The 576716-nt window shown below is 40.9% G+C and overlaps 1 protein-coding gene across 4 annotated transcripts; it reads left to right on the top strand.

Annotated features, from left to right (window-relative positions):
• Positions 1 to 13078: 13078 nt before the first annotated feature.
• RNGTT (RNA guanylyltransferase and 5'-phosphatase) lies at positions 13079 to 424888 on the top strand. 4 transcript variants are annotated; one of them, XM_067560703.1, is made up of 16 exons: positions 13079 to 13260; positions 23667 to 23776; positions 38832 to 38935; positions 39046 to 39134; positions 44136 to 44211; positions 54425 to 54680; positions 71096 to 71205; positions 72950 to 73051; positions 143805 to 143940; positions 177007 to 177078; positions 207351 to 207515; positions 249575 to 249643; positions 306482 to 306582; positions 356861 to 356927; positions 418711 to 418834; positions 422000 to 424888. In XM_067560703.1, exons 1-16 carry the CDS (start codon positions 13197 to 13199, stop codon positions 422161 to 422163), a joined length of 1809 nt encoding a protein of 602 aa, XP_067416804.1. In that variant the 5' UTR covers positions 13079 to 13196; the 3' UTR covers positions 422164 to 424888. The 4 variants fall into 4 exon arrangements, with proteins under 4 accessions (XP_067416804.1, XP_067416807.1, XP_067416805.1 ...); XM_067560706.1 differs by lacking the exons at positions 356861 to 356927; positions 418711 to 418834; positions 422000 to 424888 and adding an exon at positions 308506 to 308567; XM_067560704.1 differs by lacking the exons at positions 356861 to 356927; positions 418711 to 418834; positions 422000 to 424888 and adding an exon at positions 308073 to 308282.
• The last annotated feature ends 151828 nt before the right edge of the window (positions 424889 to 576716 follow it).

Here is a 576716-nt window from a genome sequence, read left to right on the forward strand (position 1 = left end):
TCATCCAAAGTATCTAACATTGGGTTAGAGAGGAATGTAGAGGATATGCTCAGTATACTGAAGCCTATATCTATAGCCTTAAACTAACTTCAGAGACATTGTTGCTGCATTGCTGATGCTGTCGAAATTTGGAAGGCACTTCAAGAGACATTGAAGAAAGAAATACCTCACCAGAAAGTTAAACTGCAGGCAATAAAGCAGCAAATGGATCAAGCACTAACTCCACCTCATTCTCTTGTGAACATTCTCAATCCCAGATATAAAGGTAGACACCTAACTTCTGAAGATGCTGCTGCCATGGCATGGGCTTCTCAAAATCACTCCTCAGTTATGATAGACATAATAAATTTCAGGGCTGGAGCGGAACCATTTAAACAGTACATGTTTACTGATGATGTTTTGAACAAAGTCACTCCCCTGAATTGGTGGAAATCATTAGCCAGGCACTTTGAAACAGAGTTCCTTCAGTTGCTAAGCCAACTTTTCACAGCAGTAGCTTCCTCTGCAGGCACAGAGAGAATATTTCATCATTTGGTATTATTCACTCAAAGCTAAGAAATTGACTGGGAGTTGAAAAAGCAGGAAAACTCATATTTCTGTTTCAGTCTATGAATAAAAATGACAGTGGGAGTCGGGAAGATGAGAGCTAGTTGTAGAAGTTTTAAGGACAGCGTACATTTAGTGTGACAATTTGTCTGTTAGAGTTCATAAAATTTGAAAATTAAAAAAAAAGAGTTTAAGGACAGCCATCAGCTGGCAACTCAGGAGACTGCTGCAGTTGCAAATGTGAAACATTTATGTAACATTTAAGATTTAGTTTAATAAAATGTAAGTGCTATTGTGTTTGTGTGTGATTTAGTTCTTACCATTTCTAATGTACATCTGCAGCTTGACACAGATAATGAGTATTATGTACTATTTTTTAAATTAATAAAAATCAAGTTATCTAAAAAATTACACAAAGTATATGTTGTAAAATGCTGTATTGAGTTGTAAATTAACATGTTTTAGTGATCAGATTTGCACCATTTTTTAAGAAATATGTGAAGTATCAGTGGGAAACTTGATTTAAATCAATGATTTTCTTGGTAGTTTAAATCAATCCACGCTGGTATCTAGCAATTTAATGACTGCTTCTCTAGCAGCTAGTCCTAGAACCCACAAGGGAGAGGCAATTCCTGATTTAGTCCTAAAGGCACACAGGATCTGATTCAAGAGGTGAATATAGCTGAAACCCTTGGTTATAGCAACCATACTCTGGGTGTCCTTAAACTTCTGACTGTTAGAAGCTAGGATAAATTGCCTTGTTCTGTGCACTCCCTCTGAAAAGCATCTGGTACTGGCCACTGTCAGAGACAGAATACTGGGGGAGATGAACCATTGGTCTTACCCAATATGGCCATTCTTATATTCTAAGCTATGTAAGAAAATAGTGCTAATGCAACTTTGAGTGCTATGACAAATTAAAACCTTCTGTAAGAAGATAAGAAAATTAATCAGCTGCTGCCTTGACTTTCTCTTGAGGATTATGAGGTTCATGAGCACCACTTCTGAAGCCTCATGTGATAGGGGCAGGTGATGCAATATCTGTGAAATATGCATGACTCCCTAGAAGAAAACTTATCTTTCTGTGTACAGTGCTAGCTTTGGCTTTCTAAATGGAAAGTTATTTGTTGTTTTTAGAATCATGAAAAAACAGAAAAAAGGTTTGGACAAGACTGGTGACATAAGGCTCAGTCCTGGCCCCCCCACACATATAACTAAGTGACATAATTGGAAGCTATATGACTGTATTTATTAATTTTAATAAATATGGAATGTGAATGTCAGAGGGCAGGCCATCCTTACTCTGGATTTTTTTTCACAAACAATCCTCACATCTCCTGCAATAGATTCACAATAGGGTCACCAGATAGCAAGTGTAAAAAATCGGGTTACTTTTTTTTGGGGGGGGAGGGCGGGGGGGAGAGGTAGGGGGGGATGGGGATGAGGAGAGGGTATAGTTGCATATATATAAGACAAAGCCCCTAATATTGGAATGGTCACAATAATATCAGGACATCTGGTCACCTTAGTTTCACCACCATGTGCTTTATTTACAGTGTGCTATATCACACTTTGCCACCCCACAAGGTTTTTACTTTGTCCCTCAGTACAAAGGAAGAGCATTCATCTCCCTGACATCCTGGGTTTCTTTAACCTTTTTTCCCTTTCTCCCTCTTTCTGCCTCTCTTTTAACTGTCCTCACTTGAAGTGTTAAAACACCTTGTTAACTGGTTAATAATCTAGTGCAGCGGTTCTCAACCTTTTTTTCCCCGAGTACCACTCCGGTCAGGTACAGTCAGGTCAAGTACCACTTCACCTGACTGTACCTGCCCAGAGTACTACTCGGAAAATAAGCACAGTAAGCACTTTCAATCAATACTCTCCGCCGAAACCCTACAGCCATTTGCCCGTTTTCGGCGGCAGCAAGGGGGCATGATTCAGCGGGGGGAGGGAAGAACGTCAGCGGCGGCTTTTCTCAGCGGGCGGGGGAGCAACGGTGGCAGGTTTTTTCGGCGGCGGTGGGGGGGGGAAATCGGCGGCAGGGGGGTTTCTCGGCCGTGGGGGGGGGGGGGGGGGAAACAGCAGCAGCGTTTGTCGGCGGCTGCGGGGGGGAGTCGGCGGCAGCGTTTGTCAGCGGCGACGGGGGGGGGGGGGGGGGAAATCGGTGGCAGCAGGGGTTCTCGGCGGCGGGGAGGGGGGATTCGGCGGCGGAATCAGCGGCGTGGTTTGCCTCGCGTACCACCGGTTGAGAACCCCTGATCTAGTGCTTAATCAATTATCTCATCAATTTGGCCCATGTGGGGACACTTACAGAGTGCACACATTGTGACACAATGGTGAGACAGCTTTAGGCAACACAGGCCAATGTTTCAAAGCTAAAGAAGGTAGGATTTGACAAATCAGATCAGGTCATTATTTCACCAACTCTCATATCCTGCCTTTGGCAGGGCCAATAACTTAGTTCAGAGGAAGGTGAGGTGACCCATCCCCCAGCCCAAGCAGCATATATGCTGTGTTGCATGTTGCAAAATAAAAGTGCAATGTCGTACATAAAGGCTGGGGCTATGTTCAGACTGACGGCAGCAAAATCGCCACCGCCAGATCAATCTTTCTTGATCGATTGAGCGGTCAGTGAGACCTGCTCAATCGATCAGGAAGTCGACTGAGTAAGTCCACCCCCTCAAGCAGCATAGCGCTGAGCCGACGGGAGCAGCTCAGCGCAGTGAGAACAGTGTGCAGAAGGGAAGCAGAGCAGTCGACGTCAGTTATACAAACTACTCTGTGTAGTTTGCGTAACTCCCGTCGACTGCCGCCGAATCGCGCGGTGTGAACCAGCCCTGTATGTTATATTACGTTCAGGTAGTAATTCAGCCTCTGAATCATAATATATCTGTGTCATTAAAGAGCCCATCTGCTCTGTAAGTAGAGCTATGTCAGGGGACCTAGTTATAATTTGATTCCAGTCTGTAGTGTAGATGGGACCTTGACCATGTGACTGAACAGTGCTGGCTAGCCAAGGCTTTAGAATGGCTTGGTAATAGAGTTAAGATTTAATTTACACTACAGAATAAAACTAGGTTGCAACTGGGGGTCCTAAAATGATTTGAGCTGTAACACAGATGTCCTAAAACAGACAGAGGCATAACAAGCTGTGGATATATTGTAAAACTGGAAATTATACAACATACAGAGTTTGTGAATTCTGTTTAGATCATGTTCAAAATAACATTAAAAGAGCCTTTTAGTTTATCCAACAAGATAGAAACTTGTGTTTTAAGAGACTTTGTAAGGAAAAAACATACTTACTTTATTGGTATTTTGTTGTACAGTTACAATTTAAATGGAAAAAGTCATGATTAACCATATGGATCATAATAAAAAAGTAAATTTTTAATAATCATTTTTAGTACATGTCAACAAATATTCTAAAGATTTTCAATCCAAACAAAAGCCAGGCTCTGCAGCATTTTGGTGAAGTATATTTTCATTGTCATATATATGTGTGGGTATATAAAAATACTAAATTTGAACTTTAAATTGAGCAAAATGCAAAATGACTGAGCAGGTCACTATGTAAAGTAAAAGCCACAGAGTATATTTCCTGTATGTGTTAATATAAACCAGAAGAGAAACTGCATAACTTGTTGATGACTACTGGCATTTATGTAGTGCTTTGGAAATTCTTGATTGCAACATTCGATCAAGGTTTGTAGTTGTGAAATCTAGCATTCACTATTTTTGGTCTAATTTATTTACAACCTAAGTTTTAAAACTGGCAGAAACAGACTGTCTTAGAAATAATTAAGTTAGTTAGGTTATGCTGCCAGCTTTCATTGTCAGGAGAGACAAAACAGGAACTGTGATAAAAATCACTTTGTTTCCATATGTGTAAGTGAAACCACGTAACTTGAATATGCTGCTGGCACCAATTTGCGTAACACTTTGGAAATTCCCGAAGTAGAACACAAACGTTTCAGGGGCTGGACATACTTAGTCAGGAAATGCAGTCATATCATTATGCAATATGCATTTATTGGAATGACTAGTCACTACAGATGCCTAGATTGCATATCTTTAGTTATTAACTGTCCTATGTAAAAACACCCAGTTGAAGCAAACATGAAAAGTCTGATCTTACTCTCGCTACTTCACTTCTTTTAATTAGTGAAGATTTTTTTCTGTCAGGTCCCTTTTCTTTCCTTATTAGTTCAGCCGTGGAGCATCACAACAGAGCCTTTGTTCTATTCTTATCAGAGCTACTTGTATATGGTGACATTTTTCAAAATATTGTTCAACTGGTATTTTTGCAGTGTCTCTGAGGAAAGTACATTAATAAAAGGAGAGGTGGTTTGCAAGTACATGTTGAAAAGCCTTTGCACCACTCATCTCAAATAGTAGCTTTATTTTAAATTAAGTTCAGTTTGGCTGAAACTAAGCACTATCTCTTCAAAGGAGAATGTTTGTTGTTGGATATCTGCGGGTCTGGGAACATATTAGGGAATCATTGCAGGGATGGCTGTATGCGGGGCAGGATAAGGCCAGGGAACCTACAAGGGAGACAGTAAAAAATGGATCTGAGACTATGGAGAAGAGATAGTGAGAGAGTGTGTAGCTCGACTGGGCACGTCTCAGTTTGTAAGTCTTTACCACTACTCACAGTGGCCTATGCCAGTTAACTGGCAGTACTGTGATGACAACCCTTTGATTAAATGCTCATTGCTGCTACTATCTCCTGTAAGGTCAGAAGTTATTTTTCTTATCTCTGAGGTGACTAAGAGAGATTGTCCCAGCTGAAGTCTCCACATCTATTTGTGGTTAAAGTAAGCCAAAGTTGATTTGACATAGTATAGAGACAAAGAGAAAAGCACAAACAAAAGTTAAATGGATGATAAATATAACTAAAAGGCAGGCTCTCTCTTGTTAACTGATTGTTTTGAGAGACAGACTCTCTCTCTGCCTTAACAAGCTGTCAATTAGTGTTCCAGCATCTATATTTGATGTTTTTCTACACTACAAAATGGTCCCTATGCTACCAACTAGTCAGCAACTAGTGCAGCTGTAGAAAGTTCGCTGTAACTGCAGAAATGGACAAATCACATCCAGCACCATTTCAGTAAATGAAGCAGATTTTAACCATGGTTTGCTGACCATGATTTGTCCTTAGGCCTTGTTTCCATGGGAAAAATGAGTAATTATACCAATATAGTATAAATGCCCTATGTGGACACTCCTATTCCGACATGAGAATAACTCTTTGGGGGTTGAGTAAGCCAAAGCAAAACAAACAAAGACCAACCCCATCTTCCCCCCACAACAAACCCTCTTATACTAGAATAAGAGTGTCCACACTGGAGCTTATATCAGTTTAACTGTGTCTTTTTAAATTCACATTTAAGCTATATCGAGAAAACTCTCCTATGTAGCCAAAGTGTCAGCTACATTTGCAGTTAAACCATATCTATCACCAGTTCAACTGCACTCCTACCAGAAACTGATATTTTTTCTAGCGTAAGCAAGAATGGAAAGTTTGTGTGGGTCATGTCTCAGAAAGGGATGTCTCATCATCTCTTTCCACCCTCTGTCTGAAAATATACTTTTTCTCCTTTGATGTGGCAATAAAGTTTTTATCTAATTCAGTGCACCATTTAAAAGACAAAACATAGTAAAACAATGCTGGGCTTCCTATTTCAAGCCAGGGTGCCCTTGAATATGATCAAAGGTTTTATTTATATTGTTGGATGTTAATTCTGACATTCCTTCTTTCCCTGTTCCATTGTTTATTGAATACTAATCTGTATTTACTAAAATATTGTATTTCTCCTGCCTAAGTGTGACCTTTTGATGGTAGGCATAAACATTCATTAGCATGTTTTTCTTACTCCTCTTTAAAGTAATACATATAGGATCTGATCCAAAGCCCACTGAAGTCAATTGGAATCTTTCAGTTAATTTCAATGGGCTTTTGACCAGGCCCACAGAGTCCCTGACAAAAAGTAACTGCTACAAAGCAACCCTTACAGATCCATATTATACAGAATAGTAAAATATTAAATTCACTGCTGTGGATACAGTTCAGAGTGGGATCAATAGTGCTGCACATAGCACACTGAAGGTCCTTGGGAGTGTATGAATAAAATTATGTCTATATTTGAGCTGGGACATGCGATCCCCAGCTTGAGCCAGCACCTAAAAAAAGCACTGCATCTGTGGTGGCACAAGCTGCTGCTCAGGATAGCCACTCTGAGTACAATCCTGCCTGGCCCCCTCGGTATGTACTCAGGTGGCTAGCTTGAGCCACTGCCCATGCCACCATGGACACTCTTCTGTTTTTAAGTGATTGCTTGAACAGAGCTAGTGAAGTAACTAACATCTACACAAGCTGGCAATTACAACTCCAAGCTCAAATGTAGACATAGTGTGAGAGTGTAGATCTGGAGTTATATGGGAACAGAAAATGGCATGTGTTGTTAGAGGGAGAAGATACAATTATTGTTCCATTTGTCTATCCTGTGCACTCAATGAAGCAAGGGTCCTATGAAGAAAATAGTATGTGATCTTGTAATTATAGACCAAGTCATAATTAATACAGTATGTACAGAGTGATGACAAAACTAAGGTTGCAAGGCCAGCCTTATTCAGGCACTTCTAACAGTAAAGTGCTTGACTTTCCAATGCATATTGTTTTCTTTTAATGCAGTTTCTTTTGTATGAATAATATAAATACATAATCAAATATGTAGAAAATAGCTAACTAATAAGTTGTGGCTATCATCATTCTAACCACTTTGCTTGTAAGTTGTATTTGTTTCCTCCATTTGTAATCATTTTCTTGTTCTTTTAGATTGTAAGCTTTGAGGGATGAACTGTCTTTCTAAATACATGTACAGTGTCTAACTCTTTTTGGGTGATACTGAAATATAAACAATAAAAACAAAATTGTTATTTTCCCCCTCAACTATTGATATTATGGCTCCTAAACTTTATCCTTACAGGTCCCCATGGTATATAGATAGGCTCGGACAGATGAAACAGAAAGAAAGACAGCTAGAGTGTTGGTGGTGGAAGTCCTTTACCAAGTGTGACTGATAAAGTTTTAGATGTCTTATACCATAGCTGTGCAAGAAGACAAAAAAGATTTCTTCACTTCTGCCGCAGCATCTAAGAAGTCGTGATCAATTAAACTGTTTTAGGTGTAGGCAGACAAGTTAATCCATGTTGCCTCCACTTGCTGTGAAAGTGTTTCAAGCTGCAATGTGTATAAACTACATTGCAGGCAAGATTGCTCTGACTTGGAATTACTTATTGGCCTCAGCAGTAGCAGAATTTTGTTTTGGGAAAGAAGATCCGAGTGTCTGTGCTGACTGTTGGGTAGCTTTGAAGACACTGTCCTCTGGGGATGTTGCTGACACCCTCCTACAGGCCCTAGAAAGAGTTGCCAGAGGTGCTCTTGAGTAGCCATATATATCTTTCTGTTGAGAGACCTCAACTACAAAGGCAGAACATCTCAGGCACCTCAAGCCTTGAAGGAAATCTACCAGTGATTTCTAAACATGGACTCCTGTAAAGGAAGGGTGGAATACCTCACACACAGCAAGAGAGTCAGATGTCAGTGTCTTGTTCTTGGCGGGGAGGGGGCATTGTGGGATTAGTGCCTGTATTTAGGAATATAAAAGCTATTAGTCATATCTTATGTTTAAGAAGGTGGAGTTAAAATTAGCAGCCCTACCTAGATTAGTAACTTTCAAATGAGTACCAGAAGAAAGGGTCTCAAATATTTCCCAATGTCAGTATTGTGGGGTCTTATTTTTGCTAGCTAGGAGAACAAAAATAGCTTTCTTGTCTATTTTTTGATTATCATTAAACTTTGTGAAGTTTGTGGCCTCAAGGCACACGAGGCACATTTTATCCTTGCCAGGACAGCTAGATATGTTATGATATATTATGAAGTGTCTGGGATACAAATTTTTGGGTTCATACTATGTTAGGGTTTATGGCTTGCAAGGCAATATTGGTAGGCGTCAAGCAAGGGCATATTCTAATAGTATGCAACTGTTCCAGGGCTTTTGATTTAAAGTAGTTCTACTAGGGCCTGACTGTGGCATCTGTCTATGTTGGATTTTATTATAGGATTTGAATTAATCCATTAGAGATTTGAGTTCAAATTGTCATTTTCCCAGAGCATAAGCGTGAAGGAATAGTCAAGATTTGGATAAAGACTCAGAGGTGAGTTGTTCATGTTCCTTTCCTTACTCTACTGTTTTTTATAGCTCCTTGGAGTTTACAGAACTCAGTTTGACTGGGTAATTAGTTTTGCTCTCCTAAATGATCATGATTTCCTGACTTTGAATCTCTACGCAGAAGTATATGACAATCTTGCACCAGGGAACAAGTCCAAGAGTTGTTATTGTTATATTTTAAAACTGCTTCCTGTTTGTTTTGGACACAAAAGAAGATGACGAATTGTTTCAGTCCCCAGATGCAAAATGTTATTACATATATGTGGGACTATGGTGCCCCCTAATGTCCTAAAGATTTTTCTTATCTATTGTAGAGCAATTTGTTGGGGAGTAGCCTTAAATAGGAAGAGCACTATAATTTTAATTTTAGTTTTGGAACTTGTGACGGTCAGGGATGCCAAGAACTTTGGATAGGCACCTCTTCCTAATATTGCACTAACACACAAAAAAAATAATAATGTCCCTCTGAAAATATTTTTCTTCCAGTTCCTGGTCTGGGAAATTATAATTTTTTGCTTCAGAAGTTAGGCTGCTAACCTTAGTATCCAAGTTCATCTTTTGGCACCCAAACAAGTGTCATGATTTTAAAAAATACTGGCCACTCTCCAGTTTTCTGATTTTCATGGGAGCTTTTAGGGTGCTCATCCTTTTTCAAAATCAGGCCATTAATTTGGTACCTAAAGATGGATTTAGGAGCTGAAATTTATGTACCAATTTAAAAAATCTTGTCCTAAATCTCCAAAATATATTTTAATTGCAGTCATTTTCCTTTCCAACTCCATTTCAATGCAAGACTAATTGGGGTATAATATGACTAGTCTAATAATTAAGTTACACTATTTATTATATTTATATATATTTAGATTTAAATAATATTCAAAAAAGTCTATACAAATAGCTCCAGTGAGCCTGAGAATTACAAGAACTTAGTAATAACCACCTAGTAGCAGTAAAATCATATCTACATAACCCACAAAATCAGTTCACCTGCAGCATTAAATAACCAAATTGTAACAAATTAACGAAGTCAACCAGTAAATCAAAGGAAAGTATTTTTCTGTTCTATACTATTGAAGTTTTTATACCATACATGATCGGTTTATAGGAGCAAGGTTAGTTAATGGCTTTTCTTCCTAGGAAATGACTTGGAAAAATGCTCCTGTGTGAACAACAGAAGCCACTTAGTTTATGTAATAAACTAGGATGATATAAATCCTGTTGTAGTCTCAGATTAATTGATAATCTTTCCATTTCTTCCTTTCTATATTTGTTTGCCACATTTTTATTGAAGAGGTAGATTAATTTAAGTAGTTTGTAGTAATATACCAGCTCTCTGCATTAGTGAAAAAATAGTTATTTACTAACTTTCCTTGGCCTGCATTGATTTCAGTTCCCAAAGTAGTCCCACGGGAAAGAGGAAAATTTCTCTTTTAAAAATCATTCTGAGTGAGGGTCTTATTTTAATATTAGAATAGAATTAGAAGATTCCAGATTTCTATTTTTCATCTCAGAAATACACAAAAAATGTCAAACTGAAATAGAAGAGTAAAAAGGCTTGCTGACTTGTGCTGCTATTAAAAAAGAGCTTATGCTCTTCATTTAGGCAGAACTACTAGTTCTGACTCATCTGTAAGAGGTGATAAGATTGAATGAAGTACTTAAACTAGCTAAGGTTAGTATTTTAAAATAAATACGTTAATACTTACTTTTTATGATTAATTTTATATGTTTAATTATTTTAAGTTATTGGCCAGATTGGAATGAGCAGATAAGGTTTAAATTGGTAACTAGATACCACAGTTATGGGTGAAACAGAAATGCCTAGGTAAAGGAAGAGAGAACATATGTAAGAAGCATTTAAAGAGATTATATTTCATAGAGTGGTGAATATATGGATTGACTTCCTACTGAGATGATGGAGTCCATAGTATTAATGTACTGATTATAAGCTCTTTGGGGCAGCAACCGTCCTTTCAATATATGTGTGTTCAGTGTCTAGCACAATGAGAACCCAATCCCAAACCAAATATTAAATAAATGTAATAATAAATTTGGGCAAAAATGGATGACTATCTGGAATTTATCAAATTCTATATAGGGATTTATAAAGTGTCAATTATTGGTATCTTAGAATCAAATGTTAAAGAGATGGGAGTAGTCAGTTACCACAGTGGGTCATTATATAAAAAAAAAATAAAAATTGTGTGTCTTCCACCAGATCAGCCATGCTTTTTTGGCATGATAATATTTCTGCTTTCTTTAGTCACAAATGTTTTTTAAATAAAGTCTACAAAATTATATGTAGTAGCACAGAGATGTCAGAATGCCATCACAATTCCAGGCCTCAAAGAGTCCATAACCTGCTCACGTTATTACACTATTTTGCAGCTGTGTATATCACACTGGGCCTAATTCTGTCACCCTTGCTCACCGTATTCTGTGAATAATCATGCTGAAATCAGAATTGGCCCCTTGGTGATTGTTCTTTGGTTCTCTGACCCTTTTTAATCTTGATTACCACTTCCTGCACTCAGATTTCATTTTGTCTTTTCCAGCTGGTCTCTTGGCACCATCTAGTGTCTGACTGTTGCATGTTCAGCTAAGGAACAAGTGGAATCTTAGTTTCAGTACAGCACAGATAGAATAATTTCTAGTGCATATGTACGGAATGGTTTCAGAAAATAAATGAAATATAAGTTACCTCCAAATGAATGGTTGGAGATCATGATAGTGCATTAACTTTAACCAGGATAAGTATTCTAGCCAATAGTCTTAGAATATTAATCATGAGAAAATACGCTAACAAAACTGTAATCTACTTGACAACTGTTCTTATTGAAACTCCTCATTTCCTTTTCTCCAGGCAAATATTTATACAGGGTTTCATTGGCTATAAATAAATCTTGCCAATTCTTTCTACATGACATCTAATATACAGCCTTTCTTATCCATTTGTACAGCTAAAACACTCATCATTTCATATCTGTTACTACAATATCCTTCTCTTTGTCCTTGACAAATGCAGTCTGGCCCTGTGCATATCCATTCAGCATGCTGGTGCAAAGATCACTTTCTTAGCCCGTTGCTTTGACCTTATCACCCCTCTCTTGGAATCCTTCCACTGGCTCCTTTTTCTCTCTCAGGTCAAATATAAACTGCTTGTACGTTCAAGTCCCTTCACAGTCAATCTCCACCCTACCTATCATCTCTCATTTTGCTATCAAGCTGTCCATGCTTGTTTCCAAGTGATCAATGATGCCAGCCCCCACTGCCCACTTGTTAAATTCTCAAACATCTTTATGCTTTCTCCCATGCTGCACCACATTCTTGGAAGACACTCCCCATAATTATTTGCAAAGCTATCTCATTATCCACCTTCAAATCGCTACTCACAACTCTCTGCCATGATTCTTACAAAAAACTTGATCATGGTTAGGCTGTTGCTGTGCAGAGACCACTGCCTGTCATGCTGATCATTACTGTCTCATTGTTCATTTGTATTCCACTGTTGGTCTGGCTGTATTCATCTGTTATCTCTAGACTTAGACTGTAAATCCTTTGAGACAAGGACCATCTTTTTGTTTTGTTTGTATAGCATCTAGCACAATAGGGTTCAGGTTCATGACTCAGCTTCTAGGTGCTATGGTAATACAAATAATAAACAATAATAATTTAGACCCCAAGCCAACAGTTGAGAGCTAACTTTTGCTCATACGGAGACACTGACTTAAATGGGATTGCGTGCGGACACAAGGCTCCATGCATGTGAATCTTATGGAAGGTCTAGAAAGAGAAAGAGCAAGAGGAAGTGTTTTTTTCCAAGGACGACCAGACGTCCCTATTTTAGGGGCTTTGTCGTATATAAACAACTATTCCCCCCACGATAAAAGGGTCCAAATTTTTCACACTTGCTATCTAGTCACCCTAAGTTTTTTTTCCAGGCTCAATGGGTTGATCTATTATTTCCTCGGATTGTGGTAGGGCTCAGTATCCCCGGGCTTCCTTGTGCTAGGTGCTGTACAAACACACAGCAGCAGGGCAACCCAGAGAAGGAAGAAGTTACAATCTAAGCGAGAAGCAGCAGATGGGCACAGGTCTCCTATTCCCACACTCACCAGTGGCCGGGGGGGAGGTTTCCGTGTCAAACCCGCACCCTCATCACCCAGCGCCACTAGCTCCTGCCTGGGCGGCGGGTTGAGGACTCAGGCGCTGACGTTAAACGCCGCCGCTCTGGCCGAGAAGTCCCGGAAGCGGAAGTGGCGTTCCCGCTGCCGCGGTGCATTGTGGGGAGCGGCGGTTGCTGTGGAGTTGGGTCTGGATGAAGCTGCCGCGCGGAAACCGTTGCTGGAGCCGCTGAGGGGAGTGTGGGGGAGGAGACGGGTCCGCCGCCTGGGTGTCAGCGTGAGCCCCGCCATGTCCTACAACAAGATCCCGCCGCGCTGGCTGCGCTGCCCCAGGAGGGGGCAGCCGGTGGCAGGTGAGCGGGGTCGGGGTGCTCGGCGCGGGGCCTCTTCGAGCTGCCGGCGGACGGGTGTTCGGTCGGGGTCTCTGGCCCCGGGGATTCAGGAGTCGTAGCCCCGTCCCGCGACCTTATCCGTAAACCGGGCCGGTTGCGTGCGGGGGTCACAAAGCGGGCTCCCAAGGGCCGGGGGTGGGGCGTTGCAGGCATCACCCCTTTATTAGGGACCAGGCGGCCTCTCGGCTCCTCTCTGTCCTTTTTAATTCGCCTCTCTTGCTGCTTTTTCCCCCCGTCTTTTCGATCCCGTTTTATGCCTTCGTTCTCTAATCCGTCCCCAGAACTGCGCCCCGCCCCCCAGGACAGCAGCCCTCCTTCCCACAAAGGACTAGGGGGAAACTGACCGGCATTCACGCCCACTTTTCTCAGAAATCCCACTGTCTGTAAAATAGTGGCTGCTTTTCGCTCTGTGTCCACAAATAAAAGTTATCGTCCTGGATCGGAGGGATCTGCCCTAATGGGAAAATGGTCTAAACTTCCTGAGGTCCTTCTCAGTTTATGTTTCCAACAGCAAAGATCTAAATGGAAACTGACCTGAGCAATCCCCCACATGTTCTTTGAAAATTAGTTCAGAAACTTTTCACAGGGCGCTGACTGGGGAAACAGGCTAGGATTGGTCTCTCTCTCCAACTGGCTGTATGTGCAGATCCCTGAAGCAGTTTTCAGTGTTGTAAATTTAAAAAGTCTTTATCACAACTGAAAAAAATTAGCTGAGGGACTGATGAGGGGGAAAAGAAATAGTGTTTTCATCACTGCTCCTTACAGACATACTTCTTCCACTTCTAGGTCTTAATTCAGCATTGTACTTAAATCTATGCCTACCTTTAAATCCGTGAACAGTCTCATTGAAACCAAAGGGACTGCTCATGTGCTTAAAATTAGCCATATACTTAACTGCTGAGTTGGGGTCATGTTTCTTTCCCTCCATCATGTTTACTTTTACATGTCTCAACCTCTCTGTTTCAGTCAGTTGTATTTTTGTAGGGGCCTTCCAGGATTCTTTCTCTACTTAATGGGTTTCCATTCAGCATGGGATAAAAAATTGGATTGTCTGTGTTTCTGCACATACTTCTCCTTTGATCTAGCAGAAGCAGGGAGTGAAATCTTTGAATCAAATCAAATCTGGTTCTCTTACTTGGGAAGTGCTATATATAGGAACATAGGTATCTCTACAGGATAGGGGTTTTAAAAAAAATTGTACGATAGATGCAGTGCAGTGGATTAGTAGCAGTTAATTTGAGTTCAGGACTAAAGCATTTCCTGTGATGAAGGTCTGTGGAGGTAGATACCTAGTTAGGAATATAGGAATTTCATATGGGATCAGACCTATAGTCCTCGAGTCCAGCATCCTGTCTCTGACAGTGGCCATCACCAGGTGCTTCAGAAATTTCATTTTAGGAAGATATAAAATAATATGCCTCCCCATGTTAAGTCTTCTTATAACCCAAATCTCTTCTTATGAAAGTTTTCCCATGCCCCTAATAATTTTTGTCACCAGTTTCTGAATGCTGTCTAATTCTGCATTATTCTTTTTGAGACTGCGTGCCAAGCACTGCGAATTTTAGATAAGAATATACTATTGATTTTATATAATGGCAGTATAATCTCTGCATTATCCCCTATCCTGTTCTTTATGCATCTTAATTTCTTGGGTTTTTTTATAATGAAGCTACACGTTGAGCTGAGATCTTCATTAAATTGTCCACAGTAACACCCAATTCATTTTCCTGAGTTAATGCATCTTTAGAACCTTTTAAGATGTGTGAGTAGTCTAAGATTTTTTCCCTAAGGGTGTTTTGCTTTGTATTTTATCAACATTGGACTTAATTTGTCTCTGCTTGCCATTCCCCTACCTTTAAGTCCTTCTAACATTCCTTACAGCCTTCCATGGACTTGAGCAGCCTAAATAACCATGTTATCTGCAGATCTTGCTACCTCACTGCTCACATCCCTTTCTGGAACATTAATAAATGTAATAAACACTGGACCTAATATGTAACCTGGAGGCACTCTGCTGTTAACCTTTTGCGATGATGAAAATTTAACACTTATTCTTACTCTGTTTTGTCTTGTGGCCAGTTTTTGATCCATGCCAATACTTTTACCTCTTGCCCCATGACCGCTTCGTTTCTTTAGTAGCCTCCTGTGACAAAGCTTGTCAAAAGCCTTTTGAAAGCCAAAATGAATTAGGTGAACCTCTTCTTTATCCATGACCTTAAGAACTCTAATAGTTTAGTGTGACACGATTTTCCTTTGCAGAATCCTTGCTGGTTAGACTCTGTGTTGTTGCCCCTTTTTGACTGGAGCAGCTAATGAAAGTTTGGGGCCCTGGTGGTGTTCCAGTTGGGAGTAGAAATTGGTGATGGTATGATATTTGTTCAGTGTAGTTTTGTGTCTTTGCAAAGAAAAATCCTGTGTGTCTGAACACAGAAGGAATCAAATATCAGGAAACAGCTTTCCTCACAGCACCAAGAGCACTCTTCAGCCTGCATCCCTGACCCAAAAGCCTCTCTCCTGGTTTCTTCCACAGTCAGATAAAGTGTTTTCAGCTGCTACTTATTGCTGTGTCTATCTGCTTCAGTCTCTCTGAGTGTAAGTTGCTTTCCCCCCTTCTCTCACATAAACCTTCCTGCAAACAATGCTCAGCAACACCTCTCTGGCCATTCAGTCCAAATTTCTGGCTGGGTTCACAACCCCTTCTGTCGTATTTGAGGGGGTTTTAATTAAATTATCTTGCCTGTTACATTAATTGAAGGGTATATTCACGTTCAGTCTCAAAGAGGTTTGTAATCCAAGCAGTCACTGGTACTTCATGCATCAGGGTTTCATCTAGCCACCTACAGGGGGTCAGGAAGGGATTCTCTCCTCCTCTACCCACCTCCTTCTGCCCCCAGTGTTTTCTGAGAGTTGTTTTAACTCCTTTCTCTGAAACATCAGGGATGGTCATGTATGGAGATGGGATATTGGATGAGGAGAGCCAGTGCTCTGAGGTGGCACTTTCTCTCAGTGCTTGGCCTGCTGGTTCTTGCTCACATGCTTGGGCTCTAACTGATTGCTGTGTATGGGTTCAGGAAGGATTTTTTTCCCCAGGTCAGATTGGCAGTGACTTTGGTTTTTTTTTTTTTTTTTTTTTTTTTTTGCCTTCCTCTGCAGCATGTGGGTGCAGGTCACTTGTTGGGATTATATTTCACCTAACCATTTTCTAGCCCTTGTGGGAGACCTTTGAGCACTGGGGCACCTCGATCACTCTTCTTTTCTGTCTGTGGTGCATAATAATCTAGGCTTCTGTGGGCTGTAACACTTTGGTTTAAATTTGGTTGTAGGGTTTAGTGTGCAGGTGCTGGGTGGTGTTGGTCTGTGATATACATGAAGTCACACAAGATGATCTGGTGGTCCCTTGTGTCCTTAAACTCTGACTTTCAGCATGACCTCTTAGTGTAACAACCATTTTAGCTCCTCCATTGTCCTGATAGCGTCCTAAATGGTAATGCCCTGCATGACCCATCCCAAATAGAAAGAAAATAAACAGTTCAACAAATTAAAAATGACACAACAGCAACCTCCTTTCAGAAAAATTTTGGAGGGAAGAAAGTTGTCAGCATATAGAACACTATATGTGATTGTATTATATCCCGTAAAGTTGGCAGGTGGAGGAGAGAAGCGGAAGACATAATGGAGCATAAAGACCTGTGAAAAATCAGGGGGAAACCAAAGCGATTGTGGGAGCAACTACTTCCTTGTCCTGTAGCAAATGATGCCCCTATGATACGAGGTTAACTATCTACATATGTGCAGTGTCTTTCTGCCAGGATGTTTTCAGATCAGACTCCTATTGATTTTTGTTCCCACCAAATCTCCTTTGGGATTTTTCCTCCTTGATGAACTTTTTTTCAGCCACTAGAGAGGGGTCCCTTTCACTCGGCCCCTGTGAAGTGCTTATTGTTTCTGTGGAATTGGCTTGCTTGACTGCAGAACCTGCCCATTCAGTTTGAATGGGGGATTCACCTTCCAACCTCAACTTCCACAGCTACTTTCTCAGAACCCATGGGATGTAGAGGAAGCGGCCAGGCTGAAATTCTGTCCCCCAAAACTGTAAGCATTGTAAGCTCAGGTTGGAACTCGAGCTCTCAGACCCTCCCACCTTGCAGGGTCCTAGACCATGGGCTCTAGTTTGAGCCCAGATGTCTGCACAGCAGTAAAACAGTCCTGCAGCCCGAGCCCTGTGAGTCTGAATCGGCTGGCACGGGCCAGCTGCGGGTTTTTCTTTGTTATGTAGACATTTTCTTGGAGTGTCTTTGGCTTCCTTTCACTGATTTGCAAGTCCCAAATCCAGATAAGCATCTATAAATTGGTCCATTACCAGTTTATCTTGGAAGGTCTCTGTGGTATCTGGGTATGCCAGGATCACAAGTCTCTGCAGGTTGTCTTCCAGTTTAGATGGGGTTTCTTCTTTCCATTGTCGTCTTGTTCTATTGAAGCTGGTCAGGGCACAGCTTGATGGCTAGCTCCAAACTATATTAAGGGCTTATACGAGTTCTCAATAACTCAATCTGTTTTCTGGATGGAGCACCATCAGAGAGCTCACTTAGTTTGGCTGCTAATAACTCCTCTTTCTATCTCTTGTCCTAGTCATTCTTTTGAGCCAAATAAACCGCTCAGGGAGCTTTTCCCCTCAAAAGTGGACTTTTGTATCATTTGAGCTGGGACAGCCCAACCTCTCCTCTTTGGGCCTCCATGGATTATAAACAGCATAGAAAACCATTGTAAATATCTGGTCTTATCCCAGTTCTTGGCTGGCTCAATTCCTCATTAAGGTAGCTGCCTTCCACTGTTGTCTGTGACCCGTTGATTTCTTTCTGGAGCTAAATTTTCTCATCCATAAGTCCTTGGTGCACTCATTTCGGTTAGCGAGTTCCAAATGTCCAAAGCCTCTTTGGTCTCCAGTATTTCATGAAAAACTTCTGGTTTATGGCAGTCAGATTGTTGGTCACCTTATCAATCTGTTTTACTATGCCAGACTGGGTGGGTTGCAGCTGGGTTTCGTATAGTTGCCACTCGAAAAGCAATCTAATTTCAGCCTGAAAGTCATCTCCGTGCCCTTTCTGGGAAACCCTCACCTCTTGTTTTAGATCTTAGACTCAGAGTGTAGAACCGGAAAGGACCAAAAGAGGTCATGTAAGTCCAATCCCTTGCATTCAAAGTAGGACTACATAATAACTAGACCAATCCTGGCAAGTGTTTGTCTAACCTGTTCTTAAAAACCTCCAATGATGGAGATTCCACAACCTCCCAATGCAATTTATTCCAGTGCTCAATTATCCTGACAGGAAGTTTTTCCTAATGTCCACTCTAAATCGCCCTTGTGGCAATTTAAGCCCATTGTTCCTTGTTCTATCCTCAGAAGTTAAGGAGAACAATTTTTCTCCTTCCTCCTTGTAGCAGCCTCTTATGTACTTGAAGACTGTTATCATGTTCCCCCTCAGTCTTCTGGGTTTGTGTAGTCTGGAGAGGAGCTTTTTCAATCTTCTCTGATAGGTCATGTTTCTAGACCTCTAATCATTTTTGTTGCTCTCCTCTGGACCTTTTCCAATCTGTCCACATCTTTCCTGAAATGTGGCAGCCAGAACTGGACACAATACTCCAGTTGAGGCTTGATTAGCATGAAGTACAGTGGAAGAATTACTTTTCATGTATTCCTTACAATAATCCTGCTAATACATCCCAAATGATGCTTTTTTTTTTTTTTTTTTTTTTTGCAAGTGGGTTACACTGTTGACCCTTATTTAGTTTGTGATCTGCTATAATCCCAAGGTCCTTTTCCACAGTACTCCTTCCTAGGCAGACATTTCCCATTTTGTATGTGTGCAACTGATTGTTCCTTCCTAAGTGGAGTACTTTGCATTTGTCCTTATTGAATTTCATCCTATTTACTTCAGACCATTTGTCCAGATCATTTTGAATTTTAATCCTATCCCCTATAGCACTTGCAATGCCTCCCATCTTGGTATTGTCTGCAGACTTTATAAGTGTACTTTCAATGCCATTATCTAGATTCTAAATCAGTGATGAAGATATTGAACAAAACTGGACCCCGGACTGATCCCTTCAGGACTCCACTGAATATGCCCTTCCAGCTTGACACTGAACCACTGATAACTGCTCTTTGGGAATGGTTTTCCAACCAGTTATTCACACACCTTATAGTAGCTCCATCTAGGTTGTATTTCCCTAGTTTGTTTATGAGAAGGTCATGCGAGACCATATGAAAAACTTTATTAAAGTCAAGACATGCCACATCTATCGCTTCCCTTCCTATCCACAAGGCATGTTACCCTGTCAAAGAAAGCTGTTAAGTTGGTTTATTGATTAGTCTTAATTCCTTTTGTGAAATGTTCAGCTCTTGTTTTAGGTCTTTTAATTTCTGTTGGTCATTTCTGTCTTTTGCAAATAACTCCATTTGTTATATCTTGGTTCAAGAGGTATACCTGCTCACAATCTCTCTTCCTGCAAACTGGATCCTACTTGCCTTTTTTTCGATCCAAATGGCAAGTTATAGATTGGGGATGTTTCATTTGGGAGTAGAAATTGGTGATAAGTATTTCTTTGATGCAGTTTTGTTTATTTACAAAGAACATACAAAGTGCTGTCTCTGAACACAAAAGGAGTCAAATAGCAGCAAGCAACTTCTTTGCTCACAACACCAAGAACCTCTCCCTAGCTATCTTCCAGGGTCACGCACCCTGCTTGCAGCTGCTCCTTCCACCTGTCTGTATCTCAGTTTGTGTATCCTGCCTAAACCAGTGCAAATGCCAGACAAGCAATATGTAGCAAAACCCTTCCCGCACTCAGTCCAGACTTCTGGGCATGTTCACAACTCCTTTTTGTGTTGAGGGGGGATTTCTGATGAGCTCCTCTTGACAGTTATGTTAATTGAATTGTGTCAAAGAAGTTTGTGATCCAAGCAGTCACTAGTATATCTAAGCATAAAACTATCATGATTCTACAGGAGTTTTATTATTCTATTTTTAATGATCACTTCAAACAATTTACTAGGTACCTATGAAAGGTTGACTGGACTGTAATTCCTTGAATCACCCCACAAGCCTTTTTAAATATAGGCACAACATTTTCCACCATCTGTCCTCTGATACAGTAACTGTTTTAAATGAAAGAGGGCATATTTTTGCTGGCATACAGCCACTTCATACTTGAGCTCCATCAGAACACTTGAAATGTTTTTTAAATTATCATCTTGCTCCAGCATGTCATCTTTTGACACTTCAGTCTCTGCTGGTACTTAATCTTTATTTCCAGAAAAAAGCAGCCGAATCTGTAATAATGCAAAACCTTCCACTTCAGTAATGTCTTGCTACCATCATGTGAATGACACTCAATATTAGCATCCTAACATACTATGAGAACTTACAGAATTCTCTCATAATTAATGTTCCTTGAGAACATTATCCTTCAAAAACTTTAATACACATTTAATAAAATCACAATATACATCCAATAACAAACTTACAATACAAAAAACAAGGAGACACAGTTGAAGTTAGGTGGGTATTCTTATTGAAGTGGGATGATGGTGAATACTGTAGCAAGAATATTAGTGATTTCTGCAGAACCTGAGCTTTCATTTAATTCCCCTCCCCCCCATTTTCAGAACCCTTAGTATTAGAAAACTTTTCTGAATTGGAACTAAACATATACCAATGCAATGCTGTCTTCCGAAGTCTGCAGACAGCTCTAGTGCTTAGGCTGCTACTTAGAGCTTTACCAAGGGATAGCAGAGGAAGAATGGACTAGAATATCTGCAGTTATCACTGGTCTTGGGCATTTGGGAAAAGGTTGTAAATAATACCTTTTCAATTTGTCCACTTAGGACTAAAAAGGTTTTAATAAAGAACATCGGATATAAGCGGGTAAAGAGTAAAAAACAGACTACTTTTATTTCTTTAACAGGTTTGCAAAGCTGGGCACAACTCCAGAACAAAAATCTATTCAGTAAGGAGCGCACCCCCCTTTCTTTGTTTAACAGTTTATATTCCCTATCCCGGCCGAGAAAATCCCTCCCTTCGTTCCCCATTGGCTGGGTAATAAAAGGTTTACAACTTTCGCGACCGCCTATTACATACATTTTCTTCCACATACTACATATATAGATCCATGTTCATGCTAATAAGCGAATTTTCTATGCAAGGTGTGTGCTAATATTCTATTACCTCTTTAAGCCTTTCTATTTTACCTCTTGTCCTCTCTAATGGTTTTTTTTTCAAGCTGACATTCTTTCACTTATCAGATAAGAAAAGTCTCCCTCCCTTTTACCCCTGTCTGGTGAAATTCCTGAAGCCAGAATTTATGACTAGATAAGTGCTTCTTCCTTCAGCAGAGAAAAACTCCCTTTCTTTATCAGAGGGTGAAAGAAAGACAGACTCCCTTTCTTTAACAGAGGGTGAAAGAAGAATTCCCCTTCTTTAGCAGAGGGTTAACCCATTGTTTTCCTAAACTTATTTCCTAATATTGGAGCCATGAATTCCTTTTCTATTACTACAACTATTTTATTTCTTTTAGACTCTTAACTCTTTCAAGGTCATAGGCCAGCCATAGGCATTGGGGGAAGTGGGAGAGGTTGTCACAGGACAGCACAGAGGAAGATGGAGGAGCCCTGGCTGAACTGGAGAGTGTAGCAGAGGGGGAAGATGGGAGGGCACGGGAGGCCCTGTGATGCTTGGGGAAGATGGGGAAGCAAGAGAACCTCTGTGCTGCTGTGGGCAGGGCTGATTTGGGGAGTGGAACATTGGTTGGAGCAGAGGAGCCCTTACAAGCTGCTTCCATGCCCCCATGGCTGGCCCCCAGACCAAGCAAAGTTCTGGGACTTTTGAGAACTCTGACAGCACTACGCCCCTGGCCAAAAGATGGGCTACTGGCATCTCCCCTGGCACTGGGCGGGAGGTGTGCCTCATAGTTTGAGAACCTCTGTTTTAGCATAAGTAGTCACTTATAACCTCTGATTCTGTCCTAACAAAGTTTTTTGTTCTGGTAATTCTATGATTGCAGAATGTGCACAACCAAAGTGCTTTGGTGCATGAGAGTGGATAAAAAGGCTGTTTTAACCCAGTGAATTTTTCCATGTTTGTCAGTATCTAGAAATGAAGATCATAAGAATTATATGTATTTGACACTTTTCAAAATGCTTTTTTTTATGCAATAGGTTACGTAAATACAAATAAAATTTCTTTAGTGCCGATTGGGACCCATATTCTTGAATTTTCTTTTGTATTTGCAAATTGGAATTTATATACTGCTATTCATAGTGACACATAATTCAGCAAATACTACTAATACAGAATCTTTGTACAAAATGCCTAAAATTTATTGAAATTTAGAAAAGCGATGATAGAGAACTTTTGGGAAGGCTGGATGTGTTGTGTGAACAATAAAAGCACATAAATTAAAAAGCTGAGCCTTCAAGCAATAATCATTGAACAGACCTTTCTTTAATAAGGTCAAGTCTTGACACTTCTTCTAAAGTAAACATTCTCAAAAGTCGCATAATCACAGGTAAGCATAGTATTTTCTGTAGAATGTTGCTGTTCCATGATGCTGATAGGGAGAGAGCTCTGTTACTGTGGAACAGTTATAATGAAAAGGGCTGACAGTAAAAGGATGTTTCTGACTCTATCTGGCTCTGTTAAGGCTGTCTTTGGAACACTTATACTTAGAAACCATCAGAACTGATGTTTACATGATCAGGTTTACAAATTGACTTTAAAATCCTATTTTCTTGTTCTGGCCATCCTGAATTTAAATGTTACTATGGTAACTTTTTTCATGTGCAGTAGTTCAGGAGCTTACATCAAACTAAGAGCTATTCAATCATTTTAAAATATTGAATAATCTGAGGGTTTTTTTAGTTACTCTAATCCAGTTTTTCCCAAACAGTGGGTCCCAACCCACCACTTGGTCTCAAAAAGGTTTTAGATGGCATGCCACATCCAGGGCTGGATTAACCCATCGGTAAACACATTTCTCCTGGCCCCGGCAGGGTGGAGGGCCCCAGTGGGGAGCAGGAGGTTGGAGAGTGGGCCATCTCTTCACTTTTCCCATACTCGTGGCTCCTGTCCTTTGGGGCTGGGTCTGTCTCTTCACTTTGGGTATTCTGGTGCATGGTGTTCTGGTGCCACTCAAGCCTCCATCATGACATGGGGCAGACATGCCAAATTTTCCTGAGCTTGTTTTTAATTCAAGCAGTTAGGTTATTGTTGAGCCTCTGTGAAGCTGTTTTGCATATAGCTTTAAAATCAGTTGTGCACGTATATATATGTCTATATATACATACTATAAAATTTTATTTTGTTCTGTAGGAAAATTTTTGCCTCTAAAGACAATGTTAGGACCAAGATATGATGAACAGGTTGCTGAAGAGAATCGCTTCCATCCCAGTATGCTATCCAACTATTTAAAGTCTCTGAAAGTAAGTTAACATTTTATAAAAATATGTATATTCTACCACTTAAGTGCAACATAGTTTTTCATTATGTATATGATTCTGTATTTTTCCAACTTTTATGCATACTGAAGAAAATGTGATAGATGGCTTCTGTTGGACCATTGGTAGAAAAAAATCAGAAATACTGTAATTTTTTCCAAGTTTTCCTCTTTCTCTCTCCCCTCCCCTCCCCCTTCCAGGATCCTAGATTTTATAAAAAAGTTTATAATAAAATGATATTTGCCCTCATAACCCAGCATTGCTCAAAATTCTGCAGGTAAGAATTCACCAAGAGAAGTGTGAACTCATTTTTTTCTTACTATCCTCACCCTCTGTATCTCCATGAGATGTTAATATCATTGTCAAACTGCAACCAATTTAAATGTTAACAGCATTACAGATAACGTGCATCTTATGTGACTGTAAAGTTGCAGTTTTTCCTTTCATGCTGAATGCCCTTAAAAGTAAGGTGTTAAGAGGCTTTTAGTACATAAATGACAGATTTCTTGTGTTGTGGGTCCTGACCCAGACATACCAGTTTCTGCTATGTGTAATGCTCAGTATGTATTATATTGTTACCCCAACCAGAACTCTACTTGAGCATGGAACCAACCTACAGCTTAGATCGGGGTAGTCAATAGGCTACCAGGCCAAATCCAGACCACCAGATGCTTTAAATGGACTGAAATCTTTTTATTTACTTTTTATTTTGTTTATTAGCATTATTATTGTTTTTGTATTATTTTCTCTGGAGTCTGGATCTTGACTATACCTTGACAAGAAATGATTACCCCTAGCTTAGATGGTAAGGGAAAGTCTGTTTTTTCTGTGTAAGTGTGTTTTTGCAAAGTGTTGTTTAAAACATTTATTTCAAAAGATTTCTAGAACAGCATTCAAACTATGCAAAAACATGCAAGACAGCTTAAAAGTAAAAAGAATATACTTTACTCTACATCAAGTAGTTGTGGTAAACATTTCATTACCAACATTGTGTGTGTGAGGGGATGGGGACCACAGAGTAGGTGATGTACTAGGCTAGAGAGGGAAAGGTGTGTATTAAAAGAAATTGAGTTAGCAATGCTGATATAAAAAAAACCCCACAATTAAAAAAAAAAAAATTAGGTCTTGTCTAAATGCGGAAGTTGTACCGATTTAACTTGAATCCTTTTAAAAAAATTTTTTGTTAAACCAGTGCAAAACCCTACATAGACATTTATTTCAGTTAGAGGGATTCATACAGTTTTATATTAACTGTATATTAATTTATCTTAAACAGATTACAAATAGGTTTATGTTCATTTGAATGTCTACACAGCTTTTTGCACCTGTTAAATAGATTTTAAATCTCACTATTAGTTAAACTGATGCAACCCTGTAGACATTCCCAATGGGAGCTTGTTCTAGTAAATCTGGGATTTTGGACTTGTAAAGCAGGAGAAGAAGCTTGCCAATTCAGCTGAACTCCCCTACAACCATTTGTGGGGTATAGATGTATTGGGTTTTCTTCCCTCCATGTATATGCCAGTTATGTTTAAACAACACCAATTTAAGAAGCAAGCTTATTTGGAGACCCACACAATTAAAAAAACAAAACTCTTTTCTTGCTAATCTTTCCAAAGTCTCCCTGTCTGCTTGTAAACCTTATCTATGTAGATTTTTGTCTTTCTATTATCAGCTTCTCTCTTATTCTCCAAACCTGAACTCTGCTCTTGCACTGCTTAAAAGTGACCCACAGAGTATTTTTTTGAAAAACAGGCTTGGTCGTCATAAAGAATAACAAAAATAGAAAAAACCTCCCAACCATGAAAGGTTATTTTGGGAGGGAAAGGTTGAAAGGAGATTTGTAGTTGGGAATTTTCTCTGCTTCTTCATCTCTGTCACTTATTTTATTTGGTCTTGTGGGGAAGGCATAGAACTGGGAATAAGGTGATCAGGGCTTTATTTCCAGCTTTGTTGCAGACTTCATGTATCACCTTGAACAAGTTATATAACTTCTCTGCCTGTGTGTTAGTCTCTAAAATGGGAATAACATTTATGTCACATCTGCTGCGGCTTAATTAATTAATGGTTCTATTATGGTCAGAAACTATGCTGAACTATATTGACTGCAGAAACCATAGAAAAGCTAATGAATAAGTAAATCTTTCTTTCAAACTACAATATGATTCCTTACTTCCGTTTCAGAGGATGAGTACAGAATGCCTTAGTTTCATTGCTAAACAAATAGTTCCTTGATTTCATTGGTACACAGAATTTGGCGAGGGTTGTTGTGAAGCAAAACTTATCAATAGCAGCTCAGCATATGTCTTTGTGACAACCAGTCTCTCGTGTCAGGGGAGTAGGTTCTCTTAAGTATGCTTGTTAGATTGTACGCTGGTAGTTGTAGCCATACTGCTCCAAAGGCATCCTCATTTGCAAGTACACCTGCAATATAGGTTCCAAGATTCTTGTTTTGTAAAGGCTTGTTGTGAACTAGAATTTTGCAGATTTTGAATGAAGTTTTCCAAATTTCTGTTTTTTTTTATTGTTTTCTTTGGGTTTTTTTGCCCTTACAACATGTAAGAGTATACAGGAAAATTAAATGCACAGTAGATGAAAGATCCCTCACTCATGTGCTACACAAAATGGAAATACTGCACAAAATTTCGCTAGCTTTTTAAAACAACTTTCTAATGTTTGTGGTCACAAATTTAAAAATTTAAAAGTAAGAGTGTGAGGAGACCACTCATTTTGTGTTCAACATATGCATGAATCAGTTGTCACTGATGAGTGATTCTGTGATATTGGTAAGACATCAAACTGTCAGAATGTGATAATCATATAGTTATTGGGATGAGTGCCTTCATTTTTAGTTCACAAGTGATCAGCAAAGTTCTTCTGTTTGTGTAATTAATCCAACAAAACCTTTTAATTGTTCAGAGCCACAATGTTGCTTCCACTAACTAAACACCTGCCATTTGAAAGTATGTGGCTGTTGGCACCAGAAATTTACCAATTTCTTTAATAGGCAGAAGGTTACTTGGGATCATCATCATCTCTAGAACAGCAGTTTAGCAACAAACACAATAATGGATGAGTATGCAGCTGGAAATGGATTATCCAGAGGCAAAGGGAATTTTCCATAGACAGTTGTTAACCAGTTTACTTTAATATGTTTAGTATTTGTACTTTAGGCAGCTGATCAGATAACTGAAGCCTGGTTATCATTACCCCTCTCCACACTGTTATCTCTAATATATATGGGAAATTTTAGCAGAATGTGAAAATTCTGATTTTTAAAATCGTGAAATGCTATTCGATTACTGGAGCTGTTTGGACATAGTAATTTCAAAAATAATTAAGACAACCTCTAAATGACTAAGACTAAAAAGAAACTCTCCATATGGGTAGATTATTCTGTAATAGCTGACTGTGCAGTTTTGTGTCCTCTCTTCTGAAACACGTGCTGGATGTCAGACTTAGACTGATCAGTGGACTGATAATGGTATGGCAACTCCTGTGTTCCAGTATACACAGTCTTTTTTCAGCAGCACTTTGAATAGACAAAAACATTCGCAAGAACAGTTTTATGCTGCATTGAGAGACTTTTGGCAATATACATGCAGAAAACCACTATTTAAGGCCTTCCTGGACATGTTTAATAAACGGCAGGTTTACAGCTTGAGATCTTATGGACATACGTTTCTCCAACAGCTGAACTATGAAAACACATTTTAAAATCATTCATACAATTCTATTTCAGCCCTATCAGTCAATGCTAGGGTACAGATGCATGTGTGCTGCAAGCACCCTGCTTCAACAGAAACTGAAATAGTTTTTTTTACTAGGGTGCTGTTTTTTTCTAGCCAGGTTAAATTGTGAGATGCTGAAATGTAAAATAGATATGTGATAGTGTTGTTTTCCCCCCCTTTACCCCCATTTAAATTACAATGTGAACTGCTAGAGATACAAGCTAATGTTTTATGCCACTGGAAGGGTGGGAATCTGGCTTTCAGGCCAGACAAGACCCTGTGTGGCACATCAGATCTACATAACGGCAGGCATCTTTTTGGTCCATTGCTGCTTGAAGATTAAGAGGTGATCGGAGGGTCCAAAGAGGATTCCACTTCTGTACACTTGAAGAGGTACACAAGGTGAGAGAGAGTAGCTGGTCAGAATCCCTAGGCCTCTTGGGTCTTGTCTCAAGCAGACTTCTTTATTTTAGTTCTTCTGTGCAAATTAGGAGCAAAGCCCCAAAGTACTTGGTGGAAACGTGGATATAAAGTCTGCAGTGGTACTGCAGTGAACACACTGAATTTCTTAGTGACACAAAATAAAGTGATTTTTTTTTTAAAGTGAGTGAAACATGAGAAAATTATCCATAAAATATTTTTTGTGCTTATGTATTTTGATATTAAATTCAGTTTTAAATTGGTCACAAATGTTTGTATTGAAAACTCTTAACTGCATTGTAGAAGTTGTTTGGGGGAACATGGGAGGTTTTTGAAGTTTTGAAGGTGACTTTTGAGGCTTCTGGTATCCAGGAAGACTTGCGAGCCCTGTATGGGTTTCAGCACTTAAGAGGCATTGAAACTTTTTGTAGTGAGTTGGGGATGTCTCTCTGTGCTCCCGCAGTTTTGGGTAGGGGTACAGTGAAACCTTCAGATTTTGGAGGTTAGTTTGAATTTCTTGTTCTTTCAACACTTGACAAAATCTAGTTGCCTCACTATATCCAACAATGAGAGGTAAACTCATTGATTTATGTTCTTACTAAAATGATGACCATTGAGGTAGATAATGTTGGCATTTAATTTGTCATCACACTTCAAATGTGATAATTTAGTACAGTTCACACTTCTCAGAGCTATTATTTAGGTTGTCTGTGGACTAGGGTAGAGAACACGTAGTTTACATTTGGCTCACATTTTTAAAGGTCAGCTGTGAAGTCCTAGGGATTGATCCGGACAAGGTTCTATCTTTTAAAGGTGCTTAAACTCTGTCTGCACCAGGAGCCAGTGCATTTTAAAAACAGAATTTAGTTAAAACATGTTAGCTAACGTCCTTTTTAAATAACCTGTTTTCTTATCTTGTCTACACTATAAAAATAATTCGACCTAACATAGGTCGACTTACAGCCACCACAGCTGATGTCCATACTACCTTCCTTGGGTCAGTGGAGTGCATCCTCACCAGGAGCACTTCCACGGACCTAAGGGGCAGTGTGGGGAGCTGAGAGCCTGGTCTCTCAGTTCCCTGCTAGAGCCCCACAGGTTCTTGAGCTCCCAGTGGGCTGCCCCCACAACTCCCTGTTCACCACTAGAAGCTGGGGAAAGCCTCCTGGAGCTTCCTCCCTTGCTGTTTCCAGGGGGAAGCTACCTGGGGCTTCTCGCCCCTGAGGAGTAGGGTCCAGTTGCCCAGGCTTCTAGCTCCCTTCCACTCCCTGCTGGGGGTTGGGGCAGTCTTGTCAATTCCATGGCTGAGTTGTGAAATTGACAAGGCTGCCCCATGGAGAAGCAGTCCAGGGCTTCTCCCTTCCCCATTCCCTACCAGGAGCTGGAGAAATTGACAAGCTCGCTGCTGTTCCAAATTGCCAGTCTAAGGCTTCATGAGCCATGGCATGGGTAAGCTGGGTCTCCCAGGATCAAAATGGGCATTTCAATATCCCCCATAGGAAACTTTTGGTCTGGAAAGAAAGTCCCTGCTTACAGCTTTCTGTACAGGCCAGTGTTCCTGAAGAAGCGGGTGTCATGCACCTACCCTGGCTACCCTGTATTGATGTCAGTGAAACGTCCACGGTAATCCACAAACACCTGCAGTACAACAGAAAAGTACCCCTTTCAATTGATGTACTCCGTTGCAAGATGGCCTGAGGCCAAACTTGGAATATGTGTGCCATCTATCACTCTGCCACAGTTAGGGAATTCCATCGCTGTGAAACTATCCACTATTTCATGCACATTCCCCAGACGCTCAGTCCTTCGCAGCAGAATATGATTAATGGCCCTGCACACTTGCAATAACACAACACCAACAGTGGACTTCCCAACTCCAAACTGATTCACAACTGACCAATAGCAGTCTGGAGTTGTCAGCTTCCACGCAGCAATTGCCACGCACTTTTCCATCGAGATGGCAGCTCTTGTTCTGGTGTTCTTGCGCTGCAGGGCGGGGGTGAGCTCTGAACAGCGTTCCGTGAAGGTAATTTACACATTCAAAGGTTCTGGAGCCACTGCTTGTCATCCCTGATCTGTATAATGATGCAATCCCCCCACTCAGTGCTTGTTTTGCGTGCCCAAAAGTAGCAGTGCACCATGTGCAGATGCTTTGTGAATGCAAACAGTAATCCAGCGTTGTTTTTGTATGACACACAGCAGGTCAGGTGCCTCGGATTCCTGTTCTGCTTGGGAGCTCATGATATACTGCATAACCAGCCGTGATGTGTTCAGAACACTGACAGCAAAAGTGGAGAGCAGTGAAGGATTCATCTTTGCAGCCAGAGGGCGGGAGCTCAGGAAACTCTGTTGCGGGCATTGAAAAATGCCGTGAAACACAGTCGGACACCCACAGAGTGACGGAATGGAAATCAGTGCATCATGGGACACTGAGCCCACACCATGATGCACTGCAGTCTTCTCCGCCTTCCCACAACTCCTAATGGCACAAGGTGGCGAGTTGCATATTGAGATAGCTTCCACAGTGCACTGCTCTCAATGTTGACACTAGAGCACCAGTTGTGGATGCACTTTGGCGACACAATGAGTACTGTGTGGATGGGCACAAATGCTGTAATTACAATGCTTTTTGATTATCATTGTAATTTGCATCTACAAATCTTTCTAGTGTAGACAATGCCTTAGTAACCCTCTCCAAAACATCAACAGTTTGTATCCTGTACTTCATACCAGTAGTTTTCTGGCACGTTTGCTGTTGGTTTATGGAAAGCTAGCAGTTTTTTATGGAAAGCAGAGTTTTTTCAGGTACTTCTATATAGACCACAAAGGAAATCCTTAAGGGCCCATACAAGCACCTGGAAATAAGGAGCAACTAGCATAGCTACCTAATGAGCTGCTGCTGCTACTTAAGACAGATGAGGAGACAGGACCACTCTCAGTCTGCACAGCAGAGATGACAAACACCAATAAAAGACCCTGTTGAAAACAATGTCCGGTGGTAAATGGAACCAAGCAACTAAGCAGCACATCCAGAACAGGCAATAAGGCAGCATGTTTGGGACAATAAATGAAGAGCAAAAGGAAATAATGTGGTTAATTTGTTTGAAGTGGACAATATTTATCAAATTTCAATTAAATATATCTAATGGTATTCCAGTATTATTTTTCCATATAAGCAACTGCTGTAGTCTCCAAAGGTGTGTAGCATGATCAGGAGAGGTAATTAAAGGGAGGAGTGTCCATGAAATGTTCTCTAGTAACATACTCTACATTATCAAAAAGTTTGAGAGAGAATCCTTGCTTTGTGCCCAATAGCCATCTACAATATGAATAGAGCTGACAGAAAAAATCAGTTTTGATTAAAAAACAAAGTTTTTCTGTGAAAGTATCATCCAATTTTTCCAATCAGCTCTAAATGTGATTATACAACCACATATTTGGTCCATAACTGCCCTTCTTTGTAACTTCCACAGAACTGTGCTCCAGAACCTAAACTTTCATTTAAAACTTGAAATTAGGTCTCCTCTAATCCTTTTGGGCTTCAAATATATTAAATGCTGGTCTATACTAGAGAGTTTTGTCGACAACAGTCAGCTTTTGTTGACAAAACAGTGGAGGTGTCTAGACTAAAATGCTTCTCCCATTGATGTAACTTTTTTGCTATGCCGACATAATAAAACCATCTCAATGAAAAGTGTACGGCTTTTGTTGGCTTAGTTAGGGCGATGCAGTGACAATGTAGACATTGCGTCCCTTACATCGACTGTGAGGTTGTCATTCTTGTCAATTTTACCACTCCAGCAGCGTGCCCCCTGAGAGCTGAGCAGCTTGGGAGCGGGATGAGAAGGTGTGAAGCCTGGATGCTAGTTGGGAGGGGACAAAAAGCCCTGGCACTTCTGACAGGCTGAGCAGATGCCAACTGACAGTTGAATAGTTCCACAGGGTAGCCATGTTAGTCTGTATACAGCAAAAACAACGCGAGTCCTGTAGCACTTTAAAGACATGGATATGTCAAGTACAAATCATGTCAGACTAATCTAATTTTCTTCTTTGACAGGATTACTGGCAGTAGACATGTCTTGTTTTTAATAAGGCTTTTGACACGATACCACATGACATCCTGATTGCTTTCTATGATGAGGTGACTGGCTCTGTGGATTAGGGAAGGCGGTGGATGTGATATACCTTGACTTTAGCAAAGCTTTTGATACTGTCTCTCACAGTATTCTTATCAGCAAGTTAAAGAAGTATGGGTTGGATGAATGGACTATAAAATGGATAGAGAACTGGCTAGAGCATAGGGCTCAATGAATAGTGATCAATGGCTCCATGTCTAGCTGGCAACCGGTCACAAGCGGAGTGCCCCAGGGGTCGGTCCTCGGGCTTGTTTTGTTCAACATCTTCATTAATGATCTGGAAGATGGGGTAGATTGCACCCTCAGCAAGTTTGCGGATGACACTAAGCTGGGGGAGTGGTAGATACTCTGGAAGGTAGAGATAGGATACAGAAGGACCTAAACAAACTGGAGGATTGGGCCAAAAGAAATCTAATGAGGTTCAACAAAGAAAAGTGCAGAGTCCTCCACTTAGCAAGGAAGAATCCCATGCACAGCTATAGACTGGGGACCGACAAGCTAGGCAGCAGTTCTGCAGAAAAGGACCTGGGGGTAACAGTGGATAAAAAGATGGATATGAGTCAGCGGTGTGCCCTGGTTGTCAAGAAGGCTAATAGCATATTGGGCTGCATTAGAAGGGGCATTGCCAGCAGGACACGGGTCTGTCCTGGAGTAGGTGACATTTGGGTATCAGTCTGGCTCTGTCAATTTGTTTCTTCACCTCTCCAGGTGGGTATTGTGGTTTTAAGAATGTTTTATGGAGATCCTGTAGGTGTTTGTGTCTGTCTGAGGGATCGAAGCAAATCCGGTTGTATCTTAAGGCTTGACTGTAGATGATGGATCTTGTAATGTGTCCATGGTGGAAGCTGGAGGCATGAAGATATGTATTGCAGTCAGTTGGTTTTCAGTATAGAGTGGTATTAATGTGACCATCCTTTATTTGTATTGTAGTGTCCAGGAAGTAGATTTCTTGTGTGGACTGGTCCAGGCTGAGATTGATGTTGGTGTGGAAATTATTGAAATCCCAGTGGAAATCTTTGAGGGACTCTTTCCTGTGGGTCCAGATGATGAAAATGTCATCACTGTAGTATAGGTAAAGGACAGTGCTTGGGGACGAGTGCGGAGGAAGCGTTGTTCTAGGTCAGCCATAAAAATGTTGGCACACTGTGGGGCCATGCAGGTGCCCATAGCTGTGCTACTGACTTGAAGGTATAGATTGGGTCCAAATCTGAAGTAGTTGTGACTTTGTCCTGACCCACAAAGTTCAGCTACCAGTTGAATGTTCGTTTGGCAAATTAAAGGCTCACTGGCAATGCCTTTATGGCAGGCTAGCCTTAAATGAGGACAATATTCTCATAGTTATAGTTGCCAGTTGTGTGCTCCATAATATATGTGAATGTAAGGATGAAAAGTTTTCCCCCAGAGTGGAGCGCAGAGGTAGGTCACCTTACATCTGAATATGAGCAACCAGATGTCAGGGCTATTAGGGGGGTACAATGGGAGGGCCATTCGAATCAGGGAGGCCCTGAGGGACTGTTTCAACAATGAGCACCAAGAAGGTGTCTGTGTAAATAGCACTGTGCCACACTATGAATGCTATCCAGCTTGAGCTGTGTATCACTGAGAGGTGCAACCACCGTTTGCAGCACACAAAGAAAAAGTGCTTATTTTTCACACAGCATCTCTTTATTTAATAAGTGGTTCATTACACCCACACAACACCATGCTGGAGGAGGGAAAGTAGTGAGGATCATTGAGATCTGTGACATCTGGATGTATGTCCAGCTATCGCTCTCATAGCTGTCTGAAGGGATGGAGTGAAGGGGGTATGGAGATGGTCCAGGAGTTTCAAAAGAATGTGTGGGGTGAATTTGGGGAGGGCTTGGAAAACAGTTATGTATTGGCTGCAAGTGTGGGGGGGGGACTCTGTCCACAAATGGACTCTGTCTGCAGTGTAATGATTATCTTTATCAGCTCTGTTTGCTCCTCCTAGGCTTTCATCATGCGTTCATGACCTGCTAATACTTGATCCTGGGTTTTCCCTTCTCTTCCTGCCTATCAATTTTCTGACTTTCGAACACAGCGTGCCTCCATGCCTTTTTTCCTCTTTTTTCAGCCTCAAAGGCCTGGATGAGTTCTTGAAACATCTCTTTCATTCTCTGAGGTCGTTTTATTGGCTGCAGGCGCTCCACAGGTGTGGGATGTTTTGGCGTCAAAGGCACATCTGTAGAGGCCTAATAAACAATGAACAGAAGCATTATTGTGATTGAAATAACTGCAGTTATGCATTGTTTCAATATACCTCTTTTGCACTGTCCTCTGGCAAGCTCAGAGCTCAACAATCAACCAGAGTATGGTGAGTTGTGCCCAGGAAGGTGGGGGATAGGGTCCTGAAGCTGGTGAAAAGGTGGGTGGTTTTTTCAGGTATTTGGTGGATAAGGACAAATATTCAAATTGTGCCAATATTTTCAACAGGTGGGAACCATAGAAGCCAATATCTCACTCCTGAGAGTAAGCAGGGATGCTTGATGCTAGGAGCATCTTCTCCATGCAAGCAGCTTCATACTGGGTCCCTATGCTGCTTGCCTGTGTGCCACTTTGGTCCCTGCACAAGTTATTACTGATTGGTGCTGGAAAGAAACGGGGGAAGAAACAATGTTGCTCTGCTGAGGAATCTCAGGTAGAGGATTGCTAAGTACCTACAGGAAAGTTTCATAGATACCTCTTTGGAGGATTCCTGTGAAATCTTGGTGTGCATTAACATGCTTCTCCACTGTGCTGAGTAGCTAAACAGTGGAATGGAAAGCACATGCAAACACAGCTATCTCTAGCCCTTCAACCTCTATAATTTAGCAAAGCAAAGGACAGCTGTACCGCCTGTAAATGAACAGCATCAGCTCCAAAAAAACACCAGAACTCCCCGCTCCTGCATCCTGTATGCCAAAGCTGTAAGGCTGGGACCCTCACATAGAGATCCTGACTCCCCACATGACCAAATTACCCGGTCTCCGGTTCCTCATCCAACTCCACCTCCTTGTCCAAAACTTCTTTGTCGGGGTTGAGTCAGGTGTTCTCTGTCTCCAGCCCACCGTGTTTTGGGGTTAGAGGTGGGGTCACCACTGAGGATAGCTTCCAGCTCCTTTTTAGAAGCAGCAGGTCTCTGGCTCTGCACCAGAGCGGCGGTTTGCCTCCCTGACCTTCTGGTAGCCTTGCCGCAGATCCTTTATTTTTGCTCACCACTGCACCGTGTCCTGTTCATAGCCCTTCTCTGCTATGGCACAAGAAATCTGGCTGTCGGTATTGTAGTTCCTTTGGCTGGAGTGGAGCTGGGACTGTATGGCCCACTTTCCCCAAATGCCAATGAGATCTAGAAGCTTTGGTGTGCTCCAAGCAGGAGAGTGTTTGGTGTGTGGTGCCGCAATGGTCATCTGGGAAGATGAGATGTGAACTCTCCATGCTGAAAAAGCATGAAGTGGAATTGCAAAAATTCCTAGGACTTTAAAGGGGAAGGGGTGGATGGTTGCAGCATTCAAACTGCTGACTAGAGCGGTCACGATGGGCATCGTGGGACATGTCTGGAGGCCATTTACCATGATATAACCAAGGGCAGTGTCTACACTGATGCTTTGTCACTAAAACTTTGCTGCAAAAAGCTCTACACCTCTTTTTTATGTGATTTTATTTTGTCAAAAAAAACAGGGTAGTTTTGTCGGCGGGGGGGGGTGATTGCTGTGTGTATACCACCACTGTTTTGTTGATGAAAGCTGACTTTGATTGATAAAGCTCTTTAGTATTGACCAGGCCTAAATCATGGAACTGAAGAGGGGAAGGAAGCAATCAAAAAATGAATTGGTTCTTGTATATTTGTGTTATCTTGTATCTGTCCAGTGGCATACAGGATTATTCAAGAGATATTAGACTTTAACATTGTCTCTGGTTCCTAAGTGTAGCAATGCTTGCTTTTTTTTGGCACTAAATGTTGAAAGTTTTAGCCAATGCAACTTTCATTACCTGTTCAAAACTAAATGAATTAATATTAATGCAAAACAGCCATCTGAAAGCCATGTGAAGAAAATACAGAAATAAGCAGAAGCTGCAGAAAGAGAGCTGGTATCCAGGAACTGAAATGAAGAATGCATGTGGAAATTACAAGTGTGTAGAGCTGCTGGAAGAAAATTTAAGACTTTCAATCTCTGATAGATGAAAATACTATGAAAAAAGAGCTGTTTTTGTATTTGAGAGAGTTCACCACAGCATGCATGACTGACATTGTAGCTTGGTGGAAATGAAATATATTTGGACTTCTGGCTCTTGCTTATACTGCAAAGTATTGCCCTGGAGCTCTGTCAAATAATTTTAACCTCTGAGGAAATGTTAGTTGCTGCTAAAGATGTATAGTCCAGTCACAGCTGAATGCTTCCTGACAATTCAGAAAAGCTAGTGCTGTTAATTTATAACTTTCCTATACCCATATTTAAATAATTGATGGATATTTTTGTTAATCATAATTCCTGTATGTTTCTGAATACTTAAGTGTTTTACTAATATCATAATGACATACTGTCACTATCCTCTTACACATGTATTATGCTTAAACATTAAAGACAATGTATTTTTTTTAGTGTGTGCAACTGGTACATATTTCAAAGTATTTTATTTAAAATTTTTAACTATTGAATGAGAGTAGGTCTCAAAAAGACAGTGCTTTAAAAGCACTATCAGAATAAGTTATTTTAAAAAAAAGTAATGTCTCATTTCAGTTAGAATCCCATGACATTTACGGTGTTACATTTGTCTGTACTAAAAGGAGTGGATAATTACATCAGTAGCAGATGAACTGATTTTTTGTAGTACTGGTGTACCTTGTAATCCTTTTGGTTTTGTACAATGCAATGAATCTGAGAAAGGCATATATAGTAAATGCATAATTTTCTTTGACAATTTGGCCCAGTTGATGAACTGGAGTGTTGCAAGGCATTCAAAGCCATGAAAAAGCACCTGGATCTTCTGCTGAGGAATATAGTCAGTGCTGATGCAAGAAAGGCTAGTGTCCTTCTGGGATATATTAGTAGAAGTATTATATGTAAGATGTGGGAGGTAACTGTTCCATTCTTTTTGGAAGTGGTGAGGCCTCAGCTGGAGTACTGTCCAGTTTTGAATGTCACTGTTTAATAAAGGTGTGGGAAAATTGGACAGAGTCTAGATGAGAGCAACAAAAGTAAGAAGTTTAGAAAATATGACCTATGTGGGAAAGTTGAAACAATTGGGCATGTTTAGTCTAGAGAAAAGAAGGCTGAGAGGATACCTGATAACAGTTTTTAAATACGGTAAAAGTTGTTTTAATCAATTGAAAGAGGGACAAGAAATAATTGGTTAGTTTGCAGCAAGGGAGATTTAGGTTAGAGATTAGGAAAAACTCTATTTACTCACTGAAGCAGGTTACCTAGGGAGGTTGTGGAATCCCATCACTGAAGGTTTTTAAAAACTGCTTAGACAAACACGTCAGCGGTGGTCTAAGTATACTGTATTGTGCCTCAGTGTGTGGGGTGGACTAGAATGACTCTTGAGGTCCTTCGCAACTCTATATTTCTACACTACATGAGAGAGAGAGAAATGCTAGGGAGGGAGAGAGAGGAGTTATTTAAGTTAAGGACCAGTTTAGGCACAAGAACAAATGGATACGAACTGGCCATCAACAAGTTTAGGCTTGTAATTAGCTGAAGGTTTCTAACCATCAGAGGAGTAGAGTTCTGGAACAGCCTTCCAAGGGGAGTAGTTGAGGCTGAAAATCTAATTTGTTTCAAGGTTCAGCTTGATACGTTTATTGAGGGGATGGTATGGTGAATTGCCTATAATGGTATATGACACATCTGTGCCTGCTATTAGCAAATATCTCCAGCTGCCAGAGACAAGACATTAGATGAGGAGGGCTCTGAGTTACTACGGAGAATTCTTTCCTGGCTAGTGGGTTTTGCCCACATGCTCATCTAACTGATTGCCATATTTGCGATGTGGAAGGAATTTTTCACCAGGTCAGATTGGCAGAGACCCTGAGGGATTTTGCCTTCCTCTGCAGCATTGGGCATAGGTCTAAGTTGCTGGTTTGAACTAGAGTAAATGATGGATTCTCTGTAACTTGAAGTCTTAAATCAAGATTTGAGTGCTTCAGTAACTCAAAAGTTATGGGTCCACTACAGGAGTGTGGAGGTGAGGTTCTGTGGCCTGCAATGTGCAGAAAGTCAGACAAGATGATCATGATGGTCTCTTCTGGCCTTAAAGTCTAGGGGTGTGTCCACAGTGCAATTAAAGACCCAGGGCTGGCCCATGTCAGCTGACTCTGGCTTGCAGGGCTCAGGCTGCAGGGTTATATACCTGTGTTGATTTAATTACAGCTTGAGTTCATAATATTTAAAAAAATATCTGAATCTGTCTAACAACTCTTTTCTTTATTTTAATTCAGGTTGCATGATCTTTCCTCACCATATATTTCTTCACTTTGAGCAGATTGTTTTGAGGTTTTTACATGTATAAACTGAGAAGTTGGCATTGGTGACTAGTTGAAAAAACACTGAAGGAGACAAAATGGTGGTGGTAGTGGAACCAAATGTTATGAAGACCTTATGAACAAGCACAGATTAAAAAAAAAAAAAAGGCATTATCAACTGTAGTATGTTGCCAGTTTATTTTGGACATTATTGGCCAATTCAGATTGGTGAGCTGTTCATATTTGGAGCAAATAAATATACTTTAATTCATCTTCTTTTATTCTTTTAGGTTAAAATGGGTTTATTGGTGGACTTGACAAACACCACTAGATTCTATGATAGGAATGATATAGAGAAAGAAGGGATCAAATATATAAAACTTCAGTGTAAAGGGTAAGTTGATTGTACCCATGTGAATATTTGATATTTAAGTGAAAAGTCTGTACTAAATTCATTCCCCTATGTTGGTTTTTATTTTAATCTTTGTTTTTCCATTTTACCAGGCATGGTGAGTGCCCTACACCTGAGAACACAGAAGCATTTATCCGCCTATGTGAACATTTTAGTGATAAGAACCCTTCAGAGCTTATAGGTATGTCTTTTTTACCTCATTTTTTCTTCATTTTTGCCTCTCTATCTTATCTTCCATTAGCATGCATGAATGCTCTCCATGATTCCAAGATAGAGCTAAGCAAGTGGATTTCCTTAGTGCAATGTTTGTGCCAGGATAACTTTGTGGAAAGGACCATATATAAATAAGCTTTTGTCTTTCTCAGTAATCAATATCATGTTAGTTTATACTCCAGTTTAGTTAGAGTTGGTTGCTTTATGCAGACAAATATGGCAGCTAAACAGTTGTATCCACATACATGACAACAGCAGATGTTTTCCCTAACTCCCAGTGATGCAAGTGAATTTTTCTTGGGCAAGCCCTGCTGGGTTTGACCACAACTTGTGTGGCATTTGATAACCTAGAGAGTTTGATCTGCTTGTGGTCACGTTGGATTTTTAAAAATCCTGTGTTTAGTATTCATTTTAATATTACATCATTAAGGTTCCAACTTCAGCAGTTGAATTCCTTCAGTAATAAGTTGGAAACGGTTAATGGAAATTTGATTGGGTTACTCTTCTGGGGCTCATACAGCCTCGAAATGAGTGTTTTCAGAGTTTTGATTTTATTAAAAGCAAAAATATCCAAAATTAGTTAATTAAAGGCTTTTAATTTCACTATAAATATAACAATCAGATTAGATACATGAGACCGAGTGCATCTATTTCTGATTACCATCATGTTTAAACATTAATATAATTATTTACTTTCAAAGTTAAAAGTATTACAAGTAAATGTTCTTATGACTGTCAGCCCTGAAAACTAAACCTGGGATTCAAGCTAGGTTATTTTTCTCATGCGTCATCAGTAATAAAGAATGTGCAGGCTAAACAAAGCTCTGTGTGGTACAACTATTTAGTTGCTTTCATTATGTTTGTATAGGTATAACTGATAAGAATGTAGTAAACAACTGAGTTAAGGCATCTGAAGAAATAGTGTTGAGTTCTTTCCCCTCGTTGTGTTGACTGCCATGCTAACAGGAGTAAAAGCATAAAAACTTATTTTTTGTCACTGCTTAGCAAATATAATTCTGAATACACAAAGGGAGCAGATCTGTTGAATTAGAAGATGCTATTTTTACTTAATTCATTCTTAGACAACCACACTTAGAGGTTTTTATATATATTTTACATCGAGAGAGAGAGACACTCATTGGTTTAAAACAGTTTTTTTCTTGTTTTTTTTTTTCTTTCTTTGATTTATGTAAGGGTTTGTCTACATACAGATTTTTTAACTGATATAACTACATATTGGTTTAGAAACTGATACAGTTAAAGCATCCTTAGTGTGGATGCATCTAAACTCGTATAAAAGTGCTTATATTGACATAGTGTGTGTCAGTATAAAAATGGTATGTAGACCAGCAGAGCCCTAAAGGTCACAAACAAACAAAGACTTATTCATTTTGCATTTTTACCAAATTTTGAATGATTGGTTTAGAGTGTATTGTTCTCAATCTCAGTATCATGACTTTTCTATTACAATGTGGACTCATGATAGGGAAGAAATTGAGAACCACTAGATTGGAGGCAAATTGGACTAATATTCCAAAAGAACTCTTGAAATTGCATGAAAACTTATTTCTGGCGAATAGGATTCTTGTTTTTGTTTTTTCTCAGTCGTCTTTACATGCTCAATGGGAATTTTAAATACATTTTTCTCACATCATTTGATACTCATCAGTTGGAATAAGTTGAAGTAGCCATCCATAGCATCTCAATGCAATGAATTATTGTTCTGGATCAGCAATTTACATGGAATACAGACAGCATTTTAAAGTGTTTGAAGTAGAAAACTCATTTTACTGGCATTTTAACTTTAAATGTCATTTGCAGTATTGGGCCATTAACTTCTGACAGTTGGTTACAGGAAAAACAGATTACACTACACCTTTAATTTATGCTGTCTGAAGTGAGACATGAAATTGTGGTTATTTGTTTAAGATGGTACTTGTTTTATCTCTTTAACTTACTTATTCCGTCCTGTCTGAGATATCTTCTTCGTCATGAGAGATTTCATTAGCACTGTTCTTGATAGTGATGTTTTCTGATGTAATTTCATTTTTAGAGGGTAATAGAGAGGTTCCTTCTCTAAAATTCTAGATGGACGCTGTCAAAGAGAAAACAGATCATGTTCTAGAAATGGAAAGGGGAATGAATGCCTGTATACTGAGAGAACCATATTTGTGAAGGGAAATTCAAACATCTTTTATTTCTATTCACTACTCTATTAAGAAGCAGTGCAATATACTGTATGAGAAGAACGAGACACTAAAGTAGTCAAATGTGTTTAGTAGGGGCAGAAGAACAGAGCTATTTTAATCATAGCAGAAAAGAAAGGATATGTAATTAGAGAAATGCATAATTTTTTAATGTAAATTTTTACATGAGAAACATGAAGCAGCTTTAAATGTTAGAAAAAGGAAACCAACAAAGCTCTAGACAGGGCAATTCTACTCCTGTGTTGGATTGAGCAGTAAGTTGTTGGCATAGGACTCCCATCACAACTTAATAAGTTTCACTGCATGAGGGTGATGAAATTGATAATGAAGTTTAATCTGGTCTTCAGAAAAGAAGCAAAAGTTCTTTTCTTCCTATATGATCAGGTAATGTTTAATCTTTCAAATATTAAGTAAATAGAAAAGTCTCCCGCTGTTTCCCAACTTAACTTCTAATAGTCATCAAAATCAGAGACAGAAAAGACCTGTTAGGTCATCTCTTTCAAATGCATCTTTGTTCCCTACATTGTATTCTTGAGCTTAGTCTGGTGTATTTTGAGCAATGGGCCTGCCCTGCTTCCCTTGGAAGACCATTTCACACTGCTAACAAACTTTGCTTGTCATTACATGATTCAAACATATGTTGCTGATCAGAAACTTTTCCTAACACATATACATTTCTTTATTCAGTTCCATTCCATTCTTAGGATTATTGTTTTTTTTTTTCTTTTTCTTAATGTTAATTTTTAAGTAAACTATCATTGAGTTTTTAGTAGTAAAAATCAAATTTTGAGAATTCATATTATTCTCCTGTGAGCTATATAAATGTCTTGAAGCCTGGGAATCAGCTCCCTCCAAAGGAATCACCAGCGTAACTATACTTGGGAATGGGAGATTTATTGTACATAGAAAAGAACAGGAACAGAGATGGCTGGAAGAGCTGCATGACCTCAAAGCCCAACCTCCTGCTTTCATTACCAACATGCTTCTACTGTTGTGATATGGATAAAAGATCATAAGACTTCTAACTTTGACTTTTTGATGTCAATAGTCACTGCATGTCCCATTGCTACAAACTGAGAATAAGTCAAGAAAATTTGACTTTCAGCATCAATAGGCCAGAAATACAAAGTGGCTAGTTTGAATGACACTCTGTGTGAAATTTCCTACCTAAACTAGATAAAGAAAGATGGATTGGAAACTTGATTTTTTTGGAATACAATGTTGCAAGTCTGAAGGAAATAGTGTAAAGACCTTGACTTAGTAGAAGGCTAGGGAGAGAAAAAATGTGATTACAGGAACTGAAATTTGTGGTGGTCTGAAGCAAGTTTTGAGGTAGTAAGGGTTTGTAAAAGAAACAGGAAGAAAGACACAAGTGAGGCTATCTGGTAATTATTGGGACATTTCTGTTTTTCAGAGAATACATTCTTAATATCCTTAATTTCCTGTATATGGAGAAAACATATCTTTCAGCTTGAGAAAGAAAGGTCTCTCACTTGGATTGATACATATCTGTAATGAGGGGGTCGGCTCAAGTTATTTCCCTTTTTGACCATTAGTAACAATTTTGCTTTTGGCATGGAGGAGGGAAGTAAAGTATACTCCTGAAACGACACTGCATATTTTTTTATTCCATATTCTGGAATTCACCATTCACTTTGCTTCTGTTACAGAAGAAAAACAAAACAGCATTTTATAATCTGATTACATAGACCCCAAAGAAAAACTTTGCTGATCTTTTAACTTCTCTGAATATGATTGAGAAATATGGAATTGATGTAAATACTACTGACTTGGATGATATTTTTCTGCTTTACTGGAACGTACAGAATAAAAATAACCAGAATATTTAGACATGGTACTAATAAATTAATCAATGGTGTGACACCTGTCACTTTAATAAAAAAGGTGCAAGACAAATTTGAGCAAGATATTAAACTCCCTTTTCTTGAAAGAACTATTGTAACAGCAAAGGAATGGCCTTCCTTCTGATTTGGTTTATCTACCACTAGATGGAGCTGGTAACATGGAAAAAGGGAAAATAAGAAGCAATTGCATTTTTGCGCACTCCTTCCACCCTCCCTACTCCCCAGAGAAATATTCAATAAAATAAAGGCTAAAAAAAAGTAACATTGCTTTCTCTTTAAACCAAAAAGACAAGTAGTTCAAAGTGATTGTTTTTATTGAATGGGTTTGTTTTCGTAGGGATTTCTTTCAAAATTAAAATTAAATATACACTAACATGTTAATAGCCATTTTGAAATAGAACAGGGAGAGTCATGGATGTAATATTCAAGTTTAAAGCAGGGTAACCTTGATGTGATTTTTATGCTTAACAGTATGAAATGAATATAAAACTAATGTATTTCTCTAAATTCACAATCATTAAATTGATTACACTCTGTCTTATGGCTCCTACAAATGCTGATCAGAAAGCAGTCAGCTACTTGCTGGTATTAACCAGTTTTCAATGCTAATAAAAATAGTACTGCCAAGCTTTGTATTGTGACAAATTGAAGATTCAGACAACTATTGATAGGAATTAACACATAGAATTTAAATATCTTTTGGGCTTTATACATAACCCAGTTCCTCTAGAGACTATTTTTTCTCAGTAAGAATAGGAGTATCTCCTTAATGGTGGTAATTTAAATGGAATGAGCCAAAAATGTCACTTGTTGACATTGTTTGTAATAAAAACAGCTGCATATTAATTAATTTTAAATGATTTGTCTCCATACATTTAGTTTTACTTTGTTTTTCAGGTGTTCATTGTACACATGGGTTCAATCGAACTGGTTTTCTTATCTGTGCCTTTTTGGTTGAGAAGTTGGATTGGAGGTAATTTTGCATATTTAATTAATTTTTTCAGTACAGGGAAAGGATATAATTGGTGGTGGTTTCTCCAATGTGTTTCACAATTGTCTTTCCTCCATTGGTGGTCCCATTGTACTTGCAGCCTGTTATACTCATTTTAAGATAAAAATCTTAGAATGAGTATATTTTTTCAGTGTTGATTTTAGGAATGGTGATTTTTTTTGCATATCTGACAGTGCACTAAATGTCTGTATTTTCAATAGTTGATGATAACTGCAAAGTGTTAGTTTTGAGGTGGCATATATTAACATTATTCCTGTCAAACTTGCTTGACAGTTCAGTCATTTCAGTTAAGCTTTCAGTTATATTGTCAGTCTGGTAGACCAACAATTAGCCCTACCAGCTGTGTTTAAGTTTTCTTGAGTGTATGCAGGTTGCTTTCTCTCTTCTGTGTGCAGAGTATTGAAATAGACTGATGTACTGTTTTTGATTGATTGCTTTACCATGTAGCGTTATTGTAGATCTTTTGTTCTTGGCATATCCAAAAACCAAGTATGCATACATCTGAAAGGAAACCCAAAACACTACATTTGTTACAGGATTTTTCAAACAAGTAGTATATTGGTATAGCCTACCTTTTGAGAATTTTTCAGGATATGGATGCCAACTTTGAAATAAGGGTCGGAGAAATGACTCCTCCCCCCCCCCCCCAATAGTGGTGTTCCACTTTAAATGTCATTACTTCAGCAAAATATGAATAAAAGTCTTGCTGTGTCAGAGGATGGCTTTTATTCAATGGTATCAATTAAACACAAGATTTTCTTCTATCCAACTAGCCCTGAAATAAAGCCTGTCTCTCTAGGATCCAGTCTACACTAAAAAATTAGGCCATCTCAGCTATATCATAGTCATGGGTGTCATAGTTAAGCAGATCTACTCCCTGGTGTATACAGCACTAAGTTGATGGAATTCTTCCATCGACCTAGATTATCTGTGCTGATAGGAGAACCCCTCCAGTTGGCATAGATACTGTCTACACTGAAGCACTGCAGCTATGCCACTGTAGTGTTTCAAGTGTAGACAAGCCCTAGGATCTTGGCAGTATCTCCCTTTTTGCTACTTTATTTGAAGAACTGTTTCCAGCCTTGGAATGGGAAATAGATGGATCCATGCTGTTGCTGCTCTTTTTTTTTTTTTTTTTTTAAATCACTGAGCATAAAGCTTATTTTGAGGTTGGGATTTGGCCAAGATGGCCACTTTTGAGGGAAGAACCAATTTTTCCCATTAAGATACATACAGTGAGAGCAGAAGCATTATCATGGGGCCCTTGAGCACGAATGACCCAAGGAATCCAGAAGCTCAGTTGAACCAGGGAAGTGGATATAGAGCTGAATGTCTTACTAGTAAGGTGCTAGTGAGCCCTGTGCCCTGCCAGGTTGGATACTTTCAATCTCTCTACATGCTTTAAAAATCAGCATGTAATAATTTGAGCCATGGTAGGTCTTTTTTTTTTTTCATTCTTTTCCCTGGAAAGCAAGTAGAGATTGAGTTAAGTCTATTTGAAATGGTACCTCCTATGTAGCCTCACTTAATATTTTCTTGCTTCTGTGTGAGAAGCCTGAAATTGATTGGCCAAGCCTTGTTTTTGTTATCTTTTGGCAAATGGTTATTGTATTAATTAAACTTGTTCATCTCGATCAATTTCTGTAAAACAGGGCCAATGTTATCAAATGTAGTGGATAAAATACAGCTACAAACAAAAGACAGCAATGTTAGAAGAATTTCCTTAAAGTTACAATATAACCTTATGCATCATATTAAGAAAAATAATTTTTGCTGAATTATCATTTCAAGTGAAGTGGCATTGTTATTCACTGCTAAAACAATGAGGTTTTCCCTGTAGAAAATACCCCTTAAGCACATGATGTAGGATAGCAGCAGATGCAGTGTGAATGCTGATATGTGTTTTACAGCTAGTTTAAGGAAAGGTCATCCAGAACTGACAACCCCAGCTAGTCATTGGAAACTTTGTGTGATGGTCTTTTTGCAACTTACTTTTCCCCAAGACAGTTTCGTTTCTAGAATTTGTAAACTGTCTTTCCTACCATGCTGGTCTTCTGTGCCTGAAATCTGAGCTTTATTATCAGGAGTTATTGCTATCTATTCTTAATACTATGTATTTACAAGGAAATCAGCTGCTCTTAGTACATCCAGGACAAATGTTTCTAGAGGATGATTGGAATTCTTAAACATTTGGAATGTGGATCCATCTCTCCTCCCTTTTCCCTCCTTCTCCCAAGTTGCTTCTGTTCTCTCTGAGGCATTAATTAAAAAATTTGCTAAGCAACTTAGAGAAATAACCAAGATAATTCAGGTTTGTCTAGTGAAAGGAACAAAATGTGTTTTAGGATCTTTTTCATATCCTATTTCTTGCTAACTTAACTATTTAGTTTCTTCTCTTTTGCCCATCATGCTAGCATCTGACTACCATCCAATATCTTGCTATTCCAGATAATGAATTTTCCTCTTTTACTGGAGACAGAACCAGACCTATCAGCTCTAGGAAAGGGCTTTCTTCCAGCTATTTTGTTCAGGGGTGTCAAGCTCGCTGATGGTGATGGGCCAAATTCACAGAACCTGTACTTCAAAGAGGCCAGGCATGCCCTCTGCTGAAAAATTCGGCCCATTTTCCCCTTTTCGGCGGCGCGATTTCGCGGTGGACCCCAGTACCGGACTGACTGCATTGCTGCTTTAAGGGGTTTCTAGGAGCAATACCTGCCGCTGGATCAAAAAGGTTTGCGGGCCGTATGTTTGACACCCCTGCTCTAGTTTGTTCTGTTCTCTGGCAGCTTCAAAAGACACTTTTCAGACCACCTACCTTCCCAGACTGCATAGCAAAGAAAAACTTCTTTAACTGTTTCCTTCTGAACCTATATTTCCTCCCTTTATGCTTGCCATGTGTTTTCTTTTTCCCTTTGCCTCATTGGGGTATTATTTTCTGGCCTGGTAGTGTTCTCTACTTCACACTCTGTAGCAGCTCCCTCTATCCCAGACTAAGGTGTCAGAGGTGTCAACCAAAAAGGTCTAAATGAAGGAAATACCTTCACTGTTCAGTTGCTCTTATTCTATTCTATATAGGTTCTTCTACCACACTCATCACTATAGTATGAGTGCTTTCCATAAAGTAATATGAATAAAGTAATAATGGTAAAAAAGTAATTATGGCCTCTGGATTAGAAACTCCTTATTTTATGGACCTCGCCTCCAGTTCATCAAAACCGTTAAGCAAATGTCTACATTTAAGCTTGTGCTTAAGCTCTTTTGCTGAACAGAAATGGACTGCTTAGTTGTGGCTCCAAAGAGGAACTACTAAAGGCTCATGAGAATGGCTGAACCTCCCAGGAAGGAGCCCAGATTCACTTACAAACATCCTCTATAGTGACTTCCCAGTTGGCAACATCCTCATAATGACCATTTTGACTCATTGGGCTAAGGCTGTGAACTATCTCCCTCTCCGGATCCTACGCTGCATCAATCCTTCCTCTTCCCCTATTGGGATTGACTTCCATTTTCTACTTTCCTAGGAGCTCATAATCTTGGACAGATGGATCCTGGAGGTGATTTCTACAGGCTATCCCATTCAGTTCAGGTCTTTCCCACCCCACCATCTTTTTTCCTATCCCTCTTCAGGAATCCTTATTATGAGGGTCTCTTGAAACAGGAAATGCGATCTTTGTAACCCTAACAGTGATCAAGCCTGTTCCACTGGACTTAGTTGGGAAAGGGTTCTATTACTGGTACTTCCTGGTTCCCAAGAAAAATGGGGCTGGGGTGACAAGGCAGGAGGACACTGGATCTCAGGCCTTTGAACAACTTCATCTGTTCTCAACTGTTTAGAATGGTAATTCTAGCAGTGATAATTCCTTCCCTGGATCTGGGAGATTGATTTGTCTTCTTTGATCTTCACAATGCTTATTTTCATATAGCCATATACCCATCCCATGGATATTTCCTACGTTTCATGGTTGGCAGGGACCACTACCAATACTGTATCCTACCCTTTGGCCTCTCCCCTTCCCCAAAGGCCTTTACCAAAGTCCTCTTGGCCATCACAGACTGTCTTCACCAGATGAGAATGATCATTTTTCCATACCTGGATGGTTGGCTCATTTCTCAAGATATAGACAGCAACCAGAAAGGTTCTATCTGTTCTGCTCCCTGGGCCTCTGCCTCAGTTCAGAAAAGTCTACATTCACACCTGCACAACACATAGACTTCATTAGGGCCACTCTGGACTCTACCACTGCCAGAACATACTTGTCCATAGCAGGTTTGCCACAATGTGTCCAGACTCATTTCAGTAATACAGCAGCGCCTGCGAACGACAGCAAGGGCTTGCCTGCAGTTCCTAGGCCACATGGATGTTGGTATGTTTGCGACACCCTTAGCAAGACTACAGTCCTGATGTCTACGATCTTGGATAAGAAGTGTTTACACCCCCAACAAGCACAGCCCAAATGGGTATCCATATCTAAGAGGGCCCTCAATTCTCTAAATTAGTGGAAAGATCCACAAAAGGCATATGTGGGAGTCCCATTTTCGCAGCCTTCTCCCACAAAGGTCATCCTCACAGACACCACCTGGTTAGGTGGGGTGTGCACTTTCAGGACTTCACAGTTCAGGCCAAATGGACCACATAGGAGGTAATCATCCACATCAACATATTAGAGCTCAGAGTGGTTTGTTACACTTGCCAGCGCTTCTCTTCCCACATCAGGGGCTACCTGGTGGACAGCAGAGAAGCTATGTTTTATATCAGTTGGCAAGGAGGAGTGAGATCCCAGTCTTTAGATGCTGAGGCAGTAAGACTATAGAGCTGGTGCATAGCAGCCCACATATAGTTCTCAGTGGTTTATCTTACCAGGATGGCAGATCACAGTGGCAGACTCCCTCAGTAGCCACTTCTGCCTATACCACAAGTGGGAACTGAGTAATGCGGTATTCAGAAGAATGTGTCCTACCTAGAGTCATTTGGAGATAGATCTCCAGTAACACCATTTAATGCAAAGTGCAGATGATTTTGTTCAAGGGCTAGGGCACTGCTGCAACTCAGTGGGAGATGCCCTAGTTATCCCTTGGCCCCACATATTGCTATATGATTATCCCTCTATACCATTTGCTCAAAGTCCTGAACAGATTGAAACAGGAGAAATTAGCCATCCTCATAGCACTGTCATAGCCAAGGGAGACATGGTTCCCTGAGTTAGTTCGCGTGTCTCAGCAACTGCCTCTCCACCTTTTCCTGACTGCAAATCTCACCCATAACCCACCCCAACCTCTTGGGGTTTCACCTGAAGACATGGCTACTAGATGGCTCGTTGGTATAGAAGAAGCTTGCTCTCCAGAGGTACTGCTCAATGGTAGGAAGCCCATTACAAAGACTCCTCTCAATCTCATGTGACACACATACTCAATTACCTGCTAAATTTAAAAACCATGGGATTATTATTCAGCTCAATTAAGGTTCACTCCCCTTTTGAGGGATTTTCAGTCTTCATGCACCCAATCACTATGAGGTTTATTAAGGGCCTGCTCAACCTTTTTTCTTTCTCTCAAAAAACCTGCTCCACAATGGGACCTCAATTTAGTCCTTAATATTTTGAAGAAGCCTCCATTTGAATCTATGGGGACCTGTTCCCGCCTTCATTTGTCCCTCAACACCTTGTTCCTCATAGCCATTATCTCAGCCAGAAGGGTAGGAGAGTTGCGAGTACCCTGGTGGCTAACTGACTGTACACTGTATTTCATCATGACAGGGTGACACTACATCCACATCTTTGCTTCCTCTGTAAAGTTTCTTCAGAACTCCACATTAATAAGGAGATTCATCTGCTGGTGTTATACCCCAAGCTTTGCTCTTTGAGTGAATAAATGAGCCTACATACAGTGGATTTAAGAAGAGCTCTCACTTTTTACTTCAAGAGGACGAAGCCCTTTAGGCTTCCCCTAGACTTTCCATTTCTGTTGGAGAAAAAAGAAAGACATCTAATCTGCACTCCGAGGCTGTCCAGATGAGTTGCAGAATGCACCTTAATCTGTTACGAAGCTTTGGGAATTCATCCACTTCCTATGTTGATGATGGCTCATTCCACCAGGGCTCAATCTACCTCTGTGGCCCTACTGAAAAATGTACCTATCTCAGACATCTGCAGGTCAGCCGCTTGGTCTTTGAGGCACACACTATCCCAGCACTTATGTCTGCCTCCAGAGCTGATGTGGCTTTCAGTGATGCTGTGCTATGGTGTGTATTGAATCTGCCTCCTTGGCACTCTTCTCCTAATTGAGATACTATTCCACAGTCTCCTGAAGTGGAGCACCTGTAGGGACACTAATCGAAGAAGGAGAGGTTACATACCTTGTACAGTTCTTCAAGATGTCTCCTTATGGATGCTCCACTATCCATCCTTCTCCTCCTCTTCTTTTCAGTCTTCTCACTGGATTTTCATGGTTGAGAAAGAACTGGAGCAGTTGAGGGTCCATCCCCTCACATACCCTGGCACCAGAGCACAAGGATATCTAGGGGACAGGTGCAGACCCTGAGATGTTGCTGAAAATCTCCAATCAAAAGGGCATGGGCATTCACACATCCTGAAATGGAGCACCCATAGGGACCAGGTGGATTGATTTAAATCATTGATCATGATTTAAATCACCACGAGGAAGTCATTGATTTAAATCAAGTTTCCCACTGATACTTCCCATATTTCTTAAATAATGGTGTAAATCTGATCACTAAAACATGTTAATTTACAACTCAATATAGCATTTTACAACATCTAGGAGAGTATACTTTGTGTATACTTTTAGATAACTTGATTTTTATTAATTTAGGAAATAGTACATAATACTCATTACCTGTGTCAAGCTGCAGATGCATCTGCAAATGCAGATTACATTAGGAATGGTAAAGAACTAAATCATACACATGCACTAGCACTTATATTTTATTAAACTAAATCCTAAATGTTTCACATTTGCAACTGCAACAGTTTCCTGAGTTGTCGGCTATCCTTAAACTCTTTTTTTTTTAATTTTCAAATTTTATTAACTCTAACAGACAAGTCATCGCAACACTAAATGTATGCTGTCTTTAAAACTTCTACAACTAGCTGTCATCTTCCCCACTCCCACTGTCCTTTTTATTCATAGATTGAAACAGAAATATGAGTTTTCCTGCTTTTCAACTCCCTGTCAATTTCTTAGCTTTGAGTGAACAATATCAAATGATGAAAATATTCTCTCTGTGCCTGCAGAGGAAGCTACTGCTGTGAAAAGTTGGCTTGGCAACTGAAGGAACACTGTTTCAAGATGCCTAGCTAATGATTTCCACAAATTCAGGGGAGTGACTTTGTTCAAAACATCATCAGTAAACATGTACTGTTTAAATGGTTCTGCTCCAGCCCTGAAATTTATTATGACTGGCATAACTGAGGAGTGATTTTGAGATGCCCATGCTATGGCAGCAGCATCTTCAGAAGTTAGGTGTCTACCTTTATATCTGGGATTGAGAATGTTCACAAGAGAATGAGGTGGAGTTAGTGCTTGATCCATTCGCTGCTTTATTGCCTGCAGTTTAACTTTCTGGTGAGGTATTTCTTTCTTCAATGTCTCTTGAAGTGCCTTCCAAATTTCGACAGCATCAGCAATGCAGCAACTATTTCTCTGACGTTTGTTTAAGGCTATGGATATAGGCTTCAGTATACTGAGCATATCCTCTACATTCCTCTCTAACCCAATGTTAGATACTTTGGATGAGATACTTCCATCTATTTTATCACAATTCTCTTCACAAAGTTTTATGAGAATAGGCAAGTTCTTAATAAATTGTTCAAAAGAATCAATCACAGATTTCCATGGAACATCTTGACGGAGAACTAGTTTGGATCTTCCTGCTCTTTTCAGTTGACCTGAAGCAAAATGGTTGTTATGGAAGTTATGGGACTTCAACAATATTTCTTTTATTTCTGGAGAAGATGTACTTAAGTCTTTGGCTAAAAGATGCATTAAATGGGAGCATCCTTCAGTTTCTTCTTCTAAGTATCTTCTCATTTTCACATTTGCAAAACTGCACACATAGCGGTTGAATTTTTGTTCACTACCACTTCTTTTAAATATTCTGTTGTGTGGGCATTTCCCAATGTATCTATTGTTTCTGAAAGATATGCAACCCCATCTTCTGTTGTCACACAGGCACATATTACTGGATCATTGTGTACATTGCTCCACCCATCAAGGCTTAAACTGGCAAACTTCCCCTCAGTATTTCTTGCACACTGTTCAAGTTCCTTCTCATACACTGTATCTAGCAACCTTCCACCAATGTCTGCTCTACCAGGACTCAGCCATGTCAATGAAGGGTTTATTGTTAACCATGCGAAAAGGAGAATTTGTGAATGAATAAATGAACCAAGCAATGTTTTCATCTACGCTGTCTTGTTGGTATTTGCTGGTCCTTATTACAAACCTATCCATCGTGGTGGTTTTACTGGAGGATTGAAATCTTTTGCTTGCTACTGATACTTTATTGTCTGAAATATGTTTAGTTGCGGCACTGCTGCTAAAAGTACCAATGGATGACTCTGAAGTTGTTGCAGATTAGGCAGTCACAGACAGTCTCTTGTGCTTAAATGGGATCCTGAAACAAAATTCAATAACGGTTTCGAATAGTTATTCTTCTCAGTTCTTCTCACTATTATTCAGTTAATCATTTACCTTTTTTTCAGAAAGGATGCAGATCCGATTCCAAATAACCAAAAAAGCTAATATTGACTGCACTTAGAGTGCACTTAATTTTGGAGTAAGCCCCATAGAACTCACTGGCACTTTGTTTTTTGAGAAAACAAGTATAGGATGGGGTTTCCTTGGGAAAGATGAATTATGCTGAAGTAAAATAGGAAATAGATTTATAGCATCACCATTATGGTCTGTGGCCATGATGTTCCAATATAAGGGGCATGTATTGTGTAATATAAAATAAGAAAATGACACCCAGTGGCAACTGACAATTCTAGATTTCTCTTACTGCAGCTTTCTGTACCATATACTTGGGTGATAGATTCTAAACCTAGTTAACTAGTTAAACAAACCATAAGGATTAGCTAAGAGACTTTTTTTTTTCTAGCAACATCCAACATAGCAAACAGCTTGGGAATTTACTTGTTAAATCACAGCTATACTAAAAGACATAAAGAGAGTCTAGAAGAATGATACATTGTAAAGTGAATTATTTAAGTTACTAACCAGTTGATCCACATTGTTCTTCAGCCATATCCACATCTTCATCCACATCATTTTCTCCCAATAAGCAGTTTTCATTATGATGTTTCATTCTTTCAACTAGGCCTTGCATCTCCTTGCACTGCTTACACTTGACACGTTTTCATTTTTTACCCAGGGAAGGAATTTCTTCAAAATATTCCCAGACAGGGTCTTTCTTATGCCCAGAAGCCCTGACAGTTTTTCTGTGGCAAAGGTGTGGGGGAATAAAGGAGGTTGTGTGTGTACTGAAAAATGTCTTCCCTTTTTCTTTCCAGTCCACTCTACTGTTCCTTTCTACACTGCCTTTAAGACAGGGTCTTAACTGACTCCTCTGCCTTGCTTGGCCCAGCTCCACCACCATATAAGCACAGAACAACAACAATCCTATCCAGCCTTTGTCTTTCTTTGCACATGTGACTTTGTCTGCTGAGAAACAGAAACTGAAAGCCCAGAACTTTCAAGAAGCAAGAGCAGGTAGTTAGGCTGGACAGACTAGAGCCATTAATTCATTTTAATGAGACTGTAAGTGTAGGTTTAGCATGTTTGTGATGAGATTTAATTGTAACTGTTATTTTTTAAACGAGAGAGAAATTTAGTATTTTATTGATTTAAAAAAAAAAAAAAAAAAATCCGATTTTAAATTTAAAAAAAAAAATTTCAATTTTTTTAAATTAAAAAAAAAATCATTGATTTTTATCCATCCTGATAGGGACGCACATTTTGAAGAACTTCACTTACTGTACAAGGCAAGTAAATTTTCCTTTTGTAAGTATATCAAGAGTTTCTGATTTCTTGACAATAAAGTGACTTATTTTTTGAATTTTTATGGGAAACTGACAGTCACACAGAACATTGTTAATTTATTAGACATATCTTTTTAACATCCAGAAATAATTAACTCTCAATTTCTGTTTGATAGTATTGAAGCAGCAGTGGCTACTTTTGCCCAAGCCAGACCACCAGGTATCTATAAAGGTGACTATTTGAAAGAACTATTCCGTCGTTATGGAGATGTAGACGATGCACCGCCACCACCTGAGCTACCAGAATGGTGCTTTGATGAAGATGATGAAGAGGGTGATGATGATGAGGATGTTAAAACAGGTGGTCAAGAATCAGAACCTGGGTCTTCAAGTTCTTCTTTTGGCAAAAAGAGAAAAGAACACCTAAAACTGGTAATGTTGTCCGAAAGCTTAACGTTTATTTTATAAATTAAATTTAGTGAACTTAGCCACGAAATGTTACATGGTATGCATCACAAATACCAGCTGTAGTAGGTGAGGAATGGATAGCACTGTTTAGAGCCAGGAATAACATGAGTTGGTGGAAAGCAAGATTTCTTAATTCTTTTCTATAATGCTTTTGATCTTAACTTTCAATGCGTCTACTATTCCAATACTGGGTATTTCCTGAGCAGAGGTGGTCAGTCATATTAAATTGTAACATTGCTTGATGAGTTTCCTGATATGAACAAATGCTTTGTTGAGACTGATTAAAGACTAATATGTTCCTTTTAATTTGTGACTAAAGTTTTCAGAGGTGCAATCCAAGTCTTGCTGATAGGTGTATATATCTTTCGTTGATCTTTTCAAGCCAGCCAGGCAGTTGAAATTCAAATTTTTCTTTTGAATTAGTGTTTAATTTTCACATAAATTCCTTTATAGAGATTCAGAGAATTATTTTGGCAAGCAGTAATGTGAACTGAAAAGGAAAACAACAAAAAAGAGCAAATTAAATGTAAAAGCTGAGAGAAGTTATCTAAGTAGGCTAAAGCAGTTACAGTAATTATAGACATACATGCTTGATCAATTACTGTGACTAGTTCAGATGTATGAGACAGGCATATGTAACTATTAATGTACTACTTATATCTGTAAATAACATGATACAGCAAATAACACTCCTACTTAAAGTAGAATAAATAGGATTTTGTGTGCTGAAGATAAAAAGCTTCTTTTTCACTGAACTTTAGCTTTTTGTAAGACATGGTGCCATAACTGAATTGAAAAAATTATTGGCTGCATAGTTATGTACAATTTTATCTGCATAATAATACCTCACTATCTGACTGAGGTGCTGAGAGTTTTGGGTGTTTGTAAATGCTTACATTCTCACATGAAATGTGTCACAAAAGTGCATTATTGCTCATCATGTTACTAATAGAAGTATTATAGCTGTGCGCTGGGGTGCACCATTAAGGAAGGGAAGAAGTTAGCCTGAAAAAAATATAGAAACTGATTCAAAGCAGTAAAGTTGCATTGTCACAAAATTAAAAGTAGTCTATCAACTGGCATAGCTAAACAACTTAAACACTAAAAATAAATAAGTGTTTAAAGTGTTTTAAGAGAAATAGTCCATGATCTCAACTAGCCTTCCATTGAGAGATGTAAAGATGTACAAGAAAATTTTGTTTCTTCAGGCTGTAATGGCAAGATTATTTTCAACCCTCCCTTCAAGTTACCAAAAAGGGTGTGAAGACTAGGTTTCCGTCACCATAATTAAATAACATCCTTTCTCACTCAAATATAGGACTAATCCGATCTGTTGAACAAAGATTATGATAGAAGATACCCTGACATCCTCCTTTCAGAGCTGGAAAGCTAAATTGTACGAATAAGCATATTAATGACTAAAATACAATTAAAAGTTAAAAAATTTCAGAGGGAAGAATCCTTTGGTTAATATGCATATTCGTATAATTCAATTTTACAGCTTGGGATGCACTCACTTTGGCATGAAGAGGAAGAGCTGGGGAATTCTATCCCAAGATGCTTGGTTGACTGATTGGAGTTCTCCTGTAGCTGAGCAGAGAAGGATTCGACCTATTTATGGTTGAATTGTAGATATTCAATCGAAAAAGAGTGATTATCAGGTAAAATACCTTTTGCTTATATATCAAGTATTTTTTCTTCATTGTGGGCATTATCTAAAGTGCCCATGTTAAAAATAGAGTTGCAATTAATGTCGCATGCCATGATAATGTAAAAATTCTACAATATATCTAAGTGATAGCATAAGACATAATTGGAAAAACCCAGATACAACTTAAAATGTAATACTATTCATGGGCTTCTTTCACGTCACCTACATTTAGTTGACACTTACAGGAAGCCTGTTTGCTGCTGGTGGTCTCTGTGATGTTATAGGAGGAACTGAAGAAGTAGGTTTTTGACTCAGTGAATGCTGCACTTCAGCAGTCGAGCCTTCACAGAAACATGATAGGAGCGTTGCAGAAGTGTCAGTAAGAGACATTTGAAATCTGATTTCAACAAAAGGCACTATTGGGTATTTTGTAGATAGTTCAAAAATTACACTCCCAAATCAGTTTTTACAGTCTGAAGAGTTTGTTCCATCAACTTGATGAGTTTTAGTGCTAGACAGTGTTAGAAGCCTCTTAAGTGAATTCTCAAACTACACGGGCATATTGCAGCTGGTCTTAATGCTCACATGTACAGCTACATTAAAAAGATGGGTATATTTGATTGGATGGCCTTCTCCTAAAATTTTGTTGTAAATACCTATATCTATGATTGCATGTTTGGCACAATAAACTGTGTCCCTCCACATATAGAAAGTTTACCTGAAGCATGCTCTGCTTCATGAGCAGTTCTAGAAAAGAAAATTACTTTTTCATAGACCATCCAGATCCTTTATTATTTGCTAAGAAATATGATCTGTTGCATTTTATGTAGCAGACACATGATGCAAAAGAAACATCATAGGATATGGAAGATGACACAGGGTTCTTTCATGGTGAATGATTATATCACACAAAGCCTGAAAATATTTAATAGATTGAAGTTACTGGTTTCTCCAGGATTTTAAGGAAATGTGTGTTATGTGCACATAGTGTCAAGAAAAAGCCTGGTGTACTGGAAACAGCTAAGATCTTCTCAATTTAAATTGACATCTGACGAAGTGGGTTACAGCCCACGAAAGCTTATGCCTGCAGAAATTAAATTTGTTAGTCTTTAAAGTGCTACAGGACTCTCGTTGTTTTTGCTGTATACAGACTAACATGGCTACCCTTCTGGATCAATTTAAATGAGTTAGCAAGGATTAATGTTTTCTCTGTATATTGGTCTGTAAAGCTCTCAAAGAGCACATTAACTCAAAGAGCACATTAAATTCCAGTAACTCAATTTCAGTAACTATTCCGTCTCCTTCTATGGGGTGGGAAGTGTGTGTGTGTGTATGTGTGTGCGTGTGTGTGTGTGTGTGTGCGCGCTGAACATCTGTGCATACGTGGTTTGTTTGTGCATATACTTATTCTGGTTACAAGTAATCACTCAGACTTGAAGAAAGTCCTGGAACCTTGCATGGGCGATGCTTTTATTGTGTTCAGCATTCTGACAGCACTGCTAGGAATAGGGAATGAAGATTCCACCATGTATTTTTGTCCAAATATTATTGATTTTGTGGATTTATTCCAATTCCTCATTCAGCTACTGGATGCATCCCCAGAGGCTTTTTGCTAGAAAAATCATTATCAAACTAATTTCTAGTTACTTCCATTCCAAGTATTTGTTTCATGAAAAATAAAGTAAACTATTCTAGCTTTGTCAAATTAGCTATTGGGCAGAGAAATTGCTGAGACAACAGAGAGACCGTTTCATGAAACAAGATTAAGATTCGCCAGAAATGGATCAAGTGTCCCTATATGGAACAATTCCTGACAGTATAGAGCCACATGACTGTCACAGTTTGCTAGGAAGGGTAGGTGAGGAGTGGAAACTTCTGATTTAGAGCTGTGCGGGAAACACATTTTTTGTCTCGAACTTTCCTCATTTTGAAAAAAATTTCTGTCCCAAATTGGGAGGAAAAGCCAAAATTTCAAATGTTCACGAACCAAAAATCTGAAAATTTTTGTATTGGGTCAGCTGAAATTTTTAGTTTTGGTTTTCACTGTTTTTATATTTTACTATAAATTAACCTTAATTTTTAACAAGTTGTTCAAATTGAAAAATAGAAATGTTTGTTTAAAAAATGGTGAAATGGGACTTTTCTACACTTAAAAATTTAAAACAACCTGATCCTTCCATGTGAACAGTTTCAGTTTCGGCAAATCTGCCTTTTCTTATGAAAAAACATTTTGAAAAATTCCTGACAAGCTATATTTCTGACGACTCGCGTTTTGAAGTTTTAACAAATGAAGCAGGCAAACTTATGTGGCAAATATTGGAAGGTCTGCAGTGCTATTAAAAATATAAACCCATGTCTTGATGATCTGGCATCAGAAATAAATATTTGAAGACTTCTGTTACACAGATATTGTTTTGTGAATGTTCACTCTGTCCCAAATTGCTACAAGCAGTGGTAAACACTTAAGTCTTGTCTACACAGTTTTGTTGACGCAAGTTATGCTGACAGTCAAAAAGCACTATAATTACATCGCTTGTGTCTGTTCACACAATGCTCCTTCTGTCGGTGGAGCACATCCACAGTTGGTACTCTAGTATTGACAGTGAGAGCAATTCACTATGGATAGCTATCCCACTGTGCAACTCACCACCTTCTTCATCTAGAAGTTATGGGAAGGCGGAGTGGATTGCAGTGCATCATGGGTGTGGGCTCAATGTCTGCAGTTTTTTCTGTCCCATCATTCCATGGGTTTCTGAATGCGTTTCATGGCATTTTTCAAAGGCCCCTGTTTACTGTGTGCCTGTCATTTCTCTCTGAAAGGATGTGTCCTGCACTGCTCTCCACTGTTATGGTCATTTATGAACACTTCACGGATAGTCATGCAGTATATCATGAACTCCTAATCTGAACAGAAATTGAAGTGTCTGGCATGCTGTGTGCTGTGGAAAGAAACAACACCAGATTACTTTTGGCATTCACTGAGCAGCTGCACATGGTGACCAGTCACTTTTGAGCATAGGGAATCAAAGCACTAAGTGGTGGGATTGCATCATTATGCATATCTGGGATGGGCTGCAGAATTTTCTGATGTGAAAGCCACTTTCCTGAAATTGTGTGCGGAGCTTGCCCCAGCACTGAGGCATAAGGACACCAAAATGGGAGCTGCCCTTTCAGTGGAGAAGCGCATAGCGATCGCTGCATGGGAGCTGGAACTCCAGACTGCTACCGGTTGGTCACAAATCAGTTTGGAGTTGGGAAGTCCACCTTTTGTGCTGTGTTAACGCAAGCGTGCAAGGCAGTTAATCTCATTCTGCTATGAAGGACTGCGACTCTTGGAAATGTGTGTGAAATAGTGGCTGGATATGCAGCAACTGGATAGCCTAACTACGGCAGGGTGATAGATATCCCAATTTTGACCCAGGACCATCTTGTGATGGAGTACATCAGTAGAAAGGGGTACTTTTCTATGGTATTGCAGGAGCTTGTGGATCACTGTAGGTGTTTCACTGACATCAATGCAGGGTGGTCAGGGAAGGTGCATGATGCATGCTTTTTCAGGAACACTGGCCTGTATAGAAAGCTGCAGGTAGGGACTTTGGGGGATGTTAAAATGCCCATAGTGATCCAGGGAGACCCAATGTGCCCCTTACTCCCATGGCTCATGAAGCCTTATACAGGCAACCTGGATAGCAGCAAGGAGCTCTTCAACAACAGGCTGAGCAGGTGCTAAATGACTGTAGAATGTGAGTTTCACAGATTAAAAGCACGCCAGAGCTGCCTTTATGGAAATGACAATATGGAAATTAGGAAAATATTCCCACGGTCATAGCTGCCTGCTGTGCACTCCATAATATTTGTGAGGCTATGGGTGAAAAGTTTACCAGAGGCAGTTCATTTTTGAGCAGCCAGATATCAGGGTTGTTAGAGGGGCACAACAGGGAGCTATTTGAATCAGGGAGGCCTTGAGGCACCATTCTGACAATGAGCACCAGTAATGTGTCTATCTTTATGGCATTGTGCCATGCTTTGTTAACTAGTCACATTGCATGAAAATTTGGATGATTCTTGACCATGATTTGTACTCTGCAAATGATCCAATTACCACTATGTATTAATTTCAGCAGCAACCACCATGTGTAGGAGACAAATAAAGATTGATTATCTTTTAGAGAATATGTTTTTATTAAATACCAATTATCAACACACACACTGCTTGGTGGGAAGGGAGATAACAGTGAAGGGCAGTGTAGGCAGTCATAGCTGTGTGTAAGTCCAGCTATCATTTTGGAAGCGGTCTGAAAGGGTAGAGTGATTGGCCGGGAGGTTACAAGAAATGTGTGGGAGGAATTTGGGAAGGGCAGTTCTGTATTGGCAGTGGGGGAGACAGGGTATGCAAGCATGAATTTTGCCTGCAGTGTGATTTAGGGACGTAAATATCTCTTCTTGGTTCTGCATCTCTTATCTGCTTCTGACCTATTAAAATGATCTCCTGGCTCTCCTTTCTGTTCTGTCTTTCATTTTATAATTTTCATGTAAAGTGTCTCTAACACCTTGTGTTCTTGTTTTTTGGCCTCTGGGAATTGGAGCACCTCTTGAAACATGTCTTCCTTTTTCCTTATTGGTCTCTTTCTTATCAGTTGGAGATGCTCCATCTGTGTGTGTGTGTGGGGGGGTCCTCTGAAGGCCACCTCTGCAGAAGGAAAAGAAACAATAAACAGAAGCATAATTGTTAGTGCATTCACAGCATCGAATCATTATAGTAAAATACACCCCTTTCTCACTATCCCCTGGCAAGCACACAGCTCGGCCAACGCCCCAAACGTGGTGAGTTTGGCCCAGGGGTAGGGGGGTTGCACTAAAGATAGGAGAAAGGGTCTTGGTGGTTTTCTAAGGGAATCACTGCAGGCAACTAGGGACAAAATTGTAAATTCTGCCACCATTTTACACAGATTGGGGTCATAGAAGCTGTTATCTCACTCTTGAGAGCAAGCAAAGGCTCATCTCCTGCGTGCGTGCAGCTTCAGACTGGGTCCCTGTGCTGCTCATCTGTGTGCCACTTTGGTCCCTGCACCAGTGCTCTCTGAGTGGCATGGAAAATTTCCTACCATGGAGTAACAAAGCAGCTCAGCCTAAGAACCTTCGGCAAAGGACTGTCAAGTAACTCCAGAAAAGTTTCTTAGAGATCTCTCTGGAGGATTTCCATGAAATCTCGGTGTGCATTAACACTTTTCTGCTACTCTGCTTAACTGCCCAGAGAAATTTAAAGCACGTGCAAACACACCTAGTTTTGTACATTTCTAGCCCTTCAGCCACTTGTAGAATATAACAAAACAATGGACAGCTCTACCTCATATAACCAAGCAGCAGCAACTCAAAAAGATCACTTACCAGAGCTCCCCTTTCCTGCATCATGCATGCCAGAGATTGAGTGCTGGGACTGGCTCGAACCCTTTGGGGTCAAGAAGAGGTCCTGGATCCTCATGGCAACGGACGACCCTGTGACCTGTTCCATCTTGTACTCCAACTTGACCTCTTCATCCTTAGGGTTGAGTCTGCTGTCCACTTGGCCAGCCTGTGAAGTATCCATGGGGCCCTTGGTAATGGAGATTGGGTCACTGCCGAGGATGGCTTCTAGCTCCTCATAAAAGCAAAAGGTCTTCAGCGTGGCACCAGAGCAACAATTTGACTCCCTAGCTTTCTGGTACACTTGTCACCTCCTTGATCTTCACACAACACTGATGCATGTCTTGTTCATAGCCCTTCTTTAACATGCCTTGAGAAATCTGACTGTAGGTATCGAAGTTCCTACAGCTGGAGTGGAGTTGGGACTGCACAGTCTCCTCTTCCCATATGCTCAGCAGATCCAACAGCTCCAGTGTGCTCCAAGAGAGAGAGCATTTGCTATGTGGAGCCGCCATGATCAGCTGAGAAGATGCGATGTAAGCTGTCCATGTTGAGCAAACAGGAAGTGAAATTTCAAAAATTCCTCGGTCTTTAAAGGGGAAGGGACGAATATATGGGTACTGGGCAGCGGAGTTTGAACTGTTGACCAGAGTGGTTAGAATGAACATTGTGGGAAACCTCCTGGAGGTCGTTTATGGCGACACAACCAAGTGCAGTGTCTACACTGACGCTTTTTCCCTACAACTTTTCCCCAAAAAACTTTACGCCTCTCGTCAAGATGGTTTTATTTTGTCAGCAAAGCAGGAGAATTTTGTCAGTGGGAGGAGCATTGTAGGGTGTACACCGCCACTTTTTTGTCGATGAATGCTGACTTTTGTCAACAAAACTCTGAACCAGGTCTTAGCAGTAATGAATGCTTTTGAACACTGTGATTCAAGTGCATCATAAAGGGAGAAATCAAGTATTCTATCAAGATACATAAGCTATTCAGGAATCTCCCAGCCTCAGTGATTGGGAGAAATATCTACTTAATAAAGATCTCAAGCAGCAATAAGAATTTTTTTAGACATTGATATGAAAGGAAAACTAAAAATTCAATAACCATACAAAGATGTTGTATGTTTTAATGGTGAAAGCAAACACCAGAGGTAAGACATTATTCAAATTGAGAATAATCTAGATTTTGTTTGTTTAATAGGTAGATAAAATAAAATATTGAGGTACATTCCAACAACTAGACTTTTCAATCTGATTATAATTTTGAGTTACACATTTTTATATTAACTTTTTGTTCCTTCGTTCTCTAAGAACTGTGGTTTAAAATCCAGGTTTTGGAATAAATGCTAGTAGAAATGCAGTGAGAACAATATGTCACAGTATAGGAGCAGACTTGTGAAAATTTTCATTGAGGCTCATGTTCTTTGGCACATACTGTGTTCTGAATAACCTCTAGTATCACCAAAAAGATTAAGCAAAATGGATTTGCTGGCAAAAAGGAGAAATGATAGTGGATAGGAGACCAAAATCAAATTACCTATTAGTGGAGGAAGAGCTGGAACTCGTTTTCATGGTGAAAATAGTTGGATTAAAAAGTAGAACAGACTGTGCACTGCTAACAATTTCAATTAGCAGTTTTCATGCGGAAGTTTCAATGATATAGGCAGCATTTCAGGGGTAATCCTTGCATAATTAACTACTGTTGAAGAGTTTCTGCAACAGTTTAATTGCAAAACTACTTTTTAAAACCATTCTGTGGTAACCATTCTGGAGTGGCATGCCAAAGATTTGCATGCGCAAAAAATTCCACATTACCTAGTGATGCTAAAGATATAGAGATGGAGAAGATAGTTCTGCAGAAGCCTTTTGCTTTTAAATTTTGTTAGTGCCCAGATATAATTATAATAGATTTTTATCAAAGGAGAGACACATTCAGTATGAAAATGGATTAATTTAAAGTGTAGTATTGATAATGTTAGGTATAAAAGATTTAAAAAAAAAAAGATTTTAAACATTGACAGTGCCACTTACACACATCACTAAAAAGAAAATGGAGTAGTATAGCTCTGTTTATGCTTGATATCTTTAGGTTAGTTTTTTCTCTTTAAAAATGTTCCTTAATAAAATTTCCTTCAGTCTGATTTCCTTTTTCCTTGCTTTGATCTCAGTTTTCCTCGCTATGCAAAGTGATTGCAAAATACAGAATTTGTAAGGGGCATACCATTGTAAAGCCAGCATATGAAGTCAAATAAGAAAAGCAAGAATAATATTTAACTGTGGTAGATCTTTTTTAGTTAAGTCTTTCCCAGTTTGAACTTAAATTAAATCACCAGCTACAAAACTTATCACAAGGCAAAAAATAAAGGAAATTTCTACTTAATGGATAATTTAAAATAACCTTAGGTAATAAAGACTTTACTGTATATAGTAAAGGCTCTCCTGTTAAATAATAAATTTCATTTTCCGAGTTTTGTGAAGGGGGAAGAGAAACATGTTAACCCTTTTGCTGTCCTGACCAGAACAAAATATCTATGGCTTTCTGAGCTGTGCAAGCCATGGAAAGTCAAAGAACCTGTCTTACTGATTGGGGAAAGAGTCAGCCTTATCCTATTTACCCCCAGACCTTAATAAAAGGTTATGAGGGAGAGCAGCAAAACAAGTGTTTCACCTTGGAAGTAAGTTGTGGATGTACAAAAAGAGAGGTGAACTCATACTAATGAGCTTTGCCTGCCCCTCTGCCTTCGGGGTAATCTCCCAATCAGGACCATGCAACCCAGGAATATTAAAACATTAGGTTTGGAGTAACCCTTCCATATGGATTTGATCTTAGGAGGAGTCTGGTTTATGCGTGTGCATTCATATGTGTGCATGTAAAAATACAATGGAGTTAGGTTGGTGGTGGTAGGGGGTGGAGATGATAATCTTATACATGATCATTGTACATTTGGTAAGTGTGGAGAGGAACTTTTCTTCTATCAATTGCTTTTATATAAGACTTTCTATTCAAGTTATTTTTGCCTGAAAGGATTGTTGTGAGGAAAGCTATTACTAATCCCCATTTTATTGATTGAGAAGCTGTGGGGTATTTGTGTGAGTTCACAGAAAATTGTTCAGTTATGATTAGAATTTAGAGTTCCTAATATCAATCTTTATGCTCAAATACTAGACAACATCTTTCATTCAAAATATTGTAGTCCTTGCTATCGCACCCCAACCCGATACCACTAACTCATCTCCCAAAGAGAGTTGTTAAAGTTGGAAGAAACCAATTAATTTTTAGCTCTTTCCTCCTTAAAAATCTTTACTAGTTGATCTTTAGCAATTGAGGAAAATCCTATCTTCCGGATTTGTGAATGGAGGAAATTAAAACTTGTTAAACATGCTTAGTGAGATCACAAACTTCACCAATGGGTAAGGGTATAGTTGTTGAATGTCTAAAGCAGCATTCCAGCGGTACAAGGAAATGTATCACTTCTAACTGTGCATACAAGACAATGTGCAGTCCAGGAAATCTGTGCTGCCTACATGGGCCAGTGGTCACTGAAATACTTTCAGTAGGATTAGACCCTAAATAGAACATTTATAATGTATTAGCACGATTTTAGCATTCTTGCTTTACATATCATGATCTTCTGTTTGTAACCCACCCCTCTTCCTTCAACGCTTCTAAGAGGAATAGTTTAGGCTCAACTTCAAGTTTTATTTAAAAATGTAACTTAATAACATTTTCTAAACTTAATGAAAACCTTTTTAGAATTTAAACATCCCCTGTTGATTTTGTAGCATAAAATCAGAAAGCAAACATACTGTGAAAAATCTGGTTTTGCTATCCAGGCTGAGTGATATGTAAAAAGTAATAGCATATGTGGAGAAAATTATTTGTTTAGGTATTAAAAAATTCTGTGGCCCTCTGATCACATTTGCTCAATTATAATTCTGTCAGAATATTTTCTTAACAGCCATATATTTTTATTTAAATGGAGTTGTGGGTTAAGTTGAGTGTATTTGGCATAATTATTTTTCTTCTGAAGTTGTTTTATTTTTAAACTTTACATTTAGCATCAGTTAAGATAAAACTCTTTTAAAACAAATTGACTTTTTAAACATGAAAAAATAATATTGCTTGTTTCAAACCCTGATTCACTTAGGATTACTTCATTTAATGTATACTTAACTGCTTTTACAAGCCAAAGTTCCTTTAAAACAAGAATTAATTTAAATTAATTTATATTCTGTTCACAAAATTCATGTTTAGACATCTCATAAAATCTACAGAGAATGAGAGAAACCCATCTCGAAGTTTTATAAATATAATAAATACTGTTAAAGTACAACTCAGCTTTTAACTGATGTGGTATTGAACTTATTTTTTAAAGAATTTATTATTAAAATGTCTTTTTCAAAGCTCCGTAGTTTAGAATTTACTTGATTTTTTTTCTTGTCTGGTTCCCATCCCTCATATAGCAAAATACATTTAGTGCACCATAAACCTATGTATTATATAGTGTCTTTGCAAGAGAGCTCATTGTTTCAGATCAGGATGTGAAAGTCTTAAAATATTACATCAACTAACAAAAATTAAATTCAAACAAAACCAGCCTTCAAACAGGGCAAGTAGAAGATTAGTATATATATTTTCAGTTTCAAATAGCTGATTTTTATGTAACCTTGAATTTAATTAACAAAGTAGTTTACTCTTCTTAAAACATTTTTTTATCCTTCGCAACATATGGAGGGTTGTAGTCTGTAGAAACTGTACAAAATTATGATACAAATTGTTGAGTAGTAACCTTTCAGTAGATTGCTGTTTTGAGAGAAAAATAATTGTACCAAGCACTCTGCCATCTGCAAGTCCAAAAAAATTGAGGATTTGAAAGTATCCCTTGACTGAAAATTTCAGGAGAGATTTTCAAATGACACAGCTGGCAGTTAAGCACTCAACTCCCATTTGTGCCTTTTGGCAATCTCACCTGTTTGGCAAAAGATGGACAGCACTGTCTTAGTAGTTGGGGAAAGTTCTATCATATTCTCTGGTTGCTTCACTACACTGCATAATCTTCTTTATCAGATGTATAAACCATGACCATCTTTCCCTATTCCAAACCCTTCTCTTAGCCAGCCACTGAGAATGCATCTTCACTGCACCATTTAAGCATGTAGCTACCTATTTCCCTCACTGAGGTATTCATGTACTGATAGGACTGCAACCCAAAACTACCTCACTCTTTCATCCATTGCCCTTCAAGTACATGAGTAGGCAGAGTGACAGAACAACAGCCTAAGGAGTAACAAACAATAAAGACCTCTAAGTGAACCAGCCTAATTCTTTAGTTCTCTTGGGTAAGAATGAGAATTGAAAATGATCCCATCCACACATGCCAAGGTCCCCATCAAGCCAATAATATCTCCAGTTAATTAATATTCTAATCAAGTTCTTTGATGCCCAGTTCACACTGGGAATGTGTTGGAAACATTTGTTGACAATATGCCTGATAGATTTGGGTAATTGAATTTAAATAGGGACTAGGAGTTTTTAATCATATAGATTTCTGATTTTTTTTCTGTTGTTGAACTATCATTCTTGTTTTATTCTTCTGAGCATCAGACTTGTTTTAAAGACTAAAATAATTTGTAATGCACTCTATAGGTTTGTTCTCAGTATCTCTTTGATGATCTTTCTTATACTGATCATACAGTAAGCCTAACTTTATGCATTAGGCTGGTTTAGATTAAAAGAAATAATATGCTGGTGTGGTTTTTATACAACTATGGAGGTAACTAATCAACTTTTTATATTGTTCTCAAACTCCTTTTGTGGAGAAAATTTTCCCAACCAAAGATGACTGGATCTGGCTTCTTTCAGAGTTAGTTCATTTTTCTTTGTGCATCTGGAGTCCCTGGTGAACCCCAAGATACTTCTTGCACATTCTCAGGGGTGAGTTTGCTCCAGTTGCTATTCTTTCAATTCCTGCCATTCAGGGAGCGAGGAACCACTCTTATTGCAAATTCTGATGTTTGGTTTAGCAATGCAATTCACTGCTACTAAATCAACAGGCCCATCCCTCTGAGCTGGTGCATGCAGAATTGCGTGCTTTGTGTACTTCAAAGTGAATTGTAAACATAAGCTACTGTACTCAATGTAGTCAGCTGCTTGTGTGGTACATTTTGAATGTAAGGTGAGGCGGAAATGTATACTGCAGGAACCTGAGTCTGATTTTCATTGGTCCTAAGCACTATTGGCTCTTATTAATTTCATTTGGAAATGTGAGTCTCAGCCCTTTTGAAAATGAGTGGTAAAATATACTTGTCTTGAATATCCTTTTTTGACATTTGTTTTTTTTCTGTAAGGTATATGTGGGACTTAAGTTTCAGTATAAAAAACATAAAATAAACTAAATGCATTGCTGGTGGGATGGCAGTGGACCGTGATTGAGGGTATATTTTTGTCCTAACTGTACAAAAGTCATGGATACTGTAGCTCAAAAATAAATCCATAGCTGCTTAAGTTTAGCGATTTTTATAGGTGGTTGTGATGGTGAATAGCTGAATTAATTTCTCTGAAAACCTTCAGTGCTGTCAAATTGGACTCTGGGCAGTGTGGCAACAACACTGTCAAACACAAGATTATCCTGATGAGTAGTCAGTGTGATCTTTAATTTTTCATGAGGTAACTGAGTTTTTTCTTCTATGGTAACAAATTCTTTAAAGAAAAAAATTGTTTAGAGGTAAAAGTTGCAGGTGTTGGCATCATCAGTATTCTGGTGCTGCACAGACTAGAGGAAAACATGGGCCCTCCTTCAAAAAAATCTTAGAACTTAAGTTAAAAAACAGAGGTAATCTGCCAGGTGACCTAAAGATTAAAATTCCCAGATGAGGCAGTTATTTGTTTAATTTTCTTGTAATGAAATTTCTATGTAGGTGGTTCAGAATTAATAGATTCATAGACTCCAAGGCCCATTGTGATCACCTGACTTCCCATATAACACAGTCCTTAGAACTTCCCCCAAGCAATTTCTAGAGCATATCTTTTAGAAAAACATCAAATCCTGCTTTTAAAATTAACAGTGATGGAGAATCTACCATGACCCTAGTTAAATTGTTGCAATGGCTAATTACTTTCACAGTTAAAAATGTATGCCTTATTTCCATTCTGAATTTGTCTAGCTTCCATTTCATTCATTGGATCATCTTATACCTTTGTCTGCTAGATAGAAGAGCCCAGTATGAAATATTTGTTTCCATGTAGATACTTACATATGGTAGTGAACTCACCCCTTAACTTTCTCTTTGTTAATCTAAGTATATTTAGGGTTACCATATTTCAAGTCCCCAAATAGAGGACACTGCCGGGAAGAGGAGATACAGTTTCTACTGTACAGTTTCTTTCTCTGAATATCTAATATTTATAAATAACCAGTGTAATGGCCTCAAAAATAAATGTAAATAAAATTTCATTTACATGCAGTTAGTTCTTTCCTACTGTGCTTCTGCCTATTGTGACCAGGCATATTTCTTCGTAGAGTGTATCTTTCTCAGCAGTGGTTGATTGCTCATCAAGTAGCCAGGAAAGTCTTTGCAAGAACTGTGCCTGAAGTTGTACTGTACAAGTAGAATCCCTTTCAGCAACTCAACAGTCAATGCCAGGCCATTCTTACTTCTGTGCTGCTGCTGGAGGTGGCGCTTCCTTCAGAATTGGATGACCAGCCAGCACCCACCTCTCTTTGGCTGCCCGGCTCTGAAGGTTAGTGCTGCTGACAACAGCAGCGCAGAAGTAAGGGTGGTGAACCAGTAAACATTCACGGTGCTATTAGGGCATGCCAAGAATTACAGTTCTACTGGAATCAATGTTGGAAAAACGGCAAGCATGTGGACATTTGTTCATATTTCAAAAATTCACCCGGTCAGGGATCAGAGGACCCAAAAAAGAGGTCATGTCCAGGAAAACCTGGACATACGGTAACTCAAAGCATATTGAGCTCTTTGAGTTTATCATTATAGGGCATGTTTTCTAATCCCTCAATCATTGTCATAGCTCTTCTCTGAATAGATCTGACTGAAGCAGTGCTTCTCAAAGAGGGATTTGAATGGGGAATGATAGGGTTATAATGTTTTATCTGTTACATTTCATGTTTTTAAAATGAAAACTCAGTTCTCTAGCAGTCCTTAAATGTTCTGACTAACATCAATGAAAACTTATGTTCCTCAGGGACTTTATTAAATACAGTTGTCCTATTTTTTATAGTCATTGATTATTATTGAATTCCAGTTAATACTAAATTGAAGAGCTGGGGGATTGTAGTGTACTTGGCCTTGATTCTGTTGTTCTGGGACATCAAGTTCAATATCAGGTTGGGAACCCCGGAGTCCACAATGAAGACACTCACACTGAGGTTAAAGCAAAGCTGTTAACACTTTTTTAGCACAATTAGTAAAGATGGAAATGCTCCAAACCACATGACATTAACTTTGTATTACTGTTATATTTTTGTCTCTTTTACCATTCCTTGCATACGCTCACACACTTAAACCCTTCCTTGGGGATCTGGTGGTAAGAGGCAAAGATCCAGCCCTTTCCCTGGTATGCCAAACAAGTCCAATGGTCCAGACTGAAATCGACTGACCCATCTCACGTGGTGATCGGGCCTATCATAGGGAGTAGGGGCTATAATGAAAAGTCATTGAAATGCCCAGTGTGTCTTGTCCACCCTTACTTCCTCACCCTAATAAAGTTAGGGTGCCTTTATCCTATTGGTAGTATATTAATTATTTTAGCTTATCATATACATGCATTTGTTGCCAAGGCAAGTTTGTGGTTAAGCATTTGCGAACACTTTATCCTAAAAAATCCGAAACTAGTATCACTTCAATATTCTGCAGTTATCTGGTATCATTTTGTACAAACTCCAGCCTTAAGAACACTGTTCCCAGTTGCCCAAAAGTAGGTTTAATCTGTCTTCTTTTTTCTGGGTTTTTGCTAGAAAGTGGAAAAAACAAAAAAACTAAAGCAAACCAAAACACCTTGTAGCTGTGTAATAGCTAAATTTTAGCTAATAAACGCTGTCTGATTTCAGTTTTTCTAGAAGAATTCTACCTTGACCACAAGTCTTACCTACCAATTTTGAGGTCAATATGGCTATTTTGATGTATTTTAGAAGTAGGATCAAATAAGACCCATAATGGAAAACGAATTGTACATCCTTAAGTATCAAATGACGTTAAATCTTAGTAAGTCTAGAAGTCCGTGTGGACATGAAAGCTTCAAAGTTTTCTAAACTACTTTTGTGAAGTATCTTAAATTCTAATTGTGTTTTTGTATTTTTTTTTTTAGGGTGCAATTTTCTTGGAAGGAGTGACAGTTAAACGTGTAACCCAAGTGACAACTCAACCCAAGCTAAGAGAAATACAGCAAAAATGTCAGCAATTCTGTGGCTGGGAAGGGTATGAGGAAAATTGTTTAATTTTACCTTTCTTGTTTGAACAATCTAAAAGTTAATATTATACTCTTAATTTTGCGAGAAGTCAAGCAGGAAGCAATTTATGGGGTGGATCGTTACCAAAAAAAAAAAAAAAAGGGGGAACCAGAAGTATTCAATAATAAGGTTACGGAAGAATATGCATACAATGGCCTACAAAGAAAATGAAATAGAATGATCAGCTGTTACAATTCAAGAAACAAGATTCTAGAATCACCTTTGCAGTGTCAGATCATACATTATGTTTGTTAGCCATTGCTACACTACTACCAAATGCAGTAGTCTGGTCTAATTATTATTTCTAAAGTTTGGGGTAAATTTTAGTGCACAGCAACTAAACAGCACTGGCTTGAACCAGGCAAAAATTTACTTATTTACTTTACTTATGGAACTATCAATACACTTGTGTTCTGATGAGCAACACCCGATTATTTCCATTTCTTGGACTTTCTAATGTAGCCATTGTTGGTTTGAATTTGTGCTGAACATTGATGTAAACACTCGATTAGCACCATTTCTAGATGTAATGCAGAATTTGAACTGTTTCCAGAAGTGAAAGGTTCATGGAATACTCAGAGAATCACAGAAGATTAGGGTTGGAAGGGACCTCAGGAGGTCATCTAGTCCAATCCCCTGCACAAAGCAGGGTCAACCTCAACTAAATCATCCCAGCCAGGGCTTCGTCATGCTGGGCCTTAAAATCCTCCAAGGATGGAGATTCCACCACCTACTTAGGTAATCCATTCCAGTTTTTCACTATCCTCCTAGTGAAAAAGTTTTCCTAATATCCAACCTAAACTTCCCCCACTGCAACTTGAGGCCATTGCTCCTTGTTCTGTCATCTCCCATCACTGAGAACAGCCTAGCTCCATCCTCTCTGGAACCCCCTTTCAGGTAGTTAAAGACTGCTACCAAATCCCCCCTCATTCTTCTCTTTTGCAAACAGACAAGCCTCGTTCCCTCTGCCTCTCCTCATAAGTCCTGTGCTCCAGCCCCCTAATCATTTTTGTTGCCGTCCGCTGGACTCTCTCCAACTTGTCCACATCCTTTCTGTGGTGGAGTCCCAAAACTGGACACAATACTCCAAATGAGGCCTCAACAATAGAATAGAGTGGAATATTCACTTCCCTAGATCTGCTGGCAACGCATCTACTAATGCAGCCCAATATGCCATTATACTTCTAGGCAATAAGGGCACACTGTTGACTCATCCAGGTTCTTGTCCACTGTAACCCCCAGGTCCTTTTCTGCAGAACTGCTGCCTAGCCAGTTGGTCCCCATTTTGTAGAGGTATATGGAATTCTTCTGTCCTAAGTGCAGGATTTTGCACTTGTCATTGATGAACCTCATCAGATTTCTTTTGGCCCAATTTTACTCACAATACCATCTAGTTTGCATATGCTAATAACTTAGTAGTAAGTTCAGACAGCCCCTCCGCTCATAAAAAGAAAGCAGAACATTTGCAGTTTTGAACTCTTGAGTAACTCAGGCTACAAGCATTTGTTGTTCTCAAAAAATGCTCTGTGCATATCAAAATCTGTCTCTCTTGTTACAAAAAAAAATCTTGTTATGGAAGATGTTCCAAAATTGAAAGTTAATCTAGTAGCAAAGGTAGTGTTATCTGTGTCTTGGGCAAGATTGATTTGAGAAATACATTACCTTATATGGATATTCATCATAGAACGTTAATAAAAACCTGCTTCTTTTAGGTCTGGATTCCCTGGAGCACAGCCTATTTCCATGGACAAGCAGAATATTAAACTTATGGAGCAGAAGCCATACAAAGTAAGCTGGAAAGCAGATGGCATTCGGTAAGTTTCATATTCAAAATTATTACATAATTCACTCTGACACACAAAGCAAATTGTTTTGATGAGCAGTTTGTATGGTCTTCGGAGTGTGAATTTCTGCATCTGTACAATGGAGAAGCATGTTTAATTTTTAGAGCTGGCTTTTTGTTTCTTTAACAAAATAAAAGTTCTAATGTAGTTTGGTGTTGTATATAAATTCTGCTGAAACTTGACATCCAGCCTCTTCCATCTGGGATGCTTTTCTATAGACTGAATGTTCCTTTAAGTGTATTTTATTTAATGTTTGTGCTTTAATTCTTGTCCTTCCTGACCTTTGCCTGTGGATAACCAGCTGGGCTTGGATACCATGGTGATAAGTGCCTTATAATAATCTAGTAAGGTGTTGTCTACACTTAAAACACTGCAGCGGTGAAGCTGTAGGACTTCAATGAAGATGTTCCTATACCAATGGGAGGGCTTCTCCTATTGGTGTAGGTAATCCACATCCCCAAGAGGCAGTAGCTAGGTCAACAGAAGAATTCTCCCATCAACTTAGCACAGTCTACACCAAGTTTTAGGTTGATTTAATTGCATCATTCAGGCATGTGGATTTTTCGCACCCCTCAGTGACATAGTTATACAGACCTAATTTTCTAGTGTAGATGATGCCTAAAATAATGTTCAGTTAGAGGCTTAAAAGGACGCAGTCTTGGTAAGACAAAAAATTGTACCTTATGGTACACAGATCAATCTTTAATTTCTAATCTGTTCTTCAGTTGTTGACATTTCAAAATTTTATTTTACTTTTCCTGTTGACAGTGCATCCTACTAATGCTTGGAATTTCATAATTCTTCATTGGTATTGGTACTGTAGTCTTCTGTTAAAATGCTAACTGTATGACTAGTCAGCATCCTTCTGATTCAACAGTAACTTCTGTTAATTGCATTGCTGTGATGACATTCTTTTAATAAAGGTGCAGAAATAATTTTTTCAGTTTGCCCTAGTGTGCAAGACTTGTATGTATAGAATGCAATTTTGACAATTGATATACTGCTGGATAAAGAGAGAAAATACCTCCTTTCCCCCTTCTGCTGTTGAAGGCTGTGTAGGGTTATCCATTTTAACTCACTGTGCTCTGTAGGAAGAAAGTTACAAGAGTATTTCAGTAGAAGTGGTTACAGAATCAGTAGTGAAAACTAGCTAGCATATACACTGAAAATGCTTGCAGCTACCATTTCCAGACAACTGCACCAATAATATACAGTATGCAAAGTAAAGCTATTCTGTGTCTGGCATTACAAATTAATGCAGGCTGTAGAGGGCATGTCAATGGCCCAGTTGTAGCTATACTGCTGTAGCACGGTAACATAGACACTTCCTACATTGATAGATGGGTTTTTCTGTTGATGTAGGTAAGCCACCTCTCCAAGCAGTGGTAGCTAGGTCAATAGAATTCTTCCATAGCCCAGAGCGGCATAGCTAGTTTAATCTAAATTTTAAGTGTAGAGTGGAGCAGGATAAGTGGGAGTTTAAATTTTACTTTTCCCAAGCTAATATATGCACGTGGTGATCAAACCTTCTTAAACATTAGGTATTTCCTGTATTTTGTTGGGGGTGCTGAAGAAGTGGAAGAAGGAATTAAAAGGTATGAAAAAGATAATCTTGTCACTGTATTCCATATGAGAAGTAAAACACTACCTTCCTTAGAAGCCATATAAGAAATGTTTCAAGTAAAATGTAGAAATAGAACAAATGAATCAGTAAGCAAGTAAAAGACCAGATCAGTCAAACTGACACGTTGAGCGGTGCTGAAGTTATACATTGGTCACCCTTGAATTTAATTCTAGTTTGAAATAGATTCCCTGTCTGTAAAATGGGGAATGCTGCTGACATTAATAGCTATCAAATTAGAAGAAACTCCATAATGCACCTACATGTGTAATGGGAGAAAATTCCTTCGTTACTCTAGGTGGTGATCTGTTTATACCTTGAATAATGATTTATTACTCTTGCAATCTTTATTATTTGCCGTTTTATAGCAGTAAATGCCTGGAGGCCAACTAGACTGGGGCCCACTGTACATATTTTTCAATTTGCTTTTTAAAAACCCTTGGAAATCTCACAAAACTGTAATAAAATAACACAATTATGATTATTAGTGTTTAATTGAATAAATCACATACTATTTATTGGATGTAGCCATGTCGGTCCCTGGATATTAGAGAGATGGAAGGTGTATGAGTTAATGTTTTATTAGACCAACTTCTTTTGGTGAGAGAGACAAACTTTAGCACTTACACAGAGCTCTTCTTTAGATCTGCAGGATTCCTGCCTCAATCACTGCACAAGATGGACAATGAATGAGGCAGAGGATTGCGAGGAGAGGGCATTCTCTTGTGTTTAAGATATTGGACTGAGTTCCAGGAGAGCCGATTTCTCTTCTTAGCTTTTCCACAGACTGTCCATGTGATGCTAGGCAAGAGGATCACAACACATTGTGACAGTATGTGAATAGCCTGAAGCTGACTCCCTACTCTGTTACTTTGGAAGCATCTCCACATGTGGTAAATTGACAGGATAATAGTTTGTCTTAAGCGATTAACTAATTAGCTGGGTGATTCAGCTCAGAGTGCACAACTTACAGAGTTGAGAGGCTGGAAGAGACAGGGAAGGCTGCTAGGAAGGACTACAGAAGCCCAAGATCTGAGAGAGGGGACATCTCTCCCTTGCTTTTATCCTGTGCCTTAGTAGTTGATAGACTTGGGGAAAGACCTTATGCTTTGGGGAATGAACAGTTATAAAGCATTTGGTGTTGAACTTGCCACTAGTGTGCGTGAGGACTGTTTTGAAGTAAGAATCCAGAATAAGGGTGCTCCATCCTGTGGCATGCATATGCACAAAGGAACCATTTTAAGGTTGCATCAGAATTTTGACTTCCTTCTAACACAGTTCTCTCTCTCCCCTCCACTGCACCCCCATGTAAATATCTGTATAGGAAAGAGAAAAAGAGCAGAGAGTTGGTACTGTCAAAAATGTGTACACAACTGAGGTAGTGGAGTAATGAAGAGGAATAACAGGAAAATACTGTAGTTAAAAAGAATATAAGGAATTAAAAATTAAAGAAAAATTGCTAACTCTCTTTAGTTCTAGAAGTTTTGAAAGAATGGAAAAATTCCTGAATCAGCTATTTAAGTTCAAAGTTACAGGATACTGTATTGAGAGAGGATATATATTTGAGCTCTAACAGTGAACTGACTGCCACACAAACATAATAATGGGGCATGGTCTTTATTCCAAGGAATGTGCAGATGTTGCAAATACCAGCGAGGATTGAGAATTATTACAAAAAGAGAGGTTATAAATATCAGTAGAAAAATCAGATTTGCTCTGCAAAAAAGTGAACTAGTACAATCAGAATAAAATCAAAATGTTCAAATACTCAATGGGAAAGAAAACTGAAACCTTTTTTGGTAAGATAGTTAGATCCAAAAGTGATGAGCATAGTATAAATATCTAGAAAGAATGCCCATCCACTTTCCCCCTTTCAAAAGAAAACAATTTTGGGGAGATGATGCATATAGGACTTGACAAATCCACAAAAAATCAAGTGCTATAGGGAACAATTCTGGATTTAACAGAGGATGGAAAAGATGTTTATAGTCGCTTCTATCTCTTAATGGCTCCCACTAATTATTTATCTTCATATTATGTGTTTGATAAATAAAAATATAATGATTTGTGTTCTAGTGCAGTTCCATTGTGTAATGGACTCTAAATTTGTAAAGGTATATAGAATAGTATCCATGGAATTTTTATGATGAAGAAATGCTAGAATAATAAAGTTCAGAGAACGCTGTTTTTGCTGTACATAGATACAAGGACCTAGGCATAATCCAAAATGTTTGGATTATTTCCCAATACTTCATATTTTTAAAATTAATTTCTTACACAGTTAGGTGAAGTAAAATAATCTTAAATATTTTCAAGTGTTTAAATACAAAAAAGTAGAGTTTAATAGTTTTCATAGGATTTCAACTTCAATTGTTACTTTTTTGATAACTACTTCAACACTTTCTGAATTTCTAGACTTCATTCAAACTCCAGTATCATATCAACATCACTTAATCGGTTCGAGAAAAGTTTGAAGGAATAAGTTGTGTTAGCTGTTGATTTAATGGATGCTGTCACTAACATAAAACTCAGATGAGAGTTGTAAATGTTTAAACAAGCTGATTCAGTGTTGTCTAGTCCTGGTGATCATAAAGTTAGCTATCATCTTCCCTATATCAGTGTGAATCTGAATTTGTAGAAGATTAAAGCCCTTTATTTTATTACAAATGCTATATCTTGTACGCTTTATTCTCTAGGAGAGACTCTCAGGTAAGATTGTGAATTGGACACCTTCTGCAAGGTTTCCTGTTCATTGCTTTCAATCTTGTAGAGAAAGAAAAGTCATAAATGGGCAGCCTACATATTTTTTTTAGAGACTAATCATGTTTTCACAATTAAAACACTGTCAGTGATACCCTATCTATTTTCTATTGGGATAATGGGAAAGTTCAGTTTTAGTCTGTCAGCATGTATTATGTTAAATTACATCCAAATCAAAACAAATTCTAAATTCTTTGCTATTCTGTGTTTGGTTCTCTTGAAAGGAGATTCCTTGTCTTCACAGTCTAACTCATTCTCATTCAAACTTCCAAAGTCAATTTTATTTTCCTAGAAATTATCATTTTGATTTTTATTCCAACTGGTCAGCAGTTTTGGGGGCAATTGTGAACATTTTCTTAAATTTTCAGAATTTTCAACCTGTCAACCGTTTTGTTCATTTTAGAGGTTGAAGTACTATATCTTAATCTCTCATTTTTCTTCAGTATTTCTTGTTTCAAAGTTCAAGAATCCACAGGTATTAATGAAAATGTTGTTTACTATTGCTACCCATAGAGTTCAAATCACAATATTCCTCTTTGTTGTGGATACTACTGTGAGATAATTGATATTGACTTTTGTTACATCATGGTTAATCTCCCAGCACAAGAAGAATTTAAATACATCACTTTATTTCAGAATACATCTTAATTAATTTTACTTTTTCTTATTAAAATTAATGTTGGCATAGTAAGGAAAGATATAATACATTGCTGTGTAAATAAATATATGCTAATGTTAGTAAGTTTAATAAAAAGTGAAAAAGAAAATTTAATATTTGCATATGCATATGACGTAAAAGGACATACAGTTGTATAGGTGAGGTGTTATACGTATAGTTTCAAGTAGAGAAGGTACTGTATGAGAATACAAATCATGCTGCTTATGAAATATTGAAGAGTTAAGGTAACATTCTTGTGTATTGACATTGCTGAAACTGACCTTCCAATAACTTATGTTCCTGTAAGGAAGGCAAATCCCATTTAGCATCCAGAAAGAGAATGAAATTAAATGTAAATGATCATTAAATCAATAGCAAGTGTAGCTTGGTCTTCTAAAGTCTCTAAAATCTTCAAAACGCTAAGTTTGTGTCTTAAATGCCTAACTTTTTTGAAAAGAGAGAACTGTTGGTCTCTGAAATCTTTTGTGTATGTCTCCATCCTCAAGGGATCCAGCCTGGACTTTAGTATGTAGCTTGTCTATACAGAGCAAATGGGCACACTATGGAGGTGTGATTTCTAGTCTGAAACAGCACTTTGTTAAAGTGCACTAGGGTACTTTTTCATGTGCACCAGCAGGATTTACTCAGAGCAATTAATGAGCAGCATGTTAGTGCGCTTCAGAAATCACACCTGCATGGTGCACATTACTCCACCATGTACATGAGCCCTAAGGATGATAAATTTGGGGGATTAAGAAGGTGAATGTGATTTCTTAAATTTTTATTTATTGCTTGATCACCATGGATGCATACATTGTGCAAAAGGGAAAATGTAATTCACCGTAAAACTTCTTTTCTTTTGCTTGTCGGCTGTAACAAGCCGTGTGTGCACATTCATTGCAGATTATTGTGTACAAAACCCTGAGGTCTTTAGCAGGGTTTGGGATGATTAGATTAAACAGTAGGATGTCATGTCAAAATCGTTAACAATTTTTATTGTGATCTGAGGCTGACAGTTCTTTTAAATTTCTATTTTTATTTTCAGTGTGACAGCTATTTCCTCACTGTGTATTTTATATTTTTCATATGAAAGAATAAAGCTCTGATTTATAAAATATTTCAGTTCTCTTGCAAGCCATTTTAGCATTCTTTATATAGTAAAATGTATATCATATATACATTAGTATATAGTTTTTCTACAATTCCAAAAGTATAATTGCCTTAAAAAATAGTCGTTACCCAGATGCGTAAACTATGTTTGTAATTTCTCATCAGAAGTCACCTGGAAAGAGTGACGAGCTAAATATGGAAAATGCAAGTATTTCTGAAAATTCAAGAATGCTGTCTAGCCAGGATTAACATTCCCAAGAATAAAATAATGTTGAAGAGACAAAAATGCTTTGTTATGTACGCTCATGACACTTTAAGGGAGGATTTAGGCCAGCTTTACTATGGAAATTTTCCAAGACTTTAGGTGTATAGAGATTTAAGATGAAATTTTGAAATGTCAATCAGTTAACCAGTCATGATGGCTTTCGTTTTGTTTAACATGAGAATTTATCTTGGCAACTTTTTAACAACATGCTTACAATCATTTAGTTTATTTTTCAAAGACACTAACTTTGTATGCAGTTAGACAAATTTCCATGAATTGTTATATTTTTGTTGACAACTGTAGTTTTTTTTTTTCTCTGAAGGCTCCGAAAGTAAATATTAAGACTTCAAATGGGAAAAAAAGTCTTTACTTACCACTTGAGCTTGGATGTTGTCCATCACAGCTATCATCTGTACCCTTGAAGCCACTTTTAACAGTATTTTAGCTGTAGTACAATTTTCAGGTTATCTACTACAGATTTGTTTGTATTGGCTTTTTTTTTCTTTTTCAGGAGGAAGTCTTTTTACCTCTAAAATATAGCAAGGACATTTTTATGGCTTATTTCTGTGTGGTTGAGCTTATAAAATAGTAGATATTTTAAATAATTTTTTTTTATTCTTTGATTTTTGTCTTACTTAACTAAAGAATTCTCATCACTGTTGATGAAATACTCATCCAGCTTAGTCAAAGTTCATATATTTAATCCATGTCAAATATTTGCATATTATTCCTTCAGATGAGGTTCTCATAGTTGCCTCTCATGAGGCTCAGCAGCTGGAACATCTTTTTGTAGGTCTGCCTTATGTACTGACATAAATATTAACAGTGGTAGTCATTAATTTCACTGCTGGCCTGATTTTTACAAAGATATTGAGGAATAATGTAACACAAGAACTTTATAGGCAAGGCGTGAGTTATGAGCAGAGAAACTGGAGCAGTTGGGGAGCTTGTCATATGTACTTAGTTAAGATTTTGTCAATAATTGGGTTTTGTCTCTCTCAGCTTGGAAATAGTTGTCATGACTGGAGTACAGGTATTGAATGGTAGATGCTATTTGCATTTATTTCTCTCTTTCCTAAATGTGGTAGAGTAGCATTGTATATCAATGATGAGGTAGACTAAAGAAATTAGAAGTTATGGAATGGATAAGACAGAGTCTGTCTCAGCAAAAATCACATTGGGCAAGAAAGCTACTAGAGCTTCTCCTGGGATAAGCTACAGACTACCGGGATCTGATTTGAATATGGATAGAGATCTCTTTAATGTTTTAAATTGTGTGAGTTTGGGAGACTTTAACTTCCCAGATATAGATAGGAGGACAAGTGCTAGTAATAATTATAGGGCCCAGATTTTCCTAGATGTGTTAGCTGACAGGTTCCTTCACCAAATAGTTGCTGAGCCAACAAGAGGAAATGTCATTTTAGATTTGGTATTGTTGAATAGTGAGGACTTCAGAGAAGAACTAGTTGTAGGGGACAACCTTGGTTCGAGTGATTATGAGCTAATTCAGTTCAAACTAAATGGAAGGATAAACAAAAAATAGATCTGTGACTAGGATTTTTGATTTCAAAAGGGCTAATCTAAAAAATTAAGGGAATTAGTTTGGAAAGTGGATTGGACTGAAGAATTCATAAATATGAGAGTGGAGGAGGCTTGAAATTAGTTTCTAAAATTTGACTTAAAATATCTGAATCCTGTCTTCCAAGGAAGGGGAAAAAAATAATATATAAGAGTTGTAAACAAAGTTGGATGAGCAAACATCTGAGGTAGGTTATTAAGAGAAAGCAGAACGCCTACAAGGAGTGGAAGATGGGAGGGATCAGCAAGGAAAACTACCTCTTGGAGGTGAGAACATGTAGGGATAAAGTGAGAAATGCCAAAAGCCAAGTAGAGTTGGACCTTGCAAAGGGAATTAAAACCAGTATGAAAATGTTCTATAGTCATATAAATAGGAAGAAAACAAAGAAAGAAGAAGTGAGCCCTGAGGATGGGGTGGATGTTAAGGATAATATAGGCATGGCCCAATATCTAAATAAATACTTTTGCCTCAGTTTTTCATGAAGCTAATGAAGAGCTTAGGGATAATGGTAGGGTGGCTAATGGGAATGAGGATTTGGAGGTTGAAATTACCGCATCTGAGGTAGACGCTATGGGACTAAATCAGGGGACCCGAATGATCTCCATCCAAGAATATTAAAGGAACCGGCACGTGAAATTTGCAAGCCCATTAGCAAGGATTTTTAATGGACGTGTAAACTCAAGGGTTGTACTGTATGACTGGAGAATTGCTAACATAGTTCCTATTTTTAAGAAAGGGGAAAAACGTGATCTAGGTAATTACAGGCCTGTTAGTTTGACCTCAGTAGTATGCAAGGTCTTGTAACAAATTTTGAAAAAGAAGGTAGTTGAGGATATTCAGGTTAACAGTAATTGGAGCAAAATACAACATGGTTTTACAAAAGGTAGATTGTGCCAGACCAACCTTATCTCCTTTGAGAAGATAGCAGATTTCTTAGACAAAGGGAATGCAGTAGATCTAATTTACTTAGATTTCAGTACGGCATTTGGTATGGTTCCACATGGGGAATTATTAGTTAAATTGGAGAAGATGTGAATTAATATGAAAATTGAAAGGAACTGGTTAAAGAGGAGACTACAGCAGGTCATACTGAAAGGTGAACTTTCATGCTGAAGGGAAGTTGTTAGAGGAATTCCTCAAGCATTGGTCTTGAGACCAGTCTTATTTAACCTTTTTATTACTGACTTTGGCACAAAAAATGGGAATGTGCTAATAAAGTTTGCGGCTGACACAAAGTTGGGAGGTATTGCTAATACAGAGAAAGACTGGGATATCGTACGACAGAATCTGGATGACCTTGTAAACTGGAGTAATAGAAATAGGATAAAATTTAATAGTGGAAAGTGCAAGGTCATGCACTTAGGGACTAATAACAAGACATTTTGGCTATAATCTGGGGAAGCATCAGTTGAAAGTGACAGAGGAAGCAAAGGACCTGGGCGTATTGGTTGATCACAGGATGACTCTGAGCTGCCATTGTGATGTGGCTGTGAAAAAAGCTAATAAGATCTTAGGATGCATCAGGTATTTCCAGTAGAAATAGGGAGGTGTTAGTACCATTATACAAGGCGTTGGTGAGCCCTCATCTGGAATACTGCGTGCAGTTCTGGTCTTCCATGTTTAGGAGAGATGAATTCAAATGGGAACAGATGCAGAGAGGGGTTTACTAGGATGATCTGAGGAATGGAAAACCTGCCTTACGAGAGAAGACTCAAAGAGCTTGGCTTGTTTAGCCTAACCAAAAGAAGGCTGAGGGGAGATATGATTGCTCTCTGTAAATACATCAGAGGGATAAATACCAAGGAGGGAGAGGAATTATTTAAATTCAGCACCAATGTAGACACAAGAACAAATGGATAAAAACTGGCCATCAGGAAGTTTAGACTTGAAATTAGATGAAATTTCTAACCATCAGAGGAGTGAAGTTCTGGAACAGCCTTCCAAGGGGAGCAGTGGGGGCAAGAAACCTAGCTGGTTTCAAGACTGAGCTTGATAAGCTTATGGAGGGGAAAGTATGATTGGACAGCCTAATTTGGCAATTAACTGATCTTTGATTACTAGCGGTAAATATGCCCAGTGGCCTGTGATGGGATGTTAGATTGGGTGGGTAGTGAGTTACTACGGAGAATTCTTTCCTGGTGTCTGGCTGGTGAGTCTTTCCCACGTGCTTAGGGTTTAGCTGATTTCCATATTTGGGGTCAGGAAAGAATTTTCCCTCAGGGCAGATTGGCATAGGCCCTGCGGGTTTTTGGCCTTCCTCTTCAGCATGGGGCATGGGTCATTTGCTGGTGGATTCTCTTTACCTGGAAGTCCTTATAACATTATTTGAGGACTTCAGTAACTTATTCATATGTTAGGGATCTATTATAGGAACGAGTGGGTGAGGCTCTGTGGCCGGTGTTGTGCAGGAGGGTCAGACAAGATGGTCATAGTGGTCCTTTCTGACCTTAAAGTCTATGAGTCTAAATAGTGTGACAAAAGTCCATGTGACGTGTTATTGTGGAGGGATGTTCTCAGGATACGTATAAGAGTGGCTTCTGTTTATTACAAGAAGGTATTTCAAAAGTGGGAAATCTGTGATGTCTGTCATTGACACAGCGTGCCTTCAGTGGTGAAGAGGGTAGCCTTTGGGCTATATCAACTGAGAGAGGATTTTGGAAGGGTCACCAAAGAGACTTCAGTGGAAGTAGAAAAAGAATTAAAACTAACACTGGAAACCTCTAAATGGAATGAATGGCTTCAACAGGAAGGCAGCAAGTTTTGAGCCTGTCTAGGGCAGGAATGGGCATTGGTCAGTAGGAAAGGAGTTGGAATTTGGGAGTTGCAATTTGTCATTTCTTTCCAGAGGCATATTTCAACTATTTAATCTGTTTTGAACACTTAAAGCAAAATTCTACTTATCTACTAATTTGTAATAATATATCTGTTGTTGTTGTATCAAAGGCCCCGATTCAACAAAGCACTTAAGCATGTGAATTGGGGTTTAAGCATTTCAGGCATTTAGATCCTAAATAAATTGAAGTTGGAAGTTCAGAAATGCAGATCTCTCTCTCTCTCTCTCTCCCCCCCTCCCCCTCCCTCCCTCCCTCCATGCATTTTGAAATATTTACCTGTCTGGATATCTGCATTCAGTATGGGTTCAAGCACAAAACCAAAACACTATGAATGCCTATTAACATAATTTTTAGCTGCTTTGGAGAAATTTGTTTTCTAAGTATTTTTTGAACAGCATAAAGGTAGTATTCCTCATTCAGGATTACATCCGTGGCCAGTTAAAATTTCTTTAAATGGGTTTGTATTTTTATATTAAAAAGTATGCTAATTGTTGTTAGCGGGAGCTTTCTGTCCCATACGCCCAACTCAAAAGCTGACTCCTCCTCATCATGTTTTGATTGATTTTATATTTGTTCATGTGGATCTCACTGTACGTGGACATGTGACCCTTGCATGCAAGATCAGTGTCTTTGAATAGCAGTGTTTGTTGGGCTACATCTGCCCCATACAGGTATTTGTGCTCTCCAAAGTGAGGGCATTAAAGGGCAGAATTGCTGCAACTCTCTCAGTTTTGTCTTACCACTAGTGGCAGCAATGCAGAACCAGGCTGTGTCTGCCTGTTACCCCTTTGTACGTTCTCCTTACTTAGCCAGTAAAGGTTAATTCCCTAGAAATCCCCTTTTTTTCTCTATAAACAAACAAGAAACAAATTCTGTGTTTTAAGTGAGAAAATTCAGCTAGCAGGAAAAATTTGAGTCAAAAGGGAAAGAAACAGGAAATTTATAATGTTAGGTCTCCTTTATCATAGTTATAGTGTTTGTGATGTCACTAAGTGGCACAGGAATCCATTTAGATTCTTCATAAGTACATAAGAATGACCATACTGGGTCAGACTAAAGGTCCATCTAGCCCAATATCCTGTCTCTAATGTCAGATGCTTCAAAATAAATGAACAGAACAGGACAATTTTGAGGTGATCCTTCCCCTGTCGTCCAGTCCCAGCATCTGGCAGTCAGAGGTTTAGGGACACCCAGAACATGAGGCTGCATCCTTGACCATCCCTATATTCATGAAGTTACCTAATTCTTTTTTTAATCCAGTTACAGTTTTCGTTTTCAGAACATCCCCTGGCAATGAGTTCCACAGGTTGACTGTGCATTGGGTGAAGTGCTTCCTTTGTTTGTTTGTTTTTTAAACTTCCTACCTATTGATTTCATTTAGTTACCCCAGTTCTTGTGTTATGTGAAGGGGTAACAGTACCTTATTCACTTTCTCCACACCATTCATGATTTTATAGACCTGTATTATATCCCCCTTCCCCCCAGTCATCTCTTTTCCAAGTGTATAGTTCCAGTCTTTTTAATCTCTCCTTATATAGAAGCTGTTCCATACCCTTAATCATTTTTGTTGCCCTCCTCTGTATCTTTTCCAATTCTAATACATGTTTTCTGAGATGGGGCAACCAGAACTGCCCACAGGATTCGAGGTGTAGGTGTTGGATGGCATTATATAGTGGCATTATGATATTTTCTGTTTTATTATCTATCCTTTTCTTAACAGTTCCTAACATACTGTTAGCTTTCTTGACTGCCACTGCACATTGAGTGGATTTTTTTCAGAGAACTATCACGATAAGTCCAAAATCTGTCTTGAGTGGTAATAGCTAATTTGGACCCCGTCATGTTGTATGTATAGCTGTGATTACATTTTTCAATGTACATTACTTTGTGTTTATCAATATTTAATTTCATCTGCCATTTTGTTGCCCAGTCACCTAGTTTTGTGAGATTCCTTTGTAACTCTTAGCAGTCTGCTTTGGACTTAACTATGTTGAGTAATTTTGTATCATCTGCAAACTTTGCCACCTCACTGTTTACCCATTTTTCCAGATGATTTATGAATATGTTAAACAACACTGGTCCAGTACATTTCTCTGGGACACACCTCTATTTATCTCTCTCCTACTCTTTTTGTTTCCTGTCTTTTAACCAGTTACTGACCAAGAGAGGACCTTCCCATTTATGTCATGACTGCTTAGTTTGCTTAAGAGCCTTTGATGAGGGACCTTGTCAAAACCCCCTGAAAATCCAAGTATACAATATCTCCTGGATCATCCTTGGCCACATGCTTGTTGACCCCCCTCAAAGAATTCTGATAGATTGGTGAGGCATGAAATCCTTTTATGAAAGCTGTGTTGACTCTTCTCCAACAAATTGTGTTCATTTATGTGTCTGATAATTCTGTTCTTTACTATAGATTCAACCAGTTTGCATGGTACTGAAGTTAGGCGTACTGGCCTGGAATTGCCAGGTTTGCCTCTGGAGCCTTTTTTGAAAATTGGCGTCACCTTAGTTATCCTCCAGTCAACTGGTACAGAAGTTGATTTAAGTGATAGGTTACATACCACAGTTTGTAGTTCTACATTCATTTCTTAGTTCCTTCAGAACTCCTGGGTGAATGCCATCTGGTCTTGGTGACTTATTAGTATTTAATTTATCAGTTTGGTCCCAAACCACCTTTACTGACACCTCAGTGTGATACAATTCTTCAGATTTGTCACCTAAAAAGGATGGAAGTGAGAAAGGTGTTAATTGTTATAACCATTAGGAAATGGATAGATGATAAAACAGAAAATATCATAATGCCTCTATATAAATCTATGGTATGCCCACACATTGAATCTTGTATGTAGACCTGGTCAGCCCATCCCTAAAAAGATGTATTAGAATTGAAAAAGGTGCAGAGAAGGGCAACAAAAATGATTACATGTATGGATCAGCTTCCATATGAGGAGAGATTAATAAAACTGGGACTTAAAAAAGAGACAACTAAGGGAATATATGATAGAAGAGCTCTAAAATCGTGAATTGTATTGGTAAAGTGAATAAGGAAGTGTTGTTTGCCCTTTCATATAACACAAGAACCAGAGATAACCCAATGCAATTATTAGGCGAGAGTTTAAAACAAATAAAAGGAAGTCTTCTTCACACAGTTCAATCAACCTGTGGAACTCTTTCCCAGGGGATGTTGTGAAGGTAAAAAACTATAACTGGATTAAAAAAAATTCAACCAGGAAAAATTAAAGGATATGTTCATCAATGGCTATTATCCAGGATGTTACCCTGTGTTCTGGGTACCCCTAAACCTCCAGCTGCCAGAAACTGAGACTGGAAACAGGGGATTGATCACTTTGAAATTGCCCTGTTTGGTTCATTTCCTCTGAAGCGTCTGTCACTGACCACTGTCAGAGACAAGATACTGAGCTAAATGGACCATTGGTCTGAGCCAGTGAGGCTGTTCTTATGTTAATTGTCTAAAATATTGTTACCATAAAGTAATAGCAACCTCCTTAAAAGGTGGCTTTCTTCTGGAACCTGGGGATTTAGCCCCTGTTCAGTCATTGGTTGTAAGCAACCTGTGTAGCTTCATCTGTACAAAATCTAAATATTGACATGGAAAGCTGTGATTTTTTTTTTTTTTTACTGATTGAGTTTACGCAAAGTCTCTTCATTTTCTGTTTTTACTAATTTTTACTGAATAATTCTGGGGTTTTACAAAAGCTATTATTTGTTTTTACGGATTTTTTTTAACCCAAATTGTGGACCACTCAAGTACATGAAAATTTTGATTGTGTTAAGAAAATCCAATATTTTATGTTAGATAAATGTTTGTTAATTAATTAATCAATCTAACTGTAAATGTGAGATTGCCTGTTAAAATAAGACACTGTTGTAGAAGATACACTTGCATACATACTTGTGCATATGTGTACAACAGTGCTAGAGTCCTCCAAAAAAAAAAAAATTGCTGGAACATCCCAGAACCCCAGTCTGGAAGGAGATTAAACTATTTCTACTTTCAATACTTTTTTTCTCTAATTGCCTTTTTTCCCCAGTCCCTCAATATTAGCCCTGGTATTTTCATAGAAAACTGTCAAGTACATTTTTTCCACCAACTTTCACCCATTTAATTCTTTTAGGATGTTTATTACCCCAAAAAAAAAAAAAAAAAAAAAGTCCCAGGAAATTTTAAACAAAATAGAAACTGAAAATGAAGAGCTTTTGGTTTTCTTGGCTTTCAAAGAGTGCAGAGATCTGGTGATGCAAATTGTGACTTTGTTTGTGTATACTTGGGGGTTGGACTGGTTGCTTGCTACTGATTGCTGAATTCCAAGTATAGAAAAGGTCTGACAAATGACCTTAAAACATCAAACCAAAAGCTTTGCAGTTCACTTAACGTGATGTTTTCCGCTTGAAAATATTTCCTTTGTAATTTTAACATGTACATTTAAAGTAACGACATGTAAATCATGCAGTTTGGGGAAAAAAACTTAAATGTGCCATTTTAAAGTTTGATGCTTTAAATTTTCAATCATCTTTTAAAGTTAAAAAATGTTCTGAAATTGTGCAATGTGAATCCTATATTATGTATTTATTGAAGCTGTTATTACTAAGCCTCTAGTATCCGCAAAATATTTTTATGCTAACATATTCATGAGACATATAAATCTAAAAGGCAAATTGAAAATTTCCCATTACAAAAATTATGCCCCATGGCTCTCTTAACAAAGGGTATATATTGCATGTTAGCAGTAGCTAGAAGATATACATGTGGTTTTACAAATGTACCTAATTTTAAAGGGTTGGATTTTAGAAATAGCAGTTGCTGTATGAATAAGATAATTATTACAATATGTTAAGGCAGGTTCTAAATTTGCTGCTGTTATTGGCTTTTGTACTGAAAAGTGTGATTAGCCCAGGTGGTTAGTGGCTTGCCTGTATCCCTTGATATGTATCTCATTAATAACGTTTGTAGCAGATGTTAGTTCTAATGAGTGGAGCTGAATGTTCAGACAGGAATAGTGTGGATAAGGTAATGAGACACCAGTCTTGAGGAAAAAAAAATCCCCTACCAAGAAGAATATTAAAAAGGTTTCAAATGTGTATTGAATAATTTAAAATAATGCAAATAAAAACAAGGCTACCTGCATCTTATCATGTTAGCACACATGAACTGATTCAAAATGCAGAGTAGTACGGGACTTGAATTACTATATTTACATTTGTATGAATACATTTTTGTTTCATAACCATATATATGCATTTTCCATAAAAATCATAGTCTTACATTATATTTATCTTTTTAATTACCATAAGGAAACCATTTTCAAAAACTGAAAGAAAACTGGCTGTTGTGGCAAAAGGCCATTGGATTTGGAAGAAAATGAAGTTAAACGATTTCCATGTTAAATAGATTTTTTTAAAATATCCTAAGTAAAAATTACAATGCCTGTGTAAAGTACATGGAGGATGAATGCGTCTGATCTGTCTGAGCAACAGTATGTCAGATCATTGGGGGACAGGTTGGCTAGCAGTTGATTTAAGGCATGTATATCTTATCAAACGTTATAGCTTCATGGAACTGTGATTAGGTAGCAACTCATTTTTTTCCTAGATTTTTCAATAATGACCCATATTCTTACATCAATATAATATAAATTTAAAAAACAAAATAAAACCAAAAGAAGCTAACATAATGCTTACCTTTGGTTTATATGTCAAATGCAACTACAACTAACTGAAATGACTGGACTCCACAAGGAGATAAGTCATTGGCTTGATTCTAAAGAATTTGTTTGATAATGATGGTGCTCACTCTGATTATAAGGCTAAAAAAAGGATTTTATTTTTTTTAAAAGTTGTTGTAAAGAAGCATTATATGCTATAGTACTTAGGTTTCCTTCAAGATATAGATAATATAGGTGTGAGTTGATGTAATGTAGCACAATTTTGCACATGTGAAGGAAGGGTCATGTCATGTTACACTGAGACTTGAAACTTGTTTTTTTAACAAATTCATTCTACATTTTTAAATTCTGAGGCTTTTAATTTTCTAGTAACTTGTCTGTACTTGTAATTGTGGTCCTCTGGGTTACAAAAAAGCTTTAATAGACTATCTTCTATTGGTTGTTTGATTAACAGATTTAATTAATTAATTGAAGGATTGATTACCTTCTATTGGTTGTTTGATTAAAGGAGAATAAATGGGTACTGCAGTATTATGACAGCTTTCCTTTTGGTTTTCTGAAGCAGCATTTGTCCTATTATGGTTTTATTTGTGTGTGTCCATTGTGCAAAGAAAAGAAAGGGGAAAGTGTGGAAAGGATGTGTTCAGGGGTGGGAAAGGTGATGCTTTGCTTGTAAATTAAGAAATGTAATTTATTTTGCTTTGTTCCTTCAGTTTACAATCTGACAGTTAATCCTTCCATAATGAGTGCTTTTACTGTAATCTCATCTTTTTTTTATGAGATAGTTAGATAATTAGAGGTCTGGGCATTATTTCATAGAATTTCTCTCTTTGGTGGCTCCAGCTACCAGAAAATGCGTATTTTTCTCCCGTGTTGTTTTGTGGCCAAATATAGTTGGAAGACTCACTTAGTATCTCCATATAACTTTGAAGGGAGGATGGCATTAAATAGCCTTAACATGATATGGAAGATAGATTTTTGTGATATGTAAGTCAAATGCAGAATTTTAATAATGCCCTTTGGCTTCAGCACTCTTCCAGGTGTTGGTTTGATCATGAAAATGATCCTAATTGTATCAACAATTATTAGCTAAACTATAAATATACACTGTATTTTTTAGCAGGTAGATGCTTTTCTCTTTCTTTAAAAAATGAACCCATTTCCTGGGGGACAGTGTGCTGGTGGAGGTGCTCTTTCCTCTGATAAAACAGAGTTCTGACTACTTCAGGTAATTAAAAAGCTAATGGTACTTTTGATAAGAATAGGAATATGTTCCACAGTGCTCTGTCTTGAGGGAAGAAATTTAGACACAAGATAATGTCTTCCATGACCTTCAACTGCAACCAGACATCACATTTTTTGCTCCCATTTTTTTGCTCAAGAGAGAGAGAATGCAGGTTTTTTGGCAGGAGCTCCAGCTCCAGGATTGTTATTATTGGTAATCATATTATAAGGGCCCTTTCACCGGAGCTTCCGCTGGTTGTGGTTGAGTTTCTAGAGCTGTTGTGTGAGAATCAATGAGTAGATTTTCTAACCAGTTCTTTGCTTCCTTCAGTTAGGCAGTATGGATCATCCTAACTTCTTAAACTGGTATTTAATTATCTGTAGTAGTTCAGGATGCTTTGTTGGTCCTGGAAAATTTCCATGAGGAAATGTTATTCTCTGAACTGGAGACTTGCTTTATGGACCTTGGATACTGGTATTCAGCTATTATGCTAAGTGATTCCTAAGATTCTGAAGTTATTGTTTCATCTAAAATATAATGTATCTTGCTGCTACTGCCAGTGGTACATTTGACAATGATTTTGGCTACCATCTGCCCAAACCATAATGATTTTCACAGTCCTTTATGAAGTCAGTATCATTTTAAATTTATTGACCAAGGTGATTTCAAAATTTATTCTGAATCAGACCTGCTAATTTCCCTAAACTAGTTTCATTATCTGAGTCACCTAGACTTGATGCAAAGGCAGTTTAAAGTTAGTGTAGATAGGACAAAGCCTTTTAGAAAGTCCTTTACATCAAGGAATAAAGTGATTTCTGTCCAGATACTTTCCAAATCGACTAGATTCTACATACAGGCATTCTCTTAATTGGCTGAGGTTCCTGTACCTATAAGTTTGAGGTTGAGATGTTTCTTTGGCCTGATTGCAGAATGTTTGTGTTATGGAAAATTGTAACACATCCTCTTGGAGCTCTATATACATTTATGCAGCACGGTTCTCTGTATTTAGCATCTTGGTCAGACTCTGCTTGGAAGAGCAGTTGTTTGTTTAGTCCTCTTTCTCCTTGGCCTACCTTTTTTAGGGATGTACTTGCTAGTTAATGTCCCACAAGTGTAAATCTGCAGAGGCATTTCTGGGAAAAAGAATCTACTTGCACCCTCAGCCAGTTTGCAGATGACACTAAGCTAGGGGGAGTGGTAGATACACTGGAAGGTAGGGATAGGATACAGAATGACCTAGACAAATTGGAGGATTGGGCCAAAATAAATCTGATGAGGTTGAAGAAGGACAAGTGCAGAGTCCTGCACTTAGGACGGAAAAATCTCATGCACAGATACAGACTGGGGACTGACGGGCTAGGCAGGAGTTCTGCAGAAAAGGACCTGGGGGTTACAGTGGATAAGAAACTGGATATGAGTCAGCAGTGTGCCCTTATTGCCTAGAAGTTTAACGGCATATTGGGCTGCATTAGTAGATGCGTTGCCAGCAGATCTAGGGAAGTGAATATTCCCCTCTATTCTATTGTTGAGGCCTCATTTGGAATATTGTGTCCAGTTTTGGGCCTCCACTAGAGAAAGGATGTGGACAAGTTGGAGAGAGTCCAGCGGAGGGCAACCAAAATGATTAGGGGGCTGGAGCACAGGACTTATGAGGAGAGGCAGAGGGAACTAGGCTTGTTTAGTCTGCAAAAGAGAAGAATGAGGGGGGATTAGATAGCAGCCTTTAACTACCTGAAAGGGGGTTCCAGGGAGGATGGAGCTAGGCTGTTCTCCATAATAGTAGATGACAGAACAAGGAGCATTGGTCTCAAGTTGCAGTGGGGAAGGTCTAGGTTGGATATTAGGAAAAAGTTTTTCACTAGGAGGGTGGTGTAGCATTGGAATGGGTTACCTAATAAGGTGGTGGAATCTCCAACTTTAGACGTTTTTAAGTTGTGGTTGACAAAGCCCTGGCTGGGATGATTTAGCTGAGGTTAGTCCTGCTTTGAGCAGGGCGTTGGACTAGATGACCTCCTGAGGTCCCTTCCAACTCTAATCTTCTATGATTCTACTTACTAGTAACTCTTTCATTATGAGCTCGAGGTGTGATGACTTATTGCTTTTTAAATTATCAGTTTCTTGTTCTGACACGTAAATCTGTGTTAGTATCTCATCTTTCTTACCAGAAAAGAGTAGGTGTAGGGCAGGTTTCTCTGTAACAGTCTGAGTGGTGAAGACTTCTGTGAAGAAATCACTTTGGTTCTGAGCAATGTCCTTAACTTGTTTAATTGCTCCATTTAATATCACTGATTCTTTTGCAGACTTCATATTTCTAACGTACTGAAATAATTTCTTGTTTATTTTTATACTTTCAGTTATTTGCTCTTCAAACTTCATTTTGACTCTTCTAATTCCACATATGAGACTTGCCTGTAGGGAAGCACATTGTTCACTATCTTTAGGAATTCGATTGTTCCATCGTTTAGGGTTAGTGACATTTTTGAGGGTAAAGTTGTACATTGCATGTAATGGGTTAACAAAGTGTTACATAATTTACGAACAAGATTAGTAACAATCAGCTCTGGGTGTTTTGAGGCCCTCTCTTTATTGCATTGCTTTATTTATGTAATCATGGGAAATACTTGTTTCTAGATTTTTGGTTAGTAATGTATCTATCTAACAAAGATTAATTTTATTTGTGTAGAAAACTTTTTATGATGTTTTGGATTAAGAATTTTTTGTAGTATGAAGTTGCTTGTAATCAGTTTGTTTTTGTGTCGAGAGTTTTGAATTTGATACCTTGTAATATGAGGCCGTGTTTTGTTTAAATATGCTACCATTACTTCCATTCATTCCCAAATACAAAGATTCTTTGACATTTTAAAATAAACAGTACATATTGCTTGGTTTCTCATTAGAGAAATTCTATTTTTTTTTTTTTAAATAAACAAACCTGGGCATATGTGTTGTAGTAGTTTTGAGTCCAATGTTACATCAGCCTTTCCAAAAGTCTGCTCACTCTCATGTGGAATGATTTTTTTTTTTTTGAATGAGCAGGTAAAATATCTAAATTATTATAATAATCGTTGTTCAGTGCTGGTGATTTAAAAAAAGGCAGGATTAGTAAAACTTGTGCTTGGACTGGTACATTTTTGACACTTCTCGTTATTGGCTTTGTTTGCATTGGGATAGTCAGTAACTTACTGGGGTCTTTTTTCCTTTTTCCCTGTGTCTCTTACTGTTTCATTTTAGAGACATTAAAATACCTGTCATATTTTAAGGCCAGAAAAAGCCGTTAGATCATTCAATTTGATCTCTTATATATTACAAGCTGTTATATTTCAACTAGACATCCCTACTTGGAGTGACTTTAGTTAGACCAAAGCATTTCCATCCTTAAGAGACTAAGCCATTGTGACACAGTCAGAGAAAAAGAGAGACTGAGATGTTCACCTATGCCTGAGGACCCTACAATGGCAGACATTTGATTAGGTGAGAGATGATCCTAGCAGGTGATTCATGCCCCATACCGCAGAAGAAGGTGAAAAATCCCCAAGGGCCCTGCCATTTTAATCTGGGAGAAAATTCTTTCCTGACCCCAGATCTGACAATTATTTAACCCTGAGCAGTGTGAACAAGACCTACCAGCCAGACATCTAAGAAAGAAGATTCTCTGTGCCACCTGGGAGCTCTGGTCTACTCCAGCTGGTCCTGTCCAGCTGTAGCCAATCTCTGATACCTCAGAGGAAAGTAGAAAAAAAATCCAGAATACTTTTGGCCAATTGTGTACTGGGGGGGAGAAAAAATTCCTTCTTGACCCATGCAGTTGACTAGCTGAAGCTGTGAAGCATGAGATTTGATCATAGTCACTGTCTTAATGCAGAGCTGCAAGTGTTGTTAACATAGTGAGAGAAATGAGGACAATTCTGTTCTCCACTAGTCCATGAAGAAAGAGGGTGAGCGGGGGGTTTAATAGATTCACAGATCCCAAAGCCATAGAAATGTGGACATCTCTGAGCAGATTGCATGGGGCATACAGGGGAAGGGGTACAAGAGGGACTAGCAACAATGCTGCATGAAAACGAAGCAACTACATCAGGCACATCAGTTCACCAGACAGGCCAACAGGCGATTTGGTACCGAACTGCAAATCTGCTGCTTTTACAAAAAGCTGAATGCCATACTTGGTGGAAACCCCACTACCACTCTGCACACCTCTGTGAGTACTGTTGAGGAGCCTAAGTCAGAGCCATCTATTATGAACAGCAAGGAGGTTAAGGAGAAAGAGGAGGAGTATTGGAGACTTGAGGGTCCAGTTATGCCACAAGCCAGCACCTGTTTGAGGCTCCATTGAGTCCCAGCAGTCGATCTGATGCAGGTGAGCGACCTTCAGGTAAATGTATAAATTTATTTCCCATTACAGGGTGGTGCCCCCAACTTAGCAGGATACAACTATCAACTTTTCATTAATTTAATCATATTAGAAGAGGTAGCAGTACAACAAAGAGAGGTAGATTTTTCTGCTTTTCATTCCTCCTTAGAGTTAGGTGGGGTGGGGTGTGGGGCATGCAGAACAGTTTATGCATACAGGTGTGTCACTTGAATTCTCCTGAGAGATCTCAATGAAGCTTTTGTGGAGGTACTCTGCCAAAGGTTTCTAGGGATAGCAGCTTTATTTCTCCCTCCAAGGTAGGCTAAATTTTCCATGTCAGTCCCTGATAATTTCAGCAGGCACCACTGCAGTAAATAGGCTAGCAGCATATGGGCCCAAGTGACTTTGGGAGGCCAGCAGCAGCTGTGCTCTCAATGTCTTTCTTAACATCAGGAGAGAGATATCCGCTGAAATCATCACTGCCTGTGGCAAATGGTGGCAGCATTCAGTGCCATTTCCCTGTGCTCATAGTTTCATGCAACTGAGCAATTCCCTCACTCCTGGTGGGCTATATTCCCCAGCATTAGTGCAGTGAGTGGTGCCTTACACAAGCCACTCCAAAGCAGAAGTGTCAGTAAGCATGTCTTGTTTAAAATTTAAGGGGAGAAGGGAAATGAGTTCTGAAACTTTACTTTCGCTTTCTGTTGTGACTATGTTGACAATGGTACCTCTGTTTTTTGTCTGCAGTTGCTGCCATTGTGGTCTTGAAGGGTTCCCCCTTCACCCCTGTGGAATGCCTGAGCCAGATGAGGAGAAAGAAGAGGACCCAGGATCGCATGTTCAGTGAGATCCTGCAAGCCAGTACTGCATCAGAACATGAGGGCCTGAAGGATGAATATTGCAGACAGTGTGGAGAGGCAAAAGCTGATAGGACCAAGAATCGGAGAGGGAGATTGCACCAGGATATACTGGGGCTTCTCCATGTGGCAAACTCAGATACTGCAGACACTGGTGGAACTTACAGGTTCAAAGATCCTTGCCTTCCTTTGCAGTCCATGGAGAACTCCAGTAGAGCACCTCAACACTCACATGGTATCAGGGGGCTGCATCCCTACCCGTACCATGCAACATTGGGGGGATATTAAGGACAGCCACAGTTTCACATACAGTGACCTGTGAGAGCCATGGCTGATTTATGTGTAGCTAAAATGGACATGAATGTTCCTTCCCCTTTTAACTTTGTTCCATGTATTTATTAAGGTTTTAATGTATTTGCTTTTAACTTGCACAGAATTTAATTGTTTTCATTACTCAATAAAACTCTATTGTATGGAAAATAATTCATCTCTATTAGTTCCCAACAAAGCTGCAGAACGCCTGGCGGCATTGAAAGCACCCACTTACTCGTTATTGTACACTGTGACACAACTCATAGAATCAGTGACAAATAGTTTAGTAAACATAAATGTACAGCAAAAGCACCACAAAATTAACAGGTGCATTATCAGTGTGTTACATGTATATAGATATGCATCAAGCATTGTACAGTTCCTAACAGGGCCCCCCCCCGCCCCAGTTGGCAAGTCCAGGTAGAGCACAGTGTGCCACAATGCAACACTGTTGGTTGCTGTTAAAGTGCTCTTTCAAAGCTTGCCTGAGCTGTAGAGCTCCATATTAAGCTTTTCTGATAGCCCTTGTGTCTGGCTGTTCAGCCTCAGCAGACAGCTGCTCCACCTCTACCCCACATCCCAGGGGCAACTTTTCCCCCTTTGCTTCACAGATATTATGAATGTCAGAGCAGGTAGCTGTAACTATTTGGTTATTTTTCCACACTGAGACCAAATCTTCTGAGCAACCATGCTGGTGCCTCTTCAGTCTACCAAAAGCACATTCAAATGTCATTCTGCACCTGCTGACCTGGTAGTTGAATCTCTCTCTGGTGCTCCAGATGTAGTTGGTATATGGTTTCATGAGCCACGGGAGCAAGGGATTGGCTGGGTCCCCCAAGATCATTGTTGGCATTTCAACATCGCTGGTGGTAATCCGCCTGTTGGAAAAGAAAGTCCCTGCTCATAGCTTTCTGAATAGTCCTGTGTTCTTAAAGGTGTGTGAGCGTCATGCACCTACCCTGATCAGCCAACACTGATGTTGGTGAAGTGACCCTGGTGATCCACCAGCACTTGCATAACTATAGAAAAATAACTCTTTTTGTTGATGTACTCTGTGGCAAGGGGGTCTGGTGTCAAAATAGGAATGTGTGTGCCGTCTATCGCTCCCGCATAGTTTGGGAACCCCATAGCTATCCACTATGTCCTGTGCATTGCCCTGAGTCATGGTTCTGTGTAAAAGGAAATGATTAATGGCCCTGCACACTTGCATGACAGTGTCCTCCACAGTTGCTTTTCCACTTCCAAAATGATTTCCCACTGATCGATCGCAATCCAGCATTCCAAGTTTCCACAGTGTGATTGCCACTCGCTTCTCCACTATCAGTTCAGCTCTCATTCTGGTGTCCCTGTGCAGGTGGGCTGGGGTGAGCTTGGCACACAGATTGGGGAAATGTGGTTTTGTGCATATAAAAGTTCTGCAGCAACTGCTAGTCATCCCAAGCCTGCTTTACGATGTGATCCCACCAGTCAGTGCTCATTTCTCTGGCCCAGAAGCAGTGCTCCACCATTTGCAGCTGCTACGTGAATACCACCACCAATTTTGATTTTGTTCTCACTATGTCCCCTGGCAATCTGACCTCCCAGAAGTGGTTATATTCTCTGCAGGTGCTCTTTCAGTTCTGCCGATATTGGAGGATCATGAATCCTGTGCTTGCAACATTCATGACAATAGTGCAGAGCTCTGCAGGCTCCATGCTTCTGTCAGAGTTGATTGATAGTGATAAATCCTGTGCATGTTCATGGGATTTTCAAAATTACGCAATAGAGATGGCTTTATGGGGTGGAGAAAGTTGCATGAGGGGAACTTGACCCCATAATTCCAGTCATCCCTATGTGACTCATTTCTGCCTCACAATGCCCTGTCAAAACTTCCCAAAAGAGAGTGTGCTGGACAATGGCAGGTTTGCATGCTGGGTTACCTAGCCGTGAAGCACTTCATTCTGAATTGAAAGAAGCGCTCCTGGTGTATATATGCACAGCATCAAGAGAAGGAGCCAAGTATGCATGCGCACAAGTGGTATACTAACTGTAGCAGCTTTATGCCAATATAACTTACATTAGCAAAACGTTTGTAGTATAGACATGCTCTTAGTCATTGCTTTCCAATACCAGTTGTTCCATTCTATAGGAATAATGTGTACTGTTTGTTTCCTGATATATTACCTTATATTTGGTTGTGTTAAAATGAATTTTGTTGGATTATGACCATTTAATCTGGTGATTCAGATCACTCTAGCAGTAACCTGCCCTCTTCATTATTTACTATCCCACCACTTTTTGAACCATCTGCAAATTTTGCCATCAAAGATTTTATATCCTATATATCACTGATGATAATATTAAAAAGCAAAAATATCTTATCCCACACATTTTTGAAAGATAGAAACATATGGTTATAGTCCTAACTGCAAAGACAGGCACTTCCCTTTTTGTTCTTTTCAGAAGTTCAAAAGGTAAAATTCTTTTTACTATGAATAAATTCTGAATTGTTTTTGAAAGCAGGTCATATTTTTATTTCTGAATTTCTGAATTTGTCATTTTGCTGAAAAGTTGCATAATTTTTTACTCTTCTTGTAAGGAGCTTTTTGTAGGCAATGGTAAACTGGTTTCAGAAATTGCCTTGTAATAGTTTAACCATAGTAAGAAGTGATCCTACCCTGCTAATTCTACTCAGAAAAGTAGATGTAAAATTGTATGTTCTTACTCAACCAGTCTATCTGCTTACTTTAATGACAAAATCAAGTTTTTTTTTACTACTCCTGTAAGTAAACAAGGCAATATGGTTCTAGAAGAGAGGTGGATTCTATTCTGAGTCATTATCATTGTCAGTAAGGTAACTTTCATCTGTAGCCTTTATTTGTGGTGCTGCCTGAGCCAATCAGAATTTAGTTCAGTTTTGAGAGTTGGCAGTTGGGAAAAAAAACATAATTTGATTGGGAAGTCACTGAGATAAAATACAAAATAGTGTCAGTTTCAGAGTCACTTTTCAGAGTAGGATTACACTTCAAGGATCTGATTTTAAGTCAGATATGCAATTATATAGTAGACTTGACAAGTAAGTACTTCGATTGCATATGATGAGCAGATATTGTGTGCGCACATGGCTGTTTGCATGTGCAAATAGCAGATTATATTCTTATTTACAGTATTTTTAGTCTGTGGCTGGAATGATTAAAAGTGGTATAGCTTTCCTTTGTCTTCATCCAGAGTCGCACTCAGAAATTCGCATTCAAAATTTGCAACAGAATTTCCCTGAGATAGTGTCCCTTTTGGAAGGCCTCAGCATTCTCTGAAAGAGAGACATCAGAGCACAGGCCACTGCCAGCAGCACTAGGTGTAAGTGGAAGGAGACAAAAACTGAGCTTTGCCTGTTAAGTGGAAGGAGACAAAAACTGAGCTTTGCCTGTTAGGGCTTTGGGGCACGTATTGCCAGTTGCCTCCTCAGCCTCCAAACAGTACCGGGGCAGTGCCTTTACAGAATCAGGCCCCAGATGGCATCAGCATTTCTGAACTCTGATTTGTTTTGTGACATAGGAAAACTGATTCGATAAGCTGTGGGAAAGAGACTCTCTGAGCCGGAGGCCAAGTAATGGCCAAGCCTAGATGGCATCTTCACAACCTTCACCATAGTGAAATCAGAGTGTGTATGCTCCGTAGTTTGTAAATGGATTTTTCTGCCATCTGGCATGAGATAACGGCTCTGAGGCTGCAGCAGCAGAGTAGGAAAATGCTTGGTGCTGTAGAGGCCTCTTAGCTCCAGTGTGGTAGATACTGTACTGGGTGGGGGCACCTCAACTTAGGAAGTTGTGGGTAATCTTTATTTAAAAAAGGAACTAATATCACTAATAAAGGAGGCATTACTGTAGTCCGTAAAAGAAGGAAGACAAAATAAAAATATAAAATACATTAAATTACATAAATAAAATATAAAATAGGCAACAAATGCGATAACATTTTTTGGATGGAAGGCAAATGTTAAGGGGTTACTGACAGCAGTAGTTTAAACTGGGGATTTTTAAAATTGTATTTTAAAACAAAACAAACCCACAGATATTTAAGTGATTCTGATGTAGCTGCCTGATCTTATTACTGTTTCCATCCCTTCCCCCCCCCCCCCCCCCCAGCACCCATATATTGTTTGTTAAATTTATCTTCAGTTAGTTTGTAAGATCTTCAGGGAAGGAAGCATGTCTACCTAAGAGCTAGTCTACAGTGGCGATAGTGGTCAATGGGAGATACGCAAGCTATGGAATAACCTCCATCAATGTACTTCCTACCGCCTTTTGGGGAAGTGGACTAACTGATCGGAAAAGGCTCTCTGGTCGACTGAGCATATCTATACAGACCCGCTAAATTGATGCCACTGCATTGATGTCTGCCGCAGCGGCAATGTAAACATACTCATAGGGTATGGTCAGTTCTATATTGCGTGCATGCGTGTATGCGTGTGTGTGTGTGTGTCTGTTTGTATATATTGTGTGTGTATAAATATATATATATATTTTTGTATTGTGCTATCGCCTAGAAGCCCTAGTCATGGGCCAGGACCCCATTATGCTAGGCACTGTACAAACAAATCATGAAAAGATGGTTCATGCACCAGAGAGCTTGTAGTAACCTATTGAGTGCTATTGTTTAATATAAACTCCTGGACAAAAACTGTTAGGAGGAACTTAAGGTGGAGCATTTGTATCAGTAATGTAAGGTTAAAAAAAAGGTGCTGGAATATTGTAATTATTCCCAGATCAAGGTTTATGAATCCTGAAAATTCAGATTTAAGGTTACAAGTAAAAGAAAATTCGGAAAAAGCAAACCTTAACTCTGCTCTCTAGTGACACCATCAGTATCCTTACAATCATGTTTAAGGCATTTTAGGGTATATCTACACAGCAAAAAAAAACCCTGTGGCCCTAGCTCTGTGAGCCCGAGTCGGCTGGCATGGGCCTGCGGCAAGTTTTTCTTTGTCGTATAGACATCCCTTAGCATTTGTATTTCCAGATATTAGATTAAAATTACTTTCAAAGACATTTTTCCCCCATATAGTGTCACTATTATGGCATGTTCTCTGGTGTACCAGTGTGTGCTGGCCTTAAGCTGGGTTTACAGCTGCTTTGCATTGCTAGAGTAACACAAAGCACCTGAAGTGTGCTTGTGAATCTAATCCTTAATTTACAATTAATTTACTGGTTTAGAGGGTTGTGTTAGTGAGACCAATGCTATAAGAAAGTAGTGGTTGGGGGAGCCTAATGCTTGAGTTCGAGTCTTTTTCAGAGTTCCCCTAGCATTGCCTCATTGCTTATGCCATTGTGAGTCTTTGAAACATTTGTCCAAGCTATCATGCAGCCTTGGAACCTTTGAAGAGCAGTGACAGTTTCCATTTAATCTACCAACATGTGTTGATATGTGTTCAGTCATTTTCATATCCTTGACCCTTTACAACCAATAGAAGTGTTGCATGCAAACTTGTTGTAGAGGAAAGGGGATGATTGGTTGTTGCCTCCAATAATACATTAGTACCTCTGTAAAGTTATCTGGGTTGCTCACTTGACCCTGTCTGTAGCCTATATAATCAGAGCAACTTGCCCTTCCTGGCTTGTGAAAAAGAGTCATGAGCAACTGGTACTATGCCTGACTGAAACAGCCAATGCTTCATTCAGAGAGAGAAGTTTCCCTTCCTCCTTCAAATATGCAATAGTCCAAACTAGGCTGAAGAAAGACAAGTTGGTCAACTGATTCTGGTCAAGTACTGCTCAGTATCAAGCCTCTCGTTCCTGAGCAAGCTCATAGAAAAGCTAGCCAAAGGCCATGTACAAGTTTGTATAATTGAAGCTAATATTCTAGATCCAGCACAGAATGGATTCAGGGCAGGTCATGGAATGGGAAAGTCTTTTAGTGGTGTTAATGGCTGATCTCCTGTCAATGGATAAAAGGCAGGCATCCATTTTCTTCCTCAAGTAACTTTCTGCAGCATTCAACACTGTTGACCATGAGATACTGCTCTTTTGCCTGAGAGGTGGCAGAGGCCCAGAATAGTGCTCTAAAATCTTTGAGTCCTTCCTGGGGGGGATACACCAAATGAGTAGTAAAGGGAAATTGCATTTCCACCACCAGACTCCTTGCTTATGTTTAATTCTCTCTCTGGTCCTTTTAAACATCTACATGAAACTGTTCAGTGCACTGGTTAGGTAATATGGACTTAAGTGCCACCAATATGCATATAACAAGCAACTCTACCTATTCTTCATGACCTACGACCACACCACTACCACCAACATGGCCCAGTGCTTGGACAAGATCATCTCATTGAAGAACAACGGATGACTGATGTTGAACCTGACCAAGACAGACCTGATGCTAATAGTCAGAGGAAAGGATTTTGAAGAGTTGGCAGCCACAGTGCTGTCTCCTTTGGTTGAAGAAACACACTCACAACTAGTCAGTTCAGTCCATAGTTTGAGTACTGCTGAAATTCCTCACTGACGCTAAGCTGTTACGTAGCACCATCATCCAGTAATGCTTTTGTCTTGTCTGGTTGGCTAGGATACTCCATCTCATCTTTGCGGACAATGACTGGCTGTCGGTTATTCATGCCTTCATCAATTTTTGACTGGGCTACAGCAATGTGATTTACCCAGGCATGAATCCTTCTGTGCTTAGGAAACATCAATCAGTACAGAACACTGCATCATGTCTACACACAACATAAGCTATCATGAGTTCATCAAACCTGTCCTCTGCTCTCTTCACTGGCTTCCCATAGAATTTCAAATAAAGCTTAAGGTCTTAGTCTTCATCTTCAAGGTGGTCCATTGTATCTAAAAGACCACATAAAATTCTGAGGTGAAGACTGTGGTGGATGACTTCGCTATTCTGGCACAGTGGAACTCTGTATAGTGAAAGTGTAAAGCTTATCTATGCTGGAGACACAACTTTGTCGGATCTTCTGAGACACTGGAAAGAACTTCTTCTGGAACTAAGGACCACCAAAGACATCACAGTTCCTGCTCAGAGTGAAAACTGCATGTCTTTGACCTTACATTTTCTAACATAAATACATAGCAATATATGTAAATTAAAACAAAACAAAACAAAAAACCCTGCCAAAACAAGACTCTACTGCATACACTGCTCTCTGGGAAGAGGATGAGGCATCAAACAACACATGGCACATGTTAATGTATTGCTTAATGCCCTGTTGGAAGGAAATCAGATGCTATGCTAATGAATGCAATATAGAATGTATGTAGTATAAAATATCAATTGCTTTATTTCAATAAGTTAGCTTAATTAAGCTAACTTGTTCAAATACAGCTTATGCATAAGATTTCAATGAATTTTAACCACAGTAGAACCTCAGAGTTATGAACACCAGCGTTACAAACTGACCGCTCCACCACACACCTCATTTGGAACCGAAAGTACTCAGTCAAGTATCGGCAGAGACCCTCTCCTTCTCCCCCCCCCCCCCCGTTACTGTTTTCTTTCATTCCATCTTCATTCCATCTTTCTTGGTGGCTTTCTGTTCCTTTTCTCACCAGGAGACTGCATGCTGCTTGGACGAGCAGGCCCATCCATTGGTGGCTCTGTGGAGCCAGACTGCTGTTATAGTATGTCTCTTTAGTAGATAAGAAGCTACAATAGAGCTCCTGGGCTGTTGCCCAAGCCTGTAGCCCTTTATATATGCTGCTCCTGCAGTTAACTGTCATGAGAACAGAGAACGTAAGTGGAGGTGCTTTCAGGGTGCATGAGAACACTTGCAGTGAGTGTACACAATGGATTTGGCACCATGCAGCTTTCCCAATCCCTTGCTCCTCTCCTCTATCCCATGCCCCACCTCCTGAGCTAGTGTCTTGCTCAGTTGAGACCTGTTCCCATAGTCTGTGAAAGCAGGGAAGGCATGAAAGGCTCACAGTCAGGTCTACTTTCTATTTTCCACTGATAATTAATCAGCATCTTTTGCCATTAAATTTTTTGAAATGATATGGCAATTGAAAGTTCTACCAAGCTGAATATGTTTTTTTGTGCAGTTGATCCTGAAATATGGATAACCTACTATAGTTTTAAAAAAAAAATGACATACTTTGTCATAAGAACGGTCATACTGGGTCAGACCTGGTGCAGTATCCTGTCTTCCGACAGTGGCCAATGGCAGATGCTTCAGAAGGAGTGAACAGAATAGGGCAATTATGTGATACATTCTCTGTCATCCAGTTCCAGCATCTGTCAGTCAGAGATGGACACCCAGAGCATGGGGTTTCATCCCTGGCCATCTTGGCTAATAACCATTGAGGGGCATGTTCTCTCTGAATTTATTGGACTCTTTTTTAACTTTAGTTATAATTTTGGTCTTCACAACATCCCCTGACAATGAGTTCCACAGGTGACTGCATTGTGTGAAGAAGTATTTCCTTATTTGATCTTAAGTTCTTCAAAACTAGGCTTGCATTAAGATGTTTTTTATTCATAAGAAATCAGCTGGAGAGTTAATGACAGTGAGGAGACCTGATGAGGGGATGGAAAATGGTACGTCTTTTGCCCTTAACATGTAAGTAAGATGGTATCTTGCAGACACTGTCCCAAATTTAGGCACTTAACCAACATTCCATTGACAATCATTGGGATTTAGGCTTCTAAATGCCTACATCCCTTTTGAATGCGAGAGTTAGGCTCCTAAATCAGTTATGCATTGCAACACTGAGTGTAGCAATGCTGAAATACCTTTAAAAAGCTGGGCCATGGTCTCTAATTTAGGGCTTTATATTCAAATGATTACAGTTAAGATAATTAAATGAGTGTAGACTAGTAGAGAGCTCTCTGAAGCACAGAAATGTTGCACTAATTTCTTTAAATTGCCCTTTCCAATTGTCAAGCTAATTGGCTATTTTATTCCATATTGTAAAACAGGAAAATGGTGTGAACTGTAAAATATGTCATGTCTATTTATTGCCTTATAATACCTTCTTTTTAATAGTAGTATATATTCCTGGCACACAATAGTATATAGTATAACAGTAGTATATATTCCTGGCACACAATTAAGGCACACAATAAAGTGGTCCATTTGAAAGCAAGTCTGAAATAGCTCATCAATATTTGGAAAAAACCTCCTTGCACTATCATAAATTTGTACCATATAAAGTCTTGAGATTATTTAATAGAAATTTGCAGTCTATTTGAGATTAATGGTTTTAGAGTGTAAATCTCTAAATTGTATTGTGATTGCCAGCAGTGATACTAAACTGAGTAGGACTAGCAATTGAAAGAGCCCTAAGATCTTTTAATTTTCTTGGAAAGATCTGACTGAAAAAAACAAAGGTATGTTAGTTATAAATTAAAGAGTGTTAGTTATTATATAGAAGTAAAGTCTTTACAAAATATTGTACTTCGTAAGTAGCCTCAATAACTTTCATATTGCTTATGTAATATATGCAAATACTCAATACAAAAACTTGAGTTTAATGTGTATCGCTTTCTTCAGCCATACTACTTTGAGACATGGTTTTATGAGATCTCAGGAGCTAGACAGGTTCATGCCTTGCCATTACTTGGGTGTGATACACCAAGGAAACATAAGGATATTGTGTTGGTAAATCATTAGGTGGTACTTTTTCCTCCAAACTGGTACTGAAACAGCACAGTGTTAAGAGGCACTGTTTTGGTGGTAATGTCGTGTTGTTTTATATTCAAGCAATCTACTAGTCTTAAAAGTAACTCATTGCTAATACCTTAACAACAGTCTTTATTAGATGCATAGTTAATATAGATGTGGAGCATTTTACCAAGTCCCTATCTAATCTAAAACCAACTGTCAGCTCCCACAACCTATTCGTTCTCTTAAAGCCACAGTAACACCACACCTCCTTTCCTTTAATGTTTTTAAACGTATTTTTTTGTGTGTGTATCATATTTATCTTTCTTTTAACAGGTCTCCTCTGATGTAATGACCGTCTAACTTCTATATTTGCTGTAGTATTGAAGTTCTTGTTGCTTAGAGGAATGATGTCATTTTCATTTTCTTGGTGTTCTTGTTGCTGACTATATCATTTCTTCTTTCAACTGAATCTAATCTTCACGTAAAAATTGCAAATGTCTCTGATTTCGCGATATGCTTGATCTTTATTAATTACAACATCATAGGTATGAGGTGCTACCTTTTTAGTTCGTGGCATTCCGAGTCCAGTTTCTACCATTATAGATAGTAATCTGTCATTCAGTTTCAAATAAGGTAGTTTATGATCCTCTAGCGTAATAATTCTTTTGATGCAAACTCGACTGATATTATATTTATTCCTCTCAATACATCTGTCTTGAAAAAACAAATATTGTCCATTTACTCTTAAATAACTGTGCAGGTGATAAAATTTGCTGTAATGGCAGTGTTCTATAATTTAATAATGCCAAACATAAATTAGTATTGGTTTAGTCAGCTTTTGTTGGATCTTTTTAGTACTTTAGCACTATTTTCAGCTAGCTTTGGGTAGCGTGGACTGAATGATGTAATATGTTTGAAATTATGTACTATGACAACACTTTTAAACTTTTGAGCAGAAATTGTGTCAGTATCAATCATTTCTGTATTGAGAATGCCATGCCTCGCAGAAATTGATTTAATTGTATTAATGACTTGTTTGGCATTTGTGTTTTCTAGCATAGATATTTCAGGAAAACGCAAAAAATAATCAAGAACTATAATTTATACATTCCTTTATATTCAAATAGATGTAAACCTGCTTTAGACCAAGGCCTTTGTTACCAGATTTGCCCATCACCTTGGGGTATGCTCATTTATTAGGGTTAATTTCCTAAGGAGTGGGGAGTGGGGTGGTAATTCTATCAATGTACTGCTTGTGGCACTTGTGTGTTCAAATGGAGATTTACTTCTCCCTTCTGCAGATCCTCTCCCAATGGAGCTATCCTGCAGTACCTAAGTTTCCCAGGGCTGGGTTCCTCCAGCCTCAGACTCCGATAAACACCCACATATACACACACACATTCACAGATTAACAGCGCACATCTGAATGGACCAGGTCAATCAGCACTCTCAAGCTGGCCCCTTATATGTCCCCGTATCTAGCAGGCTGGGTTGAACAACACTTTTAAGTTGCCACCCTTATGTGCCCCTGGCACTGGAAAAGAGTATGTCTGAGCAGGCTGAGTCAAACAGCACTTTTAAACTGCCAGCCTTATGTGCCCCTGGACTCAGCAGGTTGGACAGAGCAGCACTTCCAAGCTGCCGCCCTTATATACCAAAGGTTCAGCACGTCGCTGTCCCCACTTTCACTCTACAATTGTTCTAGTAGTAACTCCCTTGATGACCAAACCCAACAGGGTTGTTGGGTGCCCCAGGGATCTTTAGCTTAGCTAAGAGAAGCGTTGCTGTGGAGCAAAATAGGGAAGCCAAGAACACGCAAGAATAAATGAAGTTTGGAGAGAGTCTGGCAACCAGCTTGATTATAAAAGTTATTTTATTGCCAGGTATATAAAACTTACCATACTAATAGTAATAGCCATACAAGGAGAGAAAAACAACCAAACAGTTACAATATTACCAGTTTCAATTGGAGTATTGGGGAAATCTAGCCCATGTCTGATTATAGGAACTGGTTTAGAAAGTTATACCTGGAGTAAGAGAGAGAGAGTTGGGGTCTCACCACGCAGCACAGCTTGAACTGGTAAAAAGTTCCCAGGAGACAGTCTGTTCAGCTTAGGGTCTAGCGTGCTTGAGACAGGAAGAGCCCTCAATATGATCAGTCAGGAAAAGTTGAAGTCTCAGTAGAACTGATGCAGCTTTTTGATCCAGGCATCAGAACAGAGTTTTGAACTTGAGTAGGGGTTTTTGTAGGGGGAAAAACAAATGTTCAAGGAAGAACACTAGATTTGTTTATGGATAAATGATGACTCAAGGGAATATACCAGAGTCATTTTGTTTAGGCTGGACAATAGGAACTGATCATTCCTGGCTATGGGCAATGTTACTTCAAGGGAGCTCACAATGCAATCAGGCAGATTCAGTATTTTGCATATCAGTAAAGAATCTATAACTAGAATTGGTCTGATAACTGCTGAGCTGGGTGTGTGCAGGCGTGGGTTCGTTAACATCTGGAGCAGAGATCCCCCATCATGTAGTGCTTCCTTACTTCTCTGATCCCAGAGTTCAGTGCGTCCGTGCCTTGGAATCTCTGTTCTTCATTCTGTATGCTAATGGAGATGCCTCCTTGTTGCATCTTCGATACAAATGAGGCTAGGGGAGTTACCTTAATCTTGTCACCCTTCTCTGGAGGCGTTTAGGTGCATCTCTGACTGCTTTTCACTGCTTTCTGTAAGTCTTTCTTCTGATCAGGTCTGGTTCAAGCAGAGGCTGGGAGGGGGGTGTCCTTCATGAGTAAGACAGGCCTGGGTATTGTGTCCTGGTTCCCCAAGATCACAGAGCTGACAGGTAATACCTTACATTTTCTTGAATAAATATCATAGGTTGATTACACTGAGCATTTCTATGTTTTTTACATATGTCACCTTTTTTTATATAATTCTGTGTGTTTTGGTTCATTTGACACCAATACAGAACCTCTCTTGTGCTACATTTACATTTTTCTGTGCCTAAATATCCCTTGTAAGTATTTCAACATCTCTGCTTTAACTCTAAAGCAATTACTACTCTATTACCTTTAAACAAAATTCCTTTAACTACTGGTAAGTCTTGAATAAATTGATTATCTGGCTTCGGTATCATTTTTTGATCCCTTTGTAAAAATATTCAGTGCAAATGGAACTGTCAACATCAACAAGAACTTAAGCAGTTTAAGCAACTAATAAAAAGGGTTCCAGTATTAAAACTATATAGTAGTAACCGACCTATAAAATTGTCTTTGGATGCACCCAAAGAAGGCCTAGGAACAGTTCTATTACAAAACTATTGTGATCTCTGGAAACCAGTTGCTTATGCATTTAGAGCTATGTCAAAATGGAATGTCAGTATACTGAAATAGAAGAGGGGGCTTTGGCATTGTTTTTTTGCGTGCAAACAAATTCATATAATTATATGCGTATACATATTTGCAGAAACAAATAATAAACCACTAATTAATATTTTAAAAAGAACATACTGTCTTGGTTACAAAGATTGTCTTTTCAATTGTATTTATATGATTTAAAATTAGAATATTAGTCAGGTAAATCATTACTTATTGCTGATACTTTTTTTAGAGCTTATGATGTAACCAATGTAATTAAAGATGATGACAGTGTGGTACATGTAGAAGTACCTAAAAATTGTTTCCTATATCAGGAATATGGGAAAATATTCTACAAGGAACTAGACAGGATAAGAATTTACAAAGGGTTATTACAGCTGTTGAAAAAGGATGAATATAAAAAAAGATACCGAAGCCATATAATCAATTTATTCAAGAGCTATCAGTAATTGAAGGAATTCTGATTAAAGGTGATAGAGTAGTGATTCCTGCAGGGTTACCAGCAGAGATGTTGAAATGCAAACATGAGGAGTATTTAGGCATAGTTTATGCATTTACATTCTTTTATTGTATTTGCAACTGAATAATAGAGTACATATCTATAATGGTAGAAAATGGGCTCAGAAGGCCAACAACAAGGTATTAAAAGAGGTAGCACCTCATGACTAATAATGGTCAAGTGTATAGATGAAATCGGAGACATTTGGAGTTGTTACCTGTTAGACCAGACTCAGTTGAAAGAAGAAATGATACAGCACAGCAACAAGAGCAGAAAAAAAATGAAAACATTCATCATCAATAATACAGCAAATATAGAAGTTAGATAGTCATTGCATCAAAGGAGACCTGTTAAGACTTATAGAAGGCTGTTAATTGACATATAGGTATGTGAGTAAATTTGTGTTTTTAAAAAATGGGAAAAAACAATATGTGGTATTACTGTGGCTTTAAAAGAATTAATAGAATCTTCAGAATATGGGAGCTGACAGTCGGAGGAGGCAGTTGGTTTTTAGGTTAGACTCATAGAGTGACCGGACTGTATATATGTTAATTATATATCTAATAAAGTCTATTAAGTTACTACCAATGAATTCTTATTAACACTAGTGGATTACTTGAATATAAAACAACACAGTCACCTTTAGGTCTTGACCACTTTTATTAAAGCTTCTTTGGCATTTTTTTCAAGAGCGCATGTACTAGCCTTTGCTAAATTCTAATTTGAGTGATTATATTCTGCCTATCTATTTTTTTCTGCAGTTTGAATTCAGTATAGCTATTCTTCCTCACATCCTTTTCTAAATTGTTGTGTTGTGTAAACATGCATTTCTAAACAGCTGTTGCATCCTTTCAGATGTGTGTATTTAACTAATAGGTGTAATGGTTCCTGCATATGTAAAACTTACAAAGGGATTTGGGGGAGCAGGGCTGGTCTACAAACCTCAGCATCCTTGAGACTATATTTCCCTTCCTTATCTCTGTGCTTTGGAGAGAGGGGAACTCCATCCCATTGTATGCTTATGAGTTCCAGTCTTGGGCCCTGAACAGAGGCAGAAAATTTGGGTTGGCTCCCCCAAACCACTTTTTCCCAAGTACCTTTCTTCTTTGTTCCACAAACATGTCTTTGTCATAAGGCCCTGGAATGGGTAGTGTTAGCATTGTAAGCTTCCCTTACTGGCATTAAGGTGCTAGTATGTCCTTTTCCAAAATTTTTACTAAGTTTTATTGTCTTGTTCTTAACCATCACCAATTTCTCAAAGTTTCTCTCATCAATGAATGAGAATTGCTTCAGGACTGCAGTACCAAATGAATATAAAGGGAGTTAGGGATATTCCTTCAAAATGCTGAGCTCCAGTAGTATCCTAAACTTGTAGGCAGAATCCTGTATTTACATGTCTTCATTACCATTCTGTGACAAAGACTTGCTGTTATTTCAAGATAAATATAGCTAAAATAGAGCTCCGAATCTTTTCTTCAAAATCATCCATACTATCTGTGTTCTTTGTTACGCTTTACAACATCATTATCTTTTGTCTCCCAGACTCATAAAATGAGGTCATCCTCAGGGAATGCCCTCCCTAAACCAGCATGCTAGGTATCCAGTTCTGCCTCTGAAATCCTTCCTAAAAACTTACTATTTTGAGTGATGCCAAAAGAGGGGAACCAAACTGATGTAAGGCATGTATAATGGGGGGATTGGGGAGAGAATGGGAACTATTAAGACATGTACATGACTTAAGTTATTTTGCAGTCTTATTAGTATAACCCTGTCCTACTTTTCCAACCCCTTATGTTTATAAATACCATCTCTTATCATAGCTTAATTTAGACTTTATGCTGTCAGAGGTAGAAATCAATTTCCCTCTGTCTTCTGTGGGGTGCCTTGGGCAAGATATAAATCTTGAGCAAGATATAAATAGTAATTTTCAGGTTTTCAGATTCTCGGAGGAGCATTGGCATATCAGTATGTCTCCTAAGAATTGTGAATATTAGTCTGTTTTCTTAAAAACAGAGTGATGTTTCCAGGTGAATATTGTCATGTCTGCACATAAGGTGTTTCAGAATATGATAGGTGTGAATTTAAAGTGGAATAACTCTTCCTGAATAACTCTGTGTGTAAACAAACGCTCAATAGAAAGGTCGTGTGGACATTTTCTATCTTGTTTCCTGAGTTATAAAAGCCTTTTATTGTTCCAGGTCTGAAAAATGTTTCTTTTCAGACGTAACCAGGGCTTCATCCACTAACAAAATAGGCCGTTCTAGTGGATATGCGCAATTCCTATTTGCAGTAGGAACATCAGTCTGTTTAAAATAGTGTGTGTGTTATTAAACACTTGATTAAATTAAGGTTGCTAGTAGGTAAGAGAAATTACAAAAGTTACTTTCTAAGAAAGTTATAGGTTTTTAAAAAAAAATCTAAATGTTAATTAGATTTGATGAGTTTGATCAATAGGCAGATTATATGCAGATCAAATACCTCTCTACCTTGCTGCTTCAAGCCGTGAATGGTGTGGGCTGAACTCTTAAACTGCAGGCTGAAGATGTCTCAGTATTTCTCAAACAATAGTGAATTAAAATGAGTAAGAACACTTTCCATACTTCAGAAGGCATTGTCTAGATCCTTATTGTGACATTTGGTTTAGATGTTAACTCATCTCAGCAGTTATGACTTGTTAAATTTGAAATTAGACCTGAAATCAGGGGTTATATTGCTTAGCTCTCTATTAATCAGTTTAAGTTGATCCATAAATAACTTGGAAGGAGTCTGCTTTAGCCACTGAAGTTGATTCCATCTTCCATTGGGTTTTCACTGGTGGGAGCAGTTATTGGTCATTGGGGTTAGTTATTATATGAATCCATAAACTTATCTCCATCCATCTCTACTCTTTAGTACAATGATTTTTGATGTTTGGATACGTGAGGGAAATCTTCATACTGTATTTCATTTTTTTAAAAAAAGTGTAGATATAGGCATCATAACTTTCCTCTCAAAGTTACCGGCCTATTTTCTGACATCATTAACTCTCTCTCACTGTCTGATAACCTGCATTTCCCTTCTTTGTATTTTAGGAGAGCCTTGATATTGAGTAGGAATTTCATGTTTTTTTTCAAAGACAATAGTTGTAAACAGAGAATGGAAGTTAAAAGACTGGAGGGATTGAGTCTAAAAGGAAAAATTAAGAGTTAAAAATGTCTAGCTCATCTCAGAAATGGGAAAATAAGTTTATAATTTGGACGAAAGATAAGAGACTGTATGAGGATTTAAGACTAGGAAAAAGGGAAAATTTAAGATGACTATCAGTAAGATCTACTAGACAATGAAATTATTTCCAAAAAGAAAATAGTTGAAGCTTAGGACATTTTAAGACTAGACTTGACTGACTACATAAATGCGTGATGGAACAATCCTACATTGGCAAGTATATCAATCGATTACCTTAATAGGTCTCTTCCATCTCTCTGTTTAGTATTCTGTGATACTATGTTTTATGAGCTCAGTTTGTAGTTAATAATACAAAGTTATAAGGCTTATTGTGTATATTTGTGTACCTTTATTATGACTGAATATTTTAAATCAGTACATTAAAATATTTTAGGAAATGCATTTGTTTTCAGTGTTTTTGTTTTTAGAAAACAACTTATTAGACAGATTGACTGATCCACCTGATTCAGTTTGTTTTCTTGGTTTTGAATTGTTGCCCATGCAAGAAACTTCTAATTTGAGAAAATATAACAAAATCTAAATTAATTTCCTTCTTCAGATTTAGTTTGTTTAATCTTAAGAAAAATAGAGAAAATATGTAGAAAATATTTGTTCTGGTCATTATCAGGCAGAAATAATTCATATACAATGTTACACTATTACTATTTATATTGAAGTCTCATCCAAGATGTGCTATGTGCTGTACAGTCATAGGAAAACACAGTATCTGCATTTAAAAAAGACAAAGAGTTGAAGAGGGAGAAGATATATAACCTAAAAGCAGGTAATCAACGTGATAGAAGTAAATCTTGTTAGATCCATGGTGTTTTTGGGGGTGGGGAAGAGATGAATTGGATGGAATGAGTGGGAAGAGGAGAGGTGAGAGAATAGAGGAAGAGGAGAAGGAGTGGTACCCCTTTGTTCTTAGATAAGCGCTGCAAGTTTGGAAGGGATATTGTATATTCTTCATACATACAGAAGTGTTGGAATCTCTGCTTTAAGTGCAAAACTCAGCTTTAACTATAGAGCTCTGTCTGACTTCTGTGACACACTAATAATGTGTGAAGATAAGAGAGCAGAATTATGGTTGTATGTGTAATTGTAATGTTGCTATTTCCTGGTTGTGGACTGCTTACCATGCAAATTTTAATGTTTCCTAGCATACTGTTTGAATTTTCAGTTTGTTTTTTCAAAAGGGGGAAAAACAGAATAAAAATTTTCTAGACAACACCAGAACCCATGTGTATTACGAGATAGCTAGTGAAGTAGGCAAGACTTGGAGCTATCTTAAAGAAGTAGCCTTTGCTTCGTTCACCTTGAACCATTCTTCCTGCAGATCCCACCTTACTCCATGCACATTTAATCAGTTTTTCTTTATACAGCTAAGGTAGCCACACACTTTGCTCTAAATCTTGCTAAAAAGGCATATGATTTGTATTATACATATGATGTGTTCCTCCGCCCCCCCCCCCCCCCCCCCAAAAAAAAAAAAAAATTCTAATTGAGGAAAATCAAAACCAATTCTTAATGGACTTTCTTCTCAAAGAGGGCTCTTTCAATGCTAAATTGCAATTTACTATCTCTGATTATTGCAACACTATATTTAACAAAATTATACCATTTTTAATAATGGACGAAAAATGAATATTTTTCATTATCTTCATACTCAGATAACTGAGCTATCATCCAAATGCTTAAAAAAATTCACCTTCAAGTAAAGATGAAAGATGAAAATTTTGAAATTACAAGAAGTTGAAACAAGAAGCTAAGGTTGCATAAGCACTTCTGTTTTAACTATAGTGGTTGCAGTAGTTGCCTCTATAATAAATAAACCTAAAACTTCTAAAATACAGGTAGAAAAGACATTACATTGAGTTGTAAGCTTTTACAGATTTGTATTGCCGCTATGTTATTAAACACACATTTAATATTCGGAGATTAGTGGCTGGTTAGACACATTTGACAGGCAAATTGGTTTTTCAGTTGAAAATTAAATATGTCTGTTTAATTACTATTTGTGAAAAAGGATTTGCATTGATCATATAGCAGACTGCAGCTGTGATCTCATAGTAAATTGAAGATTAAATCTTAATTTTATCTCTATTATGCATTTACATGGCTATATTTAGGTTAACAATAAGGATATTTATTGTGCATGCATTTTTTCATTCTATTGAAGTTCATTGAAGGCAACAGAATCAATAAACAAAAGTTTAAACAAATGGTTAAACTAGGTAGAAAGTCTTGTTGAATAGAAAGGTCTTTTGAGACTAATTATGGGCATTAAATAATGTCTCTGTGAACTTGATAATTGCTGTCAGAGAGGATGTTAAGACAATGGTAGATTGCATCAATGATAAATGACCTGATTTAAAATAAGGAGAGTCAAAGTGAAGTGTAATATGCACTTTCTGGGTTTATTTCTTTTTATTGTCTTTACAGAGCTGTAGCAAGCAAGATCCATATGCCTGTACCCAGACGTCTCTGAAAAGTCAGAGTATAATAAAACCATATATCTAAGATAAATCTCTCTTCTCACTAGGGGATCAAAGTAATACAAGGTGTAAGAGTAATACAGGACATCTACTATTTTGGAGGGGGAATGTTGATTTGTAGGCCACTAAAACTATATCTATACTGCTGTCAAAGTTGGACTGCTCTGTTAGTTAAGTTATAAGTGAAATGAATGGTTAAATTATAGGGAAAATGAAAACTGTAATTAATTAAAAAAAAAAAAAAAAGTCTGCAGGAACTAACCTAAGTGGTGAATACAATCAGTTATAAAGGTTTGAGAATTTTGTGAAACTGTTAATATTCAGACTAAATTGAGTCTTTTTTTGAATGTTTTGTGTAAAAACGATTTACCCATTAAGAGTACAAAGAATGAAAATACACACACACTCTAATATTAATATAATATTTAACAAGTTCTTTTAAGTGTTCTGGTGAAGATTGGCCTTTACAGATGAGGTAATGGAGGTGCAGGGTAATTGAAGCAGACTTCTACACTGAAAGTGACTGTAAAGTAGTTATCCTGTGGAGTCCTTGTTTTATATCTTAGTAATTCAATACCAAATGTATTTCGCTTCCAACTACCAACCCGGTTAACTTATCTTGAACTCATAATGGAACTAGTATCCTTTCATAGAATCAGAAATGTAGGGTTGGAAGGGACCCCATGAGGTCATCTAGTCCAGCTCCCCATACAGAGGCAGAACCACAGATGTTTGTCCAGCACCACCTTAAAAGCCTCCGGTGATGGGGGTTCCACAGACTCCTTTGGAACCTGTTCCAGTGCTTAACTGTCCTTCTAATTAGAAAGCTTTTTCTAATATCTAACCTAAATCTCCCTTGTTGGAGATTAAACCAATTACTTCTTGTTCTACCTTCAGTGGACATGGAGAAAAATTGATCACTGTCCTCTTTATAACAGCCCTAAATGTATTTGAAGACTGTTATCAGGTCTCCTCTATCTTCTTTTCTCAAGACTAGACATGCATGGTTTCTTCTAATCTTTCTTCATTTTCTAAACCTTTTATTTGTGATGCTGTCATCTTAACTCTTGCCAGTTTGTACACTTCTTTCATAAAGTGTGGTGCTCAAAACTAGACACACTACTCCAGCTGAGGCCTCACTGGTGCCAAGTAGAGTGGAACAGTTACCTCCCAGGTCTTACATACATCACTCCTGTTAATACACCCCAGAATTATATTAGTTTTTTTCCAACTGCATCACATTGTTGAATCAAGTTCAATTTGTAGTCCATTATAACCCCCAGCAATACTTCTTAACTTTTTAGCAATACTGCAACATACCTAGTTATTCCCCATTTTGTAATTGTGCATTTGATTTTTTCCTTACTAAGTGAAGTACTTTGCACTTGTCTATATTGAATTTCATCTTGTTGATTTCAGACCAGTCCTCTATTTTATTAAGTCCTTTGAACTCTAATTGTGATCCCCTAAGGTGCTTTTCTTCAGTAATAATGATTTTACAGACCAAACGAGGCCTTCATTTATACTTGGGCAGTGGTCTTCAGATTGTGTCCTCAGTGACATATCTGTAATTTTATTACCTTTATGGACTTGCACAGGTGTAAATAACTGGAATTTACTTTACAATAAGTCAACCACGACGCTGATAGGATTGCTGTGAGCAGGAGAAAACAGTATAGATCTAGCTATCATTCTCCTAATTCATCAATATAGTATTTCTTATTGGTATTCAGTAATATCACTCCACTTAGTCCTCCTATCTTTTAAGGTTTAGTAGTTGTACCAGCATTTTTGTTATAAACTAAAGTAAATATGGTCCTTTCACACCTCTGGAGAAACAGAGTACAAATGTTCTTGGTCTATTGTTCTGAATCATTTTTAATCTTTATTCTAATATGTGGAAATTCATTACATGGTCATCTACTCCCCAGCAGTTAACTCCCTTAGTCTTTCAACCTTATTTCCAGTTCTTACATTCAGTTCACTTTATCCTGGCCTACATTTGAAACTTTTGTCAGAAGATGACAAATTGGCCCCAATTTTAATGTAATTGTTTTGTAAAAGATCTAGAAAAGTTTGCAATATCATTTTGTAGTAGTGTAGTTGGAGGAGGAATAGAACAAGATAGTGCTGCATATACTAGGCTGTAAATTGTAGTGTACTGAATTCTTTTTCAGTAATAGTCTCCACTGGACCTCTGAGGATTCCAGGCTCTGTTGGTATTTGATGGAGCTTTCTGCTCCTGCCATTGAGGAGCAGCCCCTTATTGTACCACCGTCTACCATCTCTTTCACACACACACTTTGTTGTGAAGCTGTTAGAATTTCTACAAGCACAAAATGCTTAACAGGAGCCCTCAACAACAAGGAAATGAAAACTTAAGCTATTTAACAATTCATATCATCTACTCCTCCACTCAAAACTGCACATCTTAATATTACTACAACCATGGTACATCACAGACCTTTTATATTTATTTTGATGGAATAAATGGTCTCAAAGAGTTAAGGGTATTAACATCACCCTGTCACCGTCTATTGTTAAACTGTTTTAAACAGGGTTTGATATACAGCGTTCGGTATACTTCAGCCTGCTTAGTACTATATAAAACACACAATTAAAAATCCTTTTAACCTATTATTAAAGATACAGAAAAAGAAGGAAAATATTTACAGTATTTGAAATGTAAACTATTAAGAAAAGCTTTCATTTTAACAATATTTTTGTTCCCTTTTCCTTTAGCTGGAGGTAGTCTTTAAAAGCCACTGTGGCCCCCCACTTTCCCAGTCATTTTTGAGGGAAAAAGAAAATGTTAGATAAGGTAGGCTCAAGTTTTTGTTGTTAGTCTAATCCCTTTTCTTAGAAAACAAAGCAAGACAAACACACAAAATTGGAGAGAAAAGAACCGCAAAGACAGAAAGTGCAACTTCTGTCTCTGTCATAGGTGAGAGTCAATGACTTCACTGTTGAAAGATAGGTATGGCACTTGATATTTATTAGCCACTCTGAGACCTGACAAGCTTGTCACAGCATTAAATTATTTAGGGCATTGCTTGTAGCTGCCTTTCTGGTCACAGGCTTACATCAGTGTTACAAAATACAATACTGGCCAATGAAGACAGACTCTTATTATACATAAGGCAAAAAGGAGAGGGATAGAAAAGAACAGAAATAAAGTGAGGAAGAAAAAGGGCACATGGAGAGGTGTAAATGTGGATGGTGGGTGACAGTCTCACATCCCAGGTGGTGGTTGGGATTTAGCCAGAACTGGTGGTGTGGTGTCATTTGTGTCCTTCTCTATGACCCACTCTGGTTAGGACGTCTCTTGGGATTAGGACAGCAAGATCAAGTGATGACATGGTGGATCCCCAGGTCCCAGGACATGATGGGTATAGCAGCTATGATGGTGCAGCTCTCTTTTCCTGTTCATCTGTTTCCCAACCAGCAGTTTTTGTCAGACAGCTGCTGCTTTTGCTAATTTTGTTTTTAAGAATCTCAAAAGGGAGTGATGGGTGGAATAGCCCACCTCATTATTTTATCCACCAATTAGGCCTACTTTCCGACACACCATTTTGATCCATTGATTTTCCAGTCTCACACCTTTCTTGTTTACAGGGCATGATTTTAAGAAAGGCCTTGTGTTATATCAGCAGGCCTTTGTGTCTGGACTAATTCAATCTTTGTCTCTTTTTTGCACCTTTTCCCTCAACATTTGTTACAGGTTATTGTGACAGTTTATAAACTTTCACTCACTTTATACAGTTGAGTTCACAATTGGGGTAAATTTGTAGGCCCAATTATCACAACATAGCATGTACTGCAACCTTTACTCTGCCTCCTTTTCAGCCTTCTGCACGTCCTCCTTTATCAGGTTCCTCCTCTCCTCCTCCTCCCTCCCTCCCCCCCACACACAGTAGTAGTTGTGATGTTTGGTGTAGTAGCTGGTTATGTTGGGAGAGTTAATTTGGGTTAAAAAAAAAAGTTTTCAGAAGGTTTTTAAACAGCGTTATGAAAGGCTAACGTCTATCGGGGGCACAGTTAAGGTTACAGGATGTGGTTTGCAGTGTATGGTAGCTTTAATAACAGTAGACTATGTGCTTTTGGGTGAAGGAAAAGATGTATACTGTTAGGTGGCTTAACATTCCATGTCCTAGTTATTGTGGGTTTGTCAGTTATAGTTTGTATACACATGCAGCAACCCTAACTGCTGCACAACTAAGTTTTTTTTATATTAATTTCCCTGTTTTTAATTCTTAATGGGGTCTTGGATGGAGAAAGGGACATATGAGGGGGAAGGTGTAGAAATGCAACTGCTGACTAAATATATGATCTGTCATCTGGGCCCCAACCCTTCTCTTTTCTAAGTAAAATCTGACAGAAAACTGTAGCTCCTGATGGAGAAGTTTTTTATGGGAGTCTGGCTTCCATTAATTAGGCTTGAATGTGTCTGGTTCCTATGATCTGAACATGCTTTCATGCACTGTACATACACTTTCAGTTCTAATGTGAATAGAAGCTGAAATGACCCAAAATCAACGATCAAAAATGAAAAGGACTGTCAATGAAAAATTTTGTCCAGAGCCCAAATTCAGATTTCCTGTTAATTTTTTTTCTGATGAGAAGCAAACAAAAACTACCTAAAAATTCAAAAGGTATAAAAACTAACCCTGTGTGATATTTCACATCAGTTGACTATCTACTTTTAGAAAAAAAAACAAACAGAATTTTTGCCTATTATAGAATGCGCCCCTAGCTGTGAAGTCATAATTGGGTGTCTTCATAATACTTCGTTATTAAATAATGATAGCCACAGATGAAAAGCAAAGTATTTTTCAAAAGGAGGACAAGTATCATTATGCCCTTTTTGTATTGTGGAAAAATGTTAGAAAGAGGTGATGTGAATGATGCAAGGTCATATAGCTTGACAGAGGGAGAGCTAGGAATAGAACCCAGTCTTTTTTATTCTCAGTCCAGTACCCAATCTACTACACTAAGAGTTCCCCAAATTTTTCATGCTGTGACCCCCCTTTTGGCTCACCTCTGTTAATATGATCCCCTGGGGACAGTGCACCAATTCCGACTGTGTGTGTGGAGGGGGAAGATTTTTCAGCACTGCTTCCACCCCGCCAGTCCCAAACCCAATCCTGCTTTCACCACCAACCCATGGACTCCAGAGGGAGTTGCCACTGCAGCTCAGAGTGGGCAGGACACAGGGAACAGGCACTACGCCCCCCTTCCCCCACTCCCTGCTGGGCTGAGAGGGTTGGGCCCTACCATCCCTTGGATTCTTTTGTCAGTGCCAGGGATCAGCTTTTCCACAGCTGGCTCTGTGCACCTGTGCTCCCCTTCTTCCCACCCTGAGATGGAACCATGAACAGCTTCCCCACTTTTCCCGCCTACTTAAATAACTCCCCTGGCCACCTGCCTCCCCCTCACTCTCTGCTCCTTACTCCTCCTTGCTGACTCAAGGCTTCTGCTGAGAGGAGCTACTGCAGGTTCTAGCAGGAGGGCCCGGCAGGCACACCCGGAGACAACTATGGTCAGTCCAGAGCCCATGTCTCCTCTACTTCACTTCTTATCCCTTGTCCTTGCTGGCTCAAGTTTGGGAAACCGTACACTAGATTGTTTCTTGTTGACAGTTCCCTTATGGGCTGTGTATCCTGTTCTTTCTTCCAGTGCTGGTCAGAGAGCCAGTCACTCAGGGCAAAGATCAGCTTTTTCCCTTTCCTACCATATTTTGACCACAGCCCTTTTAAAACTACATACACAAAACGTGAGCTTGAAAATCCTCCTTTTTAGGTAGGCTTGGAGGATGGTGGGTGCAGGTTATACAATACAAAACCATATTGGTGTAATTTTATATATGCAACAGGGAAGCCTTAGGTTTTGTCTGAAATATTCTTACATTCTTAAAGCAAAAAGAAAACTAAAACTTCTACAGGAACAGAAAAACCTCTATAATTGGAGTGGCCTGGGTAACTTATAAATTCTGCAGGTTTGGAGATGGTTTTGGGCATGCTGACTTTCTGGTCTTGGCAGATTCTCTGTTGCTGGTGAGTTTTTGTCAACTCTGTAAAGGAGCCTGTGGGTTTCTTTTAAATTAAAGTATTTTAATTGCCCAACTTTCCAAAGACACTGGTTCATATTAATGATAGATGTATACACCAAATTGGGAGTTTTTAGAACAAGGTGTTGTTGAGATGACTACCCTAAAAAGTTCAGAAAATGGAACAGTGGAAAACCTTTTTTAAAAAACAGACTTTACCCAGATTCTCCCCAGCTGTAGATCACTATATGAAAGAAGAATTTATGGAAGAAGTTTTGGGGGGAAGAGTGATCAGAGACATAGGAACAGAAAGAAAGTTGGAATTTAACCCCTTACTGAGTTGTCATCTTGTTTCATAATTTGTTAATAGTTTATATTTAGTACACATTACCTGCTAATTTTAGAGAAGATAGGCTCACAATTTTTGTATATGATAGTTAAAAAGAATGGAAAACATGATAAAAATGCATCGGACGAAGTGGGTTTCTGCCCACGAATTTGTTAGTCTTTAAGGTGCCACAGGACTCTTGCTGTTAGGATAAAAATGGTTGCTCTGCTTTTCTGTATTGTAAGATTAAGAAAATATACATCTGAAATTGTTGGGTCCTGTCTGGAAAGGATTTCTGTTTCAGTTTGAACACTATAAATCAATATATAATAAAAACAAAACAAAGCATCTGGCAATAACTATCAGAGATACATGTGAAATCCCTTCCAGTCTGTGAGTTTAGTGTTTTTCTCTAACATTATGGTAAAAATTCAAAAGGATGTAGTATAAAATAGGTGATAGTTCTTGGACTGTTCAAGTCAAAGAAGGATTTGAATGAGAATTTACTTGGGTCTTGATGATGATTATCGGGTCTATTTGTGTTGCAGTGTATGCTAGCATTAGAATTTGTTTTGCAGCATTGTTTTTGAGTGTGGATTTGAAAACTAAAAACTGAGTTTGCATTTGCTATAGGGTATTCATATCTATCCATTTGGCTTCTACGAGCATAGGTCTCTGGATAGCACTGCAGTCCCCTTTGGGGAGTCATACTAGTATTTCATAAATAGACAATAGCGAGTTGCAGTAAACAATTTCCTTCCTTGCCTGCTTTGAATGAAAGACTGATATGTGCATCCAGAGATTCTGGATGACAGATCAGTCAAAATTGAAAAAGTAAACAAATAAGTATTCAGAACAGCCAAAAACTCTGCTACTCTTCTCAACTCATAAGATACTTTTTATAATAGATTTTACTACCATCATGCAGAATAAACAGAGCAAGAGGTTCTTAGCTTACTTGTTCTTTAGAATAGAATATGAAGAATTTTGTAACAGTTTTGATTACAGAATTGCTTTTGACTAAATAGTAAAGTGGACCTGTCAAGTAATGGTTGATAATAAATATAGGATCTTATTTTTTGTCATGTTTATGATTTGGCAACTTTCAAAACATTTTTCTAATCAAAAGGTGCAAGGGATCTGAGAAGCAGAAGTGTGGTGGTGATGTACTTCATTTTTAATGTCCCTATCTTTTTTTCTGAAAAACACTAAAGGATTTTGAAAAGTGACCTTCAGAGTTGAGAAAAGTTCAGTTTTGCCTTTCTTTTTTTGTTTCTGTCTGCTGTGTAGGAAAGGCCTGGAAAAGTGTTTTCATAGTTTTCAAAAGAGAAACTTTAAAAATAGCAAGAACAGTAAATCTTGTCATTTGTTTTTGCTTGAGGTCTCCTTAGGAAGACCACAGAACTTGAATGGATGTTGATAATGGAAGAGTCAGGATTAGTGAGTCTTCAACAAAGATCTTTTCTCCCACTTGTTTGGAAGCTGTTTGAGTGACGTGTTAATCACATGAAACAAAAAAAGAGGTTTAAGCAGCCTGATTAAAAGTATCTTTCCCTTTCAGTTGCTTATTTTCATTATATTGGTACATCTGCTGTCATAATTCTATCAGTTCTCCAGTTGTCCTTAGTCTTCAAGGAGTTTAAAAATGCTTTTCTGAAACTTTGTTTACCAAAGTGTGGCACTAGTTTGAAAATTTCTAGCTAACTTTGAAACACACAAGTTGTTCGTGAAATGGCAATTTTCAGCATTGTTGTTGAACTGTCTAAGCATTAATCTTAAGTAAAGTTTTATCAATTTTATGGTTAACAATTAAAAGATTCAATAAATTTGATGATTGAGTTATTGATGATCCAGTTCCTTCTGATGTTTAGCTAACAGATTCTGAGAAAAGCCTACTGCCATCAAAACCTGAAGTTACTGCAGGTGATTCTTGGAAACAGAGTTTTTAACTGATTTTTTTCAAAGGATTTATACAATCTTTTTTTGGTACCACATATTTCTGAGGATACAAGTATAGTTTTTATAAATGTTAGCTCTTCTGAAGTATTAGATCTTGTTTCTGAAACCTTTTTGTATTTGGAAAAAAAAATTGACAAACAACAACATACAATCAAATTAGTAATGAATATCAAGCTCTGGGAAGATTGCCAATTACAAGATATAAGAAATAAAATTGACAAATTGGGAAATAACAATGTGTGTAGCAAATTATATATATTTCATTTTTCTTCAAAATGAAACATACTTTTAGAACTAGCTTTGTAACTATGGCTTTGTAACTATGGCTTTGTAACTGTAGCTTTGTAATTGACTTGGTTAAAGACTGGCTTGTATCTGCATATTTTCACTTCTGAAAAATTGATGTCTAATCAGACTGATGAATTAGCTGAGCATTTCTAATTATTCTTGTTTGTAGAATGCCTCATGTGGAGACCATATTCACATTTTTCCTGGGGGCCTAGGTATTCCGTCAATCTTCACCCCCTACTCACCATTATCTGCTTTAGCTCTTTCATGAAAAATGAAGAGAAATCTTCAGGACACTATGTATTATTGGGTACTTTATCTACAATTGTTCTGGGATAGAATTACCCTGCTTCTCTTACCAGTTCCTGTAGCCTAAACCAAAATTATTCATAAGACACTGCATCATACAAATACAGGTATCATCCCCACACAGCATATTTAAAAAAATTATCATTTTCAGGACTTGCTTAAGGTTTCTATTAAGTTTCAGTCCTTCTGTTTTTACCAATTCTTGCATGCAGCCATATTTCCCACAAACCAATTTAAAGTCTGTTAAGGAAACATTATTGCATAAACAGCGCACTAAGTCAACTTTTGTTATAGCAGATTTACAGACTAGGAAGCTTAAAGGATGGGTCTTCATCATTATCCTTCATTATAACTGAATGGTAGCTTTAAAGGCCAGTGTTGTAAAATATTTCCAGAGAAGACAAAACTAGAATTGGTCTTTTGCTTAGAAATGCTCCTAGATTCCTTATTGATGCTAAGCTATCACATAGCAGCATCTGCCAGTAACATTTTCTGTCCTCTCTGGTTGGCTAGGAGATCCATCGCGTCTTGGCAGATGACAACCTGGCCTCGGTTATGTATGCCTTTGTCACCTGTCAGTTGGGTGAAAGCAGTGGGATATAAATGGGTACGAAACCTTCAGAACTTTGGAATCTCAAACTAATATAAAACACTGCAGCGCCTCTCCTCAGTAACACAGGCTACCATGAGCACATCATACCTGTCCTTCACTCTGCACACTGGCTATTCTTAGAATTTCAAATAAAATTCATGGTCTTCTCTTCAACAGTCTCCATAGCTTTGGTTCTGGCTATCCTAAAAATTCATTGAGCCTTTGGGATGAAGACTGTGGTTGATTATTTTGGTCCTCTGAGCAATGAAACTGTACAGTAAGAGCATAGCTCATCTGCGAGATGGAGTTGTAATTCAAAACTGTGAAATGAACTTCCCCAAGAACTAAGGACCATCTCAAACCTCACCACTGTCCATTTTAAGAGCAAGGAACATTTCTTTGATCTTGCCTTCTCTAATACGAACATATAGCAAGGTGTGTATTTTATATATATAATATATATATTTATTTAAAAAGCAAAGCAAAACAAAACATTATCTTGCACACACTTGTACCTTTGGAATGAGAAAATAAACACGTGACAGTTTTCAGTCACATTCCTTAAGCAGTACTGGAAAGTGCTCAAATACTGTGGTGATGAGCACAGCATACGAACTTATATGCTAGGGATGGGCAAATTGAAGTTAGTAGAGGGCCAGAAAATCCAGTAAAACTCTTTGGTGGGCTTTTATGATAGAGAAGAAAGCGGCTCTTTGCTGTCTGGCGAAACTTGATCAGTTGCTGCGAAAATTTATGCCAGAGCAGCAAGTCAAACACCACCCCCCAACATGTACACAGTGTCACATATGCCTGTCTGCCCATGTTCAGTTCCACAATCTCTGGAAAGGCAGATGGGTCCATATCCTCTGACACCATCCCTACTTTGGTCCCCGCAGCCGGGGACACACTACCCCTGGGTGCTGTCTGCAGGGCTGACCTGGAGTGAGCCTTTTGTGACGAGGGGACTGGTGCCTCCTTCCCTTACTCTAGCAGGTTCCAGGGAGCAGCCTCTCCTCCTCTGGGCATTTGGAAGAGCTGCCTCTTACCCCCTTTTGCCATACTGTGCTCTGCACTGGCAGAGGTTCTTGCCCCTTACCTCACTCCATATGCTGGCAGAGCTGTCTCCTCTTCTCCGTTTCTCTGGTTGTTGGGCCAGATAAAGTCATCTGGCAGGGTGGATGCAGCCTCCAGGCTGCCAGTTGTCCATCCTTGCTATATAGCATAGAATAGAAAAAACAGGCTATCTTTGTAAGCAGGACCTGACCGTGAGCCAGCATGCCTCTGTCTGTCTCCATCTGTGTGTAATTGCTCTCCCAACAAACATTGCTGCCAGCAGTTTATCAAATTCAGTGACACTGGAAAAACAGGAAGAGATGCCAGGATGGCATTCACAAGATATAATGGTTCAGCTCTGTATTAGTTTCATTTCTATATTAGAGTGGCAGTAACCAGTTCATAGCTAAGGTTGAAGCAAGCGTCCCACTATATAAACCTGTTCTTAGTGGGAACTGGTGGGTACTAAGTATTTTTTTTTTAAAACCTGCCCATTCTTTAGGTACCTAAAGTGGAGCTGTTGGCTGATAAGCTCTTTTTCACGTCTTGCTCTAAGAACTGAAAACTTTCAATATGAATTAAAAGCCTTTTTGTTTTCCCTCCTTCCCTTTTACTCTTTTTTTCCCCCACCCACTTCTCCTATGGACTTACTAAAGCCTGTGGGAAGGGAACTTTGGTAGGCTTCATAATATCTACTGGAGAAAAGCTCTGCTCTCCTGGACCTTACATTGCAATATAACTTCTGGTACATAAACATACAATACATAACATATCAGCAGACACATCATTCATATGTAGGTACTGCTTTAGCAATTGCATTATTAAAGAATTTATAGAATTCTTAAAATAACTTGATGCTCTCTAGGACTATATTCCTTCTGAAATCATTGGTACACATTTAATAAATATATGAAATCAACAGTATATAGCCAACAGCATATATCACAGCAGAACAGGATTAAGGGGCAAAGTGTTAAGTTTGGGCAGGCGTTGCAAGTTGGGAAGGGTGATAATGATTAAAGATGGTTTGTATGGCAATGGAGAATTGGCTAGATCACTTAATAATTAATGTCCAGATATTCTCACCTTTTTAAAAAAAGTAATACTTTTGTAAAGAAAGTGCTGTATGGCTTTTGTGTACTAGCTGAACTTTGCTGAAATATTCTGAACCTTTATTTTTAACTGTGCTTTTTGTTTGCAAATGTCTAAAGTTTCCAGTCACTGTTCTATGTAAGAATGGCCATTTGCCTGGTAGCAGGCAGGGTTAAAATCATTTGGTAGAGAAGGCTGAATTCCATTTTTAAATATGGTCCGTGGGTTGAAGTATAAATTGAGGACTCTATATACTACCCTTATCTACAACAGAACTGACTGATGTAAATAGTTAAGTTCTACTAGCAACCATTGCTGGACTGTATTTGAGGAGTCCATCCACTTGGCGGGACAGTGCTCCATCAGGTCGGGTTTAAGAACTGTGCTACTTTCCCACAATCCTTTTCAATCAGTGAAAACACCAACGCTGCCTATATTGCCTAAGTGAGTCCCATATTGTTATTTGGTGCTCCATCTGCCGGTCATTCCCAACATGGACCTGAGAGGCTAGAAAGCTGAGATTCCGGAAGCATCTAATGGAGGAAGCAATGCATCCATGTGCACACTCAGACCTGGCACCGACGGAACAATCAGCCGCACTGGCGATGCGTACATCCCCTGCTGGCTCAGTACCAACAGTGCAGAGTAAGACCCATAAGGCTCATAAGAAGCATAGCCATGGACACAGGGATCTCCAGCACAATCTGCCTCCAAGCGCAATGTTATCTCCCTGAGTGATGTCAAGTCACACACAGACAAAGAAGGGCAGACTGGAAGAGAAAACACTTGGAGAGACCGGAGCCCATGGCCACCGTAACAATCGGCATACCACCAGTTCCTTGTGCACCATTGACTTAACCAGGTCCGTCACGTTTACTTTGCCTGGGACTGAGTATGTTGCTGTTACTGTACACACCAGATAGACTATTGCCTCTGACACCCATGGCAGAACTGTTTCTACCACTGGACAATTCTCTGCCTCGACACGGAGAATGGGAGATCCTGCGGGATCTGTCTCCGGTGGCTGAACCGCTGCTCCTCTGCAAACCACCTATTTGACCACCCATGGCACCAGCCATACCAGCACCAACAGCTTCGATGACACTGCCTTTCCCCAAACAGCACTCGGACTCGGAGTGTTCATCAGAGCTGGGGCTGTCATTTTTGCTGTCTCATAGCCCGCGATATCAACACCAGGCGTGCTTACCATTATACGCACCCTGGCAGAGACATGGTTCCAGTACCCACATGGCCAACTGGTGCAACAGGACCAACATGCTTGGCCTTACTGGCAACCGAGAGCACCACAGCCCTACGACTCACCCCCCCCCCCCATTGGAGTATACATCCTCTGTTTATGAGGAGCCACGTGGCACCACTTCTGCCCCCGGCACTGTCGGAATCATCGGAGTGACAGAATCACTGATACCAATGGGAGCATTATCATCCCCAGATGAGGCACTGATTCTTCCTACACTGTCCCCACCTGATGATCATCGATTTTTCTCTTTGTCCACCCACTGCTCAACTCCCTCATGGTGCAGGCAGTGAGGCAAAAGGCCAGACAACACCACTTTTGAACAACTCTCCCATACCAGTCTGCCAAGAAGCTTGACCTTATTGGAAGGAAGGTCTACTTCTTGGCGGGCTTACAGTTTAGAATAGCCAGCTACCAGGCCATATTAGCAAAGTATGACTTCAGGTTGCACGCAGAGCTGGCAGAGTTCCAAGTTTCTTTGCCAGAGGATCAGGAGAATGACTTAAAATCACTCATTGATGAGAGCAAGCTGGTCCCCAAGGTTGTCCTTCAGGCAGCAGTTGATGTGGTAAATATGGCGGAGCTCTCCCTGTCCTTGGGGGTAGTGCTCAGACTGGACCCCTGGCTGCAGACGTTGGGATTCCTGAAGGAGGTACAAACCACTCTTGAGACGCTCCCCTTTAACAGCCAGAAGTTGTTTAGTGATAAAACCGATGAGAGTCTGGATTCTCTTAAGGACTCGTGGGCCACACTGAGGTCACTAGGCCGACATACTCCGGACCCGGTTGATACCAGAACATGCCAGTCTTCTGCCCACGCTACCCTACCAGGCCCACCTATCAGCCCTCCGTGCCACACCAACAAGATCAACCGCGGTGATGATAGCTTTCGCAATGGCCATGATTCTCTGCTGCCTCCACCTCTATGGCTCCCACCAACAACCTTCGAGATGTCCTTTTTGACTCCTATATAGAGACCTGCAAACCTTGCCCGAACCCTTCCTTGGGTACTCTGATTGTTTTCACGGGCCATCTTGCTCTCTTTGTCCACAGTTGGAACAAGATCACCACCGATTGCTGGGTGCTAGACATCGTACACACGGGGTACTTCAGAGAAATCCACATCTTCCCCACCACCCCCCTGCCACCCACCTCAGCCGACCAAACACGCCCAGCACAACTGGACCTCCTTCAGGGGGAAGCATGCATCCTCTTCGAATAAGGAGCCATAGAACTAGTGCCACGTCATCAGGGCCATGGCTTCTACTCACTCTTTTCCCTCTTATTGAAGAAAGGGGGAGATCTGTGTCCCATCCTAGACCTTCGGGTACTAAACAAATTCATTTGCAAATTCCGATTTCATAGGACTACCCTCCCCCAAAGTATTCCTTCCTTACCCCCCGGAGTATGGTGCATGGCTCTTGATATGAAGGATGCATACTTCCATGTGGACTTCCATCCCACCCACCGCAAGTTTCTTCATTTTACAGTGGGACACTTCCGTTACCAATTCTGTGTACTCCTCTTCCACGTTGCCACCACCCCTCGTGTATTCACAAAGGCCTTGGCCTTTGTGGTAGCACAAATGAGATTCTTGGGCCACTCCACTCCCTTTTTCCCTATCTGGACGACTGGCTCTTAGTCGCACTGTCCCGAGCAAGCTTTCTTGTCACTAACAGCACGCTACGAGAACTCTTGTCCAGTCTGGGAGTATGCATCAATGAGGCAAAATCCATCCTCGTTCCAACCAGAAAATTCACCTTCATAGGAGCAAGCTTGGACTTTTGTGCAGACAGAGCATTCCTTCTGAAAGACGGTTTTGTCATGCTCACTGCCTTAATCACGTGGCTGAGACACTGCCCATGCACCCGTCTCCAGCAATGCCTTTTGTTCCCAGGGCATATGATAGCATGCAGATCCATCACGCCACACACGCATTTGCATGCGAGGTGCCTTCAAATGTGGCTGCGTGTGGTGTATGACCCACAAAAGGACCGTCTCACCAAACGGGTCCTCCTCCCCTCTGTGGTACTCGCTTTCCTGTCATTATGGTGTGACCCATCCAAGGTTATGGTGGGCTTTCCCTTCGACCCGCCGCCCTCCCCAATTCTCCCCATCCCACTCTCACCATGAATGCTTCCCTCATAGGCTGGGGCACCCACATACAAAGCCATATGGTGCAAGGCCTCTGGTTCCCTAGAGAAGCACGGATGCACATTAACGTCCTTGAACTACAGGAGGTCCAGCATACTTGCCAGGCTCTCCTTCCACTTGTTGGATCCCGACACATACAAATTCTTTCGGACAACAGTCATCTATATAAACAAATAGGATGGTGCCAGATCACCAGCCCTCTGTCAGGAAGCAATACAGCTGTGGAACTGATGCCTACAGCATCGAGTAACACTCCACGCAACACAAGTACCATGCACAGACAACAATCTAGCAGACACCCTCAGCCCTTTTTCCACTGCAACCACAAGTGGGAACTGCATAACCCCATTCTCCGCACCATATTCTATCAGTGGGACACATCGCAATGAGACATCTTTGTAACACCCGCCAACCACAAACTTCCCTTCTTCTGCTCCAGAGGGGCCCTCAGGCACAGCTCACATGGGGATGGGCTCACCTGGACAATAAACTTACGATACCCCTTTTTCCCCATTCCGCTTCTTCCACAAGTACTCCTCAAAGTGAGGCAACACCAGGCAACCCTCATACTCATAATCCCCTTCTCGCCCTGTGAATACTGGTTCAAAAATCTTCACCTGTGAGCCTGCTCACCTATCCGCCTTCCCCACCTCCCAAACCTCTTCACGCAATAACAGGGACTAATCAGTCACTCCAACCTGGACCCTCTTCACCTCATGGCCTAGTATTTCGATGGGGCTCACGAATAGACAATGCGTGCTCCGTGTCAGAATAGGACATATTTACCCATGTCTGCCACACCACTACCAAAGCATGCTACCAGGCCAAGTGACAATGCTTCACGGAGTGGGCATCACACAACTGCCACCCCATAGACACAGAATCCATACTGGACATCCTTATCTATCTACTTAATTTTCGCCTTTCAGGCCTTGCCCATTCCTCCATTCAAGTCCACCTGGCAGCCGTCAGTGTGTTCCTCCCACTTGTGGAAGGTTTCTCGGTCTTCAGCCACCCAACCACAGTTAGGTTCCTTCATGGTCTCCTTAACACCTTCCCCCCACGTTGGACCTCAACCTTGTCCTATCAGCAGTCGCCAAACCACCCTCTGAGCCACTAGCAGCTTGCTTGCTCATCCACTTGACAATGAAGATAATCTTCTTAGTGGTCATCATCTCTGCCCAGCATGTCAATGAACTAGCAGCCATGAGGGCGGACCCACCTTTCATGGTGTTCCATAAGGCAGAAGTATCCCTTTGACTCCACTCCAAGTTTTTCTTCAAAGTAACCTCATTGTTTCCCCTTAGTCAAGTCAGCCATCTCTCTACATTCTACCAAAAACACCACACATTTGCCAGGTCTTGTACCCTACACTGTCTTGATGTCTGTCACGTGCTAGCCTTTTACCTTCAGTGCACACATGCCTTCCGAACCTTATTTCTCACTATAGCCCTCTCATCCCAATGCATTTCCAAATGGATTGCCTGCTGCATCATGGAATGGTACGCTCTTTCATAACTCTCTGAACCACCTGGCATTATGGCTCACTCTACCACAGTTCAGACCACCATGTCAGCCTTACTCTCAGACATCCCATGGATGACATTTGTAAGGCAGTGACATGGTCCTCCATTCATACATTCACCACTCATTGCACCATATCCCAGTTGGCTGCTGCAAATGTGGCAGTTGGCCACGCAGTCCTACGAGCTCTCACATCTACTGAGCCCTCACTTCCATGTCCAAACTGAATACTGCTTACTGTGCTACCCATGTATGGAATCCACATAGGGATCAGCACTCAAAAAAGAAAGGGAGGTTAGTTACTGTAACTGATGGTTCTTCAAGAGGTGTGGTCCTTATCTGGATTCCAGTCTCACTCCCCATCCCCTTTGCTATGGGCTCTAGCCCGCTGGTCAGAGGGACCTGAGGGGGGGTGTCAATGCATGCAGCCTCATAAGATCTCGGATGCAACCACGTGGACGATGCATGGACACGCGGGTCAACAGAGACTACTTCAGACAGTTCTGGCTCTGGTGCATGGCACACATGAGCACCCCCATATGGAATCCAGGTAGGCCCTTGATCCATCTTTTGTTGTCCAGTCTCAGCTTCTGGCAATTGAAGGTTTAGGGTCACCAGGAGCATGGGTTTGAGTCCCTTGCTATCTTGGCTAATAGCCATTGATGGGCCAGTCTTCTATGAACTTATCCAATTCTTTTTTTTAACCCAGTTTGCCTTCACAACTCCCATAATAATGAGTTCCAAAGGTTGACTGTGCATTGTGTGAAGAAGTAGTTCCTTTGTTTGTTTTAAACCTGCTGCCTATTCATTTTATTGGGTGACATCTGGTTCTTGTGTTATGTGAAGAGGTAAATAACTTTCTGTATACCATTCATAATTTTATAGACTCTATCATATCCTCCCCGTAGTCATCTCTTTTCTAAGCTTGAACAAGCCCAGTCTTTAAAGGGCTGGTCTATACTGGCATTGACGGGAGATACGCAAGCTATGTTATGTTACATAGCTTGCGTATCTCCAGTCGACATACTTACGTTGACTTACTGTGATGGTTTCATGGTGCTGCGTCAATGGGAGACACCCTCCTGTTGAGTCAGCCGTACTCCTTTCAGGGAGGTGAACTAATTGAACTGGCCAGAGAGCACTCTCTGGCCAACTGACCAGGGCTACACAGATCCACTGCATTGATCCCTGCTGCTGCGGCAGTGAAGACATACCCTTAGTCTCGCCTCATGGAAACTATTCCATACCCTTAATTGTCTTTGTTGCCCTTCTCTATACCTTTCCCAATTCTAAGATATCTTTTCTGAGATGGAGCAACCAGAATTACCCAAAATATTCCAGGTGTGGGCATACCATGGCTTTATATAGTGGCATAATGATATTTTCTATTTTATTATCTATTCCTTTCCTAACAGTTTCTAACATTGTATCCTTATTAATTATTTTTATTATTATTATTGTACTAACATTCTGTTAGCTTTCTTGACGTCCACTGCATATTGAGCAGATATTTTCAGAGAACTATCCACGATGATACTAGGATCTCTTTCTTGCGTGGCAACAGCTAATTTAGACCTTATCATTTTGTATGTGGTTGGGATTATTTTTTCCAATATGCATTACTTTGCATTTATCAATATTGAATTACATCTGCCATTTTCTTGCCTGATCACTCAGTTTAGTGAGATCTCTTTGAAACTGTTCGCAGTCAGCTTTGGACTTAACTGTCATGAGTAATTTTGTATCATCTGCAAACTTTGCCACTTTGCTGTTCACCGTTTTTTCCAGATTGAACAGCACAATTCCCAGTAGATTTATGGGGGACCCTGCTATTTACCTCTCTCCATTCTGAAAACCGACCATTTATTCCTACTCTTTATTTTCTGTCTTTTAACCAGCTACTGATCCGTCAGAGGACCCTTCCCTCTAATCCCATGACAGCTTACTTTGCATAAGAGCCTTTGGTAAGAGGACTATCAAAAGCTCTCTGAAAATCCAAGTACATTATATCCACTGGATCACCTTTGTCCACATACTTGTTGACTTCCTCAAAAAATTCTAGTTTGTTGGTGAGGCATAAAATCTCTTAAAAATAGCCGTGATGACTCAGCCCCAACACGTTTATCTTTGTGTCTGATTTTATTCTTTACTATAATTTGAACTGGTTTGCCTGATACTGAAGTTAGGCTTACCTGTATGTAATTGCCAGGATCGCTTCTAGAGTTTTTTTTAAAAGTTGTTGATTAGCTATCCTCCAGTCATTTGGTACAAAGCCTGAATTAAATGATAGGTTATATACCACAGTTAGTAGATCTGCACTTTCATTTTTAAGTTCCTTCAGAACTTTTGTGTTAATTCCATCTGGTCCTGGTGACTTATTACTGTTTAATTTATCAATGTATTCCATAACCACCTCTATTGACACCTTAGTGTGAGACAGTTCCTCAGATTTGTTACCTAAAAAGAATGGCTTGGGTATGAGGATCTCCCCTATATCATCTTCAGTGCAGACTGATGCAAAGAATTCATTTAGCTTCTCCGTCATGGCTTTGTCTTCCTTTAGTGCTCCATTAGCACCTCAGTCATCCACTGGCCCACTGATTTTTTGGCAGGCTTCCTGCTTTTCTTATACTTTGTTAGTTTTTGTGTCCTTAGCTAGTTGCTTTTCAGATTCTTTCTTGACTTGCCTTTATTATACTCTTACATTTGATTTGCCAAAGTTTATGCTCCTTTCTATTTTCCTCAGTAGGATCTGACTTCCAATTTTTAAAGGATGCCTTTTTACTTTGAACTGTCTCGTTTACTGTGCTATTTAGACATGGTAGCATTTTTCGGTCCCCTTACTCTTTTTCTTTTAATTGGGGAATATACATTTAGTTTGAGCCTCTGTTATGGTGTTTTTAAGTAGTCTCCATGCAGTTTGAAGGCATTTCACCTTTGTGACTGTTCCTTTCTGTTTTTGTTTAACTAGCTTCCTCATTTTTGTTTTGAAGTTAAATGCTACTGAGGTGGATTTCTATGGCATTTTTCCTCCTGTAAGGATGTTACATTTAATTACATTATGGTTGCTATTACTGTGTGGTTCAGCTGTATTAATCTTTTTGACTAGATCCTGTTCTGCACTTAGGACTAAATCAAGAACCCTTGTGGGTTCCAGAACAAACTGCTTCAAGAATCAGTCAGCTCCTAATTTGTGTACTGTGCTTCTAACCTCTCCCTCATTCCGTGCACTAAAATAATTAGTAATTAAATGTTGACACTGAAACATCACCAGAGGGCTTTTGAGTTGACAGTTCAGTGAAATTAATTGGTAACAGAGTAGCTCACACCTCTGAGCCAATGTTTGAGGGTGTATTCACATTCAGGCAGATACCATTGTGTCAGTTTACAACTCATTTCACATTAAGAAGGGGGTATGTGTTTTTCTTTGGCCTGAGGGTAAGAAACTTTTTAAAAGTTAAAGATTAGATTCTGAGCAATCTGAATGCATCCTGTGAGACATTATGATATTACCCAGCGTACAATCTGGACTGTTGAACTGCTGTTTCCCCTCAGTTCTCCAAGCTGCAGTGCCTTTTACGCTGCTTTGCTGTAAGAGCAACCACTCCTGGTCTTCTCTCACTCAGCCTCCAGCATCAAAATTACTCCCAGCTATACAGTATGAGTATTATGGCCAGCCACTCTTGAACTACATTGCAGAGCAAGATCAGGAAATTCCCAGTCCAAGACATTCCCCCCAAAATGTGCGTCTTGCACTGCCCACACCTCTCTTAGACAACACAAGCTCATATAAAGTCCATCATTTTATTAATAGAAAACACAAATCCTATTAACTCAAATGGAGTTTTCCAAACACTTCAATAAAACAAGTTTATTAAATACAGAAAGATATATTTTAAGTGATTACAAGTAATGAGTCATAAAAGTCAGAATTGGTTACAAAGAAATAAAAGGTAAAATGTTAACATACCTAACTTAATAAGCTAAATTAATTCAAAGCAGAAGTCTCTTACTACGTACTTCAGCAGTCTTACTGGCTGAATTCCTTTCAGACAGCATTCCTCCCTCAGTCCAAAGCTGTTCCTTTGTTCTCAGGTGTTATGGCTGCCATGGGTAGAGAGAAAGGGAGGAATATCTTATGGTATCTGTTCCCCATTCTTATACCTTTTCCTCTTCTTTGAGAATTATTTCCAACTATGGTTCAGGATACAGAAATCTGTAAGGACTGGAACCTCCAGCTATTTCTTTATTGGGATATGAATTTCTCACACCCTTTTTCCTGCCAAAAAATGGCCACTTAACCAGGTGATGGTCCATTTGATTTTGTTGACACCTGGCTGAGGCATCAGTTTGCCTTTTGTCTCTGAGGAACTGGTTTGTGACTGTGTCTCCAGATTTGGAGTATGTCTTAGTAACATCATACAGTAGAATTTTATAATTTTATATACAATGTTGCCACACCTATTTTACCAGGACAATAAAGATCAGTAAATCATGAGTTTTCAGATGATACCTTACATGGCATAGTTTGTACAAATGTATCACATTGTCTGAAAAAGGGGTAGACATAGTTTGTATCCCTATCAAAGACATATAAATATATCAAACAGGCCATATGTTTGATTTCCCACCTGCTCTGTAGTCTACCATTTTATGTACCAGCCAATTTAACTTTTTAAAAGTGTTGCACTAAATCTGTTATGGGAAAAATGGCAATAAAATATTATCCTTTTTCTTTTTTGATGAAAATACATATTAATAAGGCTGACCTGAGTTTTTTCGAGTACACAATCTGTCTTTCCACATAAAGTGATTATATAGATCTTCATTTTCATAGAGGGAAAAATGGCCAATTTTTTCTTAGTTACCCATTGAACTAAGATGGCCTTAATTTTCAGTTTTCACCAATTACATAATAGTGTGGAAATGTCGTGTGTCGTCCCCCCCCCCATGAAATATCTCATTATGTTTCAAAAACATGCCCTAACAAAGGAGGGACTGCAAACTCTGAAGTTCAGACAAAAAATTTCAGTTTAAAAACTTTTTTTAAAGGATGAATATTTGTATGCACAGAAGAATCTCTAAACACCAGCCTAATAAGTTGTTATGCTGAGAGTCTTCACAGTTACATGCTACAGTCACCACAGAGTGGTGCTTTTATGCTGTCTGTCTGTTCCCTCACAATCTTTACAGTCTAAAATAAAATTAGTTTGAATAAATCATTTGGAAAAAATGAATATTTTTGGTTGGATTTATCTCTGTTTAGATTTTTTAACACAGTTAACATTGTAGTGGTGTTTTGTTGTAACTAACTTATAATTGCCAAAAAATGCATGGTATAAACTTCTGCTGAATTAATTAAAAATATTCAAGTAAATAGACAAGTTTATTTAAATTATATTTAACAATGTTTTCTATCAGGTAACTGTTTACAATTTTTTAAAGGATTATTAACACTTGTACTGTATTTAAAATACTTGTTTTGTACCCTGGTCTTTATGACAGCTATTGCTTAAATAGTTGACAGTTTAAGGAGTTCTTGCTTTTGAAACTGAGAGAAGGACGGTAAATAGACTATCAGAACAAAGGAATTATCACAGAACTAAAAATTAATGATAGTTTAGGTATAATTGATTGTGACTCGATCACATTTATTATGTGCAAACATAATAAAATCCAAACCAGTAATACGCACACACACCTGGTGCTTAAAAAAGGGACAGCTTCAACAAAGCTGAAAACAATTGAGCCAATCAGCTGTGAGGAAGAACTAACAGAAAAATGTGAATGATATAGAATTTTTAAGAACATTTTACTAGTAAAATCCAGTCCCAGTATTTGAGAAAAAAGGTCTCACTGGTTAAAATACTAACCTGACTTAGAGGAGAAGCGAAGGCAGCTTTAAAAATAAAATAAAAGTAAACCGAAGGAAGAGGAAGTTGATAGGAATGAATAGAAGGCAGAATCTAGGAATTCTAGACAATAGATAATGGAAGTAAAAGGACACAAGGAGACATCTATGGCAAGCAGGGTTAAAGGCATATGTTTAAGTATGTTTGGGACTAATGGAATCCTACCATAGTACTGGTTCATTAGTAGTTTGAAATGGTAGAATTATCAATAATAATGCAGAAAAGGCAGAGATGTTCAAAAATATTTCTGTTCTGTATTAGGTGAAAAAACCAGATGATGTAATTATATAATATGATGATAGAGAAACACTTCTATTAACTAGTGTCTCAGGAGGATGTTCAATGGCAGTTACTAAAGATAGATTTTTTTTTTAATACCAGAAGATCCAGATAACATGGATTCAAGCGTTCTAAAAGAACTGGCATAGGAGCTTACGGGACCATTAATGTTGAGTTGCAGTAACACTTGGGAAGTTCCAGAAGACTGAGAGAGAGCTAATTTTGTGCCAGTATTAAAGAAGAGTAAATGGGATTGATCTAGGTAATTCTAGGCCAGTCAGCCTGACATTGATCCTGAGTTTAAAAAAAAAAAAATATGGATCAGCTGATATAGGACTTGATTAATAAAGAATTAAAGGAGAGTAATATAATTAAAGTCAATTAACATGGGTTAATGTAAAATGGGTCCTGTCAAACTAAGTTGATATCTTTTTTGATGAGACTACACGTTTGGTTGATAAATGTAATAGAGTTCACATAATATATTTAGAATTCTGTAAGCATTTGACTTCATGCTAGTCAACATTTTGATTAGAAAGAAAAACTAGAACGGTACAAAATTAACATTAAATGGATTAAAAACTGCCTAACTGACAGGTCTTGAAATGTAATTCTAAAGGGGAGAATCATTGAGTGTGTGTGTTTCTAGTGGGGTCTTTCAGGAATCAGTTCTTGACCCTACACTATTTAACATTTTTTTCAGTGACCTAAAAGAAAACATAAAATTATCGCTGATAAAGTTTGCAGATGACACACAGATCAGGGGAGTGGTAAATAATGGAGGAGATGGGTCACTGAAAAAGAGCAATATTGATCACTTGGTAAGCAGCATGCAACTAAGCAATTTCAGTATGGCCAAATGTAAAGTCATACATCTAGGAACAAAGAATGTAGGCAATACTTACAACATGGGACATATGGCAAATAATCAGCAAAACATGGGTTCATACTGCAACACTGGCCAAAAGGGCTAATGCGGTCGTTGGATGCGTAAACAGGGGACTCTCGAGTAGGATTAGGGAGGCTATATTACCTCTACATTTCACTCTGATATACCTACTACTGGAATATGGTGTCCAATTCTGATGTCCATACTTCAAGAAGAATGTTGATTGTAGAACTGGAAAACATGCCTTATAGGCATAGAGTCAAGGAGTGCAATCTGTTTAGTTTAGCAGAGAAAAAGTTAAGAGGAGAGTTGATTACAGTCTGTAAGTACCCACATGGAAAGCACATATTTGATAATTGGCTCGTCAGTCTAGCAGTGAAAAGATATAACAAGATCCAAATGGCTGGAAGTTTTAGCTAGACAAATTCAAACTGGAAATAAGGTATAATTTTTTTAACAAAGAGGGTAATAACCATTGGAACAACTTATCAAGGGTTGTAACAAGTTCTCCCTCATTGGCAATTTTAAAATCAAGATTGGGTATTTTTCTGAAATATATGCTGTGATTCAAACAAGATTTATTTTGGGAAAGATTGATGGGCCTGTGTTATGCAGGAGGTCAGAATAGAGTAGTCCCTTCTGGCTTTAACATGTATGAAAGTTTAGATGAGTAGTCTTGGAAGGATTAGATTTTTATCTTAAATGTTGATAAAAGTATTTCATCTTATCTACGCAAACCAATGAAAAAATATTTTCTATGATAACCAAAATTTATAAATAAGCAAAGCAAGAAAAATGCTGCTTGAGAACTCATTTTGATTTAAGACTAAATACTTTGTATATTTGGACGTGATGTTCACACTTCATGCTTTTAATGGTTATAAGCCTTTAACTTTTTGAATCATTAAAATAAGTATCTGACCACCCATAATTGCCCACAACTATGAAAATTTAAATCCATAAAAATCTGAAAAAAATACTTTAAAATGAACATTGATATTATCCATGGAAGTTATTAAAAAAATAATTCTGCCAAGCCTATATATGGGGAATATCTACGGCTAGTTAGCTTTTTTTTAATGGGTATGGTACCTCTTAAACAGTGTTCCTACATTTTTGAGTCACCTTTTTATTTTTCATTTAAATCATTTTCCTTTGAAGTATCTTCAGCTGAAGGTTTTAGTACAAGGGTTCCCAAACATTCTTAGTGTGAATTACATCTTAATAGAAATTGTAGTAGACTGCCTCCTCTCCTATTCATGTTTGCATGAACCACCTGTCCTCCCGCTTGTGATTGTGTAATATCCTTATGGCAACTACAGAATTGCTTACATGGAAAAGTAATATTAGGAAAGTATTTAATATATTTTTAGTTGTCTTATAATGCCATTTTGCAGCCAGGAACAAGGAGGTCCAGCACCAAATGACCAGCCAGCTACCTGTGGACTTTCAGCAGTCCAACAGTTAGGAAACTTCTGTTTATTTCAAGGCAGCCAATTATGCATTTGCAGTTTCTTTGCTATCTGTTATAAATACTTGGATGTAGCTTTTTTACTAAAAAAATTGTTTTTCTGTAATAACATCATTTAGAATGGTTACTGTGCATATCTAAAAAGGACCTTGAATCACTTTTATATGAACGTAATCATGTCTAATTAAAACACTAATCTTCATATTCCTAGTTCTATATTTGCAATAAAGTGATTTGGTGTTTGAGTCAGGCACCAACGTTACAGTGGTAGATTGCCTATTGTCTCCTTTGGTAGGAGCGCCCCAACTTCAAACCATATTGATCTATCTTGATGTTCCAACCTTGGACCTTAAGGGAACTAATGGTCTTCTACATATTCTTGTGGGATAAATGGGTTCTTCTGACTGAACACTTGGTAGATGATTTGATAGGATTTTATAGTAATCTTTGTCTTTCAATATGAATATAATATAATGAATATAATCTGTCGTCTGTCTGCTAAGGGGAGTCTTAGGTTGAGTCTGAACAACTGTCACTCACCGTTTTTGTTTTTAAGATTACGTACCATGGATGGCTGGGAAGTACAAAAAAATAAATCTTTTTAACCACTACCATATTTTCCATGCAGCCTTCCATAAGGCAACCCTTTCGAGTGATTGACAACTTGGTGAATCCTTGAGTGTTCTCACTGTGAAGAAATTCCTTTTATTTTGCAGTCAAAACAACCAAGATTCATCTTGAGCTGTCTATTGTCATGGAAACACAAAAGAGTCTCAGAGGCAAACATGAAGTTATCTTTGGTTAAATTTAACACAGTATGGCTTTTTAAGTTTCTGTGGCTTCTGGCTTTGTGCTAAATCTGTGAGTTGGACCATTATACTTACTGGTTGGTGAAGGCCACTGGGTAAGTCCATTGTTTGTTGACATTTTCAGTGTTTCCCTATCAAGAGTGAGGATGGGAAAGGGTACCAGTGGTTCTTAAAGGAGCCAGTATTGTCACCAGTCTTGTTCAACATATATAGAGGCCACAAAATGGGTGGAGGGAGGAGATACATGGACTGTGGTGTTGGTGTATTCAGTACTCTGACGACATCCATCTCTACATTCTACCATGTTGGACCTGGCTTCTGTTGACTAAGTATTAATTACTGTAATGCCCTTTACATGGGGCTACTCCTTGAAGCCACTTGGAAAGTGAAGCTAGTGCAGAATGCCATTTAGTCAGTGCTCCAACGCCTGCATTGGCTTCCAAAAAGTTTCTAGAATTTAGCAGTGGTGTTAACCTATAAACTTGTAAAAGATTTGCAATCTGATTACTTGTGATGTTACTTCTGTATACCGAACAATTGAAGCTGCAATTAACCGAGGTGGTAAAACTGGAGCTTTCTTTTCTGAGAAGGAGGGAAAGTTGACCAGGCTCACTCTGTGAGAGTCTCCATTTTAGAACTTGCTCCTCTAACTTGGTCTGCTAGAGTCTGAATTTAAGTTTTCTTGGCTTGCTACAGAGCCCATCTTTATCCTCCAGTAATGGTGAGTAAGTGGGCTGAGGACTGGAGGGGTCTGGGTTTTTTTAAACTCCTCTTATTAGCTGGTGGATATTTGTGTATGTTGAGATGGGAAGAACAGTCCTTTATACTGTATATTTGTATTGTGAATTTTAATTAATGAAATGAGTGCTCATAGCATGAGATGGGCACCTGCAGAGGTTTTCATACATATAAAGAAATAAAAGTTTCAGTTCTCTGTATATCTCTTGATAGTAATTTAAAGCATTATCTCACACAGCTCCGTGCCAGTGCAACTCAGTGTTGACTGGAAACAGTCCATCCAAATTCTGGTCTCTTGAGTGCAGAATGCTAGTTATGCCAAACTGTAATTGTTTCTTGTATTTAAACTATTGAAAGAAAACATTTATGGAAGCTGCATATGAAGCTGTGCTGTTCCCCTGCAAAGCTTTGCTTTGACAAGATCTTTGGAAGAGACTACTTAAACTGTTTGGCAAAAGGATTCTTTGGGGATGCTTACTCCTTGCTTTGTCATTCTGACAGCAAAGGTCCTCTGTGTTTGGCTTGCAACTGTTCACTAGGGCTAGTGACTTCTAGGAGAGGCTGCTGTTAGATGGCTTGTCCCTCTAGAACCAGGAATCTTGAAGGAGAGGTGGATCAGTTATGAAAACTATTAAGATTTTTTATGCAGGAGTGTCTGAGTCCAATATATTTGAAAGCTTTCCAAATATGAAAGCTCTTTTTGAATCTCCTTAAAACTTTTATTTTAAATGTTAATTTGATGTAGATGGTTGAAATTGTGAAAGGTTTTAAACTGATAAGCCATATGGCTTGCTGTGAAAGTAACTTGAATATAGACTGAAGGAACAGTTGCTAAAAGAAGATTTGTACACGTCCCACTAAGTTAAGGAATCTGTCAGTTGTATCATAGAATACAATATTTAGTACTCTTGGGTAGTCTATCAGAACTAATAAATTAACAGTAGAGAATTGAAGCACTTACAACTGAGCTGTAATCGTAGAACTCATTTTTCAAGATAGTAAGCTCTTTTGCCTCCCAGGTTGTAAGTACTTCAGGGCAGGTACTGTCTCTGACTGCTTTTGTTTCAGTGCTTGCCATAACGGGGCCCCAATACTGACTAGGACTTTGGGTGCAACTGCAATGTACATAATAAATAAAGGGCCAGAACTGTAGCTGTTGTACATAGCTGTTGTTCTCTTAATATCAGTGGAGCTATGCTGATTTACACTGGCTGAGGATCTGGTCCAGTGTTTTTACAACCATCTGATAAGGGAGCTCTTTTTTTTCTAGGTTTTGCTTGAGTCACGAAGTTTCATTGTTATAGGACTCAGACCTCTCCTGTGTTTTAATATCTATTCAACAGTCAGTCATCTTTATAGCTAAAATTTGCTTATTTGTGATTTTAACCTGGATAAGGTACATTTTAGGTATTGAAATATCTGTCTGTAGTTATTTGAGATTAAAAAGGCACTTTTCTAAAGTAATGATCATTATATGATTACCTATAAAATTTCCCATTTTAATGCATTTTAATAGCTTCATTCTGTTATGAATGTTATTACCTTTAGAGGAGGTAATTAGAAGTATAATGTCTTCTTTAATGTTTTCATTGCAGGTATATGATGTTGATTGATGGCAAGAATGAAGTTTATATGATTGGCAGAGATAACTCAGTATTTCACGTATCTAACCTGGAGTTTCCATTTCGTAAAGATCTTCGCACACATTTAACAAACACTTTGTTGGATGGGGTAAGGTGCATAATGTTTGTATGTCCTGTGATCATTATTATGTTATTTTCCTATGTTCAGTAATTAAGACAGACTTGCAGTCCTGGAGGTAGCAGTGAATGTTAGAATTACAAGAGTAATGTGTTCAGTGTCTAGTGAACAGTGTGATCATCACTTTCTCATACATCATTTCTTACCAGTCCCCACCCACAGAGCAGCAATGATGACTGTTCTGCAGGGGGCTGCTCACTTTCTTTTCAAGCTGAAATCAAGGTGTTGAGATGGCAGCCTCTGGAAAAGAGCAGGAGGAGGATAACAAAAAGGAATAAAACATGACAGGAAACTTTACACTTATCTCCTTTGACACTGTGATGATGAATTAACTTCTACACCATTTTCAGGAATCATTTGCCAGCCTTTAAATGAACTTGCATTGAAAGGAGCCTTTTGTTGTTCTCCGACCTGCATTTTTCAGCTGATTTTAATTATTGTCTTGTGGCTTATGTGCTACTTTTACCCTGTATTGTAAAGTTTATCTATTTATCGCTGATTAAAATATTGCCAACTATGAGGCCCATTAAGTTCATAAAATTTTCAGCACTTGTTGAAGTTTTTAAACTGACAGATTATTTGAAAATTGAGTTTATAATATACCCGTATAATTGTTTTGTAACTCAGGCCTGCATTTTAAACTGAGTATTGCTTCCCTGGGCTATCAGGAGAAGAGAGACGAGAGAGAAACTCCCTCTCTTCACCTCTCCTTTTTGGGGAGAAAATGGCTACATTGGCCCTCAACAGGGATATCAGCATGTAAGCCAAGCAAACTGGCTAGCAGGTCTTGGTAGGGTTGGAATCTGCCCACGGGGAGGGGTGTGATAATGACACCTGTATGGTGACTAGGTAAGAGAAGCCTCCCTGATGGGTCTGCTCTAACAGATATCAGGGAGACCAAAGGTAGGGGGTCCTGCCTCTTTCCCCCTGGATTTTCCTTGAGAAGACGATCCCACTGCTGCTGCTGTTCCCATTTCCTCTGCCTCCTGGAGCTTGTGCTCCCTCCTGTTGTGGTCTGTACCACTCCTTGGGATTGTCATATTTAGGAATCACCCTCTTCTGTCTCCCGAATGAGCTATTGCAGGTCACAAACTAAGCTGTCATCTTGAGAGAGAGGGTTGTCTGAAGGAGCTCTGTGCCCTTGGAAAGGGTGCCCCCTGTAGCTCTGGAGGCATGAGTAGCAGTGGAAGGCAGAGAAGCAGGCAACTAAGTACAGAGACAAAGCTGCTGCACCCCCCTTGCAGCAGCAGAAGGCAGGGAGCACCAGGAAAACAGAAGTACACAGTTGAGGAGTTCTAGGACCAGAGGCTGTTGCAGGAAAGTCGTATACCTTTGTAAAGGTGGGAACTGCTTACAGCCAAGGAATCTGTAAATCACTGGAGGTAAATGATACCCCTGATTACTGCTTTTTTTGTTCCTCCACACCTTTTCCCAGAACCTTAAGAGAAGTAAAGATATTACAGGGCTCACAAACTGCAATCAGTGTTTGTCCACTGCCACTCATACATAACTCACATATTGATTGTGGTTGCCATTTTGCTGGAGTCTCTGCTGCTGTTCTTTAGCTACTCTGTAAGGCTGCCCATTTACTGTTCTCTTGGTGACATGCTGAGTACCTTTCTGAGACAAATGGCTGACTAAAGGACCAGAAGTAGTTATAGAGCTCTGCATTCCTTATTTTCCGTGCAAAGGTATACCTTTGGGGGGTTCTCCCATTGAATGGGGTAGCCTGCCTACCTTTCTATCCTTATCCACAGAAGTAGCAACCCCAAATTCACAGTGCCACAGTTACTTCAAGCTGTCTTTGGGAATCTAACAGTTAGATTACGCCAATGGTGATTCTCCTGTCACTTACCCAAGTGTCAGATTTTGTCTTTTAAGATTCCTTGGCATGCATGGGCAGCCTCAGACAGAGGTTGCAGAGACTCCAGCAGAATGGCAACCACAATGACTATGTGGGCAGTGGGTGAATGGCAGTGGACGAAGATTGGCTGCAGCTTGTGGACCCTGAAAGAACTTAATGGTACAGTGACCTTCCAGCCAGCAGACATGTTTTCCCACAACTGTGCCAATGAGAGTGCTACCAAAAAGCAGATGTAGAGGGATGAATTTGTGGATATCTTCACTTTTCTATATATGGAACTATTCATATTGTTACCCATGGGCTGTTGTGCAGCATGAAAGCCTGACCCTGACATCTCAATAGAAACTGAAGTGATCAGAGCTACATTCAGTTGTCTGCCTTCAGGACCTATAATACATTGTATGTGAAAGGCAGACAAAGCAATGTCTAGTCTTATTAAAATATAAGAGTGTCATATACAACTTAATGTATAGTTATGGGGATTCTATTATTTATATTATAGTAGAGTCTCAGAGGTGCTAGTCATGGTCAGGACTTCCATTGTGGTGGGCATTGTATGGACATGGAACAAAAAGCCAGAACCTGCCCCAAAGAGTATAAAACAAGAGATAACAGATGGATAAAGACAGATAAGCGAGTATAAGGAAACAATGAGACAGTATTGATTTGCATGTTAGGCAATGGTCTCACCACAACAGCAGCATAACTGTTGTCATGTTTTTTCTTGTGTGTATCGTAGAAAAGGAGAACTTTAAGGAGGGTTTGAAGGTGGAATATGTATTAGTTTTGTGAATGTTTACAGACAGTGCCTCCCAAGTGTAAAAGGTAGCATGGAAGAAAGCACGACCGTCCTTTTTTGAAAATGTAACAAGTAGACAATGGAGGGCTGGCATCATGGGCTGATTAGAGGTGGGAATCAACTGCTCGATAGTGAATGAAAGATGATAGGTAGGGTGGGACTAGACCATGAAGGGCCTTGAAAGTGTAGATAAATGGCTTATATTTGATGGAATAGAGAAGGGGAGCCAATGGAGGGATTCAGAGAGGGAGCACGGTCAAACTGATACACTAGGAAAATTATCTTTGCAGGAGCATTCTGAATGGATGTGAGAAGGGCAAGATTGCATTTTTCAAGGCCAGTGAGAAGGTAGATGCAAAATGATGAAAGCCTGGACAAGAGTTTTAGCTGTGTGGATTGATAAAAAAGGCCATATGTTGATGATACTATGCAGAAAGAATCAGCAAGATTTAGACATGCCCTGGATGAGAGGCCGCGGAGAGAGGTCTGATTTGAAGATGATGCCAGATTTACAGACCTGAGTGATAGGCAGGTTGGTGGTAATGTTCAGTGATAGAAAAAAAGAGGTAGCAGGGAAGACTTGGGAAGATTAAGAGCTTTGTTTTAGCCATGTAGAGCTTGAGTTGACAGCTAGACATCCATGAGGAGATGTAGGAGAGGCAGTTCAAGATGTTAATTTGGACAGGAGGAGACAGTTCTAGAGGAGAGAAGTAGATCTGTGAGTCATCAGCATGGAAAGGGTAGTTGAATTTGTGTTTCTAGATGAGATTAGTCAGACACAAATTGTAAAAGGAGAAGCAAAGGGGACAGAGAGGACACACTGCTTTGGAACCACTACAAAAATTTGGATGGGGAAATGAGACATGCCAAAAGACACGTTGAAGGAGGAGGAGAACTAGGAGGAAAAAAGAGTCATGGAAGTCAAGGGTCGATAAGATTTCAAGAAAAAGAGTATGGTTGACAGCGTTGAAGGAGGTTAACAAAAATGAGGATGGAGTACTGGTTTTGAGCTTTGCCTAAAATGAAGTTGTTAGAGACTTTGGCAAGAGCTGTTTCAGTTGAGTGTAAGCCTGACTGGAGACAGTCTAAGATGGAATCGGAGGAGAGGAACTCCGCAGTGATTGTAGAAAGTGCATTCAGTGAGATTAGAGATAAAAGGGAGAATGGAGATGGGGTGGTGGTTGGAGAGGCAAATGGGATCAAGGGTGTTTTTTGTTTTTGTTTTTTTAAGATGGCAAAACTAGTTCTTTTCTGCCTCACAATACAAGCAAGCTTTAGAGAAGAGTGAGAAGTTAAGGAAAGGAATAAGGGAGGGGATGAATGGGCTCCAGGGAGATCAGGAGATGAGATGGGGTCACTGGGCCAGGTGGAGGGATTTGAGGAGGGAAGAGCAAATGAGAATCTTCTGCATCTGTGACAAGGGAGAAGGAGGAGAGTTGTAGGAGAGGAAGGGAAGCTGAATCGAAGGGAAGGGGAGAGGTCAGATCGTATTCTGTCAATTTTCTTTAGAAGAAATCAGCAAGATCGTATGCAGAGTCTGATTTGGAAGCAGGAGAAGGGAAAGATTTTGAGGAATGAGTCAAAGGTGGCTGAAATTGTGGTTTTGGGATTCAGTTAATTTGGAGAAGTAGATTGTTCAGCTGGAGAGATGTCAGAAGTGAAGGAGGACAGGAGAACAAATACCTGGTAGAGGAAGTCAGCTTGACCACAAGATATCTGTCAGAGACACTGCAGTGCAAGAATAGGAATAGGGGAAGATGAGCAAGGGCTGGAGTTGGAAGGGCGGACCTTCCAACCGCATTTAGGGGTAAAACAGCTGAGTGTAGGATATGAAACATGGAGAGAATAAAAAACCATATCAGTGGAAGAGAGGTCAGGGATGACAAGAAGTTATCAATGCTGAATGATGTGGGAGGGTGTTGATGAGCACTGCTGGAAGAGATTATGTAGTGGTCAGAGAGGAAGATCTCAGCTATTGAGAGAGCAGTACTTGGTGAAAACCAAGTCAAGGGAATTTTTGGTGAGTGGGAGAATTGAACCTGATTAAACAAAGAGGGTGAGGAAATCCTTAAATATATCAGAAACTGGAACCCTGCATGTGAATCTGTGGATACGCTAGTTTATCAGGGGCTAAAATGAAGGATGATAAGAACATTGCAGAGAAACTAAGTGATTTCTTTGCATCAGGTCTAATTCAGAAGATTTTGGAGAAATACCTACTTTTTCCAGTGAATTAAGGAGGAAGTGTTGGGAAAAAAATTCATAAATTAAATGGCAATAAGACTGGATGGCATATATCCAAAAGTTCTTGAAGGAGCTTCAAAATGAAGAGCCTGAGCTGCTAACATACATTTGTAATTGCTCATCAAAATTGCTTACTAACCAGGGGACTGGAGGGTGAAAATGTTTTACATATCTTTTTTAAAAGGGTCTCGGATAATCTGTGAATTACCAAAGTAAGCCTTACTTCAGTATGAGGTAAACTTGTTGAAATGACAATTAAAAAATATATAAAATATATAGATGAACATATGTTATTCTCCTTATCAGCAAAGCATTTCTAATCATAACAATAAAACTTGTGTCAGATACCTAAAACTAAGATCAGCTGTCCAAACATTCCTTCTATTTTCACAGTATATTCACTTCTTATCACATCCTCCCATACTGATTAGCAGAGCTGCAGCACGGCCTTGCCTTTCAGGGCCACAGATTACTTCTAGCTGTGTTACTTCAGCAGGCAGCTGTTGAACACACAAGATGGCTGACTTCATTACTGTCAATTTCTAGGATAAACGCAGGTATGTCAATTCAGGGAATACACCCTCTGGCAAAATGTAACATCAAATTGGCATGTAACATGCTCCTTGTACACTTGGAGGACTTTGTTTTGGGAATTTGACAGGAACCCATTAGAAACACAGACACTCATCATACCTGGCTAGGAGTATTTTGTCACAAGCTTTCAGTCTTGGACATATAAGAGTACACTGAACATTCTGGGGTAAGGGATGACATTTAAGCTGTTTGCTATCACTATCTTGTGGTAATACTCTTTGCAGGAAAGTCATTGAAAGGGCTAGTTAGAATTGGTATATATGGGAGGATGTGGGGAACCTCTCGTCTTTGTGTATTTAACAAGAGCTTGACATTAGGGGCTGCTGGAAATGGTAGGAGCTGAATTCTCAGTACAAGTGTGTGGATTGGTGGGGCAAGGACTTTTATGTATAGATATTCATTCGTGTTTGTGGCTGATAGTGTTTATGATGCTCTGGTCTGGTGTTCCAGGCTGAGACTGATAGCTCCCAAATTGCTGGCAAACAGGAAAGAGGGTTAAGTGAAGTCCTTTCCCAACAGTAAGCTAACTTTGGAATGGACTCCCAACCAGTCACTGTTTGTTTATTTCAGTTTCTACAAATTATTTAATAACATCCTGGATTATGACTTTACATGTTTTGTAAAACATTTAGTATTTTAATACATTTTACTAGCTCACTTTATTGGTACAAAATTGTTCATAAGTTATAAGATTCTCTTTCAATTTTTTTCATAAAGTGAAAATCAAAATGGAATGAAATTAAAAAGGCTTGGTTGGCTGAAGTACCATGAGATAAAATTAAAACTTTCCATAGCATAAATCCTTCTTCATAATTTAAATTTCTAAATTAGTATGATCAGTCATGGGTAATGGAATATGCTTATGGAATTTATTGCGCATTCAGATACATTATTTTTGTGTTTGAAAATGGAATTTCTATTTCATTATATAAGCCTCACAATAGTTCAGTCTAGTAGGTGGTTTGTTGTTTAATGCTGGTGCTAGATGATTTTTTCCCCACAACTGTTCTTTACATTAGAAATATATTCAGTTAGTTTTTTTAATCCATAAGATGAAAGTTTGTTTTAACAGATTGTTGCTAATTAGTGCTGAAGGGCTGTTGAAGTTAACTCTGTAATTGCAAAATTAAATAATCTTTTCTTATTGGTCATGATGTAGATATTCCACTTTGGCACAATGGAGATGTAGAAAGAGGTGGTCCAAATGGTGCTGATTTTTTTAACATATTAATTTTACAACAAAGTTTGAAAGAAGAGCAAGTTTTTTGGCATTCTGCTGAAATAGATATTGAAGCAATAGGGTAAAAGATGCAGTGGGAGTCTTAGGCTTAGAATCTATCTTTTTTTTTTCTTTTGCTTGTTTTTCTGCTGCTCAAAATTTGTCTAAACAAGATTTTTTGAATTCACTGTAAATATAAAACATACAAATATATTAAAATTACATTCATGTTAGAGAGAGAGACTGATCTTGTTAGAGCTGCCAGGATGTTTCTTTCATTTTAGAAATAAAACTAATTGTCAGCTATCTCTGTTTCTGTGAGGAATACATCTGCTGTTCAAAACCCTGCTCGCAAGTCTGACAGACCATCTGATGAAATTTGACTTTGTGATGGTTTTGTTTAGTAACTTAATGGTAAAAGAAAACAAAAAGATGCATTTTTGGTTTTTCTCAAAGCATTTTAGCTGTCAAATCTGATCACCATTAAATTGAAAACTAGCTAAACTGATATAGGTATGAGTGTTAGTTCATTTCAGCCTGCTGGACGACCCCATGAATTAATTTTTTTTATTTAGTACATTAGTTGTGAACAGATATAACATGTCAGGAGGAAAGTAAAGAGAAAGGGTAGAATGACAAAATAGGAAGAGAGGGAGAAATTGACTAGGAAGAATATTTTTCTTTATATAAAGGATTAGTTACTAATCAAATTTCCATTCTGTATTTACAAGAAAATAAATCCTGTTTTTGTGGGAGTGGAAAGCAAACTGGAAGTTTTGTCTCTTGGTGATTAGGGAAGAATCTTAAATATGCTATTAACATTTCTAGTATTCAATGTCAATATTTGACCCTTTCTGTCATGTCTTGCAATGCCAGATAAAAAAGAGTAGAAAAGAAAAAAGAATAGAATGCCAGATGATAAAGAATAGAAATTATAAAAATAAATGCCCTTCATTTCCACCAAATTTTGGAGAATATCCTATCAGATTAGTTATCTGGTTCATCAATAGTATTCTATGCTTCAAAGAGCTGTGAGCAGTTTCATACTGCAGATCTAATGTATGAGAGAGTGCTTGTGTTATTTTTCCAGATATGGCTTACACAGGCAGTACAGTGATTCAATAAATCTTCTTGGCCCAGAGTTTAATCATTAGTATTTAATGTGATGTGTAACACAGTTTGCCCTGGTCGGTATTGACCAGTCATTTATGATCAGCTTCAAGCTAGCTAAATTGACTTTTCAGTCATATTCCAACATAACATAACATTTTGTAGTGAAGGTAAGTAAGTCCTTTGTATTTTTTTGCCAGGGACAATTGTTCAAATACACTGGGATTCTCTGTGCATTTTGGTGTTAGGACATTTATAGAGCTTCACAAACATTAAATACCTACTACAATTATCTAGTGCGTTTACAACCTGCTGCTCTCTTTGAGCTCAATTTCTAAACCGTTTGTTTTTTGTTTATTTAGCAGAAATCCTTCATCTTTTTTACATCATTAACTTTTATTTGGATGTTTCCTCCTCCTATCCACACAACTCCAAAAAATCTATAGGCCACCCCTGTGTAGTGGGATAGAATCATAGAATATTAGAGTTGGAAGGGACCTCAGAGGTCATCTAGTTCAACCCCCTGCTTAAAGCAGGACTAACCTCAGCTATATCATCCCAGCCAGGGCTTTGTCAAGCCGCAGCTTAAAAACCTCTAAAGATGGAGATTCTACCACCTCCCTAGGTAACCCATTCCAGTGCTTCACCAACCTCCTAGTGAAAAACTTTTTCCTAATGTCCAACCTAGACCTCCCCAACTGCAACTTGAGACCATTGCTCCTTGTTCTGTCATCTGCCACCACCGAGAACAGTCTAGTCCCATCCTCCTTGGAACCCCCTTTCAGGTAGTTAAAGGCTTCTATCAAATCCCCCCTCATTCTTCTCTTTTGCAGACTAAACAAGCCCAGTTTCCTTAGCCTCTCCTCATAAGTCCTGTGCTCCAGCCCCCTAATCATTTTTCTTGCCTTCCTCTGTACTCTCTCCAACTTGACTTCATCCTTTTTGTAGTGGGGGGCCCAAAAGTGGACACAATACTCTAAATGCGGTCTCACCAATGCCGAATAGAGGGGAATAATCACTTCCCGCGACCTGCTGGCAATGCTCCTCCTAATGCAGCCCAATATGCTATTAGCCTTCTTGACAACCAGGGCACACTGCTGACTCATATCCAGCTTTTTATCCACTGTTACCCCCAGGTCCTTTTCTGCAGAACTGCTGCCTAGCTTGTCGGTCCCCAGTCTATAGCTGTGCATGGGATTCTTCCTTCCTAAGTGGAGGACTCGTTCTCTATCCATTTTATAGTCCATTCATCCAACCCATACTACTTTAACTTGCTGATAAGAATACTGTGAGAGACAGTATCAAAAGCTTTGCTAAAGTCAAGGTATATCACGTCCACCGCCTTCCCTACATCCACAGAGCCAGTCACCTCATCATAGAAAGCAATCAGGTTGGTCAGGTATGACTTTCCTTTGGTGAATCCATGTTGACTGTTCCTGATCACCTTCCTCTCTTCCAAGTGCCTTAAAATGGATTCCTTGAGGACCTGCTCCATGATTTTTCCAGGGATTGAAGTGAGGCTGACTGGTCTGTAGTTCCCTGGATCCTCTTTCCTCCCTTTTTTGAAGATGGGCACTATATTTGCTTTTTTCCAGTCCTCAGGGACCTCCCCCTGTTGCCACGAGCTTTCAAAGATAATAGCCAATGGCTCTGAAATCACCTCAGCCAACTCCCTTAGCACCCTTGGGTGCATTGCATCCGGCCCCATGGACTTATGTATGTCCAATCATTCTAAATAGTCTTGGACCTGTTCCTTCAGCACTGCGGGATGTTCGCCTCCTTCCCATTCTGTGCCACCCAGTGAAGCAGTCTGGGAGCTGATCTTTTTGTGAAGAGAGAGGCAAAAAAGGCATTGAGTACCTCAGCTTTCTCCACATCCTCTGTCACTAGGTTGCCTCCCTCATTCTCTAAGGGGCCCACACTTTCCCTAATCTTCCTCTGATGAGGTGCTTAGTATCAGCTCCCATGATGGACTCTAAACTTCCAGGATTTAACCCCTGTCCTCACCTGCAATGCTCAGCTCTTGGTCATTGAGCATAGCTGATGTCTGTTTTTGTTTCAGGGAGAGCTGCATTCCTGATAAGTATTTGGTGCATAAATCTTTCTCATCTGAGACTCATAAGTTGAGGGACATGTGGCTAATACTCTAGCTGAAGCAATCTATCTGTGTCATCTCAGACCCAGAGGAGACATCCACCTCTAAACCCAGCAGTGTTAGCAAATGCCCCACTCTGAGGAAAGCAGGGAAAGAAAACTTTGGTTGAAATTGGCGCCAGTCGCATACGTGCTGAATAGTTTGGCACTGGGGCTATCAACCCAGCTGACTGACCATCTTGGCCCCAAGACTAACCTGGCTCCCTCATCATAGGCAAAGTCATCAGAGCCGATGCCCCAACACATGGCCAAAGCCAAGCGGAAACCAGATATGACTCCAAACAGACACATCACCCAATAGAGAGGGGAAGAGATATCACTCCTCCAAAGATAGGGCATCCAAGAACTTTGCTAAAGGAGTGGGATTAAGTGATCTGATACTGCTGGCAACAATACTGGCACAGACACCAGTTAGAGGCCCAGTACCCACCAAGAACCATTGGAATTTTCTCCAGGAACATGAATAGTTGTATAATGCTGAGACTGGAGCCAATACATTACCCCTTGGCACCACCATTCAAGGAATATGTTACTCCATGTCACTGTTATCAGACTATGTATTCTTTTCCATATTGAACAGGGATGCCTCTCCGTTACCCTTTTTGGAAGTGACCTCAGAGCTGATAGGAGAGACCCACCTCATAGGATACCAATCCAGCACAGGTGTGAGTGACAATGGGCTGATGAGATGCAACTTGGCCATTACCCAGTCGACATACCACCTTGGCTATATAGACATTAGGGGAAACCATTGGCTCCTCTATACAGTAGGAGGTCTCCTTCCTGCAGATTCAGAAAAAGAAAGAGATCAAGTTCCCTTGTGGCATCACTACAGAGACCACTGACATTGGAGCCAGAGGCCAGGCAAATTGTACTTGGCAAATACAAGAGTTAGGGCCAGAACAGCAGCAACCCCAGTCTCCACAAAAATAATTGTTTTCAGTCGATGAGGCAGTTGGACCAACCCCTGCCTTGGTAGATGTTGATTTTAAGACCTTCCAGGTGTTGCTTAGGCACAATGTGGAGGCCCTGGTATAGAAATGATGGTTATACAGGAGAGATCTCATAAACTCCTTGACATCCTGACTATATCAGCTCCTGCCAAGATTGCTGTCCCCATCAATGAGGACATTTCTGAGCCAGACAAAGGTCTCTGGCAAACTCCAGCCACTATTCAGCCCACATCCAAACAGATGGAGAAGCATTATCAGATGCTCCTGAAAAATGTTGAGCACTGTTACTCCCACTGAAACCTGGGATCATTAGTAGTCACAGTGTTACAGAATAATCTAAGTTATTGAAAGGTACACCGAAAGACAAGAACCCCAAAAAGTTAGTTGGATCAGAGGCAATGGGTGTGTCATTGCTCACAGGGCAGATTATCAACAATGGAAATGATGTTAGTACCAGAGGAGGTGCTCTTTGTCTGCCTTCTCTGTTACACACACTACCCCCTTGGCAAAACAGCAATGTTGGGAGAAGCATCAGAGCTGATCAGGAGTAAGCAATTACCTTTGGGAGCGGTGTTGATCCATTCTATTGGGCTTAATTTGATATCACCTTGGACAAATGGGAATTAGACATAATCACCCATGGTTATCCCTTCACTTCCATACTCTACTCACCCCCCTTCTCTGACCCACTTTGGGGACCCTTCTCATGAAAATCTATTACAAGAATTGGCCTGTTTGCTTCACTTAAGTGTCATAAATTAAATTCCATAGGAGTATAGAAGAAGACGGTTTTACTTCATGTGCCGCCTCATACTGTAGAAGAAAGGGGGGGAGGGGGTCTTCACCCTATCCTAGACCTGAGAAGACTAAACAAACATATGTGCTGCCTCAGGTTCAGGATGGTTAATGGTTCATCATTTAATCTCTTTAGTCTCGAGACCAGTTCATGGCTCTCAATTTAAGATGCATACTTATTCATAGCTATCCACCTGGTTCACAGGAAGTATCTTTGATTTACAATAGGATCAAATCACTATCAGTACAAGGTACTGCCATTCAGACTCTCCATGGCACCCATCTCATGAAATGTCTTGCGGTGCTGGCAGACCGCTTGAGAAGGCAGGGCACCCATACCGACCCCTATTTGGACAATTGACTGATCAGAGGCATATCACAGTGGGAGCCATCAGTGAGCTAGGAATATGATGTTCACCTGGTTGGGCCTTTTGTCACTTACTCTGTGTCAGACCAGAGAGTCCATAAGAGCCCTGATCAATTCCAGATGGACAGATTGCAGTCACTGTGAGGACTTTAACTCCAGATGACATCAGGACCAATATGACAATACAAATGTGCCGCACAGTTTAGGCCATATGTTAGTATGTATATACGTGATCTTGCTTGCTAGATTTCACTTGTGGCCCCTTCGACTCTGGCTGAGGTCAGTCTGTTTGCCAGCAAGAAGGTCATAGTACCTCATGTCACTGCAGAATTAGTTTAATGGTTAGAATCCACACACAGACAGACAGGTGTCCACTTTTCAGTCCCTTTCCAGACAAAGACACTAATCATGAATGTGACAAGGACAGGTTGGGAATTTCACCTGGACTATATAGAGATCCAAGGAACTTGGTCCCTGAGTAGCATAGGGCTACATGTAAACTTCCTAGAACTGGCTTGCAAGATGTTTCTTCCTGTCCTTCAAAATTTAATAATGCAGATCTTCACAGGCAATGCAACAGCCATGCACTATATAAAGGAGCAAGGAGGTGCCTGCTTCTCAGCCCTCTGCCTGGGAGCCATTGACTTCTGGAGTTAGTGCCATCAGAATAGTGTAACACCAATGGCCCTTCATCTCCTGGGAGTTAGTAACAATTTAGCAGACTTCCTGAGCAGATAGTCAGTGACCAATCATGAATGATGTATCAGATCCATTGCAGATATTGTATTCCATCAGTGGGGATTCCCAATGATAGACTTGTTTGCTTCCAAGGACCATGCAAAATGTCAAAACTTTTGTTCCAGGGGAGACCTGAGTCCAGTTTGACTGTAGTATGGCTTCATTCTACAGTGGAACAGAAGCTTGTTTGAACGCCTTTCACATAAGTCTCTTGATTCCCAAGATCAGTGGAGACACAGCCATGATCATTCTGGTGGCCCATAATGGCCGAGGCATTTCTGGTTGACAGATTTACTATAGATGTCCATACAGTCTCTAATCCAGCAACCCAGCTTCCTGGATTGATCTCACACAACCACAGTCACGTACTCCACATAGACAGTCCCTATAGAAAGAGGTACAGGGAGGTTCAAGCCATAAACACTTGGCGTTCTCTCACTCTTCTGACTAAGCAATAAGAACTAGGAAGGTGGTCTTCAGAATGAGGTGTATAAGGAGTATTTAGAGAAGCTCAGGAGGACTATACTGAGTTCCTAGATACGAGTGGGTTCTCTGACTGGTGAATAAGTGTGTAATACTCTTTCCAAGGCACTTTGATATCATTGGGTGAGAGGATTGAGTAGGTTGGTGACAAGCTGAAATCATTGTGATATGAACTCCAATAGAGCTAAGTGAAAGATTGGCCTGGTTGAGGTGTAGTAGGTAGTTGATCTTCAGTATTGACACTTGCACTGGATCCAGGCCTTTTTAAGCTGCCCATATCAAGAACCTTTTCCATTCTGAATAGCACATTTTTCTGACAAATGTCTTCCTGCTTTTTTTTTTTTTTTAAAATTAGAACTACCTGGACCTGTAGAGAGCAGTTTCTATCCGTGGTATTCAGCCACCCAACAGACATGCTATCAGGTGCAGCAACTCTGGACGGTAGTGCTAACACCTCACACAAAATTCATCCCCAAAATGATCTCAGCATTTTATCTGAACAAATCCATCAACTTATTTGTCTTTTTCCAAAACCATGCTTTGTATTGGGAGAAAAGAAATTACATACATTTGATATATCCAGAACTCTGCTTTATTATATTGACAGGATTAAACCATTCAGAGTGTGAACATATCTATTTCTGGTTGTAACTGTATGTTCAAAATGTGAATCTATCTAAAAAAAAAATTAAAAATAGATGCCACAATGCATCTCCTTGTGTTACGAAATGGCTGGTGTACCTCTTCTGCCAAACATCAGCTCATTCCAACAGAGATAAGAGGCTTCTTCCTTCTGCTTCAAATATGTTAGAGATTTGCAAGATGACAATGTGCAGTGACCCACTGATGTCTGTCAAACATTATGCCTCAGATTTAGCAGCTAGGTCAGATGTCAAATTTGGAAAACCAGTAACATAATCAATGTTCAACGGATGCAGCTGAAACTCCTCGTCTGCACCATCCTGAAGAGGATCCTACTTGTCAATAACAGTGGGATTCACGCTGACGTATAAAGAAAGAGTGATTACTTACTCTTCAGTAACTGTGGTTCTTTGAGATGTGGTACCCATACCACAACCCATCCTTCATCCTTCCTTTGGAGTTCTCAGCTACTGGGGGCTTCAAACTATGAGGAACCTAAGTGAGAGGCATGGCTGCTGTGCCCTGTATGCCCTCTCACAGGAGTAAAAGGAAGCACAGGCTGTGTGCACAGCCCCAGCAGGTGTTGCTTTTAAAAAAAAAAAAATCTGATCTCATGTACATTGAGTGCATGTGAACATATAGGTTGGGATTCATACTGACTACAACATCTTGAAGAGTGACAGTTACTGAAAGGTAAGAGAGCTTCTCTCTTCGAGTGATTGCTCATATCCATTCCATTATAGGTGTGTGCGCACCCCATGCACAGATTCCCGGAACTTTTTTCCCTTAGCTAGCTCCGTAGGGTCGGCTCAGGCGCCCCCTGGAGTACCGCGCTCATGCCGCGGTACATAGGGCGCTGCCGACCCTGCGGCCCCTCAGTTCCTTCTTTCCGCCTGTGATGGTTACTGTCTCTTGCAAACATCGCAAGTAGCATCCCTTAGTTCTATAGCTTTGTTATTGTTTTCATAGTGATTAGGTAGTTAAGTACGTGTAGATAGTGCCCTTAGGGGCTAGAGCTGAGCCATGCCTGGCTCCACCGGCTTTAAAGCCTGCACTGCGTGTGCAAAATCCTTCCCCGTGAGTGACCCTCATGACCGTTGCCTCTGATGCCTCGGGGAGCAACATAGGAAGGATAAATGTAGAATCTGTAGGTCCTTCAAGCCCCGAACCCAAAAGGAGAGGGACGCAAGACTGAAGGTGATTCTGATTGAGTCTGCTCTTCGTCCAGACTCCTAGCCGTCGCGTTCTCCAGCGGCACTGAGCGTCTCCTCGGTGCGGAGCGCTGCACTGGCACTGACGTCGGCACTGAGGAAAAAGAAGCGGCCAGAGGCCGCACACATGGACTCCCCCTTGCTACAGGGACAGCAGGGGGTACAGCGGGAGATGCCCCAGCCACGTGCCGTGGAGAGTACTCCGGCACCGGCATCTCCACGTAGGGAGCCTCCCCCGACTCCTCGGGGTGGGGGAGTGCCCCTGCAAGGGCCGTCGATGCCGGAGGTGATCGCTGCGGCACGCGCCCTCATGGCCTGCCCATGCCTCCGTCCCCCCCTCGGCCGAGGTTTCCGGGACTGGTGTCTCAGGGTAAACCCACATTGGGTTGCCCCGATGGGTGGAGGAGACGGGAATTGAGGTCTCCCCCCAGATGGTCGAGGAGGGTCGAGGGTGCGGGCTCCCCTCCCAGCTCCGACTCCGAGTTGTCAAGCTCCTCGACATCGTGGCACCAAGGGCTGTCGAGAGGCAAACGCTTGAGGCGAAGGCGTTACAGTTCCGCCTCAAACAGGGACCTTAGTTTGGTCTCAGGTACCCCGGTGCGGAGCCCAGCTCGACATCGGTCTCCAACGCTGCCCGCCTCAGCACCGAGCGTCGCGCTCAAGATCAGCATCGCGACAGCATAGGTGTCACCGCTCCCGCTCCAGATCCGGGAAGGATCGCCGTAAGTCCTCCAGACGGAGGAGGCGCTCCACTTACAGCTCCTCCAGCAGCTCCTCCCCGCGTCGGCATTGCAGACGCCGGCACCGGAGGTCGTCGTCCCCCCCGGAGCCGCTCCCCTTCCAGGACCTACAAGCACAGGTCAAGCGGCTTGGGGTTCAAGGGACGACGCCTGGATGTAACTCAGCAGGCTCCTACGCCTGCACCTGCTTAGCCCCAAGGCCCCTGGCAATGGCCATATTGGGGTCCATGGGGTACCCAGATGGGCCAAGGGACCACCTCTGTTCACTCCTCGGTGGCCCAACCAGTGCCCCCACTAACCTGTACACAGGAGAGCCACCCCTCGGAGGAAGGGTCTGACCCAGAGGAAGGCCCTTCCACAGTCGTCGTCCTCCTCTCCCGATGAGGCGGCAGCCAGGGATCATAGGGCCCCCCTCTTTGACTTCCGGGCTCACCAGGAGCTTCTGAGGAGAGTGGCTGACAGTCTGGGCTTAGAAATTAAAGAATTGTCAGAGGAGGAGGACCCCCTCTTCGGGGTCTCTGAGACAGCAGGCCCATTGCGACTGTCCCTTCCCATTCATGAGAGGGTTATGAAGATAGCCAAGACCCTCTGGCAAACCCCCTCCTCAGTGGCCCCCACTTCAAAGGGCGCTGAACGCAAATACTATATGCCTAAGGAGGGGTTTGAATTCCTCTATATACACCCCGCCCCAGGTTTGCTCTTAGTGGATGCAGTGAACCAACGGGACCGCCAGGGTGGCCAGGGTAACACCCCTAAAGATAAGGACAGCAAGAAGCTGGACCTTTTTGGGCGCAAAATGTATTCTACTGCTGCCCTGTGGCTGAGGGTGGCGAACCATCAGGCCCTAATGGGGAAATACAATTTAAACTTGTGGTCATCTCTACAAAGGTTCTCCTCGGGGTTGCCCCCGGACCAGGCTGCAGACTTTGCCACTGTGTCGCAGGAGGGTGTGGCGGTGGCCAAGGTGGCACTTCAGTCGGCCAGTGACGCAGCGGATGCTAGCTTTGGTCATCGTCATGCGCCGCTGCTCCTGGCTCCAAGCTTCTGGTCTGTCACAGGAGGTCCAACAGTCAAATCAGGACCTCCCCTTTGATTACACCGGCCTCTTCTCCGAAAGGACGGACGAAAAGCTCCACATCCTAAAGGACTCACGGGCCATCCTTAGATCCCTAGGACTATACAGCCCCCAGGCCTCGAGGCGCCAGACCTGCCCTCAGGCCCAGAGGCAACCACAACCTCCACCAAGGCTGCCACCCAGACCCGCTCAGCCCAGGAGGGGTTGGGATCACTACTGGGTGCCCAACCGGGCCCCCTGCGGGGTCCCAGCAAGGCCGAAACAAAGGCAATGCGCCCAATAAAAGGTTTTGACGGGGTGCACGAGGGTGGCACTCCTCCTTCCCCACTGGATCATTCCAAATAAATCTCCCACAGGCTTCGGCCATACCACGCCGAATGGGAAGCTATTACTATGGACCAGTGGATCCTTGGCATAATCCTCAAGGGCTATGCCTTACAGTTTATGGCCTTCCCACCCAACTTTCCTCCTACTCAGTCCCTCTTCAGGGACCTCTCTCACGACCAACTCCTCATGCAGGAGATCAACTCCCTCCTCTCACTCGGTGCGGTGGAGGAGGTTCCTCCACAGGAACAGGGAAGGGAACTCTACTCAAGGTACTTCCTAATCCCCAAGGCCAAGGGGGACCTGAGGCCAATTCTGGACCTCCTCCGTCTAAACAAGTTTCTCAGGCGCACCAGGTTTCATATGGTTTCCCTAGCCTCCATCATTCCTGCCCTAGATCCAGGGGACTGGTATGTTGCCTTCGACCTGAAGGACGCGTACTTTCATATCACTATCCTTCCAGGTCACAGAAAGTTCTTAAGGTTTATGGTAGCTGGATGCCACTACCAGTTTGCAGCCCTACCCTTTGGCCTTTCGTCCGCGCCAAGGGTGTTTACAAAATGCATGGCAGTGGTAGCGGCCCACCTGCGCCGCAGAGGGGTCCAGATATTCCCCTACTTGGACGACTGGCTGATCTGGGGCAAGTCCAGGGCCCATGTGAGGAACAGCCTGGCTCTTATCTGCGCCACATGCACCAGACTGGGGCTGCTCATCAACGAGCAGAAGTCTACCCTCACCCTGGTGCAGCGCATAGAGTTTATAGGGGCCACCTTGGATGCCACACAAGCCAGAGCCTTCCTCCCTCAGACTCGGTTCGAGACCATGATCGCCATAATCAGCGATCTGCACAGGTCCCCCATGACGACAGCCAGGCACTGCCTTCAGCTGTTGGGACACATGGCGGCATGTACTTATGTGGTCAGGCTGGCTCGCCTCAAGCTCAGGCCTCTCCAAGGGTGGCTGGCCTCAGTCTATGCACCGGCCAGACACCGACTGAACAAGGTGGTCACAGTTCCTGCCCAGGTACTGTCCTCCCTGGACTGGTGGAAGGACCCCGGGGAGGTTCTGAGGGGCGTTCCCTTCAGAGACTTGGCCCCCTCAGTGACTCTGATAACGGACGTCTCAGACAAGGGTTGGGGGGCCCACATCAGCAAGGACCTGAGCACCCAGGGACTATGGTCACCAGACGAGAGGGCTCTCCATATAAATGTCAGAGAGCTCAGGGCAGACCACTTGGCCTGCAAGGTCTTCATCAAATTCCTGAGGGTCAGGATGGTTCAGGTCCTTACAGACAACACAGCGGCCATGTTTTATATAAACAGATAGGGGGGAGCGTGCTCCTCAGCTCTTTGCCAGGAGGCTACCCATCTTTAGGACTTGGCCATGAGACATGATTTTCACATATCTGCATCTCACCTCCCGGGGGTCATGAACAACGAGGCGGACCGCCTCAGCAGGTCGTTCTTACCCCGCCACGACTGGTCACTACACCCGGAGGTGGTGACTTTGATCTTCCGGAAGTGGGGGGTTCCCCAACTGGACCTGTTCACGTCGTTCTGGAACAGGAAGTGCCCAAGGTTCTGCTCGCTCCAAGATCGCGAGCCGGGCTCCCTCTCCGACGCGTTCCTTCTAGACTGGACGGGGACCCTCCTGTATGCATTTCCCCCCATTCCGCTCCTGCCCAAGGTCCTCTTTAAAATCAAGAGGGACAGAGCGGATATGATACTGATTGCGCCAGCTTGGCCGCGGCAGCACTGGTACAGCATCCTGCTCGACCTGTCCATCGAAAAGCCGATCCCGCTCCTGATGCGCTACAAACTGCTCTCACAGGACCAGGGTCGCCTGCTGCACCCGGACCTGGACTCCCTCCACCTGACAGCATGGAGACTCTGTGGCTGACGGAGGGAGAGAGAGTCTGCTCGGCGCAGGTCCAACAGATCCTGCTGGGCAGCAGAAAACTTTCCACTCAGGTTGTGTACCGGGTCAAGTGGAAGCGTTTTACCTGTTGGGCGGAGTCCCAGGGTATCCCACTGTCTGGCTCGCCCATGCAGGCAATTCTGGAGTACCTGCTCCACCTGAAGCTCCAGGGTTTAGCACTGGCTTCCCTGAAGGTGCATCTGGCAGCTGTCTCAGCTTTTCACCAGCCTATGGAGGGGCGTTCCCTGTTCTCCCACCCCATGTCAGTCAGGTTCCTCAAAGGGGTGGAGAGGCTGTACCCCTAGGTCCGTGACCCGGTGCCTCCCTGGGATTTAAACCTGGTCCTCGCCATGTTGACAGGACCCCCCTTCGAGCCCATGGCTACATGCCTGCTGCTTGCCCTCTCTTGGAAGGTAGCCTTCCTGGTGGCCATTACATCAGTTAGGAGGGTCTCCGAGCTCAGAGCTTTAACCTCGGAGCCCCCCTACATGGTCTTTTATAAAGATAAGGTCCAACTGAGGCCCCACCCAGCCTTCCTGCCTAAGGTGGTGTCTCAGTTCCTTTATAACCAGAATATCTTCCTCCCTGTGTTCTTTCCTAAACCACACGGTTTGGAGGAGGAGTGGAGATGGCACTCGCTGGACGTCAGATGAGCCTTGGCCTTCTACATCAAGCGGACGAGGCCATTCTGGAAGTCGACGCAGCTGTTTGTGGCAGTGGCGGACTGGATGAAGGACTCACCTGTCTCCACCCAGCGCATCTCCAACTGGATCACCGCCTGTATTAAAACCTGCTACAAGCGGGCGAAGGTGCCGCTTCCAGGAGCTGTGACAGCGCACTCAACCAGAGCCCAGGCCTCATCTGCAGCCTTCCTGGGAGGAGTGCCCCTGCAGGACATCTGCAGAGCAGCGACCTGGTCATCGGTCCACACCTTCACGTCCCACTACACCGGGGGGGGGGAATGTCCATCCCGCTGGCCCGAAATCATTTGGTCCGGCCTGCGGCGAGCCGTATAAGGCCCGCGAAATCATTTGGTTTGGCCCTGGCGGTGGCGGCGGGGAATTCGGCGGTGGCACAGTTTCATGGCAGCGGAGGCGTTCTGTGGGGGGGGGGGGGGCACTGCCTGCTGCTGAAACCCTGTCGCCCTTTGCCCCTTTTCGGCGGCGGGGGGACTTCGGCGGCGGGCACTGCCCCCCGCCCCCCACGGAACCCCGCCGCTGCCGTGAAACTGCGCCGCCGCCGAATCCTCCCCCGCTGCCAGGGCCACCATCAGGCCCTTGACAGAAAAAAGGTTCCCCACCCCTGCACTATGCCATCGTACAGTAGGCAAGAGAGGACGCGGGATTCGGCAGAGCCGTGCTGATGAGAGCAGCTCACCATTGACTCCTACCCACCTCCAAGGTATGGCTATTTAATCACCTATAATGGAATGGATATGAGCAATCACTCGAAGAGAGAAATCAGGGTTACTTACCAGTAACTGTTGTTCTTCGAGATGTGTTGCTCATATCCATTCCACACCCACCCGCCGTCCCCACTGTCGGAGTCAGCAGAAAGAAGGGACTGAGGGGCCGCAGGGTCGGCGGCGCCCTATGTACCGCGGCATGAGCATGGTACTCCAGGGGGCGCCTGAGCCAACCCTATGGAGCTAGCTAAGGGAAAAAAGTTCCGGGAATCTGTGCATGGGGTGCGCACACACCTATAATGGAATGGATATGAGCAACACATCTCGAAGAACAACAGTTACTGGTAAGTAATCCTGTTATTCTGTAGTGAGAAATTAAAGCTGAGAGATTCTCTTTTGTATTTCTAGGCTTTGTCAGAAGAGGTGAGTTTATAGCTTCTTGTTTTTTGAGTTTACAAAGGTTGGCTCTGTTTAGAACATTGATTTTTAGCTGTTTTGATTCTTAACATATAACAGCAGTTAGAATTGCATTGAAATTCAATGGAAAGATGGGAAAGTGGTTCAGGGAGGGAAGGAAGAGGAGAAGGATAGAAAAAAATAGTGATTTTTAAGGTCTGATTCCACAGTCTATTAGAACTAGAAATAAATTCTGTATGTTACTGGTAAAATTAGATTCCCAGATTTGCAATGAAATTTAGGATTATTTTTAGCCTAAATGATTTTCAAGATATAGGACTTCAAAATGGTCACTGGTCCTTCACTTTAGCAGTGCTCTCTTGGCACTGTTCCAGTTGTCAGCTCACAGTGCTACTGCTTTTGTAACACACTACCAAGTTACGCTTTGCAACCCCAGAAGATTAGGAAAAAAGGAAATTAATGATGTGGCACAACCTCACCAGTTTACATCAAATGAGCCAGCCATTGGAACTTGCTCCGAGATTAACCTTGTGGTTTGCAGAATTAAAGTAACAGTAAATTAAAAGCGGCAAAGAACACATCTTAGAAACCAAAGGATGCTTTAAACCACACTTTCTCTGCTTTACATCTACATGCTTTGATACTTTGTGTATATAGTTTTGTGTTTTACAGCATGGTCATACTAATTTTTATTTTTAAAATTGTATTTTTGTTTGTTATAATCCGAAAAGTTACTTGGTAAAACTGACCTTATGGAGCTGCATGTTTTGAGTCCCAAAGACTTCCAGTTCAAATGTGATTAATTTACAGGTAAATGGTTTTTCTAACAGTAAATGCTGCAAACTCAACTTGAGATCTGAGTCAAGCTGTTATTTTTTTGGCTTGCATATTTTCAAGGAAGATTCTTCAGTCAAAACTTAATAAGCAGTTCTACTGATGGATGATTCAGAATTGAATCCATTTCGCTCTCTCATAGCTTTATTGACTAAAATGCTCAGAGGAGTAAAAAGTAGTAATATATTTTTGTCTGAAAAGTAAATAAATTTGAAGCCAAATAGATATGGGACAGATCTGGTTACCATAATCACAGCAATTTGGAAAGTTATGCAGGTAAACATGTCGTTTATTTTAAAATGTTACAAATATTAAATGTTATGCAGATTGAGATGTTAAAGTTTAGTACTACATCATATACTATTGTTAATCAGAAAATGGTAAAATTTATCTTCAAGAACTTATTTTTCTGGGGGTAAGTATCCTGGTGCATGATCCCCATTTTTAGGGCTCTTCGCTTCCAACATGTAGCAGTGATGAGTTGCTTTGATACTTCTAAATTTTTAAAAACTAATGAGGCTACAATAGTTAGGCATTCTATGCTTATCTCTCAAAAGGGTCTGTGTACTCACACCTTCATTTATGTTTTTCAAAAGTCGTATCTGGGAAAAGGTATTAAATAGAATAGTGGGTTAAAAGGGTGGTGGTAGACAAGTAAAGTGGCAGATGGTATGTAGGGAGGGGTAGAGAAAGTAATGCTGCACGACAAGAAAATTCATGAGAAGCATGATCTTTAATATGTGGGAGGAAAGTCATGGATAGCATGGGAACAATTTGAGTTGAGAAGGAACTGTCAGGTGGCATGTTATCCAGAATATAGGAGGGTAGAGACAGGAGATGGGAAACATGAGATAGAGGTCACATGCACAATACAATGTTTCACCAGTAGAATTGGTGCTAGCATCCAGCTGCTGACATTGCAGTTTTGCTAAAGCACGTGCACAGTTGACTTTGCTGGTTCAGTGTGTCCTTATGGCAAGAGCCTCTATGTGCTAAATATGTACAGCACTGTGAGCAGGCATCCTTGTGTCCCCCATTCCACTGTTCCTCTGTCTTGTGGGATTTTTTTTTTTGCACCGTACGTTGTGGGATAACCGCTCTCCTCTCAGAGAATTATGGAAATTTGAGATCATTTTCCCATAATTCCTTCTCTTCTACCCCATTGTCTTTTTCCACAGTTTTCTAAAATTCACACAGTTCCCTCCATTACATCCCATAATCTGATCTTTCTCACACTTTTCAGTCTCTCCTCCATTTTGCTGTTAGACTCATGAGTGCTGAACAGGTGAGTGGAATTCTTGTTTCTGTTTTAAAGATGGACAGTGATGCCATTTCAGATTTTGGTGGGGGGAGGGCAACTTTTAACCATGATTCCAGGGGCTACTTAGGCAATTGAAAATTCTAAGTTTTTTTCTAAGTAATAAGTTAGAAATTTAGCTGACAAAAGCACTGTACCTAATTCCTATATAAAGAAAAAAATTAAAGCCATATTTTAAGTTTATTTGTAAATTTAGAACAATAAGGCGATAATACAGGAAAATATTCCCAATCCCAAATCTTGACAACACTGATTTAAGCCATTACAAATGAAAGAATGTTAAAAATTTAATGTAGTTGGTAACTACTTATATGCTTTACTTTCTGCATTTCTCTAAGTGTAGACAATGAAAAAAAATCAGTTCTTCTGCTTTTAATTCATTTTCACTTTGTGTCCTAGTAAGTGCTCCAGTGTTTGGATTGCAAACACTGTGCAGGAATCTTGGTCTAAAAACTATTTTTAAAAAGATTTTGTAATCTTTTTTGTAGTCTATGGTTTTATAACTTTGTTTAAAAAAAAAAAAAAAAGGTGCTGGAACTAAGGGTCCTGGGGGTGCAGCACCCCTGAAGTTGTTTCCATTACATACAGGGCCAGCACAGTAGCTGCATGATCTCTAGATTATTCTTAGGCGTGATATTTTTGGAGAGCTTTCTAATCCACCATGAAAGAAATTTTTCAGATTGTGTTGTAACTTGATCTTTCACCACTAACATAAATGAGCTGATGTTAAACTACAGGAGTTAAGATGAACATTTAAAAGTTTGTCAAGGAGGAAAGTAGTATTAGAGAGAAAGTGTGTGAATTAATTAACAAATGAAGGTGGAGAATAAATTAATGATGGCTCAAAAGCAGTTGAGATAGCAAACTTAAAAAAAAAAAAACAAAAAAAATCATTATCTAGTGTGTAATTAAATGATGGATGTTAGCAGCATGGATTTATAATGAACAAATTTTGGCAGCCAAATCTTGCAAACTGTTCAGACTGGCTTGGGTTTATGTGCACTGAAGGTTTTATACAAATAATTATGATAAATAAAAAGGATTAAGTTGGAAGGAGGTTCCTAGCGTGTAGTTGTAAGGATTTGAGAAAATAAACATCAAACTTCAAGGAAATTCACTGAGGTACTCAGGTTTATGAGACTGCCCTCCTCAGAAATATTAAAGAGTAAGTACCAGACGAGCTAAGATTACTTATCAGTTAGAAGAGAAGGACATACAGCACAGCATACACACATCTACAAAATGGCAGCTTGAGGGCACATACAAAGGACCAGCAACTCCTCAGAAAGTATTCTTGGAAAAAGGTTCTAAAAAAGTACAACCCTGGAGAGATTTGGTAAGATTAAGGCATTCACAGCATTTGTGTGTAACAGCCTATGTGGGCCTACCTGGTAACTCAACCAAAGCCCATTGTAAGCAAGACGAAGATTCTCACAAGTGGGATTAAATGGCCACACTGGAGTATTGCCATTCACTAAAAAATTAGAACATTGGGGAAAAAAATGGGGAAGTTTTAAGTGTAATTTAAACAATATTTGTGCTGTGACAGCATTTGCTTATTTCTTCACAGTAGGGAAAGATTCCAGGTGGTCATTCTTCAGTGCTGCTCTTGCAGCCTGAAACTTCCAAAGCTGAGCTGTCTGTGAGGATAATTATCCCCTAAATATGCCTGGGGCAGCAGCCCCCTCCCCCGCCTGAGCAGCCCTGTGTGTACTGGTGTCACAAGGAGCTTCCTCTTGCTTTTTTAAAATGTCAGTGTGAAGGTGAGGGGCAGATCATGATGAAAGCTACAGCATCTTCAGACTAAGCAAAGCACAGAGCCTGCTGAGAGCTTCCTCCCAGCTCAGCGTGTTTGTTTCAAGATTGAAAAAGTGCTGCAGAGGCTCCCAGCTCTGCTATTGACTCTGCCACACCCCTGCATTCCTACTGACTGAGCAAAGACTAGGCCAATGATGGGAGAGGGGAAGAGGAGCAAGGAACGTCATTGCTTCCAGTTCTGACTCCTGGCCAGTGAGGGAAGGGAAGGGAGGAAGACGAGCTGAGCAAGCAACGTCGCTCCCAGCTGTTGATACAAAAATTGGAATAGGGCAAAAGCCATACCCTGCCCTACCTAAATGGCGCTTGTGGAGATGGGGCCTGAATTTTCTGTATTTGCAGCACCTCAACTACCACAGCACCTGGTTGTGTGGCAGTGAAAACGAGAAAGAGCAGATGTGGACAGTGGATGGAACTGGCCAGGTGCTGCATCATTCAATGACCAGCTGCACACAGGAGAGTAGCATTTCTGATCTTGTGAAATAAGCACTGAGTGATAGGACTGGATCCTTATGCAAATCTGAAATGATCAGCAAAGGCTGCAGAACTTTGGGATGCAAAAAAAGGACATTGCTGGACTTGTGTGCCAGGCTTGTAAAAGCCTCCAGGGCACATGCACCAAAATGAGAATTGCTTTGATAGTGGACAAATGGGCAGAACTGGGTGAATAACAGGTTTTTTTGGTTCGCTGGCAAATTGAAAAAATAAAAACATTTAATTTATGGTTGAAATGCAAACATTTTTTTTTTTTGGACATTTTTTGGCTAATGAAAAATTTGAAAAAATTGTAGTTGAAAATAAATTTTGTTTTGTTTTAACCCAAGTAAATATTTTCAGACTTTGTCATTTTGACAAGAACAAAGTGAGAAGAAGATGAAGAACTATATAAACAAAATGAGGAGGAGGTGGTGGTGCTTAGGGTGCCTCCCCTTATAAGCTTCATCTGCCTGATGAAAAGAGAGGATTTAAACTTGAGTCTTCTGCACTGCAGGAGAGTACCCTAGACACTGGGCTATGGGATATTCTGATATGGGACTTTGTCCTAGTCACCAAGTTGCAGAGTCATTCTAACTATCTCTATCTCAATGATTATCCATTATCGTTATGTGTAACTATGAATTGCCATTATAAATGACAGTGGATAGTCATGGGGCCACGAACAGCACCACCACTTTCTCCTCTTCTGGCTTTTTTGTGACTCTATTTTCCTTTCCTTTGCTTTTGTCAAAATGCTGGAAAGTCTAAACACATTTTTTTTGGGTTGAAACAAAACATTTCATTTTGACTTTTTTGATTCAGTTGAAACTCTTTGGTGAACTCAGCTTGAATAGTTTTGGTTGACTTGAAATTGTATTTTTTTTTGTGAATAAACTATTTGTTTGAAACACTTTGCCCAGCTTTACAAATGGATGGTGATTGAGCCGTGGAAGTTTGCAACACCCTCATTGCTCTCGGTCTGTGGGCAATCAATTGGGTGTTGGAAAGCCTACATTGGGGATGGTGTAACACCATTAAATGTGTCTTGCTGCCCATGATTGCGACTCTTGACAGTGTGCATGCAGTGTGGATTTGGCATATTAAACAGATGCTGGAGATGTTTCATGTCCAGGCCAGATCTCAGTGAGCCAAATATTCCTTTTGTTCCTGCTGCATGTTGTACTTTACACACTATATGCCAAGCCAAACAGGGAAGTGTTACCAGCAGGTTGGAGGGGGTAAGTGGAAAAACTGATTCTGAGCAGCCTGACTACCAGACCCTGTCCAGATGCTGTACATCTGAGGGAGGCCTTAAGAGCACAATGAAGAGTCACTGTGCCATAGTCAGCCAGTGCTGATTTTGTTTTATTTTGTACTTAATTACACATTAACTTATTACAAATGTATTAGTTTGTGAATAAATTGTACTTGGCATGTATATTAATTTTAAATGCAATGTTAATATTTTATGAATCTGGTGAGAGGGAACTGATTTGAAGGTTTCGCATGTCTTTTGTAAGACCAAGTCGATAAATCACAATTTGCACAAAATAAAACTTTGAGTAGTAATAAACAACATAAATTCTTCTAAAAAGATTTAAAACCACTAAAAACAAGTGCATGATGCTGCCTGCTTCGGGCTGAATCATAGCTTAGTATAGGTGTAGTCACAGAAGTTCTCCTTATTTTCAGTGGGGGGCATTGGGGAGTGAGAGAGAGAGAGAGAGCGAGCGAGCGTGTGTGCGTCTGTGTGTTTGAGACACTCTAGTCCCAGGAAGAAAGAATTGTCCATGAAATGCAATGATTACTGGAGTGTAAGTCTTTGGATATTTTGCTTCTTAGTGCTTTGGAGCATGAGAGTTTGAGGAGCTGCATGGAGTCTTAGTGCACTTGCCTATGCATCTCTCAGTCCTTCTGCCTTTCCTGAAGCAAGAGCTCTCTGTACTCCCTAGTTTTGTGTGACCTGGCCTCAGAGCTCTTGAGCAGACCAGAAAATGTGTTTGCCCTTGTTTTATTTTTTCCCCCTTATCAAGGGCAGTCTTTCAGCAGGTATGGAGGATAACCCAGCCCAGGCTGCTGATAAACAACCAGACAGATATTGCTAGATTTAAAGGATTGGGAGACAGGAAAAGATAAGTGTCACAACTCCCTGAAATTTTACCAGAAAGATCTTCATAAATATATAAAGTGGTCAGACTCATTACCACTTGCTCAGGACTGTTCAGCATGGTGAGTACATGGCGGTACTTTTCACACCCTCTAGCCCTGAAGCATTAGGGGACCTGGGGAAGTGTAGAGATAATGCAGTAAATACTGCTAAAATTATTACAGGCAGTGATAATTCTGGCTTATATCTTGAGAATGCCAAAGGCCCAGAGACAGTGTCATGAATATACAGCAACTGTGGTATGCTCTGGCCTGCACATAGTCTCCTGGGAGTGCCCCTTTAGTGTGCCAGATCTCCAAAGGTTCACACTCTTCCACAAGAGTAGGCCATGTGGCCTCAGAGACTGAGCCTCAGGGCTCCAGCACTCCTGTTTCTCACTGTGAGCTCTGCCCAGCAAGTCTGACTGAAGGAGACTTTTGTTCAGACTTTTGCCTCCTTCAGTAATCAGTGCACGTCACCTGGTATGTGCAATGACTCCAGGCAGCCTTTTCAAAAGAGTAGGGTTTATTAGTCAATTGGAATATAGCAATGGGAAGTCCTTAGATTAGCACAGAGAAGCAAAGGTTAAGATCAAGTTCAGACTAGCCATAGCTATTATCTCTGTCCATCCTCATCCTACTGCAAAGCCATGCTGAGTTCACATGTTCTGCTTTCTGGAGCCTTCCGCTGTGAAAAATCAGTTGTGCAGTCATTGGAGCTCCCATTGTCTTCCCAGATCCACCACTGATGGGTTGGTTCCAACCAGTCCTTAATGACCCATTCATGTCACCGCATACAGATGACACAAACATCTTTTATCTCTTACAGTGCTCCAGGAGCAGTATTTTAATTCTTCTGCACACTCTGGATAGCAATACCAAACCAAATGAGTCACTGATATGCATAGCATTGATAAAAATATTACAGAAAATTCCCACATTCGTCACTGAAAGCAGCTCTATGTGCCCGGGCCTGTATGCTGCCAGTGTCTTCACAGTGATGGTGTCACCGAAGCTTGTTGCAGAGGCGTGGGAAGGTGTCTTGCCCCAGTGGGAGAAACCAGGCTACTCTTCCTAGACATGTACAGGCAATAATCAAAGAATATTTGCTTGAAAAATTTACTGAAATTGTGCCAGAGGAGAAAAGGATGTCTGGGCCAAAATAAACCAGAAACTGCACAAGTGGAGAAGGGTTGTTGCTGCTGCCTAGCTCAGTGAGCCAAGCCTACCAAATCAGCAACATACCATCCCTACCTTTTTCTGTTGCTGAATCGAAGCACAGTACGCAACTAATTTGTTTTCGACTTGGATTCTCGGTCTGGAAAACCAAAGCACGTATTTAGTCTATAGTTTTATTCATAAAAATCCTGTGGTCAGAATGCTCAGATATTAGATTGCTTATGTGGATTCCTATTTTAATGTTTAGAGATGTGTTTCAGTGTATTTCTTTTTCTATTTGCAATTCATGGATTTATATTTGCATTATTATGTTGCTAGAATTTCTGTCTGCCTGCCAAAAGCATGCATTTGGGAATGTTTTTGGATTGTGAGTAGTACTCTATCATTTTTTTACTCTGCACGTTCTTACAATAAACTTGATACTTCACATGGGCAGGTAACAAACTATATGCTTTTGAATTTGACCACCTTTCTGAAAGGGGGAAGGAGAGGAAACAGAATATGTGAAGGGAAGTTTTGGGGCCTGTGAAGAAAATATATATATTTTTAAATGCATGAATACAACTACCTGAAGTCCCTTCCCCTCTCTGTGGTTTCTGTCTCTAGACTCACCTGGGTTAGATTTGCTGCGTTGCAAAGAACTTCTATCTGCCAGCTTTGCCTCCTCTGTGTCCCCCTCTTCAATAAGCTCCCTATCTCTCTGTGTAGTTCTGGGTTACTTTCTTCTGAATCCTGTGAGATGTCCACTGTTACTCACAGGGTTGTGGTTGGGTCCCCAGTCAATGTGGCATCCAGCTCCACAAAGTAGTGGCGGGGGGCAGCTCCTGACTTTCTTTTGGTCTCCTTTGCCGTTTGGTAGGACTGACAGAGTTCCTTTCCCATTGCCCAACAGAGCTGCTCATCCCTGCCATACACCAACTTCTAAATGGCCTTTGCAATGGCTGAAAAACCATCTTTATTCCTGTGGCAATTCCTTAGCTAGGCTTGAACTGCCCTTTCCCCTTGTGGGCTGAGGAAATCTGTGATTTCTTCGTAAGACTAGATAGCAGCATGAGGCTTGTCTTAACATTTTGAGCTTCAGCTTTACATGGTGCCACAGGGTAGAAAAAGGTGTGCTCTCAAAGGTGGGCTAGCAGGAAGAGAGGCATTTCCAAAACATGCTGGGAATATTAATCTTACACAGAATTCATAAACCGTGTAGACGGATTCCCCAATTCATCACTCTGGCCTACTTTATGTTAAAAGCCAAATGGGATTAAACTCTCTCCCAGCTATAATCAAAAAAGGTGTGGTCTCATGTTCTTAATCATATTAAATGTTGCATTGCTATTTCTATCCAGTTGTCCAGCCTGATCATTGCATTTTACTGATGGAGGAGGGCTGGAGCAACTTCCAGTAACACTGCCTGTCACTGCCCTCATTAGTCAGTCAGATTGCATTAAATCAGGATTTTGTCAAGGTCTATTTGATTAATGTTATGGAGATAACTGTTTGATGTGCATAGAAGGGTTTAATAAAGGTCACTGCCTCAACAGGATACATGCAAGAAAATAACCTATCTATTACAAGAGCCCCTTTAAGTGTTCAGCCCTTCATGCTTTTATTTCGTTGTTGATGTTGAAATTGTCTTCTCCTTTTCCATATTGTCAGTTTTTAGATGAATGAGTGATTTTAGAACTTTAACTTAATGTCTAGAGTAAACAATTCTTAGACTGACACATCTTTGGTACCCAAGAAAGAAAAAACATGAAGGTTGTTTACCTTTAGATAGAGAGGAAATAACTAATTTGTCTTTGGAAAAAGCTAATTATAGTAACTTCTGTTATGGAGAGTTTGATAGGATCCAGTCATAGTTTAAAAAAGAAACAGAAATGAGATATAGATGTCAACATAATTATTGTAAGACACGTATTTATTTCTAATACAATTATATGGTCATAGTTAGAAGAGTTTGTGCCTTTGCTAGAGCAAGAAATACTCCTAAAATGGACTTTTCTTGGATATTAAACTGGTACAAAACTTGAAAGATCACGAGAACACTGCATTTTACTTCAATAATTTGAAATCATTAGGTTTGTATTCATGACAAGGGCCTAATGTCCTTTTGAGTACAAATATTAGTGCTCTGTTTAGCCACGTTAATAGTGTTCTACCAAGGTGAATTGATTTAAATCAAAGCAATTTAAATCATGGATATTAGTAGCGATTTAAATCAGCAAGCCTGAAACATTGATTTAAATAATTTTAATTGGGTTTTGTGTTTGTACTTTTTAGTTTCTTTCCTAAAGAAAGATTGAGTCGCATTGATTAGTAGCCATAAAAATATGTTGATTTGCAACTAAATATTAGCCTATTATAACTTAACTTTTTTTTTTTTTTTTTTTTAAATATTAGATTTTTACTTATGATTTATTTGAAGCTCTGTTTGGATAGAAATTCAAATTCAGTTAAAATGCACAAAGCCAGGTTTTAATTAAACTTATTATTAAATAAAATTACCTTTAATGTGCTGGATTCATAATTTAAAATATTATGGAAACATGTTTTGGATTTAAAACTAACTGATTTATTAAACAAAGTATTTAGAAGTAGTGACTTTTGAAAGTTTCTATGACAATAAATGTCCACACAATTCCAATTTTTGTTTATTTATTTATGGTGGGTTAACAACACATGACAATTCATCTTGCCTGTTAATGTATCTTCTTACATTTTGTATCTCTCTGTGGAAGAAAAATATTTGGGAACTTGCTCTGCTTAATGTGTGTGAGAAGAGTTTTTGATTCATTTACTCATACAAATGCATGGTTGAAACATTCTCTTTGTTTTATTGATAGTATCATAAACGTTATACTGTGCCTATCATTTACTTACATTGAAACCTTTAGGAGTGAGTTAAAATTGGTTATTAGCTATGGTATGCATATATTTTAATTACAGTAGTCTAAAGTAATTGAAGCTGCTTTATTTTTTTCTATTATGTAGAATTTTCTTCAAGAACCAGAATTTTTTTTTGAAAACAGCCATGCCACCTGACCCCCATCTACCATTTACAGTATCATCTCTACCTCATTATGTTGTTTGCTTCAGAGTAGGTTACTGGTGGACTCTACCTATTTTCAGATATTACCAGCTTCCCTGTAGTACAAATTGAGTTTAATCTTGCGATGATTTTAATAATGCATATAACAGTTGCAGCTTCAAAGAACTGGACAAACATTAATACAATTATTTTTAAAACTCTTCTGCTAAAATGCTTCAGTTATTATACAAGAGTTCCCATAAATTGTGTGTGTGTACGTGTATATATAATACAAATGATTAAATACCATCCTTCTAAAACCACCAAGTAGAGAGGGCATGTGTCCTCAAGAAGGGGGCAACAGTAAGAGATGGACACCAAAAGAAATTTAAGATGGGGAAGTGAGAAAAGAAATATCATGGGTTGTTTAATTTAGTGTGGAGATGTATTTATTTTTTAACTCTGATTTAATTAGCTGCAAATGTTAATTTGGACTGGTAGTCAAAAAAAAAAAAACTCATATGAAATGTGTTTGGGAGGAACAAATGGAAATGTAAAGCTCTGTCTTGATTCATGTGGCCTACACACCATGTGGAATATTTCATTTAAAGGAGCCTTATTGGTTAGTGAGGAATAGTAACTAATACATAAGTAACATTTTTTAGTTCACTCTGTTTGCAATCTGCATAATCAAACAGAAAAATGTTAAAATAATATTAAATCATCTGATCTGAGCAAACCAAGCCAAAAAAAAAAAAAAAAAGATGCTCAGTCTTTAATGGCCACTGTGCTGTATGTGAGATTTTTCAGAGTTCCTAAGTGATTTAGAATTACAATTCCTATTGAAAGTCATTTTGGAAAATTGTGGATCACATATTTTAGGCTAAATAACACTTTTTTAGACTGGTGGAATACTGAAGAACAACAGTTTCAGCTCAGAACAGTGTGTCTTAACACTGATTTGCCTTGGTTTTGTTGAGAACTTTATATGGCACACTTCAAACTTGAAGAATATTTTTATAACATTTATAAACTCCTGTAAAAATCTGCTTGGTGACAGAACTTTGGACAGAGCCTTGTAATAGTTCTGTTCAGCATTGCTATAGTTCTATAGACATACTGGATATAAGCATATGATCAGACTTTTATATTCTTGAATTGCAGATATTAAAGGAATTATCTTTTTTCTTTTAAGGAAATGATCATCGACAAGGTAAATGGACAAGTTGTTCCTCGGTACTTGATATATGACATTATTAAATTCAATGTAAGTACCTTTTTAAAATTACTACTTTTTGATTTTGGCTTTTTAGTCACTAACTAAAATTAAGACAGAAATTATGTTTGCATAGTTAAGAGCCAGAAAGCACATTTTGATACTCAAAGTGGTTGGGCAGTGTGCAACCCCGCTGACAGCAGTGAGGAGAAGTGAGATTGAAGGTATCCTGAATCAGGCAAAGTGAAATTGAAAGCAGCCTCAATAATGCTACTTGCTTGGTTAATGGAGACTTGATCTGTTGCAAAGACTATAAAACAGAAGGCTATGTGTTGTTTGAAAACCTCAGCAAATACTGTTCAGAAACTGCTCCTTGCTACAGGAGATATGAACTTGGCTTGGCCATGGTAGTAATACTTTAACATTATTCTGATACAGCTCTGTTTATACATAAACAATATGTTTATAGCTTAGTTGGGACCCTTTCGATATTGAAGGCATTTTTTACAAGCTAAAATATAGCTTATATATAAATGGCAAAAATATTTAGTGTACATGTTACTTTCTGATTCTCTCATAATTTGATTGGGATGGTTACATATGGGTTAAAGAGATAATATCCTTCCAGGCTCACATTAGCAACAATGAGGAAATAACATAACTGAATTGAAAGCTCTACCTATAGTCCTGATTTGGCTGGAACCAAACAGTCCCAGGTAATGCCCTGGTACTGTTTTCACCTATGAGGGTACATCAACAACAGGGATAAAAGATTGAGGGCTGGGCTGGGTCAGCTGATTCAGGCTCGTGGGCTAAAAATCTCTTTATATCTCTTTATAGATGTTTGGGCTTGGGCTGGAGTCCAACCTCTGGGACCCTCCACTCTTGCAATGTTCCAGGGATTGAGCTTTAGCCCAAGCTCGAGCATCTACACAGTGTTTTTTTTCAGCTCCAGTGCAGAAGTCCACTCACCTGGGCCAGCCATGGGTTTTTTATCCCTGTATAGATGTAGCCTGAGAGTCTGTGCAGAGACTGCACTAGGGCACTACATTTGTCTTTATGGTATTGTTGGTCTGGGCATGATCTCTAGGCTGCCAATAGCTGAGCTGGGTTTGTGCTATGATAGTGGCCCCTTGTCCAGGTGGGGGAACAGAGAACGGGAAGGGGGTTAAGCAGCAGTTATATAGCTGTTCTTGAAACACATTGCACCTTGGCTTCCCAGTGACCCCTTCTTCTTACTTCTTTTAGATGTAGGCAGTTGCTTCTCAGTTCTGTGCCCTGCAGTGCTTCTCATAAGCTCATGTGTGTGGAGGCCAGACAGTAGCAGAAATCAGTCCCAAGGACCAGAAAAAGTAGCTGTTGAGTAGAGGGGAGAGGCATAAGGAGAAAGGAGGGGAGAATGGGTAAGCCATTGTGAAGAGCTATGGGAGTAAGTGCAGAGTCATAGCTGTGAAGAAACAATGTGGGTGAGAAGAGAGCAGGGAGTTTTCAAATAAATCAGAGTCTGAAAGACACTAAAGGGTCTTGTCTTAATAGATTTTTTTTCTTTTTCTCTCATGTTCTAAATAAAAATAACCTTAAAATCATTGTAGTGCATACAGAACTATCAATTGGATGGGGTCTATTGGTCCTCAGACCCCCAGTTAATTTGAAGTTATCCTTGGCAAAATGTTTCATATGTTGAAACTTATAAATGAGTGGGTTTTGTGTTGACTGGTTTGTGTTACACTTGTGAAAGAGAAAAATAGTGCTAAGAAAAAGGCCCCAGCAAAACATATTAATGTGTTTAGCAATTTTTGTGAAGTAATATAAATAATTGTATGTAAACAGAATGTAACAAAAATTTCAGTAATGTGGTGTTCACTTACATTTCAGGGAATTTGGGACAATACAATTTTGTTTTAATAGTCCTGTGTATTAGGATATTAACAGTTGATCTGATTCTAAGTCACATGAATGGAGTGTTAATTTATCCTGGTGACATGCAGTCCTCTTCCCAAAACTCCTGCCCCCATCCGCATGCCGACCACCACCACCTACCACGCACAGATGATTGAGGTAGTAGTGGTTGAGGGGATCTGAACATATCTGGATGCATAAAGTGGGAATATTGAAAGAAGATTCAGATTTGTCTTTTATAGAGACATTTGCCCATCTATATTGAGAAAATGAATGAGTGGCAATGTCGGGATCACTGCATTGCTTATTGTGTAAGTGGTCAGTCCTATTGAAACAAAGGAAAGCGTTGATTGAGTTGACATGCATGATGAACACTATAAAAAAAACAAAAACCCAAACCAAACCTGGTTTTTAGTTTCAATTGATAGAAAATGAGATTTATTTGTATAATAAAACAGAAAAATATTCAGGGGTACTGAGAAGTTTTATCCCTGTACTAGCTATTCCTGAAATAGCCATCATGCTTCCTATTAATTATTGATACTAGTGCTTTTGATTCTGAAATATCTTTTGGAGCTCTGTCAAAGTTGACCTGTGGGAGAAAACATTAAATGTTTTAGACACTTTAATTGGTAACACATTGGGCATTTTGAAGTGCGTTAGCATTTGCAAATTATGGGGTGATTCTGCCACACGTAGAATTATTTTCTGTATAGAGGAGTATTCTACGTATCATAGAGCAAGGCCCTAGTCATTGTGAATAAGAGTGGCAGAATCAGGCCCTGTATAGTATAACCAAGGTTTGAGTTAGGACAACAAATCTTGGAGGGGTCATTTTGACAGCTCTGCTTTTAAAAGGAAGAGTGTTTTGTGGGCAAACGTTAATTAGGAATATAATTTTAATAGTTTAAAACCAATGTTTTAATCATTGTAACTTGCTGAATGTAATTCTTAGCATCCCCAGAGACAAGTGGTAGTTTTCTGAAAGTTCTAAAATATTCTAAGTTTTGAAAAAATGTCAAGAGCAAAAGTTGGTTTTATCATATTATGAGCATTGTGTTCTCTTCTCTAAAAAAACCTTTATTTTCTTGTAATGCTCCCTGTTATGTTCCCTTTACCCCATCTATATTCTGTCCTGCAATTTGTGTCTCTCTCACCCCTTTACTGTTGTTTTCCCTACATTCCATGTTTATTCTCCTTCACTCTGTGTAGTCTCTGCCCCTCTCTTATTCTGTGGTCCCTCTGTCACTCATTACTATTGTTTCTTCCTCTCCCATTCCTTCCTTAATGGTCATTTTCCCCCATCGGATCTTGCCAGCCTTTTTTTCCCCCCTTGTTTCTCTCATTATCCCTCTGTTGTTCATATAATTATAACAAAGTGAAGCTTTCTAAAAGCCTGGTCTCTGATTCATTAAATAGAAGGGAATCTTCGGGGTAAGGAAAGACCTATATTGGGGTGATTTGCTCTGATTTAACATGAAGGAACCAGATTGCTGACAATGGAAATGAGTAGGCTTTTAAAAGGGGTTTAGTTGTTGGGAAAGGCAGCACATACTGAACTGCACTTGAGTTGGACTGTAAATGCAGTCAATTTCTTTGGATGCACTGAGAATCCGAGAGGAATTCATTATGAAGTATTGCACTTTTGGTGTCAAGGACAAACTAAGACAATGTTTATCAGTATGAACACAAGCAGGACTTCAGCTGAAAGAGGCAGTGGCCATACTGTGGAGATTAAAAAGTACAGCTGTCTTTATGCTAATTCTAGAAGTTCTAATTACAGAAATGGGCAAGCTAGAATGTTTGGCTTTGCAAGAAATGATCAGTATAATTTTATTGCTGAGATGTGTGGCATGGAGTAACTAAAATCTAGGAGTCATGGTAAGTCCTCTCTTTATGAAGTACAGGTTAGGTGGGAGGATCTTGGTTACATATCATAGTGGAGTGCCAGGTTGGCTATAGTTAAGGTTGTGTATTGCTTTCTGCTTAAAAAGTGAATATTTTAAGTGCTCTAAAATCCAAGCGCTTACTTGGATTATCTGAAAAATGTTGCCTCTTGGAGGTGTGGTGTAGGGTTGGTATTCCAAATTTGGGATCGAGTGAGGGGTTCCCAAGATACAGCTACTCAAAATCACCTTCTTCTTACTTTTTTGCTTGTGCACACATGAGGCTCAAACTCTGTTTCTACTCCTCAAACTGATCTCAGCCACCTGAAATTTATTTCAGTTAGTGCACTGCACCCACTGCCCCATTGGGAAATAAAGATTGCAAAAGTCAGTAAAGGTAAAGTTTATAAATCCAGGTCAGCACAAGCTAAACTGATGTGTCTAAGTGTGCAATGTGCATGTGCAGCAAGACTAGGACTCTGTTAACTGCTAAAGTGGTCTGTTATCACAGAAGTTGGCTGGCTCAAGGTGAAATGCTGGGTTAATTGAACATGCATGCATTGTGGGTTTGTGCCCTAACAGTAGCAGTTTTCAGAGGATGTGCGTCTTCCTTGCTCGTTATCTGAATTATGTTTTGTCCTGAGATCCTTGTTTAAAAGGGATATTTTAAGGTGCTCTAAAATTCACATGCAAACTTTGATTTTACTTCTGAAGTATTGTCAAGGCAATTGTCATTAATTGAAGAAAGGGAAGATGAGAGACTCTAGTGAGCAGTTAGCTTGATATAGTCACTCACACACATTCTTCATTCTGTTCCTGAACAATGGAACTGAGTGTGATCAGAGAAAAGCAAGTTGCTGCATCATTTGGTCAAGGGGTTCCTCATACATAGCCTCCTAACTTGAGCTGCTTATAACATTTTTCGATTCTTACAACTTTTTTGGGGGTTCAGCGTGTGCGTGCGTGTGTGAGAGAGTGTGTGTGTTGGGGCAGTAAATTGAAGGGAGGAGGTGGGGCGGGACTTGGCAAGGTGCATGGGGGCAGCAGCACCCTTTTGCGAACCTTTATCCTTTACTTCCGTACTCAGGCACACTGTAAGTGATAACTCTTATTAATGTAAATGATCATCCAAATACCATGTTTTTGAAAACTCAGTTTGATAGTTAACATTTTGATGAAGAACGGGGATTCCAAAGAAATAATTTTTCTACAATCCCTGCATAAATAAGGGTTTATTTGTCCTTAAAGGGATTCTTGCTCTCTGGGACCTCAGAAGTGCTAATTGGGCAGAACAATGAAGGGTGGAAAGTTGGGGTCTTTCCCCATTAGTGACATTCTTGGATAGGAATTAAGTGGAACCACCTGTGCCCCGCCTCCCCTCAGTTCCTCTCAGAGGCTCAGTCATAGCTTCAGCAGGGCAAAGGAGAGGTCTCCAGGGCTCTACTTCCTCCACTGTTCCCCAGTGAGAGGAAGAAACCCAGAATTCTCCACCTTGCTCATGCTGCGTCCAGCAGCAGGAGAAGGGGCTCCAGGCTCACTTTTCCCCTTGTTGCTGTTGCTGCTTATAGGGGAAAATGGGAAGTCAGAGCAGTGCAGGAGAGTGTGAAGAAGAAAGGATGGGAGCAGAACTGCAGTGGGAGATGTAGGCTGGGAGGTAGGTCTGCCCCCTAAACTTCTCCATATCCATAGCCCCCCATTTCTGTTCCTTATTCAAAACATGCCTCCAGAATGCTGAGACTGAGATGGGGAGCTGGCAATGAGTGTGTTCATTGTACGGCACTGACATGCTGTGCTAAGGTGGCAATGAGGAACTAAGAACAGGCATGCTTTGTGCATGGCACAAAATATCCAATGCAAATATGGATGAATACCTTGAGAATGGGTATGTTTGGTGCATGACACAATACATGACACTGAGATTGTAGCTTGGAATGGAGAATAGACATTCTAGGAACATGCCCCCATGGGGAGAACTGGGCTGTGGTACATGTGGTATATAGGGATGCTGAGGATTATTTTTTTTTTTTAAAGCAAGGAAATTAAATGCCCCAAAACTTTAACAGACTTAAGTTTGCCCTATGGTGTCTTGTGCCCTTTCACAATGTTGAGTTCAGCTCAAAGCTCTGAAACGTGGATAAAAATTTATTACATTTTTTTTTTTATGAAAGAAGGATTTTAATTTAAATTATTTTTTTATTTAAGTAAAATAAGGTTGATTTTTAAATTTAAACCAATTGAAAATTAAATTTAAATTTATGGAAATGGATGTTAACTTACTATAATATATTAAGATCATTTAAATTAAATTAAAAAAATTCAAGCAATACCTGTTTGCTGCCAAGTTTTAAAGAGAGTCAAACCATGCATTGGTGGAAGTCACTGGCTAAGCACCCGGAACCTGAGTTTGTTGACATGCAAAACCGACTTTTGACAGTATTAACCTCTTCGGCAGATGCAGAGAGAATATTATCTTTGTTTCAGTTTATTTAACTGGTTTGTACAAAAAAACTAGTTGGGAGTTAAAATGCAGGAAAGCTTGTTTTCCTTTTCTAATCTATGAAGAACTAGGTGTGAGAGGATGAGATCTACTAATTCTAAAATCTTGAAAGACATGATGATCAGAAACAATCACTTCAGTTCACTAACTACAGATAATGCAGAGAATGTTTTAATAACTTTAGTTCTTATGTATTCAGCACAGCCTTAACTCTCTGTTAACAAGTTTTTGGATATGTAATAAGAGAATATATAATACTGGTGACTGACACCTGCAGGCTGAATGTAGCCCACAGAGTCTCCAGAATCACTGAACACCAGAATTATTGCTCTCTTTATGAACAATCATGAAGTTTCTGTAGATCTCTTGTAGAGACTGTAATTGTTATGTTGTATTTATTCTTAACACCATTTGTTGTTCAAAGTGCCAACCTGGGATAAACAAAATAAATTTAGTATCTGTTCATAGCTTCGCTCCTGTGCTTAATTTGTAATGAGAGATGTGCCAGAGCTGAAGAAGTTAGGAGCCAGGGCTCAAGCACATTTTTTAGTTTCATAATTGACGCAGAAAGCTGAGAAGTGCTGTGGATCTGAACTGCAAAGACTAGAGGTGCCAGGGCTAAGTACTGTCAAGGCCTGGCACAAATTAAGCACTGCTTCACTCAAATGTCTCAGTGGACTCCAAAAGATCATTTCGCCACACTCACCTGCTTTATTATGAGGCTACGCAGCCACTCATGCAGACGCCTCCACCACTGCCTGTCACTCTTGGGTCACACGGCAGCATGCACTTCCGTCACACCATATGCATACCTTCATATGAGATGCCTTCAACTGTGGCTTCACTTGGTTTACAACCCATAAAAAGACCACCTCAACAAATGGGCTAAGTGAATACTCCTCCTCCAGTACTCACTTTCCTCTTTTGGTGGTGCGACCCATCCAAGGTCATGGCGGGCATCCCCTTTAACTCTTCTGCTCCCCACGCCACTCCCACCACAGATGCTTCTCCGGTAGGTTGGGGCGCTCACATACAGGGCCATACGATGCAAAGTCTCTTGAGTACCAGAGGAGCATGGATGCACATCAACATTAAACAACATGGAACTACGTGTGGTCCAGCGTGCCTTTCACTTTTTCCCTTTGTTCCATCCAGACATGTACAAATTCTCTCTGATAACATGATGGCAGTCATATACATAAACAAACAGGGTGGCCTGCTCACCCATCCTCTGTCAATAATCAGTACAGCTGTGGAACTGGTGCCTACGGAACCACGTCGTAGTCCATGCACCACACCTACCAGGAATGGACAACAGTCTGGCGGACGCCCTCAGCTACTCCTTCCACTGCAACCATGAATGGGAATTGCATGATCTCACTCTCTGGGTCCTATTCCATCAGGAGGGCACACTGCGATGGGATCTCTTCGTGGCACCCACAAACACCAAACTTCCCCTATTCTGCTCCAGAGGGGCCCTCAGGCAAGGCTAACAAGGGGATGCTGTCCTCTTTCCCTGGACATGGGACCTATGATACGCCTTTCCTTCTATTCCATTTCTCCCACAAGTACAAAGTGAGGCAAGAATGGTCAGTCCTCATACTCGTAGCCCCCTTGTGGACCCCATCAGTACTGGTTCACAGATCTCCGCCACCTGTCAGTCTGCTCACCAATCTGCCTTCCCCTCCTCCTGAACCTGCTTATGCAACAACAGGGCCGAATCCGTCACCCCAACCAGGACCTTCTTTACCTCATGGCCTGGTATTTGAATGGGGCTCACGAATAGACAATGCGTGCTCCATGTTGGTACAGGATGTACTTACCCATAGCGATGCCCCACGACCAGGGCATGCCACCAAGCCAAATGATGATGCTTTGTGGAGTGGGCATCACACAACCACCACTCCAGAGCCAGTGTCCATAGCAACTATCCTCTACTATCTGCTCAACCTTCGCCTTTCAGATCTCTCCCACCCCTCCATTCAAGTCCATCTGGCAGCTGTCAGTGCATTCCTCCCACTTGTGGAGGATTTCTCTGTCTTCAGCCGTCCAACCACGGCTTGATTCCTTCTTGGTCTCCTTAACACCTTTCCCATAGTTAAAAGACCTATCCTATGTGGGACCTCAACTGTGTCCTCTCAGCCCTCACCAAACCACCCTTTGAGCCTCTTGCCACTTGCTTGCGCACCCTCTTAAGCATGAAGATGATCTTCTTAGTAGCCATCTCCTCCACCCAAAGGGTCAGCAAACTAGCAGCCATGATGGCAGAATTGCCCTTCACAATGTTTAATAAGGATAAAGTCTCCCTACGGCTCCACCCTAAGTTTCTCCCTAAGGTAGCCCCACTGTTCTACCTCAATCAGGTCATACATCCCCTCCACCTTTTACCTGAAACCACATACTTCCGCCAGGGCACATACCCTACACTCCTTTGACATCCACCACAAGCTAGCCTTTTACCTCAATTACACGTGCACTTTCCAAACCTCGCCCAGACTTTCTCACCATAGAGGACCACTGCAGAGGTCGCACCCTCTTTTCCCAACGCATCTCCAAATGGATTGCCTGCTGCATCAGAGTGTTATTCTCCTACCACTTGTCATCATGGCACACTCTACCAGAGCTCAGGCCTCCACATTGGCACTACTTGCAGACATCCCATGACAGGACATTTGTAAGGCGGGGGCGTGGTCCTCCATCTACACTTTCCCTGCTCATCACACCTCATTACGTCCTAGTTGGCAGCTGAAGATGCAGCAGTCGGCTGCGCAGTCCTAGGAACATACCTATACTGAGCCCTTGCTCTTGCCTCCAAACTGAATGCTGCTAACTATGCTACCCATATATGGAATCCACATAGGGGCCAGCACACAAGAAAAGGAGGTTACTTGAGAGGTGTGGTCCCTATCTGGATTCCAATCCCTCCCTCCAGCCCCTCTGCTACAGGCTCTAAACCTGTTGGTAAGAGGGAACTGAGGGGGCGTTGACCTATGCAGCCATACAAGACCTCAGGCGCACCACGTGGATTATGTATGGTGCGTGAGTCGACAGAGACTGCTTCAAACCTTCTGGCTTTGGCGCATGGCACGCATGTGCACCCACATATAGAATCCAGATAGGGACCACACCTCTCAAAGAACCATCAGTTACAGTAAGTAACCTCCTTTTTCAGTAGCTCCCTCCGGCTGGTGGTAGCATTGCAGACAGGTTGAAAGATCAGGTGTTATCCATCCAAAGACTTTCTAAATAGTTATCTAATTATATTAAATCAGACAATGAGGATTAGAGCCACCCATGCAGGTTAGATACTGTTCTACCATGCGTCTGGCATGTTCTGTGGCTTCGCTGAGACACATACTAATTTCAGAAATTTGCAGGGTGGGTACATGGGGATCAGTCCATGCTTTCACACAGCACTTTTCTTAATTGAGGCTTCAAGATCTGACATCTGCTTTAACAGAGCTGCCCTCCAATCATTATTTAAATAGGACTTCTAGCACCCACCTCCTGACCATGAGGACACTGTTTGCTCATCACCAGAAGTGGAGTCTGTGTGGACAATCACTCAGAGATGGAAGAATGGTTACTTACTGTACAGTAATTGTGGTTCTCAAGCTGTTTTGTTCACAGGTATTCAATGATCTGCCCTCCTTTCCCACTTTTACATTGGTGAAGTAACTGAGGGATGGTTGGGTTTGCTTCGCCCTTTATACTCCTGGATGGGGGTAGGGGAGGGTCAGGATGTGACGTGAGGGCATCCAGGACACAGATATGGCCCCAAAGACATTGCTGGCCGAAGGAATCAGATCTCATGTACATGAGGCACATGTATCACAGAAGTGGAATAGATGCAGACAACATATCTCAAAGAACTGCTGTTAGGTTAAAAAATGTTCTTTTCCTTACTTGTGTAACAAAAAGTGTAGCTGTTATACTTTGGGATCTAATTAATGCATTCTTAAAAGAAGCTGAAAGTGAATAGTTCTTTCCTTTTCCTTTCTCACCTCCTGGCCTTTAAATTTTTAAATCATAGCCAAGTTTTCATGAGAGCATATTGGTATGGTAAGAATAGAATTAGCTCTTGAAAGGAAAATGCTTGCAAATGTAATGTTTTAAATAGCAGAGAGAATTGTACTTGAGTGTTCTTAAATTCTCTGTGTAAAACAGGGTATTTAAGACAAATTTTTCTTTAAGTTTGCTAATATGCATAAAGATGTGGTGGTTGCTATTAAATAAAGTTTATCACTTGTAAACAGATGCTGTGTTGATCATAAATCCTGCCCATAGCTATCACCCTTGGCAGGAGTTTGTGCTTGAAGAATTTTTGTTTTTTAAATCAGCATAAAATGTTACCGTGTATTATTTTCCTTTATAAATCTCATTTTAAAATGATGTTAAGTTCACAGTACAAACTGTCTCATTTGTTAGTCTATTAGTTAGTCTTATCTTAAAACTGCAATGTGAAAATATTGGGGGCACAGTTCAGAAATCCAAGCATTTACGGGCCAAAGTCCATTATGTTTGCAATTGTACTTGGATGCCAACAAGCTTGTTTCTAGTTTTAATTCTGAAGCTGTTAGTTTATGTAGACACACACTGTCCGTTTAAAAGTTGCATCTTTAGAAATGGCTTTGTTGCTAGTAACACCTTAGAAAAAAATAATCCTGTTTTCAAATCAAATTCAGTTTTTCTCCATTTATGTAACTTGTCTCTTGCTCAGCTATTTGAGAATAGAGGCAATTTGTGTATACATCCTGGCAATTGCCATTCAATAGTGATAACATCTTACTGATGCTGTTCTTAAAGCCTATATTTGTCTCTTCCATTCACTGTACATGGGAGATATCTGATCATTAAAGTTAATTATTTTATTATAGCACTAACAGTGCTCTAGCAGCTCAATCCCAAAGACTCTCACTGCTTCTGCTAGAGTCACCACCAGAGCCAGTTCCCCTGCTTTACAGTGCAGAATGTTGGAAGACAGTAGCAGAGATCAGGAACTAACTATTTGATCTGGTACATCTACCTGACCTCGAGTAAATGGCCAAATAATGGAGAATGTATTAGCACCTTCCCACTAAGGGTGGGGGAAGAGGATGCGTTTGTGAAAAGGGCAAGACAACAGATAAGAGGGCCACGTGGATTTTATGAGGGAGAGAATGGAGACTCCAAACAGGGGAGGAAGAAAGGGCAGACACATACAGGGATTTGGAGACAGAAGAAGTGAAAAGACACATTAAAGGCAAGAGAACTTGGAGTCAGATGAGCATTTGGGGAAGAATAAAATCAACCCTTGGGAGAAAGGAGAAGAAGGTGCATGAAGTTATTTCTGGGAAGCTCTCTAGGAAGAGACAGTGTTTTGGAGCCTGTCCAAATATGTTACCTATATGTATTTTGATTTATTTAGAATGCAACCACACAATACTTTAACTTGGACAAGCCACATAATAAATGGGGTTAATGTATGAAAACGAACACACCCCCAGATTCCCTCAAAACTGAAGTTTTTCCAACTTCATTAAACTGGAAGACATGCCTTGCAGAATGACTTGATGAAAGTGCGTTTGTTGAAGACCTTTAAATGAAAATGACCTAATAGTTTCAGAACTTTCTTTAAATAGTAAGAACGGGAGAAACCCCTTCAACAGTGGTCAAAATTAAACTTAAAATTAAGATATTAAATACGGAAACAGGAGGGAAAAGGAGAAAAGCTTAAAATTGTGTAGCGTTTTGATAGGACAACTAATAAACAGATTACACATCTGAATGTAAGAGAAACAAAAGTTTTAGATCTAAACATAAGTTAATGAGATTTTGAACATGAGATTTTAACTGACACTATCAACTCACAGACAAGAGGAAGACGAAAAACAGAAAAGCATCAACCACAATATGTGATCAATATCATAGAATTGAGGAAAGCGACTGATAGTAGGTGTCATCAGTACAGCTTTAGAGTCTTCCATAGGCCAATTTATAATTGTGCATTTGTGTATATATTAGTTTGATCTCTAAGTTATAAAACAAGTTTTATAAGATTTCTGTTATAAAAAAATGAATCCGTTAAATTATAAAAAAGGAAATGCCCTCCCAGCAGCATCCTTATTTACCAGACCAAAAACTTAACTGAGATAGAGTTAAGATTGAATTTATATATCAGTAATTTAAAGGTTTAAAAAAAAAATCACAGGGGTGGGATAATTATCCTGAAAGCAAACATTACAAACCCAGAAATTTCAGAGGTAATAATACTCGTAAAAGAAATTCAAATATGTTAAAGTAATGAATACACAGTTAAGGCATCTATACAACCTTACCTCTTCAAACTTTCCTTATAGATACAACTTATTAAAATAATAGGCAGAAGGTATATTTGAAGAAATTAATGTGTAATTAAGTTAAACTGTTAATGATTGTTGTATCTAATTGCTGTGATTAAATAGGCCACAGATAGGGTCATTTCCACAGTTCAGGTAATTTACGTGAGCTGTTGTCACATTGGATAGAATTTAACCAACTTCCCTCCGTTCTGTTGTGATGCCATGATAGAAACGATGAATTTCCTCGACTTGTAAAATTTCTTTTGGGGATAATTACATCAGTCCTGTATTTTTTTTTGTCCTTAAGTAACTGATATATACTCTCAAACTTATTTTTATTTTATATAGTCTTTTGTCTTGGAATATAGTCATATTTCATCATAATCAATTAAATTGAACAATCATGTATGTTCTTGGTACAGTGACGCTATAGATTGGTTTGTGTTCCAAAATTAACTTAAAATGGGGCATAAATTCCTGTTTTTCTCTTAAAAGTAATTATCCTATCCTATTGGTGTGAAATTTCACACAGGATAAATTTTTATGCTCTTTAAGATTTTCATATGGTTTTTGTTTGGTTTCTCATCAGAAAATTTTATTATGTCTGAAGTTGGGCTCTATTTTTCATTGTTGACTAGTATCTCTTAAAACATTGTGACTCTACACAAAATTAGTAGAGAGATGGATTCTCTGACAACCTTCTCTCTTTTACACCACCTCCTTTCTCCTGCCACTGGATGCCAGCCTTCCATCACCACCCCTTAAACTGACCATCTGCACACAACACGTTAACAAACACTTGATCGTGTTGAAATGCATGCTTTCAACACTACTAAGATCTGCACCCAAACATCCACAACAACTAGAGCTGTGGGAAAAATGATCTGATCAAGGAGTGTATTCAGAAAGGCTAAAGTTGGGGGAAAAGGTAAAGTTGCAGTGCCTAGTCTGGTGTACAGGAATTGTGCCAATGCTAAAGTGTGCTTATGGGGTGGAGGAATAGAAAGTATATAGTTGTGCAGTGTCTTACCTTTTCATTTTCATGCTTTTCGTTTGTATCAGCTAGCTTTTGTGTCTAGCACAGCCTTACCTGCTTCACTATTGTTCTTTAATAGCTTAGTTATGATCAGTTTTCTTCAAATGTACCCTAGGCATGAGATTTCAATGAATTTTAGCTATATATAGGAAATTTGATGAGTCTATGCTATGTTGTTGTTGAGATCTTTTGGGACAAGAATAGGTCTGACTAAAGAATAGGGTGCTAAATTTCAAATGATCCATTTTACCTAGATAATGGATTTACTTGTAAAGTCTCCCAAAAAAAAAAAAAAAAAAAAAAAAAAAAAGTATAATCAAAGAGTAAGTACTGAAATTTTATTGAATATACACCATATTCATTAATAACATAGAAGGTTGAATCCCTGCTTTATGGGCAAAACTCAGTTCAGCCTTAACTGTAGATCTGTGACTGATGCCTCCATAATAAAGTAAAGGATTATTAGCTCAAGAGCCTCATCAGTAGGGAAAATTGTTATTGGCAGTGTTCAGAAAATGTAGTTGGATTCCTCTCCTTTATTTTAAAATATCAAGGTGTAAATTTTTAATATGATGCATAGCTTGAACCACCTGTCATATTAACATTAACGGGGACAGCATGGCTAAATTATTTTTCAATTGTCCTTAAATGCTCATAAATGTTCTTTGTAATCTGTTTGCTCCTTATTTATCATGACTTAGTCATTTACACCATACTCATTATCATGACTTTGGTGTACCTCCTAGCAACCCCTCCATTCTGTTAATATGTTGTATTTGTCATAGCAATATTGTTATGGGGGAAGTTTTGAAACTGAGGTATTGGCACTCATCTATTTATAGTATTAGTGTGTATTTGAGAGAGGAGGGCACAAGACTATGTATTCATTTTTCTTCCTCTTACTATATTCCATCTTAATTTGTTGTTGTTTGCTCTGTATTTTTTGTCTTCCATTGGTAGAGTTTGTTACATTAAATATACTGCTTATGATATGGAAGCAGTATTTAATTTTGTGTGATTTGTTTGAAAGAGCTTTATTTTCCTTTAGAGTCTGGAAATGTTAATTTAGTATATGCCTGCCTATAACTTGGTCAGTATGTGCAAATTTCAATTTGTTTACAACATTATATTCTCTTAGAATAGTCGTCATTTCCAACCATGTCAGTGCCATGTTGGGACATAGGAAGTCCTTCAAAAAAATAGAGCATAAATGATTTAAATGGATGTTGTTAATACAAATGTAGTATTTTAAAATCCCCAGACACAAACCTACATGAAGATTGAATTAAGGTCAAGAGCATGTATTGGTTACTTCAAAGCAAAAAACAATACAAGGATGTTGTAATTATCCCATAATCAAACATGACAAACCTAGAAAATAGAGTTAAGGTTATTACTCTTAAAAGAAATATACCCACGTTAAAATGATAAATGCACAATTAAGGCACCGAAACAACCTTGTCTCTGTTCTGAAGTGCAATAACAATAACCATATGATTAAGATATTTTAGTGTTTTTGGCCCAAATTAGATCAAACTGATTTTTAAAGATATGTTTAGTTTTTTTTTTCCAGATTTTTTTTCCCCTCATGGAATCACTACAGGATAGAATTAAGGTTGTTTGGGTGTTTTAATTATGCATTTTCATACGTTGACATGGAGCATTGCTGACAGGAGTGTTTCAGGTATGAGCTATTAACATCTATATGGCACTATTCGGAGGAGAGAGGAAAAAAGTTTTTCCTGGGGAATCCATGAAAGATAAGGACTCCTAAAACAAATGATAAAATTCTGTATGTGTGTTGGAGTGGCTTCCCATATCCCCAAAAATCTGTGCATATTGAAGGGAGAGACAGGATATTCTGGATGGGAAAACATCTTGTTGAAGAGCTATCCCATATCTTCCCTACAGAAATAAAACCCTGTGAGGCTTGGCCCTCTGATTTTTTTGGATGGTGGATGTAGGAGGATTTTTAAAGGGAGAAATCCAGTTGGTAAATTTTAGTTGCCATTGTTTTTAAAGGAAGGTGGTGATTACTGATGGACGAAACAATAGAATCATATAGTGTGGGGAAACAGGCATCTCACTTAAAAAAAAAAATTACAATGAAATAGGCTAACCATTACTCACATTCATGTCTCTAATACACGGATTGAAGTTGTGATGTGATCACCTCAAATCCTGTTTCTATAGAGGGGGATAGAAGAAAGTGCATTGGTTTCCAGAGCAGGGTGTGAGCATGCTGAAGTCATCCTGCTAGTGCACGTGAATAGAAAATACCAGGATGTATCATCAACCTCTCCATGTCTCTTAGTGGAATTAGCATATAGAAACTTGTTTTTATAGTTCTCCAATGTCATTGTTTGATAACAAATTTAATAGAGGTTTCCAAGTTACTAAGTAGTAACATACATAACAAAAAAATATTTTTAAATTGAATATCCGTAAGGTATTTATGAAGCTGGTAAGTTTGTATGTGAAGTTGTTATTGTCTGAAAGATGTTCTTCATCAGATTCTGATAACTTCAAAATAGGTTAAATTGTGGGTGTAAATAGACAGTTCCAAGTCATTTGCAAAATTACCCCTACACACTATTGTAATAATCTTTGTACAATGTATGCCTCATAAAGTATCATTTGCTGGTCATTACTGTGCTGGTAAAATATGTTTGGCAACATTGTATGTGAAGTTATAGGATACCACTGTGTGGTGTTATTGACACATGTTCCAAACCCCACAGCCCTGCCCAAATAGAAGCTGGCAAAGAGGTCTGTCCTAAATAAAGGAATGTGTGTTCTGCTTAATTTGCATTTAAGCAGTAAACAGAGACATCAAGTAGGAAGGGAAACAAAGAAAGCTTAAATAGGTGAGAAAAAAAAAGGAAGGAACATCCTTCCACATAGACTTTTTGTCTCTTAGTGCCCACCTGTAAATGTTTTTCAAGAGGGGACTGAAACTTTTAAAAGGAGGAACAAACACCTAAAGGACCCCATCCCTCCCCATCACATTCACTGCACCTGAAGAGACGAAGCATTTGTTGGACTCTGAGAGGAGTAGTCCTGACCTACCAGATTTGGTCAGTGAGACTGCTGGAAACATGTGGTGAGAAACTCTGCTTGAATCTGATATAGTTTGTTAGGTATTAATAAATGCCTTATCTTTATTTTTCTTGTAAACATTTCTGACTTTTATGCCTCATTACTTATACTAACTTAAAATCTATCTCTTTGTAGTTAATAAACTTGTTTGATTGTTTTATCTAATCCAGTGTGTTTAAACTGAAGTGTCTATTTAACTCCATTTGGGGTGACAAGTTGTGTGGAAAAAGAAATAATGGACTTAATATAACTTGTGTTATTCAGGACAGGGCTGGGCAGTCCAGGTCATAACTCTTCCCCTTCCCCCCCATCTTAAATTTCCCCCTAGAAATGTATGTTGGGGTCACCCTGCAGTATAATCAAGGCTGGTGAGAGAGTGTAACCAAAGTGTGGCTGCAGTTACACATGGATACTCAAGGTCTGACTTGCATGATGGAAGGCTATTTGTGAGCAGCCCTGGTGGGACATAGTTCATCAGGACATTGCAAGACACCCAAGGTTGTAGGGCAGGGATGACATAGCTGCTCATTAGTCTGGAGTGTACCCTGGTATGTCATAATTCTGTTACAAATATTTTTGCAACTTTAAATTTAGTCAAATAAATGTATTTGATTTTGTAACTTTAAATTTAGTCCAATAAACGTATTTGATTATCTTTCAAAATATTCACGAGCTTTGTGAAGTTATCCTTGATGTACAGACTATTCAGATGTAATCTGTTGTTTTATTTCATGTTGTTCTGTACTGAAGATATTTAGTTCAGGGAGGAAAGTGAATTGGTTTTCTTATAACTCATAAGAAGCAAGTGTAATTGTGTTTTTGATCTATACCAAATTACAGTTTTAGTTGGGTCAGCAGACAGTGCTGAAAGACAGATTTTAAATATAAAATGAGAAAAAATAACTCTCTTGAATTGTGGCCTGTTCATAAGAACTACAGGGAAATAGAGTATTCATAGAATATAAGGGAGATATCAGAAAAAGTAATGTTTAAAAATAGTTTAAGTACATCCAAAATACAGCACATAAACTGTCATTCTATTTTCCTACTTGCTGAGCTATTTAATACTATTGTAAAACGAAGAGATTCATGTATTACATTTTGTTTGAAAACAGATGTTATTGATATTGAATTACATGTGCAAACCCTACTTTGCTTCTGTTGCACATAAAGCACAATAATATTTCAGAAATTGTGCATAGTGTATATATAAAGTATAGATACTAGAATATGTTGAATTCTTCTTCTTAAAGAGTACATGGTACACTAGCATAATGAAGCAGTTCATAAAACAACCGTCTTCTATTGTGCTGTTATAATAATTATCCCTAAGGAAAAGTGACATGAACATTAAAAATGTCGAGAAAAAAACTATTTTGGAGGTTAATAAATTTTAAATAGAGATGTTTCATCTAGCAAGTTGTTGGGATTATCTGTCACTGATGGCTACATTTTGGGAGGTTGTAAGATGGCAAGATGAAAACTTGTAATTTTTAATGTCCGTTTTCCCCTTTTGCATCAACATCCATACCCTGAAAGATGTAGCTATGTTGACCTAATTCCCAGTGTAGATATTTTTAGATTGATGGAAGAATTCTTCTGTTAACCTAGTTACCACTACCTGGGGAGGTGGATTAACTACAATGATGAGAGAACCCTTCCCGTCACTGTAGTGTTTCTACATTGAAACGCTACAGTGGCACAGATGCAACACTGTAGTTGTAGTTAATCCACTTCCCTGAGAGGCAGTAGCTAGGTCAACAGAAGAATTCTTCCATCAATCTAGCTCTGTCTACACTGGGAGTTAGGTCGGCATAGCTACATCTTTCAGGGGTGTGGATTGTTGCCGTGAAAGGAATAAAAGCATGTACTACTATGGTTAAAGAAAACTGCAGTGATAAACTAACTGTATCTATGAATCAATAGACTGAATATGTTGGAATTTTCAAAGTTATTTTAGAAATAATGTCTTAGTATCTTGGTATCAGAGTCCTCTCTATGGAGGCTGCCATTTTAATAATAGCTCCCAAGAAGAACTGAGTGTTATGCCCATTAGAACAGAAGGAAATTATTGTACTTCAGCAGTAAGTACAATAATTTTGTAAATAATTATTTTACTGGTTTAACCAACTGTTAAATTAAGTGAATTTAATATTTGCCTTACATCAACTTTAAAACTTAGTTACTTTCAGTGCTTTGTAAATAATAATAACATAACCATGAGTCAATGACAATACATTCTTTTTAAAAAGAAAGCTGTTTGAGTGTTGCTCACTTTTCTTTTTTCTAATTTATATTTTGTTAAGAGGAAAACATTTTAATGCTCACCACCCACACATGCACCAGTTCTATGCCATACTCAAAATGGAACAGAAAAGGCCATTAAACCCTGCCCTCACCTCAGCAAACACCATGCTGACATTTGTAGACACTTCAGATCTTGACACTTGGGACCACTGAGTGCAACTTCCAATTAGTGAAATACATGATGAGAGAAGAAAAACTATCACCCTAACACTCAGTCCAAGGGATGGGAAAGGAGAACAAGGAGGCAGGACGTGGGAAAGAGAAGATGGTCTGAGAGGATATGGCTGGATTAAGGGCATATGGAAAGAGGGAGCAAATAAAGGAAAAGGAGGAAAGAAAAAAAAGTGATTGAACTAAAAAGACATGCCAAAATTCATTTTACTGTTATGCTCTATCCCTTTCACCATCCTCCATCTATTTTTCTATTTAGACTGCAAGCCCTTAAGTGCAAGGACCTATCTTATTCTGAGGCACCTAGCCCACTTTTGCATGCATAACTAATGTTTTTTCTTTTTTTAGAATTTATGTGGAGTTATAATAGATAATGCTAAGAAAAAATTCAGAAGAGATCTAAAACATCATGAGACAGTTAAAGAATTCTTACATTGTTTTTTTGTAAATTCTGGTTTTTTTACAAAAAGCTAAAAATATTATAATGCTAGTGAAAATGTAGATTATAACCAAGTCCAGAGAAAAGGTTAAAGTCCACAGCAAGTGTAGTTGCCATCCTGCCCACCACTTTAAAAACATACATCATCATGTAACAGAATACTATGTTTTTTGAAAACCCTTTAAAATGGGGATTTGTAAAGGAAGAAAAAAATGAATGGACTTTTTTCTTCTTTATGATGTTTACAGAAGGCCTGATATTTTGTAAAAGGTGTTTTTGTTTTATTTTTATTTTAAACACATTAGAAATTCAGCTCTTCTACTAACCTACAATGATGTGTAAATAAATTAGTAGGATGAAATCACAACAACAAAGAGTGAAACCTGAGTAACTGAAGAGAAAAGGGATTTTTAGGTCAGATGTTTAAAACGCAATTTTTGTTTTTGTTGACATCTATTCTCAAACACCTGACAAACAGGAGAAAATTTCCTTGAAACAGATTCAACACTCCTCACACCTTCTATAAGATTCTAGTTTCAGAGATTCCAAGACCAGAAGGGACCACTGTGATCATTTAGTCTGATCTCCTACATAATGCAGGCGACAGAACTTCCCAATAATAATTCCTAGAGTATATCTTTTAGAAAAACATCCAATCTTGATTTAAAATGGTCAGTGGTGGAGACCTTAGTAAGTTGTTCCAGCAGTTCTAGCTTCAACTTCCATCCATTGGATCATGTTATACATTTGTCTGCTAGATTGAAGAGCCCATTATTAAATATTTGTTCACCATGCAGATACTTTATAGTCTGTAATCAAATCACCCCTTAACCTTCTTTTTGTTAAGATAAATAGTTTGAACTCCTTGAGTCTTATCCCTATAAGGCATGTTTCCTAATCGTTCAGTTATTCTTGTGACTCTTCTCTGAACCCTCTCCAGTTTATCAAGATACCTCTTAAATTGTGGACACCAAAACTAGACACAGTATTCCAGCAGCAGTCACACTAGTGCCAAATACAGAGGTAAAACTACCTCTCTACTCCTACTTGAAATTCCTGTTCATGCGTCCAAAGATTGCATTAGCTTTTTCAGTCACAGTTGCATAAGGAGCTCATGTACAGCTGATTATCTGCCACAACCCCAAAGTTGTCTTCTGAGTCACAACTTCCTAGGACAGGTCCCGCAACATGTAAGTATGGCCTACGTTTTTTGTTCCTAGGTGAATACATTACATTTAGCCATATTAAAACACATATTGTTTGCTTTCATCCAGTTTACCGAATCATCCAGATTTCTTTGAATCTGTGACCTGTCCTTTTCATTATTTACCGGTCCCCCAATTTTTGTATCATCTGTAAACTTTATTGGTAATGATTTTGTTTTCTTCCAGATCATTAATAAAAATGTTAAATAGTGTCGGGCCAAGAACCTATCCCTGTGGCAATCCTACTAGAAACACACCCATTCAATGATTTCCCATTTACAGCTACATTTTGAGACCTATCATTTAGCTAGCTTTTAATTCATTTAATGTGTGCTGTATTAATTTTATATTTGTCTAGTTTTTTAATCAAAATGTCATGTGAAACAAAGGCAAATGTCTTACAGAAGTCTATGTATGTTACATCAACACTGTTACTTTTATCAACTAAACCCGTAATCTCATCAAAAAAAGATAACATGTTAGTTAAGGACTAAGGGCTCGTCTATACTACAAACTTGCATTGGCATAGCTATATCTCTCAAGAGTATGAAAACTCCACACCCCTGAAAGACGTACGTAGGCCAGCTTACCTCCCAACATAGACAGTGCTACATTCAATAGACACATTCTTTCATTGATCTAGCTACCACCTCTTGGAGAGGTGGATTAACTACAGCCTGTCGCTGTAGTGAGCGCCTACACTGAAGCTCTACAGTGGTTCAGCTGCAGCTGTGCCACTGCAGTATTCAAGTGTAAACATAGCCAAAATCTCCTAACTCCAGCTCTCTGGCTCCCCATGGTGACCTCTAGCAAAACAGAGAAGACAAGATTTCTGTAACCTGATATTTCTAAGCTGAAAATCAAGGAGGACAAATGCAATTTAAAAAAGATCCAAACCAAATTAAAAATATATCAGAGGCCTTCTTTAGACAATTTAGAGAAACAAAAAGGGAAAAACACTTCCCCTTTCCCTGTCCCTATTATTGGGTCACCTTTTAAAGGTACTGACATTTCTAGAGTTGGTTTTTTTGTTTTTTTTTAAACTGTAGGGAAACATTTAACCTTCGTGCTTTTGCACTTGCAAATCCTGTATACTGGTCATAATTAGCAAGTATTCTTTAAAGATAAGCTCCAGGGTAATTCAAAAGATAACTCAATCATATCTAATAGCATTTGGAAGTACCATTTATAAAACACACAAATTTAACCAAAATTTTCAGTTGACAATTTAGAGAAAGAGAGCATTCTTAAGAAAAATATTTGTTACAAGTAGACTTTTAAAAAAAATTAATTTGTGAAGTATGCTGCTCCCTTTCTAAGGCAGTTCTTACAAAAGATTGTATAATGTGTGTGATGATTGTGTAAATTTAAGATCTCTTAACTGACTTTGGAAGATAGCCATATAATAGATAGGTAGTTTATAGTACAGAGCTGTTTTGTTCCATTAATTGGTCTTGGTGAATTAGTTTCTAGATGGGTAATGTCAAACACTGAGCCTGATTGACATTTATGTGGCCATCATGATGTACAGGTTCTGCAGATTCTATGCTTTCATTAAAAAATAAGTGTCTGTGACATGTTAAATATGAGCTGAGGATGAACCAATGCAGAGTATTCCAGAGTCTGCAAACAGTCTGAAAGAAACTATGGTTCTGGGAGGCAGGAACTCTCAAGCTCTTGTTCATCTAATTAGGGGTAATAACTCTATAGCCTAATGGCAGCATTAACTATTTCATTGAGAGTTGCTGTGATGAGGGCAGTGCAGTGAGAATGAGAAAGGAGAAAAACTTAAAGGAGGATGGGGAAAGAAGGAGGAAACGAATGACCTGAATGGCTGTAGTCATAGGATGTTCCCATACTGTGGGATGCTGTATGGAACGATAATGTCCTTAGCAAATAAATAGTGAAAAGGAAGGTCCAGATGCTGCCAGCCTTCAATTTAGAACTTTACTTTTCAAATAGTCAAATTTCAATAATAACTACATTTTGGGGCCTGTGGCTGGTTAGTTTTTATGTAAAGGACTCATTTTACCTTTTGTGTCTGTGCAAACCTCTCACTGACATCAGTGAGAGGGGTGCTGTATTTTGGTGGAAGGTACATCATTTTAATCTAATTAAAAATGGAATTTTGCCTTTTCCACAGAATGTGTTCCACACATCCAGTCTAGGTAAAAGACCACACATATATGTCTGGAGTCATTTTAAAAGTTATTTGTTTTAAAATAAATTATTGTTGAACTTATTTGTACTCAAGAAATAAATAAATATTTGTGATATGCTGTTATTCAGTGGATTTTAGTAACAGGTTTGAGTCCCTCAAATTGTTTCCGAAAATGGGAGAATTTGCAGCAGTATTCTGTGATATGAATACACACTATATAAATATTGAATAAATTCTTGTGCCACATTAATTTGAGTTCTTATCTCAAGCAACTGTATTTCATGTTTTGTACCTTCCTAGTACCACAGATAAAGTGTATAAAACATTTTAAACTCTAGGCTTTTTGCCATTAGCTTGTCTCTGTGTTGAATGATTCAGTGCTAAAGGTTAGAAAATATTCATCTTAAAATGCGTTGTCAAATTCTAATGGTAGTCTTGCCATTTGTCTCATTTTTAGAAATGAAAAACCCTAATGTTCTAAGTTTTTACAGCATTTTTCATTTCCATAAATATTTCACTTTCCATTATTGTGAAAGAAAAATACAGAAATTAAAGATACATTATTCAACTGTCAAGTTGTTGAAATGTCATAGACCTTATATAGGGGGCAAAAGACACCCTCAAATTAATTAGCTTTATTTAAATACATATATTCAGAAAGCTATCTTAAATAAATAAAGATTTAAAATTTATATCAGCAATCATAATTCCACTGTCAAGAAAAATATATACTAGTCCATTAGTGTAGAATTCAAGATATTAGGCTTCAGGGCCCTCTGAAAATGGAGAGACATGATGGAATTTCTCTCTTTGGAAATGCAGATGTCAGCTGTGTGTGCTTTGAATTGTCAGTAATAATGTTACCATAGGCTGACATTTTAGCCTCTGTTTATATCATAGTCTTGTTCCAGAATCATTAAAGTTGTTAAGACAGTTGTGGCATATGTTCTGTTATGGTTCAGTAACTCAAGGCATGTGTGGTACTTATATGCATATTTTGTGTGGGTGAATATAGTATGTACTGAATTATTCATATTATTTAAAGTACTGCTTTGGGAACTAAAAAGGAATATGTTCTGCTGGCAGTTTATTTCCAGATCAAATATTTTTTAAAAAAGAGAGAGATTCTCAGTCCATCTCAAACCAAGTTAAAGATCAACTGGATACACAGAGACCCAGAGAGCTTTACTGAAGTAAAGCCTGGCCGCTATGTGGTAGAAGTCTTTCAGCGTTTCTATTAAAAACACTGTGTTTGGGGGATATAATTCAAATACCACACTTTTGCCATCTACACATTTATCCATAAGAAAATGTTTGTGGGATAGTTGGACAACGTAGGCTCAGGCATGACAAAATGGACAGCAGTTTTCAGCCTTCCCACTTCCTACCTGAAGAATCCCTATTGTGTTAGTGAATTGTTTCTTTCTTACCATGACTGTTTGCCTTTTGTCTACTGTCTACAAGTCCTGAAATCCTATATTTAATTAAAAAACAAAATTTTTTTTGGCATCATTTCCCACCCATCAGATACAAAGTGGACTGCTGGGGCGTACATTTTGGTTTAATATATCTATATTGTTTGGATTTTGTTTGGACTATTTAAACAGTAGGCTCAGACATGACAAAATATCCTCTCACCACCTTTAATGGGAACGGACCTGTGACTGGACAGTTGGGAATAAGAGAAGTTCAAAGTGTATGCCAGAAAGGGTTTTTTTCCCCCTCATGCTCCCCTTCTTTGGTTCTCTGCTTAGCCTTTGGCTGGGCAAAGGGGATTGGGCCACCTAATAGGCAAGGGTGGGGGCACCCAGCAGCCAATTTAAGCTAGCTTGAGTTTTTCAAAAGCCTTTTACTCTCCAGTTAGCTGCAAGAAGCAGTTCCTGTTTAGCCATGGCTGGAGCAAGAAAACACGTGGACAATACTGGAGGAGGCTTGGGAACAGAACCAGCACATAGAGGGCAAGTAGTAACAAGATCTGGGAGATTTTAGATCCTGGGAATATCACCCCTCTCCCCCCAGGAAACTTCAATTCAGAGGGGTCTTCCTCTCCACATGACTTAGATCTTTGGCTGGTATTGGCCCTCCCCGCTCTTCCTCCCTAGTAGCAATAGTAGCAGCTTGCTCCAGTGGCGGGACAAGGAAACAAAGAGCCCTCCACACCTGGAAGTGTCTCCCCCATCTCATGCTATTCTGGGTGGGCATGTAATTGCCCCCACCTTAATGGGGAGAGAGGGGGGCAAACTACTAGGGGGAACACAGACACCCTGTAGGGACCTGTGTGGTCTCCTCAGAGTCCCTGTAGATGGAGTGGCAGAGATTGTGCATCCAGGGATGGCAGAAGTCAGAGCTAAATGGCTTGCAGCTAAGAGAGAGAGGAGCAGAAGAGGCTGCTTCTGTGGCATGAGGAACAGCACCTTATAGAAGAGGTGATGGGGAGTGGGCAACTGGGATAGCAAATGGACCCAGCCAAGCTCTCCTGGGTCTCCCACCTCTTGGAGGAGCAGTGTTTTTATATCCACAGGCTGGTAGATGGGTGCACAGACCGTACTACCTGAGCAGGCTCTTGCCACCCACAATTGCAAGGGCACTTCTCAGCCAAGTTGTGGTTCAGGGATCCAGGATGAGGAGCAGCTACAATGCACCAGAAAGGAAAGGTCAGCTGATGGATACAGGGTGCCTCAGAATATGATCTGTGCTTGAGATGGAGACACTGAGAGGGTGGGTTGATGTTTGATGTGCGCATTCTGTTGTGCGTTGAACCAGCCAGCAGCTGGCCAGGTCAGAAAGTGTATCACAACTGAGCTTCAAAGCTGAAACCATTTGCCTTTGATGGTAAGGTAGAAGGGGCATGTGCTGGGGCCAGCTCATGACCCTGCTGCATGCATTGGTGGCTGAGCTTATAGCCACCTGATGTCCTAGTTATTCATCTGGGCAAAAAATGATTTTTGAGGACTGCAATGTTATATTTAAAAATTAGGATACAGAGAGATGTGGAGCTGATTATGCAGTTGTGGCCTTCCACTCAGTTGGTTTGGTTTGAGATATTCACAAGATGAGTTTGGTGGGAGGGGCCGCTGAGCCAGCCCATGTTGACAGGACATGAAAAATGTGAACCATCCGGTAGTCAGGATAATTACAGAAGTTGGGGTGGACTGTGATAACATAGGGATATCTGATACAATGGTCCTGGGCTCTTTAAGTATGATGGATTGCATCTGTCAGATTCTGAAACTAGTGTTGGCTCTTTACCCTTAGGGATTGGGTCAGGCAGGAGATGGGTTAAAGGCTAAATGGCCAGCTCCCAGAGGTAAATGAGATATGGCATTTTGGAGTTGGACTTAGAACTTGTAATCAAGGAGGAACCTGACATCTTTGCTGACTGATGCACCCACCATCCCCCCTTTATGTGAAAGGGATGGGGAGAGGTTTCACAACAAAGCTGAGTCTATGGGGTAGACCATAGAGGGTCTACCCTAAATTATTGTTTGGTTTGTGATTTAAGCCCGGTAACCTTCATTGGAACTAGTAAATGGCTCATGTGAGAATGTGGGGTCAGGCAATGTAGTGTCCCTTTGAGGTATAATTAATAAAGTTGCAGTCTGCCATTTAAACCCATCTTGTGTCATTCATTCATCTGTTGTCTGGGTTGATGGGGAGAGCAGCTTTCAGCACCCCACTTCCTAACTGAAGAATTGGTTTATTTTTTTTCTTCTTTAACATGACTGTTTATTGTCTCCACATCCTAAATTCAGACATTTCATTAAAAAAAAAATTGCATCTTTACCCACCCAGTAGATGTAAAGTGGATTGTTGGGGTATATATTTTTTATTTAATTAAATTAAATTATATATTTAATTTTTGATTTAATTTAATTTAATTATATATTTTTGATTTAATATAGTAAAAGTTTGCATTGTTTGCCTTTAGTTTAGACTATTTTCAATATTAAATAAGTCCTTGATTTAAATTCAGAATTATGCTCATTTTCTGTTCCTTTCTAAAAGTGGATGCTTTGAGAGAGAGAGAGAGAGAAAGCCCATTCCTATCTTTTTACTTGGGTGGTGAAGGAATTATTTTCTGTGGTTTCTGAACCACATAGACACTTAAATCAGTCTAGTTTTGACCTTATAAAAGGGAACCAGTGGTAAGATACCTTAACAAGGTTTGAAATAAAAATTTGAGTGTCAGAACTGTGGGAGATAATTACTTCATAGAAGGTGTGAGAAGTAAAAGGATTCTTTAAGGCAGAGAGAATTAGGTGATTAGAAGATTGAATATGGAATCACATAAAAGAATTGAAATTGCTCACTACTAATGGCTTCAAATCAATTTATGCCACCAAAGTAAAACCCTTTTAAATGATTAGCTGTAAAATAATTGTGTAAACATAATTTCCTGTTTATTTCAGGATAAAATATTTTAAGTATTATGAGTTAGACCTAGTTTTTTGAGGTTCTTATAACAGTTGGGTGAGCGGGGAAGTAGTTTTAGGGGAAAGTAGCAGAATAATTGGGCAGTGAACTTCAACTTCTGAACTTCAAAATATGTAATCAGAAAAGATTCATTGAAAAAATCAGGTCTTTTCACCATAACTTGTGGCAAAGCTCAAGGTGGTGATGCCCTATACTTCCCCAAATTGGAAATAGAAAATAAATTGGTGTGTGTATTTAGTTAACCATTAATTTTTCTCTGTATGGACAAAGTCAGTCATTATGTAGATGTGTTTTAAAGTATGTGACATAAAGACTGGCTTGAATGAACAATGGAATGGTAGAGTTTTTGGATGCAGTGGCTAAATTTAGAGCTCACAGCTATGCCCTGCCTTATATGAAGTAAACAATATGAGTATGTTGATCATTCTTGCTTCTAGAATTTTCACTACCCTAGCTTTTCATTCATTAAACTAGACCTTCATTTAAAATGCAAAAAAAAAAAAATTTTTTTAAATCAGAAAAATAAGACAACAAATAAATGCTCCTTTCATGTTGATGTTGTGCATCCCAATCTCTTTGATTCTCATAATCAACGTCTTAGGTGAGAAGTCAACATCCAAATATCTTCAGTTCCTATTATCATCCCTGATACCATATCCTAATATACTTAAGGAAGGAAGCCTAAAGCATCAAAATTGTGCGAAGCAGTCCTGAGTAGAGAGGGTAAATAGCTCTTAGAAAGCTATTTTAATGAACAGTTGAGAAGCCGTGAGGCTAACATGGGAAGATCACAATATGAGTTGAAGAAGGCTTTTGCATCATCAGGAAAGAGCTTCTGAGAGGGAGTAACTATGAAGAGGGAGGCTTCTTGGGGTGGCCAGAGAGCTTATACCTCTGAGTGGGAGAGTTCTTCAGCCATCCAGAAGAAATCTGGGGGGCGAGAGAGAGAGAGAGAGAGAGTGTGTGTGTGTGTGTGTGTGTGTGTGTGTTTCGGGGAGGGAGGGAAGATGCCTGGAATATGGAAGATGCTTGAGGGACTCAGGATGGATCTGAAAGGCTGCCAGGTAAATCAAAAGCTCTTGATATTGCAAACTCCTGTTTAATTTCAAGCTATCACTTAAGTTTTTCCTTTGCCTTGTGAGTTTTTAAGATAGCTGTGCACAAATTTTTACTTTTCCATCATCTTGTTTACATTTACAGTGGAACCTCAGAGTTACAAACACCTCGGGAATGGAGGTTGTTCATAACTCTGAAATGTTCATAACTCTGAACAAAATGTTATGATTGTTCTTTCAAAAGTTTACAACTGAACATTGACTGAATACAGCTTTGAAACATTACTATGCAGAAGAAAAATGCTGCTTTCCTTTGTTTTTTATTAGTTTACATTTTACAGTTTACAAATACAGTACTGTACTGTATTTGCTGCTTTTTTTGTCTCTGCTGTTGCCTGATTGCATATTTCCAGTTCCAAATGAGGTGTGAAAGGTCAGTTTGTAACTCTGGAGTTCATAATTCTGAGTTCTACTGTATTAGAATTGAACTTTGTTGCATATCATCTGCTTATTTAATCTCTCTAAGTCCTTTTGTAGCTAGATGTCCTGCTTCCCTCTTATACTTTTGTTGAGAAATTAGTATTAATCTCTCCCCCTTCAATAATTTAGCTTCTCCTTCTCCTATATCTGCCTTTTGATTTGGGAGTTCCCCAGTGGGTGATATTTCTGGTGAGGAAGTCAGTTGCTATTCTAGTTTCCTCTTTTCATTGCTTACATCTTTCCAAAGCTTTCATAGTTAACAGTCAAATTTTTATGCCTTGCTAACTGCATGAAGGGGAATTTTGTTGGGGTAGTTTGTGAAAACACTGTTGCATTATTTTTTAATGTGAAGGAGGGAAGCAGCAGAGTAAGGTATGGGCTCGGCAAAATAAGTCTCAAATACTTTAGACTCTGGACATCATCGCTAATGCATGAGCTATATGCCTTGTATTGCTATAAAATTGGCACATTTGATTGAAATTAAATTTCCATAATAAGCATTAAATTTATACATAATCTGTTCATGGCAGCTAAGGTAAGTTACCATTAGCTAGCACTCTAAGTGTAACAAACCACATTATGATCATTATTAATGTTCCAGATGTGTTTTTGAATAGCCCTATTGATCTAGTGTATTACACCAAATGAGTAAAGACGGATGTAAAATGTGCAATTTGTTTCAGCTCTTAGAGATCACAGTTTAACACTGAGAATTAAGCAAGAACTTTAGTTTTTACGGTTGAACAATAATCTGTTCAACTAGTTTTTGCTGCCTTTACCTAATTTACCACGGTATTTTTGGCAGATTTTCTAATCTATAATTGTGTTAACTTCATTTTCTGTAACAAAAATGCTGATTTCTAATTTTTGGTGCAAAAGGTGTTTGTAATACATATGAAGCAAAGCTTTTAGTTAGCTTTTTAGTTAGCTGTTCAAGTTATACTGTCAACTAGCTGTCATTAAAGAAATTATGAACAAAATGGACTAAATTACATAGTAAAATAGTACTATATTGAAAATATTATGGTTACCCTAACCCAAATCTATGCTTATGAAATCATTTAGATTATTTGCTCTCTTAGTTCTTGAACACACAAGTTCACCAGGCATTTTTTTTTTAATAAACTATCATTGGATCAGACCTCTTCAGCTATAGAGAAATATATGCAAGCTGGGAAATTTGACAGAAATATGTATTTTTGTCATGTTTTGCTATTCCGTGTACCTATATGTTTATAAATATTTTGTTTATAAATATTTTGTAAGGCAAACTTCAGTCTAATAATTTGATAAGCATTTGGTTTTTTTATATTAATTTTTGTCTAACTTGGCAGGGACAGCCAGTTGGAGAATGTGATTTTAACATTCGACTAGCATGTATAGAAAAAGAAATTATATTTCCACGGCATGAAAAGATGAAGAATGGTCTTATTGACAAAGCACAGGAACCATTCAGTGTTCGAAACAAGCCATTTTTTGACATCCATGCTGCAAGAAAGGTAAATTTATTTAATTTAAGTTTTATTAACGTTGTGGTGTTGATGGTAGTAGCTTAATTCTGAGTATGGGTTTTCCCTCTGTTAGTCTAGTTATAGCAAGGTCAACTGCAAAGGGAGCACTCTGGGCTCCTTGGGTGGGATTTGGGTATTAGGATCACTCTGAGTATGGTTTGTGGCTTTAATTTACCTATTTCTTCTGGAGTAACATTTTCTCTGTTTACAAAACCATTCTTTACTTTTACGTAAACTTCAGTTTTATCTCACAATGCTGAATTGTTGTTTGCAGTGTTGTTGTAGTTGTGTTAGTCCCAGGATATTAGAGAGACCAGGTGTGTGAGGTAATATCATTTATTGGATGAACTTCTGTTGGTAAATGAGAAAAGCTTTCAAGCTACACAGAGTCCTTCTTCAGGTCCCGAAGAATCATTGCTTGGGATCCACAGACAGGACCCTGTTACCTTTTTTAATGTGTTTCTTTGTCTTCTGTTCACTGATTAAGCTGTTTACATACCAGTGTTTGAATTCCTGATTCTCATTGTGCATTTCTTTCTTCTATGTAGAAAGGCGATAGATATCCTTCTGTACAGCCATTTTAAATTCTTCCACGTTGGTCTCTCACTGATTTGTTTAAATACAATTTAAAATCATTATATGCAAAGTTAGAAACGGGTTCAACTGCTTACTTTATATATCATATTGTTAATGTTGACAGCTTATCCCTTTTTCAATGATGGTGTTTACGTTAGTTTGATGTAGACACTTCCACTTTAGCTGTTGAGTCATCTGACAAGTTTCCGTTTATCTTAGGATAAATTCATTGTTTTAAAGTAAATATCAATAAGATGTGTTTTTCCTTTGGAAGAAGTGTTTATCTGGGGATCTCCTTCAGAATGTCTTGGTTCTCTGTCATTCTGGTTTCAGACAAATGCTTGGAACTCAGGCTGCAGCGACGATTGTTTGGAATACCAATATCAGAAAGTATCCATGTTAATTTTATGAGCCATTCACATGTTTGGGAGATCATAAATTGATATCTTGACCCGTACAGTAGTTTTACTTTTTTGCCCCTCAGAGTATTTGGAGGGGTAATATTGGGCAACTGCTCACTTACTCCAAAAGCTATGATGAGCTGGCTCCCACAAGATTGTCTTGTCATCCCTCCTATCCCATGTTTGTGAAGGTACAAGAGGAGATCAATTATTTTGCAACAGCACTACTTTTCTAGTATCTGGACAAGATAAGGATGAAAAGCACCCCATAGTTGTCCAGTTTGGAACTGTACCGTATTATCTTATATTTCCTTTAGACTAAAACACTCCATTTAATATTGTCTTAAATGTGCTTCTAGAATCTGGTTATCACTGTATTCCACATAGCTAAATATTGGTACTGAAAATATGCCTTCATTCTCCCACAATCTTACTCTGCATGCCTTTCTGAATTATAGATTCAGGGGTTTACAATTTTGTTCAGATTTAAACCCATTCCCTGTTTTGGTTGTTGTCTTTTTTTAAAGTAATCAACTTCATAATTCATGTGTTGATTACTTCAGGTAGATTGCAGGAAGAAATATTCAGAACAGACAGCAATCTCAGTGGTAAACTAGAAGTGGAGTAAATAGCCTGAGTAATTTAATTAAAGTAATGAGGAATGGTGAATATTTTCACATAGGTTTGGGAATGTACTGCTTTTTTAACATTTTAAAGGTAATAATTTGTTTCTTAAAACAGAAAATATGTGGACCATTGTTATCTAATAACCTGAATCAGAAAATAGGTTTTAGAGTTCATTTTGGGTTTAGGGATTTAGCATTGCAGTTACTGTGTGTGCTTTATTCTCCCTTAATCTGAAAAGTAATTGGCTGTGACATGAACATGCTTTCTGTAAATTATAAAGATTACTGTAATTGTAATATCTAAAGTTTTGTCTCAAGGGGTCACTTAATTATTTGCTTGAGACATCAGAAACATGGACTACATATTGTAGTATTGTCATGAACATTATTATTTCAGGAAGAGAGTAAAATTTTCTTGCAGAGCTGCCATTTATTTCACAAGAGATTCTTAGAGATGGTGACAGGGATAGGAAGTAAAGAAAGAGGCAGTTGGGTGGGACTATTGTCCCAGGTAACTGGCATCGCCTTACATGAACTACTAACCTTGCTGAACTTAAGATTTGTTTTGATGCAGTACATAGTATCAGTAATCAGCTTTTATGATCAAACAGTGCTGTTATATGCAGTCCTTTCTGTCACTGTCCACTGAGAACACAGTCAAAACTATTCATTAGGGGGCCTATGAAGGCAGTCACTCAATCAGGCAGTGGCACAACTGCAGCGGCACAGGAGCCAGCAAACAGAGTTAAAAACAGGGGAGTTTGAGTGGGAGTGTGTGGTGTTCTGGTATTGGGATGCTCATTGGGGGTTGTTTTGGTGGGGTTTATTTGCTTTTGTGTCTCTGACAGGAACTAGGAGGAGAAGGCTATGACAGATACAGAGGCGGTAGTGGTAGTCACTCAAGCAGTGGAAGGAGACAATGAAGACAACTGGATTTGAAAACTGTGGGATGTACATGATCCTGGAGGGAGTACCTCAAAAGAGCTTTGTTTGTATGAAGTGCTGCCTCATAGAGTTGATGGAAGAGAAGATTCGAGGGTTGGAGATAGAGGTGGAAACTCTGGTTGAATTTAGAAGGGGGTTCGAGTAGATGATGGAACAAAAGAATGAGGAGGCTGAAGGGAAAAACCCAGACCTTCAAATGGAAGCAGAACCAACGAACTCTGAGGGGAGAATGCTGGGTGAAGAAAGTGACTAGTGGAAGCATGTGACTGTGAGAACCCAGCAGAGGAAAAGATGGGCTAGTGAAGGAGAAATAGAGCTCAGAAACAGGTTTGCAGAGTTGGAAAATGAAGAAGGGGCACAGCAGGCTCTACAAAAGGTAGATTGTGCCAGACCAGCCTGATTTCCTTTTTTGAGAAGATAACAGATTTCTTTAGAGAGAGTGAATGCAGTGAATCTAATTTACCTAGATTTCAGTAAGGCATTTGATACGGTTCCACATGGGGAATTATTAGTTAAATTGGAAAAGATGGGGATTAATATGAAAATTGAAAGGTGAATAAAGAACTGTTTAAAGGGGAAACTACAACAGATCATTCGGAAAGGTGAAGTGTCAGGCTGGAGAGAGGATACTAGTGGAGTTCATCAGGAATCAGTCTCGGAACCAATGTTCTTTAACCTTTTTATTATTGACGTTGGCCCAGAAAGTGGGAATGTGTTAATAAAGTTTGTGGATGACACAAAGTTGGGAGGTATTGCCAGTACAGAGAAGGATCAGGATATCATACAGGAATATCTGGATGACCTTGTAAACTGGAGTAATAGAAATAGGATGACATTTAATAGTGGAAAGTGCAAGGTCATGCATTTAGGGACTAATAACAAGAATTTATGCTATAAACTGGGGACGCATCACAGGATGACTATGAGCTGCCAATGTGATGTGGCCGTGAAAAAAGCTAATGCAGTCCTTGGATGCATCAGATGAGGTATTTCCAGTGGATATATAGTGAGGTGTTAGTACCGTTATACAAGATGTTGGTCAGACCTCATCTGAAATACTGTAAGCAGTTCTGGTCCCCCATGTTTAAGAAAGATGAATTCAAACTGAAACAAGTGTAAAGAAGGGCTACTAGGATGTTCCGCAGAATGGAAAACCTGCTTTATGAGAGGAGACTCAAAGAGCTTGGCTTGTTTAGCCTAACCAAAAGAAGGTTGAGGATAGATATGATTGCTCTCTATAAAATACATTAGAGGGATAAATACCAGGAAGGGAGAGGAATTATTTAAGTTCAGTGCCAATGTGGACACAAGAACTAATGGATATAAACTGACCATCAGGAAATTTCTAACCATCAGAGGAGAGAAGTTCTGGAATAGCGTTCCAAGGGAGCAGTGAGAGCAAAAAACCTAGCTGGCTTCAAAACCGAGTTTGATAGATTTATGGAGGGGATGGTATGATGGGACACCCTAGTTTGGCAATTGACTGATCTTTGACTACTGGTGGTAGATATGCCAATGACCTGTGAAGGGATGTTAGATGGGGTGGATTCAAAGATATTACAGATAATTATTTCTTGGGTGTCTGGCTGGTGAGTCTTACCCACATGCACAGGGTTTAACTGATCGCCATATTTGGGGTCAGGAAGGAATTTTCCCCCAGGGTAGATTGGCAAAGGCTCTGGAGGGTTTTCAAGTTCTTCTGTAGTGTAGGGCACAGTGCACTTGCTGTTGGATTCTCTTTACCTTAAAGTCTTTAAACCATGATTTGAGGACTTTAATAACTCAGTCATAGGTTAAAGGTTTATTACAGGAGTGGCTGGTGAGGTTCTGTGGCCTGCATTGTGCAGGAGGTCAGACTAGATGATCATATTCGTCTCTTCTGACCTTAGAGTCTGAGTCTGAGTTTATTTGGCCTTTTTACTGTTTGACTTTATTCAAACACTGTACATAATCAAATTTTATCCTGTGAGTTGTTTGTGAACAATGTAGACTTTATTCTTTACTGTTCATTATTACAGGTGGATGATAGGTCACCTTAGTTGCTTGACATATTGTTTCTTCCCTCATTGGCTGTATGTATCTGTGTTAAAGAGGAAGATGTGATTAAGTAAGTTGGCCTTTGATTCTCTCTAGGAGAGGTGGGAACAGTTTGTGGAGTGAAGAGGAGGTAGACTGGCAGGTTTAGCAGTTTTAAGTACACTTTGAACCTTTTTCTTGATTCCTAGAATAACATGGCTATAGCTTGCATATGTTTTTAAGAACAAACAAAATTTAATTCTTATTATCATTCACAATAAGTCATACACACAGGGCAGGAACATGGCAAATTGACATTTGTTTTTTAATTCACCCAAATACTCCGTTAATTTTCCCACTACTAATGTAGTGGAAAACCTGAGGGATAGCATCAAATTCAATAACATCTCTGAATTTTTAAATCCCTTATTTTAAAGTTGTTTTCTTGTTTCAGTATCTTATTTCAAAAAACATTAAATGAAATTGAAAGGCAACAAATTAAAGACTGATAAAATGAATAGTTTTTTTTTTTTTTTTTACACAATTTATAATTAACCTAATTCTAATTCTAACAGAGATTATTGAGCCCTATAATTTAGCAGGATTTTAAGAGGATTATCATTTTATATGGGTAATAAAATAAGGACATTATTACGTTAATTGGAGTGTGTAAATATGCAAGTCATATAAAATATTTAGAAGGGATCTAAGCCCTCATTCTTCATCACATAAGCAAACCATTAACTGCTTTGGGAAATGTCCTGTGACCAGTCACAGCCAGGAAGATGTCACCAAAGGTTGTAGTCTAATGAATATGCTGTCTTGCAAAAGTGAGAGATGCGTTCTTTTCTTGCAGCTCATTGTCCCATTGAGAATTGTTCCAGATCACTTTCAATGAAACAATGAGACTTGGAAGGTTAAGTGATGACACAAAAGTCAACTGCACAACCTTTTCCAAATACCATCAGACTGTATACCAGAGACTTGTCAATTCTAGGAATATTATCTGATTAAAAAAATGACAGCTAGTCCTAGAGGGATCAGAATGAGAGTGAATATAATCTGATATGAGGTGAAATAGTGTGGTACTTTTTTCAAGTATTGAGGCAAATATACAGACCTCCCTCACCCGCACAAAGTACATTGTTATTTTATGGCTCTTGTATTATTTTCCTGGTTTGTTTAATATTTGGACTATTAGCTGATTTTTTTTCATTCCTCTTTTTGTCATACTTCAGAAATGTCATGTTTGTTGTATTATTTTGTTGTCAAACTTGTACTCAACAGCAGTGTGGTCACTTTTTAAAATAAATTAGCTCTTGGCCATATATTGAAATAAATCATTAGAGTCTGAGTGAATTGTTGAGTGAGTGAGGGTTGAAGGCTACTTAGGAAACCAAATTGGTCCATCAGCAAAGCCCTAGAAAGGGATTATAGACAGGCAGTAGCACTACAACAAATTCAACAAAATGGGGAGAGATGTGAAGAAGAGATGTAAAGAGAAGAATCTGTGTAGATTTGCTGGAGGGTTTGAGTTACATATTTAGGCAGAGAAAAAATTGATTCTATCTATATGCATTTTTATGCCCCAAAAAGATGACCTTCCTCTCTATTTTTTATTTTTATTTTCCATACCTTAAGGAATGGCTGAATCACCTCACATATCCTGACACCAGAATTGGCAGTAGCTCTTCTGTCTCTGCCCCTATTTCATTGTTCCCCCCACAATCTGGTTTTTTTCAGGTTTTCTGTCCTGTTTGCCATTTTCTGTCCTATTTTCCTCTTTTTTGTTATCTTCCCCATTTTACTGTCTCTCATCTACTGTTCTGCTTGTTATTTGTCTCCTCTCCGTTTTCTTTCTCCCTCACTTTGTCCCATACCCTTTCCTTGAGAATTGAAGAAAAACTAACTTTATTAGGGCACCAAGCAACTGGATAGTAAACACTGTGCCTTCCGTGAACTACTCTTCTGCTACTGGGTACTGTTTGTGCCTCTTCCTGTGACTGCAGAACAGGTGATTTAGACCACTGATTTCAAGGCACTTTATGACAGCTTATCTGGTGAATCTATACTAACATGCAGAGCATTACCAACAAAACAGGTAGGATTGTTTGTGGGTCGGTAGCAACACCCCTCTTATGCTAGGTGAAAGTACTAGAACACCAACTTGTTACAGCTGCAGCCATGATCATATCTGGTAAACTGGTATATATTGTTTGCAATTTATTTTTAAAAGGCTCTGCCATTTGATAAATATTAGTAAAGGAGGACAGTTTTCATGTAGAAGCTGTAGAATAGTCTGTGTGTGTTCTCCAGGACAGTAACAGCAGAATGTGATCATACTTCCCTTCACACAGAATACTTTCCTGTGTGCATGTGTTTGGAGTGGGAGGGAGTTTGTGAATTTTCCATGAACTTAATCTCTAGGTCTTCATTTTGGAAAAGGAAGTCTTGAGCTTGCATTTCTTAAAGCTTCCAGGGCTGTGTACTTTTACTTTTGACATACTTTCTCCAGTCAGTTCTGGCTTAGTCACAGCTAACTACAAGATTAAATTGTTTGGCTAAATTTTCATCTTTTAGTTTTCAATTTTTGGGGATTTTTTGCAGGTTTTTTTTTTTTTAAATTGGAAGGAAGAAGTGATCCCAAGTCTTGACAAGCAAGCAGAAAAACAGAAACCGAGAAGAATTAAGTCTGACATGCTCTTGGTGCTTTCTGTTGTGTTGAGTGATGTGATGTTTTAGTTATTTTAAAGCTGTAGACCAGGTCATACCATGGGAAACCATACCAAAATTTGTATAACATGAGATAGAAGAATTGTTACTAATAGAATATTTTCCAAATATTTAAATGTCCTTATAGTAGTACTCTACAGCTTCCTTCCCCCTTCCACCTCCCCTCACCCTCCTCCCCCAAAAGAAGAAAGAAAAATTTTAAAAAAGCATGCTATTAAATAAAGCCCACCATATTCCTTAATTAGATAGATGCAGTTCATCAGGCAGACATTTACTTGCACAATTAATCGCACATCTACATGGCCAGTCAGATGTCTGACTATTTTTATATGTGTAGTTACAAAAATCTGGGTCATAAAGCAGTTTTTCGGTCAGATTATGCCCGTCCAAAATGTTCTCAGAAGCTGGGGTATGGGTGTGGAAGTGGCTGGGGGTGGAGGGCAGGTGTCACGCAGAGTGTGTCAGGGTCTTTGTTGGCTCCAGCTTCAGAGCAAGTTACAGTTGCCAGTGGCTGCTGTAACTTACACTAAGGATTGCTATTGCATAGCTGAGCTCCACTACGCTCTCTCCTCACTTCCAGCATGCCTCTTAAATGGGAATGCTGGCTCAGGAGCTAGTTCTTCCAGCTTTACACCAATAGAGAGTTTCCCTTGGCCAGGAAAATTATCTGGTCAGCTATGGCCAAATTCCAGCCCATTTGCATTGCTGAGACAGCACACGGGGGCCAGATTATAAATAAGAATTTGACCTTACAGTTTTCCCAGTGTTAATGAAATAGAAACAGGATGTTTATTTTTCAGTATTTTTTTTTTATGTTAGACATTAAGTCAAGTATCATACTTTAGTATAATATTATGATGATTAAGGAAAAGGAAAAATATTTTCATTGCTTTTTGGCTATATTGAAGAATAGCTCATTCTATACAAAGTTTTCTTTAAATCATCCATTTTTGGGAAAATATCAGATAGCATCAGTTGAAAGAAGCAGATGCACATATCTTCATTAAGGATTATATTCAGAATCAGTGACCCCATGTTACAGATATTGCTATTGGTGAAATTAAATTAGTGTAGAATAATCAGATATGGAATATATAATTAAATATTTGTCTTTCTTGGTAACTCAGGAAATAAGCAATGTAACTAGTAGGAAAATAGATTCATTTAGATGAAAATATGATACCTTTTTATATACATTATTTATTTAAACGTTATGACCGTTTATATTCAGTATTAGTTTGTAGATCTTGTAGTCTATGTTGAAACTTTTCTAAATTTACTCTTTAGCTATTTGTTTCAGCAGGATTACTTGCACTGTGGAAACAATTAATATGTTTATATGGAGGAAATCAAGTATAGGATTTTACCATTAATTTCTCCTCATATTTATCTTTTTTTAAAACCTTGTGGCATCTTAACAATGCACAATTTTTGTTTATATAGAAAAGCCAGTTGGCATCCCAGTATGGGTGATTGTCTTCATATATTTGATGTCTTTTGAAGTAGAATTAGAGGACTCAGCTGTTGTGGCTAACTGGGTCACTTTACTCATTAATTCAGGGGCAACTGTTTAATACTGTCTGTTTGTACCACTTTACAGTCTGCCACTTTCCAAACAGCCTCTTGGCAATAGAACTCCACAGGCACCATCCTTCCCCTATAGGAGTGACTTTCAAGAGACACAGATATAGTTAGTTTATTTGGACAAATGTACAAAGAAAACAGTGATGGAGGTGATTAAGTTAAAACACCTCATTATGATAGTGATTATAGTGCCTCAGAACTGCAGTCTTCCTCTTTTGTCATGTACTGTACTATGCAGTGTTGCTAGCCGTGTTGATTCCAAGATATTAGGGAGACAAGGTGAGTGAGGTAGTATCTTTTATTGGACCAACTTCTGTTGGTGAGAGACAAGCTTTTGAGTTTATACACACAGCTCTTCTTCAGCTCTGCGTAAGCTTGAAAGCTTGTTTCTCTCTCCAACAGAAGTTGGTCCAATAAAAGATATTACTTCACCCACTTTGTGTCTCTAATGTACTGCTTCAGTATTTCAAAGTTATGGACAAGAACAGCCAGTTTTAATTCAGTTAAATCACAAATTGAGCCATCATGTACCATTGGATAGCTAATGAATCTAGGAGATTTTTGAGCACATAATGCATAATATTTAAATCTAAATGTTTATATGAAATTATTCACTATATATGCCCAGTAGAATATATTAGCCTGATTTGACTCAAACAATATTACAGTGAAGTGTATTATTAAGATTTTGTATTGTCAAATATCTATTTTGTGCCTATTTGAATTGTTATACACACAGATTTGCTTGTGTGGCTGAGTCTATTTTCTGCATTGAAACTCTTAATAAAATACAAACATTAATTATCTGATCAATTAGAGTATATTCCAATAAATTAAAAATAATTCTGAAGATTTTCTCTCTTTGAATGGCTCCTTCAGATCCTTAAGGAACCTCTATTTTCCCCCTTTTGACAACGTCTTTAACATGAGTTTAACTTTCTTGACTGTGCCTGTTTTCTCTTATTTAAGAGAAGCATTTGAAAACATCTTAGGTAATTGATGTCAATTTCTCAATTGTGTATCTGAGAAGAGATTGACAGTGAGAAATGCCTAATTGCTATCTTGAATTCAGTAATGCAGATCTGCTGTCAAATTAAGTATTAACACACACACTGTGTGTTATTCTGGGATATTGTTTTGGATATACTAGGCATGTGACTTCTTGATTTGTTCCCCCAGAACCTGCCAACTAGTGATAGCTCAGCATGACACTCATTCAAGTTTGATATTTCTCTAAAATGGCCCTATTGAAATAGCAGAAAAAACAAAATAAAATGAGACTGGTTTGGATAGTATTTTCTAAGAATTATTAAGGCAATAAATATAATTCCAAAATTTAGAATGAAAATAATTCTCTTTTTAAGTTGAAACTTTCCCTCAACTTGATACTTAAAAAGTGGGCCTCCTTTATCTTTTCCGTGCATCTTACCCATGCTCCCTAAAGGAACTCCATCACAATGAGTTATTTCCTTGTGGATGGGAAGAGGTATTTATTTTAAATATTTTAATATTTAAAACGTTTGTATATGCTGATGACATCTGTATGTGCTGACACTGGAAACAACTTCCATAGGACTGAAGGGAATTACAACTAAGACATGTATACTTTGACCATTTACTTCCAGCAATGGAGACTAATTCTTAAGAAAACCAAGACAGAGGCAACTACTTTCATCTAAACAATAATTTTGTCAATCAGTTCATCTCAATCTGTGTCCAAGGATGGCTGTTGCCATATACTAAGTAAATTCAGGAGTTCATTGTTGCACCTGCCTTCTTGTCCATTTGATCATAGATCCTGGGCCAGGTTCAATAGATAACTTTCTGGCTTGTCCAGAATTGGTGCAATTTTGCACCAATTTGGCCTGGTTTCCTCTCTCTGCTGTGATCTGTAGGGCAGTGTTGCAGACAATAACTTGTGGAGGACAATACTCCTGACATCTGGAGGGTGATTTACAATGCCTAGCCTGCCTTGATACAGAGCCTATCGTCTGTTTACAGAAGCTGGACATTGAGCTCTGATGATTGCATATGTGAGAAAGAGAGAGATTTTAAAAAAGGAATTAAAATTGCATTTTTTGCTTCAGTCAGTGTTGTGACTGGGTAAAACCTTGTTATGAGTTGAATTAAAACCCCACTGAGATTGACAGGTGTGAACTTACCCTTAACTTAATATACCTGTAATAAATCCTGATCTAAGCCAAAACTATGTGAACTTGCCCTGGAGCTTTTGACTGAAGTATTGTTTTGTGGGCTTGGAAGGCAAAACAGGGTGGCGGGTGAGGACAGGACTGGGAAAGACAGAGAGAGAGCCTGAAGGAGCAGCTGAAAACATGGTGGTGGACCCTGTAAGAATCCTGAGGAGAGGTTTTTGGGTTAGGATGCAGGCTGTAAAGACTGCTTTTAGTGCTGTGAGCAAGAGAAGCTGTTTCCTGCTCTTTAATACCTTCTGCATTCAGAGACACAGGATTTTTTACATTCATTGTAAATAAACAAAAGTGGATCAGAGAAATACCAGACTATCACCAATTTCTGCTCCCTGGAGTAGAAATCCCTGAATGCCTGGAGGCCCCTAAATTTTGACTAGCTGCTTAGTTTGAAAAGGGACAAAAACAGATACCAAAACTATGCCATATTCCAGATGCCATTGTCTCCAGATGTAGTGCAGCTTACCTTTTTTTTAAATTACTTTTCTATAAACAGATGTCTAATCTATGGCCCTCAGTGGAGTGTGAGAGAGAGAGAGATTTGATTATGCATATTAAAATGTTTTCTTGGCCTTGCCCATTTAGACTTAAGTGTTTGAATCAACCCCATTGCTATGAGAAAGAGGCAGGAGATGTTGCCTCCCACCTTCTTCCTTGCAGCTGTATGGCTAGGTCTGAAGTGAGCTGCTATCCTTTCTCTACTGCAGCTGTTCAGCAACTCCTCCATTGGTTGTCTGCTTCATTGCATAGATGGGAGGAAAGTAGCTCTGGCAGCTCCATTGCCTGTTTCCTAGCAGCACTATGGGAGAGCAGGATGCAAGTTCACCTGGCTCTGCTTGAACCTAGCAGGGGGGAGTAAGTAGAGAGAGATGGCTCACATCTTCCCACACTGAGGGGAAAAGGAGAATTTGAAAATCAACAGCCTCTGATTACAGGTCTTTGATTTTTCTGCCCCAGCAGAGGTTAGAGCAGCCTAGAGATTGCAGGGAACGAGGCTTAAAGGTATCGCTGCTTACACCTACTGGGGACTCTCCCATGAGGTCTCTCCAGCAAAAAATTTGCGACTATTTTCTGATCTCTTTACACTGCTCGGAAAATCTGCCCCAAAGTATTGACTGTGATCCCAGCCATTTTGATATGTTTGGCCTTCAGCCTGAAAAACACCACTGCTATGAAGATACTATCCTTGCAGGACACTCACTCCTGGGTGTCAGATTTTTAGCCCAGAACTCCCAGATCAGGGGTAGTTTTCCCTTTTTGAGCACCGCCACCCCCTACAGTGGGACATTCCAACCCTCCAGTTTGAGTTTACTGAACATTTTAAAATATTTCAAGTTTCTCATGGAATACCCATTATAAATTTCTGTACATGCTATTTATTTCAAAATTCCTTTTAAAAAGGAGTTCTTCAGGTGTTTGTCCATGTACATTCCACTGATGATGTGCTTGTACCTTGTGCCACTTGCGTTCAGATTCTTTTGGCCAGTGGTGTCAGTTGGGGGCTGCGCCTGCCTGCACCCTGAGTGTCCTCATGCCTCCAGTCAAGGGAATAAAGGGTGGGACAACCCCAGCTACTCCTTAGTTCCTTATGACCACCCCTGGCTTTGAGTTGAAACTCTGCAGTGTCTAATTCTCTTTGCTCACTGTGTGCCTTAATATTCTCTGTAAATAGTTAGTGTTGTTACTTTATTGATTAGAGATGAGATTAGAGTGGTGTTTGCCTTTTATTTTTCAAATGCTTGTTCATGTCCATTCCATGCTAGGTGCATGTGCACCATGAGCACAGTTGCCAGAGAGTTTTCCCTCAGTGGTATCCACAGGGTTGGGCTCTAACGCCTTTTAGAGCCACGTGCATATGTGCTGGTATAAGGGACACCACCAGCTGTGCACCCTCTCAGTTCCTTTTTACTGCTGCGATGGTTGCCTGGAACAATCCCTTTTGCTCTTGCAAGGCTTCTTTCCCAGTGGTTTGGACTCCTTTGTCGTATACTGTATAGTTATTGTAGTTAGTATGTTTAGTTCTTAGTTAGTGTTAGTGTATAAAGCAGTGCGAACAGTTGTCCCTGTCATCAAGGGACTTTTGCCCCAGGGGCTGGGCATGACTCAGTCTCTGAGATTCACGCCATGTGCTTCTTGTGGCAAGTTGATGCCTGTGACTGAACCACAGTCTAGCTGTCTAAGGTTCCCTACAAAAGAAAAGGGAAGGTCTATAAGCGATGGTAGCCCCTACTTTCTACCTCAGCCTCCCAGGTGGGCTCACACAGATACCCCGGGAGGGTCAGCCAGGCCTTTTCACATGAAAGAGGAGTTCCAAATCTGCAGGGACTTCAGACCGCTCACTCAAAAGGACAGAGACATTTGTCTGAAGGCCTTACTTCGGGAGGCAGCCCTCAGACCAGTCTCTGAGTCAACCTGCTCCAAATCAGTGCTGAGCATTTCGGCTTCCGTGCAAAGTGCTCCATCGGTACCATGCTCTTCACGCACCATTCTCCATCCACGATGTCGAGGAAGAAGCATAAGAAACAGTGCACTGACAGAGGTCACTCTCTGGTGCCAAAGAGGGATAAGTGGGGAGTGACCAGCGTAGTGAGATTCATGCCAGGCCACTTGCCCTCCCCAGAGCCACACTCGGCTCTGGTGACTTCACCTAGAGCACCAAGTTCGATCCGAGACATGCCTCCAACTCCTGAGAGCGGTCGTGCCCCTTCGACTCCAGAAGCTTTCCAGGCGACAAAGAACCTGATGTCCCTCCCAATCCTGCTGACCTCTCAATGGGAATCTTTCGCTTCAGCAAGGACATACCAGTACCCAGTCTAAACACCAGACTTTGGTACTGGTTCCCCAGCTGGTGCATGGCCCCCAAGCCACTGACCAAAGCAGTGGCGGTGTTGGAACCATGGCGGTTTCCCTTGGTACCAGGGCCCCCTTCCCACTGCTCATAGTTGGTGCTGTCTAGAGGCGAGCCACCGTTCCTTCCCATCTGGCACCAGACCCGGACTCTGGCACCAAACCTAGTACCAATGTCCCAGAAAAGGCCTCAATAGACGTGGTACAGGTGGAGGAAGAGGAGGCAACCCTTCCTCTGGTGCAGGCCTCTTCCTCGTCATCCTTGGACAAGATAGTCACAGGCACTAGTAACCTGCTCCTGCCAGATGATTTCAGGGCCCATTAAGAGCACCTAAAAAGGGTCATGGCAAACTTGGGGCTGGAAGTCGAGGAGTTAAAGGAATCTGCACACAGCCTAGTTGACATCCTGGCTGCGGCTGCCTCCCTCCAGAGTGGCCCTGCCCATTAATGAGGTCATGATAGGATCTGTCAGGGCACTATGGCAGACTCCTTCATCTCTGCCCCCTACCTCAAAAAGGATGGAAAAGAAGTACCGTATCCCGGCCAGTGGGTTTCAGTATCTGTACTTGTGCACACACTCTGGGCTCCATGGTAGTGTTGGCAGCAAACAAGCGGGACACACAGGGATAGTGAAGTACTACCCCCAAAAATAAAAAGGCCAAGGGACTGTATTTGTTCTGGTATGAGGTTTGTTCGACAGCCAGCCTCCAATTACATATCTCTAACCAGCAGGCCCTGCTGGGGAAGTATAATTTTAACCCGTGGGACTCATTGGCCAAATTTAAGGACTCCCTGCCACAGGAGTCGAAGCAGGAATTCATGGCCATCTTGGAGGAGGGCAAGACTGTGACCAGGACCTCCCTCCAGATGGCTCTGGATGTGGCAGCCAGGACTTGATGGCCTTGACAGCCAGGACTATGGTGACAGCAGTCACCATGAGGTGCTGTTCATGGTTCCAATCATGGGGTCTTCCTCATGAAGTGCAGCAGTCCATTCAGTACCTCCTGAACAGACGGATTCGAAGCTTCACGGCCTCAAGGACTCGAGAGCCACACTTAGTTTCCTGGGCCTTTACACAGAAAAATTTTAGGCCCCAGCAACCTCTCAGGTTCATTGCGCCTCCCAGGCAGGAGCCCTACAAAAGAAAAGGGAAGGGCTATAAGTGATGCCAGCCTCTACCTTTTGCCTCAGCCTCCCAGTCGGGCTCACATAGATACCCCGGGCGGGCCAGACAGGCCTTTTGAAGGTGCGCCCGAGGACAGCATATCAGTCTTGACTCCAGACCCCCCCCCCCTTTTGGTTTTGGACTGTCTGTTACCCTTCAGCCCAGCGTGGTCATATATAACAGTCCACCCTTCCTTCCGACCCCCACCCTTGTCCCTCTTCAGAAACCCTTCTCATGAGCAGCTTCTCATCCAGGAAGTACAAGTCCTCCTACAAGCGGGGGTTGTAGAGGAGGTTCCTCGAGAATTGAGAGGGAAAGGGTTTTACTCCCGATATTTCCTAATCCCAAAGGGCAAAGGAGGTCTACGGCCCACCTTGGACCTCTGTTACCTCAACAAATATCTCAAGAAACAGAGGTTCTGCATGGTCTCCTTGACCTCCATCATCCCCTCCCTGGATCCAGAAGACTGGTACACCACCGTTGATTTAAAGGACATATATTTCCATCATCTGCAGAAACAGGAGTTTCCTCAGGTTTGTAGTGGGTCAGTGCCACTACCAGTTCATCACACTTTCCTTTGGCCTGTCGGCAGCACCATGGGTTTTCACAAAGTGTATGCCAGTGGTAGCAGCCATCCTCAGATGTTGAGGCATTCAAGTCTACCCATACCTTGATGACCGGCTGATGAAAAGCCGCTTGTAGGCTCAAATCCAGCACAACATGGGTACTGTACAGGCAACCTTTTAGGCATTGGGTCTGTTAATAAGCAAGCAGAAGTCAACTTGGTCCCGGTCTAGAGAATAGAGTTAATCGGTGTAGTGCTCAACTCAACCCAGGCCAAGGCCTACTTACCAGATTCCAAGCTATGCCAAACCTGATCTCCAAGGTCACAACCCACCCACTAATGACCTCTCGGGTTTACCTCAAACTGTTGAGTCAAATGGTGGCATGTACCTATGTGGTCCAGTATGCAAGGCTACGCATTAGACCACTACAGATGTAGATAGCGTCGGTCTACTCCCTGAGCTGACATCACTTGGATTTGATTCCACCACTGATCCTTGCTTCGATAACTTTGTGGAAAGACCCAGGTTCTGTAATAAAAGAGGTACCGTTTGCCACCCTGCATCTGTCAGTAACCATAGTTTCGGACGCGTCAGACCTAGGGTGGGGAGACCACCTTAACAATCTGAGGACTCAGGGCCTTTGGTCCCAGGAAGAACTCTCCCTGTATATAAATGTCATGGAACTCAGCATGGTATGCTTGGCTGGCTAGGTGTTCCTTCCCCAGATCTTGGGCAAGTGGTGCAGGTCTTGACAGACAACACTGCATCAATATTTTACATCAACAAGCAGGCAGGAGCTTGATCTTGAGCCCTGTGCCAGGAGGCCTTCTGACTATGGGACTTGTGCATGAAACGCACCATTCACGTTGAGGCATCACATCTCCCAGGACCCTGCAACGCACTGGCAGATCACCTCAGCAGATCCTTTTCCTCTCACCATGAGTGATCTCTTCATCCAGAGGTTATCAGCGTCATCTTCCAGAAATGGGGGCCTCCCCAGGTGGGCATGTTCACCACCAGACAGAACAGGAAATGCCATCAATTCTGTTTGCTGAGGGACTTCATCTCCGATGCCTTCCTGCTTTCATGGGCAGACCACTACTATATGCCTTCCCACCGATCCTCTTGGTTCACAAGATCCTCCTGAAAATCAAGTGGGACAAGGAAAAATGTATCCTGATAGCTCCCGTGTGGCTACTCCAGCATTGGTTCTCTATGCTTCTGGAACTCTCAATGGCAGCTTCACTTATGCTCCCATCCCGCCCAGACTTGATTTCACAAGGCTACAGCCAGTAGCTTCACCTGAACCTCGCCTCCCTGCACCTGGTAGTATGATTACTGAGTGACTGAACCCTGAGGAGCAGGCCTGTTCGGTAGCAGAAAGCCTTCCACAAGGGCTACCTATGTGGCCCAATGGAAATATTTTTCTTGTTGGTCCTCCGAACGGAAGGTCTCTCCATCTCGGTCTTCTCTGCAGTCTATCTTGGACAATCTGCTTCACCTAAAACATCAAGGTCTGGCTCTTTCATCTATTAAGGTCCACCAGGCAGCCATCTTAGCCTTCCGCCCTCCAGTGCATGGCAGATCAGTGTTCTCCCACAAGATGACAGTCAGTTTTCTCAAGGACCTGGAAAGACTATCCTCAGGTCCTTAACCTGATTCCTCCATGGGACTTCAACCTTGTCCTGTCAAGGCTCATGGGATGTTCAAGCCGTTAGCATCTTGCTCCATATTGCTTCTCTCTTGGAAGGTTGCCTCCCTGGTGGCGATCACCCAGACAGAAGGGTCTCCAAGATCAAAGCTCTGACGTCAGAATCCCCTTATACAGTGTTCTTCGAGGACAAGGTCCAGCTGCTCCCCCATCCTTCCTTCCTACCAAAGGTGGTGTCACAGTTCCACAACAACCAAGACATTTTTCTTCTTGTCTTCTTTCTGAAACCTTCCAAGACCACCGAGGATCATCAGCTTCATACACTGAATGTTAGGCAGGCCCTTGCCTTCTATGTTGAGAGGACTATGCCCTTCTGCACATCTATGCAGTGTTTTATAGGAGTAGCAGAAAGGATGAGAGGGCTATTGGTATCATCCCAAGAATCCCATCCCGGATAACCACCTATATCTGGGCTCGCTATGAGCAGGCGAAGTTTCCACCTCTGGCTATCGTGACCACTCATTCCACGAGAACCTAAGCTTTGCCAATAGCATTATTTGCACAAGTACTAATCCAAAACATCTGCAGAGTCGCAACATGGTCGTCTGTTCATACTTTCGCACCCCACTATGCCCTCACCCAGCAGGCCCATGATGATGCCAGTTTCAGGAGAGCAGTGTTGCAGTCAGCACGTTCATGAACTCCGAGCCCATCTCTAGGGGGACTGCTTGCACCCACTTACATCTTTGAAGCAGCTAATTTGACTTGTCAGTTCCTGGACAGATCCAGTGCCCCATCAACCTCAGGTCATGGATCTCCTGAGAAAGGGAGGCCTTTGGAGTACCTTGGAAGACTCCCAAAAAGAGGAGCACTGACTCTGTATCTAAGGATCCAGCTCCAAAAAAGATCAGATCCCCATCGAGGTCTTTGGTCTCTGAAGGTATTGTTGAGGCCAAGGACTTTTCCTTGGGTACTAGAGGGCCTGTGAAGCCCCAAAGCTCCAAAAAAGAGTAAGCACAGCTCTGACAGGGCGCCTGTACCCTCAACTAGAAAAGAAAACAAGAAAAGAAAGCACAGGGATACGGTTGAGCTTGTCCAGCCATCAGCACTGAAGCATCCCATTGGTGCCATCGCTTGCCTTAACCCAGCCATCAGTGCCGATGCAAGTAGTGCAGCCTGAGATACCTGTATAAGTGGTACCATCAGTACAGAGCAGGTATCTCCATCTAACATCCAGAAAGCTTGAGGCACGCTCATTATCATTGGCACCATTGGCTGTAGCCACAGTGACCTCAGTTATAGTGTCAGTACTGAGGTCCTTTCCGGTACCCCAGGAGTTCCGATACTTGAGGGATCTCTCAGTATTGGATGAGCCAGAGTTCTCGTTACTGCCAAGTATCAAGCATCTCATTGTACCGAGACCTCTGTCTCTGAGTGGCTACTCACTAGCACAGGACTCTTCTCTATCCTCATTGACACGCATTCCTCCCCCAATTAGAGGATATGGAGGAAGAAGAAGAGGATTCCCCCTCAGTCTCTTCGATTTCTGTTAGGGGTTCTCCTGCATACCTCTTTGGGAATCTGCCCTCGCACAGGGAGGACCTTGTGGCTCATCAGCATCAGTGGAACCAACCCTGTATGCCTCCCCTGCTCCCTTATGGACCCCCCACAGTGGCCATATTGGGACCTGTGGGCTGCCTGTCTGCCACAGTTCAATTGGCCACTGGTATCATCCCTTAGGGAGACCGGGCTTTCACATTCTCCCTCTATCCTCCACAGCAGGAGGAAGCATTTGAGGAATGGAGGCTAGGGCAGATGAGAGAGTCACCCATGAGATTTCTATTTCATCATCATTGCCAGATTAGGTAGTTATGCCTCCTCCTCCTTCCATTGCCAATTACTTCAGACATTTCCAGGACCTCATTGGAAGGGTAACTGGCATTCTGTTAATCCCACTGGAGAAGGTCAAAGATTAGCAGCACAGGCTGCTAGATATTTTGCAGACAACAACACTCTGAGTAGTGCTACCAATTAATGAAGCTCTCCTGGATCCAGCTAAGACACTATGGCAGATGCCAGCTACTGTTCCACCAGCGTGCAAAAGGGCAGACAATAAGTACTATATATCCCTTAATGACACTGACTTTAAATTTTCCATCCCCCACCTAACTCCCTTATGATGGATGCTCTGAATGAATGGGGTAAGCAGCATTTCAAGAACTATGACAAAGGCCAAAAGCAATTGCACCTCTTTGGACAAAAGTCTTATTTGTCTGCGACCCTGCAGTTTCGAATTACAAGGTATCAAGTGGTCATGGCTAAATATAACTTTAATAATTACAACAGGCTCTGAGCATTTATTGAATAACTACCATATGAGTGCAGGGAACAATTCCAGTGTATTGTTGCAGAGGATCAGCTGTTGGCCAGCACAACTTTCCAGGTGTCCTTAAACGTTGTGGACACTGCTGCCAGATCCATTTCCACAGCAGTAGTTATGCACAGGGTGCCCTGGCTCCAGCTTTCGGGGTTTCCAAGAGAGGTCCAAAACACTGTAGAGGACCTCCCCTTTGATCCCTACAATCTTTTCTCAGAGACTACAAATGACTCCCTGCATGTGCTCAAGAACTCCAGGACTACCCTATGTTCCTTGGGCATTTACACTCCGATGAGCAAGAAATGTTTCAGTAGATCATAGACTGCCCAGAGATCATGCCCTGCTCAGTTCTTGGGGTACCAAAGACCCCCCAATTCTTCTCCCAGAAGTGAACACAGATTTCAGAGGAAGAGTGCAGCCAAACTACCCTCCATGACTACTCAGGTATCATCTAAACTGTAGTTTTGATGGGTTGGTTGAGGGTTCGAATTCTCCCGTTCTTCTGATTTTTACAGTTGCATTCTTTAGCTCAGCTACCTCCCTTTGTAGATTGTCTTGTCCATTTTCATCATGCTTGGGAGCAGATCATGGATCATTGGGCAATGGAGGTCATAACAAAGGGCTACACCATCCAGTTTTTGACACTCCTTCCCTTCCATACACCCCCCCACCCACCATCCCTCTTCAGGAGCTCCTCCCATGACCTTCTATTAAGGCAAGAAATGGACTCTCCTCCAGCTAGGAGCAATAGAACCAATCCCTTCCCTTAGAGGGGCAGGAGGTTCAACTCAAAATACTTCCTGCTACCAAAGGAGGACAGAGGTTTAAGGTTGATCTTAGATCTAAGCCAGTTGAACAAGTTCGTGAAGCCTCAGAAGTTCAGGATGCTGATTCTAACAACTATAAGTCCTTCTCTAGGGGAATTGGGTTCGTCCCTTCATCTACAAGATGCATACTTCCATATGACTATACACCCGTTGCACAGGAATTACCTACAATTCACTGTAGATCAAGATCATTTCCAGTACTGAGCGCTTCCCTCTGGCCTATCTTCGGCCTCAAATGTGTTTTTGAAAGTTGTAGCAGTAGTGGTGTCTTACCATCAGCAGGAAGCAATTCTCATTTCTCGTTGATTCTCATCTCAACAACGGTGGTTTCTCAAAGGCTGCTCTTATGAGGCAGTGTTGTCATCCACCCAGAGGGGCCTTGCTTTGTTCCAGGAGTTGGGCCTACAGCTGAGTACAAAGAAATCTGTTCGTACCAGTGCAAAGGATACAGTTTATAGGAGTGTACTTGGACTCAGTGACAGCCAGAGTGAACCTCTCTTTAGACAGATTTCTGACTCTGTTAAGACTGGTAGGGATGATTCGGGGAAGTCCTTTGATATCAATAAGGAACTGTCTTTAACTCCTTGGCCATATGGCAGTGTGCACATTTCTGACCAATCATGCAAGTCTATGCCTTAACTGATTTCCAGGTCAGATGAGAACTGCATATTCTCTGACCAGGGATGCCTTTGACAGGCAGGTGGTGGTCTCCTTGCACATAAAGAATTCCTTAAGCTGGTGAAAGGAGCAACTCCACATCTATATGGGCATCCCTTTCTGCCAACCAACTTCATCAGTGACTCTGACAACCAGTGTATCCATGTTAGGGTGGGGAGCCCACCACAACACCTTCATGGTTCAGGGCAGATGGACAGCCCACGAAAGCAGTCTCTATATCAACTTGTGGAGGTCAGGGCAGATAGGAACGCTTGCCTCCATTTCCTGCCCTTCATTAGGACAAAGCAATCAGGGTCATGATAAATAACATGTCCTGCATGTTTTATATCAATAACCAGGGAGGAGCAAGATCCCCTTCCTTGTGCACTAAAGCTATAGAGCTCTGGAACTGGTGCATAACCAACCACATCTGGATTTTAGCAGTCTACCTTCCAGGCATCCAGAATACCACTGTCAATGCCATGAGCAGACACTTCTCCCGCAACTATGAATGGGAGCTGGATGCTCAGGTTCCCCAGAACATATTCTAGAGATAGAGATGGACAGAGATGGATGTTTTCACCACCTCCAAGAAAAGGAAGTGTCCTCTCTTCTGTTCAAGGGGGGCGGTCTTGGTCACCACTCCCTGAGGGATGCCTTTCCTCCACCGTGGAAGTGGACTCTGTGCTATACCTTTCCCTCAATGCCCAAATTCTATGGGTGATGAGCAAGATCAGGCAAGACAAGGCCAGAGTTATCCTCATAGTACATACCTGTCCAAGACAGACTTGTGTCCAGCCTCTGGTGAAGCTCTTGACCGTTCCTCATCTCCTGTCTCAGGATGTGGATTGCACTCTTCACCCCAGCCTGGTGGTTCTGTGCTTCAGAGCCTGTTTCCTGGATGGTTCTCAGGAACAGAGGTTTTCCACTCTATGGAAGTGCTGCAGGGTCACAAATATTGGAGCCTTGATGGCAGTTCCTTTCCTTTACCATGTTATTTCTTTATAAGATCTCTTTATATCCACATCCTAGTTTCCTACCCAAAATTATATCAAGTTTTCATCTTAACCAGTTTCTCATTCTACCAGTATTTTTACTGAAACTTCACAATTGTCAGTAGGAATCCTATTTACATACCTGTAAGCAAGACTGTAGCCTTCTACCTGGACAGGATAAAGCAGTTTAAGAGATCTCTGACCTAGACTCATCTTCTTTGTGGATAGATCTAAGGAGGCTCCCATTTCTGCTCAAAGGTTGTATTTATACCTGGTTTGAGTCGGCAGGTACTCATTTCCACCAGGGGGTGAAAGCACATTCAACTAGATTTACTGCATTTTTGAAGAATCTTCCAGTATCTGAGATATGTAGAGCTGCTACCTGATCTTGAATCCATACCTTTTCAAAGCATTATGCCCTGCTTCATGCGGCAGTTGGCTCTGTGATACTATCTTCAGTTCTGGATTCTGTTCCAAAGTTGCCTCCTCCTTCTAGGGAAACTGCTTGGAAGTCACCTGAAGTGGAGCATTCATATGGCCACTACTTGAAGAAGGAGGAAATGATATTCACCCTCTGCAGTGACTGTAGTTCTTCGAGATGTGTGTCCCTGTGGGTGCTCCAATACCCGCTCTCCTTCCCTTTATTTAATTAGATTCCTAGCACCCACCTCCATCAGTTCATGTCACAGCTTGTGAATTACCACTAGAGGAATGTATATGGACAAGAAGTCAAAGGAAAAGAAACTTACTTACCTTACAGCAACTGGCGTTTTCAGATGTGTTGTGCATGTAGATTCCATGATCCACACTCTTTCTCCTCTATTTTGAAGCTTTACAGCACCTGAATTCTGTATTGGCAAAGGAACTGAGAGGTATTTGGGATTGCCCTCCCCACTTTAAACTCTCAATTGGAGACAAGAAGACACTTAGGACACTGGGATGGCCCCCAGTGCTCGCTGCTAGCCAAAAGAATCCACGAATCAAGCACATGGGGCACAAGAGGATGTACCCAAGAGCAGCACCACCAAATATGAAGAGTCCCACATCTTCTCCCCCCTCCTTTCTCTCTGGCCACACACATCTGTTGCCTCTTCATTGTTATTTCAGCTTTGCTTCTACTATTATTCATAGCAGAACAGGCTTTGAAAGGCCTTTTGAAGTATGTATGTAACTCCCCTCAGCACCTTACATGGAAAGTGATGGCCTCATGCTAATATGTGACAGGAAGTGCAGCTGACCATTAACAAAACTACTTTGCATGAAGGCTTATCAAATGTTAGAGTAAACAAACTGGAAAAATAAAGATGTTTTCCTTTAATCTTTTTTATAGTAATCATAGGATGCTCCTTATAATTATAGTTGGTACAAAATCATCATATGGAATGTGATTTTCCAAGATAGCTGTCCTTTTAACTAGAAGGGTGTTGCCACACAAGCAGTAAGTTAAGGGTCATATAATTTGTGGTTACTGTAACTGAGTGCTTTTACATTTTTTTTTAAATGAGAGCAAAATACTATCATAAGTAATCCTCTGTGTCAGAAATTGCTTCCCAAAGAAGATAAACGTACATATAGGGGTATATTTTCAGAGTGGTGGTATGAAGTCATGTGCATTAGTCTCATAACAAGATTTATGTTTGTAATGTCCTCTTCATCATATCCAGTGTTATGAAAAGCTTCTATATTCAAACTTAAATTGTAATGTAGTAAAATCCTATTATTTTGTCTGCTTATTGGTCAACAAACTTACTATCGTTAGCATATGTGTTTGATTAGGGAACCATATAAAAATCATTACTCTAGTATGTTTAAAATTATCAGAGTGATTGCCCTGTGGAACTTTCAAAACATACTTGAGTGACCAGTTGTATCAACAGTGCTTTTGTTTGGACTGTTGGCTATTCCCATGTGTAACAGATGGCATTTATTTAAAAAAACCTGACAAGCTGTGGGATAGCAGAGCATTACTAATAAAACCCATCACATGTTAAACTTGACCTGACATTAATCAAGTTTTGAATGCTACAAATGATTCATGGATAGTAATTAGTCTCCTGATCATATTAGTGAGCATCAGTATCACACTGCTGCCATTATCTACTTTCATTCTTATTGGAAACAAATCTATGACAGTAATTGGGTGTTTTTAATGTCTTATGCCAAAATGTTCTGTATGATTAACTTGGCAAAGGGGTTATTTTTAGCCTTTTAGTATTATTGTTAATTTACTGGTAGCTTAGGATGTAATCTGAATAGCTTTTTGTGTGGAATGTAGTTGAAAAAAAATTTTTATTTCACCGAGACAGTTCAAGATTTTACTCTTCCCCAGTCACTTGCCCATGATCTCTCCCTAAGTTGTCATATTATTTCAACTGCAGCAACAGATCCCACTTCAGAAAAGGAGTAGTAAGTAATATTATTAAATAGTATTTTATAACTGGATGAGTTCATGAAGCTTGTCTTTATTTTTCTTGCTTAGTACTATTTTACAAATTAGCTGAGTGCACAATGATATATCTAGACAAACCATTTTTTCCAACTTTTGTCTGTTACATCCAGAATCTGTATTATCCAGAATGGGTGGTTGCATGAAAGATTATATATGAAAGCTGGGGTTTGACTCTGCATGAAAATCTGTTGTAGAATTTACGACAACTCAGCATACTTCCTAGTATGGTTTTTCTATTCATTTTTCAACGAGGGAACATGAGGTTTCTTTCCGAGAATGTAAATCTATTGGTTGGTTGAGTTTCCGAGACAGGTAAATTACAGTAAATTGTTATGGAGTGTTTCACTGAAAATATAACAAATATAACAGTGATCTTTGGCTGTTCGTTTTTCCACAAACTGTTTAAACTTCTTTAGAGAATTTATTATTAGAAAGTTTAATTATTCATTTATTTAATTGCTACAGTTACCCTAACAGTTTTCTTCTTTCCCTAACCCACATTTCAGAGCATTAGTGATGATCATAAAAGCCCAGAAAGTGTTATATTTACTTATATGACATTTCTACTCATTATATTCATAGAAAAATATAAATTCAGTACAAGATGTTTGTTTTTGTGAAACTAGTCTCATTATTATTACTTAATAAAAATAATTTTTTATTTCATTGACATTTAATGTACATTAAACAAATCTTCTGTGTAATATAGCCAAATACAGTGAGAAACACCAGAATATATTGCAAAATGTAAACCAAAACCTCACTGCCTACATGAAGAGGCACGTCCGTCCAAAATGTAGAATAAATATAATTTCCTCCTCACTCAGTGTTACACTCCCCCCTTCTCCCTCCCCCACTATGCAGTCTAAGCATATGAAATAAACCTAAATTTCTCCTCATCCTTAGAACCTAAAAGGAAATAAAAATGTCTCACGTCTGTCCTGGATGGACACTGCAGAAATACTCTCCCCTCATTGCAGCATATGGGCATTTGCCTGTTCTCTGTCCCACCTCCAGGACATGGTGTAGCTGAGCTATGCAACACCAATCCTCAAGTGGCATAAATTAGAGCAGACGCTGGGCAACTGTAACTTGCTCTGAAGCTGGAGTCAGCATAGACCCACCCACAAGATCAGAGATCCATCATTCACTTCCTACCATTCTCTGTGTAACATCCCATACCACTTTCCCCCTCAACATTATAGTGCATGAACAGTCTCTTTTCTTGTTATTCCTTTTAGTATGTTCTACCTGTGACATTATTTAAATCTAGTATTCATTGCTTTGATACACCTTTTGCCAAAATCTTTATGTAGTTGATCAAGGTGATTTTACTTAATTATTTAAACTATCAGGTAGCCCTTAGTACATTTATTTTTTTTCCCATGGGCATTCATATTTTCTCTCAATTTTTATAGTGACTTTACTTGGATGCCTAGAATAAAATTTTCAAAAGCATGTGAGTCCAATTATGAAAAGTTTCAATTCCATTGACATTCAGTGAGTCTCAGGTGCCGAAGCCACATTTGAAAATGGGACTTAGGGTCCTAAGTCACTTAAGCATTTGAAAATTTGTTCCCTACTCTCAATAATTTTAAAGACACATTCCCAATAAATAGCAGACTTATCAATGAATCAAAGAGATGTTTTGTTTCAGTAGGAGATCAATTTAGGCATGAATTTTCTCAGAACCTGAATTAGACATTCCTTTTCCTAGCCCCATATTTCTTTAACATATTCACTGTTTGTACCTATTGTATAAGATTTTCAGAGTTGCCAAGTGAGCTGAATCCTCAGTTAGCTTTTTGGATTTCAGCTGTTACTGGTGAAGATGGCTAGTGCTGCTGGGGGGGGGAGACTCAGTATGGAATTTGTGACATTCTCAAGTATTGTCTCAGAAGAAGTTTGTCCCCATCCAGCACCAGGCTGTGTCTTCTACATGGCAGCTTTTTCAGGAAATAAACTTGGGAAACTAGAGTGCAGAACAATAATGGGGTGGATGAAAACAGCCTCATGGATTCCAGTTACTTTTTTATGGACTTAAGTTTGTAAAACGTTATTGTCTGGGTGAGGTGAGATAAGAGGAATTAGCGATGTGCAAGTTGGCTTTGATGATAAAGTAACTCACCCAAAATCAAAGCAAACGTGAACCAAACTTTTTTGAAGTGCTAAAGAGTTTGGTTAACTTAAAATAAAATACAACTAATGAACTGCTGGAGTTCCTGATAAAATCTAAAACAAGGACTTCCGAAATAGCACAAGATATGTTGTTCTCAAAATATTTTTGCCCTAGCCATATCAAGGAAGAAACAGATCTCTCAAGAACCTGCTCTCATGAAGTCTCTGGTCAGATTTCTAGACAAAAAGATTCGTATAAGCATTCAAACTTTGTTTATCCAAATCAGATTCCAAGAGGTATGCCCAAAGAAGTAAGAAATCCACTATACAGACCTGTAATTGGACTATAACACAGAGTTCCTTTATTTAAAGTTTTCTTTTTACAGACATCAGAGGTGAAAAACAGCTTTATATCTTACTGGCTAATAAAGAATATGGTGAAAAATGTTCATTTTAATAGCAGACATGCATTAAATTAATTCAATTTATCAATTTTATTGCATGCTATTAAAATACAATAAATGTTAAAGGATCTGTTTCTCCTGCTTTGGGTATAAAACTTTTAAATGGATTTTTAAACACATCAGGTGCAAGTATTTGGGAGTAAATCAATTTTATATTGAGGCTTGTAAAATAAGGAGCAGCTTTGAGGAAGGCATGAAGATGTTGTTGGTAGAAAGGAAATGTGATGGAGGAAGGCAGAGGAGACCAAGTCAGCGATATAGGGCCTAGTAGGCAAGGACAACCAATTTAAAACAAAAAATCCCAAAGCAAACAAAAAACACCCACACAGCAAGCAGATTTTTTGCAGGGATGTGATTAAGGTCTATCTCTTTATCACAGGGGGGTGAGGATAGGCACTGGTGGGTGGAGGGGGAGGAGGTGCAGAAAGAGACGGGATTATTAGCTTCCTTTTCATGTTAGTTGTACTAGGTGCTAGTAATCTCTGTATGTCACATTGAAAACTATGATATGCTTGAGAAAATCTGGAATAGTTGTATTGAGGTGTATCATTTACAGATCTAAAGCTGTAAATGCTGGCAGTTCTTGATTAGAGCATATGCTATAACTATTAGGCTTATGTTAAAGACTGTAAACATTAGATAAAATAAATGTCCTTAAAAGCTGGCTAAAAGTTTATTCACATAGAAGATACTTAAAAAGAAATACTAGTGAGGGGGTATCAAAGATTGCAAGATTGTTCTTGAATAAGTATGATCTAATGAAGATTAATTTTCCCATCTCAAAAGTTAATTTAAATCTACTTAAAATAAAAATTCATAACTTGTTTTAATGTTTTATTGTACACTACTAGATGCAGGTGTAAATATATTCTTTTTACATAGTATTAATGTCTTACTTGAGGCTGGGACTGGCTTTTTCTGTGTCTGTACAGCACCAAGCATACTGACATATAATAATAAAAGTTGTTTGTTGATTTAATCTATCCAGTCACGATGTCTTCAAGAATTGTTCAAGGTGTCAGCAAAAATTTATTTTAAAAAGTCTGTGAACATTTTGATAAGGGAGTTATTTCAGTCTGGTAGTATGTTGCCCATGGTGAAATAAATTCTCAGTTTAACAAACCAAGGTAACTAAGAAAGAAACATTTCTAGTGGCAAAGGTATTTGTCCATATAAATAATATTAGAGGCATTGATCACAGTGACATAGTTAGTTGTTTCATTTTGCATTTAAAGCAGGAAGTAAACGTCTTATGAAAAATACAATGGATCATCTCCAAATTTACAGCACTTTTTCTTTGATCACAAAATAAATTTCCTGAGAATATACAAGTAAATCTGTTAGTTAAAATCAGATATTTGATCATTTAAGAAGTGTATTAGCTGTCAGTATTTCTTTGTCCCAAATTATTTTAATAAAGGAATAACACTGACTTCTCAAACTTATAGTTAAAATTAATTGAAGTCTTGTGCATAGGCTGTATTTGAAGAAATTAAGCTGTAATTCAGACTGTTGTATTTAACTGTTCTGATTACACAGGTTGCAGACCTGGCAGGTCAACAATGCAGGTAACTCCTGAATATTATGATCATATGATATCAAATATAACTCAACAAACTTTTTTCTAAGATAATTTTCTTGCAGCAGTTCTACTGATTGTAATGAGTAAGTGGAATGAGGTAGGCTACACATGTATATTAATGGGAGATTACTTGGTTCAAGTTCAATGCTTTCTAAAGTTTCTTTGGTTGCATGCTAGCATGGGCATCAGTGCATGAAAGGCTCTCCATGGAGCCAAGACAGCAGTGTCACTGTGTATTGTCAGGGGAAGTGAGACAAACACATAAGGGTGTCCTTAAAGAGCAGATACACTGAGGAAACGGAAGAGCTCAGTTTCTCATTTCATGTAACACCCTCCTCTAAACCAATAAGACAGCTGCATATTAAAACTTTGCACTGCTCTGTTGACGTGATCATCCCTAAACGCAGTTGAGCTAACTAGTACACTGGCTGCTTTGAGCTGCTGTGTTGTACTGCTGAATTGCTCTTAAAAGTTAAGATTTAAAAAATGATTTAAAGTTGATTCCACATGTTTTCAGATAATTAGAAATATTGTTCAATAGCATTCTCTTCAGTTTTCTTAATTAATATTTATAACTGAAATGTAATATTTTTGTAAAAGTCAAGAAAATTCCCAGGCAACAAACTGTTAAAATGGAGTTAAGATTGAGACTATGTATTAGTAAATTAAGGGTAAAAATATTACAAGGATATATATTGTAAGTATTCCCAAACCAAACATTAGACACTCAGGAAGTTGAGATATAGCTATTTTTTTAACCTGGGAATTTAATCTAGTATGGCTTCCTGACTTTGCAGAAGCAGCAACCTCCCTCTCCAACTGAACTGGCACAGCAATGAAGTTAGGAGAGGTTTCCTAAGTTGCTTGGCTGCTTACAACTGTGGCAATAGGAGCATGGGGGATTTTGCTGCCTGTCTTGATTGTATATGGGGAGAGACAGAATATAGGATTTTGAAGGCAGGAAAGCAGCCTCATAGGCTATGAGCAGCAGACAGCTGCTTCTCTGACTTTGAGATCCTATGTACAGTACAGACGCACATACAGGCTCCTCCGGGGAGGCACTCTGGGACAGCGTGCTGCTGCGGATGTGGAAACAGATTAAAGATGGAGTGCAGATCGCGGGTCGGATGCAAGGTGATTCTTGTGGCTGTGGCTCAGATGCTGATCCACATTTCTGTATTTGCGCAGAGCTCTACTCACAGCCTAGGCCCTAAGGCTTGGCAAACAATATGCAACAGATATAGATAATTAAAATGTTACTTATTTGCATGAGACAAGGTAGGTGAGGTAATATCTTCACATCTAATACTTTTGAACAAAGGGTCCTTTCCCCCACAAGTTTCATTATGAAGTGAAGAAAAAAATAGATGAGCAACATGAACTTGGCTTTGGAATAATACCCAAGAGTTGGTATGAACTAGGCATAAAACTGAATTGTTAGCCTACAGCAATTTTGAAATTGGGAAAATCGTAGATGCATATGTCTCATATAATGAAATGCAAAATGAATTTTTCCATATGATAAACTCTTTGAGTTTAATACAAAAGCAATCATTGGTAACGACTGGAAAAGAATTATTTTCTGATGCTTTGAATCAGAATTTCAGGTAAAATAGCTAATAGTTAAGGGATTGTTACATAATGTAATTTCACACATTACTCATAAAATCTTGGGTATGGTACTTCAGTTAAATTATTTTATAGAAAATCACTACTTAGTACAAATAAGTTAATATTTCATATACAACAGATTTCTTGTAGAAATCTACAGTTTTATAATATATTTTTAAAAGTGTGCCAGGAAGAGACAGGAGAGGAATTTGTCTGGGCATGGCCTGGAAGCATCAAACTGTATTTCTCTCTCATATGAAATTGCCTCTGAAAATCCACAAGAGTTGGGTGCCTTCCCTCATGAGATACAATTGATTAGAAATTGATTGTGTTGATTGGAACCCTTTATCCACCAAAACATTCCCTAGGAGAATAAAGAGAATCTGTGCGCCTTTGTCCTAGTCTGTCATTGTAATCAGATTATTTTTTTTAATTCCAAAAAAGAAATAGGTAAATTCACCTTCTTGCCATTCAGGAAACACTGTCCCACTGGCTTAGAGATAGTTTAATCAAAAACAGGCTGTAACATTTATATTTGCAAACTGATTCAATAATATTGCTCCAGATTGCAATAATTTTTAAACAGAAGTCTTCTTGTCACATGACTAGTCTTGGAAGGATTATATTTTTATTGGTAAAGATTGGTAAACATTAATTTCACTGCGCACACACAATCTGATGAAAAAATATCTCAATTGATGATAATAGAAATTAACTGGCAAAGTAAGACTTTTTGGCCAAGCGCAGTGATTTAGCCATTTGAATTAGTGTTATTAAAAATGGACTGTGAATGAACAGTAAAAAACAGGTATTATTTGTTTAAGGATATTTACTTTGTATATTTTTACATATGATGTTGGCAATTTGTGTTTTAACAGTTTATAAAGCTTTAACTTTTTGAATCTGTGTCTACTGTCATTAAATAATTGTCTGACCCACTTCCATAATTTCCTTCAACAGTGAAAATATAAATTGATAAAAATAGTAAAAAAAATGCTTAAATAAACATTGATATCCATTGAGATTATAAAAAATATTCTGCCAACTATACATATGACTCATATATTTTAAACAATTATAAAGTTGTTTTCAGCAAATTAGAAGCCAGGATTCTCATATTGGCTGGAACAATTATTTTCATTCATGAGTTGTTTTTTTAAAAAGAATAATAGAAAATGATTAGAATAATAAACTATATGAAGGAAATATGTCTTCTTTTAGTATTCAGTGTACAGCAGGAAAATTCCTGAAGTAAATCATAAGAATGATTCAGATCATTGGTCCCTCTAACTTAGTATCTTGTCTTCTGACAGCGGCTAATACCAGGTGCTTCAGAGAGAATGAACAGAACAGGTAATCATCAAGTGATCCATACCATTGCCCGTTTCCCAGCTTCTGGCAAACAGAAGCTAGGGACACTTCAGAGCATGGTTTTGCATCCCTGCCCATCCTGGCTAATTTATGGATCTATCCTCCGTGAATTTATCTTTTGAACCCTGTTACAGTCTTGGCCTTCACGACATCCTCAGGCAAAGAGTTCCACAGGTTGTGCGTTGCATGAAGAAATACTTCCTTTAAATCAAGGGCTTTACAGGTGGAAATTCATACCAGTAAACTACTAAGAATAGCAGACCAGCAAAAATGGGTTATGTGCATCATTTATCTTTTTTGCAGAAAGCATCATTGAAATGCATTGCATTTTATCTGTTCCCTGGCAGTCATCCCAGTTAAGCAGGTGTGCCATTTATCATGGTGCCGATTAAATAGATTATACTGTTCAAGTTAATTAGAAATGTTAACATGTTTGGTAAATTAAACAGGAAGATAGGGGGCTTATTTAAAAACGAATCTTGCGTATCTACAATTAGAAGTTCATACAACTAAAAACCTAATATAAAAATTTTTGTGATTGAAAAAGTATTTAATATAAGTTGCTCATAATTCAAGCACCGCTTCTCTGTTCATGGCACCACTTTTAGATTCTTCCTAAAACAGAATCAAAGATTTTAGACATATTTCATATGCTGCAATGTGCAAGCAGTTTCAGCATAACACAAAACCCTCATGGCAAAACCCTGTAACTCAGCCCACCTAAGACTAGTTTATTATATAAGCTTTTATCCCCTTACCTGTTCGTTTTCTGTAATTTGGTTAATCAGCATCAACTGTAAGGCATTTTCTGTCATGGTAGTAGAAGGCAAGAAAACCAGCCTATCAAACTGAAGCATCTCTTCTACCCTGGCTGCTCTTTTTGCTTCACGTCTTAGCTTCCCATATTGGACTAAAAGAAGAAATAACTCCCTAATCAGTTTGTTGCTTCCATAACTGACAGAACAAGTGTCCATTGGTGTAAGGTATAGTGAGTAGGGAACAAGTTATTTTTGTGACTGTCATCAGCAGAGACCATAAGGGTTCTTAAAGGTGACCTTGGGAAGTGAGGGGGGTAAATTCTTTTTTGCTTCTCAATGTTGTATTAATGTTCTTACAGGTTGGTCTCTCTCAAAATCTGCCAGTCTTTTATATTGGAAATGGTATACTGAAAGATTCTGGCAACTATAGAACTTGTGAAATTATGACATCATAAGAGTAATGGGGGTGTTGTCATCAATTGTTAAGATTTGTTCTTGTTTTTGACCCCCCTTGAAGTTCAATGCCTAATGAACACTTGAGAAAGAGCGTATGTTTGTTGAAGATTCAACATCCTTTCCCCTTCAGTTAAGATGGAGATTTAACAATACACATCTCATGAAATCCCCATAGTCTCTTTCAGCAAAACCAAGGAAGTTCAGATGTGAAATTTTGAAGGTTAAGAGCTAAGCAGGGATTGCGGTGGGCTTTATACTTCATATAAAGCAAGGAGCTTGCTGCTTGACGAGGCAGAAGAAGGGGGAAAAAAGGAATAGAATATCATATTATTACTACTTATTTATTGTATTGTGGAAGTACCTTGGGCTCCAGGGCCCCATTGTAGTAGGTACTGTACAAACACAGAACAAAAAAGTCCCAGCTCCAAAGAGCTTACAATCTAAGCATAGAAAGAGAATAAATTATAAAACTGACAGACAGGGAAGCACAAGGAGATAATGAGACAATACTTGTCAACATGATAAGCAATGGTTAGAACATGTCATCTGCCTACCCATTATTGAATTTTATGTGAGCATCAAGGCAAGGGAGAGTTTTAAGGATGGATATGAAGGAGGACAATGACATCACTTTGTGGATGTTTACACAGACCTCTTTCCATGTATAAGGGATGGCATAATAGAAGACGTAAAGGTGCTTGTTTTTAAATTGGACAATGGGTGATGAAGTCTAGTATCATTTGCAGAGAAGATGCAAGAGATGATATCTTGATAGCATATGAAAGGTAGGGTGGGGATAGGACGTGAAGGCCCCTGAAAGGGAGGACAAGTAGTTTGATGGGGTGGAGAAGGGGGAACCAATTGACAGATGCAAAGAGAGGGGTGATGTGGTTGAAGTGACTAGTTAGGAAAATGATCTAGCAGCATTTTGAATGGATATAAATGGGACAAGATGGGATTTGTCAAAGCCAGAGCGGAGGAGGTTGCAGTGGTTAAGACCTGAGATGGTGAAGACCTGATGACAATTTTAACTATATGAACAGGGAGGAAAGGCCGGATCTTGGTATGGCCTGGATGTGGTGATCTAGAGAAATGGCTGAATAAAAGGTAAGGACCAGGTTATGGGCCTGAGTGATATGGGGATAGTGGTGTCCATGGTGACTGAGAGATGGGGGAAAGATCAAGAGCTCTGTTTTGCCAGTGCAGTGTTGAAGCTAATGGCTGGACATCCATGAGGAGCTTTGCCTTTGCTCATAAGAAAAACTTCTCTTAAGGGAGGGCCACTTGAAGCAGTCTTCCCATCATTTGCAATTAGTCAGTAGGGCTTAATGCAGGAGTGTAGAGATTGTCTGGTGTATTAGACTGAGAAGTAAAATGAACTATATACACAGCACTGTCAAATACAAAAAGTAAAAGAATACTTGAAATCTAATCAGTTTTTAGAAAATAAGTAGTTCCCAGTACTACATGTGCTCCTGTACCCCCTGCCAATTTTTGTTGTGAGCAAACCACTGATGGTCCCACGCCAGATCCTCCAACAGTTCTGTCCAGAAAGGGATTGACATTTGAACATGTGAATAGGGTGCAATATATATACCTGACTGAGGTACATGCAAAATGCAACTTGAGGTGCCTCAGTAGTTCAGGAGAGTCTGTTCAAGTCTACGAGAGTTTCTACCTGATCTCAAATTGGGCAGCCAAGGATTTAAGGGAGCTAATCCAATGAGATTAGTAATTTTGGAGAGGCAGTGCTTTTTCAAATTATTTGAATAAAATAAAGCATCCAGATAGTTTCTTAAGATAATAAAATTTGGGTTTTCTGATTTTGCTCTTTTTAAACTCAGTCATAATATTGCCTTTTCCTAACTTTTTAAAAAAATGAATTTTTACAAAGATCAGGTCCGCTCCACACAGCAGCAGCAAAAACAATCCTCATTAAAGAGTTCATGCATAACCTGCAAGAGTCAGCAGTGCAGAATAATACTTTATCAAGGGTTTTTTTTAAAAAACATGATCTCGAATGTATTACATTGGTCAGCTAAAGCAAAGATTACAATGACCCATTTCATCTTTCTTTGAAATGCATTAAAGATTATGTTTAATTTTGAATAAATATCTAGTAAATAAAATATTCCATCTTTTTAATATGTTGTTTTTCTTAAATACTGAGGTTTTCATGTTTTAATGTCGGAAGATTAAAAAAACTATACAATTATCTGAATACATACTAGTCTTACCCTAAAACTTTGGACCCACAAGATCCTATAATGGCTTGTGTATACTAATGAACCAATCCAAGCCTTACTTGTAAAAGCGGGTAATGAGAAGTGGTCTGCCCCAAGAGATTTACAAAGGTTTACCAAGGGTTTCAATTTAAATCATTGGAGAACTCCCTAGACCTGTCTGCCTTGGTTTACCCTGGAGAGGACACAGATACATCTCTCCGTTCAAAGGATTGACATTTAGACAGTAATTCCTTCAAATACAAAATGTATCTTTATTAAGTACTAATTCTAATAAAATTGGACTTTAAATTGAAAATCAACACAATATAATCTATGAAATAAGCTACTTAAAAACAACACAAAATACTATAAATTATATACGGCACACCATTACATATAACATAAAACTCTAAATTGCAATACAGTACTCTTAACACAATGCAACATTTCTTAGCACATATTACAATGTTATGAATATTTAATTGTAGTGTGGCATAATAAACATACAATGTTGCAACATATAACATAAAGAAATCTTGAATACATGTGCACAAAGCCATAATACAATGTTGTATTAGAATACCAAACTTATTACAGTCATAGAATGGGTGGTGAAGGAGATCATTCAGGCCCAGGCATCCAGCTTTATTTGCAATCATACGAATGCATTCCTTATTCCAAAGAAAAATCATACTTGCTTCTTTCTTTGATTAAATCCCTCTGTCTTATCTTATGGTCCTTCTGATCTGCAAACTGCTATGTTCTGTTGTCGCTGCTATTGTTGTTCTTTTGTTCTCCTGCTGCCAAGGTTGTCTTCTCTGATCACGATCACCCACACTCAAGCCTGTCAGCTCTCTGCCTTATATATGATTTTTCTTACCCTTTCTGATTGATTGCTTTCTTAGTGTCAGTCAATAGCATCTTTCTTGCCCAGGGGTGATATTATTTTTGACCAATCAATTGACTAATATGCTAATTAGTTTAATTTGTTTACTTCAAGCTTGAACTTCCTTTGGGTCCTCCTCCTTACTTATTGACCCATCCCTGCAGGTATTAGGAATGACCTTTATTTCATCTCAGTCTGCTTTTCTGCTGTTGGTCAATTTCTTAACACCTCCATTTTGTTTTTCGCTCAACATGACATCATTGGCCATCATTTTAGATTTCTAGCTAATACTTGGTCTAAACTATCATGATTTACTATTTATCAGAAGCCTTAAACTTTAAAACTAACAATATTTTTATTCATGCCTGATCATAATGATACTGTTACCATCTTTGTTATTTAAATCAGAACTGATAACATCCACGATGTTTTCTCCCCCTCTGCCTGCTTTTCAGTTGTGTGACTAATGCTGTTTCTGGTGCTGATCTCCTTACATGAACTAGAGCAGTTTAAAAAATCTCTTGTATCACTAAGACTTCAAATTCTAAATGTGGATGGTACAACACTGAAAATTAATAACTCAGTGGGTCGTTTTCAACTCAGCTCCAGTGCTATACTGAAAATTAAGTTCTTTATCACATCTAAGAACTGTTTTAAAATTTTGTTTTTAATAAAATTATTTCTGAAACATATTTTGTTCTTTATAGAAGGAATACAAGTGTTTCAAATACCATATTTGTATTTAAAATAAAACTTAGTTATGTGTCTGGCAAAATAAATAAATTAATCATCACATGCAGTTTATCACATGCAATCAGCCACAGGTTGAAATCATATTTTATTTTTTTTAGTGGGACACTAGCATTCTAATTATTTATTGTATGTTTAGCTGTACTCCTGTGTAGCATTATATCTACAGTTAGACACAAATCTTTGTCTTGTACCTTTTCATGCTTTTAAAATTAATTCCTTACTTAGGGCTGAGTTCTGATACACTTAGGCCTGGTCTACACTGACGACGTAGGTTGATGTAAAGTCACTTATGTCGACCTACGTACACCTTCGTCTACACTGGCACCACTGTTAATTCGAATTGTCGCCTCGAAAATCAACTTAATATGACCACCTCTGCAAGTGCCATAGCGCCTAAATTGAAGTTGTTAATTCGATTTAGTGTCAGTGTAGACACAACTTCACTTAAATCGAATTTATTGGCCTCCAGGAGGTATCCCACAATACCCCATTTTGACCACTCTGGACAGTCGCGCTGTGCTGCTCTGTGGTCACGCTACCAGGAAATGTCCCCTCCCCTCAAACCCCAGGAAGATTTGAATTTTTATTTCCTGTTCTGCCAGTGTGGAGAGAGCTTTGTCACTTCTCCACATGACTACTGCAAAGGCCAAATGTGCTCCAGCATGGAGTCGACCGGAGGTCTTAGATCTCATTGGGCTGTGGGGCGAGGAGTCCATTCTGGCTCAGCTCAGAGCCAGCAAAAGGAATCTGGACATTTATGAGAAGATATTCCAGGGCTTGCTGGAGAAGGGACACAAGAGGGACGCTCAGCAGTGCTGCATGAAGATCAAGGAGCTGCATCAGTCATATCATATAAAGCCAGGGAAGCTAACACCATTCTGGCTCCTTGCCCAAAACATGCCGCTTCTGTGATGAGGTGCATGCAATTCTCGGTGGCGATCCCACCACAGTGCCACCCCGCAGCATCGATACCTCCGCTAGATCACAGTCCATGGACAATGATGAGGAATCCATGGACAGGGAGGAGGAGGAGGCTGAGGAGAGCAGGGTGCATGAGAGCGTGCTGTCCATTCTCCCTGAAAGTCAGGACATATTCTTGACCCCAGAGCAGTCCAGCAGCACCCAGGACAGTACTAATGATCCCGTGGAAAGCACATCTGGTGAGGTTTTTTCCTTCTTAGCAGTTCTGTCTTTTTACATTGGGTGGGGGGGAGAGCACAAAGGGGATTTCAGGCGTTTCGGTGACTATACTGGGGGGTTACCCAGGGAACAGTTTATTTATGTGTTGAGAAATGCTACATTTATCATCAGTTGATATCTCATGGAAACTTTCATGTATGTAATCTGTTATCCTTCACAAAAGTTTTCAGGGGAGGGCTGCCTTGTTCCTCCCTCCACAGTAGGATACTTTGCTGCAATCAAGGGAGCCTGCATCATGGCGGAACACTGCTGGTACCCCGCTGAGTCCAGCAAATCTTTGTTTTAAGCAGAGACACCCCCTCCTCTCCCCTTCTGCTGTTCCTATCTGTAAGGGTTTAAAATACCAGCAGAGACCCCCCCCCCCCCAAACTGTCCACAGTGCCTCTCTGTAAGGACACACTGCACATGTTTAAAATACCCACAGAGACTTCCCACCCCCCATGCTCTCCACCGTTCCTCTCTGTAAGGGTTTAAAATACCAGCAGAGATTCCCACCACGCTGTCCTCAGATTCTCTCTGTAAGGGCACAGTGAGCAGACCGTCAGGAATGGGACATCAGGAATGGAATGAGACTCTGTGTTTGCCCTGTGCACTGCATGGGGATTATTGTCTACATTGCTGCAGTTGTATCATTTTCTTCACTATGCTAACAGTGGCTACCTTGTTGGTTTTTGTTTTTTGTTTTTTTCATTCTGTAGACAGCTCAGCCTTGGCCCCACCCTCAAGAAATGCTGTGGAAAGATTATCACAGATTAGAAAGAGGGGAAAAAAACCCCACAATGACATGTTTTGCAAGCCCATGAATGCCTCAGCGGCCGCAGAAACAATGTAAAAAGCGTGGCAGCTGACCTTGTCCCAGAATATGGACATGGAGACTCGCAGAGAAATGACGGAGCATGATTGCAGTACCACGCAGGAGATGCTGCGAATCATGCGGGACCAGGCAGACATGCTGCAGAGGCTTGTGGAGCTTCAGCAGGAGCAGAGGAAGGACAAAGTCACACTGCAGCCCTTCCATAATGCTCCTTGACCAAGGGCTTTGATGCCCTCTCCCGCCCCCAGCCGGTCTCTGAGGAGACTAGCCAGGCTTCAGTACGTGCTCACTTCCAAGCAGCAGCGGCCATGCTGACAGCTGGCCAGCAAGCTACCACTATACCCCTTGAGACAGTGAATGAATACTCTCCCCTTTCCTCCATGACTTGAATGTTCATAAATAAAGTTGAGCATCATTTCAACACGTTTCTTTATTAAATCATATCTTGTTCTGGAGGGATTTGGTACAGATATCGATGGGCGGGGAGTGGTTTCACCAAAGGCAAACAACAGACAGGAACAGAAATCAGTCCTGCATCTCATTGCAGAACCTGGTTTTCAAAGCTTCCCTAATGCAAAGTGCTACGTGGTTAGCTCTCAGCGTATTGCTGGCATCGGGCTGCTCATAATTGGCGGCCAGTCTTGCTGTCTCCACAGCCCAACCCTGGGGGAACCTCTCCCTCTTTGCTTCACACACATTATGAAGAACACAATACGCAGATATCACAGAAGGGAGCTTCTTCTCAGTCATGTCCAGCCTAGTGAGGAGACTCTTCCATATACCCTTTAAATGCCCAAAGGCACATTCTACAACCATTCTGTAACTGCTTAACTTCTTATTAAAACACTCCTTGTCCCTGTCAAGGTAACCGGTGTACGGCTTCATTAGCCAAGGGAGCAAGGGGTAAGCAAGATCCGCCAGGATCACTATTGGCATTTCCACACCCCCAATTTGAATTTTTTGGTCTGGGAAAAAAGTGCCCGCTGCATGTTAGAGAACAGCCCCGAATTACAAAATACACACGCGTCATGCACCTTCCCAGACCACCCCACATAAATGTCAGTGAAATGACCCCTGTGATCCACAAGCCCCTGCAGGACCATGGAATAGTACCCCTTGTGGTTTATGTACTCGGTTGCTAGGTGGGCAGGCACTAAGATAGTGATGTGCATTCCATCAATGGCCCACCCTCCACATTTTGGAACCCCATCATGGCAAACCCCTCCACTATATCCTGCACATTTCCCAAAGTCATTATCTTTCGTAGAAGAAATCTATTGATGGCCCTGTATACTTGAATAACGGCAGTGCCCACTGTAGATTTACCAACTCCGAATTGATTCCCAACCGAGCATTAACAGTCTGGGGTTGCCAGCTTCCACAGGGCAATGGCGACTCTCTTCTCCACCATCAAAGCTTGTCTCAAGTGAATATTCACGTGCTTCAAGGACGGGGCCAGCTCCGAGCACGGTTCCAGGAAAGTTGCCTTTCACATATGAAAGTTTTGCAGCCACTGATCATCATCCCACAGCTGCATATCGATGCAGTCCCACCAGTCTGTGCTTGTTTCCCTGCACCAGAACCCGCACTCCATGGAATGCAGATAATTCGTTACAGCCTGCAACAATCGGGAATTGTTCTGCTCGATGGCTTGTAGCAGGGCAGCTTTGGTGGCATCGCTGTTGCGTGTGCTTCGGCTTCTTGCTCTACTTTGAAAATACTCGATGATAAGCCGCGATGTATTTGTAACGCTCAAAATAATAGTGCAGAGTTGAGCTGGCTCCATGTCTCTGCAGCAATGGCAATCGCGGGGAGTAAAAAAAGGGCACAAAAATACTTTTCCTCTTTGTTTGGGGTTGATGGGGGGGAAGAAGGGAAGGGGAAGCAGCGTTGCATCATGGGACGATCACAGTCGTCCCAACAGCCACCGCGGCTAGTTGCACTGTGGGATAGCTACCCACATTGCACTGCTTTGCAATTCGAATTAAGAATGCTCAGTGTAAACACAGGAGACCTGCTCAAACAGTGTAGTGTATGCACGCTGCTGCGACTTCTAAGGATTGGCTGCTGAAAGTCGACTTAAAGTAAGTCAACTTCACTCGGCAATGTAGACATGGACTTACTTTGATTAGTAGCTTAGTTACTGAGTAGTTCCAGTCATTTAAAAATGGGACCATTCCGAGAAAGATACTACTTAGCCAAAACATTATTTCCTAAAGCTAGTTATTTTTTGCTATGTCTGTTTCTGTTGTGTTATTTCATCTTGAGGTAATTGACTGATCTTTTAATTTATTTTTCAAACATTGCCAAAGGAGCCTATAGCTTTAGATAATTATAGAGAAGTAAAGATAATAATTAATAAATATTATTTAGGTACCTAAATAACTGGCCTGATTTTCACAATTTCTGGTCACTTATAGCTTCCATGAAGTCATTTGTTCCCAGAAACTTTCATATTTAATTACACATTGAGAAATGTGATCACTTGACATAAATACTGACCCCTTTGCTTGGTTTGGTAAATATTTCTCTCAGGTAAGTAAATCTTGATGTTTGCCTCAACAGAAGGCAGAATCTGCTTTATATATAACAGCACATTACAGAACCTGAGTTAATTCAGATGGTGACTTTAATTAGTTCAATAGTATTAACTGAGATATGCAAGGTAAGGATTCAGCTTTACAAAAACTTTGTATATAATCACTGGAGGTTTTATTTTATTTTCACACAATGTAATTTTTAAAAATGTAGTATCTTATATGTTTAAAATAGCAAGTTTATTAGCTGCATTGTTGTAGAAACCTATACTGTCCCATCCTTGAACAGCTTTTGTGTTACCAGTACTTTTTGAAGTGTATGGAATCATCATGTTTTCCAAACATCCTTTTTCTGACCCTAATGTTTTTCTAAAACTGGTACTGTATCTTGAGGCATCCCTGATACTTTTGTCTGAGCCTCAAATATTATTTGCAAATATGTTAATTTAATTCCACCGGATCTGTTTTTTCTTTTCTTTTTTCCTTTCTCTTTTTCATGTTGCCCAGATTCTGAACCCAAGCTTTAAATTATATTCTATTTATTAAATAAAGTACTGAAATACTATGGAACTTATATTAATGTGGAATCTTCCAAATGACACTTTTCTTTATATTTGAAAGATGATTTTTGTTTTGTTTTTGCTTTACAGCTTCTTGAAGGAAGTTTTGCCAGAGAAGTCAGTCATGAAGTGGATGGACTGATTTTTCAACCTACAGGCGTAAGTTGCAACAGAACTTAATTTTATTATTTTAATAAATTTAAATATGGGATTGAAAACTTCCAGTTGCATTCCTTCCCTTGTGCTAATGAATATTTTTTTTACTATCTGCTGCAGTCAAGGATGTCTTTGCTTTGGTGAAATTACTGTAGATCAGTGCTTAATTTGTTCCATGGCTGAGCCCTAGTATCTCCAGGCTCGGCAGTTCATAGGCCCGGCACATCAGGGCTTGCCATGTCAGTTATGAAAGTAAAAAAATTGTTTAAGCCCCAGCACCTAATTCCTTGAGCCCCGACACCTCTTTCATTACAAATTAAGCACTGCTGGAGATACATTGTTATTTCCGTTTCTCTGGGTCTTAATAAAACTGCCATTATAGAACTGATTGGAGTCTGTATGCTGTGTTTTGTGTGTGTTTGGATCCATTAACAGGAATTTAGTCAGAGGGGGAGGTGGCTATGTGCCATTTCAAGTGTGCAGGTTGGTACAAAGACCAAAGTAATAAATAGGTAAACTGTTCCCTCTCATTCAGTTCCTGTCTTTATGGAGTCTGTGGATTTCTGAAGCACTGGTCTGTGACCAAGCACTGGAACTACAGTTATGATACATCAGATTAAGCACAAGTTGGTATTGAGCGACGTTACACAGTCTGCTACTGTTTGTCACTTGTGCAAACTAGGCCACAAAGCATGAGATCTTTCTGTATCAGTAGAAAAAAGGAATGCTTACTTAGGAACAAAGGCTGAGTACTCAAGATAATTGGCTTTTCGCAGGGAAATTTTAATGTTATTAAGTTAAAATTCTGGTAAAATTGTACAAAACATACCAATTAAAGTGAAAATTTTTTAAATAATTTGTATAATATGATACATGTGTGAATCCTCTCTAAGAACAGAATATAAAGATTGGGTGCATCAAAAAGCTTCCTGAGAGAAATACAGATGGATTGTTGTCCTTAACAAGCAAAACAGTACAAATGGCTGATGTTCAGACTGGAAGAGATGAGGAAAAGGGAAGTAATGGTATTCTTCCCCCTTCTACCCATCAGGGCTTCAGGTGGTTTAATAATTCTCAATATAATGCAAGTTCATATGAATGGTTTACTAAAATGTTAGTGTGCTTTCTTAATTATTAAAATAATCTCTTTTGAAAGCAATTAAATAATAATTTCCTGATATGATCTCTTTCCATTTTGGTAAACAGTGTCTTTTTCACCTACCCACAAAGTAGACAGCTCTCTATAGTTTACTTCCTGACTTGTAAGCACTAGTGTTGTTGAGGTCAGCCCAGCTCTAGGAAAAGAACTAACCTGTGCTGTTCTCTGCTGGTTCTGCAGCAGCTAAACACAAACCAAGTGACTAAGTTGGCTTTTTTATTTATCTGTGGCAAAGTTATATGCTTTCTTTTTTAAAAAATCAAAGTGCAAACTATTAAACTGAAACTGGAGAACAAAATGTGTACTTTTCACTGTGGTCTTGATAACACCACAGAATATTATTAAAATGTAAAATAATAGAAAAAGGTTAAAAAAAACCTTTGTGTCGAATCAAAGAATTCATGTTACTGAGGTTACATTAACTTTATTTATCACAGCCTTTTCTGTTGGAAGTAGAATTGTCAGGAGAGTATCCCTATTTTTCCATTTTGTTGTAGGAAATAAGTACCTAAAACGTGGGTGGTTTTTTTAGAATTTGTGCTCTCTGATTTAGCATATAGGGAAGTTTGTAACTAAATAAAAACTTCATGGGGTGTAAAAAATGCTCTTAATTGCTTTTGATTTTTAAAAGATTGGTGAGACTTTCATAGTGATTATTTAGTGATCACATTTCAGTATATGCCATTTGAGGATTTTATTAAACTTAGTTTTGTTCCAACTATTGTTAATCACTTATTTTTAGATTGAGCAATGTATAATTTTCTCAGTGTATTTTGTAGCTTGAGTTGAGATAATTTAAAGGACAAACCAAAGTATTCCTTCGAAAGGAAATATATGAATGTAGAAATATTAGATAGCAAAAATAAAATAACAGGCTTACTTAAACTGACAAAGCTAGGCACTTATTATTTGAGGTTGCTACTCCTCTGTCCTTATGTATTATGGATGTCTTAGAATAGTAGGTGACTTTATTGCATATGGAGCATAACTAAAAAACAATAGAGTGCATTGAATAGACCTTGAGAATATTAACTTGAAATTTCTTATCTTTTTATTCTTAAATTTGCAGAAGCACCCACAATGTTTTAGGTCTTTCCAAATACAGAGGAAGGTACAGTCCTTGCCATCTTTCAGTCTAAGAAGATAAAGACAGATGAAGGGTGGTGGAAGGAGCAAAGTGATCAGGGGGGTGGTAGGCCGGCATCTTGGCAAGGAGTTAGAGGCCCTGGAATTTTGTCAGGGAGAGATCAATAGAAACCTTGATGAGCCTAGTTTCAATCAACTGAAGATGCTGGAAACTATATTGGAGAGGATCCAAGGTGTAGTTGGAAGAGAGGAACTTGTAGCAACTTTGATAAATGTGATATGCAATGAGTTTGGAGATAAAGGGGAGAAGAGAGATAGGGATATAGTTGGAGAAACAGTTGGAGTTAAGAAATAGCTTTTGGAGGAAGTGGAAGCCCAGATTATAATTATAGTGTGGGAAGGAGACAGAGGGGAATAGGAGACAGAGCAATTTGGAGAAAGTGTTAGAGTAACGGCAAAGAAGGTCAGGACTGGATGGAACCACTGGATAGATGGAAGTATTAGAAAAGACATTTTCCACAAATTTAATATAATTATATAAAACTGTGTATTCTGCTGTAATAATTTTTAGATTATGCTTGCAGCCTGGGTCTTACTGTGCTAGGTCCCTGCCTAATTATAGAATCAGAAATGTAGGAGTGGAAGGGACCTTGATAGATCATCTAGTCCAGTCCCCTGCACTGAGGCAGGACTAAGTATAATCTATTCTAGACCATCCCTGACAGCTGTTGTCTAACCTGTTCTTAAAAACCCCCAATGATGGAGATTCCATGATCTCCCTAGACAATTTGTTCCAGTGATCAACTACCCTGACAGTTACAAAGTTGCTCCTGATGTCTAACCTAAATCTTCCTTGCTGCAAGTTAATCCTATTACTTCTTGTCTGTCGTCCATGGTTAAGGACAACAATTTATCACATTCCTCTTTATAACTATCTTTTAGGTATTTGAAGACTGTTACCATGTGCCTGCTCAGTCTTTTTTTCTCCAGTCTAAACAAACTCAGTTTTTTCAATCTTCCCTCAGAGGTCATGTTTTCTAGATATTTAATCATTTTTGTTACTCTGCTCTGGACTTTCTCCAATTTATCCACGTCTCCCAAAATGTGGTGCCCAGAACTGGTTACAGTATTCCAGTTGAGGCCTTATCAGTGCTGAGTAGAGTGGAAGAATTGTTTTTCATGTCTTGCTTACAGCACTTCTGGTAATACATCTGAGAATGATGTTTGCTTTTATTTGCAACGGTATTAAATTGTTGATTCCTATTTAGTTTATGATCCACTATAATTCTCAAATCATCTTCTGCAGTCCTTCTTTCTAGGCAGTCATTTCCCATTTTGTAATTGAGCAATTGATTATTGCTTCCTAAGTGAGATATTTGCATTTGTCCTTACTGAATTTCATCCTATTTATTTCAAACCATTTCTTCAGTTTATCAAGATCATTTTGAATTCTAATCATGTCCTCCCAAGCACTTGCAGTTTGGTATCATCTGCAAACTTTACATGTACTCTGTATGCCGTTATCTAAATCATTTATGAAGATATTGAATAGAACCAGACCCAGGACAGAACCCTATGGGATCCCACTCAATATGTCCTTCTAGTTTGATTGTGAACCATTGGTAACTACTTTCCGAGTATGGTTTTGCAACCAGTTGTGCACCCACCTTATAATAGGTTGATGTAAACTATATTTCTGTACAGTGTTCATGAGAAAGGCATGTGAGACAGTATAAAAAACCTTGCTAAGGTCAAGCTGTATCCGTTCTGCTGCTTTCCGCTTTCTTGTCAAAGAAGGATATAAGGTTTTGATATGATTTGTTCTTGACAAATCCATATTGACTTTCATCACCTCATTTTCTGTTAGGTGCTTACAAATTGAATGGTTGATTATTTGCCCCATTATTTTTCCAGGAACCAAAGTTAAGCAGACTGGTCTATAATTCCCTTTGTTCTTTTCCAGTCCTCTGGGATCTCTTCCATTCTCCACGAGCTCTCAAAGATAATCGATAATGCTCAGAGATCTCTTTAGCCAATTTCTTAAGTATTCTAGCATGTATTTCATCAGGCCTTGAAGACATCTAACTTGTCTAAGTAATTCTTAACTTGTTCTTTTCCTCCTCAGCTCCTACCCTATTTACATTGATGTTCACTATGTTAATCATTCAGTTACTACTAACTTTTTTGGTGAAAACTAAAGCAAAAAAGGCATTTAACACTTTGACCATTGCTGATTTTCTGTTGTCCTACCCTGTCCTTAGTCTTTCTCTTTCTTCTCAATTATTTGTAAAATATTTTCATGTTCCCCTTTCTAGCTAGTTCAATGCTGGTCTTTGCCTTGGCTTTTCTAATGTTGTCCCTAAATGCTTGTGTCAGGTTTTTTTTATGTTAATTCTTCATAATTTGACCTAATTTCCCCCTTGTGTATGACTTTTTAGTTTCAGGTTGTTGTAGATCTCCTGCTTAAGCCAAGATGGCCTCTTACCTTACTTCCTATCTTGCCTACACATTGGGATACTTTGCTCTTGTGCCTTAATAATGTCTCTTTAAAAAACTGCCAGCTCTCCTGAACTCTTTTTTCCCTTAGAGTTGCTTCCCACAGGATCTTACCTACCAATTCTGAGTATGCTAAAATCTGCCTTCTTGAAGTCTTCTTCTTGTCTTTATTCCGTTGTTTTTCCTCCTACCATTCCTTAGAATTACAAACCCTATCATTTCATAATTTCTTTCACCCAAGCTGCTTTCCACCTTAAAATTCTCAACCAGTTCCTCCTGTTTGTCAGAATCAAATTTAGAATAGCCTCTCCCCTAGTTGCTTTCTACACCTTCTGTAATAAAAAGTTGTCCCCAATGCATTCCAAGAATTTATTGGATAATCTGTGCCCTTCTGTATTATTTTCCCAACAGATATCTGGGTAGTTGAATCCCCCATCATCACCAAGTCCTATGTTTTGAACAATTTTGTTATTTGTTTAAAAAAAGCCTCATCCATCTCTTTTTTCTTGTTAGATGGTCTGTACTAGACATCTACCATGACATCATCCTTGTTTTTTATCCCATTTATCCTTACCCAGAAATTTTCAACAGGACTGCCTCCCACTTCTATTTCAATCTCAGTGGCAGCATATATATCTTTGATATATAAGGCAACATCTCCTACTTTTCTCCCCTTTCCTGTCTTTCCTGAACAAACTATATTCTTCTATACTAATATTTCAATATTTGAATTATCCCACCAAGTTTCTGTGATGTCATAATTGTGATTATTCACTTGTCTTTCTAGTTCTGCATGTTTATTTCCAGAACTTATTTCATTAGTATACATACATCTAATATGTTCATTAGATTTCCCCTCTTTATTCCCTCTTCTCTCTCCTTTGTCCCTACTGTAGTTTCCCATGTTCCCCCCAGATTCCAATCGTTCTCCTAGGTCTTCATGTTTTGGACTTAACTGTGGGCTTTTGTCTCCTGTCTCCAACAAACCTAGGTTAAACTCTGCTTCACTAGGTTGTCAGTTTGTATCTGAAGATACTATTCCCCTTCCTTGATGGGGGAGGCCTTTTCTGCTCAGCAGTCCTTCTCAGAACAGCATCCCATTGTTGAGGAAGCCAAAGCCCTCCTATTGACACCATCAGTGCAGTCATGCATTCACCTCTTGGTTGAGTCTGTCCCTGCGAGACACCTACCCTTGACCAGGAGGATTGATGAGAACACCACCTGCACCCCCAACGCTTTCACCCTCATTCCCAGAAACCTGTAGTCACTTCTGATCTGCTCAGGGTCATACCTTGCAGTATCATTAGTGTCCAAATGGATGAGCAACATGGGGTAGTAGTCAGAAGGCAGATAATCCTTAGCATTCCTTCTGTTCTATCTTGGATAAGGACTCTTGGCAGGCAGCACACTTCCCAGGATATCAGGTCAGGCTAGCAGATGGGTGCCTCCATCCCCCTTAAAGGGGAGTCACTGACCACCACCAACTTTTTTTCTTGGGAGTCATGCCTGCAATTTTCCCAAACTTGGGGGTACATGTCTTCTCTCCTTCACCAGTGAGGGATATTCCTCATCCCTCATTCCCTGGGCAGCATATCATTTTTAATCTTTACGGAGGGTGGGTTGGGAGCAGAGGAGGACCACTGCCTGTTGTTAGAAGTAGCCCCCAGCCAGCCTCCTCCCTGTAAAGAGCAGTGTCCTCCCCCACTGGTGGTGCTACTGCAGTCTTCTATAGCCACCCCCTTCTCTAGCCACCAGCCAGCCTCCCTGTAAAGAGCAGTGGCCTCTCCCCCCAGGTGGTTACTGTAATCCTCTATAACCACCCCCTTCTCTAGCTCTCCCACCTGCTTCCTAAGAAATTCTATCAGTAGGCACCCCTCACACTGGATGGTCTCCCACACCTGGCTTTCTGTGAAGCCCCAGTCTCTGCAAATCTACACCAGGAATTGGGTAGAGGCATCCATGGTCAAGTTCTGTGTCTGGACACAGGTGGAGGAGCCAGGAACAGTGCTGGCATATAGGCAATGTTGGCATTCTGAACCATACACATTTTATTCTTTCTCCTTCAAATTCCCTTGTTTGCTCTCCATGGTTGCTTAGTGTCTGGCTTTTAAGTCCTTCTTTCCTAGGTCAACCTTGCTCCTTCATTAACACCAAGGGAAAGGATAATCACAGTGGTGATCAAAGGAAAAGAGGCTAGAGCCTTGCTAATGCACACTCAGCTAGCAGCTAGTAGACCTCTGGCCCCCACTCCCACACAGTCCCCAAACACACAATCCACAACAGACTGCTCTGTAAACTTTAAGCAAGCCACACAAAAAAAGACAAACAAACTCACCCACTCATCTTAAGAATTAGTGCTCTCTCCTTCTTCATTTGGGGCATCATGCTCTCAACTCCCGTATTTGCTAGCTCCTGGAATAGTTTTTGGATTCATTTTGGGATAGTGTTTTTTTTTTTTTTTGGGAGGGGGCAAAATTTATAACATTCAATTCCTATTAACTTGGGGAAGAGCTCTTTCTATTTAAAGAGAGTTTATTTGAAACATTTGTTCTGGTGGTCTGTGTTCTTTATTAGATACAGGGGTGTAGTCTCATGCATGTGTATACACTACTGCTAGCTTCAGGCAACACTGATGTTGAGAGTAGCGCTGGATGGAAAAAGATATTCCATTTTGTGAAGGAGTTTGACATTTAAAAATATGGTTTAATTCTGATTCAGAATGGAAACTAAAAAAATTTGAAATTCTCTTTGAAAGGGAATGGTGTCTGAACTCTGGGGAAGCCTTCTAAATAGGCTGCCCCAAAGCCAAAGATCTTGGCAGCCCTGGGGGACCTGGTCTTAGGAAGTCTGTTTGGCTGGTTTCTTGAACTTTGCTGAAATCAGTCTCTGCAAAATGATTTGATTTCAGTGAATCAGCAAATTCTGATGAAAAAAAATTTGTTGGAATTTTTCTGACCAGCTTTAGTGTACCTATTATGTACAATGAGGTCTGTTTTCTTTCCGTACTTTCTTCACTTCCCTCTAAGCTCTCGAGTATTAACTGCTGCAAACTCAACTTTGCTCTTTTCTTCTTCTGCTGAAAACCAAACCGCACTACACTTGGTTAATAAAAGTAATAGTGTTGATATAATCTACTTAGGCTGCTGTGAAGTATCTGAGAGTTGTGGTGCATCACAATCTCAGCGTGAATCAGAAATTCAATGCTGTTGCAAAAAAAGCAAATGCAACTGTAGGTTGTATTAACAGAGGCATAGCGTGCAAGTCACGGGTGGTAATAGTACCACTCTGTTCAGTGCTGGTTAGGCCTCAGCTCAAGTTGTGTGTCCAGTTTTGGTCACAAATGTATAGAAAGGATGTAGAGATACTGGAGAGGATCCAGAGGTGAGTGACAAAGATGATCAAAGGGATGGAATGCAAGACACATGAGCAAAGGCTGAAGGAACTGGGTATGTTTAGTTTGGAAAAGAGGAGATTAAGGGGGGACATGATAACGGTATTCAAATACTTGAAAGGCTGCCATAAAAAAAATTGGAGAAAAAATATTTTTTTTTGCCACAGAGGGCAGGACAAGAGGCATTGAATTCAAACTACAGCATAGCAGATTTAGATTACATCTCAGGAAAAACTTGCTAACTATAAGAGCAGTAGGACAATGGAAAAGACTGCCTAGGGAGGTTATGGAAGCTCCTTTAATGGAGGTTTTCAAAAGGAGCATGTGTCTTGGATGGTTTAGACACAACAAATCCTGCATCTTAGCAGGGGGTTAGACTAGATGACCCTTTTGATCCCTTCTTGATCTATGATTCTAGACTTCTGTGAGGTACTTGACTTGGTACCACTTGACATTTTGATTAAAAAAACCAAGAATAATACAAAATTAACATGGCACACATTAAATGGATTAAAAAGTGGCTAGCTGACATGTCTGAAAACATAATTGTAAATGTGAAGTCATTGAACAGGTGTATTTCTAGTGTGGTCCTGCAGGGAAAAGTTCTTGCCCCTAGACTATTTAATATTTTTATCAATGACCTGAAAAAAAAAAAAACATAAAGTCATCACTGATAAAGTTTGCAGATGACACAAAAATTGTGAGACTGGCAAATAACGAAGAGGGATGGGTAACTGATGCAGAGCGATCTGAATGACTTGTAAGCTGGGTGCAAGCAAACAATATGCATATTAATACAGCCAAATGGTAATACATACACTTAGGAACAAAGAAAGTTGGCCATCCTTACACAGTGGAGGAGGCTATCCTGGGAAGTAGTATCTCTGAAAAAGATATGGGGGTTGTGACCCATCCGTGCCTACGATAGCCACCTGAAAATGCCAAGATCAAGGCAGGCTGTAAAAGGAGAGCAGATTCTCCCAGCACTGGTGGGTGACACTGAAGTCAGACTTCCCAACCAGCCACAAATTGTGCTTCTGATTCCCCACACTGGTTATCAAGAAGCCAGAATAAAAATATACACAGCCCCCTTTACTGCATTTCAGTCTCTGGCTCCCAATCAGCCACTAGGTCCAGTAAAGAGACCAGTTATTTAAAACTCCATGCTCTTTACCAAAAATGTTTCTCCTGACCCTAAAGGGTGAGCCACAGTACCAGATCAATACAAGTTTGGATCTTACCCAAAATACCATGCTGCCAGCCAATCCTTTAGTAACTAAAACTAAAGGTTTATTGTAAAAAGAAAGAAACAAACTATAAGAAAACTGTTAAAGGATTAAAGCAATTAGACACATACAATTGATTTGAAAGTCCATATATATATCAAGTTTCTAATAGAATTGTGGAGTTGCAGACTTATATAGTTCCTCTGGTGTACATCCAATACCTAGATGGGTCTCAGTCCTTTGTTTCACAGCTTCAGTTTGTTCCGACAGGTTAATGATCCCCGAGAGTTAATAATGAGTCGGTTAGTAATTAACTGGATTTTATTATAAGACAACAGAAATAATATAGAATTTTAACTATTTATACACATTTAAACAATCAATTAACTACAATACACAAGCTAATACGATGGAATGTTAAACAGACAGTTAACTGCAAGGCACAGACTAATTTTAAAGAGACAGTTAACTGGAAGACACAAACTAATTTTAAAGAGACAACAGACAGTTAACTGCGAGTCACAGACTGATATGAAGGAATGTTAAAGAGCCAGCTAGCTGCAGAACATGGGCTGATAATTAACTCCTTACCATCCAGACGAGAAGAACACACAGCATAGTAAACACAAAAACTCAAACTCGGCCGGCTAACAAACGATTTGCGCTCGGGGGGGACACGGGAGTGGGAGAGTCTGGGACAGGTGATCAGGCTGGTAGATCGGGAAGGCTCTCAACAAGGGCTTGGGTAAGGCCCCTTTTATGGGCTTCGTGCCAGCAGCAGATTGGCCGGGGGATACTTGCAATAGGTTTCGTTTCCTGGTTGATGTTAAGTTTCGTTTCCCATATAATGGTCAGTTAAGTTTCGTTTCCCATATATGACGTGGGAGCCGAAGGCACAGCCGATCGCATAGGCATACCCTAATAAGGTCAGGTCGTGGGTTGACTGTTAGCACCGAATGGGTGGGGGGGGGGGGGGGGGGGGGGGGGCGAGGGGTGGTCATGGCAGAATTGGTGCAGCGACACAGTTCAGTTGTAGATGAGTTGATCCAGAGGTAGGCTGGAGACTGACTGAAGACAAAGACAGAAGACAGACTAAAGACAAAATGGATCTCAGGCAGCTGCCTTTTATGTCCTTCGGTCTTTGCCATGCTGCTTGTGGAATTTTACAAGAATAAGATGGAGTCCAGAGTCACATGAGTAAGTCCTCGTGCCTCATCAGGTATATCCTGGGCTTTTCCCCCTGGACTCCCTGTACCTGTGAATTTCTTAATGGGCCATTAAGCAGGCTAGTGCTGCAGCCATCCTTTCTGGGATGTCGCCCAGAAACACAGTACATGAAATACAGATAAAATACAGATATCCATACCTTCCATTACAGTCATAACACATGAACATAAACATTATCATTTTACTTAGCACATTATAGCCTTTCTAACGGTACCTGACATGGCATATCTCACATGAATTATTATGATTATGATGTATTGATGTTAAACAACATCATAAATGCCCCCCACCCAATCTAGCCAACGTGACAGGGGTCATAGTGAATAATCAGCTGAACATGAGCTTCTAATGCAGTGCTGTGCCAAAAGGCCTAATGCGATCCTTGGATATGTAAAGAGGGGAAACTTGAGCAGGAGAAGAGAGGATATTTTACCTCTGCATTGGTAGGCTTGGCAGGATACGATTTTAAATCGATAGATGTTGGTTAACGTCAATTTCAGCTGACACACTTACATCTACAGAAAGAAGATCCATTGGTAACAGTCAGTGGAAGTGCAGTGCCTGCCATGTCCGCTCCCCCCAGCATCCTGTGGTCTCAGGGACTGAGTGTCAGCAGCCTGGCAGCAGTGCAGAGAGCTCTCTGCAGCCCTGCTGTCATGGGAGTGAATAAGGAGGGCATGACAGTGAAGGTGCAGGTTCCCTGCATAGCCACAGACCAGTGATGTTGGACCCTGCAGCCTAGAAATGTGGAGAAGGCTGCAGTCTTGGTGGGTCAAGCTGTTGATGCTGTTAAATTGGAGAGGGTTCAGAGAAAAGCCCTGAGAATGATTAAAGGATTGGAAAACATACTTCATGGGAATAGAATCAGGAAGCTCAATCTATTTAGTTTAACAATGAGAAGGTTAAGGGGTAACTTGATCATGCTTTCTGAGTAGCTATATAGGGAACTAATATGTTGTAATGGGTGCCTCAGTCTAGCAGATAAAGGTATAGCAAAATCCAGTGGCTGAAGCATTTTACCAGGGTTGTCATGGATTCTCTATAAATGGCAATTTTTAAATCAAGCTTGGATATTTTTCTAAAAGATACACTTTAATTCAAACAGAAATTATTTCTGGGAAGTTCTGTGGCTTGTGTTATTCAGGAAGTCAGACTAGATGTTCACCATGGTCCCATCTAGTCTTAGAAAAAATGAATCTACATTCTTGATACTGATGTTACAAAGCAGGGAAAAAAGCACTGAAATATAAAACCTGGATCCTGCTTGTGTGCATTAATTAATCCATTTGATTACATTACCCTTTAAATATTATTCACAACAAATTAAGTGATCTTCTTAATTATAATAATTTATTTCTGGTAGTGCCCATAGTATGCTAAGTGCTTTTAAGATCTAGAAAATATGATCTATGAGGAAACACTGAAAAAAGTGGGTTTGTTTAGTTTGGTGGAAAGGAGGATGGGAGGGGGCATGTAACGGTCTTCAAGTACATAAAAAGTTGTAATGAGGCAGGTGATAAATTGTTCTTATACTCTGAGTACAGGAGAAGTAATAGTCTTAAATAAAGGGAGATTTAGGTTAGACATTAGGAAAAACTTCCTAACTGTCAGGGTAGTTAAGCACTGTAACAAATTACCTAGGGAGGTTGTGGAATCTCCATCACTACAGGTTTTTAAGAACCGTTTTGACAGAGTTCTCAGGGATGGGTCTTGATCAGCGGTTCTCAACCAGTGGTACGCGTACCACTGGTGGTACTTTGCAGAAGGCTGGGTGGTACGCGAGCCGTACCGCGCCGCCAAATCCGCCGCCGGAAGTGCCCACCCACCCCCCGGGAGACCTTGCTGCCGAAAAGGGGCAAACAACAGAAGGGTTTCGGCGCAGGGCATTGTTCTCCCCATGTAACCCGCCACCGCCGCAAGTCGTCGTCGTCGTGTGTGTGTGTCGTCGTCGAAACCCCGCCGCCGCCAAAGTCCCCCCCTTTTTCCCGAGCGGTACTCGGGTCAGGTACAGTACCACTTGACCTGACTGTACCTGACCCGAGTGGTACTCGGGGGAAAAAAAGGTTGAGAACCGCTGGTCTAGATAATACTTAGTCCTGCCTCGATGCAGGGGAGTGGACTGGATGATCTATCGAAGTCCCTTCCAGTCCTACATATCTCTGATTCTATAGCGAGTCAAAGAGTGAAGCCTCCCCTTCCCTCTGCCTTTCCAGACATACATACTGTACGTTTCACAAATAATGTGGGGAAGAATGATGGATGTTCCTGACCGTGTACAATTTAAAACATTTTGTAGGTGGTTTCTTAGCGACTCTTGCCTATTCTCTCCCATACCTGTTGCCCTTTAAAAGCCGCACTATGTGACACAAAATACAATTTTTTTCTCTTCTTTCCTTTTTGTTCCTTTACACGTCTTTCCCTTCCCTCTTTGCTTTCTTTTCCCATTTGTCTACTGTCCATCTTTGTTTGTGCCTTTCCCATTCTTTTAAATTTCCCCTTCCTTTCCTGTCATTCCTTTCTAATCCTGCCTTCCTTCTCCTTCTCCATTTTCTGTCACAGTGAAGTACTGCTGATGCAGGACCAAACTGCTGAGTTAACTCCTTTCCTCTGATCAGCTTTGATCCCTCTGCATGTAACAGTTTAGCAAAGCAGGGACTGAAGTTGAGTGCTGATTAGAGGGAACGGAACAGACCAGTGAACAGCTTCTTGCACAGGTATGTCTCCCGTTGTTCATGGCCCAGATCCTGAATGAATTTGCCCTATAGTTTGTGGGTAAAAACCTAATATGTTGTTCCCAGCCTCTTAACATTCATCATATAACTTTTGAATTTTTGGAATAATTTGTTCTATCGGGTGACTGCAAAATTATTTATCATTTTGCACACCCATTGCAGAACATTTACAGTTTGCCAGCCTGTGTTTTTAACTGTTTAGTCAAACTGAAATCTCAAAAATAGCTTCTTATCTTTAGATGTCAGGATCAGTTCTGTAACCTGTGCCCACTCATCAGTAAAATTACTTCTGCTATCTGCCTTGTAAATCATAAACCTCACTGGGCCTCTGTAGTCTGTCTGAGACCACCTAATCTTTATGCTAACAACCTCTTCAAAACTAATTTATCAGTTGCCTAGCACTATTATTTTGCCCTTCATGAGAAAAAGATAGAGGGATTTGTTTATTCTAAAAGCTCCCCAAAAGAAAATTCGTTGGCCACAAATAGTGAAGATTTACAAGACATCTGATGCACTTTTTCTAGGCACCCATGGGAGATTTGCATCAGTATCTTTATGCTTTCAAATTGCGTCTTTTCACCTCCTGAGTCCTCTGATATTTTTACAGTGGCTCATGCCGATTCCCGTTTGACACCTTTGTGTGCCCTTAGTTTGGATAAGGCATAAACCATTCCCCCACCTCAAAAAAAATCCATGCCCCCTGTTCCTCTAAGATTAGCACACCGTTTTATACAGTAAACTGGCTCTATTGTCCAAAATAAGCTCTCAAAATGTCACTGAATCCTTTCAGCCTTATAACTTTTCTCGAGATGCAGCACCAACAAAAAGCAAAATAACTTGGAAGAAAAGGAATAAACTGTTTTATTTCCAGGTAACATTACATGTGGTTTTTTATATTATACCTATCCACCCCAGTTTTGACAATCTCACTGGTAGCCTGGAATGCTTGATTGCCTATTAATTGTTTGCACTACTCCCATTATTGTGATCAGATCATCACCATCCTTCATTATAAAAACTTCACTCCAAATTGCTAAGGTTACCATTGCATGAAATGGCTTCAAAAGGTCATGTTTTGTGTCATTAAACATTGCCAGTTTCACTTCAATCATTTCATATGATATCATTGCTGGTTTCAATTTTTGGCTCAATATGTTTTTTGAAAACTTCTGGTAGTTGGAAAACATTTGCCACTAACTTAAATCCTGTAAATCTGAAACTTAAACTGTCAAAGTATAATCTAATGAGTGATGGGGATTTTTGCATTATTATTTCTTCTATTACACTAACTTTCATAGTACCAGGTGGTTTACAGACATAGAGTAGACAAGCCATAACTTGGATGCAAGTTTAGGATGGTCATCTTGAGGGGGGTTATTTTATCATACCTCTTTTGGTTTTTAATCAAGGTCCACATTTTGGACACCAAATGATAGGCACCAGATTCCATATTTAGGCACTGAAATAAAAATAGTTTGATTTTCAGGTATGGTGAACATATGTAACTCCCTTAGCCTTAGCAAACATACCTGTGGTTTAAGACAATGTCCATTGTGTAATGCAGTGTTTCCCATGCTGTGCTACTCTATATATTTGTTGGAAACTACGTAGGGCAAACATACATATATTCCATTGCTGGACAAAAAAGTTTATGGCGACTTTGAATTAGTGGGAATTCGGATCTTAATAGGGAAGTGGATCTGCTTCAAGCCCTTCACATATGCATACCATTAATTAAATAGTCAGGTGTCTCCATGGCCCTGCACCTACTATCCAAGGTTCTGCATAGAGTTTTCTCAGAGTGGGGAGGTAGTGGGCAGGAGGTAAGAGGAGGAGAGCTTGGAATTGAACTCAGAAATGTACATCAGCTCAGTGGAATAACTAGCATATACTAAATGCAGCCTGAATATTAACCTCCGTTTCTCCACTCAAATTGAATGATTCAGGAAAATGTCTGCAAGGGGAGTCTGTCCTCTTCCAGAACCGTCTCCTGTTTATATTTCAGTAGTAGAGCTAATAGATTCCTAGTACTAAGTTAGCTTCTTGAAACTTCAAAGTTGGCACAAAATCTTTCATAAAACCCCATTTTTTGCTTAGCTATTGATATAAACTAATACAGCTATTTTTCACTTAGCTGTTGATAAAAACTAACGGTTTATATCAGAATGTTAATATGTAAATTGATCTTCATTTTGTTGCTGTACTTTATGTAGTAATCCAGCATATCTGCAATACATTGTAAATAGACTTCATGCTAAATGCAAACGAATAAGAACAGGGTTGTGAAGTCTGGACTGTTTTCAGATGATCACTCCCTCCACCAAACAATTGAGTGTGTTTAATACAGTTTGAATAGCTAGCAATTACTGTAAGGCAGGACAGCATATGACTTGGTTCTGTATCTAGCTAGCTAGCTTACTTTGCATTCTTCAGTGTTGAGTTTACCAGTTGGTTGATTCTCATTCGAACTGTACTATGTGAAAAAGCTGTTGATCTATACTGCAAACAGGTTGTAATCACCAAACATCACTGTGAGGATTTCTCACACATGTCTAAAATTGTTCAAGGTGTTTGTTGAAATAAATTCTTTATTGAAGAGGTAAAACAAAACATTAATGATTTGTTCTTATTTCATCAAAACGTAGCCACCAAAAAATTCCTGTTCCAGGCCTATCAGCGGGTTTTCAACATCATTCTGTAGCTCTGGGTTAGCCCTTGACACCCCAAAAATGGCAATGATCAATTGGTGTTTATTCTACAAACACAATTTAAGATCTAAGACTTGAACTTGCTAAGAAAGTTGCAACCTGTTTTTATGCCAACACCATTGTATTTCAATGGAGCAAATATTGAGCAATTTAAAGAAATGTTTGAAGCATTTGCCCTGAATATAATCCTCTAGATAATAGACTTGATGCCACAAGTGAAGCAGTAGAAGAAAGAACTAGTAGAATTAGAGTTGATGTTAAAGTAAAATGGTTGTTCAAGCATAAAAACTGACCCAATAATCACAGCAAGTATTCATAAATAGAAATTGTCTTTTCTGTTTAGTGCTACTGATTCTGTCTGAAATGAAATTGTCCCATTTGCTGAAGATGCTGTTCAACAATGCAGAGAAAAATGACAGTGAGGTATTTATTTGCTCAAGCAATCAATAACAAAAGGAAAAGATGAGAAATTCGTAGGTGAAATCATCCCAGATTTCTAACATATAGCTGTTCAGCACTCTTTAAGCCATCTTGAGAAGGAAGTAACAGCTAACATTGTCCTAAAACTTATTGTGGAAGCGCAATAATTCCACCATACTGATGGTAGGGTTGATTGAAAAAGGTGGATTGATGTCATTGTTTCCCCGAGATGCTCAGTGGAACTCCCAAGAAGATTTCGTATCTACATTTGTATACAACTAAATTAAAGCATGCATTTTACAGAAGGGACCTACAGAGAGCCGCTAAATTTACTAAAGCAATTAAAATAGGTGTCTGAGGAACCTGTCAGATTACATACTGCTGCTACTGCTGTCTAAATAGAAACTTGACTTGATATAGCTGATGATAATGAATTGGAATCACATAAGAATAAAATAAAAAAATGATTCAAAGAAGTTATTAAACCTGTTTGTTATTTAGCCCACACAACTAAATATGATGGTCATCCGATGAGCCTAGATCAGGAAAATTAGGATGAAATAATCCTGAATTTGTTCCTTATCTTCTAACATTTAAAATATAAGGTGCAGATTTCTACCCAAATCTGTTTGCAGAGGAGGTTGTGTCACAGTTTGTTATATCAGAATGATGGAAGATTGTGGAAGTAAAATCACAGAAGATGAGGGCAGTGGAATTCAGAATTTTAAAAGATGTTCATTCCTGTCCCCACCCAGTTTATTATCAGTTGAGTAATTTTTTCAGCATATTTGGATTACTTTAGTCAAAATTTAGTCAAGTTTCTAGATGGTTAAAATGTATCTGTGTACAAGGTCAGATACAAAAGTGTTGGAAGCCTAACTGGTATTATATTGTTGGGTTTTACTTACAGAATTTGAAAACCTTTCATTTTGAACGAACAGTGTCTGTTTGAGGACTAAATATGTATGAAGTGAATCAGATAAAGTGTTTTATGATTTTTTCAGAGGAAAAATAACTGGCTTTTTTATGCGTGGAATTTGAACAACCACTCTTAAAAATGATCCATTTACTGTTCCTGTGTAATAACTCTAGAGAAAGCAGCAAGAATATTACTAACTGTCTTCATTCATATAGTACTGAATGCTAAGAAAACTGTATAGAAGCCATTTGAAAATGTTGGTTGCCTTACATGGTGAATAAAAATTTACAATCCTGTATGCTGTATAAACTAAAATTGCAGGATTTTGGTTATCTATAATTTGTGCGTTGCAACTTTTATACACTAGATCACCTACTGTATTTGCAGTACAGGACAGTAAAACACATCTAGCCATTATTGCACTGAATTCGGAGGATTTAATGGAAAACAACTGTAATATAATTTTGTTTCCATCAGTCTCTTGTTTTTCTCTAAGGTAGTTTTGCTCAATCTTGCATTGCTACAGTTAATCTGTTTGCCCTCACATTTACACTCAGCTTTGGTTTTAATGTTGCATACTTATGAAATATTAATGTTTTTATTAAATCTTTACAACAGCCAGATATATTGATTGTTACAGATAGACCGTAAAATGAAAACTGGAATTAAGCTAATACTTCTTCTTGGAGCATGTTAGGAATTAGAGTGGTTTACTGCTGTACCAGAGATGATGTTACCATGGAGAGAGCTTCTGTTTCCATGACATTTACTTGCATATTTTGATAGGCCTTCAACTGAAGTAGGGTTTTGTCCTTTGTCAGATTTGGTGAGTGTCATCCCACTTCTGAAACTCTGTTTGTGTGTATTGGTTTCTTATTACAAAAATATATTAATTTCTCAGGATGCTATTGTTGTTGTTTTTGCCAAAAAATAGATGCTTTTAAACTTTTGGCATCCGGTAGGCAAGTTGTTTATCATGCATTTTTTTAATTGGATTATATTTTCAAGCTTGGCTTTAACTAGATAAATGTGCTTTTCTCATTTATATTTTTGTTAATTAAAAAACCCCACAACTGATGAAGCCACATCTAACTTATTCTAAAAAGAAGTACCATCAGCTCTGTAGCTAAATGGCATTACCACTGTGAAGCTGCTTTCTATGAAATGTTATTTTGTGGAGTGGATAGACTTTAAACCAGGATGTCAGGCAAATTATTATTAAAGAATTAATTAATGACCAGGAGATAAAACTACAGTTTAGTTTTCTTAGAACTGAAAAAAGTATAACGTTGTTTTTGAGGTGTCATGTATTTAGTGTCCATAAAGATAACGGTTTGTTCTACTAACAATTATTTTCTGCATGCACAATAATTGCGACAAAGATAATGGTAGTCTACTAGCAGTGTTTGCAACTCTTCTGTACCGAAAAAAATTCTAATTGCGGTCATGGATATATTTGTAATAGCTTTTCTTATATAGCATGTATTCTGTCACATTCTTCACCTATTATTGCTGTCCCCCCTTAGCAGTAAACAGAAATAAAGACTTTTCTGTCATCCTTGTGGATCTGTTCCACCCATCCCCATTGTGTCTTTCCTAAAAGTGAGGAACAGTCATAGAATTCTCCAGTTCCTCCCCAGCTACAAACATTCCAGTTTCTTCCTCCTGAAGAGATGGGATGGGGAAGAGGAAGTCAATGAAATAATTTGCCAGATAGAGCTCAGGAGCAATACAAACCAGATTTTGGAGACCGCATTGCAACCTGAGCTGCTCTGCTTTCACCTCAAAACTGTCCCAGACCCTATTGATTTGATTTCACTGGGCCACACATGCATCAGCAACTCTTTGCTGCATTTAGGTGGATGGATATTTGCTCCTCTATCTCCATCAGTCAGACCATCACATGGTGGCAGTTCCTGACTTTCACCATGGTACTAGGTGATACATCACAGTTACAAAGGAGCCCCTCTTGTACAGACAATTTTTTCCTCATCCTACGGTAGTTTTTCCACTGGCCACCAAGGGGGAGATTTACTTCTCTTCTGCCTTTTTCAGTGCTGAAGCTCATGAAAGTAGTACTACTATAAACTCACACAGAGAATTGGCCTAAAATGGTTAAGCATGTGCTTTTTCTTACCTTTCACTAAGCAGCTTTATAGACCAGATAGAAGAGATTTTTGTACACCAGAATGAGCTCTTTCTCAGGTTTCTTTGTAGGGTTCCCTTACCTCCTCTTTTGTGGGTGGAATGAATCTGTCTGGTGGAGAGCATACTCAGCCTGCCCCAGGTAGATTTAGCTTTCAGAGTCCAGGTGGCTTAACCTCTGCAATTAATGAAGGCACATTCTTTCTTACCCCCCATTTCTCTTTACTACTTTGTCCCAAAAATCCTAGGCCCATCTCCAGCATAGAACTGTTAGAGAATAGGCCTTTTAAATCCCTGTTCTAAGACCTCTGATTGAAATTGAGATGGGAACACGCACAAGTGGGATCCAGAAAGACAAGGAGAGCAAGTACCATCCACAGAATTTAAGACTGTTATTTGGATAGCTTTGGCTACCTTAGCGTTAGAAGCCACTGCTGATCAGCTACAAGACCATACTTTTGGAAAGATCAACTTGCATTGCATTTCCCCTGCATGTGCCTTTATTAACACTGCTAATCAACAGTAGGTGCTGATTGGCTAGGCAAGTAACTGGATTCCTCACATGAGAGAGATCAAATATTTTAATTTTCCAAAGTGGATTCCTCTATGATAGTCCTAAAATTGAGGTCAGCATTAGGATTCATGATCTTCAGAACACATCCACATAACAGTTGCATGGATGTGCCTTCTGGAAGGGAAGGTGAGATTGCTGTGTTGAAATGCACATTACTACCCATTCTTCCAAACAGAGCTATGCCAGATTTATCAACTGATATGAGATATCTTAGGACAAAAACATTATATGATGATTAGAGGAAGAGTTTTATGCAATGATTTCTTTCAATGGGGTTCACATAACCAGAAGCCTGGGGCAGTGCCTTTTGTGAATCCACTACATCTTTGTCAGCAATGAGATACAGTAACAATCTAATGGTTATGGTAAACTGGCAGTGTCTTTAATTCATCATAATATACGTCACTTGTAAATACACCGAAATATTCAAAACCTACTAGGTTTGTTAGTGGCCAGAGAGGCAACTAATGGAACATATAAATGGCCAGAAGGATTCATATGATATTTTCAAAGGGAGATCCTAGGTACACACAGGCCCCTCTCTCCTTTAGTGAGTCTAATTTCTAAGGGTTGTGGTTTGGCCAAAAGCATAGTTACCCAAATGGGATTTTCACATTGGTCTAAGGACACCTGGCCAGACTTAAGCATCTGAGAGTAAGGTGTGTTGAGAGAGCACCTAAATGGTAAGGAGCTAGTGTAAGTTGGTCTTTGTCAGGTCAGTTCTAGACTGGCTGCTTGTGGAGACCATATGAGGCATTCTGCTTTAGAAGAAAAAGGTTAGTTACAAAAACACCAAGCAGATGTCCAAAATCCAAATGTGAAATATATTAAAAAAACAAACTAGTGAATATAAGGATAAAAAAGTGGGAAATGAAACTGAAAGAAAGACATGAGTACTAAGTTGCTGCTTTTACTCTATTTTTTTCTGGATAGCACTGATGCTGGCAGAGCTATTTTCTCAGCCCAGTGCTGAGACATACAGTTACACTACTTGACATCTAGGCGAGGCACTGGCCTCACCCATGTGTGGTGGGGATGGAGATGGTTGACTGAGTTGGGGTTGTGTGCAATGATTAGGGGGAACAGCCAAATGGGGAATGATTTGATGTCCATACCAGAGCATGTGGCAGTCTTAGCCAGATCACCATGTGTGGGAGGCCAGTCTAGGTTCTGGGGGAGTGGCTGAGGCATTGACTCCACTACAGTCCCCCGGAAGGCTACACTGTCAAAGCCTCCCTCAGGAAGTGGCTGATGCTGGTCGGGGCCTTTGCTGCAGTGTTCAGGAGCTAGAACCCCACTCAGGCCTATCGGCTTGTTCTGGCTTATAGCAAACAGCAAGTATTTGAAGTTCCACTGGAAAGTAGTCAGATGCCTATGAGACCTTGCCCACCAATGTAACCTCTTTCTTCTCCCCCAGGCCTTATATTGCTCCTTTAGAGCCATATACCTTGCAGCCATAATACATTTTCTCAAATGTTTGTTCATTGTAGGGGAAATTTTTTCATGTTGTCATACTTTTCTAAATGCATCACCTTGTTACTTATGACTGGAAAACATATATTCGTTACTCCTCCCCCACCTATTCCTTCCTTTCCCCCAAGAAAAACAGTTAACATTTCACCTGGTGAAAACAGGTTTATTCTTGTAGAATTAAGTATAGCTTTTTGCAATTTTAATCTAGATACCTGCTGGTGAATTTAATGCAATTAAAACTCATCATTTTATAATTATACATTAAAATATGTAGCTTAAAAGGATGTTTTTGTTCCTTGTTTAAAATACAGCAAGATTTTGTATTTCAAGTTTGGCTCATAAATACTTAGTTCATGGAGGCTTATAGCCTTGTAAAACGTAATAAACGAACCCTTAGGAACAATTTTGTCTAACATACATTTGGCAACATGTAGAAAATGGCAATGCCAAGCATAATCTTATATACATATCTGTTGAGCTTTAGGGGCTTTTCAGTGGTGGAATTAAAGAGAAAAAATAGCCTGCACCTGAGACCAACATGCTGTAATTTCTTGGTCTGTACTTGTGCACTTTCTCCTTATGTTCCAATTAGCTTAAAGGGATAGCCCAGTGTATGTTTACACCCTCAATCGCAGCACTCAGCTTTTTTAGAGAGAGTTTTGTTTATTCTGGGGATTCAAATATTTCTTTAGAGTTTTGTTTTGCAGACAGAGACCTACTCAGTGCACAGCTACAGAGCAGCCTCCTCTTGCAGCTGCAGCACAAGCTCTGTGCGCTTCAGTCCCTGCAATATCTCATTCACTGTGCCTCTACCCTATTGTTAAAAAGGCAGCTCTCATTTCTCTTATATGTCACCATGAACAAAAATATGTACGATAAGCAAATATTCAAAATTATTACTAAGTATACAAAATATAAATGTGTTTCTAAAACATCTATTTTAGGATCCTCGCACCCAGTTAAACAAATGTTCCAACATCCAATAACTACTGTATTGCATTTATTTCTGTTTTTTTTCTAATACACAGCTAAGCCTGGTGGTTGGCAATGATCACTAACTGTAGATTTGTAAATGTTGGCTGTCCTGAACAATTATATGTCAGTATCTCCTTTGGCAGTCATATTTTAGATGATCATCTTTGAGATTTTCCTTCAGATAGTGGTACCTCCTCTTGTACTGACATATTCTCATCTCCTGTTGACTCCAGCTGAGCTGTCTTTTCTTCCAGATATTTTGAGACAGAATCACCAGCACACAGCTCAAGGTCAGTAGGCTTCTGGAGTTGGCGGTGCACTACTGGAGCTTGTAACAGACTTTCTTGCTTTAGGATTCAATTGTGTCCCTGTTACTCTGTGCAGAATGTTTTGTCTTTCAGAAACAGGATGGTAAGCTGGGTCAGCTGACAAAACTGACTCATAGATTTTAAGGTCAGAAGGGACATCATGATCATCTAGTCTGACCTTCTGCACATTGCAGGCCACAGAACGTCACCCACCCATTCCTGTAATAGACCCTTAACCTCTGCTTGAGTTACTGAAGTCCTCAAATCATGGTTTAAAAACTTCAACTATTTACTCTAGTTTAAGCCTGTAGGTGACCTGTGCGCCATGCTACAGAGGAAAGTGAAAACCCCCCAAGATCTCTGCCAATCTGACCCAGGGGAGAATTCCTTCCCGACACCAAATATGGCATTCAGTTGGATCCTGTTTATTTTGGCAAGACTTACCGGGGTCTTCACCTTCACCTGGAAAGGAATTCTCTATAGTAACTCAGAGCCCTCTCCATCTAGTGTCCCATCACTGGCCATTGGGGATATTTGCTACTAACAGTCAAAGATCGGTATGTGCCATTGTAGGCAGTCCATTGTACCATCCCCTCCATAAACTTATCAAGCTCAATCTTGAAGCCAGTTATGTTTTTTGCCCCACTGCTCTCCTCGGAAGGCTGTTCCAGAACTTTTTCTCCTCTGATGTTTAGAAACCATCTAATTTCAAGCCTAAATTTGTTGATGGCCAGTTTATATCCATTTGTTCTTGTGTCAACATTGATGCTCAAATTTAAATAATTCCTCTCCCTCCCTGGTATTTATCCCTCCGATGTATTTGTAGAGTGCAATCATATATTCCCTCAGCCTTCTTTTGATTAGGCTAAACAAGTCAAGATCTTTTTTTGTTAAGGCAGGTTTTCCATTCCTCTGATCATCCTAGTAGCCCTTCTCTGCACCTGTTCTAGTTTGAATTCATCTTTCTTAAACATGGGAGATTAGAATTGCACACAGTATTCCAGATTAGGTCTCACCAGTGCCTTGTATAATGATACATAAAACTTTCCTATCTAACCTGGAAATACTTCGCCTGATGCTTCCTAGGATTGCATTAGCCTTTTTCCACATTGGCAGCTCATAATCATCCTATGATCAACCAGTACACCCAGATCTTTCTTCTCTTGTATCACTTGCAAGGTCCCACTTGATAGCAAAAATTCTTGTTGTTAGTCCCTAAATGCATGACCTTCCACTTTCCTATATTAAATTTCATCCATTTTCTCTTACTCCAGTTCTCAAGGTCTTCCTGATCTTTTTGCATAATATTCTGGTCCTCCTCTGTGTTGGCAATATCTCCTAACTTTGTGTCCTTCACAAATTTTATTAGCGCACACTCACTTTTTGTGCCATGGTCATTAATAAAAATGTTGAGTAAACTTGACTCCAAGACTGATCCCTGAGGAACTCCACTAGTAATCTCTCACCAGGCTGACAGTTCACCGTTAAGTATAACCCATTGTAGTCTTGCCTTTAAACCAGTTCCTTTGCCACGTTTCAGTTCTCATATTTATCCCCATCTTCTCCATTTTAACTAATAATTTTCCATGTGAAACTGAAAACCATATTGAAAACCAGGTATATTAAATCTACTGCATGTCCTTTGGCTAAAAAATCAGTTTTCTACTCAAAGAAAGAGATCAGATTGGTCTGGCATGATCTACCTTTTGTAAAACCATGTTGTATTTTATCCTAATTATTGTTTACCTCTATGTCCTTAACTACTTTCTCTTTCAAAATTTGTTCCAAGATCTCCCATGCAATTGAGATCAAACTAACAGGCCTGTAGTTCCCGGATCAGTGTTTTCCTTTTCTTAAAAATAGGTACTATATTAGCAATTCTCCAGTCAGCGGGTATGACCCCCAAGTTTATAGATTCATTAAGAATCCTTGCTATTGGGCTTGCACTTTCTTGTGTCAGTTCCTTTAATATTCTTGGATGGAGATTATCTAGCCCCCCACTCACCGAATTTGGCCCCATTAAGGTATTTAAGTTTGACTTTCACCTCAGATGTGATAATTTCTACTTCCATATTCTCATTTCTATTAGCTACCATATGACTACCCCATAGAGCATCATTATTCTTATTAAAAACCAAGGCAAAGTATTTTAGTTTTGAGCCATACCGAGATTATCTTTAATTCCCCCCCTACTTCTTTCCTTGTTTTCTTTTTATTTATGTGGCTATAGAACCTTTTACTGTTGATTTTAATTTCCTTTGCAAGGTCCAACTCTGCTTGGCTTTTGGCATTTCTCACTTTTTCCCTACACTTTCTGACCTCCAAGAGAATAGTTTTCCTTGCTGATCCATCCCATCTTCCATTCCTTTTAGGCTTTCTGCTTTCTCTTAATCACCTGTTTGAGAGATTGGCTCGTCCAGGTTGTCCTGCCAACCTTCCCTATGAATTTTTCCTCCTTGCTTGGGATGCAGGCTTCAGGTAGTTTGTGCAAGTTTGACTTAAAGTAATTTCAGTCATCCTCCATATTCAGATCTCGGAGTTCTTCCATCCAGTCCACTTCCCTAACCAATTCCCTTAATTTTTTTAAGTTTGCCCTTTTGAAATCAAGGACCCTAGTTGCAGATCTATATTTGTTTATCCTTCCATTTAGTTTAAAGTGAGTTAGCTCATGATCACTCAAACTAAGGTTGTCCCCTACAACCAGTTCTCCGGTGAGGTCTTCACTATTCACCAATACCAAATCTAAAATGGCATCACCTCTTGTTAGTTCAATGACTGTTTGGTGAAGAATTTTATCAGCTATCACATCCAAGAAAATCAGTGCCCAAATCCTCTCTTACTGAGCCCTCGAGAACATTCTGCAGTTCCTTCAGTTTTTCTGCAAAGATATTCCCTTTATTTTGGAAACATCTTTATTGTTGGAGGACTCTTGACATTGCTGTTCAGAAATAAGGCAGTCAGAGGGTATTAGCTGGTTACAGTGAATGATCCTATTCCATTTTCTGCTTTAACCTCATAGACGGGACTGTCGTCTTATTATTTTTTTTAAGGGACTTTCATGAACTTGATGCTCCCAAAATGCTTAAAGTTTTCTTAACCCAGCGCCCTCTGACAGATTCCTCACCAACATAGTCACCAGGCTTAAGCTCATATCCTAGCACTTTTCTATCATAGTATTCCTTCCCTCTAGTAACTGATTTCAGAATATTTTTTGTGCAGTCTGGTAAACTTCTTTCATCTGCCTCTTCCAGTGCTCAGTATGTACCTGGTAGGTGTCACTTTCTTGATCTGACCTCAAGTCAAATAAGACAACAAGTAGCTTTGGGCTTTCCCATTCAAAAAGAAAAAGAGTGAGAAACCTGTTGCTTCACTAACTGTGCAGTTATAGGCATGTACCACTTGGTCAAATGCTCCTTTCAGATTGATTTCTTGTCTTCATCTAGAGTCCTGAACATGGAGAGTAAAGTTCAGTTAAAACATTCAGCTGGATTTGCTTGAGGATGGTAAGGAGCTGGTTTAGAATTTTGTTTAATTGTTTGTTCTTGCAGTTTTTTAAACAACTGGTTCTCATATTCCTTTCTTTGGTCATGGTGTATCTCTGAAGGAAATCCAGATTTCATTGCTAAGTCATTGAAGATGTTCTTAGCAGCAGCTTTACCAAACTTGTTTGTTGTAGGGTATGCTTTGGCAAATTTTGTGAAATTATGCACAATCACCAGGATGTATTCAGACCCTCCTTTACTTGTAGCCAAATAAAGGTAATCCATAAAAATCATTTCAAAGGGTCCTGTAGAGATGCCACTTTGCGTAGGTGCGCTCCTAGGTATATTTGTGGGTGGTTTTTTGTTTCACGCATTTACAGATTCTTGTGATATAATGTTCTTTGTCTGTGTCGCATCTTAGGCCAAAATAACCTGTCTCCAGCTAAATTTACAAGTCATTCTGTTCAAGTGAGCCATTTCTTCATGCAGCTGTTTATACACTAGATCCTTGTATTGCCTTGGCAGCACAAATTGGGTCCTCCAGGTTGGCTTGTGTCTCAAAATACCATTGGAGTCAGTATAAAGTCTGGTCCTGGTCAACTCATACAGAAACTGTTGAACTTCATTGGATTCCCCTTTTCTTTCTTTCAGACTCAATTTGTGGTTGTTTTTCTTTACCTCTATAATTCTTCAAATTGTAGAATCATTTGCTAGAGAGGAAATTTGCTCATCAAGATGTATTATTTCCACTGGGGGTTCAATATGTTATATTCATTTGCTTGTAGAGTAGATAGATTTGCTGTAATTGCTGAAATCTACTCCGCATGACCCTCATTTTGTGCTTTCACAGCTTGAACAATTGCCGAAATACTCTCAGGATATTCTTGTGTACCTTCTTTGATGTATATTTCCATATTTAGTTTCCCTGGATAAATAGTTGGCATCAGTGTGATTGTATTATATGGTGAAATTGAAATCTGAGAGCTCTGAAACCCATCTATGACTAAAAGCATATGTCATCATGTGTATTAGTGGGTTATTATCACTATAGACTGTAAATAAAGATACACAGAAGAGGTAATCTCTGAACCTTACTGCTGTAGCCCACTTCAGAGCTAGAAACTCCAGTTTCCCAGAATGTAAGTGGTAGTTCTCTGCAGCTTTTTGTGACATTATCCAGTGTACAACCTGAACTGCTGTGTCCCCTTAGCTCTCCAGCCAGGGAGGCCTTTTATTCTGCTTTGCTAGTGAACCTCTCCAGGCTCTGATCCCCCACAGCCACCAGAATGCAAAATCACCCCATCTGAGTACTTGAATGCTATGCCCAGCCATTTCTGAATAGATACAGGATGACACCTGCATATTACCTCCAGTAGCCCGTTAGACTGCACAAGGTCATAAATTAGTCCATCATTTCAATAAAGGATAGTGGGTATGTACCAACCTTGTTGTTTCAAGTGGAGGCTTCCCAAACATTGAAACTGAACACACTGATTTAGATAAAACAATAAACAAGTTTATTAACTAAAGAGAAATACATTTTAAGTGATTTACAAGTGATAAGGCATAAAAGTCAGAGTTGGTTACAAAAGAAATAAAAAGATAAACACCCAAACTAATTTCTAAACTTTACTAAGGCTAATAAGTAAATACGATTTGGTCATGGAGGTCACAGCTTTTGTGACTTTCCGGGACCTCCTTTGACTTCTGGGGCAAGGTGAGAGCAGCTGTTAGCCCCGGGGTTGCCACCCAACAGCTGGGCTAGCCAGTCCCCTGGAGCAGCCCCTACAGCTCTGTTTTCCCCCCTCACCCAGGGTTTTAGTAACAGTCAGGGACAAGTTTCAGCATCCGTGAATTTTTGTGTAGTACTCGTGACCTGTCCTGACTTTTACTAAAAATATCTGTGACAGAATCTTAACCTTACTAATAAGTTTAAAAGCAAAAACTCACCCAAAAACTGTCTGGAAAAACCTCCAGGCCAGGACCACTTCCCCCAGTTCAGTGATGTCTTTCAAGCGATCTTGCTGTTGTGAGTAGAGATGAGAGAGGAGAGGTATCTAGAGGCATATTTTCCCCTTCTTATACTCTAGTCTTTTATAATGGAAAAGTCTTTGTTGAGTTATGGGGTCAGGTACTTCCATGGCGTATGTAAGCTGCCAGCTGCCCTTCTGGTGAATTGTAAATTTGTTTACAATCCCCCTGCTGGTGAATCTCCAATTAAGCAGGTAATGGCCTTTTAGCACCTAGCTGGCATGCCAATGTGCCTTTGTCTTTGAGAAAATGGTCTGAGGGCATTATCCAGAACTATAGCATCAGTAACAACCATATAGTAAAATCTCATAGCTCCATATACAATGTCGATACACACATTTTAACAGGATAACTATGTTCAGTGGATTCATTTTTCAAGTGATACTTCACAAGGCATACTTTGTATAAAATATATCATAACCATATACAAGTGGTGAATAATGGAGTTCAGGGTGTCACATGGAGTACAGGGTGTCACAGTGTTAGAGTTTTGGATCCATAGGCAATCACCTGGAGATTTCCTTCTTGGTGCTGGTACAGGACTGCCCCCAGGCCTTCATTTGCATCATCAGTATGCAAGGTGAATGGTTTCTGAAAATCTGGGTAGGCCATGATTGGAGGATTGGACAGAGCATGAATCAGTTGTTCTAAAACTCTTTGTAGTTCTGTGGTTGACAAGTAATGGTCTTGGTCCCTTGACATTTCTTGTATTTTTCTTTTTGAAGCCATGGTGTTTGTGATTGTAATGGAGAATGTATAGTGATTTTGCCACCCTCAAAAAATCATTTATGAATCCTTGCTGTTTCATTTGTAATAAATAGTGCCATGGTGATTTTTACTTGATTAACATCTATATAAAGTGCTGAGATTAAGAGTTGCACACATTGTGAGAGAGGGGAATTAGTCTTTCCTAGAGTCACCCTAATAATCTCTTTAGTGACACTGAAGCCTATTACAGGTTGCTTCATCTTGCCACAACTCACCATAGGGACACACATCTTAATAATACGATTGGCAGTAGGTGGTGATAAGCAGATATTTTATTTGTTGCCATTCACTGCTTTTATATCCAGTCTCTCTTCAATGTTTAATATTTCTTCAGTTGGTCTTATGTTCAGCTTTAAGAGATGGTCCTCTTACCATTTTTTATTAATCACTGGTGCCTCAGCACCTATGTTCCATAATGATATTACTTTCCTATCATTGAGATAACACTACACTGAACACTTTTTTCAAACTAACTTGACAACTTTCCCGTGCTGTTTAGAAGCACCTACATGAAAGATTTGATGAGCCATGGCATTGGGTAACTTATTTCTGTTCTCCCTGGAGCCTTGTTGGGTTTGGCAGATTGTTTTATATATTCTCTGTGCTGCATTTGACAATTTCTTGAACGGTACATTTTCTTAAGATACCCTGAATACTGCATAAACTGTCCCAAATTTCCTTTTTTGTTGGCAACAGAAGCAAGTATACTGGGACTTCTGCTTTGGGTTGATCACTTCCTGTTTTCCTGTTGTGAGCCTCTCTTTTCTCCCAATTGCTGACTTCGCACATGACATCCTCTTGCCCAGTGTGCAGTGCTACCACCCAGTGATCCCATCTCTTAATTGAGTCTTCTTACTGGCGGATTTGACAACATCTCTGGTAACTCTTTAGCAGTTGTCTATTCTGGTTTGCATAATGGAGGAAATTATTATAGATCTTTCCTGAACTCATGGTCTTTGTGAGAGCAACCATTTCAAATGCTAGGTGCCGGATTGCTTCATTGTTCTGTACAATCTGGATAGCTAATCATTTTTGTGTTGACATTTTAAGTTCTTTGGCAGTGGTAAGGTCTTTAGTTTCTCCTTCTTCCAAAACAGGTTGCATGAAGTTTATTTTTAATGGACTCAGTTGCCCTGATGATTTTAATTTTTGCTGCTGCCCCGTTTCAGTGCTACTGGCAGTATGCAATTTTTCCAACAAAAGTTTATCGGCTACATTTAAGTCCTGTGAGTACAGTTCTAGGTCAGCTTTAATAGTCTCATTGTGCAACTCAGTCCAAATAGATTGTAGAAACTGACTTTGAACCAATTCAGACTGATATTTTAATGCAGCGTCTGCCTTCTCTGATGCAAAAATAATTTTTTTGCAAAGATTTCTGGAATCTTCAAGTGCCTTAGTTAATTTATAATAGAGATCAGTGGCATTTTTTTCAGAATAATGTGTTTGTAGGACCTGCCTTTGTTTGAGTAGTGTGAGATCACTTTGCCCTCCATATAACTTTGGTATTTAATTCTGAGCTGACTGCACAGATCAAACCTTCTATAATTTCTGGCTCCAAATAACCCCTCTTTAATCCATTTTCAACTGTTGTTTCAGATTGCTGAAACTTAACTTGTCCTTTTATATGGAATCACCACTTGAATGTATAATTTGAAATCTTTCCTAAATATTAATTTCAGGTTTTGATGGCACCGGAACTGTCTCCTTATTACTTTGATTTTCAATCGACTACACAGATTCACTTTTAATCAGCTGTTCTAACTTGCTCTGTTGTCTTTCAGTGCAGTAGCACAACTTTTTCCATGTTCTGACATAGCAGTAAAGCTTCTTTCCACTCCTGTGTGATGTTTAGCCTGTTTAGCTCTCTCTGGATGTGGTTTGCCCTTCCCTTTCTGAATCAGATCCTGAATTTGATCATTCAGATACTGTAATGTGGACATTCCCTGGCCTTCCATTTAGTTCACAGATGCAGTCTGTAAATGCTCCAGAATATACTTGATCAAACCTCTATGGCTTTTGCCCCTTACATTTCTCTGATTATCCCTGGTGATTCACAGCAGTTCAGTCACAGGAGATTCTGCTCTTCTAGGAGGCACAGGCAGCTTTTAGTCTCAAGCAGCAAATTTTTAATCTCTGGTATTTTGTGGCCTGCTCAATTCCAAAACTTTGAAAGAGCCCAGAACAAATTATCTTGGTGAAGCTTCCAAATTTTGTTACACCTTCCATGACAAGACAGCTTTTTAGAGAGAACTTTGTTCTGGGAATTCAAACCTTTCCTTTAGAAGTTCTTTTAGACAAAGACTCCCCTCAGTGCACAGACCAGCCTCCTCTTGCACACACTGAACACTGTAGCCTCTGCAGTACCTCACTCACTGTGCCCCCACCCTGTTCTTAAAAAGGCAGCTCCCATTTCTCTTATATAATTTATATCTCCATTCACAAAAATATATACAATAGTACATATTCAAAATTATTTCTAAATATAAACAATATAAATCTATTTCTAAAACATCTGTTCTAGGAACCTCACACTTAGACTCAGCAGTAGACACAGTTTCAGAAGTATTTGAAATATATTTTTTACATTTTCAGTTTGAGTTGTGTGGGCTTCATTAATTTTCATGAATAACTGTAAGGTGATTTGCTGAAACATCTCTCCATGGTATATTAAGCCTCTCAGCAAATTCATTATGACTTAGTAAAAATGTCAACAGTCACAGTGTATGTCAATGGTGATTCCTTAAATTTACAGATCATGGTGCTGCTCCTGTACTTGAAAATCACTTTTTTCCAATGAGTCAGTATAGAATTACAGAATCAGAAAAATGTAGGGGTGGAAGGGACCTCGAGAAGACATTGAATCCAGCCCCCTGAGCTGTGGCAGAACCAAATAAACCTAGACCATCCCAGACAGGTGTTCATCCAACCTGATCTTAAAAACTTACAATGAGGGAGAATTCCACAATCTCCTTTGGATGCTTGTTCCAGAGCTTAGCTACCCTTAGAGTTCGAAAGCTTTTCCTAATATCGAACCAAAATCTCCCTTACTGCAGATTAAGCCCCATTACCTCTTGTCCTACCTTCAGTGGACATGGAGAACAATTGATGACCATGCTCTTTATAACACCCCTTAACATATTTGAAGACTTATCAGGTTCCCCCCTCAGTCTTCTTTTCTCAAGACTAAACATGCCCAGTTTTTTTAACCTTTTCTTTGTAGGTCATGTTTTCTAAAACTTTTATTATTTTTTTGCTTTCTTCTGGACTCTCTCCAGTTTGTCCACATCTTTTTTACTCCAGCTGAGGCCTCATCAGTGCCTAGCAAAGCGGGACAATTATCTCTTATAACTCACATACAACACTCCAGTTAAGACATCCCAGAATATTAGCCTTTTTTGCCACTGCATCACATTAACTCATGTTCAGTTTGTGATTCACTATACCCCCCTAGATCCTTTTCAGCAGTACTACCACCTAACCAGTTATTTTCCATTTTGTAGTTGTGTATTTGATTTTTCCTTCCTAAGTAAAGTACTTTGAATTAGTCTTTATTTAATTTCATCATGTTGATTTCAGACCAATTCTTCAATTTGTCAGGGTCATTTTGAATTCTGAAATCTGTCCTCCAAAGTGCTTGCTACACTCTCCCAGATTGGAATCATCTGTAGAGTCTATAAGTGTACTCTCCACTATATTATCCAAGTCATTAATGAAAATATTGAATAGTATAGAACCCCAGACTGGCTCCTGCGGGATCCCAGTAGTTTGACAGCGGACCACTGACAACTACTATTTGAGTACGGTCTTTGAATCAGTTGTGCACCTACCTTATAGTAATTTCATGTAGACCACATTTCACCAATATCTTATGAGAATGTCATGTGGGACTGTGTCAAAACCTTACAGAAATCAAGATACAGCTGTCTACAGCTTCCCCCCATCCACTAGGCCAATAGCCCCATCAAAGAAAGAATTAGAAAGAATTTCTTCATGACAAATCCATGCTGGCTATTCCTTATAACATTTAGGTGCTTACAAATTGATTGTTTAGTAATTTGTTCCAGTATCTTTCCAGGCATTAGTTAGACTGACTGGTTTATAAATCCCTGGATCCTCTTAGTACCTATCTTTAAAAAGAGGAACCATGTTTCTCCAGTCTTCTGGGAACTCACCCATCCTCCATGAGTTCTTGAAGATAATTGCTAATGATTGCGAGCATGGAGCAATTGTTCTTAGTGCATGAACTGCTCCTTTTATAATGGGGAAGCTGATGTTGGTCTTCAAGCAGTTGACACCTCCTCTAGTTATAGTCCAGTCCAAAGTTCTTATGACTTTCAGCAGCTTTTAGCAAAATAAGCATCCAAATAGGAATAAAAACATGTCTATACCTTGTGAGGCTGAGTTTTTTCATTGTCAAGGTTTCTTAGGGCAAAATGCAGCTGATTAAATTACACCAAACTTTGGGATGGGATAGAGGGTAGCAAATCCAGAGGATGACAACATAGAGATCTAAAAAGACTGGAGCGGTAGGAGCTTCGGAGAATGAGGGTTGACTTGGTGTTAATATCAAGCTCTACACATGGGGAAGGGAAAGAAACAATACAGACACACAAAATAGAGCGAAGTAACCAGGCAGGTTCATCTGTTGCTTTAAAGCAGTGTTTCTCAACCTGGGGGTTTAGAGGGGTCGCAAGTGCAGAGCTGGTATTGGGGGTGGCAAGAAAGGCAATTGCCTGGAGCCACAGGGGCGCCATGAAACTAAGTTACATGCCTCAGCCCCGTGGGGGTGGGACTCAGGCTTCAGGGGTACAGTAGTTTGGAAAGGTTAAGAACCACTGCTTTAAAGGAAGTTAATTTTCATCCTGTCTCCGTAATATTATTTTTCATATAACCTAGCACAGTTCTTGCCACAGAAAAGATGTGAAATTGGTCCATGGAAGTCTCTCTGAAGAAGTGGTCCATGAAATGGTAAAACTTGACATCACTACTCTAAAGGAATGAGTGTACAGGGTTGGAAGCCATGAAGTCCTTCATTTACTTGTCTTACTAACTATATCTTAGTTACTGTAAATATTCACTTTTATTGCTTTATTTCTAATCTTTCAGGGATACGAGATGAAAAATCATGGAATTAATATTACAGAGTCAAATCTTCCACCTACTATAAAAAGTATATATAATAAATATGATAAAATAGGCCAGCATGAAGGATTTATAGCAATATTACAATTTACTTTCACTGTTTCTGGGTATGACTACACTGACGGTGGCAAATTCACTGCCATCAGATCAGTCTATCCAGATCGATTGAGTGGAAGTGAATACCCGCTCAATTGATCCGGAAGTTGATCTATTAAAACCACCTCCAAAAGAAGTGCAGCGCTGCGTCGACAGGTACACGTTTCCCATCCGAGCAGCACAGTGGAGACGGCGTGCAAAATGGAAGTTACGAAGTTGATGGGAATTATTTCACCAGCACTATAGACCAGGCCTCTGTCTCCCTTTTAGAAGTTCATGTCTCTATACTGCATTTAAACTTTTTACAAGATTTATGTGTATTTTTGGCTTCTCTGGCTTTTTTTATGGAGAAAGTCTGATTGTTTTTTCTTTGAGTGATGGTCCATATATGGATTTCAGGCATATGTACTCCATGCAGCAGAGCCAGAACTGTTCGTAGGGGTGTCTGTTGACCCGCGCATCATCTACATGTTGCATCTGAAGCTATACGAGGCTGTGTGAGTCAACACTGCTCTAGTTCCCTCTTACTGCCGCATGGGCGAATCAGAACTTCGGTTCCTCAGGTGCTCTCAGCTCTGCTATGAGAACTCTTTGTCCGTTCTTAGTTTTTGTAAAGTTTTCTTGTGTTATAGTTGTATATAGTTAGCTTTGTTATGTTCTTAGTTAGTTAGGCTCCCCTGCTGGTCTCCTTCCCCTGGTGGGGAGACGCCCTCCCAAACCTTCTGGGGATTATGCTCCAGCAAGCCAGAATCAAAAGCTGTGCTTTATGCCCATGCTCCTTTTCCGTGAGCGATGAGTGCCAACATTGCCTCTCTTGCCTCAGCGAAGCCCACATAATCTCCCATTGCTCCATTTGCCATTTTTTCCTGCCTCGGACTCAGGAAGCTAGAGAAATTTGCTTCCTCAAGTATCTGATGGAGGAGGCTATGCGCCCACATGCGCAGTTGGACCTGGGATGGCAGCTCCACCAGAACGGTGCCCATCACATCCGGGAGCATTCCCCCATCCCATCCCCCCATCTTCCTCCCATATACCAACATCTCCAGAACTGCCAAAGCCCCACCGTGAACATACGACGCACGGACATGGGTATAAGGGTGGCTCCCCGACAGGGACTGCCCCTAACCACAGCGTTGCCTCCCGTCCTTCTCACCTGTATACTCTTGCAGCCCAGATCCTCAGTGACAACTGCCCTATCCCATGTATGATCCTGCCACTGTGCCGTGGTTCCACTATCACCAGGGCCTGCCACGTTAGTGAGCTGGTGGCCCTCATGGCTGAATCCCCCTTTACCATCTTCCAGAAAGACAAGGTCTCTCTGTGCCTGCACCCCAAGTTTATCCCCAAGGTGGTCTCCCCATTCCACCTCAACTAAAGCATCTATCTTCTGATCTTCTTCTCCAAACCGCACACCTCCTGAAAGGCGAAAACGTTGCATTCTCTTGATGTCTGTTGGGCACTGGTCTTTTAACTTTACAGCATCTGAGCCTTCTATGCTTCGCCCAGGCTTTTTCTTGCCATTACAGAACATTGCCAGGGCCAAGCCCTTTCCTTGCAGTGCATCTCTTAATGGATCTCCCATTACATTGAGGAATGCTACTCTGTCTCATGTTCCTCCACTCCTTGGAATCATGACTCATTTCACACAGACGTATGCCACCACATCGGCCTATCTTGTGGACATACCGTGGCAGGACATTTGTAAAATGTCCTGGTCATTTGGTCCTTTCTCCACACCTTTACTGCTCATTATGGACTGAAACTTCTCATAAGTCCTCACACCCACCTGCATGCCGAGCACTGCTTGCTACTCACCCATGTCTGGAATCCATATAGAGACCATCACTCGAAGAAGTGGAGTTTACTGACTGTAAATGGAGGTTCTTCAAGATGTGCAGTCCCTATTTGAATTCCAGTACCCGCCCTCCATCCACTCTGCTGTGGACTCCCTTGCTTGTTGGTAAGAAGGATACTGGAGCGACATCAACCTGCACAGCCTCTTATAGCCTCAGACACAATACGTGGACAATGCACGTTGTCAAAGGAAACTACTACAAACAATTCCAGCTCCAGCACATGATGCACATGCGCACCCACATCTGGAATCCAAATAGGGACCACATATCTTAAAGAACCCCCAGTTACAGTAAGTAACCTCCTCTTGTCCTTGTTTTCAAAGTCCTACCTCTCTGACCTTGTTGTGTTCCACTTTTCTATTAGCAATCTCCATTTTTGCCAAGAATATTAGCTTCTACAACCCCATTTCTCTTTTGCTTGCATACAGTTGTGGTTTCTTTCATAGTATCCCTTATGCTTGAGATGTCCTCCCAAAATCCATTTGGATAGCCTGTATCCTTCCTTCCTTCAAATTACTCCTAAAATCTCATTTCTACAGCATAGCCTACAAAAAAACTTCAAAAAAAGAAAAACATTTGAACCGAGACTTGTGTGCCTATAATAAAAAAACACCTAATTGTACATCCGTGCTCAGATCATCTTTTTTGACATATAGTATACGCCAGGCTCTGTAAAGGACAGGTGCACATTGGTGGTTATATGAAATGGACAGATATTCACAATAATAGGTTTAATTTGTCACTAGAACGTTTCAGACACTGATACTTTTTCCAGGTCAATATAAAATATACATCAGAAAGAATGTTAAGAAGGGAATTTTCTTCAAGTCAAAATTTACTTTGAATCATTTGTGCTTCTTATTTTCACAATTCTTTCGTCCCCAATCTTGCAAATACACACATTCTTAACTTTGTTTACTGAATCAGGGCATCAGATTGGATTTTGAAATTGCACTAATCAGTTTCTTTTTCTGGTCCTTATTTGTTAAGTAATGTGTTGATCATACTGAAGAGGAATATTTAAAATAAAAAAACTTAATTAAATTTTGTGACCACACTTTTATTTACATTTGATTTTACATAAACTAAAGTTTGGACTTACATCATTCTACTTCCCTGTATTCCTTTATCAATCTAAATCTATATTTTCTACTTCCATAATATCTTTATCATGGCTCCATATGGACATTAAACAATCCTCCTCACGAGATGGATAAGTTTTCTTTCCCATTTTGGAGGTGGAAACTGATGCCCAGAGATTAAATTACTTTTCCAAGGCAAGTTATTGGCACAGATGAGATTATAATTTTATTTCCAATGAATATTTATATAGACAGTGCCCCTTTAACTGACAGTGAATTTTTTCCCAAAGAAAGCTAATTTTAATTTATAGCTTTTGACCATAAAATAAGCATCTCTCTTGAGATTTCTTATATGTAGGTGATGGTAAACAAGTTCAAAGTGTAGTGAAACCTTTCAGTGTCTTAATTTAACTTCCCCCTGTGCATGCATGCTTGCACATGCACACAATTTCATCTAGCATTTGGAATTTATAGTAATTTTATTTTGCTGAATGTTTGTCATCTTCATTACTCAAAACTCTACAGCCTGATCCTGAGCAGTTCAGAGCTGCATCAATTCCCATTTACTGAAATGGGAATTTTAGGTGCTCAACGTTTCTCAGGTTTGGACCCTGAGGGCAAAGTTTGGGAGATGGGAAATTTCTACTTTAATCTTCACTGCTGTAACAATGAGTACATTGGAATCTGCAGGGATTAAAAAGTTAATTCTGTCATTTGCAAAGTATCTAATTGTTTCAGGAAAAGTGAGAGAGACGGTCACATGTGAAGGAGAGTTAATTGATGCACAATCAGTGTAGTCTTTTTGTAGTCTAATCTGCTAGTTTTTGTACAATTTAAATTTTATGTTTTGTTTATCTTTCTTACCATGTGTTCAATTATTAATTTTATGTCTGCATTCCTAGAGGGAGACAAAAATTTGGGAGAGTGAAGTTCAGTCCCTTTGAATTAGTCAATTTCAAATTTAACCTATTCCAGAATTTTAAAATCTAGTTTAAAGGAAGTTTCATCTAGGGAAATCAACAAAGCATTATTCTATGTTCACATAGATAGCTGAGTTACAGCTTGTTCTATTTTTGCACTACGGTTCATCTCAGTTCAAATAAGAGATAAAAATGAAATAAACAGAATAAAATAAAAATCAATGGAAGACAAATGTAGGTTTTTTATTGTCTATTATTGTATTAGCTTTTCTTGTAAGATTTATATAGTACAGATGTAAAGAGGTAATGAGTTCTAGATGGTGAAGAATAAGAACATTACAAAATCAATAGCAATATAGAACTATGTTAATCAGCAACCGGTTCGTTTGGTTGAAAGTGGCTAGTCATAGTGTCAGGGCAAGACACATTCTCATATTGCCAGTCTTATGCTGGTATAACTATTTTGGCTTTAATAGTTACTCATGATTTACACCAGTGTAATTGGAGAATCTAATCTCTAGGTCCAAGAGCATCAGATTCCATTCTGGGTAATTCATCTTAGGCAACAGCATGGAGCCATTTATTTTACTCTCTTTGTTTACGATCATGTGCCACAATTTTTAGATCTGTTTAGTACTTGGGAGGATGAAGGGAAAGAATGCAAATCAAGATGAACTAAAACTGGTTTCTCCTGACTAAAGTGGTGTGCCAAAAGAAAATGAACAGTGAATAAGTTAGTAGCTGCTAGGTTCTGAATGCTGTAAATGTGAGTTTCAGCTGTGAATTGACCATTTATCAAATATTAAATGAAGTAAGTTGTGAAGAAATTTTTGTCACATTTTCCTCTTTGCTCAGTGGAAAGGAAAGCTATTTGTATGCTTATCTGATGAGATGTTTAATGAGGCCTGAGGTGGAAAGCTAAATTAAGGTGCAGTAGAAGACAATTAAGACCAAAATTACAGAAATGAAGTCCAATATAAATATTGCATTGACTTCAAATTCCCAGTAGAATTATTTGAAAAAGACACTTGAGAACTACCTCTTAAAATATTAACAGAGTAATTTCTACCTGTAGGTTAACTGTCTAAACTTAATTTGCATGCAAATATTAAAATCCCTAGTATAAAATATAATCTAACATTATTTAAATGAGCAAATATTAGCAGCATATGTGTGAATGTCGCTCAGTCTGATCTGACAGTGTAAGTTAATATTTCAGAAACTGTTTTTGGCTATAATCTTTTACTTTCTGTTTAGTTGAGCACTATGCCAATGTCAGAATACACTTGGGTAGTCTTGAAACAATGCATCTTTTTCATCAGACATCAAATGCTTTACACTAACATTCGAACAATAAAATACTGCTAGTTTTATCTGTTCTTCTAGATAATCAGTGTTGTTGCTTACAAAATGTCATTTCCCCACAGTAGCTCAATATAACATTAGCTCTCTAGTGACAAAAGCCAGAAATCCATTAAATTTGCATTAGCACACCAAATTCAGTATGTCATAGTGGTAAATTCTATTGGTTCTGTGTCTGTATTTAAAATGTTAAAAAGAAATAATCAGCACAAAGCTAGTCGACAGCATGCACCTACAGGTTGAGACACTGATGTGCTCACCCATACTATCAGACTTTCATTACATTTTTTGTCCTTTTGTAAGATGTAGTTGTGTAATCTTCAATTAAGTCACATTTTATATTACTTAATATTCGGAACAAATCAATAAAAACTTTGTCAAGAAGTCCAACAACAAGGGGATGCAAAGAATAGATACCTTAGATATTTAGCACCATCAAAATGTATTGTGGCTTATAAAGGCACAGGAAATTAATCTACTATCAAATTCATCAACTATTCATTGTCAGGTAATAAAGCATTATCCAAAAAATTCTATCAAGAATTTTCTTATCAAGATCTTATCGTTATTTGTATTTTGGCTTAGTTGTGAAAGTAAGATGATTGACATAGCAAAAAAGCTAATTTTTTACAACTTTATAACCTTAAAAAATTATTAGCTACAGGCTTGTTTCCTATGAGATAATTGTAGAACACATGTACTTCATTAACAACTGTATTAAAGATGGATCAAATGCTTACTGATCACATCAACAGATCTCTGCTTCATTATAGATTTATTGAACTAGACAGAAAGCCAGAGTCTAGTGATGACTGCAGCTCTTAGTTTGTTTGGGAGGTTTGAATCTGTATCTTAGACACTGCAGTGTTAAAAGCAAAATGTATTATTTTTGACACAACAGAATTTTGTGGGTTTTTAATAGTGTTTTTTGTAGTCCAGATATTCACGATTAATTACAGAGTGATCAGTTAAATACCAGTGACTTCACTGGGCTTTGGATGAAGCCCTTAGAGATGTATACAAAAGTGGCAACCATTATGGGTATTCCTACACTGCAATAAAACAGCTGTGGCTGGCCCGTGTCAGCTGACTTGGGCTTGTAGGGCTCAGGCTGTAGGGCTATAAATTACAGTGTAAATATTCAGGCTCAGGCTGGAGCCCAGGCTCTGGGACTCCATGGTCCAGCAATTTTATAGCCCCGTGAGCCTGAGCTCCATGAGCCCAAGTCAGTTGACTTGGTCAGCTGTGGGTGTTTTACTGCAGTGTAGACATATCCTTTGTGCCCTGTTTATGTTCCACATAGTGCCTACGTTTTTTCTTGTAAAAAGGGAGGGCTTCTCCACAGTTTGCTATGGACTCTCTGCCACACCCATATACCCTTTCATGCAGTTCTGTTGTCCAAACTTAGGTCAAATCAACAAAAATACAGTTCCTCAACCCACTCTGGGCTACAGTTCCAAAGGTACCCCTTCCCCCACTTGGGGTCTCAGGTTCCTTCTACCTCCTCTCCCTGGGGACTATGGCTCCTTTCCTGACTGGCTCTCAGCCTGACTCACCCAGGATCCCCCTCACCAAGTCTCTCTCTAAGCCCAGGTGCCCTGTTTTAAAACTCAGCTGGGATCAGCTGACCAAGTCATAGGTGCACATCATCCTATACCCTCTTAAAGGGCCAATGTCACCCTGTGACACTGCCCTTTTCTCTTATTTTCAAAAAGTCTTTCAGCATTCACAAATGAAAATTGTTTTGAAAGTGCTGGTGTTTACCAAGCTGTTTGTCTTCCAGTCTGATTGTTCCTAGTAGTACTTATAAATCATATCTTAGTGGGTTTCCTTACAAATAAAAAGAGAGAGAATTGATTTCTAGGATTAACTTTACCTTAGTGTGCTTACTTACAAAATATAGCCATGGAATTGGCTGTGACTGAATCTTAGTTGGCTTGGAACTGAATTTATCTTGAAACAATACGTAAACAAATTAAATTAACTTCTGTAGAATACTTTGAACTACGGCAATCCAGTCATTTTATCTGAACTATGTACTGTCATCAGATGTTGAAGGTGTCAGAAAACAGGACAGACACCCCAAACTGGTGGTCTATTTTATTATTAGATTTCACCAAACCAGTAACAAGTGTGAACTCCTGGATCACTATATTAGTTTTACCGTGGAGCAATAGACAGTCCATCTTATGCTCTCCAGCCCCTACTTTACCACCGAGACAAACTGGACTTTGTGATGAAAGTTTATTAAAAACCAGAAGTCACCCCACATTAAGTCACTCCCGACCCCAAAGGGCCAATCACTTATCCCAGGTTATTGGATACTTTTGATCTTACACCAAAGACAACACTGTAGCCAGTTTCTCTAGTAAACTAACTAAAGATTTATTAGCTAAGAAGAAGAAATAAGAGTTATTGAGAGGTTAAAGCAGGTAATATACATTTACAGGCAAGTCAAAATCTGTAAATCCAAATGATTAGCAGAGGTGTAGTAATCTGCTGTTTATTCATAAGTTCTCTCTTCGAGTGATTGCTCATATACATTCCAATATAGGTGTGTGCGTGCCCCGTTCACAGATTCTTGGAACTTTTTTCTCTTAGTGCTCCCCGTAGGGTCTGCTCAGGCGCCCCCTGCAGTGCCGTGCTCATGCCGCGGTACATAGGGCGCCGCCGACCCTGCGGCCCCTCAGTTCCTTCTTTCCGCCTGTGACGGTTGCTGGAACGTTTGCCTCTTGCATACCGCAAGTAGCCTCCCTTAGTACTTAGAGTGTTCTTTGTTACAGTTGATTACCATAGATTAGTGATAAGTTAAGTAATTAATTAACAGCCATCAGGGGCTTTAGTTGAGCCATGCCTGGCTCCACTGGCTTTAAAGCCTGCACTGTGTGTGCAAAACTTTTCACTGTAAGTGATCCTCACGATCGCTGCCTCCGGTGCCTCGGAGAGCAGCATAGACGTGAGAAATGCAAGATCTGTAAGGCCTTCAAGCCGTGGACCCAGAAAGAACGGGACGCCAGGCTAAAGGCCATCCTGATGGAGTCCACGCTCCGCCCGGACTCCGAGCCATCGCATTTGCCAGCAGCACCAAGCGTCTCCTTGGTGCGGAGTGCTGCACTGACACCGGCACCGAAACCTGCAGTGCTGAAGAAGAAGAAGCGGCCTGAGGCCGCACATATCGACTCCTCCCTGCGACTGGTAGAGCAGGGAGCAGCACAGGAGGTGCCCCAGCCACGTGCCATGGAGGTTACTCCAGCACTGGCATCTCCTCGCAGGGAGCCTCCCTCGACTCCTGGGGGTGGGGGAGCATCCCTGCAAGGGCCGTCAATGCCGGAGGCTTTCGCGGCGGCATGCGCCCTCATGGGCCTGCCCACGCCTCCATCCCCCCCTCGGCCGAGGGCTACAGGACCGGTGTCTCGGGGTAAACCCGCGCTGGGTTACCCCAGTGGGTGGCAGAGACAGGAGTTGAGGTTCCCCCCCTACAGGTCGAGGAGGGTAGAGAGTGCGGGCTCCCCTGCTAGCTCCGACTCTGAGTCGTCGAGCTCCTCGACACCGCGGCACCGAGGGCAGTCAAGAGGCATGCGCGAGAGGCAATGTCGTTCCAGCTCTGCCTCACTCAGGGGTCGCAGCTCCGGCTCTGGTACTTCGGCACAGAGCCTCACTCGGCACTGATCCCTGATCCCGGTGAGGATCACAGTGCCGGTAACTCCATCAAGCACCTCGGCACCGGTTGCTTTGGAACCCGCTACTTTGGCTCTGCCGCCGACTCCAGCATCAACATCCTCGGCGCCGTTGGCACCGCAGTTTGCCTCAGCACCGCCAGCACCAGCACCGACCACCTCGGCATCGCCTGAGCCGGCACCGATCTCCTTGGCACCGAGGAGGCGATCGTGCTCTGACACTTCGTCACGGAGATACAGGCGACGCCACTCCTACTTCTGAGGTGGAAAACGTCACCGAAAGAGTTCGAGGCGCGGGAGGAGGTCATCTGGCTCCTCCAGTAGTCGGTCCCCTTGGTGGCACCAGAGACATCAGCACCGACAGTCGTCTTCTTCATCGTCCTGGGGCCATTCACCTGCCCGGTACCACAAATGGCGGTCCAGTGGCTCTGGGTTCCAGACTCGCCAACCGGGCATGTCGCAGCAGGGGCAGATGCTGGCACCAGCGTGGCCCCAGGGACCCTGGCAGTGGCCATACTGGAGGCCCTGGGGTGCCCAGATGGGCTAAGGGACCACCTCCGTTCACTCCTCGGTGGCCCAACCGGTGCCCCCACCACCGACCCACCCGGAACAGGGTCACCCCTCGGAGGAGAGGTCAGACCCAGAGGAAGGCCTCTCCACAGGGCCCCTGCTGCTGTCCTCCTTCTCGTCCCCTGATGAGGCGGCTGCCCGAGACCGTAAGGCCCCCCTTTTTGACTTCCGGGCCCACCAGGACCTGCTAATAGGGGTGGCAGGAAATTTAAGCCTGGAACTTAAAGAGATGTCGGAGGAGGAGGACCCCCTCTTTGGGATATCTGGGTCAGCAAGTTCCTCTCGAGTTGCCTTGCCGGTCCACGAGAGGGTGATGAAGATTGCCAGAACTCTCTGGCAAACCCCTTCTTCGGTGGCCCCCACCTCTAAAGGGGTGGAACGAAAATATTACGTTCCCAAGGAAGGCTTTGACTTTCTTTACAATCACCCAGCCCCGGGGACACTTGTGGTGGAGGCCACTAATCAGCGAGACCGCCAGGGTGGCCAGGGTAATACCCCAAAGGACAAGGACAGTAAGAAGCTGGACTTGTTCGCCCGCAAGATGTACTCCACTGCAGCCCTGCAGCTGAGTGTTGCAAACCATCAAGCCCTCCTCGGGAGATGCAATTTAAGCCTCTGGTCCTCGCTGCAGAGGTTCCAGTCCGGGTTATCCTCTGACCAGGCCGCGGACTTCGCCACACTGTCCCAGGAAGGCGTGGCAGTAGCGAATGCGGCCTTGCAATCTGCGAGTGATGCAGCGGATACTGCCAGCAGGGCAATGGCTTCTGCCTTGGTCATGCGCCGCTGCTCTTGGCTCCAAGCTTCAGGCTTGTTGCAGGAGGTCCAACAGGCCATTCAGGACCTCCCCTTTGATGGCACTGGCCTCTTCTCAGAGAGGACAGATGAGAAGCTGCATGCCCTGAAGGACTCGCGAGCCACCCTAAAGTCCCTCGGGCTATACACCCCGCAGGTCTTGAGGTGCCAGTCTCGGCCTCATGCCCAGAGGCAGCCACAGCCGCCACCTAGGCTGCCCCCTAGACCCACCCAACCTAGGAGGGGTCGGGACCATTATAGGGACCCCAACTGCCGCGACTGCCAGGGGTGCTCGGCGGGGCCTCAGCAAGGCTCAAGTAAGGGCAATAATAAATGATTTTGATGGTGTGCACGAGGGTGGCACTCCTCTTTTCCCCCTGGATCTATCCCGGCCCTTTGCTCACAGGCTAGGGCCGTACTACGCAGAATGGGAAACTAACACTACGGACCGCTGGGTCCTCGGGGTAGTCCTCAGGGGCTATGCCCTCCAGCTTATGGCCTGTCCCCCGAACTCTCCCCCTATCCAACCCCTCTTCAGGGACCCCGCTCACGAGCAGCTCCTCATACAAGAGGTCAACTCCACAGGAACCGGGGAGGGGATTCTACTCACGGTACTTCTTAATCCCCAAGGCCAAGGGGGGCCTAAGGCCTATTTTGGACCTCCGCTGTCTGAACAGGTTTATCAAACGCACCAGGTTCCACGAGGTTTCCCTAACATCCATCATTCCTAGCCTAGATCCAGGGGACTGGTATGCTGCTCTCGACCTCAGGGATGCATATTTCCACATTACTATCCTCCCCGGCCACAGAACGTTCCTCAGATTTGTGGTAGCGGGATGCCATTACCAATTTGCAGCCCTGGCCTTTGGCCTCTCGTCCGCCCCCAGGGTCTTCACGAAATGTATGGCAGTAGTAGCGGTCCATCTGCGCCCTGGGGGGGTTCAGATATTTTCATACTTGGATGATTGGCTGATCCGGGGCAGGTCCAGGGCCCACGTGGAGAACAGCCTGACTCTCACCTGCGCCACATGCACCAAACTGAGGCTGCTCATCAACGAGCAGAAGTCCACGCTCACCCCGGTGCAGCGCATAGAGTTTATAGGGGCCACCCTAGATGCCACCCAGGCCAGGGCCTTCCTCCCACAGCCTCGGTTCGAGACCATGGCCGCCATAATCAATGAGTTGCACAGGTCTCCCACGATGACAGCCAGGCATTGCCTTCAGCTGTTGGGACATATGGCGGCGTGTACATATGTGGTGAGGCTGGCTCGCCTCAAACTCAGACCTCTACAAGGGTAGCTGGCCTCGGTGTATATACCTGCCAGACACTCGCTAAACAGGGTTGTCACGGTCCCCACCCTGGTACTGTCCTCCCTGGACTGGTGGCAGGACCCAAGGGAGGTTCTGAAAGGGGTTCCCTTCAGAGACCTGGCTCCTTCAGTGACGCTGATAACGGATGCCTCGGACATGGGGTGGAGGGCCCATATCAGCAAGGACCTGAGCACTCAGGGGCTCTGGTCGCCGGAAGAGAGAGCCCTCCATATCAATGTCAGAGAGCTCAGAGCGATGATCTGGCCTGCAAGGTCTTCCCCAGTGTCCTGAGGGGCAGGATGGTTCAGGTCCTCACGGACAATACGATGGCCATGTTCTGTGTGAACAGGCAAGGGGGGAGCACGCTCCTTGGCTCTGTGCCAGGAGGCCATTCGACAATGGGATTTAGCGGTAAGGCACGATTTTCATTTAACCACCTATCACCTCCCGGGGGTCAGGAACAACGAGGTGGACCGTCTCAGCAGGTCGTTCTTACCCCGCCACGACTGGTCACTGCACCCCGAGGTGGTGACTTTCATTTTCCAGAAGTGGGGGGTTCCCCAACTGGACCTGTTCGCGTCGTCCTGGAACAGGAAGTGCCTGAGGTTCTGCTCGCTCCGGGGTCGCGAACCAGGATCCCTCTCCGACACGTTCCTACTAGACTGGAAGGGGACCCTTACGTATGCATTTCCTCCCATTCCTCTGCTGCCCAAAGTCCTCTTGAAGATCAAGAGGGACAGAGCAGACATCATACTGATTGCGCCAGCTTGGCCAAATCAGCACTGGTACAGCATGCTGCTCGACCTGTCCATCGACACGCCGATCCTGTTCCCGAGGCGCTACGACCTGCTCTCCCAGGACCAGGGCTGCCTTTTGCACCCAGACCTTGAATCCCTACACCTGACGGCATGGGGACTTTCTGGCTGACAGAAGGAGAGAGGGCTTGCTCCATACAGGTCCAGCAGGTTCTGCTCGGTAGCAGGAAACCTTCCACTCAGGTGGTATACTGGGCCAAGTGGAAGCGTTTTACCTGTTGGGCGGAGTCCCGGGGTATCCCACCGACTTGTTCGCCCATACAGGCAATTTTGGAGTATCTGCTCCAGCTGAAGCTCCAGGGCCTGGCACTAGCCTCCCTCAGGGTACACCTAGCAGCCACCTCGGCCTTCCACCCACCAATGGAAGGCAGATCCCTGTTCTCCCACCCTATGTCAGATAGATTCCTCAAGGGGGTGGAGAGGCTATATCTCCAGGTCTGTGACCCGGTGCCTACCTGGGACTTGAACCTGATCCTCACCATGTTGACAGGACCCCCCTTCGAGCCCATGGCTACATGCCGGTTGCTTGTCCTCTCTTGGAAAGTAGCCTTCCTGGTGGCCATGACATCAGCTAGGAGGGTCTCTGAGATTAGGGCCTTGACCTCGGAGCCCCCCTATACTGTCTTTTACAAAGACAAAGTGCAGCTGAGACCCCACCCGGCCTTCCTGCCTAAGGTGGTGTCCCAGTTTCATTATAACCAAGATATCTTCCTTCCCGTGTTCTTTCCGAAACCACACGGGATGGAGGAGGAGCAGAGATGGCACTCCCTGGATGTCAGACGAGCCCTGGCCTATTACATCGAATGGACCAAGCCGTTCCGGAAGTCAACACAGCTGTTCGTGGCAGTGGCAGACCGGATGAACGGCTCACCTGTCTCCACCCAGTGCATCTCCACATGGATCACCGCCTGTATTAAAACGTGCGATGAGCGGGCGAAGGTGCCATTTCCAGGAGCTGTGACAGCGCACTCAACCAGTGCCCAGGCCTCATCCGTGGCCTTCCTGGAACGAGTGCCCCTGCAGGACATCTGCAAAACAGCCACCTGGTCGTTGGTCCACACCTTCACGTCCCACTACGCCATCGTGCAGCAGGCGAGAGAGGACGGGGGATTCGGCAGAGCCGTGCTCTCGAGAGCAACTCACCGTTGACTCCTACTCGCCTCCAAGGTATGGCTATTTAATCACCTATATTGGAATGGATATGAGCAATCACTTGAAGAGAGAAAACATGATTACTTACCAGTAACTGTTGTTCTTCGAGATGTGTTGCTCATATCCATTCCACACCCACCCTCCGTCCCCACTGTCGGAGTCAGCAGAAGGACGGGACTGAGGGGCCTCAGGGTCGGCGGCACCCTATGTACCGCAGCATGAGCGCGGCACTCCAGGGGGCACCTGAGCCGACCCTACGGGGAATGCTAAAGGAAAAAAGTTCTGGGAATCTGTGCACGGGGCGCGCACACACCTATATTGGAATGGATACGAGCAACACATCTCGAAGAACAACAGTTACTGGTAAGTAACCATGTTTTTCTCAGGGTTACCCAAAAGGGCTTTTTGGACCTCTGTCCAATTACTCAGGATTTTCTCTGTCAGAACCCATCTGTCCAGAGATGCAGAATTGCTCCCAGAGTTGAAAACAATCTGGCAAGTGTTCGCAGCAAAGCATGGGCTCTTGCTTTGTTGACTAAACCCAGACAAAGTTTGTGGATTTTCCATTGTTGAACGCAAAGACCCATTCTTTGAAGTTAACATGCTACTTCATTTGGAGTTCCAAGGCTCCAATCTTGTTTGATGGGCAGTTATACATAATGCGTTTAGTTACAGCAATCCACACAATCTTTCATTAGTTTTCATGAAGTTTTACACATTAAGTAAATTCTCATCCTAATACGAATGGTTTTTGAATAAGACATAATATATTCCTCTATAGAAAAAAGCTGTACCAAATAAGACTGAACTAAGGGACCTACATGTGAACGGCACAGCAGCAGTTTGAACATGGATATGAACAGACTTAACTTCTTGGCTCATTTTCTGTGTTGTCGTTCCTTTTAATTTGTACTTATTAAAAGCACATATCATAAAAGCTCTAGATGGTTGTACAGAAATTCTCTAAGTGTGTAAATGAAATGGAAATAATCCCCAATATAATGACTTGCCTTCCTAATTAAAAAATGAATCCCAATAATTTTTTTGCCTACTTCTGCACATTGAGATGCAGGCCTTCACCCTGAGTGGTCACAGTTAATTTAGAACCCAGCAATGTGTGTTAATAGTCAGAAGAACATAAGAACAGCCATACTGGGTCACACCAATGGTCCATCTAGCCTAGCATCCTGTCTTCCAACAGTGGCTAATGACTGGTGCTTCAGAGAGAATGAACAGAACAGGCTATCATCAAGTGATCTATCCCATGTCATCCACTCCCAGCTTCTGGCAAACAGAGGCTGGGGACACTCAGCATGTCAAAAATATTCCTTCCAATGTTCATTACCTTGCATTTGTCATATATATATATATATATATGTATATTTGTCGTATATATATTTGTCACTGAATTTCATGCCATTGTGGTTCATCTAGCTCTGTTAGGTGCCTCTGAAGTTCCTTAGAGTCTTCTCCAGTGTGCATTAACCTAATAATTTTGTTTAATCTAGAAATTTTGTCACCTCACTGTCCCTCCCTTTTCCTGACTATTAATGAATATATTAAACAACATTGTCCCTGCACTGTTCACTTTTGCCATGTTGAAAAATTGATAATTTACTCTGGTTGGGTTTTTTTTGTTTTTGTTTTCTTCTAAGTCATGCAAGTATTTAAATCTCACCCTCTGACTATGTAGGCCCATATTTTCAGAGCTGGAAGCCTGAAACTAGGCTCCTTCATCCAAATTTAAGCACCCAAGTATAAGTGGCATGATCCTCAGCACCCACAAATCCTATTGAGGTCAGTGGCAGCTGCAGGTGGTTTAAATGTGAATTTTAGAGCCTAACTCAAGACATCCAAGTTTGAAAATTTTAGCTTTAATAGCTTCGTATGAGGATCTTTTGCCAAAAGTGTATTGGAGAAACATGACTTTTATCTAGGAAGCCTTCATGTTCATTTGTTTCGTATAGTTCTGTTTTTTAATGATCATTTCAACCAGTTTTCTGGATGCTAAAATAAGGCTCACTGGTCTGTAATTCCTCCAATTACCCCTGCCCTTTTTACAAAATTGGTGTTATGTTGGCAAATCTGCAAACATTTGATAGAGGATCTGATTTTAAGGAGATCACATATTTTTCTTCAGAATTCAGCCACTTCATTCTGTAGTTCCTGTGAAACCCTTGAATGTATATTATACACAATATATAATGGGTATCATACATAATAACCAGTGCTGATGACTTGTTGCTCTTAAATTTATCTTTTTGTTCCTGCATCATCTATGCTGACATCTCAGTCTTTAACAGTGTCTCTCATCTTTACTAATTGGTAAGACTGCATCTATGATATGTATCTTCCCAAAATCCTCCATGGTGCTGTCTAATACAAAGAAATAATTTCGCTTCTTTGTAATGCCCTTATTTTCCTTTACTGCCTGGTTGTCTAGCTGACTCTCAAATTCCCTTGCAGACTTCTTGCTTCTGTTATACGTAAAGGTTTTTTGTATTTGTTTTTGTCTTTGACTCTTTGCGCCTCTTATCTTTCGTAATTTCCAATTTAGATTTTACTTACCAGAGTTTATGCTCCTTTCTATTGGCTTGATTTGGTTTAGGATTCCATTTTATGAAGGGATACCTGTTTGGCTTGAATTACCTATCCCTTTCATCATATTGTATTATCTCTCCTCCCTCCACCCACTTTGCCTTCTTCCTTTTGTGTTTCGGTGTGCATGCTCTGAGACTTGATTTTGGGAAGTTTAAGCCTCCATACTAATTCTAAAGATTTTTAGGGTCTTTGATTAGCGCGCACATATCATAGTGTTAGTCTCTTTTTTTATCAGATTAGCTAACTAGTCATTTTAAAATCATTATCTGATTATGATTGCACTTCCTGTACAGTAGTAATTAATATCACAAATGATAGTGCTTCCCCTACAGAAGCTGAATTTAATTATATTGTGATTACTCTTAATTTACTCTTTCAGCCATCTTCTTTAAATTTCTAAAGGACTGGTTATACAGACTAGTCTGGATTGCTTGTTAAGATAGGCTTATTTGAACAACATGAGTTTTAATACAGCCAAATGAAAGATCCAACATCTAGAAGCAAAAATGTTGGACACCTTTACAAAATGGGGGACTGTGCCCTCGAATGCAAGGACTCTGAAAAGGACTTGAATAGTGGTAGATGACCAACTACACATGAGCTTTCAGTGTAATGCTAGCTAAGAGGGTGAATATGATCCTTGGATGAATAATCAGGAATATTAGGAGTAGGGAGATGATATTATTGCTGTGTAAATCATTAATGAGTCCATTAGTGGAATACTGTGTCTAGTTCTTGAGGATCCATTTTTTAAAAGAATGTTGACACATAGGAAGGGGCTCATAAAAGAGCTGCAAGAAAGTTTTGATGTCTTGAAAATCGGCCTTACAGTGAAAGACAAAAGAAGCTGAAACTGCTTACCAAAAAGACGGTTAAGAGGTGACTTGATCATGGTCTGTAAGTTCCTAGATGGGGAAATTTCTGATAGTAGAGGTGTCTTTAATTTAACAGACAGTGACATAAACAAGATCCAGTGGTTGGAAGCTGAAACCAGATAAATTCAGACTAGAAATAAGATACATGTTTTTAAGAGAGTGAGAGTAATTAGCTGTTGTAAAAAGGTAACTTGGGATGTGGTGGATTCTTCATCACTTGAAGTCTTTAAATCAAACATGGATGTCTATCTAAAGGATATACTATAGTTCAAGTAGAAATTACAGGTTTGATGTGGAAATTACTGTGTGAGGTTCTGTGGCCTGTGTAAAGCAGGTGGTCAGGCAGGAGGTGAGCTTAGATAATCATAAAGTCCCTTTTAGCCTTAAAAATCTATCAATGTATGACTAAGTTAAGAATGGCCTTTTCTATTGTGTGTTCTGAACCACTGATGTCACTTCTTCACAAAGTGTGGCTATACAACTAACAATCTTTCTCACTTTAGCTCACTCAAAGTTGCTCTCATGTTTGTCGGATCTTAAAGACAATATATCTTTATTGCTGTGAATATTTTGATCTTTTTAGTTCTTTAAGAATGATAATATCCAAGATCCTAAATGCAAGCTAATATGCAAGACTAAGAAAGTAGGGGGTGAACCATTAAAGAAAACCCTGGCATCTTTTTGTCTAGCTGGCTGAATGGTGCAAATGATTAGAGAAGAGAAACATCTTTTGAATATACTGAGCCAGGATTTAATATAGTTCCTTTGTGGAACAACACTTTTAAACATAACGATGCTCCTTCACCATGCAAAAATTTGAATTATTTTCTGAGGTGCATTTTAGAAGGGATAAAGACGACAAGATATTTATATTATTACATAGTCTCAGAATTGTAATAATGGCAATAAGATGATAATGGTTTAATTCTTAAGCAGACTAATGAGTAAGATACCAGTGCTATCAATGTCTGGTTTATGCTTATAGTTGAATGTGAAATCTCTTGTTAGCATTTTAAATAAAACAGCGGAATATGATCGCTCAAGTAGATAGATGTTACAGTGTTACTGTAGTATGAGTATAGGAAGGGTGCTGTATATTTCTGAACATCAGCAGACTGAAACATTTTAGAATAGTTATCCTATTGAGATTATCAGTGTTACTCTTACCATGACTTGCATAATGATAAAAGTGTATTCTTAATACCAAAGTATTAAGTAACAAAATTAGAGCTATATCATTCAAACATTGTAGACACAGATTGGATACTTAACGAAATGTTTATAGCTGTTTACAGTTTATTGCATATACAATAGTCATAGTTTTATGAAATGACATAATTTGGGTCTTTGTTCTGGAAGAAGCACTATCATTTGTGGTATTATTTACTGTTCTAGAGGAAGCATACCAAAATCAGATAATGATTTAAAAATGACTAGTTAGTTAATCTGATTAAAACAAATTTTGTTATTTTACTTTACTTTTGCAACTTTATTTCACCTATTCAAATAAAAAGTTTTAAAATAATGTTAGATGATTATGAGTAATAACTAAATAAATCTTAATTACTGATAATTTTAATGTATATTTTTCAATCCTGTGAGACTTTCTAAATGTAGGTCCTGATCTTCTGATGTGCTGGTGTTTCTTTGGCTGTAGCTCTGGCAGATTCTGGCCACAGGACGGACCTAGCCATCCTGGTGACAAGGGATTGCAGACATTGAGGCTCCTAGGCCACTTTGCTGTCAGTGCTGATGGTGTAGGAGATGTGGCTAGAGGAAAGGGACACCTTTAGCATGCTCCAGTCCTAGGCTGTGTATTTTTGTTTAACCTTGAACTATTAGCCTCTGGCATCAGTTAATTCAGCTCTTAGGATGCTCTATATTTTAGTAGGAAATCAGCACTGCACACAACAGTCTGAAGACTGGGAGATAACACTGTCACTGTTCGGGGTAACTACACTTGAATCTCCCTCCCTCCATGTCAAGAGTACGCAGTCAGGTTTCAGATCTTCTGATGGGGGTGGGGTTTAACGTAGCACATCTCCCTGCCTTATACTGTTACCTAGGGATGTGGTGATGAAAGGAGCTGGGCTTTGATTTCTGTCCAAGGGCTATGAACAGCATATTGCACACAGTTACGAGTTACCACACACTAAAAGTGAGCACTTCTATTCTTAAGGTAAAACTAGTACAAAGAGAAGATATAAAAACAATAAAATTTCTATACATATGCTGAAAGCTTATCAGAGATCATCCATCAGTCTTATGAGGACCCTAGTAGTCCAAAGTCTTTCTGACCCTTCTGCAAGAGTTGGAGCCCCGTGTGGACATAAGGTCCTGTCCACTTGCTGAATCAGAAAGAAGGCTCCAAATCAGTTTAAATACAATCTTTTATGTAAAAAAGCTCTTCCTTTGTCTGTTGGTCTCTGGAAAACCCAGTTCAAGCTAGTATATGCCAGCTCCCCAGGGGTTGGTACTGCTTTGCGACTTGGCCCCTGGAATATGCGGTCAGAATCTGAATGATTCACCTGACTCACCCTCTATTGTTTTTAGCTCCTGAAGGAGCTAAAAGCAACCATCCCTCCCTGGAATTGCATACAATCCCTAGCCCACAGTGATATATAAGACATGCTTAATCTTAATACAATATGTCGTCCCCCCAAAAAAAAAAAATGTTGTATGCGGTTGCAATATCTGTCACCCACACCTCTCAACAACCCTCCATGAAGATCTAATTCATTTCAGGTTTTTACAGTATGACCATTGAAAGCACGAGTTCCCGAAAGAGAGGTTTTAGATAGACATAATCTCAACCATGATGTGCTCCAGTGGTGTCTACCCATGATGCCAGGATCTCTGGAAACTTCTCACTGGTGTGATGCATATCTTCCAACATTTCAAGTGGCTAAAGCAGGATGGGCGCTGCCTTGGGGGAAATGGGGGAGGTCTGGACTGTAGGGTTGGGTGCTGCCTCCCTGGGGTGGGAGGCCCTCTGGGGTGTGGGATTGCGTACTGCTTATGGGGATGCAAGGCCTTGGGGAGGAGAGTTAAAGAGTGAGCCCGCCCTGTACTCACCCTGCAGTGGCAGCTCCTGCGACTCCTGACCTACTGGGCTTATTGGGCTCAGCTTGGTGTTGCAACCTGTCCGTTGGTGCACAGGGTCACAACATCACTCAGGTTTGTCTGGTATCCCTGATGTTGGGAGTAGCCAAGCCAAATTTGAGTGAGTGGCAATAGGACTCCATGCTCCAAGTTGCCGGGATGCTCACTGAAATTTGGCCTGCCCACCCAACCCCCTGTTGGAGGGTTGGTCCAAAGTGGAATGGCGCTGGGACCCTGTGCAGCAGAAGCTAGAAGTCATAACACCCAAAGTGGGGAGCTGAGCCCAGCCTGCACTGCAGGACAGAGCTGCTTTAACTAGGACAGGAGGTTTTGGAGACCAAAGCAGAAGAGTCTCGCAAAACCCTGCTGGAAAGTCTGGTGATGGATGAACCTTGTATATGATGTGCTCCTCCAAAACAGACGTGCGACATGGAAGTGAGCTTTAGCATCAACAGATAAAAATTTCCCAAGAATTATTTAACAATTTAACTGGCTTTTGGATTGCCAATATACTTTTCTGGGACCAAAATTCAACAGTTGTTCTGATTTCTGTAATTGGAGTGAATTAATAGGCTTCATATTGAAGCATTACTCTCCACTTTAGAAGGTACATAGATTAATACACTTTAAAAGGTGGTGGTATACATTTATAACTGTTTTCTGCTCCGAGTAAATTTGTCATATTCATTGTATACTTACCATTTCAGTGAGTAGTTTGATCTTAGACAAATATATTTCCTAGAACAATTTCTAATTTAAGGCAGAACAGCTCTGCAATATGCTATGATGGATCTAATGTGAGTCTTTCACATGCTAAATTCTGGATTTCTTTCAACTAACATTTAAACAATATTTTGATTCAGCACTTAGTGTTCAAATTGACAGTGGCCCAGTACTGTTTAGTATGTATGTGATCACTGTATAAGGAAATGAAACCCCTTCACAAGGATTATTAATGTGCTTTTTGCCAGGATGAAATTTCATTTTAATAGACTTCTGTGAGTTTAGATCCTTCACATGGACATATTCAATATCAAGTATCCATATTCAGTGCAACTTGTTCTCAAAATCAGTGAGCTTCAAGATCTGATTGTTATCTGCCACCTTAAAAATATTTAGAGAAATGTTGATGAATCTCTTGGAACTTTTAGTAGTTCTTTAGTGTTAACAGAACTGCTGTGAAGTTATGAATTTTCTCTTTTGATAAGGGCCTACTGTGAGTGTACTGCCATTGCTTCTTGGGCATGTTTTCTTGGATCTGCTTGTGCTAGTTAGTGTTATCCTGTGCAAGCGTGGTGCATGTCAGCAATAATTTTGCAATTTTTACCATTGCCACAAACATATGGCCAAGATTAAGTGCTACTGGTTCATGGTCCTAGTAGGAAAGGCAGAAAGAGTAACTCCATCTTCAAGAAAAAGCCCATTGTCTCTGTTGTAAAGGACTTTAAATACAGACAGGAACTTCTGACTAAATACCATGGGGCCCTTACATATTGAATTACATAGAGAAGTCCTAGTTGAAATGCATCATATAGTAATAGGTAACAAGGTAGTCCCCCACACACTCACCATCCAACCCACTGCCTGACTTTATTTCAAAATCCAATGAACTGCTGACTTCTATCATATTTCTGAATTCTTAACATAGTACACTTTTCATTCTAACCTGTAAGTTGTATCTTACAGTTCAGTCAAGCAGTTACCCTATCTCATAGGCAACTCATCTGATCTTATTGTTCATGGATAAAAAAGCAGCATACAAAGATAGCTGTAATGGTTTTCTTTAATCTTTACACATCACAGTCTTCTGTTGGTAGAAAAAAAATTCTAATTGGATCTATCTGAGAAAAAATGCGGTGACATCATGACTTGTTCAAAGATGTGTTTAAAGAAAAAACAACTATAACCAAACACAAAAAGCTGTACACGTAACAAAATCATTGGTTTTAAATTGTCTGAAAAATTTGAAGTTGCATAAAATATGGCTTTTATATGTATATTGTCAACATTTTAGATTCTTATTATGCTTTTTCATCTCAGTTTGAGTTTCCATGTGAAACCACCTTTCTAGGAGAGTGTTACTTTATTAGCCAAAAAGGCATGACAAGTATGTGTTGTTTCCTTTCTCACTTCTTTGTCCTTTGCAATGGTTTGAATTCAGTGGGATAGCTAATCAGATGTAAAAAAAATGGTGAATACAGTACCTTAGTATTGTATTTTGTCATACATTTTGCCAAATACTTCAGCAAAAAGAATATATTTAACCACAATTAACCCAGAAGTAAACAGCTGATAAAGTAGAAAATGCTGAATTTTAACATTAAAAAAACTAATAAGCATAATTAAACTGCTCTTTAATTTGCTTTAGAAATACAGGCCTGGTCGGTGTGATGAGATTTTGAAATGGAAGCCACCCAGTCTGAATTCTGTTGATTTTCGTCTAAAGATAACAAGAATTGGTGGAGAAGGGTATGTAATCTCTTCCCTTCCTTACCCTTTTTAAATATAATCTAAAATATTCACTTAAATGGTCCTTAGCAGCAAACATTTCTCTGGTATTATTTCTTGATCTTTTCTAGGTTTATCCCCCACCACCACTCTCATCCACACTTTCTGTAGCATTTGTCCATTAGAAGCATAGCCAGTTGTTTCTTTGACATGCTGTTGGTACTGTCCAAGAAGCTGTATTGCAGATCTGTATAATGTAGATCTGGTCAGTCTTATAACAGAATTTTCCTAATTTATTGTTGTGAAAGAAGATTCATTAAATTCAACAACATCCCTTGTGCTTTTAAAAATTAAGCAGTCTATTCCAGTTTAGGGTTTTAAGTTACAGCACATTTTATTTTTACTTTGCAAAAAAAAAAAAAGAGAGATATGTTAAAATATTATCTATCCACAATTGCACAAAATGATATAACAATGAAGATTTATTCAAAGCCTTGCTTTAATGTAGCAAATAGCTCTTTGACTTGTTCGTTATTCTTTAACATCACCAAAACCCCGTCAAGAAAGGTAAAGTTTCATGGCCCAAGGCTTTTACGTATTCTTTAGATTACCTCACTTCTACATATTTCTCTGTCTGGTGCTTCTGTTGCTCGTAAATTGCATAAATATATTAAGCAATGGCAATTACCATGTGTGATTGTATTGGTGTTTAAGTCATTAAATGACGCTTCCCATGGAAGAGGTTTTGTTTAAAATCAAGTTAATTGATTTTTGGGTTGCTTAACATTTTAATGTCTGGGTCTCATTCCTGCTGACAGTTTGATATACTGACTTCTAGCTTTTCTCTTTATGCCACTACTAACTATGAAGAATGTAGTTTACAGTTAATGCATATATTGCTCATCATTCCAGCTAACAGAATTGAATAATCATGACAAGAAGGCACCTAACTCTTTAAAATACTTGCAGGCCTTGTAAATATACATAGATTGTGAGTATGTCTCACTCTAAAGACACAGAGTCGTTTGCAGAATATACACAACTACTAACTTCTGGGTGTGGCACAAAGGCTCAAAACACCTGTTTGGTTTTCAAGAGAAAACGTGTATTTAATACCCAACAGAAAAATTGTTATTATTAGGGAATATATTAGAATGCTTGTTTTTAAGTTTAGCTTTTGAGAGGCAGATGTTTCTAGTTTAAAACAAAAAACAAATTATCATGTTCACTTTGCTTTTTTTAAAAAAGGATATTGATAGTAATCACATTATAACTTCAACAGGGCAATTTTCCATAATGAAAATTAATCTATATTAGACAGACAAGGTATTTTATTTCAGGGCTGTTTTTGTGATTTCTGCTGAAGCCTGAAAATGTTACAGTAATAAGCCATGATGTCCAAGCAAAAAAGTCCTTTCATTTCATTTTAAGTGAAGTATGCATTTGATAAGATGCTACTGATGTCAAACAAATTATAAGCAGAGAAAAAATGCTGATTATATTTTATTCAGTTTGGTAGATTTTATGTTGCTATTGGATCAGAAAAGGAAAATGTTAGCTAACAAGAACAATATCTCGAAACTTGACCTGGAATCTGTTGGAGATAAGGTACTGGACTAGATAAATAGTTGATCTATTCCAGGGTGGGAATTGCTGATTTCTAACACTACAAACATTTATTACATTCCAGATACATTAAGAATAAATGTTTGGTGCCCAAAATGCAGAAGTGATTTCTAAATTTGTGTGCAAACAGTTACTTATACGCAGACTTGACAGAATTTGAATATTATTTATTTATAATTTTGATGGATAATATCAATGTTTTTTTAAACATTTTTTTCAATTTTTATTGATTTAAATTTTCACAGTTGCACAATATTGTTAATTTTAAGCATTTTTTTAATTCTCATCTATTTAAATATTTACATTTGCTGACAATAGGTGCTGAGATTCAAGAATTTAAAGCTTTAGAACCATTAAAACAGAAATTGTCAACCTCACGTTAAAATGTATAAAATAAATATCTTTAAATCAAACTCTAGTAAGTTCTCAAGCAGTATTTATTTACTTTGCCATTCTCTAAATTTCAATTATCACTGGTGGAAATATATTTTGTAGGTTTGCATGTGTATGATTAAACAGATGTTTATCTACAGTTACTGATAAAAATCTAATCCTTCCAAGCCTACTTTATATACCTTAGTTTATATATACCAGTTTGGATAGCCCTTTTTGAAAATTAAGCTCTAAATATAAAATGCAACAGGGGAAAATTAACAACTTAGATTACAAACCTAAGTATTTTAACCTGGGTTGCTTGATTATCAGCATATACACTCTACGTATTTTCAGTGTGTGCTGTACTACATCACATGTATTATTATTGTCTATGTAAAAATTGTTCAGGATTGTCACTCTGCATGTCACACTGAAGCATAGAATGTGCACAGAGTCAGCATGAAGCAAGGAAAACAGCTGAGGGCTCTTCGTTCAGAATATCACCAATTCAATCACTTGAATTTGCAGTCTGTTACCATTCAGTTTTTAAGTTCTTAGCCATTTTGACGTTACAGATTACACCTATGAAAAGAATTCTAAGCTATTGTGATAGCAACCAATCACCATCCTTCCTCTTCAACTAAATTGCATCCAACAGTTTTGTTGGTTGTGTGAGGGAGAACCCTGCATAGAAGGTGGATTGTTTGATCCAACTGTCACTCTGGTGCGAAAGCACAGGCTTTCAGCTACTAGGTTATTTGTATATTAAAGTGCCTAAGAACCTCATTCGTGGGCTAGGACACCATTGTGCTAGGTGCTGTATAAACAGAACAAAAAGTCAGTCTCTACCCCAAAGAGCTTACAATCTGAGTTTAGGCAAGTATAGATAAGAGACAACAGACTGACAGACAGATCAATAGGAAAGCATAAGGAAACAACGAAACAATATTGGTTAGCATGATAGGCTGTGGTCTCAGCACACCAGGAGCCTAACTGTTGTTAAGAGTTTTGTAGGCATCATATAGCATTTTAGTGAAATTTATAACATAATTAAACTCACAGGGGCCTAACAAAAGAAATTCAGTAAAGTATTGAGTAAAAAATTATTTATTCTAATTTGTAAGGAAATATTTATGCTGAGTAATAACCTATAAAATCATAGCATCTGACAAATTAACCACAAATAACATATAAAAATATGGTGCGATTAATTGGCAGTTGTTAATTTAATTGTTCAATTTATTGCTTTGCAAAACCTTCACAATGTGCTCACAGGAACTCTGTGAAGTGGGTCCTTTATCTGACTGGTCAGGAAAAAAGGGCTTGTTCTTCTTATAAGGGCTCCCTCTGCAATTGATGGTAGAGAGGGAAGGTTTATCTGGATGGGGCAAGGAGAAACAGGAAGTTGCCAGACCAGGTGTGGGTGAGAGGGCATTGCCCTTCCAAGTGACCAGAGGAGGGGACAGTATTTATACTTCGGGCAGGTCCAGAATAGGGTGATCACCCATCCCTAATTGGGCAGGACAATCCCGAAATGTAGATTTCAGAGAGCATTTGTCCCGGTTTCCCCTTGACAGTTCAAATTTACCGCTTAGGAACAGTCAAACCATAGCAACTACAGCACAGTTCAATGCCTGACCATTATTAAATCATTCACAATGCTCACACAGCTCCAGAATGATTGACACATGGTATAGCCAATCTGACATCACTTATCCCAGTATCATGTGACTTGTTACACTTCTCCCATGTTCCCAAAGGGCTGACACTAATCTGCTTTGGTGGTGCAATCCAGTGAAAAACAAAACACATTGATGAATTGATATTTAATTTTTAATTGCCATTATTAAATATAGAATATAAAATATGTACATATTCAATTACCCTCTGCCCCATCCCAATTTTTTTTTTAAATGGCACGTGTCCTGTTTTTGCGTTTTGAAAAGATGGTCACCCTACCAGAGAAGCCCTCTCTCACTGGGATCAGGCTGGCAATACCCCTCATGGAATCAGAGTAGAATCTGTTTTATTCATGATCCACTGTGGGCATTATGCTAATCACCCATTTTTTTTGGTAGCTGAGAAGGAATTTTTCCCTGACTGCCAGACTGGCTGAGGTATAGTGGGCTTTATCGCCTTCCCCAGAGTGGGTCAGAGACCTGGGAGGGGCAGGGAAGTTAGATTAAAATTTCACAACTTAGTAAATAAAAAAAAATGTGGCAGATGTTTGGTGCAGTTACTCATTACAGAAGGGAAATGGTTATCAGATAAAATGGAATTGATGGGGATGTAAAGGAAAATATCCCTTAAAGAAATTGGGGGAACAGGATTCAGGGTTCCTAATGTCTCATACAGTGGGGGTCAACCTCTCTTCCTTTTCAAGCTCCCTTACCCCTCATATGAGGGAAAGTTAGTAGGTTCCTAGCAACAGCCTTATTGGAAAGGGGGAGAGCTGAAGGCAGCCCCCCGAGCAGGTGGAAACAAGGAAATGCTGATGACATACATTGTACAATTTGTTGCTGAGTATTTCCAGATATTTTAGGTGAAAAAAACAGCAGCCTAATTAAACTACATCCATTACCTCCTCTCTTTCTTCCAGCATGGCTGGAAATATAAAGTTGTTTGAAAGGAGTAACAAAAAATGTAGGAATTTTTTAGATGCTTCAGGAGTATTAAAAAAAATGTTATAAGTTTGTGCTTTAAAAAGGAGTTTCAGGACTCTGAGCACTACTATAATAAAATGGCTATGAAGAAAGTACCTGTTAGATTGAGTTCTAATATAACTAGAAAATCCATTTATTAAACTGAATGCCTTGCTCCTAGCAATTCTAAAATTATGACATTGGATTCCTTTTGGTTTTTTCCCAAGCTAGATTTTCTGAAAAAGTAGGCATTGATATCACTATCAACCTGTTAAGAAAAAGTGGTTTTTTTTCCTTTGGCAAAAATACTATACACTGGACAGAACCTTGACAGCTGAGCAATACAGAAGTGATTAGAGAGTTACCCTGAAATTCATCAGTTATTTTGCAATACAATTAAGGAATGATGTTTGTGGAATCAGAATTTATATCCCTATGTTGATCTGTCACTGACAAATGGGGAGGTTAGATAAACACCTGAGAAGCTTTTTAGCTCTCCATGGAGAGCTGAACACAAATTCACGATTCTGAAATAGCAAGCAAAGGTTACTACTCACAACTAGCACATCCTCCCTTCTACTTTATCTTTTACTTTAAACATGGGCAAATACCTACATCCATACCCCTTAGGATATGATTTTATCAGAGCTCACAACATAAGCATTGTGGGTGCAGGTCAAATTATAAGAATACTCAAGTTACTTTAGGAAATGGTGTATCAGCCAGTATCAATCATTTCATGGAGGCAGTACTTATCTAGTGCCGTTAGCATGGTATTAGGGGAGACTGTGCTGTTGGACCTGCTGTCTTTTGGATGGGATATGTAACTGGGATCCTAATTACTTATAATAATCTCATGGTAGTTTTCATATGAAAAAGGGGGATTACATGTAGTGACTATCAAATTCCAGATTATATAATTATCTTCTACCTAGCTAAAATTCCTCCTGTGGTTTCACTTGTAGTTTCCATCTCTAAATTGTTCTGTAGTGGTGGTGTTTGCTATTAAGTAGCCGGTGTATTCCACTCCAGACATAGCTGTAATTCAGTGATGGATGGTTGGATGATTCTTTTTAGCTGTTCAGTCCTTTTGCAAATTAAGTCAGTGGGAGTTTTGCCATTGAATTAAAAAGGAGCAGGATCAAGCCTATGATTTATAAAGATTCATCAGGATTAAAGTCTCTCTCTAAAAATCAAATATTATACTATCACAAGTTGCTGTAAATTACAGGCATTGCTCCATCCCTGTGAAAGGCAGATTTTATAATGTTTTGCTTTTATGGTACACAGATGCTTGATCCTGAAGTCCCAGTCCAGTTTTAGACGCATCTATTAATCAGCTGAATGGAAAAAATTGTTGGTGAAATGCAGGCCTTCCACAAAGCAAGAAATTCAAACTGGAGATCTCCCACATTCCATAGACTTAAAAGAAGGTTATCTTCCCTTGCCAGTACTTTGAAATCCCTTCAGATTTCCCCAGGTTGTAGTCTCCCAGGCCCTTCAGTCTTTCAGTGGTTTCTTGTATTTTGTCTACACTATAATGATCCTAATAGCAATAAAATTTCAGGAACATGAACATTCATAATTATTTCATTGCTAAGTGAGACTTGTTAATCAGAGCACCTTAGCCAAAAGAAGCTGTCAATAATGTTTAGTTGCTGTTCTGCAACACCCTGGATTTATCAAAATGGAGAAATGCTTTAAAAGTCTGAGAGTCCTTATCCCAAAGAGCTAGATTTTAAGAACATTTCTGGAAAAATAAAACAAATATTGAAGCGTTTGGAGAATCCACAGGTATTTGTTAGTGTCTACAAACTGCCAGTTACATAATAGGGGCATACAAGTAGAGTCCTTAAAATCTGTGGCTATCCGCTTTATATCCATGGATCATTTTTGCGGGTCATCCATCGGATGTGGATACAAATTTGGTATCCCTGCAGGTCTCTACATGCAACTGAATCTCAAAACTCTTCAGTTTTTTTTGTTTGTTTTTTTGTTTTTTCCTGTTAGCTCTCTTTTTGTGAGTTTGCCTGGTGGCTTCCTGAACATGTGTGTTAAAAGCAAATGACAGACAAACGTTTACTTTGATTGGCTCTAAATGGAAGCATCCTAATAGGTGGGACTATTAGATTTGTCAAAACTGTTGATACCATTTCAATTCATAGAAGAGCATCGATTTTGTTGGAACTTTGACATATACGTAAAATTCCTTTGTACCTTTCCCATCTTCTAAGGGAGAAATAATCATGAGGTGTATGTTGGCCACGTACATTCAGGATAAGTTGAAATAAAGGCTCGTACATCAGTAATCCAGGGCAGGAAACTGGGAATTGAAGTGAAATGTGTTCTAGGACACCATATACTTGCTATATTCAAATCCTGGACTACTTTGCTACCAACAAATATATAAAATTATTCTCTCTTAGCCATAGAGAACTAAGCACAGACACAATAAACATAGGTAAGCCATTTATTTCCTTTGGTTGGATGCAGTGTTAGATGTCATGGTATGTTCTTCCTTTACGGCTAGAGTCATCTGAAAAATTTATCAGGAAAAAGCTCAAATAATTTTAATTGCCACAGAATGGACATGAAGACCATTCTTTGCTATCTCATATAAACAGTTGTCTCCTTATTTCAGTCACGAGTTGCCCTATAAATCATACGGGCTTGTCTGTGAATACTACTGCTTCCTTTCCTTCCCAATCTGAGAAATATTAACCAGCAAGTGACTGGAAAATCATAAAACAAAAAACTGTGACACTAACAAAATGCCCTGTGTATGCACTATTTTTTTGCTGCCTCTCACACCCTTTTACTTTTGAACTGTCAGTGTAGGTTGTAAGGTCTTCCAGGATAGGATATTGCCATTCCTGATACTGTATTCTGTTCGGTATAGGTTCTTATACCACGGTTATCACTGTAGTGTCTGAGCTGTATACAAATCATAACAATATTAATTTCACAGGATTACTCTTTGTATTATAGCAGCACCCAAAGATCCCAATCAAGATCAGGGTCCCATTGGCCTAGGTGTCGTACAGGCATAATATAGAAGGCAGTCCCTGTCCCAAAGTACTTACAATACAAACAAGGACAAGATGCAATGAATGGGTTTAGAACTCAGTGCAGGATGACAGTGATAGGAACACACATTTGCATATATTAGCTAAGTGGAAACTTCAAAGTTTTCTTTTCTAATAAATGAAAAAGTATAAATGGATCACTAACAGGCCATTTGCTTAGACTTATTAGGCAGTTTACCATAGACATCACAGAAGAAATAGCTCTTAAAAAGAGGTTTGAATGAGGATAGGATAGTGGCTGTGCAAACTGATTTGGAGAGTGCATTGGAAGAAGGCACAAAGATTCTTGTGATAGAAATGTGCAATGTGGCATAATGAAGGAGGAGGGTCACAACAGACTCGAGTCAATTTTTATCTGGATGCTACAAGACTCTGCCTCATGGTTTGGTCACTATATAGTCTAATTTGTTTGTATGTGCATACTTAGAATCACTTTTTTGACACTTCACTTCAGTTTAAAAAAATCCACTTTTAAATCTGGACAACATTTGTACTGAACATAATGTTGTACCTTCCACAGTTAATATTCAGCATGCTTTTGGAATGTCTAATGTTGAGTTTTAAAAAAAAAAAAAAAAAAAAAAAAAAAAAAAGCAAAGTCTGTTTTTTATGCGTAGAAGTGGCAGCCTTGGGCAATCTCCATCTGTCAGATAATTATTCTGCTTTAGCTACTCATTTCTCCAGATTTTTAAAAGCTTTGCTTCACATCATTCTAAAATTATCTGTATGCTTGCGAAGTGGACTTTAAATCTACTCTTACATGTTTTATAGGCTCTGCTTCTTTCAAACCATTAGTTCCCTATTGACCTCACCTCTGTTAAGGTGGACATGCTGGTTGCTGCATTGTCGACTATCTAAGAGTTAGCTACTGTGGAAATGCACAAACTGTTCCTTAGTTTGTGCATTTCTCCTGCTTCTCTCTAGACAAGAAGTCATGGGAAGGGATTCCAAATATCATGTCTCTGAAATGAACCTGTTTCACATGAACCACTTTATCTTGTTAGATATATTTTGTTCTAAAGCACTTTTTCTAAAAGATATTTCCATAGGTTATGTAGCTTGGATGTCAGAATGGTGAAATATTACTCAAGTATAACCACATTTCAGGAAACTGGATGTCTTTGTCTTGTATTACAGAAACAAAGAACTCACAGTAGGGTTGATTGACAATTTTTCCATCATCCTTTTTTTGATGGAAAATTTGTCATTTTGACCAAACATATTTTTTCATAAGAAGTGTCTGCTTTCTGTGGAAAATGTTGAGTTTTTCTTGAAAAATCTAAGTGTTTTGATTCAGAAATACCTTCATGTGAGTTGTAGTTCAGAGGCCTCACATCTCCATTCTTTTCTATGGGCTAGGTTGTCCAGCCACTCTACATCACCCCCAGTGCACCATGGTCAGGGACTCCTATAATTCACAGTGATGGTTCAGCAAGAAGGGAAATTGTAGTGTACAATGGGAGATATAGTGAAACTATGAAGCCTAGGAAATTGGGATCATGAGGCACCTGAACTACAAATCCCATGATGTGGTATGTCCAAATGGAAATTTTTGGTTTTAAACCCACAATTTTCTGTCAAAAATTTCCATTGAAAATTTCAATTGAAAATTTCAATGAAAATGCATTTTTGGGTTTTATCAAAATTTACTCAAGAGGGAGGAGAATAGCTCATTTTCTCATTAGATGTAAATCAAAGTATCTAAATCATCCAACTTCTATTCAGCCTAAATTGGATGCTAAAATAAAGTGTACATTAAATTCGAGAAAAACCCACCATAAGAACCATTTCTTCTTACTGAGCAGAGATACTAGACTTCCTATGAAAAATCACACTAAGCAGCTATTTAGTCTTCTGTACACATTCTTAATAGTCTAGCCTTTTAAATGAGGAAATAACGTTTTGTAGTATTAAACAAACATGCTTGAAATTTAGTGGCAGTTTTAACATGCCCAGTGGAGAGAGCTTTGTTTGAAAATGAACTCTCTTCAAGGGAATGGTCTGCATTTACTTCTACATTCCATTGATCTCTTCGGGAGTGTCAATGTATTAAGCAGCATTTTATCAGTCTCTAGCCTTTGGCTTTGTGTGTGTGTAAACATAAGGTGAAGTGTAACATGCTGTGAAATACTCGTTTTATAGTCAAATCTGAATCTCGTCTTCTTTTTTTATTGGATTCATAGACAAATATTGCTGTTAAATAATTTTGTGATACGCAGTATATATGTGTCACGTTCCTCTCTGCAATCTGGACTGGTGTATTACTGTGTCATCCCAATCCTTCACTCTTGGAGCCCATCTCACTCTGCTCTGCTGTGTGAACCCCCACTCGTGGGCAGTTCACACACAGCCTCCTGCAAGCAAGCTGCTCTCAACTCAGTGAGTGAGTGCTTCTGGTCAGCCACTCATGGGATTATGCAATAGAATGACCCCAACAAACACTCTCAGTCCCAGATGCATCCCTAGGAACTGCTGTTTTACAGAGTTCAGTGCTGCCCACTGCACAATGCAAGCTCATTGGTTCGTCAATTTATCAAAAAATTGATATGCACCAGCCTTGTTACTTCAAATGGAGTCTCTACATACCTTAAACCACATCCACGTCTTGAGATAAAACAAACACAGTTATAGATACAGAAATATTTTAAGTGATTATAAGTCATAGGAAAGCGGGTCAGATTTGATCAAAAGTAAATAAAAGGCAATTCACATTCTAAACTAAGCTTAACACTTTTAGCAACCTTATAGTCTTAGATAATTATCACCACAGGCTAGCTGGTCCACCTCCAGCCAGGCCCTCCCACTGTAGTCAATGCTTCAGCTGCTTGATGTTCTTCGTAGATGGGAGTGGAAGAGAGGTAGCAGCCAAAATGTTCCCATTTTTACCATCTCCTTCACCTCCCACCCTTTCAGGGTCAAGTGACAAACAGTATCCCTGCATGGTTTTCTCCATGTCTTGAGATACTGGTTCTTTGTGGATTCGCTTATTGACGTCAGGGCTGGTCATTTGTTCTTGGAATGTTGAGCTGGGTTGTTCTGTACAAGTCTTGCTGAGGTGTGAATGGCCCTCCAGCTCTAGAGTTTTGCCTAGATCTGCCTTAAGCCAGGAGACACATATTTGGGAAGATTACATAGCGAAGCCTCATACCCATACACATGACATTGCAACAAACATATTACTATAACAATAATGCTCAGTATGCCATAAGCATTCCAAAAACATCTTACATGACATACTTTACATTAAACAATACACAACTACACCATAAGGGTGCACATGGAGGTGCAGTGTGTCACAATATGAAGCCATCTTGAAGTCAATTTAAAGTTACACAAGACATGATAGGGTAGGGTAAAATGTGATAAGAGATCAAAATAAAGCTAATCATTAAACAAATATCAGAGCTCACTTACGAGAGCAAGGATCTAGTCAGTGGTGTAGGATGATTGAGTGGTTGATTGCAGAGTGAGGCTTTAAGTCAGAGCAACTGCTTCAAGCCAACAGCCATATAAACAGCCAATTGCGAACTAAGTGAGCTGCAAACTGAAGAGGAACAAACAGGGAGTTTGCATGAGAGTTCACCTTGGGGGAGTTCCCACAGAGTTTTTGCCTTTCAGGCTTCTGTGAGCAGTAAATACAACATCTGAAGAGGCTCTTAGAAGGAAGACAATGTGGATAGTGAGCGAACAGCTGTTGTGACCTGCATAGGATATGCCATGTTTGTCTTTCTCCCAGAGGATAGAAGCAGCTTCGTCTGTATGAAGTGCAAGCTGGTCTCCATATTGTAAGAGAAGGTTAAAGGACTAAAGACCCAAGTATCAACTCTGCGTTGCATCCAAGAAAATGAAGACTTTCTGGATAGAAGTCAGGATTTGGTACTGCAGCAGAGCATGCTGAAGAATCAGAGAGGGCAGTGCAGTGGGGACTGAAGAATGGGGAAGAAAATTGGTAGCGTGTGACCTCCAGAAGAAGAAAGAGGAGAACCCATATATCCACAATGCAGTTAGAGGTAAGCAATTGTTTTCAGGCTCTCTGCACAGGTACTACTGCAGAGAATGGTTTGGAAGGTCATCTAAGGGAAGGGGTCAGAAGGGGATATCCTGTTGAGTGGAAGGCATGGGATGCATTGTCCTAGGGATTGGGTGGTTCCACGATGACCAGTCCCAAGAGGAGGAGACAAGTGGTGGTGGTCAGGGACTCCTTCTTAAGGGGGACAGATTCCTCCATCTGCCATCCAGACCAGGAAACTCAAGAAATGTGCTGCTTGCCTGGAGCAAGAATTCAGGATGTAATGAAGAGTCTGCCGAGATTCATCAAGCCTTCGGGCTGCTACTCCTTCCTACTTACCCACATGGGCACCAATGATACTGCCAAGAATGATCTTGAGCCGATCACTGCACACTGTGTGGCTCTGGGAAGGTTAAAGGAGTTTGAGGTGCAAGTGTGCTCTCGTCTATCATCCCTACTGAAGGAAAAGGCCCAGATAGGGACCATCAAATTGTGGAAGTAAATGTGTGGTTAGGTAGGTGGTGTCAGAGAGAGGGCTTTGGATTCTTCAACTGTGGGATGTTGTTCCAAGAAGGGATTGCTAGGAAGAGACGGGATCCACCTAACAAAGAGAGGGAAGAACATCTTCGCAGACAGGCTTGCTAACCTATTGAGGAGGGCTTTAAAATAGGTTCGCCAGGGGATGGAAACCTAAGCCCATAGGTAAGTGGGGAAGTGGATATAAGGAGGAAGGTGCAACAGAAGCGGTCTCCTGATTTGTACTGAGAAAGTAGGGCAATCAGCTAGTTCTCTTAGGTGCCTGTACATTGTGAGATAGTGAGGGCAGAGGACAGTAGGAGAGTGCTGGAAGGGAGGTATGTCAGCCCAAGAATGCTCAGGGCTCTGTTCCCTGCGAATTAACTAAGTGCCATTAGGGGGCAATTAGGGGCAGCTGGGGCCAATGAAGGACCAGCCAGGAGCCTCATAAAAGCCCTCCGCCCCAAACAGTCAGAGCACAAGCAGGAGGAGGGTGCTGTGCTGTGCTGTGCATCGGAGTGACGTGGATCGGATTGAAGTAAAGGGGAGTGGTGAGCTGACTTAAAGTGGAGGAGCAGAACGGAGTGCAGAGGCCTGTGGACAAACGGAGGTATCCGGCTCAAGGAGCCAGAAGGAGGGGGAAAAGTAGCCCAGGGGAAGACAGTGCAGCTGGGAACACAGTGCCAGCAGCACATAGCTGCCTCTCCTAGGGCCCCTGGGCTGGGACCCGGAGGAGCGGGTGGGCCTGGGTCCCTACCCCCCTCCTTAGGGAAGACGGGGTGACTGGACACGCCTGGCCCACTAGAGACAGTACAAGCGTGGGACCCACCAGAGGGGAGCTGACGGCTGCCACAACATGAACACAGAAAGCTTGGGAAACAGGCAGGAAGAATTGGAAGTCCTGACACAGTCAAGGAACTATGATGTGATTGGAATAACAGAGACTTGGTGGGGTAACTCACATGACTGGAGCAGTGTCATGGATGGGTATAAACTGTTCAAGAAGGACAGGCAGGGGAAAAAAGGTGGAGGAGTTGCACTGTATGTAAGAAAGCAGTATAATTGCTCAGAACTCGCATATGAAACTGGAGAAAAGCCTGTTGAGAGTCTCTGGGTAAAGTTTAGAGGCAAGTGCAACAAGGGGATGTCATGGTGGGCGTCTGCAATAGACCGTGAGATCAGGCAGTAGACAAGGCTTTCTTCAGACAACTAACAGAAGTTTCCAGATCACGGGTCCTGGTTCTCCTGAGGGACTTCAATCACTCTGAATCTGCTGGGAGACCAATACAGCAGTGCACAGACTATCCAGGAAGTTTTTGGAGAGAGTTGGGAGAACAAATTAGGCGAATGTGTTCCTCTTGACCTGCTGCTCACAAACAGGGGAAAATTGATAGGGAAAGTAGAAGTGGATGGCAACATGAGCAAGCAGTGATCATGAGATGGTCAAGTTCAGGATCCTCATGAAAGAAAGGAGAACAGCAGAATATTGACCCTGGACTTCAGAAAAGCAGACTTTGATTCCCTCAGGGAATTGATGGGCAGGATCCTATGGGAGGCTAATATGAGGGGGAAAGGAGTCCAGAAGGGCTTGCTGTATTTTAAAGAAACCTTATTGAGGGCACAGAAACAAACCATCCTGATGTGCAGAAAGAATAGCAAATATGTCAGGTGACCAGCTTGGCTTAACAGAGAAATCTTTGGTGAGCTTAAACACAAAAAGGAAGTTTGCAGGAAGTGGAATCTTGAACAGATGACTAGGGAGGAGTATAAAAATATTGCTCGAGCATGCAGGGGTGAAATCAGGAAGGCCAAAACTCAATTGGAGTTGCACCTAGCAAGGGAGGTGAAGGGGTAACAAGAAGGGTTTCTACAAGTATGTTAGGAACAAAAAGGTCACGGAAAGTGTGGGCCCCTTACAGAATGGGGGAGACAACCTAGTAACAGATGATGTGGAAAAAGCTGAAGTACTCAATGCTTTTTTTGCCTGTCTTCACAAACAAGGTCAGCTCCCAGGCTACTGCACTGGGCAGCACAGAATGAGGAGGAAGTGACCATCCCTTAGTGATGAAAGAACAGGTTCAGGACTATTTAGAAAGGCTGGACATGCACAAGTCAATGGGGCTGGATGCAATGCATCGGAGGATGCTGAGGGAGTTGTCTGATGTGATTGCAGAGCCATTGGCCATTATTTTTTGAAACTCGTGGTGATTGGAGGAGGTCCTGGACAATTGGAAAAAGACAAATATAGTGCCTAACTTTAAAAAAGGAAAGAAGGCGGACCAGCCAGCCTCACCTCAGTCCCCGGAAAAATCATGAAGCAGTTCCTCAAGGAATCCATTTTGAAGCACTTGGAGGAGAGGAAGGTGATCAGGAACAGTCAGCATGGATTCACCAAGAGCAAGTCATGCCTGACCAACCTGATTTGCCTTCTATGATGAGATTACTCGCTTTGAGGATGTGGGGAAAGCGGAGGCCATGATACATCTTGACTTTAGCAAAGCTTTTGATACGGTCTCCCACAGTAGTCTTGCCAGCAAGTTAAAGTAGTATGGGTTGAATGAATGGACTATAAAGTTGATAGAAAGCTGGCTAGATCATCTGGCGGTGGTCACAGGCTCAATGTCTAGTTGGCAGCCAGTATCAAGCAGAGTGCCCCAGGGGTTTGTCCTGGGGCCAGTTTTGTTCAACATCTTCATTAATGATCTGGAGGATGGGGTGGATTGCATCCTCAGCAAGTTCACGGATGATACTAAGCTGGAGAGAATGGTACATACTCTGGAGGGTAGAGATAGGATACAGAGTGTCCTAGACAAATTGGAGGATTGGGCCAAAAGAAATCTGATGGGGTTCAACAAGGACAAGTGCAGAGTCCTGCACCTAGAACGGAAGAATCCTATGCACAGCTACAGACTGGGGACCGAAGTGCTAGGCAGCACTTCTGCAGAAAAGGACCTGGGGGTAACAGTGGATAAGAAGCTGGATATGAGTCAGCAGTGTGCCCTGGTTGTCAAGAAGGCTAATAGCATATTAGGCTGCATTAGTAGGAGCATTGCCAGCAGATCATGGGAAGTGATCATTCCCCTCTATTCGGCATTGGTGAGGCCACATTTGGAGTATTGTGTCCAGTTTTGGGCCCCCCACTACAAAAAGGATATGGAGAAGTTGGAGAGAATCCAGCAGAGGGCAACAAAAATGATTAGGCGGCTGGAGCACAAGACTTATGAGGAGAGGCTGAAGGAACTCAGCTTGTTCAGTCTACGGAAGAGAAGAATGAGGGGGGATTTGATAGCAGCCTTTAACTACCTGAAAGGGGGTTCCAGGGAGGATGGAGCTAGGCTGTTCTCAAAGATGGCAGATGATAGAACAAGGAGCAACGGTCTCAAGTTGCAGGAGGGGTGGTCTAGGTTGGACATTAGGAAAAAGTTTTTCACTAGGAGGGTGGTGAAGCACTGGAATGGGTTACCTAGGGAGGTGATGGAATCTCCATCTTTAGAGGTTTTTAAGATGCGTCTTGACAAAACCCTCGCTGGGATTATTTAGCTGAGGTTAGTCCTGCTCTGAGCAGGGGGTTGGACTAGATGACCTTCTGAGGTCCCCTCCAACTCTATGATTCTATGATTCATCAAGGACAAGTGCAGAGTCCTGCATTTAGGAAATATCCCATGCTCTGCTACAGATTAGGGACTCACTGGCTAAGTAGCAATTCTGCAGAAAAGGACCTGGGCATTACAGTGGACAGGAAGCTGGATATGAGTCTACAGTGTGCCCTTGTGTACCAGGCTAACAGCATATTCGGCTGCATTAATGGGGCATTGCCAGTAGATCCAGGGAAGTGATTATTCCCCTCTATTCAGTATAGGTGAGGCCACATTTGGAATTTTGTGTTCCGTTTTGGGCCCCCACTACAGAAAGGATCTGGACAAATTGGAGAGAGTCCAGTAGAGGGCAACAAAAATTATTAGGGGGCTGGAGCACATGACTTATGAGTAGAAGGTGAGGGAACTGGTCTTATTTAGTCTGCAGAAGAGAAGAGTGAAGCGGGATTTAATAACAGCCTTCAACTACCTGAAGGAGGGTTCAAAAGAGGATGGAATTAGGCTGATCTCAGTGGTGGCAGGTGACAGAACAAGGAGCAATGGTCTCAAGTTGCAGTGGGGGAGGTCTAGGTTGGATATTAGGGAAAACTTTTTCACTAGGAGGGTGGTGAAGCACTGGAATGGGTTATCTATGGAGGTGGTGGAATCTCTATCCTTAGTGGTTTTTAAGATGTGGCTTGACAAAACCCTGCCTGGGATGTTTTATTTGGGATCGGTCCTGCTTTGAGCAGGGGATTGGACAGAAGACTTTCTGAGGTCCCTTCCAACCCTAATCTTCTATGATTCTATGATAGACTTTCTAGCTAAATATTGAAATATAGCTATCAGCTGCCTCTGTTCATAATTAAGAGTTCTTTTGAGTTCAACCCAAAGCAGAGTAATGCAGACATCAGAAAAGTGAGTGCCTTGGATATGTCTGTCTTCTGCTCATAGTTTCTGCTAAACAACAGCAGAACTTTACAATCTCAAATCATCTGGTACTAGGAAGCAGGAATATTCACATTTGGGAACGCTGAAAAGCTAAAATGTTAAGTGTGTGAAAAGAAACCTTTGTTTTGAAGTTCAGGCTGTTCTAACTCTTTCAGCAGACAATGATTTAACTGCTGCTAGAAGAAGCTAAGACCGGTTTAAATGTCATCTTTGAAGCGAATGAGAAGGAGCACTGAAGGGAGGAGAAAGCAGCAAGATTTTTTTTGAACAAAAATCTTCCCCATCTTCCTCACCTTCTTATCTCATTTTCACAGTATTCACCACTGCTACATTTTAAAAATATTTTTTAAGTTCAATATTTAAATGTTAGTATATATGTTTAGTATGATAGATTGTGATTCTGGTTCTTTAGTGTAATTGCATGGACCCCAGTCTTTCAAAGATTTACACGTTCATTTAACTACCTACTGAGAAGAGTTACCATGACGTCCTTGCCCCCAAAGTCTTATAAGATGAGTGTTAATCAAGGAGCAGGAAGGTAATATAGTATAAAGCCTATTTGCTACTTTTTATTTCTTAACCACTGCTTATTTGTATGTTTTATTTGCCTATTTTCTGTTTTAGATGTTTTCATCTTTGCCAGTTTTTGTTTGCTTTAGTGTATTCATGTGCATATCCTTCACGTAACATTTGTATGCTTCATTCACATCCTTAAGTTGAATTTGAACAGTAACTCATCTTTGTGAGAGGTGGCTTTCTGAAAGTTTTAGGGTTTCTGGCAACTCTTCACGGCATGAATCTGACATCCAATAGGGATGAACACAGGACAAGGCTGGAAATGTGAAAAATCATTTGTAGTTTAGCCTAGTCATTGAAACTAATAGGTGGTGATTACTTCTAACATCCACAAAACAGGGTTGAGTGAATACCATCACTGCAGCCTTTCTAATCAAAATGTACCACATTGCTTTGAGTGTTGAGGTATAAGTTGATTTCAGAAACTCTGTCTACTAATTGTTTGCCCACAGAATTGATTTGTATGTACCTCAGGAGTGGTGTCCATTCCCCAGATGGCTGCCTGAAAGCTGGGGTTAGCCCATTTTGTCATCGCTCTCTCCATATGGGTAATAATTAGAAGATAATAATAGTGACCAGATCTACTTCTGTTACCAGGGAGGAGACATGTTTCACATTTAAGATTGTTAGGGCCGCAAACAACAGATCTAGTTTGAATGAAAGTGTGCAGTTGTATGGTGTGTAAATAAAGTTCTATTTTATAAAGCTTTACAATGTTGATTTTCTTTGTTCTGCTCTCATGTTAATTTCACAAAGCTAGTTATGTTCTAATTTTTATCTGTGCATTTTAATATACTTTATACCTTCTTGTTATGCATAATTCATATAAACAAGTGAAGCAAACAGCTGTATTTACATACTGATATGATACTATCAGTACTAATATTGGACACATATATTTTATGAAGCTTATCTGGATGCTTTTTAGACTTTTAAAAATTACGTTTTAATCTTGATTTTAATTGCCCTCCCCACACAGCTTTTCAATAACTGGAGATTTCTCAGACTACTTAATTAGCTTTCAGTTGTATTTACACATTTTAGTTCAGTCCATTTGGTTATAGAAGACTATATGGTGCCAATTAAAAACAGCTTGTATTTAATATAATAAGGAGACTGACACTGGTCCTAGCTGCATGCTCCAAAGGCTTGCAAAATACATAATAAAGGCACAAACTAATTTAAATAAAGAAAATGCTCGTCACTTTTCCCCCTGAAGTCTTGAGGGACATGTGCTACTCTCAGTGTTATTGAAGCTGAGTTGTGACTGATGCTTATGGTCATATTCTTTTGCACTAGTATAAGTTAGCCTTTGTAAATTATAAAAATGCCCTGAAGTATCAATCATGTTGCTGTTAAAGCTAATTTTTTTCATACCATTCCTGTTTTGAAACAACCTAGGTGAAATTTATATTTGAATTCTCAGTAAAAGCTTTATTGAAATAAGTCTAAAAAATTGTGGCATAATTAATATTCATCTCTGATCAGTTTAGTCCTGTTCAGACAAGGAATATTTTTGTGAATATGCCGTGAATGATATCTTAAATTTCTGCATTAAATTTTTGTATTCCTCATCTCTATTTTGTTCCAAACATTTCATTATTCAATTTTTTGATAAAGCCCAGACTCACAAGTCACATAAGTAATAAATATGTTTAAAGATAAAATAATTCATAACAGTCCGTCGTAATTTGGACAGTACCTTTCCGTTTGCTTTGATATCACCAGATGCACTTTTATTGTTTTGGAAAAACAGAAGCCCAGCTTTCCATGGCTGACTGAATTCTCAGATTCTACTAAATCAGCATACCATATCAAGAAATAAATGAATCTGCTCTGGGTTGCTTGTATTTCAGCAGCAGCAATATCATCTATATGATATACATATAACTAAAATGTTCCAAATCGTGTTTAAATTTGTGCAGATTTATTGGAGAATCCATCTTTTCTGTATGTTTGTTTACCTTAAAACCTGAAGGACATTAGAAACAGTCCTGGCTTTTGTGGTAAGAGAAAATCAGGCTTACGCCTTTCCATGATGAATTATTTGAGTTCAGTGACAGGAATCTGATTCTCCTTAGGGAAGAAAGGACCATCCTAGTTATCATTTTCTTTGAGATATTGACCCCTTTAGATATAAACAACCTAATAAGGAGAGAATTACAATGGAAATCTACCAGATGATATTCTGAAATTGTTTTAAGGAATGTGTAATATTCTGTACTTGCATTCTTATGCTACATGACTTACGTTTTGGTTGTTAATATAAGCATTTGGGCTGATTCAGTGGTAACAAATGTAGTTGTGACAAATAGGACAGCTTCCTGCAATATCTATGAGAGATCATATTGTAGTAAGTGTATGAGTGGTTTATGTATCATTGTGGTTCAGGGATTGCATACACTCCACAGGCGGAAGGTTGCAACAGATCCTCCAGGAAGTGAAAACAGTAGGGGATAATTAAGGCAAATCACTCAGTTCCTCCACAGGAAGCCTGCATATTCTGGTTCATTCTGGATTCTCCAGAGACCAACAGACCAAAGAAAGGACTTTTGGATAAATAGCCTGAGTTTGAACTGACTCAAGCCCTTCGTTCTGGATCCTGATCTAAAAATTGATAAGAACTTGTAACCACAGAGAAAACCCAGTTTGGGGGGTCTGAAGGACTGACACTACCAAAACCTTATGTTGGAGTTCTGGGTGACCTCTGGTAAGCTGTTTAGCATATGTGGTTCTTTTATTGTTTTTTATATTCTTTCATAGACTCCTAGATTCCAAGGCCAGAAGGAACCATTTTGATCATCTAGTGAGACCTTCTGTATAACACAAGCCCTAGAAATTCAGCAAAATAATTCCTAGAGTATATCTTTTAGAAGAACATCTAATCTTGATTTTAAAATTGTCAGTGACGGAGACTCCATTGTGACTCTTGGTAAATTATTCCAGTTGTTAATTACCCTTACTGTCAAAAATTTATGCCTTACTTCCATTATGAAGTTGTCTAGCTTTAACTTCCAGATATTGGATTCTGTTATACCTTTCTCTGCTAGATGGCAAAGCACATTCTTCAATATTTGTTCACCGTTCAGATACTTTCAGACTGTAATCAAGTCAACTCTTAACCCTCTCTTAGTTAAGCTAAATAGATTGAGCTCTTTGAGTTTATCACTATAAGGCATATTTTCTAAACCTTTAATCATTCTTGTGGCTCTTCCCTCTCCAATTTATCAACATTCTTCTAAAATTGTGAGCACTGGAACTGGATCCAGCATTCCAACTTTAGTTGCACCAGTGCTAAATACAGGGTAAAATAACCTCTCTATTCCTCCTTGAGATTCCCAAGTGTACACATCCCAGGATCGCATTAGCTCTTTTGATCATAGTTTCACATTGGGAGCTCATGTTCAGTTGATTATTCACCATGATCTCCAAATCTTTTTCAGAGTTACAGCTTCCCAAGATAGTGTCCCCCATTCTATAAGTATGGCCTACACTCTTTGTTACTAGATGTATACATTTACCCATATTAAACCACCTATTGTTTGCTTGCACCAAGTTTACCAAGCAATCTAGATTGCTCGGAATCAGTGACTTGTTCTATATGTTATTTACCAATCCCCCATTTTTTGTGTCATGTGCAAACTTTATCAATGATGATCTTATGTTTTCTTTCAGGTCATTGATAAAAATGTTAAATAGCATAAGGCCAAGGACCAATGCCTAAAGGACCCTACTAGAAATACACCCACTTGATTATGATTCTTGGATTACAGTTGCATTTTGAGACCTATCAGTTAGTTTTTAATTCATTTAATGTGTGCCATGTTAATTTTTATATCTGTAGTTTTTTAATTAGTGTCATCTGGTACCAAGTCAATTGCCTGACATAATTCTAAGTATATTATGTCAACACTATTAGCTTTTATCAACTGGATTTATAACCTCACCAAAAAGAGATATCAAGTTAGTTTGACAGGATCTATTTTCCATAACCCATGTTGATTTTCATTAATTAGATTACCCACCCTCCTTTAGTTACTTATTAATTAAGTCCCGTATCAGCTGCTCCATTATCTTGCCTAGGCTTGGTGTAAGGCTGAAAGGCCTTTAATTACCTGGGTCATCCCATTTACCCTTTTAAAAAATTGGCACAACATTAGCTTTCTTCCAGTCTTCTAGAACTTCCCCAGTGCTCCAAGACTTATTGAAAATAAACATTATTGGTCCAGCTTTCTCTATAATGCTTTTACCTTAAGAATAAATGTGTTTGTTTAGAAGGAGTTATGTGGTAACTTGTAACTACTGGCAACACAGTGGTCCTAGCCCTCAGAGAGAAAGCAAAGCACAGGTGCTGGCCTTTTAGGCAGACTGGCTTGCTGGGGATATCAAAGTGTAGATGGGGGAGCTGTGCAACCTTAAAAACCTTGGTCAGAAGGAGGTGAAATGTGGGTCTCCGCTCAGGAGAAGTGATGGCTGGAACCCAGAAACCTTACATGGATTTTCTCGAGGGACCAAAGAGTGGGAAATACAGGAGCAGTTACTCTGAAACTCTGACAGTTGTATGTTGCCCTAATTTTAACATGCATTTTTAACATTGTACTTTAAATATTAATTTGTGGTGTTGAAATGTGAAAAATAACCTACTTAATTTTTAAATATTTATCTTCCTTTCCTCAGACCATACCAAATATACCAAATACCTTCATTGTAGAAACAAAGCATTCTGTTATTTACAAGAATTTCCACTTCATGTTGATTAATAAAAATGATTTTACAGTGCATTATTTCAGTTTTGTAAATTTGGTCTTGCCAGAAAGTATGTGCCAAATTTAGCTATCAGTGGCTTTCTTAAAGATCAGTTACATTAATGAGACTTAAGATTGCTCTTTTTGGGGGGAGGGGGCCACATAACTTAGTCTTTGATTCTTCTTCAAGAAGCTGTGTATTGCTCTTAGATGTATGTGCTCCCAGTGCACTGGAACCAGAGACTTTTGCCTAGTAGTACCTGAAGATGGGAGGCAATGGCCATAGGCCCTCCTCTGGCTATCTGTGGCTATGCTGCCCTGACACCCCTTAGTTCATTCTTACCACCTGTGACTGAAGTCAGAGCTCAGTGTGGTTCCTAACTTCACAATATCTCACTATTTTTAGTGTCTTTTTCTAGCTGTATATAGTTAGTCATACCCTTCGTGTTAGTTAGATTTAGTGTTAGTTGCATTTAGTTAAGTATTCCTCTATGATGCCCTCACCAGCATTTAAACGTCTGTCATGTGGAGGAGCAATCCCCACACATAATATTTGCCACACTTGGGTAAGGCTCATGTCAAGGAGCGGATTCTGGACCGTCACCTAAAGCAGCAGCACCTTGAACAGGCCATGTGACCTGCTTTGGCACCAAGGCCTAATCGGATTGGATCTGAGAGTGTTGCCACTTCATACTCTGGAGCCGGTGTCTCTCTGAAGAGACGGAGGAGCCATTCTCTGTCAAGTGTGCTGATGAAAAGGTTGCATAAAACCAATCAAGGGGAGATTGGAGACCCCATACTGTTGACTCTGGTTCTGGCCCTGCAGCATCCATTGAGTCTGGTACCAAGAAGGGGGATGCTAGCTCTGGCTGTTTCCACACCAGTGGTGTACCAGGCAGCTATGGACCTCTTCTGCCTTTCTGTCCCACCCTCTCCCTTGGTGCAAGTTCTATGTTGTTTATGGCCCTGTTGGCTGGGCGAGCCACTGAACCTTAGGGTCTGTTGGCACTGCATCCTGATGTTCCCTTTCCCCAGTCTGTGGAAGCAGGTCTGGTAGTGGCTCAGTGAAAGTCACTCTTCAACAGCAGGAAATTCCATGGCGCTGTTGCATTCAGCACCACCGATGTTACTGTGGCCACTTTTAACTCCATCAGCTGCATTTGGCACCATCAGCTGCTTCAGTACTGCTGCTGACTTCGGGTTCGATACCACTCCCAGTACCAGCAGCAAGGAGGTGTTCAATGTCAGCAGTACCATTTCCACCACCGGTGGCAGTTCCTCTTTCGTTCTGGGCGATGGATGAGTCAAACTCATTACTCATCCCCTCTGGGCTGACTCCACCTTTATTCCCAGAAACCTGAAGATCCTCAGTGTCAAGGTCAGAGTCTTCCTCCCATTCTCCTCACTCGACCCACGCCAAGGACCATTTATGGAGCACCATGGGCACCAGTATTGGCACTTGTTTTGCAGTTGGGATGGGGGCCCCAGGCCAGAGGCCTATGGACCACCAGTACCCTACCCTTATGCTCAGTGGCCCACTTGGAATCTGTGGGGTGCTCCTTGGTCATAGAGGTTGCACATCTCAGCTCGCTCTAAGGCAAGATCACTGGCTGATTAGTGGTGGGAGACCATGGACCCGCCACAGGTTGAGGTATCAGACTCTGCATGGAGAAGGCTCACTATGGAGCTGCCGCTCCAGTTCCACCAATCCAGGAGTGGGAGCCAGCCTTAGTGCAGATTACTGCCTCTTCTTCCCTGGACAATTCAACGGTGCCTGGCTCTTCCTCTCCTTCAATACCTAAGGATTTCAAGGCCTCTGAGGACTTTGTGCAACACATGGCTGCTTCTCTAGGCATTCAGGTGGTGTTTCTGCAGGAGAACACCCACAAGTTCGTGGATATCCTGCAGCTGTCTGCTCCGGGGAGTAGCCCTTCATAATAGTGATGCGTTCCTAGAGCCTGCAAAGTTTGTCATGCTGTTTTCAGATTAGAAATAAAATAAATCTGTTTACTCTTACAAGTTAGAAAACCAAATATTTTGTTTTTAGAATATAATTCCCTGTTGTTTTTACATATGGACACTCAAACCTTTTGCCAGCCTTTTCATTATTAAAAAAAACAAAACCCTACCTATTTTCTTTTTAATCAAATTTTCCAGTTTCCTGTATGTTCTTAGTTCCTGAACATGCTCATCTTCATTTCTGTCTTACTTAACCACACTTGTCCTCTCCATTCTTGTTCTTCTTTCCAACATACCAGGCTTAAGGATTCTCTTTACGTAACAGTGTTCTTGCCAGATGCCTTATTGTTCTTTCATCTGTAATCTATTTGCTGTATAATTTAATGAAGAGAGGTTTTCCATCAATGGCTCATTTCCAGAAAAAGTGATAGGATATTTAACCAGTAAAGAAATAAACTGATGTGGGTGCTATGCCTCAGAATTTTATTAAAGCTAGGATTCTTATTGTACACTCATCCAGACAGCCTACCCAGTGCAGTACATATATACACCTGGAGTTTTTTTTCCCTAAAATTCGTGATGCTACAGAACACACATTTTTTTTTTTTTTTTTTACAGTGGCAACTCTAGCACTCATGAAATGTTAAAGGTATTCTGTGTGTATGCATATTGTTGGATCTCCAGCTGCCTGTGGAAGCTGACAACAGGAAGTTTGTTGTAACTATTCTAATGAAATGGGCCAGTTCATGTTCCCCAAACGGTGTGAATAGCTTGATATACTTATCAAATAGGCTATTTTCCCCCAAGCAGTCTTGTGAGAGCTGCTGTTAAAAAGATCCTCAAATTGAAGTGTATGAACTATGGTTAGGTTATATGATGGGGTACAAAAATTATCTGCAGTGCCATTCTTTAATACGTCATGAGAAAAAAGTTTTCCATGTAAATATGAAAATATCAAAAGAGATTTTAAAATATCGAGTAGTTTTGGTATAGTTATAAGGAAGGAAGTGTCATCTATTGAATATAGCAAAGGGCTGGAAATTAGGATCTGGGTCCATTATTGATCTTTCCTACCCACTGACTTACTATGTGACTTTAAGTGAGTCTCTTGTTCACTTCACACCTCATTTTGCCCATCTGAATGCTGATAAATAATATTTAACTACTTTATTGTAACTAAGTGGGATGAATTGTAAATGAATCTATTGGAATGTTTGGCATGGTGATCAGTCTACATTAATCTCAGTTCTTCAGGAGGAGTGGTTTTAGGGCCAAGGGAGTTAGAAGGAATTGCAAGAAGGGGTACATGAATACTGTGTTCTCGCAGACTTCAGCATGCATTCTTGTTTGAGTGTGGTCCCTATGTGGATTCCGTATGCGGGTGCGCATGTGCATCATGTGCCGGAGCCGGAACTGTTTGTAGTAGTGTCTGTCGACTCACGTGTGTCGTGTCTTATGAGGCTACGCAGGTCGATGGCACTCTAGTTCCCTCTTACTGCCTCATGGCCAGAGTCGGAACTCCTTTTTCTCCTCGCTCTGAGCTGCTAAGAAGCCCTTTTCATCTGAGAAAACTGTTCTGTTAGTTACTATTGTATAGTTCTGCAAAGTTTCTAGTTAATAGTTAGCTAGGTTTCTGTTCACTTTACCCGTTGCATGACATCTCACCCATCTCGGGACTGCCCAAGCAAGCTGGCTTCAAAAGCGGTGCTTCATGCCTGGGCTCCTTTGTGTGTGAGAAGCACCAACGTAGTTCTTAGTTATATTTAATAATTTTCTTTCTTGGTACAATAATTACACCTGTCTTATAAAACAAGCCAAAGGGAATCTATTTTTGTATAATTCTCTTTTCTTTCATTATCTTTTATTTTACTTTGCAAATAGTGTGTAATGTTAGAGGGTTTTTTTTGTTTGTTTGTTTGTTTTTTTCCTGCATTGTATTTCAGAGGGTATGATCTCATTGTGATTTTAGGAGGCACATCACCAAAATAGGGCACTGCACATCATGTGGTTGTGCTTGTATATTAAGTAGATCAACTAGGGAAATCCCACTATCGTTCCAAAACAATCTAGGGAAAATGTACCACATGCATGCAACGTTGGGTGCCGTTAAGAGCGTCACACTGTTACATAGGGTATACAGCAAAAAGCAAAAGCTGTGCATGAGCTAGCCCAGTGTTTTCAACCTTTCCAGACTACTGTATCCCTTTCAGTAGTATGATTTGTCTTGCATACCCCAAGTTTCACTTCACTTAAAAAAAAATACTTGCTTATAAAATCAGACCTAAAAATACAAAAGTGTCACAGCACAGTATTACTGAAAAATTGCTTACTTTCTCATTTTGTCTGTATGACGTTTTAGTATGTACTGACTTTGCTAGTGCTTTTAATGTAGCGTGTTGTAAAACTAGACAACTATCTAGATGAGTTGATGTACCCACTGGAAGACCTCTGCAAACCCCTGTTTGAGAACCACTGGCCTACCCAAAGTATCTTGAATTCATCTAGCATGAGTAACAGCAGTGAAGACAGTGCAGCATGGGCGTCAGAGCAGGCTAGTGAGCCAAATACATATCTAGGGTCCATGCTGGGCTTATGCTACTTGCATTGCTCTGTTTTCATTCCCATTTGTTACTTGCGGTGTCTGGATTTGAGCTAGCTGAGGTAGACTAGTCTGTTCTCAGCTTTTGCTGTGTAGACATACCCATAGATTCAGGTTGTGATCAGACATGTTGCTGAAGCATCTGTGAGAGGTGTTTGAGAAAATAATGCGGTATTATAAAAGAGTACTAATGTCAACTTCAAGACTTTTTCCGGGAAGTCATATAAGATGAGTTTTCACAACCCATAATGTCTGTATAAATCCCAGGAGGATTTTTGTACTCTATTTTACTAGAGCTTTCCTGTCTTTTAATCCTAATTATTTGTAAGATAGAGTGCCATTTAAAAAGAGATCAACTTGAAAAATAAGAAAATGGCCAAGGTAACAAGTCAACAGCAAATGCAGTATAACCAGTTCATTTCAATAACTTATTTACCATTCATATACATTATATGAAATATTGCCTTTATTGACGGTCAAGTAGGGAGCAAAGCAGCAGAAGGCTAAAGATTCGGGACTCCAATAAAACAGCAACAAAATTGCATAGGTACCATGATTAGTTATGCTATTACCATGAAGTTCAGTTACTGTTCATTTTTCAGTTCATTTTTCCTCTTACGACTACAGTGCTTTAAACTTCTTTCTTGTATTTCATTAATTAGTTCTGTGTCTTTGTAATATTCAGTGGTAGGTTTTTTAGTAGCATTAGAGATTGATTCACATAGTTTGCTTCTTAAAAAGCATGTCTGGAATAAAAATTATTCTGTTACTGAACTTTTTAACAAAGCACTAAATTTTCCAAGGAAACACTAGAATCATAGTCTCAAACCTTTGTGATTTTAAGTACTAGCATTATCAAGAAGTATGAAATGCTGTTAGAAACTGATGTTCAAAGAGATGGGTGGTGAATTAGTTATCCATTAATGAGATCTCCTACAGTATTCTCTTGCTTGAACAAGGGGGCATTTCTTTCATAGCAATAAAAATTTGCTCAGGCACAATACCAATAGTAATATCTGTGACTTCTTTATTTAAGGTGACAATGTTCTCGATACATTCACAAACAGTAGAAATTCCACACACACCCTAGTGATGGAGTAGTTTATACTTAAATGTATATATAATAATCACTACACCAGAATTCTCATTGTCCTGAACTTGAATTTCAGTAAGATAGAATGGATAGGGTTAAACAACTTGCCATATCTGGATATTTCAGATGAATTTCAGTATTTAGAATGGATATGATGTCAGAACATGTAGACGTTTTCCTTCATTTAAGGTACTTACTGAACTGGTACAATATTTTTTTTTTTAAAGTAACAGAAATATTAAGAGATGTTAATGATCATTTTTCCTCTTACTACTACAGTACTTTAAAGTTCTTTCTTGTATTTCATTAATTAGTTCTGTGTCTTTGTAATATTCAGTGGTAGATTCCAGATATTTGGAGAAGTTCTCTGAATAGCCTGCCCTCTTGAGAGTTAAAATTAAGGCCAGTCCTGCAGTTGACTGCCTGTAAGTGAAGCCTATGCCTGCTTGTCTTAAGACGACTGGGAGACAAACCTGCAGCCAGACCAGGGCTGCTCACTCAGCTACCATGACTCATCCCTTCAGCAAAGCCTGCAGTGATTCATCCCTCAGGCAGTATGAAGCTACCTATCCCTGGTCAGGAGCTGGGTCAGATTGCCCCAAGGCACAAGTATTTCACTGACCTCACCAGAGCTGCAAGTTAGTCTGTTCAATGGTGCTATTCTTCCAGGAACTCTTCTGCTGTCTTCCAGTGTTAGACTCCTTAAACTTCCAGCTGGTCCTTGATCTGGTTCCTGTTCCTACGCCAGCCTTGCCCGAGTCTTGTTCCAGCTTGCTTCAACCTTGTCTGTGCCTTACTCTGACCTTGCTCCAGCCCTCCATCTGTCTCCTGACTCTCAGACCTTCAGACTGACTACAATCTGGCTTCAATCTTTGATCTCCATTCAGATAACTACTGCAACTACAATCCTGATTTGTCTTATCTATAAACTTTAATATCAATTCTGATCTCCAGCCTGTCCCTGGACCCCGGTTTCAGCACTGCCCTTGCCTCCAATCTGACTCTATGGCTGGCTTTGACACTTGGTACCTATTCTCAACCATGACTTCAAATGCCAAGCCTGATTATAGCCCAGAGGCTGACAGGAGTTCTAAACTGGCCTGAGATGTGCCTGAGTGCAGTCAATTGAAGGATCAAGATCCAAGCTTTTACCATTCAGGTAGAAATGAATTGACAGAGGCCATGGCATTCTATATAGGCACAAAGATCAACTCCTTAATTAGAGGAGCTTTAAACTTGTGTTATATAAGTTTAGTAGACAAGTCCTATGCACGGGAATGAGATTTAGCACTATAGCTGTACTATATATAGAATATTACTTTTAAAGAGCTAAAATCAGAGGTGTACTGCATTACATGTTCTATAGCTTCCCATTTTAGAGGCAGATGATGATACCTTAAGTAAAATACATCTGAGAAGTTTAGATAACATTTAAGCCAGTGATGTTTGATATTTTAATAACTCCATTGGAAAAACAGGAATTTATTTTCCCTTGTGTTAACAAGCTGTACAAAGGGGAAAAATAGAATTTTGGCAGTCCAAAGAATATGGACAAGTAAACTAATTGTAGAGTCCCTCATGCACTGACATTTTCCTTCAAATGGCTGTTTAAACAATACAGTACAGTCTAATTCAATATTTAACTTGGTTGGTATACAAGGATATCTCTACACTGCTCCACCTATACTTAGTGGGATCCAAAGGAAATTCTTAAGCTCATATGATTTAAATTAACAACTTACTAATGATGACCTCTATATTTTGGCAATCCTGTATGTCTGGGCCTTGATCAAAATTTGAATTGTTGGCAAGTGCCCCAAAATATGTAAAATATGCATCGGAAAAAATCAGATAAATGGTGACAGAAAGTGGTACTTGTGAGAATGATGGTATAGCAACACCAATAGGATAGCTTTTTCTGCACAGTTCCAGGAAGTATCATTGTCAATTGTGTTAACCTAGAATGAGAGAACTCAGACTCTCTCTTTGGGTTAACTAGATTTTTGAACCTCCAAACCAGCATATCTGTTTTAAGATGGTCAACAGGAGAGGTTGGGCTTGTTTCTTGGAGGAGAAAAATCTTGTCCTGGGGCTCCAATACTAAAGAAGTTGTTCAAAGATGGGAACAAATGGTCTGGAGTTCAAGTTACTAGAGAGAGAGGGTGATACTGGAAAAATGAGTGAACAAAAATTCTTCAGAACATCTTCTAAAATCTCTTCTTCCTAGGCTGTCCAGACCAGGGAAACTATTCCTTTTCTTTTCCTTCCTTTTGTCTTTCAAATATCATATATAATTAATTTTTATCTTAATCTAATTTACATCAGTTTAATTTAGCTTGAGTGATTTATGTTTCGATAAAATGACCATTCACTGTGTGATAGTAAATTTACTTAGCCATACTAACAAAGAGGAGCAATGAAAGTAGCTTTCAACTTCAGAAAAGGAGTAACTTATTTAATTTTTAAATAGATAAAAGTATTCCTCTACAGGAACAATTAAGAGTTGATTTTGCTTTATTGATATAGACGGAAGCCATCTGATAGACTTGTTATTAATTCAAGTAAATAGGCTTATACCCATAATGTAGCTCTAGTGATAATTCTTTGTCTTTATCTAACAGTAGAGCACTTTATTTCTATCGCACAGAGAATTCTCCTCTATAAATGCTGAATTAAAAATGTAAAGCAATATAAGGGGTAGACTTCAAACACACTAATCAGAAAAATTAAAATCACAGCAATTGGTAAACTGACCACATTTTTCATGTGTGTGTGTGTGTGTGTATATATATATATATAATATTGACATATAGTAAAGGAATGCTAAGGTTCCATATGGTGGAACTATATTGAACCCTATATGTCTCATCAGGGGTGTTGGAACCTTTAAATCCATAGCATAGACCTCTGCTAGTTGAGGCAACAGAGGAACTGGTGGCAGTAGTAGGCTATACCCTTTCTCCCTTTTTCTCCCTTCCCCCAAATTCATACATACCTCAATTTGCAGCATTGGGGCCAAAGAGTCTCAAAAGTTCAGTTTTGCAGTCAAGTTGATCACTGTTGTTTATTGTCAGAAAATTGCTATGTTCAGCGGGCCTTGTTTAAGTGCATGGAACTCCACTGAAGTAATTGGAATTTACATCCTTGTAAACTAGGGCTGAATTAGGCATCTGATGTTTAAAATAATGGATGTTCTTTGTTCTGCAATGTCTGAAATTAATTGGAGTGAACTGTATGCCTAAAAAGTTGATTATCTATGCAAATCATTATTGGCACTGTCATGGGAGGCTTTTAATTGAAAAATCAAAATATATTGAACAATCTTATTGACTGATTTTTTAGCAGGTTTTTTTGGCAAATGTAACATCACAATACAAAATGGCATGCAAAATAGCTCACAATACAAATGATGTTTTGTGGATATACTGCAAAAAGGAAACTGTTTTATGGTTCATTTTGTTAACTGATAACTTAATAATTTCAGTGATACAAATCATCTCAGAAACATAACAGGAAAGAGCAGGTCATCCTGATGCCAATTAAATCATTAGTTGTTAGACAGGGTCTGGAAATAACTAATTTTTTAGTCTGATGCAGTCATCATAATTGCTCTTTTTTAACCTATGCCCTACATAATAAAAATGCATAATTCAGTTCAGCAAATTGAAAGATGTTTTCTCCCTGTAATAAAGCAATTTTCATGAACAATTCAATCATTTTTCCCTTCGGTTTAGGGGAAAACGTCACAAGAGATGTTTTTGCAAGTTGCTTATCGCCCAAGGCCCAGGTTCTTTGACTTTTTAGTATCTGTCGCAAAATGGTTTTATCCTAAATAAAACCTATAAAACTGGTATTGAAAAAGAGAGAAAGGGAGAGAGAGAGGGAGACTAAGTATATCAATGGAAAGGTTTTTTGAAGAAATAGCTCAGTATTGTATTTTTTTCATTCCTTTATACTGATCAAACTTTCGTTCCAAATTTAGCTTCATTGTTAATTAGCTATAAAGTACCATTTTGAAAGCTTTGATCTGTTTTCCTCACTTCGTCTTTAGCAACTTTTATCCGTACTAAAACTGTGATCAATTGGATCTAGCCATCTGAGAAGTCCTCAGGTTTTGGAGAGTTCTGAGGTTGTGTCTTTTGAAGGTGTAGCTTAACCCTGGGTTTTTGGAGGGTAGAGGATGTGGCAAGTACACAGTGACTCCAATAATCCCCACATCTGATTTACAGTGCCTTAGGAGGATAATTGCCAGTTGGCATAGATTAGAGGAGCCCTCCATGGCTACTGTAATGTATGTTGAAACTGGAGTATATCTATTCAGGGTATGTCTTCACTGAGGGCGGCAAATTTGATTTATCTGGATTAATTGAGCAGAAGTGAAGACCCCCCTCAATTGATCTGGAAGTCGATTTAATAAAACCATCTCCCCAAAAAGTGTTGCGCTTTGTTGATGGGTACACATTTCCTGTTGGCGCAGCATAGTGGAGACAGCGCACAGAAGAGAATTTGGGAAGTGGATTAAGTTATGCAAGCTACTCTATGTAGCTTGCATAACTCCAGTCGACTGCCGCTGAATTTGTCTGTCAGTGTAGACCAGGCCTTAAAGAGTCAGGGAGCACAGACTGGCTCTATGAAGGCACCATCCACCACGACTCCCCACAAGCACAAATTGAGCAAATCTCAACACAAAAAGAATGTGGGCTATTATCTTCTGTACAGCAGATTAAAAAGGTATATTCCAAGATATATCCTGATCTCATTTACTAATTGTTCTATGTGAAATTTCCTAACTTAGGTGTATGCTAATGTGAATAGATGTGCTTTTTGTACAAAAGCATGTGTGAAAATTTAGTCCAGATCTGGCTGACTCTTATGGGTTACATGCAATGCCTATAACATTTTTACAGATCCTTGCTCTGAATTCTTCAGCAAGACCCCTGGATTAATGCAGAAGCATGAGATAGAAGGAGAATCATTAAGAAAGTGTTTGACTAGCCAATATTAATAATTATTAATTTATATAAAGTATTTATAATTTAAAATACACTATTACATTATTCTTTTAATGTTTAACTGCATAAAATTCTGATTGTTTTACCATGCATGTCGGGCATCTTTCTGATTTCTAGTTTACTGCACTATACAATGTTGGGATGCCACAAAAATCAGGAAGAGGAGGGAAGGCAGCAGTGGGTGGGAGTGAGAGTAGTTAGGCACTTATGAAATTCAGGAGAACAGCCTGATGGCGCAGTAGAACATTTAGTGAAGACAAAACTACAGGTAACAAAACTGATTTTATCATCTGAACTTCTGATATGATGATAGGTTGCAACTTTCCACTGAAGATTATAATGGATATTTGGCAGGAAGTATCCTCTTAGGTTACAGAAGTGCCGTTTCTTTGTGCCAATGAAATTCAATCCAGATTTGGCTGAAATATAAAGAATTATAAAGATATATAATGGATCTTGCTATAAGACACTGGGGAGAACGCCTCTAGAGTTCAACATACAGCTCTAGGGGTTTCATTACAAGAAGGATGTCAGCAAATACAAAGGACTTAATAAAAGAGTAGTATAACTGAAAGAACTGAAGGGATAAAGAGCAAAAGAATGAGAGCTGGAATGTAGAAATTGCCATAGTAGATCACATCCATGAGCCATCTAGTTCAGTAACCTTTCTCTGCGAGTGGCCAACCCCACATGTTTCAGAGGAATTTAGAAAAAACCCCATGGTGGGCAGTGTGGGAGAATTTTCCCCTTATGAATTGCCATCCTACCATTCCAAATCTAAATACTGAAGAGATCAGTTTAAACCCTGAAGTATAAGGTTTTCTATCCCTTCCAGTACTTTTATTTAAGCACTAACTGTTAATATATGAATATTCTTGTTATCCATGTAAGTGTTCAATGCCTCTTTAAATCTTGCTATGTTCCTGGCCTTAGTCATGTCCTGTGGCAATGAGTTCCACAGTCTAATTGTGTGTTTTGTGAAAAAGTATCAGTTTTGAATTTTCCTCCTTTTAATTTAATTGAATTCCTCCTTATTATTGTGTTACAAGACAGGGAGAACAGAAGCATCTCATCAGCTTGCTCTATACCATTCTTTGTAGGGGGAGCTGATAATGACTCCTATATTTAGGTAGTCCAGCACTTTTTCAGTTATGAAAGTTATTTTTGCAACTTTTTCTTTGAAATACTCTCACATCTCCATTGGTTGCAGCAGGCTGCTGATATCTTAGGTTACAGAAGTGCCTTTTCTTTGTCCCAGTGAAATTCCATCCAGATTTGACCGACACATTAAAATTACCATTTCTTGTCTTTTACTTGCAATTATCAGGAAAGTGAGATAAAGTGAAAAAGGCCAAAAACCAAGTAGAGTTGGACCTTGCAAAGGGAATTAAAACCAGTTGGTTCTATAGTCATATAAATAGAAAGAAAACCAAGAAAGAAGTGGGACTGCTAAATACTGAGGATGGGGTGGAGATTAAGGATAATCTAGGCATGGCCAAATATCTAAACAAATACTTTCCCTCCATTTTTAATGAGGCAAATGATCTTGGGGATAGTGGTAGGGTGGCTAATGGGAATGAGGATATGGAGGTAGAAATTACCACATCTGAGGTAGAAGCCAAACTCGAATAGCTTAATGGGACTAGATCGTGGGGGCAGGATAATCTCCATCCAAGAATATTAAAGGAACTAGCACATGAAATTCCAAGCCCATTAGCAAGGATTTTTAATGAATCTGTAAGCTCAGGGGCTGTACCATATGACTGGAGAATTGCTAACATAGTTCCTATTTTTAAGAAAGGGAAAGAATGTGATCCAGGTAACTACATGCCTGTGACTTTGACCTCAGTGGTATGCAAGATCTTGGAAAAAATTTTGAAAGAGAAAATAGATAAGGACATCAAGGTTAACGGTAATTGGGATAAAATGCAACATGGCTTTACAAAAGGTAGATCATGCCAGACCAACCTGATCTCCTTTTTTGAGAAGATAACAGATTTTTTTAGACAAACAAAGAGAATGCAGTGGATCTTATTTACCTAGATTTGAGTAAGGCATTTGATACGGTTCCACATGGGAAATTATTAGTTAAATTGGAAAAGATGGGGATTAATATGAAAATTGAAAGGTGGATAAGGAACTGGTTAAAGAGTTGTCTACAATGGGTCATACTGAAAGATGAATTGTCAGGCTGGAGGGAGGTTACTAGTGGAGTTCTTCAGGGATCGGTCTTTGGACCAATCTTATTTAACCTTTTTATTACTGCTCTTGGCACAAAGAGTGCGAGTGTGCTAATAAAGTTTGCGGATGACAGAAAGTTGGGTGGTATTGCCAGTACAGAGAAGGATCAGAATATCATACAGGAAGATCTAGATGACCTTATACACTGGATTAATAGAAATAGGATGAAATTTAATAATGGAAAGTGCAAGGTCATGCATTTAGGAACTAATAACAATTTTTGCTGTTAGCTGGGGATGCATCAGTTGGAAGTGACAGAGGAGGAGAAGGACCTGGGTGTATTAGTTGATCACAGGATGACTATGAGCCGTCAATGTGATGTGGCCATGAAAAAAGCTATTGTGGTCCTAGGATGCATCATCTGAGGTATATTCAGTAGAGATGTTAGTACCGTTATACAAAGCACTGGTGAGACCTCATCTGGAATACTGTGTGCAGTTCTTGTATCCCATGTTTAAGAAAGATTAATTCAAACTGGAACAGGTGCAGAGAAGGGCTACTAGGATGATCTGAGGAATGGAAAACCTGCTTTATGAGAGGAGACTCAAAGAGTTTCTCTTGCTTAGCCTAACCAAAAGAATGTTGAGGGGAGGTATAATTGCTCTCTATAAAATACATCAGAGGGATAAATACCAGGGAGGGAGAGGAATTATTTAAGTTCAGCGCCAATGTGGACACAAGAATTAATGGATATAAACTGGCCATTAGGAAGTTTAGACTTGAAATTAGACACATGTTTCAAAAGTTATGGAGGGGATGGTATGATGGGACAGCCTCATTTGGCAGTTGACTATCTTTGACTACTGGTGGTAGATATACCAATGGCCTGTAATGGGACATTTGATGGGGTGAGTTCTGAGTTATTACAGAGAATTCTTTCTTGGGTGTCTGGCTGGTGAGTCTTTCCCACATGCTCAGGGTTTAGGTGATTGCCATATGTGGGGTCAGGAAGGAATTTTTCCCTAAGGCAGATTGGCAAAGGCTCTGCGGGTTTTTCGCCTTCCTCTGTAGCATGGGGCACGGCTCACTTGCTGGTGGAATCCCTGTACCTTAAAGTCTTTAAACCATGATTTGAGTACTTTAATAACTCAGTCATAGGTTAAAGGTTTATTACAGGAATGGATGGGTGAGATTGTGTGGGAGGTCAAACTAGATGATCATATTGGTTCCTTCTGACCTTAGAATCTGAGTCTATTTCATATAGTCACACATAATAGCAGCATAAAAAGTGTAGTAGACTTATTATTCAATGGAAGTGTGCCCTTTTAGGGATCAGTTACTGCCTAGATCCTTATTATCGGTAGTCACTGACAGATTGTGAGTTAGTATTGAGATTGATGTGCTTGTATGGCAGACTTTAAATACCATGCATAAAAGGTTCTTCCGTGAAGGACAATTAAAGCATAACATTGATGTTTTCCTGAGTTATGTGTGTTTGAATAAAACAATATTGTGTTTAATATAACTATATAAATACGTTATAGGAACATTATGAGCTTGGGGGAAGTCTGAGGGAGCTTACTCAGCTCTGTAATTAGTCTACCAACTGCTATTTTTTCCTGTGAAATACTTTTAAAAACAGTTACACTAGTTGTTTCCACTGTTGACCTTGACTCAGGGCATTCTGCAAGTTCAGCAATCTCTGTATGAAAATGTTTTGCCTAAATTCTCCTTGAATTGACATCATTTCAAAGATTCTGCTTATGTTTACTTTCACTATCCATTTTGCATCTTGAAAACATTAATCATATCCCTCCATAACATTCTTTTCTTCAGTGAGTACTTTCCCATTTTTTTCATCTTTACTGTATAATTTAACTCTCCTTAGCACCTTTTCTGTTTACATGATAGTTTTTTCAATGTGTTCTCAAACTGCAACATGGTAGTCCATCTTGTAAACTATTAAGACAATTTATCAGTCTAGCATAGGCCTACCCTTTACCAACTACCATGATGATTATACAGGAATAGCTTATTGTATTCACCCATCAAGAAAGTGACTTTTTGTATGACTGGATGAGTGGACTTTTATAGTGGAAGACTGAAATAGTCTAAAAATATAGTTTGATAAATACATTATAGAGTGCTACAATGATTTCCTCCATCTAGTAAGTGAATCCCCTTGCTTATCCATCTGTCAGTATTCTGTTTACTACCTTAACTGCAAATACTGATCTGATAGTTTCTTGGTTCAATCTAGTCCTAAGTCTTTCTGCGCTGTGGTCTACAAAGTATGAGCTTTAAGAATATTATTTCTTTACCTTACATATATTTAAAATACATGAGCTTATTTGTTGACTGATGCACCTCGTATTTTTCAGCATTTATAGTTGAGCCTTTTCTAATCCTTTAAATGTTATAATATTTTGTACAATATTGTTCACAATGTATGTACCATGTTAGGGGTATCTTAATCTGTACAGTAAGTCTACTGCAGTATATACAGTGAAATGTATTGACCCCAATGTTAGTCCTTGTGTTATGCCATTTGTATTGTTTCCTGATTATTTGCTTATATTAGTATTTCTTGAGAGTACATGGCAATGGCAGATGGAGAACAGGGAGAAAAGTTTATTAAAATAAAAGCTAATTATGGTGTCACAGTAGTGTTACTAAAGTTTTGGTTGAGAAGGCACTTTCAATAAAAGCCTCTTTTTTCCTGGTTCAGATTCTGCAGCACAATGCACAATTCTACTTACCAGAACACCAAGTATAGGTATATCCAGTTATGTCCGATTTTTAAGTTTATTAGAAGCATCCCATCAGTTACAATGGTCTTCCTGATGGGCCATAATGCTTTAAATGGGTGATGTTCGTATCCTTGCACAGTAATAATTACAAATATAAAATAGTTTACTTATATGATGTGACTTAAAGGTTATAAAGTGGCGTACAAAGGTTCCTGCCTTTATCTTGAAGTGTATTGGTGAAAAACCTTCATACATTATTTGGAACTGTTCCTAGTGAGTATATGAGTGTAATGCTACTGTCATAAAGGCTGTCTTTAAGTATGTGTCATTATTTTCATTATAAATACCTTTTATTCAGGATTTGTTCTGTGTAAAATTTAGCTGCTGGCTAAAATGTGATATAAACCTCAGAGAACAGTTTTTACAACTTTTTTTTAAAAATTGTTCAACAGCATTAAAAATATGGCAGTTTGTGCGTTCATACAAAAAAAATGCATTCCTTAAAAGTAAAATCTACAAATATTGACCATAATGAATATTAATCCCTATATCATAGTTGCTCAAAATTGAAATGGAATTATGGTCAGAAAATGATTCTCCTAAAATTTCATCTGACTGTCCGATACTTATTCTCAGCTGGTTAAATACTAAATTTTGCTTGGTCCCAATCCTTTTGGATTTGCTTAACTTTTTACTACCATGAGTGGGGATTACTCATGGTAGTAAAGTTAAGTATATGCGTTCATGTTGACAGGATTAGGGCTTTACATGTCAAAATATAATGGTGAGCTCAATGTGGTTTCTGAAAATCAATTTCTAATTTGAAAGATTGTCCATTATGTAATCCACTCTGGTGTATATGTACCTATATGCTTACAATCAGAATCTTTTGGGCAGCAGTGGCCATTGGGGTTCCACATATGCCCTGTATTGAGGGCATAAAGTATAGAGCAGGCCTAACTGCCCCTCTGTTTCTTCTTCAGACCTGTGGCTGCGTGAGAGAGCCCCAGCAGTGTCTGAGTCTCAATGTACTTTTTTCTAACTATTAATATAGACGTTTGTGTATAAGTAGTGTTAAGTAAGTTTAGTGTCACTAGGATTGTCCATTGGCAATTCTTTCATAGTTGAGTAATTTTATTTTTATTTTTGAAGGGAGGATTTTTCCTAGTACTGTGGCTTAGTCATGTCCAATCCTAAAATTGGATTTAAGAACTGCCCTTCCTGTGAGGTGACTGTCCCTCTTAATGATGGCCAGACTAGATGCCTCTTCTGCCCAGGAAGGGCCATAACCCTGGGAAGTGCTCTATTTGTGAGTCCTCAGTGAGAGAGGCATGCTCATTAAACTGCTCCATGTGGCCCGCCTCCAGTCCAAATGAAGTGCCCCCTCCGTTGCAGACCACCTCCATTCAAGCCCAGAAGTGCCCAAGTGAACTCCCAATCCCTGACTTCGAAGACTGCTACAATTGCAGACTTAGGTAAGAATGTTACATGTACTAAGTGAAAAAGGAGCAAAGCTCCTCTGCGAAGCACAAATTTCCACCGGCAGTCCCCTAGTAAAAAAGAAAGCTCAAATGACCTCCACTATTCCTATGGGAACTTTATGACCTGAATTGTATACAGTTGGAGCTCTGAGAGATCATAATACCACACCTTGGCACCATTTTGAGAGTCAAGACATCCAGCCTTGGATATAGAGAACATAGTACCAATCTCTACTTCAGTGTTGATCCCTCCAGCATTGGTCCCTTTGGTCCAATCTCTATGGTACCACTCACCTCATTGCTGACTACTTGTTCCTGTTCACTGTGCCACCATTCACCCTGATGCAGCCTATTCCTGGCACTAGGGTTTATGACAATATTTCTCTGTATTGAGGAGCCTTGTGATACTGGGAGATCTGTAAGTGACAAAGCAGCAGAAGTCTTTGCTGTTCTCCATGGTACTGAATATGTCCGCCATAGAGAAGACTACCACCACTGCTGTGATACCCTCCAGGAGTGGCTGAGACTTGTGCTGTGGCACATTCAAGCACCACATTTAGGGGAGTCCCTCTTGGAACAAGAAGTGTTCCTTCTCTTTCTCTGATTCACAACAGAGGATTGAGGGGTCCCCTATAAGTTTTACAAAGGCCACCTCATTTGAACCTTATGGATTTCAGGCTTCCTATGTACCCCAGTCATATAAGGGTTATAAAGATAGGCATATGTCTCAGTACCCTCCTCCCTGGCCCCTAGGCACTTTTCCATACAACATTCAACCATGGCCCTATTGGAACCCTTGGAACTCAGATGACATGAGACAACTTATGTCAGAACCTCCTCCCTTGAGCCCTCCCAGGAAGCTAGTGTGTCTCAGTGGGAATCCATCAGCCTTATCAACCAGATGAGTTGTCTAAAGAGGAGCACGCTCAGATTTATGAACACACTATGCCAGCTGCCTGCTATGTCCTCATTGTGCCCAGATGGGACAGTGGTTCCACCTACACCATCTCATCCCAACAATTACAAGAACTTTCAACGTTTGTTCAGACATAAATCTGAGTCTCTAGGAATCCTGGTAGAATTAGTACAGGTGAGCCCTGCACAGACATTTGTATATACTCTATACCTTCTCACTCGGTCATCTGACATTACCCATCAATGAAGCCTTATTAAAACCAGCAAAGCTTATCTGGCAGACTCCAGCATCAGTGACAAAGACCTCTAAGAAGGCAGATAAGTACCAGGTACCATCCACTATCTTTGAGTACCTGTACACTCTTCCAGCTTGCTGGTGGCTGCAGTGACTAATGAAAGAAAAGGCCAAAGTTCTGGGAAATAATTCTCTGTAGTAACTCAGAGCCCTCCCCCTCTAGGGTCACCATCTCTGGGCACTGAAGGTATTTGTTAATAGGGGTAGTGGATGGAACTGATAAATCCCCAGTTTACAGCAAAGATACATTTTAGTCCCTAATTGCATGACTTTGCACTATTAAATTTCATCCCATTTCTGTTACTCCAGTTTTCAAGGTCATCCATCTTCTTATATAATATTCTAGTCTTCCTCTGTATTGGCAGTACCTCCCCACTTCATGTCATCTGCAGATTTTATTAGCACATTTCCAATTTCTGTGCCTAGGTTGTTAATGAAAATATTAAATAAGATTGTGTGATGTTCCCCTGATGCAATCTGCACAGGCGAATTGCTGTGTCATCCCAATCCCCCACTCCTGGAGTCCGTTTTACCCTGCTGTGCTGTGAGAACCCCCACTCCTGGGGCTGTTTTCACACAATCTCCAGCATATAAACCACTCCCGACTAATTGAATGAGTGTTTCTAGGCAGCCACTCTTTAGATTATGCAACAGAATGACCCCAGCTACTATCCCCAGTCCCAGATGCAACCCTAGAAACCTCCACTTTACAATGTTCAGTTAAGCCCATTGAGCAAGGTAAGCTCATAAATTCATCAGTTTAACAAAGAAATTGATATGCACCAGTCTCGTTAGTCCAAGTGGAGTCTCCAACACACTTCAAACCAAATGCATTGCTTTAGGTCAAACAAACAAAAAATTTATTAACTACAAGAAGGATTTTAAGTGATTATAAGTCAAAGCATAAGAAATCAGATTTGGTCAGGAGAAACAAAAGCAAAACGCATTCTAAGCTAAGCTTAACACTTTCAGCAACCTTACAAAGTTAGGCAATTCTCACCACAGGCTGGGTGGTTTCCCTTCAACCAGGCTCTCTCCTTTGGTCAGCACTTCAGTTGCCTGGTGGTGTTTGTAGATGGAGGTGGAAAAGAGAGAGCGCGTGGCAAATGTCTCCCCTTTTTATAATGTTTCTTCTCCCCTCAATGTTCTGTTGATGCCCAGCCCAGTCCTTTGTTCCTGAAAGGCTGAGCTGTGTTTGTCCTATACACACCTTGACGAGGTGCAAACTGCCCCTCTGCTCCTGGAGAGTTTTGCCTGGATATGTTTCAAGCCATGAGGACACACCTTTGAAAATATTACATAATGAAACCTCATAACTATACACATGACATTATGACAAACATGTTACTACATCAATAATCAGTACATCATGAGCATTCCAAAGACATCTACCATGACATACTTTGCATTAGACAATACACCATTACACTAAAAGGGTGACCATGGAGGTGCAGAGTATCACAGATAGGTCCCAAAACAGATTCTTGAGAAACTCCGCTAATAACATCCCTCCAGCCTGACAGTTCCCCTTTCAGCATGACCTGTTGTAGTCTCCCCTTTAACCAGTTCCTTTACCCACCTTTTAATTCTCATATTAATCCACATCTTCTCCAATTTAACTAATAATTTCCCATGTGGAACTTTATCAAATGCCTTACTGAAATCCAGGTAAATTAGATCTACCGCATTTTCTTTCCTAGAAAATTAGTTATCTTTGCAAAGAAAGATCAGGTTGGTCTGGCACCATTTACCTTTTGTGAAACCATGTTGTATTTTATTCCAGTTACCATGAACCTTTGTCCTTAACTAGTCTCTCTTTCAAAATTTGTTCTAAAACCTTCCATACAATTGAGGCAAACTAATGGGCCTGTAGTTTCCCCGGTCCCTTTCTTAAAATAGATACTCTATTTACAATTCTCCAGTCATAGGGTACGAATTTACAGATTCATTAAAATGACAATTGTATTGATGATGCATAAGGCACAAGAGAATACATCTTACTGTTCTGAAGTTAAATTAGTTCAGTTTAGGCAATACTATATATATTTTTTGCAGGTAAACTAACCATTTTCTCAAGGGGAATACATATGTGTTCTAATAAGGTACCATTTTGCAGTCACTTTTCTGACAACTGCTTTTAAGTTTTAACATTTAAATGTGAAAGTAGCTCTATAATTCTCTATTGTTTTTTTAGCAGAGATTGTGCTTTGGTACTGTTACTATGATGATTCATACAGTACCATTGATTTTAAGAGGAGATATAATACAAGAAATAAAGTAATTGTGGTCTCCAGGTGGTATCAGATTTTGGTATCAGTTGCTACTGAAGATGATTTGAGGATGGGATTGTGCAACGATAAAACTAAAAAAAAAAAAAAAGCTGTAGAACAATATTTTAAAACGGGTATTGGCAGTGGAAAACATGAAGGTGGGCTTGTTGATAGCCATGTCTACCAAAGCATGCAGTTGTGATGAGTTTTCCAATGCAAATGTTAATCATATTACTTAGAGGATTGATTATCTGTGATAATTGGGAGAGGGCCAGCCTTTTCTCTTTATGTATGTTGGAGTGTATGGTATAAAAAACAGATATTCAAAGGAGTTAAAAGTGCATCATCTTAAAGGGGAGCTGAAAGAAAGGAAATGTAATATTGAGTAGTCTAATAGGCTAGGAGAGTGCATGTTGGAAGTAATTTAGGACTCACTTTTGTCCAATCCTGAGAGAGATGGTTGTGAAAAGGTAAAGAAAAGGAAGGCTAAGGAAGAAAATTCACCAATCTTTCAAATAACTAATTGTTGTGGGTTGGAGTTCAGTATTTTTTAAGAATAAATAGAGGCACTGGAATAAGTGTCTCAATTATTATTATTTGAACCAAGAAAAGAATTAAAGTGTTAAAATATCAAATGAATAGGTAAAATACATCAGGAAAGGGTTGGCAACATTCATGCTGTGCAATAGGTTCTAATATCTCGGTGACATCCAATTGACCAGTATATGAGATACTCAAAACCCTGCAAATTTGGTGAGTGGATGGAAGGTCTTCTGCATCTCCAGTCATTGCTACGGCGAGGTGACCTCGCATCTTCATCTTGCAGGGAAAAGTATATCCTTCAGGTAGTCACCCTTTGCCGCCTTCTTTTCAGAAAACATATTTTTCATTACTACCTGTTTTATATTCCATTTGTATTCACAACAAAAGTTGGCAGGGAAAGAAAATATGAGATAGCCTTCAGGGATTAGTGAGGAGGAAAGGAGAATAAATAGGAGACATCCAATATTGTCTTTCTCTTCCAATTATGGTGTCTTCCCTTTCTCTTCCTTCTACTACATGCTCATATACTCTCTGGTGTCCTCTCTTCCACTGTCTCTTTTCTCAGTGCTATCTTCTTTTCCCAACTCCCTGCACTGCTTTCCAATTGTACTTAAGTAAAAGATGCACAGGGCAGGAAGTGAAGTAGTGAGAATCAGTTCAATAGTATTTGGAATAGTGATCATTAGTGGTGGCTGAAAAACACTGCAGCCTTTTTTAATTCTCAGTTTCCTGAGACTCAGTGCAGAAACCCAGTTCTATTGAAAAGTATTTCACACACTGTGATCAATATTGGCATGCCACAGATACTTACCCTTCTGTACAGACTAATAGCAGAATTCCTTACCACCAGAGATCCTGGGTTATCCCTAGATTATCCCTGATGCTTTTATTTAATGTTTAGATGCCACAATCATGGGCACATTAGAAATGTGTTAATCAGATAACATTAAATTTGCGGAGCTCAAAGCTGTATATATTTTGGCTTGCATGTCAGACAGCTTGGATAAAAATCAAGACCTATAAAAGAATCAGGTGATTTTTGTTGTTTTGTTTTTTGTCACCAATAGACCTTTTCAGTAGGTGAAAGCCAAACAGGAAATATTTTCACAAATAAATGTCAAAACTCAGATTGGCATAACAACTTTGCCAGAGTAAGAAGATGATGTAAATAGATGTAAATATTTTTTATCTAATCACTGCAAGTAAATCAAAGGCTAAAAGTGTGAAATTGTGTGGATTCTAAAACCATGCTTTTCCTTCACTGGTTTGTGTGCCCAGGTGTGTGCTCGCTCTCTTTCTCTCTATGGGGCTGATGTAATAAAGGACATGATAGGAGTATGCAAAAAATTGTCTTTCCTTGGTCTTTTCACTAAGATCAAGTGTGTATCATTTTACAGTATTATGTCTTTTTATCTTCTGTCTGGGGAGTGTATCCTACCTAGATAAACTCTTAAATAGGTATTTTCTCTTTTTACTATTATTTTATTCTATAATGCGTATCACAGAGCTTCTTGTAAAGTAGTTACTGCATTTGGGTACACATGCCCAAGTGCTGGTTTTATGAGATGAAGGACCATATTCTCATTTCTTTAAGGCTCTCCACCCCCACTTTAAAGCCTCCTTCACAATGATGGATACAAGAATCAGCTGCACAGTACTCAGGATTTTGAGAGAAGGACTGAAATTTAAGTCTTTCACTGTAAGCTGTGCATCCATAAATATTCAGATTACATTATACACTATCAGAAATTTTCATGTTCTATTCTAGGTTTTTTGCTTTTTGTGACCCAAAGTAACACATCTAAAGTAAACCACCACTTGAAATAATTGCTGTTTTTGGTTGTATTCATCTCCTCTTCTACTCTAACATCTTAAAAGATACTGCATTCAGTAATAATTCATATAATGCTTGCTTGCAATATGTGTTTTAAAAGATACTGCATTCAGTAATAATTCATATAATGCTTGCTTGCAATATGTGTTGTGTCTAGATGTTGTAGTGTGCACTAATATAATAGTGGAGAGGAAGAAAATCGTAATATTGTAACAAGTTAACAGAATTAAAATCTTGTACAATAATTTGTTCAGGACAAATGTAGATGTTTGAACAGTCACTTTGTGTTAGCACTGAAATCTGTCAAAAGAAACAGACATAGTATGAAATTACCCCTATTTCTTATGTGGTTTGATGTAATAGATGCCAAAAACAATAGGCTAACTTAAATTTTTCCTTTCTGAAATATTAAATACTTAAGGCAAGATGTTCTCCTGTAAAGTGTTTTCCTTGTATTTAGAAGAAACCCAGAGTACTTTGTTCTTTGGACTGATTTTTTGTCTTTTGTGTAGTTGTCTCTCTCAGGTTAAAACACTGTCAGTGTTGTCACTTATATGCATGTGTGTAGGTACCTCACTCATTTTATATGCTTGATGTGTGGCAGGATGGTTCTATAGTTAAGAAATGAGGGAGTGTTTTTTCAGAGTTTTTTACCTAAACATGGAAATATTGTTTTACAGAGACATCACTGATACATTTTGTCTCTAAGGCCTGGTCTACACTACAAAGTTAGGTCAACATATAAGCTTCTTTCAATCAACCTAGTTGTGCATGTGTCTTCACATAAACTTGTCTCCCACTGATGCAAGTGCCTCATTACTTACTCATTACTCTGACATAGTAACACCAGCTCCCCAAGCGACATTGACCCATAATCGATGTACAGAGGTGGACGCAGTGCAAGTGTAGACACTGCATTACTTATGTCAACACTAACAGTCCTCCAATAGCTGCTCCTCAGTGCCAGACACTGACTGCTCTGGTCACAATTATGAGCTCCATTGTTCAGGGGTCACAGAGACCAGAAATCTCTCTCTTCTCCCCACCTAAAGCCCACACAAGTTTTTGAAATGCCTTTTGCTGGTTGTCCAGTTTGGTGAGTATACCTCTTTCTGTTTTCTATTATGCGCAACTGTCCAGCTGACCAGACGTGTGCTCCTGCCTGGGGTAAAAAGCAGATACTAGATCTCCTGGGTCTATGGGGAGAAGAGGCTGTGCAGGCACAACTCCAAACCAGCAGTAGAAATGGTAATATCTACAAGCAGATTGCTCAGTTTATGCAATGGAAGGGGTATGACAGGGACCAGCAGCAGTGCTGCCTGAAAGCCAAGGAACTGCAACATGCATAGCAAAAGGCCAGGGAGGTCAACAATCGATCCATTGCTGAGTCGTAGACCTGACACTTCTCCAACAAGCTGCATGCCATGTTTGGTGGAGACCCCACAACCTCCCCATACAGCCTGAGTCACAGGCCCTGCCATGAATGGCAAGGAGGAGGTGGTAGACGAGGAAGAGGAGGAGGAGGATGGGGACACGCATCCAGGGGATCCAACAGTGCAGCAAGTCAGGACCTGGTTTTGACTCCACCACAGTCCTGCCAGTCAAGCACAGGCAAGCCCGATGTAGGGGAAGGAACAGCCACTCCACCTCCACTGCAACTTTTCTCCCTTTGCTTCATAAATACTATGCAGGACACAACAGACGGCTGTAATCATTGGGATATGTTTTGCACTGAGATCCAGTCTGGTGAGTAAACAACAAGAGCGCCCTTTCAGTCTACTAAGAGCACATTCATCTGTCACTCTACACCTGCAGAGCTGTAATTGAATCTTTCTGCAGTGGCCTGTGTATAGCTTCATGAGCCATGAAAGAAGGGGTAGGTGGAGTCCTGCCTGACAACTATTGGCATTTCAGTGTTGCCAATGATAATCTGCCGGTTGGAAAGAAAGTCCCTGCTTATACCTTTCTGAATAGTCCCATGTTCTTAAAGATGCAAGTGTCATGCACTTTCCCTGACCTGCCAACTTTGATGTCAGTGAAGCGTCCCTGGTGATCCTATGGGATTGCTTAGCCATGGACAAGTAGCCCTTTCTGTTGAGTTAGTCTATGGTAATGTGTTCTGGGGCCAAAATAGGGATGTGTGTGCAATCTGTTGCTCCATGCAGTTCAGGAGCCCCATAGCTGAAAAGCCATCCACTATATCCTGCTCATTGCCGAGAGTCACAGTCCTGCATAGCAAGAGACCATTAATGGCCCTTCACACTTGCATGACAACAGCCCCTACAGTGGTTTTTCCCAGTTCAGAATGATTTCCCACTGACTGGCAGCAATCAGGTGTTGCAAGTTTCCACAGTGTGATTACCACTTGCTTGTCCACTATCAGTACTTCTCTCAATTTGGTGTCCCTGTGTTAGATGGCTGGGGCAAGCTCAGCACACAGATTCAGGAAAGAGGCCTTGTGCATCTGAAAGTTCTGCAGCCACTGCTGATCATACAAAACCTGTATTATGATGTGATCCTACCAGTCAATGCTTATTTGTCGGACTCTGGAGCAATGCTTCATCTTTTGCAGCTGGTCCATAAATGCCACCAGCAACCTTGACTTGATTCTCACTGTGTCCGGCAGCAAACTGATCTCCAAGTAATCATCGTGTTCCCCGCAGTTCTTCTTGCAGTGATGCAAACACCAGAGGAACATGCATCCTTTGCAGGCTCTAGGCTTCTGTCAGAGATGTCAGACAGCAACAAGTCCCATGCAGGTTCATGAAATAGGCATGAAAATTATGGAGTATGGATATTACGAGATGGAGAACACTGCATTATGGAAAGTTGACCCCTTGCTCCCAGTACCTCTGTGTGAGTTGTTTCTGCCTCTCTATGTATTGCCATAACTACCCAAAACGCAGTGTGCTGAACAGTAGTGGATTAAACACTGGATACCTACTGATGATGCACCGCATTGTACATTGAGACAAGCACTCTTGGTGAGTACATGCTGCACTGATGCAAGGACTAAAGTAGGCATGTGCACAAGTAATATACTAGCTGCAGAAGCTGTATGCCAATTTAATTTGCATCAGCAAAAATTTGTGGTGTTGACATGGCCGTAGAATGAGAATCATGGAAACTAAAGAACCCAAGAGTATGACCTTTTTTTCCACAAGGGAGAATTAAAAGAAACTTTCCTTTCCCCTAACAAATTCTTCTAGAACCCAGGATTGACACTTGTAGACTATTATTGTGTATACAGTATTAAATTAATTTTACTAAGTAAATACAGAATGTTTCTGTTCTCTCCTAGCTTAGATGCATGTACTTGACAAAGGAAAAACATAAGGGAATTAAAAAATAAATCAAAAGGTGAAATAAGATCTTTAAGCCAATATCATGGTCATTTAGTTTACATTTAATACAATTGAATAAGATTGGAGATTAAATTTTTAGGACATGACTTAATTATTTTTTTTTTAGTTATCACAAAAGTTATGTTCCTTTAGCCATAATAATCCACTGAATCAAATGCTTTTAAAATATCTACAGAGGCAGTATACCATTCCCTAAACAAAAGCTTATTTCCAAAATTAAATAAAGAGGTGATTGTTGATTTTTTTTCATCTCATGGCAATTGATTCTGCATTAAAACAGTATGAGAATATAGATAAAAAGCTGATAGGGAATGAAACCCTTTTCAAGCAAAGTAGCTAATACAGACTGAGTAGTAATAAGCCTGTAATTCTGTGTCGTTAGTCTCAGTAAAGGAAGGCAAGTGCATACACCATGGTTTTACAGATGTTGGAACAAACCAATATTAATAAAATAAAGTATGTAGATAGGGCTGTTAAAGTGCAATTTATTCCAACAAACCTTTACTCCACTTGGTTGTATTGCATGTTTCTTTGGAAAGGTCAGTCATGAGGTTCTATAGACATTCACTGGTACAAATTGAAAGAATCCTAAATACTCTCACCTGCAGTAGTTCTATATTTCTGGTGTGGAGAAAATAGCAGTGTAACATAAACACAACTACTTCCTGTAACTTTTTATAAAACATTTTTTTCCTTTTCTGTGGCCATTATTGAAATAGCTGATATGTGTACCTTATTCTGAAATGACAAGTGCTGAAATAGAGTCCTTTTGAAATTCCTTTAAAACACACTTTACTTTTTATCTCTTCCAAAACATAGTGATAAACCCTTGAATCCTTATCATGGGAAGTATTTCCCTTTTCTGCTTATTACTGATCTGTTAGGCATTACCACTTAACCACTGTGCTGACAAGCCCCCTACGCTTTTATTTTTATTTTTTAATTTTAGAAATGGTTAAATCTTAACTACATGTGCCTGCTGTCCTTGGAACTATTTGACCAACACACTAGATTTTTCACTTTGGAGACCTACATTCCAAACTTGATTTTTCACAACTGAATAAGACTCAACAGTGTGAGTGGTACAGTACTCTGTTGCCTTCAGCTCTCCGCTTTTCTTTGAGGGCACCTGTATATTTGTATTTTGGGGAATTATACCGCCTGGCTCTTCAAGCTCCAGAATTTCTTAGTAAAATTGATCTCTTGTGGTCCTGTATAGCATCTGTCCTAGCTTCAAGAATCAAAATAGCTTTGTATTCAGAGGGACACAAACTTTTCTGAATCACTTTGCCCTATTTCTAGCTACAACTTTGGTGGTATATGGTGGTGTAAAAAGTTAAACAGAATCTCTTTAAATGAGTAGCACTGTGATGGTTGGTTCATTCATTATTTGTTAAGCCATTAAATGTCACAGCAGAAGTTCTTGCAAATCTTCTGTTACTTCACTGTGATAAGTCACTGGCTCATTTCAGTTATGTCACTTTATATAATGTTACATTTGCTTGTCTGACATTATTTTAAATCTGTTAGACTTGCTGCTTTGAATGGTGAATCTGTTTGTCTTTATTGTTTTAAAGTTGTAATTTTGCTGATCTTATTACTCTAAAGAGCCATATTATATGGAAATGACATGTGCCCTGCCACCCTTGCACATGGCTGGGCACCAAAGGTATTGTGAAATGTTTTTGTTGGAGCACTTCTTACAAAAGAAATACAAATTACAAATTCACAAGATATGGTGCTCCATCTTTAATGTGTGTTCTTCCTCTTTAATTCATCCTACAAACGGTTAATTTCTGTTTTATCTCATTTTTCAATAGCAGTTCTGCAGTATCACAATAAAGATGGTTATAATGAAGTGTTTAGTTACAAACAATGTCTTAAATTGTTTTCTTTTTTAGGCTACTTACCCAGAACGTTGGTCTTCTTTATGTTCGAAGTTTTGACAGACCTTTTGCACAAATTAAGGTATGATCACCACCTTGTTTTGTTTACTTGAAAGTTGTTAAACTCTTGTATGATTATAGTCTCGATATTCCAAAATACTTTTGAAGGAATCAATATCATTTCACGAAAAATAAATGAAGAAAAGTAATTTCCAGGGGTTTTGTTATGTTCTGGAGTTATTTCCAATGACATTTATATATATAGCTTGTCAAAGAAGTTCAGTGTTTTCTAGCATCATGATTTGATTAATTTGGACTCTGGGTTAATTATCAGAAAAAATGTTTATTTTTTTCAGGTTACTTGTCAGTGACATTTCAAAACAAAACCACCTTTTGAACTTTTTAATCTACCAAATCATTTTTGACAGAGAAGACATTACAGTGGAAATCACAGATCATTTCCACAGCATTATTACACCTTATGCAGTTGCTGAAAAGTCTTTTATGACTTAATGATCATTTTTATTAGCTAAATTATAGTTTTATTGTTTAATTGCCATTTGCCAAAAGAATCATTGCTGTGTTCCCTAAGAATAAAGAATTATTTCATTATTCCAAATGAAAAACTGCCTTTGATCCTGTCAGCACCAAAAATGTCACAGTCATTTGTCCTCTTTATAACAGCCCTTAACATATTTGAAGACTGTTATCAGGTCTCCCCTCAATTTTCAGACATGGGACTGAGCCATGCAGATCCCTGTTAAATACACCCTGCTCAGTTTGTCTGCGAACCACTGATAACTACTCTTTGAGTAGGGTCTTTCAACCAGTTATGCACCCACCATATATTAATATAATCTAGACTACATTTCCCTTGTTTGCTAATGATAATGTCAAGTGGGACTGTGTCAAAAGTCTTACTAAAATCAAGATATACAACATCTACTGCTTACCCCATTTGCTAGGCCAGTAATCCTATTGGAGAAAGAAATTAGATTGGTTTGGCACAATTTGTTCTTGATAAATCTATGCTGACTATTCCTTGTAACCCTATTATCCTCTAGCTACTTGCAAATTGATTGTTTGATCATTTGTTCCAGTGTATTTCCAGGTATCAGAGTTAGGCTGACCGGTCTACAGTTGCCCAGGTTCTCTTTGTTACCATTTTTAAATATAGGTACTATATTTTCCCTTCTCCGGTCAAGTGGGTTCTCACATGTCCTCCATGAGTTCTCAAAGATAATTGCTAACAGTTCTGAGATTGCTTCAGCTAGGTTCTCCAGTACCCTAAGATGAATTTCATCAGTCCTTGCTGACTTGAATAAATCTGATTTATCTAAATATTCTTTAACCTGTTCTTTCCTTATTCTGGTTTGTGTTCTTTCCCCCTTGTGACTATATTAATTGAATTTTGCTTTTTAGCTAAATTATACAAAATATCTTTCCAAATCTCACAAACGAAACTGAATTTAAAAGTTTTACATTGATGATTTGTAATGTAACTTGTAAATTGTAATTCTGGATTGATCATATTATAAAATATATTATATTTTATATTTCATTATATTAGAGCTGGGGGGAAAAAAAGGGAAATTTTTTTTCTGTGGAAAAAATGCTGTTTTATCAAAACCAAAATGGTTTGCAGAAATATATTGGTTTCGACAAAGTTGCATTGAGAAGGTTTCTCAGGTCAGAGAAAGAGAGGAAATTTTTCACAAAACAGAGTCGTTATTTTCTAGCCAGCCCTAATAATTATATTTAGTCTTGGCAGAATTCAGGGGGTTTATTTTTTTGGTTTTGGGGGTTTTTTGTTTGTTTGTTTACAATTTTAACAGATGATAGACTTATTTTTAAGCATTTTTTTATTTTTATCAATTTAAATTTTCACAATTGTAGGAAATTATAGGGGTCAGACATGGTAGGGTCAGACAATAATTATTTAATGATTATAGATGATAAGATTAAAAAAGTTAAAGCTTTATAATTGTTAAAACACATTGTCAATATCATATATAAAAATTGTGATAAAGCTCTTCCTTTACCTTGGTGGGTCCAGTGCTTCCTTCTAGCAGTAGGTCAGGGAACTGCTTCACCCTTTAGTGTTCTTCCACCTCTAGTGGTGGGGGAGGGTTATATAGCTTCTCTAAGATGGCTGTTCCCTGCTGGCTCCCAGTCTTGTCTCTGGTTCTCAGAGGCCCTTGCCTCTTCACTGGGGCTCTTGCCCCTCCAATGAGTGACTGGTACGGGGGGCCTGGTCCCATCCTTGACCACAGTCCCCAACCCAGGGACCCTACAAGTAGCAGCCTCGTGCTGTGGCTTCAGGAAAGCTGCTGACTTCCCTGGGTTACTTTCCCGTGCCTTTTGACTTAATGTCTGGACCCTGCTTGGACAGGGGCCCTCCTGGCCTCTTTGCCAAGGGAGGCTCTTGACCTCTGACAGCCCCACTGGGCGTGGTAGTGCCAAACCAAATGTCCCATTCTATATTCCTCTTTTGGCAGGGTCTTTTCCCTCAGGTCTACAGGCCTGGGAAAGGTCCTTTGCCTTTTTCGGGCAGGGTTTTTCCCTCCACGTCTTTGTACCTGCAGAGTCCTCTCCTGCCAACGTTCTGCTCTTTCTTCTAAACCCTCCTGGTTTCTGACAGCATCTTGCCTGCTCACACTCTCTGGTAGCTTGCCTCACTCTCACAACTCCAGCCACACCTTTTCTCTGGAAGGGGGGATTTTAACAAGTCCTGGGCAAGGCCTTGATTGGCTCCAGCTGTATTAATTAACCAGGAGTAACCCGTGCTCAACTACCAGGGGAAAAGGGACTTGCTGCTCCTTCTGGGGCTGATATATATTGGCCCTTGAGCTAGCACTCTCATGTGGGGGCCAGACCCCTGCACCCGCCATTGGCTTGTGCTAGACCCATCTCCCCCCCAACCTTTAGCTGCTTGCCCCTGCCCCACCCTGACCTACTTCCTCAATGCACCCAAGCCTTTTTCAGTACCTGTGAGTCCCCACAGCCCCCTGTTTTTCATTTTGCCCTCTGCTCATTGCACCCCCTGATGTTCTTGTAACCCCCTCTTACCCAGTGCAGCCAGAGGAGCCAGCACCCCCCACACCTTCCCAAATAAGGCCCCTGCTACCTTTCCTTGTCGGCACTCTCCTCCCCTGCCTGCAGCCTAGTGGGGAGGAGAGGTTAGCCATTCTGCCCCTTCCTTTCCTAGCTCCCCTTTCCCTTAGTGTTTGCCCCTGCGACCCCTCCCTGTTAGTACCCTCCTCCTCTGCATGCAGCCTAGCAGGGAGCAGCGGTTAGCCCTGACCTGCCCCTTTGCCCTTGCCCATCCATTGGTGTCTGCTCTTGTCCATCCCCCCAAATGGACATGGAGACCCCCTCAGTCAACCCTGTCCTCCTCAACCCCCAGCCTGCTCCCCTGTCTACCTCTGCAGCTACCACTTTGATCGCTGCTGCCAGATTTACTGCTGTCACCGCCCCCACTGGGGCACTGGCAGCGGTAGGACAGGGAGGGACCTTCGCCGCTGCTGCTGCGACTTTCTTGGCCGGCAGAAAGGGCCAGGGGAAAAAGAAGGGCAAGAGCAGGTCCAAAACAGCTTATTATAGTTCAAGCCACCTGTCAGGTGCAGGTCTGTTGATAAACTAACAGAAATCAACATTTACTCCAGAGCAGAGGATAAAATTCATCAGGGCAGTGCTTAATCAGATTTAATCGTCTGTGTGACGACTCACCCACTTATCACCTTTCGAGTGTGCCTCAGGCTGTTATGGCACATGGCAGCTTGTACCTGTGTGGTGCAGTAAGCTAGGCTATGTCACAGACATCAGTCTACTCCCCAGGCAGGTACCATTTGGACACGGTTCTCATGATTCCATAGTCAATATTAACCTCCCTAACATGGTGGTCAGACCCACGTTCCATGACAAAAGGAATACCCTTCACGGCCCTGCGTCTGACTGGGACCTTGGAATCAGATGCATCAGACCTAGGATGGGGAGTCTACTTCAGCAGTCTCAGAACCCAAGGTCTCTGGTCCCAGGAGGAACTGCCCCTACATATAAATGTCAGGGAACTCAGAGCGAACTATCTGGCATGAGAAGTGTTCCTTCCCCACCTTTCAGGCAAGGTCATGCAGGTCATGCAAGGTGAGGGTGACAGATAAGGTAAGGGTGAGGTGAGGGACTCACCAGGTGGACCTGTTCACCCCCTGGCAGAACAGGAAATGCCATCATTTCTGTTCACTGCTCTCTCTTGGACGCCTTTCTTCTTCCATGGACAGCTGCTCCACTGTATGCCTTCCCATCAATCCAAATGGTTCACAAGGCCCTCCTAAAGATCAAGAGGGACAATACGAGGGTTATTGTGATAGCCCTGGTGTGGCCTCATCAGCATTGGCTCAGCATGCTACTAGACTTAGCAGTGGCAACTCCTCAGGTGTTCCTGCGCTGCCCGGAGTTGATCTCACAGGACCACAGTGGGCTGTTCCACCCAACCTTGTCTCCCTGCACCTGACAGCATGACTAAACCCCAAGGAGTGGGCCTACTTCGAGCAGGTTCAACAAGTCTTGCTAGGTATCAGGAAACCTTCCACCAGGGCTACCTATCTGGCAAAGTGGAAGTGCTTCATACCTTGGGCATCTGAATGGAACTTTTCTTCAGCTGTCTTCTCTGAAAACCATCTTGGAATATCTCCTCCACCTAAAGCATCAAGGTTTGGCACTGTTGTTGGTCAAGGTCCTTTTGATGGAGAAGGCCAGAGCCTATCTAACATCTAAAATATGTAGCTGCCTCTCCTTGTCAAAGCTATGAGGCTTTGGAAAGAAGACAAGTAGAAAAATGTCCTGATTGACTCAACAGCCCCTTTGACAAGAAGGCCAGGTGAAGATGCAGCTAGACCTTGTTAGTATTAATAATACATAATTTAGGTTTGTATAAGTATTTAGGCCTGTGTATCCGCCTGAGATGGTGTTCTTAGCCTGCCTTTGGGCCTGCTTCCTCACCTGAAAGCTAAAGTCCTCAAGTAAACAAAACAAGTAAACAAGTAAACAAAAACATTGTGCGTTACTCTTGCCTACCCACAACTAGATGGGTTTTCTTTATTACTGTGAGAAGAGATAAGGGATGTAGTTAAAATGTTTTGAAGCATAGCGGGGTTTGAAATATGAATGCACAAATGAAGGAAAACTCTGACTCCTCTGCAAGACAGACGCCAGAGCAAGGTTGAATAACCGATGGGAGGAGCAAGGGGGGCAAAGGGAGAAAAAAATACTAAAAGGTCCATCAAAAGGAGCAACCCCTTCCGTAGGTCTACACAACTTTTCTTCACTGAGGCTGACAGGATGAAAGGAAGCTTGGTATCATCCCAAAGAATGTCATCCTGGATTACCACTTCCATCCGAGCTTGCTACTAGCAGGCGAGGATCCTGCCTCTGGCTATCATGACACCTACTCTACAAGAGCACAGGCATCATCATCAGCATTCCTCGCACAGATACCAGTTCAGGATATCTGTAGAACTGCAATATGGGTATATATCCATAGCTTCACGTTCCATTTCGCCATCACTCAACAGACTGGTTTCAGAAGAGCTGTTGCAATCAGCACGGCCATGAACTCCTAGCCCATCTCCAGAATCACTGCTTGTGAGTCACCTAACATGGAATGGACATGAGCAAGTACTCGAAGAAAAAATGATTACTAACTTTTCATAACTGTTGTTCAACATATGTTGCTCATGTCCATTCCATGACCCACCCGCCTACCTTTCTGTTGGAGTTTTCAGCAAAAAAGAGGGAGAGGAGCTGGCAGTGCCCCTAATACTGGCGCAAATGCATGCAACCTCAGGGGGTGCCGGCACCAGAGCCAGCCCTACGGATACCATTGAGGGAAAATCTCCGGCACTGGTGCATGTGGTATGCACACACCTAGCATGGAATGGGCATGAGCAACACATTTCAAAGAACAACAGTTACGAAAGGTTAGTAACCATTTTATTTCTTTACTGAAAAGACCTTATTTACTACCATATTAAATGTAAGTAATTGAAGCTTGTCATCTTTTGTGTATGTAAGCTCTTTACAAGCTGGAATATGTTGGCTATTACATTCTCCCTTATAGTATTATCTTATTTAGTATTCATAGACTATTATAGTGAAATATGTATGTTTTCAGCAAATGAGTATACAACCTGGTGTAAAGAAATATTATGATGGTTTAGTTAAAATCTTTATCTATATTAATCAAATACTAATATGTCAGCATTTAAAGAAAGAAGAAGCTGTCTGCTGCTCCCAAATCAAACTTAGTTTTCCCAAGTCATTACTTCACTACTTTTTAAAAATTAATTATAAAATTGTTTCCATATTGCCAAGGCAAGTGTAAATATTAGTATTTTTTATTTTACTTTGTTCTGAGGTTACCGTGAAGCACAATATCGAATTTCAAAGGATACCCCGGCATATACTACAATATACTGTATCTTTCATGAAGAGAGTACAAATTCTGAGGGAGAATCAAATAACTTTAGGAATTACTGTAGTATGGAAGTACTCTAACAGATGACCATTTATCTTTTTCCAGAAATCATGTCTGGTTTTCAAGAATTGTAAGAATTAACCTATGTAGATGTATTCACCTTATCAGTTAACAAAAGCCTCTCGCACCCCCAATTATGCATTCTCTGTCAAGATTCTGTTTTTTCTGTGTTGTTTTATCTGTGTTGGTCCCAGGATATTAGAGAATATGATTGAGGTAATATCTTTTACTGGACTTGATTGGTTTCCAGATCTTTTAGCAGCCAATGGAGAAAGTTCCCTCTTTATTTCCAGTTTCCCCGCCAAACACTAAAATACTTCCCTGTGGCACCCATGACCAGAATCCCACTTACTCATTTTGAAACATGATTGAGACTCTCTGAGAAGGTATAGATTGCTACCCACATCCCCACCACTTATCAAATTACACAAGCAAAGGAAGAAAAAATATAAAAAGAAAAGTAAGGAAAAGTTTGTATTATCTTATATCTAACAGTGCCCCTTTGTACTTTGAAAAATCAGCATATGGTTTGTTACAAACATATCTTGCCTCATTACATGCTTTATTCCAAGAAAAGAGAAATCAGGATGTGCTTGTAAAATTCTTTGTATTCTTTTATTAGAGCTAAAGTACTTTAGCATTCTTTCACCTGGTTATTGATTTTTTTAAGGACTACTTCCTATGTCAAGGCCTAGTGAAAGTATCTTTTTTTCTTGGCGCCTTAACTTGGTCCTCAGAAGGTTGTGATTCCCCTTCTCATGGCTCTGGGATTCTTTTTCCGCAAGATTTTCTTCATAGTGATGTGCTCAGCCTGCAGTGTGTGAGCTGACGACATGACAATGCTAACTTTCTTTCGTTAATATAAGGCCTTCTCTACACTAGCACCTATGTTGGCGAAAATGTTGTCAGTCCGGGCTATGAAAAAACACACCCGAGCAGCATAAATTTTGCCAGCATAAGTGCTTGTGTGGACAGCGCTTATGTCGATGGGAGAAGCTCTCCTGTTGACATAGCTACTGCTGCTCATTTAAATGATTTTAGTATGTCAGTGGGAGAGATTTCTCCTGTCAACATAACACAGCTACACAAGCGCTTATGCCAGCAACACTTATGTCACTCAGGGGGGTGTTTTTTTTCACCCCCCTGAGCGACAAAAGTTTTGTCAGCATAAGTGCTAGTGTAGACAAGGCCTAAGTGATTCATAAGATGGTTCCCTTCTTTGCTCTGAAGGACTTACCCTTTTCTGTCTTAATCAAGAGATTCCCTTTCCTATCTTCAGTCTGACATCCACTGAAAGAAAGTCATGCTCTATAGATGTTTGAGCCTTATGTTGTACATAGAATTCAATTTCTGACTTCTGAACTTCCTATTGGAATTAATTATATGGAAGGAACATAAAATGTGCCCTCCTTGAGTCTTCTAAATCTATCAAATCTGATATCAGGCAGATCAGAAGGAAATGAAGGGCTCCCCTGCCTGGAACAAGGAGAAACTCTGTGGAGTTTTTCCTTTTAGTGGTTAGCTCTCCCATGAGTTTTCTGAGACATTACAGGCTTCATGCTTTGCCTCTGAGAGCATAGCATTTAAATATAGGGTTCTTAAGTCTGTTATCCAATCTTAATTTCTTTTTTTATTGTCACTTAATTCTATATGGTTTTTTTCTTTTCAGGATTGTTGGCTGATGTGGTAAATTCAGTAGAAATTTCTATACATACATTTTATTTCCATGCATTTACTTGGTGCATTCCATCTTCGTCTGGAGCAAGTAATTTTAAGGGTTTGCGGTTTTTATTCATATGCTAGTCTGTTTAGTGACTTTCTTGATCTTAAGGAAGTTATGTTATAGAATCTAATAGCAGAAAAACTGAATGAAAATAGTGCTAATATCTACATTGTTATATTAAGCAAGTATGTGGTTAATGTTTGATAGTTAGTGCAAATGGATGGTTGACATGGCCTGTCATTTAATTGAGGGAGAGGAATAAGTGAACTAAGATTTGGAAATCAAATTAACAGTTGTGATGAAAATTCCTATTTATTTTTCAGAGAATTGCTCTTTTAAGGTTATATTGAGGGAATGAAGTTAATTTAAGGTTAGTACTCAATAGCATTTTAATTCTGTTTTTAAGTTAGATTATTCCAATCTAACATTTAACTCTAGCATCTGTTCAAAGGGGTTATAAAACACTTTTAGATATATTTAGTGTGTGTGTGTGTGTATATATATATATATAATCTGTCTAAATAGTAACGGCTTATACTATTAACTTCTAGAAAAGTGAAAAGGCTATGAATTGAGCCTTGAGGGAATTCAGTGATTAGCACCTTTCTGTGTTGTGATTGGTCCATTAAATCGCTCTGAAAGTCTCACAAACTAGATGAAACTAAGAAGAGTTCTGTAATTCGATATCATGATCAACTAGATAAAATAATTTAGTGAAGATATTTATAATTACCATTTGAGTTTTCAGAATCCATTTACATTATAATGTTGTTAGTAATCTTAAATAATGCTTTTAACACAGAAATTTTGTTCCAGTAAGGAGTAATTAAATTGAATACACCAGCATACGCAGAAGTCATTTCATAAACTGCCCTGAGAAATGCTTGTGGAATAAGTATTTTTCATGATACACGTTTCCAGATATATTTTCCCTTTAAAGTAAAAGTCTCATAGTTTTAAGGTAAAATGAGATTTGTAATACAACATATGTTGTTAAAGCATTATAAAATATCTTCTGTAAAGAAAATAAGATCAAAAAACATTTTTAGGATAGAAAGTTTTTGCAGTTCAATCCCCAGTAGCTTCTGGAATTAAAACAAATAATTCAGTACGTTATGTTCTCCATTAATAAGCAATAATGAATCTTCTGGCAGTCGTCACTATTCAGTTAATGACCAGTTTCACGTTGGGCTCTTAACATATTAAATTACCATTTGAATGAAGATTAATTAATGCTATTTTAAAACAAGATTATTTATTTTTAAGAGTAGTTATTAAGAAGTTGCATAATAAATACTGCTTTGATCAAAATGGAGCTGTTCATTTTCATAGAGTATGACAGTTATGAAGTAAAAGAATATTTTGGAAATAGAGATTGGTATTCACATTTTGTATCCACATGCATGCTCTGTGCTCCCACCCTACTGCAAAGATGATCAGAGTTTTACATCTATTTCTGGGAAATTTGTGAACATTTTTCAGAAACCTAGTGAGAGCTAGTGGGTGTCCTACAGTAGTCTCCTGGTCAGTAATTTGTGTAGGATGAAGTTGTACTTTGAACTACATCTCTAAATAGCCACTACCTGTGGCTTTATTGAACTTTAGAGAGCATCATTAGTGGATGCTGGGAGAAAAAGTAAATTAAACTGCAACTCCACCCTGGGCAAATTACTGGCTAGAACCCTATACAGCAGCCCAAAATGCCTCATTCTTCCTCAATATCTTCAATATGTATTGAACAAGATAAGCAATAAAACATACCAGAATCCAACACAAGAGAGGTCTTGCTGCAAATAATAGTTGTCTCAAAGTACCCTCTTGGAGGACCTCTAAAGCAGTGGTTCTTAACCTTTCCAAACTACTGTACCCCTGAAGCCTGAGTCCCACCCCCACGGGGCTGAGGCATGTAACTTAGTTTCATGGCGCCCCTGTGGCTCCAGGCAATTGCCTTTCTTGCCACCCCCAATACCAGCTCTGCACTTGCGACCCCTCGAAAACTGTCACAACCCCCAGGTTGAGAAACACTGCTCTAAAGAGAAGAATAGAGCCATACTGGTACAAATCCATTCACCCCTGCTATGGTCGATGGGCAAGTCGTCATCACCTCATGGTCAATGGCCTGACAGATTAAACAGCATCAGCATGCATACCTGACCTTTGTCCATATTTAGGAGATCAACCAATACTTCAGTCTGAGTCCCATACCCAGACCTGAAGTCTGATTGACTGGTTCAGCAAAATAAGATGTCTACAGATGATACCAAGAGTTGTTTTGCCACAACTTACTCGATCCTTTCCAAAAAAAGAAGAGACAGGGCATTAATTGGGAAGACTGTTGATGGTTTCTCAAGCAAGGGCTAGAAAATGACGATGTAAGTGAAGCTAGCACTTTGCCCCCCTAATGGAGCCAGTAACCCTCTCTACTGATAAACATTCCAACATTCAGCAGTCCATTTCTGACTTTAACTAGCCACAAGAGACAGGGTCCATCTGGCAACTTGTTTGACCATGGTTCTCCTGTCTACAGAACTCACATGAACAAAATTACCAAAACCCAACAAGGAAACTGAGCTGCCACTCCCAGACACAATTCTACTACCATAATATGGTCCAGATCCAATTCAGTCTCTTTTGCAAAGAATGTGTAATTCTCTTGGCACCAACCAAGATTAATTGAGTTTTCCACCATATGAAACAGATCTACTGGTCAGGTTTTCATGGATAATGTGGTGGGGTTTTTAGTTTTTGCCACAGCCATGGCATAACAGCTCAAACACTGAATATCACAATCAAACCAAAGAGTTTGCAATATAACAATATGAAATAGAGAGTAAGCATTGCAGGGGGAGAGGAGAAGGGTCAGACAGTGAAGAAACAGGATGAGGTAAGGAACAACAACAGGTTTTCACACTATTATGGATACTTGGTTACCCAGTTTAGGCATGTGCACATCATAGTTGTTCAGGTGTGGGTTTGTTACATGAAAAAAGAAAGATAAATATATAATATGCTTGGTCCTAATGGTATATAATGGAGTTGTATGTTTCATAGTTAGCATAGGTAGGTTTATCAAACTTATACATCATTGCCCCACATCCTTGGCTGATCTTGGTTCCATGTGTAGTTCTCTGCAGACTTGTTGGTTTATTTCTGTATCCCAGATTGCTGGTGTGGTTGGAATGGTTATTTGCCTCAGAGTTTGGGTTTGAATGTGCACATCTCACTTTACAAGATGTTCTTCACAGCCCAACATTCCCATTGCAGGTGGCATCTAGATGATGCAGAATTTTGCCTCTCTAGTATTTGTACTTTTATGGAACATGAGTCGAAACTTGGGCTCTTTTTTTTTTGAGAAGGCTCTTCAGGTGCCCACTTTGGAGGTGCCTAGTCATTCTGTGCAATAGCATTTTGATGTCAATGCCATGGCCATCTTTGGAGCCAAAGACCATTTCCAAGACTGGCTTAAATAAGCCCTTGAGGCTGAAGAGATGCAAAGATACAGAAGGAAGGTTAATGTCAGCACAAACTATTGATTCTTCCTTTGTGTTGCGGAGGAAGTACAAGTATGTGGTTATTCTCTTTGACTTCACTCAGAATCCTACAAAGAGGCAAGGGAGCATGGATCTGAGGGTAAGCTGCAACTGAGACAGATTCCATGTCAAATTATTTTTCTGGGGTGGAGATCCCCTGAACACTATAGGATGTGAATGACAGTGGGTGGGTAACAATGGGAGATGCATTAGTCCCACTGGCCTTGATATCTTCCTTGGGCATCAGGGGACTGTCTGGAATCTTGCTGTAAAGAAGCTAAGTAAGACGTTCTTTCTCATCCTTCTCCTTCATCTTCTGTTTACCTTAGTTGTAAACCACCCACAATTACATTTCTCTCAGTATTTGGACATTACCTTGGCAGCAAGGCTTGAAATAGCCAAGAGGCTAATTAGCTGGAAGTCTCTGTCCACCTAATTGCCATCTAAAGTGGAGTTAGACCTTGCTCCTAAAGTTATAGCCCAAGAAGCTTTTGTGCAGTTTCCTAGTAAAAGAACTACACATTTTGGAGGTGATGTGTCTAACCTTTGGTGGTCCTGTACCTAGCCTCCTCTTTTCCTAAGATCTGTCCTCTGCTCTCTCCATTGATTTTCCATATTATATTGAATCAGATGTCATTACTTATCTTTAAGGCACTTAAATAGCCTGAGTCCAGAATATTTAAAAAAACAACTTAAGTTTTGGGATAAGTACTGTGGTTACTGCTTTCCCAGACACAATGGAACTTTCTGCAATAAGGGTAAAGTTAGTTTGCAGAAGACAGGGCTTCCTTAAGGGGGTGGCCCAAGGCTGTGGAATGAACTTCTACAGGAGCTAAGGACCATCGCGTATCTCGCCACCTTCCACTCCAAGTCCAAGGTATCCTTCTTCAATCTGCCTTCTTTAATATAAATACATATCCATGTCTACATATTGAAACAAAAACTAAATAACAACCCCCACCACCACCAACAACAAAAACCCTACAAAAACAAAACATTTCATTGCACATACAATTCTCCCCATGTGGACACTGAGACAGAGAATAAAAATGGTATGACAGATGTTAGTCATGACACTTACAACACTACTGGAAGGCACTCAGGTACTATGGTGATGAAGGCGATATAAGAACATATATAAAATATATTAGGTAGGTTCATCTTCAGGGATACAATGATGGAACCATGAATACCTCAGGACTGAGCTCCCTCTTCTGGAAGATCTACAGGTAGAGTCTCTGGCCCGTTGAAAGCTACTTCTCCACCTGCATTGGTGTCTGGCCATTCGTCTCTGTTCGCAGGACTTCCACAACTGCTTCATACCTATTGCAAAAATACTTTTCTTCCTAATATTGTTGTTGGAGGTGATCAAACAAGAGTCTGTGTCTCCCTGTAGATGATTCTGTGGGAACTTTCTCTTCATCCTTTTCTGAAGACTATTGTAGTTTTCAGGAATTTGACCATCAGAATGGTCTTAATATTGAGTTGTCTAAAGTATATAAATCTTATCACCTGTTCAACATCTTAGAGCCATAAAGCCAGAGGTCAGAGTGAGTATTTCTCTGAATGATGGCAACCTGGAACCATCAAAAGATCTTTAGCTCACTTCAAACCACAGCCAAACGCTTTTGGAAGGGACTGATGAGCTAGAAAGGTTTGAGAACCCCAGGTCTGCTCTGCAATCACAGCCTCTATTAACCTGCATAGCGAGGGAAAGCCACCAATTAAGTTCCAATGGCAGAGCACAACTTATCCATGTATACACTCCCAGAATGATCAACAGAAGCAGCCTTACATTGGGATTGTCTCATTTTATGTCTTGTACAACACCAACCCCATTGCCAGCATTACTTGAATGATAAGGTTCTCCATAGAGAGAGTTCTTCTTCTTGGACTTTTTGTGGTCCACAGGGCCTTTGCAAAATGCCAGGCAAATCACTTGAGATGTCACGGTATTCATCTCTATGCGAACAGGAAGTGTGCATTCACACTGACAATGTAGTCAAAGTAGTACAATTACTGGTATATAACCTGTCTCATGCTTGAGCGTGTTGCCCAAAAGAGAGAAATTCACTGAATTTATAACAGTTCCAGAGGGGTAGCCGTGTTAGTCTGTATACAGCAAAAACAATGAGAGTTTTGTGGCACTTTAGAGACTAACAAATTTAATTTTTGTAGGCATAAGCTTTCATGACACTCAGCTCACTTCGTCAGATGCAGAGGTAGAATGATACAGTAAATAGGAAACATAGATATACAAGTGCATAGAGAACAATGGGGGAGGTGGATGAAAGCCGGGTACTTGAGGGCTGACAGTCATTGAGTAGGAGGTGGGAATGAGTGAGCAAAGCAATTTACCTACCTCTTGTAATGAATTTATAGATACTGAATTATAAATCATTTTTAGTTGCTAACTAGAAATCCCCCAACCATTGATGGGTAAGTTATATGGTAACTTTTTAAAAATTAAGATTTGGAACAATCAATTTATACAGTAGCTACTTATATAAACCACGTGATTTGGTTTTGTGGCCCTTGTCCTTCCTTCTCTCCTTTTTTTTTTAACACAAACTTTGTTGCAACTTCTCTCTAATTGCATTGTAAACTCTTCAGGTCAAGGGACCATGAATGCCTGTGTGTTTGTGCTGTGCTTGCCACTCTGGGGGCCCCAATCCTGTTTGGGCCCTCTAGTTGCTGCTGCAGTACAAATATTATATATTATTTATATTACAATGAAGTCTAAAGGTCCCTGATTAAACTGAGGCCCAATTAAGTTGTGCACTGTATAGATACAGAATGAGAACAAATCTACATGAACATTTTCTAAAATCTGGAATAACACAAAGTTTCACTTTCCTTGTACCTTATCACATGTACCACACTTAAGATAAGTAACTATGGTAATAGAACCTTATTTATGAATTCACAGTGTTCAAATATTCTTACAATTATGCCACAAGTCAGTCAGAAAATTAGCACTTTTTAAAGCATGTGGTGGTCAGAAAATTCCACAGATTTGGGAAGACTACCTCTGCAGATTTCTGTAGTCTCTGTCAGTGAGATAAAATAACTGCTTCTAGATTTTGGACTCTCTTTTTTTTTATTGGCTAGTGTTGCAGCAGAATTCCCAGCATATGCCCACCCCTCGCACCCCCACCCCCGGGGTGCCAACCGTAAAACCGTGACCTGACCTTATTAGGCTGCATCTGTTGTTTACAGCATTTAGTTGTTATGCTGCTACCCCCCCCCCCATAAGAAAATCGCCTACGCACCCCAGTGCCTATGTTGTTCTCAGATAGCTTTGTTGCCCACCGATAACGGGCTATGTATCCCGTGCCATTACAGCTCTACCCAAGGCCACAGGCCTCGTCATAGTCTGGCACGTACTAATGTATATCCCTCCCCCAAACCAGAGCTACCAGACTTGTGCTGCATTCCCTAGTATAAAAAGGGGTACGCCCTATGCCCAAATTGAGAAAGCGTTCGCCAGCCTGATCACCTGGACCGCCCCGCTTCTCCCGTTCCCGTACTCTGAACGCGAATCGTGAAAGCCGGCCCGTACCGAATGATATGCTATGTCTCCTTCTCTGTTCCTAGTGGTGAGATATAAAAAGTAACTGCTTTGCCTGTTTCTCTGCCTGCTTTATATGATAATCATTTAAGCTACGTATTAAGTATTACAGCGTGTACCCCATATTCCTTAATAAAATTTTGTTGTATTATCCAACTGACTGATTATTGACTCTGGGGGATCCATAACCTGTCGCGACATGGCGTCACGAGCAGGACCCCCAATCGTCAATAATTCACCCTCCTGCATGACACCCAGTCGTATGCCACCCTCACCGCTGTTAATGGGCAACCAGTCCACTTCTTGTTGGACACGGGGGCACAAGTGTCCATTGTTAAATCCCAAGTGCCTCATATTCCCACGAAAACCACCCACAAAACTCTGATTCACTTAATTCAAGGGTCAAAAATGGTTTGGGTCTAACATCTGTAAGACCCCTGTAAATGTTCATCTCTGTCTCTGCCTCTGTCTGTGTATGCCTGTCAGCATGTGTAAGTGTGAATGAAGATACCGGTGTCTCTGTAATTATTGTGTTAAGACTGTTTTCTTACGTGTTATATTGGTAATACTGTTTCCCTAAGTAAAGAACCATATTAAGGTTGGTACAGTGTTAATATTTTTCCCATAAATACTATTTATTAAGTTTCTGTATCCCCAATAAAGGTGGCTTGTTGCCTCATCCCCTAGAAAAAGATCTTGTAATATTTGCTATTTGGGTAACCGTAGAAATTCAAGGGGAGAACAGTAAGCATGCCATTGTTTTTGTAAATATCGGGGGTGCACACCCAAGGAAAATTTGTCAGTTTCAACAGCGCAAGAAGTCTGTGTGCCTGACTGATTATTGACTCTGGGGGATCCATAACCTGTCGCGACAGCTAGCTTTTATTATTTTGATTGCTAGTTGTTTAAAAAAATCCATCCAAATGTGTTCTTGCTAAACACAGGATAAATTAAGCTTTCTGGAAAGGTTAAAATAAAATCTGATTAATTGTAGAATATATTAATTCTTGTTTCAATTTTATATTTTTCCTATTTTAACTATTTGAAGAGTATTGTAAAATGGACAGATTGCAATTCTTCATACATCAAAGTCACCTGTTTTCTTGGTTTTGGAGTACACATTTATTTCAGCAATAGAAAATTAGCTTGAGAATACATCATTTCTGTCAAAATAGCCATAGACTTTGAGGAACAAGTGCTATTGACAGAAGGACATATTTAGAGTGTAAGCAGTCATCACTATGCAGTACAAGTTGGTTGGGTTTTTTTTAATTACATAAAAAAACCCGTCCATTTATTACATTTATATGGAAATTGTCTAGTTGTTTCTTCCATGTTATTGAAGCTGCAATAGTATAAGATAAATAAAAGTTCATTAATTTCCTCAACAGTGTAGGTATATAGTGTGTCATTCAGTTTTCCCATCTGCATTTTTCCTTTGCTGCCATTGTTTCAGAAGATAAGACTTTCAGCACCTCTATTCTAAGGTCCTTGATTTTAGTTTTGCGTTAAATATCTTTACTCTTTATCTCTGTAAGTAAATGCCTCTTTCATACAGTGTCAAAAATATTGAAAAGATAAAATAGTGTCATAAAGGTGTGGAATCATTATTACCTTATAGAGATAATAATAGAATCATTGAAATATAGGGCTGGAAAGGACATTGAGAGGTCACCTAGTCCAGCTCCCTGCACTGAGACAAGACCAAGGAAACCTAGACCATCCCTGACAAATGTTTGTCCAACCTGATCTTAAAAACTCCAATAATGATATCCCACAACCTCTTTTGGAAGTGTATTCCTGATCTTACTACCCTTATAGTTAACCTAAATCTCCCTTGCTGCAGATTAAGCCCCTTACTTCTTGCCCTACCTTCAGTGGACATGGAGAACAATTGATCACACTCATCTTTATAACAGCCCTTAACATATTTGAAGACTGTTATCAGACCTCCTCTGTCTTCTTTTCTCAATATTAAACATACCTAGTTTAACCTTTCCTCATTGGTCATGTTTTCTAAACCTTCTGTCATTTTTGTTGCTCTCCTCTAGACTCAGTCCAGTTTCTCCACATCTTCCCTAAAGTGTGGCACCCAGAATTGGACCAAGTATTCCAGCTGAGGTCTCACCAACACTGAGCAAAGTGGGACAATTATCTCTGGTATCTTACATACAACACTCCTTTTAATACACCCCAGAATATTAACATTTTTCGCAACTACATCACATTGTTGACTCATAGTCAATCTGTGATCCACTGTAACCCCCAGATCCTTTTCAGCAATACTAGCACCTACCCAGTTATTCCCTACTTTGTAGTTGCACATTTTATTTTTTTCTTCCTAAGTGAGTACTTTGCACTTGTCTTTATCGAATTTCATCTTGTCGATTTCAGACCAATTCTCCAATTTCTCAAGGTAGTTTTGAATTCTAATCCTGTTTTTCAGAGCATTAATAATACTAGATGCAAGACAAGCCCTTGAGAGACCTCACTAGATACTACCCCCAGTTTAACAGCAAACCATTGATAACTCTTTGAGTATGGTCTTTGAACCAATTTTGCACCCATCCTATAATAATTTCATTAAGACCACATTTTGGTCTTGTTATGAGAATGTAATGTGGGACTGTGTCAAAAGCCTTACAAACTCGAGATACATCATGTCTTCTCCTTCCCGCCATCCAATAGACCAGTAACCCTGTCAAAGGAGGAGATTAGATTGGTTCGGCATAATTTGTTCTTGACAATCCCTATTTGTTATTAATTATCACCCTATTATCCTCTAGGTTCTTAAAAATTGATTCTTTAATACTTTGTTCCAGTATCTTTCCAGTTATCATTAGGCTGACTGATCTATAATTCACTGGGTCCTTTTTGTTCCCCCTGTTAAAGATACTATTGTCCTCTTTTACGAAATATGCAGTTATTCTCCACCAAAGAAAATACTTAGAAGAATTAAGAGACTTTTAAAAGTAATTATTTACAGCTATTTTTGCTCCCTCATAGGGTGATGTTGTTTTACAGTGATATGTATTGTAAATAAGTATCTCTGGTGGCTTGAGCTGAGTGTGTGTTTTGTGAGCATAGTTGGAACTGAAACAAGTTGGTGTTTTCAGGAACATCACTGAATATGAGACTCTTGTAGATGATTCAGCATTAGTTTTAGACTTAGAAAGAATGGTAGCAGAGGAGGAGAAACAGATTTTTAACTTGCAGGCTGATTGGGTTAGTAGCAAAGCTCAAGAATAACAGGGTGACATAAGGAGCAATCACTGAGTAACTATTAAGGAGATGGTCATGGAGGAAGAAGAAGTCTTAGCTAGGGAGTGAATTAAATAAATTAAAAATGTAGACAATGCTGTCAGTAAGTGAGCGTCAGACGATGGAACTGTACAACACAAGGAAATGAGAGAGAAAATTATAGGAACAAAATCAATTAGAGTATACAATAGGTATTAGGAGACTTTGTGTCCTCTTTTAGGAAGTGATGCTGATCATTGGGAGCTCCCTGAATTAATCCATAAAACCATTTTCCTCTCCTCTTTCACTCCCACTTTGTTGACCTACTTCTGCTGTAGTACCTGTGAGAAATAAGTCAACCTGCAATTCAACAGTATTAAGATATTTGAAATCTACAAATATTAAGATATTTGAAATCTACAAGTTTGCCATAGCTAATCTATGTTACAGCATGCTCTTATTTTTTGTTACTATGTTGTTCTCCTTTGTACCTTCTCTCCTGTTTGTCACACGAATTGCATTTTGTTTCACCCTGGAAACTCTTTGCATAATGTAATCTTTGGTCACTGCTGCAATACAAATAATCATACACATAATACATTTTTGTGACAATAGTTGTCTGCAGACCTTTCCCAGTGTTAATTTTCTAATTAGTTTATCCTATTGAATTGGCCCCTTGCTGAATACTACAGTCAAAGGTCTCATTTCTGACATATATTGATCATATTATGGATTCGTCTTCCATTACTGAAGGCTGGAATCTCAGGTTATGGTGCCAGAATTGTATTCTCAGTAGTTTTTTAAAAATGTTATTAAGTTTAAGATAACATAAAAACATATACAAAGCTTGCATAAATATTGAAAGATCAAGCCTCTGATTGTAATAAATAACGTGTACTGTTAATACAAAACAAAGATCAAACGAGTCATCTAACATAGTTCTTTAGCCACATAATACAATTGAAGCAGAAAAAAATCTCATAATGTGCATCAACTGATGAACAAAACAACTAACATAAATACATCATGTGGGAAAGGCATTCAATAAAGAAGGCAAAACTAAAGGATAAAACTTATGTCACAGATGATCACAGGATTGTTGCTTATCACATAGTAAGAGTTACTGAGAAAGATATTTGTAATAAGAGAAATTTCTATTCCTTTCCCAATAAATACAGACATACCAGGTGTTCGTATCATCATCATTACATTGACCTTTCATACTTATCTTGACTAAACAATCATCAGTTCATCACATTTTACTACTTTCAAGCATGTTTTGTTTTCATACATAATCAAATAATCCTTTATTGTTCTGCTCATCTGTGTCACATTCTTCTTCTCCAGACTCTTCAGTTGTTTTGGAGTGTTCTGGCTTCCTTGTGTATCTTATCTGAATTTTGGTGGCACAAGAAACTTCTCTCCTTCTGTTTTATAAAATATCTCATGAATGGAGGATGATTTGCCCCATTGATGAAGATCTTTATACTCCTTTGACTTAATCAGTTGTTGCTATATGTCATGACTGGGGCTTGAGTGGGCATGCCTAGAGGTTGGAGCTGTGGTGGTCAGAGCAGTCACAGTCAGAGGTCAGGAACAGTGCCAAAGGTCAGAGCTAGGGTCAGGAACCAGAAGTCAGACCCAGGTCAATCCAAGAGCAAACTGAGAGATAGGTATGTCTCTATGACTTGCAGGGGAGTCCACTTTGTTGCATAGACACTTCCTGGAACAACTCCTGGGTTTAAATAAGGTGTCTGGACAAATTAGGTTCCATGAGGGAAGCTGTCAGTCTGGCCATCCGAGGTTGTACTTCCTATGGTGTTTAGTGGCATGGAGGCATCAGTCACCCCACAGAGTTGGATTTTAGTCCCCACAGATTCTCACACTATAGCTTATATTGTGTTGCTCTGTTGCATTCTGGATTTTGTTTTGGGATGTACTTTTTCTGTATTTATAGATAATTTGCTCCAACTAGTTGATTCCTGTGGCTAAAATAATTGGCAATTGATGCTGCTGTCAAAAGATTGTTTGTGGAGTGATAGTGCGTACATGACTGAGGTGGTCTGGGATTATTTTCTTCATTAGTGCAGGAATAATTATACTTAATTTCCATCAGTACATTTGCATTTTATTTGTACTTTCCTTTATTTTAAATAAAATAGCATATTCAAACAATAAGATAAATAAGTTCAAACTTCTCAGAAGGAAGAGTATTAAGGAACTAATTCTGGACCTTGCCTTCACACAGTGGAATCAAATCTTATATTTGACTTTTTCATTGATGTTTTTCGTTGATGGAAATCTTCAGTATAATTCATTTTTGTATTTAATCACTCTAATTTTTTATTTATTTCAATCAGTTCTTTGTCTTCTACATCTAAATTAGCCCATACATATTGTTGGTACAGCAGACAGTTTGGACAGAACTTAAGGACAATAAAGGTAATTAGGTAAATGCTACTCAAGGAAGAAAGGTAGGATCAAAAACATTTTATAGAAAAGAGGCATTTTTAAAAGTCAGAAGAGATTGTTCGAAATATTACTTATTCCATTCTATTGGAATAATAAAGATGAATTTAGATAAAGTTTTGCAGAACTGTTTTTTACCATTTGTTATTTAGTGTTTGTATTGTGGTAGTTTCTGGGTGTCCCAACAAATCTCAGGGCCCTGTTACAGAAACAGAGTAAGATATAGTCCCTTCCCTGAAGAGCTAAGTCTAACTAAATTTAAATTTTAAACAGTATGCAGAGTCGGAAGCTCTTTTGAATCTAAACTGCATAAATGAGATAAATGAATTTGAACTTGTAGCATTTGGAAAATACTCACCATAATATCTTTAAAATAAATTACTCATAGATCAAGATGTTGACATTCAGAAAGATGACTGAGAATTTGATAGAATCACAGGTAAATTATTTGGTAGGAAGCAGGTTGGTAAATGAGGTGTGCAGTAAATTTTGTTTGTGAAACCTTTCTTGTTCCTAATACATACGTAAAAAAATGTGGATACAAATATTTTAAATGTAAGATGTTCATTTACAGATAAAATTGCAAGGAAACAGTTGACAACATTACTATGAGCTTGGTAGGGATTGTTATGTTTTAAGAAACAGGGCTAGTAAAAAGAAAATGTAGATTAAATATAGATAGATTAAAAAAGAATAGACCCACAGACAATAAATCAAAACAGAGAAGAAATCTTAAATGAAATAATTTTGCAGGATACCAGCTTACAGTAGGAAAAGGTTTATGGTAATACCATGTGTTTTTCATAATCAAAACAGTCAGCCCAGGGCTATAATGTAAAAAGATGAATAGGCTCCGTCACCAGGGTGGTAGAATACAAATTAATTACCATGGCATAGTAAGACAGCCACTGAATCAGAAGCAAGCATTTCCTGAATTCTGTTCCCAGCAGTAGCACCATGGTCCTGATTCAACTTCCGTTAAAGTCAATAGACTCCCACCAATCAAGTAGCTTGTTCCACAACTCAACTTCTCAAAAAAAGACTGCAAAAATAGATATGCCGTGCAAGTTTAGGCAGTTAGACTAATGGTGAGGAAGAACTAATTCCATAATATAGTGCCTTTTACAAAAAGTTAACAAACATCCAGGAGGATATAATCAAACTGTAGAGTAGACGGAAATGACTCAGCTGCTTGCAACAAAATGAGATCAATACTGATTATAGTAGAGAGCCATGGTCAAGGTTTATCCAACTCTGCTATAGTTAAAGTTAAATCCAGCTTTCTGTTTAAAGCTCAACTCTTCTAAATGCTCTAAAATTTGCACGGTTACTTGCATTTCATTGAAATTTGGTGTGCTGTGTGAGGACATGGGGTTTGGTCACTGATCCAAATTGGAGGCCATTTGACCCAAGAGTTCCTGAGATACAGCTCCCTCCCATATCCATGCCCCCCTGATTTTCTTAAAGTTAACGTTTTAGCAAGGGATTTTTAGTCACAGATAGAGATCAAACTAGATCTGAGATATCTCACTAGGATCTTAAATGCTTCAGAGTTACCCCAACAGAGGGTATGCCTCCCACTAGCTCTTAGGGGAAAATCAAATTACAGTGTTCTTGGCCAAAGAGTTTGATTCTACAGTTAGGCATGCGCCAAGCAGTTTTAAAGATCACATGCCAAATGTTTATGCTGCACATGTGCAGAGAGGCAAAGGAGGTTGAAAGCTAGTTATAACTAATAGGACCTGAGTAGCTCAAGAGGGAATGTTACAGACACTGAACCTGAGCAAAACTTAGGCACTGTGAGCTCAAATCCAACCCTTGACAGAAATCTGAAATAAATCTTGTTACATTCTGCCTCTGTCAAAAGGGGGCTTTCATTTTGGGCAAATGTAATTGGGATACAGCAGAATAGTTAGAAAGGCACTCAAATTATTTTTGAAATGGAAATAAATAACACATGCAAATCCCTGCTGGGTGGGAATGGGCGATTGAGGTGGAAGAGTAGATGAGAGAGAAGTCGTGACAATTATGGGGATGAGTGGGTAGGAGATGGGTTTGGGGATCAGGTGGCAGGAAGGGGTGGGCATTAGGTGGAGTGTGAGGGGTGGGACACTTGGAATGAGAACATCAGGGAAGAATAGGAGTAAGGGCACCTGTCAGCCCCACATTCCCCTGCTGTGTATGTGTCAGGAGCTGAGGGTCCCTAGCCCCTGTGTGGGGGTCCGATTTCTAATCCGATTTCTAACCCTCTCATGTGAGCTGAGATATAGGGAACTGCCCTTCTGGTGATGTCTAAGACCTTCTTTCTATCCCCTTCTTTTCTACCTCTATCTATTTATGGGGCGTCTGATCTCCCTCCCCTTGCACGCTTCATGTGAGCTGGGATCTGGGTGGTCTTGCCCTTGTGATTCTTGGGAGATTAAGACCATCTCCTTCCTCACCCCCTCCCCCATGTGTGTCAGAATTGCCACCTGCAGATCCAGGCTGGGAGTTGACATGGAGAGAACCAAAGAGCTTGAGAAACTGAGACAAAGGGTTTCTGGGGGATAAGTGCCTCCTCTCTAGAGTTAGTCAGGCTCACTTCTCAGGGATTAGGGTTAGGTAATTTCGGGGATTTAAGGTGGGAAACTGAGTCACAAGTCCACCTAATTTAGGCTTAATCAATTTTGCCTCTATTTAAAAATTTTTAGACAGAATTATTGTTACTTATATTTTCTGGATATGTATTTATGCCAGACAATAAACAGATAAGACAGAACAGATAAGGACCCAAGATACCATGTTCCAGGATACTGGGAAACTCTTTTGTACTTTATGACTGTTGTCTCAACCTCTGATCCCAAGTCTGGCCCATTAGTTTTATTTCTTAAGTTTCTGGTCTAGTATTTCTTCAGCTTGGACTCCTCCTTCACTTGGATTCTTATACATTTCCATATTTATTAACTTTTCTCCAATCAATGTTAAGCATTGTCTTATGTAACCCATATAATACATATGCACAAGCTCCAATTTTCACAACTTTTGCTATTTATACAATTTTCATGTCATCTTGCCCTTTTTCCCCCTAGTAAAAGGGATTTTTAGAATTACAGCTTTGTATATTTATCATACTGACTAACTTTTCCTTTTACCTAAATTCTTCCAATGCAACATATTGCATGAACAAAACATCACTTTTGTCCTGTCAACAACAGCATTATTAATTAAGCAAATCTATGCAAGAGAAAAATAACACTCACGCCAGAATTAGGCTGAAGCCTTGGCCTGGGCTTCGGCCTTGGCTCATGTAAACTCATTCATTATCCATAATTATAAACTATTAAAGTAACGAACCCCTTATTTTTACTATTTAACAATTATTCATTTTTATATTTGTGTCATAATTCAGTATATGAATATCATCATAACCTTTAATTTTTATTTGAATAATATTGAATGTTATGAGGAACATGGTGCCCTCTAATTTCAGCAATTTTATCATCTTCAAACATGGATTTTCAGGGGTCTTTTCACTCAGTCCATCCTGTTTGTAAATCATTACAAATTTTTGCTAAAAATGTTGTTCATTGCATTTTGAGGGGTGCTCTTTATTTAAGGATTTTCAAATCATTGTTCACCAACATTAAGGTAGGCTGTCCATTTTTAAAATCCTTTTTCTTATGTTATGCTTTATTCTTGATAAGATTAAACAATGTTTTAGTTTAAGAAGGCTGTCAGTTGCTATATTTACCTCTGGTCACAAGCTCCTGAAGGAAAGAACTGCAGATGCTGGATGTGCTGGAGTTAAGACAGTTAATAGACTGAGTGTTAGGCTACAGTACACTGTGTAGGTCTGGGAGAATGCAGGATTCCATCTCAGGAAAGAGAGGCACTGGGCTTGATACCTGAGGGGGTGCACATAAAGAGACCAGAGAAAGGGGTCAGAGGTGCAGCTAGCCCTGTAACTGAGACACTTGGTGTGACCCCATCTGGAATTTTGTGCAGTTGTTATTCTGGCAGCTTAGGGAGGATATAGAAAAATATGAGAAAAACAAAAAAGGGCAAGAAAAGGGGAAAAGGCTGGAGATAAAAACATTTGAAAAGAGAATAGATGAGTTACATTTATTATAGGTGAAGCATCTTCTATAATTAAGGTTGCCCACCTGTTCTCTGTAGCTTATTACTTTGCCAATCTTTAACTATTCAGACTGAAATTTTCCATTCTGGGTGTCAGTCACAGGTTGACTGTTTTTGGAAAGTTTCAGCAAAAATGGTTCAGCTGTTTCTGAGAATCGTATTGAAGGAAAATACATGATTTTCCCCATGTTAAAGAAAAAGGCTTGCTCCTATTTTGTTGAGAAACTGTTGTGCCCCCATGCTTTGGAGTGAAGGATTGATATTTGGCAAGGTGTTTGCCCTCATGCCAGGGATGTGTATTTGGCTCTCCTCATGAAAATTCTCTCTAATTTGGCAAAGTTATGAACCTCCAAAAATCTTAATTCATACATGCTCACTCGAGTCTTGTTAGAGTTTGGCAGTTAAAGTCTCGGATGATTCCATCTGAACTGAGCATGCTTCAGTCCAGGGCTGCAGCTGCTGAGCAGGACTTTCCTCCCAGCAACTGGGAGATGCTGTTATGCAGAGTACATAAGTGAGAGTAGAGGAACTCTTTTTCTTGTTCTCTCAATGCTTATGCTCAGGAATAAAAGAGGAAAAGGAGCAGTCACAATGGAATGCAGAGGGGTGAGAAAAGGTGTGTAGGAGCCAGAGCATAGGTCAGATTAGAGGGAAACAGTAGGCAGGAGCGATGGGGGTGGGGATAGGATCAGAAAAGGATAGACAAGGTAGGATCTGGGGCAGAAGATACATAAGCAGTAGAGTACACTCACTTACAGAATCTGGGATTGAACCCAGGATTCCTCAGACTCTACATTTCTTGCAGTCAACAAATAGCTGTGAAACCCACTGGTAAAGTGTATCTCTTGACCATCTAGTAACTGGACCACATAGAGGAGAGCAACCTACTACTGCTACCATTTACTCTGGTAGCTCAAGTGGTAGAGGTCTGTGCTGTGGATCTAAAGGTTGGAACCCTGCTGATGACCCAAATTAGACATCAATATGATTTCACATGATGGAATTTCTTTTTGTACAGTTTTTTTTAAATTAGAAATTACATCAAAAAACTTTTAAAACAACGTTATGGTTTCAAAGTCAAGTACTAAAGTTAGGGAATGCCTAAATTAAAGTTCCTCTTTAGTGATAGTATGCATATATGATGGGCCTGTGGCCTACTTGCCTTCATGGGTGTAAAAGATTGTAGCAGGACCAATTGCCTCTCAGTTCCTTCTAACTGGAGTCTTGACTGAGAGATAAAATAATTAGCAGTGTCCTTACTCTGTCTAGTTTTTTCCCTACTATTCTCTATTGTAAATGCTGTGTATAATTAGGATTAAGCTAGGATTAAATTTTAGGGACAGGTCTCATTTGGGTATTTTTTGTGCATACATTTCTGATTTATTAGTACTGGGTCTTCAATCTTTATAGCTGAACAGAAAACTCCTGGTTTCAAATACTGTCCCTCATGCAACACAGCCTTTTTTCTTAAATGAGTGCCATGCTAAATTAATGTTTTTGTTTAGTGAGGGGCATATATTGAGCAAACACTCAATTTGCTGTTCATTTTCAGAACACACTCAAAAAGTGTGAGACTCACTTGATGCCATTCCTATTAGACAGATCCATGAGACTTGCCTTGGATCTGGCCGCTCCGGATCTGTCTCCTTTGAAATAGTCTTCCTTCGCTAAAAGTGCACTGGCAGCTTTCATGGTTTGTGTGTCTGTTTCTTTAACTTCTTGACAAAGGTGCGGCTCCAGAATCATCAGACTGTGGTAGGACTCATCATCATTCCTCAGGGCAACATCGGGAGATGTCACATTCTCAGGGACCTTCTAAGAAAAAGATACTCAAATCTCCTCAAAAAGCTGCTTTTAAGCATGGTTCAAGGCATAAACCGATCCCTCTGGCGTCCTGAAGCAGGCCAGTACATGTGAGTCAGTACCACTAAAAGAGCACCTCCCTGCTATTGGCCATACCAGGGCTATGGTATTGCCTCTAAAGGTCTTGGTACCGCATCCGTCTGCACTAAAGCCTTGTGAATTGTTTCCTTCAGTACTGATACATCAGCCCCAACATTTATGGCACCACCAGATTTAACAATCTCAGATTTCTCTGAGTCTCCATTACTCCCTCAACTGGGTTAGAATTCTTGCATCCCTATCGGGATCCACTAATGGGTTAGTTCCAGACGCTTCCTTATTATTTCTGAGGGATTCAGGTACAGATATATTGGGGACTTCTGTTAAATTGGCTCCTCCAATGCAATTCATTTTCTTCAGTTCAATATTAATAAGAACGACCATACTGGGTGAGACCGATGGGCCGTATAACCCAGTAACCTGACTTCCGACAGTGGCCAATGCCAGATGCTGCAGAGAGAATGAACAGAACAGGGTAATTACTGAGTATTCCAAACGCTGTTGTCCTGTCCCAGCTTCTGGCATTCAGAAGTTTAGGGAAACCCAGAGCACAGGTTGCTTCCCTCTCTTTAGTCTGTTTCTCTCCTGATAAACACATTGGAGCTCAGGCTCATTAGGCAAGGCAAAGGGATCACAGAAGGGACACACTCATCCTAGTATCCCCTCCATGCAGGTGATGAGAGACAGCACTTCTGCTGTGTTTTATATTAAACGGGTAGGGAGGAGCCAGATAATCTCCCCCCATCAGGAAGTCATCCAGCTTTGGGAGTGATGCATTGACCATCAGTTATCTAGCAGTGCTATTCATCTACTAGGACTGATGAACATTCTTGTAGATCGACTGAGCAGACATTTTTCCTCTGACCACAAATGTTTCATAGAGATCAGTTATTCGGGAGATTTTCCAAAATCGGAGTTACCAGATTACATACCTGTTTGCCATGGAGGTGAACAAAAATGCAACATTTTGTATACCTATTCACCTATTCCTTTCAAACTGCAAATTCTGAGAAAACTCAAGCATAATACTGCAACATTTATTTTAATTTTATCAGCTTGGCCCAGGCAATTTTAGTTCCCACATTTGCAGATATTTTGGTTCAGACTCAGTGTCATTGCCTCTACTCCCAGATTTGATCTCCCAGTACGAATGGAACACTCTTCACCCATACCTACCATCTCTGCACTTTACAGCTTGGATGCTTATTACTTAAATGACAGATGTCCTGCTCCAGGGATATTCAAGATATTGTATTTAATAATAGAAGAGAGACTATAAAATGTACGTAAGCCAAATGGAAAAGGTTCACCAAAACAACATCGTTACCCTCTTTCTAACAGACATCCCTTTTATGTTGTACTACCAGCTTTTATTAAAATTGTCTGGATTCTCCATTAGTTCAAAAAAAAAATTCACCTGGCAGCTATATCTGCTTATCATCCACAAATTCAAAACCAGAAAGTATTTTCATATCTCACAGATTTGCAAAGGGTTAGTGCAGGTATTTCCTCCAATTTGAAAACCACGTCCATTTTGGGATCTGAATGCTATTTGCAGATCTAATGAGTCCCCCATTCAAACCATTAGCCACTTATTCTTTCCAACATCTTTCTATGAAAACATTGTTTTCATGTATCATCACATCAGCATGTAGAGTGGGAGAAATTCAAGCCTCAATGGCAGACCCACCATACAAAATTTTAATAGAGATAAGGTCTCTTAGGCCTGACCCTAGTTTCATTCCTCAAGTTGTTTCTGAATTTCATATTAAACCATTCATTTATCCATATTAGTTCCAGAACCGTATGCCAATGATATGGAAAGAAAATGATACACCTTAGACGTTGCTACAGCATTATCTTTTTATTTAGACAGAGTCAGATCACTTAGAATTTAATCTAGATTATTTATCACCTGTGCCTAAAGAGAAAAAAGGAAGGTCATCTCTTCCTAAAGGTTATCCCAGTGTATTTTGGACTGTATTAAGCTTTACCAAATGGCTGGACATAATCCATCTTTTCAGATAAAAGCTTACTCTACCAGAGCGCTCAGGCTGCTTCAACAGCTTCTTTTAGAAGCATTTCCATTTCTGAAATTTGTAGAGCTGCCCTTGTTGAAGCACAGTTCATACACTCATAGGACACTGAGCAATAGGGGAAGCTTCCAGAGCTGGTGCTTGCTTCAATCATTGTCCACTTAAGATTCCATCCATATGCCATCTTCTTTCATGGGGCCACTGCTTGGAAGTTCCTAAGAGTGGACTACATATAGACAAATCACTCAAAGAAGAAAAAACACTTACCTTACAGTAACTGGTCTTTGAGATGTGTTGTCTCTTTCCCCACTGTATCAATGTCCATAGTCTGTGGATTCCGGTTACTGAAGGAACTGAGAGGCAGTTGGCACTGCTCTATCCTGTTATGCCCTCAGGAGGGAAATGCAAAGGCAGAAGCATGGGCCAACAGGTACTGCTGGCCAAAAGATTCCAATCTCCAATGCTGGGGACACATGCGCACCAAGAGGAATACCTTTTGACACATCTTGAAGAGCACCAGTTACTGAAAGGTAAATGACTGGTTTTTAAACATGTAACCTTAATTCTGTCCTCTTTTGTATAGGCATTATGATGGTCTTTAATTACATGATCATATACCACTTTTTCCATGTAGGTGGTTTCCAGCAAGTGTCTGTTTTCAGAGTTATTACTGCGTGACTTTAATATATCCTCAGTGGCAGTTTTCCAAAATTGTTACAGTATTTCAACAGTTCTACATCTGATAGTGGGAAATATAAAATAAAATTCAGGGTAACAGTGACACAATGTCTTGGTTTGTAATAGCTGACCGTGGGGTTATTTATTCAGTTTTTGTTTGGCAACAACAAAACTTACTACAGTTTCATTTTTCTGGTACTAAATAAAAGTGAGAGTAAAGAACTACAGAGCTCAGTGGTGTTATTACATTTCAACAAATTGAAGTTTGCAAAATGCCACTTCAGCTTCTTTCTGGAAAGAAAAGATTTATTGTATAGCAAATAGCATGTTACATCTTTGGATAAAACAGTGTAAAAATATTTGAAAAGGAGAGATCAGTAAATGCAGCAGTATCATTAAAAGCTTTGTTTAGGCATCCCACTCCTTACCGCCAAGACTATAGACACTTTCACATTTACTGAGAAGAAACTGCGGATATACACTATCTGCTGAGACTTCTCTTTTGTGTTCATTGAATTGCTGTTTAGTTGAGATATAAATATTTTCTACCATTGACTTCACAGTCAAAATACTGTAATAAAATACCCTATCTTTTCAGAGAGAAATGTTCTTTCCTCTTGATTAGGAGAAGCATTGAATTTATTTCAGTAAACGCATCCACTGGTTTTTAGCTTTACTAACTGAAATTAAAAGTACATTAATGGATGTTCAGTTAATAGACCAATAGGGTGGCATGGGTTGGCATGCTGGATACTTTAGAGCATTGGGTGAAATTCTCATCCCTGCTTTACAGACCCTTTATGCCAAAGGAAAGGCCAGACTGATGTAAAAGTATTCTAAGAATTGTCAATGTATTGTCAATGTAAGCCTAGGGTTAGTGGGACTCTTTAGTTGACCTGTGTCAGAGGACCCTGAGCTTGAGTGTCCTGTATTGCATTTTAACCCTAGGTTAAGGATTTTCTGACCTGTGCTTGAATCTGGGCTCTGATATCCACACTGCAGTGCCCAGACCCCAGTCAAAGTAAGCCAATCCCAGAGTGCCTAGCTCTCCCCCCCTCACCTCCCCAGTGTCGACACTCCAGCTCTACGAATGTGTTGCACTGTGGGGAAACCTTATTGTGCACCCTCTTTCCTAACTGATGGGACTCAGGTGCCCATAAGCAGCACATGAGTACATATACTGCATAATTAGCTCCTTTGGTGGCCGTCTCAGTAGAATGACTGCAGTTTGAGAAGGCTTTATATTGAACGACACCTAATCTGAGAATTCGGCTCCCCACCTCTAGGCTGAGTTACATTGGCAGGAAAATGCCCTTATGCACCTGATCTGAGGATAATTAAGACATCAGGCTCCAGGGTTGTCAAAGTATTAAAATGCAACTTTGAAATTCTTATTTTTTAAAATGTGCTGTTCAACTAAGGTGTTTTTGGTTGGTTGGTATTTTATTTATTTTTGTCTGTTTGTTTTGAAATTCGACATAAAATATAGGTTTCCAAGGAAAAAACACACAGTGAAATGCATCCCCAGGGCTTGGGGTGCAGTGTGCTCCAGCAACCCCTGGGGATCCCTTATTCCTGCCCCGCCACATCCCAGGAGGCAGGGATAAGGTATCTACAGGCAGTAGTGGAGAAGTTTTGGGACTGGCTCCCATTCACCAGTCTGAGTGCACACAGTCTCAGTGTGCACACACAGTACCAGGGAGGGGGAAGCAAGGGCCAGAGAGTGGAGCGGGACCAATGGCTGCTCTGCAGGGAGAAGGAGCAGCAGAGCTCCCAGCTCAGCACAGCCAAGGGAGGGATGGACCCCCAACATCCTGGCAGCTGGAAACTGCTTCCCACTTGTCAGGTTTGCTCCCGCTCCGGGCAAGCTCCGCACAGTAGTGAGGAGGATCCGCAGCTGTGGCAGGCTGCAGAGATGTTTTGGGGCTGGGTTCCCAATCACTGCCCTAATAGCGCATGCTGTCGGAGCGCCCCTGAACACACAGCTCTAGGTAGGGCTGGGAGTGGGGGGCAGAGAGCAGAGCGGGAACCAGGCGACTGCCTGCAGGGAGGGGAAGCAGCCAGGTGTTAAGGGTCATCCCTCCTTCTGCCATGCTGCAGAGCTGCCAGCTTTTTAGCTATCTGTTGGTACACATGATCATTCCTTGTGCTTTTGCTGAAGTCCAAAATTTTATTGGTCTCACGCCACAGATTCATTAAAATCTCACTGTGCTTTTGTGACCAGGAAGAAGCTCTCTTTGCAAAAAGCCTTTTCTGATTGGTCTCCATTGAAAACCCTGCAGGTTCTCTCTTAGTATCCTTGCAGACTGGTTTTCAGCAGACAATGAATTAATGCTGATCTGAGCTTCTGTCACTTGCAAAGGGAAGTGTGGCTTCCATTTGCAATAGAGTGCAATAGACTGCACAACAGATTGTCAGCATAGAGAGGACTAAAGAAATTGCCCCAAGGAACTCTGGGATACATCCAGAAGACTTCTGGGACCGAGTTGAGCTGGGGCCAGCTGCACACAGGAAAGCAATAGAGCTCGGACCCTAGGTCCCAGCTTAACATGGCTTGGACTCTCCAGCCCTGCAGGGTCCTGGGCCCTAGCTTCGAGCCCTAGGTTAACGCAGTTGGTGTATTGACATAAGGTGGGTTAGGTTTGAGCCCAGGCTCAAGTTTGGGCTTACATTGCTTTGTAGACATACCCTAAAAGCCCCAGTTCCAGCTGAGGAATACTTTCTCTGGTTCAGGCACTGTTGAAGACAGCCATAGGCTGTCCTTCCAAGGATCTTCTCTCAGGCCATGGTGTAATGGGCGGAGGGTGATTAAAGAGCTAGGCTGCAGCAGCATGTAGCACTGCAGAGTTCTCAGCATTACCGCTGCCTGTAGCTAGCAACAGCCTGTGGTAACTTAGGCATTCCCCAAGGCTAAGTTACACCAAGGGTGTCTCTGGCCACTAGAGCAATCCATGATCATGATGGCACAAGAATGACTTAAAGCCATTTTATTACCCCAACTCACTACCCCGGCAACAACTGGGATGCAGCTCTGTAGGGGAAACTGTACTTTGTCTAGCTCATTCAAGTTTTTTTTTTGTTCTGGGTTGTTGTATTTTAAATATAAAACTCAATCTGTATCTCTGTTTGAAAGAGAAAATGGCATGTTTTATGGCTGGCAGTTTTATCCTATAAACATTCTTATAGAAGTAGGCAAACTTATCAATTTGTTTAATTATTTATTTGGATACTAAAATAAAGAAGTGCTTATATAAAGATCTGTGTCCCTCCACCGGTAAAAATCCCATGCAAAATTATACAGAAATAAAATACCCAGGCAGCCTCATCTCAGCATTATCTAGCTGAAATCAACTAATAACACCCGAATACCCCATGTCGCCTCACACCTAAGTAGTCCTTGTTAAAATCTCTGTATGTGTTCGCTGATTATGGTGAACCAAGCCTGGCCACTGACCAATTCAGAAGTATTTTAACGACGCTCTTGCTTTGTTTTTTCCCCACTAGAGCTTTAATTCACATAAAAAGGTTGGCAGGTTATAGTAAAGAGTCTGAGCAGTAATGAAAGTGATGTATAGTAGAATGCAAAAAGCAAATCAAAAACAAGATTTCTTTAGTCTTTGGATCCATCGATGTGAACAAACACTAATATGTTGTTCTCCCACACCAGGCTATCCCCTTTCCCCAACAGGAGTAGTGGCTTCTACTGAATATATTTTTGATGCCATTAATGCATAATGACAGGCTTCAGGATAATTTAACTTCAGAGTAAGCCAAAATGAAAGGCATCTCTGAATAATGTAGAGGGACATGTACAGACCAATGAGTCAGATGTTTTGGACTTAAACTATAAACGTTGGAGAAATTGGCACTGAAGTAATCAAACCAGAATAAAAATTTAATTACAGACCTACCTAATGCTTCATAGTGAACTTTGAAAAACCATTCTGTTGGAGGCAATTTTGTGCGGCACTGTTGTCTAGTGGTTAGAGGAGGGAACTGCAAATCAGGGGTTATGGTTGCTATTCCTGGTTTTGCTACAAGTTCACTGTGTGAATTTGGGCAAGTTATTTTATCAACTTCAGTTCCCCATCTGTAAAATGTATATAATACTCTTTACCACAAAGAAGAATCATGAGATTAGTTTCATAGTTGTAAAACACTTAGAGATTATCAAAAGTGCAAAGGTGTTATTACTATTTGTTATCCTGTATTTTCTGTTTCTTCTTTCCCCACCCCTTTCCAGAGCTTCAGTTCATGGACATTTGCATGTAAACAAGAGCTTTGTTTATTAAAACTTCATTTGTTCCTGCTGATCATTCCTCAGTTGGAGTTATAAAAATTTGTGATGTCATTTATTTTCTATGGAGTGGGTATGATATTACTAATATAAAGTTATGTCAAGTGAAAGGCAGACTAATAGCAAAAAAAGTTTGTCATAGAGCTTTTGTGTCTAAGAACTATTATTGTTACTGTCTTGCATAAAGCTGGGCAAATAATTGATTTTTTAGTTGAGCCAGCAAACCAGAAAGTCAGGGAAAATATTTGGTTTGGTTCTGAAAACCTCTGGAATTTGTCAGTGAAATGGAAGAATCCAGCAAACCATGTGCATACCTGTATTTTTTGGCAAATAAGCTATTTGTCCAGAAAGTTTTACCCAGCTCTAGTCTTGGCCCACAGTCATGCAAAGAAGCCTGCACAGGTAGATCTCTGCACCTGAGCAGAACCCTTTTGAACTCAACAGGGTTCAGAGATCAGCCTATGGAGAGTTCAATGCAGGTATCAGAGCCTTGGATATCTGAGCCAAAAACAATTTTGAAAGTAGTCCCCTTGGGAAGGGACAACCTGAAAGGCTGTTTCAGGGACCTCTTTCACTTAACGACAGCCTTCCTTTTAGAGGAACAACCCCAGTGGCTGATTGGTGTCACTGGGTAGCCTAAGGGATGCGGAGCACTGCATTGGGTGAGAAGACCAGCATGCTTTAAAGTAGTGGGTTGTGGGGAAAGGGAGAGGAAGAGGGAGAAAGGAAGACATTGCATTTAATGCCATTAATATTTTTTTTTGGTAAAAGAAAAATGAATTTGTGTTCAATAATTTTAGCCTCTAATTGGTTCCAATGAGTCTTTGAGGTTTATACCTTCCTTGTTAAGGTTAATGGTTTGAAAAGATGACAGAATTCACGCCTCCTCAAGGGAATTGAGAAATGAGTTAAGGCGATTGAGAATTTTTGCTACCACTGTTGTTTGGACTGAAGACAGTTTTTGAGTCTGCATTAATAGAGCAGTAACTCATCTGTTTATATTGTGATGGCTATATCTCAGCAATGGAAAAAGGTAGAAATTTACTTCCTTTAAAATAAAAACTCAGGCCTGTTCTACACTAGGAAATTAGGTTAGTATAACTATGTTGCTTGGGGGTGTGAAAAATCCACATCCTTGAACAACACAGTTAACTGACCTAACCCTGGGTGTTGACAATGCTAGGTTGACAGGAGAATTCTCCTGTCAACCTCGCTACCACCTCTTGGGGAAGTGAAGTACCCCTCCTGTTGGCATAGGAAGTGTCTTCACTAAAGCATTACAGCGGCACAGCTGCAGCAGTTAATGTGTAGACAAGCCCTCAGAATCTGCAGAATATTGACGAATGCAATGAACATTGCAGAGTGACCCTAAAATACCATCCAGAGATTTTTCACATCCACATTTTGTTCCCATTCTTAATTTGATGGCCACAGGGAGTGCTTTTGTTTGTGTTTTAGGCTGTGCTCTGTGTTTCAGAATGTCATTTATAAACTCCCTCACATAAGTGCTCCTAGTAGCAACCTGAAACTCAGTTTATTTACTTTAGTTAGAAGAATGGAGGGTTGAGTCGACAGTATAACCAGCCCCAAGGGCTCAGAAATCATGAATCAGGTCTGAAAAAATCATAAAACAAAGACTGGGTTCTTTTTATTTGTCTTCTGATTGAGCCTTTAGAGTTCACAATTTCAAACTTTCATCCACAATCACAAGGGCTAGACACTTTTTTAAAAATGCAAATTGAGGTTGTGATGTAATCATAAGACTACAAGAGCTGGAGCTGTAGGAAAAATACCAAATATTGCAAAACACTAAGTAAAATCCAGAATTAATAACACTGAGTTTAACCCTCTCTGGCTAAAATCTGAGGTTCCTGGGAGGCTTTGTTGATGCTATTCCTTCTAGTGAATTGGCATGGTTTATTTAAGGAAAAATTGGTTTTATGAGATTATGAAATCTTAATTTTTCTGCGAAAGAAGTGTCTTTTTAAATCTTTTCATGTTCTAGTATCAAGCACATCAGCAAGTGAGAACTAGTTCTGAAATGTTTGAAAAAACCAAAATGGCATTTGTAACTATCAGTTAGCAAAAAAGTCAAAGCATTTTAAAACATCTATGAGATTGAAAGATTTCCCTTATAAAAATGTAATTTTGGTCTTGGATAAGAGAGAAGAGAGAGTATGCCAAAGCCCTGATGCATTCAAGCAATAATATTTTTTAAAATGCTAATGCCATTTACAAATCTCCCTCCCTACCTTCACCTTCCTTATAGCACTTGCATAACATGTTGTTTAATAGTCTACATATTTCTTAGCTGTCAACACTGAATAATGTAAATGTACCATAATTCAGATTCTGAGATTATATTTTGCGTTCTAATGTAATGTCTATTAGATAAAATAAACTTAAAATGATGATTAGAAATTTCTTAATCTTATTAAATAATGTTCTGAGACAGAGAAATTTGAGACATGGGGAAAGCAGAGCTGTTAACAAACCAGTCTGGGGCTTTGTTAGGCAGCAAAGTTGACACATGAATATGTTACATATGATTATCATAAAATTATGGCCTGGAAATTGAACAGTCATGCTGCTGCATTTTAGAAAGCACATTTATAATAAGCTATAATAAAGTAAATGTTTTGAATGGGTATAAGAATAGGCATTACTTGCAATCACAAATGTATGTTCAATTGAAATGCTTTTGAAGCTCAATTTAACAAAGCAAACAAATTTCCTAGCTGTATTTACATAATTGTTCTCAGTGTTGAATTTTGATTTACGGGAGGAAAAAAACCTTTAAGCATATAAAATTAGCTGTTTAGGAGCTAAACAGAAGAAAAAGAATATGATTCAAAATGGCTAGCATTTGAAAGCTGCATATTAATGAGTAAAGGATGGATCTTAAAAGATTCCCTTGTAATTATTCACTACTTTGCATTCTGATTTCAACTTCTTTTGATCACCTGTGTGGACTGATTTGTATTGGGAGTGGCATTGTAATTTCAGAGAAGATTTAGAGTGGTGGACAGACAGAGTCTAAGGCCCTAATCTTGAAAACACACAATTAGTGACCATTTGTGAAAAGTTTGTCTTAAGTGACTTGACTAGTATTACGTAGGAACTGTGTTTCACAGGCGGAAATAGAATCCAATTCCCCAGGGCAGCATTCATTTGCCTCAGCCATGAGACTATGACCGTCTTTTCTCTTCCTGCAATCCCTTTTCTCATTCACTGCATACCTTCCATCAGACCAAAGGAGGTGGGGGTCCTACACATCATAGTGTCTTTCCTTCAATCAGGTATCGATAATGTATGTCTACATTTAAAATGCTGCAGCGGTGCAGCTGTGCCACTGTACTGCTTCAATGTAAACACTATCTACACTAACAAGAGGTGTTCTCCCACCAGCATAGATAATCCACCTCCATGAGAAGCAGTAGCTAGGTCAATAAAATAATTTTTCTGTCGACCTCACACTGTCTATATTGGAGGGATAGGTTGGCTTAATAACACTGCTCAGGAGTATGGATATTTTCACCCCTGGCCAACATAGTTAAGCTGATTTAATTGTCTAGTGTAGACCAGGCCTCATTTTCATAGAAGGGCCACGCTGTGCACTGATTGAGGCAGGGGTTCTGTGGAAAAAAATATTATATGATCAGGTAATTACTGTATCATAAACACAAGGGGACTGAATTAAGATCGTTACTTCCTGCTCTCAGTTCTAGTGTCTGGCCCAAACCCGCAGCAGCTCAGAGTTGTAATTGCCCTGCTTAGTTTCACTATGCATGGAATCTGAGGAATTTAGCTGCAAAGCACTAGCTAGTCTTTAATGAGCATGTGCAACAGCATATTTTCAAAAGCTTATCAATTGGCAAAATTTGGGCACATTTTCATAGGGTCAGCAAAGGCACATCCCTGAAACAAAAGCCACCCCTTGCCAAATGTCAAGTCCCTGTGCCAAAGCATGGAATCTTTAAAAAAGAGAAAAAGTCACCAGAATTTTTTACCATGGATAAAGGATATTTTTCCTTAAACTCATTCTTGGAAACAACCAAACTGTTTTGGCTGAAATTTTCTCAGACCATTCAGCCTGAGGTATACATCTAGCATCAAAAATTACAGCCCAAATGGTTAAAATTTGGAAAAGTTATAAGCAACTGAAAACAGGGTCTTAAAATAGGAAGTATCAGGCAACCTTAATAATAGGCAGTTCTATCAGCCCTGCCTGTGATGCACAAAAAAGGAAAGGAGGCAGGTGGAAGAAGAACTAAAAGCAAGGGAAACAGTATGTTGGTGTTACTATACATTTTTTTAAAATTTGCTAGTGATGCTGGACAGTCTTTGTCTTTGCTTACATGTTGGTTGAGCTGTTACTCAGAAAAGCTATGTCATCAGCAAAATCTAAATCTTCTAATGTACTGTTGTCTCTATTATATTTATCTACTCTTTTTCCTCATAATGAAGTCATTGGCAAATGAGAGGTGAGAGAATGTATCCTTGTTTGAAATCAGTGCGTAGGTTAAACTATTTGCTCAAGTCTGCATTTACCTTAAATGTGCAAGCTGTTGTTTGATATAAAGGCTTGTGATTATGTTTTTTTTCTTTTCTGGCATACCATAACACTTCAAGTTGTTGCAGAGTGAAATGCAATGAAGGCTGTCAAATGCTTTCTTAAAATCAATGAAGTTTATGATAAGTAGTTTTTGCCATTCATTGCTGTCTTCGATGATTCCTCTTAGAGTGAAAGTCTGTTCAGTCATAAACTTCCAAGTTGAAATCTATCCTGCTCTTCTTGTAGGCCAGGTCTACACTGTAGACTTACACTGGTATAACTACGTTGCTCAGGGGTATGAAAAATCCATAGCCCAGAGCAATGCAGTTATACCAACATAGCCCCCAATGTAGACAACGCTGTATTGACGGGAGGGCTTCTCCCATAGACATAGCTACGCCTCTGTCAGAGGTTGATTAACTATGCCGACAGGACAAACTCTCCTGGTAGCGTAATAGTGTCTTCACTAAAGTGAGCCATTGCAGCATTTTTAGTGTGGACCTGCCCTTAGCTTTGTTTCAGTTGTTTCTTTTAGTCTGAAAGTAGAGGATACTTCAGAAGACTTTACCTATCACTAAAAGGACTGTAACACCTTGCCATCATTACAGTCACTTTGGTATACTTATTATAAAGCTATTTTTCCATTGTTTTGGAGAGTTTTCCTGGTTCTGTATTTCGTTAAAAAATTCAGTGATTTTAATCAATTGTCTCACCATCACCAGCTTCGCCGTTTCCCTGATGACTTACCTCTTCATCTGCAGCCTTCCCAGGTTTTCACTTTTTTGTGATGAGATGTTACATTTCTAATGGGTGTTTAATGTCTTTGTAAAAGTCAATACATTCTTGTGGTAATGGTCTGTTTAGCACCTCTTGAAAGTGCTCTGCCCATCACTCTTTTTTTTTTTTTCTATTGTTAAGGTCTTACCTAGTGTCATGGGTAAGGCTAAGATTTTGTCATGGGTATTTTTATTAAAATCATGGACAGGACGCAGTCAATAAACATAAAGTCATAGAAATATACATACACTGTTTTCACTACATCAATACAGAGGCTTTTAAATTTCCTATTACATAATTTTGACTACTGACAAAATTGTCATGGTCATTTACTAACAGTTAGAGCTTTCCACAATTCTGAAACAGCATGTTGTATGTTGCCAGGTTGTCATCTTTGAGCATCTGGCATCTCGCAAGATATCTTGGTAAGATTAAAATGAGCTCTTGCAGTCCATACTGTTCACGGGCACTGATGAACACCTCAGAGCTACTATGGCCAGACTTGGAAAGTCATCTTTTAAGTTGCACCAAAATTTCACAATGTCACATCACTTCATTTCAGAAACTGCACTGCTGTAGCTGCAAAACTCAGCATTTGCCAACTCATTGTCTTCAAACATGGGAATAGACTCAGATACACTTAGCAATGGAAGGTCAAGAAGTTTGGCCTGATTGGGATCAAACACTTTGGCAGGCTTTAAAAAAACCACCAGCAGGTTAACAAAACCATTCAGAACCAGTCATGTAGGCTTGGATTTTATCACTGTTTTCACTGTTTTAGCTTTCTTAGCTAACAGGCGTCAGTCGTGCCACTAAAGGACTTTGTCCTACTGGCAAGATCGTCCAAATCTTTTGTTCCCTTATGTGATCTGATTTCTGGTTTTTCTTAAGCAGTTAGAGTTGCCATTATTCTTGATGCAAACACTTAGACTGCTGTGATATCTGCTTTTATTTCCGTTGATTTACTTAAAGTGACCATATCTTCAACAGAAGAACTACAGCTTTGCTCCCACTCCTCCTTAAAACAATTCACATAATCCTGCAGGTGGCTGATATAAAATGGACAGCTTCAAACCAGCTGTTCCACCATGTGATTACTGGGGGAAGTGGAATTGCAGGCATTTTCCTGCACCAATTGACAGGACCATGCTTTGTGGACAGGGCAGGCAGTGAATGCATGTTTTTGGCAATGCAAGTTCATGTACTTTTCCAAATGTTTTTCTTCAGGTATTACCCACTAAGTTGAGAAGACGTGCAGTGCATGTTATGTGCACTGCAATCAGAAAAAACACTTTGAGGCTTCATTCCTAGGTTTTGTTCATATATGCAGCATTATCAGTGAGAAAATCAGTGACTTAATCACAAGAAATTCAATATTCTCTCTTCGAGTGATTGCTCATATGCATTCCAATATAGGTGAGTGCGCGCCCCGTGCACGAGCCTCCGGAAGCTTTTCTGCCCTCTAGCAACCCCCTGCGGGTCGGCTCCTGCGCCCCCTGGAGTGCCGCACTCATGCCGCAGTATATAGGGACCCTGCCGACCCCGTGGCCCCCAGTTCCTTCTTTCCGCCCGTGACGGTCTTTGGAACACTGCCCCTTGCTCTTCGCAAGTAGCAATCTCCTTTAGCATAGTTGTTAGTCTAGTTAATAGTTAGTTAGTTTTTTATTGTTAAAAGTTAATAGTTTAAAAAAAAAATTGTTGTTTATTAGCGTTAGTAGTTAGCCCTTACGGGCTCCGCGGAGCCATGCCGGGCACCACGGGATTCAAAGCCTGCGCCGAGTGCTCTGAGGCTTTCTCGGTCAGCGACCCGCATGATCGCTGCCTCTGCTGCCTGGGGGAACTCCATAGGAAGGACAAATGCCGTATTTGTAAGTCCTTCAAACCCAGGACTCAAAAGGAGCGCAATGCCCGCCTCAGGACCATCTTAATGGAGTCGGCACTTCGCCCAGTCTCCGAGCCCTCGGGGTCACCGTCGGCACCGAGTATTTCATCGGCGCACAGCGCTCCCCCAGCACCGGCAGCGGCACCGATGCGCAAGGTGCCGAAGAAAAGTAAGCGGCAGGAGGCCATGTCTATGGACTCCCCCCTGCGACCGGTACAGCAGGGGGTACAGCAAGAGCCGACACCGGCATCTCCGCGCAGGGAGCCTCCCCCGACCCCGGGGGGTGGGGGACCTCTCCTGCAAGGGCCGTCGACGCCGGAGGCGTTTGTAGCGGCACGAGCCCTCATGGCCATGCCCATGCTTCCATCCCCCCCTCGGCCGAGGGAGTCAGGGTTGGCGTCTTGGGGTAGACCCGTGCTGGGTTACCCCGGTGGGCAGCGGAGACACGAACCATCGTCTCCCCCCAGACGGTCGAGGACGGGGGAAGCGGGAACTCCCCCTCCTCGCTCCGACCTTAGGTCGTCGAGCACCTCGGTACCGCAGCACCGGGAGCGGTCTAGAGGTTCTGAGAGCAGCCGCTCTACCTCGGGCAACAGGTCCTCGGTGTCCCGCCACCGTCCGGCCAGCCAGTCGGCACCGAGGGAGGCTGACTATCCTCGATCTTCGGTGCGCAGCTCTCGGCACCGGTTGCCCTCAAAGGACTCCCGGCACCACTCTCCTTCTCGGCACCAATCTGGCTCGCCTGCGGAGCCGAGACACTTAGAGCGCACACGCGAGCGCCGCTCTCGATCCTCGGTGCGCAGCTTCCGGCACCGGTCACAGTCTCCTAGGGATGGCCGGCACCGATCCCGCTCTCGACACAGATCCAGCTCTCGGCACCGATCCGGCTCTCGGCACCGATCTCATTCACCGGGGCATACATCGTCAGTGCGTTCGCGTGGCCAACGCTCTCAGTCTCTGGCCCCGGCGCGCCTCCCAGTGCCGCAAAAGAGCAAGACATCTCGGCACTGGTCTAGATCCCCGGTCCGTTCCCGTGCAGATTCCCGGGACAGACGTCGTTCCCAGTCCATTAGTAGCCGTCGGGGTCCAGCTGCTTCAGAGCCTTACCATCGCCGCTCATCGTCAGAAAAGACCACCCCTACAAAACACAGCCCGGTGCGGCCTTTGGCACCGCACACTTCGGCACCGAGGGATTCTCCGGTGCATCGGAGAAGGCATAGCCGCGGGCGGGACCGCTCCAGGTCGCCGGCAGCTGACCGCCGCAGGGCCAGGAGGTCCCGGGGGAACTCGTCCAGTTCCAGCCGTTCTCCCCCCCGCCGTCATCACAGACACCGCCGCAGCCGCTCCCGGTCATCCCGGAGCAGGTCACTGCCTGGCCGGGACAGGAACAGAACAAAGCGCCCTAGATCGCGCAGCCCGGCACCTCGCGGGCCCGCATCATCTATGGCACCGGGACCAGTACCGACGTGGGTGCAGGGGCCCTGGCAATGGCCCTATTGGGGGCCATGGCCTCAACAACCCACCCAGGGTACAGCGTCGGCTCCCTCAGTGGCAGTCCAACCCCCGCCCCCACCTCCCAGTCAGGACAGACCAGACACCTCTGACGAGGAGTCTGACCCTCTGGAGGGTCCTTCCATGGGTCCCCTTCGCCAGTCCTCCTCCTCTTCCCCTCCGGACACTACATCTAGGGACCAAAGAACCCCCCTTCCTGATTTTAAGACTCATCAGGAACTATTGAAGAGGTTAGCTGATAACCTACAGCTCGATTTAAAAGAGCTTTCAGAGGAGGAGGACCCTCTCTTCGGGGTCTCAGGCTCAGCGGGTCCCTCCCGGGTCGCGCTTCCAGTCCATGACAGGGTGCTGAAGGTGGTCAAGCCCCTTTGGGAGACTCCAGCATCAGTATCTGCCACCTCTAAAACGGCCGAGCGCAAGTACTATGTTCCCTCCCAAGGCTTTGAATATCTCTACAATCACCCCCCCCCCCCCCCAGGGTCGTTGGTTGTAGATGCCGTTAACCAACGGGACAGACAAGGGGCCCAGTCGAGTACTCCCAAAAACAAAGAAAACAAAAAATTAGATCTGTTTGGGAGGAAGGTTTATTTGACTGCAGCTTTGCAATTGCGCATAGCAAATCACCAAGCGCTCCTAGGCAGATACAATCTAAATCTCTGGACTTCCCTCCAGAGGTTCCTCCGCACACTACCACCAGATATGGCGGAGGACTTTAATACCATTCTCCAGGAGGGAGTGACGGTCGCTGGAGCTGCTCTCCAATCCGCGAGCGATGCCACCGATGCGGCAGGGAGGGCCATGGCATCTGGTATCGTCATGCGCCGGTCTGCGTGGCTACAATCCTCCGGGCTGTCGTTGGAAGTGCAGCAGGCCATCCAAGATTTGCCCTTTGATGGCGTAGGCCTGTTTTCGGACAGAACAGACACTAAGTTACACGCACTCAAGGATTCCAGGGCCACTCTAAAGTCGTTAGGCCTCTATGTGCCGCAGGCCACAAGGCGTCAGGGCAAACAGCGACCTCAAAGACAGCAGCAACAACAGCCTGTCCCTAGACTGCCTCCTCGACCCCCTCCGCCTAGGAGGGGTCGAGACCGTTTTAGGCAGTCAAACCGCCGAGACCGCCAAGGCCCTGCAGGGGGCTCCCAGCAAGGCCAGCAAAAAAACAACAAGCGGTCCTTTTGATGGGACGCTCGAGGGCAGCTCTCTAACACTCTCCATCCCACTGGATTCCACTCTACCCTTTACGGACAGACTGCATCCCTTCCTCCGAGAGTGGCAGGGGATAACCTCGGACCGCTGGGTGCTCAGCGTGGTGAAACGAGGTTATGCTCTTCAACTCTCGGCGTTCCCACCGGACTCTCCCCCTACCCCGTCCCTCTTCAGGGACCCATCTCACGAGCTACTCCTCATCCAAGAGGTACACTCTCTTCTCCGCCTAGGGGCGGTAGAGGAAGTTCCTCCTTCGGAGAGGGGCAGGGGGTTCTATTCCCATTATTTCCTTATCCCCAAGGCAAAGGGAGGCCTGAGGCCTATTCTAGACCTTCGCCGCCTGAACAGGTTTATCAGATGCCTCAAATTCCGTATGCTCTCCCTAGCCTCTATTATTCCCGCTCTGGATCCAGGGGATTGGTATGCTGCCCTCGACTTAAAGGACGCCTACTTCCATATTTCTATCCTCCCTGGGCACAGGCGTTTTCTCCGCTTTATGGTAGCGGGTGTCCACTACCAGTTTTCGGCCCTACCCTTTGGCCTCTCCTCAGCGCCCAGGGTCTTCACAAAATGCATGGCGATGGTAGCTGCCCACCTCCGGCGCAGAGGCGTCCAGATCTTCCCCTACCTCGACGATTGGTTAATACGGGGAAGATCCAGGGTTCATGTACAGAACAGTCTAGCCCTAACCTGCGCAACATGCACCAGATTGGGTCTGCTCATCAACGAGCAGAAGTCCACACTCACCGCAGTGCAGCGCATAGACTTTATCGGGGCCACCCTAGATGCAGTTCAAGCCAGGGCCTTCCTCCCTCTGGCTCGATTCCAGACCATGACGGCCATCATTTTGGAGTTATTCAGGTTCCCCACGATGACAGCCAGGCGCTGCCTTCAGCTGTTGGGACACATGGCGGCATGTACATATGTGGTGAGGTTAGCTCGCCTCAAACTCAGGCCTCTCCAAGGTTGGCTGACTTCGGTGTACACCCCATCCAGACATTCACTCTCCAAGGTGGTCACCATCCCAGCCCAGGTACTAACGTCCCTCAACTGGTGGACAGACCCGAGGGAGGTACTACAGGGGGTTCCCTTTGCAGAATTAACCCCATCTGTGACGCTGATAACGGACGCTTCCGACGTGGGCTGGGGAGCCCACATGAGCCGAGACCTCAGCACACAGGGTCTATGGTCGCCTCACGAACTACACCTCCACATCAATGTCAGAGAGCTACGAGCGGTTCGTCTCGCCTGCAAGGTCTTCCTCAGGTTCCTAACGGGCAGAGTAGTGCATGTCCTCACGGACAATACAGCAGCCATGTTTTATATAAACAGGCAGGGGGGCACGCTCCTCCGCTCTGTGCCAGGAAGCCATACAGCTATGGGACCTTGCAGTGAGGCACGATTTTCACCTCTCTGCCTCTCACCTCCCAGGGGTCAGGAACGACGAGGCAGACCGCCTCAGCAGGTCGTTCTTACCCCGCCACGATTGGTCGCTCCACGGGGAGGTGGCGTCTTTTCTCTTCCGCAAGTGGGGTACTCCCCAACTAGACCCGTTTGCCTCTGCGTGGAACAAGAAGTGCCCGAGGGTCTGCTCACTCCAGGGACGCGAGCAGGGCTCCCTCTCGGACGCCTTCCTAATAGACTGGACGGGGCCCCTGATGTATGCGTTTCCCCCGTCCCATTACTCCCCAGAGTGCTCTTGAAAGTCAAGAGAGACAAAGCGAATGTTATCCTCATTGCACCAGCCTGGCCCCGGCAACACTGGTTCAGTATGCTATTGGACATGTCCATTGCCGAGCCAATACCGCTTCCGAGGCGTTACGACCTCCTCTCCCAGGACCGGGGCCGTCTTCTACACCCAGACCTGGACTCCCTCCACCTGACTGCATGGAGGCTATGTGGTTAATAGAGGGAGAGAGAGCCTGCTCAACACAAGTACAGCAGGTTCTGCTAGGGAGCAGGAAGCCTTCCACTCAGGTGCTGTATAAGGCTAAATGGAAGCGCTTTACCTTTTGGGCGGAGTCCCGGGGGATCTTGCCCAACTCATCGCCCATACAGGCAATCCTAGAGTACCTCCTACACTTAAAGATGCAGGGCCTTGCACTAGCCTCCCTGAGGGTACACCTGGCGGCCATCTCGGCCTTCCACCGGCCGATGGAAGGGAGGTCTATCTTCTCTCACCCTATGTCCTGTAGGTTCCTGAAAGGGATAGAGAGATTATATCTGCAGGTCCGTGACCCGGTACCTCTCTGGGACCTGAACTTGGTTCTCTCCATGTTAACGGGACACCCATTTGAGCCCATGGCAACATGCCCCTTGCTAGTCCTTTCCTGGAAGGTGGCTTTCCTAATAGCCATTACATCGGCTAGACAGGTCTCCGAGTTGAGAGCTATGACCTCGGAGCCCCCTTATACGGTCTTCTATAAAGACAAAGTGAGGCTGAGACCCCACCCAGCATTCTTACCTAAGGTGGTGTCTCAGTTTCACTGTAACCAAGACATTTTCCTCCCCGTGTTCTTTCCCAAACCACATGGATCGGAGGCAGAGCAGAGATGGCATTCCCTGGACGTCAGGAGGGCCCTGGCCTATTATATCGATCGTACAAGGCCATTCAGGAGGTCAACCCAACTGTTCGTCGCTGTCGCGGACAGAATGAAGGGCTTACCTGTCTCTTCGCAACACATCTCTGCATGGATCACCGCCTGTATACGTACCTGTTACGATCAGGCAAAGGTGCCGCTTTCCTGGAACTGTGACGGCACACTCAACCAGAGCCCAGGCCTCGTCAGCGGCCTTCCTGGAGCGGGTGCCACTGATGGACATCTGCAGGGCAGCAACCTGGTCATCAGTCCATACCTTCTCATCTCATTACGCCATCGTGCAACAGGCAAGAGAGGACGCGGTTGTCGGCAGAGCCGTCCTAAGAAGGGCTACTCGACAGTGACTCCTACCCGCCTCCAAGGTATGGCTACGTAATCACCTATATTGGAATGCATATGAGCAATCACTCGAAGAGAGAAAACAGGGTTACTTACCAATAACTGTTGTTCTTCGAGATGTGTTGCTCATATCCATTCCAAACCCACCCTCCGTCCCCGCTGTCGGAGTCGGCAGAAAGAAGGGACTGGGGGCCACGGGGTCGGCAGGGTCCCTATATACCGCGGCATGAGCGCGGCACTCCAGGGGGCGCAGGAGCCGACCCGCAGGGGGTTGCTAGGGTCAGAAAAGCTTCCGGAGGCTCGTGCACGGGGCGCGCACTCACCTATGTTGGAATGGATATGAGCAACACATCTCGAAGAACAACAGTTACTGGTAAGTAACCTTGTTTTTCTGAACTGAGCGCCCAAGCCCTGTCGCCCAGGGCTGAGGTTGCTGAGGTCACAAAAAATCATGGAATCCGTGACAAACTCTTAGCTTTAGTCATGGGGCAGACTCACCACGAGGGTGCTGTCTCCTGTCTGTTCTGGGATTACCTTCGCCAAGTCTGATGCCCTTTCCATCTCTCGTTCCTGCACCCTGCAGCCCTCTCTCTATCTCTCTCTGCAACTCTCTCTTCATGACTCAGTTGCTAACTCATCATGGCTTGGTCTCCAGCCAGGTCACTATGTATTTCCCCCCTTCCAAGGTATCAAAGTCCCACTGGACAACTGTCTCAGTCTGTTTTCTTGTCCATTGCCCAGCTCATCTCCCTTGCTGTCATCCATGCCTGAATGCAGCCAAAACCTTCCAATGGCTGAGGTGCTCACATCTCTCAGATTCTTTGGACAATTGTCCCTTGAAAGCTTTGTTATATGTTGTCAAGAATGCACTGACCCCAGCACTAGCAACCAGGCTCCATTTCTCATGCAGCAGGAGTCTGGGGATGACCTGAAGTTTTATCACACTCTCCCTCACAGCGTTATTCAGTTAATTTTGGATGTATGGCAAAGAACTATCTTTCTCACTTTGTCCATAGTAGTGTGATATGGGTGGAGAAGAATCAGTTACATTTGCAGTTAAAGGGGGAGTTGTTTCACTGGCCTACTCAAATGTGGTAAGACCAGCTCAATATGGCAAAATAGAAGACAGCTTTTCTGCAGTCCAGCCAATGAACTGTGAGTGAATATTATTAATATGGTTATTTGTTCATTTACATAGGAAAAGAATAATGCTTACATCATGTGTGTTTTTTCTTACAAAGAAGCAGATGTCTCTTGGAAAACTTTGAAATCCACTGTATTTATTAACAGTTCTGTTTGTATATTCTGTTTTCTTTTTCTTATTCTATATTACTGAGAAATTACATGTAAAAAAACCTTTATTTCTTAAGAATACAGCTGCTGCTCCTGCTTATTCCTTCCTGGAAGTCATAATCTTCTGTCTCTAACATCACAATAATTTCTACTGGGATATCACAAATAGGATGATGACTTCAGGCAAGGAATAAGCAACCAAAGCTGGTGAATTTATAAACAACAGTTTTTTAATCATGCAAATGTTTCTGGTAATAAAAAATGAGGGGGAAAGTACAAAAACAAAATGATATTAACAAAAAAGTAGTTCTACATAGAATATTTTAAAAAATCTTTTGCAGCATCAGTGTCTCTTGTAAGTAGATTATATTTTCCTAAAATATGATTTGTCATAATTGCATTGAACACAGTGTTCCTTTTTGTAATGTAAAACTTTTTCTACATTTTTTACAAAAGAACTAAAAATTAGAAAACTGCCCAAAATAGAGGTTGGTCATTTTTAAAAGTTCAGAACTTGTCTATTTTAACCAAAAGTCTGAGTATTTGCTTAACTGCTTGATGAAAATATAAAATAAACAATGATATTTCAATAACTAAATTACATATAATAGTAGCAGATTATGCAGTGATCCCATTGTCTCATGAGCTAAGGTCTGGATCAATATTTGGATGAGACATCCAAGGAACCATGTAAGAATTGTAGGGAATAATGTGGTAAATTCAGTAAGGTGAGATCATCCCAGACTCATTACTGAATCTGCGTGCCAGCATGGTGTTGTAGAGGCACTGTGTGGCTGCAGGAGCTCTTTTGAAGGAGATGTAAAACAGAAATGTTGACCATTTGTGATCATCAAAGATACCATGGCAGTGTTCAAAGCAGTAAAAAAATTACTTTCTGTTGACATAAATGTTTTCTGTATTTCTATCTTTGAGTGATTGCTCATATCCATTCCCATTTAGGTGTGTGTGTGCGCTCCGTGCACACTTTCTCGGAACTTTTTTGTCCTTAGCAGTCCTGGTAGGGTCAGCTCAGGCGCCCCCTGGAGTCCCACGTGCATGTCGCGGTACATAGGGCACTGCCGACCCCACCGGCCCCCAGTTCCTTCTTTCCGCCCGTTGACGGTTGTTGGAACTTTGCCTCATGCTTGCAAGTCGCAAACCCTTAGCTCTTTGTTCTACAAATCATTATCCAGTTAGTTAGATAGTTTGGAAAACCCTCAGGGGTTCTCTCTGCATTGGGCCACGCCTGGTTTAACAGGTTTCAAGCCTTGCACCGAATGTGCTAAGCCAGTCCCTGTGAGTGACCCTCACTCACGCTGCCTCCGATGCCTCGGGGAGCAGCACCGCAGGGACAGATGTAAAATCTGCAGGGCCTTCAAGCCGCGGACCCAGAAGGAGAGAGAGGTGCAGCTGAAGACAATTTTGATGGAGTCCGCTCTACATCTGGACCCCGAGCCAGCGAGGTCGTCTGCAGCACCGAGCGTCTCCTCGGTGCGGAGCGTTCCGCCGGCACCGATATCATCATCCAAGGGGCCGGCACCGAAGCGCCGCAGGGAGACAGCGCGCCGGGACTCCTCCGCACCGCCTACCTGGCACCGGGGGAGTCCAGAGATGCCCCAGCCACGTGCCATCGAGACTTCTCCGGCACCGGCATCTCCACGCAAGGAGCCCTCCCCAACTCCCCAGAGTGGGGCAAAGCCCTTGCAGGGGCCGTCGACGCCAGAGGTGTTCGCCGCGGCACACACCCTCATGGGCCTGCCCACGCCTCCGTCTCACCCTCGGCCGAGGATGGGACCTGCGTCTCGGGGTAAGCCCGCAATGGGTGGACCCGGTGGGTTGTGGAGACATGAGTCGAAGTCTCCCCCCAGATGGCCAAGGAGGGTTGAGAGTGCGGGCTCCCCTCCCAGCTCCAGCACCGAGTCTAGCTCCTCGACGCCATGGGACCGTGGTCGGTCGAGGAGCTCTCGAGGGACGACAACACCATCATCCCTCGACAGCCCGGCTCGGCACCGCAACGCTCGGCACCGGTCCAGATCCCCGGCAACCTGTCCGGTGCGGATCCCAGTGCCTTCAAAGATGGCACAGCCTGAGCCACTGGCACCGCCGCCGCTGCAGACCCTGTCATCGCCGTCTGCAGCAAAGCCAGCTGTACCGTCGCCGACCACAGCACCGCTACTTGCGGCACCGACGTCATCGGCACCGCTGGCATCGGCGCTCTCGGCACCGACTTGCCGTGCACCGACGCACAGTCCATCCCGCGCTCGGTCTGGTTCTGTAGCTCGGCACCGATCCAGATCCCGGTCCCGATCTTCTCGCCGGCACCAACAGCACCGTTCCCGGTCACCTAAAGGGGGCAAACGCCGTCGGAAATCCTCAAGAGGAAGGAAACGCTTGGGCTCGAGCAGCTCCTCATCCCGCCGGCACCACTCACGACAGCACCGACATTCGCCGTCATCCTCTAGTTCCCGGAGCCGCTCCCCCAAGTCCAGGAAAAAGCGCCGCTCCAGTGGATCCGGGTCTAGATCACGGCACCAGGTGACCCACACGGCACCAATGCCGGCTCCACAATGGCCCCAGGGACCTTGGCAGTGGCCTTATTGGGGCCCCTGGGGTACACAGGTGGGACAGGCGACGGTTTTCCTCAAATCATCTGGGGCACCACCGCCTCCGCCTCCAGCGTCCCACAGGGAAAGGGATCACCCCTCGGACAAGGGATCCGATCCGGAGGAAGACCCCTCCACAGGGCCCCTTCCTCAGTCCTCCTCCCCCGATGACGTCACCTTCCGGGGTCGCAAAGGTCCATGGCAGGACTTTCGAGCTCACCAGGACATGCTAAAACGAGTCGCTGGCAACCTGGGACTAGATCTCAAAGAGCTCTCCGAGGAGGAGGACCCCCTATTTGGAGCCTCGGGGATGGTAGGTCCATCTAGGGTAGCCCTCCCAATTCACGAGAGGGTGCTCAAGGTGGCCAAGTCCATTTGGCAGACTCCAGCCTCGGTTCCTCCCACGGCCAAGGGAGCCGAGAAGAAATACTCCATCTGTGTGGAGGGGGTGGAGTACTTATACACCCATCTGGCACCATGTTTTCTGGTTGTTGATGCTGTCAACCACAGAGAGAGACAAGGGGGTCAAGCCAACACCCCAAGAAATAAGGAGGCTAAGAAACTGGACCTCTTTGGCCACAAGGCCTATACAACAGCGTCTCTGCAGCTGAGGATCGCCAATCACCAGGCGCTCCTAGGGAGGTATAACCTCAACCTATGGTCCTCGCTGCAAAGGCTTGCTGAGGTCCTTCCACAGGTCCTGCCCCAGGACAAGACTGCGGACTTCATGGCGGTAATAGAGGAAGGGGCCACGGTGGCAGGAACGGCCCTGAACTCTTCCAGCGACGCAGCGGACGCCGCTAGTCGGGCCATAGCATCGGCCATCGCCATGAAGAGGGCCTTGTGGCTTCAGTCGTCGGGTCTGTCCCAGGAAGCCCAGCGCACCATCCAGGATCTTCCTTTCGATGGAACTGGGCTTTTCGCGGACACCACTGATGACAAGTTACACGCCCTCAAAGACTCGAGGGCCACGCTACGCTCCCTGGGGATTTACACCCATCAGGCTGCGAGGCGTCAAAACTGCCCTCAGGGCCAACAGCAGCCTCAACAACCACCGAGGCAGCCCCCTAGACCTGCTCAACCCAGAAGGGATCGGGAGAGGGTTTAGAGGCCCTAACCGCCATAATCGTTCAGGGTCTTCGGCGGGGACCCATGGCTCGAATAAGGGCCAGAATAATAAAAAGTCCTTTTGATGGTGCACAAGGGGGTGGTACTCTTACTTACCCCCTGCCTCTCGACCGACCCTTTGCCCACAGATTACGGCCGTACTACGCCCACTGGCAAAGTGTCACGTCGGACCAATGGGTCCTTGGTATAGTCCGCAGGGGCTATGCTCTACAGCTCACGGCCTTCCCCCCGGACTCTCCTCCAGTCCAATCTCCCTTCAGGGACCCACTTCACGAGCAACTCCTCACTCAGGAAGTCTGCTCCCTCCTCCGGCTGGGGGCGATGGAGGAGGTCCCACCGGGGGAAAGGGGACAAGGGTTTTACTCCCGATACTTCTTGATCCCCAAGGCCAAGGGGGGACTGAGGCCCATTTTGGACCTCCGCCATCTGAACAAGTTTATCAGACGCCTAAAATTCCGGATGGTCTCCCTGGCCTCTATCATTCCTACCCTAGACCCAGGGGACTGGTATGCGGCCCTCGATCTCAAGGACGCATATTTTCACATTTCTATCCTCCCAGGACACAGAAGGTTCCTAAGATTTATGGTAGCAGATGCCCACTACCAATTTACAGCCCTGCCATTTAGTCTTTCGTCTGCCCCCAGAGTTTTTACGAAGTGTATGGCAGTGGTGGCAGCGCACCTGCGCCGCAGAGGGGTCCAGATATTCCCCTACCTGGACGACTGGCTGATCCGGGGCAAGTCCAGGGCCCATGTCAGGAACAGCCTGGAACCTGGGTCTGCTCATCAACGAGCAGAAATCCATACTTATCCCGGTACAACGCATAGAGTTCATTGGGGCCACGCTAGACGCCACCAAGGCCAGAGCCTTCCTTCCGAGACCTCGCTTTGAGGCGATGGCGACCTTGATAGACGACCTTCACAGGTCCCCCACGACGACAGCCAGGCGGTGCCTGCAGCTGTTGGGACACATGGCAGCCTGCACATACGTGGTGCGGTTAGCTCGCCTCAGACTCAGACCTCTTCAAAGGTGGCTAGCCTCTGTGTACGCCCCAACCAGACATCCTCTCAACAGGATAGTCACCTTACCCACCCCACTACTGACTTCCCTACTCTAGTGGAAGGACCTGAGGGAAGTGTTGAAGGGAGTTCCCTTCAGGGAGATGGTGACGTCGGTAACCTTGATCACCGACGCCTCCGATGTGGGGTGGGGAGCACACATCACGGGAACCTCAGTACCCAAGGGCGCTGGTCACCAAGCGAGATCTCCCTGCACATCAACGTCAGGGAACTCAGGGCAGTCCGCCTTGCTTGCAAGGTGTTCCTCCGGTTCCTCCAGGGCAGGGTAGTACAAGTCCTAACGGACAACATGGCAGCCATGTTCTATATGAACAGGCAGGGGGGAGCACACTCCTCGGCCCTGTGCCAGGAAGCCATGTTGCTCTGGGACCTGGCGGTGAGGCACGACTTCCACATAGCTGCCTCTCACCTCCCGGGGGTCAGGAACGATGAGGCGGACCGCCTCAGCAGATCGTTCCTCCCCCGGCATGATTGGTCACTACACCAGGAGGTGGTAAATTCCATCTTCCACAGGTGGGGGGTTCCCCATCTGGACCTGTTCGCATTGGCCTCGAACAGGAAATGCCCGAGGTTCTGCTCACTCCGAGGGCGTGAACCGGGCTCCATTTCCGATGCGTTCCTGATAGAATGGACGGGGACCCTCATGTATGCTTTTCCCCCCATCCCCTTGCTATCCAGAGTCCTCTTAAAAATCAAGAGGGACAAAGCAGACATCATATTGATCGCCCCAGCTTGGCCGAGACAGCATTGGTTCAGTATATTGCTGGACCTGTCCATAGCCACACCCCTGCCGCTCCCAAAGCGTCACGACCTGCTCTCCCAGGACCAGGGTTGCCTGCTCCACCCGGAGCTGGACTCCCTCCACCTGACAGTGTGGAGACTCTGTGGCTAACAGAGGGAGAGAGAACCTGCTCCCTACAGGTGCAGCAGGTCTTACTTAACAGCAGGAAACCTTCCACCCAGTTGGTGTACAGGGCCAAGTGGAAGCAGTTTACATGTTGGGCTCAGTCCTGGGGCATCCTACCAAGCTCCTCGCCAATTCAGGCAATTTTGGAGTACCTCCTTCACCTGAAGCTGCAGGGCTTAGCCCTGGCCTCTCTCAAGGTACACCTGGCGGCCATCTCGGCTTTCCACCAGCCGATGGAGGGCAGATCTCTGTTCTCACACCCCATGTCATCTAGGTTCCTTAAAGGGGTGGAGAGGCTATATCCCCAGGTCCGTGACCCAGTGCCTTCCTGGGATTTGAACCTGGTCCTCGCCATGTTGACGGCCCCCCCTTCGAGCTCTTGGCGACATGCCCGTTGCTCGTACTCTCATGGAAAGTGTCCTTCCTGGTGGCCATCACATTGGCCGAAAGGGTCTCTGAGATAAGGGCCTTAACCTCAGAGCCTCCCTATATGGTCTTTTACAAAGATAAGGTCCGACTGAGACCCCACCCGGCCTTCCTGCCGAAGGCGGTGTCCCAGTTTCATTATAACCAGGATATCTTCCTCCCTGTGTTTTTTCCCAAACCACACGCTTCGGAGGAGGAGCGGAGATGGCACTCCCTGGATGTCAGACGAGCCTTGGCCTTCTACCTCGAGAGGACCAAGCCCTTCCGGAAGTCGATGCAGCTGTTCGTGGCAGTGGCGGACCGGATGAAAGGCTCACCGGTCTCCACCCAGTGCATCTCCACCTGGATCACTGCCTGCATCAAGACCTGTTATGATCAGGCAAAGGTACCGCTTCCAGGGGCTATAACGACACACTTGACCAGGGCCCAGGCCTCATCTGCGGCCTTCCTGGGGAGAGTGCCCTTTCAGGACATCTGCAGAGCAGCGACCTGGTTGACGGTGCATACCTTTACGTTCCACTACGCCATAGTGCAACAGGCGAGAGAGGACGCTGGGTTTGGCAGAGCCGTCCTGGCCAGGGCAGCGCAACGCTAACTCCTACCCACCTCCAGGTATGGCTATCTAGTCACCTAAATGGGAATGGATATGAGCAATCACTCGAAGATAGAAAACAGGGTTACTTACCAGTAACTGTTCTTCGAGATGTGTTGCTCATATCCATTCCGCACCCACCCTCCATCCCCACTGTCGGCAGAAAGAAGGGACTGGGGGCCAGTGGGGTCGGCAGTGCCCTATGTACCGCGACACGGGCACGGGACTCCAGGGGGCGCCTGAGCCAACCCTACTGGGACTGCTAAGGGCAAAAAAGTTCCGAGAAACTTTGCACGGAGTACACACACACCTAAATGGGAATGGATATGTGCAACACATCTCGAAGAACAACAGTTACTGGTAAGTAACCCTGTTTTTCAATTGGATACATTATTTTTCACGTCCTAAATTGCTGTGTAAAGTTGCTGTGTGTATCTCACCTCAGAAATGGCTGCCTTGCAGTGGCAGATGGAAGTGTAATTATTGTGTGTAGTTGGTATTTCAGTTTCTTTCGTGCTTCAACTTCCTTTTCCAAGAAAGGCGATACATACATGCTAGATGTTATTATTTTTGTAAAGAGAACAGCACTTCTGGGTTAAAGGACTATATTAGATAGTGCAGGTAGTGGGAAAGTTTTTCATCATGATGAAAGGAAAAGACTATACTTTTATATTCCATATGATCTAATAGGATTACCTTAAATTTACTAAACTTCAAAGGAATCTATTTATACCATGACTGTGACTCATGTGGCATTGTAGAATCCAGGTTCAGGATTATATAGAAAAGCTGGACATACACAAGTCCATGGGGCTGGACGCGGTGCATCTGAGGGTTGCGTTGCAACGCTGACGGAGTTGGCTGACGTGATTGCAAAGCCATTGGCATTATCTCTGAAAATTCATGGTGATTGAGGGAGGTCCTGGATGATTGGATAAACGCAAATATAATGCCCATCTTCAAAAGAGGGAAGAAGAAGGATCTGGGAAACTACAGACCGGTCAGCCTCACCTCAGTCCCTGGAAAAATCATGGGGCAGCTCCTCAAGGAATCCATTTTGAGGCACTTGGAAGAGAGGAAGTTGATCAAGAATAATCAGCATGGATTCACCAAGGGCAAATCATGCCTGACCAACCTGATTGCCTTCTATGATGAGATGACTGGCTCTGTGGATGTGGGGAAAGCGGTGGACATGATATACCTGGACTTTAACAAAGTTTTTGATACGGTCTTCCACAGTATTCTTATCAGCAAGTAAAAGAAGTATGGGTTGGATGAATGGACTATATAAGAGGGATAGAAAGCTGGCTAGATCATTGGGCTGAATGGGTAGTGATCAACGGCTCAATGTCTAGTTGGCAGCCGATAACAAGCGGAGTGCTCCAAGGGTCAGTGCTGGGGCTGGTTTTGTTCAACACCTTCATTAATGATCTGGAGGATGGGGTGGATTGCACCCTCAGTAAGTTTGCAGATGACACTAAGCTGGGTGGAGTGGTAGATACTCTGGGGGTAGGTATAGGATAAAGAGTGACCTAAACAAATTGGAGGATTGGGCAAAAAAAAATCTCATAAGATTCAGCAAGGAAAAGTGTAGAGTCCTGCACTTAGGACGGAAGAATCCCATGCACTGATACAGATTGGGACTGACTGGCTAGGCAGCAGTTCTGCAGAAAAGGATTGGGGGTTACAGTGGACAAGAAGCTGGATATGAGTCAACAGTGTGCCCTTACTGCCAAGAAGGCTAATGGCATATTGGACTGCATTAGTAGGAGCATTGCCAGCAGATGGAGGGAAGTGATTATTCCCCTCTATTAGGCATTGCTGAAGCCACATTTGGGATATTGTGTCCAGTTTTGGGCCCCCCCCCCAACTACAGGAAGGATGTGAACAAATTCGAGAGAGTCCAGTGGAGGGCAACCAAAATGATTAGGGGGCTCAAGCACATGACTTATGAGGAAAGGCTGAAGTAACTAGGTTTGTTAATCTACAAGAAGAGAAGAATGAGGGGGGATTTGATAGCAGCCTTTAACTACCTGAAAGGGGGTTCCAGGGAGGATGGAACTAGGCTGTTCTCAGTGGTAGTAGATGACAGAACTAGGAGCAATGGTCTCAAATTGCAGTGGGGGAGGTCTAGGTTGGATATCAGGAAAAACTTTTTCACTGAGAGTGTGAAATTTCCATTCTTAGAGGTTTTTAAGGTGCAGCTTGGCAAAGCCCCGGCTGGGATGATTTATTTGGGATTTGTCCTGCTTTGAGCAGCGGGTTGGACTAGATGACCTACTGATATCCCTTCCAACCCTAATCATCATTAGAGGCCTGAAAATATTCTAGGGAATGAGTGTTTGATTAAGGGAGGCTCCATAGAGTTCCTCAGTTTGATGGAAACTTCCAAATTTGAGACCACTGAGCACTGGATTCCAAGCAAGGTCAGTTGAAACAAATTTGGAGTCCCCTGAAAAGCTAATCAATTGGGCACCTACTTGCCAGGACCAAGATTCAGTATGTGATCACCTGTCCTTCACACTTGTACCTATTCCCAGCCCCTGTGTAGTACCAGTCAGGTGAGTTCACTGTGCATTGGAATATAGACGATGAAATATATTCAAACTGAGATTTCTGATTATGGGGACAGATACAAGAATAGTGGATGGAGGTTTTCTGTTGACTGGGGAGGGAGAACATGTCGTTTATCCCAGTCTGAGCTGGGATGGAGGGAGAAACATACTGAGTATCTTCCAAAAGACTTTGCATGAAGTTGCTCTTTCTCTCCAGCACATTGCACTAGAATAGGTGTTGTGGCCCCATAATTTGAGCCCTGCATGGATACACAAATGTGGATCTGCATCTGATCCGCATCCACCCCAATCTGCTTATCTCTGACTGCTATCCACAGTGTAGTGATCCACACCCCCACACACCTACAGCTCTGGGGCCCCCAATCAGGTGTTTGGAGGCCAATCCCGCCTTCAGGTAGCTACCAAAGAGCTGATCGGTGGCCGGCAGGGGAACCCAGCAGAACAGCTGATCTGTGGCCAACCCCCACTCCCATTTCAAAGGCGGGGAAGCAGCCTCAAAAGCTGAGTTGCAGGCAGCTGCTTCCCCACCTTTGAGATCCACATCCAATCCACCGTCCACAAAAAATGATCATCAGATATCCACATTCGTGGATATAAAGCAGATATCCGTGGATTTGCAGGGCTCTACCTATAATCTGGCAGACCCCTGTGGCTGCAGCAGGTTTGGAAGATTGTCAGAATTGGCTCTGGTTCCACAGATCTGTCATCACTGGAGTAAGAGCACCAGCAGCTCATACAATAAATCTCACTGCTGAGCAAATTGTTCAGCACTCAGCCCTAAATCCTATCATTGTTGAGACATCTTCCCTCTTGTCCCATCAAGCACAAGCTGGAAGAAACAACTGCCAAAACACCCTTTCAAGAAGTGAAATGATGAGTTGCTCAGATCTCTTCTACAATATGTAGTAATGGGAGTAGGGGAAGGGCAGAGGGAACCCATAGCCAAGAAGTGAGAATAGAGAGAGACCCCTCTCAGTAGCTGAGGGTAGGATGTGTAATATGTCACTAGGAGGGAAGTTTAATCTCTCACCCCCAATAGTAGGAAGGAGCTTGGTGAGGGAGAAGGGGTTTTGGTGTGAGATGAGTTACATTTTGGTGGCTCCCAGACCCCATTTAGTCTTAATCACCACTTCAGGGAATTACCCTGAATAAACGTTGGAGGTATATTGTATTAAAACTGCAATTGTGTATGTGGTGTTGTGGCATTTTATGTATCTTCTCTAGAGGGGAGGGGTGATACTAATGAATGTCCTCTGTTATTTGCCTTTGAAGCATGTGAAGTATGTGGAGATGTACACATACACTAGTTCAGACTGGATTTCACAGAACCAAGAGGCAAAGAAAGTGTTTTGGGATAAAAAGTTTGGGTTTAAATGGACTCAAGGTTTCTTCCTGATCCAGCAAATGGGCAGGACCTCTAGTTTATGGAGGGCCCCAATCCTGAGGGTAGAGTTGGGAGAATTGGGCCTTACAGAATCCATGTAAGCGTGAACTCTGGCAAGCTTCTTAGCATGCATGTAGGTTCTTTTATTGCTTTTAATATGTTTTCTCTGTAATACTTTTACCTGAAGAAAAAAGTTGGTTTGCTAAGAGTGAACTGTGTGAGGTACTTTATACCTGCAGAAATCACTCTGTTACCAGTCTCCAAAGAGAAAGCAAGCAGGTCTGTTTAGGCAGACCGCCTTTGCTGGGAAATAGAGAAGATAGGGAACTGAAGCCTGGACATATACCCTAGTCAAAAGGGAGTGAATGATCTGTCTCCACCCAAAAAAAGCCACAGATGGGGAGCTGGAAGCTGAGAGCTGGATGATTGTGGGGAAACACAGGTGCAGTTCCCTGAACTGTGACATATATTTGTAACAAAGCTTGTTTACAGTGAATACTTTTTCAATCCTCTCCAAACACATACATATTGAGAAGCCTAGAATAATAGTGGTTGACTGGTATTTTCAGCATTGTTCAGGGCTGAAAGGGAGAGTACTTTTTGTATTCTTGATAAAATGTTCAACAGCTCCTAACAGAAAATGTGCCTACACATTAAGACAGGTGGTTTTGTAAAACCAAGGTCATTTAATAATGCATGGAATGGTAATATGTTCCTTACTTGGGTAAGATAATTGCTATAACTGGTGATTGTTAAAGACTATGATCAGCAGTTTTTCAAAAGCATTTAGCTCAGTGCATTGGCAGGTGTTTGCATTTTCTGGAAAGATCTATCTTCCAGATTGCTAATGAGTGGCCAAACAAGCATACAGAGAGTTAATAATACTGCTTAATTGCCACAGTCACATAGAGCAACCACATAATTTATTGCTATTCTGAGCCTCTGAACACTAGAAGAATGATAAACTATATGACAAAGCCTTACTGAGATTGCTATTGGTGAAGTCACTGGCTATAGTTGAATATCTCTCTGCCTCTAACAGATGATTCTTCTAACAGCATTTTCCTGCTTCATCAGGAAAAAAAGGTATATAAATAATTTTTTTCTTGGCAGTTATTGTCAAAGTAATATACCTTTCCAAATCATTACACAGCCAAAAGTTTCTTCTTTTGTTTAAACATCCACAGTGAATTAGAAAAGGATGTTGTGTTTTCCTGACCACACCAATGAAACATAAATGTTAACTGAATCTGCGTTAATTGAACATCTGGTTGGAATACAGCTTTTAACACACGTATAGAGAACTAACATGCTGTGCAAGGAAATGTGCCAAAAAGGGAAAGATGGACAAATTAGGGAATGAGTTAATCTTGCAAACAGGATAGGAGATATCTCCCCTAATCCATGTGTTCATTGTAGCAGTTCATTGGTTTTAAAAACATATCTGTAGTCAGCAGAAGGATTACTTCTTTTTAAAAAAGAAATACATGATCTTGTGATATGGCATGCTAGAGCTGACTTTTTTATGGTAAAGTTTCATGACTTGACTGGCCTAAATTAAGCAGTATAGCTAAATTATCTCAGTGTCACTTTTACTTGACAAGTAAAATCCCAGAGCTCCCTTTCCTGAAATTAATAGTAGTGATCAGAATAAATGTTGAACAAAATTTGATGGTTGCATTTTTAGCAATTTGACGATTAGATTTATCTTATTTTGCAAGTGGGATAACACAGGATTGGGACTCAGATTGGCAGATTAATTGCTTTTATCTAGAAATTAATCCAAAAGAGGTTTGAGAGTTTTCACTGCACACCATACTAATTGTTCCAAGGACTTTCCTTGTCTTCTTCAAAGTCCTTATCTCCGAATACTAATACATTCTTGTGTCAGTACTGGTAAGTGGACAAACAGTAGAAATGAAAAATTATGCTAATGAAATAACCAGTCCTCTTTACTGTAAGAAAATGTACTTACTCATAAAATATTGGATCACAGTTGTGATATTACCCTAAATAACACATGATTTGAAAACTATAACAGAGCTAAACACAAAACTAACAGTTAAATAAAGAATCATACATACAAAGAAGCTTTTTGGAACAAACTGAAGTATACTGGAAAACAGTTGCTAAAGCAATAGATAAAGTTCTCAAGTTGCTATGGTTACTTGGGAATTTTGCATTTTATCATAGGTTAAGATGCATAGGATGAAGTAGTGAAAATAAACAGGAAGTATAGTACACATGAACTAAAAATCTCCAAATCACTCATCATCATCTAATAGAAAGACAAATAGCTCAGGATATTGGCTGCTTTCTGACAAATCTATGAATGAATGAAGAAAAGAGGCCTGATGGATATTTAGAACATGTGATTTAAAAAACCATGTGATTTTTGGAGTTATAATTTACTTTATTTTTGAAAGAAAATAATCTCTAGAAATTTGAAGAGTGGAATGATGTCTATAAACTAATTCTGGTATTGAAACCTAATATTTGCCTTTGAGACCTTTAACAGAGAAGGTTGATGGAAATACAGATAATACATTTCATAAACTTAGACTGGCAATAGCACGTACACAGGAAGTTAGTTCATACCCATGGAAACCTGTTTGCATTTGGGACATTTGGACTGGGGTTTTTTTTGCTAGAGTAGCTGATGTTTTAGCATAATATAATTGCCTTACATTGAAAGCAGATTTCAAAAGTATTTTTAAAACGTTGAGTAGCTGAGCATATGTACAGTGGAGATGTATGCTATTTAGCTAAGCTTAATTTTAGCTGTAGAATGAATTCATGATGAATTTTAGGGCAATGTTTGGCCTTCCATTATCTGTCACATGGTGAAGGAACAGTGCCTTTAAACAGATTTAATAAAATACATTTATCTTAACTTTTTTTAAAAACAGGTAACAAGAGAACTGAAACAGTACGACAATAAAATTATAGAGTGCAAATTTGAGAACAACAGCTGGGTCTTCATGAGGCAGAGAATAGACAAAAGCTTTCCAAATGCTTACAACACTGCCCTAGGTGAGTAGAATATCTTACTTTTGCACTCACGTCATATTTACCATTTCACTAAACTTAGTTAAATGGACTCTGTCAAAAAATTTAGTCCCAAAATTTCATCTGCCTTAACATTGTTCTAATTTAATGGGGGGAAATTATCTGAATTCTCTATATCTAATTTAGCCATCTGTATTTTTCCAGTATAACATTAGGCCCTGATCTTGCAAAAACTTATGTATGTGCTTAACTTTACACACTATGAGCAGTCACAGTGGCTTTAATGGGACTTACTCACTGGGTGAAATTAAGTAGGCTAAGCTCCCATTTGTTATGTCTACACTGTAGTTAAACACCGGGGGCTGGCTAGGGCCAGCTGGCTCAGGCTAAAGAGCTATTTAATTGCAGTGTAGATGTTTGGGCACTGTCTGGAGATCAGGCTCTGGGTTCTTGCAAAGTGAGAGAGTCCCAGAGCCCAGGCTCCAGCCCAAGCCCAAACATCTACACTTCAGGTAAACATCCCCTTTGCCTGAGCCTAAGTCAGCTGACACAGGGTTTTTTATTGCAGTGTAGATATACCAGTAACTTCACTAAGTCCATGATTTCACCCATTGTGTGTGTGAAGTAAACATGTATTTCAGTTTTTGCAGAATTGGACCCTTATTTATTCAAATATATGTTAAAAACCTTCATTTAAGTGTGGCCCACAAAAATATAGTAGTCTTTGGTCTACAACACAGTTAAGTAACAAACACTATTCCCAGTTCTACGTTGACTTGTGCTGATGCACAAAGAAAGATACTTTGGCACATCAACATGCTACATAAGTTGAATTTGTTGAACAAAAAAAGCCATGATAATTTCAGCTCTATTCAAGATCATTGTTTGCCAGATGGAAGACAAAATTAGTAGGAGAAAATGTAATTTCAAGCTCCAAAAATAGTATTACAAACAATGGAGAGTAAAGCAAATGAAAGCTATGAAAAAAAGTTGTCCGTATGGGATTGTGACGCCTTCAGATTCTCCTATAGACAATAAAAAGAACCCTCTGAAAATGCAAAAGAGCAATTTTCTTTCAGGTGGAATGAATGACTTTAAATAAAACAGATATGTGTTTGAATAATATAAGTAAAAACAGTCATACTGAACTGGCATTCTTTTTGGTGGTATCATTAACTTAAACATGGTATTCAGGACTACTAAGTTCACCAGGAGGTATATATATATTGCTAGTTTTTCTTTAAATTATTCTACCCAGGTAAATTTCTGATAATTAGTGAAATTAAATTGTTTGGATGAGCAAATTGAAATTAGCCATTTGATCAAGTGACAGTAGGACTGCTGCACTGCTGGTGCCTTTTGGGAGACACCTCATCAAGCAGTTCCACCACCATAGCAGCTTTGTGCATCTCTTGCAGCCCTCCTAACACCAAGATGAAAGAGGGATAGGCTCCTAAAGAAGAGGTACATCATACCACCTCCTAAAGCTTTTCCCTCATTGTCACCAACATTTCCCCCAGTTGCTTCAGCAACTGTTTTTTCCTTTGACCTGCACCTGTCCCCTCCCACACTTCCAAGCAACAACCACTTTTCCTCTTGCTTCATCCACCTCCAACATTCACAGTTTTTGTCCCTTCATCCCCTGTGCTAGAGCTGGCTGAATTTTTTTTTCTGAAGAGTTTCCCCCCCCCCCCCCCCCCCCCCCCAAAAAAAAAAAAAAAGTTTTGTAAAAAATGAAACTTCTCATAGGAAATCATTATTTACAATGAAATTGGGAAAAAATGAGAAAAAGTTGCATTTTTTTGTTCAGTTGTGAAAAAAAGTTGTTTTTTGGAATTTTGATAGTTCCCACTTCTCCTTTCTTAACTTTTCTCCAGGTCTGTGGTAGGCAGGTGAGATCCACTTTTTTCCATATTTGGAAAATGCTGGAAAGAAATAGTAAAGCTAAAATAAAAAGACAGAGAATGCTATTTCTTTCATTTAAAAACATTTTTTTTTTACTTTTTACACTTTTCTAGTTGAAAAAGTTGGTTTTTTTTTAAATAGTGATTTTTATTTTTATTTGCCCCATTAGTCCAGGTCAGCCTTTAAAAATGGCCATACAAATTTACCAGCACAGCTTTGGTAAGGTGATAACTTTTTTATTTTTATAATTTTTGTTCATTTTGGCAAGGTTAGCTGCTTTTAATTATTATAATGTGGTTAAATCTGACACATACAGAAAACATTTTTAAAAAGCACCTTTACATCAAAAATGTTTTTAATTATACAAATCATTAACATTAAAGAGGGTTTTATTAATGTTACATTAATATTGTGCACGCTTCCAAAATTACAGTGGTATGAAAAAAATATTTTTAGTGACACACAAAACCATACTTGACTGCTGGTCATGAAGATGATTTTATTTTACATCAGTTAAAGGAGAGAAGTTTACTCATTTTATTTAATGGATGTTGGGGCTCAACAGAGTACTTCCTCACAAAGCTGCCTTTCTAATATAGCCGATCTTCTTCATACTATTTCTCAAAATCTTTTATAGCTTTATCTTATATTTTTGTCATAGCTAGTTATGAAATTCCACCTTACATCAATATAGCTTGCTTCTAGTCTTTTTTTCCTAAGTCTCATGATTCATCAGACAAGACCAGGTTGCAAAGGCAAAATGCTAAAAAGATAGTCAGTTGTTTAAACAGAATCAAGCCTTTTCATAAATTATCTAAATTGGTTGATATTTGGGGAGAAATCCAAAAACTGATCCATTTCAGTTCCAAGTTTGTCAAAATGGATAAAATCATGTATTCCTACCTGTTACGACTTAGGTAGAGCTTCAGAGCCAGAAGACACATTGCAAATAAATTTTGTTGCTACTGCTTGCCTAAACAGTGTGTTAATTCCTGACATTTATATTGGATTTAATTTTACTTTTTGTCAAAGAATTATTCTCGTGACTAGGAGGCTAGATTGAGTGCCTGTTGGGACAGACTTCACTCTATGTAGTCCTCAGCTCTGAGTGAGCAAAGTAGAGAAATTTCATCCCTAACACAAAAGTTCTATACAGTATTATACGTTCAAAGCTGAACATTTGTTCCAAATACTGTCATTTATTTTGAAAATACAAGATCAAATTGTTCGTGTTGATTGCAACTGATCAGTTTAATAATGTCAAAATGTGTTCTTTGTTCCCAGCTATATGTAACAGCATCCAAAATCCAGTCACAAAGGACATATTGTTTGAGTTCATTGATAGGTGTACAGCAGCTTCTCAAGGACAGACGCATAAACATCACCTGGATCCTGACACTGAACTCATGCCCCCACCTCCTCCTAAAAGACCACGCACCGTAACCTAAAAGGCCACAGTCCAAATGAATAGCATGTTGTTTACAGTTCTGCAGAAGGTGAAATGAAAATGTGTGTGGATTAAAAAACATTTGCAAAAAAGTTATTTCTAAGCATCCTGTAAATATCTAGATGCATTTTTTCAAATGCCACATCATGAACCGACATTCTTTTTGTAACTGGAAAATTCAACCTTACTTTGTGGGATTTGAAGATTGAAATATCCAAAGGTTTAGACAAGAACAGTATAGAATCAGTGGAAAGTTGCCTTGTTTATACATGGATATCTTTCACCTTTAATTTATAATGTTAGCAATCTGGAACTGTGAGAAAACATTGGAACACTGTACTTTTTAGAAGCTGTGTTTCAAAGTGGTGTTTCTTTTTCTTTTTTCTTTTTTATTATTTAATTAGTTGAGATTTGTCATCCTTAGTATAATTTATCCTAGTGTTCCTACATTTCTGAGACTCATGTTCAAGAACAAACAGCAATGTTGTTTGTGCACTGTATTGGTTTCAAAAACCTCATTAGGTTTACTAATTTTAAAATTAGCTGGGTTTTTGTTAAAATATTAAAGAACTGAATCTTTATTGTTGTAAATAGCATCCTTTCTAAAAGAAATGTACTCAGTGGTTATGGCGGGTTTGGTTTCTGTTTTGTTTTCGTTTCATTATTTGAACTCACACACTTAATGTATGGTGGGACAATTTTAGCTCCACATTTTAAGCTTATCTGTAGATAAGGAACACACATGAAATCCTTAGAATTAAGGTCTCTGTTCTGAGACAGTTTCTAATACAGGGCTTGGTTCTCCACAGTGAAGCCATTATAAATAATATTTAAAGGTACAACTCACTGTGATATGCAAGAGTAATAACCAGGACTAATGATATTGTTTTAGATCCAGGTACAAAATGGCAAAAGAAATGCCAGACAACACCTTTGATGAAGAGGTAATTCTAGTGGAATGGAGTCCTATCAAAGGGAAAGGGCCTCCTGTTGTTGGATAAAAGCAGGGCAAAGGCAAGACATTAATTTTCAAAGCAGCAGTCAGTTGTCCTGTGACAATATTCTAATCTGCTGACTTGATTTCTGTTATACCAAATGATGAAACAAATATCCTAATCACTCTTGCTGCAGTACAAATGGCAGTTGTTCACTCTATTAATATGGAAAAGCTGCATTCTAACAGACTTATGGAGGAATTGCTCTGAGTTTGAACTAATTAGAAACAAATGTAATTATAAAAATGCAGTTTTAAAAGTTTTCTGCACAATTAATAAGCTGGTATTTGATTAGCTATATAGCTATTGAAAAATAGGTATAAATCTGGGTCATCCATTCATTCAGCAGTCTGATTAGCTAACATATTTGATATAATAATATGATCCAAAAAATGTTTATATTTAAATGAGTTTTAATGTTTGTAAATAAAGTTAACTCATGCAGTATTTTTTTCTATATGGAAACTTTAGGGCTATGCTTTGGGAGGGGGCTCTGCCAATTGTTTCAACATGTATAAATATACACTGTATCATTCACATGGTAATCCTAATGTCTCTTTCCTTGGGATACTCCATATATGTGTTAGGGCATTGAGGAGGTTAAATAAGTTGCTTTTTTGCTGCAGTAAAACTTGAGGGCGAAAAGGGTGTTCATCAAAGTTCATGTTTCAGTCATACATACTTTCCATGTATTACCTTTATAACAGATATAGCACCTATGCAAGGTTGTAAAATTATCTCCCAAAAGCAACCTTATCAATTTGATGTGAAAACCTATGCAACCTCAATGCATCCTTCATGGAAACACACAGTACATTTTTCCCCACATAGTGTTTGTTGTAGGTATTTTTCCCCAGTCTTACAGCCCTATCATTGAGTAAAGTCATGACATACATTTTGTCAAAAATTTCTAGAGCTGTTTAAATGTCTATGGTAATTGCAACCTTTTAAATGAGAATGAGATATATGAAAAGAGCATTTTGTTTTAAATATTTATCCAGATTATTTCCTCTGTTCTCTTTCCCACCCTCTTCCTCTTGTATTTCAACAGAATTTTAAAGTTTATAATTTGTCATTTTCTTTAGTGCTACAGCAGTGTAGCCTGCCCTCAATGTGCATTCCACCCAGTTCATGAATGCACTGTTGCCCTTTGCATATTTTGACATTGCTGGTTTTTTCCACTCAAGCTTTGAAATGCATTTATTGAAGGAGTTATAAAGACATTGAGAGATGATCTGATAGTTTGGGAGATCCTTGCTCAGATCTGACTTGCAGTTCTTCCTGCCCTGTAACTCTGTAGCCTTTGCAAGATGCTGATTATCTTAAGTTTTCTGGACAAAGTTTTTTTTAAAAAAAAAGAAAAGGGTACTGGGAAGGAAAAGATAGACTGAAGAAGCAGATGAAAACAATGAAATTCCACTTGGACCAGTTTTTTTTGTTTGTTTTTGTTTGTTTGCTGTAAGAAGTATGAGACCCTTCTCTTTGCTACTGGATATTCTGAGACTGAAGTCAAGGGGGCAAGAAAGAACCTGTGTCAAAAAAAAAACCCTGAGAAAAACTAAATTGTCTGCTCTTAGGATAAAGAATATGAACCCATCCTCCAAGAAGTTGTTTGTTAAATAATACATATGCGGTTACATTTTGCTTTCAATGGAGTTCTCAGAAAATGTCAGTACGTTCCTCTGCAAACTATGTGTTAAGTATTTTAATAAAGTCAATGGTTTAAAAAAATGGAAGTTCATTTACTTGTACTAGTGGTATAATTGTTTATGCTTATGAGATGTCTAAACTTTCTTGGCATCCATCCCATTGCCAGCAATGGGGTTACTCGACCAATACTCATAATTCAAACAAAACAATTCTACATGATTTTTAGAGCTTCAACTCCATGGGCTAGAAAGCCTATACATAAGCATTCCCAAGGAGCCAATATAGCTCTTGGCTATGATAAATATTATTTAGAAGCAGAGTTTTTCCTTTCTACTGCTGGAGGGGGAACTGAAAGATTGGGGAATCAATAACTTTTTATGATATGCTAACGTATATTCAATTATTAATTATTAACTTAAACTTCTACTGTACAAAAAGACCAAACAAAATTCAGTATTTCCCCACCCCAGTTAAATTCTCACTGGATACTTAAAAATACATGTTTGAGGATGCATGAAATACTGAATAATTTGATGTAGGTTTTGCGTGTTTTGTAGATGTTCCCTCTTCCTATATTGTGTTGTCAATAAGATAAATGAGCTCCCCTTGTCTTATTGTGTTCCAGATACCTTCACAATATTTTCTGTCTGTGACACTACTTCTTGGGGGTGCATGTTCCAACTCATGGGGGTGCTAGCTTGTACAGCTCAGGTGGTAGAACCTGCTCATAGTAGTGCTTGTGAGAGCACTTGTGCACCCCTGCTATCCTTTCCCTCTTTCTTCCAGAAATGAGGTTATAGAGGGGGAGGGGCACCCTCTGCTGCCTCAATTCCTTCCAACTACGGCAGCAGATGGATATTAACCTCTCTGAATCCAGTTGGATCTGGAGCCTTCTCTCAAGAATAATGTTGTACCTTTGGTTAGTGTAGTTTTCCTGTTACTGTAGTTTTTAATATTAGTTTTAGTGGTAAACTTAGTTAAGGGAAAAAAACATTATTCTTAGCATAGATAGTAGTTAAATCTTCAGTTCTAACTACTTGTTCTGTAGTGGATCCATTTAAAAAACCTGCAGCAGTGAGTCTAAGAGCCCAGGTCTATAGACTTGAGCTCACGCTACAGCACTAAAAACAGCTGTGTAGATGCTCAGGCTCTGAAGTCCGGGGAGGAGGAGTGGGTTTCAGAACCCGAGTTGAAATGTTTACACTGCTGTTTTTAGTGCCATAGTGTCAGCTCAGGCCCTGAGACTCGCTGTTGTGGTTTTTAAAACGCAATGTAGCCATATATTAAGAGACCTGGCTTCAAAGGGTAGGTGCACCTCTTGTCCGGCAGTTTTCCCAGGATCAGGATCCCCAAAATAGATGCTCAGTATGCCTCAGAGAAGGTCACTCTCCCTCGTGGTGGTCTGTCTACAGCACATTTACCCCAAGGGTGTTGAAGTAGCACTAGAACTGGCTGCAAGGCTTATTGCTCCAGGAAGTTCTGGTTGCGAAGTATTCTGGATGTGACACATCTAAGAGATCTGTACCCAAGGTGAAAAGACCAGTGTCTGCTCCTAGCCCCTTGGGGACCTAAAAAGAAAAGCAATATGTAGAATACTCTGATTTCTTTCCTAGGATCAGGTTCCAGTGCTTCAAAGCAATCAGTATCCAAATTATTGGATCCAACACTGAAGTACTCAGATATTTGGTTGGTACCAGCCTCTGAGATAAGAGCCAAACCTCAGGAGAAGCCTTCAGATCCATCTACTTCAGTTCTGAGAAAGCTTGTGCAATGCAAGAAGGCTCCTGTTTGCAAGGGCAAGTCACATTCAAAAGATGCCCGAGACTCTAATGATCTGGATCCAAGAATATCAGATCTTAAACCAAAGACTAAGATTCCGGCTTAGGGCGAATCATAGAAATGTAGAGCTAGAAGGGACCCCAAAAAGTCATCAAGTCCAGCCCTCTTGTGCTGAGGCAGGATCCAATAAACCTAGACCATCCCTAACAAGTGTTTGTCCAACCTGTTCTTTCAAGCCATCAATGGGGATTCCACAACCTCTCATGAGAGTCTATTCCAGAGCTTAACTACCCTTAGAGTTAGAAAGTTTTTTCTAATATCTAACCTATATCTACCTTGCCGCAGATTAAGCCCATTACGTCTTGTCCTATCTTCAGTGGACATAGAGAACTTCACCATTTTTTTTATAACAGCCTTTAACATAACTGAAGACTGTTAACAGGTTCACTTTGTCTTCTTTTCTCATGAGTTAAACATGCCCTGTTTTTTAACCTTTCCTCAGAAATCAGGTTTTCTAAACCTTTTATCATTTTTGTTACTCTCCTCTGGATTCTCTCAAATTTGCCTACATCTTTCCGAAAGTGTAGCCCCCAGAATTGGACACAGCTGAGACCTCACCAGTGCCAAGCAGGGCGAGACCGTTACATCCTGCGTTTTACATACAACAGTCCTATTCATACACCCCATAACAATATTAGCCTTTTTTGCAGCTGTCGCATTGTTGACTCATATTCAATTTGTGATCCATTATAATCTCCAGATCCTTTACAGCAGTACTACCACCTAGCCTAGTGATCCTCACTATTTTTCAAGCGGGAGCCACTTTTTCAAAAAACCTTCAATGTGAAAGCCACATCAACTACTAAATTAACGTGTTAGTTACTATGATAATATTACAATTATTATACAATTTAGATTATACAATTTAGATTACAACAATATTACAGTTATTAATTAAACAATTTAGATGTACTTATTGGTGCCCATCATACCATGTGGTCAATGTGACATGTAAAGAAGGCGGACTTTGATAGGCTCGGTACATAAAATAAATTGGAATATAAACAATTAGGGAGCTGCACTTAGGGTCGATGGGAGCCGCCACTGGCTCCTAGGCCTTGCAATGAAAAACACTGATCTAGCCAATTATTCCCCATTTTGTGGTTGTGCATTTGATTTTTCCTTCCTAAGTGAAATACTTTACACTTGTCTTAAATGAATTTAATCTTGTTCAGTTTAGACCAGTTCTCCAATTTGCTATGGTCATTTTGGATTCTCATCTTGTCTGCCAAGGGGCTTGCGACCCCATCCATTTTAGTATCATTTGCAAATTTTGCCTAAAACTTATTCCCCAGTTCTGAAGATTGCATTGGATCTGAAAGTTGTTCTACAATTGGCAGTCGTTTCTTCATCCATTGTTGACAGGGCACCAACCCTTACTGTGGTAGCACAAGTGCATGACATAGATTCACAATCGGATCAGTTACCAGATCTGCAAGAGACAGAGTGTCTACTTGCCTAAGCAGGTAAAAGGAGTGCTCCTGCTACTTGTCCTCCTTCAAAAGAGAAGGTTAGATGTGTTGTCTTAGATATCCCTAGACACTTCCCTTCCGCTGCCTAAGATGCCTACAGGCTGTCCCAGTAACATTTGTTTGCTTTTCTCTATTTTGCATATGCAGGTCCTGTAGTTCCCCCATTTTCTTCTGTGTTGCATCCAAGATTGGATCTGAGGTTAAATCTGTAGACCGAGGAAGAATCAGAATATGTTAGATGTACAGATATAACTCCAGGTTCCATTTTCAGAAGAAGAAATGCACCTCAGAATATGGTGCCTACAGATCATCACACTCTTCCAGATATGACAGACGTGGAGCCTGAGTTTGGTCACTGGCATGATTGGCAAATTCTGCCCTGGTCTGGATGGTTCTGTTATTCCAACTGCAGATATCTGCAGGGTTGCTATTTGGGACTCTATACATACATTTACAAAACACTACTTCCTAGACGTAGTATCAACATCGAATTCTTAGTTTGCCAGGGCAGTATTTCAATCCCTATTCAGTTAAGACTCCAAGATCCACCTTCTGTTTACGGAGTATTGCTTGACAGACTATCCCTTGAGGGGGGACATGCAGCAGAAATGCAGGTTACTTACCTGTAACCAGAGTTCTTAGAGATGGATTCTGCATACTCACACTCCCTGCTCACCTTTCCATCTTTCTCAGAGTCCTAATGGAATCTTGACTCTGAGGAAATGGCGGAAGGAACTGAGGCAGCAGAGGGCGCCTCACTTTCAGAAAGTTCAGGAACACTGAGGGGAGGAGGGACAGGAGCATGAGTATGCTAATAGGCACTGCAGTGAGAAGGATCCACCATGTGACCTGTACTTATGGGTGAATCCCATGAGTGTGAATGTGCAGAACTATGGCTATAGGTAAGTAACCTTCCTTCACAATTAGGCCAAAAAAACCACCCAACTGTGAACTGTTCATTCACCTTGAAAGCAATGGGTGCTTTACACCAAAGCCATCAGTGACATTTGGGGGTCCAGTATCACACACACCCTCACCCCAAACTATAAACAAGTATTGAAATTATTTATAGTGCTTGAAAAACTTTAGTTTATAGTCTTGTGAATAGTCATGAAATCTCTGATCTTAAATCATGTAATTGTAACTACTATCATGCTGTTTCCCCCTCCCAGTTGAATTCTGGTGTGATTTTAGTGGCCTCTCTCTCAAGAATTGATAGAATCCAATGTTATGTCATTTGCAAGTTTGGAATATTGTAACTGTAGTGGTTCTCCTTCATAGACAGGTTTGCCACTCACAGTATTGATTTTTCCCTCTGTTGCTGCAGTTTAGGAGACAAGGCAAGAGCAGTTTTTCACAGGAAACTGACTGCCAGTTTTATTCTACATCCTGGCAGCTACACAGGGGGTCTCCAGAGCAACCACCTTCCTAATCTTCAGAACAGAGAAAAAGCCTTGAAATTCATTTCTAAAAAAAAATTCTAACCTATTTTTCACTCAGTTTGGCTCATGAAGGAACAGCCTGGAACATTTGCTCTGTCTTTATGCAGCAGCAGCTCCCCTCTGACTCAGTGCCTTTGTGTAACGGTAGAATTGTGGTAGGATGCCAAGTTCCAGTCAGGGTCAGAGCGGTTGTGCTCAGAACAGTGTAAACACATAGGAAGATAAGGTCACCACCCTGAAGAACCTTACAATCTAACTTGAAACAAGGGTGAAAGGATTGGAACAAACAACAGGAGAGACTGTGGAGATGGAACTATGAGGGTAACAGTAATAAAAAGAGGTGGCATATAGGCTAGCTAAGTGCATGGCTTGATGATACCAGAACATTTGAATTTTAAATAAATACATATTTATATGAGTGCCTTCAGCCTAGCTATCTGTTATTGACTAATGTATTGGGAGCATTAAAGCCAAGGCAGGTTTGAAGGGATATTTTGAAAGAGGAGAGGATGATGACCTCATGGAAGATGTTCCTTGCATGAGGGCAGCATGTTAGAAACTGCACAAATGCTGATTGGCGAAGTGGTACAATGGATGCACATTGTTGGCAAAGTGGAGGGGTTAGGGGCCAACTCAGTAAGAGGCAGGCAAAGTGAGTGGTAAAGAAACGCAAGGCCTAGAAGACTGTTATAAGAAGCTTGAACTTGATGTGGTGGAGAAGAAAGACGGGTTAATAGGATAGGAAGATGATCTTGGCAGTTCCATTTTGCATGGATCGGAGAGGGATGAGGCAGAGGAGGTGATAGCAATCAAGGAAGGAGATTAGGGCCTGGTTAAGAGTTTTCTGAGCAGAGCAGAAGGGTCTGATATTAGATACATTGTGGGAGAAAGCAGGAGGATTTGTACACAGACTGGATATGAAAGGGCAGAGAGGTGGTGGACCTGGGCAACAGAGATGCTGGTGATGTCAAAAGTAACAAAGGATGGGGGATGTAGGGAGAGCGTGGGAGGGGAAATGAATTCAATTTTGGCCACGTTGGGTTTAAGTTGATAGGCATTCAAGAAGAGAGGTCAGAAGTACATGCCGAGATGTGGGATCAGTTGAGAGAGATGAGTGAGGAGCTGGAGAAGAGGTACATTTGTGTGGATGAAAGAATCTCAATGGAGATTTTGGAGATAAGAAACCAAGAAGAAGGAGGCTGAAAGGTGGTACAGCTTAGACATAACAGAAGGACTTGGGTTTGAGGTAGATGAGTGATAAAGGAGATGAGGTGGTGGTCAGGACATAGGAACTTTGTGATGGAAAGATCAGAGAGGAGCAGAGGTTAATGACAATAAGGTTGAGGGGGCAGCCTTTTGTTCAATAGGAAAGTTGATCCAAGATATAGAGGTGAGGGCTAGAGGGAAAGACCCTAAGGGCTCTGATGGGATGTGGCCATTGGTGATGTGCCCCCACCAATCAGAAGGAAGGTTCTAACATGCTGCTCCCCACTGTGCCAGCCTTGTTGGGTCAAGTAACAGAGAACTAGTGTAGCTTCATGATGGAGCACAGGACCCAAGAGCAAGAATCTTTTGGGTTCAGATCTTCAAAGAAGCAGAATAACAGGTAAGTAAGTTTCTCTTTTCCTTACAATTATTCTTTGCATTAACTCAGAAATATCTGTGGTATAACTGGGAGTACCCCTGGGAACTGAGTTTCCTCCTCACTGCTGGGTGAGTGAAGGTGTCATAATGAGAGAGGGGCTTGGGTCAGATCCCTGAATTGGAACACCACCACACAGAGAAATTCCTGAACCAAGTGAATGCTGAGAAAGGACTTGGTTAGTTTAGTCAGTGCTCTGTGAATACATGTTCAATGTGTATGCGGTGCACATAGCTCGTACTTATGGACCTTTCTATTGAAACTATGGGCAAGATCCCTTGATCTCCCAGCTGCTTTGTGCAGCTCAGGAAGCCCAAAGCAGTCAGAAAGTTGCACCAAAGGGGCAGTTAGGAAATCCTTTGGCAACTTAAGGCTGGTGTTGCAAGCTCTATACCACTGCCTCCCAGTGCTCTGCCAGCATATAAGATGTGTAAAGTGCAGTACACTCCAGTGATCCACAGCCAGAAGATGGTCCCTTGGGCACAGTTGTGCCAGTGTAATATACACTGTTCTGATTTAAGATGGGGACAGAAAGGTGGATTAGAACCACTTTCCCGCCAGTCAATGCTCTGGTGAACCCATGAATTTCCAACCCTTTGTTCTGATTTGAGAAGCTGATAGTAACAGGTCACAAACACCTATGTATAGTAATTCAGTGCGTATGAAATGCCCTGCTACATGCATGAAAATCCAGAATAACTTCACTTCATTCTGGAGTTACTGGGGATTTTCCCTAGTGTAAACAAGATCAGAATCTGACCTGTAATAGGATGAGATAAGAATAGAACCAGTGACCTTAGTTCTGAATTTCCTTTGTAAGTTTATTAGGCACTAAATGTTAATTGAGTGTATTTTAATGCTTATTACATCCTTTGGTTTGTGGTGTAGACAAGTACTCTACCAGAAGATCTTATTTTAATAAAAAAAATTTGCTTTGCTATATGGGAAACATAAAATAACCATTCAGATATTCAAATCTAAAACAAAACATTTAGGCTAAACTTCAAACAATGGGCAGGGAGTGAATCCAGTGTCTGCATCAAACAGCAGAGAATTCACATCTCTAAACAGCATTCTGCTCTTAAAGATGGTCAGCTTGCTGGAATAATTTACTTTCTGCTGCTGAGCAGTTCCTTTTTAAAAAATAAAGATTTAACGTGCTACTGTTGTGCAGAAAAATCAATCCTTTGGAATCAATGATAATTTTGCTGGTAGTTAATACTTGTTCATATGACTGGCTGAGCCTGCCAGTGTTCTGCAAAAATAATGTGTCACAGAACAAATACTAAAGTTTGAAACATTACTCCTGACCAGGTGTGATTTCTAGATTTTACCATTTGTTGTTCACATCAGTGTTTTGTATTTTACCTCTGAAAACAAATGGAATCTGTGTCAGCCAGTCAGATTACTGAATGGCTGTCCTCTTACTCATATAAAAAGAGAAACAAATACAGCTTCTCTCTTTCAGATTGCTAACACATGTATTGAATGTACTGTGAACCTTTAAAAAATTACGTAACCGGAAATCACCTTCTTCATTAATCTGTAGCCTGTAGATCTAGCCAAACAAGGCACTGGAAGTTTTCTCTGCAGTGGGGAATCATCCTGCAGTTTGTGGCTGCTGTGCAGTGGCACCTATGTTACCCTCCTGAACCCTGAAAAAGAAGTGTATAGTGGGAAAAGAGGGCAAGGCTCGGATGCTGCTGCAGCCAGCTGATCCCCAATGGCTGGAACTGGGCCTCCTGAAGGTAGCTCAAACATACGTTAGGGACTAACCCATTCCCCTGCAGCCCCAGGATAGAGGATACAAAATTGCCTTAGGTAACCTTTTACCTTCCTGCCCCCTTTAGTCCTGCACTTAGTGCTGTTAGCTGGACCAGAGAAATCTGACCCTGGTTCTCTAGATCAGTGGTTCTCAGTCGAAGATAAATACACAGTTATTATACAATGCTATAGTTGTGCATAATGCTTAATGGATACATGAAAAGACAGGCCAAACTTGGCAATATATTTTGGATGAAACTTTTTTAACTAAAATAAATGCAGAATTTGCTCAATTGTTTCTGTCGGGTGGAAAAAAATTCCAGAAAAATCTGAACGTTTCATTTAGACATTTTCTAAATGAAACATTCCCATTTTTTGAGTCAAAAGAATTTTCAGTTTAAATTTTGCTTCAATTTTATTTTTTTTAAAAAGTTAAAATTCAAAAACAAAACACATTTTGAGCTTTATTATAAACCATTTCCTACAAGATGTGCCTTTTTTGCCAGTCGTTTTCACTGCTTCCATTATCTGTACTGCAAAAATCTATCTTGTACTTCTAAGGAGATAATTTAACAAATACTCAGCATGAAAGAAACATCTGTTGTAAATACCTGTACACTAACTTTTGAAGCCTTGACAGTGTTTGAAGGATGCAAAAAGTTTCCTGCATAGCTCTAGTCAATAATTCTGTGCCTCCTTAAAACAAGTCCACCAATGTATGTACAATATGTTCAGTGATTGCCGTTAAAGTCAACATAGCAATATCGGAGAGGGCACAATTTCTTCCTATTGTAAGTAAAAAGAAATACAGTAGCATCTCAGGCAACAGTGCACACAAAATGGAAATTCAATTAGATAAGACTAAATCAGGTCAAGGCTAAAATGTTAAATCTGAGTGAAACAATGTGGGTGAGGTAATATCTTTTATTGGAGCAACCCTCTGTTGGTGAGAAAGACAAGCTTTTGAGCTCACACAGAGCTGAAGAAGAGCGCTGTGTAAGCTTGAAAGCTTTTCTCTCTCACCAACAGAAGTTGGTTCAATAAAAGATATTATCTCACCCATGTTGTCCCTCTATTATCCTTGGACGGACATGGCTGCAACAATGCTGTATACAACAAATCTGAATGAGTTCATTATTGACAAATATTGCAATTAAGACATTTCAGGCTAGTATTCCTCAAGAAATATCAGGTTGGCTTGCAAGTGAATTCACTAAAAATAATATTTTGCACTTCTACAATACCAGCCAACCAAGGATCTTAATGCTTCTATAAATGTTGATAATCAATTAAGCCTAATCACAATCCTGTGAGACAGGGAAATACAGGCCCTATTTTGAAGCTGGGAAACTGAGGGTCAGAGAGGTTACTGCAAGTGGCTTCCCCAAGGTCACCCAGGAAGTATGTTGCAGAGCTGACCTTGAACCCTTATCTGCTTATTCTTCAAGTGCTGGTCCTTACGTGGATTCCAAACCGGGATGTGCATGCGTACTATGAGCTGCAGCTAGAACTGTTTGTAGCAGTATTCGTCAACTCGTGTGCATGTCGTGTGTTGGCCATGTGGTTTGTCCAAGGTCTTATGAGGCTGCCCCTCATGTCAATGCCTCTCCAGTTCCCTCTTACTGCCACATGACCAAAGTCGAAACCCTTTTCCTCTCTCCATATTGCGTAGCACTTTTAGCATTACTGTATATAGTTATACACAGTTAGACTTAGTTTTAGTAATTAGAAGTTAATAGTTAAGAATTTAGTAGTAGTTGTTAACCTTCACCTTATGTGGGGCGTCCTACCTGCCCAGGGGGACTATGCCTCAACAAGCCAGCTTTAAAAACTATCCTTCATATTCGCGCTCCTTCTTCGTGAGCAACAAACATCAACATTGCCTCTATTGTCTGGGTGAAGCCCACATCATCACCATTGCTCCATCTGTTGCTCCTTTCCACCATGGATTCGTAAGGCTCAAGAGCTTTCACTCCGAAAACACCTCATAGAGGAATCGATGTGCCCGCGTGTGCACTCGTCTGTGGCATTGGCGGATCCACCAGAGCATTCGGCCTCACCGCCAGTGAGTGCTTCACTGGCTCCGTCCAAAGTGGCACCCTTGGCTCTGGTGGTACTGGTAGCACAGTCAAAGCCCCACTGTGCTCACAAGAAGCACACACATGGGCACAAGAGCAGCTCCCCAAGAAGGACTGCCTCAAAGTGCAGCGTTGCCTCCCCAAACCCTGCTAGGTCGGGTGGGAAGTCGCATGATGACCCGCTTGGTCCTCAACCCAAGAAGTCTTGGCTGGAGCATAACTCCAAATACCATCAAGACCAATCGGCGGCGTCTTCAACCTCTGTTGTGGAGCCACCACTTCCACCCTCAGCTCCATCCACACTGCCGGGACCGTGTGGAATCTCACACCTCATGCTGCACAAGCCCAGCTGCCAGTCTCTGCTGACACTTACAGTCAAGCTTCTCCTGCCATATGCCTGATTCCCACCGCATCCCAGATCACCAGGAACCATACCCCCTCCATCACCTGGCAGATGAGCCACTCCTACAGACTGAGCCACTCCTCTTTGCACCATCAGACTAGCAGGCAAGCATTTCTTTGCAGAGTTGCTCCACAATGGCTCCAGCCAGTCCAATGGCACTGCCATTCCCAGACCAACCTTCCAACTCCGAGTAGTCCTCAGAATAGGAGCCTGCCTTTTCACCAGCACACTCTTACAGTCCACCACTGTGACACCTGCCCTTTGTGCCAGCGTATGGACCTCCCATCAACACATAGATACAATACCCCTGAGGTCTGCCGGTTCCAACGGATCTTTATGCTTGGACTTACTGGCATCATAGGGACCCATAACATGGCCACAGGGCACCGCCAACACCTCACTGCAGATCTTCCACAGTCTACATGGCTCCTCCCTTGGTTTATGAGGAACCCCAGGATGCCGCACCTCCGGTCCCATCGGCACTGATGGACCCACCAATTCCCATGGGAGCTTCTTCCTACCCTGATAAGGCACTCATCCCACCTTCCCTTTCTCCCCCAGATGACCATGGTCAATAACAGAAACTGCTCCAACACACGACAAGGGATCTTATCTATTGGCAGAGGACATAAGGGATCACCCGGACGAGTTCCTGGACATTTTGCAGCCATCAGGCCCCTCATGCACCACTCTTCCTATACATAGTACACTTCTTCAACCAGCTCGGTTGGCCACCAATGCTCTCAACGACCTTGGTACCCTGCTGCTACCACTTCCACGGCTGCTTCTTCATTCGCACAACACCCATCCAAACACCCCTGTTGACTCCTCCCTTGAGACCTGCAAATCACCCTCCCCTTCTCTTGCGATTCAGACAGGGACCACACATCTCGAAGAACCTCCAGTTGCAGTAAGTAACCTCCATATCTCAGCCCTGTGAGATGCCATAGAACCAACCCCTGACCATCAGAAGCCTTATTGTGCAATTTCTTGAGGGTAGCAGGACTGGAGATAATATACACACAGTCTGCAATTTTTAAGAAGTGACTTGACTACTATTTCTCATTTCACAGATCCATATTAAAATGTCATAAACTGCCTGCTAAGAATCAGATTATACCCTCCACATATATTATATAATATTTTGTGGGGGGGTGATATTTGTTTCGGTGACTATTTCTTGCAAAGATCATCTAAGCTTCTTAGGGCAGAAACCATTTTTTTGTTTTGCTCTGCTCTGAGTACACATGTGGCATTCCGTAAATAAAATAAAGGCCCACTCCAAAACCCATTGAAGTTAATGGGTGTCTTTTTACTGACTTCAATGGGTTTTGTGTCAGGCTTTCAATGAGCTGATGGTGTAAGTCTAGTTTCTGTTAAACAGGTATTCACATAATTAACATGCTTACTGGTAATCTTAGCAAAGACCAAAGACTAAATAGCTTGGAAATGCTATTTTCTAACTTCTAGGCATGGTCCCTTCAAACCTTGATGGGGGTAAATTGACAGAATAATGGGGTACTTGTTGTGTCACTGCTTGGCCTTCTTTGGTTCAGTGGATAAATAAAGGATTTTAGTTAATGATGTCTGTGTGAGCTTTCATGAGCCCTGTAGTGCAGTTGTTCTCAACATTTTTGGGCTCAAGACCCCTTTGGCAACCTTGATGGTCTGTCATGACCCAGTACATAGCTTTAGTGCACAAAACATCTGGCTTTCTAAATATTTCTTACCCACAGTATGTAATATATACAATGTAATAAGCACTAAATGCAGCAAATATTAAAATACAGTACTTCTGTATTTGTTATATACGTCCTAGGTTCCACATAATGAGAAACCTGAGCTTGTTTCTCTTGTTTGAGTTTATCAAAGTTTGGTGTAATGGTAGGCAGCCCAATCTGAGGGTCATGTTCAACATCCAGTCTGTTCCTGCTTTTATTTTTCAGCTGACTCATGGCTGAAAATCGTGTTTCACACCAGTAGGCAGTACTGAATGTTAAAATAACTTTAATAGCATGGCTAGCAAGAGAGGCATATTCACCTGCAGCATTGCACCAAAACTGAAAGAGACTTGTTTCAGTATATTTTCTCTGTAGGCTTTGATAGGAATACAACTCGACCAGCTGAGCTTCTTTTTCTATAGGCAGACTCATGTTTTTCAACACTGCTCCAAATGGAATGCAGCTTCATTCTTCATCTCTGAGTTGCTCGTCTGGAAAGTAATCACAGAATCTAGTCAAAATGTGTAATTTATTTAAATGATTACGGATGATTTTCTTAAGTGCTTCCCAGCCTGCAGAATCCTCTCAGTATTTGTTACTAGTGACATGTTAAGAAACATGGCCATACTACCTTTCAAAACATTTGTTCCTCAGAGTCCTTTTTTTATGCTACAATTTTGTCAATTTGCTTAAAAGAATTGTGCCCTCTGCCCTGTAAAGACAGATTCAAATAATTTGAATGGAATATTTGATAGAATATATCTGCAAAATACACAATGTGAGCATGTCATGTCTCATTACTGAAATGCTCTGCCAGGTGAGACGTTTTTTCTTCAGGAAAACTGCCAACTCATTTGTCAGTTCATATACATGAGCCTGTATACAAAACTTTGCTATGAAACAGCCAACAAACCTCAGCATGGAAAAGCAGATGGATACATGCACTACTCATTTCCTAACAAAAACCTGAAAGCATTGGAAATTCTTGACATGGTGTTTGATATAATTTACAATTTTCACAACACCTTTGAGATATTACATCTTTAACTGCTAACACCTCACTATGCAGGAAAGAAAGCTTCCATGATGCACTGGTGCTTTCAAAAGGACTCTTTGCGCAACTCCCAAATGTTTCCCAGTCATTGAAGCAGCTCCATCAGATGTAATACCAACACACTTTGTGCAGCTCAATCCCACCTACTGCCTATAATTATCCAGTGCACTAAATAGATCAACAGCAGTAGAAGAAGTAACCATATCTACACCGAATAGGTATTGTTCTGGAATCTCAGCATTCCATACACGCTTCACATAAGCCAGCAAAATGGCACCGTTTGCTACATCTGTAGATTCGTCTAATTGTAAAGCCAAATATCTGGCTGAAAGATGGTCAGTCGGTTGCTATTTGATGTCTTCTGAAATAGCACGGATTTGTCTCTGCCTTATATCATTGTGCATGTGTCGCAGCCTGGCGTTGCCGATTGTGAGTCTGACCCCACCTGTGTGTATGCGCCAACCCGCCAGTCTGTTGGGTTAGGAATTTGAAATTGACTGTGAGGTTCATTTGTTTCTCAGCAAGCCTCCTACACGACTTGCTGACATTCTGGAGAACCCAATTTTGGGTCGTGACCTAGGGCTTGAGAGCCCTACAATAGCATGAGAACAAGAGCCATGCTCGAAGCAGCAACTAGAGAAGTTTATTAATCTCCCTATTGCAATATGTCCTGGTCCTCTCAGGTAACTGTGGAGGACCAGAACTCCATAACCACTCCGTAGCTCCCTTTCATAATACTAAAACAAAGTATAAGCCAATGTATGTACACACAACTCAAAGTAAACTTCAGATTCCTTACAACTATTTATACTACTATGACCCCATATCGACTGCATTTAAATAGTGCTGTGCAGCATTCTAAAGATCAAATCCTTAAGAAAAGTTTGAACAGTCTTCCAGAATGTGTTCTTGCTTCTGTTGAATCTCCATGTGGAGTTCCCTGGGGAGAGAATTCACTTCCTGTCAGAGGACCTGCAGGTCTCAGAGCCTCTCTTTGTTGTGTGGGGAAATACTGAAGATGAATCAGACTTCTCTGATGAACTCCTTTTGGAGTCTCCACCAGGAGAGATCTGGGAGTTTCTGCCAAGTTCCAAATAGCTGGGAGCATTTGATCCATACTTTGTTCCCTGGTCTCAATTCAAGTAGCACTTTTGTTCTGTGCCAAACATTGAAGTTTTGTTGCTGCTGAATTTTTATTTCAGCAGCCCGTTTTTGAAATTCCTTCAGGCCACTTACATTTAAGCTATCTATCGGTGCCACAGATAAAGGCATCCTTAGTCATCTTCACATTAGAAGGTCTGCTGGAGATATTCCAGACGCAAGTGGTGTTGACTGATATGCCAGGAGTGCTTTATGTGGGTCCCCTGGGTTTTGCAGAAGTCTTTTTAAACACTGCACTGCTCTCTCCACCTCTCTGTTGCTCTGGGGGGTAATGTGGACTTACTGGTATAATGTTCAAAATCAAAGACCTGTGCTAATGCTAGGAATGTTTCAGAGGTAAACTGAGCCCATTATCAGATATGAGGACTTCAGAAACTCCATGTCTGGCAAATATTGACTTCTTCTTGTTTCTGGCACCTCCTATTAAATTTGGTCATTTCATATATAATATTTTTGTCTGCCTGTGAAATAAGCATTAAAAGCCTCTTTCGTTTTTGTTGTGTTCTTTCTTTTCCTCATCATTGAGGGGTAGAGTATACCGGATGTCAGCAGCAGTATCTCCTTTTGCAAATACCAGGGCATTTACCAGGTATTTGTGTGTTTTCTCTGTAAAACCAGAAACCATTCAGAATCGCTCAAATCTCTGGATCCAGCAAAGCCAGGTACCTGAGTTACCAAAAATAAAACGTGTCTCGCAGAGCCATTTGTACTATAGATTCCATTGCAGCACTACACAGGGCTCTGCCTTCTTCCTGCTGCTGATTTCCCAGGTCTCCTCCCTGATTTCCCATTTTTTCCCACTCACTCACCACTCCACCAGGGAGGGGGCCACTTTTATTTCTTTTCCACCTCCTTTAGCAAGAGGGATTCACTGTCTTTTGACACCAGACAGTGTGAGTACAAACACAAATAACTACGTTTTAATCAGCAGCTAAAGAACTCCTTTTCCAGGAAGTTTCTCCCAGCTGCAGCCCATCCTGTTCCTCTCTGGTAACTGTGGAGGACCAGGAATTCTATAACTGCTGTGCAACACCTAAAACTTTCTGTTGCTTACCAATCTCTTAACCTTTCCAAGTACACACTTCTTCATTCTAAAAAGCCAGTGTGTAGATAAAATATTGAACAAACTGGGATCCAGTAAGATTTTGTGCTAGAACTAGGAGCATTACAATATGGTTTATCTGAATGGTTCTCAACAATATTATTAATTCTCTAATCTTGCTGAAAATGAAAGAGACTACTGGACTAAGATAAATGTGATTGAATTTAGCTGCTCTGATGTTTCTTAAACAAATCTTTGGACAGAAAGTAATTTCTCAACCTGGTCTGTGCATGCTGTATAATTTAATATATTTTGATAACTTCACTGGATTGCAAATTTTGATGATATCCAGGTTATAAATTTCACTTCTATGGTTTTGCCATTTAAAAACCAAACCAAACCAAAGCATAATAAAAATCTCTTTCAACATATTCCAAACACTGGTTTTACCTCTGTTTTGCAAGTCTGTTTCTTTGGCTGAATCCTTATTCATATTCAGTTCTTTGACATGCTTGAAAAGCTAATAATGCAAATGTAGTTACTACCCTCCAAATAAATAAATAAATTAAAAGATTCTCAAAGTTCTGATTTGCTGGCAAGAGACTGCTCTGTGTAAACAAGGCTAGTAAGAGCAGTCATGCCTACAGAGTGGATTGAATTTTGTAATATCAGAAACTGATAGAAGTAAGTCCTATATTGTTATAAAAATGAAGATCCAAACTGATCTTTTCCCCCCACTACACACACAAAGTATTGCATGAGGAAATTGCTTTGTGTCCAAAAACCTTCCTGTAAAACCTTTGATAGATTGAATTTCACACCATTCCTCTTCATTAGATAACCAGAAATTTAAACTAAGACATTTGGTTGCTCCTTAGCAGGCTTATATTTCATAGTTCAAAAGGTTGCTGAAAACAGACATTCAGAATCCTGTACTGGTGAACCTGCACCAGTCAGATCTAACACTCTGAACTGAATCACAATCACTTTAATATATTTTATTTTTCTTCTAAAGAAATCACTAGTAAAAGGAGACCTCCTTGTTCTTTGCACATGCCTTCATTAAGGATGAGGGACAAATGTTAGGATCCGGGGATCCTGTGTAGACTGCTCTACAAAACTCTAAGACATTTAACAACTCTTCTGCTGTAAAATAACCTTCCATGGATAGGGATGATTTGAATAATGACTTGCTGTGAGGCCAACTATTGTGCCATAAGAGTACGCTGGTTATATTTCTCATAAATGAGTAGAAAGACTTAATAAAGAGTTTGATTTATTAACTTTTCTAAGCCATGTAACATCTGACATTGTGGCTTTCTGTGATAAGAGAAGGTTTTGACAGAATTGAAATCCTTTTTCTGACTCTATGTGGTCTCCAATTAAATGATTCACGCAGGCTCACTGGACTCAGCTGCCTCTTCGCTTTTTCAGAATATTTAAGGCTTTTTCTCTGTATTTAATCTGTCCAGAACCTCTAGAAGAAGCAACTTGAGTTGTTTGTGCACTCTAATGTTTTAAGTGCATCACCTAACCCCGGCACTTAATATTTCATGGTTAAAAACCTGCTTTCCTTTGCTGTTTTTCATCAGGATATAATTCTTAAAAATGACATTTTTGGAAACTAGATACTGGAACTTTGGGAAAGTCATTAACACAACTTGCCCTTTCAGAATAGCATCCCTTGCAAATGATCCTCTTGGCTCTTCATTCAGAAAGGCTTTGTTCTTTTAACCAGCTTTTTGAGGATTTTGGAGTAAGCACAAGAACAGAAACACCTAAACCCAGTATTTCATGCAGTACTAATAATCATACTATGCCTTGCAACAAAGGCGCCTGAGCAGGGGACATTTCTGAAGAGGAGCCAAACTGAGAGTTAATATGGAGCAAAAAAAAAAAAAAAAGTCTGCCTCTCATGGAGGCTGTATTGTCTAGGAGCTTCACATGGGAAACGCTAGCTCCTCCTGGAAAAGAAATAAATCCTATACTGGAAACCACATACTTTATCGGAAATCGGGAGAGAAAAGGATTTGCAATGTAAGGCACATTTAGTGTGGCTGTGTTAGAGATTCAGATACAAACATATCAAGTTGTGTGTTTGCAAACGAGAGATTAATGCTGCTAACAGCTGCGCTGTTGTACAGCCTGCTGATGCAGGGGCATAACTCCTATTGAAGTTAATGGCAGCTGAGAATGCACAGCCCCACCTCGGAATCATGTAGCATTTTGTACAGGATCAGGTTCCTCATCGATTAGGGTAACTGCAATTTGACATTCGGTATGAAACCCCCTGTCCCCTGAAACATTTATTTTCCTGCTTGTCATTCTAAATTCATCCAGGTATTTTATCCAAATCTCATTTAGCCTCCTCCTCTCTAATAGTAACCCAGAATAATTTAGTACCTTATCATGGGCTTCATTTTGGCAGGCAATAAACTCACTCTTATCTTGTTTGATGTCTGAGTTTGGCTTCTGCAGTCAGTAATTTCAGACGTTGCAGGAGGGAATGCTCAGTCGCAGAAGCACAATTTGAGTCTGAAATGAAAGCTCAATTTGGTTTAATTGTCCTTGATTTTATCAAGCATATGAAATGACTGATTCTGTAGGCAAAAATAAATACATGGGACAGCAGATCAGAAATGTCTTCCTCTCAACAGTAGCAATTTTATAAAGTCTCCTGTTTTGTTCTGTGTGCCTGTGTTCAGCCTCAAAACTGGTTACATCTTTCTAATAAAGGACATTTTGGTATCCATTGTAATTAGAGATGAAAAGGATCTATTAGATCACCAAGTCCTTGCCCTGGCAAAAGCATGAGATAGTCTCCCAACAGAAGATGAGTGATGCTGGGAGTGACACTATATCTTGTATTACTAGTTGATAGATTTAGGGTTTTATATTTTGTCCCTAGAATGAGCACAGGATTTGGATATCTGCACTGTGCAATGTTGATTGTTTCAATCCAACAGGCCTTCTATGCCTCCAAGTGAAAGGTATGTAATCTTCCTTCTGTCAATTTGACTACTTCAGGCAGGTCTAGAAAGATTTTTCCAAGGCTAACATAGCATTTTCACAATTATTTTTGTCTCTTCAGTACTTTTATTATTATTAATTTACTTCAGAACCCAAAAGTGTGCTAAGTGCCTTACCGTACAAACACATAGACATAGTTCCCACCCCAAAGGGTTTGAGTTTTACCTTTTATCCCTAGTAGTAGTAATAATAATACTCTGCTCTTATGTAGTGCTTTTCATCATTAGCTTTCAAAATGCTTCACAATCTTTTAATTTATCCTTGCAACACCCTTGTGAGGTAGGGTAGTGCTATGATCCCCATTTTAGAAATGGGGAACTGAGGCACAGAGAGATTAAAGATCTGTCTGCACTACAGCTGATATTGTGACACAGCATCACAATAGCGTGGACCCTTCCTATATCAACAGAAGGGCTTTTTCCATCACTGTAGTTAATCTACCTCTGTGACAGGTGGCGCGTACACTGGGATTAGGTAGGCCTAGCCAGGGCAAGAAATTTTTCACAGCCCTGAGCGATGTTGATCTAATTTTTAAGTGTAGACCAGGTCAAAGTGACTCGTCCGAGATCACAAAGGAAGTCTGTGACAGAGCCAGGAATTAAATTTAGGTCTCCCACCTCCTAGGCTACAGCCGTAAATGCTGGCCCCTTATGCTGAAGTGAGTAACTACAAATCTCTGGAGGATTCCAAAGGGAGTGGCAGGAGGTTTGTGAGAGAGACAAGGTGCTATTCCTCTCTTTAGACACAATGGCGTAGCTATAGTTAAAACCACAGCACAGTGTGGACACAGCTCTTTCAAATTTTCCAGTTTTGCCTTCAACCATTAGGAATGCCTCAGGATTTACACTGTTACCTCAACTTCCCTGTAGTAATTACAGGGAATACCTAGAATACTGCAGGTCCAGGGGTAAAGTTTTATCATTAACTAAGGCTATTGGCAAATTGGCGCAGCTGACCACTGTAGGTAGCTTGAAAAATGCATTTGATGTGTTTCATTCTGCTCATTTTTTAGTCTCAAAGAAAAACCAGCTGATTGGTTTTCTTAGATAATAAAACTATTCTAACAGGTCATGGTCTCAAAAGAAATAGCTTCCAGCTGAAATCACAGGACATTTTTCTTTAATACGTTAACAATTTGGGGGCAGTTCTCCACTGGTGTACATTGCCATAGTTCCATTGGCGTCAATGGCTCTAACAGCTTACGCCAGATGAGTATGTACTCCTATGGTTTTGAGGGAGTTTTTTTAAACACGGATAGCAGAAGTGTGGGGAAACTGGCTTATTCTGAATATACATTTCCTTCTTTATTCTGAGTACAGGGAAGGAAATCTGTTTAATATAAGATGGGAAAAAAAGACATGCTGAGTGCAAGAATTACCACTTTTATTTCACTTGTTTTTCATGGCTTTGACATAAGACATATGATCGAATTTGGATTAAAACAGGAATAAGTTAGTTTTGCTCCTACACATTTTCAAAAAAACCCTGCATATTCCAATTTTGATATTTTCCTACCAGATGATTTCTGAAGGGAATACGGCTGGTTGTTACTTGTACAAAGTGGGCTGCCTTTGTCAAAGTCATCAAAACTAATCTACCACATCTTTTTTTAAACTAGCAGAAATGTTAGTATATCACTATGTTTGTAATGGTTCACTTTTCCCAATTTAATCTTCCTCCTTCCCTACATTTCTGCACCATAGTACGATACTTTCCACTGCCTGTGTGCCTTCCCTTTGAAACTCTCAAAATGCTTTACAAACAGTAAGCATCACAATAACCTTGAGAGGTAGGTAAGTATTGTTCTCCCCATTTTACAGATGGGGAAACTGAGGCATGGGATTTAAGGGCCAAATTGTCAGTGACCCAACCTCTCCTTTGAAGTATTAATTTATCATTTATTTAGCTTTGTTTACACACCAAAAAGAAGTGCCTAGTCATGCACTTTACATGCCCTTAACATAACCTAAAACATATAACAGAATTAATACACAAACCTAAGTGAAGTGCAATGCTACGATTCAACATATCCCATCACCAGCAAATAGCAACTGAAAGCTCAAATTGTATCCACGTGCCAACAATTCTCCACCCTTCTCACCTCCGCCCACCTGAGTGAATGGCACTGTGACCTGGCATTTCCCCTTCCCCCCACTTCTACTATAGCTGTAGAACTATCAGAAGACTTGCTATTCCCCCCCTCCACTTGAAAAACCTCTTTTCTAGAGGGCAGAAGGGGGTGGGCACACTGAGGTTTTGCCTAGGGCAGCAGTGGTCTTGTATATTACATGCTCTTTCTAGTTTAAAGAAAGTGGGAGCCCTCCCAATTTCTACAGTGCACAGGGCTCCAGAATTCTTTAACTAGGGCTTGCCCCCAGTATCTAGATACTGATAAGGCCTCTATCACTGTAAGATCCGATCTACACCCCTACCCCCATTGCATTGTTAATCTCTTGCTACAACATCCTGCTTAATCTTCTTGTTTCTGCAAGTTTGGCTGGCTGGTTGTGTTACCTAGATGGGCTGAAAAGAAATGATTTCCCTTGATTGCACTCAGAGGCCTTTTGCAGAGGAGTAGCTACTTTGTTAACATGAGCAGCAAATTTAATTTTTTTTCCTGCGATATATCCGAGAAGAAAGTGCCAGGGCATGGTCAAACGTAACCTACTATCAAATGTGAGATATAAGTCTATCAGTAGCAAGACTCGACTGAACTCTGTAGGAGTGCAAAGTTTGTGGAGAGCAAGCTTCCTTAACAAATGCCTATTTACAAGCACAGATTTCTACAGCCATCTGACCAAAAGATTTCTCTGTGAAACCAATTGGGTACAATAGCTGAGTGTTTCTCTGCAAATGAATTGGCATAATTCATGGCACAGCAGAATGATGCAATTATTACACCGCACACCTGAGATGAGTGTGTATGCCATACCTTTACTTGCTGTTCAGTCCTAGGGTGACCAGATAGCAAGTGTGAAAAATCAGGACGGGGGTTTATGGGGAAGAGGTGCCTATATAAGACAAAGCCACAAATACCAGGACTGTCCCTATGAAATTGGGACATAGATGCCTCTGGAGATTTGAGAAATTCTTGTTCCTTTGGGCTATCTAATATACCTGGTTTGCCTGAGAACATCTTGAAACCAAGTCAAACCAATGCTGTCTTGCTGAAACTACTCTGTGAAGCAGCACCAGTGGATTAATAGCTGGTGCTATATCCAGCAACTTTGTTGAAATGCTGTGTTCTCCACCTCCCTGAAATGTGTAGTTATGAAACTTTGTAGATGTTACTTTTGCCCTCTAGTCCTGATATTTCTATGAACTCTATTCTGCTCCTTACGGTGCTTGCATAGTGAAGTCTAAAATTATTGTGAATGTAGCTGTAGAAACAAAGTTTAATTTTTAATCACAATTTTAAAAAAAAGTTTCATCCTGAGTTTTATGAACTATTATGTCTAGTTCTTCAGGCAAAAAAATAACAACATTAGACAGCCACTCTTGGTAGCCACTGTAGTGCCAGTCACTGATATTGATATGTACCAAATATCATTTCCTGTCATGGTTGTTTACACTTTCAATAGAAAATATAGCCAAGTCATTTGCAGTTATGGGACATAGCAGATTTGAAAATGTTCATGGCCATGATGAGTTTCATCATTTTTATATGGATTGGAAATATACTGTTAGGAAGAGGCTCCCTCCGAGCTCTGTCTTGCCTCTCTCCCTCCCTCACCTCACAGCTCCATTCAGTGTGTGTATTCATACTTTTTATATCTGCTTAACCCTCCACGGCCGTGCTGTCACTCAGAGACGTCTTCCTGGCGCTGACACTGACCTGGGCGTAGGCCTGCTTGTGCTAATGCAGTCTGAAAGAGCAATGAAGCTCTCATCTGTCAGCCCCAGATATGAATTTAAATTAAACCTCATTTAGCTGGGTGCTCCCTTTTGATTTATTGGCAAATACCTCTCACTGTTTGAGGCTTGTTAAATTTCTAGCAAACACTTCACTGACCAGCTGTTCCTATTAAGTCTTAAGTGTGCCACAGAGCAGGGTCAATTCTCCTTCACTTTTGATAGCTCTTACATGTTGTCCCTGTGGAGTTTTTCACAGGCAGGGTATTATATCCATCACACTGGGGGTCTGGTTAATATGAATAAAATATTCTTGGTTCTCAGCCTCTGTTTCCTCCAGTTCCCATATTTGTATGCTATGAATGAATAAAATCTCTAATAAGCTTCCCGTTGAGTGAGGAGGTAGCATCATTTTCTAATTTAAGCATTTCTTCTTATTATTGAGTGCTGTTTACTATGAACCAGTCAGTCATTTTTCAGATGAATGCAAAATAAACTTTTCAGAGCTGCTGCGGAGTTGCATGTATTAGTTAGAAACCAGAACTTGCTTCCATTTTCTTCAAATTTCAGTGGATTAGGGCTAGGATTCTACATTCAGAAGAGGATATTTTTAACATCCAGGGAGATATTTTGTACACATGCAAGTGATTTGAATTCTCCTTATTCATTATAGTAAAGTAACGATATTTGACATTTATATAGTGCCTCCATTCTGAGTGAATAAACAAACAATACAAACAAACAAATAGACAAACTTCAGACATCCACCACTGAAATGCAGCGCCATCTGAGGTGGAGAATAGAAACCAACTAGTGCTCATTGCACAGCAGTAGAGTAGAGGGAGGGAAAACTTTGGCCAAGGCAAACCCCTATTCTTATAAAATGCACTGTGAGAGCAATAATGTCCATGAACAGTAGAAAGAATCTTGGTTTTTAAAGTTCTAATCTGAAACACCAACATTTGGTAAACTGCATGGAACTTAATTTATCTAGCTTCCAGGATCAAGAGTTAAGTTGATCTTGCCAAGACCTGAGGGGAGTTGTAAGTATTCCTTGCTTGAGGCTTCAGACCATTATTATATTTTATTAATGTCTCACTTTGCTTTATTATTTATTCATGTGGCATTTATAGTTGTGTATTGTGCTTTACAGATCAGCAACGGCAGAGTTTCTACCCTGAGGAGCCTTGATAATCTAGGGCCCCAATCCTGCAAAAATTTGCATCAATATTTCATAGGACTATTCATGTGCCTAAAACTAAGGATATATGTAAGTTTTATAGGCTCAGACCCCGGGTGAGGTAACACTTCCTGTGAGAGAGAGGGAGAGAACTTCAGGCAAGTGGGTGGCAATTGGTCTGAAAATGATATAGTGTAAGGCACTGAGGTCACATTGGATTTAGTCAGTTGGGAGCCATGATGGGGAAATTGTTTTTAAATTGTCTTGAGTGAGATGTAAGAACATTTTACAAGTGCATATTAAATCAGAGCTTTTTCTAAGATCTATATTACACTATTAACACAACTAGAATTAGGGACTATATCATTTTTCCTCTTACCTGACATCACACTTTATTCCCAGTCCTGTCAATCCTTCTTAAAGTTCATCTACTCCCATCAGACTCTCTGTAGAGCTGGACTTGTTGCCCTCTTTTTAATGCTAGGCAAGTTGCAAATTGGCTTAGAAAATGTAAAATCTTTCCTAATCCACAGACAGCGTCTCTCCCCCTTTCCGCTTTAGAGCAGCTGAAGGTATCCATTAAAATAGTTGGGAAATTAAGAAATACAGCATCTTCTCAGATCTTTCTAGTGATTACAGTCTTTAGCCCAAAGATATCAATTAAATGACCTACACCTCTGAAAGCATAATTCTGAGTTTATATCGTCTGCCACCAAGATAGAGGGGGAATTTACTCTCCTACTAGTAAGTAGATTGAAAATTATTTGTGAGATTAGAGATGGCGCTATTTTATTTGTTTGAGTCCTGATACCAAGCTCTCACTACTGACAAGGAAAGGTCACTGACCTGGAGAAGAGCTCTGCATAGCTCAAAAGCTTGTCTCTCTCACCAACAGAAGTTGGACCAATAAAACATATTACCTTGCCCACCTTGTCACTTTAAGGAAAGGTTAGGGCAGTTATCTGACAAGCTGCTTTTTAATTTAAGTAAAGGAAATGGCCTCTTAGATCCTTGTCAAGGTGGCTGAAAATTCTTGACAATCTTATTTTTATACACCCAGTGCCATATAGCAATGAGCTTGGCCATGTGTCTCACTGCACCACATGGAAGAAAAGAGGATGCTGTCTCTGTCATATATTGGAAGAGACATTAGAGGGGGAGGGCACTTGTTGAGATTCAGCCACCAAACTGAAGGAAGGGTTGGGGGCGATTTTCTTGCCTCAGTTGGAGTCAGCCCCTCTCCGCATCCTGTTAAATCATCTCTGCCAGATATGACTCATCCCTGGGGCTCATAAAAATACTCCTGAGTAGCTTTATTATTTTCTTTTGCCTTTGAAATGGACTGATAGAGGTGGTAGGAATTTTCGAAAGGTATTCCTTAGCCCCGCTAGAAGCTCTTTAAACCCACACTCATTTTTAGTGCTATAAACAGAGCACACAGTATCAATCCACTTAGTGTATTTTTCAGGAGCAAAGTCTAAACATTGTCAGCATAAGCTGTTGCCTCTTTCATTTCTTATGACTATGAACAAATATTTCTGTCTGAATAGAAAGGGAAAACAAATTAATAGATTCCTTAGTCCCTCACACCCTCTTCCCTGTAAATAGATGCACCCCCTGAGAGGTGGGCATTATCACAGGTTCAAGGGAGGGAGGATGTTTTGGGTGGCCCTTGTTAAAACACTGGCAGCACATCACTAACTGTGGAACACAGGGGAAGATGGTTAGCATCTGAGAATAGCAGCATCCTTAAGATTGTGTCACATTATTCTAAGGGGAGTTTTCTGGCAAACCTTAACAGCTTTCTCTATAAATCAAGTCTGAATTTTAATATCTTAGATATGAATATTGGGAATATTATATCACATTAAATGTCATCTGTTGATATTTTGGATGTAGCATATTTAATAATTCTTCACAAGAAGATTAACATTTAATTAAAGTAATATTTGAAATTAGGGTTTTGATAAACTCAGTGGCTTCTCTTGCTCTAGACACAGGAAATAATCTTGAGGGCTGTCATTTTTAAAACAAGTGAAACAGCAGACAGAAGGGGGGTAAGTAATTAACCTTGCAAATGTGTGACAGCATTTTTACCGTGATGGTTCATACCACTATTTTATAATTACAATACTGCGATGTTTGGGAAGTTACTGTAGAATACCTGTCTCTCTTTTGTGTACGAGTAATCATAGTAGACAGGGTTAGCTGCTGATGTTGCACTCCACACCTCTATGAAATAGCTATCCTGCTGGGCTCGTCTATAGCATGTCATGATCATCATCGTAAGGTTGCCATCTGGCTAGTTTTTGATTGTGTGTCTGTGCGTGTTGGGGGTGTGTGCATGTTAGGGTGTGAGTTTCATAGCTAGTGCAAGCTAAGCAGAAGCCAAGCTGTTTTTACTTCTCCTGCTCCTGTGAGTCTCAGATAGAGGTGAGCAAAATCAGAATTTCCATCCTGCAGGAAATACTAACATTTGTTTTTGTCTCAAATTGGGAAGAAAAGTTGACATTTTTAAGGGAAGACAAATTCTGAAAAATTCTGATTTGAAAATGTTGAAATTTGTCATTTTGACATTTTCAATCAAAATGAAACATTTCAACATTCCTGAAATCAATTCAAAATGCTTCCTTTGGAGTAAGTTCAACATTAAACTGCATTTTCCTATGGTGGTGCATTGCATCATGGGAGTTCAAGAACCTCATGCCCCCCACGGACCAGGTTCCCTGACTGGAGTACAGCTCCTATGGTGCACCATGCAGAGCTTGGTTGGAGGGAAATCCACATTACATACAGAATGCACAACTCCTGTTAGGCAATGTGCAGACAGGGAAACGCAGTTTAAGGTTTTATTGAACTGATTCAGAATGAAGAATGTTGGGTCAGTTCAATGAAATAAAATATTCCCATTTAGGTCCAGCTGACCTGAAACATTTTCCATCAAAAATCTTTCCAGCAGAACATTTCCAACTAGCTCAAACTCCCTTTTTGCTGATGACCATTCTATTGTTCCAGCTGAAGTTGTTGTAGCAGTTCCTGGTCATGCAGAGAGTTGAGGCTATCCCAGAGTCTGCTCGGGGCTCAGTCCATACCAGTTGGAATGCGACACAACCTCTTCACTAACCATGGATAGAAGAAAGCAACATAAAATATTAACAAAAATCATTTTGGCTTATTTGTAAACGCCAAAGGTTTCTGATCGAGCACCTAACTGACTTTATGGTCAGGAAGATCAATTATGAATTAGGCATTTGTCATCGCAAAAATGGGGTAAAGTCATAATTTTGCTTTTAAAAAGGCGAAAATCTGAGTGTAGACCCCATCCCCTTTGCAAGGGGATGGTGCCCCAAGAGAAGAGAGAGAAGTTTTGGAGCTTCCCCCTCCCCTCCTGTGGGGTTGACAAGGCAAAGTCCTGCACTGCTGACTTCCCCAAGTAGCTGAAAGGAAGGGGAGGAGGTCAGCACCAGCAGCCAATGAGATGGCAAGAGACAGCCAGGCTGTACAGGAAGTGGTCTGACCATGTGAAGAGCCCTGGATGCCTGGGAAGGCTATAAATACCCTGCTATCTCTACAGGTGGAGAATGGAGAAGGTCTCCCTACAGCCGGCCAACACAGCACATTTTGGCTCTGCCCCTGGCCTGACCACATCACTTCCAGGCCCATCAAGTGGCTTGTCTTTCCCCTTAGTCTGCAGAAAAGTCTCAGGAGGGGACAATCCATTCTGTGCCAGCAACAGCGGGAGAGAGCCCATCTCTCCTGCCTGCAACCTGCTTGCCCTGCGACCAGCCTATGTTGGATTCCAGACTTTGGATCCAGAGACCTGATCTGCTTAAATCTGTCCTGGTGGGTTCCCATTTCTAAAACTGCCAGCACGGATCCAGAAGGGAGTGGATGATTAGTCCCTATCCAGCAATCCCCAAGTGAGGAACTGCTTGCCTGTGCCAGCCTCCTGACTGCTGACCCAGAAAAAGAACTTGAGTGAGTACCCTGAATTATAGCTAGGCAGGGTTTAATTTTGCATTATCAAGGCACAGTGCATCTGCACGAGGACTTTAATTCACCTGGATTATCAAGACCTGGACTGCCAGCTCCCAGTATAAGTGTGTTTCTAACAACATCTCCTTACAGGCCTGCAATATGTCTCCACATGAACCACCTGGGTACCTGAGACATGGGGGACAGATGGAAGTGAGGGAGGAGACTCTTGTGTGTAGCAATATTGGAGAGTGTGTGGTCACGTGACCTAGTGTGCTTGTCCTCATAGCCTTTAGTGATAAAAAGTATTATTAATATCACCAGTCATTTTCATAATTTAATATTGTTATTAGTTGTGCATTTTTCTTTCATCAAATCTTTATATGTAGTTATTGTTTTTAACTTGTTTGAGTGAGTCTGAATTATTTGTAAGTTCAAGTGTGGTAGGCACTGCCTCAGTGTGGTTACCCCTTGTCTCACTGGAGGCACCGCCAAATAGCTTTATTCTTTAGCATTCGAGGAGATGGAGTCAGACACCTACTGGCAGCATTGCAAAATGAGTTCAGCGGGCAGAAACTTTGGAACCATCCAGAAACTGTGAGGTACCCTTCATCATACAGGTAATAAGCCAGTGCCAAAAGGGGGGTTGTGCTATATTAATAGAAAGGGGGTGCAGAGTAGCTGGTCAGGAACAGAAAGAAAGAAAGAAAGAAGTCTGTCATATTTGAATTTTGCTTGTCATGTAATGTTTATGCATCTTCAGTGTCCTGCAGGGTGCCAAGTTAGCAGGAGAAGCAGCATCTTCAGCCTCTGTGGAGAGGCCTAGGTAGCAAGAACAGTGGCATTTTCAGTTCCCTGCAGGTGACCTACCTAGGCGGCATGAGTAGTGAGTGTGAACTTTCTATCCCCAACAGGGATTAAGCAGCAGGAAGTCACTTGGAGTCCTGAAAATATAAATCTGGAAGTCACCTCTGGCCACTGCGCCCACCAGCCAGTCTTGGTTATTATAGAAAATAAACAAGCGCACACTTATAAGTTATTCACAAAATGAATTTACATCAAAGCAGTAATTTCCAACAGTCTCCCAGTGTAATTACACGTCAAGGCTCATTGAAAAATCACACTGGACAAAGGTATTGGGAGGGTTTTATTTACAGGTGGCTTATTGTTATAACTCTGGGCTGTCAGGAGCTATGGACCTGAGTTCCTTCAGTTGAGCCTGGAGCTAGCTGGCTCAGCCCTCAAGCCGGTTAATGAGCCCAGCTGGGTTGCGGTAGAATCTCTTGAATAGCTGGCCCACTTGATTGGCTGCAAGGAGTTTGCAGGTTTGCATTTAAGCTCGATCCTTACACTTACACCTGTAGTCACCCCTGTGCCTGTCTTGTTACCAGCCTTGCTCCTGCCCTGATCCAGTCCACCCCTCTGCTTACTTCCTCACCCTTGGCTCTGACTCTGGGTTTCTGGCTCTGACCCTCCATTCTGTTCCTGCTGCTGACTCCTGCTCTGATCACTAGGCCTGACCTCAACAACATCTGTGACATGCTGTTGACTTTGTGTTGCCTCCTCTCTATCTCTACCAGCCAGTCATTTGGAACGTAAATAAGCTCATCAGACACATGTTCCATTTTGTGAGAGCAAAGCTGCATAAAAGAGTGTAACAGAATATGAATAACCCATTTTTGGCATCTCCCAAGCCTTGGAGCTGATTTGTATGAGAGTCAGAAATAGGCACTGTGCTGCAAAAAGAGCTCACTTACCAACATGGAAGGAAGAAGTAGGAGACAACGTTATGCTGATTTAAGAAAAATGTTGCTCCCTGAAACAGCCTCTTGTGACACATGGCAAGTTGTCACGTGCAGGCCTAGTTTGTGTGGGAACTATTTGGGTTTATACCAGTATTCTGTCCATTGATTCTTGCTGTTCACTTATTATAGCACAAATGTCTTCAAAAGAAAGAAAAAGTAGCCTGTGTGTCTTTGAAAAGGAGAGAAGTTAAAAAGACAGGCTAAAAAACTCCAACATTTGAAAAAGTCATATAGAGTTTTAATTTTGTTTCTACCGTGAGGAGGGGGGAAAAAGCTATTTCAAACTTTGAGTTTGAAAGAAAGTATCTCTGAACTCTGTGTCCTTACACAGAGAGGTGAAAATCATTAGACTACGTAGCAACATGAGCTGGAGATGGGCCTGAGCCACAAAGGGTCAGGCCTAGATCTGAAATCTCCCAGATACCTCGTGTTTTGGTTTAGGCTCCCCTCTAATAGGAACCTGTCATTTATGGATCAGAGAACAGAGCCATGTTCTTTTTTCACATTTGGGTTATTCACTTAAATTATATGAGGCAAATAGCCATTGCTGACCCTCATGGCAAAAGACCCTGTTTCCATAACCACCCCAATAAACAGTGTGTGCAGTAAATAAAGCACTGGTAACCGGTTTCCCCCCCGTTTGACTCCTACCAATGATGACTGAATGGTGGGTTTGTTTCTCTTTTCATATGTGTCCTCTGACGTCAGCCCTGATTATCTCACTGATTTTGTGCACCCTAACAGACCATGCTCAACCTGGCTTTTATCGGTGCCCAGTCCTTCAGCAACAATTCAGGGATGGATGACTTCCAGTAATGCCTGGAAAGCTAACCCTGTGTTAGCTCTGCCTGACATTTGTGGCCCAATTCTCTGGCTTGAACCCTCCTCAGTTATGCTTCAGAAATGGTATAGGAGAGTGGTTCCAGACAGGGGAGGGGACAATCATATGTGCAGGCCTCTCACTTCAGTACAGCAGTGGGAGAGTAAGGTCAGCCAGAGGAGGGTGCATGTCATTATTTCAGGCACTTGACTCCTTGTTCCCTTCATGAGAGGACTTGTTAGCGCAATACAAAGGCCTAAGAGAACTCCAGCTCCAGGACGTAAGCCTGTTTTCCAAGTCATCACTCCCAGCCCTTCGTTCCACGGACCACTCCGTCCTAACGGTTCAGGTTGTCTCCTTTTATGCTCAGCCCCTTGAAGAGTAAACAGTGGAACCACCTATCTGTCTAACAGATTATTTGGGAGTATGTCTGTGTCAAATTGTGAACTCCATTTTGTGTGGCAAATGCCATTTTGATTGTAACCTTCACTGTAACTTTCATTTTGTAGCGTAACCTCAATCTTGGGTTAACGTATCTAGTTGGTGTTAAAAACGGGCCAATCCTGACAGGGTCAGGCTATTATGGACATTGTGTGCTCATACTGTGGTGTGAGAGAGCCATCAAGACCCATTGACTCTGAATTTCTCTCAATGACCAACCCAATCCCTTGGGACAATGGCCTCTACACAGAAGCTGAGAAAGCTAGGGGAGGTATTGGGAGGAAACTGGGACCAAGAACCTGCCCCCCCCCCCCACTAAAGCACCAGGGCATAAATGGGTTTTAAAAGGAGGCCTCTTTTTAAGCCGGGGGCCATTTAATCACCACAAGTAAGCAGACCAGGCTAAAGAGGAGAAAATGAAGCAGAGAATGCCTCACGTAAGGACATTGACCGGAAGCAAGACTTTCAGATGGGGTGAGATCAGACAAGAGAGATTGGGTTCATGACTTGTTTTCCATATGTGACGACTGGGCCGAAGGCAGACACGCCTAGTGCTCAGAGCAGAAGTGAGCAGTCAGGCCAAATCAGGTACCAAGAGGTCAGAATCCGAGATAGGCCAGAGGGCAGACCAAGATTCAGGTGTCAGGAGACAGGCAGGGTTGGTTTATCAAGAGGTGAGGTGCCCGGTTGCAGACATCAATCGAAGAGCAAAGCCAAGGACAAACCAGGGTTGGAAGCTGCCGTCTAGGGTCTCTCACAAGCAGGGTGTGGCGCAGAGGCCGGCAGGCAGTCTGCATTGTTGCTTAGACAGCTTCCCAGCATGGCTTCCTGGTTTAAGTAATGGTACCAGCCAATCAGTGGGCTGCAAGGGGCTGCCAATCAGGTCCTGCTAGGCAGTACTTCCTGCCAAGCGCAGACTCACAGGGTCCTCCCACAGGAGCCCACCCTAAGCCTCCAGAGGTGATGTGGCAGCATCAGCAGCACAGAACCCCATGGGCCCAAGTGCTTGCTCTGCAGGCTCTTACATTATAGATGTTACACTTACATAATAGATGTTATGCTTTTTAAGAGTAAAATAGAGGTGGTTAGAATTCCTTTGCAAAGCTTGGATTCCTTTATTTACTGTCACATTGCCCCTGAAGGGTTTAATTAGGAAACTAAAGGTCCCACAGCCAGGTGGTTTCTAGGAGAACATCTTAAGCAACTCTGTACTTGTAAGAGCTGTGGTACTGGTTCCAAGGTCCAGGCAGATGAACTGTAGGATCCCACTGCCTAAGAAGGATGTCAGTCACAAGTTATGCATCTGGGAGTGTGCCTGAGAGACCCTGAGTTAGGAACAATGATCAGCCATTACCCAGCCACTATCTTAGAAGCAAATAATCTCCAGCCTTTAGATCTAATCATAATGTTGTGGTGTCTGTCCAGAGAGAAGGGCAATAGAATTCTATAGCAAAAAGAATTCTCAATTAATTCTGTATCTAAAATCCAACAGAAAGAATATCGTTTTCTGTTAAACTCTGTATTCTTTTTTGAGCATTCATTATAGAAACACATTTCTAGGAAGTGTTATCTTCTAAATGTGAGAAGTGTGAAATGTGTTTCTATAGAGAATACCCAAAAACATATATAATTTAATAGCAAACTATATCCTTTCTGAATGATTTTAAAACCAACTTATAGAATGAATTGAGAATTCTTTCTGCTATAGAATTCTACGGGTGGTTTAAGTGTCTCTAAACAGGTGGTTGATCATTCTCTATTACATTTTTAGAATAGGACTTTTCCATAAGGGTTGGATGCAAATGTGATAAAAACTTACTGAGGGTCATGTTTGTGTGTCCTGATCCGCCTCATTGTGACTCTTTCACGCCATTGAATTGGCCATGGCACTCATTTCCAGTAACTTGCCACACTGTCCCCTAACCTAATGCTTAGATGCTACTGTAATGGCAGTGTTGCTAACTCTCGCAACTTCATCATGAGTCTCCAAATAGTGGATGTTTTTTATTAAAGCTCCAGCTACTAGAAATGAGAATGCACAAGAACTTTTTTTAAGAAAGAAAAGTGAGTTTCTAGTCCTCACACAATTACAGAGAAAAGCTTGAAAATGTGACCTGAATGCACCCTGAACGCTCAGAAATCAGACAGCAAAAAAGAACTCAGTATCCATTTAAAAAAAACCCATGATTTTAAGTTAATCTCATGTTTTGGGGTCTGATGTGAGTTTTGAATGCTTGAGGTTGTCAGTATTGTGATGGGTGCTATAGAAAGTGCATAAAAGGATGGCTGTCTGGATAGATAGAAATGGGCTCAGGACTGAACAGGTATTCCTTAGGTATGGTGTATGTTGGCAAGGTATACTTAATGGTTGGCTGGACAGAGAATGTGACAGACAAAATCCTAAGGGAGTACAAACAGGAGCTCTATATTTCCTCTGTTTAACTTTGGCAGCTATCAGAGTTTAGATTCAAGCTTCAGGTTTGTAGGAGTTGCTTCTGGCAAGAAAGGAGTTAATTTGTTTGTTATTTTTGTTGTTTTTTTAAAAGATCTGATGTGAATTATCCATTTTTGGCAAGGGAATGGGAACAGATACATGTACTCAGTATTTTCTGTCACACACACTATTATTAGCAAGAAACACATTTCCTTTTGGGGTGAACATTAGGGACAAAAATACGGCTGTTCAGATTACCTTTATTAACTCTGCTAAAGCAATTGTGCTGGCATTTAGAAGAACTGGCAAATGCATTTGCACAGCAGCAAATGTGATATATTCAAAGTTCTTTTCGTGTTAAGAAGAAAATAGGGGCTTTTAGGCACTGGAAATGTAATATCCAATCTTTGGTAATGATTTTTAACATTTTCAAAAAGAAAACAAAGATCCCATTCAACCATTTTAGTGCAAAGGGAGAAAAACAGCTCTACATTATCCAAAATAACCCTGGAAGCTCTGGGTAGCAATTGATGCACGTTTTCCGTCCACATGCAGTCAATTTACCTTCAATGACACATCATTTGGCTAATGCTTGGGTTATACATCCAATATGTACTGTATGCCTTAATTAATGGAATGAATTTGTTTTACTTCATAAGCCAGTGAAGGCACACAGAAAAGACATATTTTAGTAGCATGGTGTTCTTCCAATCTTCATGCAGGGTATGTAGTTTTTTTAAAGAACGGGCACAGTTTGCTTGAGTTCTCAAAGACCCTAAAATGTTTTGGTTATTAAGAAACTATGATTACATCTGGTAGGAACCCTGAAGTCAAGTGAGATGCTGGGTGTGTTTGTTTATATAGTGTTACCCAGAATGGTCTTGCTCTCTTTTATTTCATAGCAATGCTAATGTCCTCAGAACTATTCTGTGATTTAGGTGTGCTTGTGTGTATGCTAAGTTCCTGTGCCATTCCGATTCTGGACTAAGTAGCTGTTTCCCTTTTTTCTTCAGTGCAATTATAGTCACTCACTCCACCTCTGAATTTGGTCCTCTTTCTACAAAATAGGAATTGTGGGCAGCTTTCCCCATTGAAACTCCATTTCAGTTTCGTTTATAATCATGAACTCTCTTGCCTTAATTCAAGAGATTCTCATGAGGCTCATGACCATTAGCATATCATGGAGAGAAGGGTTGATTCTAGGATATCCCAAGGAGAAAGAGTCATGAATGATTGTTATATTCAACCAAGAGAGTAATGTAAAGGTAACCCTCAAAACAGCAAGTCAGCTTTAATCCATTTCTGAGAGGAGAGAGGGCCGGATTCCAAGTGTCACAGTTCAGAACAACTTCACCTGTATTTCCTCAGTGTTCCAGCAAAGCCAACTAATCTCAGGCTTCCAGCTCCCCGGCTGTTGCCTCTCTTTACCTTCTGACTGAGGTATTTCCAGTTCTGCACGGTTCCCTGCCGTCACTGTGTATTTCCCAGCACAGACAGACTGCCTGAGGACACCTGCTTGCTTTCTCTTTACAGACAGTTAATAGATGTAATTGTTACAGATACAAGTTACTACACAGCAATTACTGTGCAATCCTACTTTATTCTTAAGATAAAAAGCATTACAGACAAAACATTCAAAACAATAAAAGAACCTACACACACACAACTAAGCCAACCAGAATTTAACCCCAACCCTCACAATGGGATTCTGGCAGTAGCTGTCTTTCAAACCCCCACTCAAGGTGATCCTTGTGATTACCAGTTCATCACAGCTTCAGCTCAGAACAAGTACTCAGTCTTATGGGACCTCAGTAGGACCAGTCCTTCCAACCCTACCCCAAGGATTGGTGGCCTCCATGGACCAGGGTTCCTGTTCATTTGCTGTATCAGGCAGAAGGCTGTAAACCAGTTTGAAAACAGTTGCAAGTTGGCAACTTGGCATACTCCTGTGGCCAAAATGACCAAGGACTGTGTGACATTCCCCTTTGCAATCTGGACTAGTATATCTCTGTGTTACCCCAATCCCCCCACTCCTGAGGCCATCTTGCACTTGCCCCTCTGTGTGAACCCCCATTCCTGGATCAGCCCACACACAGCACCCTGCGGTTCCTGATCTAGTGAATGAGCGCTTCTGGCCAGCCATTCATGGGATTATGCAATGGTGTGAACCCCAGGCAATGTCCCCAATCCCAGATGCAACCCTAGGAACTGCCATTTTACAGAGCTCAGTGCTGCCCACTGGACTCTGCAAGTTCATTGGTTAGTCAGTTTATCAAAGAAATTGATATGCACCAGCTCTGTCATCCAAACGAAGTCTCTCCACATACCCAAACCACATGTACTGCTTTAGATAAACCAAACAATTAAGTGTATTAAATACAGAAAGATTTTGAGTGATTATAAGTCAGAATAATATGAATCAGATTTGATCAGAAAGGAATAAAAGAAAATCACATTCTAAACTAAACTTAACATGTCAATAGCCTTACGGTTTTGAGATGATTCTCACCACAAGCTGGTTGGATGGCCTCCAACCAGGCTTCCCCCCATGGGCAGTCTATCTTGATGTTGTCTTGTAGATGGATTGTAAGAGAGAGCTCCAGAAATCAAAATGTCTCCCCTTTTAAGACATCCATGTGCCCATCTCTGGGACCTTACCTCCCCCCCTGCTCCTTCAGGGTCAGGTAACAAAAGTATCAGTGCATGGTCGACGAGCATCCCCTTATCAGATACTTAGGCCAGTCCATTGTTCCTATATGCATGCTGCTCAGTGAGGCGTGAACTCTCACTCTGCTTTGTGTTTGCCTGGATCTATTCAAGCCATGTAAGAGACACATTTGGGAATATTACATAGCAGAGCTTCATAACCATGTATGTGACATTGCAAGACGCATACAGTCATAACAATAATGTTCAGCATGTTATGAGAATTCCAAAAATACCTTACATGATATACTTTGCAGTAAACAATACACAGTTGCACTATATGGATGAACATGAATGATACACAATCATAAGGGTGTACATGGGGTGCATTGTGTCACAGACTGACAATGGCTAGAGGTAATCTTTGCAGGACATGGCTGACGCATAAGGGTGGGAAAGACAAATCTTCAGTGGAGCCCATCCATCAGCTTGCATGTGCACTAAATTTGGTTTAATGAGATGCTTTCCAAATAGAGTGTACTTCTGAAAATGAGAATATTGACAAGAAGCAGCTATTTAGTTGTTAGTAATTTTCAATATATATTTTGCATACTGTGATAAGGTATGGCCAAATGGCTATGAGAGAGTCACTGAAGGCAGATATGTAAGCCTCAGATTGGTCAGAGCCCTGTTCCCGGCCAGCTGGGAAGGAGTAACCTTAGGTTAATGAGACCACCTGGGACTAATTAAGGGCCCACGTAAGACCTATTAAAAGCTCTTGCTCCAGTTAGAGGGCTGAGAGAGTTTGGAGCTGTGAGAACAAGGAGCCAGGAGTTGAAGGAAGCAGAATGAAAAACCAGAAGCAGGAGTGGACTAGGGGGCAGAACCACGGTAGGGGAAAGTTGCCACTACCAGGAGGGTGGCTACTAAAGCCCGGGAAAGGTAGTGTGAGGAAGCAGCCCAGGGAAAAGACTGTAGCAGTTGGGCAGGCTGATATCATCAGGGTCTCTGGGCTGCTGTCCGAAGTAGAGGGTGGGCTTAGACACCCCCCACCGGCCGCAGCCAGGATAGCCAAAGCTCCCCCCCAGAGAAGAGATGAAGACCCCACAAGCCCCAGCCGGGGATATAGGCTACAGTGAGGGCTGACTGCTGAGAGAAGCGCTGGACACAGGGGCGCCGGGAGAACACCCCATCAGGCACCACACCACAATACATACAGACATCAGAACAGGGTTATTCACCCACAAAACCCAGCTTCTTCTGTTAGATATGCACAGCTTCTGGTTGAGTCTGTGGTGTAAGGGCCTTGCCATGGAAATGACTGTGATGTCACAATTTTGTTTATTACCTCACGGGACTCTTGGAGGAGGAGTTGGTTTTTGAGGGAGAAAACCCTGAAAAATACATAGCAGAAGCAATTGTATTTTTCCAGCAATGACTCCTTCACAAAAGAGACTCAGCTGTGTGTGAAAGTGACAGGCAGAGGTACAAGGATTTGCCAAACACAGAAATCTTAATTAAAGCAGAATCACTGCTTTATTATATGATAGTCCTGTTTATGGCAATGAACAGGTGGGGTTCTTAAAATTTAAAAGACCTCTGCTATATGCCCCAAACTGGCAATTGTCAGCCCAACTGGATATACAATTGCAGTCATAGCAATGTGCTGTATTTAGTAGTTGGTGCTTGAGATCAGAATTTTTAAAATGCCTAAATATGACCCTTATCTCACTAGGTGATCTGGAACAACTATTAAAGTATGCAAGTAAATGCTCAACAATTCAGGAAGTTAGACACCTAACTTTAGGCAATATATTGGCGTACGTAACCATGGACAGGTCTACACTAGAAGTGCTACGTTGGCGCAGCTGTACTATTGCAGTGCATCTGGTAAAGCCAGCTCTATGCCAATGGGAGAGCATCTCCCCCGACATAGCATTGGTGTGGACAGCGCTTAGGTTGCTGTAACTTGTGTCTTTTTCATACCCTTGAGCAACATAGTGGTAGCGTAGACCTGCCATATGTTTTGTTTAAAAGCCCTGCGTTGGTCATGGATTTTGCTACATTTTGTACAGATCAAATTGAATTGCTTTTGAAACTTTTTATACACAATTCTGGTGTGTTAACATACAATCTCTCTACCTAGATGTTTCCCATATATTGATGAATTTATCCTCTCCACAGTCTTATGAGGTAGAGATATATCCCCATCTTACAGCTTGGAAACTATTCTTTTGAATTTTGGGGGTAAAAAAGCTTTCTGTTTTCAAGCAGACCTACTGTTTTACAGATAATGGCTGCCTACTATGACATAGAAAAGGTTATATAGCTCTATCCAAGTCTTCCATTAGCTTTCCCCAATCACTTTACACTGTCTCAGTCCTATCCATAAGGATAATTGGTTTGTACTAGGAAATGCATACTTCAAGATACTGCCCTGCACTAATAGGGAGTGGGCTAAATGACCTAATAGGTCATCTCTGCCTCTAACTTTTACCCTTAGAACAAAAGAATGGCCATACTGGGTCAGATTAATGGGCCATCTAGCGAAGTATCCTGTCTTCTGACAGTGGCCAATGCCAGATGCTTTAGAGGAATGAACAATTATCAAGTGATCCATCCCCTGTCATCCAGTCCTAGCTTCTGGCAGTCAGAGGCAGCCAGAGCATGGGGTGGCCTCCCTGACCATCTTGGCTATTAGCCATTGAGGAACCTATCCTTTATGAACTTATCTTGTTCTTTTTTTTAACCCATTTATACTTTTGGCCTTCACAATATCCCCTGGCAATGAGTTTCACAGGTTGACTGTGCATTTTGTGAAGAAGTACTTCTTTTGGTCTATTTTAAACCTGCTGCCTATTAATTTCATTGGTTCTTGTGTTGTGTGAAGGGATAAAAATACTTTCTTATTCACTTTCTCCACAACATTCTTGATTTTGACCTCTATCATATTCTGCCCTCAGTTGTCTCTTTTTCAGTCTGAACAATCCCAGTCTTTTTAATCTTTCTTTATATAGAAACAGTTCCATACCCCTAATAATTTTTTGTTGTCCTTTTCTGTACCATTTCCAATTCTAATATATCATTTTTGAGATGGGGCAGCCAAAACTGCATACAGTATTCAAAGTGTGGGCGTACCATGGATTTATATAGTGGCATTATGATATTTACTGTCTTATTATCTATCCCTTTCCTAATGGTTTCTAACATTAACTTTTTTTTGACTGCTGCTGCACATTGAGCAGATGTTTTCAGAGAAATATCCACAATGACTCCATAATCTCTTTCTTGAGTGGTAAACAGCTGTTTTAGACCCCTTCATGTTGTATGTGTAACTGGCATTTTTTTTCCAATGTGCACTATTTTGCATTTACAAACATTGAATTTCATGTGCCATTTTGTTGTCCATTTACCCAGGTTTGTGAGATCCCTTTGTAACACTTCACAGACTGCTTTGGACTTAATTAGCTTGAATAATTTTGTGTCAACTGCAAACTTTGCCACCTCATTGTTTACCTCTTCTTTCAGATCATTCATGAATATGTTGAACAGCACTGGTCCCAGTACAGATTCAGTGGGGACCCCGCTATTTACCTCTTTCCATTGTGAAAACTGACCATTTATTCCTACTGTTTGTTTCCTATCTTTTAACTAGTAGTTAATCCATGAGAGAGGCTTACCTCTTATCCCATGACTGCTTACTTTGCTTAAGAGCCTTTGGTGAGGGACCTTGTCAAAGGCTTCTGAAAGCTTGTCCACATGTTTGTTGGCCTCCTCATAGAATTCTAGTAGACTGGTGAGGCATGATTTCCATTTACAAAAGGCATGTAGAGTCTTCCTCAACAAATCATGTTCATCTGTGTGTCTCATAATTCTGTTCTTTACTATAATTTCAACCAGTTTACTTGGTACTGAAGTTAGGCTTACCAACCTGTTATTGCCAGGATCACCTCTGGAGCCTATTTTAAAAACTGGCATCATATTAGCTATCCTCCAGTCATCTGGGACAGAGGCTGATTTAAATGATAGGTTACATACCACAGTTCTGCAGTTTCATACCTGAGTTCCTCTTGGGTGAATATCATCTGCTTCTTGTGACTTATTGTTTAATTTATCAATTTGTGCCAAAACCTCCTCTATTGACAACTTAATCTGGGTTAGTTCCTCAGATTTGTTACCTAAAAAGACTGGCTCAGGTGTGGGAATCTCTCTCACATCCTCTGCAATGAAGAGTGATGCAAAGAATTCATTTAGCTTCTCTGCAACAGCTTTGTATTCTTTAAGTATTCCTTTAGCAACTCGATAATCCCATGGCCCCACTTTGGCAGGCTTCCTGCTTCTGATATATGTAATATTTTTTCTGTTTGTTTTCTTCCTTTGTTTCAATATTGCATATATCCTTGTGCAACAGAGGGTGTGGGCTTTGTCAGTAATTTATATTTCATGGCAAGGGAAAATGGGTAAGAGGGATTTATAATGAGGAAAATTAATTCTGCCTATTTGAGAGACCATGATACAAACTGGATGCAATCAGGCCAAAGTCATGACCTATAGCCAAGAGCCATAGATATAGAAATCAGAATTCAACCACCTTTATTAATGAGCATGGCTAAATTGCAATGAATGACAAAGAGGTCTTGGAAACCCTGAACTTGAAGCCAGGATGATGGGGCAGGGAGATATTATTAGAATGAAGGGGACAATCACTGTATGGGTATCTGAGACTTTTTTTGCATGTATCCCAGATGTTATAGCTGATCAACTCCTACATTATGGAGATGCTGGTTTAGGTTATTCTGTTATGATAATGAACTCTTACCATCTCGGAGTTGACCTGGATTAAGGAACTGGTCAGTAGATCCAAAAGAGACAAGAGGGAATCTCTTGGACTGTGTCAGGCTGATCAGCCAATGGTCTTTGGGTGAATCATCCCTTGTAAGAGATATCAGGTTTCTTTTCATTTCCTGAAACTAAACTGAGAAGGCCCTGTCTAGTTTAGTTTATGAGAAGTATAAATCTAGGTGCTATGTATATTTTTCCTTTTGTTTTACTAATATTTTTTGTCCTTTTAATAAATCTTGTTTTTAAGAAGATAACCAGAAAGCACTGTATGGGTAATTTCATACTGACTGTCTCAACAGACAGTAAAGCCCTCATCCACTAAAGGTAGAGAGTGTAAAGGGTTAGGAGTTTCTGGAGCATCTACCCCCACTTGAGGTCTCTGTCAATGGTTACAGACAAAGAGGTCCTTTCCCAGAAGATTTTGCTGACTAGGATTGCAATCAGGCATATACTAGGGCCTTAAGGACCAAGGAGGAATTGGAACGGTGCAGATGACACCTAACTGTCTGGAAATCTATATAACTCATTCAGATGAGCAAATGCTTAAGAGGGACAAACTGCAATATCTATGGAGTGTTTAAAGGGAGAACAGGAAGAAAAAACATTGAAATCAATTAAAGTTGCAAGTGTTTATCTTAAGGCAGAATTTGGCCCTAACTTTCTGGGGGGCGGATTGAAGGGGGATCACAAGATTTTGTCCACTGTTCCCTTTTCTTCTCCCTCTACACCTTATCTCTGGGTAATTTCACCTGCAAACACTAATTCAACTACCTTCTTGATGCTGATTATCCCAGGTCTACCTCTCTATCCCAGACCTATTTCTTTCTGTCCAAACGAAAATCTTGCCCTGTCTTGCTGACATCTCCTTGTGGTCTAGCTGTCAGCTCAAGATCAACATAACTAAGAGAGGGTTCTTAATCATTCTCCTCTCACAAGCCCTCTTTGCTACCTCCTTTCTCAATCACTGTGGAGAACACCAGCAATCTGGGTGTCATCTGTGACAGGCTATGTCTAAATCTTGCTGATTTTTTCTGCATCTGTAAGATACAGCCTTTCCTATCCTTCCACAGAGCTAAAGCGTTCATCCAAGATTTCCTCTCATGTCTTGATTGCTGCAACATCCTTCTATTTGGCCTTGACAAATGCAATCTTGCCCTGCTCATATCCACTCAAAATGTTGCTGCAAAGATTTTTCTTTTAGCCTGTCACTTTCACCATGTGACTCCTCCCTTTGCATTGTTCCACTGGCTCCCCCTTTTCTGTCACATCGAACTATCACCTAAGTGACTTATCTTCGCTTTAAAGGCCCTTCACAACCTATCTCCACCCTACCTATCATCTGTCACTCACTATCAAGAGGTTGATGACAGCCTCCATTGTCCACTTGTTAAATTCTCAAACAAGTACATTCATGCTTTCTCACATGCTGCCCCTCACACTTGGTAGACGCTCCCGGTAAACATCCGCAAAACTAATGCTTTATCCTCCTTCAGATCCTCCTTAAACTTCCCTTATTCAGTGATGCCTACAAAACAAGACAATGGTTAGGCCACTGGTGTGCTGATACCATGGGCCTATCATACTGACCAATGTTGTCTCACTGTTTCCTTGTATGCCCTATTCTGTCTATGTCCATCTATTGTGTTTTCTTTTATTCTTGGTCCCTGCCCCAAAATGCTTATAAACTCTCTTCTTGTTCTGTGTTCCTACAGTATCTAGTACAATCTAATATCTTCTCCATGACTAGGGCTCCTTGGTGCTACTGTAGTATGTATAAATAATAATAAATTAGTAAGCAGTTTGAGCTCAAATTCAGTGAAATAGGCTTTTGCCTGTTGCTACTTTCAGTTCTGGCTGCTGAGGCCTTTATCTGAAGGAAGGGGAAGAGGTGTTGTGGATATATATAGTGGAAATGAGGGCACAAATGGGAAGGGAAATGTGAAGACTTAAAGGCTACGTCTACATTGCCCTGCAGTTCAGACTGTGGGACTGAGAACAGCAGTGTGCATCAAAGTGCTGCACTGTAACTCCCCCATGTGGACACTGCAGGTGTGAACTAAAAGGTTTCTACTTTGCATTAATGTAGTGCTGTGGATGAAGTTAACGCTAACTAGGAACTATTTAGTTCACACTCGCAATGTCCACACCAGGGAGTTACAGTGCAGACATTAGTCTGCTCTGCTGGTCTCGCTCCTGTAGTCCAAACTGCAGAGCAGTGTAGACAAGCCTTAACTTGCCACCAGAGTATTCAGCCATTAGATGTTTCTGGGCTATATTGAAAGTTCCAGAAAAGGAGTGGTTTCTGGTAATGAACAGAGACAAGAATGGAGCTGAAACTATTGAAAAACCTATTAGTTTTGTTTGTAGTTGCTGTTTTCCCTAGGAAATGTGTGCTCTATAAAGAAGTATAGTAGATCCAATATTATGACACAGGGAACATCTGAAAGCAATTGAGAGTTCAAAATAGTGTCTGGTTTTTTTTTTAATTTAATATTTTCATGTGTATGTGTGTAGTGGATTGCTCAGAAGTGGATTGGGACATAAAGTCAGATTGGCAACTGCAGTGGGCATTTAAATTACTCTTATCAAAATTGTATTTGCGTGCACAATTAAGCACCTAAAAGTGCTTTGGCTGCATACTTTAAAAATTAATGCTTTAAAGATCTTGGCCAAAATTTGCAAAGTTAAAAAATATTAGCATAGCGTTTGCAGATTTTGTAGGACACTGGATTAATTATGAAGTGAGATGTGGTTCTACTGAAGGACTTGAATCCTTTTATCATGTCTGTAACTATTAACATTTTAACATGCAACTGACAACAAATTCAAGAATGCTAAAGGAAAGAGGTTCTTGAAATAAACTTCAGCCAGCATCTTTATAAACGCCACACACTCGTTCTTGCAGACCCCCGAGTGTGCCTAATAATATAATAAAAGGCCTGTGGACCCACCAGGAAACTACAAACCAGTTAATTTGGTATCACTTGTGGGAACAATGCTGGAAGTCATTGAGGGATTTGTTAAGGGAAGCACTTGGCAAAGTCAGTTGGTCAGGGAGATTTCAGGGAAACCATTTCTTGCCAAACTGCCAATGCCGATGAGGTGGCTGCACAGGATATTACAGCCAGACAGCTTTAGAGCATTTTGCTAGTGCCATGCAAAATGGGGTGCTGCAATGTGTTTAAAAAGAAGGCGTGGGGGGGAAGGGAGGCGGGCTAAGACCCAAATCCATTTTCTGTGGGATGAGATATTTATAGTCTGTTTAATTCTTGCACTATAGTGCGCAATCAGTGAAATGGACTCCTTTTCCTCACGTTAAACCACTGCATCACCCCAATGTGCACAATGTGCAGAAGAATACAGCTGCTGTAATGAATGAAAATTAAAAAAAATTAGACTAAAAAAATCTAAACTAAGACTAAAACCTGATAAAGTACCACAAGGACTGAACTGATAACAAATGAGAACGAGGCCCAGATGTAGGCATGTAACTCAACATGCCCATCTGTCTAGCTAGGTATTTATGGCCCATATCCCTGTAGCACCTGAGCTTACCAAGCAGGCTGGTATTTTCCAGAACAAGCAGGCAGAAGAAGATATTTTGTGTGTCCTCAGTTGATTCTGAAGAGGAGAGATCTGGGAGGAGTATTTGGAAAGAAGCAGCTACCTTACAGCATTTTGCAAGCCTAGACGCTTTGCAGTGGAAGAGATCAGAAGCAGTGACTAACACTAAATCCTAGCTCTGTGTTCCAGTCGGCCCCACAATTGTCAGAGAAATGAAAGTTGACATGATAATGGGAATGAGACAATCCTTTCTCCAAAGAAATACACAGTTTTGAGTCAATCCAGGCCATTTAGCCATAGTCCATCCTTAGGTGGTCTGATTTGGTGCCAGATCCGTAGGCCTAACACATTGGACTCCTAGGACACCTCTCTTCACTAAATGCAAGAGCACATACCTACTGCCCCAACACCTTTGCAGTATCTTTGGTAGCTAGAACTTGCAAAATAGCAAGGATTAGAGTCCTGCGTCAGTGATGACCCCATGTGAAACTCTTCAGTCCAACAGGGACCTCTGGATAGGAGGAACAATCAAATTATGCAGAGGAAGTATTGAAAATAGAAATCTCCAGGAACCACTTCCTCAGAAGACTGAGTCATTGCCAAGACCTGCAGATCAGACTGTACAGTCAGGAACTGTGCATCACAAGTGGAGCGGTGCATCACTAAACAATGTCACGGACAAATGAGCACACATGAGACCAGCACATAAATGGGGTTGACCTACAGCTGCCAAGTGCGCACAGCTGACCACAAAGTGTTTACACAACTTAGAGAGCTGTGCCAGTGTTATAAAAGGAAAAGTTGGAGCCAGACTGAGAAGCAGACAAGCATCCCCGGGGGAAGGCAGGGCTATCCAGTGAAGCAAAGGGCAGTGGTCATGAAATAGCAGGAAGCATCCAGTTACAAAAGCTGTTGTGAGAAATCAAAGCATGTTTTTCCAGTGAACTAGCCAGGACCCAGCACCAGATCCAGGATGCTGGGGCCATTAGGTTGTAAAAACTAAAGAACCATTTAGGAAAATAATAAACTTTCATTGCTTTAGTGATATTTTTGTCAAGTTTCATTTTAAAGGGGGGATCAAAGTGTAGGGGCAGATTATTCAGTTTCATAAGTGCTCATATAAAGAGAGAGCTTCCAAGGGAAAATGTAAAAGAGAATTGACACACTTAGTTTAATGTGGTAAAATATGTGCCTCTGAAGAATTTTTACTATTTCACTGTGCAAATAGAACAAAGGGGATATTACTGGGGAACCAAAGAAACAGCTTTTCTTCTCCCTGTGCGGGGGGTGGGACAGGGCAGGAGTGGGGGAGGAGAAGGAGACAGCAGTGATGCAAGCTCCTGGAAGGGAAAGATAATTTCTCTAATATCCCAAATTGCGTGTGTTTGTGCCTTAGTCAAATGATGAAAAGAAGCTTCTACAGGCAAATAGCCAATGTAACCTCTCAGGATATGTCTTCATTGCACAATTTACCTCAATCTGGGCTATTGAGTAAACCAACCTTATCTGAGAGTGTCCATACTTTAGAGCCACACTTGATTCATACCCATGTATTTTTGTCCACATTGCTGCTGCAGGAGCTCTGGTTAGGTATTTGGATTTGTGGAGTACATCCCAAGGTTCTCAGCATCTCACTGAAGTCAGCTGCTCTAGGGATAGTTTTGTGGTTTAGTGTGGAAGAACTTGTCTGCCCCTCCCAAGCCTGCGTGGAAGTGTTTTTATCCCACCAACACATTTAGCTGTGGCACTTCCAGTTCTGCATGTTCCTCGCATCTGTCTTTCCAGCTGATGCCAAAGCATAGATCCAGCACAGGCAGAACTGTTTGGCTTTTGGATGCAGGATGTAGATAGAAGGTATGGAACACAGTAGATGGCATCTTAGCAACAGCCTGTGATCCTCAGCAGGCAGTGAAGGATCTGTGTGAGGAGATCATGTTAGCTGAATAGTAACATGGCAGAATGGAAACAGCTGCAGTTGCTGCAGATTTCTCATATGTGGGTGGATGCTTCTTGATCAGGACCACCAGCCTAGTGTGGTGGGAATCACATCATCATGCAGTCCTACAATGGCTCCATAAATTTGGCACAAAGAAGGCCACCTTTCTGAGCTGTGTGAGATGCTTCCATCACCCCTCTAATGGCATGATGTGAAGATGAGAAAGGCCATATCAGTGCAGAAGTGGGTTTCTATAGCCATCTGAAAAGCTGGCTACCCCAGATTGGTTCATGACCAACCCGTTTGGTATTGGCAAGTCAACTGTCAGTACTGTGGTGGTGGAGGTTTGAGAGACAATTATGCAATTTACCCATGGGTGATGGACATAGCTCATGCACTTGAAATAATAGTTGGCTTTGAGAGAATGGAGTTCCTGAACTGCACCAAGGCCATAATTTACCCACACAAGGAGTATATCAGTCACAAAGGATACTGCTCCATTGTTCTGCAGGCCTTGATTGACCTGGCAGGTTCATGAACACCAGTTTCATGAACACCCGTGTGTGATGTACTGGCAGGTTGCTGTAGTCACTGTGCCTCAGTGGGTCACAGCTGAGAATGCCAGATCCAAGACAAACTGATGAGAAATAGGGCAGACTCATTCCAAACTGGTGGTTATTTTATCATTAGATTATACCAAGCCAGTAACAAAAGTAAACTCCTGTCTCACCACATTGGTTAACAAGAAGTCAAAGATGCAGTCTCCTTGGGCATTCCAGCCCTTATCTCACCACCCAGACACTGGACTCTGATGAGTGGTTATTGAAAACCAATTTAATCACATATAGGGTCCTTTTAATCTCAAGAGATCAACCACTTAGCCAGGTCAATATATAATTCAGCGCTTATCCAAAAATCACGCCGCTGCCGATCTTTAGTAACTAAAATCTAAAGGTTTGTTAAGAAAAGAAAAGGAGACAGTTAAATGGTTACTAGATCATATACATACAATAATTGCAAAGTGCTTATATCAGGTTTGTAGCAGTGATGTTATAGACTGCTGGCTTGTAAAGTCTCTCTGGTAACTTTCAAAAGATTGGAAGATTCTCAGTCCATAGTTCAATATGCTCCTTTTAGAGGTAAATCCACAGTCCAGAGACTCAGGGCAGGAAAGAGGCAAACTGGAGACATCTCAGGAGTCTTTTATACCCTTTGCCTTGTGCCTGGAAATTTACTGGCTCAAACACAACTCTCAGCCTCTGTTTGTGGAAAATTACTGGCATAAAATGGAGTCCAGGGTTACATGAGCATATCACATGTTCTTACGTGGCTTGATGACACATCAAGGGGGGTAGTCACTGGCTCCTTAGAGCTGAAACGTCCATAGGAAGAGCTATCTAGGTGGAATGAGTTTCATCTATGGCCCATTGTTAGAGTCCTTAATGGGCCATCAAGCTTGAATAGTCCATTCGCAATGGGCTCACTAGCCTGGATGTAAACTACACATTTGAGATGCAGAAACATAGCCAATATTCATAACTTCAGATACAGTGATGATACATGGATCTAAACAGGATAATCTTTTTTTAGCAAAGCATAACTTTCCCGCTGACACCTTATATGATATGCCTTGGACAAGATTTTTTGCAATTGTATAACAGTGGCAATATAAATGGTCATATTTCAACCATACAGCATCACAACATGTTGCCAAGCTGCTGAGGAAATCCGGCCTTTACTTATTTGGACAAGTAGGGACCTTATTTCCTCAAAATAATGTGCTAGTGATGGTGTCAGTGTCCTGTGTTACTTTAGGGAACCCGTCTTTCCTGGCTCATGAAGCTGATCATTAATATTGTTGCATGGTGTATGTAGAGGGGACAAATACAAAATTACAGGTATATTGGGAATTATGTTCTTAACTTGTATTTGCCAGGCAGGGCTGATGTTACCCCACCCTAGACAAAGCAACATGATTCTGCCACATTGAAAGTACTTCCAAGTTACATTAAGAAGCAATGGGAATGCAAGTTACACGGAAGGTAAACAAAACCATCAAGGCAACAAGGGGAGGCAATAAATACTCTCAGCATCATTGCAGGGAAGGAGATTACAGGAAACAGATAAATTTGCATTTTAGCAAATGCTGGGGGTGGGGGAGAAACCAGCATGAACCAATCTATCTGTAAAGAGGAGAATAAGTACAATCCAGGGAATTATAAACCTATCATCTTAATTTCAGTATACAAAAAGATAATGGAGCAAATAATCGATCAATGTGTAAGCATCTAGAATAAAATAAGGTGATAAGTAACAGTTAACATAGATTTGTCAAGAACAAATGTCAAACCGACCTAATTTCTTCCTTTGACAGGGTAACGAGCCTTGTGAATTGGGGGAAGCAGTAAATGTGGTACATCTCAACTAGGATTTTGATATGGTCTCACATGATCTCATAAACAAGGAAATATAGCCTGGACAAATCTATTACACAGCGAGGGCACAACTGGTTGGAAACTGTATTCAGAGAGCACTTATCAGTGGTTCACAATCAAGCGGGAAGGGCATATCAAGTAGGGTCCCACAGGGATCTGTCCTGGGTCCACTTTTATTCAATATCTTCCTAATTGATTTGGATCATGGCAATAGAGTACACTTATAAAGTTGTGGGCAATACCAATCTGGGAGGGGTTGCAAGGGCTTTGGAGAATAGAATTAGAATTCAAAATGATCTTGACAAACTGGAGGAATAGTCTGAAATAAATAGGATAAAATTCAATAAGGACAAATGCGAAGTATTATGTTTATGAAGGAATATTCAGTTGTGCAAATACAAAATGGGAAATGCCTGCCTAAGAAGAAGTAGTGCAGAAAAGGATCTGGGAGTAATAGTGGATTGCAAACTAAATATGACTCAACAATGTAAAGCTGTTGCAAGAAAAAGCAAACATCATTCTGGGATGTATTAGCAGGAGTGTTGTAAGCAAGACACAAGAAGTAATTCTTCCACTCTACTCTGCATTGATAAGGCCTCAGTTGGAATACCTTGTCCTGTTCTGGGCACCACATTTTGGGGAAAGATATGGACAAATGGGAAAAAGTCCAGAGGAGAGCAACAAAAAACCATTAAAGGTCTAGAAAATGTGACCTATGAGGAAAGATTGAAAAAATAGGATTTGTTTAATCTTTAGAAAAGAAGACTGAGAGGGGACATGGTAACAGTCTTCTAGTATGTAAAAGATTGTTGTTATAAAGGGGAGGTTAATAAATTATTCTCCTTAACCACTGAGGACAGGACAAGAAGCAATGGGTTTAAATTGCAACAAGAAAGGTTTAGGTTAGACATTAGGAAAAACATGTTAACTGTAAGGGTAGTTAAGCACTGGAACAAGTTATCTAGGGAGGTTGTGAAGAGCAAGTTAGACAAACACATGTCAGGGGTGGTCTAGATCAAGGGATCCCAAACTGAAGTAAATGAGGTGTCTCGGGGGGGGAGGGGGTGGTATGTGAGACGTCTCTGGGGGTTCACGGGAGACATTATGTAATGGTGGATTTTATTTATTATTTATTGCATTTTCATAATAGGCTACTCAGACAAAGCTTTTAAGCTCTGTGGGAATTTGTTATATAAAATACGGTAGTTAATTTACTTCAAGATGTGTCAATGAGAACACAGATACCCAGAGTTGCTGACATACAGAGTCCTCAGCTCCAATCACCATGCAGTGGGGTTCAGTTGCCCAGCAACTGACCAGTCTAACTGAGCTCACAACTTAGGGTTGTTTTTTTTTGATTGTATACGTTGCACTATAACGATACCTATACATAACAGTGAAATATGGACAGAGCCAAAGACAGGTAGTATTAAGAATACACAAAGTATCAGTGATAAGAAGGGTAAGGGTACATGGGCAGCTGGTAGATCTGGAAGGGGCTACATCAGAGCAGGGGCCTGTTACCAGCATTGGTTTTAACACTATTTCAGTCTGGGGAAGCCCTGGAGGATGTTAATCTGTTGGAGTTCCGTGGCTGGAAGAGGGAGCAACTTTTCCACATCTGTAGTACAAGACCATTTATCTAAAGAGAGATTTTGTCACCTGCTGACAGCATATTAATGAATGAAGAGAGCTGATGAGCTCCAGGAGCAGCCATGAGAAGTTTGCCCTGCCCAGGAATTTCACTAACTGTCTTGAGTTTTTCCTGAACAAAAAATTTTCAAACATCACCAGCTAGGAGTGGAGAAAAATTCAGGTAAACATTAACAAGATGCAGAACTAGGATGCAGAAGCTTGCTAACAACAGGACTGCCTTCTCCTTTTCCATCCAGACAGTGTGAAGTGAATGGAGAGCACCAGGAGACCAAGGACCACTGTCATCACTCAGTAATCAGCTCAGACTCAGCCAGACTAAATCATTAGTTTAGTTGCAAGTTTAAACATTTTTCTCCCTCACTTGGGATTCATCTTGGATCATACATGTTTTGAGGATAGGGCAGGGAAATGACCTGGCTTCTGCCCTCAGCTGAAGCTAAGGTCATCCCATAGCAAAACAAAAACTGCATTGGTCGTAATCCACTTATGCTGCAATTTCCCCCATAATAATGACAAAGATGACAGTGGCCACTTTCTTGGCTGTGGCTCTGACATTGGCTCTGCAGCTACTTCCTCTCTTGGCCATTCCCTGGGCCCAAACCCAAACCATTGTCAGAATGTGACCATACGGCATCCCGCAGCCCATCTGGCCATGTGGTCCACTCTGGGGTCTGTTCCTTCTCCTTCTGCCACCAAGGTCTCCTCTCCTGCCATCACCTCTCCTCCCCAGTTTTCCCCAATGGTTTCTTGAAGACAAAGGCCAATGGGATTGGTAAAACAGTTTAATTCTCTATCTTCTAGGAGCTGGCCCTTTGAGGAAGAGAAACCCTTAATTATGATTAATGGTTGCGTTTCAATGGCTTAATGACCTAGCTCAAATACCACCTTTCACACATCACTTTGGCTGGCTTTAAGCAGTTTCAGTCAGGCCTGTTGGTAAACCTCCAGAGCAGTATTTTTTTTCTTTTGTCATAAGCTATAAATTGTGGACAGAGTTCCAGACCCTCTATGGGGTGATTATGGGACTATTTTATGTGAAATATTTAGAATGGCTATTAAAAAAGTCATACCTATAAAGAGGGAAGGTGTGTTTGTAAAGGCCCGTTAGCAGAATAAGTAGCAAAGATGAGTACATTTTGACATATTGCGGCATACATCTGGAAACAGCTGATCTTTGTTGGGAAGATCATTTATTCCTTGTGGGAGTACTTAAAGGTCAAAGTATGCACAATTAAGCAACTTCAAGGTAAGTAAAACAAACAAGTGTAACTCAGAAAAGGGAATTTATTTGAGACAGGCTGGTATTAGAAATTTCACATTCTGCATGAGCATGAATGGTGGAACACAGACACCTCCTTGGCTCCTTAAGGGAAAATTTTTAATACCAATTATAAGGGACTCTTCATACCCTCCCTTATGTGATACTATTGAAAGCAGATTTAAATATATATATGGATCAGTTATCTGAGAGGCAGCAAATATAGAGGAACCAACAGCACCAGAGCCAGAAGGGCTTGAATGATTTAAATAACAAATACCTGGATCAAAGATGGCAAGGCCAGTACAGTACAGGTAAATATAGCACCATGTTGGAGCAAAACACTAACAAAGGGATAACCAGTTATATCCCATTGTTACACACATCACATTGGCCATGATAGACATTTGAAAGTTATTATAGAAATATCCATAATGCCTCTAGCCCAAGGTACAGATGCAGTGGAAAAGACAGATTGGCTGTTGAGCAGTATTGGTAGAGAAATACATTCATAAATCAAAGCAGATTGTACTTTACTTTCATAAGACTATTGTTTCCAACTGGTCCTGTCAAAAAAGATACAGGATCTGTATAATCTTTCTGTGTAATGTAATTGGACCATCCAACTGATGTGTTACACTACACTGGTAATTTACCACCAGTTTGGTCAAGGACAGTTAAATTACTTAATTACACATAACAGTTACTCTGTAAAGACCTAGGAAAACAAATAAACGTAACTAATCCCTTTTTCTATTTGTTCCTTGCAAACAAAAGCCTAAGGATTTGAAAGAAAACAGTGCAATTAACATAATTAGAGATGAGTGTCACTCAAACCGTAAACAAGCCCCACAGATATGGGAATTTTTAATGTCTAATTAAGTCACTGTTGGAGAGTGACTTTTTGGGGGAGGGGAGGAGGGGCATCAAAATCAGCATTAGCCATGTGCATTGCCTGCTACTGTGATGTTACCTTCATGTGGTGGTACCTTCTGAATGGGGGCTTCTTGGAGTTCATTGTATTTGTAAGTCAGTCAAGTATTGGGATACACATCTGGATAGATCAAATACCATCTATAGGCAGTAGACTGATCTGTATATATGTCCAGGCTTTTATGTACAATATGCACACATTTTAAGACAAAGTTCATTTGAATTTAGACGGAATGAGTCAAAGTGACAGCTCTGGAAGCTGAAGGCCTCTATTTCTTAACAGAGCAGTTCAGAACAGACAGTGACATGCAAGTTTCCCACCCCATTGTATTTGCCCTGAGTTGGGTGGATCATCTATAGCAGTGGTTCTCAACCAGTGGTATATGTGCTCCTGGGTATGTAGAGATTTTCCAGGGGGTACATCAACTCATCTAGATATTTGCCTAGTTTTACAACAGGCTACATAAAAAGCACTAGCGAAGCCAGTTGAAAACTAAAATTTCATACAGACAATTACTTGTTTATACTGCTCTATATACTATACACTGAAATGTAAGCACAATATTTATATTCCAAATGTTTTACTTTAGCATTATATGGTAAAAATGAGAATGTAAGCAATTTTTCAGTAATAGCGTGCTGTAACATTTGTATTTTTATGTCTGATTTCGTAAGCAAGTTGTTTTTAAGTGCGGTGAAACTTCTCCTGAAAGGGGTACAGCAGTCTGGAAAGGTTGAGAGCCACTGATTTATACGGTAGAGGAGGTAGCTCAGTTTCAATAGCCCCATTCAATCACTGGTATGTCTACTGAAAGTGCCAACACTGAGTGTTTTGTATGATGCAAAAACCCATCCTTTGTGTCCTAGATTGAGAACACCACATTTTTTTCACATAGATATTGAATAGTCATCACTTTCAATCACTACTGCCAGGGGAGTTTCTCTTTATGTGAGAACAGGACAAGAGATTGAACTAACTAGCTTTAGTTTTCTCAGGAGATGCCGCACCATTTTTCTTCCTTTAGGTGACTGCCTTGCTCTAACGTGATTCTTTTCCTTTAAAAAAAAAAAAGACCTCACTACAACAAGAAAGTGGAAGAGGTAGATGTGTGTTGTTCTTTGCATTCAAGCCACACAAGCATTCGCTGAATCTTTAAATGCACGTAATTTAGTCAGTATGTAACTTGTCACATAAAATCGAATCTGCTGTTCGCTCCAGCCTGCAGCTTGTTCTGAGTGATCACTGCAGTCTAGAACCTCCCCTTCCAAAATGGAGGATGATCTTTGGTCTCTGCTCACACTGCATATCCTGACATAGTAATGGCAGCTAGTTTACACAGGGCCTTCACTGTACGAATAACAACATATCATGGGTTGTGGAGGAGACCTTGGATGCCTTTTACCATCTGAATGTTCGCATGCCACCATCTTCAGGCTGAAAGAACTGTGCAGTCCCAACCCTGTCATTGGAGGAGGAGAGAAAAGGGAGCACACCTACCAGTGCTTGTCATTGTGTGTGATGATGGGTAGAGCTGGTTGGGATTTTTTTTCCCCAGAATGTTGTTTTTTTTTTCCTTTGGTTGGAAAATTCCAATTTATAAAAACTAAAATGTTTTGTAGGATTGTACCAGTTTTGACAAAGCTTCTGTTGGGAAAGGTTTCTCTCTCCCACGATTGAATTTCTGGTCAGAGAGCAACAGTGATATCCCAGAATAGGCAGTAGCCTGGGGTGGGGGAGGGGCCCAGAGCACTTAACTGGGATGTAGAAGACCCACATGCACATCCCTGCATTTATCAGGAAGGCTTGAACCCAGGTCATCCCTTTCCCACGTGAGTGCCTTACCCACCAAGCTATTGCTTTCTGAGCTGCATCTTTCCTGTTGGAACTGTTCCACTTTGCTTAAATAATAAATATTCATTGGAACTTGGATTTGAACCTGGCTATTCTGGAGGTCTCTCGTTTGCTTCAAAAGGTCTGTTTTATCCTGATGTGGACCGGAAACGCTTTTGAAATCTGTAAAAGTTTCACAGGATGGAAAAACTGTTGGCTGCCGAGTTCTAATAGTGGATATAGGTAATTCCTTCTTTGAAAGACACACTTCTAAGTACACTTTAAAAAACAGACTGTAAAGCAGCAGGGGACTGATTCTCGATGCACAGCAATTAGGTATGTAAGCAGGGTCTGAAAGAGCTTTCCCTTGCCGAGCTGGCTGGGGGTGGGGAGCAAGCTGCAGGACCAGACTGTGTTTGCATGAACACACCCACCCTGCCTAGGTGGTCAGCATGATGGGACTGCTTGCGCGTAAATGATCGCTTTGGCTGGTGTTGGGTTACAAATCACTTTACTGTTGAATGCAGGGGTAATGAAATGTTGTTCTTATTGTATTAGTAAGGGCAGCCAAACTGCGTTTAGCCTGTCCTAACTGAAGGGTCATCCTCATCTGAACTGAACTCGGTAAGTAGGGGGCTCAGATGCAGACCCCTATGAAAGGAAGAGGGGTTGGGGATAGGTGTCCCTGTTGGGAGATGTGGGCTTTGCTTAAGAGTCCTAGGCATAGTTTGACCTGCTCATCCCAACTGGTCAAAGGTAGAGCTCATTAAGGCTCCATTAGAAGTCGTTTTGTTTTGTTAAGTGAGCACTAGAGCCGCAATCACTTGCTACAGGACAGGGTTTTCTACCCAGCCTGCTTCAGCAATGACATTCTTCCACTGAGAGCTGGGAGGAACCTCAGGAGACTGACCTGCAGAGGAGCAGGTGGCAGCAGAGGGGGACGGTGTGCATTGGAGTGACTGGCAGAGCCGCTGACGGAGTGGAGCAGCTGGCAGAGCGGCAAGCAGCTGATAGAGTGGCTGGCAGCCGGCAGGGCAGCTGGCGAGATGGCAAGCAGCATGCCCAACACACTCCAGGGTGGGTGTTTTGCTCAGGGTTCTGTACGGGTTTATCCTGCTTACGGCATTTTCCCAAGTTAATGGTGGGTTACTTTTTCCCTTCTTTTAATTAAAAGTTTCTTTCCTACACTCAGTCTCTGTGCTTGCAAGAAGAGAAGTATTACCTCTAGAGGTGCCCAAGGGGTGGTGTGTAATTGTCCCAGGTTACTGGGTGGAGGCTCGAGCCAGGTTTGTGTTGTACTGTTGAAAGGAACCCCTAGATATTGAACCCGGCCCTTCTTGCTGCCAGCTCCGACTGGCAGAAGGACTACAGGCACAATGAGAATTCTAGATGCTAAAAAAGAAGAGTAAGAATAATCATCAAAAAAAGAAAAAACCCTCAGAAAAAAGAATGAAAGGAGAGATTATCATAAATTCTGACAAAAATACATAAAAGACTAAGGGAAAAAAACACACAAAAGACTAAGCAAAAAAAAAAAAAAAAAAAGGCAGCCTCATTCTATTAACCAAGTATTAACACTACTGGCTAAAGCGACCTGTGAGAAGGAAGGATTACCTGTTACAATATAGGGGACCACTAACCAGCACCACTCCAGACTTCCAGGGGAATGGAAAATAGCATATTTAATAGCAAGCTAGAGGTTCACTGGCAAACCATGCTGAAGCTGTTTTTGACAGATGACAAATATCTCAGGTAAAAAGGGCTCGTACAGTTTAGGAAATGCCTGACTTCATGGAAATTTCCATTATGTTATCCATCAGCTGGTGTTTCTTGCAATGTGCCTGACTGAGCTGCAGCACTTGAGAAGGGGCAATGTTAAGGGCTTTGGGATTAGGTCTTCCAAGTAATGCTTTGCATCATGATTTTCCAGTCAATGTTTTTAGCTATAGAATGGAAGAAACACATTCAATGCATTATCTGAGGGAACCTGAGAAAAATATACTCATTTTCTGGGTTGCTTAGTAGCAGAGTGTCCTTCACCTTGTGTTGCTTGGAAGACAGAAGAGAAGAGGTGCGTGTGAAAAAGAGGAAGTTGTATAGTGTAATTCAGTGGAGTTGTGAACCAAACACAGGATCCTTGTACTTAAAGATGGGCTTGAATCAGCTTTTCCGATCCAAACTCTGAAATCTGGGAAAATCATGGTCTGGGTCCTAATGTTACAGCTCAGACCTAACTCAGTAGTTTTGAACCCTTAGCTCCCAAAGCTGTGACGGTTTGGATTCAGCTAAAAGGGGCCATTTCTAGTGAGAGCAGGGTTGGAGTTAAGTCTTTTATTTCTATTTTGTTTTATTTAATCTAACCCATTTAATCAGATTGTAAACAGTTGGGGACAGGGACTGTCTCTTCATTTGTGTTTGTGCAATAAACAGCACAAACAGGGCCCTGATTCTCTTGGGACCTTTCGGTGCTCCCATGATATAAACAATTAATAATAATCCAGAATGATCCCAAAGCATGCTGCAGAGGCAATTAATGCACAAACTCTATGTAGGAATCAATTTGCCCACCATTGAAAGGCAGCTACTTAGAGAATGAAACACTGTGCATAGTAACACTGCCCTGCCGTAGTGGATAGGAAATGAAGAGAAACACCATACCCAGTTGGGAATGCAAGGGTGCAGAGGCAGACAGAACTTAATTATCTACTATATATTTGGTGCAGAGGATGTACTTTGAACCTTTTGAAACCAGAACAACGTAAGATCAGAAGAGAAATTCAAGACATTTACTCTGAAGGCTCCCTTCCAAGTCTGCTTTACGAACAACTCTGAGGTGGGGAATTCTTTCATTTGAGCATGCTGCATAATGAGTGATTTATTTTATTCAGTAACTGTATTTGTGGTCAGAAGCTCCATCTCATGATGTATGTTTTGGTTTGCAGCAGGAAAAATGTATTCCTGTTTGAATAGATTTGTCCTGTTAACAAATATTCATTTAAGCAGAGTCCATTATATTCACAAAGTCTCATCCCTGAATTCAACAAAAGAAACGAGTAAGGCTTCTTGAAGCATTGTCAAGGGCCATTCAGTTCACAAGAACACTGTTACCAAGAGATTAAATGAATTAAAAATTGATGAATGTTCTGTATGGGATGACTTGTAGTCAAGGATATTTAAGCAGATAAAAGAGTGGAGGGGAGGAAAAGGTTGGTTGATAATGTGTTTTTTATAATGATTGGGAGCAGGGAAGAAAAGAGGAAAGGGGGCAACAATCTCTGGGTTTCTAGATAAATACTTGTTAGAAAAGCAAAAGGGAGAAAGATTAGTGTGCTCAGATGTGAGGGATGTTCTTTGCTCAAACAATGTAGAAGGAAGCTGGTCACAGGGCCAGGCTTCTTCCCGGGTTCCAAGCACATACGTGTTGATTCTGGACACTTGGTGATCAGTGTGGATACCAGTGAGACACGGTACGCCCGATTTGCAGATCAATGAGGTTTAATGTGCAAAGTTTTCTATAAACATACTAGTTAGATACAAAGCCTAAAGTTAACTACAATATATCATACTCACTAAGCCTGGAGAGCTAAGCAGTCACTCAGAAGGCTGTATACAGGAACACCTTTCTTCAGGGGCCCCGCCAGGGAGTCAGTGGATCCTCTGGTCCAACTGGCAGCACCTCCCGCAGAGTCAGGTGTTGATGGAGCGCCCCCCCTTTGTCTAAGTGGTGACTTCTTATATCCTTCCATAAACAACCTTCACCTAATTATCTCTCTCTCATTATCATATATGCTAATTACCTACATTGGATTTCCATCCTTAACTATATTTCATTCTCACCACGATAATTGGGGTCGTCAAAACAACATCTGGTGATTGGTGGGGGGGTGGAGTAAAAGTATGCCCCTTGGCAATGACACAGTGTACCCCAGATGTTCAAGGATAACTTGTTGTTCCCATCACCGTTATCTATGTGCAGCTGCAAGCATACAGTATTTGTATTTTATCTTATGATGTGCCATGCTATGCAGAAACTGAGACATCTGCAAGGTTACTCAGTAGTCCTATGCATCTCTGCCAACTGGAAGATGTCATGCTTCAGGGGTCAGAATAGCCAAGCAAGCAACTGAAGCTATGCTAGGCCTGTAAGACAGTGGTCAAGCAACTCAAATTGTACTGGGCCTCCAACAATACTGCCATGCTTGGTCTCCATGAAGATGGTTTATTTTCTTAAAACAGGGAAGTAAACAAACAGAAAGCAATCTTTTAACTCATTCCTTTGTCTCAGACTGCAAGGTCATCTCTCCTAGGGTTTCTGGTGCTCCTGATCCTGGTAGTTTCCCAGTTTTAGTCAGCTCAGCTCCCTTCCCTGGAGTGCTTCCCTGAGCACCTGGCCCCTTGCTCCTGGCACCCACCACTGGAATTAGCTCCACTTCACTAGGGCTTTCTTTCCTCCAGGCACAGTCTGTCTCAATCTCTCTCTCTCTCTCCCTACCTCATTTCTTGCCCTTTAAAGGTCCATGCGTAGCCCAGTCCCCTTTAATCTGGTGGATTGGACTCACCTGCTCTGAGACGGGGTGCTGGGCCCAGCTCTTATTCACAGGGACCAGGGACCTGTGACAAAGCTAAAAAAAATCAGAGAATTTTACAGACTTCATAAGCTTCATTGGAAACAAAGGCAGGTGCTGAGGAGTAGGCCCTGATGAGCCCTACAGAAGAAAGCTTAGTGTGGCCATTCACCACAGCGTGTTGTTGGCAGCACATGCCAAGAGTGCAGTGGTGGGACTGCTGTGGCTCCACCCTGGGGGATTGATCTGTAAATCCCCATGAGTGTATAAAGGATTCAGTCAGAGGAAGGATGACTAGAGAGGGTAGAAGGCCTAAGCCATATGAAGGGACTAACCATATGAAGACTGTACTCCATCTATTATTGATTTTGTTTACCAAGTGCCGCCAGCGTGTTTGGTGTATGCAAGTTACAAAATCAGACATTGTCTGCCCTGCACTTAGTGTCTTTTATAACAAACCAGGAAAATACACATTAATTACAGGCCAGTCTTGCAATTAGCTGGGCTCCAATATGGCAGTAAGGCTGTGAGTTGTGGAGGATACACGGAAACCCCCGTCGGCCCAGGGATCCCAACAGAGGTTTGTCTTGATTGTATTTAATGGTTCCACCCACCTCCTGGTTGCTGTTGTTCAGAGCTGGGGCAGTAAGTATCGTGCACTGGACCTTGCATGTCTCCCCCTTCATTGCCAATGCTGGAAGTGGGCAAAAGGGAAGTTGTGCCGTGAGTATCTGAGTGTATGCTCCCATGCTGTCTTTTGTCTGTCTGGTGTTTACAAGGCCTACCTTGTGAAGGTAACATTAAGGTCTGGTTTAAACCCTGTAAATTGAGGCCAGGATTTTCTAGTGAATTTCAGTCCTTTGGTTTTGAGTACCCAGTCTGAGACATCCTTAAGCAGCCTGATTTTCAGATGGTTGCACTTCTTGAAAATCAGGCCCTTTAAACTGTTTCAGGTTGAGCACTCAAAATCACTAGACTTTTCTGAGACTCTGGGCCCTAGAGCTAAGTTTGAACTTAGGCCTCATCTGTAACTCACCTCATCGGATGCTGCCTTTGGTGGAAGTACAATGTCAGCCATTGTTCTCATACTAGACCAGTGTGAACCTACCAGTTTAAGTTCCACCAATAAACATGCATGAAAACTCATGGTTTTGTCCAAACATTTACGCTTTTATCCAGAGTGAAATGCCACCATTTTCTTCTGTTGAACACCGCACTGCATCCTAAAATGGCAAATAATTTCCCTCCCCTTGTCCAGGATAGATGTAATTTCCTGTCCCCAGCCCTGCTTGTAAAAATCTGTTTTGTAGAGCATTAGTCAAAGCCCTCTCTAATCATCTGAGAACCAGTGAAGTGGAGAATGAATTTCCATGCTTTGTTATATGAATTACATTGGAAATGGTCTCCAGATGCAAACTTTCCCAAGCTGTGTGAGTGTGAATGTAGTGTTTGATTATGAGGTTGTGGGTTTAGGCCCATCTGAAGTTTAAACAGACCCAGTCTGACTTTAGTAGTTGTGCTGGTCTGTCGTGATTTTTAAATAAATACATTGAATAGCTTAGAATATTATATAGAATTAGTTAATGCCCCTTTGGGTGTGACTGTATCTAGCAATGAATTAAAATCAGGTGACTCAAAGACAACTGGCAACACAAGTTGCATCAAAGGTAGATCTCTATTGTTTTATCAGAATAATTTAATTTCACCAGAATTGGGTCATTTAGAAAATACAATGTTCTGGAAGGTGGTCATTATACTTGTATATTAGCTATTTTAAAATATTCATCTCTTAGTTGTATTAAAAAAATGTTCACACAAATATCAAAATGTAATTGTCCATGTAAAGAACCAAAACTTGTGTAATTTATTCTTAGGGGTATTTTGATTTTTCTCTCTCTCCAGAATTAGTTTATTTCCTTTACATAAGAAGAAAAGAGTTTCCAAGTAAATTAATATAATTGCCTTCTTAAAAACCAGCTGACCCAGTGGGGTTGACTCTTCTACTGAAACAAGCTCTTATGTATTTTTAGTGAGAAACTGATGAAAGAATGTATGCAGTTCTGCATGTGTACTTTACACTAACGTGCTCTGGGCTAAGTGTATATGCTACGTTATTTCATCATGTTAGGATCACCTAGGAATAGTTGCTCATTACAGTGTCAACTGCCCTTTGCTAAAGCCCCACTAAGGCCACGCTGTGAGGTGATGAATAAAGGCGAGTTTTAACCCTTGACCTTGGGCTTCCCAGTGCCAGGTGTTGATGACTCTGCACTTAATGGGAAGGTGGGGGTGGGGGACATCTCCTAGCTACTCCTTGGTTGAGTGGAGTGAAATGCTGCAGCATGAGAGGTTGTGTTTCCCAGCATCATGGGTGAAGCTTCCCCTTGGGAGGCTAGCTCCCCGTCCCACCTCCTTTGCCCCAGGCTCTCTCCCCCTGCCCCCGCTTGCCACGGCATGTCCCTGGCTGAGGAGGGACACAGTGGCAGCAGTGATGGGGTGTAAGTGGGGGTGGGAGGAGGAGAGGAGGAACGCACATAGTAAGTGACCGTGGGGAGGAGGGACACGGGTAGCAGTGGTGAGGAGGGGGCCGAGCGAGGGAGTAGAGAAGGGACGTGACAAGGGAGGGACTGGGGAGGAGGCAGGAGAGGAGGAACCGAACAGGTGAGCAGCAGCACGGCAGGGCGGAGAGTGGGGGAGAAAAGGAGGGACATGACAAGGGTGGGAGGGGGGTGGGAAGGAGAGGAGGAACCAGCGAACAGCAGTGATGAGGACTTCCGGAGTCTGGACTCAGAGATTAGGGCCAGGGATGGTGGTGGCCTGGCCTGATGGAGAGGAACAGAGCAGCTGCCAAGCCAGACAGGCAGGCAGCGACAGTCAGAGGAAGAGGAGAATGCTGCCTGCCTGCACTGAATTTTTATATACGCCAGGCAGGTTCCCGGGAGGCTGAGGAGATGGTATCTACTACTCACTTCCTGGGTCCATCAGTGATCAACCTGGCGAGTCCAAGTGACCAGGAAAGCTGAGTAGTAGCTGCCGCCTCCTCAGCCGCTGGGGAACCTGCATGGCACATACATCTTCCGCCCTCCCAGCAGTGGGAGGTGGTAGCCAGGTCGACAGAGGAAGACCCAGTGCTGTTTACACCAAAGGTTAGGTTGGCCTAATTATGTCACGCCAAGGTGTGGATTTTTCAGATTTCTGAATGATGTCGGGGGGTTGACTTAACTTTTGAGCGTAGACCTGGCTTAGATCGACCCAGCTCCATTGCTTGGGGGTGCGAAAAAAGTGATACTTCTGAGCAGCACAGTTAAGCCAATCGAAGTCCCCATGTGGACAGTGCTAGGTTGACAGAAGAATTCTTCCGTCGACCCAGCTAGCACCTCTCAGGGAGATGGAATTAACTCCGCCGATGAGAGAACGCCCCCCACTGCTGTAAGGAGTGTCTACACTCAAGTGCTACAGTGGCGCAGCTGCAGCTGTGCTGCTGTAGCATTTCAAGCATAGACAAGCCCACAGTGTCCTCTCCTGATCTTTCCATAGAACATTGCTCTAACCTGCGATTCTGTAAAATTTGTTTAAACTGATTTGCTCTCTCTCTCTGTTCTGACTTTAAAAAGAACAACTGGCTTGAATAAAGTGCTGGTCCCCACTAAATCTCACACCTTTTGCAAATGCATTGATGACAGTCCGTGAGAACAACCAGCTCCTGGGCAATGAGCACAGCAATGGACAAACATGTCTCATAGGTCATCTCTTTGGGAAAGCGTTCTTTGGAACTCGGGAGAGGTGGATGCTATTAAGACTAGCCCCATCATTTGCCTGCCTGATCACATGAGGCTCATACAAATGTCATATTATATCAAGGTTTGATGTGGGGTCTCTACCATAAACCCTTCGCATCTAGATCTGGCTCTTAGAGCCATCACATATCTGACAGGAATAGTCATTTGCTGCTGAGGCGAGTTCTTCAAAGTGTTGTTGTGTTGCAGAGTTCAAAACAAAGGCCATGTGGGCAGGTCAGCAATTCAGAAACCAGGGAAGTGAGAAATGCCATGAAGGAAACGGAAGCATAATGACCTTCCTACAATGATGCATTTACAACTGCCACATGTTTTAGAGTCAGCCAGAGAGCCAGGAAACATAAAATGACAAGAAGGAATAGGACTAAACAGAACTCAAATGACCTTCTTACAGAGATTGTAGCTAAAACCATGGCATATCGGATTTGATTTATAGCTACCTCAGTAAGGCTTTGTCCTGTGGAGTGAATGATTCACTCTAATAGCTATGCCAAGATATACTGCCTATGTAGCATTGAGTAGTGAAGACTTGTTAAACACAAGGACATGATATACCTTCTCAGCAAAGCTGCAGTCTTTAAAAATCGCCATTGTGCTCTGGTCTGCTCACTAGGGCCACAGATATCCAAATCCAGATGAGCCAAGGGTGATTTGTTTTCTCCAGATTCCTGCAGCCTATAAAGCCCTGCACCTTGCCAGGTTCATCCTGCTGAATAGTTACTTTTATAAATATTTACTGGTGAGTTATGAATGCTTGTCTTACTGCAGGGACATGGTGACATGGTGAGCATTTGTTTCAAAAGCTCTGGGAGCAAACTACAACTAAGTGCTCTTCCCCCCCGCCCCGGCTCAAGTCTGCAATGCCCTTGAGTGGGAATGTGTCATCAGCTATGCATGAACAAAGGTAAACAAACTTCCTTCTCTCCCAGCTGCACTCAAGCCAAACAAACTCTGCACCATTTGGACATGGGAATTCAATAGTCTCCTTTTTGTCCGTGTGCTAGAAATCTTGACAGAAAAATGCCTGGTGATAAGCTAACTATATCTGTGTCCCTCACATCAATAGGAGAACCACAGTCCTGTTATACTAATATTGCCAGCACCTCGGTGCCTCAGAAGTTCAAAAAAAGAATGCATCGTCTGCTGCTGACAATCCTCTGTAGTGCTGCTGATACTCCCTGCTTCCCACTCAGCAGCATCACTACCCATTTCACTAGCTAATGAGAAATCATCACTAGTGGTCTTGGTAATAATGTGGTAGTAGAATTCCCATCCTGCGCTCTCTTGGTGGGAGATTTACATGAGGGGGCAGGAAGAAGAGATTTTCTAAGACTTGTTCTTTTCTGTTGTTGTTTGACTGCCTCAAAGATCTGAATTTTGGAATGAAAACAACTTGATCAAGGCAACACAGAACAAGAGCTGTGTGTACTTGCAGCTCAGCTGCTGTTTTACAGAAGTTCCTAACAGAGTAGAGCGGTAGGTAGATGAAAAGCAATATTTGCAGGTCTCCACTACGCTTCCTGACTATACTGGGATACTTTAATGTTTCCCCATCTTTTTCAGGCAAATGTTCACGTGTAGGCCCTGCTTGAGTCCTAGACATAGCTCAAAGTATGAACCAAAGTAAGGTTGTGAACCAAAGTAGGTCTTGTCAGAACAGTAACACTAGGTATCAGGTAAGCAAGTACGTACGTTCTGGACCTGAGACGATGGTCCAGGAACACACAGAGGCCTCAAGGAACTATGTAAACAAATTCCTAAGAAGGTGGTACAGAAACACACAGAGGCCTTGTTAACATAAGGGTGGGATCACAAGATAATGGATGAGGATGCTTTGTTCAAACTACAAGGTACAAGGGTGGTAACAACATATAGAAACTAGGGACCATCACAGAGACTCATCATTAATATTCAGTAAGGGTGGAGGGCCCAAAGTACCCAGCACGGAAGTTTGCAGGACCACTGCTGGAATGGGTTGCCAACTCCTCTGCTAATTCATTAGTTAAAAAATAGCAGCTCTTAGCCATATTTGTTGGAGGTTTCCTGCAAGCAGATGTTTCAGGGGCAGTGGCATTGTGTCTCCCCTTCTCCTTCCCAGGAGAATGAGTTCTGAGCACTGTCTCCAGCACAGCTTCAGGGGCAACTCTCTTTCACTACATGCTCTTGTATCAGCTCCAGCCACTCCAAGATCACCATATAAATCCCTTAATGAGAACATAACTCTGCCACACCCTTGGAATCTGAAAAACAGGAGCCTGTATCCACACAACAGACCTGGGACCCAAAGAGTCCTATTCTCCAAATCCCAGTTATCACTGAGATGAAGAGACTGCATACAAAAACACTGTACCACAGAAACAGATTTACAATGAGGCACCATTATGAGCCTGTTTTTGACTCCTGTCCTCATCCATCTCTAACTTCCTCAGAAAGGCAGCTTTTACCCTTAAATTTCTTAAGGGATGTTCTCTAGTAAGAGGAAATGATTGTTGTTGAAAAGCTTGAGTTTAATTGGGGAAGCATAATACAATGTAACATCCCTGTTGGGAGGGAGCGGGGGGGACACCAAAGCAGCGCACAACATTAATTTCAGAAAGGGAAACTACACAAAAATAAGACGTTAGTTAAACAGAAATGAAAAAGTATAATGCCAAAAGTGAATCCCTGCAAGCTGCATGGAAACCTTTTAAAGACACCATAACAGAGGCTCAATTTAACTGTATACTCCATGTTAAAAAGCATAGTTAGAGAATCAAAAAAATGACACTGTGGCTAAACAACAAAGTATAAGAAGCAGTTAGAGGCAAAAAGGCATCTGTTAATAAGTGAAAGTTAAATCCTATTGAGGAAGCTAGAAAGGTGCATAAACTCTGGCAAGTGAAATATAGAAATATAATTAGGAAGGCCAAAAAAGAATTTGAAGAACAGCTAGACAAAGACTCAAAAAGTAACAGCAATTTTTTTTTAAAATACATCGGAAACAGGAAGCCTGATAAACAACCCAGTGGGGCCCCTGGATGTGCTAAAGGAGCACACAAGGAAGATAAGGCTATTGCATAGATATTAAAATGAATATTTGCATTGGTCTTTGTGTTTGAGGATCTGACAGAGATTCCCAAACCTGAGCCGTTCTTTTTAGGTGACAAATCTGAGGAACTGCTCCAGACTGAGGTGTCATTAGATACCATTAGAAACAACTTGATAAATTAAATACTAATAAGTCACCAGGAAAAGATGATATTCACCCAAGAGTTATGAAGGAACTCAAATGTGCAATGGCAGAACTATTAACTATAGCATATAACTCATCATTTAAATCAGCTTCTGTCCCAGATGACTGGAGGATAGTTAATGTGATGCCAATTTTTTTAAAAGGCTCCAGACATGATCCTGACAATTACAGGCTAGTAAGCCTAACGTCAGTACCAGGCAAATTGGTTGAAACTATAGTAAAGAACAGAATTATCAGACACATAGGTGAATATGATTTGTTGGGGAAGAGTTAAAATAGTTTTTGTAAAGGGAAATCATGCCTCACCAATCTACTAGAATTATTTGAGGGGAACCAACAAGCAACGTGGACAAGGGTAATCCAGTGAATGTAGTGTACTTAGATTTTCAGAAATCCTTTGACAAGGTCCCTTAAAAGGCTCTTAAGCAAAGTAAGCTGTCATGGGATAAGAAGGAAGATTCTCTCCTGGGTCAGTAACTGGTTAAAAGACAGGAAACAAAGGGTAGGAATAAATGGTCAGTTTTCAAGATAGAGAGAGGTAAATAGTGGTGTCCCCCATGGTCTACCCTGGGATCAGTACTGTTTAAAATATTCATAAATGATCTGGAAAAAGGGGTAAACAGTGAAGTGGCAAAATTTAAGATAATCCAAAACTACTCAAGATATTAAGTCCAAAGTAAATTATGAAGAGTTACAAAGGGTTCTCAAAAAAAATGGGTAACTAGGCACCAAAATGGCATATGAAATTCAATGTTGATAAATGCAAAGTAATGCACATTGAAAAACATGATCCCAACTATACATATAAAATGATGGGGTCTAAAATTAGCTGTTACCACTCAAGAAAGAGATCTCGGAATCATTGTGGATAGTTCTCTGAGAACATCCACCCAATGTGCAACGGCAGTCTAAAAAGCTAACAGAATGTTGGGAATTATTAGGAAAGGGATAGATAATAAGAGAGAAAATATCATATTGCCTCTCTATAAAGCCATGATATGCCCACAGCTTGAATACTGCGTGTAGATCTGGTCACCCTATTGCAAAAAAGATATACTGGAATTGGAAAAAGTACAGAAAAGGGCACAAAAATGATTAGGGGTATGGCAAAGCTTCCGTATGAGCAAAGATTAATAAGACTGGGATTTTTCAGCTTGGAAAAGAGGTGTTCGGGGGGTGTGTGTGTGTGTGTGTGGATACGATAGAGGTCTATAAAATCATGACTAGTGTGGAGAAAGTAAATAAGAAAGTGTTATTTACTCCTTCTCATAACACAAGAACTAGGGGTCACCAAATGAAATTAACAGGCAGCAGGTTTAAAATGAAAAAAAAGGAAGTATTTCTTCACACAACACACAGTCAACCTTTGGAACTTCTTGCCAGAAGATGTTGTGAAGTCCAAGACTGTAATGGGGTTCAAAAAAGAACTAGATAAGTTCATGGAGGTTAGGGCCATCAATGGGTATTAAGCCAGGAGAGGCAGGGATTGCTGTTTGCCAGAAACTGGGAATGGGCGAAGGGATGGATCATTTGATGATTGCCGGTTCTGTTCATTCTCCCTGAAACAGTATTGGCCACTGTCCGAAGACAGGATACTGAGCTAGATGGAACATTGGTCTGATGCAGTATGGTTATTTTTATGTTCTTAAGCCGTAATGGAGGAATGAGAATTTGAACCTGAAGGTTTTCTCTGTTTTTGGTAAAATGTTTGCCTTTTCCTTATTACTGATAAACAGCTTGGCTTAGCAATGCAAAACTGATTTTGGTGGTGTCTCCATCCAACAGCAGATAGTGGCATTTCTTCAGTTCCACAATGGTTAAACACAGTGCTTAATGTGTTATGAAAGAGGCTCCAGGGCTCAAGCAATTAGGTGCTGGGCCTCAAGTAATTTTTTTACTTTCTTAACTGACATGGCAAGCCCAGAGGTACCGGGGCAATGACCTGCCAAGCCCAGAGGTGCCAGGGCTAAGCCCTGGCAAAAATTAAGTACTGGTTAAGTAATAGAGCAAGTCACAGAGCTCAAAGATAGACAAGAACAGAATTTCTGATATTTCTGATTCCCTGTGTGAAATGTACTTCCCTTCCAATCATCCAAGACTAGGGTGATTGGGATTAGAATACACTGATATGCATATGCACGCCCCTGCTACAGTTAAGGTGAAAGGCCAGCTTTCTGTTTAAAGCTTGACTATTTTAAGTGCACTAAAAAAGTTACATGATTTCTCATATTGCCTTGAAATTAGGTGTGCCTCATGACAGCCTGGGGTTTTATTTGTGAACAAATTTGGGACCCTTTGACTAAGCAGTTCCTGAAATACAGTCCCTGGAAAAATACAGCTTTTCTTAAAATGGACTGATTCTGGCAATCTTTTCTTGCTCACAGACAGATCACAGAATGGCTCAGATTATTGCACTTGAGTGTCCAGTGCTCAAACTTTACCCAGCAGAGTGCATGGCACCCACCAGCCCTTTGAGGGAAATCAAATGAAAACATTCAAAAAAGAATTTGCTATTCCAAAATCAAGACTGCAAATCTTGTGCACCTCTTTGCATGCCTAGCTGATTATACTGAGGGTGCATCTACACTACCACGGTGGCAGGCATTGATTGAACGTGTCTGCGTAGACCCGCTCAGTCAATGGCCGAGCACTCTCCAGTTAACTCAATTAGTCCACCTCCCCGAAAGGCAGAAGGCAGCATTGAGAGGAGACGCTCTCCCATTAATGTAGCATCATGAAGATGCCGCGCTGCGTAGATGTAAGTACATGGATGTGCGATATGCTAGTTACGTTGCATAACTAGCATATCTCACATTGACTCAGCGCAGCAGCGTAGACCAGGCCTAAGCATGTGCAGACAAAGGCGTTAACAGGATTGTTAGTCTTCCCAGTTTCACACCAGCTGGATAGCTCAAGGAGATAAGTAAAGGCCCTTGCACTCTAACCCAGCCAGTGTCAGTCTGAGTTACGCTTTGGGCAGAAATTGTGAAAAGGTTAGGTAGCATATTGCTAAAACCTGACTCTGTAATTCAGTGATTTTTATTTTTATTTTAAGGGAATGTATTAAGGTATTTTTGCACTCCCGCACTCCTCTCCAAATTAGATAAATGAATGCTTACTGGTAGGGGAGGGGCATTTTAGGGGATGAAGAATGGGTAGAACAGGCAGCGAGAAGGATTTGGGGATACATCAAGGTGAGGAGGATAAATGGGGACGGCTGATAGGAGAGATGAGGAGTTGAGGGGCTCAAGTGAGAGGGAAGGACACATGGGGCCGGGTTGCTGAGTTACAAAAGGGGCAGGGGCACCTGTCAGCCCCACATTCTCCCCTTCTGTGTCTGAGAGCACGAAGATCTGGGAGGAATCTAAGTCCCTCTCTCTTTGATCTTGGGATCTGGGGGTCCCTGCACTCTGAAAGTGTCTGAGCCCCACTCTGTCCTCCTGTGTGTGTATGTGCCGGAATCTGAGGGTGGAGGGGGCTGGCAATCTATGGGGGTCTCTATTCCTTCTCTGTCTCCCCAATGGGAGCCATGTTCTGGGGGAGGGACTTGCCTTACTGGGGTGCTTTGAGGTCCAATCCATCTACCTCCATGCCCGGTAAGTCACTCACTGACACGAATGGAGCAGTTCTTTTATCTCAGAACTATTGTTTCAAGCTGTATTCATTTCCATAGTGTATTCTCTTTCAGATGAACCCATCTATTTGAGAAGAAAAAACTACTCAACACCTCCCTGAGCCTGCAACTTTGAAGTTAGAAACCTACCCTGGGCAGAAATCTGAGCATGAACAGTAAACGACTTGGGAGAAATCTGCCTCTGTCATGGTGTTTGTAGTGGGTTTTTTTTCCTTCTTTTTAAGAAATGTAATCTGAGTCCAGCAGAATATACAGGAGGTGCTGAAACTACTTTTGAAAAGAAAATAAATTACAAATGTGAATGCTCATTGGGAGCATGAAGAAGATCCCCTGTAGGGGACGGCACTGGTGGCTCTCCCTCTGCGTCAATCTCAGAGGGAGGCCACACCTCTCAGCGCCTATGCCCTTTGGGGAGTCCGAATTAAGGGGCTACCTCCGGCTCTCAATAGGGCGAGCCTTGGTTCAGGCCGCTCTTTTGGGGGAATAGTCTCTTGCCCCATGGGGCATGCCAGCAGTCTATGGTCTGTCCCTCAGCCAGGGGCGGGTCAGCAGTGGGAAACAGCCCTCAGCAGGGCGAGGAAGCAGTCTATAGCCTGGACGGCAGGCCAGCAAACAGTCTCGAGCCCCGGACAGGGCAAGGAAGCAGTCTCTTGCCTAGCCCCTTGGGAGGACAGGCAAGCAAACACAGTCTCGCACCCTAGACAAGGCGAGTGAGCAGTCTCTGGCCTGGCCCTTCTGTAGGGCAGGCAGGCAACCCCACACAGGCTCGAGCCCTTAGCAGGGTGAGCAGCAGTCTATGGCCCGGCCCTTAGGCAGGGCAGGCAGCAAGGGACAGGTTCTGGTGCTCAGCTGGCATCCACCCCAGGTCAGGGTGAAGGAAGAGGGGAGGGGGATGCAGGCCCACCCAGCTCCACTGCGTTCCAGCCCAGGGCCCTCTCAGTGACAGAGTGTCCCGTCACTGGGTCAGCAGGGCTCTGGCTGAAATGTGCTGACTCATAGTGAGTGTCAGCTCAGCCTCACCGTAGTCGGCTTCCCTGGGCTTCTTCCTCCCACCCTCTCCCTAGAGTACCTGGGGCTAGTCGTCTCCCTCTGGGTCGCTGGGGTAGAAGGCATGCGGGAGTCCCACAAGTCCCTCACCATCAATCAGCTGCAGGTCCGGAAACTGTGCAGGGTCCTCTGCAGAGGGCAGTTCCTCTAAATTCTCAGGCTCCCAGGCAGTAGGCAGCTCCGGAGGTTCTCAGGGTCCCCGGCAGTAGGCAGCTCGGGCAGGCCTATCTCCGGGTCACACTGTTCAGGCAGCTCCTCCGGATCCACAGGGCCCCACGCCATGGGTAGATCCGGCAGCTTCTCCTCTGGGTGGATGTTAGGCGTGGCCGTAGGCTCAAGTACTAAGGGAGAGGCATCCTTCTGCCTTGGCTACTTGCCCCTGACTAAGCGAGCAGGCCTGGGTTTTAAAGGCCTAGCTCTGCCTACCTGCTTCTGGTCAAGTGTTGTCTTTCTGGGTTCCAACCCCCAGGGGGGGTTTGGCTCTCCCTCTATGTCAATCTCAGAGGGAGGCCACACCACCCGGCTACAGAGCGAAAGAGTGATTGGGGGTGCAAGAATAGGTGGTAATATGGGAAGAGTGGTTTGGAACCATAGTGAGAGAAGGTGGTATTATGGGGAGTGGAATAAAAGGGAATGGGTGGTAGGGAAGGGAAGAGGAGTTGTTGGGATCAGGTAAGGGGGAGGGATTAGCAGGAGTGGGAGGAGAGATGTGACTGGTTGGAGACCATGAAGGGGAGCAGAGAAAGTTGGGGGCTTGAGTGACAGGGCTGTCACCTGAATTCTCCCCTTATATATATTTCGGGATCTGGGAGCCCCTGCTCCTCTTGAGGTATCTGAGCAGCTCTCCCTGCCCCTCCACGTAAACTGGGATCTGGAGTGGGGGGAATGAAGGTGACAAATTTAAACATCTGAAATCCAGTAAATGAATAGTTAAGATACGTCTCCCCAGTAAGAGGTGGGGGGCTGGCCAGAGTGCATGGGAGTGTGGCCTGGTTTGGAGGAAGGGCAGACCGGGTGGCCCTGGGTCATGGCTGGAAAAGCCAGAGTGGAACAGGAGTCCCAGCTGAGGGTGAGTAGTGGGAGTGAGGTGCCCAGATCAGTGCAGCTCATACCTCATAAGCAAGAAAGAATGTGGCCCTCTAATGTGCTGCTGGCTATGATATATATACATAGTAGCATAGGAAAGGAGACAGCAAGGAGCAACTTTTTACATGTTAATGTTTTCTACAGTGTCAAATAATGGCTTAATGGATGGGAAGGGGAGGGGGACCTGGAAATGTGGGAGTGGGGGCCTACATGTGGTAGAGGGTAGCAAAGGAGAGAGACACACCAGTCTTCTCTCTCACCTTAAAGCTACTGTAACAACCATGTAATAAAACTGTCATGGTTTTGGGACATAAAACATGTCTAAGATTTCTCTCACTGGCCCTGTTAGCAATGACACGTGGCAAAAATTTCAAAGCACAAGTATTATCCCCAGTTAATTATAACAAAATATAGGGCAAAGGGGGAAAGAACTTTTGAGAAATCATGTAAGAGTCTTTGACACCTACTGATGAAAAACACCAGGGCTGGCCGTAGACCAAATGGTGCCCCCAGGAGAGGAGCATCTTCAGTGTTAAAGTTATTAAACTTTTGAATACCTTATTTTTTATTGTATTTGTAGCCCATTTTACTACTTTGTGGCACGATTTGCTTGCATGATTTATCTCTGTCATATAAGATGATAAATTTGCATGCTAGGATCCGTAAATCTGTATTTATTTATGCCATATATGAGCAAATAAAAAAAATTCATTTCCTCTAAGCTTATAGAAACTTGGTAATTTTAAGAATAACTGAAATGTACTAACATCAAGAAATTGAACGTGCACCAACATTAGGTGGACCAGTTTTAAATAGTGTTACGACAGGTGATAGCTTTAGAATGTTAACCCTAGTTCTTTAGTTCAAAAGGTTGCTTTTCTTGCCTTTGCCCTTGTGAACTGAAGCATAAAGTCAGAGAGATCTATAAATTGGCCAATGGCATTTTCAAGTGATAAAACAGCAAGTGATATCAGTCTCTCATTGGCCATCATTGATTGAAGATATGTTTTAATGAGACTGAACTTCAGAAACCTGTGCTCACCACTTGCAACTGTGACTGGCAGCGTAAAAAGAATCCTCAAAGCTATCCACACATTAGGAAACATATCCTTCAGCTCTGCATCATGAATGAACTGGAAAACTTGGAGTGGAAAGTGCTCCTGTGTGGCAAAATGTGATGGATGTTATCCAATTCTACATAGAGGTCTTTATCATTGACGTCCGAACATTCCCCTTGTGTCAGCATCTGGTGAAGGTCTGTACAATTGTTCACGTGTGTTTTCTTGTCCATCAGCAGCTTACTAAGGTCCTACAACCCCCCCCAGATCTTTTCATGGTGCTTCATTTGTCCGTACCGTTCTCTGATGGACACTCGAGCAGTGTGAATGAGCGAGCAAAATAAAACTCCCTCTCGAATTTTTCTTCGCGCTTCCCATCACCTTATCTCATTCCTTATAACCAAACTGTCTCTTTTTCTGATGAATACAAGTTTCCTTGAAGACAAGCTCAACTAGTAAGTTTCCTGCCATTTCTTTGACAGCAGAAATCCATCTTCAAATTCATTGTCTCTGTAGGCCACAACAAAATCAAGGCAGTTTCTCATCAAAGTAGTAGCAGTTGCGTTATCCATCAACTGAGTTTGTAATGCTTTGATTACAACATTTACTTGGAACAGGATATCATGCCAAACCACAAGTGAGACAAGAAATTTGAAGTCAGTGATCAGGTTTGCCAGGCTTTGCGCCTTGTGTTGGATTCTGGCCTCAGCTTTACTTGATGGTGCCGGTTCCATCACAATGTCATAAACTGCAGTCACTTGGTACCTCACTGGCCTTATGCTGTCAATGCAGCTCTCCCAGCGAGTGTCACTGAGTGGCTTCATGATCAGATTTGTAACATTCTCCATGAGGATTTTCCACCTGATAGTTGCTGCTGAAAACAGGACGTCTATCCTCTGCTGTACTCCGAAGATAGATACTGAATCTCAAGAAGATGACGCTGCATCTGACACAACCAGGTTGAGGGAATGGCAGCCATAAGGCACCAAGAGATCTCTTGGATTCAGTGCAAGGATCCTTGCCTGGACACCCTTGTTTCTTCCCTTCATGTTCACACCGTTGTCATAGCCTTGGCTGCAGCAGTCCTGAAACTTTTTTTTATTCTCATTCAAAACGTTCGTAAACAGTTCTGTTAGGCCTTTTTCAGTAGAGTTGTCTACAGACCAGAAACAGATAAAATGTTCCTTTACTTGAATATAGCCATCCTCATCATCAACAAACTTTACTGCAAATTATATCTTTTCACTGTGACTGATGTCAGGAGTGCAGTTTGTTGTTATGGCATAGTACTTTGCTTTGCCAAGCTGCATCAATATGTTATCAAGCACCTTCCTTGCCATAAGGTCAATTAGTTTTGAATTGTTTTGCTGCAGTAATGGTGCATAGCGTCTTTATGAACTACTTCACGTAGGTGCTCATGCATGACATTGTCATATTTCCCGAGGAGCTCTACCAAACCAAAGAAATTATCGTTATGTTCAGTGCACAACTTATCTGATGAGCCCTGGAAAGCCAAATTATTCTTTGCAAGGAAGAGGGTAATTGAGATCAGACGCTCGAGCATGTTCCTTCAATGCTGGGTTTCTTTATTAATAATGAGTTGGTTTTCTGCATCATTGCATTTATTCAGTTTGAGCCTGGACACAACTTCCATCCATTTGGAATAGCCTGTAAACTGACTGGGTGACTTGTCATGTTGCTTCAGAACATCAGCTAAGTTATTTCAGTAATTGCACCAAGAAAGCGGAAGCAATGATTTGGCATTCTTGTCAAATATTTTGCAACAAAAACAAAACACTTTGTCAGTTGATTTTGAATAAACTAGCCAACACCGATTCAGTTGCTCCCCATTCTTGAGCACTCTTTCGCAGATTGACTTTGAGAAGTGTCACTTCTGCTCATTTACTGGAAATGTCATAGCCTCAATTTTGTCTGGCCTGTTCAAAACCGTATGATCAATATCGGCATAGTTTAGGATCACTGGCCATAAAACAGGATCTGATGTTTTGATTTGTGCAATTTTTCTCAGTGCTGTTTCTGTCAACATATGTGAGGTTGATTCTTCTTTATAATTTCTCTCCTTTTCATGTAAATCAGATTTTTCTTTGTCATTACTCTCGTTTTCATGTGAGCCACATTCTTCATCATCACTCTCGTTTATGCCACCAAAAAAACTGGACGATTCTCCATCTATTTCCTCAAATTTCCATTCTTTATCTTCAGGTAAATCTGCTAATTCCTTAGTAACAGAACTTCCATCATTTATGCTTCTCTCAATTTCTTCTGCACTGAGATGATTGCTACTGTATAAAGCACAGTCTATGTTCTGTTTCAAATATTTTCCCATCAAATTTGCCTCCTGCTGCGAACTATATTGCAATTGAGCTTTTTGCTTCCTATACTCAGCTCCTAAAGGCTTCTTTGGGGGCATCTTTTATTTTCTATGGAGGGAAACAGACAGTATTAGGGAGAGCAAAAGTCTATGATCTGCAGTCTTAAAAGGTCGTCAAACATTACATGTTAAGCATGGCAAAAGAATTAAGAGTATTTCTTTTATATTGTTGCATAGGTAGGGGTTTGATAGAAATCTCTGGTGTCTCATTAAATATGTCCTTTATTAGTTGTTACTTACACTCTTCAAGTCTTAAAAAACGAGTATACTTTCAGAATTACACAATATTCACAATAAAGTAGTTGGGTTCTCACTTCACTTCACTTCATTCTTATATTCAGTGGCTGAATGGCGACATCCCGTCTCTTATATACCCGTGAGGCTATGGCTGACAACATTCTAGGAAAATGTAGTTTTCAGAAAGTCTGGAAGGTTCCACGAGATTCTGCGAAGGTCCAGAACGTTCTTGGAGGTTAGTGAAAAATGAATCCACACACGGAATACCTGAAACATTTTACTTCAAACATTCTTTTTTCCCTTTCATTGCTAACTTAAAAAACAGCACCCTGAGCCCGGTGCCCCACAAGCCCAGCACCTGGGTCTCCTGCCCCTAAAGCTAGCCCTGGAAAGCACTATATGGAAGCTAAGACTTTTGATTACCTAGCCACAGTAGCATATGAACTGCAAACCTAGATGAGAACTACCAGTGTCTAAATGGCCACTAACTCCTACCAACAAACATTTCTCTTTCTGTTTCAAAAACTAGGAAATTAAAAGGCAAAAAACTTCATTAATGGTGAGTTAAGGTTGTCTGGTGGGTAGCTTGTTCCTTTTCAGAATGTAGAGTTTAGCAAACTCAGACTTCTGAAAATGAGGAAGGACAGAATTAAGGTAAATGCCTGCACAGCTTTGTCTACCCTCTTTGAGAGATGCCCCACTATGCCCATAACACATATGCTCCCACTCTGCCTTTTCACTGTAATGGACAGTGCTGCATCTGCCCTATGCCCTGAGCCTACTCCCCCAACAGAATATCACACTTGTAAAAATGTAACGACTAGTTTATAACTTTTTCCAACCTCTTCATACTTGGACACAGGATACCACCTAAACCTATACTTATCCCTACCCATCATTAAGTCCACAGACTGCACTCAAATTCCACCTCACCAGTGATGATACCCATGGCAAGAAGACCCCAGTGCCCTGCTACTGATGCAACCAACACAATTCTGCATTGAAATGAAGCAGATTGGAACCTCCAGGTACATATGAATCACTTTCCTTTGATCATGGTGACACTCTCCTCAGGAAGCCCAGAACCATAAGCCACTGTGTTGCCTCCCTGCAGCAGCAAGAGAGAACTTTGCTGAAGCTTAAACTGTGGGTTAGCTCCCTTCCACACCAGTCTGTCTGCCTTACCAGCAAACTCCTCAAGACTCTGCCAGTCTAAACCGTGCCCTGCAGGTAACGTTCAGTATATCCAGTTCTCTAGCTCCCCAGAGTCGTCTCTCTGTAGTAACCAGTCCCTCTCACTGGACACACACAAATGATTAAGTTAGCTGTTTCCAAAGAGACAGTACACACACGCTAGCTGGTTAGCCCAACCGAGGACACACTCTTTACCTTAATACACAGCACTGAGATGTTCTATATTAAAACTATGAATAGGTCTATTACTAAAGAACATAGATTTAAGTGATGCTGAGTAAGAGAAAAAGAGACGGGTATGGTTAAAAACAACAAAACCAACATGATATCTATTGTCTAAAACTTAACGTAAGCAAGCTACAATCTTTGCCTAAGCAGCTTTCTCACTACATCAGGCCATCAGCATCTCTGGCCCCTGAGGCAGGATAATCCACCATTCACAGAATCAGATGGTGCTCACCCCTTTGTCCTCTAAGTGACTGCTAACTAAGGGGTTCTCTCTCCTTCTTTTCATAGTTCAGTAAGCCTTTGAAATATATTTCTTTGAAGTGTATACCCCACACGGAATTCTTCTCCATCGCTGGTGTGCAGAAGCCATGCGGGTTAATTTGCTTTTTCGGCTGGCTTAATCGCTTTGTTTACCTTGATGTTCTGGAAGTGCGCGAGCTATCACGGCAACCTTAACTCTGCATTAGCAAAGTTTTGTGCCATTTAATTAATAAACAGCGTACACCTAATTGTAATTAACAAGAAAAATTAATGTTTTTCTATGAGAATGCACATATGTAGCCACATGCTTCTTTCTTTTTGAACACTCATCAGCTCTATGTACTTTTACCCATGCCATCTGTCAGGGCCATATTAACTAAGAAATCCAAGAAAATTGGGCCAAGGGGTTTGGAGGCAGCCACACAGATATTTGGGAGACCTTGAGAAGTTGCTGCTCAGTGGACATGTGTTTTGTATCTTTGGCAGCCTAGAGGAGGCATTGCAGCTGCTTGCCAGCTGTGCATGACAGAGCTGTGGCACTGGGAGCTCGTATGAGAAGTGGAGAAGAGCTGCTAAACTGTGAAAACAAACTGTTACCATACAGGAATAAAGGGTTACAGGTATGGTGTTTGAATGGAGAAGGGCTCCCATAATATTAGGGCTCATGGGGATAATCCAGCCCCGTGGGCTTGTTGATATTTAACATTTCTACTTGCTGTTGTTTAGTTCTGTAACAGGGAGGTGATATAAGTGGAATCAGGAAATCTTCCAACTCCTGGGTTTTGGCCTACCAGTGCCATTGCCTTTAACTAGAATCACTGAGGGAAAATTACAAAGACAGGGAGCTCAAACCTCAGTGGATTTCCCTCTGGTGCTCCTCTCTTTCAATAGTGCAGATGTTACTTTCCAGCTGGGTTTGAAAGAGCAGTCCTGGTGTTTGAGGATGTTGAGAAGATTAAGGGATTAAGCAGAAAAGACTCCACTGCAGGACTTTATCTTCCAGCTGGTGCTCAGCTGAGGTATAACATTCTGTAAGATAGAGAACTATAGATATACCGTGGATATAGATATATTTGGCTTCTCTGATAAACTTGTTAATGCTATTGTATTTTAACGCTGGAAAATTAGAATAAAATAATACCACATGTTGTCACTTTGTTACAAGGAAGTTAGTATACTGTCTCTCTCTCTCTCTCTCTATATATATATATTATATATATATTATATAGATAGATGGAGTGGGAGGACTGTGACTTTTCTCTCCCTTTTGTTGGTTTAATTCCTAACTTTGAAGTTATTTTACACATAAAGACATACAGCTCTCTCTGATCTTCATGTGCTTTCCTTTGGCTTCCTTAGAACACAAAAGTGAGTAGCTTAATGATCCAAAGCCCATTGAAGTCAATGGGCTTCTTTTGGCTTTGGCTCAGGCCCTTAGAAACTGAGAGCCTCTTTCTTTGGCAGGATGCTTGGGGAAGAGGTGAAGAGCTGAGGACTGGGGCTGAGTGTATTGGGTAGCTGGAGTAGGGTGACCAGATGATATTAGGAGCTATGTCTTATACAGGTAACTATATTCCCTGCCTTCCCCTCCCGAAAAAAAAAGTGTCCTGATTTTTCACAACTGCTATCTGGTCACCCTAAGCTGGACTGAGAGTCTTTCCCCTCTATTTGGTTTTAAATGATGGGTGCATTTGCTTTTAAGTTGGTTTGAATTTATTTTAAAAACAATGAGAATCCTGTACACTTTAAAGACTAACAAATTTAATTTCTGCAGGCATAAGCTTTCTTGGGCTGCAACCCACTTCGTCAGATGCAAGAAATAAAAATCAAATAGGAGGTATATATAAATGCATCCAAGGGTAAGAAACAACAATGGAGAGGGTAGGTGTTTACAAAGTCCATTCAGTTAGAGTAGATGAGACCTATTCATAGCCATTGATTAGAAGGTGAGAATGTGTGAACAGTGACAATTACTTCTTCTAATGAGATAACCATTCCAAGTCCCTATTCAGACCCTGTTTGATTGTGTCAAGTTTGCATATGAGTTCCAGCTCTGCAGTTTCTCGCTGAAGTCTGTTTTTGAAGTTTTTTGTAGAAGTATGGCAACTTTCAAGTCAGCTACAGTGTCCTGGGAGATTGAAGTGCTCTCCTAGTGGTTTATGGATATTACCTTTTTCATGTCTGATTTGTGTCCATTTATTCTTTCACGTAGTGACAGTCTGATTTGGCCAATGTACATGGCAGTGGGGCATTCTGGCACATGATGGCATGTATTACATTAGTAGATTTGCAGGTGAACAAGCTCCTTATGGTGTGGTTGATGTGGTTAGGACCTGTGATGGTGTCATTAAAGTCGATGTGCGGGCAGAGTTGGCAATGGGGTTTGTTGCAGGGATAGGTTCCTGGGTTAGTGTTTTTGTTGTATAATGTACGGTTGCTGGTGAGTTTTTGCTTCAGGTTGTCTGTAAGCTGTCTGTAAGCAAGGATAGGTTTGCCTCCCACGGCTTGAGCGAGTGAAGGATCATCTGCTAGGATAAGTTGTAGATCCTTAATGATGTGTTGGAGAGATTTTAGCTGAGGGCTGTAGGTGATGGCCCCAGTGGTGTTCTGTTGTTTTCTTTGTTGGGTATGTCCTGTAGTAGGTGACTTCTGGTACCCATCTGGCTTTGTCAACGAGAAACTGCAGAGCTGGAACTCATATGCAAACTTGACACAATCAAACTGGGTCTGAATAGGGACTTGGAATGGTTATCTCATTAGAAGAAGTAATTGTCACTGTTCACACATTCTCACCTTCTAATCAACGGTTGTGAATAGGCCTCATCTACCCTAACTGAATGGACTTTGTTGGCACTTGCCCTCCCCATTGTTATGTTTCTTATCCTTGGATGTGTGTATATATATATATACCTCCTATCTGTGATTTCCATTTCATGCATCTGATGAAGTGGGTTGAAGCCCACGAAAGCTTATGCCCGCAGAAATTTGTTAGTCTTTAAGATGCTACAAGACTCTTGTTGTTTTTGCTGTATACAGACTAACATGGCTACCCCTCCTGAATTTATTTTGTTTCTTAAAAACTGAAATAAAGAAACAAACAAACAGTAAATAAATCTAATAAATAAAGTATATATAAAATATTTAATCCAGCTAAAGGGCAGCCTGTGCTGTTATTAAGGGATAGAAGAACACCCAAAAACTAGGCTGGCACAAGTGGGTGCTCATTATACTGCTCCATATTTGTTTTTCTATTGAGTTTTCTCTCTTCTTTTCTCTCCCTCTTTCAGTTTTTCTGTATTTCTTTTTCATTCTATCCTTGCACTGCTGCATTTTCACCCTATTTTCCCCTTGGATTTCTCTGACTCCCTCTTTTCTTCACCTTCTTTCCTAAACAGACTGCAAACCCAGTACATGCCAGTTATCTCTGACAGGAACATTCAAAGTTCTAAAGGTTTCAAAATTAAGCAAAATGAGTTCCTTGTCTCTAGATGCCAGCACTTGGAGGGAGGGATTATAAAGGAAATAGTGATCTCTGTTGAATTACAGGAACAGAACTCAACAAAGAGAGGGGGAAAAAAACCAGTTTCCTATAAATCAATCATCTTTTATGTCAAGTTATCTGTTTTTTCATAATAAAAAAAATTTATCAAATCATTTCTGTTTTCCTAGTACTCAGAGCAAAGTACTTACAGATCTAAGATATGCATCTGTGTGTATGTATGAAATAATGTGAATGGCATGACTTTAACCAACAAAAGGAAGGAAATTCATATTTTTCCACTTCCTTTTTCATATCAATGAATATTTCCGAAGAGTATTAGACTTTCCACTCTGCAGACATTGAAGTTTGCTATAATTATTATCCATGGAATAGGTACCATGAGTGGTGGCAGTACAAGCTTCTCCACGTCGACTGGTCAGACCCAGAGACATCATCTCTAAGGGTGAGAAGATATTTCTTCCTCGAAGCCCATTCAATCCTTCAATCCCTATGGACTACGGCTGCCAAATAATAAATGAACTAGTGTTATTGTGTTGTTTTTTCTGATACAGATAACTGCCCACTGGGAGAAGGATTGTGATCACCAGCTTATAACAGATAGGTGACTAAACAGCCATCAGGCAACAACAACTTCCAGTCATAGTTGATTTAGCCTGGATTATAACCACTGGTCAAGAGGTAAACAGGCACTTTACATTACCTCTTTACCCATCCTCTGAGCCAATTAGTTCCCCTCTCCCCTCTCCTTAACAAACTTTGCAAAGATTTTGGTGTTATAACAAATTCTTGGCCAACTACAGCTTCCATTGATACTGGGTTACACACTGTAGTTATTCAGCAGTTCCCAAGAGCAGCAAAAATGGGGTTCAGATCTGCCTGCTCCAAAGCACACACTCCTGTCACGTGAACTAGAGGAAAATCAACATTGGCTACTAGTAGTAAAGGGTACACATGTGACCAATGCCGGTCTCTTTTAGACTGTGAGGTCATGTTTGTCATGCTGGTTAGAGTTGGGGGGGCATTTAACATATGGGTTAACATCAATATGTCAAAATCATAATAATTCATGTGAGATATGCCATATCAGGTACTGTTATAAAGGTTATAATATGCTAAGTCAGATGATAATACTTACGTTAATGTGTAATATGTGAAATGGAAGTTATAGATATATTTGAGATATCTGTATTTCAAATTGTGATGCCTGGACAACACCCCAGATAGGATGGCAGCAGGACAATAGCCTGCTTAATGACCCATTAAGACACTCACGGATGCAAGGGGCCCAGGAAGAAACTAAAGGCATACCTGAAGAGTTACCAGGATTGGCCCATGTGACTCTGGACTCCATTTTAGTTCTTGTAATATTCCACAAGACTGCATGGCCAAGGCCAGAGGGTATATAAGGCCAAGCCACAGAATCCAATTTGTCTTTGTTCCTGTTCAGCTACAGACACATACCTGCCTCTGGATCAATTCACTTGCAACTGAACCGAAGGACTTAGACCCATCCAGGTGTTGGATGTATACCAGAGGAACCATACAAGCCTGCAACTCCACAATTCTTCTAGAAACCTGATGTATATGGACTTTCAATCATTTGTATGTATCTGATTTGCTTTGACCCTTCAACATTTCTCTTATGGTTTATTTCTTTCCTTTTACAATAAACCTTTAGTTTTAGTTACTAAAGGATTGGCTGGCAGCATGGTATTTTGGGTAAGATCCAAACTTATATTGATCTGTTACTGTGGCTGACCCTTTGGGGTCAGAAGGAACCTTTTTAGTAAAGAGCAGAGAGTTTAAATAACTGGTCTCTTTATTGGACCTAGTGGCTAACTGGGAGCCAGAAGCTGAAATGCAGTAAAGGGGGCTGTGTGCATCTGTGTACTGGCTTCTTGATAACCAGTGTGGGGGAAATAGAAGCACAGTTTGTAGCTGGTTGGGAAGCCTGACTTCAGTGTCACCCTCCAGATTGGGAGAATCTGATCTCCTTTTGCAGCCTGCCCTGATCTTGGCATTTTCAGGTGGCTACCCTGGGCAAGGGACGGGTCACAATGTTAACAAAATCCATTTATTTAGCACTCAGTATTCTCTCATTTCTCAAATATCTGTGATTCAGTCCTTACCATGGTGCTTTGTGTGCTGTACTACATTGGCTGGCATGGGAGCTCAGTGTGCTCTCCTTTTGTAGTCTCTTTCAGAAGCAAGAAGACAAATGTCTTTTCAAATTTTGGAATTAAAGTTTAGATAAAGTATATTACTTGCTTTAATAAAAGTTCTTGTTAAGATTTTCCTTATTGCTCTCCCTTGGTCGTAGCATGTGTGGGTGATGGGGCTGAGTCAGACTCAAAAGAGCTTTGGCTGCTTTGACTTTTATGTCAGCTCGTGTTGTGTAAAAAAATGTTTCTTGCATAGAAAGAGACAACTTGGGGTTAAAGTGAATTTTCTTTGTAAAAGCTCTAGAATGCTGGCTATGCCAGAGCCCAGACCTCTCTGGAGAAAGTTCCTCTCCTATCACTATGTCTCAAACAGTGTGAACAAGAGAACTCAAGAGCCATTTGGCATCGGTGGCAGTGCTGGTGAAATCTTTAGTGGGGCATGAGCCATGCTGATGAGAAAGCTTACATGCCTGGGTCTTGGTAATCTAAACGTGTATGCAGGCTCAGTGGGGAAAATGTACATATTGCAGTAAACCCTGTGCCACTTGCTACATGGAAGTGGAATAGTAGGAAATTGACTGAGATGGATGTTGATGCCATTGATCAGGTAAAGAACAACTAATAGTATTATTTGCAGCAGACAGAGATTTACAGGTATGGTAGCTGCACCCCAAAAATAGAAACACTCATAAATGTCAATGGGAGGTATGTGCACACACTGAATGGAAATCGGAATCCTAATGGTAATAATAAACGCTTTTCACCATCACATCTCAAGGCTGGTAAGTAGCATTATTTCAGTTCCTACAGATAGGGAAAATGGGGAAGTTAATGGCCTGATTTCAGAGGCACTGAGTGCCTATAGTGCCTGTTGTTGAGGGCTGCAGGTGCTCAGCACCTCACAGAATGACTTGTCTAAAGTCAACAGCAGAGTTGGGAATAGAACCCCGGTTTCCTGGCTTCCAGTCCCATGCCCCGTTCACTCTAGCAGCTGTTAAACAGACTGATGGAGATGGGCTGTCCAAGAAAAGGGACAGTTCCTAGACAATTCTGACAATATTGGCAATACAAGTCAAACACCCACCTAGGCAGTGGTCTGCTCTTAAAAGGACAGAGGCTACTTATTGCAGAAAATATGAGAGATGAAATGCTTGAAAAGATCCATCAGGGAATAACAAAGAACAGAACAAGAGCACATCCAACTGGTGGCCAGGAGTGACAAAACAGATTCAGGGTTTGGTGCAAAATTGTGTCATTTGTACAAAAGAAGATCAGTGCAAGATGGGGACATTGATGACAAGAGAACTGCTGGAAAGACCATAGCAGAGGTTACCCACTGACCTATTCAACGAATAATGGACTATTATTTACAATATGTAATTGTCTATAAGTGATGAACAGATTGAAAGCAACATTTGCAAGACATGGAGTGCCAGAAACACTTGTCCGAGATGAACGATCACTTTGTCTCAAAAGCATTTGAGAATTTTGCTAAAGATTACAAGCTTAATTTTCCAAAGTGGCTAGAGATTTTGGGAGCCCAAGTTGAGACACCTTAAAAGGGCCTGAATTTCAGGACAATTGCATATGCCATCGGAAAATCAGGCCTCATGAAAGTGTCTTGAAGTTGGGCATCCAGAAACTGAGGCTCTCCAAATCACTAGTCACTTTTGAAAATGTTGTCCTTTGATTTACAGACTCATAGAATTTAAGGTCAGAAGGGACCATTATGATCATCTAGTCTAGCCTCCTGCATAATGCAGGCCACAGAACCCCACCCACTCACTCCTGTAATAGGCCCCTAACCTATGACTGAATTATTGAAGTCCTCAAATCATGGCTTAAAGACTTCAAGGTACAGAGAATCCACCAGCAAGTGACCCGTGCCCCATGCTGCAGAGAAAGGCGAAAACCCCCCAGAGCCTTTGCCAATCTGCCCCGGGGGAAATTTCCTACCCAGCCCCAAATATAGTGATCAGCTAAACCCTGAGCATGTGGGAAAGACTCACCCGGAAAGAATTCTCTGTAGTAACTCAGAAATCCACTCCATCTAACATCCCACCACAGGCCATTGGGCATATTTACCGCTAGTAGAGAAAAATCAGTTAATTGACAAATTAGGCTGTCCCATCATACCATCTCCTCCATAAACTTATCAAACTCAGTCTTGAAGCCAGCTTTTGCCTCCACTGCTCCCTTTGGAAGGCTATTCCAGAATATCACTCCTCTGATGGTTAGAAACCTTTGTCTAAGTTCAAGTCTCAACTTCCTGATGGCCAGTTTATAGCCATTTGTTCTTGTATCCACATTGGTGCTGATCTAAAATAACTCCTCTCCCTCCCTGGTATTAATCCCTCTAATTTATTTATAGAGAGCAATCATATCTCCTCTCAGCCTTGTTTTGGTTAGGCTAAACCAAATAGGTTATGTTTTCTACATCTTTTATAATTTTTGTTGTTCTCCTTTGGACACTCTCCAGTTTGCTCATATCTTTCTTAAAGTATGGTGTCCAATGTTGTCAGTCACAGGTGTTGTCAGTCACCAGTGTCATCAGTCAGGGCATGCGTGCTGATGTGAGTTCCCATCTGGACACTGTCTCAGCTTCTGCAGCCGGCTGAATCGACAGACCTTGTTCAGCATGGCCCAGGAATAACCACAGACTGTTAGGTGGTGAAGGCACTCAGCCAGGTTTATTGCAAGTGACGCACAGTGCTAGCACCCCAGAGGAGCTACAGGTACATTTGGACATGTGTGCTCCTCACAATGGGCTGGCTCAGTTAATGGTGGGACTTTCTGTTACCCCCCTAGGCCAGACAAAGATGCTCGTACTGGGGACACCTTTCTTATACCCTGAGTCAAGCAAGTTTCATATTGCATCTCTAATGTTGGCTGTTGTTCCATACCTTGCTTCCAGATCAAGCACATCTTCATTCATCATCCTGTCTTTTCTATCTTAAGGTTGGGGTGTTTGTGTACTGTCTCTCATGATTGTGTTTGTGCACTGCTGTATCTTGGGAAGAGCTTGTACTGCCTCCCTATATTGTATTTCTCTTTGGGGAGCACTTGTCCTGTCTACCAGATTGTGTTTCTGCAGTCACTATGTGTTGGGGGAATTAGAACTACTGCTGCTTTTAACAATATTGTGTTTCTGCTACTGTTCCTTAGGAATGCCATTGCATTTTCTGCCAAGTTCCTGTGAACTTACAAACAGGCTCACAGTTTGACTTCTGCTAACCAAAGCAGAGCTTGACTGGTACTTAAGTTCAGGCCGCAGGCCTCATACGTGACCTGTTATACTAGGCCTCGTGTCTCAATGCCACTTTCTACTACAGTCCAAACTGGACATAGTACTCCAGCTGAGGCTTCACCAGAGCTGAGCAGAGTGTGACAATTATCTCCTGTGTCTTACACGAGACTTCTGCTAATACATCCCAGAATGATATTAGCCTTTTTTACATCTGCATCAATTGTTGACTCATATTCAGTTTATGATCCATTATAATCTTCAGATCCTTTTCTGCAGTAATACCACCTAGCCAGTTATTCCCTATTTTGCAGTTATGTATGTTCTTTTCCTTTCCTAACTGTGCTACTTTGCAATAATCTTTATTAAATTTCATTTTGTTGGTTTCAGACCAATTCTCCAATGTCAAGGTCAATTTGAATTCTAATTCTGTCCTCCAAAGTGCTTGCAATCCCTCCCAGTTTGACGTCATCTGCAAATTTTTAAACACAGTCTCCACTCCATTATCCAAGTCATTAATGAAAATATTGAATAGTACCAGACTCAGGACAGACCCCTTTGAATCCCCTCTAGATATGTCATCCCAGTCGGACAGTGAATCATTGATAATTACTCTTTTGAGTATAGTCTTTCAACAAGTTATGCATCCATTTTATAGTAATTTAATTCTCAAAACATTTCCCTGGTTTGCTTATGAGAATGTCATGTAGGACTATGTCAAAAACTGTATTAAAATTCAAGATATGTCACGTCTAGGCTAGTAATTCAGTCAAAAAAGGAAATTAGGTTCGTTTGGCATTATTCATTCTGGACAAATCCATGATGACTATTCCTTATAACCTTATTAGTGTTTAGGTACTTACAAATTGATTGTTTGATAATTTGTTACATTATCTTTACAGGTATCAAAGTAAGGCTGACTGATCTATCACACCCCAGGTGTTCTTTGTTCCCCTTTTTAAAGATGGGTACTATGTTTGAAGATAATCACTAACTGTCCCAATATTTTTTCGGCTAGTTCCTTAAGTGTCCTAAAATGAATTTCATCAGGCTGTGCAGACTTGAAAATGTCTAACTTATTTAATATTCTGTAACCTGTTGTTTCCCTATTCTGGCTTGTTTTCATTTCCCCTTGTTGTTAACGTTAATTGTGCTAAGCATCTGGTCAGAAATAACACTTTTAATGAAGATTGAAACAAAATAGGCATTAAACACCTCAGCCTTTTTAATGTAATCCATTATCAGCCCTCCTTCCCCGCTAAATAGTGTATCTATGCTTTCCTTCATCGTTCTCTTGCTCCAATGTATCTAAAGAAACTCTTTTTATTGTCTTTTATGTCCTTTGCCAGGTGTGATTCATTTTGTGCCATAGCCTTTGTAAGCTATGTGTCCAAGGATCACATTAGCCCTTTTCTCTACAGTATCTCATGGTCAGATGTTTATCTACCCCCATTCCCAAATCTTTTTCAGAGTCACTATTTCCCAGGATAGATTGCCTTACACTTTAAGTAAGACCTACATTTTTTGTTCCTGCATGTATACATTTACATTTAGCTGTATTGAAACATATACTGTTTGCTTGCTCCCTGCTTACAGAATGATCCAGATCACTCTGTATCAGTGACCTGTTCTCTTCATTATTTATTGCTCCCCCAATTTTTGTGTCCTCTGCAAACTTTAGAGATGATTTTATGTTTTCTTTCTCCTTTAAATATGTTAAATAGTGTAGGGCCAAGAACCAATACCTGCCTGACCCCACTATTATTAATTAAATTTTATTGTCCTCCTTTAATTCTGTATGAATTAAGTCCTGTATCAACCACTCCACTATCTTGCCTTGATCAATGGCAAACTGATTTCCTGGGTCATCTAGTTTCCCCCTTTTAACTATTACATAATGTTAGCTTTCTTCCAGTCTTCTGGAACTTCTGCAATGTTCCAGGACTTACTGAAAATCCACATTAATGGTCTAATGAACTCCTTGTAAAGCTCTTGAATGTAAGTTATCTGGATTTGCTGATTTAAAAATATCTAATTTTAGTAGCTGCTGTTTAACATTCTCTGATGTACTAGTGGAATGGAAAGAATATTATCATAATCATATCACTTCATTTGTTTTTTTCCAAAATGCAGAACAGAAATATTTAGTGAACACTTCTGCCTTTTCTGCATTATTATTGATAATTCTATATTTTTGTTTAAGAATGGACCTAGTAATAGTAAAACTCCTTCTTACTGTCCTTAATTCTGCTGCCCATGGATTTCTCCATGTGTGTCCCTTTGCTTCCCTTATCAATTTCCTGCAACTCCTAGCTTCTGATTTATATTCCTTATGATCAGTTTTCCCTTTCTTCTATTTTTATAGCTGTTTCACTTCCCTTCTACTCTCTCTGTCTACTTCTTTGGTACTCTAACCTGTCCTATAAATAGGTCTTGTTGGGGCTTTTCAATCCTAATATGTTTCTGATGTTCAAGGAGGGGGAGATGTGCTAGCAGGCCCTAAAGGTATGTCTACCCTGTAGCTGGGAGTGAGCCTCCCGTCCCGGGTAGACACACCAGTGCTAGTGGGGCTGGGGATAGCATGCTAAAAATAACAGTGCACACATATCCTTAGTGCCTAGAGATATCATTAGAATTGATCAGAAAATGTTAAGTATTTTCAGTGAAAATTTTCAAAAGAGCAAAACTTTTAGGTTCTTTTAATGGAAATTTTCTGGTTTTATGATGAAAATTTTGAAAGAAATCAATTTTTTTCCCCACAATTTTCACTTCAGAAAAAAGGCTATTTTCCACTGGAAATAATTTTCAATGACAAATTTCGACCAGCTCTAGTTTAGTATCTGTATAGTATTTACCTTTGATGCAACTATGTGGGCTCATGTATGCTCCTTGCCCAAGGTCAGAGCACAACTCATAAACTGCTTCCCATACTATAATCCATACAAAGGAAATAGCAATAGAGTGGAGACCCACTTGTAGTAGTAGGTACTTGTAATTTTGCTGTTTGGCCTCTAGATGTCTCTGTTCTGGGCTTGGAGTTCCTAAAAAAGTGGAGGCACCTGTCACAAAAATGGAAGCAAACTTGCTTTGCTTATGGCTGTTCTCCCTAATAAATGCCTGTTTTTTAAGGCTTGTAGTTCCCTATATTATGACAACACACATGCACACAAAAGCAAAGAAATTGACAGCTAATGTGTCCCGTGCTAGGAGGACAACAGGGACTAAGAATATTCTGAGGTATGTGTGTTACAGAATTATCAAAGGAGCCAATCAGGAAGCGTATAATGGATGTTTGGTTCTTGTAAAGATAGAAACTATAATAAACTTGTTTGTTCAACCTGTACTGGCTGATGAATATGCAGCAAAGGTCGCTGTGGCTTCTGGTGAATAAAATTAGATCAGGATATAAACATTTTGCTCCTGCACCAAGCTCATGTGCACATACTAAAATGTACTTTGTGCATCCAACTGAGAACTAAGCCTAGTGGGGAGGGAGGCTTAGTTTACTTTATGCATTCAGATCACACAGGAAAAAGTTGTGATCCCATTGGTGTTCCAAAATTGCTGCATGTGTCATAATACAATCTTTAAAATGTAAGAACCCCTTGGCTTTAACAGGCCACATTCTCTGCTGCTATAAATCAGCTTAGCTCTATTAACTTCCACAGAGCTACGCTGATTTGCACTAGTTGCAGATCTGGCCTTGAATATTTTCTGATTTGTAGCGTGAAAGAAATTGATTGTTGCTAGAACTCATCCTTGAAAAAGTTTAACTTTAAATACAAAATCTATTTTTTGATATGAAAAGTGCCTAGAAATACCCCCAGCCCGTCTTACACAATGTTTCAAATAATTATTTTAATGTAGGCAGAGAGTTTGGAACGTACAAAGCCCCTTTGCGCAAACTAGCACAAGCCCCTACATAGCTGGTGAGATTATTCCATTAACATATTGCTATGGTTACTCCCCAGAAGCCTTGAAGTGTGAATGCATTTTTCTCTTTAAGTATCAAGATGTTCCTAATGGGAAACCTTGGCTCCTGAGGTAGTGGCAAGAAGGTAATCATTGCTGTCTGCACTCCCCTCTTTTTCCAATGCTGGATGTCTGTTTGCTTTAACACAAATGGTGATGGTTTCCTGAATGGGTGGCTCCTCTGGGTGAGGAAGAGCCTCTAATCAGTTTGAAGAAACTTTCTTCTTTCGGCTAACCTACAGTTCATTTCAAGGGCCTGTGGTTTTATTCTGATTGTGACTAGCTCTGTACTCAGGGGCATTCCACAAATATGTGGAGTTGAGGTCCCATCCCTCCATAATTTCCTCCAGCAGTGTGCCAGGTAAAGCAGCTTCAATAGACAGTGAAGCAGACAGCATTTATAGATCTAGTGCATTAGCTTGGTAGAGAATAGTTTCAGGCTACAGAAAAGCACTTATGCATCAGTTGCTTTGCCTTCCTTTAACTGACAGTCCAGCAAAGTCATTGTGACTTAGGACTGAGGAAGGATTTGGGTGCAGGGACCAACCTTTTTGTCCTTTATTTGCATTGCACCAAGGACAATGGGGCAACCCTGGCTGATAGAGCCCAGGAGTAAAACCCTGGTCCAGAAGCAGGAGGGCCGGCCCAGGCCTTTAGAAGCCCAGGAACACCACCTGACTGGAAACAGGTGGGTGGAGCCAGGCCTTTAAGACCCCGGCCTGCGGGCTCAGTCAGGCGGGGATGGTCAAGGGAGAAGGATGCTTCTCCCCTGAGGCGTCCAGCTAGAACCAGGCCAGAGGCCCACATCGAGGACTGGCAGAGAGCCTACCCGAGCTGTCCGCTGCCTGGGAGCCAGAGGAGGGCCCACCTGAGTCACCCGCTGCCTGGGAGCCGGAGGAGGACAGACCCGAGCAGTACATAGCCTGGGACACGGAGAACCTACCAGCCCTACCTACGGTCTGGGGGCTGGAGGACCTGAAGGAACTGCCCTCTGTGGAGGAACCCATGGAGTTGCCGGAGCTGCTGCCGGAGGACGAAGAGGGTCTTGTGGGACTACCACTCCCCAGCGATCCGGAGGAGGAAGGTACCTGGGGATACGGGGAGGAAGCAGCTCAGGGACACCTATAGACAGTGGCTGAGTCTGGAGCAACCCTGTCAGTGTGTGGCGGTGGGAGCCCCGCTGACTCAGTGACCAACGCCTTGCCACTGATAGGGCCCTGGGCTGGGACGCAGTGGAGACGGGTGGGCCTGCGTCCCCCTTCCCGCTTTCCTGCCACCCTGAGAGAGAGAGAGAGACCCCCTCCTTACCGCTCCAGGGAGAGGACCTGCTTGCTCACCCACCCTGCCGAAGGGCCGGGGCGAAAGACTGCTTGCTCGCCTGGTTAAAGGGCTTGAGACTGCTTCCCGGCACAGGATAACCACGAGGGGTAGTCCCCCTCGGAGGACCCAGAGGGAGAACCCCGGATGCTGCCCCCCTTCACAGGGGCTCGTCCACACTCTTAGGTGCTACAGTAATACAAATAAATAATAAGAATATCAATAGGATCTTGCCAGAACCAGCCAGATTCAAAGCTGCTGAATGCTGCAAATTTTCTTCAGCAGAGGCCCCAGGGTTCTAGGGAGAAGTTGAGGCCAGCAACTTCTCTGCAGCTGGCCAAGGAAGCCCATGTTCCAGTGGCCCATTCCCAGAGGAGTGGGTGGCCAGAGTGGCTTGGGAGAGAGATTACATTTCTGCAGGTGTGGCCCTTGCTGAATGTTGAGGTCTCCTTATACTGTCTGTCCACGCCTAGTAATACTGACCTATTTACTCTCACAGTTTATAATGGCTTTAAGGGTAATTATAAACTGATAATGGACTGGTAGAGAACCTCTGAGGGATGGCTGATATTCATTTTAAATGGTATTATTATTACTGTATTTATTATTTGTCTTTTCACAGAGTGCCTACGACTCCCAGCCATGGACCAGAACCCAATTGTGCTAGGCACTGCAGAAACACAGAACAAAAAAATAATTCTTATCCCAAAGAGTTGAATCTATACCATTATGTACTATACGTAGGTGCTCTATTTAGCAGTGCGCTTGTATTGCAGTTACCCTTGTTCTCCCTCCTTGTCCTTACCGATTGTTTGTCAAACTCACTTTAGTGTATCTTTTTAAAATTAGACTGTGAACTACTGAGGGCAGGAAACCTATGTTTGTACAGCATCTAGCACAATGGGATCTGGGTATGACTAGACCATAAATACTGATAATAATGGGAAAGCTAAAGCAGCTGTGATGGCTTTGTGCATTGCAAATAGTCATGAGGGACCTGTAGTGCTTTTCTGCATAATGGGCCAAATTCTGAAATTTCATACTCCGGCAAAGTTCCTTTTGAAATCAGCAAGAATTTTGTTCCAGTGAGGACCGAGAGAGCCCCTCACAAGGCAGCACATTATTCCTATCTCGTGGTCACATGCACCACAATAAGTTGTGTGGCACCAGCACAGCGTATGTTGTCAGAAGGCTTTATGCATGTGTGTCATGGATACATTTAATTGTTATCTGGTGATGTTCAATCTTATTCTTTCTTGTTTAAAGGTAAATGTTTGTGTGAATTCAGGACTCCTGAAAGGTGCTGGATTGTCAGTCCTGGATCCTGAAGTCCTCCATCTGAAGAAAATGGAAAGCATGGACTGACAGTGCAAGCTTTCCCTCCGTGTCCCACCACTGTGTCTCATTCCTGAACTGGAGGGGTCATTCTAGGGAATAATTCAGTTTCCTCTCCGGTGGTTAATTCCTTATTCTATCTGCTTTCTCTGGCCACGGAGATTACCAGTTAGTGCTAATTTGTGTTATGTGGACTCTCCTTCAATGGGAATATGAAATGTACTTCACACCCTATGTGCCTATATACTGACAGTTATCAAAATCTGCTCCTGGCTGGACTTGAACCACCAACACAGAGGTGTGACACACTGCACCCCAGGTACACCCTTATGGTGTGAGTGTGTATCACTCATGTTCACCCTTACAGTGTAACTGTGTATTGTTTTAATGCAAAGAATGTCAGATATGGCGTTTTTGGAATGTTCATGACATACTGAATATTATTGTTATGGTAGTATGTTTCTTGCAATGTCATATGTATAGTTATGATGCTCTGCTATGTAATGTTTCCTAATACGTGTCTCAAATGGCTTGAAGTAGATCCAGGCGAACACTAAAAGCAGAGAGGTAATTTATGCCCTAAAGCATGCATAAAACAAACCAGCTCTTCCAGGGACAATGAACTGGCCTATGCCTCTGATAATGGGATGCTCACAGACTCAGGACGTGGAGAAAACCATGCACGGATACTTTTGTTACCTGACCCTGAAAGGGGAGGGCTGAGGCCCCAGAGGGGGGTGAAAGAACATTTTAGAAGGGGAAGCATTTTGGCTCTCTGGAGCTCTTTTTTGCAATCTATCTACAGCAATATCAAGCAACTGAAGGACTGCCCACAGAAGGAGGGCCTGGCTGAAGGAATCAGCCAGCCTGTGATGAGCACACCATCTAAAACTGTAAGGTTACTGAAGTGTTAAGTTTAGTTTAGAATGCGCTTTGCTTTTATTTCTTCCTAATTAAATCTGACCTATATTCCTCTAGTTTATAATCACTTAAAATCTTTCTGTACTTAATAAACTTGTTTGTTTTATCTAAAGCTGTGCAAGTGGTTTGGGTGTGTGTAGAGACTTCATTTACAGTGACAGAGCTGGTGCATATCAATTGATTTGATAAATTGACAGACTAATTGATATGAACTTGCACAGTCCAGTGGGCAGCACTGAACTCTGTAAGACGGAAGTTCCTAGGGTTGCATCTGGGACTGGGGGTGTTTGCTGGGGGTCATTCTATTGCAAAATCCCATGAGTTGCTGGCCAGAAGCACTCATTCACTAAGTCAAGGACCACTTGCTTGCAGGAGGCTGTGTGTGGGCTGATGCAGGAGTGGGGGGTTCACACAGCAGGGGCAAGTGCAAGACGGTGTCCAGGTTTGAAGGATTGGAGTGACATAGCTACACCAGTCCAGATTGCAGAGGGGAACATCACAAGAGGTGAAAGGCTCTCTAGCCCATTAGACACCCCTAAACCATCCATCCCTGTTCAGTATTTTTCTTAAGAGGCGTTGGTAGTGTAACAGCTCCCAGGTTACTGATTTATTCTATGTAAGCAAATCATAATATGTAAAAACTAGTTAAGGATCACAGGCCTAAGTCATAATTTCTCTTAACAATGGTATAGACATGTAGCGTCAGTCATTTTTTGAAATTGTGTATTATTCAGAGCAGCCCAAGTCCTGAGGTCATTACTCAGGCAAAACTTTCATTGACTTCAGCAGGAGTTTTGATTGTGTAGGACTTCTAGGGGTTTTGACAGCTAACATATCCTAGGCACCAGAAGGCATGGTGGTATATCTATAGGGCTTGGAAAGGTCCAAAAATACAGAGCATAACAATTCTCCCCCTCCTTACTCCAGGGCTAGAAGCAAATTGTGGTCTCACTTCATAAGCTTTCCTTAAAAGCCCCTGAGGTATGTAAAATGCTTCTGTTGCCAGGAAGCCATTGATGTGTTTATAGGGAGGGAATAATAAAGAGAAGAGAATGAAAAACAGTGGTCAGGTTCCCAGAAAAATGCCAAAGAATGGTAGATGTCTGTAAGAAACTATAGTAATGTGGAGGCAGATATGGGGAAATAGCAGTGTGAGAGTCTAGACGAATCAATTCATGCCGCAGTTTGCCATCTCATAACTGCATGAAAATGAAGGTGAACTGAAAAGCTTTTGAAATAAATAAATGAATAATATTCTTTTAGATCCTATATCATTGAAGGGATATTATGCATGTAGTTGAGGTCCAAAAATTAGTTAGGTTTCTTTTTAGTTTTGCAAAGTATGGCACTCATAAAAATGCTCTAATAATTTTTTGTTGTATGTGCAAATTTTCTTTGCAATGTTTTGCAGCTGAAGGTCTGTAGCATTGTGCTAGTGCATGGGAGCCAGAAAGTGAAAGTGATTATAAATAAATCAGTGTCACTGACTGAAATGCAGACACTGAACAAAGAACTTAAATGATGATAAATAAGTTAAGTTTTAAATTTAATTTACTTTTGATAGTATAAATTGAATGTGTTATGAATAAGAGAGGTAAGGACATTTTTCTTAAATACTGGCCATATCATGCCATTGATTTTTAAATCACAACTCCTTATTGAAATCAATGAATAGTTCTGTTTTATGATTAGTGGCATGATATACAGTCTGATTTTATATGTGATATATATATATAAAATAAACTCTGGTCTCTCTTTAATAAAATAGTTGTATATGCTTCAAATTAAAGATAGTTTCAAGCTACAAAATTTGGATCTGGAACTTACCCCACAAAGTTCAGCAGTGTTTAGATACAGGGTTTTGATGTGACCCATTATATTTAGGGACCATTTACAACATTAAATCCAGCTATCTAACATCCAGAAGTTTATGATGTGTGGATCTAGGATTTTGGTTTAGGTTAATCCCTATTTAGTGTACTTATTTGTAATTTCAACGGGATATTTTATATGTTTGGTTGCTTTTTATTTATAAAGACCTGCTAGACCTGATTTGACGTCAAAGACCAAAACTAGGACATAGAGCTGCACTCCTTATGCTGCATTCAGACTCAATGATGTCAGCCTCTGTAACAAGGGAAATCCAGATCTTTGAATCTAGATCTATACTGGTAAGTTTCTCTATGTCTGGCCTGTTTAATTCTGATAATTTATAATGCACCAATTGCTTTAGTATTTGGGCATCTGGAACTGATTTTCTATTATTTTGATTTCTAATGTATCTGATTAAAACATTTAATTGTCTATGTGGAATTATGTTAATGATCTAGGGCCTCCAATAGCTTTTTTTGAAAGCATTTGAATTCACCTTTAAGCAAGTAAAGCTGGACTGTATGACCACAGACAGTGAAGTTGAGCAAAGTTTATTCCAGAAACACACATTTTTCAGGTTATCAAGTAAGGGCTGGTTCACACTTACCACGCGATTTGGCGGCAGTCGACGGGAGTTACGCAAACTACGCAGAGTAGTTTGCGTAACTGACGTCGACTGCTCTGCTTCTTTTCTGTGCGCTGTTCTCAATGTGCTGAGCCAACGGGAAAGTCGGCTCAGTGCTACGCTACTTGAGAGGGTGGACTTACTCAGTCGACTTCCTGATCGATTGAGCAGGTCTCACTGACCACTCAATCGATCAAGAAAGATTTTGCTGCCGTCAGTCTGAACGTAGCCTAACACAGTGGAAGAACAGGTTAGAGAATATTAGATAAGTTAGAAGTATTCAAGTCAGCAGAGCTGATGAAATTCATCCTACGGTACTTAAGGAACTAGCTAAAGGAATCTCGGAACTGTTAGCAATTATCTTTGAGGATTCATAGACTCATAGGACTGGAAGGGACCTTGAGAAGTCATCTAGTCCAGTACCCTGAACTTATGGCAGGACTAAGTATTATTTAGATCATGGAAGACAGGTGAGATCCCCAAGGACTGGAGAAGGGCAAACATAAGGCTTGTCTACATGTGGGTTTTAAAGTATATCAAACCAAGTTAAATGAGTTTGCAAATGGTTGCATACATATCACACAATCCATTGCTGGTCACTAACTCTACATTTGCTGTGAACTCTGGAGTCCTCTTGCTGAGTGGACTAGGTTTGTTGCAAATTGAATTAATGTGGTCTATTGTTCATGTGGACGCAGTTGCTGCGCACCACTTTTCCCATGCTTCGAACAGCTATACCACTGTGCCTTGCAACTCAACCGTTACTGACCTGTCCATTCCCTTATGTCCCCTCCTCTGCTCTGGTGTCAAGTTCTCAGGACTTACCCTCTCCATGTTAAAAGCTGGTGTGGAGCTAAAATTTGCCCATATGCTCTTGAATCTGAATGTGTCAGCATTCTTGCAATACAACCATGATAGCACTCCAGAAGCCCCACAGCCTGCTTCATGCAGCTTCCTGGAGAAATGTTGAGATCCTGGATCTCACTGCCATATGGGGAGAAGCTTTGGTGCAGGAAGTAAGAAGGACCTTTTTGTGGATATTGCCAAGCAGATGTCCAAGAGGTGGCATGACCAGGATGCTGACCAGTGCCAGGTAAAGAGCAAATAGCTCAGGAGTAAATAAATTGAAAGAAGGGACAAAAGGAGACAATCTGGCAGAGACATGTGACCTATCCATTTTATGGTGAACTGGACAGGATCCTACACAATTATAACACAACCTGTCCTGAACACCACATGGAGCCTGCTAGCCTTACTCTCCCCCACACCAAGGACGACTGGCTAGACCCTTTGGAGGATGAGCAGGAGAATGTCCCATGAGAATCAGGATGCTTTTGGGATCCAGAATCCTGATGTTGGTCAGCTAGCAAGCCAGCCACAGACATGCCCTGCTGCAGGGTACCCCAATACCTGCCCTACATCAGCTGACCCTGGGGCTCATCCAGAAATTCAGGCTGGGAATGAAGAGGCAGATCCCTTGGAGACAACTTCAGCAGGTAAGTAGACATCCTTCCAATGTATTATTGTGCTATATTACGTTTCTGGCTTCTGTTCCAGAGTGCCCCATGGCCACAGCCATTTTAGATGGATGTGAGCTAGAAGTCCTTCAGAGTATCCAGCCCCTCCCTCCCTCTCTGTCAGCCCATGTTGCCTGTTTGCTCCCCTCCCTCCCTCATATATGTTTCCAAAATGGTGGCTGTTCTGTCTGGGTGATTGCCTTTTGTCTCATGCTAAAGTCATGGTTATCAGCAGTTTTCAGGACCATGGCACAGAGGGCACTTACACAGCTGTCTGTGTTCCTTTCCCCTTCCCTCAGCTGTCTTGCTCAGCAAATGCTTCCCCCCCCTCAATCCTGTTCACCAGTCCAGGTTGGTGGATGTCAGGATGGCACAACCACAGCCTCTCTCCCACGGCACATTTGAATAATGAAAACAAATTGTTTGTGCAAAATGCAACAGTTTATTGAGACTGGGGTTACAGGAAAAGAAGTTTGATCGGTATTCCTAGTTCACATGAGATACACATGGGCGTTATACCTTTACCGAGCACTCAAACGGTCCTGGTCCCTGCTGAGGTTTAAATGCCCTGTAAGACACATTCTAGCTGACAATCATTGCAGGATTCTGTCTATTTTCCTCTGCACATTCTCCATGTCTGCAGGGAAGATAAATAAGAACTTAAAATGGAGGAATTGCTCAATTTTGGTTCAAATGTTGCAGGGAATAGTCAATCCCGTCCGGTATAATTTGCAAGCCCCTTCCCTGGCCTGGGTGGGACCATCCTGGTCAGTGCCTATATAGCATATCTCACTGATCTGACCTTTGCCTTTTTGAATAAGACCATTCTTTGCCTCCTAGTCACCTGCCTCAGCATAATGTCACTAAGAATCCTAGAATGTCACTAAGGAGCCTAGAGGAGATGCAGATGGGATTACTAGCCAGGTTGGCCCCTGATAGATACCCAAACCCCTCCGACACCATAGGTGGGCATCAAATGCACAAACAAAACTGGAAAACCAAACATGGAGCATAATTCCAATCCACCACATCACCCAACTTGCTAAGGCACATGCTATGATGGCCTATCTAGAATATGAACAATAAGCAATTGTTTTTTCCCATACTCCGACAATCACAGCATCTGCAACGTCCAGGACAGGGTCTTTAGCTACTGTTGCGAGGCTGGCCAGCCTCAGGACTGGAAAAGGGAGACTCCAGCTGAGATGTTTGGAGAATTCATGGCGGAGTCCCAGTGGTAAATTGCAATTGGCTGAGAGGTGAAGGCTGTACATGATGACCCAGAGGAAGAAAGAAACGCTTTCTTTTGTTGCCGCCATGATATCCTAGGAGACCTGCATTGCCATGGCCAAGGAGAAAATGGGAAAAGACAGGGAGATGCAGAGGCAATTCATGGACACTATTCTGAGCCAGAATGCTCTCCTACGAAACATGCTCCTGCTAGGCTAGCAGGCCCTGTTGTCCCATAAACTGGGACCCACTCATGTTCTTCAGCACCTGGACAGTACTGGCTATTGGGACCAGCAGAAACTTCTCCCTGCTGTAACCAGGCAGCACTTGTCCCAGAGGCCTTTCCTTTCTAAGGTCCAACATCTGCTCACCGAGAACACTGGCTCCAGGGATCCCAGCACTTTTGAGCCCTGCCACTCACCTGAAAAATGAGCTGCAGCACTCAACCCAAGAACATCTGCGTAGAAGAAGAGACAGAGGGAAGACTGATGTGTGCCAGTAAACTGACACCCACTGCACCCTCCCCAATCCCACTACCTTGTTGTTTTTGCATTGTTTGCACTGTTTTATTTAAAGGTTTGCTTTTTGTTGTCTAGTTAGTAGATTGCTTTGGTAAATGTATTTTCAAGTAAAAATATAGTTAATTTTCCACAGGTTCAATTAAAACTTTAATTTTGTCTTTGTTAGTGTTGTTTCACAATAAAAACCATTTAAAATCCATTTTGGTCCATTATGACTCATCACTGCATGTAGTACATACAATCCTTTAAATAAAGCAAAAATAATTCATATGGTTTTGCAAACTATTCATTTGGGCATGTTTAGCCCTGAGAAAAGAAGACTGAGAGGAGACCTGATAATAGTCTTCAGATATGTTAGGGGCTGTTATAAAGACAACTGTGATCAGTTGTTCTCCCTGTCCACTGAAGGTAAGACAAGAAGTAATGGGCTTAATCTGCAGCAAAGGAGATTAGATTAGATATTAAGAAAAACTTTCTAACTGTAAGGATCATTAGGAACTGGAATAAGCTTCCAGGGAAGGTTGTGGAATCCCCATCAATGGAGGTTTTTAAGAACAGATTAGAAAAATACCTGTGAGGGATGATCTTAGTTTATTTGGGCGTGCCTCAGCACAGGAGCTGGACTCTTGAGGTTGCTTCCAGCCCTACATTTCTATGAGTCTATGATTCTATAATTTTATGCGTCAGGATTAAAATGACTAGCTATGTTTATCCTTGAGGAAAAACAGGTGGCTATTGAAGCATGCAGAAAAATGCACTGTGTACAAAGGAATGTAGGGAGTTGCAGTACACATGAAAATTAGAAATGTACTGGGATGAAACTAATAAAATAAGTGCTCAGGAGGGAGGGAGAATGGAGAAAGGGCACAGTATTTTATTAAGTGCAAAAGCATTCAACGCAGGTTGATTTTATGAAACACCTGGCTTGAAGGCTCCCAAACGATGGTTCGTGTACCATTGATGGTCCACAGACAGCTAGGTGATCAAATTGAGCTGACTCTCCCCTTTTTTATCAGTAGCAATAGTGCATCAGAAGAAGGCACTATTACATTAAACATTTTCCTAACATGTTCTATGTAACACTTTCCCTACTTTTCTAGGTAAGCCATTGCTGTAGGCACCACACAGATGTTCTATTATTATGGGTGGGAGGGGAGGTGGACCATATGAGCATGAGTGAAAAGAGAGAAGGTGGTCAACATGAGCCTCTCAAGTTATCGTCTACTCTAAGAAAAAATGTGGGAACCTCTGATCTAGTGCTTACTGGATCTAGTTCAGCTGCTTAGTATAGGTATTAGCATAACCAATCCTGTGCTAGCATTACACCATCTTCCTAGAGTAGGCTATTATCTCCATTAGAAATTGGGACTTTGGGTTCCTTGGTCTGCTGCTGGATCTCATGACAGGTGTGAAATTAGGCCAGATCATCATTAGTGGCAATGCATTCTCAGGAACAGTCTGTAACTCCAAACCCAATACAAGTGCCTCCTAAAGGTTTTGAGATGTGCTGTAGGATGTTGCAGTCTATACAAATCTATTTCCTGTGGTCACCAAAATGTTAATTCACTGCAGTGAGAAACTGTGTGGCAGCCTTTTGTGTAACATGAACACTTGTGTACCAGTAAATATAAACTGAAACAGGTTTGACCCACTTTATCTCCTTTCTTATGCTGCAACTACTAAATCATGCCAGTGAAGATGGATTATACTTTCACTCATGAGATAAACCTATAAACTAGTTCTTGTCTGCAGCAATTGTGTAGTATAGATCTTGTGTCCTCTGAAAGATGAATAATTACAGTCCCTGAGGAGATTCTCTCTAAAATGCCATCATCGTGGATTCTGTAAAGTGGGTGATCTGTGTGGTCAATGATGATAAAAAGAAGAGCCCTCTTGTCGCCAGCATGCATAAAAATGAAATGGTAAGAACAGCCCTCATTAGATTAGTGATGAAGCCCCCAATTCCTGGACAAGTTTCTGTTTCCTTGTCTTTGATTAAATAGATACTGTTTGATGAGGACTCCCTTAATACAATCAAGTGAAATAGTGGCATAAACCGGCTGAACACACTTTGAGTTTAAATGAGCTTCCCTTGTCCCATGTTGTATGCAAAGGTCTGACCCTTCATTAAATAGGTTGATCAGATTTTCTTTGCCTGTCTTCATATACAGCAATCGGTCTCCATTGAAACCTTGATGAATCAGATAGCAAAATCTAATGAGCTATGCATCATAAATCTGTAACATATCTCACCGATGAGTTCATCCCTGTGCATGTGGCATACATGCTATATTTAGAATTTCAGGCATACTTGTCATCCTAAGGGTACATGAACAAGGAGAAGAAAAAACCGCAAGAATTCTCTCTCTGAATGTGCTCCAAATATAACACCCAAAATTGCTTCATTGGTTGTCAGACTTTGAAGTGCAAGCCAGACCAGTAAGAGTTTGTGTCACCACTTGCCCTGCAACTCTGGGTACCTTACAATGCTTTGTTGCTGTAGCTCCCAGCCTGAGATTCTCACAGCCAGCCTACAAGTCACACTTTGAGTGTCTGTGTGATAAACATCCCTGTTCAGGCTTCTGATCTCAGCAGCCTGTCTAGAGCCCCACTCTGGCTTCCACCAGCCTTCATTATAAATATCAAGGTGACCCCAACACACTCCTAGTCCTAAATTTCCCCAAAACTGTGTGCTGTGCAATGTGCAATGCTCTCCTGGATAACTCAGAGAAATAATAAGGTTGGTTGCTCCTTTAAAGATACAAAGAAACATTACCGCTTATTAACTTAACTGTTTTGAATACACCCTCCCCTTCATACACAGCACTGAGAAAATAAAACAAAATTTTTAACAATAGCACATAAGTTAAGTGATGCCAAGTAAAAGAAATAACAGTAGAGATGGTTACAAACTAATAAAAGTAAAAACATGTATCTAAAAGTCCAAAACTTAATATAGCAAGGTACAAGTTTTGTCAAGATGGTTTCTTTCACCAAACTTCCTTCTTCCCAGCCATGGCTGACATTCCCTCAGTCAGCACCTTCCACTGAAATACACAAAGGTAGTTTCCCTTGTATTCCTAGATGAAAGATCTTTGCCTAAGCAAATTTCTCGGTTATATTCAGTTCCCAGAGACTGCAACCCCTCCTCTTGGTTGAAGGACCCATCTGTCTCAGTTAGCAAGAGCTCTAGCCCAGTGTGTCTGTCTAGTGATTGACGCCAAAGATAGCTTCCATCATTGCTTATATCTTCCAAAGTTCAATGACCTTATTTCGAGAGGCAGGATGGCCTCATGCTGTTCTTCCCTTCCTGTTGGCTTCCCATCCCTTGCTGATTTCTATGTAAATGGGGCTTTCATTGGTTTTAGTCATTTGTTGCTTAATTTCATTGGAGACAGGTTGATGTCTGCCTTCCCTCCAGTCTGCAAGGGAATCTGTTTCTCCATGTCTGACCAAAGACCTCAAAGCTTAAATATCTATATTTCCTTATATAGTGTTAAGGCATGAATTTCACAGTGGTCAATTACTAGTGTGTCATTAGCTTTCAGAAAAGACTTTATTCCATTGACTTTTATAATATTGTATACGATCAGTTGATTCAATTGCTTATCACTTGAGATTCAGATCCTCTACTCTTCGGCTTTATAGACCAGTAAACCTTTGCCATGCATTCTTTGAAAAGAAAAAAAACCAGACCAAGTTTCTCTCTCACACTGGGGCATGGATGCCATGCTGTCTCCTCCTCCTCCACTTGTTAGCTTGATGGCTTTGTTTACCTGATGTGTAAATGGACCTTCATTGTCTCTCCCTGATGACTTGTCTAGTCAGAGAAGCAAACACATTCCTTTGTCTAGGGAAGGCCTGTTTCCTTGCTCTACCTATGCCTGGTTTAAACACAGTTTAGTCATAATTCTAGCATCTATCCATAACTCTTAGTACATACCATGTGCATACATTACACAAGCATATTAATGATCAGTAAATTTTTAATTTTCCAATGACATGCTACATGACACCTTTTAAGTTAATATCATGATGCCAGTTTGTGAGGTGTAGAGAGTATGTCAGGGCTGACAAGCATTGTTGACATGGAGTAGTGAGCCACAAATAGGCCTCAGTGTCACAGCTACATCAAGGCCACCAGAAGCACTGTAGGGATGAATATTTGGAGTGTACAGTGTGATGAATAGGTGAGGAACTTTATATTTTGTTTTTAAGTGGATCTGAGCTGTTTCTGTCAATTATGATTATAAAGAGAATGAACCTTCCAGTTAATTTGTGAATATGCTGGAAAAAGGTACCTTTTTGATAACAGAGGGTTTCCCATTCCCATACACTTTTTCTGTGTGTTGTGTATACTGATATCACTAAGCTTTTCTATTGGTCTCAGTCCAGTTCTATGAAAACAAAACAATTATTACAACTGGCAGAAGTTAACACCCTCATTGGCAATTTATGCATTGCCTTTAAGGACAGAATTGACATGGTGATGCAACTACCTACCTGCCTACAGATATGGTGCTTTCAGAACAGGCATGAGGCTGACTGGTAGTGAAGCTAGTACTGCCACTGACTGGCCTGATTTTCTTTGGTGGAGAAATAGTGGGTTTCATAGTTATCAACCCATCATCTTTCACAAGTCCCAAATTCACTTTAAAAAGAATAACTTCCCAAGATTTATTAAACCATACCTGCCATGTGACTCAGAATGTGTTTTCCAGAAAGAAAGGCTGTGAATGTGTGGAAATCTGATGTGAATTCCTACAGCGGATGCAGGAATTCTTTTAGGATGGCTTCTAATTCAGGCTCTATCTCTCAGTCTCAAGCTAGGGGAGGAGCAGAGGTGATATCCAAATGTCTTCAGTTACCTCATTAAATGGATGCACAACAGTTTTCACAAGAGGAGGCACTCTTAGGTTTACATGATATATTTCAATGTCACTGTTGTGTGCTTTCACCAATGCCTTGACTTTTAAAGGGGTTTCTGCGAAGAAAGACTTGAAACAGTATGGCACCCTCTGGACTCTAAGAAGACAAAAGATGACCAGCATTGATTAGAGTGCAGCCACAATGGGGGGTGCTATTGAGTACAAGTATTTAATTTTTTATTATTGCCTGTACCATTACTACTACCCTTGTTATTCTTATTGTTACAAAAGCAGGCACAAAAGCTTTTAAACATGTTCCTCATTTTACAACATCTAATCTCTCCAGAATGACAGTGATTACACTTGGATGGATGGTGATACAACAGCATGAGGCAAAGGGCTGAGCACTTAAGCCTCATAAGCCTTTATGTAGTGTCTCTGTGACCAATTCCAGGGAGAAGAGTATTGATCGTACAGGCAAACATAAAAAACACAGACAGTGTTAACTACCTCCAGAAGCTATTAGCCACTTTCTGACCTGGTGAAGTTTCTCCTACATATGCCAGGTGTGAATCATGTCCAGTCTGTATAATTTGATGTAATATTAAATAACAGTTTGCATATGATTAATACGCTGTATTAAATGCACCACTCCCATGCTTTAGGTGCACATACATACATTTAAGAAAAAATCCATACGAATTTCACATTGTGCAAGTATTGATAACGAAACACAGAACTCTCCCAGCTCATCCCAGCAAAAGGACAAGGGATAACATTTTCAGAAGTGCCTAGCTGTCTTAGAAGCCTAAGTCCCATCTTCAAAAGTAACTTCGGTCTTGTCCAAACGCTACAACGTCATAGCTGCACTGCTGCAGTTGCGTCAATGTAGCACTTCAGTGTAGACACTATCTACTACGCTGACAGGAGGGGTTCTCCCATCTGTGCAGGTAATTTACCTCTCTGTGAAGTGATAACTAGGTCAACAGAAAAATTCTGTCAACCTAGCACTGTCTACACTGGGGACATAAACTGGCTTAACATTGTCGCTCAGAGATTTTCCACACTCTGGCTGATGTAGTTAAGCGGACTTAATTTTCTAGTATAGACCAGACCTTAGGCACTTAGGAGCGTAAGGCTCATTGAACATCAGTGGGACTTACGCTCCTAACTGCCCAAGTTGTCAGGAGTCTGTACTATGCCTTTAAGAGCAGAGCACATGCTAGTGGGAACCAGTTGGAAACAGTCTACAGTTAGTTTCATGGACAGCATGTGTCTCCTGCCATTGGGAGGCTGGAAGGGGGGGGGCACTAGCCCTCCCCCTGAGGCCCCACCCACAGTCCACCCCCGTTGTGCCCCAGGCCCTTCTCCTGCTCAGCCCCTCCTCCGAGGCTCTCTGGCCCACCACTTGCATCTCTAGGGGGAGGGGGTGAAGAGGCGCGAGCAGTGGATGGAGGAGCCTCAGGGGAGGGGGCTGAGTGGGAGCGGAGCCCACCAGGATCCCCCACGCCAGCTGGGCTCTGCGTCACCAGGCAGGGAGGGCAGGTGCCCTTTGCTCTCCAGGGGTGCAGCCTGTGCCCCACCCATGCCAAGCCCCATGCTGTGCTCCCTGAGCTTCTGGAGAATGGTAGCTGTGGTACCAGGCCCATCCTAGGCTGGGTCTGCCATGTGCAGAAGCAGCCTCTGGGGACGGGATGGGACGGACCAGGCCGACTGCTCCTGCGGTGGCATGTGGAGGCTGGGGGCGACGTGCGCTGTGGCCCCAGGCCTCAGCCACAGCGCACGTGCCACTCATGAGACCCACCGCCTCTTGCCGGCAGCCTGTGTCTACAGAGCCATGTGGTGCCCCACCCCGGGGAGGTGTCCTTTTGAAGGCTCTTCCTGTGCCTCCCAGCTGTGTATGAGGCAGCTGGGACAGGCAGAGCTGTGTCCTGCCCGGCCCTGGCATCTGTGTTGTGGGTAGGGAGCTCCTTGCACCCGGGATCCCGAGAGGCATGAGCAGGGGAGCCTCAGGGGAGGGGACCAAGCAGGAATGGGGCCTGGGACGGAGTGGGGGTGGAGAGTGGGTAGGGTGGAGAGAGAGTTTCCAGTGGCAGCTGTCTGGGGAGGTTTAGCCTCTCCAAGCCTGTTATACTGGCCGCCTATGGTCAGCTTCACCATTTACACAGCTAGGACCACATGGCTCATCTTTGTCTTATGTAACTCTGTTTTAAGTTCTAATAAATCCTTGCTTCTAAGAATCCAGACTGCGCCTCTTTTTTATGAATCCACAAGACATCAAGTGGTACAAGCATGAGGTAGAAATGAGGAGAGAGAAAAGAGGACTGAGTGAAAGAATCATCTGGAAAACAGAGGAACTAAAACCCCCGAAGAGCTGAAACTCTCAGGTTATGTAGCAGACTCCTGGAAGTGATTCAAACAGAATTTTGATTTTATATATATGCAAGCAGCTAGCTGGTTTTGGTGAGAAAGAAGACCAGCAGAAAAAGCAATCTTCTTAAACATTGCAGGACTTGATGGAACGAATGTCTTTAATAGCGTGTAACTATGTCCAGCAAACAGAGCAAGTTATGCCACAATTTAGCAGAAATTTGAAGAGTATTGCATACCTAAAAAGAGTGAAACATTTGAAAGGTGTAAATTTCACCTTAGAAGATAGGTTCTGGAGAATTCCTAACAGAGCTGAAGCTAATGAGCCAAACTTGCAACTATAGACAGTTAACAGATTCAATTATAAGGGATCAAATTGGAATCAGAGATCCTCAGCTGCAAAAAAGAGTATTGGAAGATATGGATCTCACTTTGGATAAAGAAGTAAGACTGTCAGGCAGCAGAATTCACTCCAAAAAGAATAAAAGTAATAGAAGGAAAACAGGACACTGTCAATCTGGATAGAGTAACAAGAAAAAAAACTGGCAAGCAATAAGTCAGTACAGAACAAAAAACAGAGAAGCATGAAAAAAGCAAAGCACAAGAGCTTGCAAAGGACAACTTCCAGGACTGCACAAGATGTGGACAGAAGCACAGACCTCATACCCAGCTTTTGGTAAACGCTGCAAGTATTTGTAAGAAATACAGTCATTTTGCCAAAGTCTGCAATCAGAATGAACAACTGCAGAAGAGGAAGAAAAGCATGCATGCTAATGTAGTAATCCAGGAAGAGAGCACAGACAGCATCACAGAAGAGGAGTTCTATCTAGGAGCTGTATCTGAAAAGGAAAGAACAGATGAATGGACAGTTTCCTTATAGAATAATGGGACTCTTATAATCTGAAAATAGGACACTGGTGCTCAAGTAAATGTTGTTTCAGATATTAGTGTTAAAAGGTTGAAGAAATAAACGGGGAACATGGTGAGCAAACAGGTTAAACTGAAAGCTTATGATGAGGAACTCATTCCTACTAGAGGTACATGTGTACTAGAAGTGAAGGTAAAAGGTCAAATAGAATTGTTAAACTTTGTGATAGTGAAAGGGAATAAAGCACCTATATTGGGTTTTTAAACATGCCAAGCTTTTGGGCTGATCTTAAGAGTGCACATGGGAGGGGAGATAAGGGACACGTAATCAAGAGCATTTCATAAAACTGTAGTAGAAGGAGAGGTGAAGTCAGACATGGAGCATGTCAACCTAATGAAACCAATCTCAGAAAAGATATGGAATGAATCTGCTGAGACTACAGATAATGATGAGACTTTACAGAGGGTAATTAAGGCTTTTACCATGGGGTGGCCAGGACATTACATACCACGTCCATATTTCCAGTTCAATGTAAAACTGTGTTATTGATGGCATTTTGTTTAGAAACTTTAGAGGAATAATAGTGCCTAAAATGTTACAAGCTGACGTGGTCATAGGAATACATGAAGGACATTTGGCATGGAGACATGTAAATACTGAGCCAGAGAGATATTGGCCACAAATGAAAAATGAGATAGAGAAAACTGATAAAATGTGTGAAATGTCAAAAATACCAACCTAAACAGAAAAAAGAGCCTATGTTGATAATGAACAGTTAAGGACATGCTCTAAAGTTGGTGTGGCTTTATTTACATATGCAAGTAAATACTGTTTTAATTTTGGATTATTATTCTCATTATCCAGAGATTGTTTCACTAGAAAATACCACATGAAATCCATATTTTCCAGCATGGAAACCTTGAAGTTATCATGTCTGATAATGGTCCACAGTTTGATGGACATGAATTTAAAAAATTTGCTAGAGAATAGAGAGTTATGAATGTAACTTCAATCCCCATGTATCCTCAATCCAATGGTCTTGTAAAGAATGATGTGAAAAATTTTGAAAAAGGCCCCTCCCTGGCTCTGGTACAGATCCATATTTGGCTAAACTAAGTATAAAGTAGAGACACTGAATCATGAACTGTCACCTGTAGACATATTGTTTGGCAGGAAGTTGAGAATAAGACTCCCTAATTTAGAAGTAATCCCGAATGGCAATACTATCTTAAATGCGTGTAAGCAACATGCTAAAACAGAAGATGTGTTGTGACAGAGGGTCCAGTGTGGTAGAGCCTTTGAAGACCAGAAATGCTCTGCAGATTCATGATGGTACTTGCTAGGCACAGAGGCCAGTAGTGACTCATGAAGTCGCCCCACGATCTTATGAAGTATAGACTCCTTCAGGACATGGCTTCCAAAGGGACAAGACATACGCAATCTCTTCTTAAAGGAGAGGGGGATAAGGAGGCAGATGCTTTACTGACAGCTGCAGGGCAATGCACTCAGAAAACCACAGAGGAGCCTTCAGATCAGCAAGCAGAGCACTCCACTGATTCAGCTAGTGCAAGGACTGAAGTGGTGCCTCGTAGATCACCTGAAAGACTCATTGAGCCCCATTAACAAAGTTGGGTATGTCAGAGTATCTGTAGAGAAGCAGTTGGTATATACATTCAATTGTTTGGGGTTAATTTTGCTGGAAAGTGGAGATGGCAGGAGTATGTATTGTGCCTTTAAGAGAAGAGCACATACCTAGTGGGAACTAGTTGGAAGCAGTCTAGCATCAGCTTCACCAAAGACACAGCCAGGAGCCCATGGCTCTCCTTTGTCTTATGTAACTCTGTTTTAGGTCTAATAAAGCTTTACCACTAAGAGTCCAGACTGAACCTTTCTCATGAATCCACAAGACAGCCCACACGTCACTTTTGAAGATGGTGACTAAGTCACCTAGGTGTTTTTGAAAATTTTAACCTGAGAATTCTTCCATGCACAAAGTTAAACTGAGAAGACTAAGGTTGAATAGTTAAGCACGCAAAAGTCAGGAGTTGCCATCACTCTGCCCCAGGACCTATGTGACAGTGGGGTCAGAAGTTGAGTCGGAGAAGAACTGATTTTTTTCAGTTTACTGGCAGTTCTGAAAAATCAAAAAAATAAAGTTCATTTCAAGGATTTTTTTTTTTTTTTTTTAAATTTTCGGCAAATCAGAAAGTCAGAAAATGTTTCATTTCAGTTGAACTAATCTTTTTGTTCACCCAAAACAAAACATTTCATTTCAATGTTTGGCCTTTTTAACTGTTCTTTTTTAATAAAAGCAAAGGAATGTTGGAAATGAAGGGCTCTTACTCCATTTTGCGTCTAGGCGCCCTCCCATCCCGATAGTCCACTAACTAGAACACTCACCTAGGAGATGGCAGACCTAGGTTCAAATCCCTGCTCTGGAGCAGGGACATGAACCCAGGTGAGTTGTGATCCTGGCTGCGCCACATGGACTAAGCAGCAGAAAGGCTGCTGCCCCTGGAAACAAACTCCTTCTTGCACAGAGAGATGCAGTTTCCCCAGCAGTGGCCTCTTGCCCACATTTGTGCGAGCCCATGTGTGTGACTCTCACCACTCAGCTGCAGTCTCCTCCATACAAGTGGTTGGCAGAGTAAGGACTTGCCTGCCTTACAGGGTTGAAGGACCAAAAACCAAGCTGAGCAACTCAAAACCTCCTGAGACCACAGCCTATTGGGCAGACCAATAGTGTCTCAGTATTTCCTTGTACTCCAGTGTTGGTCTGTCTGTGTCTGTTGTCTCTTGTCTTATACTTGGCTTGTAAGCGCTTTGGGGCAGGGACCAACTTTTCATTCTGTTTGTACAGTGGCTAGCACAATGGGGTATTGGTCCATGAATTGGCTCTTAGGTGCTATGTAATACAAATAATAACAATACATAATAAGTCTCAGGTTTTGGTGTCTATTGGATCTCACCGACTTTATCAATCTTACTCTATAAAGGATATCCCTTCATATGGATTTTTATCTGGATTAGGTGATGATGTGTGGTATAAAAATCTAGTTAGAAAGATTAGATTAGATAGTTTGAAGCAGACGAATTCAGGAGTCCTTTGTGCTAGAGCTGCAGCCTTTGAAATCACCTCAGATTTTTCTTCCCCTTCTCCCCCCAGCTGAGATCTGCAGAAGGCCAGCACAGCCCAAAGAGTGGGTAGTACTGGCAAGGGCAGCTGAAGGAAGCAATGATTCATAGCATCTTTTCAGCAGCCACGATTCTGTGGCGTTCATAGTGGAAACTTCAAGGCAAATACTGCCCAAGATCCTCAGGATAAATCCCTGCCCCCCCTCCCTAGAGCGCACTGGATATTTTGCATTTCCCTTTGCCAGCTGGGGTGAGTCTGGTAAAGAGGTTAACAATCTGTAGCACCAAGAATCCTGTATCTGAGTTATTATAGAAAATGGAGTACAAGTCTTGCTGTGAACCAGGGAAAAACCAAAGGAAAACATCATTATGGGATGCATTGTGACAAACACTTCACAACCAACAAGAGGAATGTTCCCCAGGGAGAGAAGAGCACAGTCCAAAGCACAATCTAGTTTGCCTAAGATGGATCAGCTGCTACAGTGTGTGTGTATAGAAGGGACATAGTAAGAGAGTAGAAATTAATAGCAACTATAGTGAATGACTTCACAAGAACAAATGGATATAAACTGGCCATGAACAAATTCAGGCTGGAAATTAGAAGATTTCCAACAAATGGGATTAGATTCTGGAGCAGCCTCCTAATAGGAATTGTGGGCGAAACAACTTAATTAGTTGTAAGAAAGAGCTTTCAAATGTATGAGTGCAATTATATGATGGGTTTGTTTGTGATGGTTGGGGGCAGGGCTCTACAGTGGTCACTTCTGGCCCTAAACTTTATGACTCTAGAGAATCATTCGCAAGATAATTTATTATGGCAAGGTAAGGAAGGGGACCTATTCGGCAAAGTGTTTGTATAACTGTTGCAGGGCTGGTACACCACATTCCCCTTTGGGATGGGGTAGGGATGTTATAGCCCCATGGCTGAGTCCAACTGTCCACCCTAAGCCTCAGGGCAGTACAGCCTAGTGGTTGGCGTCACTAGATCAGCCTCTCTCTGCAGGGCTGCGTGGCCTAGTGGCAGAATCAACAAGACAGACCTCTCTTGCAGGGCCGCATCGCTTCGTGGCCAGCCTCAACAAGATGGCTTTCCCTTGTCAGGCTGCAGGGCCTGTGGCCGGCATAGTTAGGCAGCCCTCCCTTGTGGGGTTGCGGGGCCTGGTGGCCAGAAGGGGGGAGAGTGGGCCACCACCTGAGTGGGGAGAGGAGTGACTCAGACCCTTCCTGCTCCACTGGGTACCAACCCAAGGCCTTTATAGTGGCGACTATATTCACCCTAGGACGGTGCCTTTTTCCCGGTTCCACAACCCGATCAACATCTAATTCACCTGGATTACTTCCTTCTCTGCTCTCTGGCATCGCTGTCTGTAAATCTTCTGGGCTTCTGTGGTCGTTGGCTTGTGAAGCTCCTAGCACCGCCATTCCCTCTTAGGCTTCCGCGAGCAGCTGGGCATCCATCTGGTTTGTGATGTCTTTGGCCTCCGTGATCTAGAGCTCCAGGGTGGGAGCCTGCAAGGTGCATCCTCTCTCCTCGGCAGTCAACTGCAGCTGAGCTGGGCTCTGCACCCTTTTGTACTGTGGCTCCAGTTGGAGCAGGCCCAGCAGAGGCGAAGTGGTGTGGGCTCCCCGGTCCACAGAGCAGGATTAACCCCTGCCAATCCAGTGCGGGGTTGGTATGCCCCGTCACAATAACAAAAAGGCATTTCTTCAAAACAGGCATCATCAGAAAAAGTGAGAGATTAGGCAGTTTTTACATTTCCATATTCAGAGAGATTTTAAGCCACTGCTCATTAATTTTTGTGCTTACCTCTTTCACAGTTAACTATTCACCTATGTTTTGCCATCCCCATATTATTGCATTGTCTGATTTCTTGGTCATCTGGTTCCATAGGAAGAGAGAAACTCAATCTTCAGCTGTACCAAGTTTATGCTCAGCACATGTAAGCAGTGGGGTAGCAAAACCAATTTACCATCCTGGAGCCGGCAAAGGGCTGAACTGGCTTCCAGTCCTTCTACTTCTCTAAATTGCCGTGCCTCTGCGTCCTCTCCCCCGCATAGCCATTATACCCCTGAGGACTGATGGAGGACAGTGTGCTCTGGTTCTTTGCCCTCTGGCCTTTGGAATGTTCACGACGGTGGTGGTGGTGGTGGTTAGAAGAGGCTGGCATGGAGAGGTTATGCTAGTGCTACACCAATGAAGGATTCTGCTACAGTGGAGGAATTCTCAACTGTCCATATAAAACAAGTTTAAATTCCCTTTGTGCTAGGGAGCACAGCTAGGGAGTAGCTAGGGAGCTAGGTGGAGCAAAGGGACTTCAGCGAAGCCAAAGATCTGGCCCAATTATTTCCTAGGGCGTATTAGAAATACTTTCTTTGTGTTTGTTATAAGGCTCATGTGCTTCTGAATTACTCATAATAATTGCCTAGCTGGCTCAGATTGTCCATCTAATCCAGTATCCTGCCTCTGACAGTGACCATCTCTAGCTGCTTCATAAGGTGCAAGAACTGCCCTAGTGGACAATGATAGAATAGCTTGGTTGATGTCCTGAATCATTAGTAGGCTTGGAAGGGTTAGATTTTTATCGGTGTCAATAAACATTGATTACATTGTGCGCACACACAAACTAACTAAAAGTATTTCCATTGCTAATAATCAAAATGAACTGATAGGCAAAGTAAGATAAATGCTATTGAGAACTTATTCAAGTTTGATTTTAAGGCTAACATTTTGACACATGATTTTGACAGTTTGTGTTTTAATGATTATAAAGCTTTACCTTTTTGAATCTCAACATCTTGTGTCATTAAATAATTATTGTCTGATACCCCAGCTGTTTGACCACCCATAATTTCCTGCAACTGTGAAAGTTTAAATTGATAAAAATAGAAAAAATGCTTTAAAATAAATATTGATTTTATCTTTCTGAATTATTAAAAATTGACTTCTGCCAAACCTAATCATGAGGGTTAATACTCTTTTCTAAACAAATAATGATAACTTTAAAAATCTTCTGAGTTACAGGTGTCTGTTCTCATTAGCCACATAAATGTCACCAACATTCTTTTAATTTTACTGAACTTTTGACCTAAATGATATTTCATAGCAACGATTTCCACAGGTTAATTATGGGTTGTGTTAAATGTATTTTTAAATGTGTTCCCTTTCAATTTAATTGAAATATCTCTGTTGCTACATTAGGAAAGAAGGTAATTAGGAATAGAGCAGGTTGGAAAATGTTCACCTAAATTGGTTTTCATTCAGAAAAGCTGTTTCGATTAAACTGACTTCTCAGTGAAATCAAATCAATTTTGATGAAAATTCCTGTGGAAATGTTTTTAAAATGTATCATACAGCTCAAATATATCGAAGTGTCAAATTGTTTAATTACAATACAAATGGGAGACGCTTTGATCTAGAAAAGATAAGATATTTCAATCAGTATTAAATAATAGCTATCCTTAATGATTTTTAAAATAAAATAAAAATAATTGAAATACTCTGTCATATTATGACATATCAGTAGTTCTATGGCATATTATGCTCTGCTACTATAGTCATTTAATAAAATAATGTAAAAAATAAAAATGAAAATAGAAATTTCAAAAATCCAAAATATTTCAAAGTTCTGAAAAAAATCCCAAACCAAAAATTTTCAAAAATTCCCTTTCATGGGCAATTTAGAAAACAATTGTTTGTTCCAAACTGGAAAGAAAGCAAATTTCACAAAATCTCCGAATTTCCCACGAAATAGTAATTGCAAAGTTTCCACCAGTTCTAAGAGGGAGAACTCGGTTTCCCTTCTCTATACCACTCATCATTTTATCTATCTTTGTCATATCTCCTCATTTCTCTAACTTTAACAGTACAAATCTTTTCAATCTATATCAGTGGTTCTCAACAAATGATATGTGTACCCCTGGGGGTACACAGTGGTTCTCAAGAGGTACATCAACTCATCTAGGTATTTGCCTAGTTTTACAACAGGCTACATAAAAAGCACTAGCAAAGCCAGTACAAATTAAAATTTCATACAAACAATGTCTTGTTTATATTGCTTTATATACTATACATTGAAATGTAAGTACAGTATTTATATTCCAATTAATTTATTTTATAGTTATATAATTTTATGTATTTATTTTATAATTATAGGTTAAAAATGAGAAAGAAAGCAATTTTTCTGTAACAGTGTGTTGTGACACTTTTGTATTCTTATGTCTGATTTTCAAAGCAAATAATTTTTAAGTGAGGTGAAAGTTGGGGGTACACAAGACCAGTCAGATTCCTGAAAGTCTGGAAATGTTGGGAGTATGCAAGACCAATCAGTAGCCTGGAAATGTTGAGAGCCGCTGATCTAGATGGCCCCCCATTGCCATAGTGTCTAAGCACCTCACAGTAATGAATGTCCTCACTACACCCCAGTGATATATGGAAGCATTGTTATCCTCATTCCACAGATGAAGAACTGAGGCACAAAGAGACTTGCTCAGGGTCATGCAGGCAGTCTTTGACAGAGCTAGTGCCCAAACAACTGGATCATCCTAGGTTTTGAGTGAGCTGGCAATTGGACAGTTACTGTGTGGCTTTGTTGGAATGTTTGCTGTAGGCATGTACTGGTTTAATTTACTAGCAGTGCTGTTAGGAAATGCCTTCATAGGAAGGCAACACCATGACTGCAGGTAAGCAACTTCCTGATATACACAGCAGAGGTCACTAAGGGTGTGTCTACACTGATTCCACTGTGTCGGGCTCCGAGGATTAACACAGCAGGATCGATTGAGTGGCCAGTGGAGACCCGCTCTATCAATCCTAGAAGAGCTGTCTGTTCAACGCAGTAACTCCACCCCTTGGAAAAGAGTAACGCTGCGTTGACCGGAGGGCATTTCCTGTCCACGCAGTGCAGTGAAGATGTCATGGTAAGGGAGCATAAGGAAGTCGCTGGGAGATACTCATTCTACAGTACGAAGCTTGCGTATCTCCCGTTGACCCAGCACAGCAGTGTACACCAGGCCTAAGAGACAGTGCTTGAGCTATTTCCTGGGATGATGTTACTTCCAGGCTCCAGCCAGTTACATGACTTGTTTTGCTAAGGCTGGGAGCCAAAAGATCTAAAGCACCCTATACAGTTGAAAAAAAAAATCACTCTCTAGAGAGATGGTGGGGGAGACAGTTGTTAGGGGGCTGTTTGCAGGGAACAGATGGACACAGAGACAGACTCTGCTGGAGGACCAGAAGAAGCACAACCTGCCTGGCCCATTACCATATGGCTTAGGAAAAGACAGGCATGCATGTAGCTCATTTGTTGTTTTAAACCCCTTTTTCTCTTACGCCTTGTTCCTACAGTTAAGATTAAATGATACTCTGCTTTGAGAAGGCGCTCTGGTCACCTGTATTATCCACTAGTCCCAAACTTCTGAAAGAAATACTTGCAAATGCCAAACCCAGTTGGGCCTTGTGGGTAAGCACGGTTGAAGCACAAGCTGAATCGTAGCCCAGGACCCTGTTTGAGTGTGAGAAAACTACAGGATTCTACCTTGAGAAAGGTGAAGAAGGTTCAGGGGTCTAGTACCTAGAGGGTACCTTAGGGAGTCACTCAGTGAGCACACAGAGGGGTCCAAGGTGCTGACAGACCTGAAACTGAGGCATAACCTACTTCTCAAGCTCCCTTTATATGCTAGCTCTGCAGGTCTTCTTGTTGTTTTTGTCACTTGTCTCCAAGCCTTGCCTATTTCTATATGCGAGATAGCTCTGCAGGTCATTTATATAATTTATATTCTTGTTGTTTTTGTCACTTGTCTCCAAGCCTTGCCTATTTCTGCGATAACAGAGTACAGGGCGTGTCCTTCGCTTCTCCCTTCCTTCTTTGTGCGCCGAGATGACCAGTTCTGTTTCCCACCGATCGCTACCTGGCTCCTGCAGGTACCGGGCTGGCACCGAGGACCCCTCTGCCAATTGACCCAGCTGGCACCAACTGTGCCAGCCTCTCTTTCTCCACCGACCGCATCAGGCTGGCACCATTGCCATTTTACTCAGCTCTGTTAGTTGTATATCCTCTACTGGTACATTTGCTCATGGGTAAAACATACAGGCAATTCTGCTTTCAAGAAACAGACTCCAAGATAAGTCATTGATTCTATCTTTTAACAATGGGGAAAGAGAATCACTCCATGCCGGCAGCAGCAAAGAGACTACTCCACCCCTCCCCCTGTTTCCAGGCTGAAACATCTGTCTATATCTAGGGGTCCACCTCTGCAAAAGCCCATGTTAACACAAAATAAAGCCCTGCTAACCATTTCCCATTATGCTCAGCACCCTAAATACTTAATTGTACTTTCAGCATGCAAATAAAGTGAGCAGCAGGGAGAGTGTCACTGAGACACTCAGACCTGGCTTACACATGTAATATTATCAGTATTATTTTCTATCCCATTGCTTATACAGTCCAACATTTTGATTGCTTTTTTTGGGGCCATTGCACATGCAGGAGAGGTTTTCTCTGAGAAGTCTGGATCTTTCCCTGTGAGATTAGATAATTTAGAACCCAGCAACTTGTATGAATAGTTCAAATGATTTTTTTCAGTGGGCATTTCCTTGCACTTGTCGTCTGTTATCTTGTTGCCCGTTTACTTAGCTTTTGTCAAGGAAAACACTAGAGCAGAGGCTGGAAGGTTCTTGAGTACAAATTGTAAAGGAAGCAGCCATGTCTCACAGTAATGCTGGAAAGCCTGTTGTAGTACAGTGACTGCAGACTGTGTTTTCCCCCCTTCAGGGCTCTTTAAAAACTCACAGTACACAGGTATTTCAAACATTCCTCACCAGGAGTCCCATTTGTTTAGTCCTCTGAGTACAGACTGGCCCTCCAAGCACCCAGCCCAGTTCAGTGTTCCTCTCCCAGTAGACCAAAATAACAAAAAGTATTTGAAAAGACACAAACTTGCACAATTTTTATCCCAGTTTCAGCTGGGCACAGCCCCTCCTCCCTGAGGGTTGGCCTGCCTGTCTGCTTCCTAGCAGCTGCTCCCTGGACTGGAGTTTTCCTGAGCCGTAGGCTAGCCTGCTGCTAGCCTGCTGCCTTTTATAGTGTAGTCACCTGAATCCTCTCAAGAGGGCTTATCTTGTCATCAGGGCTGGCGTAACCCCAGGCTCTCTGGCCCAAGACAGGCCACACTGTTACACCTGGCAAAATGACAACTGCAGGTGTTAAGAAGGTAGGAGGTACTATTGTCACTGGATAGTGACCGGGTCATGTTAACATGTTTAAGTCTTCGGGTCCATATAGTCCATCTAAATTAATACAACAGATCATCTCCAAAAATATATGTGAAAATAATTTTATATTTCCAGGGGCTGTGTTTGTGCTGTGCTTATTCATTCCAAGCCTTGGTAAGCAAAGACAAAGGCATGACTAGCGTACGCAACGGAGTGCTGAGATTTCAAGACTCACCTGCCTTGTTTATGAAGAAAAAAAAGAATTTATTGTAATTCCACTGTATGAACATTTGTTTCTAGCCCTGGAAGTTCTCTGGACTGTTGTGTATTTGAATGGATAAGGCAACACTGGAGTAGCTGAAACCAACTACCAGAGCCCTTCATCCAGTGGCTGGACTTGCAGTGTGAATATCATGGATGTTACAGTGGCTGAAGCTCATGCAAAGGCTCTTGTGGGGCTATAGGCAGGAGGCCTCTCTCCCTCAGCTAAGAGTTGTGCTAAATTTATTTAATTTAGGACTGGATCCAGCTCCCAGTGGAGTAAGTTGGGAGTCTTCTGATCAGGCTCCTAGTCATCTCCCTTCTCTTCAATTCTTCCATTGTCACCAGACTGACAATGTCATCCTGGCAGCACTTCTGTGAATGTTGCCGTGGCATTTGACAGTGGTGATGGTAAGCTTCAGGGGCAGTGAAGGCTGGTACTAGATTGACTGTGATGGTGCCTAAGAGGACTACCCCAAGAGTTTCAAAATCCAAACAGCAAATCAGTTAGCCTGCCAGGGGGCCTCGGGGAGAAGTTGTTGAGGATATCTTTAATGAAGACAATAAGCCTGACTCCAACGATAAAGTCACACTAAATAATGAAGGAAGTGAGAAGACTATTTATTTCCCCCTCTGCATTCCCTCATCCCTTTTCAAAATCCCTCTTCTGAGATCTGTCTTTTCCTTCTCTCCTCTCCTAGCTCCTTCAAGTCCCTGCTAGTCCTACACTCTTCCTTCCAGTAGTGTCAGTAGAAAGTAAATTGTATTAATATATATATATATATATATAATCAAAACTGTTGGCATAGCTGCTGATTTCAGCAATGACTCATCTGCAGCCTCACAATGTAATATCTAACTTTCACTGCTCATGGTAAAACTATATTTTCAAGGGGCTATTTAATACTCAGCTGAGCCAACAATAGGGGTATAAAAATGTTCAAGAAAAATTGCATACACTGACATTTATTATTGCAAATTTGTGCATATGTTTATACATAGTTATGCATGCGGGCGCGCGCGCGCACACACACACACACACACACACACACACACGATGGTGATACCCATCTGATCAGTTGTAGTCCCATGTACTTTTGACCTCTTCACCTGCACTAAAATTCATTGCCCCAAGGGACTTAGCCTCTTTAGTGTAGACATACTCTAGGTTGGCATAGCTATGCCAGCGTAGCCCTGTAGTTTAGACACAGTCTGTACCGACAGAAGGAGTGTTTCTGTAGCAACACCATCTCCTCAAATAATGTTAGCTGTGTCACTGGAAGCACTCTTCCATTGACACAGCTGTGACTACAATGGGAGTTATGTCAGCATAGCTACAATGGTGTGGTTTTTTCACATCCCTGACTGATGTAGCGATGTTGATATAACTTTCAATTGTAGACCAAGCCTTATTCCAACATCACATTCTCTGAGCAGCTGTAAGCAACTGCATTTTGAAAAATCTACATTTCTTCATTTCCCTCCAAATGTAGAATCTGCTTCCCTCTCCCCAACCAATATTACCCTGACTCAAGACCCAGGGTATGTGATGTTCAGAGATGCATCAGGGTCATCCCTGGGATTCAAAAATCTCATGATTCTTCAGACTAGAAATGAGAGATTTATACCACTTGAAAGGAGAGATTCACAGCCTTCCAATGAGATACCCAGGGTTTGCTTCTACCCCATAATATTCTCAAGACACTGGATTTGAAAGTCATGACATTTTTATTTGTGGAAAAGCTATTTTGGGCCCTTCTTAGCCCTGCACAGATGGACTCATGGTAATGAAGGCATCTGGTTTAACAAGTGGAGGGAAATAAAAACAATTGCCCCAATAACATTTTTTAAAACTCTCTAAAACTTTCCTAAAATAATTTCCTTGTAAAATATGTAGCATATAGTCTGAGTCAACAGCCTGTCCCTTTACTTTAGGCATGTACTTAAGTACCGTTGACGTCAATGCTTAAAGTTGAGCAGGTGCTTAAGTGTTTGCTGAATAGGGATGGATTTAGGCACATGCTTAAATGTTTTGCTGATTTGTCCCTGTGCAGAGTACATAATGGTGTGATACAAAGGTTTTATCTGCACTCATTTGGGAGCAACTATATAATTCATTTGTGGCTTTGCCAGGCGTGAGTTAAGCAGCCATCCCACACTCATGCTGATACAAACTTTATACCACACTATACAATGTCCTCATGCTATCTGTCTATCTTTGCCTATCACCATAGTATCTAGACAACATACTGCATAAAATATATATCTCTTTATATTCTAATTCTGTAGAAGTTGAAGATAAATTCAGTTGATAAGTGCTGTTATTTTCCAGATTTGTGGTCTAAATATATTCATACCAACAGAGTATATGAATCCCTTCTCTCTGCAGTCAGAGCAGTACAGTACACTAACCAACGAGCTCATCATTCACAACCCAGCATGCTTGTCAAAAATATTACCCTTCTGAAGTGCCTGCTCTTTCTTCATCTCAAAAATAAAAACATTTCAATTGTCAAAAACGTTCTTTGTCAAGAGCATCACACACGTACATATCTGCCTCTTGAAACTCAACCAGGCCTCTTACCATCAATCTGACAACACAGACAATGAAACTCCACCCTAGAAACATTTCCTGGTAACTTGCTGCCCCACCCCAGTGGGAGGAATATTTTTTTTAGCTGCAGAATTTCCACTTTTGAATTGATTAAAAAATGCGAAAAAGACATTCACATACGGCTAGATCAATGGTTCCTAATCTGTGGCCCATGAGGTCTTTCAAAGTGGCCTGCTGCTCCCCTCCCACTGGCTGCAGAAGGGAGCCGCTGCCTAAGGACCCAGGTGGAGCGCGTTGCCATGGTGCTAAAAGACCCGTGCAGGCTCCTTGCTGCAGCCAAGAGGACAGGAGATCAGTGCTCCCCTCCCCTGGCTCCAGCAGAGTGCAAAGCGCTTTGCCTGGGTCCCTAGGTGCTGAGGTCCTGGCTGGAGCCAGTGGGAGGGGAGCACTGATCTCCCGTCCCCCTGGCTGCAGAAGGGAGCCACTGCCCAGGGACCCAGGTGGAGCGCACAGGGCTACAGGACACGTGCTGTTTCCCTGCTGCAGCCAGAAGGATGGGAGATCAGTGAGGAGGGAAGCAGCCTCCTCGCTGAACTCCTTCCATTTAGCTTCAGTGTGTGTGGGGGGTGGGGGCTGCTGGTGGAGACTGGTGACCCTTCAGGGTTGTAAAAGTGATATTTATGGCCCTTGAGCCAAAAAAGTTGGGAACCACTGGGCTAGATTGTGGTTTTCCAATCTGCCCTGTGTAAAGAGTGGTTCAGGAGCAGCACAAGGAGAGGACTGTGGGAATTGTAGTCAGAAAGGCTCAGTTTGTTCCCTTTCCCTCCTTGCTTTGTGTGTGTAGGAATCTATTTCTCTCCTTTACTAGCATCAGGGTATAACTCCCTCCTTCGCCTGGGTAAGAAAGTTCTGTCCACTCTTTGCTTACCTGCTTCAGTGTGGGCAATGGTGAATGCACAAGTGCCTGCTGAGCCCTAGGCATCCAGAGTCAAGGTCCAGAAAGACTGCACAGGAGTGCAGAGACAGGAGTTTCACGCCCTGTTAAGCCCTTGTATGGCTGCATAGCCTACCTCATAATCTGGCCCTTAAAAAAACACTGCAGAATAAGCACGACATACTACTTTATTCTCACACTGAATTAATGATAAAATCCTACATTTTGCTTATGAATTATTTGATTTCTTCCATGACTCCTAAACCAGAGGCTGAAACTGTCATATCATCTTCACCTGTTGTGTACGATCATAGGAACAGAGAAATTGTCATACTGCAGACCATGCTTCAGAGGAAGGTGCAAGAAACTCTGTCATGGAAAATCTTGGGTTAAACTGCCCATTTGAAAAGTTTCTTCCTAAGCCCAGGTGTTAAGTCTAAAAAAGGATATATCTATTCCCCATGCAAATTAAACAAGCCTGGACCCGTGCTAGATCTGTTCACTAGACGATTTGTTTGTGACAAATTCAAACCCACAGGAATATAGTGAAAAACAAATAAGAATTTATTGACGGGATAACACAAGGGTGCTCAGTGGTTAACAGGGAACAGGTGTGAAACCTAGGTCCTTACTATAAAACAAAACCAGGGCCAGGGATAAAGTCTCTACATCACCATTTGGTCTTCTCTCATACAGGGTGTTGATCCCAAACGGTGGATGAAAATGATCCAGGCAGGGACTGGAACCAGGACACAGACAGAACCAGGATACTGCTGCGGTAAGTATTTCCTTGTTCTTCACAGGGACAGCGGATGATGATGCAGACGTGGCAGTCTATCTTCTTCTTCCGAAGGACTTCCATAAACTGCTACTATGGCAGACAGTTCAGAAGCGTGGCTGCTTCCAAGCTTTTATAGTCCTAGCACAGCCAGTCATCTGGCTCCCTTTTCCCATCTCTGCACATGGCCCTACACTGTGTGCACCTGGCACGCTTGGGTGTTTGCACTCGGTGTCAAATCTTTGTCCCTACAAGTTACACACAACACTAATACTACAACTGTTCATTCATAAACATCTCAAAACATAAACATGTTACTCTTACCATCCTCAGAGGGAGATCCTGAGAGGGAAAGTCTCTTTTAGATTTCCAGAACTCCTCTACACAGGCAGTTAGTGATTGGCTTCTGCCCTGAAGCCTGAGAACTTTTACCAGCAGCTGTCAGAGTTGAGACTGGACTTGTTGGCTGCAGCATTATGGGTATTGCCGATCAGGGTGTGGTGGTGAAAGAAAGATTTTGGCCTATTGGTTAGAACTGGGTCCAGGATGGGCGGAGCCCAGGAAACTAAAAGAGGGTCAGTACCAGAGGGGCAGAAGCCAAATGCCAGAGCTGGCGGAGGGTAAACCAGAGTCGTGAACCACAGGCGGAGCCAGAGATCAATACTGGAGAGATGGAAACCAAATGCCAGCACCAGGGGGTCAAACAGAGAGTTGTAAGCGAGACAGAGCTGGGGGTTAAAGCCAGAAGTCTGAAGGGGGCAGGGGCTGGAAGAAGGGCAAGCACAGCTGAGGACATAGGGTACATTGAGCAGCTGCTGATCTGCTTTGGGGGCCAGTCTTATAAAAGGGACTGCTAAACCAGCAGTCATCTGGGCCTGTGGCCACTCAGTCAGTGCAGCTGGGTCATTGGTTGCCTAACAGTGCAGTTAGTCAGAGCTGGGCAGCCACTATTCCTAGCTGGTCTGGTCCCTGACAGCGGGAAGCTCAGGTTGTGGATCCAGAACTCTGAGACATTGAGGTTGCACGGGTTGATAAGGGTGGGATATCACAAGCATGGCCAACAGTAGCATCTTTGAGGGAATTCTAGTTATGCCTAAGCTGCAAACTTTGACACACTGTCTCATCTGACATCAAGAAGGAGAGTTCGTTGCAGGCTGGAAAATAGCGGCCATAGCAGTGCCCCAAACCTATCCCATCCCCTGACCTGGCATCAGGTTGTGGGATTGGATTCTGTCCCCTCACTCTCTGTCTAGTTCTCAGCATGAAGCCTGATTGCTCAGGTACATTAAAAAAAAAACCTGTTTTCAGCTCTGAGTTGTGTGCCATGGAAATGAAAGTACTTGTCAAATAAATCAAAGATATTTACTCATACTGTGCTGAAAAATACTTCACAGGCCTCACCATGCTCTAATAGTACCTTGCCATTCATCATCTCTAGGTGCATTGACAAACAGCAATAAAATTAACAAATCCCATATTTAAGAATAAGCCAAAACACAAAAGTAATATCGGTTTTTTTAACATAGGTTTTTTTCTAAAATATGAATAAAAAAGACAGTTATTTAGACCCAAAATGTAGGTCTTCCACTAAAAAGCCTTTATGAAACCTAGTTTCAGATCTCTGGGATGTCTACATGCATGGCTTTTAGTGGGTGGTTGATCTATATGTATTTATATGGCCCTCATCACTGCATGAGAGCACTTCACTATCATGAATGAACATCATCCCTGTGAAGTAAGGAATGGAATGGGGAGTTGAGGAACAGAATAGCTTAAGTGACTTGCCCAAGGTCACACAGGACGATTCTGGCTAAACCATGAATTGAACCAAAGTCCCCTGAATCCCAGTCCAGTGCTCTATACACTAGTGGCCTTACTTTCATGGCTCCCTGATCCTGGGATTACCAAGCATGAATCTGGTTCTGCAGTACAGGTTAAAGCCTCATTCATAGATCTAGGCACATCTCATCTTCAATCCCAGATACACCTTCTTCCTCTTTCCCCTTATTTTATTATGCTAGAACCCACAGTATGCTGAGCACTGGCCACACAAATAGGCAGGCACTGAGCCTTCTCAGAGGAGCGTATAATTTGCAAAGAGATGCAGCATCCCTAAGGGTTATGGGAAGGAGTACAGTAGTGAATCAAGATTATAGATGAGGTTGTGTGTGTGTGTGTGTGTGTGTGTGTTTGTGTATCAGCCATCCCCAACTACCAGTAGACTAAGCTATTTTTCTCATACTTTCTTATAGGCATATATACTTTCTTATGGCAGATGTAAGGGTTGAGGAGGGATTTGAAAGAAGAGAGGTCAGTGGCCATTCGGGAGGGTTTCTATACATTAAGATGGTGCGGAAGAAAGCACAAATGTGGTTGTGTGAGAAGCTGAACAATTGGAAGTCATGTCTGGCACAGCTGATGGAGTGGAGTGGGGATTGAAGCAGATACTGAAATACTGTAACCCAGATATTTCAGTATTTCGGTGCTGGTAAAGAGTGAACTGGACCATAGACAAAATTAAACTGACTAGTCTAGTTTCATTGGTCAGTTGAGTGATGTGCAAATTGCCTAAATCGGGATTTTAAAATTTCTTTCAAAGTTAATGCATTATTGGTAACACAGGTAAGAAATTTGGTATTCTATTATATATAGGTTCTTATACCACGTTCATCACCAAAATACCTGAGTACCTTCCAGTAGTGCATTACGTGCCATAACTAACACCCGTCATGCTGTTATTCTCTCTCTAGGGCCAGACGTGTGTGTAGTGGAGTGTTTTGATTTAGTAGTTTATATATTTACGTGTGTGTGTTGTTTTCATTAGAGAAGCCAAAAAAATGCACCTTCGAGCAGAAGGAGGTGAGGTTTGTGATGGTCCTGAGTGGCTGGTGGAGTTCATTCCACAAACTTGGACTGACCCATGAGAAGGTTCTGTCACCTGAGCAGATGCACTTTACTCTTATTATAGAGTGTTCCATTGTGCCAGAGAAGAAAGGTTGTCAATCACAGTCCTTATTTCAGAGCTTCATTATCCTGGTCTCAGGCCATGGAGCACCTTGAAGATAAGGACTAAGACCTTGAACTTCACTAGATATTTTATGGGAAGCCCATGTAGAGAGTGGAGGACAGGTATTTGATATGTTCATGACAATCCGTGTTGCTGAGAAGACTTGCTGTAGCCATCTGTACTAGTTGGAATTTCGTACATGCCAAAGGTTTCATGCTCAGGTATATTGTGTTGCTGTAGTCCAGATGGGTGGTGATGAAGTATGAATTACTGAGGCCAAGTCATCGAGTGTCCTAGCTAACTGGGTATGGTAGAAAGTGTTATGGCAGATATATAAAAATATGTTTAACATGACAAGAAAAGTTTAATGTCTTCTTAACAATATGTGCACCTGAAGCCTACAGTACAAACTCTTCAACTGTACATCCTCTATTCATGTGTAGTTGAACTGGTGTGTGTATATTATATGCAATGTGTATACATGTATGTAAAGATAATATTTATACCAAATCTATGGCCATAACTATTACTTAAGCACTTATGCTTAATAAAACATATAAATGTGTGTGTGTTCATATTATTACAGTACACCAATACAAGTGACATCATTATTTCCATGGTAACTGATGAACTTCAAAGAGGAAAAACAGAGAGAGAGACTTTAAAAAATGAAAAAGTCCCAAAACAAATAAAATAAGACAAATATGTGTCTGTAACAAGGCACTGTGGCCTTCCTCAGAGCCTGGGCCCGAGGAAGGGTCACGACGCCCCTACTCGACAGATCCAGGCCCTGCAGGCCAAGCCACCCAGAAGCAGAGGGGCGGAGCCAGGGCCAGGGAGGGAAGTATAAAAGAAAGGCCCAGCAGTTCAGTTGGGGGAAAGCTGCCATTGGAGGCAGACGTGTCTTCCCAGAGGCTGTGGCCTAGGCCTAGGCCTAAGCCTGACCCAGGCCCTACCGCTGTTTGGCACAACTGCCCTGCTGCCCAGAACCTCCAAAGCCTGCTCGAATTGCTGAGCTCGAGTGACTGGAGAGGACTTCCGGAACCCTAGTAGCTGGGAGCAGCTACCTGAGCCTGCTGGGTGGGAGAAGCTGCCTGATGTGGAGGACCCACCAGAGTGGACTGAGCCTGGTGTACCGGAGGAACCCCTGGGGCCCTGTGACCTGAAGGACCCCGCGGACAACCTTGAGGAGTTTCTGGACCTGCCACTGGTTGACGATGAAGGACTCACAGGACACCTGCTCGTCGTCTCCCCCAGCGACCCGGAGGGAGATATGTAGATGTAGGTACCTGGGGATTGCGTGGGAGGAAGTAGTCTAGGGACAGCTGACTAGAGAGTGGCTGAGTGCGTGGCCAGACCAGTCAACGTGTTTCATCTGGATCCCCACTGACTCAGTGGCAAAATGTTTTGCCACTGATAAGGCCCTGGGCTGGGACGCAGTGGAGTTGGGTGGGCCTGCGTTCCCCTCTCCCTTTCCTTAACCACCCCAGGAGTGCTTGCCGTCCTCTACACTGCTGGCCCGAGGACACCGAGCTTTGCCAGCCCTGCCTGACTGTAAGGCCACGGGCTATAGACCACTGTACCTGCCCTGCCCACTGGAGGTCCGGGGGCTATTGATTGCCTTACCAGCCCTGCCCCACTTGAGGGCCGGGGGCTATAACCTGTTTACGTGCCCTACCCGCTTGAGGGCCGGGGGCTATTGACTACTTCATCAACCCTGCCTGGTTTGAGGGCTGGGGGCTGTAAACTGTACCTGCCCCACTTGCTTGAGGGCTGGGGTCTGTAAATGGTGGACTTTTGCCTGCCCCACCCTGCCTGAGGGCTGGGCGCCATAGAAACTTTGTACTTTCCAATACCACTTGAGAGCTGGGGGCTAAAGACTCTTTTGCATGCCCCGCCCTGCCTGCGGGCCAGGGGCAATAGATTGCTTGCCTACCCCACCTGTTGGAAGGCCAGAGGATGTGGACTCCTTACCAGCCCTGCTGTACGTGAGAGCCAGGGGGCTACAGACTGCCAGGGAAGCCTGCCCTGCCTGGGTGCCGGGGCTACAGACTCATAAACAGGGAGCTTATTCCCCCTTGACAAGGCGCTGTGGCCTTCCTCAGAGACTGGGCCCAAGGAAGGGTCACGACGCTCCCAGATGGACCATGCCACCCGCCTACAGTGTCATAAACAAAACATGCAGTGGCATAGGGGTTGCTATAAAGACTTCATAGCCACTTATTTGGGGAGAACTGCGGCGCTCATCAACCATTATATGCGATATGATAGAAGCATGCAGTTGTTCTGCAGGACTACCCAAACAAGTGGCAATAGAAACCACATAGCACTTCACACCATCTCATGTTCTCTGTCTGTGGGCATGATCCTGAGAAGTACTAAAGTTGACAGCAATTGCAGGTGCTTGGCACTTCTCAGAATTTGGGCTGATACCCATGCGGTGGTCAACTGTAGTGAGTTCTACTCATCAGAACATGATAAATAGCATAAAAGGCGCGACTGAATTATAGTAATGGTTGGTTGGTTGATTCATTGAATAATAAGTACTCTTCAGATTTATTTTGTAGGCCTTTATTTATTTTTTTTTAGTAGGCACTTTGATTTGCCCAGTGAGCACGCTGTATCTTGAATTAGTTTGCATATACACATAGTGATTTGATTGATTACTTGCATTAAATAAGAAAGTGCATTACTTTATGCTCTTGTAGTATGTGTTTCTTAAATATTAAACATCAAGGGACTGCAGTACAAGAAGGCAGTGGCATTGAAGACATTGATCGGAGCATAAGTATCTCCCAGAGCAGCATGTTTCAATATAGAAACAATTGAATATGTCAAATGTCTGCTAAAATGTTAATGGCCAAGGTCACCTTTTAAGGGATGCACCAGTGCAGCTGTGCACTGTGCCCCCGACGGGCCTTATTAGCACCTGCACTGACAGTGTCCCCACTACTTTTCCCTTAGCTCTGCATTGAAAAAGATTCCAGAGGCAACTGCCTCTCCCATCTGATGCTAAACAGCTCTCCCGCTCCAAGCCAGCCGAGACTCAACTTTAATAAAAATCTTCATTAGCTGTCATCTAAATATGCAGGCGGCCTATGCCAAGCATTGTAGCTGACCCTAGAAAAACTAAAGCAGGTTCTAATTAGAGATGGGCCCAGACCACAATCTTGTTTTTGAACAAGTTTTGACTTTGGGGAGATTGGGATCTGGATCTGAATGTCAGAGGTCAGGGCTATCTCTAGAACCAAGCCCTGTGTACTCACTGGCAGGCTGGACTGAAATACTGCAGCAGGATCCTTTGATTGAGCAGCGCTCTGTGATAGGATGTAGAACCTGTAGCAGCTTTATTTTAATTAAGGAATTAGGATTTTTAAATGAATGACACATGAAATGAAAATACAATCAGTACAGTGGCACCTGTTGTTTATTCGGATGTTAAATTTGAATTTGACATTTTTAATACTTTTAAAAATATTCTCATTTTTCAGTGTGTGTAGATTTTTGTACTGAAAACACTCTATCATACAGCTTGCCTAGGAGGAGTCTGGGTGAATACAACCAGTGCTTTTGGCACCTGCAGAGCCGTGGGACTCAGTCTGGGATTCTGGAATCAACCTATTAGCTGGATTTTTCTGCTAAAATGATCACTAGTGAATAGTGACATTTATAGCATCTTTTTTAGCATCTTCAGAGTCTACAACTCATTAAAATATATGGGGCTGTTTGCAACTCTCCGAGCTATTGTTTCAGGCTGCTGTTAGGAGGAGAACAATGCCTCAGTTTACATTCATTTAATGTGTTCAAGGCTATCTTCACAACCATGAGGGGAACAAAATTATTTCTGAACGACAGCTTAGTTTTGGAGCATACTTATGCGGCAGGGATTGGATTTCCCAGTGCATTCTGGGGCTATGGGATTGTGGAATACATGAGGACCGTGTATAATATCTGAATCTGCATTAATTCTCCTGACCCAGTGCCCTCAAACTTTGGGGAAAGTGGATTTGATGCCTGATCCAAACTTTGCATCTCATGTTGCTCCTAATATTGGCAATGTGCTGAGTGCAGCCTTAAATACAGGATTTAAACTGAGATGCTGTATTATCCTGTATCTGTTCCTGATGATTTGAAATGACAGGATTTCCATAGCAGCTACATTATCTGTCTGGGAGGATTCCAGAGTTCCAAGCCTCTGCCAGTTCAGAGAGTGTGAGACACTAATGGCAAGAATGGAACCTGGGTTTCTAACGCAGCAGCATGGTGCATTACCAGTGGGTCTCAAACCAGCCAGATCCTTTTAGTGTCTTTCAGTTTCTATTGACTTTCCTCTCAGGGTATGTCTATACTGACTGCGGCAAAGTCGCCGCCACCAGATCAATCTTTCTGGATCGATTGAGCCATCAGTGTAGACCCACTCCATCAATCAGGAAGTCGACTGAATAAATCCACCCCCTCAAGTAGTGTAGCACTGCGGTTGATGGGAACACTGTTTCCATCGGCGCAGTGCAGTGAAGACCGCGTGCAGAAGGGAAGCGAAGCAGTAGATGTGAGTTACTCAAGCTACTCTGCGTAGTTTACGTAACTTCCGTCAACTGCCGCCGAATCTCCAGGTAAGTGCAGACCAGGGGTCAGTGAAGCTTCATCTGGGAGAAAGGGATAAACATGAGAGTTATGGTCATTCAGATTACAGGAGTTCTGATAGTCCATGGATACAATTATTCCTGCTGGCAGCTAATCGTAACTTTGCAAGGGCAGACTACTGAGTCACAGCCAAGAGACTAAGCTAGAGGAATAAGCCACGGCAGACCTATCTTCTCTCTAGTGCAGACAGACAACTGCCCTCCTTCTCCCTGCAATCAAAATGCCTCCATTTCTGCCCATTTCCCCTCCCTCCTCCACTGTACAGGAAGACAACCATCCTACTGCTCCTCCCTGACACACACAGAAAAGACTGCTCTCTGACTTCTCCACCCACCAAGTGCACTCACTATAATTGCTGATCCTGAGTACTATCAGGAAATCCTGGTGGGTGGTGTGGGGACATGTGGCTTTTGGGTGATGATGGGGGTGGGTCTGGGGGATTCAAATATTTTTGTGCTGATTTGTATTATTACAGGACTAGTGCTTAGACACATTTACTCATCTGAAAGCGTCTTCCTGTATGTCATGAAACAATGAATTTTAAAGCATAAATGTCACCTAGTATAATACATGATTTTTTTCAATAGCTTTGGAGGTGTTGAATATAATTACATAAAACTTCAAAACTTGCAGCAGAGTTAATACCTGTTCCCCAGCTGGTTCCCTCTCCCAGCAGAAGCCGAGCAGCCATTTAAATTCCATGCTGACATCACACACAGAGCCTCCAGGTTTCTTCCATTTTTCACAACAAAGAAAAGTGTCAATGACCCAATGATCTTAAATAGGCTTCATTATCTTTGATTTTTCTAAGTCTAATATTTTCTCCAAATGGGAAAGTTGTAGCTACTCGTGGTCATAGAAAAAAGGAAATCATATGACAGCAGTAGGTTGGCACTCAAACAGCCTTACAGAAGTTGCTGAGTGAAGGAGTCATGATTGAGGTACAAATAGTAACATTTGTGTGAAATTCCTATGAAGCTTTACATAATTAATCTTCAATAACAAAACATTTACAACCCAATTTAATAATTTGGGTGACCCCCCAGTTCGTTCTGATTACTGTCTTGCTTCATATCCCATTGATTTCCAGCACAATTTTAAAAGTCATTTCTCTCAAAAACCTTGCTTTGGTACCAGGCAAATTGGTAAAAACTATTGTAGAGAACAGAATTATCAGACACATAGATGAATATGATTTGTTGGGGAAGAGTCAACATGGTTTTTGTAAAGGGAAATCATGCCTCACCAATCTACTAGAATTATCTGAAGAGGTCAACAAGCAATGTGCACAAGAGTGATCCAGTGGATATAGTGTACTTAGGTTTTCAGAGAGCCTTTGGCAAGATGCCTCACCAAAGGCTCTTAAGCAAAGTAAGCAGTCATGGGATAAGAGGAAAGGTCCTCTCCTGGATCAGTAGCTGGTTAAAAGACAAGAAACAAAGGATAGGAATAAATGGTCAGTTTTCAGAATGGAGAAAGGTAAATAGTGGTGTCCCCCAAGGGTCTGTACTTGGACCAGTGCTGTTCAACATATACATAAATGATCTGGAAAAAGGGGTAAACAGTGATGTGGCAAAATTTAAGATAATCCAAAACTACTCAAGATAGTTAAGTCCAAAGCAGACTGCGAAGAGTTACAAAGGGCTCCCACCAGACTGGGTGACTGGACAACAAAATGGCAGATGAAATACAATATTGATAGATGCAAAGTAATGCACATTGGAAAATATAATCCCAATTATACATATAAAATGATGGGGTCTAAATTAGCTGTTACCACTCCAGACAGAGATCTTGGAGTCATTGTGGATAGTTCTCTGAAAACAGCCACTCAATGTGCAGCAACAGTCATAAAAGTTAACAGAATATTGGGCATCATTAGGAAAGGGATAGATAATAAGAAAGAAAATATCATGTTGCCTCTTTATAAATTCATGGTACATCCACATCCTGAATACTGCGTGCAAATCAGGTCATCCCATCTCAAAAAAGATATATATTGGAATTGGAAAAGGTACAGAAAAGCACAACTAAAATGATTAGGGGAGAAATTAATAAAACTGGGACTTTTCCATTTGGAAAAGAGAAGACTAAGGGGGATATGATAGAGGTCTATAAAATCATGACTGGTGTGGAAAAGTAAATAAGAAATTGTTATTCACTCCTTCTCATAACATAAGAACTAGGGGTCATCAAATGAAATTAATAGGCCGCAGGTTTAAAACAAACAAAAGGAAGTATTTCTTCACACAACACACAGTCAACCTGTGGAACTCCTTGCCAGAGGATGTTGTGAAGGCCAAGACTATAACAGGGTTCAAAAAAGAACTAGGTAAATTCATGGAGGATAGGTCCATTAATGGCTATTAGCCAGGATAGGCAGGGATTGCTATTTGCCAGAAGCTGGGAATAAGCAATGGGATGGATCAGTTGATGATTACCTGTTCTATTCATTCCCTCTGAAGCACCTGGCATTGGCCACTGTCAGAAGAGAAGATACTGGGCTAGATGGACCATTGGTCTGACCCAGTATGGCCATTCTTGTACCACCACGAAGAGGAAATGGCAAGCTTGCAGATGATGGGTGGTCCAGTGGTTAGCATGCTAACTTGCAAGACCCAGGTTTGATTCCCTGCTCTACCATAAACTTCCAGTGTGACCTTGGGCAAGTCACTTAGTCTCTCTGTGCCTCACTTCCCCTTCTGTAAGTGGGGATAATAGCATTGTCCTACTTTACAGGAATAATGTAAGGCTGAATGCATTCAAGATTGTGAGGCGCTCAAGTACTGAGGTAATGGGAACCACGTAAGTATCTTAACTAGATGTACAATATTTATTCTTGCTGTAACAGTTTTTGAGCTAGTGAACACTAAAATCAGGGTGGAACAGCAGTGTATTAGGGGATAGGAGACAGAAGCATAATGAGCATAAATCAGAAAAAATATACATTTAAATATAGCTTTTAATAGGATCTCATGAACTGCCAGGAATGGCATAAACTTGCTATACATTATTGGAAAGCTGGGATTTCTTGCTTCCTTGGTGCAGCTAGGGTTAGCGTCTGATTTTGGTGGTTCATGAGCTATCTCATTGTGAAACAGACACTGTCCTGGCAGACCAGGGATTAAAATTGTCCATCATAGGATATATGACAGTCTGCCTCTATGGATCAGATAGCTTCCTTTCCTATCTTGCCATAGGGTTGTACATACAAAACCTTTCAGAAGAAAAAGTGAAAGGGATTAATGAAATGTCTTTCGGCCATATTCTGCTCACCTTACCTGCCCATGTAAGCCTAAGACTTCAGAAGCACTGTTTGCATGAGTACTTGCCTGTCTTGGTACTTTATGGCCCTTGTCATCTCTGCATCTGTGCACAGTAAGGAGAGCAGGATTTCAGCCTGTAAGAACAAGTTGATTGGCATTGGGCTGAGTATTGTATAATGCTCTTGGGAACAGGTTTTATTGTTGTTGTCACTTGGGGCTTCAGTGCCTTCACAGGATAAAAAAAATCAAATGAGGGTCTGAATAAATAGAATTTCGGATCTTGCATAATATCGCTCAATGGCAACAGCAGGTGTTTGACAGTACTGCAAACTTCCTCAGAATGTGCTCCTGCCAACATGGCTGTGATTCAGGGGAATGATTCAATGACTGCGGGACGGTATCCTGCCAACCAGCCTTCCAGCAGAAAATTGCAAACACTGCCAGTCCATTAACATTTAAGATTTAGTGTGTTAGTAAGAAGCCTGCGTCCCCTTCAGGTATTGTGGGAAACAATCCCATTTCTTCCAGAGAAATAAAGGCAGAGTAATGTCTATCAACTGCAATGTTATCTCTGAGAAAAAAATCAGGATGCAATTTCTTTGCAGCTCACCCTGTCTATAGGATGAAAAATGCCTTCCCCAATCATGAGCTTTGTTATAATGAGGCTAGAGCTTCCCATCAACTTTCTCTAATCCAAATGAGGGCCAGTACCTTCTGAACTGTGCAAAAAATGTCAGACACATCATAAGTTAACCAAATGCTGTGAAAAAAAAAAAAATCTCTCTGCTGTCATGAGGATCCGTTGCACAGACACCATCTCTCTCAAAGAAACCTTTCAGCTTATACACCGCAGCTGGACAGCTAAGGGTCCCCTTCCCTTTCTGTGTGCATGCGCACACACATATAGGCAGCACGCATGTGCACAGGCGAATACATTGATAGAGCAATCGCCACATACGTGCACACTGAAATTGGAGGAGGCTGCCTCACAGCTCAGAGATGCATGCTGTGGGTACAGAACAGACTGATCACAGTATAGTCATGATCCATCAGCTGTGTAACTCATTAACTTGGGTTAGAACTATGTGAAATGAAATCTCCTTCAAGTAAACACACCGTTAGGAGTGAGACATGCCTGGAAAAAGTACAATTTAGTTTAACTCTCCTTTTGCTCCATTATTCCTCTGTGTAGCTGAAGTAAAATCAAGACTGGAGCTGAGAAGCAATTCACAGGGCTGCTATGGTATTCTTTGTTACAACACAATGCACACCTCCTTAACGGTCCACTCTTTTAAACCTTCTGAAATATGAATAATGATCTACTGCACTTACAGAGACCTTGTAAAATACTTTGCCTTTTTCACAGGTTCCATATAACCATCTGGGATCAAAACTGATGCCTTTAGAGTTGATTAAAGCAGGAGGGAATGATTTCATGGTCTAAGTACACATTTGTGATAATTAGACTCCCTGGAGCAAACAGGTTCAAATCCTAGCAGGACTGACTCAGCCTTTCATCCTTTTGAGATAGATAAATCAAGTTTATGGTATGAGGGTCTTTTGGACAAGACTTTCAAAACCAAGCACCAAATTCATGGGCGTTTCACTCTTACTCTGGGCCTGAATTTTGCACCAAGGTCCTATCACCTGCATGTGGATCTTGAAGACCTTAAAGCAGACTACATAAAAAATGGCTGCTTGCCTCAAAGTCTTTAGGCAAAACATTCCCATCACTGTCATGCAGCATGTTGTGCTCCTGCCTGCCAAACTTCTCCCCAGATGTGGCTGCACTTGAGCGGTGCCATGATTCCTGTGTGCACAGTGTATAGACTGTAAAGACTTGGAGATGAAAGGCACTGTGTACATGTGTCGCGTCTGAGGGAAAGGACTGTGCTCGGGTGCCATGCTGGCATATGGGCAGCTCAGGAGGAAGATGGCTGGTTTCAAGAGCCCATGGCTGGGATCCTGCCCTAGAGCACTGACAAGGAGGAGGTAGGAGTGTTGAGTGAAGGAGACTTGGTTGGCAGGGGCAGGCAGATGAGGTAAGGAAAGCAACCCATGGGGCAGCTAGCAGGGGAAGAGGAAAAAAGGTTGGGGGGGAGGGGGGCAGGCAGAGAGGGACAGGTAATTGAGAGAGAGGTTAGAAAGAGGAAACAGAGAGGTGAGAAAATAAACATGGGGAGAAAAAAAGACATATAAAGTGTGGGGATAAATGGAGGGGGGGGGGAAGAGATACAAAGGGAATAAAGAAATAAATACCGCAGGCAAAAATAACCACGCTGACCCTGCTGACCCTGAAGGTTAGTAAACATTACATTTATTCATGTAGCTTCATTTTGTTTCCCCAGTTAAAAAAAAAAAAAGGGGGGGGGCAGGTTTGGGCTATCTGCAGCCCTGAGGGAAGGGACTCTGGGTTTGACCACAGGATGGAGGGGGGAAGAGCAGAGACCATGCTAGCACATCTATTTTTTTCAACCTGAGCACCGTATGCCTAACTCTTCACCAATAAACTAGTTTTCTTTTCTGCAGAGAAAATATTTGAAAGTGGGGGGACGGGGGAAGGCACATGTGAATAGCAATGGAGCACGGCTAGCTAATTGCTGCCCCATCTTAATCCTTTCACAGTCGTTATCATTACTGTATATATTTCCAGCCCAATTCGTCTATTTTTTCCGGCCTCCTGTCTTTGCAGCTGCCTCCTCTTCTCTCCTTCCTGATGGCTGCAAATCTCTGCTTATCACCCATTTTCATGCTGTGCTTCGTCTGCCTCTTTGTGTTCATCTCTGTACAGTTTCTTGGCTGTATATGGATGGCTCTATGGCAGCTTCTTATTTCCCAGACATTGTGAGTGACTCTACTGTATGAGCTGCTTATTTTAGTTAGTGTGCAACCTTTTGTCTTATTTTTCTTCTGGATGATGTAATTTCACACATGTTGAGACTAAGGACCTGATTTTCAAACTAAGTGGCCAAAATGGATGTGTTATTGTTTTATGAGGCTGTGAGATTAATATGATTATTTATTTATTATACTTTTTTTTTTGTACAAATGGATCCACTGCATGAATTTTTAATGGAAACTTCTCTTGAAAAACCATCCCCACCTCCTGGGAAGGATTTAAGCTCTTTGGGGAATTTCCCCAAATTCTTGTGTTTTTTAATTGATGTCCATCATGTAAAAAGTGCTCCATCTACAATCCTGATTTCACAAAAACACACAGACCTGTCAGTCTCGTCTCCCAAGAGAAACTCTCTCATTGTCCCTCTCTGCCCAGCTATAATCTCCACAAAGACAGACTTCAAACAGCTAAGCCTCCTCCCATTGTATCAGCTCTATAAGTAGTGCACCACTTTATGCTCACATTTAACAGGTTTCAAGCTTCAGTGATAAACTGGCAACATTTTCTTCATGACAGCTGTTTGACAGTTTTTGAAAATGGATAAAAAATGGAAAATTATCCTATAGAGGAAACATACCCTTCTCTTCATAACTCAAACTGCAACATGGCATGAATGAAATAACACACTTATTACATTCTGAGCACTAAATGCAAAATGCATTGCCTTCCGCTATTCCACTTGATTTGATAATCTAGTACAATTTAGGCCCCTAATAAATTAAATTGTTCGGAAACTTGGTTCGCTGCCTAAAATCTGTGCAAGGCTGTGCTGTTTAATGATGTCTTTTTTCTTCCAGTGTTTTATCTTCAGGATAAATAATTCATCTTAATAAACCCTGTGATCTATGGGGTTAATTGACACCCATAGTAATTCTCGACTCGTGAACAGCACCCATATTTGTATGCCTTTCATCAAGTTCTGCAGTCTCACTTAATTTCCCTTCTTTAGCCTTGACTTACCAATCAGATTCATTGTGTTGCAAGAACGCCTGATTGTTTCAAACATCAGTCCTATTCCTGAGCATGCAAGTGCCTAGGTTAAAGTGCTCTCTTTCTCAAGAGGCTACAGTGCTAATCTCTACAAAATCATAGCTGAGCCTGGAATGAAAAAGAAAATATTTGTCCAAAAGCGAAATAAAAAATACCATGAAAAAATCATTGAATAAATTATCTGCAGATATATTTGTAGACAAGAAGCCCATCTCTGTAACTGGATGAATAGTTTGCTTTTAGTTATTAAATAATTGGTTTGAAAAATATCCTGAACTTCATTGACTGTATTAATTGAACACTATTTGACCAGCTGTACTCCAATATTCTTTGTAAAGCTTTGTTGTATAACATTCTCTGTCTTTCTCGCGCTCCCTTTCTCTCTCTTGGGTCTAAGGCTAACATACAGTACATTGGGTATCAATTACACACCAGAATCACCCCTTTTATAATAAAATCACCTGTTATAACCTGCAGATGATTTACCTCCCAGGACTAGTGTGCTAATGAAGGTATGCTGCATTTTGGACAGGTGCTGAAATGTTATGCTAGGCTGATAGCTGCATCTTGGCTCAAACCACAACATTGGGATGACTCATACATTTTACTAATTTATAAGAGCACTGTTCCTTGAAATCCCAATCTAAAGACCATCGTCCTGTTCTCTGAAAAAGAACATAGCCTTGAAGTCAATAAAAGCAATGGGACTGTATATAGAATACAGAATCACCAGCTTGTTACTTTTGTTCTTCCACATCTTGCAATGTTTCTTTTCCTTGTGTTTTACATGAGGGATTTCAGGAATCCAAGAGTCAATCAGCAAAAGTCTGACTACAGGATGTTTTGCAGAATAATAACAATCAGTAGCAAATAGAAAAGGGATTAAACACAGCTTACGTTAAGAAAGAGCAGTAAAAACTCCTGGGCTAGGTAATTATACACTAGAGTCTTACTCCAACCCAGACTAACCACACACATAGTGGTCTTGAATTCAAAACTATGGTATATTCAGATTCATAGTTTTGTTTGCAAAATGGCCCCTTAACAAGATGGAAATCTGATGTGCACCTGCCAGCAGCAACTCATGGGAGGAAACAAGAGGCTTTTAAAGGTCACATAGGCTTCAGTGCATTTCCTTTTCCAGTAGAATTGGAAAGGTGGTTGCATGTAAATGTTTCAGACTTCCTAGCCATTGAAATTTGAATTTATTTTTAACTTCCCAGTAGCTAATCTGTACAGGTATATGTGTGTGTATTGGCTTTCCTAGACAAAGAAAAAAAATCAGCTGGCCTTATGATTAACCTATAGTGGAGGTCTTTTGTAGTTCTTTTGTTGTTGAAAATTCTGCTTTATGATTGTTCCTCTTCTACCAGGTCCTTCACTTCACCATTTATACTTTAGCTGAAGCTTAAACCCTGAGCCCAAAAGCAGATCCTTAAATTGTATTAGCAAAGCCATGCTCAAAATTGATGTACAGCATCCACCATCATTTCATGGATCAGAAGAGCTAAGCTGACCCCACTATGACATTCCCACCAAAAATGCAGTTCAGGCTTGACTTTTGAATAAGTGTTGTGGCACAGTTTAAAAAAAAATCAGCAAAATGGACATGTAAAGCATTCTATCTACTTTTAAAGCTATACTTTGGCTACCTCAGGCTGTGAAGGTGTTCGATCTCAAAAGCTGAACAGAGTTGGGCAGAGTCAGAATTTAGATGGGACACCTTCAAGGGAAAAGCTTTTGTTCAGCAGGAAGCAGTGTTGTTTAGTCAGTAGGTGTCCTCCCCCTCCCCTCCCCAGTCAATACTGAACCAGTTTGTTAGGAGCACTGAGTGATGAAGGGTGCTAAATTTCAGATAAGACATAAAACCAGAGTCCTGGTGATCCCTTATGGTGATCCCACATGGACCATGGGACACGGCCTACCTTTCCTTTCGAAATTTCTGAGGTAAATTGGCATCCTTGTCCCCCAGCACTAGTAGTGCTTCCCTATTGTACAGTTCCTTCTTCCTTCCTTGCTTCCTCTTCCTTCCATCCTTCTTCTCTAGTCCTTTCTTCACCACCACTCTTGACATCAAAAGGACTTCACTCTTCCCACAGGCCTACACTCAATGCCCTGTCTGCTCTTCCACAGGCAACACAAGGGACACCTTAGTCTCCTCTGGGATATTCCTTCCTGTGTATACTGCTGCAGGTGCTTGCCCTCCTTCCCCTGCTGCTTCCTGAGTTAGAGTGAGGGGCTTGCATTTGCAGGAAGCAGTTGCCAATTAAAGGAGCAAGCCAGGCCAAGGGAGATTGATCACTGGCAAAGGAGAAGTGGAGCAAATCAGGGCTCAGAGCAATCTCAGGTGCCCTTACCCTCATCTCAGCAGGCACAGAAAGTTTCCTGCTCTTTGACAGTGCTTTCCTCTTTAGTCTTGATTAATTCCTAGAAAGTCCTATTCCGCTTTAGAGGACATCCACTTAAGGACTGGCCAGTTTCCTAAGAGTTAAATATCCCAAGGCACTTTTGCAGGGTTAGGGTATTAGCCCAAGCATCCTGACCACTGCTCTAACGTGAATCACTACATTCCATCTAACCCCAGCTGTTGCCAATGAATATGGCATTCATTGCTGTGTGGTGTGGCTGTACACAGTTAAACAGTTGCAGCTTCTCACCACGGGGCTGGCTGAGGTTCAGTGATAGGCAAGAATAACTTTGCCCATCTGACGTCTCTTCAGTGAGTAAAGTTTGTAAAAAAAACTTTCACGTGTGTCTGAATGAAAGGCCCTCCCAACATAAGCCCTTTGGCATTGCAATAAACACATTCAGTTGCTTAGCATGGTTTAAAATTGGAGCCTGGCATGATAGCACAGTTAGACAGTCTGTAGGAAATGTTGCAAAACCTTCCTCTTTCCACCTTAGGTGGTGCTCACAATATGGACACCCCCTTCCATTTCCAATCCCCTCCCAACTCCTCACCCCCAGCCAACAAATAAAATAATAATACAAAACATCAACATGAAAAAAGGATGGAAGCCCCTACCCCAGCCACAGTTTTGTCCCCAAACAAGGAGAAGTGCCAGAGATTCCATGAAATCCCTTAGGGACACTCAGCTACTACAGTGATGGGCAGTAAAATAAAATCCTAAAACAGACAGTTCATGATCCAATGGAAGTCAATGCTAGCTTCTTATGTCACAAGTCTATAAGTGAAATCTGTTTTTCTCACAGCTTTTAAAAGTAATTATGCTTTCCTGTTCCCTCAAATAATGCATCTGTCTGTCTACCATCAGCATGCACATGTTGACAGAGACTGTCAAAGCCACCAAGGGATTTAGCCATCCATTTCCCAGTAAAAATGAATGGGAATCAGACATCCAAATCCCCTGGGGGGGTTGAAAAATCTTAGTGCCTGTGCTCTGTTTTCAGAGGTGCTGAGCACTTACAAGTCTCAGTTGGACCTGTGAGTGCTCTGCTTCTCTGAAAATCAAACCTCTCATATATCTGTACACACACATATATGCTTTATGTTATTAATTATTATTATTTGTTTCCTGTAGATCTCATAATGTGCTATTCCCTGTACAAGCACAAAAGAAGGCACGGTCCCTGCCATGCAGAACTTACACTAAAAACAGATAGAGTAGAGGAAACGGTTACAATATAAAAGTAAAGTGCTCATGATTGGTCATGATCTGATCATTCAAAATGATCAGATTATTTTTAGCACATTATTGTTTGTATGTAAAGATGGAGCTCTCCTTGTCACAATCAACTCATTAATTTTTACAGGCAACCTAGTAGAAGTGCATCTTCAATAGATACTTGAATGCAGAGAGGGTTGTGAATTTGCAGGCCGGCTCAAGAGGGGGGTGTTCCACCTGCGTTGGAGAGAATGGAGCTATTTATGTGATATGTGGACAGAATGTTGGGCTTGCAGCATTAGTGGAGCAGGGTCTGAGGGCATGTGAAAAGAGAGTAGAGTGGATAAGTAGAAGTTTATGCACATACATACGTACCTGGCTTTTTCTTTTCCTGGTTTTTTTTAATCATTATTAAAAAGAAATCCACTCCAACAACCAGTAATTAGGTTTTCTTGTTCTGAATGACCAATGCTTTGATGCTGCTTCAAGTCATGAGAGCTGCATCTTTCTATGAAAGCCACCACTGCTCCTGAGTAGCTATTTTCTGCTTTTATAAATGGAAAGAGGTAAAATGGTTAGACAATTTTAAAGGGTGTGGGGATAAAGTATCTCTTACAAGAAAACAGTGTGGTAGAGGCAACCTTTTAAGACCCAAAGAAAGACAGGACAAAATACAGTTTTCTCTATGTTTTTACTCATCTAATACTTTGCCTTCAATTTATTTTTCTACTTCTTTTGTAACATAATGCTATACACTGAGAAACCTCAGAATTGTAGAGGTTAGAGATGGAAAAGACCTATGAGATCATCCACTCCATCTCTCTGCCAGTGTGGAATTGTTCCATCTGATACATTTTCTAGTGTTTTGCCCAATCCAGTTTTAAAAATCATAAGTGATTGGGCTTCCTCCATTTCCCTTGGGAGACGGTTGTACAGCTAAACACATCTTGAAAGGTTTTCCTGATATTCTGCCTACATTTTCACATTCTTAATATTTTTTCACTTGGCCTACTTGGTAGTTATACTGCCATGTATCACTCTAAATTATTCCTCTCCCATCTTAGAGTCCACACCTTTCAAATATATACACACACAGTTAGCAAGTACTGCCATGAGTTCTGTATATTTTTATATATAATTCCACTCTGGCAGAGAGATGGAGTGGATGATCTCATAGGTCTTTTCCATTATTAACCTCTACAATTCTGAGGTTTCTCAGTGTACAGCATACAAAAGGAGTACAAAAATAAATTGAAGGCAAAGTATTAGATGAGTAAAACACAGAGAAAACTGTGTTTTGTCCTGTCTTTCCTTGTGTCTTACAAGGTTGCTTCTATCTCTCTCTATATATATGTATCTATATCTATATATCTATATCTTTTAAAAACTTCCCTTATAAGTCAGTCCCTCCAGATATCTAATCATTTTCATTGCTCTTCTCAGAACTTCTTCCAGAAGCAATTACCTGCAGGTCTTGAGATAGACCCCACATCATTCACCCGGGTTCAGCCAATCCACAGGTCAGAACCCACCCAGGTGATCACAAGGCAGGTATATAGCAGTGATATGCTGGGACATTTTCAGTAAAACATACAATAACTTGTTTGCACGCAAAGTGTTAGCTACAAAATGGCATCCTCCATGTGGCGTGACTTTGCACATATGGTGCATGTGAGATCATGTGGGATAGAGGACACCATTTTGTAGAACATGCAGTGTGTGGCTGCCCACTTTTAGTTTGCCATACAGCAGCCACTTTGGCATTCTCGTGTCCTCCATTCTCAAAACGTGACCAGCCCTGCATAACAGTGATGTGATAAGTATGGCTTCAGTCTCTGTGGAACAACTACTTTATCCTGCCGTTTGATACAGAATATGGCATGTAGATGTCATAAATAGAACTCACCTAGAAGCTTAACATGATGCCTATAGCATGTCCAGGTCTCACACGCATACAAGTTGGACAGCACAACCGCTTTATAGACTTTTAACTTGGTTTGAAGCTTAATACCATGTTGCTGCCAGACTCTGCCTGATAGTCTGTCAAATGATGGCTTTGCTGATATGACTTGTCAGCTCCTTGTCTATAATAACATCATTCAATGGTATGCTACCAAGATAGCAGAAGTCTGTACAGCATTCAGCTGTGTGTTGCTGATAGTGACTTTTGGTATCATGTAGGGTGTCCCTGATGAAGGTTGATACATGACCTCTGTCTTTTTCAGATTGATTGCCAGCCCATATCTTTCTTCAGACTCTAAGAATCTGTACATAATCAATTGTATATCTTCTAGAGTATTTGCCTCTAGTGCACAGTCATCGGCATACAGCAGGTCATGAACAATTGCTTTGAAGACCTTCTTGGAAGACTGCAGTCTGTTCAGATTAAATAATGATGAGTAATTATTAGATTAATTTGGTTGTAAAACAGGGAAAATATTAATGTTAATTCATTACATACCAATAGCTATCAACTAAAGCTGGTCAGAAAGAACTTCAGTGAAACCATTTTCCGTTGCAGAATGCAGTTCCATCAAAGCCAAATGCTTTGCAAAATCATTTCAATTTTTCCAAAATTTCATTTCAGATGTAGCCCCTTTCCTGTGGTGTGGCTTACGCCTTCTCCTTCTCTCTCCATGGTGCTTGCTATCACCAATATTTGGAATGGCTTCTCCCTTCTTCTCATGTAGGTTGGATCCTGGGTTCATTTTTGGTGCCTGGTGTCTCCAGCAGTGGCATCTCCTTACTGTGCCATATACATCAAAGTACTGTCCCTTGAGAAAATTAATACTAGTAGCTGACCAGGAGCATAAAGCCCAATATAAAAGGGACACTAGGGTAAATAATTCCCAACAAACGAATGACACACCTAAAAATACAGTATAACAAAGGGGTTGACTTTACAGGAAACAGGAAAATAGGATCCGAGTAAGGAAAGAGTTAAGGTTAACTAACACATTTATAAATAATGCAGTTCTCCACTTCTTAACACTCAACAACCCTCCAACCCCCAACTCCATCCCTGGCATCTTCCTAAGGTAGATGGTAGGCTGAGGTTTTGAGTCCTGAGGGGTGTCATAATACTGTGGCATTGGCTGACTTACACAAAAGTTCCTTTACTTTCTCTTCACCATGTATGGGGGAGGGTCTTCTCCTGACCCCAGCCAGACTTGCTGGTTCCCTAGTCTGGGATCCTCCTGGGGTCCTGGCTGCCTCTTGGTAGCCAGTGCCAGACTGGATCTCTCTTTGCTGGATGCAGGTCACTGCAGTGCTGGAAATGCCTGATCCATGCAGCTAGATCTTACAACTGTGCAAAATTCCCTTAGTGGGGAGTGGGAGTTTAGCAAGGACTCCCTGAGCTGTGCTGTTTCTCTCTCAGCTTCCAAATGAAAAATTGAAAGTAAGCTCTCTCTGCCTCAAATTAGGCTGTCACCTCGCTGAGGTATGACAGGGGTCCTCTTGTTCCCACCCCTGACTCAGAGGGAAATGAAGCATTTCCATTTTGTTTTGCAATGTCTGTCTGTTTCAACTCTGTTTTAGCTTATTTTATATTATAACATAAAATAAAAAAACAAAATGGAAAATAAGCAGTTTTGTCAAAACAGAACATTTTCGTAGAGCAAAACGATTTTTTTTTTAAATGTCTTTGTGGTGGAGAATTTCAAAATGTACAGATTTAATTGCTAATTGAAATGAAAACAAATGCTGAACTCTTGAAATCCTTCATGAAATGGAATTTCTGCCCTCTGCACAGCTCTAATATTATCAAAACATTAATCTTCAATTTCTCTGCATCATAGAGGAATTCAGCATAACCCTTAAGGGACAGTCCCTGGATTGTAGTAGCTATTTCACACTTGAGGTTAAACAGCAGAAAATAACACTGAAGATTTTTCTGCCTGCATAGCAGAACAGCTTCAGTTCTGTGATCCTGGTATTGGTAAAGATGATGCAACTATCCACATCAGTCCTATAATGACTCATGTAGATCTCGGACATTTTTCTTTCAGGATGAGCTGTCAACTATATGTCCTTGTATGAGCCTCATTAACAAGTGCAGTAAGAGGCATGAGCAAAACTGGTTTGATGTTAGGGGTTTGCCTCTTACAGCCTAATTCCCAGGATAAAATTCACAATCTCTTCTTGCCATCAGGTTCATTTCTGTCTATACCCCATCAGTCCATGTTTCAGCTTCTAGGAATCAAAGCCTTTCGTTCCTGGCCTCAGAATGCTTCCATGGAGGGGACTATTTGTAGAAGGCCTTGATGCTGGAAAGAAATCTAAAGCTTGATTGACGTTTGCAAATGGGTGTTGAAAAGGTTTTCAAATGATATCCTGGCACATAAAGAAATTAGAGAGTTTCCAATAAAAATTGACAATGGGAGTTTACATAACAAATCCTTTTAAAGCCCCTCCAAAGAGCGAGAAATTAACCACATGCAAACACACAATTCCCTTTTAAACAAAAGCCACAAGGAAAACCTTTTTAAGTATCTTCATTCCCTCATCTCTTCTCTCTTTCACCCTCTCTGTCTCTCTTTGTCTCTCTCATGCATGCTCCCTTCTGTCGCAAGAAAAGGATCTTGGTCCCTTTTTCATTTAATATTCTGTTTCATGTTGGTTTAAAGTAACACGAGACTAATTTGATCGTTCTGGCTTAATAGTGACTTTTTTCAAACATTAAAAAAATAATATAAGTGCCATTAAAATCCTTTTATGCAATAACCATTTCTTTTCCCCCTTGCACAGCAAGTGTGCCCACTGTGGATGGCTGATTTCAATGGGAACTCATGACGCTGTTCGGCATCTCCATCCCTTCCCTAAAACCATGTAAAACAAGTCCCTGAACTGCTGAAGGTGACTAGAACTGTCAGCCTTGGTCAGAACATGATGTGTTGCATTGTATTTGTTACCCTGATTTACCAATTACTCACATGCCTGGGCAGTGTGGCCCAGTGGCTAGAGCACTGGTCTGAAATTCAGAAGACTACTGACGTGCTGTGTGACCTTTGGGCAAATCACTTCACCATTTTGTGCCTGTTTCTCCTCCCATACTTTGGCTGTCTATGTTATAACTCTTTGGGCAGGAGTTTGCTTATTATATGTCTGTACAGTGCCTATTACAATGAAGCCCTGACTTCTGCTATGGCCTTTAAACACCAGTGGAATGCAAATAATATCAGGCCATTTTAAAACTATATAGTGTCAAACTTTTAGACTTATTTTAAGCCACCATTTCTCAAACTAGACCCCCAATAGCAGGTCCCAAGGCAATTGTAGGAGGGGTTGCATAATCACAAAAAATATGGCCAGAAGGAGGGTGAGCTAGAGGGAGAAGAGAGGATACAGCAATCGCCGCTCTCCAGCTGCTCAGCTCTGAAGGCAGCAGCGCAGAAGTAAGGGTGGCAATATCATGAGTATTTGCCTATGCGTATGTACAGCAATTTGCTATCACTTCTTTCGGGGGGGGAGGGTTCATCCCAGCCTGAAATATTTTTAAAGGGGACCCAGCAAAAAAGTTTGAGACTATATTTAAACAAATTATTTTAAACAAATAAGTTTGTTGGGGGAAAATCACAGAAAGGAACTGGCACGGATCTGAATTGAGCTGTTGTGTGCACACTGCAGATCTCCTCAAGCCCTGTTTACATCTTGGATTCAACCCAACAGTCCACATTCATATCCCTTATGTTTTACTACTTTGGGCCCAATTCTGATCTCACGTAAACTGGCTTCAATCCAGAGTAACTCAACTGACTGTGGTGTCATCAATTCAGATTTATGTTGTTGTGACCGAAAGCAGAATCAGAGTTTTTTACGATTTTCAGGGGCCTTCGCCATTCACAGACTCACATCCTGTCTCCCCCACTTGGGTAACAGTGGCCCATGCTGGGGAATGATGCTACCTCCTAACAGCGGCTCAACGTAATGAAGCTTTGTGTCATGGAGGCTCATGGTGGGTGTTAAGAATACAGCACACCCTCGCTATAATACCCTTCATTATTTGGATCCTTGAGCTATAACGAACCCGGTCTCTGGATCCCAACTACAGTACTGGACTGAAAAAAACCAAAAAAGTTGCACATGGGTACACAATTTGTATCCAGTGTCATACGTTTAGCCTAAGGGCAGACACTCTCACCTCGCCTGCTCAGGCTGAAGTCAAAGCCTCACCGCAGCAGGAGCTCACAGCTACTGCAGGGCTGACAGTCCGAGCCCCGCCACCCTGGCTGAAGGCACAGAGGTATCCTAAATTCACCCTCTGTGACCAACTCCTAGCCTTAGCTATCATTAACGATTAATTAATTTAGCTAATGCCTTCATCTAAGGTGACTTCTTTAACTTACTCCAGCAGTCTATTGTTCCATCTGACTGCCCTTTCGCTGTGACAAACCCCTGGCTAAAATGAATAAAAGGCTTGGATCCCAACAGGTTCGTTATTGCAAGGGTTTGCTGTCCATTTTCAAAAACATTTTGGCTGCTCTTGGGGTGCCTTTGCAGTAATATGTTTGATTGCTGTCTCAAGCTCACTCTATTCTTACTCTCACACAGCAAGACTGCTTCTGGATGGTAGAAATGGCTTGTTGAACTTGCCTTCCAGCTCCAAGAGATGCACAGCCAATTTGTGCTGGTCAGTCACCATTAGCACAGGGATGAAATCCTCAGCCCTCAGATAACTCAGGTCACTGCAAAGACACATGCCAACCTGCCAACCTCATTTGTTATTCTGGCATAACATGCAGCAATTTATGCATTCCAAATAGCTATGAGCCATTTCCCGTTTTACTCATTCATCTTCTACTTCTGTTGCGTGGTCCAAGCTAGATGCCAAGTATGTAATTTTACTGTACAGTACTCTGATCGTGCTCTTAGTTTGTAGGGTATGAGACAAGGATTTTAACTGGATTAAAGATCAAGGATCAGTTTCTGACATCATTCTTGCCATATAATTCTACTGCCTAGAGTTACTATAGCTATAGACTGCTGCAGATGAACTATATGGGGCAAAATTTATACCACTGAAGTCAATGAAGACACAGCAGGGATGGCTTTAACCCAAGGAGTGATGCAAAACAGATTTGTAACACTACAAATTCATGTTTTTCTTTTCTGTTTTGAGAAAAAAAAATTGATACAATCTAAAAGTTGCAAATTTAAACATGAGAGAGTGAGAAAATACAAATGTCAGGTTCCGCTAGCAATGCATGACAGCTACATGTATATCCATGTTTTACTACAAAATGTATTACTTTAATATGCCCTGGATCTAATCCTGCAGTTGAAATGCCCCGCGAAGTCAGTGGGAATTTTCCTGGCATAAGGCTGATAGGCCTGGCCCCATAACAAGAATCCTCCAGAACTCAGAGAGTGGTGATAGGTAACCACTCATCTTCTGCAAGGGACCTCACCTATGAGGTTCCACAAGGATCTATACTATCCTGCTTCTCATCCATATCTACATGAGGACCCTGGGAGAGGTAATGAGATGTTATGGGCTTAACCTGCCAATAGTATGCCAATGATACTCAGCTATGTATCTCATTCCCAACTGATGCAGCCACCGCCACTACTAAAATGTCAGAATGCCTACAAGAAATTAGCTCTTGGAAGAAGAGCAGCTGGGCGAAATTGAACTGTGGAAAGACTGAAGTGATGCTGGTCAGAAAGGGGAAATGCTTCAAAGACCTAGCCAAAACATTGTCTCTACCTTCCATTGAAGCCCCATTCGTCAAAGTGGTGGAAAGCCTCAGACTCCTGTTTGACTCCTCACTAAGCTTGAATGATCAGGGGGCATCAGTTTCCAAAAACACCTTCTCTGACCTCCAGCTTGCTAGGAAACTTTGTCCTTTCCTCCCGGGCAATGAACTGGCCACAGTAATCCATGTATTTGTCAGCTCCAGGGTAGATTGCTGTAACTGATTGGATCTGAAGCTGAACTTGAAGATGATGCACAGGCTCCAGCTGGTACAGAATGCAGTGGTCCCCTTCTTTATGTTTTAGGCTATCGTGAGTGCATCAGGCCCCTGCTCAAGTCTCTCCACTGGTTCTCCTTCAGCTTCCAAGGCTTTGGTCCTGATTTCCAAAGCAATTAATAGATCAAGCCCCAGCTACGTCAAAGACTGAATTTTGATCTATGAACATCACAACAGCTGGGCTCCTCTGAAACAATGCAGATCACAAAGTATGTTAGAGCTAGGAACAAAGCACTCTCTGTCGAGGGGATCTGGCTATAGAACATCTTCCAGTGTGGACATCAAGTAAACCCAGAATCTGATCATTTCAACAAAATAATGCAAAACCTTCCTCTTTGAGAAAGCCTTCCCACCATATATGATGCTCATAAACACCACCCTGCTGTTGCCAACACCCTACCAATATCCTTCTAACCAAACAAATAAACTAAAACCTACCCCAAGCAGAATTTTGACCCCAAAAGGAAAAGAAGTTCCAGAGTCTCCAGGCAGTCCACTAGGGACTTTACTATTACTACTGATTTTTCATGGAAGGTGCTCAGATACTATGATGATGGGTGCAGTATAAGACCCTAAGACAGATAAATAGCTATGTGCAATGGCAACATCACTGAGGTAATGTTGTTATTGGAACCACGTGTTTTGCATTTCCTGATGTTTAGAAATTTCTTGCTTCCTTACTATTGTCTTAACCACAAATTTAGGCTTTTGCGCTTAATTAATATGTTCTCATGCACTGTGTACTAGGCCAGATCCTGGCCCATGCTCCATTCCCTTTGCACAGATTTAGCAATGCAAAAGGACCGTTAATCTGTTGAGGGGGAATTCTTGGCTGGCGTAGACCCCAGATTGTTCTTCTCCACCTCCTCCTCCCGGCCCTCTCCCTCTTAGGGGACATTCTAGGAAGCAGGGTGTGGCCAGCACACTGGGGGACTTCAGTAGACAACATAATGCTCTCTTGGGTGGGGGAGGACAGAACTTGGCTGGACCAGAGTTTGTAGCCTGTGTATTTATGTATGTGCACATACATATGCATACATTGGCATGCAGACATAAAAAACAACTGTACTTAGATTCTTAACTACCACATTTCCTATTACATTAATTCTTGTTCTTTGGCATCCACAAGCCTGGCTTTGTGATAATGAATGTTGTAGAGGGTTAGAGTACAGTGGTGTGAAGATGGTGATTCATCACTGGAAAAACAGTTTTCCTGGATGATATATTGCCTAGATGTTACTGGATATATAAACAAGAGGTTATGTATTGTTCTGATTCTGTAATCTAATATGACGAAGCTATGGAAGAGCAAATATACTAATCATCTGTGGAGGAATTCAAATAATGTGATGCGTGAAGTCTAAAATAATAACAGGGTCCCTGTAATAACAGATGACCCTAAATATATAACTGGGCTACTCTGAACTTTTTTTTATGGGGGTTCACTGAGAAATCACTGGTATTAAACAGTGGATAATTGCTTGGCCGTCGTTTTCATGTGGACATGGAAACAATGAAACAAAGTCTGTATAATATGGCTAAATGTTGAGGCTGGAACTTTATTTATACATTATTACCTAATGGGGGTAATCACTCGATTCTATCCAGGAGAATTATTCCACTGTGGTTTTCAGTGGGCACTAATGATTCAGGTGCTGTATAAACCTGAAGGTGAGTGTGAAGGCCATGCCTCCTTTACAGCCTCAGGCCCGTGAAGGGGCCCTGACTGGAAGCTACAGTCCCTACCCACTCCCCTCCTCCATGCCAGAGATAGGAGAGATGAGTTGCGGGGAGCCACACATCTCACCATGCATTGCTGTGCCCAGGACTAATACCCAGGTAGCCCAACAGGTTTACAGGTATATTTCTAACACACCCACTTCACTAGAACCTGCCCAAGTTGCAACAATTTTAACAAACCCCAAATCCAAACCTCCTGTATGCTGAATAGAAGGTGAAAAAACCCAAAGAGCAGTTTGGCATTTTGCTATATGGGAAAAATCCCATCCAGGCCACAGAACTAGTGACCAGCCTAGACCCCAGAATTACCAGAGAGCCAGCAACTAGATTGAGAGGGAAGAGTGGGGCTGAAACAGGGACACCACAACAGCCATCGCACTCAGACAGCAAGTTGAATCAGCTCTCTTCGTGCTCCACCACTACCAAACAGGAGCCAGTCCCCCAGTCCAGCAACATCCCCACAGCAACAGTGGGGGGAACAGGACCCCCCACCCAGGGCCTAGAGGCAGCATGTGACCCCCTCCTCTCCACGTCCTGTAGCACAAGGAAGGTGGAAAAGGGGAAGAGAGAATAAACAACCCCCAAATGTTGAAGGCAAGGGTGCAAGGAAAGAAAAGAGAGGGGGCAGGTGGAACACTGCTTCAGCTGCTCTCAGCTGAGATCTCTCTCCCGCACTATCCTTTGTCTTCACTATTCCTAACCCCACCAAAACCCACCCTGGTTATCAAGGTGAACATTTAAATCATATGGCCCCAGTTCTGCTGCCAGAAACACACACATTGGGCTGCCACTGAATTCAAGCCAAAACCATGCCCAACAAGGTGCAAGTCCCTCATGCACAAGGCCAATGCAAGGCCTGCTTAAAGCCATCCTGATCAAAAAGCAGAATTTGGCCCTATGGGACTTGAGAATCTTAGAGTTCCTACACTCCTCAGACTTACACAGCTGAACTGCTGCAGGTTGGCGGGGTTTCAGATCACCACCATCACAACTGGTCTAGCCTGTTGTCTAGTTGTCCATAGCACCCTACGAGGTATATGTTTAGACTAGACGCCCATTGGCCTTGGGTGTGTTTGAAGGCATGAGGTGGCAGTTACGTGCACTTGGCATAACTGAACGGCGTGGAGAGCGTTGTTGACTTAGTAAATATTCCATACTTGTATCTTCAAAGGAAAGCAATACAAAGATGTTTTTAAAAGGGGAGTGTCATGGGTGTTGGCCTTTTCAGAATGTCAGGGGCCAGCCTACCTGTCACGGGGTCCTGTAAGGGAGAACAAATCAGATCAGACCCACCTGGAAGTTATTAAATCCTTAGGTGGTTCGTTGGCAGCTGCTCACTAATGAGCCTGATAAAGGTTACTAGGGTTCAGCTGAGGAAGTTCCTGGACACAAGGAGGCTCCTGAGGAGAGGAGCTATTGGAGAGGTCACCACAGCAAGGGGCCTGTACGTTGTGCTCTGAGGGACAGGGAAGTCCCAAACTGTGGTAGGAAGCCCAGTGTTTCAGGACTATGTGCTGTCCCAGAGATGAGCTGCCGCTGACAAATCTCTGCAGACCCCTGGTTCTGGAGAAGGATTCTTCC

Source organism: Emydura macquarii, unplaced genomic scaffold (assembly GCF_026122565.2).
Source record: "Emydura macquarii macquarii isolate MOO-44397 ecotype Brisbane River unplaced genomic scaffold, CSIRO-AGI_Emac_v2 contig_2297, whole genome shotgun sequence".
In the NCBI taxonomy this organism is placed as follows: domain Eukaryota; kingdom Metazoa; phylum Chordata; order Testudines; family Chelidae; genus Emydura; species Emydura macquarii.

What these genes read in the sequence shown, in the direction of transcription:
- RNGTT (XM_067560703.1), top strand. Translation starts at nt 13,197, where the DNA reads ATGTCCTACAACAAGATCCCGCCGCGCTGGCTGCGCTGCCCCAGGAGG. An exon ending in GAACCCTTCAGAGCTTATAG is followed by an intron (nt 39,135 to 44,135) that starts GTATGTCTTTTT and finishes TTTGTTTTTCAG; the next exon opens with GTGTTCATTGTACACATGGG. An exon ending in ACATCCATGCTGCAAGAAAG is followed by an intron (nt 207,516 to 249,574) that starts GTAAATTTATTT and finishes TTTGCTTTACAG; the next exon opens with CTTCTTGAAGGAAGTTTTGC.